At 40.8% G+C, this 483,596-nt stretch overlaps 5 protein-coding genes across 17 annotated transcripts in view; 3 read left to right on the top strand and 2 right to left on the bottom strand.

Moving 5' to 3' along the window:
• Positions 1–9,890: 9,890 nt before the first annotated feature.
• Positions 9,891–52,706, bottom strand: LOC139747356 (uncharacterized). The gene is given in 23 exon segments (XM_071659563.1): positions 9,891–10,119; positions 11,663–11,763; positions 12,155–12,233; positions 15,109–15,323; positions 16,171–16,275; positions 17,035–17,171; positions 17,702–18,254; positions 19,268–19,348; positions 21,175–21,296; positions 22,124–22,289; positions 24,144–24,334; positions 25,456–25,587; positions 26,809–26,944; positions 33,232–33,356; positions 35,121–35,131; positions 35,134–36,528; positions 37,354–37,592; positions 38,275–38,433; positions 40,082–40,213; positions 41,429–41,634; positions 41,768–43,123; positions 43,800–43,895; positions 52,356–52,706. Coding segments are annotated over 23 exon segments (6,081 nt in total). The 5' UTR covers positions 52,471–52,706.
• Positions 52,707–92,374: 39,668 nt separating this feature from the next.
• On the top strand, positions 92,375–162,617 carry LOC139747398 (uncharacterized). 3 transcript variants are annotated; one of them, XM_071659705.1, is made up of 12 exons: positions 92,375–92,527; positions 95,314–95,415; positions 97,074–97,271; positions 99,750–99,849; positions 101,393–101,928; positions 105,489–105,740; positions 110,027–110,125; positions 115,734–115,781; positions 119,391–119,484; positions 122,374–122,535; positions 129,710–129,870; positions 135,410–162,617. In XM_071659705.1, the coding sequence occupies exons 2-12, from the start codon at positions 95,329–95,331 to the stop codon at positions 135,662–135,664; spliced, it is 1,992 nt and encodes a 663-aa protein (XP_071515806.1). In that variant the 5' UTR covers positions 92,375–92,527; positions 95,314–95,328; the 3' UTR covers positions 135,665–162,617. The 3 variants fall into 3 exon arrangements, with proteins under 3 accessions (XP_071515806.1, XP_071515808.1, XP_071515807.1); XM_071659707.1 differs by having other exon boundaries at positions 135,370–135,440; XM_071659706.1 differs by lacking the exon at positions 115,734–115,781.
• A 5,032-nt stretch (positions 162,618–167,649) lies between these two features.
• Positions 167,650–413,523, top strand: didum (dilute class unconventional myosin). 9 transcript variants are annotated; one of them, XM_071659552.1, is made up of 40 exons: positions 167,650–167,807; positions 247,508–247,612; positions 249,451–249,462; positions 254,763–254,931; positions 259,893–260,037; positions 263,579–263,735; positions 265,091–265,234; positions 265,404–265,485; positions 268,674–268,748; positions 270,681–270,895; positions 271,141–271,272; positions 277,257–277,363; positions 283,796–283,904; positions 285,812–285,952; positions 288,366–288,572; positions 291,393–291,503; positions 291,685–291,881; positions 296,211–296,322; positions 301,280–301,491; positions 301,763–301,937; positions 302,716–302,937; positions 306,331–306,489; positions 307,850–308,003; positions 311,065–311,231; positions 311,513–311,614; positions 318,448–318,582; positions 325,918–326,064; positions 330,657–330,765; positions 350,012–350,201; positions 362,829–363,027; positions 369,865–369,900; positions 376,143–376,236; positions 390,471–390,512; positions 393,266–393,412; positions 395,868–396,217; positions 398,072–398,180; positions 400,625–400,773; positions 404,335–404,592; positions 406,854–406,973; positions 410,695–413,523. In XM_071659552.1, exons 1-40 carry the CDS (start codon positions 167,781–167,783, stop codon positions 410,818–410,820), a joined length of 5,649 nt encoding a protein of 1,882 aa, XP_071515653.1. In that variant the 5' UTR covers positions 167,650–167,780; the 3' UTR covers positions 410,821–413,523. The 9 variants fall into 9 exon arrangements, with proteins under 9 accessions (XP_071515653.1, XP_071515654.1, XP_071515655.1 ...); XM_071659553.1 differs by lacking the exon at positions 249,451–249,462; XM_071659549.1 differs by lacking the exons at positions 167,650–167,807; positions 369,865–369,900 and adding an exon at positions 190,950–191,105.
• Positions 413,524–418,642: 5,119 nt separating this feature from the next.
• On the top strand, positions 418,643–455,378 carry LOC139747241 (methionine aminopeptidase 1D, mitochondrial). Of its 2 annotated transcripts, XR_011712359.1 has the most exons (7): positions 418,643–419,094; positions 428,063–428,282; positions 438,617–438,808; positions 441,974–442,124; positions 445,534–445,644; positions 452,213–453,582; positions 453,671–455,378. XR_011712359.1 is itself a non-coding variant. In XM_071659293.1 (6 exons), exons 1-6 carry the CDS (start codon positions 418,736–418,738, stop codon positions 452,407–452,409), a joined length of 1,230 nt encoding a protein of 409 aa, XP_071515394.1. In that variant the 5' UTR covers positions 418,643–418,735; the 3' UTR covers positions 452,410–455,378. The 2 variants fall into 2 exon arrangements, 1 of the variants encoding a protein (XP_071515394.1); XM_071659293.1 differs by having other exon boundaries at positions 452,213–455,378.
• Positions 455,379–467,892: 12,514 nt separating this feature from the next.
• The window catches only part of LOC139747240 (uncharacterized), a 66,604-nt gene continuing 50,900 nt past the window's right edge, over positions 467,893–483,596 (bottom strand). For both annotated transcript variants that reach the window (XM_071659292.1, XM_071659291.1), the window contains exons 9-12: positions 483,450–483,596; positions 475,514–475,757; positions 473,121–473,223; positions 467,893–470,264 (exon numbers count right to left, since the gene is read on the bottom strand). The exon at positions 483,450–483,596 is cut by the window's right edge and continues 224 nt beyond it. In XM_071659292.1, coding sequence (XP_071515393.1) covers positions 468,580–470,264; positions 473,121–473,223; positions 475,514–475,757; positions 483,450–483,596 — 2,179 coding nt within the window. In that variant the 3' untranslated portion in view covers positions 467,893–468,579. The remainder of the gene's footprint in view (positions 470,265–473,120; positions 473,224–475,513; positions 475,758–483,449) is intronic.

Raw genomic sequence — 483,596 nt, 5'->3', positions numbered from 1 at the left:
AACTTAATACAGAGATAGTTTGATAACTTGAGAAACAGTATCTCTACCCATTCTTAATTCATTATCAATTACTATATTTCTACCCGTTCTCACTTCGCTGTAAATGAATGGTGCGCTACAGGCGACACAAGGGCTCAGAATAACTTCACTGTCATGTATATATATATATATATATATATATATATATATATATATATATATATATATATATATATATATATATATATATATATTTATATATATATATAATATATATATATATATATAATTAATCGCTGTTTCCCGCGTCAACGAGTTAGCGCCAGGAAAAGACAAAAAAAAGGCCACGTTCGTTCACTCTTAAGTCTCTAGCTGAGGTTATCATGCCATGTAAACCCATTGCATTTTTCTGAAATATGATAGGAAATTCCTTTAAGCTATTGTAGTTTACAAGTATCTTTGACTGTGTTTTAGTATTATTGAGGTCTTTCTTTTAGGAAATTGTTATTTACATTTATTTTTGTGTCAGTATCTAGTGAGGTGTTTCCTTCAAGAATTTGTTCTGTACTACAAGTATTTATGACTGTTTCGTAGTATTCAGTAAGGTAAAACAGATTCGAATGACTTCCAAGTTATGATTAAATTACCGAATGGAGTAACTGGTCTTGTAGCATTGTACTGGTGGCACATATGATTGTGTAGTGCTGGTAGGGGCTTAACCTCCAGTCAATCAGAGCCGAGTCCTGTCCACAGGCGACAGGACGCTGATTGGATGATTTGGTTGGAAGTTGGGGAAGTGCCAGGAAAGAGGAGGGAGGGTGTAGTGGAAAGGGGGGGGTGGGGAAGAAAGAGGAAGATGATGAAGAATAAGGAAAGGGGAGAGGATAAAGGTTCATGAGGAGGATAGTACGAAAGTGAGTGAGTGAAAGTAATGTGTAAAGGTTCGTGAGGTGTATAAAGTTAAGGGTTCGTGAGAAGACACGTTCATAAGGATGATAGTACGAGGGTGATGTGCATGAGGGGGGTAAAGGTTCGTGGGGAAGATGTAAGGAAAGTGAGGTCTGTGAGGGTAAAGTTTCGTGAGGATAATGTTACGTAAGTGAGGTGTGTAGGATTAAAAGCTCGAGAGGAAAATTATATGAAAATGAGGTGTGTGAGGATAGGTCGTCGTTAGAGGGATAGGGCGAAAATGAGGTGTTTGAGGGTAAAGATTCGTGAGGAAGATGATATGAAAGTGGGGTGTTTGTGGGTAAAGGATCATGTGGGAGATGGGACGAAAATGAGGTGGGTGGGGGTAAATGTAAACGTTCATGAGGAAGGACGAATGAGTTGTGAGTTAGAGGTCCTGTCAGATGTGAATTGGTGTATATTTGATGATTGTGTAGTGGTAGGAATAGTTCATAAGATAAGGATTGAGTGTGTGGAAGTAAGACTGAATATTTCAGAGAATCAGTGTCTCTGAAGGAATGTGATGCCAATGTGAGGTAAAGGAAATGCTGAGAAAGACAGGTCGTGGTAAAATGCATGAAAATGAAGGTCTTTAGGATGGAAGCATGTTCTGGTGAGCATGGCGGCTCAGGAGCAAGATTGAGTACGAGGAATAGAATATTGAGGTACAGTGTGTGTGTGTGTGTGTGTGTGTGTGTGTGTGTGTGTGTGTGTGTGTGGGTAATGAGAACAGTGAGGAATGGTAGAATAAGGATCTGGGTAGTTTGGGTGAGGGTTTACCTGGGTGATGATAATGTGAGAGGGAGGGAGGCTGAATAGGTATCGCAGGAAAGGAGGATGAGAGAGGGAGGGAGGGTGAGGGAGTACATCTAGGATGGAGTACATGGGAAGCACAGATAACAGGAGACCTGATGGCCTGTGACGAGGTTACCCGAAGTCACAGGACTGATAACAGGAAACCTGATGATCCATGACGAGGTTATCTGCAGCCTTAATTATAATTGTAATAGGAACAAGGGCACTAATGCGTCTCCCTTCGGCTCAACAGCTGACGTGGGAATAAACCTAGGGAACGGCATGTGGTATGGAGAAAGTATACGACCAAAAATACATTTTTTTTTTCTTTTTTTTCAGGAAATGGTGAATGTGGGGTCTCTAGGGGTGAACCCGGCAGTGGTGGGGTTTGTGTGGAGCAGTGATGGCTTGAGCTATGGCAGCGGGGATTTTTCCTTTCCCTGGTACGTGGGTTTAACCAAGCTGCAAAAGTCAAGCTTGAGCTCTCACACCAACACATGTGGGCTATTTTCTCTCCTATACTTTTCGTTCTTCCCTTCTTGGTCTATCAAAAGTGGCATTAGTCATTTGTTTGAGTTAAAAGGAATTTTTAAGATAGAATATTCTATACTGTATTACGAGCGCTGAATAGCCTTAGATACTCCAGTACTTGGCCTATAAGCCTAAATATTATAATCCAATTCAAAATCTAGGGCTGAACTCTGAAACAGAAAATAGATTTTTTTCATGACTTACCCGTGACTTTTATTTTTCTTTCTTGAAACAGGGCTATGTAATGATAATGGAATTCACTGAAGTATTATTTATGTAACCTTGCTTTAAAGGTAGTGACTGGTTACACGTTAACTGCATATGTATAGTGGTTGTTTATGCCAGTCTTCATCACCTCCGCAGCTGGAAGAGAAAAATGTCCACTTTGCTGTTACATTACATCTCCTTCCTGTGAATACCATGCCGTTATTTATGGTCATTATTTAATCTTTATGTAACATGAAGCAGTTTTCACATGTTGCAGAATTATTTGTTATTGTGGAGATTACTTGTAGATCTCGTAATCTGTCCCACATTTGCTTACTTGTTTGTTTGCAGACTAACTATATGTATTTCAGTTTTTCTTCACAAGACTTATTACTGAGTGACAGAATTAGTTTTTCTGTTCTTCTTTGAATCTGTTTCTGTTTTTCTTCGTCTTTGTTCAGGTTTGGTGGCCAGAACTGAACAGCGTATATCAAATGAGGTCTGACCAGGGGTGTTAGAAAGACTGAGTATTTTATCATTCGTTTCGTAGTTTTAATTCTGTTAGTAATTCCTAGCCTCCGGTTGGCTTTGTGCCATGCTGGTAGGCCTTTTTTTTTCTTCGTATTTTGGACCATTGCAGACGACCTCTCCAAGGTTTCCTCCTGTATTTTACTTCTACTAAAGGTTTACCAAAGATTATATATTCATTATTGATATAGTTATCACCAGAGTACATTACGTTTGCATTTGTGTTCATTGCTGTCCATATGCCATGACTCTGACAACTCCAGTCCATTCGTGTAAATCAGTTTCAACATTTCGGCAGACAGCTTTACTTTTGACTAGGCGATGTTTCATAATTTCGTGTCATCGGCAAATTTTGATGTTCTGTTGTATTCCTGTCTCCAGGTCGCTGATGTGTGTGATGGAACCATGTCCCCGAGGGATGAGAGCAGTGTGGTACCCCACCCAACCCAACCCGTCACGTGAGAGCCAGTCGTACGCTTCCTCATTTCATAGCAGGTGAGGTTTTCAGTCTGTAAACTTTTCTTCTATCCACACACGCATTCAGTGTTATTGAAACTATCTTTTATCTCGAAACTCGTGTTGGTAATCGCCATTTCAGTTTATTTTCTCCTAAGAAATATAAACGATTTTGTCTCGACTTACTGTTTGTAACAAGTTCCCACGACCTATCTAGGCTTGTTGGACAGTAGCAAATTTTCATTATTTTGGCACTTGCCTGTCTTCATATGAATGAAGCACCGTCTGGAGGGAGGATGATGGAGTCCCTACGAGGGAGACTGAAGAAGGGGAGGTGAGAGAGCACCACTGGAAGGAAGGAGGGAGGTAGGGTGCAAGAGCACCGCTGGGTGTGAGGGAGGCCGCCTAGGAGGAAAGAGGCTGAGATTAGAGTGTCATGGAGTGTTAGCGTGGTGGCGGGCGTCGGGTCAGCCAGGTGTGGAGCAGGAGACACCACAACCCACCCTACCTCCTGCTTGTACCAACTGTGTTGTGAATACGTATGGCGACGGTGGGTAATGCCACACCAGCCCATAACCACGCTATGGCAGGCTGGTAAGTCATCGTGTTTTGATGTATATATATATATATATATATATATATATATATATATATATATAAAGAGAGAGAGAGAGAGAGAGAGAGAGAGAGAGAGAGAGAGAGAGAGAGAGAGAGAGAGAGAGAGAGAGAGAGAGAGAGAGAGAGTTGCTAGACTCCGCTCGCCTGTGGTTACACTGCAAGTGAAAAGTCACCTTTGTCTGCTTTATCATCGTCTGTTGACGGAAGGGAGTACAGTCTCCTCGAAGAACTTCTCACTCCAAAGGAGTCCATCATTTTACTGCTACTGGAGATAACGCAGTCTCGGAGCCACAGGAGCTTTCGTGTAGAAATCTAAGAAGTGCTGTCTCACACTTAGGTAATCTGTCGTATGTAGAGGTCACCCATTTGCTTTCTGATTATAATCTTTTCCATCACTTAACAGACCAAACTCGTCAGAGAGACCAGTCTGTTGTTCATGGCCCCTTCCCGGTCTCCTTTCCTATAGCGAGGTCTGACGTTTGCCTTTCCACACCTTTGCACTATGCCTTTCTCCAGCAACATCTTGAACAGTATCAGTACACACTTCAGCGCATTTGGTGAAATTTCATGTGGACCATGAGTCTTGTATGAGTTAAGATCTTTTAGTAGTCTGGTAATGTCTTTCTAGATATCTCAACGCTTTCCAGAACCTTCTCCCATTCCGTCTCACTGGTTTGGTTATTGTGTCTTCCACTGTGGAAACACTTTTGAACTTGTTTTGAGTTCCTAGTATATTTTTACGTCATCCTCTGCAATTCTTCCCTCTGGATCTTTGAGCTGCTTTGCTGGTCTCTAACTGACGGTTGGCTTCAAGTGAGTATAAGGAAAAGTTTTTGGTCTTCTACCTTTTCCAAGATATTCTTTTCAAAGTTCATTTGTTCATCTTTTCTTTACCTTCTGTTCTCTATCCTTGCTCTCTTATACATTACAGGTACTGGCTGGCTAAAGTTCCGCCTATAGCTTCGTCATTGCACATCTCGAACCACATTTACTTTATTACATCTTTTATTAAACCATTCTTCCCGCTTCCTTAACCCTTCCCTATGTGTTTAAGGTTAAAGTACCCCTGTTCATACTCCACCAGTGTAACCTTCTCAAAACATCTCACCAGAGTGAGCAGCAGCAGCTGGCGATCCTGCCCTACTAAATGCCTGTGTAGATTACTGCCCTTGACGTCGGCAACATGGGGCTGCTCATGCTTAAGCTTCGGTAAAAGGTGTAGATTTTAGCGCCTGAATATGTATGTATACAGTATCTGATACTGTACGTATGTAAACTCCATGTGTGTAATTGAGGCATCTCAGTTTTCACGATCCGTATGTTTATGTTTATCAAATAACCCTGTGGTGACTGATCAGATGTAAACGTATAATGTGTTGTGGTATTTTCCTTCTTTCTAGATGAGGGATGAATTTTTCGTTCTCATTTTATCATGTCGGGAGCATTCCCTCACCGAGTGGTATTTGGCCATCGTAGGAAGGTGAATGAGGAGGGTTCCTCATGAGGACGGGGTGCGAAGGGAGAGTGATCCTGCAGCAGGAGTGAGGTTCACAGCAGGATATACAGGGCAGGCGAAGGGTACTGGCCTCCGTCAGGCCTTCACATGGTCATGCATTACTGAGTGATTACCCCAGCTGAATGTTGTGTTCCCCAGGTGTCACAACCCGCTCCACTTCCCCGGACGCATGTATATATATATATATATATATATATATATATATATATATACATATATATATATATATATATATATATATATATATATATATATATATATATATATATATATATATATATATATATATATATATATATATTACAAGCCAAAAAGTCTGCCTCAGTTGAAGCCACATTGATTGAGAAAGTAGGACGATAAGTTCATCGTAAAAGATGATTAATTAATAAATGAACTAATGAGTATATGGTTGTAGACTTAAAACCAACACCAGCATGAGAAATGTACATTTTGAAGCGACACTAACTTAAGAAACAAGCGAAACATAATACGGCTGTATTAACCGGCCAGGCCATGACCCCTGATGGCATCGGTTTGACGTTATCATCCACATAGCTGGATAGGGATACAAACGTGGAATGTGTTGGTAATACCTTCAGTAAAAAAAGATTACATGCTGTCAGTTCTGTCCCTGGGTGAGTGTTAGAGAAGGCATTACTACAGCCTCCCGCCATCTCCACCAGTACACTGGTCTGGAGCTTGAGCGTCCTTCGCGCTGGTACTGGCAGGGTTTGGAGAGGGCAGCCCAAGTCAGCAGTAGGCTCGAATTTCACACAGCCACGAAAGCTTGTTTTACTAATGCACCCACGACGTGTATCCTCTACTTTAGCTGCCGTATGAGAGTGATGGTCAGAGAAGGTAATCGAGAGAACGCGTATATTAGTGTTGTTTGTTCGGTAAACTCAGATGGCACCTTTTTTTGATCAGGTTTACCGGAATATTGGCATCCAGGCAGACCCTGGAACGGCTCAGCCAGACACTGGGGCTGACATGTCTGGTGCAGGATCAGGACTAACCCGTAACGCTCTCTGACACCCAATCTACTGGCCTAGGACGTCTTGTAGTGAGGTATTATTTTAGTTTCTCTTGGTCTCTGGCTGGCCAGATTACCTTGCTTTCTCTTGCCTTTGGATGGCCAGATTACCTTGGTTTCTCTTGCTCTCTGGCTGCTCGGATAACCTTGGTTTTTCTTCCTTTCGCTGGCCTGATTACCTTGGTTTCTCTTGCTCTCTGGCTGCCTAGATTACCTTGGTTTTTCTTCCTTTCGCTGGCCTGATTACCTTGGTTTCTCTTGCTCTCTGGCTGCCCAGATTACCTTGGTTTTTCTTCCTTTCGCTGGCTTGATTACCTTGGTTTCTCTTGCTCTCTGGCTTTCCTGATTACCTTGGTTTCTCTTGCTCTCTGGCTACCCAGAATACCTTGGTTTCTCTTGCTCTCTGGCTGGCCAGATTACCTTGGTTTCTCATGCTCTGTGGCTGACGACATTATCTTGGTTTCAATTGTTTTCCCTTATGGGAGGAAAGGTGAGGAAGAAAGCTTAGAAAAAGAAGCTGAAGATGGCATTTTCTTGGGTGTCTGTTTCTCATGCAGTTGCATTCCTGTGTGTTGTGCCACAGTTTGCACGGCTGCGAGGTGAGGGTGCACACCTTCCTTGAGTGTGGACCGACCCTCGGGGATCGAGACGTCATAGATCTCTTCTCTGGTAACCAAGGGGAGACCTGCCTGAGGTCTTGTGTCGGACAGTCTGGTTTGGTTCAGAGGAATGCTATAGCATGGGGGAGCCTCTCCCTGCTGCTTCTCGTCTCCCAATACAGAGGAGAGCCGTCCACTGTCAACCAAAACGCCGTTTCCGTACTAAACGCTCTAAAAAGCATTCAGAATTCCCTATACGTACTGTAAAGGGTCAGAATTTCCGAGAGTCTAGTAGTGTTAAATTTACCCTATGTCTTTTAATCAAAATATATCAACATAGCATTTCTTCTGTTTCCGTAAAACTATTCCCACGACGAGAATCTCTTCATTTTACCCAATGATCTTCCTAGATTCATCTTAACCTTCACCTACAAACGATCCAGTAATCCTTTGAACACGATTGGTGACACTTGTACCCTATATATTACCAGTTGTGTTATATAAGCAATGAATTCTGTGTAGAGCGGATCTATCACAGCCATCCGCCATATATATATATATATATATATATATATATATATATATATATATATATATATATATATATATATATATATATATATATATAATCACGTTTACCGTTTCATCAATATTTCTCAGGCAGTCGTTGAAATTCTTACGAAAGAGATTGTTTTACAGTTTTTTTCTGAGCTTTCGTACTTTTATCGTTCTTGAGTCACGTCTTTAGCAGCAGACCATCGGAAACAAAAGGCTAACCAGTAGGACACCTAACCAGTTTGTATTGACCAATAGAGACGGTCTCATTGTTTTCTGTCGTGGCACTCCTAAGCTACTAGTCTGAATCCATAATGGTTACTCATATCGTGCTTTTTTAAGGGGAAAAACATATTAATGAAGTTTAGATTTTGTGTGCTTGATGCAGATTTGCCGTAAGCGTGGGTATGGAGAGAGCGAAGCGCGGGAACTGTGTGGTTCTAAGGTGCGCTAAACCCGAGTGAAGTTCCTGGTATGGCAGGGTGCACTTATCTTGAGCGGCCGACAACCGCCTACAGTATAGTGCTTCTTAAGCTATCGCTCCACCAACGCGCAACCCACCTAGATTACCTCGCTTTCTTTTGCTTACCTTACTTTTTTTTTGTTCATATCATTATATATATATATATATATATATATATATATATATATATATATATATATATATATATACACGAATAAAGTGTATATGAACGCGCACCTTCATAGAACATACAAAGCTCCATCAGCCAGGATCGAACCTGGGACCCCTTGTGCCAGAGGCAGGCATGCTAACCGCTAGGCTAAGGGACTGTATGATAGGAAACAACTATTCGAAATACTAAGTACTCGAATACCCTTCGTCTCACTATGGTGAGCAACGGGGTCTATCGGTTGTTTCCGAACAGAACACATAGCCAGCTGATAGCGTTTTACCGAACCTGATTGTACAACGCGGAGTTATATGAATACGAATAAAGGGGTCCCAGGTTCGGTCCTGGCTGATGGAGCTTTGTATGTTCTATGAAGGTGCGCGTTCATATACACTTTATTCGTATTCATATAACTCCGCGTTGTACAGTCAGGTTCGGTAAAACGCTATCAGCTGGCTATGTGTTCTGTTCGGAAACAACCGATAGACCCCGTTGCTCACCATAGTGAGACGAAGGGTATTCGAGTACTTAGTATTTAGAATAATTGTTTCCTATTATACAGTCCCTTAGCCTAGCGGTTAGCATGCCTGCCTCTTGCACAAGGGGTCCCAGGTTCGATCCTGGCTGATGGAGCTTTGTATGATATATATATATATATATATATATATTTATATATAATCTGAAGAGTCCACGGGGAAAATGAAACAACACAAGTTCCCAAGTCCACTTTCGTGTAATAATCTCATTATCAGGGGAGACACAAGAGAGAAATGTAACAGTCAGTTGATATACAAGGAAGAGGTGTGTGTATGTGAGAGAGAGAGAGTATATGAAGACCACGATTCGTCCTTCTTAACGCAGTCCTTGAAGTTTGCCTTTCAATGGGGATCCTTGAAAGGCAAATGTGTTTGCTCTCTCATTGACCATTTCCTGAGGATGGGAGCGGCCGACGACCCACCTCCAATACGCTCCTGGGATCACACAGCTGAGCGATGTTGACACGTGCAGGTCGTGTGGCGGCCGGGAGGTAAATATACACATCCCAGCCCCGTTAGCGGCGGTTTCTGATGGGTCAACACAGCGGAGGAACCGACACTACTCTCTAGCGGGGTAGACATCTGAGCACCTGTACACCTGTGTGCTGGGGTGCCTATGTACGCAGCTGTAACAACAGCACGCTGGTTGAGCTTTCGTTAGAGGAGGGCAGATATTTTTGAACATCTGGAAATGAAACAGTTTGGTTTCATTTACTTATAACCTAAACCAAAGTTCTGGATGGTGTAAGACGCCGATGTGGCCCCTCGGAGTGTAAGAACCCAGTTCGATGCTTCTCTGTTACAAAGACGTAGACCCTTTTAAGTTCGGTGTTGGTGTGTATGAGGTTAGCTGGCCCTGTACACAGGTGATGGATGGCAGCCTCCTCGGCTGTAGGGAGATTCACACCGTCCCGGACGAGGCCTCAGGGTCGCTCGAGCCGCTTCGAGTAAGTGGCTTCACATGTCTTTGTAACGATAGGTGTCCTCTTCAGGTCGGTGGTCCTGGGGGAGTGAGGACACGCGCAGCAGGCCCGGGAGGGAGGTATACCAACACGCCCAGGCAACGGCAAGACCGTTACAGTCGAAGATACACAGGACCCAGTATACATCCTCATTGGTTGATATCAGTTCGTGGTTCTCACCCTCGTCATCGTCATCACTGCCACCCGCGAACGTCAGCAGACGTCTGTGTCGTCAGGGGAGCTCCCCATAATGATGTGCACCGTAGGAAGGTGTGCAATTGCCCATCTGTATTGCACGGGGAGGGAGTTCTACGTTCGTGAGGGCCCCATCTCGTAAACATTATGTACTATCATGCCACTTCTTATTTGCTGCATTAACCCTGGCCTTGGTGTGCGTGTGTGTTTGTGTTTGTGTGTGAGAGAGAGAGAGAGAGAGAGAGAGAGAGAGAGAGAGAGAGAGAGAGAGAGAGAGAGGGGGGGGGGGTTTGTCTCAGGTTAACATGAAGGGCATGTTGGTATTATAGGAAGACCGGATGTGTTCCTGAGTATGACTGAGACTGTGTAGAGCAGTGGTCGCCAGAGTTTGATCAGGAGGGAAAGTATACACTTAAGAGTGAAATGGGGTTTAAAAGTTTCCTGTAGTCTTACTAAGCCTGGAGCAAATTGGTTGATATACTTCAAGCAGAACACACACACATACATACACACACACATACACACACACACACACACACACAAATACAGAAATTGCAGTTACTATTGGAAGTGTTTATCGATTTTATGTTTAAAGTTAATCCTCTAATGTTCCATGTAGCATACGTACGTCCACGCGTCATTAGATCCCATTTGAAATTGTATTTATTGTTTCAGTTGTAAAACATCTACATAGCGCGAGCGACCACTCCTGTCAGCGGCCACTCATATTCCTGCCTGGATGACATCAAACTGTAGCATGGGGTCCAGTGCCAGCGATTACCCAAAACATACACCCATCTTGGCTGTTGTAACATTGGTAATTCATTATCTCCATAGTTTTTTTGTTTTTTTATTTAGAATGATGCAGTCGGACGTTCTCAAGAACGGATGCATACTTTCACATGGGAAGAGCAGCGGGCGTGATAGGAGATCGATTAGATGATTTCTGTCTCTCTTAGAGAGTCATAGGGTTTGTACTGTGTGGGAGAGAGAGAGAGAGAGAGAGAGAGAGAGAGAGAGAGAGAGAGAGAGAGAGAGAGAGAGAGAGAGAGAGAGAGAGAGAGAGACTTGCTCTCCTGAAGTCTGCCACTCACGGTACGTATGATGTGCGTGACATAATAATCGGATCATTTCAAAAACAGGATAGGGTTCCCCGGCCATTGTACATGGAAGTGTTGACTGGTGGACGGTGGGGAGTCCGTCCTGGGACATGAGTGTGCTCTCCGGCGTCACGGGGTGGCCCCGGGGGGCGGCGGCCCAGGGACGCACAACCCTTCCAACCCTCGGGGTCCAAACAGTTTTTGGCTCTTATTCCCCAGGGTATAACCCGAGGAGGGCCACATACTGGTTGTGGTATAACCCGAGGAGGGCCGCATACTGGTTGTGGTATAACCCGAGGAGGGCCACATACTGGTTGTGGTATAACCCGAGGAGGGCCGCATACTGGTTGTGGTATAACCCGAGGAGGGCCACATACTGGTTGTGGTATAACCCGGGGAAGGTCACATACTGGTTGTGGTATAACCTCAAGATTGTACCCGATATATCATGTTATGCAACGTGTGATTGTACTTGGGTTCTGCCCATACCACAGGACTGGCTTCTGTCTCCTGTTGACTTGTCTTTGCATCATGGTCATGACTCAGCAGGTGTGTGGTGCCCTGCATGTTCACCTGTGGGTCTGGATATCTTTTATATCTGCTTACGATGTTTCATTTGCATGACCTCAACGAAGCATTTGGTTCGGAGGATTCGTTGTGGTTTGAAGCATTCTCGCGTGACGGGCGTCCACATTACAACACCCTTGCCTCGTTAAACACAGTATTGTTGCCCACACCACAACCCGAGGACTTTCTCAGCACAGCTCTTGACCACAATTTTTCCACAACCACCGCTCGTCACCCTCACAACAACACAACCCCCAACCACCACCACTCCCCACGTCAGGACGTTTCACAGCACAAATTCTTTCATTACAGTTCGTCGTCACACGATCGTCCCGTACGCCATCCTATTCCACACCATACCCTCCCTCATCTCCCTCACACACCACCTCTGCCATACCTTGGTCAACATGCCTGCATGACCCTGTTCGTACCCTCCTCTGGGGATGCTGTAGGCGTCTACAGATCGGCCCTGTAAGCTGTATGGAAATCGGCCCCACAACTCATTTTTTGGTACCAGTTCCATACTTCCCCGCACATCCAATCTGGCGCTTTGCTAATACTAACACAACTGTGCTGATTTAGTCCATTCTTATAATGTGATTCCCACAGGAAGTGAGTGGAGAGGCTATGTTATTTCGTGTTCCCTCTGTAAATGAGTGAGGAGGCATGTGTTATTTCGTGTTCCCTCTGTAAATGAGTAAGGAGGCATGTGTTATTTCGTGTTCCCTCTGTAAATGAGTGAGGAGGCATATGTTATTTCGTGTTCCCTCTGTAAATGAGTGAGGAGGCATGTGTTATTTCGTGTTCCCTCTGTAAATGAGTAAGGAGGCATGTGTTATTTCGTGTTCCCTCTGTAAATGAGTAAGGAGGCATGTGTTATTTCGTGTTCCCTCTGTAAATGAGTGAGGAGGCATATGTTATTTCGTGTTCCCTCTGTAAATGAGTGAGGAGGCATGTGTTATTTCGTGTTCCCTCTGTAAATGAGTGAGGAGGCATATGTTATTTCGTGTTCCCTCTGTAAATGAGTGAAGTGTATTTCATTTCATGTTTTCCTATCTCCTGTTCCTTCAGTGAACGAGATATGAGTCTTGCGGTCACTTATTTTACCTCGGTGGATGAGTAATGCTAAACACTTATTCAACCTCAGGGTGTGGGGTGAGTGACCTCAGCGCCCACAACTTCTGCAGCTCGGAGATCCTAATACCCTTCGGTAGGACTTGCCTGACATGGACAGTGACACCAGCACCTCACAGTAGACGGTGATGCTACATAGCAGTGAATTGCAAGCTTGACTGACGGGCTGGGAATGGTATCTAGTCTATTACATGACTGCTAATGGATTGCTGTCGCGATAGCCTTAGTAACGAGTTCCTCTCATTCTGTTTGTCGCCATTTGACAACGCTGTGACGTGTGTAGACGAATGGTATTGTTAGCCATCCAGTTGGGTGCACGGTAATCTTGAGGTCCGTTACTTACGAGTTCTATCCTGAGGTTGGCGGCTGGCCTTCTCCACACCACAGCACTCGGACCACCTCCACTTTGACGTAGGGTGACCCTTGGATTTCTGCCTGCCTCCAGGTGTGAGGGGTCCTGAGGGCTGTATGTCCCTCGAGTGGATGGGGTTCCTGGGCTCAGGTGGATATCATTTACAACTTTTATTAGAGTGGAAGTGTAGCAGGACGCTGCAGGCAGGAGATACCAGATGCCCTGATACAGTTTGTTCGTTGTTATTGTTGGTCGTATCTATATTGGCTTTCTTTCCATGATACGTGCGAGGTATTGTAAGGGGACGCTCATGAATAATCATCATGGACACACTTGCCCGTGGTTCAGGAGATACGTGTGTGCACAGACTTGAAGGATTGCAGATCTCAGCATCTGGAACCTTGCTGCTGAAGTAACATTGGTGCCTCTAACATCATCTAGGATTCAAGTCACAAATGAACTGGTCGTGATCGTTGGGAACACTTAACTGCGTTACACACACACACACATACACACACACACACACACACACACACACACACACACACACACACACACACACACATACACACACACACATACATATTCCTTTTCTTACATACTCATATATGTCGATGGGAGTGGAGCTCCGGTGAGTATGGTATAGGTAAGGGAGAGGTGTGGAGAGTGCTTTATTGGTAAGGAGGAGTCAGACGACGCAGCAGACGGTAAGGGGAGCGGCACTGTGCCCAAGATACTGGGGAATCCGAGGATGATAGGCGGTGGTGAGTCGGGTGGTGAGGAGTGGTGGAGATAAGCTACTGCTGATTGAGTTCTGCAGTGTGTGTCTGGCAGTATGAGAGTGGTCGGTCGAGTGGTCGGGGGGGGTTTAACGATGGTAGTGATAGCTCCGCTGTGTCAAGGTGAACGAAGGGTAGTGTGTTACAGAGGAATGAATCGTCTGAACATAGCAAGGTGTATTTATCTAGTTAATAGTATGAAGGGTATTGGATTACAGAGGTATAGATCGTCTTACCATAGCAAGGTGTATTGGTAGGATTAAATGCTATCAAAAGGATACTGTGCGGTGAGGCAGAAGGTGGATCATGCAAGGGTAGAGGGTTGTGTGCCCGATTTCACATTAGTCGTTGATCTTCTGGTACAAAAAAGGTGGCCTTGGGAAGGAGTGAGGCAGAGGAGGCCGGAGGAACGGCTAATGTCTCTCGCAGGGTATCAAGAAGAGGGCAAGAGGGAGCCGTCAGGACGAGTCATACAGAGATGCACTCACGTGTCTGGGGAAACATTTATACCACTGGAGAGAAATTGGGACTGGGTGGCTTGTTCTAGTATCATCCATTTTCTGTATCAAAGACCCGTAAGTTTAGGGTGGACGAGGAAATTCAGTATTGACGAAGGCCACCATGCTTATTTTGAGTCTGACATGAGCAGATTTTTTTTTTTGCAGGGCCGTACAGGGTAGGATACATGTGGCCTCTGTTGCACTGCGTGTAGCCTTCTCTCAGAACCTGTGTGAATTTATAAAGGCTAGTCGAAAGTGCCACCATGGCCCACATACTGTCTCGTTTATCAATTGATATATTTTTCTTTATCTCGTAATGGGAAGATAGTGTTTATGCTCCTAAGTAGATTAATTCATAGACTGATTAATAGATTAATAAATCCACAGTATTTGTACAAGTGGTATTCAACATTTGTTGAACTATAGAGATAGGGTGTATTATCTCTGGCATTTTATGTCGACCCTTGAGCACTACGGTACGACCCTTGAGTGTGATGGAACGACCCATGAGCATGTTAGCTTAACATCTGGCCTGGCTTTGATGGTGTAACATTTGACCCGACCCTTCAAGGTCACGACATTGTACCGAAGAGTCGTATTGTCGTAACTCAAGGATCCTACTGTCATGCTTAAGGGTCGTCCCGTCGTGCGCAAGCAGTTCAGGTTGTTGGGTTGCATGACGCTGACGGGCAGAGTGAGCAGGGAGGTGATGTTGGGATCGCTTGTTTTCGAGTGTGCAGCCATTGGCTTGGCTTGACCAGCCAGCACCATTTGACTGGCGAAGTTATTGTGAGTTGGCTCCTGTAAGTCACACATGTTACGTGTGCGCTTCCTTGAGACACTCGAAGGATGGTGCCATGAATAGCCGTATGTGAGATCTGTTATGGCGTGAAAGACACAGATAGGTCATGTGTATGTGCAGCTGTGAAGGGATGACGTTTTGGTGCATAGCCTTCGTGTATGTGCAGCTGTGAAGGGTTACTTTGATCGAGAGTCCTTGAGTATGTGCAGATGTGAAGGGTCAACGATTTGATCCAGTTGCTGTGTCTTTACCTCATTCATCTCCTCATATAGCCTCATTATTCATGTCATTATTCAACATTCCTGTTGATTAATGTCATCAATGAGAGTCAGGACAAAATCCGTGTATGTAAAGTCTCTTTTACATAGAGTTTCATTGAGCATGTAACATACCCTCCCTGGGTTTTCCTACCTGGTTCAGCAGGAGGACATTAGAGGAGATACCCTGGAATCATTCCGTGTGACAGTTAAAGAATACAAATGGCTTTTGGTAAAGCACTGTAATTATAAGTGGGCTTACGGGAGTTAAACCTTTTATCCAATTCTAGCTTGTTGTGGGACCGAGCCGGTGAGAATATTGCCTCCACACCACAATATTTATAAGCCGATGTTGGCGAAAATGCTCGTCCTGGAGAAATTGTCGTTTTAGATGTGATGTTGTTCGTGCCGACGCTGCAGTTGTGTTCAGGAGTTGTCTGTCGGCACCGCAGCAATCCATTAACGTACGACACTGTAGGAGGGAACCTGTATTCTGAAGCAAGAACCCACGGCACACATACAGACATTTGCCAGTAAAGTCCTCACAACCAGACCCCTATACGATTGCCCTTCCATTAGTAAGGATTACCTCGTGAGCCCCGTGGTCACCGCTGGATTCATAGGCTAAGCAGTAAACGCCAAGTCCAGCCAGTATATAATTGGATTGCAAATCTGGATTCTCAAATACCCATACCTATCGAAGGGGAAAGTCTTTGTTATACGTGAAATTCATCGAGCTTGCGTTTGGTCTGATCCTTCAGGAATGTTCTTTATTTAGATATTAATGTATTCTTTTAAGTAAGAGTCAGGCAGAAATAGTATCAACGACATGAATGAGGTCATTATTGTACGATCGTGGAACAAAGTCTTGCATCAGGCGTGATCGAGGCATTACGAGAACCCTCTGTGTACTGTGTAGCTAGGCAGGCAAAGTGGGCTTGGTATAACGAAGCAGTACCGAACCTCCTTTATCGCCAGGCGGGGACAGAGAGCTCAATACAACGAAGCAGTACCGAGCCTGCTGTGTAGCCAAGCAGGGACAGAGAGCTCGGTATAACGAAGCAGTATCGAGCCTCCTGTGTCACCAGGTAGGGAAAGAGGGCTCGCTATAACGAAGCAATACTGGACCTCCTGTGTGACCGGGCAGGTCATAGACAGCATAGGAAGAGGAGAAGGTGGCGGTTGGACCTGACACCGAAAAATGAAATCCAGACATCCAATATGAGTCATGTACTTTAATCTCCTCAATGAAGTGACTTTATATCAGCAGGTTTGGGCTTTCCAAAACATCTCATAGTACATATGTAAGTATTTGATCCACATTTACTTCAAAGGAGTAGAGTTTCTACACGTCTTTTGGAGTCAATCATATGCGATAATTTCCTGCTACAATTTGCATGTGACGTGGTTCCTGGGAAATGTGATAACCTGAGGCTCCGGTAAGGTTGGTTACCTCCCACTGGCCGGGAGCCCAGGTGGTCTCTGGGCCCAGCTTAGGCGTGCCTTTGAATGGCGAGACGGATTGATCCACTTCCGTCGCACCTCGACAGAGATACAGCATTTCTCCAGTGCAATCGGCTGCTACTTGCACTGATAAGGATTTGTGAACTTGTCCAGAGGCACTTCAGTAGCTATTTATCGGTAACATTTTCCGTTTACTATGGTATAAGTTTCTTATCAGGCAAGGTTCATATCAGTGCTGGGTATTTTCCTCGAGAATATCTTATTATTTCATGTGTATAGATGTGTCACTTGTAAATGTTTCTCAGTTTTCTTTCGATTGCATTATCATGCTCGATTACCATTCGTAAATGTCATTGTCAGAAACACTTTTGATGTAAATTTTCTATTGAGAATCGCCGCTCAAAAAGTAGAAACTGTCTTTAGAATTAGATCTAAGTCTACCATTACTGTTTCAACAACTTCACCAACGAACGTGTAGAGAGGATTATGGGCGACGGCAACTTCATGGTGTGTGGCGTGGAGCACTTGCTTCACTCACATTCAGGCCAGCAGTCCCGGGCTGACCTGCACTCACTCCTTCGTTCAGTTCGTAACACTTCAGAAATGGCACACGCACGAAATAAATTAATAAATCAGTCAATATATATATATATAGCCTCCGGCGAGAAATTCCTGTGGTGTATGATTTATCAGGTCCTGAGGATGACTGAGTAGCTGAAAAGGAGGCAATCTCGACTCTGAATCTGGACTCACTGTTCCATTCTGTTGGCCATCCACTGTAACATTGTTTTCCATAGTCTGGGATGTCTCCTTATGTGACGAATCAGTGTGTTGAGCCTCAAGCCTCCGGGACGGGGAATGCAGTTGTGGTGGTCGGGGCCGGTGTGGTAATTGTGGAGGATGGAACACCTGCGTCTTCTGCTTCGTCGGCTGTGGATGTTGAGGGCGAGGGACCGGTCCATTTGGATGATCTTCCCTGCGGTAGTGCATGAGTCTGGTGAGGTAGGAGGGCCAGTCGAACTCCTGCCTCCTTGTGGGGTGACCTGTGAGGTCCCCCTGGAGGCTAGCTTGTCCCGGGCGGGTGTGGCTTGGGTCATACAAGAGTGGGTGGGACGACGCCAGTCGCTGGTAGAATGGTGCCTGGAGGAGTCCCTGACGGTTGGTCATCACGTGGTCTCGGTGAGGACTGAGGTGCGGTGAGAGGGTTACCTGGAACATATGGCATTACTTACTGTAACAAATACGGTTCTATCATCCATGCATTACAGGTAACGAGATACTTTTAAGTAGGAGGATGGCCGAAGAAAATCTGGGGAGTAACTCTTTATGATCCTCCGCTACAGGATCAGGAATGATAGCTCTCAGTGTGCAGTTTTACAGCACGAAGTCCAGCGGGCATTAATGAAAGTGATTGGATTAACATCTCACGTAAGTTCAAACATTACTGTCGCCACTACAACCCTCAGGAATCCCTAACTTTAGATGGTGGTTAAAAAGGAACTCGGCTGCGGCAGTATTTTTCATTACAGACTTAAGAGACGGAGTCATATCTAAGGTTGGTTCTGAGATTCGTCTCCAGAAACAAGCAAGGACCTTTAGCTTATCGTAAATTAACACAGGGTTAGTTCTGGTGTTGGTCTACTTCGACAAATCTCTCATCTTGATGTTGACTGTCAGTGTGTTCGTAGTTGCCAGTGTGTTTGTGGTTGCCAGTGTGTACATGGTTGTCAATGTGTACCTGGTTGTTATTGACTAACTGGTTGTGAGTGATTACCTAGTAGTCAGTGTGAACCTGGTTGTCAGTGTGCACCTGGTTGTCGCTGACTACCTGGTCGTGAGTGTTTGTACCTAGTAGTTAGGATGAACCTGGTTGGCAGTGGTTACCTGGTTGTCAATGTACCTGGTTGTCATTGATTCCCTGGTTGTGAGTGTGTACCTAGTAGTCAGTGTGAACCTTGCGTTGTGTAAGGCATATGGTGTTGTCTTCCAGGAACCTGGATGACTCGGGGCATGTGTACCAGCTCCACCGTGTCAAGGCTGGCCAGAGTGTGTTCTTACGCCTCATTGTGAAAGTGAACAAAATTATGTATGCATTGCACACGTATGAGGTACATATCTGACCCCCCAAAATACGGTAAGAGTTTCCATTACTGACATGTCTGAGACATGACTTGCATGAGCTAAGGCTATGGCAGGAGGGTCAATACTGAGGGCTGGCTGACCTTCAGGATGGGTGGGGGAGGCAGGGTAACCGGAGGACGCTGGCTGCGGGTGTCCGGCAGCGCCTGCTGCAGGCGGGTGTCCTGTGGGAGAAACACCTCGTTATGAGTTATTGTCAGGATATTGGTGGCTGTACGTCACGTACCTATGGACAAATTAGAACCAAATTTAACAACACAAAGAAATTTATGCCTATTTTGATAAAGCACCAGAATCATGCACTCCCAGGTGTGCAAACTGCTCCAAGAGTCCAGTTACTTCCATTATTCACACCTGTAACTTGGTCAGTGTCTAGAACCCAGACTGTTTTAGTCACTGACAACATTCCAGACTGCCAAACGCTCCCGGTTACCCAAGTTCTTCCAGTCCAGCCCACTCTTAGACCTGAGATCCAGAATCCCCAGCTGCTACAAAAATCAAAACTATGCCGGGAATCAAAGCTGCTACCAACCTCAAGTGCTTTTGGTGCTGAAAATCAAGACTACCCCTAACTCCAAGTGTTCCAGGGACCGGGAATCAAAGTTACTACCATCCTCAAGTGTTCCAGGGACCGGGAATCAAAGTTACTACCATCCTCAAGTGTTCCAGGGCCAGGGACCGGGAATCAAAGTTACTACCAGCCTCAAGTGTTCCAGGGACCGGGAATCAAGGTTACCACCAGCCTCAAGTGTTCCAGGGCCAGGGACCGGGAATCAAGGTTACCACCAGCCTCAAGTGTTCCAGGGATCGGGAATCAAGGTTACCACCAGCCTCAAGTGTTCCAGGGACCGGGAATCAAGGTTACCACCAACCTCAAGTGTTCCAGGGATCGGGAATCAAAGTTAGTACCATCCTCAAGTGTTTCAGGCTCCAGGAACTAAGGCTACCACCAGCCTCAGGTGTTCTTGGTACCGAAAATCAAGGCAACAAACACCAGCCCAACGTGTTCCCTCAGTCTCAAGTGTCTAAGGTTCCTACAAAATCAGTTTATCCGCCTGCCGACAACCGTACGGGACGTGGCTGTAGTGGGAAGTGTCATGAAGGTGGAGGATCAGCAGTTGATATGATGTTCCTCTGCTGGTAATATCACTTTATGCGTGTCACCAGCAATGAAATGGCTTTTGCATATCAATTCTTTTTCCAGTGTTATAGTGTGTTAGGAAGATGAAGAAGATTAGTGTGTTCAGAGGTCCTTTATGCTTAGTTGCCGCCAATATGTCCCTAACATGTTTGTCTGGCGGTCGATGTGCGTGTTTCCTCCATGTCATTCAACATCTTCACTACGGTGGTACCATCCTTAAGCATGATGGTACCGTCGTGCTACAAGTAGCTAAGTATCGCTCAGTGTTAGGTTGTTGGTTGGCTCAAAGAGTGAGGAACATTTGACAATATTCCCTGCCATCTCTTTCCCTTCCTTCCTCTGCCCCTTCTCTCTCTCTCTCTCTCTCTCTCTCTCTCTCTCTCTCTCTCTCTCTCTCTCTCTCTCTCTCTCTCTCTCTCTCTCTCTCGTCCATCAGTTGTCGAGACTGCATTCAGCCGCGTCTGGATGTAGGTCATCCCTCAGCCTTATGTCTCCCGGTCATCTGTCTTGAGGGATTGTGATGGCATGCAACTCCCTGCTGGCGGACTCTTCCTAGTCCCACCCATCTGACGGAGGGTTATGCAGCAGAGGTGGCCATGGGTTCCCATGATGGAACACAGTATAACAAGGAAACAGCTGAGGACAACATAAGAGAGCCAGGAGAGAACAAAGCAACAAATGAGGAGAACGGACCGCTGTAATACCAGAAAAATACAGCATAAGCAGAAGAGAACATTGAAGAAAAGTTAAAAAAGAAGCATCCACTGATGATAAAGGGTAGACCTGAAGAAGTGCCAAAAATACCCGAGACAAATGAAGTAACATTTACGAACAAGGGACCTGACGTACCTGGGGGACGCAGGGATTGTGCTGGTAGAGGATCTTGAAGCCTGGCCCATGAGCCTTGGCCATGAACTTGTGAGGGATGCCGGCGTGGAACTCCAGTGCCACCACCCTGCTGGTGACGCGACCTGCCGGGAGCGGGGGACACAGGAAGAACATGGTGGCATAGGAACTGCTCAGGGGCATGATACACTTGGTGAGAGGGTGGGGTTGGGGGAAGGACACTTGACTGACGGTGGAAGAAGTGTGTCATGAAAGGTAACCACTTGAGCAGATGGTATGACCCTTCAGCACGTTGGTACGACCATTGAGTTCCAAGGTACACGGAGGCGCTACGATCTTGGGATATGATGGCTTGGCCTTTATCCTTAGCTTTCAGATTTGATGTCATGTCGTCGTCGTTCTCAATGGTCGTTTCATCGTCCTGGGGGTCGTACCGTCGAGATCAAGGGTCGTACCACAGGCCTTGAAGGGATTAAAGAGATGCACGAAGGAGGACAGAGGTCAAACGGTGACATGAGTTAGGTTGTGAGTGGGTGAAGGGTCATTATGTGTGGGGCTGGTAACCTATGGTCCTCCAGGGAACCAAAGGTGTGCCACAACCTGGCTACCCCTCCGTCCGCCCCAGACCTCACTGCATAAACCATACTGGGGTATGGAGGGGAGAGGTCCCTTGCCTCGACGGTAATTAGGAAAGATACCGTGATTATTGTCAGTGTCTGTGGTGAGGTGCTCCTTTGTATGTTATCTACATCTCTCATTGTACTCTTGCTAGCTCGCGTGCGCGCGCGCACACACACACACACACACACACACACACACACACACACACACACACACACACACAAATAACTGCATATACAGCCAAACAAACATACGCACAGATTTCTGTTCCATTCCACTCATTCCTTTGCCTTGCAGTTTTGTCTCCGTGTCTGCGGCAGGCAGTACTCACTGGTGACGGGGCTGGGGGCGGCGGCGCCGTGGGTGTGGGCCAGGTGTCCACCACAATAGCGGTCGTGCGAGGCGGTGTAGAGGCTGCCGTCGGCCGAGCCCTCCGGGATCCGTAGGTAGTCCCGCACGCAGTACAGTGAGCTCATTCCCGACCGGTCGAACGGCACCTACCGGCACACAACCTCATCAACACCTGATCCTGTGTGTGTGTGTGTGTGTGTGTGTGTGTGTGTGTGTTACTCTGTATTTGTGTTCGTTGCTGTGCATGGATGTACATTATGTGTTTATATGTGTGTGTCAGTGTGTATGTTTATTTGTATTAATCTATATGCAAATTTGTAGCTATGAATACAAATATTGTACTCGTACGGACGAAAACCTGTGTTGACGAAGGACACATCCAATCTCAAGTTGTGACGAGTTTTCTTTTGCTTTTGTGTCAGGAGTAGGAGGCGGAGGCAGGGGGGGGGGGGTGTATTGCCGTTGTTTCGCAGTATGCTGTGCAGAGTTTACGTGAGGCAAACGCTGACGCTCGCTGGGGACACCACACACACACACACACACACACACACACACACACACACACACACACACATACATTATGGACCTGATCCTTAACGCACAGTTATGGAGGTTTGGATGCCCAGTAGGGGTTCGAGGCATCGCCTGTAAGGTGTTTCACGTTCATAGACAGAAACACGAATACTGTGAGTGTTTTGAGACAACGAGGTCAGTTAAATTCGATGTTATAATGAACAGTATCGTCCCAGTCAAAGGGTGTGAGTCAGTGTATCGGCTACCACTATGACCCCAGAACAAAGAGTTCTCACCCTGCGTCAGCACTTGGTCTTACCGTTGAATTTCTGTTGGCCTCGCAGAGAATAGGGTGAGGTGGAGGAGTTGCATGATAGGATTAAAGATGAGGGATGAAAGACACCATTCATGTGGCTCCGAGCGGAGGAGGAATATGGGGCCGGGACTGGTCCCGTTCTGGGACTACAGGGTAAGGGGCAGGGTAGGACCGGACTGACCCCGACCTGGGACTGCAGGGCAAGGGGCAAGACTGGTTGCGTCCCGGGACTACAGCCTCTCGAAGCTCGATAATGCTGGACCTCTGAGGAGCAGAAGTTCCCATCCGGAACGTTTTCTGGGTATGGGGATGAACGACACTCATACGTTTATGGGACTGGAGGATGACGATGGGGAGGTGAACGTCCCACCCCATGACCACTATTCGGGGAAGAGATGGAATGGGGTGTCCCACCCCAACCAGCCACCACATTCCAGCGATTAAAGAGCCTGAGTAGTGAGTGGGACTCCATTCATTCAGGGAGTGAAGGGAGTATGGGAGTGGAGCCCCATTATATACTAGGGCAGCAGGGCCGCGGAGATTTTCTTTTTCTTCTAGGGGGAGAGGGGGATGTATGTCTCCCACAACTATCTATCCTGGGAATGAGGAAGTGGCCAGGTGGCAGAACCCGTGGCCTGACGCTATGGGAATGCTAACACTGGCCGGGGGGACGGGACGGTGGCAGCGGCTACCTGTTGCTCGTACCTCCCCCGACCCTCCAGCACCTCAGTATTGTCCACATGCCTCACCGACCTGTGCAGATCAGTAGCTCTCCTGTGCCCGAGTATCAAGATTCATATCACTCAGAACTTGTATTTTTTTCTGGAGGGATCTGATGTCCTTACAGATTCAATTTATATCCATTAGTTTTGAGAGCATTGTCCACCATGGTCACAGACCTTGAGCTTATTTAGCTACTTTACCACTGACTTGAAACCAACCGCTGCTCATTCTCATATTGTCATGCCTTCATATAGTTACGGTACTGTGATATTTATATACCTTAATGTAATATCTTAAATATTGCTCTATTGCCGTTGCTTCGCAGTATGCTCTGCCGGGTTTTACGTGTGATTATGACTCGACTTTATAAGGGATGAGAATAGTAGATTCGCTTATAGTATTTCGATTCGGAACGGCCTGAGGAAAGGACAGTATGTGTTAGTCTCACCTCGTCTGTGTTGCCGTATTTCTCTATCATGAAGTGACGGGGCTGTGACGTGAAGGTGACGGAACAGGTGCCGGGGGCGACGCCCAGGCACAGCCGGTAGTGCTGGTCCACGTAGTACTGGCCGTCGTCGAAGCTGAAGCTCTTGAGAACTCCTGACGACTCCGGGAAGTACTGGAAGCAGCCGGTAGGAGCTGTGAGGAAGGCGAGGGTAAACTTAGATACTGAGGCAGGTCCAGGAGAGGTGCGGGTGAAGACCGCCATCATGGAGGAAGCACAGGCAGCGCCCGTGTGGGGAAGGAGATGTAAGGATAACAAGTGTGTACGGGAAAAGGAATGTGTGGAAGTGTAGGGAGGGATATGAGTATATGGTGTTAGTAAGATAGGGTCAGGGGAGCCGTGGAGGTGTTAAATGGAAGGTATAGTTTGTGGTGCGAAGTCTTAGGGACGAAAGTAAGGTAGACGAAAGATAATGAATTAAAGATTATGTATTTTGAGAGAATGTGATACAAGAGAAAACATGAGACCGCGAAGTCCAAGGCACGAGGTCAGAACAGTAATGGTTTAGGGAGAGTTAAGAAGGAGGCAGTTGAGCAGTCAACACAGTATGTTTATTGTTTACACAATTGTAAAACTTTGATAATATTGTCCATTAGTGACTTATATTCTATGAGTAATAGTACTTATTTTTTATGAAATTTCAGCCTAATTTGATATTTCAGAATTGTAGAATTGGTTTTATTTACGTATTTCAATGATAAGCCATCCTTCCTCATGGGCACGTACGCTCGCATATGTAACTACATATTTTCAGTTACTTATTTGTAGTGTACTGGGAAGGAGTTCTAGACTTGTGGAACCCCATCTCTCGTGTGTGTGTGTGTGTGTGTGTGTGTGTGTGTGTGTGTGTGTGTGTGAGATTGCTATTCGTGTGTTGGAGAAGAAAGTTTTACTGTACACCCGTGTTGTCCCGTCCCTTAACCCTTTTTATATGTGCCATGTGTTATAATACATGAATGCATACGTCTGTGTTGTGGATGACAAGGCATCAGTTATTACTATCATCTCGTGTTCCTGCCATCCACGAGTGTTTACTGTATGTTTGGCCGTGACGTCAGGCCCAGCAGACCCTTGAACATAGCACCACTATGGTTGTAGCATAGAGCATCCCTCACTACTTTCTATGGCTCCGTGACTGTGGTAGACCTGGCTACCCTGTAGTTCCATGATGGTGAGAGTCATGGTGGTGTGGCTTAACATCAGGTGGGTCTCCTGACGGAGGTGTATTATGACTGGAGCTACAGCAGGGTCTTACCTCTGAGGGGTGAGGGATTGAGGCAGTCTATCTGGGTGATCCAGAGCCCCCACCGGTAGCTGAGGCCCGCTTGCGACGCCACCGCCACCTCCACGTAAGGTGCCGGCACGCCCTCCTCCACCTCCAGGTAAACTGTGGCCACGGGAAGACGTGAGCAGCAGCAGAGTTCAGTGGGCGTGTGCAGTTATTTGGTCAACAATTAAGATATACATTAGATGCTTATGACTACAAGTAATGGAACTTTTTGTACATATAACACTCGTGAATAACAGAAATATAGACAAAAAAAATAAAGCCAGTGATATGGCTTTCACCACAAATTGTAAAAAGAAAAAGAAATATTTTGCCTTGAGGGTATTTTGCTAATGCTTAATTTTATGTTGGCTGTTGTCTCTCAACATGTATTCCACTCTACTGGTTTTCTTTTTGGTCTATGACTGCTGCTGCCTTGACTTGCACACAAGAACCACGACTCTTATGGTCAGCTACACCGCTCTCTGTTTGTATGACCTCCAGATCTGCATGTGTGGCTACTGTTGACACCACGACCTGTGGCTCTGTAGCAGCATATCCACAACCCCTGGCACTGCCAACGTCATCATTACCATTGTAACGTCTGCCAACAACAGCTGTCACTGCTGATGTCATTACGCTGTTACCACTGCCCTACAACTCCCAGTATACATTTCACTGAAGTGCCACCATTTTCTTCAGTGTGATGAATCAGTGAGCCCGACGGTACGACCCTTGGGTATGTTGCCGTGACCTGAAAAGTCGAATCAGATTTCGGGCCATCATACCCAAGAGTCGAACCGTCGTGCTTGAGGGGTGATAAACATTGATCCCCCATACCCGGAGAGAGAGAGAGAGAGAGAGAGAGAGAGAGAGAGAGAGAGAGAGAGAGAGAGAGAGAGAGAGAGAGAATCATTAGCATATCTGTACGCGTTCTACTCCAGGACCAGTCTCTCTCTCTCTCTCTCTCTCTCTCTCTCTCTCTCTCTCTCTCTCTCTCTCTCTCTCTCTCTCTCTCTCTCTCTCTCGTAAGATATGAGAAACACCTTTGGTACAGGATTGCTGTTACGTCTTACTGGTATCAGTACCGCTGGTTTTGTTCCCCAGACGTTGTTTCTACCCTCAGGAGTTGTACTGTTTCCTCTTGGATTAGTCACTCTGTGAACTACGCATACCATAACAAGCAATTTCGTCGTCTTTCACTTGTTATATTTGATGATGATTGCTCCATGATTTCATTATTCCCATCCCGTTTTCTTTTTGCTTTCTCTGCTCGTGTCAACATTCCCCTTCCCTCCTCCTCCAGCTGGAGGCGGAGTGGTGCTGGTGGTGACAACTTACAGTGGGTGTCGCTGTTGGTGCCACAGAGGCGCCGGAGGCCGGGCCGCCACACCGTCCCCTGCACCGTCAGGTACTGCCGCACACACACGCCTTCCGTCGGCGCCGCCAGGTTCGTCTCCACCACATCTACTCGCACCTGAGACGGACCGAAACAGAACTCACGTTATTGGTAAAATCCTGCAGTCCAGACCTCCGTAAACAGTCAAATTAAGTGACCAAAGGTTTCTGTTATTTCCCTGCGTGGATGCAGCGTTGAAGGTGTAAGAGCCCCATAAAGGGTACTGAGGTTTTATGATTGTATTTGTATATGTCAAGAACTTCTCACTTCAAAAGAATCTATCCTGTCCCTGCTGCTGATTGTAGCGCAGTCTTACAGTTTCAGAAAGCCACTGGAAAACGAGTCTTGAGCAAACAAGAGAATCCTTTCTAAAAGAGGTAATGAGTAATATATAAATAGATGAAATATATATATATATATATATATATATATATATATATATATATATATATATATATATATATATATATATATATTCACGAACGTTTATCATTGAAGAAACAATTAAGCAACTGCCTGCTTCTCTTGTGCTCGGCTGGGAGTCCCGTTGAGTGGATGGTCTCAACAGGCCGGACAATGTGTGCAAGACTACTGAGAGACTGTTAACAGGATTATTGGATGGCGTGCGTAAAAATTCTTTTTAAAAAAGTGTCGAGTCGTCTCTCGGAAGTGTTCTGGTGTTCAAATAACCGTCCGCTGCTTTGAACCTACTGGTACCTGGCGCTACCAAGCAGGCCAGGAGCTCACGCCGCTTCCACCTTTCGTGAGTAAAGTGTATTTTCGTAACATTTGCACATCATAAAAGTTATTGAATAATTTTCAGTGCATCTGTATGATTAGAAATAGATGTAGATACTATAAGGCAGTAGAGGGAGAGTGAAGAGACGAGTAAACAGGAATTAAGACATGCAAAGTCCTGACATTGCAGCTGATGGGCCGTCATTGGAGTAGGGAAGTTAACGGCCAAAATCACATCAGCTGCTCGTTGCCTCCAGAAATGTTGCTGAGAAAAAATACAATGTTTGGCCCAAATTAATTATGACAACATTAATTGGCTTAATTTCCTTAATCGTTGGAGTTGCACAATTTGCATAAATTTTCTTTTATCAATCTTCATACATCCTGTTAATTACCGGTAATGACGTTTAATGCCAAAAACGTTTATTTTGAATTCTTTTCGTCTTGTATTTTAGTCTTCGGAAAATTGCAAGGTAATACTTCAGCAAAACATGTAGAAGAAAGATAAATGATTATGAATCAATGGTACTATCTCAGTTCGTGAAATCATTCCTTTATATATATATATATATATATATATATATATATATATATATATATATATATGTTTGGTAAAGTGTGTGAGAGAAGAAAGTTGAGAGTAAATGTGAATAAGAGCAAGATTATTAGGTACAGTAGGGTTGAGGATCAAGTCAATTGGGAGGTAAGTTTGAATGGAGAAAAACTGGAGGAAGTGAAGTGTTTTAGAAATCTGGGAGTGGATTTGGCAGCGGATGGAACCATGGAAGCAGAAGTAAATCATAGGGTGGGGGAGGGGGCGAAAATTCTGGGAGCGTTGAAGAGTGTGTGGAAGTCGAGAACATTATCTCGGAAAGCAAAAATGGGTATGTTTGAAGGAATAGTGGTTCCAACAATGTTGTATGGTTGCGAGGCGTGGGATATGGATAGAGTTGTGCGCAGGAGGGTGGATGTCCTGGAAATGAGATGTTTGAGGACAATATGTGGTGTGAGGTGGTTTGATCGAGTAAGTAATAATAGGGTAAGAGAGATGTGTGGTAATAAAAAGAGTGTGGTTGAGAGAGCAGAAGAGGGTGTTTTGAAATGGTTTGGGCACATGGAGAGAATGAGTGAGGAAAGATTGACCAAGAGGATATATGTGTCGGAGGTGGAGGGAACGAGGAGAAGTGGGAGACCAAATTGGAGGTGGAAAGATGGAGTGAAAAAGATTTTATGTGATGGGGCCCTGAACATGCAGGAGGGTGAAAGGCGGGCAAGGAATAGAGTGAATTGGATCGATGTGGTATACCGGGGTTGACGTGCTGTCAATGGATTGAATCAGGGCATGTGAAGCGTCTGGGGTAAACCATGGAAAGTTGTGTGGGGCCTGGATGTGGAAAGGGAGCTGTGGTTTCGGGCATTATTGCATGACAGCTAGAGACTACTGAGTGTGAACGAATGGGGCCTTTGTTGTCTTTTCCTAGTGCTACCTCGCACACATGAGGGGAAGGGGGATGGTATTCCATGTGTGGCGAGGTGGCGATGGGAATGAATAAAGGCAGACAGTGTGAATTGTGTGCATGGGTATATATGTATGTGTCTGTGTGTGTATATATGTGTGTACATTGAGATGTATAGGTATGTATATTTGCGTGTGTGGACGTGTAGGTATATACATTGTGTATGGGGGTGGGTTGGGCCATTTCTTTCGTCTGTTTCCTTGCGCTACCTCGCAAACGCGGGAGACAGCGGCAATATATATATATATATATATATATATATATATATATATATATATATATATATATATATATATATATATATATAGTCCTATGAGCTCCCAAGCGCACTTTCGTGTAATATATTACATTGGCCGCGTAACTCTGAAGTTGTATGAACCTGCTGTCCTGAAATTCATACATAACTCGCCACCCGGTGTTGCTTCACACGTTCCTTTCACATTTGTATTATATATTAAGGTATCCTCCTGCAGAAAGCTTTCTCCAGTATATTAGACTAGAATGTAAGCGTAAATATTTATGAAGGTCACACTTATACGGAATTGGATTACGTTATTTCGTGTTCTTTGCCGATATAATTACTGGATTGCAAAATTGAATCTCCTGCTGTTGCGTAGGAAATATTTATCATATATGCAGTCTAGTATGTCATCGTCTGCTTCTCCCACCTCCACTTCGCGAGCACACAGGGGGAGGTGGTGCCATTTCATGTGTGGCGGGGTGGCGGCGAGAATGGATGAAGGCAGTATGTATGAATATGTACATGTGTATGTATGTATATGTATGTGTGTGTATATGTATGTATACGTTGAAATTTAATAGGTATGTATATGTGCGTGTGTGGGCGTTTATGTATAAACATGTGTATGTGGGTGGGTTGGGCCATTCTTTCGTCTGCTTCCTTGCGCTACCTCGCTAACGCGAGAGACAGCGACTTACCGTATATATTTTTTTCATATAGTGTCTAGTATTACGTATATTTTGTGGCTGGCGGAAAGATGGAATATTTGTACCTGGACAAACTAAGCCTCTGTGTTATATATTGCCTCGAAAACTGGAGGGCGGTAAAAATGCTTTGTATTTATTGTTTACGTAAAATACCATAATATTGTACATAAAACTGATTGTTTGCATAAAACACTGATTTTAACATAAGACAGCGTGAATGTTTGCACTGAGCGCCATATTTTACATAGAATATCGTGTTTGCATGAAACTGATATTTTACATAAGACAACGCGATGGTATGCATTGAATACCAGGACGTACATAGAACATTGTGATTGTTTACATGAAGCTCTGTGATATTCTATATGGAAAATTGCGATTGTTCGAAGAGAACATTATAATTATTTGCACAGAACAATATCATTATTTGCAAAGAGCAGCATGATATTTCGCGTACAATATCGTGATTGCTTGTATCATACACCATGACATTTTACACAGCATCGTGGTTATTTGCAGAGGACGCCGTGATAGTCTGGATAAAAAACCCATCCTGATCCTTGAAAGAAGTTGCAAATTGGTTCATTCCATTTTATTATGTTTTATCATACTTTTAAGATATAGTTTCTTCATAATTTAAGGCGTCGAACACGGCGCGAACAAAAGCATATGCAGTAACGTACGCTGAGCTAAAAGTTTTCGTTTTCAGTGAATTACACTCGCCAGCAGCAATGTTCATGTTATGTATTATTTCTCGGCCCTGAGCGCCCGACACCACTTTTCCTCAGTATCATCTATTTAGTTATCTATTTATATATTCGTTTATTTTTCTTTACTTCCGCTGTTTGGAAAGTTATTTTACTTCATCCACATCCACATTTACTTCATCTAAACTTGGAAAAGGACTTTATGATATTCTTTTATATGAAATATAGACAACCTTGAATATCTTTTTTAATGAATTATTGTCGTCTGACTTGTGCGTGTGTATGTATTTGAGATGGGCGTGCGTGCGTGGACCACACACTCAAGATTTGAGTGGTCTCGAGGGAAGAGTGTGGGGGAATGGCAGTGGGTCAGCAGTTCCTCCTCACCAGGAGAGGGTATGTTGCTGGCTTCAGCCCTCACGAACCCAAGACACCAGATCTCCTTACCAGAATGTCAGGGGGAAAATCTTCGTCAACGTATTCAGACAGTGTCTGTGTACTGTGGGGTGTCGTTGGCTGTTGGTATGTTAGAGATATAAGGGCGGGACGACCATATTATCACCCAAACTAACGTAAACTTAGCAAATAATTACTCTATGGATGATCATAAAACCGTAATCGATGGTGCCCTTCTTTTAATCACTGGTAAGTAAGCATGCTTCAGATATCTACAAGAGTACTACTGGGACACGTTTCCTGAAATGTTCAAGGCAATCAGAGGACCTGATAACCGAGAGATGATGATGTAAAGTTAAGTCCATGTCGTGGCTCAGGTCGCTATTTTTTCTTTGTTATAGGTAGTGTAGAAAATGGATGTTGGTGGTCATTTTTAGGGGAGACTATTCGTAGTTGAAACTGCATTTCCAATTTAGAAAAGTGCTGTGCAGATGGGAAGCAGTATTAACTTAGTTTTGGACATGTAATTCTTGTATCTCAAAAATTGGACTGCAGCAGTTTGTAACTTGTGCGCCAGTGTAAAATTCGAAAACAGGCAGAACACTAAAGGGAGAAGATTTGGGGTAAACTTGAAACACGATATTCAGAAAGAACTTCAAATGAACAAAATCTATGAAAGTCGGCATTAAAATTCTCTATAGGTCAGTATTTCAAACGTCTTTCTAGAAATATGTGATTATTAGATATGTGGTGTTGTGCAAACGAGTGTATGATCATGGAAATTTATGAAAATATTGTTGCAACTCGTTTAGTTTTATGTACTTATAACTTATGATAAAATGACTTAAAATATTTTTATAGACTGAGGGATTCCTTTTTTTCTCTATTTAAACCTGATACCGATTTGTATTCTAAGGGCACTCAGCTTGCTCTGGGGTAAGTGCTGGATAGTTGAGTGGCAAGTGTTGTCTGTTTTCACTCTGGGCATGAGGGTTCCTATGGTATGTTGAATCGATGGTTCTAATGGAGAGAGGGCTGACGAAGTTCTGAGTGCAGGCGAGAAAGAGTAACTCGTACCTGTATTGGGAAATGTAGTTTCATATGAAATGGCGTTCAAGATTGGCTCAGAGGCGGTTCTTTACTTTCAGTTTTCCAAAAGAAGGAACAGAGAAGGGGGCCAGATGAGGATATCCCCTCAAAAGGCCGGTCCTCTATTCTTAACGCTAACTCGCTAACGCGGGAAATGGCGAATAGTATGAAAAAAAAAAAAAAAAAATATATATATATATATATATATATATATATATATATATATATATATATATATATATATATATATATATTCAATTATATAACCCCAGGACCCCTTTTACAGTCCCCTGCAGCTTTGGCTGTATTTACATGTATCTCACAGCTTATAGCTACGTCAGACATTGTTTTAGGGATCCCACTGCTCAGAAACCGTTCTCACTAGCTTACACACATGCTAAACAGCTCAAAAGTATCGCGTATAGCTTACATACAGGTTTAGTGGGGGTAACAAGCACAAAACACCTCACAAGCATCGCGTAAAGCTAGGCCTAGTAGAGGGTAAAATTCATGATACAGCTCGCAAACACAATCTCAGAATTCTGTTAACTAGTGCATACAGTAACCACACAGCATTCAGATTGACTCGGTAATATCCAAACATGAAAAAGCCAACAGACCCATCTAGCAGTTCTTCCGGTCACCTCAACGCTCACGGACCTATACAGAACACAGATACACAGGCCAGTATGTAGAATGTGAGTACACACTACACAAACCCGCTTGGTAGGCCAAAACTGCTCTCATGATGGACTACGCACACCCAGCAAGCTAGAGAGACAAATCTGGCAGGTCACACATGCTCAGGAAGACCATATAGTCCCATCTGACAAATCACATGTCATTCCAACACGCCTCACGAAACTGCTTGTCCAGAGCTAGCGTACAGCCAAGATAACCTCTGTTGTACGTTTAGCACAGCTGGAGGCACCTGCCTCTTTTAGCGTATCAGCAAACGACGGGGACTCACCTGGCAGACGGAGGGCTGGAGGTCGAGCCTGAACATACAGATGCCAGCGGCCGTGTCCCGGTACGGGTAGGATGGGTTGACGAAGTTGGTCATGGTGGCGCCCCCTCTCTCGTTGCATCGGTACACTGCCGGCACACACACGCCTTATTACTGTCACCAGAAGGAACACTGTGGTGTAAGAGTATATTAGTACCCTCACCAGAGGTTGCGCTAAGGTACAGTTGTACACTGTGTCCAGTAAGTTAGTGGTGTCTTTATGGAGGAAAATCGAAAAATGAGGGAGAAAGGGAAAGAGTGTACCTCTCTACAACGTGCGAGTCGAGAGAGAGAGAGAGAGAGAGAGAGAGAGGGAGAGGGAGAGAGAGAGAGAGAGAGAGAGAGAGAGAAGGGGAGAATATAAAGAAAACCAGAGAGGATCAGATCGAGTAAGACCTGGCTAATGAGAAATGTTAGGAAAGAAAATCATGTCTTCATTGGTTGGCCAGGGGCGCGCTCACATTCACACAGCGGGTGGTTCTGGGGAAGTCTTCCACTCTGATTAAGTTTTCTCAAATCTCAGTGCCTTACTGTGGTGGTCCGACGTCGTCCTAGATTTACCACAAAGTGAAAAGATCACCAGACTTGTGGGGAATCGGGAACAACGTCTCTATATAATGAACTGTGAACTGGTTAGTAAGAAAAGCAGAGAGCTGGTAATGAGACGGTTAATCAATTGATTTTTCGGGTATGGGTAGTGTTCGATGCGACAGCAGGACCCGTTATTGGTACAGACACCACCTCGGTGACTACCATTGTTCCACTGAGATCCTAATCGCCCATGACTGAGGATCTATACTGTGAACATCGACCATCCTGCATCACTAATAGTCAACACTTAATCTCTTTCCTCCTCGTGTATCTCCAAATTCTAATCATCTGTTGGAAAATCCGTGGTACGCCTGTCCCCTCCATATCCGGCTGACATTCCGAGGTAAGTACATAATGCTGTACACAGGAAGACCCTGAGAGACACCGTGCTATGTGGCCACAGGTTAAGCCAGCCAAAACATCAAAGAAGTTTATGGCATTTTTCTTCCTTTAAGCTGGACGCAGCTAGAGTCTGCAGGTGACGGAGCTTACTGGCTGCCTCGGGTGGAAAGTGGGTACGTTCACTACACAGGTGTGTTGTACAAGGCTCTCAGGAAATAGACTCATCCTCCCTGGATGGTATCACGTGGCTGAGCTGATAGGTTTGATACTGACGGGTGTCGGTGGAGGAGGGGGCGTGTAGAGACAGTCGCTGATAGGTAGAACTTTCCTCCCTCAGTCCTTCTGTCGTTCGTTACTCAGCTTACGTCAGGAACCCATCTGTCGACTAAACCCTAAGGTTAGGATGAACAGCTGGGGTTAGCTTTGAGCCCGCTCCCATCTCCAGTTGTTTTCGATAAGATGATAAGGAGATAACACAGAATAAGCTTGGAGTCAGCTTGGACATCCATGGTGACGCACTTTTAAGTCATGATGCCAAGGATTGACCAGGGCGCCCTTGGTACTGAGGGAAGACCAACACTGAGGCAAGTACCTTGATAATGGTCTCTGTCAGGATAACCTTCGTCATCGTCTGCTGTGCTACCTCCTACATGAGAATATCGTTGCTTTCACCTGAACTGACGATGGGAATATTAATGGAAAGATGAGCCTCGGAAAAGATTACCAGTGGATCCTCATGTAATGGAAGTCTTACATGTCGACGACTGGGGCATGGAAAACTGATGCTTGGAAAGTTTAGTGGTTTGGAAACCTGAAATCTAAGCCACACACAAGTGAACTGAAGGGTCGGTTCACCAGTCGTTGAGCTGGGAAAGATACGAAACGTTGTAAATATTCCTAAAAGAAAGAGCGTAACTAACCTTCGGGTCTCAAGACGTTCCCTCCGTCTCCGATGGTGACGCCTCCGCCGATGCCCCAGCACCGCCACTTCCAGTACTACCTGTACTGGCACCGCCGCTGTCACCACTGGTGTTTCCGTTGCCACCACTTGGAGTACCTCCGCTGCCATCACTGGCACCTCCGTTACCACCGCTGGTGCCACCACTTCCATCACTGGTACCTCCACTACCCACACTGGTACCTCCACTTCCATCACTGGTACCTCCACTTCCATCACTGGTACCTCCACTACCCACGCTGGGACCTCCACTTCCATCACTGGTACCTCCACTTCCATCACTGGTACCTCCACTACCCACGCTGGTACCTCCACTTCCATCACTGGTACCTCCACTACCATCACTGGTACCTCCATTTCCATCACTGGTACCTCCATTACCACCATTATCACCACTAATACCTCCACTACTGGTACCTGTACTACCACCACTGATACCCCCACTTCCACCACTGGCACTCCCACTACCACTGCCATCGCTGGTACCTCCATTGCCATTATTAATACCTCCACTTCCACCGCTATCACCACTAGTACCCCCACTACTTGTACCTCCAGTGCCATCACTGGTACTTCCACTACTACCACTACCACCTCCACTGCTGGTACCTCCACTTCCACCACTGATATCTCCGCTTCCATCACTGGAACCTCCGCTGCCATCACTGGAACCGCCGCTACCATCACTGGAACCTCCGCTACCATCACTGGTACCTCCGCTACCATCACTGGTACCTCCGCTACCATCACTGGTACCTCCGCTACCATCACTGGAACCTCCGCTACCATCACTAGTGTCTCCGTTACCAACACTAGTGCCTTCGTTGCCTCCAGTGCCACCACTGGTACCCCCACTATCACTACTACCACTGGTATCTCCATTACCCCCACTAGTGCCTCCACTGTCACCAATAGTACCCCCAGTGCCACCACTGGTGCCTCCGCTTCCTCCATTGTCACCATTGGTACTTCCACTACCACCACTGCTACTTCCACTATAATCAGTGGTACCTCCGTTGCTTTCAGTGTCACTACTCGTACCTCCACTATCACCACTAGTACCTCCACTACCGCCACTGGTACCTCCACTTCCGTCACTGGTACCTCCACTACCGCCACTGGTACCATGGCCACCATCACTGGTACCTCCACTTCCGCCACTGTTACTCCCGCCGTCCCCAGTGGTGCTGTCACTGCCACCATCGCTACCTCCAGAGCCAACACCAGTAGAGTCACTGCCGGTATTGCTGCTACTGGTGATACTATCACTGCCACCGTTGGTGCCATCACCGTCATTCACGATACCCGCGCTGGAGTTGCCTGTGCCACTGTCGCCACCGACATCACCACTGACACCAACACCGCCTCCACTGAAACAGAGAAAACAGGAACGCAGTGAGGGGAAAGAACACCGAGAATATGGAGTATGGCATACAGGTTAATAATAATTTAAACATCTAAAGAACACCGCAGAGGTTCTCAAATGGGATGTGTTTTGACCAGCTGCAGTGTTTTTGGACATCATGCTTGAGTGAAAGACGAGTTTAGTTGAATCTAGAACACACAGGGACATTCGTATGAAGACACACGGTCAGCCGTACATTTTCCTTAACTAGCTGTACGGCGCGTCCTTCACCCAACCATACACAGCATCTAGCTGGGCTAAACATGAGTATAACTAGGTATGGTGGCTGATAGCCTTTGACTTAGTCATTTAAGGATCGAGTCAAAAGGCCAGTTCTTTTAGTCTAAATAGAGAGGACTTTATTAGACGAAATGATCTACAATCAGGAGGAATGAACCAAACGTACTGAATATGCGTCGGTCTGTTTTCGTCACCGTCACAAAAATCCCCTCCCTCGCCCCTGCCAGAGAATACACGCGGCTCGTATAAATACCTGAACAGTGAAAGTGGGGGAGCGTGTGTTAATCCCCTCTTGAGAGGCTTAAGGTATTGAGCGACAGAAGAGAGAGGTCCCCTGAGATCACAGGGCCCCTCAGGTAAGCGGACAAAGTTCATTGCCTCTCAGGACTTGGACGGAGAAGTTGGGCCTTGCTGTGGTCTGATGAAGTGGTCTCGTGGACTCGTTCCTTCCGTAAATACATCACGGTGTGATGGCCTACCGTGTGTGGGCAGGAACCTGATGAGTCGGTTCGGAGCCAATACAAGAACACATTGGTGTAGAGATACTCACCTGCTGGAGAGGCCGTCACCACCACCACCATCACCGCCTCCATCAACAGCTGACACCTCTCCATCACCGGCACCGCCAGTGCCACCACTAGTTCCGTCTGCGCCTTCGCTACCACCGTCATTGCTAACGCCATTAACAGCTACAGTGCCATCACCAGCGCCCCCGCCTGTTGTGACGCTCACGGACGTCACGTTGGTGCCATTGGCCAGCTGTATGACCAGGTTCTGGTAAGAGTGTACCTGCAAGGTGGCAGACGGAGGCAGGGAGGGAGAAAGATTAGCCTTGTGATGATGGAGGACGAGACGGTGATAATTGTGATGATGGAAGATGAGACTCTGATGATGGGAGACGAGAGGGTGATAATTGTGATGATGGAGGACGAGACGGCGATAATTGTGATGATGGAGGACGAGACGGTGATAATTGTGATGATGGAGGACGAGACGGTGACAATTGTAATGTTGGAGAAGCTGGCACCGTTGGTGAAGGAAGATGATGTGAAAACTACGATGGTGGGGAATGGGGTAAATTTTACGATAGTAAAAGATAAGATGAGATTTGTTCTGCTGAAAGATGACAGGGGGAGACTTGAAATGATGGAAAACACGAATGTAAGGGTTAGTAATGATATCCTTTGACGCAAATCTGGGATTATTGCGAATGTAGTGGAGATAAGTGGGTGTTATCTCCCTACATAGTGAACATGATCACGAGTAGCAGTGTGGAGGAAGATATGCTGAATTCGCGCATGAGATTTGGCGTTTCCTGTGTTTAGAGTGATTTCATACCACCGTCTATATGTCGTTTATTTATCTTGACCGATTCTATGTGTCCAGTGTTTACTTGGTAAGCCAATTTGCCTTGTGTGGAGGTGTACATGTGCCTGTCAGAGTATGGAACCGTTAATAGTGACATACTCACCTCGTTGACAACAGACTGGCTCTGGTTCTGCAGCTGGGACTGTCCCAGTGCGAGCCACGGGTACAGGAGCTCCATGTTGCTGGTGCTGCTGCTGGAGGCAGGGACACTAGCCTGGGATGCAACCTCGTAGTCAGGGTACACCAGGTACGCCAGCTGACCCTGTCGGCGAGATACAAGGTACTCTTAGCAAGCTGGTGTGACTCATGTGCTTTGTGTTTGATCAGTAACTCCTCCCGGCAGTCTGAGGCCGACCTCAGCCAGACGTAGTATGCAGTGCAGTGATACTGAAGGAGTGTTCGAGGGTTTCCTCTCCTCACCCTTCAGGGAAGAAGATATGTCTGTCTATATATCTGTCTTTCCCCTGGTTGGTAGTAGTAGGCGGTAGACAGCCACAGACCAGGGAGACATTACCAGTGCTAGCTGCTTGAGGATCGGGAGGGTTAGTGATGGCTGGGCTACGAGCCATCAACTTTAGTAGCTTTCAAATTTGACTCCGGCCCAGGTAGCTGGCTGTCACTCCACAAACATACAGTCTCTGCATTACACAACATAACATTTGAAAGCACGTAACTCATGCGACTTCGTGTTTATAACCTACATAACCCTCGACTTTCCTACGGTGAGCGCTCCGCGTTAAAGAGAATGTTTCCACGTTCCACCTGCAAGTGGTAGCACTTCAATTGGGTGGTCATAATCAGTGAAATGGAATGATTACATTGTTTTCAAGGACTTTCTTGTGTCAGAGAAGCCAACCTTACCCTCCTCCCACATGGAGCTCCAGCTTCGAAGCTGCAGCTCTATGACAGGTGTTAAGGTTACATGACTAATCCATAGATATTACTAGTACTATTATCACAACGCTAGGACCTCATTTTATGGGGCTCCTGCGGCTACCAGGCTGCCCCGCCATTTAGGTGTTGGGGGAAATTATGAATTCCTTTGGAGCGGGGTCCCTCACCGAGACTATCCCCTTCTGCCGAAGGTGATCTCGCGCTCGCTGTGTAACCACAAGCAAGAGTTTTCCTGTAAAACATATCCATATATATATCCATGCTTTCCATTTGGTAATCATGTTAAGTAATGATCTTGATAACAAAGGTATATTTAACCCCAGTGTTTCTCGTAATCATTAACCATTATTACCACAATATCTGAACTGTGTAAGTGTGCTTGGATGAATTTTCTGTGTCGTTTTATATGAGTGGGTGTGGAGCGGGAGCATCAGCATAGGCTATGGTCTTGAGGTGGTTCTGATCGACGAAATGGTGGCAGGTTCTTATCACCTTTAAAGAACGGTTGAGGTGATGGTAGAATTAACATTTCCTAAGAATATGGTAATGCTGATGTATGATCTTTAATCGAGGAAGATAGACAGGATTGTCTAGGCTTATTAAATCTGTAGCAGTGTCCTTCCAGAATTGTAAAGTTGTATGAAGACTTTGTACTGTACGCCCTACAGAGGTACGTATGTGATTGGTTAACGACTTAACTGGAAAACAAGAACAAAGTCTATTATCTTATTTTACCACAAGGAAAACAGAGTAATTTCTTGTTGCTAGCTAAGGTAATATACCTATGAAGTGACGTAGATAGTTATTTTTCTGTCACTTCCTATTTACTATCTATATCAAAGCAAGTCCTTACACACAGCTGTCAGGGCATTAGGTTGAAGCAGACCTCTCGCTACTACAGAAGGTACAGTCCTCACCCTCCTGCCTCTCCCTAGTACCCACAGTCTCCGTTACCTTCCCCAGCACAAGCACCGCGCACCCCTGCTCCCCAGGACAGTTGAGAGCCCAGCACTCACTCCCTGGTTGGCGTAGTAATCTGGGTCGAGGTAGGAAGGCTGGCTGCCGTCCTGGCTGCTGATGGGGAAGACTTGTCTGGTCCTTAGCGGCTCAGCGTCCTCCCCAAGCCCACCAGGGAAGGGTGAGCTGTTCTGAAGGGACGAAAGAAACAGGTTAGCACCGAGTTATGGTTGGTGGTAGAGGATATGAGAAGCAGTCATGCAGTACTCTGGTGGTAGAGAACGTTGGATGGTATTGTGATTTAGGGGATAAGTGGATGACCACTCCTTTACTCTAGTGAGGATTAGCCATTGACTTGTAATGCGTGTGTGTTTACACCAGAGGATGGGTAGACGGGTATGAGCATGTGTAGTGTTCTCTGCTGTGGCTACAGAGACTGGGAAGTTAGTGCTGTCTCGGAAGGCTAGAGACACAGGAGAGACGGTCAGCCCACTCATGAAGTGAGAGAAAAGGAGAACAAGTCAGTGCACTTTAGTCGTCAGAATGAGAAACAGATTTGAGACTGTGAACTCCGCCGTACGTGTTGTGGGTAGTTTACAGAGGCCGAGGCAGAGGTGATTGTGTGAGACTTTGTTTTCCTATGGCTGGAGGCAGATGGAAGGTTGGCGCGCTCTTAGAGGGATGAACTAAGATTGCTCCTCGTAGCTGAAGGAAGTTTGGAAGGTTGTTGTTCACCTGGAGGGATAAGCTAAAGAAAACCTTTGCTTGGGTAAGGGAGTGTAAATTCTTTTCCAGCAGAGATGAGAACCTGGCAGATGAAGTTGTGGGTGTTGTGACAAGCTGTTTTATGCTGTTTATCTGCTGTGTCTGGTGGTGTCATGTACAGTACTTTGGTGTTGTTCATCTGCTGTGTCCAGCAGTGTGATATATGGCTGTTTTGTGCTGTTCATCTGCTGTTCCGGCGGTGTAATGGATAGCAGTTTTGTGCTGTTAGTCCTCCGTTTCCGGTGAGAAGCCTTAGGAGTGGTGTGGGTGTGTGGTGTGCTCTTCAGTGTTTAGTGATTTTAAGAAGTGATATCGTGTATATACGGGCCGTCTTCCGTGTTCGCTGGTGCCGTAGCAGCTTCTCGTATTATCCAGTTCTCGTAATTATTGGTTAGTGTCTTGTTAGTGACGAGCTAATGGTGTGGATGACGTATCACTGGAGACGGCCAGTGGTAGGGGAGAGAGAGAGAGAGAGAGAGAGAGAGAGAGAGAGAGAGAGAGAGAGAGAGAGAGAGAGAGAGAGAGAGAGAGATGGGGGAAATATGGTCAAGATAAAAACATGAGCATCTGTCACTCCAGAGGATAGTAATAGGTATGAGATAGATATGAAACAAATGTTGGCAGATGCTGTTGCTACTGACGGTGGCAGCAGTAACGGCGGCTGCGGCTGCGGCAGCGGCGGCGTGTCGCTCCTGCTGGTGCTGGAGGAAGACGGCTTGCGCCAGCGCCCCTTGCAGGGTGTAGAGGTACTCCTGCCTGGTGAGGGGTGGTTGAGGGTGCTGGTAGGAGAACAGCTCCGGGGGAAGCACATGCCGCCCACCCCCGTCCAACATCGTGCCACCACCACCTGTGGAACCACGGACATCACTGGCACGGTCTACAACATGATCGTTAACCCTCGGGCATCAAGACCTCACTGTATCACCAGATCATATGGTCAAGTGTGTTTACTGTGTGATGCAGAACGAAGAATTCCTCACCTGTTGGTATAGCGGTGATGTATTGATACTGTAGTGGTGCCATGGGGACACGCTGCAGTGGGGGAGCAGGGGCTGTGGAGGGGAGGGTGCTGGTATTTGGTGTTGTGGAGGGGGAGCTGGCGGAGGTTGTTGTGGTTGCTGGTGTCGTGGTGAGGGAGTTGGTCGTGGTGGTAGTTGGTGTTGTTGAAGAGGTGGTGACTGTTTGTGGTGTAGAAGGGAGGGCGGTGGTGGTCGTCGAAGTGGTTGGTGTCGTGGTGGTGGTGGTGGTGGTTGTAGGTGTGGTGGAAAGAGAGACTGAGGTTGTGGTGAAGGTTTCAGTGGAGTTGGTGATGAGGAAAGAGGGGTTCGTTGCTGGGGTTGATACTGGATAGAGGGTCACATTAGGGTTGATAGTGGGGCTGAGGAAGTATGGGGATGACTGGGCCGGGACCCGTGCCCACGAGGGCAAGGGAGCGCCACCTAGAAGCAAATAGTTCTGGTCATGAAGCGGCATCTCGGAGACGTCCCTGGTAGTTATCTCAGGGCCCTGTGTTGGCTCCCACCCTGAGCCGTGAGGACCGGGTCCGAAGCTTATGATGGGCTGAGGAGACACTGTCAACTCAGTAGGAACTGACGATTTGGCATACGAGGGTGGCGGCGGAGTCAAGGTGGATCTCCATATTGGCGAAAACCAGTCGACGTGGGACGGTGACCTCGTCTTCAGCTCGTGGATCACTTGGTTCATGAAGTAGTTCTGCCAGTAAGGTGTGGGCAACTGTTTGTCAGGTGGAGCGTGAGTGGGCGGCCATCTTAACACGGGAGGTGACGCCACTCCGGCCCCTCCCGTCTGCAGCTGGGGCCTGGGTGACACGCTGGGGTCATCACTCAGGTCGTTAGAGATGGTTGGGGAATCAACTCGGACATCCCAAACATGACCCGCCGAGACTTGAGGATGAGGCACCGCTGGGAGGGTGTCATTTACTACATGTGAGGTGTCGCGTGTGGCTAGGTCACCTATCATGGCTGTAGCGCCATCTACGGCATTCTTAATGGTGTCTCTCGGGGGTCTCAACTCGTGCACTATGGGGAGAATTATGCCTGTATCTGGGACTGGTGGAGTTGTCACAGACACCACCTCAGCACGAGAACTTGAAGGGGTTGTAGTGGTAGGCGAGGTGACTGTAGTTGAGGTAGGTCTATACGAGACTGCAGGGGCGTGTGAGGCCTTAGGTGTGGTGCCGGACATAGGGGAGGGTGTGGTGCCGGACCAGGTCATGGCTGTGGTAGCAGGCGGCAACCTGGTCGACCCCCAAGAGTCAGGAGAGGCGGGGATTCCAGACATTATCTTCGATGGCGGTATTTTACCCCAGGCCAGTCCTAAGGACGAGAGTTATGAGGAATGTTAAAAGTGATAACGACTCTATTGTGTTATTTGATCTCTCTCTCTCTCTCTCTCTCTCTCTCTCTCTCTCTCTCTCTCTCTCTCTCTCTCTCTCTCTCTCTCTCTCTCTCTCTCTCTCAACAATTATTCATTATTTACCACACGACAGGTATAAGTCATTCAGTGTCTCAAACCTTCATAATGCCATAATATTAGATTTTCTTTATTCGTACAATATTTACATCCATGTTATTTCACTTGAGCCATTGTGAAACCAGAAAAAAACAGACGAACATTACTACAGCAGTTCTTTATGTTGATTAACAGAGTAATAGATTTATTCTAATCGTAAACCCCTTGAGCTTAATTATAAGACCCTTAGGTATGGTTTTTAACCTGGCCCTTAATGAAGGGTCGTACTATCATACTCAAGGGTCGAGCCCTTGTGCTCAAAGAGTTGCATACATCAAAGTGAAACCATTTATTACAACATTACAAATCTGTTTCAAGTGATTGTATGCAGGTGATGGAAAGGACTGACGACTCTTGTTCCCATAGCCCCTGCACCTTCCACTTGACCTGCCACTCTCTCTTGTACATCTCCCACTCACTCGCACTCCTTCCCTGCAAGTGACGCCCGTCCTCATACTGGATGTGGGACACAGTACTTACCCAGGGTGGTGTGGGCGTCGCCCCTGATGATGGCCATCTGCCGTCGGAGCCAGGCCAGGGCCTCCTCTGATGCCTCCAGCGCCTGCCTCGGCCTTCCTGTGGACAAGACAGGCGGGGGGGTCAATATTGGCCAGGGCCGGGGTCGCTGTTTACACTAACACTGTCTTGGTTCCCAATTGTCTTATGACTCATAACTCTCGTTAGCTATCGCTGGTGAACTATGAAACAGGAGGTAGAAGCATACAAATCATAAGTACATTTTGCGCCGAATAATGGCCATATTAAATCTATGGAGCATATATATATATATATATATATATATATATATATATATATATATATATATATATATATATATATATATATATATATAATACTGCAGTAATCGCCTTTCCCTTGACCTAAATGGAGAGACGGTTGGATCAAAGCCTTGCCCTGCAAGTGACGATCGCCGTTGTTGATATATCCTGTTCAGTGCACTGGTTCCACTGAATTTCGTAGACAAATAACTGATGCAACGAAAAGGTTTTGATATGACCTTAGGGAGTGAAAAAGCTCGTAGAAGGTGAGATGTATTAATGCCACATCGTGAGAGTTACCTGTAATTTTACAACAGGATGATTGCGATGTATTTGGTCTTGTAAACGGGGCGCGAGGGCCTGACTCTCCTTATGGGACCACAGCAGAATATGTGCGGCAACATTACCCTCACCTGGTGTAGAATCCAGGACTTACCTGGTCGTCTAATGCCGCATCTGGCAAACTGCGATGCATAACACTGGAGGAATGGTGCAATGTCTTCAGGAAATGCCTGATATATTTGTTTGTAATTATTATTATGAGAAAGTAAAGGTTTCTAAGAGCAAGTAAGTCTAAACAAGACACACTCGTACTGCATTTCTTTCACTGGATTTCTATTGTCGTGTTGTGAGGTATTACATGGTTAGATGAGCCTTGATAATATGTGTTCATCGTGACCAGCCAGGGAGTGCTAACAACTTGTGACATCACCGCGCCGCAGGCTGCCCCCGCCCCACACCACCGGCCCACCTCAAAATAATTACAAATCAATTTCGTTATGATCGAAACCGTATGAAGCATAGGTATGGTGGCCAGGGCGAGGATGGGGCGCGACAGGTCATTACCGGGAGCTAGTGGGCCCTGCAGACGCCGCCTCTGATGTTAGGAACTCACCTGGCCCTGAGGGCCCTGCCCACGACCCGCTCCCGTCCTCTCTAGTTACCGTCCCACCTCCACTAGGCTATTACCCTGCCGCCACAATCCTCCTCCTCCTCCTCCTAGTCCACCACACACCAGGCTGAAGGAGCCAGTGTCCACGTGTGGCACTAGGTGTGTGTTGGCCATTCTGCACTGGGGATGTTGCACGGGCCGCCTAGCGTCGGATGTGTCCTGTTGGTTGTCTTGTGTTGTTTGTGTTGTGATGGCTCTCTTGTGTTCAATTGGTTATTTCCTGGTCAGCCTATTGCGTTGGGTGTGCATATTAGTTGGAGTGTTTTGTTGAATATGTGTTGTGTTGTGTTGCTCTGGATGTGTTATGTTGTTTCTCGGTGTTTCAAGTCGGGTGCGCTGTGTTACGTTGTCATAGATGTGCTGCTTATATTGTTTGTGTGTGTTGCGGGTCGGATTGGTTTTGCTGATAGTGTAGCTTCAACACTGAGTTTGTAATGTTGGAGTGCTCTGTCTTGGGTGTGTTGAACTTCATGTTGTGGCAGGTGTTGTGCCCTAGTGTTTTGTTTGAGTAGTGTCCTGATGTGTGTAGGAGTGATTCCCTTGTCCTTAGTGTATATTGTTGGTGTTGTTCCTATTGCTTTAAGGTTATGGATGTATGCTAATAGAAGGTTTAAAAGGCGGGGCCCCGCGAATGTAATGCTCCCTTCCCCGTGTTGCACAGATGGGTAGTGACAGAGGTGACAGAGAGCCTGCCTGCCGGACGCCCCACTAACACCCAGTTAAAGGCCCGTTCAACAGGCATTCTCATGGCGACTGTCGTATTGCTGCCTAGATCATGAAACGTATCTTTAGGGTGCGATAGTGATCCGTTGAGGGTGAGGTGAAAGGCGAAGCCATCTTACCCAAGGGTCGTATGGTCGTGCTCAGGGATCGTAACGTCGTGCTTAAGGATCGTACCGTCGTGCTTAAGGATCGTACCGTCGTGCTTAAGGATCGTACCGTCGTGCTCTAGAGGTTAATTATGGTCCATTTCATAAGGTGCCATCCCTCCTTCACATACGTTTGGAAGGTATTGCGTCCGTGGCTCTACCTGGCTAAGCTTCATGAAGTTTGATTTGACTCAGGCAGGGAACTCAGTATGATGGATACATTACCTTATGGTAAGATAATACAGGCCCTTCCTAGTCTGTTATAAGATGTAGCTGAATCATTCCTGGTGGCCTCTTCCCCTGTATGCGCTAGCACTAACACAGGGCAGAAATCTCGTACGTCGGTACTCTCTCTCTCTCTCTCTCTCTCTCTCTCTCTCTCTCTCTCTCTCTCTCTCTCTCTCTCTCTGCATAGCTTTTAATGATCGTTTCCATACCTCAAAAATTACTGCAGTTGGATATCTTTCTAGCGTTTAATGGTACCGAAAAATGCCCAGCTAGCAGTTTTCCTTGAAAATCACTTTAGATAATTGATGTCCAACAGTGAAAAAAGTTTAAATTGACTTTAATTACTCTCGTGAATTAGGATGAGCATGAAAATATCGTTTTCAGGTCGTGAATTAATTGCTAGTTAAGATGATGGGCTGGTGAGGTTGGCGGGCTTAGTGGGTGGAAAACAGGCGCCCCTTTTGAGTTTTTGTGTATAGGGAGGTTCATTCATCGCTCACCAGATGTCTCGTTGCTGTGTTTACCATCGCCCGCTGGTTTTAATATCAAATTTTATCATTTATCTTCTTCCCTCTCTTCTTATTTTGTGATATTCCTCTTATACACGTTGACAATGCCACAGTGCCTATGGACTTTTCTTTCTTTGATTAATGCTTTTTCTTCGTTAGCTAAATCTTCTTTTCTGAACTACTATCGTACCGCTGTCGTGAGTTGTCAAATTCACGCAAACACTACGATAAACATGACCGCATGATTGAAGTGATTCTCTCAAATCGTAGATAAATGAGCAAGTGATTCTGTTAGATTGATAACACAATACCTTGTCCCGTTAACTGTGTCTTCTTGTGTATTTCTCACGTATTCTAGTTGAAGTCGTGATACCATTTCTGAGGTGAACTTTTAGCCAGATTTTTATCATTCCATTTAATGTTTTGGGTGGTTTCGTCCTCATTCCCTTTACCTTCTTGTAGAACATCTTCCACGACCTGAGTTGTCTGCTCCTGGGTAGTAATGCCAGCACACTCGTATGCTTCCGTGTAGGTGCACCGCCCCAGTACGTACACTTGCCATCTCTTGTGTTTCTTATACCGTTGACGTTGATGGTATGAGACCCCGAACATTACTGTTGCCTTCAGGGGACTCCTCCATGGCCATTCAGCATATAGCCTGATAATTGGTATGAAGCGGTTGCATTGAAGTTGATCTGCACTGAGCCTGAACCACCAGAGCTGCTTTTCTCTCATGTCTGGTTAACTGTACGACCTCACCACACACAAGTTGACGGTGAGGTTTACCACTGATGCACGTGCTGGAACACCTCACAAGTGGCTTTGATATCTCCAGATGAACCAGGATGTGAGGATGTTCTCAAGACGAACCAAGGTGTGGAGAAGCAGCTTTTTTTTTTCTTCTTTTTTAATCAGGAGACACGACGGAACATAGATTGTGCGCCCGTTTACACACCAAGTTTTTCTCAGTCTCGAGAGTGTTCTTATGCGAGAGGTAAGGTGACCAGCGCGCCATTGTGAATACGAAAGTTTCCTTATGCCTAGGTGTGGCACCTCAGCATTTAGAGTTTAGAGCCGGGAGCCCATGGCTGGTTGCGGGCGAGTGGTAAGGCTTCGTGGCCACCCATTGTGGCAGTCACCACAAGCATCACCACCACTAGTTGGCTGTACCGGAATAATTCACATCAAACTGTGGAACCAAGCCAATACATTGGTAGAGGGCAAGTGACGCATTTGGCAGTTAACGCGAACTGAGCGATAACCCGTTGTGCCTGCAAGGTTTTAACTACGACCGATATGTGTTTATGAATGATTAATGGACCAAGACATCTTATCTGAAATGAAAAAGTTGAAGACTCGGCAGTCAGACATGATTTACGGCTCCCACTATCCCCTAAAGGAAAAATGTAGAAAACCAGAAGTAATTCCGTCATTTCTGATGGAAGCATTTTTATTTTCTACACATTTATACGTTGTGTTGCGGCTTTGGGCTGCGGTGCAAGTTGCGGTAAGACCCGCACCTTCGTAAGTACACAGCATCACCACACATTTCCTCTGCTGCTGTGTGTCCTTCACATAAGTTATAGTACATGTACAAGAAAGGAGAGTTCATCTCCTTCAACATTAACTTGTAAACTTTGATAATTATTGATTTTACTAGAATGGAAAACTGACATTTTGTGTGTGTGTGTGTGTGTGTGTGTGTGTGTGTGTGTGTGTGTGTGTGTGTGAGTGCGTGTGTGTGCAAACAAAAACAAACCCATAAATCTTCCTCAACTAATTTCAGATAAATGTTTAAAACTGATTTTGGAATATACTGTTTGATAAATCCTTTTAGTAAATAATGAAATGGTTCCGCAGATATTGAGTCATGTGTCTAATTCGAGTGTTGTACACTATGGGTTTAAAGCTAACATGGTTATCTCCAACATATAAATGAAATCATCGATTCGTAACGGGTGGATTTCAGTGTATGAGGTAAATTCAGATGTATTAACATTTCAGATTCATCATCCGGCCGACTTGGCACGATATGCAGCACGCACACAAAAAAATTAATTTACTGTAAAAATATAAAACTGATGAATTAATACATATGTTTTAATAGAGCATTTCTGGATTAGCATAAGTGTGGTTGGTTGGGCTGGATGCATGGCGGCCGCCGCACCCAGCCTCACGCTGAACCAACACCACTGCCACTGCCGCACACAAAGACCGCTCCCGCCCTCCATGAATTTAGATTGAATTTAAGCAGACAACTCTAGTCAGTCAGTGATTTATATTTCTTATCGAAAAAGAAGGCACTTTTTCAGTAGATGTTCAAGACGCTGGTTGTGAACAGTGAGTAGTCTTGATCTCGGCAGAGTTCATTGGTAAATGGTTCATGTTCCGAATACATTAACATTACTTGTGGCACTTTCGTCATTAGGTAGCTGCAGACAGTCGTAGATAATACTACTGAGTAATGATCGTCAGAATAGTGTGTATTAGATGCGATACATATTTTGAGGAAAAGTGAATTTTGTTCTCAAGGCTTCAGAAAAAGAAAGTCCCTCCCTCAAAGATATTGGGAACTGCTGTTAAACTTGAAATTAGTCCTGTTCGTAACTGAGATTTTTCCTTCCTTGATGTGAAGTATCTGATTATCTTACACTGATAAAATTTCATTCGAATATTTGTTGCTTCAACTTTGTCGCTTACACAAGCACTACCACGGACAAACTAAAAGGACTGTCGAAATAATATTAGTATTTTTGCACAGCTTTATCTCTAATAAGTCTCGTACTTCAGCTGCGGGAGAGTGTGCAGCTGGAGGGATGTGGCACACTGCTGCAGGTCTGTAAACAGCTGGGGGTGGTAGCGCACTTCTGCGGGACAATGTACAGCTGGTTCTTACGATCCCTTGATTTCAAAACACTTTTCTTGTTTCTTGATCAGAATGCTGTAAAACCGAGATTATTTGCTGTGGGGAGCTTGAATTGGGGTCTTACTTTTCTCGCCAAATTTGTTTTCAGAATCGACCCTAATGGCTGTGCCTGAAGGTAAGAGAGATCGGGGAGGTAGTACCAACACACACCACTCGCACCGGTGGTCGGGAGTGAGGTTATTATCATGGAAATACTGCTTGGGCTGACTTAATGTCGCCTACTGAGTAGAGGTTGGTATAGCTGAGCGCTTAAGGGCTCATGCGGAGCGGTGTGTTGTGGAGTCATAAATGCTGTGGTAACTTTGTGGGGAGAATGAAAAGTTGCGATCACATACCGAGAGATCAACTTGGGCTGCCTCTGTTTCATCCCTTCGGACATGATATTTGATTACCAGAGACGACACTTAAGCATAGTGGTACGACTCGAGCGTGATAGTTAAGCAAGACGGCACGACCCTTGGAGAAAATGTGCTTAGTCTCGCTCTTTAAAATGATGGAAGGCAAGGGACATGCTGAAGGATTTACTTTGATTTAAAAGATAGAGAAAAAAAATCTCCAAGGCTAAAAATTTGTCCGGCTGGCGGTACCTGCGTAGGTCTGCTTCATCGAGAGAGAGGAGTAGTTAACACCTTCACTGAAAAAGGATAGCCGCAGTCCGTATCCACTGATATCTTAATATCCGTTTCACATCACAGTTGAAGGAAATTGTGAATATTCTTAAAGACGTCTTAAAGGAGATTACACATATTCACCTCGCTTTGATATTTTACAGTTTAATCTAATGATTTGTGATATTTAGTGACGGCAAGTACCTTAGCTGGCTGACCACTAAAGTACGGTGATTTCGAGTGAAGACGAGCTATATCCTTCGGCCAACCGGAGGAAGCTTTGGGTGATTCTGCTCTTATCATGTAGTGATGTCTTGTTGTGTGTGAGTATAAGTAGAATTTTTAAGTCTAAACAGTGGACCGTTGCTCATGTTTGTTTCTGTGCCGTGCCATGGCTCTGAGGGCTGGAGAATGATTGTAAGTTCCCTTTGAGACTTTGGAGAAATCCTGTCCTGCATCATCTTCGTTTCCAAGGTCTTGGACATCATTGTACCTAAGATGTTTCCTCTTGCTTCCCTTTCTAGTACAAATGTTTCATTTGCAACCAAAGCCTCGTTTGATTTGATACTTACACCACAAAGTTCTTTAGTCACGTACTCCTTAGTCAGCCTGCCGTCACCAACACAGTGGCAGAAGGTAAGACAGAGAAAGAGGCCGTCACACCACAGTTGACGCTCAAACCGCTACGCTGATACCTGACCTGCCTTACCTCACCCACTTGCCAGGAGTCAGTCTCCCTAGAGTGCATGATTTGTGACACCTCATCCTCCTCCTTCCCTTGCATGCTGAGCACCAAGTACACCAAGTTCGTGATATATACCCACGTATTGCGTGGACTAATGTAAAATATATATCACTAATGTATGCTGAGCTCTCTAGATGCATCATATTGGTGTCACTCTTTCGTCTGCTAAGTGGCAAATGTACCAGGTCTGTACCTTTCGTATATACCAAGTGCCAAGAGGACTACGTTTATTTTACGTCCGTTTGCGCGTATATGAAATACCAAGGCTCGCCAGACAGTCAGGTAGGGTAGGCCATCTGCTGCATACGACAGCGGCCAGGGGGACGCTCCCTCGTCCTCACCATGACGCTCCCAAGGTCACACCATTCAGCCAGACTGCATCATTATTGTTCCCAAGGTGCCGCCTGACTCTCCAGTGAACCATATTACATAATGTTCTCCAGTAGCCTCACGCACGTTCGTAGAAACCCCCGGGGTCGTGAGGCCCATGGGAAAAATGAGTGTATTGAAAGTTAACTACGGTTCTCGGAGATAAAGGGTGTCGTGATAAGACCTCATAACACTGAGAAGAGACTTCAGTATACTCCAGAAATATGGTTTAGCCAGCAAACCTTTATCCTTGAGTGCTAGCGACACCAAAAGTCCGATCGTTAACTCGTTTTGATAGTCTGTATGATACTTTCTTCCATATTCTCAGTTGGATTTGTTTATGGCTACCTGTAGAATTCTTATTACGAGTGCGAAAACAAAAATTCCTGAGAGATTTTGAATCAATCATTTTCGTGTGGCAGTGGTGGCGAAGCCTGGCAGCCACTGGGGTGTCCGCCTTAGTCTGTCCCTCATATGTGCACACAGTAGGTGTGTGTACTTGTGTAGGACGACGTAGACCCATTTATGTTGAAGGACATAAGTGTGAGGATCTGGCCTTTGACCTGACATTTAAAATGATAGGGCAGACTGGTACACCCAATAGTCGTACCTTCGTGCTCACAAGATTAAGAGCGAGTTTGGATAAGGCACGTTGAATGTTCCTATGTGAAATATCATAGACGTACGACTTTACTGAATGTTCCGACCTCAGGCGACTCATCTTGTGGCCCGGTTGGACTCCAGTGGTGACGTTGAGTCTACATCAGTTGGAGTGGGACTCCAGCGTTGATGTAGAGTCTACATCTCCTCTTGGAGTGGTACCCCAACGGTAGTTTTGGCCCCACCTGTATTCCTGCCTCTATTCCAACACTTTCACTACCCTGTTCACGAGTAGATCAAACAGCCACGGTGACTCATGACCCCACACCTCCCTGATGCAGACCTACACTCCGGTACATGCTCTCCCTGAGTTCAGCAACGTAACATTTACTCCACCTTCCACGATGCACGTTTGTCAAACGAATCACACACTTTCTCCAGTTTCACTGACCTGCGTTGTTGAGGGGTGGACGGTGGACGTGGATGAGGGCGGCTGCCGCCCAGGCCAGGGTCAGACCCACCAGTGTGGCCGCCCCTAGCATCCGGCCGGGCCTCGTGTCCACCATGCTGGGTCAGACGCCTCACATCACGGTGAAGAAGGACGGCAGGAGCACAGTGTACACTAGGGTATTTCCCGTGGAGGGCGAGGTCGTAGTCATGACCCTCCTGCAGGTGGGGTTCCTTAGGGGACCAAGCAGATAACTTCTCTCCTCTGTCTTTTAGTATCTGTCTTTCACATTTTACCACAGTATGTGGTCTGCTTCGCTTCACTTCTTCCTTGGGCCATCATGGGATTGGTCCCAGCACAGACCTGTAACCAATGAACACTTTGTACTACACACAAGACGTCACCAGTTGAACACTAAATACAAGATGTTTCCTATTGAATACTTACACACACACACACACACACACACACACACACACACACACACACACGTCACTCAGTGAACACTTACACTAAGCACAAGATACCTTCTATTGGACAGTTACACTAAACATACATCACTTAATGGCTTTACACTTACGCTACACGTAAAATGTCACTTGTTGAACACTTACACTACACCTAAGATGCCTCATGTTGAACAGGTGTCACTTATTGAACAGATGTTACTTGTTGAACATTTGTCACTTATTGAACAGATATGACTAATTGAACAGATGTTACTTATTGAACATTTGCATTGAACAGATGTTACTTATTGAACATTTGTCACTTATGGAACAGATATCACTTACTGAACATTACACCATACACAAAGTGTCACTTATTCAGATACCAATTCAAAAACCACCTTTCTCGTCTCTCTTCTTCATCGAGATTCTCTGTTAACATCGGTAGTTTTTTTTTTTTATATAGATCAGACTTTTTTGATCGTAGATAAAAACATTATCATGACCTTGATCCGCGCAGCCAATCCACTGCTCTCGTCAGGTCGGTTCATTAACTAAATCAGACAAAACTTCGTTGTTTTCACACCAAATCCGTTTTCTTTGTCCTTCCTTACTTTTCCTCTTTATCTTCACAATCGGGAATATTTATCATTATTTCGTGGCCTTTGAAAATAGTGTGTGATTAATTCCTCTCGAAAAATAGAAAGTAGTTTCTGAAAAGTAACGAATAAAGGTTCTAGAAATACGAAATCATTTTGCTTTTGAGAAACAAAACTAAAATATCTAGTGTGAGGCAATTACAGGAAATGTTACGTCAAGTTCTTTTACAAGTATCGTTGTCACGATGTGTTGCATGGCAACACTACCTGTTGAGCATAGCAACACTAGCATTCTGTCTAGCATTTGGTTTGTATGTGTTGCAAGAGCTTGATATCGACAGGGGCATTGTGTGTGTTGCAGGGGCTGGTACAGTGAAGTGTGAGGAACTAAGGTTTACCCCCCTCCACCTCACCACCTCCTGCAATTCATGGTGACGCCCGGGAGGGGTATATTGTTCCTGCAAGGCTGACCTAGTAGTCACGTCAAGAACGACGCCTGATGGCGGAGGATGTACGTCGCCCCGGCAAGTGTACAGATCCAAAACCCACATCAACAACAGTTGGTGAAGAATATGTACACGACACGGCAAGGCAGACCCACCACCCCGCACACCACACAACTTCCCCATCAGTCGAGCAGCTCAGCTAGTGATGACGTCAGTTTACGAAGAGTATATTTATGAAGGACGACCTTCTCTGTCTCTCTCTCTCTCTCACTTCCGAGGTGAGCGCTACGCGCTAGCCTCACCCCTTGGCTAAATGTGGTTGCAGTTACCCGTAGGTAGGTAGGTAGGTAGGTTTCTGCCCCATCCAACCCCCCCCCCCCCCCAACCTTCCTACCGTAACTATCAGCGGTTCACGAGTTACCGTAACACCGCCAACCTGACCGGAAGCGTCGACCACGTGACTGGCCATCAGCGCCTCTGGTGGCGTTGCGGTTAAACACTACGGGGTCACCTCTGGAAGCGGGCGCGCACGCGCGCTCACCACACCGTGCCTCAGGTGCGCTCGCTACCTCCGTGTATGTGTTTGTTGTAGAGGCGGACGGGCTGCAACACAATACCAGGAACTTTATGACCTTGTGCTAAGCTACACTACTCTGGGTCCCAGTCCAACCCTCCCTCTTCAATTCCCACGTCAACCGTTCTTCCCCCTTCGTCAACTTCCTCCCAGACAAGAACGTAAATTCTGAGCGATGATGAGCGGTAAAATGCTCCACTCTTGTTACGATTCCCACAGTAGCTCTGATGTCAGCATTAACCTTTGACCGGTGGCTGCACGCACACTCTCTACCACCATGATTATTCAAAGATCGTATTCTGCCTTAATGTTACTGCCATGAATCACTCGGATGGAAGGTGACCACAGCCGACATCAGAGCGCTGCTGCTACCAGGCCGCCACTCCTCTCTTTAGTGGGCCCCGGCTGCTGCTGACGCTAGAATTGGCTAAAACCTTCGTCAGTTTCCTTTGTTACTCATTAACGTTGAACGGATCTCTCTCTCTCTCTCTCTCTCTCTCTCTCTCTCTCTCTCTCTCTCTCTCTCTCTCTCTCTCTCTCTCTCTCTCTCTGCTAAATTTGTTCGTAGGTCACTCGTAGCTAGGTAGGTAGGTAAGTAACTCCCTTCCTACCCAGAGTACCTGACTGATGTGGTTCGCAAGTGAGGTGCTTCACCCAGGTACACAGCTGAGTGTGTGCTTTGGGTAAGAACCTCACGCCATCATCTTTTGGCGATATTTTTACCAAGGAAACCACCACCACCAGTGGGTCGTCTCCATCAGATCTGGTTTACCACTGCAGTATAATGTGTACACACACGGCCTTCCGCACGGCTTGTATTATCTTCCGTGTGTATGTTACAGTGAGGATCGTGGACGTGTGTGGCTGGTCACAGAAGTTGAGTTCATGTACCATACAGATGCGAGTCCTGTAATGGTCAGTCTTTGTGATATTCTGTAATATCATAAGTTATGCGTCCGAGAGTGGGGAAAAATATTCACATTTTGTACATATATTTAATGCATTATTAGCATTGAATATTATGCTGTTGTTTGTTTAGATATGGCTTTCCACATCATAGTTATTATAGTATTATTCTCTCAGAACCATATGTCTTAAACCTGGATATCAGGTGGACATTTTTTTTTTCCCCTCCAGTCGTTGCCTGGATGAAAACTGTCAACATGAAGACCATACCGCCGGCAGAAGGTGTCTTGGTGGATGCTGAGTGCCCTCCAAGTCACGCCGTGGCACCCACGATACACGGTGGCAGCACCAGACCACTGGGTGGCACCAACTCCACCTGCCGCTGTTCACGATGTGAACACCCTCCTCTCTCTCTCTCTCTCTCTCTCTCTCTCTCTCTCTCTCTCTCTCTCTCTCTCTCTCTCTCTCTCTCTCTCTCTCTCCCCCCCCCCCAGGTCGTCATCGCTACCGCTGGACAGAGGGTGATTTCCAATTCATCCGTATTACGTGAATTTTGAGCCCTGTTCACAAGTGCACTACCAGATAATACGGGACGGCAATCCCACCGTATCCTCGTAGTGAAAGATACATTCCGATCACACTGACTAAGACATCACCAGACACACCACTGGTGCTCTGTAATGGCCCACATGGGCTCGTAATATTTCACAGGAAGTCTCCTGGTCAGCTGTAGTGGACACTGTCAAGGACTCGAAGTTCTCTGGAGAGCTTCTGACAGAACTGTGGACGACGCATTGCAGACAGACAAACAGAAAGAATGCAGCCAAATCGTCACTTCTCGGATGTAAAGTCTGATTCCACTGGGGACGAATTCGAGAGGCAGATGTTTCGTATCCACGGCAGCGTCAGATGCGAGCCACACTGACGAGCATCATGCCCGGTAGGTAATGTCGTCCTCGCTTCAGTTCACTAATTATGGCGGCCACGCTCGTCCCGTAAGCGTCAGGGCGAAAAGATTACGAGGATCACAAAAGGACGCCTCAAGCCCCAGTGTGCAAATGGTTACATCCGATGAATACATAGTTGATTCTTTCATTATCCTACAGACTCTTCATGTACGTGATGAGAAATGTGGTTCTGGTCTTAAAATTTCAGACATCAACCTGAACAATGAAGTGGCATACTCTGTCAGGGGAAGGTTTGCTCACTGTTGTACCTATCTGTCCTCTCGCTAGCCAGAGGGTGACTGGACCCCACCACCTGGTCAACAGGGATGCTGATCATTTGCCAAACATTCAGAGGCTGCAGCATGTAGCCCCGAGGAACAGGGGATCGCTGCCTCTTTTCAGCTTCCCTCCCTAAACGTGGAATTCAACCGCTGTCCCGCCCAGGAGCTTGTGGTCCGTCCTGTCCCTCCCGCCAGAGGGCGGGACACCACCATTGATGGCTGGGTCAGTGGCCGGGGCCCCGCAGCGCTAGGGGCTAGACACATGTAACTAGCCAGTCTGCTCGCTCCTACATCCATCCACGTCTGACAAAAGACGTCCATTGTTTCTTTAAACAGAACCAGACTGAGGTGAGAGTCTCAAGTGAAGCACCTTCAGGCTCCTATATAACCAGGAATAAAAAATTGTGGCTACTCGCTTTTCGTAACGATTTCATTTACGAACTCATTCTGTCGGTGTTAAGTTGATATTTTCTCTGCAAACACCCGAGCATTGAGCCCTACATTGTTATTGCATTTCAAAAAGGGCCAGCACTTCGTACCATTCAAAGAGAACTGAAGGGCCAGCACTTCTTACCATTCAAAGAGAACTGAAGGGCCAGCACATCGTGCCGTTCAAAAGAAACCTGAAGGGCCAGCACTTCGTACCATTCAAAGAGAACTGAAGGGCTAGCACTTCGTACCACCCAAAGAGAACTAATGTCTCATACATTTCAAAAGAATCAGTGGCACACTTTTCTAAAAGGACCAGATCCTAATGCTTTCGTGAAGAACCAACACCTCGTATTTTTCAAAGATTGTAAATTTCAAGGACAAACCCTTGTACTTTTCATAAAGAGCCGGTCTTATATTTTTTCAAGTAGAACAAACGTCTTTGTACTTTTCAAAAAAATACAGTGTATCATATTGTTCAAGAAGAACCAATATCCCGTATCTTTCAAGGAGCAATGCTTCGAACTTTTCAGACAGAACAAGGGTCTTGTATTGTTCATGAAGGCGCAACGCCTCGAACTTATCATAAAGGAGCAAAGGTGCCTCGGCTGAAGCCAATCTTATCCCCGCCAGGAGCGATTACAGGCTAATCGCCTGACGGGAAGGATCACTATTCGCCCGCTGGGTTGCGATTGGCACAGGACATCTTACCGGCTAGCCTAGTTACAACAAAATGCTTTGATAAACGCACTAGATAACCATGATACTCACACATCATGATATATAAAGTAGTTAGTAGTGCACTGGCTGACACACTCCCTGGACACAACACTCTTGAACACATACCCCAGGTTAACACACCATATACTGTCAGCGTTCTTCCAGTACCGCCCTACACGTACCACAGCAACACACTCCTCTTGCTATACACAGCACGAGAGCATAGCACTGAAGTCCAACACACGCGCAAGTATTATGTACATAAAATCAGAGCGCACTAGTGGGCTGCCCGTCCGTCGCAGCGTCCGGCACACAGGATAGCCTAGCCTCCCGCTAACTGTCGGTCACGCACCATCGTCTGTATAGGAAATACTCCAGGTAATGACTGTGTAAAAGTCTCATGCATAAACATATGTCCGGTGATGGTAGTCATCTCACAGACCACACCTCGCACCACACTCACCACCATACTAGGCCACCACCTTGCACTGTGGACTACAAGCCCACGCCTCCGACTTCGCTAAACCTTGCAATCAATTCAACCTCACCTTACACTACATCTTATATGGTTCCATGGATCACGTTATACCACAGCCTGCACCATTGCTGACATTATACTGATATCTGTAGCCTGATGCATATCCTGCTCAAGTGCGGGATACGGTCTTCAACATAGCCAGTGCCTTTACTATAAAGTGCTGCAACTTACAACAGAGCTGTTACCACGGCTTAATCCTCAGCTTATAACCTTCACTGTTGCCTCAGCTTTAGAGGAGTATGACATAGTATACACAGTGTCTTTACTTATATTACCACAGCCCGCACCATACAGTACACCACCACCTTCACTACAGACTACATCGAAAAGCACGCTTTTACCTGTGTCAAAACTACCGCCACAGTCTACGACGTCCACACCTCAAGGAATACCCGAAGCCCAACAAGAGGTTCCTCCAATCGGCCATAACCACTGCGTCCACACTTTCAGAAGCAGGCGGGCCAACACAATACCCCTTTACGACTATGCATATTGAGTCCACACCATCAAGAGCTGGTCATCCAGCAAGAGGTTCCTGCAGTCATGCCTACGGAGTCGAGATCTGCGGAGAGTTGTGCTTGGGGCCGGGTTGAGGGCTCCGAATGCAGACACTATCGTAGATCTTCTATACACTTGGTTCTCACCGGGTTTGTTTAAGGCTGTCAGCTGCTCTCGATGGCACCTTTACAACTACTCCAAACAGTTAACTTGGTTTTTTTATGGATTCTTTTACAATACGTGGCGGCCATAATGGCCTGGAAAACTAATACTTACGTGGTGGGCTGACCAACGCAGAAACATTTTTAATCCGTTAGACAAACTTAAGTTTTAACCCCGTTTTCTTTACTCGACCTTATGGCGCCATAGGCTCCCTTCTTCGTTCCTTTTGGAGGATATTTCCTATTCTATTAATTGTAGACAGTGTTTCACAGTAACCTTGAGGGCATATTCCATCCTTAACCATCTTCACCATTCGATATGTAAACCCTTACATTCATTATCTATGCGTTATCTAAGAAAGTATACGTAAAATGAGAGCGAATGCAACACTCATGGATTAGAAATAGAAAGATAGATATAGATAGATGGGGTGGTAACAGACGATATGCTGAATTGGTTAGTAAGGAGAGTGGAAAAACCGAAGCTAATGGGTAACTTGGTTAATTTCTTGTTTATAGTCTATCAGATTAATTTCTTAGTTCGTGAGGACATCGGTACGACCCTTGAACACGTTATGTGGATATGATGACCTGACCTTTGACCTGAGCCTTCAGAGGCAGGCCATAGGCCAGACCATCATACCCAAGGTATGCGTCGTACTCAAGGGTCGTAACGTCGTGTTCTGGGGTCGTAACGCCGTGTCGAGGGTCGTAATGTCGTGCTCGAGGGATGTAGCGTCGTGCTCAAGGGTCGTAACGCCGTGCTCAAGGGTCGTACCGCCCTGCTTGCAGGGATCGTAACTTTAAGGAGTAGTGTCGTAACGTCTTGCTCATTGGTCGTAACGTCATGATCACGTTTACTGTATGTACAACTTCCCTCAATAAACTCCCTTGTTTAAAAGACTCCTTTCGAGAGGCGGCCGCACACTATTTGCACATCGGTCGCTCATTTGACAGTGTCAGAACAAACACTCTGCACATACGGTACCTGTAGCGACCAGAAATGCAACTGAAATCATTCGACGAGGCTTCGATAAATTTCCCCACTCCCGGAAATCCTGACGTAGGTGTGTCCGAGGACGGTTTGGTTTTGTGGTATGTTAGAGAGACAAGGATGTGTTGGATGTTCTTAAAGGATGTGTTGGATGTTCTTATCTCAAGAAAAGTAAAGATCAGTCATATCCATTATATGCACCTTGAATAGGCCATCCATCAGTATTACCTTAGCTTAACAATACCCCTTTTTAAGAGGGCCAATCCCGCCCCCCGCCTCCACCCTTTTCCCCTTTTCCCTCCTGGTAACTGATTACCCCTTCTTGAATTAGGTCAGCTCTTATCTCTCTAGTGAGTATCATCTCTCTTGTTGCAATAGGAGAGGGTTTGCTTTCTTTCCCTAATTCGGTTCCTGAACTCTTAACTCTATCCCATTGGCTCCCAGTCCATCCCGCATACAAAGGCATTACGTTCAGTCTGACATTCTCCTCACACTCTCGACCTCTCTTGAGACAGCGGCGGGCGGCATGTTTTGCTCTCCATCTTCTGATTCTAATAATTTTCGCCTTCTGTATATATTTGCTCACTTTCTGCTCGTTCTTCCCTCGCTCTACCAATGAATACCTCTCTGAATTTCTTTTTTTCTCAAGTTTCTCAGCCTACTTAAGTGTGTGTGTGTGTGTGTGTGTGTTTGTGTGTCGATGTTTTCCCAAGGTAACCGAATAAATCAAGCGAGGATCCACCAATGCTTTGCTGTATGAAAGTGATAGCATACAATTTTGTGTTACTGTTATGAAGATTATACAAAGCACGTCCAGTTTTCTTTCGTTGATGAGTGGATTACATTTTTCATAAATATATTTCCCAGGGAAAGAGAAGTGAACTAGACTCTGTTGTAAAGCGCTACTCGCTTTGTTTATTACAAGCCAGTGACGGCCAGTTCAGGAAAAATCAGATGTGTTCCATTTTGGACGCGTGATTTAGAAAACGATAAATTTTGTTTTCCCCCTCCCCTGTAAGTAAAAGTTTTTGGATAGAATTATATATGGACCACGGAGTATAGCAGTAGAGTAGTGACTGTGAAGGTTTATCGTGATCCTACTCGTGTGTGTGTGTGGGTGTTACACGTGTGTGTGTGGGTGTTGAGGGAGAGAGAGAGAGAGAGAGAGAGAGAGAGAGAGAGAGAGAGAGAGAGAGACTCCCCAGCACCCCCGATACAGTGTCACGGGACCCCTTTGGACCTTCCTAAAACGTTGGGATTTTACTGGCTTTATGAACACTCGTTAATAAAGAGGAACTCGTGTGCATATTTATATGCAGTGAGAAGCTCTGGTCCTGTGGCCAGATCTGTACGTGTTGCTCCACACACACACACACACACACACACACACACACATGAGATGGGGCCTCACGAGTGTAAAACTCCCTCCCCCTACAGTACAGACAAGCAGTTATACACAGACACTCTCCATGTTTATCTTCAATAATGAACTTCGAGTTTAGACGGTGATATTGTTCTCTATTTGATTATCATTGTCATCTTTATTATCTTTATTATTACCATTATTATTATTACTATTATTATTATTATTATTATTATTATTATTATTATTATTATTATTATTATTATTATTGTTATTATCATTGATATTATTATTATTATTATTATTATTATTATTATTATTATTATTATTATTGTTATTATCATTATTATTATTATTTATATTCATTTATTTTGCTTTGTCGCTGTCTCCCGCGTTAGCGAGGTAACGCAAGGAAACAGACGAAATCCACCCACATACACATGTATATACATACACGTCCACACACGCAGATATACATATCTATACATCTCAACGTATACATATATATCCACACACAGACATATACATATATACACATGTACATAATTCATACTGTCTGCCTTTATTCATTCCCATCGCCACCTCGCCACACATGAAATAACAAACCCCTCCCCCCTCATGTGTGCGAGGTAGCGCTAGGAAAAGACAACAAAGGCCACTTTCGTTCACACTCAGTCTCTAGCTGTCATGTAATAATTCACCGAAACCACAGCTCCCTTTCCACATCCAGGCCCCACAGAACTTTCCATGGTTTACCCCAGACGCTTCACATGCCCTGGTTCAATTATTATTATTATTATTATTATTATTATTATTATTATTATTATTATTATTATTATTATTGTTATTATCATCATCATCATCATTATTATTATTATTTATTATTATTATTAATATTGTTAGTAGTAGTTTAGTAGTTGTAGTATTAGCCAGTGTTAGAAATTAGTATATTTTAGGTAATTCATGATTTTGTATGACTTACAAAGTAGTCATGTGTCTGAACGGCTGACGAGCGTGGCCTCTGGCTACGCCAACGACAGGGTAGGCGGGCGCGCGCCACAGGACGTGCGCCTGTGGGTGTAATGTCACCATGATTTAACTCTCCCACTGTCATGATGACCTCGTTCCCCAGCCACAGCGGTAAGATGGGGGAGGGTCACAGCACCCAGTTCTCCTCCTCCTCCTCCTCCTCCTCCTCCTGCAGCACTGCTTACTGAGGTCTCTTTTGGAATGGGATGTTTTGCTCGCCTTATGTCAGTATGTTGCTCAGCCCAGTGTACCATATAAACTACCGTCGAAGAATTGCCTACACAGCACTGTACCACGCACACTGGCTACCAGAACCAGTTAACATAGCACTGTACCATACAGATTGCCCTCCATGACCAGCCATCATAGCACTGCACCACGCAGATTCTCTTATCTGCTACCACGAACAGCCAACAAAGCACTGTACCATGTAGACCAGCTCCCGTAAGGAGCTGCCAACATAGCACTCTCCCACGTAGACTGGCTGCCACGAACAGCCAACATAGCAACTGTACCGCGCGTACGGGCTGCCACGAAGAGCAGTCAAAATAGCCCCTTACCATGCAAACTATATACCACGAACAGTTAGTTTTGCTCTGTACCATGCGGAGTAACCATGAAGAGTAGCCAACATAGCGTTATATTGATTATTCCGAGAACTTCCCCACGTCTGTAAATACTGTCATGCGCATTAAACATGGATCCAACAGTATGTGGCTAGATATATGACTGTGAATAATTTCTTTGTTAACTAGAGGGACGCGTTTGTAGGAGTTGAAGAGAATGGGAGGGTTTGTTGGGGGGTTCCTAGGAGTGTTCAACTTCTCACTTTGAAGAAGTCTTCACTTCCCTGCTGCTGAAGTAGCACAGCCTTGGACTTCAGGAGCCTTTCGTAGAAATTGGTCCTGGTGGTAGCGAGGAATGATATCTATATATATTGAGCACTTGGTAAGATCTTCTTGAAAGTGACAGTCTAAAAGATGCATTTAACTTAATATTCTATGCTGATCATATGTGTGGAGATTGTTCCTCAGGGCATAGTAATGGTTATGTGGGGATGTTCGTCCCTTCTGATGTGAGTGTGTGGTAGTGGGTGCGTGTCCCCCACCAGTGAGTGTGCGGGGATGGGTGCATGTTCCTTATCTGTGAGTGTGTTGGGCTGGGTGCGTGTCCCCCCCAACAATGAGTGTGCGGGGATGGGTGCGTGTCCCCTACCTGTGAGTGGGTTGGGGTGGGTGCGTGTCCCCTAACAATGAGCGTGCGGGGATGGGTGCGTGTCCCCTACCTGTAAGTGTGTTGGGGTGGGTGTGCGTCCCCTACCAGTGAGTGTGTGGGGGTTGGAGGAGGTTCTTGCCTCCCCATCCCCATGGGTAAGGCCGTCTTCGGTCTTCCGGTCTTCCGGCAGCAGCAGCCACAGTGTCCGGCCTGCACCACAGGTATGTGTGTCCGTAACAGGTGGTCTCGGGCTGGGCGGCCCACACTCCTTCCTCAAGCATCCTGGCAGACTCAGGCACATGCCAGGTACAGTAAGCAGGTGTGGGCGGCCAAGTAGATAGCATCACCTGCGGCACACCTCATAAATCCTTCCCAGAAATTCTCCTGGTTATTGCCAAAGCTTAGGTTCCATATGGCTATGTCGTTCTCTCCCGTTAGTGAAGAATTGATCCGTACAAAATGAGCCTCGAACCCACTGAACGAGGTGGGACGACCCCTGAGGAAGGCGGGAGAACCCTTGAGCAAGGAGGGACGACCCTTGAACAAAGCATGACGACCCTTGTGCACGACAGTGCGATTTCTGGGAATGATAGCGTGATCCTTCACACTATCATTCCCAAGGTTTGTACCACTGTGCTTAAGGGTTGCGCCCTCATGTCCAAAGGGTTTAGCTGGTCACACAGTTGGGTAGTAGTCCACGTGCTCATACTGCTGTAAAACGGGTGTTCCTAGAGCAGGGAGACTGCAGATTTAGACGAAGATTACGGTCTCAGGGAGGAGTGAACAATCTCTGACCCCGAGACAGAGCTTTTGGTCACTCCACGTAGATATTTGATACTGACCTGAGCTCAGTCAACTTCCCAGATCTGTACCTATTGTGTGTATGTAACTCACACATGTAGAGAGAGAGAGAGAGAGAGAGAGAGAGAGAGAGAGAGAGAGAGAGAGAGAGAGAGAGAGAGAGAGAGAGAGACCGAACTAAAGGTGCCTAGAGTACCTGTGACCATACTGTCCCTGGAAGTTTGCTCCAGGCTCTCTGTTACCACCTGAATCGAAGCTGTGCTCACTGTGGCTCACACTTCTCGGGATCTTGGCTCGTGGTGAAGCTCGGTTGCATCACTATGTACTCGAGGGAAAGTGGCGATCATTCACAAGGCTGTGTTCTGGTTTAGACAAGAATGACGTGTAGTTAGTAACTCAGACGCCACTGATTTTAGGTTTCGTTGTATGTTATCCTTTGGCAGGACATGGTTTTCGGTGTTGTTGAATACTTCAAACCTATTTCGGGTATTTTCTTCACACCGACAGGAGCAAGCATCGTCAGTGAGGTTTTGGAAATATGTGATTCCAATTTTTCATTGTATAACCCAAGAATCCCTTCTACGGGTCTCCTGAAACTTCAAGGCTGCGTTACATCCAGTAGCAGGGAAGTGAGGGACTTCTTTGGAATGAGAAGTGCCTCGATGAGATCATACTCCTCGTAGACACTAGCGGGCGGGGTCAAAGCATCGCCTTAGGAAATCTTGAATATTGTTATCATTCTTACGTGTTGGCTGGGTTTGAGGATCAGCTTAATGAAAGACAGTAAACAGCAATATTGCTTTCAGTAAGAAGTTCGTTTCTCCGTCGAATCTTACAATTCTGAGGGGGGTTTCCTGTTGATCTCTGCAAGAATGACATCAGTTTTTTTTTATTGCCGGCATGTGAAAAGCTGTCGCCAGGCCGCTGATACCGGGAGTCGGTGGTTCTCAAGCCTGATTGATCTCCCGAAGCCAGGAAAGAAGAGACTCCTCAAGAAGGAAGGATTCCGAACCTTATCTGATATCCAGCTTTTCTTGTTTCATTGGCCTGAGCCACCATATTGACAGTTACATCAGTGGAGGTCCTGGCGAGTGCATTATGCTTTCAAGCACAACTCCATCAAGCTTGGGTAACCACGTTAGCCGAAGCATCGATGTCATTAAATTATGCTGCAGCAGCAGCAGCAGCACCTACGTACATGTAGCTCACCACGAGGTCCACAGGGCCAAGGATAGGTATCAAGAGTGATTTCTAAGGTACTTGTTTGTCGCATCTTGCGGGAGAACCGTTTTGCATTCGCCCTGAACCGGATCGCCATATGTTTGGAAGCTTACGTCAGTATCTCTGTGAGCCCCTGTGTCCTCACGTATCACGCGTGGGTAGTGTGGCGAAGGGGCATAATGAAGGAATAGGGATCGCCCTATCGATGTCTGCCGATGACGCCCTGATGTTCGTCCTGTTCGTTGCAAAATTGTGAGCGGGACCGATGGCGGGTGGCGGCGTGAGGGAGGCAGACGGGAGACTAGGGTATGGTAGGTAGGTGTAAGGGAGGCAGGAGGGTTGGGTAGGGTTGGTAGGTGTGACGGAGGCAGGAGACTAGGGTAGGGTAGGTAGGTGTAAGGGTGGCAGGAGGGTAGGGTAGGGTTGGTAGGTGTGAGGGAGGCAGCTGGCACCGCCCCAACCGGATGTCACCACGTCTCCTGCTGATGAGATAGTCCTTCCCGACCCCAGCCCGAGCCAGAGACCTGCTGCCCACTCACCCTTCGCCCTGTTGACACGGCCTCCATCTGTCCCCGTGACGCATGGCCCCCCAATCTCCACCCATGATGGGTGAGGACCCCCCGACCCCTGGATACCATCCTCCACACGTGTGTGACATCCATGTCCACTCTTGATGAACACCCAGCCCACTCCTGAAGGCCATACCCACCCCACCTCCACTCCTGATTATCAGTCTATCTATCTATCTATCTATCTATCTATCTATCTATCTGTCTATCTATCTATCTATCTATCTATCTATCTATATATATATATATATATATATATATATATATATATATATATATATATATATATATATTGGAAAGGATCACAATTTTGCGCGTGATCAAGTATATTCCTAAGAGTCCATGGGGAAAATAAAACATAAGTTCCCAAGTGCACTTTCGTGTAATAATCACATCAGGGAGGACACAAGAGAGAAATATAACAGTCAGTTGATATACAACGAAGAGACGAAGCTAGGACGCCATTTGGTAAACATGCGATTGTCCATGTTTAACAAGTGGCGTCCTAACTTCGTCTCTTCGTCGTATATCAACTGACTTATAATTCTCTCTTGTGTCTCCCCTGATGCTGTGATTATTGCACGAAAGTGCACTCGGGAACTTATCGTGTTTCATTTTCCCCGTGGACTCATAGAGAGAGAGAGAGAGAGAGAGAGAGAGAGAGAGAGAGAGAGAGAGAGAGAGAGAGAGAGAGAGAGAGAGAGAATTATTCAAGACTCATCAGCGTCTTCAGTCCTTGATATGTAGACCACAGAAGTGGGAGCGGCGGGCGTTCCCACGGCATTCAGCTCCTACCTGCACGCACTCAGGAGGGAGGGGGAAGAAAACTTATTAGAGAGGGACGAAGGGGACTCTCCTAATCAATCGAGAAGGAGGGAGTGATTCGCAGAAAGCAAGAGTGGAAGGAGCATGGGAATTTGTGTCGGTGTCCCCAGCAAGTTTATTGTGCACCCCGTGTTCATCCTGCGAGCGGTAGCGCAAAACGATTATAGGGGGTCACAAAGGGTCTTAGTCGAAACCCATTGGGTTGATATTACATAAGATGTTACAATCCATATTTCGGTACATACATTACATAGTTTTGTATGGTAAGTTTTATCGCCTAGATGCAAAAAGTGGATACAAACTTAAAATTTCAGGTATCTTGTAATTAACAAGTTATGACATTTCTTGCAGGGCTTGTTTTAGATCTATCCTCAAAAGTCTCTATCGTTCCACATTCTAAGACATAGTATTTTAGACACACACACACGGCTGCACGTGTCTCCCAGATCGCCAGGTCCCCAGGATTCTGGTGCACCTAACATTGAGATGTGTGTGTGTGTGTGTGTGTGTGTGTAGTCCCCGAGTGAGTTAACGTGTAATAACGTTCTCTTGCCATCAGATGATACTGTCACTGTGAACCCTAGGGTAGTGTGTGTTGAGACACGGGTAGACGAAGGTGAGTGTCATACACGACGCACCATCTGCCTCCACACCTGTCCGCTAGCATCATGTGTCCTCCCCCCAAGATCGCTGCAGCTGGCCTGGTCCCCCGCCATTTCGCTGACGCATCGTCGGATAGAAGAAACCTGTTTGGTTGGGTGGGAATTTGTGTTGATCATCGTTCTTTGGCCTGCCATGGCTCTGAACGTGCGCTCGGCTGGTGTTCCTGCCGCTAGAGAGCAGCTAGACGTGGACAAGTCATCCGTTCCTCCACTCGTGTTGTGGGCCCGACTAGGATGAGATGTGTCTCCGCCGCCGGAGTTATTTGCTGTAATGAAGTATAATATCTCTCTCTCTCTCTCTCTCTCTCTCTCTCTCTCTCTCTCTCTCTCTCTCTCTCTCTCTCTCTCTCTCTCTCTCTCACACACACACACACACACACACACATCCTCAGTCAATGGAGAGGTGGTATCTATTAACGTTAGGAAAGCATCGGTCATCGACTGATTTACTTCCTCTGTAATGTGCTCAAGAAAATCACTGGACTAGACGAAACAAAAATTTCGTTAACCTAGATGAATACTGAAGTGTGAGAGCAGTAGTGAGGCGTGACGAGATAGGCTGGCCACTGCCGACCGTGTGACGCACACCGGGTAACGGAGGTGTGACGGCCGCAGCCCACCACCACCACCACCACCTGGCACAGCTGCTCCTTCCTTCCACCTCCCCCACACCAGGATTGAGCCCCGCGAGCAATTCAGTGGTCCTTATTTTTATCTCCTCTTGATGCTATCATCATCCCAGCCTGATATCTGCCTTTAGGCATCACGAGAAAAAGGTGAAGTGTGTTAGAAACATTTGTTACGAACATGTGTGTGCGTGTGCCTTCATGTTCGTGTATATAACGTGTGTGTGTGTCCTTGTGTATGGTGTTGTTGCTATTTCTTATCAGGACGAGGATTAAGGTCTTCCTCTGAGACTGGCTCGGAGCTTCTCTTCCCACCAAGCATTAGGCTTAATAGTCTGTTTTAAAGCCAGATGGTGACCTGTCCTTGAGCACCCTGACCCTTATCAGAGGCCAGAGAGTAAGTCGTCAGTCAGCGTGCGGGGTATGTCATTCGCTGTTGTCGTAAACAAGAAAACAAAGGAGGTTGAACTACGCAGAATGTGCGACGGACTTTAGGATCCTCCAACCAGTCACAATTGCATCTTAGGCCCATAGCCAATTAAGGGTAACGTTGTAGTAACAGGGCAGACGCTCGTTCTTACTTGTGACGAATACCCCTGACACCCGCTGAGCCTTGATTTCTCTCTCTCTAGCCCAGCGAGGTAAGTGGTGTCCCCCCTGTCATTAGCCCGTTGCCCGAGTGAAGTGTGCGATACACACTCTACATTGTTTTGCCTCTGTCATAATTTCGAAAGTGTAATGTTATCGAAGAAATGGTCTTAAAGGAAAGAGATCTCTTGGTTTGAAATCTTATCTGGAATGTTAACTCATGTCCAATGTTAAATTCATGTTCAATACCAAACTCATGTTCAGTGTTAACGTAGATGATTCATGCCTGATTTATGTGCTTATTTTGTACACAGTAGTTCTTTCATTATAAGTAATCTTAATGCTGGTGTTTGATTTAATCCCATGACTTTGAGATAGTGTTATCCTGTGTTGTGCATTATAACAAATCTAACGTCCCTGCAAAGACAAGGATCAGTATAGTATTTGTAACATACATTTGTTATTGGCGACCTTGCTTTAATAAGTATTGAGTTCGTAACACATTGTTGGTTGAGTTGGTAACGTTCATTATACATTGTGTTGTTAACCGTCAAGGATTACGGCGAGCCAACTCAGGATGAACTTCTGAATAGTCTATAATGAGCCGTTACTTTGATCCTCAGAGCGCTCTCTCTATCGGCCAAGATAACACGTTCCAGAGAGGTAGTGGAAGCTGGTGTATGGTGGGCTAGAAGGAGCCATGAATGTCTCCTGTTTCGTCATCTTACTGCCCACATGATGGAACTTACCACCCAAAGGTCAGATTCGAGTGTCGTTATCTATATCATGCACCGTGGGGCAAAACCTCAACCCGCCGATGGTATAGTCATCCAGCATTTTAAAAGCCTTGTGCTAGAAATGTCACTGCGGTCAGCTCTTCCCTGCTTCAGGGCGTGTTGTAAGTTTGTGGGGTGTGACACGTACGTCGGATCTGTTAGCGATAACGCTGCCGCCCGCTAATCTAACCCTAATAGTTTCTGTCTTAAAATGATTTGAAGTGCGAAAATGATCTCATGAGGTGTGTTTTAGCTTGTAAAATGCATCGTTGACGCCTTCGTACCTGTGTAAGGCTGGTGTTACACACACACACACACACACACACACACACACACACACACACACACACACACACACACACCAACCCAACCTGAAATGTGTGCATGTCTATACACCGAATATATATACTGCCTTAAGTCCACCTGTGTAAGTGAACTCACATATCACTACGATCTAATACATATGGGTACTAAACCATCCTGTGCTGTGTTATTTATCTGTGTACGGAACATATAGGGATCCCTAGCCTGTCTGCCTCTGTAACTTGCTTCATACTTATCTGTACATGTTTAAGTCTGTAGACTCAGATTAGTTGAAATTCTATAACATCTTACTCGCGCCGTAGCCCATGGACGCTGAGTAAACTACCTAACATCTGTGTACGCCCGGGACAGCGTTCATCTGCCTCCACAACGGACCGGCGCGCTCGACGCATCCAACAACACACACACACAATGCAGAGGTGCTGTGAGAATCCGCTTTGAATAATTCCAGTCGTTACTACCATAAGGAAATGTTACACCTTAATTATTTCTACTTCCCTCAAAACCTAATTTGATAATGTCTAGTTATGGTGTAGTCAGTAGTTAGGAAGGATATGATTGCTACACTTCTCTCAGCCGGTCAGCCTGAGGATACATCCCTGTGAACTGATGAAGGTAAGTAGTTATCATGAATCATCCAGGAGGGGAGGCAATCCCACCAGCCGACCCTCCGCCTGGACTTGGTAATGCAATCAGAAGCATCCCTCTAGCTGGGACGCGCGCGCGCCGAGCCGCTCCCTCCGCCTCACGACATCCTCCTCCTCCTCCTCCTCCCGACCCACACACACACACACACACACACACACACACACACACACACACACACAGGTTTGTTCGCGCATTCTCACGCATCTCCACTCATACACGCTGTCATGCGTAAATTAATACACTCCCTTGGTTACTCGCTTGTCCCTACTCTAACGTTCAGGAACATCTTCACCCATGTCCCTACCCACACATAGCTCGTTCACATTCGAATATGTGCACACACATATGCGTGACGCCTCCTCATATTACCATTCTAATGTACACAAACTTCCTCACATGTACCCCACCAGTGACTTTAACGATGATGATAGTAATAATAGTAATAATTATAATAATAATGATAATAATGATAATGATAATAATAGTAACAATGATAATGATGATAATAATAATAATGATAATAATGATAATAGTAATGATAATGAACTAAGAAATCAGATTGTGGGGGGGACTGGCCCTCCTGATATCAGACAATTCAAGGTCTTGTCGAGGTCTTGATATACTGATCCCTTCAAACAGCACCTTATGGGAAAATGTATCAAATAAACTCTGCTTCATTATTGTAACTGCTCATTTCTCTTATAATCTATAGTGAACCTGAATAAGTATATCATGATAAAAGTACAGTTAGCATGAGACAGGTCTAACGTGTTGATAGATGATCCGTAAACATGCAAATATTAGAATAGGGAAAAGATCAGGAAAATATTCGGTTTTTCACGTAAAGCAAAAGACGACTTTGAGGCATTAATTCGTCGAGAGGTCTCAGTTGAACTTCAGTGCCGAGCTTGGAAGTCGATCTCTTATTCTATGGGAAAAAGATAATTGAAGGTAGGAGTCAACAGGTGATAAAAGCGAGAGGACTTAGTAAAGCTAAAGAACCTCTTGGGCAACAGAAACCTGAGATGTGGACTTCCACAGAGCATGGGACAGTTAGCGTACCTTTTGTTTACGTGAGGTCTGTTGTGAGGGAGTGGATTCCTGTGTGTCGAGTAGAAGATGCAGGTCGATGGGAACAGAAGAGAAGAAGGCGTTTGTCCCACAGATGTCTATCGGCCACAGAAACTGTAAGATTTACATATCGCCAGCAGTCACAGAGCGATTAGGATGGGAATATAACAAGGAATGGATGAGGTGGAACACACACGTATGTTGAGACGAAAACGTTGTGGGCAGAGCGGAATAAGAACCCAAAACTGCTCCATGAATTGAACACGGCCAGACTGTCTGCTGAAGAACAGCTGATAGTTAAAAAGGGGACGCGGAGGGAAAGGTTACTGGAGGAACAGAAGCTGAACGAACACTCTCCGTCGAAGACACGTTACCTCCAGCAGGACAGTTCCTTCAGTGTCTCAGGTGTTGCCACTTTATGCCCGTCTCTGCCACTATAGATCAACTTGTACCACTTGCTTCAAGATAGTACAGCGTCCTTCGCCACTTGAGGCCACTGCACCATTTTATGTTAAGTTCTTGCCACTTAACCCCTGTTTACGACTTTCTACCACTTTATACCTAAGTCCACTTTATTATTCTTTATCCAGTCTGTACCAGATTATGTACATCAGTTCCACTCCGTCAGACTTTACAGTTCCGTATCAGTCTTTTGCCCCCGTATGCCAGTGTACCTTTATTATGCTTTGAATTAACACTTTATTTCAATCTCTACCACTTTAAGCCATTCCCTACCACTATGCCAGTCTCAAACACTTCAAGCCTGTTTCAACCACTTGATTTTGGCCTGCGCTGTTCGACAGTGTGTCGTTTTTCACCACCTTGTGTCAGCCTTTATTTTAGTCTTCCGCTTGAGTCAGAACTGTCACTTTATGTGCGACTCTGTTAGTGCACCTCATTTTCTAGTACTGCCTTTACCACTTGATGTATGTCAGTCTGTACCACTTTCTCGGCCTCTCCCGTTTTTTGTATTTATTATTGTTCTAGGTCATGTCTTCCCCAACGATGATCACTGTCTGTTGTAATGATTGTCTGTATGTCTCTGAACGTCACTGAGAGCCACTTTATGTTAATCTGTACTGAAACCTTATTCTAGTCGTTACTGCCACTCTATGTTAGTCTGTAGTGCCACCCCATATTTACCTGTACTACTTGACAGAGTTTCGAACTGCTTTTTAGCTTATGTCTCACTCTGTTGTAGTCTTTACTACTCTGTGCGCTGCAGTATGTTGATTTGTGCAGTTGTAATTGACTGTGTTCAAGATCAATTTGTGTTAGTCCCCTACTCTGCATCTAATTTATGCCCCTCTTTGCCGCACCAAGTTAATTTGACAGCATTCTGTGCCACTTTTAGTCAGTTTGACAACCTTCTTTGCTGCGCTGAGTCAGCCTGACAACCTTCTGTGGTACATAAAGTCAGATTGACGGCCTCCTGTGCAGCAGTGAATCAGTCTAACAACCTTTTGTTCCACTTTCAGTCAGTCTGACAACTTTCTGTTGCCGCACCACTACAGTCTGACCTTTTCAGCCACGGCATGTCAGTCCGACAACCCGTCTGTGCCGCAGCAAGTCAGTCTGTTAACCTTATGTGTCGTACCAACTCAGTCTATCTACCTTCTGTGCCACGCCAAGTCAGAATAACACCCTTTTGCCGCGTCAACTGAGTCTGACAGCCTTTCGTACCGCACCAAGTCAGCCTGTCACAGGTCAGTCTGAAAACCTTCAGTGTCGCACCGAGTCAGTCTGACAACCCTCTGTGCCCACTCGCCACTGTGCCAGGAACCGTCATGAAGCATCGCCAGTACCAGTAGCATCAGGTGGCCGTGTTCCTCAGGTAGCACACGGTGAGCACGCCGTTAGATCATTACCTCAGGTAACACGGAACTCCGCGTGTGCTCCAGCGGCTGCCTCTGCCCCCGGGCAAGATTCCATTCCTCTGGTCAACTGTCACTGGCTCACCCTCCGCCCTCACCACCACCTGCCGTTGGCAAAGGTCAGTAAGCCTCGCCCGTGCAGGCCCCACGAAGGCTCTCGTGGGCATGCTAGATAGCTCTTCAAGGCCTCAGGTCGCGTGCTAAACAGGGGGTGAGTACTGCGTGCGAAAGGGCTTCACAAACGCTAAGGAAGGGGGCTAAAAAAGGCTCTGCCAGGACTCAGTAAGGGTACTGCATGGACTCGCCATGTGCTCGATCAGCGTACCAGAGGGCTGCTGGAGAGGGGTGGGTGGGCGTGCTGAAGGGCTTGGCTGACATGTGGAGCAGCTGAGTAACTGATGCGCCTCCGGCAAGTGACCACCCACCGGCGGCCAGGTGCTCCCCGGACCTTCACTCATCTTTACGCTCTGGTCCAGCACGACGTCCGATGTCTCCTGGAAGGTCACGACCATTTTCATCCCCCGGAGTGCAGAGGAAATTCACCTGTGATTGTAGGCGTGTGTTTCCGGGAGGATCCTTGATGTGGATTACGATGATAGAGGCCTTCCTTAGGGCAGAGTGCGGCAGGGGTCGATAGCGGGCGGTGATCCACATGTGGCGGGTGTGCAGCGATACGTTAAACACGGCAGGTACCGTACATCCTGCCGCCGCCGCTGGCCCGGTACAGGGTGAATGTGCGTGTCCACCTGTGGGTACTGCCCCCGCTAGGACGGTGTAGGCTTGACGGTCGGCACACGGGCGTGAGAGAGAGGAGACGAGAGAAATGATTGAAGGGATGGCGAAGCCCAGCGTATGGAGTGGAGCATAGAGACGAGGACGTCGTAATTATTTGCGTTCAGACCCAGCCTCCCATCTAGTCGTGTCACTGGTCTCAAGTGTGACATGTTACATATCTTGTAGGGAACGCGTTCCTCTCCGTCCTACCCTGACCCTATTTCACTCTCCCGTTGACCCTACTTCACTCTCCCTGTGGGTGTGGTGAGGGTGCATTCTTCCCTCCCTGTCATCCAACCAGCGCTCAAGTTCCCGCCACAAAATCATCCGCACAAACGATGATTTGTGGTGGGAATTCGAGGGCCGGTCTAATGACAAAGAAAGAACACTACACACAGGCACGGGTATGATGGACAGGAGGGTGTGTTTCCCTGCTGGATGTACAATGCAGAATTAAACGACCGAAGACAGACGAAACGTTAAGACATGGAGGCTTTAAACCAGGGGCCTGGGAACCGAATAAGCTGTTGAAAGGACAGGATGACTGGGGGGGACTCACCAGCCGCGGCCATGGAGGGAAATATGGACAAAACTGGAGACAGAACCCTGGCAGTACCTGTGGTTCCTCTGGTGTGGTATTGAGGTACGGCAGACGTACATACCTTACCCCAGAGTCACAGGTCTCTACCACTTCCCTGACTCATCTGTTGTTGACTCGTGTCCACCAAACATGATGACGTTGGAAACTTAGAACAAATGCAGATAAAAGGGGAAAAACATTCCATCAGTCAGCAAGATGGAGAGAAGGACCTACAGATCTGATTTCTTTTTCTATAAAGAAGCGTAAACTCAGAGGTAATATTATAGATTTCTCAATACAAGAGATTTCAGATATACGATAATGTTTTCCTGTTGAATAAGTTATCATGCTAAAGTATGAACCTGGCTACAGAAAATTCTTCGGTAACACATCTGTATAACACCGAAATAAAGAACCATCAGATATTGTGAAGATGAAGACAGCCATAATATCTAAATCACGTCCAGACAGATGCTTTTGATTACACGAATCGGCAGTGAAGAAGACATTATGGCCCATGAGAAACCAGTTAGGAGTATAATGTGTAGGTATGTGAACCTATTTTCCAGACGTAGTGACCAAATACCTTTTTTCTCTAGAATATCCGACGACTTTCTTAAAGTAAAATGTGCTTTCTATTCACTCCTTCCCATGAAAATCTCTATATTAGTACGTAGCTGTTTTTTTTCTGCCTTCTGATATGTCGGAGGGAGTTGTGGGTGGGGAGGGAGGAGCCTTCCTCTTTACTGTCCTGTCTCTACCTAGAAAGATTAGCAGAAGACCTCATTCTAGACCATCGGGTCCTCTGTTATCTGGGTTTCCCATGTGTTTATGGGGAGTGGAAACAACGATGGCAAACAGGAGGTTAGACCTGTGTCCGCGGTGAGTGAATTATCAGTAGATCAGCACTCCTTCCCCTGGTGGTGATAGGTAAGGCCGACGACCCTAGGTGGGCTGAGGTAGGGACAACCCTCCCACGGATGGTGACAGATAAGATGACTTTGACCACGGTGGACAGTGGCCGGAACGACCCTTTACCGCAGATGGCGACAGATATGCTGGGGCCTTCCGTGACCCACAGTGAGATGAACACACGAGCAACATTCACATGTAATGCAGTTCTTGTTGACGTTGGATAGATGCGCGCGTAGTCCCAGGGAGACGCTCGTCCTCTCGCTGACACATAGGAAATTCCTGGAGTTGTATGTCACCAGAAGGTATGAGAGTGTTGCCCTTCCTGGGTTGGTGGTGTTGTTTCCTTGGCCGGAGGAGGAGGACGCACAGATACAGCATCATCAAGGTGGCGTTCTCTGTCCCTGGTTCCGCAGCTGACCACAACGCAAACATCAGTTCTCACTCTTCCTCAACTCATCTTGGGTTAGGGAATGATATATGGTTCATCCTCATTTCAGAATGTATCGTGAACCTGCAGTAAGACTTGGATGTCACCTTTTGTGGTAGCATAGTAGGTGATAATGTTTATAGTGTATTTTGTACGGTTCACTCGTGTGATCGTTTTCGTTGAGCAATAGTGAATTAAACTAATTTCTCAGCATATTTCGTCTGAGATCTCGATGAGACGGTCACCATGTTCATGTGCCGATATATATATTTTATGTTGAAGGCTCCAGTCACGGACCAAAATCCACATCAAGGCCGAGCCTTAAGTGAAATAAAGGGGAGAATTATGAAGCGGAAAAAGAAAAGACAAGAGAAAGTATTTATGAGTTTTTGAGGACGTGAAAGACTTGTAAGTGTTTCCTATAGACAAACAAACAAGAGAATTTTACCGATACAAACATTACATTGTTTATGACTGCAATTAGTGCTCTTGTAAGAGTAAACACTGTTGTTTACAGTAGTACGTGGGAGGGGTTGTGGTGATAAGATAACATGGAGGGGGAAAAGTCAGGGAGCAAATGATTATGACGAGTTTCAAATGAGATATACATAGAAATAGCTGGAGGGTATTTGATGTTGGATGGTGTAGGTGTTGTGTTGGCTCACACCTGACGCAAACTAAAGCAGTCCTCCGTCTTCCCTGTTGGCTTGTGCCAAGCTTATGTTCGTGCGTTTCATCTGTGACCTTTACCCTGAAGACCAAGAATCTACAAAGTCGACCCCGAGGCCAACCTTCTACTTGTCAACACTGCGAGTGACTGAGTTGTCATCATCGTTCCAGCGAGAGACCAGAAGGTCGAGGCCATAACCCGTATTGGCTGTGTGGACCTGACTGACTTCTCAGTACTTTAGGGAAGACATACTGAATTCGTGATGACCCTTGTACCCGACGAATCCTTGAGGATAACACAGTAAAGATTACCCTCAGGCCGAGAGAAATTATCTCATACCTTCAGAGCCGCGTCAGTAATGGGTAGGGTCGGAAAGAAAGGTTAGAGAATAAAGTTGAATGACAGGAAAGGGATTGAAGGTTAGATATCTTAGATGGGATGATGACACTTAGATGGTGTAAACCAACAGTGCTCTTGTGAGAGCTAATCCAGTACTCAAAATGAGATGAGGGGGTTGCTCTCCCATCCTCTCCCCCCAATTAATTACCTTCCTGTTTGGTGAGCCGGCGCTGAGCGAGGATGAGTGATGACAACTGCACTTCACCTTTGTGTCTGGGCTTCCCTTCAGGGGCTTCAGTAGTTGCCAAGGACTCCGCCGAGGCAGATATTGACCCAGGTGTTCCAGCCCTCGCTGTAGTAGCGAAGAAGAGCAAAGGCTTTCTGCGAACAGATGACGCTGAGAGGCATCCTCACCCTGACTCAGTACTTACTGAGGTCACCCTGCTGGTCCCTGGGGTCATGGCTGATGTAACACTGGTACTGAGGTCATCTTGCTGGTCCCTGGGGTCATGGCTGATGTAACACTAGTAATGAGGTCATCTTGCTGGTCCCTGGGGTCATGCCAAATTTGAGTTACATCCTTGAATGATTTATGTCCATATTTTTTCAATTATGGTTTTCTTTGGATATAATTTTGATGATGAGTATTGCATACACTGTAGTCGTGGGGCAACTCGGGTTCACGATTGATGTGCCACAGTCGAATTGTTCAATGTTTCCTTTCATACACAAGTTGTATAACGTAATTACATTGTTCATATGTTTATATTGAGTGGATGTTGTTGCTTAATCCTCTGACGTGGCGTGCGATCGTGGTAGTTTGAACCACCCAGGTAGCTTTAGTTTTATGTGTGGAAATTATACAGTAAACTCACGGGGGAGACGTGCTTCAAACCTTATAAAAACTGGCTATAAATTTCATCTTATTGTGTAGTGGTTAGCGTTATGAGTCAATTACGGACTCGCATGGGTTCGAATCCTGGATGCGGCAGTCGGCCTACACCCAACCAAGGTGTTCGTCCTCCCTCGTAGCTAATCGATAGATAGGTACCTGACTTAGACTGGGATTTATGTGTGAGTGTATGTACCTACACACGTAGGAGTCAAGACATGACACATATACAAAGTTAAGGGACACGGCCACACGAACGTAGAACTCTCTGCCCGTAACACACACACACACACACACACACACACACATGGGGATCACAACCAGTGGTCACACATAACTCAAGGAAATCACGTTGCACACGACATCATCCAGCGGTGAAAGCGACCAAACATCAGTGTATTATGAGCTTACTGCTTCGTAGCGTTGATTGTCTGTTGTATCCGTAATGTAATCCGATTTAAAATGCAATGTTCGTCTCTTTTATCATTTGTTAATTATGTTTTACATATAGTCAAATCGGTTTGCATCGTGAGGAACTGTACATGAGCTAATAAGAAGTACAAAAAAAAAAGACCAGTGATTTATGTTGCGACCTGAGAAGTGAGTCAGTGTCATGGTAAAAAGTCTAACCGTGACAGAGTATTTTGAACGTCATAATTGGAAACAGCAAGCCAGTGTAGATCCCCCTGAAGCCAGACACATAGATCCCTTGAAACCAGACGCAGAGATCATCTGAAAATAGACACAGAGATCTCATGAAATCAAGCTCATAGTTCCCCCTGAAACCAGACATATAGATCCTCCTGAAACCAAACACATCAATCCCCTGAAACCAGACACATAGATCCCCCTGATACCAGACACATAGTTCCCTTGAAACCACACATATATCTAGATCCTCCTGAAACCAAACACATCTTTGTTAGGTAAGAAAAATATACCCTTCCCCACTGACACACACACACACACACACACACACATACACAACACAACACAACACAACACAACACACAAACACACACACACAGACACACACACACACACACACACGCACACACACACAGACACACACACACACACACACACACATCACACTCGTCCATCCGTCCACAATTTATTAGTTCCTGTAGGATAACTGCAAAACCCATTGTTTGATTGAAGTGTCAGATCAAAAGCCAGGCCTGCTGGGTTCCTTATGGCCTGTCACTCTCCACTCTAACCCCCCACCACTGTTTTACATCCTCCCTCCCCACCACTCCGCCCTGGACGGCCGTCAACCCGGTCAATCAAGGCCAACGGTGGGCCTACCTGTGCTCGAGTTTCGCGTCTGGTGTGGCTGAGGGGAACAGTTATTGTGAAAACATTTCCTCTCTCATTATGAAAATGGCCTTACAAGATCTTAGCGGATTTATCATTTCCAGTACAGGTCAGGAGAAGTATATGGATTCTGTTGTTGTCGTGAATTATTTCGGGGCCCTTTAAGCATAGCAGTGGATTGAATTCAACCATACTTGACCACACTCAAAATGCGAAATTAGGTAAATTCTAGGAAGTTACTGCTTGAGATCATTAGCTCCAAACCTCCGGCAACGCCAGCTGAAATGGCCTCCAACAGTCGTGTTGGTAAAACCCAAAGCAGGAGAGAATACCTGTGCTGGCGTCTCTTATCGTCACACAACTGCTGTTCCAGGTGTTCTTGCCTACCTCAGCCCATACTGTACCGCTTTCTCTTGGCTGTACCAGTTGATGAGTATGACTCTCCTGGCTGTACCAGCGGATGGGGACGGTCATTCTGTCTGTTTCAAGTGATGGAGATGGCTCTCTTGGCTGTACCAGCTGATGGGGACGGCTATCTCGGCTATAACAACTGAATGGAACGAATCTCGTGGCTGTTGCAACTGATTTGGATGATGCCTCTGGCTTTAGGAGCTGATGGGAGTCGCCACAGCTGGGAGAGTCGTCCCCATCCGCCGCTACAGCCAGGAGAGTCGTCCCCATCCGCCGCTACAGCCAGGAGAGTCGTCCCCAACCGCCGCTACAGTCAGGAGAGTCGTCCCCATCCTCCGCTACAGTCAGGAGAGTCGTCCCCATCCGCTGCTACAGCTAGGAGAGTCGTCCCCATCTGCTGCTACAACCGGGGGAGTCGTCCCCATCCACTGCTACAGCTAGGAGAGTCGTCCCCATCCACTGCTACAACCAAGAGATGAGGATATGGAAGATTATGGGCTGGGGAAGGCAGGGAGAAGACTGTAAGTATACCGGCAGCAGCAGCTGTAGTTGTTTGACGATACGAGACGCCATCACAAGTAGACCATCCTCCTGGTCCTCTACCTCCTGTCCATCCAGCGTGTGTGCCTGCCCTGCGGCCCACCGCTGGTGCCGACACCCAAGCCTGTGAACCAGAGGCAGTAGACATTACCTGTCCTGGCAGGGAGGTTGGTGCAGTTGTCTTGAGGGAGGGATGTCGCTTCCCAACCGGCCAGACACATCCTCGCTTGTGGTGGTGGTGGTGTCGCAAGAGGCGGGTCGCTGGCCTCAGGCTCTGTTTTTCGACGGCTGCTTTTTTAAGGGTTCCAAAGGCATGATGTCAGCAGCAGAGGCACCCCCCCTTGCTACCCATGGCTGTGCCCACGGACTCTAGGGAAGATCTATGTTGCTCAGGGCTATGTCAAGGACTCTAGGAATGCTGTCTGATGCACATGGCTGCTTCATGAATTCCAGGGCCGCCGACTGTTGTTCATGGCTGCGTCATAGACTCCAGGGGATTGTCTGTTGCTCATTGCTATGTCAAGGACTTCAAGGACGCTGAGTGTTGGTCATGGCTCTACAAGAGCTCTGCCAGCCTTGTCATTTCTTTTCATGTGTATCATTATGTATGTATATATGCACTATATGTGTGTGTGTGTGTGTGTGTTGCAAGAGGTCACATTGGTGCGCGCTCGCTCGTGTGTGTGTGTGTGTGTGTGTGTGTGTGTGTGTGTGCGTGTGTGAATTTTGTCCGTTTGTGTGAACTAGCATCATAATGTCCATAGGAATGCGCAGATAAGCTATTGTATATCCAGGATCATTGATGTTCGCTCAGATAGATGAACGTGAGAGATATGGATCGCTGTGCGGGGGCAACCCATGGTGTTGGTGCCAGGCCGAGAGCTGCTGCTGGTGAGCGAGTGTCAGCAGCTGACGATGGTGGTGGTGGTGGCAGTAGTACTAGTGGTGGGCGGGCGTCAGAAGCTGACGATGGTGGTGGTGGTGGCAGTAGTACTCGTGGTGGGCGGGCGTCAGAAGCTGACGTTAGTTGTAGTAGTCGTAATAATGGGCGGACGTCAGCAGCTGACGTTGGTGGTTTCGTGGTGTTTGTGGGCGGACGTCAGCAGCAGCTGACGCTGATGGCAGTTGATGGTGGGTGGGCGTCAGTTCCCGTTGCCCGGGGCCTCCCTCCCCCCACCATCAGTCGTCCGGAACATCTCTCCCATCGTAACCTCACACGTCAGGCAGATACCACCCGCTCCACTCTCATCACTGTGGTTTAAAGCGTTGTCGTCTTATCTCCCGGGCTTCCGTTGATAACAGCGATAAAGACTTAACACGTTCAGAGCACTTCTTAACACAGACAAACTCGACCGCTTCATTGTGCGAGTCCTGGTGGTTTTCATTTTTGTGGGTCTGGGCTCAACTTTCTTGCCCCTGATCCCCTGAGAGCGACGGTATGACCCGTGGTGTGTACAACGGGCCTGGCCTCAGACCACAGCCATCATACTCAGTGGTCATAATCTCGTGCTCAAATGGTCGTATAGTTCAACTTGAAGGAGTAAAGTTCTCCACAGGTGACTGGTATGAAAGGCTACTGGGGCCTGTGTACCGGTAACCACAATGTAGGTGAGGTTTTTACTAGTCACCAGGTAACACCGGTACTTGTACCAATACAGTAGCTGTGTTGGTAAGCCACCAAGTGGTGACTGGCGCACTGAAACTTGCCTCCTCTTGGCGAACCGAAAGTCACACAAAAGAAAAGATCGTAATTACGCACGCATATGAGTGAGGATGATTCTGTTGTGTAATGTTCAGGAACATAGTTCCTCGGGACTTGCCTCATGTACTTGTACCTTAGCGGTATTCTGGTAGCCTTTGCATCACGTTGCCTGGTACATTTTCTATCTTTCCCATAACGATGTTTCATAAACCTCAAGCGATTATTGTGTTTGATACCACAGCTAATAGGTCTTTAAGCCACACCTCCGTGAAGGTCCCGTGGGCTATTGTGTTACGAGAACGGTGCAAGACTGTAGGTCTATTTAACCCATCATTATACCTCTGCCCCGTCATGACCTATCAGCCTTTTGCGACAGCAACAGAAATAGCTTCAACAGGGAACCCAGATCGTCCGTAAGATCATCTGTGCGTCCTTTCCAGTGTCTTTGGTGTTCCTGTGAGTATCCTATATACAGGTCACCCCAACAGGAGGCTGGACGGAGGACCAGGGGACGCTACACGACCGCTTCGCTGGATATAATTCCCGCCCTCCGCTGGCGCTGTTGAACCCGGCGGCCGCGGCCAACAGCCGTAGTTTTTCGTGGTGGTTGATCCGTGCAGGCAGGCGGCCGGACAGGGCTTCCACTGCCGGCCCCTGGTCGCTGCTGGTGGCTCTAGGCTTGATTCCAGATGAGGTCCGATCTGCTACAAGTTCTTCAGAACTTTCGTCTCGTTGGCTTTGTAATGAACTTTTTTTTTCAGGAGCATGTCGCGGGTGTGGACGAAATGGGGCTCTGATGACACAATGCTTGTCAGGTGCCCAGGGGTTCTAGCTTGCTCCTCCTCTTTCTTACTGACCTTCAGTGCTGTGACGTGCTAGCTGATGTCACACCCCGGCCGACACCAGGACACAGGACTGGGATCGTCCTAGTCATATGTAACAAGCTTCATTCACACCGGCTAGTATTATAAATTCTCTCATACTTCTGTTATCGTCGCGTACGTATATTGATGGAATTATTTATGAAACAAAATGATTATACTCATTCTAATGATAACGGTAATCAAATTGTAACTATATAGATGATAAACCTATCAAACTTATCATTATGAATGAAACATCAATTAACCTTAAACTAGATTAGATTTTTTTTTCCAAGTTAAGAATTGATTTTTGTGTACTCTTACCTAGGCTGTGGACGTCAGCGCAAAAGAGAACACAGAATGTACACCGTTACATATCGTAACATATTAACAATGACTGGATAGTATTCAGTGAATTATTCACCAATTTGCATTGTAAGTAAACTATATACAAAACGTTGAACAACTGTGATTGTATAATACATCAAGATATAACAAGTGAGCAGTTGATATTAGGCAAATTTAGGATAGGGTATTGTTATTCATGAAGTCTCACACATGTCTTGTAATGTTTGGTTAGAATGATCTCTGAACTCACTAATTTTACAACAAAGAACATAATGTTGCAAGGAAGGAGGGTATAGCTTTTCTAGAAAAAATTTACATTTGTTCTGTTCAGCGTCAACTGGAGGGGCAAACTTCCACGAGTGTGTACAGCCTAGCATGGGTTAAGCAACATCAACATCAAGGTGTCTATTGATCGTGGTAGTGGAGCAATATGGCGTATATACGGTTCATCTTGCCTGATATTATGATGATAGACGGGTCTGCGTGTGCTGATTTTATTTCGTTTGAAGTCTAAAAGATTTGGTTTATGGCTACTCGCAGGTAGAACCATGGGGTAATCAATTCTAATCTTCGAGGAAGATTTTTTTTTTCTTTTGCTAATTCATTAGCCTTATCTTGCATTCAGGAGTCTGACTCCATCTTGGGTAATTACCATACCAGATCACCCAAGTTACATCACGCGATCTGTCGTGTCCAGGCCCAGCCTGGAGTGGGAACCCGCTGCGCCCTACTCTAACCTTTAGGTTTTAGAGAGAAATTGTTGAGGCGGTTGATGATATTGGAGGAAGGGCGGGCACCCTGGGGAAGACGGTGTGCAGACAATAGCTTCAAGGTGAACCGTTTAATACGTCCAGGAAGGCCTTTAGGAATTCAGAGTTCAGGAAATGTATTTCTCCACGAAAACCCGATGGGAAATAAATATATATGCTGTCGGTTCATATTTACTACAAGGTTACTTTATTTTCTAGGGATATTTCTCTTATTTTCTGCTGTGGCCAATACATCCCGAGCCGACCTAATCCCTTGTTCCTAATATAATTTAGTCTGATAACTCGGCAATGAAGGTGATAACACCAGAGACCACATCAGCCGCGTTATAAGAACGAACCGGTCACATGTAGTGACAAGAGTGATTATTTCGGCAGCAGAGAGCGTCTTGGTGGCACTTCAGACGGGTTGGGAAGGTTGGAGTGTTACCCTGGGTGTGGCTGTCACTGTCTACCATTGTTGGAGACACTGGGTCTATAGGCTTTTATAGGGACCAGAGGATAAGGGTACGAAGCCCCTGGGTTTAGCTGTCACAGGGGCCTGGGATGTAGGCACACGGGGCACCTAGATTTGGTTGTCAAAGGGGATTGGGATGGGGACACGGGGGGCGTCTGGGTTTAGCTGTCACTGCTACTGTCAAAAGGAAAGAGCGAGGAAAAGTTGGAGGACAGATCGTGTGGTTGGGCTGGCATATCACAGATCCCACAGAGGGAGGAGTATGGGGTACGCCGGTGCAGCTGTAGCTGTTACTGTCCATCACGAGGACCAGGAATGGAAGGACCCAGTGATGTAGGGCTGTGCTTGTGGCCGTCTCTGACCCAGGCCAGGACGGAGATGATACAGGGAGGGAACGGGGCCTCAAAGATGACCCTCATTGGTCGTCGCGTGAGTCATGGAAGGAAGCAGCGCATTGGGATTCCAGGCAGTGACTTTCACTGCCTCGTCACAGGTGCCACAGGGGTAAGAAGAGAAGACGGGAAAGAACCAGAGCCATCGTAGACACCAGGGATGGGAGAGGCAAGGATGGAGGGCAGGTGAGTTCGTTGTCAGAGTCCGTCGTAGCGCGTAGGGGGGGGGGGGGGGGGGGATGGCAGGAGGGGCACCAGAGAACCCCCGGTCTCTGATTACTCTTCCGGTCACAGTGGCCAGGGAGGGAGGGTGGAGGTGGTGGGTACATAACCTGCAGGTGGGGTTGGCTGCTACTGCCAATTATAGGGGCCAGAGAGGCAGGAGGAAGCGGCTCGACTGTAAATGACTGATAATGTGGGCTACTGTAGTCAGAGATTGTGGGTGTGGGTGCCCGGGTATGGCTATCGTTGCTTGTTGTACACAGACGAGCGATGGAGTGAGGCGTGGAGGGTCTGGGCCCCGGATGGAGCCGTCATGGCCTTCAAAGGTGTCAGGGAGGGAAGTGTGGGAGGGCTGGGAGCCCCGGATATGGTTGTTACGTCCTGTTACTGGAGTCAGAGGAGGAGTTAGATGACAGGCAGATTGGCATGTGGACATCTGTGCCAACCACAGTGGCCAGAGACATAGCCAGGAGGCCCGGGTGTGGCTGTTATTTCCCGTCACAAAGTTCAGGGATGGAGGAAGGGAGGCTGTAGGGTAGGAGGCTGGCCTGGGAATGGCTGGGTCTGGCACGGAGGCTGGGAAGGAGGACTGGGGGGGTATAGGACCTTGAGTGTTGTCACTACTCGTCACAAGGATTAGGGAGGGTAGGTTGACACTCCCCGTCCTAGGCACCAGGGTAAGTGTAGAGGCAAAATGGTGGGAAGGGAGCTTTAAGGGTGGATATCACTGCACGTCACAGGGAGCAGGAAGAGAGGGCTGGGTGGCAGAAGGACAGAGGTGTGGGTGTCACCTCCCACCACAAGAAGGGGTAGTGGCACGGGCCATGGCCCTACTCCTCCCCGGGGTCACACTACCAGAGAAGCCTAACACCATTACAGTCTTCCCACACCAACAGTAATCATACAGTTCACTGAATGATTTCAACGACTAAAATAGTGTGACTCTGGTAGTGGGTAGCCTTAAGGAAACCCTAAACCTGTCTTCTCCTGCTTCCCTGACCTTGTCGTGGCCCTTGACCTGTTTCCTGCAGCCTCCGTGATCTCTCGTGACCCCAGACGATTCTGCTGCCTTCCTGATCTTAGCTTGGCCCTCCACATGTGTATTGCTGTCTTCCTCATCTTCTGCTACCTCCCTAGCCTTGCTGTGGCTCCTGACTTGTCTTCTGCTGCCTGCCTGATATTGTCGTAACCCCTGACCTCTCTTCTGCTACCTCCCTAGCCTTGTGGTAGCTCCTGACTTATCTTCTTCTGAAAAGAAAATCTTTAATGTAAGGATAGATTTCTCTTTAAATGCATACACAAAGTGACGTACATCTTACTGTTGCTCTTGTCTCTCTAGGGAAGACCTATCGAGCCCTCTAAGCCTAGCGAGAGGCGTGGAAAGTGGTGAGGTATGTAGAGAGATAGAGTGTAAGCTCTTACCATTCCTGTTACCACTTAAAACCCCTCAGTGGAAGTTTGTCGTAGATATGGATAATAATTCTAATAAAGACATTCTAATTACCATAACTACCATAATTATCTTAAGTATCATTAATCTTACTCAGAGTTTATCGTAGTAGATCAGATGGTACAGTGATTTTCAACTTTCACGTCGATTCGATTTCTTGAAAAAGAAAATAAATTTTCGGCAGTAAAGGTTTCTGGCGGTGAGGAGGAGGTGTAAGGGGAGGAGGGTGGGGTCGGCCGGACGGGCCTCGTTGTGGGGTGCGCGGGTCAGGGAGCCGTCCGTACACGGAAAGCCAATATACGGATGTGGTGTGGGCTTGCTCAGACCGCCCCACCTGCTGGCCAGGCCCACCAATTGCTGGTTCGGTATGCCCACCCACTACTGACAGTCCAGGCCCACCCATTGCTGGCTGGCCAAACCCACTCACTGCTGGATGGCCAAGTGCGCCCACGATTGGCTGGCCGAGCCCACCCGCTGCTGGCTGGCCGAGCTCACCCGTTACTGCCTGGCTAAGCTCACCCAATGCTGGCTAGGCAGGCCTACCTCCTACGAGCCAGGCCCATCCACTGCTGAACAGTCTCATCCGCTGTTGACTAGGCCTGCCCACTGCTGGCCAGGCCTACCCATTGCTGGCCAGGCCCACCTACATCAAACTCGGCCCTCTCACATTATCAGACCCTTTAGAACAGGACAGGCGGACACCTTCTGGTGTGGTAGCCTGACCCTTGATTTGACCCTTTAAGTTTCAGGTCAAAGCCCGGGTCATTATCAGATGTCGTACTTGAGGTGTTTATTAAGAGGTGTAAACAATACTTCGCCACAAACATCTTTCAGTGGGATGCTTACAATGGCGTCAGGAATTACCTGAACATTCACATCATTGCCAAACCACGTCGTGATGATGTGATACGTCAGACCTTCTAAATTGTCTTGTTATAACTGGTGAAAGAGTTCTGTTCTTCAGAGAGCCATTTGCTTATTCCATCCGGTAGGAGGAGAGGTTTTCTCAATACCTAGGTCCTCAGGCTACCCCGCCACACATCCCTCACCTGCTGCCTCGGTCTCCATCATCGCCCTCCGTGGCCCCCTGCCACCTCTTCCATTCATCTCGCTCCTCTGTTCTTCTGTCAATCAATCTTCTGGCTTCCAGTGTTGCCACGTGCAGCACCTCCCCCACTTGACCCTCACTACCGTCGACCGCTGATCCCAGTGTACTTACTGTAGCGCTCCCATATGCCGTCACTCTTTACTCCTCACCTCGGTATTTGACCGCCCTCTAAGCATGCCTCCTCCCACCCCGGCCTACCTCAGTCATGCCGCTGGGTGCAGACTCCTGCCTCACTTCTGTACCTCACACTCCAGACGAGGCTTGAATACATCCCTGGGATCACGATGGTTTCTTCCACGGGTTTCCTCACCTTTCATTTATTCTACAGTTCCTACAGTTCCCATTATTCAGCCAATAGTAGTCTACCTAGTTATTAAGAAGACCATCAGTTTAGTTAATTTGCCAGATGTTCAGCTTTGTATGTCATTCGTAATACCTTTTTCACTTATATGTCCATTTTGAATACCTGAATCACAGATCCTTCTCCAGCGTCTTACGAACATACTGTATGTTTTTATCCCTCTCTCGGTCTTTCAAATAAGGCGACATTTATTCTATTAGCAGACATTCAGCTTGCTCTATAATGTTCAAAACTGCTGGGTCACATCGTGTTCATTTGTTCTCTACTATTCATCCCACACCACCTGCGTCCTCTCCCCTGCCTCCCGCCCCAAGCCATCCCGCCTCTCATTACGTGTCCCTTCTACCAGATCTCCTACAGTGTCTTCCGTGTAAACTGCCAGTCGTATTTGACCCGTCTGTTTTTTTTTTTTTCTTTTTTCTGACTGAAGGCTCATCCCAGACCACTCGGTCCTCGGCTCACACTTAGAATCCTTTTACTTACAATACAATATATGCTTGTGCCAGTAGCTTCTCCCACCATGCACCTGCCGCACAATACATGACCCATTTCTTCGCTCTCTCTTAAAAAAAAAAAAAAAGCTTTCACAGCAACAAGGCAACACAAACATTAACTTCTCAAGGACTTTAACAATTTTCATCTTCATAGCACAACTCTGGACTGGACTCCCGCGCCTAATTATAAACCTAATTTGCTCATCTTGTCATTTCTAATCTTTTGAGCTTGTTCGTCATTTCATTACCATACATTGTATTTCCCTTTACTTGAGGAAGGTATACGAAAATAGATTTTCAGAGAATATTTTCAGTGAATGTCTCGCATCTTTACGCTGATAACTTTCTCCGTACATAACATACATCTTTACAGTTCTTGCCGCAGTCAGCAGCCAGTCTGTTGTGCATCATGTGGACCATCCTGTTGTGCAAGAGTGGATTGCAGAGATCACACCCAGAGTCCGTGTCCACAACCCTCGGCTTCTATACATTTTCCCCTGAAGGTCTGGTGTATAAGTGGCAACACCTCCCACCAGGTTTACTGTTAGGTCGTCCGTCTGAGGAGCCTCGCCGTGTTGCACCTTCTGTTGCCTCCAGCCTGACCAGTACTCTCATCTTTATGTGCCCCAGTGTACTACGCACTGGCGACTGCTCGGAAGTAATCCTGCGGGTGAACTGGGCATAATGGCCGGGTTATCTGCGACTGAGTAACAGAGCGCACCTGGCCTCCCTCAAATCTCTACGCTGAAGAGACACGCTCACATAGTGATTGATGTAAACATGACAGGGTAGATATAGAATTCCAGGGAATTCCAGGAGATTGTGTACTTACAGCGGAATGGACTAGAGGTGAAAAGACAAATCCAGAATATTGGGAGAGTGGTCACAGCGTCAGGAATATAGGTAGGGTGGGAGATGAATTGTTTGAGAATGGAGAACGTGAGGGTTTCAGTCCCACCACCATTCATATGGGAGGAATTCAACCATTCCCTATGGTGAACGTTGAAATCCCCGAAGAAGAGGATCTCGGCTTGCGGGTGAGAGGATGCAGGAGGATGGCAGGAGTTTAGATAGTCGAAGAAAGATATATGATTTGTACAATTAGGAGAGCAGTAGGCGAAACAAAGGAAAAGTGTGATAGTTGGGAGACATAACATCAAAGTTTGGGGATTCAAGGTCCTTGAGGCGTGCAACAAGTGTGTTGTGTTGGAATAAGCACAAACACCACCTTTGAACCGGAATCGTGAGTGGAGATAATAGTAGTTGGATATGAAAAAGGGACCAGAGAGAACAGTTATGTAGACCTATATTCTATATCAAATTTTGAATACAACTTCGGTGCTTCGAGTAAATTTGATTAACAATTATCTTAATGAAATATGAATAATGATGTTACTCAGGAGGGTCATCACGCACCGAGGGCTTAATGAAACATCAAACACCGACGCACCTCAGGAATACACAAGAAGAGACCTCAAAACTGTCATATTGTCCCGTCAAGGGTAAGACTTGGCCACAGATACATGCAACAGGTTACTGGTGAAGAGCCACCACCAGATACAAATAACATGTGAAGTATATCATGGATCTTTTAAACAAATATTGAAGCTCTAGATTGTTGAATGTCCTCATATCGACCATTTTTACACGATCTAGCACGTCCTTGATGTTACTATGGGATCATTTCACTACAAGTGCTGCAATGGAAGATGTACCTTTGGCTCATCCTGGCCCGCTAGTCCCCCAGCCAACTGGTGTTTTGACTTTAAACACTGAATGGAGCTATTTAACCATTCCAGTGTGCTTGGTAACGTCTTAGTAAACAGTGGCTTGTTAAGAATTGTATATACCAACCCTCACAAACTGTAGCAAGGATGATATATATATATATATATATATATATATATATATATATATATATATATATATATATATATATATATATATATATATATATATATATATTATCCCAGGGGATAGGGGAGAAAGAATACTTCTCACATATTCCCTGCATGTAGAAGGCGAATAAAAGAGAAGGGAGCGGGGGCTGGAAAAACTCTCCCGTCTCGTTTTTAATTTTCCAAAGAAGGATCAGAGAAGGGAGCCATGTGAGGGTATTCCCTCAAAGGCTCGGTCCTCTGCTCTTAACGCTACCTCGCTAACACGGGGGGGGGGGGGGGTTGCCATTTCATGTGTGGCGGGGTGGCGACAGGAATGAATAAGGGCATACAGTATGAATTATGTACATGTGTATATATGTATATGCCTGTGTGTATGTATATGTATACGTTAAGATGTATAGGTATGTATATGTGCGTGTGTGGACGTGTATGTATATACATGTGTATGTGGGTGGGTTGGGCCATTCTTTCGTCTGTTTCCTTGCGCTACCTCGCTAACGCGGGAAACAGCGACAAAGCAAAATAAATGAATGAATATATATATATATATATATATATATATATATATATATATATATATATATATAAACTTGACAGATATATATTCTTACATTCATTCTTTCTTCGTCCCTCGGATGGAAAATATTTGCACAAATTTTGTTTTTGCAGGTCGAGAAAATTTCGTGATTCGAAACGTGTCAGCGTTTTAGGAAAGCAGCGAAACTGATTTCCACTAGTGACATGAGATAACCTTGTCAGTTTCAATGCTTCATCAAAACATTGACACAAGTTTATAATTAGGTAATTTTCTCTACCTGCAAAAATAATATTTAACTATTGTCAATCTTAAGAGAATTTTCCTCGTATCGGTAACTAAATTTAAGATGCAAATATCTTAAAAGCTGCTACGTTCTCTCTGAGTTACGAAAGTTTTCATGTGGACATTTCTTGTCTTGAGTTTTTCACCATTGTCTTAGTTCTTATTTCGCCCCTCCGTTGAAAGTTCGTAATTCTCCTTCGCTCTTAAGTTCATTATTCCTCTTCCCACTAACCCTCACGACCAAATTCTGAATACTTTAGCTGTTGATGATCTTTTAATGCAACATAAATACGCCATGCCTAGAAAACAAACATAATAGGAAGTATTAGTTTTTCCCTGGAATTACAATTATCAATAAATCCTGTTTTAGTGTATCCTGACATCGTGTCCAATTTCCGGATCATATTATAATCACAGAAGGTAAATAATGATAATTAAAGGAGACCTTGGACATAAACGTAAAAATCGTGATCTTATTTTAGGCAAAATGTGGAAAACTTGAGCATCTCTCCATGTTCTTTTGATAAGAGAATGAACGGATGAAAGTATCCGTCTGGGTATTTTTAAATGGTATGCTTAGCAGAATGTGAACTTGTTCTTCCACTTCGTTTACACTGAATATAGTCGATTTGTCAGTTCATCATTTCGTTCTGTGTATTCATATTCTGATATGGTATTTATGCTTAATATCTATTAGAGCGACCACTCTCTTGTTAAGCTGCGATAATGCACGATTCGTTTATTATCTCACTTTCATCGCAAATCCAGCATATTGTTTAGAAACGCCTAGTAATTAGGAACATAACTCTTGATTTATCTTCTTTTATGGAGTACCATTTCGGCAACGATATTACTCGCGGCTAAGTTCATCTATTCGTGATTCGTTATGTCACGCTGTTTTAATGAAGGCGGCGGACGAGAGCCAAGCTTAGAAACCATGTTCTTATCGGCTGGACTTATGTGACTTTGACTTCTACTTCCTTTTGTATCTCAGAGTGAAAATGAGCAAATTTTTTCACTTTCGTATTACTAGCAGTAACTTCACTAAAGGTTTATAAGATAATTTAGTGATATTAAAGAAAAATGATACCAGTACTGGAATAAATAATGAGAATGTTTTTTCACCATAGTATTCGAATACAGTGTTGTTGATCAGCGTCAGAATCTCAGTAATGGCGGATGGAAGAGCTGCGACGATAAGAATCAGACACGTATTTTAAGCCATTTACCTTATGATATTAATAGTAACTTGTATGAAAACAGCACATGAGGAAGCTCTCTACGGAAAGGGGTAAGAAAGATATTGATAACAATGAAAAGTTTGTAAAAACAATCATCTAGTGTTTTATGATGGCAGGTTTGTCAAGAGGTGAGTCAAGTAAATTATTACCTGGAATTGTTGCGTAAATAAAGACATATTAAACATTTTTAAGGATTAGGAAGCAGACAGTAGATATAGTATAATTATTCCTTATTGTTGTTTAGGTATTACGTAATTAATGAGGACAGTGTCTCATTGGGTAATGCCTTTCAACACTTAAACTGTGTTTTAGCTCAGTAATTGAAAATTCATCTTTGATATGAAGGTAAAGTATCCCAACTATATATTTTTGTATAGGTGCTGCTGTTTTGCGGATTTATCGATAATTTGTCGGTTTCTTTAGAAGAGAAAAGTGTCTAACAGTGATAGAATGAATTTCCATCACCAATTTTTAGTTCTTATGACAAGAAGTGTTCTCACAGCAGTATGTGTAAAATTTGAAGTGTAATGTCAGTCTAGGGCCGCCACCCTCTTATGGTTTAGGAAGAAAAGCATATCAGTGGACTTTAGACAATTAGTTGAAATGATTTAGCCTGACCCTGTATACTTTGGAACTGATTTATTTTTTTCATTTGATGATTAATAAGTGTAGGGGCAGGGCTTTAAAGCTCAGGGAAAATTTCTTGGTCAGTTGACAGAAAAGTAGGTGAAACGCTTACAGAGGTTAATAGAACCCATGAAAACCCATCCTAACTTTCCCAAACCACAGATGTTATCTGTGCTTAACTTTATAGATATATACATTAGACCCACTTATGACTTCAGTTTTGAATCAACAGCTGAAGAAATAAGAAAATAACATGGCACATGGTGGTTGCCAGCAACTCTGTTTGTCCTTATTGCAAGTAATTTAATGTAGTTCTCAAACCATGCTGTTATATTTATACCATATAGTATGGCTGCTTGGGATGTTATATAATTTTTTTCGTGGATCCTTATGATTGCTATGCTTCACATACTTTTACCTGAATATCTTCAGATTTTCCCAAATCTTCATAGCCCTATGCTTTATCACAGATCAGTGTTGATTATTGTTGAATAAAAGGTAATGCTTCAGATCTTGCAGCAGTGGTTATATATGTCACTTTGCCTTGATGTCGGGAATTTAGTGATGTCGATTTCTTTCAAATCCGTTTTCGAATAAGGTGGTGGCTTTTATGTGGAATTATGTCCTTAAGATCCGTTATTGTATCAAATGTAGAACTTAATAGAATCCTCATGAATTTTACATACTGTATTGGAATGGATGCTGGATTAAGACAAGGGGAGCATAATTAGGATTGTTTGTTTTCATTGCATGGCAATAGATGTTTTGATAGTGGGGAGGGCTGTGAATATCAGGGAAAATTATGGTTGACTAATATAAAAGTTGGTTAAACACTTGCATAAGTCAAGAGAACTTACGAAAAGTTCAACTTAAAAACCCAAATTTACCCTATCATGGATGCAGTTTGAAAAACAAATGATTGTCATTGTCTTATTTTCATATCCAGTTTTTGTGTTGCTTGGGTTTGTATGCAGCAGACACGTACAACTCCCAAGAACTGATGTGAAGTTATTTAGTTAACTCTCTGCACCTCTTTGTGGGAGTTAGCTTATAACGATATCTAAGATATTGTGATAACATTCAAAATTGAGTTAAAAAGTCCTCCCCTAGGAAAGTTAGGTGAGGTATTTAGAGGTTCTGTTGAGGTTTAGAAGTGGTTCACCAGGTTTCTTGTTAATTAACACCATATTTTCCATGTTTTACATAGCCATTCCCTCTGTCAGTTTATTTATTATCACATGATAAGAAGAATAACGTGCAATGCCTGTCATGCTATACCAGCCGTAATCAATCTCTACAGTAGATCCTACCATACCATAAGTGATTTATTGGATTCCATACTAATTAAGGTGGCATGTCTTAAGTAAGTGTCAAGTAAAAGATTACTATAGTTGTAACTTTATGGAAATTTTCTCATGTTTAAAGGCATCCCTCTGTTTTTGCTCAAGACTTGGCTCTTGTTCTTTTATTTTCATTATAAGGATTTTCACTTTTTCATCGTTACCAAACCTGACCTGGAGGACCTTATTTAATCTTAACTGTAGCCAAGAACATAGACTGGAGGTTTTTCCTTTCTAATCAGTTATATCAAGAGGTTACAATTGCCTTATTCAAGAACTTTTACCTTGACTGATGGTATTTTCTCTTATTTCACCCTTGTTTATTGTGACGTGAGTTAATTTCCAGATTCCAAAGTGTTCTAGTAGCTTCATCTATTTAATTGCATATATTGTATGTATATATTATCTGTGAGTTTCCAGATCCTCTCAGGTATTGCCAGTTATACACCTTGTCTCCCATACCTATACAGGTAATATGTGATGTTGTGGCGTGATGATTAAGAAACTTTCAAAATTTTAAACACCTCAAATACTACTATGGGGAACTTCAAACATTCCATTCCTCTTGCAACTGTTGGTATCACTCTGAGGGCTCTTCCCAGTGATTTTGCCCTCCATCCCTATTCCCTGTGGATAGATTAGCAGATGCCCATCTATACTTTACATTCATTTGTGACATCCACATTTTGGATTGGATTTAGCTTTGAAGTGTGAGCAGACTGATTTTGTTGTTCATGGTCAAGTTTTTCTTGAGGTAATACTTGGGAACTAGAGATAGCATCATACTTTGATAGGTATCTCAACTGAGTCATTGTACTTCAGATTTTTTTTTTCAAGACATACCAATAAATTTATTCTATCTTCCTTAGGTGTGCAGCTGTATAATGGCTCTGTCAGAAGGCCTGTTGAAGCTCAGATGGAACAACCATGAAGCAACATTTTCCCATGTTTTACATAGACTCCGTACCAAGGTAAGTCTGTGTTACAGGGTTCTCATTGGAAATTTACGAGTAGCCTAAGTACTTCAAGAGTGTCTTAAGGTTCAGTCTTGACACTGGTATCCAGAGGATAGTAAAGATTGATATGAGTAATGTTCATGTAACATTTGAACCATCATCAGGAATCTGACAAAATTTTCAGTCAGTCCACATATCGCCATTACTTTGCATGGCAGGGTTTAGATCTTATACTGTTAAACTGTGGTAATCAAAAATAATCATATTTGATGTTTCATATTATGGTGTTTTATTGATGGAAGTAGAAATTATACCAAATAGAATAGAAAAAGATAATTAAGTAGATAATTGAATGACTAGCAGTATGACTGCAAGAATTAATTCAGAGACTGAAATTTCATTAAGATAAAAGAAAGGTGCTGTAGACAGTTCATGCTTGTCATTTTTTTTAAGTGCTATGAACTTTCCTCGCAAAGGTAAAACTCCACATCTCATACTCTCATTATTACTCTCTTCATTTTCAATATTTCATGATTTAACCCGGCTTCATTTGCCCTGCCCAATTTGTGGGACTTGCCTTTCTCTGAGTACACGTTTTACTTGATCACTGTTCATCAGTTTATCCACCTCTTAGAAAAGCTCATCCACAACAGAAGCAACTAAAACTTCCAAGTCTTGCCCAACCAGCATAGCTGCAGCCCAAACAATCCACTACACTGCATACCAGTCTAACGAACAATATTCTGGATGGATTCAGATATCCATATCCTGCCTCCCACAGTATCTGTGACAGGAGACATCACCATTCCACAAAGCTTCACATCAAATATTCTCATGCTGTCTGTTGGAGTTATCCACGGAGAAGTTCTTTCTTTCTCCAGCTCTCTTTGATTTCTTTTACCATGACCTTCCTTCACACCCACAAGCTGCAGTACTAAACAAACAACAGTAAACATTTGCCACTACATCACACAGTTGGAATGGTGGTTTTCTGAAAACACAATGTTTACATTCTCTTAGAATTCCACCATCACCATTTTAATGCAACAGATATGTATTAAGTACCCTCACATTACTACTTAGTGATCAACCACTCCCACTCAATAGAATACCATTCGTGCTAGTTATGACAAAGGCATTCGCTCCAGACATCATGAACATCAATACAAAGGCCATAGATAAACAAAATGCCATCTGAACACAAATCACAACCAGTTTTTGATAAGAAAAAGAATCCTCTTGTAACCTGTGAGAACTTAATCTGCTCTACCTCAAATCATGCCTCACCTTCTTGGTTAGATTGTTATCTCCCATGTGAGTTGTGTACTCTCTTTAATGTTAACAGGAATACTCTCAGAACTAATACTTCTTTCTTCTCATTATTTAGCTAAATTTGTTTTGTACGGTTCAGTTGATCAAAAAAAGGTTTTTATCAAGAAAAATTTACAGCATTCATTGACATATGTGTGTATTGAACTGACTTGTAGGCTGACCAATGGACATTAAGACATGAAATAATGGTCTGACTTCAGTTTTACAGTACTGGTGTTTAGAAAAGTTATTTGTCATATGTCTTGTAATATACAGTATCAGAAAATGTAGGAAGTATCATGTCATGCTTGTCCTTAACTTGATTATGATTTGTAATGTGGTTACGTTTTGTTCTGTTGCAGCCACGTTACTCTGATGCAACACTTGCATGTGAAGGTCGTCTCTTTATGGTGCACAGGCTTGTATTGGCCACGTGTAGTGATTTCTTTGATGAAATATTCCAGCAGACTCCAAGTGATACTACACGGGCAGTAATTGTTTTGAATGAAGCACGTGCCCAGGATGTGGAATGCTTGTTAGACTACATGTACTGTGGTCAGGTTAGTCCAGGTGTTTTCCATCTTCAACAAACTAGATAAAGCTTGCTTATTTGTGGACAAGCAATCCTTTTTATAGTATTGATAATTCTCCAGAAAATTGAATGAATAAACTCATATTCTATGCATTTAAGTGAGAATAGCTTCTCATATGCAATCCAACTTGAACATCAATGGATAGACCTTCAGAATGGATTAAGTATGGGTGTTAAAGTGTTGGGCATGGTGTCAGCTTTCTATCCATCTGTAGCTTGTGTAGGAAAGTAAATGGGAACTGACAGACCTGCAGAAAGGATGCTTTCTTTCAGTATTTTGTTCATAATAGGAATTTATTTTGGATCTATTCTTAACATTGAAGGTAAAGAGTTTAAATGGTAATGATTTTGATTTATTTGTGATTTTGCAAAAACAGTTTGCAAAAACAGTTTGCAAAAACAGTAGCGAATGTCAACTCAGTGAAGCTCACTGGATTGGTGAAGGAATCAGCAGTTGGAGCTTTTTGGTCTGTAATAGATGAACGAAACTGAGGTGGATTGTATGAGGGAGTCCCTTGCTTGCAATCTTACCCTTCTTCTCTGTGAGTGTTACTCTGAGTTGTGGACCTACACAGCTGATGTATCTAAATAATGAACTCCTGTACTGTGGAAAAGATGCGATACCATCTCTTATGCAGTAGATAGGCAGCCTTGTACTCATTTCTGTAATATGATGATGGAGCTTTTCTTCACATACATAATAAGCAAACTTGAATATTGCCATATTATGTTATCAACTACCGACATGAGAAGAAATCAGCAAGCTATAGAGAATTCAATGAAACTTCAGAAATAAAATGGAAGTAATGTAGAGTGTAAACATGGGTGTTTAAAAGACTAGAGTTTTTGAGCTTAGATATGTATGGCAACGAGTTGACAATATAAAAAAGATTGAATATATCCACTTAATACCATACCAGCAAGAAAGAAATGGAGTCCTTTAGTACTTGAAAAATACTTTGAAGATATCAGACAAAAGTAAATGATAGCCTGGTGAAAAAGAAAGATTGTTTTATTTATCTATCTCTGATGCCTGTTCCCTTTTGGAATTCCCTCAAGGGAGTGGCCATGGCAAAAGAATCCCCATAACTGTTGAACTTCAGTGATACTTCTTAGCCTTTATTGCCTCACCCTTAGCAGGCCATTGGGGGCAGTTCTTGCACAGTGTTTTCAGAGTCTTACCGAATGTTCTTACCAACTACTTCTACATGATGTGTCTACCTAATGTTCCATTGTACTACTTCTACCTGATGCTCCTACTTAGTACTACTACCTAATGGTCCTGTCTGATGTTTTACTCAGTGCTTCTGTCTATTGCTCCTACCTTTATAGCAAAAGGCAGGGCTAGTGCATAGTACTCGCTGCAGGAAAATCTAGTGTTACAAAAAATGAGTTGTGTGAGTGAATGTGTTGTCAAGTGTTAGGTGTGATAAGAAGAGATTGTATGTTTGTGGACAGAATGCCAGCAGTCCAAGTGTAGTTGAGACTGAAAGAAAAGACAAACACAGCTACCTGGGTCAAAGGAGTGACCCTTGACAACTACTGAAGTGCAGGCTCACTATGGAGCTGTCACTAACCCTCCCAATATCCAGTCGGACAGCACTGGTAATGTACCTTCCTGTTTGGTGGCTGCATACCAGCTATTACCTAACCAATAGATGATACACCTATTTGGTGTACCACCAAGGATAATAAGTAATCAGCATGGATTATGGACAGAAATAATGGATTAATGTCAATAAAATGAAAAACATCGAAAAATAGAAGATACCTAAAGGTAGGATACAATTAGAAGAATGAAAAAAGGCTTAGAAAAAGAAGAAAAGATCAACAACAAGTAGTCAGAGAAGAGTTTGATGAAGAAATACAAAATGCTGAAGAAATAATCCAGTCCCATGGTAGAGAACAGAGATTATATGAGGAGAAAGTGATTTAAAACGGAAAAGAGCTCTAAAATGTTATTCTCAAATTCAAACACATGAAATCTGAGATTGGACCCTTCAGAATGGGAGAAATTTATTTTAAAAAACTAATTAAAGATAGATAATTATTCCCTTCAGAATGGGAGAAGTTTATTATGAAAAACTAATTAAAGATAGATAATTATTCAAGCAATGTGATGAAAATGCAGTTATAAATGCTGAGATTCCATACATAAGGTGATAGATCAGCTTAAAAAGAGCTAAGTGCCAAGGGACTTTTGAATGCTCAAAGTGTTTTGGAAAGCTGATTTTTAGATCTGTGATACTGAAGCGTGTTAGTTTTTTCCTGTATGTTTAACGTGGGGGCAAGTAAGGCAGTGCAAGTGCTTGTTGTTGTAATTGTCTTTGCTTATTTTGCTACTAGTTTGAGTTGCGATTGGGCATTCGAGAATGACATTGCTTTTTTTCCAGACAGATAAATATTTGATAGGGCAACCTAGAATACTCTTTTTTCTCCCAAACAGGTTAATGTTCGGCAGGCCAATTTAGCATCTTTGTTGAAGACAGCTGAGTGTCTTAAGATTAAGGGTTTGGCAGTTCCTGAGGCAAATGTAAACACATCAAGTAAGTTCCTTTATGGTGTATATACAGACTTCATATCATTAGAATTCTGCAGTGTGTTCAACTTCTTATCATAAGGTTTTCTTGAAAGTTACATCTTTTCATCCAAACATCACTTTATTATCATGGGTTTGCCTCTTATTTCCACAAGATAAAGATATTAGACTTTTTTCATGTGTCTTATAATAGAAAACAAGAACATAGATTTATTAACCATTCACCTCTAGAAGAGGGCAGCAAGTCAGAACCAGGAAACTTAGGGTGCTTGTTTATGTTATTGTGTAGGATTGATGGTAAGGGTCTTAACATTGCATTGATTCCCACTATTGTTCATATGCCGCAGCCATGGGTGTATGCATTTATTTGCTTGTCTATAACCAGGCATAGTAAAAACTGTTGATCTGTATGTTTTTAAGAAGTATAAGAGGGATATGATGAGTATATAAAGATATGTTAATCAGTATTTTATGGAATGGTAATTTTAGGTAGGCATATATGAAACAAAATTAGGGGCTAGTGGAGCAGTAACCTCTTTCTGTTTCAATTAAAGCCTGGCCTTGATAGGAACTGAGGTATCAAAAGTAAAAAAGTAATGTTTTGAAGGGTGAGAAGTATTTTAATGGTTCAACTGGGGAAGGCTAGTGATTGATGAAAAAGGAATAATGTGACTGCTAATATGTGAGCTTAGGCTTTTTTATTAGATACCGTAATCAAGTTAGTCATTATTGTAACAGCTGCATATATTCATTGTTTGTACAGAGAAGAGTATGTTCCGTGAGCCTTGTATGGTTATTTTGAGTGAGAAAGAGTTGTATTTTGTGAAGATAGGGAATTTGGAAAAGTTATTTAACAAGGATTGCAGTGGTAAAACTTAAGTTGGGAGTAGTTATTTAAGAAGGAACAGTTGCAATTGCTATAAAGATATTTTGTATGGCTTATGAAAGAACATTTCGTAATGAAGCACTTTATAGCTCTTTGATAATGTAAAATTAGTTTTGATAGGGAAATGTGAAAAAAAGTGAGAGCAGCGTAGATTAATGCCATAAGAACTGCATACAGCTGTAGTCATTTGAGGCATGTTATTTGTAGGCATAGAAGGATAAAGATGTATCACCGCTGATTCTTTAGCTTATATGCTATGTGAATCATAAAGAAGCTCTGAGGTATTGTAGAAAATGTAGTTCACTTTTACAGATTTATTTGAATGTATCAAGGGGGTTTTTGAAATTATTTTATGCTGCATAACTGATAATGGAGTGTTGGTAGATATCAGCAGCTGAAAATTAGAAAATTGCAAAAATGAATTTAGGGTAGAATGGAGCAAGGACAGGAAGCAGAAAGACTTAGATCTGAAAGAGTAATGATGAAAGATTTAAAGAAAGTTCAGGAGTTATGAATGAAGCAGAGGATGTCAGTATGAATACAGGAAAGTCATTTAAGGAATGAAACTGATTCTGTATTTGTCTTTGCAAGTGTGATTGATTTGGGGTATTCCTCTCTATAGCAATGTCTTAAGAAAGTTTTTGATACACTGCTCATTTTTCAGACACAAATCGTCATCAGGACTATCCTCCATCTCCAGAAAGCCCTCCACCGAAGAAGAAGAGAAAGAAGAAAACTACAATGCCCTCAGCTTCATCTGCTACCACAAAAGAATCAGATTCACTCATTATTCCATCTACTCCCTTATCATCATCATCATGGCATCCCACTAATGAAGCCCCAAAGTTCAGCAGCATTCAATCTTCCACTGCCCCCACCATTTCCATTCCTGTTAGTTCTCAACTTTCTCTTCCCCTTCAAACTTCCACATCATCAAATCCTTCCCTTCCTTTGACTGCTCCATTAAAGGCAACTGTTCCTGTAACAGATGTAGATAAAGCTAACCAAAAATCTGGTTGGCTCCAAATTGTATCGTCCATGCGTCAGGGATCAGCAGCATCTCAGACCAATCCTGAGAACTCACCTGTAAATCAACAGCAAACACATCAGCTTCAGAAGCAGAATCTAACACACTCCAAGAAAACCCATTCTTCACCTAAAACTTCATCACTGGACACTCACCCCAGCCAGTTTCTCCAGGTATTATTTAGGATTTTCCAGTATAAATTGTTTTATTTCCCTGACAGTCACTTATTCTTAAGTAATGCACATACTGTATTCACAGCATGTTGCTGTTAGTTACAGAAACATAAGTCTGTGTGCATCGGTTTAATTCTCAAAATACACATCATTTGAAAATCTTTAGGCATGCTTGCATCATTTTTATACAAAATTAAGTCTGTTTAAAGATCTGTAGACACACATGAATCAATTTGATTCCCATAATCTACTTTATTTAAAGATCTGTTTTCCATGATTTGCTTCTGGATGGTAGGGCATTAGTAGCCCTTTGTTCAGTCTTGGCAAAACTGGGTTGTTATGGCAACATCTATTATGTGTTCCTTGGGCTGGTAACTGCTGTGTTTAAGACCCAGCTTCAGCTAACTCCTCTCCTGTTATTCTGCCATTGCTGAGAACATTTCAAACACTGGTTTAAAAATTCTTTGGTCATTGTGACCAATGTCAGCCCTGTTCTTTAGTGGTGGAATGAAAGATGTTAAAAATGACATCATTACCTCAGAAGATGTTTTTTTTTTTTTTTTTTTTTTTTTTTTTTTTTTTTTTTATACTTTGTCGCTGTCTCCCGCGTTTGCGAGGTAGCGCAAGGAAACAGACGAAAGAAATGGCCCAACCCCCCCCCCCCATACACATGTACATACACACATCCAGACACGCAAATATACATACCTACACAGCTTTCCATGGTTTACCCCAGACGCTTCACATGCCTTGCTTCAATCCACTGACAGCACGTCAACCCCTGTATACCACATGACTCCAATTCACTCTATTTCTTGCCCTCCTTTCACCCTCCTGCATGTTCAGGCCCCGATCACACAAAATCTTTTTCACTCCATCTTTCCACCTCCAATTTGGTCTCCCTCTTCTCCTCGTTCCCTCCACCTCCGACACATATATCCTCTTGGTCAATCTCTCCTCACTCATTCTCTCCATGTGCCCAAACCATTTCAAAACACCCTCTTCTGCTCTCTCGACCACGCTCTTTTTATTTCCACACATCTCTCTTACCCTTACGTTACTTACTCGATCAAACCACCTCACACCACACATTGTCCTCAAACATCTCATTTCCAGCACATCCATCCTCCTGCGCACATCTCTATCCATAGCCCACGCCTCGCAACCATACAACATTGTTGGAACCACTATTCCCTCAAACATACCCATTTTTGCTTTCCGAGATAATGTTCTCGACTTCCACACATTTTTCAAGGCTCCCAAAATTTTCGCCCCCTCCCCCACCCTATGATCCACTTCCGCTTCCATGGTTCCATCCGCTGACAGATCCACTCCCAGATATCTAAAACACTTCACTTCCTCCAGTTTTTCTCCATTCAAACTCACCTCCCAATTGACTTGACCCTCACCCCTACTGTACCTAATAACCTTGCTCTTATTCACATTTACTCTCAACTTTCTTCTTCCACACACTTTACCAAACTCAGTCACCAGCTTCTGCAGTTTCTCACATGAATCAGCCACCAGCGCTGTATCATCAGCGAACAACAATTGACTCACTTCCCAAGCTCTCTCATCCCCAACAGACTTCATACTTGCCCCTCTTTCCAGGACTCTTGCATTTACCTCCTTTACAACCCCATCCATAAACAAATTAAACAACCATGGAGACATCACACACCCCTGCCGCAAACCTACATTCACTGAGAACCAATCACTTTCCTCTCTTCCTACACGTACACATGCCTTACATCCTCGATAAAAACTTTTCACTGCTTCTAACAACTTGCCTCCCACACCATATATTCTTAATACCTTCCACAGAGCATCTCTATCAACTCTATCATATGCCTTCTCCAGATCCATAAATGCTACATACAAATCCATTTGCTTTTCTAAGTATTTCTCACATACATTCTTCAAAGCAAACACCTGATCCACACATCCTCTACCACTTCTGAAACCGCACTGCTCTTCCCCAATCTGATGCTCTGTACATGCCTTCACCCTCTCAATCAATACCCTCCCATATAATTTACCAGGAATACTCAACAAACTTAATATACTCACTGCAGCTAGTTAGATGGTTGATGTAAAACCACTTGATATAGAAAGCTTATATGTATGTGCATTTTCATAGTCCAAAATGTTTTTCCCATCGTGGTAAGATGATTTGCTAGTAAAGGACTCGATTGCCATGGCTAACCCCTTGAGAGAGTTCTAGGAGGGAACAGGCATCAGGAGTCTCTGTCAATGTTGATAAGATGAATGGTCAGCAAAAGAAGGTGAAAGAATGGGAAGGTTTGGAAGAAAGGGAAATTAGAACTCAAATATTCCATAAACTTCATATAGTAAATATTTGTGAACATCATGTTTACTGACTGAGAGAATGAAACTGACCAAAGCTGTAGCACTGAGATTGCTCAATTTCGTATCCAGTTAATTTTTGAAAGTATAGGTTTAAGGATTAAGGTTATATATATAAGTAAATGGCTCTGTATGGTTGTGCACTCAATATCTCATAACTGATTGAATGGACATTTACATATACCATAGTATTTATATTTATTTTTTTATGCTTGATTGCTGTTTCCTACGTTAAGATTCTCTCAGGAACAAATATATAAAGTCCGCATCCGCTCTCATCGATTCTCTATCTGCCAGTATTATTATTTCATACACAACCCCAGGACCTCTTCTTCAAGGGCTCCTGCAGCATCAAAGTGTGCTGCGGTCCGTAACAGAGAAAGGATAGACTCTTTGCAGTAAGAATTTCTGTGAGATTGTACTTTATGATACAAATTTGCCAAAGGTCACTTTTCACTCACAGTGTAACCACGAACAGACAGACTTCAGTAACTCCATGTACTGAACATAGAAACTAGATCAATATCTGCATTTGGTAAACTTAGGAAGTCAAGGATCAAGGGTATGCAATATACTGCCTTTGGATTCTTGTGTGTACAATATCTTAAGGACTTACTGAATGGTTATTTACCAAACTTTTAACGATGATATGTACAAAGTTGCACCTCTCAGTAAGTTTTGAGTTTGGGGGTCATAAGGTGATATTCATTAGGGGGTACAGAACCATGTGCATTTTCTAACAGTTTTGTCTAACTGGAAGATGGATTACGGCTATGTAAGTACATACATCCCTAAGGACAGGGGAGTAAAAATACTATCCACATATCTTATGTGTGTCATAGAAAGCATCTAAGAGGGATAGGAGCAGAAGAATGGAAGTCTTCCCCTCCTAGATTATGTTTTTCAAGAGTAGGAACAGAGGAAGGAGCTAAAAGTTGAGTTTTTCCTTAAAGGCTTAGGTATCTGTTCCAGACGCTATCTTCATTCAGCCATGAAACTTTAATCTCTTACTAAGAATAATGTATGTTAACCTCCCTTACAACAGGACTCTCCTATGTCATTTCTGAGAAATATGATTGGACAGGTATCAAGAGAATGCTTTTAATGACTGTTTTATTTTGAATTATTTTTCTGACAGTGGAGAATAGCTTTCATTTATAAGATATTTTTATGTTTTATATATTTACCCTCAGACGGAGATCAAGGAGGAAGTGAAAGAAGAGCCATTACCATTACCTTTAGGGCCTGATGACCCGTTGGTAGAAGAAGATAATAGCTGGGAGGAGTCAGACTTAAATCAAGAGTCAGGAGAGCGGTCTGTTTACCGAAGAGCACCATCACTTTACCCTCCTCCAGGACTACACCCAGTAGTGTCTAGCAGTGGCCTTACTCACACTACACCGGTCTTACCACTGGGACTGTTCCGTGTAGGATCATATGCTGTGGTAAGTAAATTTTAGTAAGGTCATGAAATTTGTAACCATCTTAACTTGAAGTTGGTTTCAGCAGGGGGTGAGAAAGTTACTGTTTTTTTTCCTGTTTCATTCATTTTTTGCTGGTAAGTTTTATTTATTACTATCTTATCTTTGGATAGTTAGATTTATTTCACTTCCATTGTTTTTGTAGGGAGTATGCAAAAATTATTTCTTTATGGGTTTAATCGATAGAATCAAACAAGTAGGTTGCATAGGATGAATATATAGAGGCTTAAGAGATAGTTTGGGTATTGCATGTGATGAGGATGAAAAGCTCATCTGTCTGTGACTTTAGACATATATCTGATTAGCTTTTTTTCTTTTTTACAAGATATGATAAATATCATGGTTCACTTGTAAAAAGTAGAGGGAAAACTATTCTCCAATCCTTGATGTCCACAGTCATATATGTGAACAAGTGCACATTCCCTCCTTGTTTATATTTTTACGTCAGAATTCAGTTCTCAGCCCCAATTTGATGTCTGGTCATGTAACTTTGTGTATGGAAATGGACAGTGAGCAGTTCTGCATACCTCAGAGGGCAGGGTTTTTTATTAGATTAAATCTTTTCCATTGTTGTTTTTTGTTCTTGAAAACTAAAGTAATTGTTATTGTTGTTTTTCATTCTTAAGAAAACAGCTGGAAGATGTTGAACAAGTTTCCACCACCTCCTTGTGTTTGGTTTATGATATAGTTTGATTATTTTACCTATCGCTTGCTTTTTTTTTTCTTCTTCTTCTTCTTTTACATTGGAGGCTCCACTCACAGACAAAAGTCCACATCGAGGCCAGGCCGTAATTGAAGTATGGAGAGGTTAATGAAAGGAAAAAAAAAAAGACAAGGGATGGTATTTATGAATGTTAGAGGAAGTGAAATATCTGTATTTTGAAATATGCCTGGTCATAGTTGTTGGGAAAGACATGAGAGGGTAGAGAGTTCCAAAGCTTCAAGGTGTAGGTAAAGAAACAGTTATTAAAACGGCCCAACCTTGAGTTGCCAGTGACTGCACAGTAATCATGTAATGCATTAGCTTGCCAAGTATTTCTTAGTTTAGTCAGTGGCGGGGGCACATAAGCAGCCAGTTCAAGGAGCAAAAACCAAAGTAATACATATAGAAGAGGGAAAGTGAACCAATATTGGGACATAGGGCAAATGGTCAAGTTTTGAAGTTAATCTTGGAGAGTTTATAAGTAGTATGGCTTTCGCCTCAACTCTGTCAAGTAAGAATGCATGGCTAGAACCACCCCAGATGTGAGAGCGATAATTCATACAGGGACACACTCCTTTGTATAAATGAAGCAACTGTTCAGAAGAAAAGAAATTTTGACATCTAAACAGGACTCCCAGTTTCTTAGAGGTAGACTTAGCTAATTCTGTAATGGTGTTTCCAAGACAGAGTGGATGTTACAGTAATACCATATATGTCCAGTAATTCAAGGGATGGAATTACAGGACTGTCAAAGGAGAGAGGAAAGTTGTGAGGAATTTTTGGTAAGAGACAGGCAGAAACTGGGTCATGGAGGTGTTAAACTCAATGAGATTTTGTCTACCCCACAGAGATATCCTATCCAAGTCTAAATGTGTTGAGGAAGGGGAGATGAGATGCAGATTGAGTGAAAGAAGAAGGAGCAGAATTAAAGAATGTGGAGAAATGCAGTCATCAGCACATGAGTGCATTTGGTTATTTGTGGAAGAAAGGAAATCAGTGATAAGAAGGAGAAAAGTGTAGAAGTCAGGACAGACCATTTAGGGACACTGCTGTGGATGGAGAAGAGGGAAGGGGTTGATCTATGAACAACCATGGAGATAGATTGGCCAGAGAGGAAGCTAGATATGTGGGAGCAAAGTGAAGGAGGGAAACTGAAATAGGGGAGCTTAGAGATGAGACCCTGATGCCGCACCCTTCAAAAGCTGTGGATATTTCAAGAGTACCTACATAGGATTCCCCAAAATCTTTCAGGGATGATGACCAGAGATTAGTAAGATAGCAAGAGTATCACTGGTGGATCTTGCCTTACGGAAACCATAGTGGTGATCACAGAGAAGACAGACTAAGAATGCTTGAGGATATGGCTGTTCAGGAGGGATTCAAAGACTTTGAACAGTCCCCCTTCTTTAGGGATGGGATGTACCGACACATGTTTCCAAGAGGAAGGAAATTTCTGATTTTTAACTGAAGTGGAACATGAGTAAGTGTAAGTTCAGAGGCATGCTGTTTCAGTCCATGGGGATGGACATCATCTGGACCATAATACTTGCTTGTGTTTAGAAAGAGAAGGGCTTTCTGGACATTCTGAAAAGAGATCATGGGAAAGGGCATATGTTTAGTAGAAGGAGCATCTGGGGTGAAGGAATGTTATTCATCCAAGGGAGAGTTAGGGGAGTAACGGGAACTAAAGGGAGTTGTTCTGTCCATGGGAGAGACAGCTATAGTAGAAAAGTGAAAGGAAGGTGGTGTGACATAAGTTGTTAGCGCTGCCGTTAACAAAAGACCATAAAGACCAATATGTGGATGATGAGGAGAGGTTATCACACTTCCTTTGAAAATAGGAATGTTATGTCTCATGGATAATGTGTTTGCAGTTATTATGAGCAGTGATGAATGCTGAATGGGAGTCAAAGGAAGGAGAATTTTCCCAAGCCTGCTATGCCTGAGTGACCTCATTACAGGAACAGTTGAACCATGGTTTGGAAGAAGAGGTCATCTTGGAGTAAGAGGGGATAAATGCATTCATTCCTGCAGTGATAAACTTTTCTATGTATTTTGTGGAGATGGAAGCATCTCCACATACATGACTAATTTATGCAAGGAAAGTCAGAAAAGAATTTTCTTTTCTATGCATTTAGTGGAGACAAGCTTCACCACATAAGAGGATGATCTACTCAAGAAAGTGAGGAAAGAATTTTCTTAAGTTACTCCTTCGTTGAGTTGCTAATATTCATGTGTAGAAAGGGCTGCTGGAGGGGTTGGTACTGTTAAAATAGGCACATTTTTGAGAGTGTGGTTAGTTGAACCAATCTGGGGTGAGTGTGTAGTTACAGTGCAAAGGATCAGAGGTGAAAAACAGATCCAGAGTATTACAAGAGTGGTCACAGCAGTCAAGAATATGGGTGGGGTGGGAGGTAATTTGCTCTAGATCATTGAGAATGGAGAATGTGGGTTAGTTTGCTGCAATCAATTTGTTTTGACAGTGAGGCCAATTTCTTTGAGCATAGATAGGGGTAGCTGAAGGGAAATGCATTAATTCCATCCACCGAGTGAGTTTCCTCCTCCTTGGACAAATTGGTCTGACTTCATCCATGTGAACATGGAGCAACCTGAAATCTTGATACTCACTTGTGGTAGGTTTTAGAAATAAGGGTCAACTTGTTTTACTGTATTTCTAACTCAATATCTGTTCCAGACATTCACTGAGGTGATTTGTTGGTCACGTTTCCTGTTTGGACTTTCAGTTTTATTATGCATTCTAAGAAAGTGTCTGGGCAATATATGAGAGGTCTTGCACATTGTGTATTCTGGTATTAAACTCAGTAAAGACTCGAGTCATTCATGATTTCATCTTATGTTCCTGTTTTTTCACTTTGCATCCGTACTTCGTGTCCAAACATTATAATAATCATTTCACTTTCAGACATCAAAGTAAGCTGAACCACACCATCCACACATATTGGCTCTTATTTTGTTTCTTATGTCTTTCTATTAAACACTTTTTGTTTACATACTTTCAGTTCTTGATGTCTCAGGTTTCATTATGCCATCTGGAGTGATTTTTTTTTCTGAACCCTTTGTTGCCTTCCACATCTCATGGTGTTTCTCCCAGACCTCACTATTTCTGTTCAGTCACTGTACATTCTGTTATGTTCCCCTATATACAGTCCTCTATGTTTTTCTTTTGCTTTTAAACATCAAAATACCATTAACACATTGATTTCTGGAGAAAAGTTGTGAATAGTTTGTTGTTAAGGAGAGATGATGCTATTAATGTTAGATAATCTTGAAAGAAATAGATGTGCAGTATTAGTAGGGACTATATGAACTTTGTGTGCATATTGAAATTTTTATGAAAGTTCATCAGATTATTTTATTAGTGATTTTCTTGACCTGTATATTAGAACAGCAGTAGATGGCTGTCACTTTTGTCTGGTGCCTGTGATGTTGATGGTGCTGTCAGCAGTTTAGTGATTAGAAAGTAAAACCATTTCTAACAACAAGTTCCTTATAATTTATCTTAATTCTGAGAATGTTATATTTACAGCAAAGTGGTGGGCAGGCATGGGAAAATACAGCCCAGCTGAGACAGTCCCCAGAGCCTTGGAATCATGAGTCTTTGCCCAGTGCCAGCCAGCAGCCTATGGTAGGCATCCAGCATCTACAGTCTTGGCTTGGCATGACATTTGGTTCAGCATTTAGCCTCTCAGTATGATCAATCTTGATGTGATCCTTTAGCATAATGTAATGTTATACATCAAATGTAATGCATTGCTTGTAATGCCTATTAGAATGTTTTTTCCTCTTATACCCCAACTCCTTTTATTTCTTTGTATGATTGTTGGTCACTCAGCATTGCCCAAAAGTTCACTAGATCAAACTACCAAGACTTTTTTTCTTAGTAATATTAAAAGAGATAGCTCAGGTGACCCATAATGTAACCTCTGGTTGACATTATCTTGTTGATATTATTCTGTCACTTACCTTTCCAACCATCCATTGTACAGACTATGCCCCATTCATTTTGCAGGAGCTCTATCAGTAGAGTATGTTTACTAAGCTGATTTGAGGATGAGCATAGGCTAGTAGTAGGTAGTAGCTGGTGGGCAGCCACCGACCAGGGAGGTATATTACTGGTACTACCTGCCGGGGTATTATCACGTTGGAGATAGGGGAGAAAGAATACTTCCCACATATTCATTCTGTGTTGTAGAAGGCAACTAAAAGCGGTGGAAGTGGGGGGCTGGAAATTCTCCCCTCATGTTTTACCTTTCCAAAAGAAGGAACAGAAATGCAGGCCTAGTGAGGATTTTTCCCTCTGAAGCTCAGTCATCTGTTCTTGATGCTACCTCACTAATGTGTGAAATATCGAATATATATGAAAAAAACTGTATGCATCCATACATTACCATTACCATATGCATCCATACATTATCAGCAGGAATACTTTACCATCTGACATACCCATTATTACCCTGAATGACCTCTCTTTCAACACATTCTTCAGTGCCCTCAGGACCTTTTCCCCCTCACTGACCTCATGGGTCATTTCAGCTTCCATGTCTCCATTTATTGCGATATCTACTCCTATCTGTCTGTGTATCTATATCTCTGATGCTCATTCCACTTTAGGAACTCCCATCAAGGGGTTAGCCATGGCAAAAGATTCTTCTCTTATCCATGTCCCTTCATGCTTCCATAGCATACACCAATCCATCCATTCTTCCCCCTTTTCTTTCTCTCCAATACTCTACCACTCTATTTCCCCATGTCACATGTGGTCTTCCTCTCACACCAACCACTTACTCCTAGATAACTATAACACTCCACTTCCAAGTCTTTTCCATTCAAACTCACCCTCTGAATATCTTGTTTCTCTTCTCTACTGAACATTATATCCCTTTTATTCATATTTGCTCTCAATTTTCTCCATTCACACACACACACACACACACACACACACACCCATATTAGGGGAAAAGTAAAGGAAGCACTGTCTTTTGGCAAATGTCAGAATGGCTTTCAAATGTATGGATAAGGAAATATTTAGCAAGCAGTTCATATACACAAGGTTAAAAGTAGAACATGCTTCTCACCTTTGGGCACCTCATGTAAAGAAGCACAAAGAGCAAATAGAGGAAGGCAACAGAGATGATTCCAGAATTAAGAGAAGTAAGTTTACCGAGACAGGTTATAGGATTTAGATTTGCCATGTATGGAAGAGTGAAGAGTGAGTGGTGATCTAATTAGTATCTATTGGATCTTTAAAAGATTGTTGATGTTGACAGTGAACAGGTCTTTGAGAGCTATAGGAATGGAGCAACTAGAGAACTTAACATGAAAGTAAGCAAGAAACTTTAAAGAAGTAATTTTAAAGTTTAAGAGTGCTGAAAGAATGGAATAGAATGACTTATGGTTGATGTAGAGTGTACATGAATTTCAGAAGTTGTATAATAGTAGGAAATACTCAATGGATGGTGCCCTTTGAGTGTAAAACACCGTCCCTGTACTGTACAAATATATAATTGATTACACACATCAACAAGCAGACATTGTCTTCATTGTGGTTGTTGCATAGTGGATATGAAGGGTCTTGGGATGTATTGAATTGGCTTTTGCACCCCATTGAACTCATCTTCAGAAATGCAGCATGACCAAGTTTATCTTTCTGGACTTCAAAGACTCAGCTCACAGGAGCACTTGCAGCTTCATCAGCATCACCAGTAAGAGAACATATCAACTCTGAAACGAAGAATCAGATTATTATTTCTTGTAAACAAAGCATCCTCATTAGATAGTGCCTTCCTGACATTACCATAAGCATTCTCAAATACTCTGGTACAAGACATTAAATCAATATGGTCAGCATCACTGTGTACACATTGGACCATCTTTGATACTAAACGGTTGTCCTTGCACATTGTGTTGGATCTAGAGTATTGCATTAGGCAGCTTTGTCTCCAAAACTGTTGAGTTGTGGGAGCATTGAAGAATGTGTGGAAAGAAGGGTTGTTATCTTGGAAGGTGAAAATTATGTTTGAAGGTATGGTAATCGTAACTATGTTGGCATGGGCTATAGATGAGGATGTGTAGAAGAGGGTGGATATGTTGGAAATCAAATGTTTAAGGACAGTATGTGGTGTGAGGTGGTTTGATAAAGTAAGAAAGGGTAGAAGAGAGGTGTGATAATAAGAATGTGGTTGAAAGAGCTGAAGAGGGTATGCTGATATGGTTTGGACATATGGAGAGAATTAGTGAGGAGAGGTTGACAATGAGGATGTATGTGTCAGAAGTCGGGGGGACAAGAAGGGGCAGACAAAGTATGAGATGGAGTGATAGAATAAAAAAAGTGTTTGAGTGCTTAAGGCTATAACATGAAGGATGGTGAAAGCTCTGTATACAGGAGTTGATGATCTGTCAGTGAACTGAACCAGGGCATGTGAAGCAGCTGGGTGAAACCATAAAAAGGTGTATGGGTCCTGGTTGAGGATAAAGGGCTGTTGTTTAAGTGCATTGCACATGACAGCTAGAGAATAGATGTGAATGAATGTGGCATTTCGTTGTTCTTGGCCCTACCTTACTAATGTGGGAATAAGCAAATGTGTATGAAAAAAATCTTTTTGATGTGTTTTCAGATATCACCCCTCTTTTAAGGATTTTATATCCCAGATAGAACTTGTTTTGATGAGTCTTCCTTACTTCTGGAAATGTTAGTAGGTTCCTCTACAAATACAGGTGACACTCTGGAAGTTATGGTTTCTCTGGATATCTGAAATTGATCAAAAACATTATTAACTCCTCCTCTCTGGATTTTTTTTCCAACTTCAGTCCCCCAAAATTGTCATTTTGCCATTAGAAATGAATTCATCAGTATGACTGTCATTTTGCCATTAGAAATGAATTCATCAGTATGACTTCTCTTTTTATTATTTTTGCTGTGTGAAAAGATCATAACATATATGACATTGATATTTGTTGATTACTAGTATTTTACAGTTAGATTAATGCTTTTTATCAAAAATAGTAGAAATTACATGAAAATGTAATATATAAGATTTGAATGATAATTACTTTAGCTATTTATCTATGTCATGTAAGTTTACTAATATCAGAAGTAGACTAGCAGTATGACCCATGCATTATGGATAATTGATTTATGGATAACTTTCATATACAGGTACCAAACAATTTATCTATAAAGCTTGGGACCGGAGGCAATCTGGATTTCAGGGTTTTCTGGTTTTCTGGAACTCAGCCAAATATATGCGTAAAATATAGAATAAACTGTGAAAAATGAACGAAATTGTATTGAAGATATACAAATTAATGACCTAAAGTAGGTCTGTTTGATCTGCAAATCCTACAACATTCAAAATTAGCCGGTTTCAAAAATATCTGGATCTTTTGAACTTCCAGTTTTCTGGAATCTGGATAAATGGTTTGATACCTGTATTGGTATTGCATAGTGCAGAACTCTCTTCTGCGTCATCACCACTTATTATTCTTGAGTCAATTTATTGTGACTCTCTATGTCCTCTGATTCTGATAATCAGAGAATGCTATCAGTCTCCAGTTGTGGTACGGGCCTCTTCTTATTACTCATAATGAGCTGGAAGTTGCATTAGAAACATTTACCAGTTAAGAAGTTCTACTAAAGGACTAAAGCATTCTCTCACAGTAATGGATAGAAACTCATGGGCATCATTTTGCCTCAAATTAGGCAAAGTACTTTTCTTCTGGATTGTTTATGGAATGATTTGTCAGTTAGAGTAGTTAAAGCAGAACTGTTGACGTGTTTGAGAACAGAATTGATAAATATTTTGCTTTAAGTCCACAACTTACATTGTTTGCACCTCCTTAAGTCACATTGATGATTTGCAGGTTATTCTCTCTGAATTATCTGACTTTTACCACACTAATCTGTGAGTTTCTGGTATCTTCCACTATCACAAACAGCTTAGAAAAGAGTCCAGAGGTCAGTTGCAGTTTGAATTCATTTGTGTTGAAAAGGCATGCCATTATATATCATGTAGAATTCTATCATTTATGTGCTTAACTATGCTGTTATATACAGTCATAAGTGATACATTTTTTTTGCTGTATATGGGGATGTAATGTTGCCTATAATTTAATTGAAAGGAAATATTTACCAGAGGAGAATTGTGGTTAAGGGATGCTGTGGTATTTGAAAGGCATGCCATCATTAACTCATAAAAATTCAATTCTTACTAGCTCATATACATGGACATATAGAGTAATACACATATTCATATTGTGTATGTGGATATAATGGTGCCTGTAACTTAGCAGGGAAAGATATTTCCCAAAGAAGTGCAACTGAATGACTAATTGGTAAAATCCAGAACCATTTTTAGCTTGTAGTGCCTCACCCTTAACATCCCACTGGCAGAAGGCAACTCTTGTGCATAGTTTTCAGGTGCTCCTACTATGATTATGACTATGGCAGTCAAAAGTCTAGACATCATATAAAATCTTATGGTTCCATTATTTACCTGTTCACCTATGCTGTCATATACAGTAATAGGTAATACACATATTTTTACTGTATATATGGGTGTATTAGTGCCCATAATGTCCAATGTAATGATAAAATTATGGTGAAAATCCACAAACTCTCCAATACATAGGTGCACTGGTGTCTTCAGCTGACTTTTTGTTTGTGCTCATGTCATTTTAGTCCCTCTGCTACATGGCAACACACCCTATTTTTTGTAATCACTTGAGTTATGAGAACTAGTTATCCACTATGGAAATGGAAATTTTTGGGGGGAACTATGGAGAAAAGTCTATAACCATAAACATTGATAATAAGAATTCCATCAACTTTAAGCATTTAGCACAGTGGAAGGGTTAAGGGCTTTGTAGTGTGGGTTTTGTGACTACCATGCTCAGCTACTATCTGTATCAGTCCCATATATGTACAGAATTTATTGATAATTCTTTCATTCATTCACTAACAGACAATCTTATTTCTTAACGTAGTTAAGTTTTAGCCTCTTAATTTTTTTATATCTTTACTAGCATGCAGAATTAATCCTCATGTGTTTCAGTTGTTCTTGGTTGTGGCACTTGAAGGTGTGATAAATGTAACCAAAGTATTTGGAAGTTGTATAAGTCCCCTTCCCATGAATAGAAAAAAGTGTACATGACATAGACATACCACTAAATTTGGTTATTTAATTTAAAATTATAACTGATAGTACTCTTTTTTCAAATTATTCCTAAAATTTCAGGACTTGGGCCTTAATCACCTGGTCGGTCTAAACAAAAAAGGATCTCCGGTAAGAACAAGTATTGACAGTGCATCACACCCTACTGTATTTTTACTTTTCCTTAAGCTTGGTTTAGGAAATATATTTGGCATGACCCTCCCGTGATACTGCAAGAAGTTAATGTGTCTTAAAGGTTACCAGTTTTTTCCAGCTTTATGGTATTCATAATATTATGTACATTGAAGTTTTAACATAGGAAATGAGTTAGGGAGAGTTATCATTGTAGCTTTTGTACCAAATATATCTGGTGTATGAGGATCAGAACTAACCCTTTCCTTCAAAGTCATTACGTTATTTATAGAGCTGTATCAGGAACTTTATTGCAGTGTAGGCCCAAGATGTTAAGGTGCAGAAGCAGGTGAATGTGTTTGAAATTAAATGTTTTAAGACAGTATGTTTTGTAGAGTGGGTTAACAAAATAAGAAATGATAGGGCAAGAGAGGGTTGTGGGAGTAAGAAGAGTATGTGTAAGAGAACTTATGAGGTTATGCTGAAATAGTTCAGTATATAGAAAGGATGAGTGTGGAGAGGATGACTAAGGTGGTATTCATATTAGCATTGTAGGGAACAAGAAGGGGCAGTGAGAGGAGGTGGAAAGCAGTGAGAGGTGGTCTGAAGGCTCAGGGCCTGAATTTGCATAAAGAATAAAGTAAATTGGAATAGTGGGATACAGGTACACCACCAGTTTTCCGGCACTCTTGGTTCCAAAGCCTTGCCGGATTAACCATTTTGCTGGACCACATAATAATAATTCATCAACATATCTCTAACCCACTATTTGTACATCTCCCATGTGTGTAAAGTATACCATGGACTGCTGGAAATTTAATTTAAACAAATATTAAATGTTTGAGCACCCTAAGATGGTAAGTCTGTCCTTAGCTTGTTTGAATCATGTGGGGTCTTCATCTTCTGTTGTTAGTGTTTTCCTAGGTGTGCATTGCCAGAATAATGCAGTTTCATCTGCATTATAAACCTGCTCAGGAATGAGGTGCTCATCAGCTACGAGTTTCGCAAATTTATCCACATACTTGGCACATCCTTTGTGGTTAGCTCCTTCGTGGTTTCTCTGCACTATTTATGGAAATTCTATGACGCTTCTTGAATCTTTGACGCCATCCTTCACTATAGTCACACTCATGTTGTAATTTAAATTCTTTATGGAACAACTTAGCCTGGTCCATTATCATGCCACCTGACAAGTCGACTCCAACACTGTCGAAACTATTCCATCATCACTCGATCGTGCTCAGTACTTTTACCATCTTTCATAGTTTTTCTTATCGTCATTTGCTTCTTGGAATCTTTGTCTGCATAGAATTTCAATATTTTCTTCCTTTGCTTCTTTATATCATAAACAGTTGATGAACCAGTACTGTAGATGTCACACAGCTTATGAATCGAAACACCACGGACCATTTTTTTCAATAGTTCTACTTTATCTTGGTCCGATATGGATTGGTGTTTATGTTTGACACCACGACAGACACTCTCATATGTCTTAGAAGCTATAGCTAGGGTTAAATTTAGCAGAATTAGCTAAGAAACTCACAGATTTGCTGTATCACCACTAACAAGTGCAGTGTAAAGAATGTAAATAAGCACGCCCTACACGCAACGCCATCTGTGGCTGCCCAGTAAACTAGTCTGTTGGCCGCAGTAATTTCAAGTTCTCTTAAGTAATTTTGTCCGGACTAAAGGAGGTGCCAAACCATCACTTGCCGGAAATTCGGAGGTGTACCTGATAGGGGGTTAAGTGCTATCATTGGGCTAAACCAAGGCCCTTGAAGTAGTCAGGGAAAATCATGGAAAGATCTGTGCAGGATGACTGTGGATAGGGGTGATGGTTTTGATCCTCTGTAAATGACAGCTTGGAAGTGGGTGTGTGCAAATGAGGTCATTGTTCATCTGCTGCTGGCAGTACTTTGTTTTGCAGGAAATAGCAATTAAGTATGAAAAAATATGATTGATTAGTGATGATAGTGATTATGATATTAATAGTCATAGATATATCATTGGAAAGTAGAATATTGTAAATGCATGGAAAACATGTATATGTTGCAGTTTAAGAAGGTTATATCTCCTGACTGGCATGTTCACAGCCTGAATATTTATTCATTAAGGAAGCTCACCCCATGCATAGATAAAGATGTACTATATTTTTATATTCATGTCTCAAGGAAAATAATGCAAAAAATTAATAGCATGTGTATAAGAATTGTGGTGTTGCTTTATACATAAAATGACATTTCAGAATGTACAGTACTTTAAAACACTAATGAAATTATGAACTGAATACTATAGACATGTAAATATATGCACATATATGTAGAGAGCAGAACTTACAGGAGAATCGTAAATTTTGTAACGAAATTATATTAAGAAATGTACACATTTTGTCATATGGCTTGTTTGGTCACAGCATATGATACTCATTCAGGAAGCTCACCACTTACATGGATGAAGTTTTATTATAATTTGATATATGATCATTTGCTTAAATATACTTTCATATGACTTTCTGGTTCACATCGTATAATGCTCATTCAGGAAGCTCACCACACACACAGATGAAGTTTTATCATAATTTTAGACATAATCATTGTTTAAGAAGTAACATGATTGGTAAGGCAAAACAATTACATGCTAACATGATTAGTAAGGCAAAACAATTACATGCTACACTTGTAAAGATTTTGATGCTCCTCTGTGTGCAGTGTTGTGGTATATTCAAATGTACCATATACATCGATACTGATGAAAGTATGAAGCAAATACTGTGTGTGTGCATGTACATAGGGCATGGATGTGGACAGGGAACTGTGGTTTTGGTGCATTACATATGACAGAGACTCAGTGTGAGCGGTTGTGGCCTTTTTTTGTCTATTTCCTGGCACTGCCTCACAGACGCAGGGGGTGGGGATGCTGTTTCCTGAGGGTTGTGGTGGTGCCAGGAGTGGATGAAGGCGAGCAAGTATGAATATGTACATGTGTATGTATATGTATGTATATATGTGTATGTAAATCTGCGTTTATGTACACGTATGTATATGTGTGTGTATATGAGTGGATGGATCTTTGTCTGTTTCCTGGCACTACCTCGTTGACAGGAAATGGTGATCAAGTATAATGAATATATGTGAAATGTCTGGGGTAAACCGTGGAAAGGTCTGTAGGGCCTGGATGTGGATAGGGAGCTGCGGTTTCGGTGCATTATACATGACAGCCAGAGACTGGATGTGAATGAATGTGGCCTTGTTTTGTCTTTTCCTGACACTGCCTGGCTTAAGTGGAGGCAGACAGTATTGCTACCCCTGCTCTTTACATTTAGTCCAGCCACAGTCAGTGGGTTAAACTTTGTACATATCAAATAACAGTCACCCTTAGTATTTTGTACTATACTTTTCAATTGTATTAGTTTCCCTTAAAATGTTTTTCTAAACCTTTTTGATACTCCACACAAAATTTTGTGTGTAACCTCTTTGGATGGGTGGCTGTTTACCTGATTATGTTTATGTAACCACTCTGTAAGATATTGATAGCTGGTATGGTTTTTGTGAGCTCTATTGTTTAGTATTGAACATTGTGATTAATTGATCTGAATTATGATTGTTGCAGAGCCAGGCAACAATGTCTCCAAAGTTAATGCCATATGCAAGGTGCTCAAATTGTGGCACGAATAACACCAAGCTTTGGCGACGCAATGATAAAGGTAAGAATATGGAGTAGCCATGTATACTGTAAACAGTTTGAGGTATGATTAATGTTTATGACAGACATCAGTGAAATAAGCTTTAGTAAGAAGGTTTGTTCTTACTATTGTATTTCCAAGTATTCTTGATAGAGCTTCAGAGACAATGATAGTGTGCAGTCCACATTTCAGGCATGGTGAAATATGTTTTACTGGAGTAAAACTTCTGAAACGAAATTAATACACCATCAGTGGATGACCTGTCCCCAGGATTTAGTTAACCAAAGCACAGCCAGTGACAGGTTGTTGTAGATGGACAGACAGTCAAATATTATGCTTACACTTAAGACAAGTGGTTGCCTTTACCACTTGCTTTGATCTTTACTTCACTATCATGGCCCAAGTTAACTGTGTTTTGATGTGCCCGCTTGTGAAACACACTGGCTTCTTTGGTATGTTATCTTATGTGTATGTAGATATTTGAACATTGTGAAAATGTGTGAAAATGTGAGTTGATTTGAAGAAATTTTGTTATTCATCTGTGAAAGTCATTGGTTCATAGAACACACATTTTGATTATTTTTTGCTCATTAGTTTATCTGTCTATTTATTTATCTATATCTCTGATGCCTGTTCCCCTTGGGCACTCCTTCAAGGAGGTGGCCACCTTATGATAGTCTCCTTAACTGTGGAACTCCAGTGCTGCTCTTCAGCCTTTAGTACCTCACCCTTAACAGGCAACTGGCAATGGACAACTCTTGCGCAGTTTTCAGAGGCTCTTGCCTAATATTCCCATCAACTACTTCTACCTAATATTCCTGCTTAATGTTCTCACCTGCTTCTTCTGCCTAATGCTCCAGTTTACTGCTTTTACCTAATGCTCTTGTCTAATGTTCCTATCCACGACTTCTACCTATTGCTCTTCGTCATTAGTTTACAGGAAAGCAAATGACAAAGTGGAAGTGAGCCATAGGGTGGGGGAGAGGGAGAAGGTTCTGGGAGCGGTGAAGAATATGTGGAAAAAGAGAACGTTGTCCCAGAGAGCAGAAATGGGTATGTTTTAAGGAATAGTAGTTCCATCAGTATTATATGGTTGCGAGTCATGGCTATAGGTCGGGTTGTATGGAGGAGGGTGGATGTTTTGGAAATTAAACGTTGAGGACAATATGTGATGTGAGGCAGTTTAATCAAGTAAGTAATGAAAGGGTAAGAGAGATGTTTGGTAATAAAAAGGGTGTGGTTTAGAGAGCAGAAGAGGGTGTGTTGAAATGGTTTGGACATATGGAGAGAATGAGTGAAGAATGGTTGACAAAGAGGATATATGTGTCAAAGGTGGAGGGAAGAAGGAGAAGCAGGAAACTAAATTGGAGGTAGAAGGATGGAGTGATAAAGATTTTGAGTGATTGGGGCCAGAACATACAGGAGGGTGAGAGGTGTGTAAGGAATAGAGTGATATGGAATGATATGGTATACCAGGGTTGACGTGCTGTCAGTGGACTGAACCAGGGCATATGAAACATCTGGGGTAAACCATGGAAATGTCTGTGTGGCCTGGATGTGGATAGGGAGTTGTGGTTTCAATGCATTACGAATGACAGAGAATGAATGAGGCCTTTTTTTGTCTGTTTTCCTGGCTTTACCTTGCTGACATGGGAAGGGAATGCTGTTTCCTGTGGGGCATTTTGGTGCTGGGAATAGAAGAAGGCAAGTGAGTTTATGTATGTGTGGTTTCATTGCATTACACATGACAGCTAGAGACTGAGTGTGAACAATTGTGGCCTTTGTTGTCTTTTTCTAGTGCAACCTCGCGCGTGCGGTGGGTTTTTTTTATGTGTGGTGGGTTGCCGACGGGAATGGATGAAGGCAGCAAGTATGAACATGTGCATGTGTATATATTTGTATGTCTGTGTATGTATATGTATGTGTACGTTGAAATGTATGGTTGTGTATATGTGCGTGTGTGGGCATTTATGTATATACATCTGTATGTGGGTGGGTTGGGCCATTCTTTTGTCTGTTTCCTTGTACTACCTCGCTAATGCGGGAGACAGCGACTAAGTATGATAATGATAAGAATATATGTATTTGTATGTATATGTGTACATGTTGATGTGTATATGTTTTTATATGTACGTGTATGAGCTTGTATGTATATATGTGTGTATATGAGTGTCTTCGTCTGTTTCCTGGTGCTGCCTCAATGATATGGGAAGCGTCAGTCAATTATGATAATGATGATAATAATAATACTTCAGGGTAACTTTGAATAGTTCATCTGATTCAAAATATAGATATTTTTCTCCACTTTTTGAACTGATAATAGGATTAATGTTGTTATTATAATTTGTGGTGAGAACAGTGAAGTGAATGGTAAAATGATGTTAATGGATTAGTTAATGGCATTGAGTTATATGAAGAGCATGCTAATCAGTTAGCTATGACATTTGAGATGCAACTTCATCATAACATTTTCAGTACCACAAATAGTAGTTCTTGGCAGTTGAAACATAACTTTTACAGAAGAGTGAATATTGATTAGAATTTTATAAATTGTCCAGTTTAGTGATGGCAGGGGGCTACAGATCTGAGCATCTGTGAGACTTAAGAAACTATTAGAAATCAATGCATAGGAACACAGAAGTAGTGCTACTTCTGTGGGTAGCCAGCCAAAAGATTTAATTTTTCTGAGACTTAAGATTTTCATCTTTCAGTGCTCTTTATGGGATTCTTTCCAAGGGGGGCAACGTAGAGTCTAAAGTCAGACAGATCTTGCTTATGTAGTAGTGTAGCACTGGATGATTTTTGTGGGATGTTTAACATTTTTTTTTTGAAGGGCTTGTGATTATATATTAACTTAATGATTTTCATTCTTTTTAAGATTTATAAGAAAGTTTTTACTTTTATCAACAGGAGAAATTGTGTGCAATGCCTGTGGGTTATACTTCAAGCTGCATGGCATCAACCGGCCCAGCCACCTCTTTCGGACAGCACCCATGACACGAAGAAGGAATCCCAAAAAGAAAAAGGAATCTGAGAGTGGTACTTCTGAGCAGGTGGAGCAGATAGTTAGTGGTAAGCTGTTTATGAAAAATTTATGTAAGAGATTTTTAACATTTAAGGTAATTTTTGGAACTACAGTACAACGTTAAGTACCCTCCAGATAATTAGCTCTCACACTTTAACGATCATTTTTTCATTGTCCCATGAGCAATAAGACAATCACTATTATCTTAAGGGGTAAGAAGCCTGTATCCCCCTACCTTGTGTTGACATTAAAGCCTCACACTCTGTGCATACTACCCATTCAGTAGTAACAGCCACAGCTTGCTTTGGGTATGCTCCCTTCCAGTCAGCAGTCACTACCTGGTGATGACATCATCATTTTGCCAGCCTCTCGGAAGACAAAATCCGGCGAGGCGGCGGGTTTGAATGGTATTACAGTTCAGTTTATCAAGAAAGGAGGTGACTGTGTCATTGATTGGTTGGTAAGGAAATTCTATGTGTGTATGGATTATGGTGAAGTGCCTGAGGATTGGCAGAATGCATGTATAGTTCCATTATACAAAGGCAAAGGGGATAAAGGTGGGTGATCAAACTGCAGAGGCATAAGTTTGTTGCGTATTCCTGGTTAATTGTATGGAAGGGTATTGATTGAAAGGCTGAAGGCATATACAGAGCATCATATCGAAGAGGAGTGTGGTTTCAGAAGTGGTTGAGAATGTGTGGATCAGGGGTTTTTTACTTTGAAGAGTGCATGTGAGAAATGCTTAGAAAAAGAGATGGATTTGTATGTGGCATTTATGGATCTGGAGAAGGCATACGATAGAGTTGATAGAGATGCTTTGTGGAAGGTCTTGAGAGTATATGGTGTGGGAAGTAAGTTGCTAGAAGCAGTGAAACGTTTTTATCAAGGATGTAAGGCATGTGTATGAGTAGGAAGAGAGGAGAGTAACTGGTGAGAACATTATCTCGGAGAGCAAGAATGGGTATGTTTGAAGGAATAGTAGTTCCAACAATGTTATATGGTTGCGAGACATGGGCTATAGATAGAGTTGTACAGAGGAGGGTGGATGTGTTGGAAATGAAATATTTGAGGATAGTATGTGGAGTGAGATGGTTTGATAGAGTAAGTAGTGAAAGGATAAGAGAGATTTGTGTTAATAAAAAGAGTGTGGTTGAGAGAGCAGAAAAGGGTGCATTGAAATGGTTTGGACATATGAAGAGAATGAGTGAGGAAAGATTGACAAAGAGGATATATGTGTCAGAGGTGGAAAGGTCTGTGGGGCCTGGATGTGCATAGGGAGCTGTGGTTTTGGTGCGTTACACATGACAGCCAGAGACTGAGTGGGAACAAATGTTCCCTTTTTTGTCTGTTTTCCTGGTACTACCTCACTGAAGTAGGAGGTAGCAATGTTGTTTCCTGTGTGGCAGGGAAGCGCCAGATATGGATGAATGCTAGCAAGTATGAATATGTACATGTGTAAATATGTATATGTCTTTGCATATGTGTATATATTCATATGTATATGTATATGTATATGCTTGTATGGGCGTTTGTATATATATATACAAATCCTGGGGGCCTTGAAGAATGTGTGGAAGTCGAGAACATTATCTCGGAAAGCAAAAATGGGTATGTTTGAAGGAAAAGTGGTTCCAACAATGTTGTATGGTTGCGAGGCGTGGGCTATGGATAGAGTTGTGCGCAGGAGGATGGATGTGCTGGAAATGAGATGTTTGAGGACAATGTGTGGTGTGAGGTGGTTTGATCGAGTGAGTAACGTAAGGGTAAGAGAGATGTGTGGAAATAAAAAGAGCGTGGTTGAGAGAGCAGAAGAGGATGTTTTGAAGTGGTTTGGGCACATGGAGAGGATGAGTGAAGAAAGATTGACCAAGAGGATATATGTGTCAGAGGTGGGGGGAACAAGGAGAAGAGGGAGACCAAATTGGAGGTGGAAAGATGGAGTGAAAAAGATTTTGTGTGATCGGGGCCTAAACATGCAGGAGGGTGAAAGGAGGGCAAGGAATAGAGTGAATTGGAGCGATGTGGTATACCGGGGTTGACGTGCTGTCAGTGGATTGAAGCAGGGCATGTGAAGCGTCTGGGGTAAACCATGGAAAGCTGTGTAGGTATGTATATTTGCATGTGTGGACGTATGTATATACATGTGTATGGGGGGGGTTGGGCCATTTCTTTCGTCTGTTTCCTTGCGCTACCTCGCAAACGCGGGAGACAGCGACAAAGTATAATAAAAAAGATAAAAAATATATATTTATATATTTTTTTTTTGCCGCTGTCTCCTGCGTTTGCGAGGTAGCGCCAGGAAACAGACGAAAGAAATGGCCCAACCCACCCCCATACACATGTATATACATACACGTCCACACATGCAAATATACATACCTACACAGCTTTCCATGGTTTACCCCAGACGCTTCACATGCCCTGATTCAATCCACTGACAGCACGTCAACCCCGGTATACCACATCGATCCAATTCACTCTATTCCTTGCCCTCCTTTCACCCTCCTGCATGTTCAGGCCCCGATCACACAAAATCTTTTTCACTCCATCTTTCCACCTCCAATTTGGTCTCCCTCTTCTCCTCGTTCCCTCCACCTCCGACACATATATCCTCTTGGTCAATCTTTCCTCACTCATTCTCTCCATGTGCCCAAACCATTTCAAAACACCCTCTTCTGCTCTCTCAACCACGCTCTTTTTATTTCCACACATCTCTCTTACCCTTACGTTACTTACTCGATCAAACCACCTCACACCACACATTGTCCTCAAACATCTCATTTCCAGCACATCCATCCTCCTGCGCACAACTCTATCCATAGCCCTCGCCTTGCAACCATACAACATTGTTGGAACCACTATTCCTTCAAACATGCCCATTTTTGCTTTCTGAGATAATGTTCTCGACTTCCACACATTCTTCAAGGCTCCCAGGATTTTCGCCCCCTCCCCCACCCTATGATTCACTTCTGCTTCCATGGTTCCGTCCGCTGCCAGATCCACTCCCAGATATCTAAAACACTTTACTTCCTCCAGTTTTTCTCCATTCAAACTTACCTCCCAATTGACTTGACCCTCAACCCTACTGTACCTAATAACCTTGCTCTTATTCACATTTACTCTTAACTTTCTTCTTTCACACACTTTACCAAACTCAGTCACCAGCTTCTGCAGATTCTCACATGAATCAGCCACCAGCGCTGTATCATCAGCGAACAACAACTGACTCACTTCCCAAGCTCTCTCATCCCCAACAGACTTCATACTTGCCCCTCTTTCCAAAACTCTTGCATTCACCTCCCTAACAACCCCATCCATAAACAAATTAAACAACCATGGAGACATCACACACCCCTGCCGCAAACCTACATTCACTGAGAACCAATCACTTTCCTCTCTTCCTACACGTACACATGCCTTACATCCTCGATAAAAACTTTTCACTGCTTCTAACAACTTGCCTCCCACACCATATATTCTTAATACCTTCCACAGAGCATCTCTATCAACTCTATCATATGCCTTCTCCAGATCCATAAATGCTACATACAAATCCATTTGCTTTTCTAAGTATTTCTCACATACATTCTTCAAAGCAAACACCTGATCCACACATCCTCTACCACTTCTGAAACCACACTGCTCTTCCCCAATCTGATGCTTTGTACATGCCTTCACCCTCTCAATCAATATATATATATATATATATATATATATATATATATATATATATATATATATATATATATATATATATATATATTTTTTTTTTTTTTTTTTTTTTTTTTTTTTTTTTTTTTTTATACTTTGAGTTTGAATGGAGAAAAACTGGAGGAAGTGAAGTGTTTTAGATATCTGGGAGTGGATCTGTCAGCGGATGGAACCATGGAAGCGGAAGTGGATCATAGGGTGGGGGAGGGGGCGAAAATTTTGGGAGCCTTGAAAAATGTGTGGAAGTCGAGAACATTATCTCGGAAAGCAAAAATGGGTATGTTTGAAGGAATAGTGGTTCCAACAATGTTGTATGGTTGCGAGGCGTGGGCTATGGATAGAGTTGTGTGCAGGAGGATGGATGTGCTGGAAATGAGATGTTTGAGGACAATGTGTGGTGTGAGGTGGTTTGATCGAGTAAGTAACGTAAGGGTAAGAGAGATGTGTGGAAATAAAAAGAGCGTGGTTGAGAGAGCAGAAGAGGGTGTTTTGAAATGGTTTGGGCACATGGAGAGAATGAGTGAGGAAAGATTGACCAAGAGGATATATGTGTCGGAGGTGGAGGGAACGAGGAGAAGAGGGAGACCAAATTGGAGGTGGAAAGATGGAGTGAAAAAGATTGTGTGATCGGGGCCTGAACATGCAGGAGGGTGAAAGGAGGGCAAGGAATAGAGTGAATTGGAGTGATGTGGTATACCGGGGTTGACGTGCTGTCAGTGGATTGAATCAAGGCATGTGAAGCGTCTGGGGTAAACCATGGAAAGCTGTGTAGGTATGTATATTTGCGTGTGTGGACGTATGTACATGTGTATGGGGGGGGTTGGGCCATTTCTTTCGTCTGTTTCCTTGCGCTACCTCGCAAACGCGGGAGACAGCGACAAGTATATATATATATATATATATATATATATAATTTTTTTTCTTTTCATACTATTCGCGATTTCCCGCGTTAGCGAGGTAGCGTTAAGAACAGAGGACTGGGCCTTAGAGGGAATATCCTCACCTGGCCCTCTTCTCTGTTCCTTCTTTTGGGAAAAAAAAAAAAGAAAAGCGAGAGGGGAGGATTTCCAGCCCCCCGCTCCCTTCCCTTTTAACCGCCTTCTACGACACGCAGGGAATACGCGGGAAGTATTCTTTCTCCCCTATCCCCACACTGCTCTTCCCCAATCTGATGCTCCGTACATGCCTTCACCCTTTCAATCAATACCCTCCCATATAATTTCCCAGGAATACTCAACAAACTTATACCTCTGTAATTTGAGCACTCACTCTTATCCCCTTTGCCTTTGTACAATGGCACTATGCAAGCATTCCGCCAATCCTCAGGCACCTCACCATGAATCATACATACATTAAATATTTCAGAAGTGGTAGAGGATGTGTAGATCAGGTGTTTGCTTGGAAGAGTGTATGTGAGAAATACTTAGAAAAGCAAATGGATTTGTATGTAGCATTTATGGATCTGGAGAAGTCTTATGATAGAGTTGATAGAGATGCTTTGTGGAAGGTATTAAGAATATATGGTGTGGGAGGCAAGTTGTTAGAAGCAGTGAAAAGTTTTTATTGAGGATGTAAGGCATGTGTACGTGTAGGAAGAGAGGAAAGTGATTGGTTCTCAGTGAGTGTAGGTTTGTGGCAGGGGTGTGTGATGTCTCCATGGTTGTTTAATTTGTTTATGGATGGGGTTGTTAGGGAGGTGAATGCAAGAGTTTTGGAAAGAGGGGCAAGCATGCAGTCTGTTGTGGATGAGAGAGCTTGGGAAGTGAGTCAGTTGTTGTTTGCTGATGATACAGCGCTGGTGGCTGATTCATGTGAGAAACTGCAGAAGCTGGTGAGTGAGTTTGGTAAAGTGTGTGAAAGAAGAAAGTTAATAGTAAATGTGAATAAGAGCAAGGTTATTAGGTACAGTAGGGTTGAGGGTCAAGTCAATTGGGAGGTAAGTTTGAATGGAGAAAAACTGGAGGAAGTAAAGTGTTTTAGATATCTAGGAGTGGATCTGGCAGCGGATGGAACCATGGAAGCGGAAGTGAATCATAGGGTGGGGGAGGGGGCGAAAATTCTGGGAGCCTTGAAGAATGTGTGGAAGTCGAGAACATTATCTCGGAAAGCAAAAATGGGTATGTTTGAAGGAATAGTGGTTCCAACAATGTTGTATGATTGCGAGGCGTGGGCTATGGATAGAGTTGTGCGCAGGAGGGTGGATGTGCTGGAAATGAGATGTTTGAGGACAATATGTGGTGTGAGGTGGTTTGATCGAGTAAGTAATGTAAGGGTAAGAGAGATGCGTGGAAATAAAAAGAGTGTGGTTGAGAGCGCAGAAGAGGGTGTTTTGAAATGGTTTGGTCACATGGAGAGAATGAGTGAGGAAAGAGTATATACATACACATGTATATACTTACACATCCACACATGCAAATATACATACCTATACATCCCAATGTATACATATATATACATACACAGACATATACATATATACACATGTACATAATTCATACTGTCTGCCTTTATTCATTCCCATCGCCATCCTCCACACATGAAATAACAACCCCCTCCCCCCTCATGTGCGCAAATTAGCGCTAGGAAGACAACAAAGGCCCCATTCGTTCACACTCAGTCTCTAGCTGTCATGTAATAATGCACCGAAACCACAGCTCCCTTTCCACATCCAGGCCCCACAGAACTTTCCATGGTTTACCCCAGACGCTTCACATGCCCTGGTTCAATCCATTGACAGCACGTCGACCCCGGTATACCATATCGTTCCAGTTCACTCTATTCCTTGCACACCTTTCACCCTCCTGCATGTTCAGGCCCGATCACTCAAAATCTTTTTCACTCCATCTTTCCACCTCCAATAATTCTCCCACTTCTCCTCGTTCCCTCCACCTCAGACACATATATCCTCTTTGTCAATCTTTCCTCAGTCATTTTCCTCTCACTAACCCCTGACTTTACTCCCAAGACATTCCCAAACCACTCTTCCTTTACCCTTGAGCTTCGTTTCACTCAGAGCCAAAACATCCAGGTTCCTTTCCTCAAACATACTACCTATCTCTCCTTTTTTCTCATCTTGGTTACATCCACACACATTTAGACACCCCAATCTAAGTCTTCTAAGAGGATGAGCACTCCCTGCGTGACTCCTTCTTCTGTTTTCCCTTTTAGAAAGTTAAAATACAAGGAGGGGAGGGTTTCTATCCCCCTGCTTCCGTCCCCTTTAGTCGCCCTCTACGACACGTGAGGAATGCGTGGGAAGTATTCTCCCCTGTCCCCAGTGGGGATATGAGTGGATGGGCCATTCTTCATCTGTTTCCAGGTGCTACCTCACTGACGCGGGAAATGGTGATCAAGTATGATAAATAATGATAATGATAATAATGTATATTATAAAGTATTCTTGAACTTTGTCTAGAATTATGAAAAAAATTTGACCAAAAAAACTTTACATTATTAATATTGTGACAACATGATATTAAGTACTGGAGTACAAAGTGATTTTTTTTCCAGATTCATCCCAGGATAAAGAACATATACCTGAAACTGACCCACAGGATGGCCTGGCAGTTCTCAATGCTGCATTGACACTGAATTCACTCCTAGCCAAGGCTAAGGCACAGCAATCTGAGGCTCTTGCTGCACAAAGAGCAACACCTCCTATTGCAAACAAGGTCAGTTGTATGATAAATTTTGTTTATACACCATTTTTATGTAGAATATTTGTTTTCGTGTGAAGGAGAATAGTGTAAGGACAGTTGATTTAAATGTTAACATTCATAGATATGTACATTTAAGTTTCAGAAAGTCAAAATTGTTTCTTAAAATCTATGTGTCAGTATCTCTAATGCCTATTCCAATCGGAACTCCTTCAAAGGGGTGGCCACGGCAGCAGTCTCCATAAGTATAGAACTCCAGCGCCACTTCTTAGCATTTAGTGCCTTACCCGTAACAGGCCACTGGCAAGTCTAGTGCAGTGTTTGCAAAGGTTCCTACCTAATGTTTCCAATGACTACTTTTATCTAATGTTCCTACCTAATACTACTACCAATGTTTCTACCTAATAATTTTACCTAAATGTTCCTACCAAAAGGTAGGGCTAGCACATAGTGCTTACCTCAGGAAAATCTAGAGTTATAAAGAATGAACTGCATGAGCCAAGTGTTGTCAAGTGTTACATACAACAAGGAGAGATTGTATGTTTTGGACAGAATGCCAGTGGTCTACATGTTAGTGAGGCAGAAAGAAAAGACAACTACTTGGGTCAGAGGAGTTCATCGTGACAACCACTAAATTGCTGGCTCACTAAGCATATCACTAACCCTCCTAATACCTGGAGGGTTAGTACTGGTGACATACCTCCCTGGTCATTGGCTGCCTACCAACTACTACCGACATGCTTAAAATCTAAGTAGAAAATTTTTGTTATACAGGTAAAGCATTGTGATATTATTCCACTGGTAACATGATCCATAAGAAAGGGGGGTCAGAGAATGGAAGGACTTTGGAGTTGTCTAGCTGAGATATTGAGACAGGACAAGAGACTTAAATGCAAGGTGACCAAGGGAAGAGAGAGAGAGAGAGAGATAGAGAGAGAGAAGCAAAGAATATAGTCAGAAGGCAAATCTTGGAAGACATCATATGAGGGAAGAGGATGTAATAGCCATACTAGTACTGCATAGAAATGTCAGATTAAAAGTAATGTATTAAAATGCATTTAGACTAGTAGTAAACGGGAAAGAACTGGAATTCAGGTATCTTAGAGGAAAATGTACTTGATAATGTTAAATTGAGAAAAATTTAGTAAAGAGATAAGATCTCACCTGTTTTGTCCAGAGATACGTTGGTAGCAAGGAGGGAAAGAGAAGAAAAAAGAGGAGGATAGGGCCAAGCAAGGAGGGAAAGAAAGAGAAAGGAGGAGGAGGATTGGCCATCCTAGCAAGAAACAGCTTAAAGGTTCAGGAAATACTAGTAGATGGCCTATTTCAGTGATAAATAAAGAGAAGTGTAACTGTAGGAAAGAAGTTTTGTTGATGATATATAACCTTTGAAAGAAGGCTAATGAACTGGAGCAAATGTACATTGATAACAAATAAGAAATAATGAGGATGGTACATGAAACATCGAAATATGTACTTGTCTCTGGTGATAAAGTAAGATTATGGTGGATTTCAGTTATGTCGAGATTGACTGGGGAAATTTGGCTCCTCATGGAAACATAAGGTCCCAGAGTGGGTAAAGGAAAATTTCCTGTAATAGCATGTTGCTCAGCATACTAGGATCAGAGGAGCTGATACACCATCTTTACTGGATTGTATCTTCACACATAAAAGCATAGATATTGAGGAAATCATATATGATACACCATTTGGAAAAATTATCATTTGATGGAGTTTGATTATATGGTAGATCAAGACATCATATCAGCAGCAAATAAAGCTGACTCAGACAGGAGATATAATCATGGAAACTGAATTTATTTTGTAATATAGATTGTGAAAGCATTGTAATGGAAGGTTCTCTTAATTTTGCAGTGAATGAGTACAAACTTGCCTTACTTTAAGCTTCATATACAGATAGAAGGATAAGAAAGAGGGAGGAGCACTTCAGTAAAAGATGTCAAAAAACAAAGGAACTTCGCAGTGTGCTGAGGCAAAGATACAGATGGCGCTCCGACCAGCCAGCATTGGTAAGGTATAAGAGAGCAAGGAGCAAGTATACTAGGATGAAAAAGGAGAAACAAAGAAACTTTGAAAAGAGTGTTGTTGACAAGGCAGGAGAAAATGCTAAACATTTTTCCAAAAATTCTTCAAGAGTTAGTTATCAAACTAAGAGATTCAGAGGGAAGAATGGTAATGCTTAATGTAAGGATATGTGAGGAACTTAATAAGAGGTTTAGTAGTGTTTTTGTAGTGGAAAACACTATATTTCCAACTTTAGTGAGATGGAATGGGTTAGTTTTTCTTATTTTAAGAAATCATGAGATATTTAGAAAAGACATAAACAGAATACTGAAAGGTCATAACCCATACAAGGCTCATCATCCAGATGAATTTCACCATATGTGCAGATCATGGGTGCAGATGTGCTAGATAAACCTCCTGAAATACTATTCACAGTGTCAGTGGAGAGAGGCAGAGTACTAAAGGAATGGGGAATCATGATAACTGTCTATAAAAAGGAGACTGGGGACAGGTGCTGAACTATAGACAGGTCCCACTAACGAATGTGGTGTCTATGGTTCTGGAAAAGATAATTAGAAAGCAAAAGGATGATATATACATAAGAAAAATTATTTAGATAAGAACAACATGGTTTTAGGGAAAAGAGGTCTTCCCAACCCTAACCTATTCAGCTGATACATGGACATGGAATGAGTCACAGATGTCAAGAATCCAGGCTTTGGAAATGGACATGAAATGAATCATAGAGGTCAAGAATCCAGGCTTTGGAAATGGACATGAAATGAATCATAGAGGTCAAGAATCCAGTGTATGTGAGGGAGGTGTGTAAGACAGGGATAAGTGGAGACTCCTTTGTCATGGCCATCCCCTAGATGGGAATTCCTGGAGGAATTGGGTGCCAGAGATATGAATAAGATCAATAGATTAGGTAGGAACATTAGGCAGGAGCATTAGGTAGAAGTAATCAGTAGGAACATTAGGTAGGAGCCTCTGCAAATGCTGTGCTAGAATTGCCATCTGCCAGTGGCCTGTTAAGGGTGGGGCTTTAAAGGCTGAGAAGTGGCACTTGAGTTCACTAGTTATGAAAAGTCTATTACCGTGGTCACCCCCGTAAGGGAGCTCTAGGTGGGAACAGTGATCAATTAAACCTCTTAGATTTCTATTCTATGTAAGGGTGAGTACTTTCATAGACAAAGTGGAAGGCTGGGTGTGTTGTTTGTATCTGGACTGCCATAAAGCATTTGATGCTGTGCCACATTGGAAGCTAAGTAAAAAGTTGGGTCGTGAGGTGGGAACAAGGGGGAGACTTCTGCGTTGAACAGAAGGGAAGAAAGTACACAAGTGAGAAGAGCCTCCTCAAAATGGAATAAGATCACTAGTTTAGTGCCACACAGTCCCTTTGTAAGACCTTTACTCTTTTTGATCTGTATAAAGGACTTCCCATAAGGTATGGACTTCTATCTGAATATGTTTGCACATGAGAGGAGTGAAAAACTTGGAAGATTGCACTAGCATACAAGGGAACTTGGCATACTAGTGTTGATCTGACCCATGAGTAATGAAGTTCAACCTGTGCGATTGTAAAGGACTGAGGATGGGTTACAGTGGAAGAGGGCCTCAGTATGATTTTCATCTGATAGAAAATAAGCTGGTGGTGACTGTGTGTGAGAAAGACTTTGGGGTTGATATTTTTGCTTATCTGTCCCCAGAGTTCCACAATGAGAAAATAGTTCCTGAGACCAGCTATGTGCTAGCAAATATTAGAATTGCATTTATGTTCATGGATAAGGAAATAATCAGCACAATTTTCACACTTTATGTAGGGCCAAAACTTGAATAGGTGTGGTGACTTCCCATAAAGAAGCACAAAGAGTTGATAGAAAACGTTCATTAGAGAGCAACAAAGAGGGTACCAGAATTAAGAGAGATGATTTACAGGGAAAGTTAGAGGCCTTAAATTTGTCCACCATGGAAAATAGAAGACTGAGGGATGACTCAATCATAATCTTCAAGTTTTTAGAACAGGTTGATGATGAAGATAGTGAACAGCATGCATAGCTAGATAAACTTTTCCTTAGTCGTGTCGATTTTGCACTGTGCAATGCAAAAAGCAACCTTGCATGATACTTCCAGTATACTGGAGTTCATGTGATGACCTGTTGAATTTTACTCTTTGTGCCATTGAAGACTGCATTATGTTTGAAAATCTCATTGTCTTTGTTCCCCATAATGTTTCTTGAAAAGCTTCACACTTTATGGAGTGAGCTCTTTAGAATAGAGGAGACATTAGGGTTTTTCATGGGCATATTAGTGAAGTTTGCAAGATCAAATAATGAAAGTTCTTGTTATGCTACCATAGTGACCTTGGGGAAGAAAACTGTGCCAGATATAGAAAACTGCAAGTCCTAACGGAGTAAACTTTTACAAAATATTATTGAAGTCTTTGCAGACCAAGAAGTGAATGACTGTAAAAGTATTCATGATCTTCACGTGCACAAAGAAACAAGCAGCTGCTGCACAAGCTGAAAATGCAATGACAGTTACACCTTAGGCAAGTGTGCACATCTTCACCTCTGCACTTATTTCCAAATAATGGGACATGTGGCACAGGAATGCTTGTTAAACCCAATTAGTTTTCAGTGTAACATCGAGAGCTTTGAGGATTGACCACTATAGAATAAAGGCAGTTTTTGAGTGTTATTTCTTTACTGTCAAAGCAACTTTCTGTAAAATGGGCCTATCTGATTTCACCTTGGTAAATTTGTGTAGACAGGTGATTTAGCTTGTGCAAGTCTAAGCTTAGCAGGTATTCACCTTTCTTTTACATCTGATAAAAATCGTGGATGACCAAAGTCTATTTACCCTTGGAAAATGCATAATTATCCCAAGGAGATTAAGTTCCCACTGGGTAGGAATCACTGCTCTGGCCATCCTAACAGCATCTTCTCAAGCTTTTCAAACGGTGGATTTCATACGTGGGATGCAGCTGCAGCAATGGCTTCCTTAATCTTTTCATTACTCTTTTGTATGGTACAATTCCTGGGCTCGTTTGAGCTGTATCTGTGCTGGCAGCACACTTATGTTGCTCCAGATTTTAATTATTACTGTCTTTTCTCTCAGCATAAAAGTCACATCCTTGACAGGCATATCTGTAGAAGGCATATCTGTGGTCTTTTAGGTCCCATGATGTTAAGGCTCTGACACAGAGTATCTGCTCACTGTGCAGCAAATTATTTTTCCCTTAACATCACCTACAAAATGACTAAGGGCAAGCTGGCCCGACTATTCATCATGTCCTATGTTGAATTGTCAATTATTTAAAATAAATGAAAACTGCAAGTATTGGTATTTGATGCTGATAAAGAGCATGCAGTTGCAAAACTGCACACCATAATGTCATACACATTTGGGGTAGGGTGTATACTAGTTTCATCACTGATATTTGTATGAGGAATATATTTAGATAAAAGACTTAAGTTTGACCAACAGAGCCCATCAGAACCAGTAAATGAGTAAGTTTGACCAACAGAGCCCATCAGAACCAGTAAATGAGTCTCGCCCACCCCCACCTCCATTGCTGAAGATTCCAGTACCAATACGTGATCAAGAATCCATAGCCCCTGGACCACCAGTTTTGGGACCATCAAGGGAGAACAGTCCACAAGACCCAGGAGGAACCCAGACACCTTCAAGTCACTCTCCTAACCCTTCACCACCACCACCACCATCTCAACTACCTGCCCCACCACCACAGGGAAATGACAAAGAGAGTAAATATATTTAACATTTTTTAGATAAGTGAAGGGGTAAAATGCTCATAATCTGTCGTCAGATTTGTTGGGCAGGCACCATGTTTATTATGATAAAGATGGTAGTATAATCCCAAAGTGCATGAATGATGGGGAATCTGTACTATCAAGTTTTATGTCTAGGTTCTTTAATTGAGAAAGTACCTCTTTAAAGTGTTTGGTCAACTCAGGGGAGTCAGTCATGATATACTTCTTGTTTGATAAAGAAATGACTGCTCAATGTCATATTGAGTAATGATGAAAAAATAAGTTATTTAACACGTACTGATTATGCATGTTAGCGTTTTATTAGATGCTGTATCTCTCAAGTGGAGAACAGACATCAGCTCATTATTTGTAAGATTAGACATAATATTAATTGCTTTAAGATCTGTATTATGTAAGCTCGTGGACAAATCTTACAAGCATCATGCAATGTTTATAAGGTATGTTTTAAATGCTTTAAAACTGTGTCACAGTTTCCGTGACTGAGACATATCATTTATGAAAATTGTAATCCAAATCTGTATATGTGATACTTTGTGTGTACCATTTACAAATTGACTTTGATGGGAAGAATTTGTATAAATGAACATTTTTGTATCTCAGAGTTAGTAAGAAATTTAATCAATGACTAGTTATAACAGTGTGTGTATGTTATAAGCCTTAACAAATTTCATTTTTAATACTGTCACAAACATTAATAGCAGCATCTGGTCAAGTGAGATAGACATTAGTAGCATTTGGTTGAGTGCAGTTTTACTTTGATTTGATAATTGCTATTTGATACTTTAATTCCTTGTTATCCTTCTTTTGTGTGTTATTTCATACGATCATTGGTGTGATGTATGACATCATTTCTGTTAACAGAACAGCTCAGGATACATGTTTAAAGAATGGTAGAGTTGCAGATTTTTTTAGTGTTTCATTATAGTAACATGCTGTCAGTGGACTGAACCAGGGCATGTGAAACATCTTGTATAAACCATGGAAAGGTCTGTGGGGCCTGGGTGTGGATTGGGAGCTGTGGTTTCTGTGCATTACACATGACAGCTAGAGAATGAGTGTGAATGAATGTGGCCATTTTTGTCTGTTTTCCTGGTGCTACCTGGCCATATGTATATTAGTGGATGAGCTGTTCTTTGTCTTTCCTGGCACTACCTCGCAGTTTCCCACGTCAGTGAGGTAACAGCCAGGAAACAGATGAAGAACAACCCATCCACTCATACACACACACACACAAACACACATGCACACACTCACACACACACACACACACACACACACACACACACACACACACACACACACACAGATATATATATATATTTTTATTTATTTATTTGGCTTTGTCGCTGTCTCCCTCATTAGCAAGGTAGCACACGGAAACAGACGAAAGAATGGCCCAGCCCACCCACATACACATGTATATACATACACATCCACACAAGCAAATATACATACCTATACATCTCAGTGTATACATATATATACACACACAGACATATACATATATACACATGTACATAATTCATACTGTCTGCCTTTATTCATTCCCATCGCCACCCTGCCACACATGAAATAACAACCCCCTGATGTGCGCGAGGTAGCGCTAGGAAAAGACAACAAAGGCCACATTCGTTCATACTCAGTCTCTAATGCACCGAAACCACAGCTCCCTTTCCACATCCAGGCCCCACAAAACTTTCCATGGTTTACCCCAGACGCTTCACATGCCCTGGTTCAATCCATTGACAGCACGTCGACCCCGGTATACCACATCGTTCCAATTCACTCTATTCCTTGCACGCCTTTCACCCTCCTGTATGTTCAGGCCCCGATCACTCAAAATCTTTTTCATTCCATCTTTCCACCTCCAATTTGGTCTCCCACTTCTCGTTCCCTCCACCTCTGACACATATATCCTCTTTGTCAATCTTTCCTCACTCATTCTCTACATGTGACCAAACCATTTCAAAACACCCTCTTCTGCTCTCTCAACCACACTCTTTTTATTACCACACATCTCTCTTACCTTATTATTACGTACTCGATCAAACCACCTCACCACATATTGTCCTCAAACATCTCATTTCCAGCTCATCCACCCTCCTCCGCACAACTCTATCTATAGCCCACGCCTTGCAACCATATAACATTGTTGGAACCACTATTCCTTCAAACATACCCATTTTTGCTTTCCGAGATAATGTTCTTGACTTTCACACATTTTTCAACGCTTCCAGAACTTTCGCCCCTCCCCCACCCTATAATTCACTTCTGTTTCCATGGTTCCATCCACTGCCAACTCCACTCCCAGATATTTAAAACACTTCACTTCCTGCAGTTTTTCTCCATTCAAACTTACCTCCCAATTGACTTGTCTCTCAACCCTACTGTACCTAATAACCTTGCTTTTATTCACATTTACTCTCAGCTTTCTTCTTTCACACACTTTACCATACATACACAAACGCCCATACATGTAAATTCTAATATACTTTGTTGCTGTCTCCCGCGTTAGCGAGGTGGCGCAAGGAAACAGACGAAAGAATGGCCCAACCCACCCACATACCCATTTATATACATATACGTCCACACACGATCATATACATACCTATACATCTCAACGTATACATATATATATACACACACAGACATGTACATATATACACATGTACATAATTCATGCTGTCTGCCCTTATTCATTCCTGTCGCCACCCCGCCACACGTGAAATGACAACCCCCTCCCCCCCGCATGTGCGCAAGGTAGCACTAGGAAAAGACAACAAAGGCCACATTTGTTCACACTCAATCTCTAGCTGTCATGTCACATGCCCTGGTTCAATCCAACGACAACATGTCGACCCCGGGATACCACATCGTTCCAATTTGCTCAATTTGTTGCATGCTTCTCACCCTCACCTTCACATGTACACACACATACACAGATATGTACATATATACACATGTACATATTCATACTTGGTTGCCTTCATCCATTCCCAGCACTATCCTACCCTACAGGAAATAGCATCACTACCCCCTGCTCAGCGAGGTAGTGCCAGGGAAAGAGACAAAAAAGGCCACATTCATTCACACTCAGTCTCTAGCTGTCGTGTCGCATGCCCTGGTTCAATCCAACGACAGCATGTCGACCCCGTTATACCACATCGTTCCAATTTGCTCTTTTTGTTGCATGCTTCTTACCCTCCTGTATGTTGAGGCCCTGATCGCTCAAAATCTTTTTCACTCCATCTTTCCACCTCCAGTTTGGTCTCCCGCTTCTCCTTGTTCCCTCCACCTCTGACATGTATATCCTCTTTGTCAACCTTTCCTCACTCATTCTCTCCATTTGTCCAAACCAATTCAGCACATATAAGATATGTATATTTTTTATTGCCTGGTCACCATTTCCTGCTTTAGTGAGGTAGTGCCAGGAAACAGACGAAGAAAGACATATCCACTCACGTACACAAATATATACATATACACACACACATTTATTACAAGGGGTCACAGTGGTGCTTGTGATCTGTTACAGCAAACCCTCAATTTAACAGACTATTAGAGGGGAAGGAGTGTCTGTTAATGCCGAAAGTCCATTGAATCGAATGTAACCTATTTCTGTGCCACATTTAAGTTCACAAGCTTTCTTTTAACTCCTCTATCGCTGTAAGATTTAGTGTGTGGTACTATAGTTAGGCAGCAGGCACCTTGCAGTGTGGGAACGCTCGCCGGGTAGTTGGAGGCAGGAGTTAGACTGAGATATAGGTCATGCCACCCTTTCCTGTAAAAGAATACATCTTTATGATAAAGTGAGGATGGACTACCTGCTTTCATTGCACTTCTTACATGGCGCAGAGTAGGATTTGAACCTTTGTGGGAAAATCCCATAATTTCGCAAGGCTGCTCACCTTCTTCAGGAGATGGGGTGCACCCAAGAAATCACCTTCGACAGGGCAACCTATCTAGACAGTGAGGAGATGGAAGCTTTCTACAAAAAATGGGGAATCATGGCCTGCATCTCCTCAGCCCACTTCCCCTAGTCCAATGGATGCGCTGAAGCAGTGGTAAAGGCAGTCAAATGGGTGTCAAGGGGCAACACAGGTGTTGGAGGTAGCCTGCACAACAGCAGAGCAACTCAGGCTATACCCCAATATCTCAACACCTCCCTGGCAGCAGGAAGACAGTTGCGAAATGGTGTTTCAACACCCCGACAATATTACTTGATAAACTGGTGATGGAGAACTCTGAGAAACAGGAATCAGACAATAACAGAGACCCAGGCTGTCCTTGGGCACCCCTGACTACTTACAGGATGTTGCTTCAGAATTGTGGTACAGGTTGGGTTTGGTAGTGGAGGTGAAGCCACATAGATAATACTCAATGAAGTTGGACAGAAGTAGCCACCTGTCTTTTCAAAACTGACGTCACCCATGCCCTTGGGATTCGCTGTTCCCCACAACACCTGTGTGTTAAGGGGAGTACCCAGCAGCAGCAGCAGCCTCTCTGTAATACCTCTCTTATAATAAAGTGAGGACAGACTACCTGCTTTCATTACATCTCTTACAATCACTTGATGCCATTTTGAATTGTATGGATTGCAAAATTATTTTGAGATAACAGAAATACTTTATACAGCCTAACCACACGATAGCTAGAGGCAGACTCGGACTGAAGCAAAGCAAGTCTACCCCATGCTACTAGAAACAAGTGCAATATGAAGTGCATATGTTGCGACATTTGAGATTTTTTATTTTTAGATTGTTATTGATTAATGTGCTATATTACAATTATTTGTCTGTTAAATCTGAAATTTGTTATATTGGGGTCCATCAAATTGAGGGTTTACTGTACTTGCAAAAATCCATAGGAAGAAATGAAATGCGATAAGTTCCCAAGTGCATTTTCATGTAATGATCATATTGTCAGGGACATACAAGAATGAGATAGAAAATGTAGAACATTCAGTTGATGTAGAAGGAAGAAACGTAGTTTTGTATATCAACTGACCATTCTTGTTCTTCTGTCGTCCTTGTATCTCCTCTGATGATGCGATCACTACACAAAAGTGCACATGGGAACTTATCGTATCTCATTTTCCTATGGTTTTTTTGCACATATACATTTATATACATTCATACATACACATACATATATACATATGTACATATTCATACTTGCCTTCACCCATTCCTGACACAAACCCTCCCTACAGAAAACAGCACCAATGCAAGAAGGAGAATTAAAATAATACATACATTCACTTCTCTTCCCCTACACCCAGTTGCATCCCCTGCATCAGCAAGGTAGCACCAGGAAAATATGAAAAAAGGACAAATCTGCACACATCCATACACAAGCTGACATGTGTAATGTAACAAACCACAGCTCCCTACCCACATCCAGGCCTCACAGACCTTTCCATAGTTTACCCCAGACTTTTCACATGCCCTGGTTCAATCTGCTGACAGCACGTTGACCCAAGTGTACCACATTGTTCCAGTTCACTCTATTCCATGCATGCCTTTCACCCTCCTGCATGTCCAGGACCCAATGACTTTTTCAATCCATCCTTCCACCTCCATTTTGGTCTCCCGATTCTCCTTTTTCCCTCCACTTCTGACACATTTATCGTCTTTGTTGACCTTTCCTCTCTTACTTTCTCCATATGTCCAAACCATTTCAATACACCCTTTTCTGCTGTCTCAACCACAATTTTTTTATTACCACACCTCTCTTACCTTTCATTACTTTCTTGATCAAACCACCTCGCTACTCAATGTTTTTATTTTGATTCTCATTTTTTCACTCCACTGCACTTTCCTTTTGAGTCATAAAACATTTAGTAAACAACTCTTTCTCCTCAGTGAATGATTTACTATCTTTATGCATATTATCAACCTTTTTCCTTTGTGATAGGGTTACTTCAAGTGACTCATATTTGCATTTTCTTGGAGGGTAATTACTGTGAATTTGTTTTAGTGATTAGAATTTTGCTGCATTTATTTGAAGATATTATTGTTTCTCTGTTTTCCAAATTCTATGTGTTGTGTGATTTAGACCCAAATTTTCTGTAAATGGCCATAATGTGTTTTGCAGTGAGTACATCCTCTTTCCTGTGTCACTGAACAAAACAAGATGAATCATTCTGCAGGAATTGTAAAGCTGTGATCATCTTATATATCATTAGATTATCCATGTTATATTGAATCTGCTGCTTTCTGTTTATCATACTTGACAAGAAAAAAGCTTTTTACCATGTAATGCTCAATACTTCATCCAATATCTACTTAAATGACTTGCTTTAATATAGTAATTTTTTTGTGTGTGCTTTTTCCACATGATTTTTCTGTTACCTTCAGAACAAAGTGAGATTATTTTTCATGTTATTTAGGAAGGAGATTTTTAGCAAAATGAAGAAAATCATCTGCAGTGTTGCACTGTCGAGTGATTTGAAACAAATATATTATTCCAATCTGCTGATCCTTTAGTTGCTTGACCAGGGTATGTAAAGCATACCTTCATGTCATGTTAGGTTTTTTGCCATGACATCTTATTTCTTATAAATTTATACTGTGCACTTAAGTTTGATGAAATATGTACATCTTGGATGACTTGCAAATTTTGCCTCATCCAAAGCCCCTCAATTGACAAAAATTGATTTTGTCTGTTGTAAACCATAATGATTATGAAGATGTATTGTCATTAACATAACCTCTACAAAGAGCTGTAGAAATCATTGTAGACTTACAGTGCCTGCTCATTCATCTGAGTAATTCGTACTAAAATTTATTCACTTGCACCTAAGATTATAGATGTCCATTGACAGAAGTACATGCAAATATGTTTGAGGAAAAAGTTCAAACAGGTGCATGCAGTACCAGAAATGTAAAAGTACAAGTACCTTAGGAAAACCATGCTTATAGAAGGTTGTGGAAATGTGTGTATTTCTATTTTTTGTGTGTGGAGATGCAAATATATTTATTTGAAACTATATGGAACCAGATTAATTTGAATTTTGAGTGAAGATGTTTAAGTGTTTAAGCTAACTGATGAATGATTTTGAACGTTCTTTGGAATTGCAGTACTTCATGTTTTGATGTGTAAAACACCCCAAGTATGGAAACTTTTTATCATTTGCATGGTCCATAAATACTTTCCCATTTTCATTGGTATTTTGAATTATTAATCTTGTTTGAATGTTTACATCTTTATATGTGTTTTTGTATGGTTGCTCTTTATGGGAAGACCAAGTTTGATAACTTAAGTCCATTTAGTTTGTGAACCTCTGCCTGATATGCCTGTCTGTCAATACCCCTTTTGACTTTTATGTCATAGTATGTATATGATTTAATTGAGTGAAAAAGTGCTGAGATTTGGAATGAAGTTCATGAGTGAAATGAAAGGTTAGTTTGCACTTGATCCAGGCATGGAACTGGAAAGAAAGTTTGTTAATAATGGATAGACAGATAGAGAGAATCATGTCCAGCCTTGCCTTATTTTATTGGTTAGTATCTTTTAAGGTATTATATGCGAGTTCTTGGTTGCATTGTGAACAGAACTTAAAATTTCATGAAATTAATCATGTTTAGTAATGATGCATATTTCTTAGGATATATCCCCATGTACATGCTTGTATGTAAATATGTTTCATACCTTCATCATACCTCTTTATGAAGAGTAACATATATTCTTTTACTCATTGCACGTCAGTTCTTATATTTTTTTCTTACTTGATCGGCATTTCCTGTGTTAGTGAGGTAGTGCCAGGAAACAGCCAAACAAGGGCCACTTTCGCTCTCATACATATATATATATTTTTTTTTTTTTTATACTTTGTCGCTGTCTCCTGCATTAGCGAGGTAGCGCAAGGAAACAGATGAAAGAATGGCCCAACCCACCCACATACAAATGTATGTACATACACGCCCACACACGCACATGTGCATACCTATACATTTCATCGTATACTTGCATATACAGGTACACCACCAATTTTCCAGCAACTGATGGTTCGGCACCTTCTTTAGTCCGGACAAAATTACACAAGGGAACTTGGAATTACTGCGGCCACCAGACTTGTTTACTGGGTGGCCACAGATGGCATTGTATGTAGGGCATGCGTATTTACATTCTTTATGCTGCATGTATTCTGTGAGATTCTTAGCTAATTTTGCTTAAATTTAAGCCTAGCTACGGCTTCTAATATGAGAGTGTTTGTCGTGGTGTCAAACATAAACATTAGTCCATATCGATCCAAGATAAAGTAGAACTTGTAATTACTGTGGCCACCAGACTTGTTTACTGGGTGGCCACAGATGGCATTGTATGTAGGGCATGCGTATTTACATTCTTTATGCTGCACGTATTCTGTGAGATTCTTAGCTAATTTTGCTTAAATTTAAGCCTAGCTACAGCTTCTAATATGAGAGTGTTTGTCGTGGTGTCAAACATAAACATTAGTCCATATCGATCCAAGATAAAGTAGAACTGTTGAAAAAAATGAACCATGGTGTTTCGGTGCATAAGCTGTGTAACATCTACAGTATTGATTCATCAACTGTTTATGATATAAAGAAGCAGAGGGAGAAAATATTGAAATTCTATGCAAACAGCGATTCCAAGAGGCAAATGACGATTAGAAAAACTATGAAAGATGGTAAGAGTCCTGAGCACAATTGAGTGATGATGGAATGTTTTCGACAGTGTCGGAGTGATGAAGTGGACTTGTCAGGTAGCATGATAATAGACCAGGCTAAGTTGTTCCATAAAGAACTTAAATTACAACATAAGCTTGACTATAGTGAAGGATGGATTCAAAGATTCAAGAAGCGTCGTGGAATTTCCATGAATAAAGCATGCGGAGAAAAGCTGTCTGCAAACCACGAAGGAGCTGCCGAGTATGTGGAAGAATTTGCAAAACATAGGTGTATAATGTATTTCATTTATTTATTTAATTTACATTTTATGTTTGTTTAATTTCAATTTCTAGCAGTCCATGGTATTCTTTAGAAACATGGGAGATGTATAATTAGTGGATTAGAGGTGTTTTGGTGAATTATTATTACGTGACCACGGTTGGTCTGGCAAAACTGTTAATTCAGCAATGCTTTGGAACCTAGAGTGCCAGAAAATCGGTGGTGTACCTGTACAGACACAAACATATACATATATACACATGTACATATTCGTACTAGCTGCCTTCATCCATTCCCATCATCACCCCGCCACACATGAAATTGCGCCCCCCTCCCCCATGCGCCTGAGGTAATGCTAGGAAAGGGCAACAAAGGCCACATTCGTTCACACTCAATCTCTAGCTGTCATGCGTAATGCACCGAAACCACAGCTCCCTTTCCACATCCAGGCCCCACAAAACTTTCCATGGTTTACCCCAGACGCTTCACATGCCCTGGTTCAATCCATTGACAGCACGTCGACCCCGGTATACCACATCGTTCCAATTCACTCTATTCCTTGCACGCCTTTCACCCTCCTGTATGTTCAGGCCCCGATCACTCAAAATCTTTTTCATTCCATCTTTCCACCTCCAATTTGGTCTCCCACTTCTCGTTCCCTCCACCTCTGACACATATATCCTCTTTGTCAATCTTTCCTCACTCATTCTCTACATGTGACCAAACCATTTCAAAACACCCTCTTCTGCTCTCTCAACCACACTCTTTTTATTACCACACATCTCTCTTACCTTATTATTACGTACTCGATCAAACCACCTCACCACATATTGTCCTCAAACATCTCATTTCCAGCTCATCCACCCTCCTCCGCACAACTCTATCTATAGCCCACGCCTTGCAACCATATAACATTGTTGGAACCACTATTCCTTCAAACATACCCATTTTTGCTTTCCGAGATAATGTTCTTGACTTTCACACATTTTTCAACGCTTCCAGAACTTTCGCCCCTCCCCCACCCTATAATTCACTTCTGTTTCCATGGTTCCATCCACTGCCAACTCCACTCCCAGATATTTAAAACACTTCACTTCCTGCAGTTTTTCTCCATTCAAACTTACCTCCCAATTGACTTGTCTCTCAACCCTACTGTACCTAATAACCTTGCTTTTATTCACATTTACTCTCAGCTTTCTTCTTTCACACACTTTACCATACATACACAAACGCCCATACATGTAAATTCTAATATACTTTGTTGCTGTCTCCCGCGTTAGCGAGGTGGCGCAAGGAAACAGACGAAAGAATGGCCCAACCCACCCACATACCCATTTATATACATATACGTCCACACACGATCATATACATACCTATACATCTCAACGTATACATATATATATACACACACAGACATGTACATATATACACATGTACATAATTCATGCTGTCTGCCCTTATTCATTCCTGTCGCCACCCCGCCACACGTGAAATGACAACCCCCTCCCCCCCGCATGTGCGCAAGGTAGCACTAGGAAAAGACAACAAAGGCCACATTTGTTCACACTCAATCTCTAGCTGTCATGTCACATGCCCTGGTTCAATCCAACGACAACATGTCGACCCCGGGATACCACATCGTTCCAATTTGCTCAATTTGTTGCATGCTTCTCACCCTCACCTTCACATGTACACACACATACACAGATATGTACATATATACACATGTACATATTCATACTTGGTTGCCTTCATCCATTCCCAGCACTATCCTACCCTACAGGAAATAGCATCACTACCCCCTGCTCAGCGAGGTAGTGCCAGGGAAAGAGACAAAAAAGGCCACATTCATTCACACTCAGTCTCTAGCTGTCGTGTCGCATGCCCTGGTTCAATCCAACGACAGCATGTCGACCCCGTTATACCACATCGTTCCAATTTGCTCTTTTTGTTGCATGCTTCTTACCCTCCTGTATGTTGAGGCCCTGATCGCTCAAAATCTTTTTCACTCCATCTTTCCACCTCCAGTTTGGTCTCCCGCTTCTCCTTGTTCCCTCCACCTCTGACATGTATATCCTCTTTGTCAACCTTTCCTCACTCATTCTCTCCATTTGTCCAAACCAATTCAGCACATATAAGATATGTATATTTTTTATTGCCTGGTCACCATTTCCTGCTTTAGTGAGGTAGTGCCAGGAAACAGACGAAGAAAGACATATCCACTCACGTACACAAATATATACATATACACACACACATTTATTACAAGGGGTCACAGTGGTGCTTGTGATCTGTTACAGCAAACCCTCAATTTAACAGACTATTAGAGGGGAAGGAGTGTCTGTTAATGCCGAAAGTCCATTGAATCGAATGTAACCTATTTCTGTGCCACATTTAAGTTCACAAGCTTTCTTTTAACTCCTCTATCGCTGTAAGATTTAGTGTGTGGTACTATAGTTAGGCAGCAGGCACCTTGCAGTGTGGGAACGCTCGCCGGGTAGTTGGAGGCAGGAGTTAGACTGAGATATAGGTCATGCCATCCCTTTCCTGTAAAAGAATACATCTTTATGATAAAGTGAGGATGGACTACCTGCTTTCATTGCACTTCTTACATGGCGCAGAGTAGGATTTGAACCTTTGTGGGAAAATCCCATAATTTCGCAAGGCTGCTCACCTTCTTCAGGAGATGGGGTGCACCCAAGAAATCACCTTCGACAGGGCAACCTATCTAGACAGTGAGGAGATGGAAGCTTTCTACAAAAAATGGGGAATCATGGCCTGCATCTCCTCAGCCCACTTCCCCTAGTCCAATGGATGCGCTGAAGCAGTGGTAAAGGCAGTCAAATGGGTGTCAAGGGGCAACACAGGTGTTGGAGGTAGCCTGCACAACAGCAGAGCAACTCAGGCTATACCCCAATATCTCAACACCTCCCTGGCAGCAGGAAGACAGTTGCGAAATGGTGTTTCAACACCCCGACAATATTACTTGATAAACTGGTGATGGAGAACTCTGAGAAACAGGAATCAGACAATAACAGAGACCCAGGCTGTCCTTGGGCACCCCTGACTACTTACAGGATGTTGCTTCAGAATTGTGGTACAGGTTGGGTTTGGTAGTGGAGGTGAAGCCACATAGATAATACTCAATGAAGTTGGACAGAAGTAGCCACCTGTCTTTTCAAAACTGACGTCACCCATGCCCTTGGGATTCGCTGTTCCCCACAACACCTGTGTGTTAAGGGGAGTACCCAGCAGCAGCAGCAGCCTCTCTGTAATACCTCTCTTATAATAAAGTGAGGACAGACTACCTGCTTTCATTACATCTCTTACAATCACTTGATGCCATTTTGAATTGTATGGATTGCAAAATTATTTTGAGATAACAGAAATACTTTATACAGCCTAACCACACGATAGCTAGAGGCAGACTCGGACTGAAGCAAAGCAAGTCTACCCCATGCTACTAGAAACAAGTGCAATATGAAGTGCATATGTTGCGACATTTGAGATTTTTTATTTTTAGATTGTTATTGATTAATGTGCTATATTACAATTATTTGTCTGTTAAATCTGAAATTTGTTATATTGGGGTCCATCAAATTGAGGGTTTACTGTACTTGCAAAAATCCATAGGAAGAAATGAAATGCGATAAGTTCCCAAGTGCATTTTCATGTAATGATCATATTGTCAGGGACATACAAGAATGAGATAGAAAATGTAGAACATTCAGTTGATGTAGAAGGAAGAAACGTAGTTTTGTATATCAACTGACCATTCTTGTTCTTCTGTCGTCCTTGTATCTCCTCTGATGATGCGATCACTACACAAAAGTGCACATGGGAACTTATCGTATCTCATTTTCCTATGGTTTTTTTGCACATATACATTTATATACATTCATACATACACATACATATATACATATGTACATATTCATACTTGCCTTCACCCATTCCTGACACAAACCCTCCCTACAGAAAACAGCACCAATGCAAGAAGGAGAATTAAAATAATACATACATTCACTTCTCTTCCCCTACACCCAGTTGCATCCCCTGCATCAGCAAGGTAGCACCAGGAAAATATGAAAAAAGGACAAATCTGCACACATCCATACACAAGCTGACATGTGTGATGTAACAAACCACAGCTCCCTACCCACATCCAGGCCTCACAGACCTTTCCATAGTTTACCCCAGACTTTTCACATGCCCTGGTTCAATCTGCTGACAGCACGTTGACCCAAGTGTACCACATTGTTCCAGTTCACTCTATTCCATGCATGCCTTTCACCCTCCTGCATGTCCAGGACCCAATGACTTTTTCAATCCATCCTTCCACCTCCATTTTGGTCTCCCGATTCTCCTTTTTCCCTCCACTTCTGACACATTTATCGTCTTTGTTGACCTTTCCTCTCTTACTTTCTCCATATGTCCAAACCATTTCAATACACCCTTTTCTACTGTCTCAACCACAATTTTTTTATTACCACACCTCTCTTACCTTTCATTACTTTCTTGATCAAACCACCTCGCTACTCAATGTTTTTATTTTGATTCTCATTTTTTCACTCCACTGCACTTTCCTTTTGAGTCATAAAACATTTAGTAAACAACTCTTTCTCCTCAGTGAATGATTTACTATCTTTATGCATATTATTAACCTTTTTCCTTTGTGATAGGGTTACTTCAAGTGACTCATATTTGCATTTTCTTGGAGGGTAATTACTGTGAATTTGTTTTAGTGATTAGAATTTTGCTGCATTTATTTGAAGATATTATTGTTTCTCTGTTTTCCAAATTCTATGTGTTGTGTGATTTAGACCCAAATTTTCTGTAAATGGCCATAATGTGTTTTGCAGTGAGTACATCCTCTTTCCTGTGTCACTGAACAAAACAAGATGAATCATTCTGCAGGAATTGTAAAGCTGTGATCATCTTATATATCATTAGATTATCCATGTTATATTGAATCTGCTGCTTTCTGTTTATCATACTTGACAAGAAAAAAGCTTTTTACCATGTAATGCTCAATACTTCATCCAATATCTACTTAAATGACTTGCTTTAATATAGTAATTTTTTTGTGTGTGCTTTTTCCACATGATTTTTCTGTTACCTTCAGAACAAAGTGAGATTATTTTTCATGTTATTTAGGAAGGAGATTTTTAGCAAAATGAAGAAAATCATCTGCAGTGTTGCACTGTCGAGTGATTTGAAACAAATATATTATTCCAATCTGCTGATCCTTTAGTTGCTTGACCAGGGTATGTAAAGCATACCTTCATGTCATGTTAGGTTTTTTGCCATGACATCTTATTTCTTATAAATTTATACTGTGCACTTAAGTTTGATGAAATATGTACATCTTGGATGACTTGCAAATTTTGCCTCATCCAAAGCCCCTCAATTGACAAAAATTGATTTTGTCTGTTGTAAACCATAATGATTATGAAGATGTATTGTCATTAACATAACCTCTACAAAGAGCTGTAGAAATCATTGTAGACTTACAGTGCCTGCTCATTCATCTGAGTAATTCGTACTAAAATTTATTCACTTGCACCTAAGATTATAGATGTCCATTGACAGAAGTACATGCAAATATGTTTGAGGAAAAAGTTCAAACAGGTGCATGCAGTACCAGAAATGTAAAAGTACAAGTACCTTAGGAAAACCATGCTTATAGAAGGTTGTGGAAATGTGTGTATTTCTATTTTTTGTGTGTGGAGATGCAAATATATTTATTTGAAACTATATGGAACCAGGTTAATTTGAATTTTGAGTGAAGATGTTTAAGTGTTTAAGCTAACTGATGAATGATTTTGAACGTTCTTTGGAATTGCAGTACTTCATGTTTTGATGTGTAAAACACCCCAAGTATGGAAACTTTTTATCATTTGCATGGTCCATAAATACTTTCCCATTTTCATTGGTATTTTGAATTATTAATCTTGTTTGAATGTTTACATCTTTATATGTGTTTTTGTATGGTTGCTCTTTATGGGAAGACCAAGTTTGATAACTTAAGTCCATTTAGTTTGTGAACCTCTGCCTGATATGCCTGTCCGTCAATACCCCTTTTGACTTTTATGTCATAGTATGTATATGATTTAATTGAGTGAAAAAGTGCTGAGATTTGGAATGAAGTTCATGAGTGAAATGAAAGGTTAGTTTGCACTTGATCCAGGCATGGAACTGGAAAGAAAGTTTGTTAATAATGGATAGACAGATAGAGAGAATCATGTCCAGCCTTGCCTTATTTTATTGGTTAGTATCTTTTAAGGTATTATATGCGAGTTCTTGGTTGCATTGTGAACAGAACTTAAAATTTCATGAAATTAATCATGTTTAGTAATGATGCATATTTCTTAGGATATATCCCCATGTACATGCTTGTATGTAAATATGTTTCATACCTTCATCATACCTCTTTATGAAAAGTAACATATATTCTTTTACTCATTGCACGTCAGTTCTTATATTTTTTTCTTACTTGATCGGCATTTCCTGTGTTAGTGAGGTAGTGCCAGGAAACAGCCAAACAAGGGCCACTTTCGCTCTCATACATATATATATATTTTTTTTTTTTTTATACTTTGTCGCTGTCCCCTGCATTAGCGAGGTAGCGCAAGGAAACAGATGAAAGAATGGCCCAACCCACCCACATACACATGTATGTACATACACGCCCACACACGCACATATGCATACCTATACATTTCATCGTATACTTGCATATACAGGTACACCACCAATTTTCCAGCAACTGATGGTTCGGCACCTTCTTTAGTCCAGACAAAATTACACAAGGGAACTTGGAATTACTGCGGCCACCAGACTTGTTTACTGGGTGGCCACAGATGGCATTGTATGTAGGGCATGCGTATTTACATTCTTTATGCTGCATGTATTCTGTGAGATTCTTAGCTAATTTTGCTTAAATTTAAGCCTAGCTACGGCTTCTAATATGAGAGTGTTTGTCGTGGTGTCAAACATAAACATTAGTCCATATCGATCCAAGATAAAGTAGAACTTGTAATTACTGTGGCCACCAGACTTGTTTACTGGGTGGCCACAGATGGCATTGTATGTAGGGCATGCGTATTTACATTCTTTATGCTGCACGTATTCTGTGAGATTCTTAGCTAATTTTGCTTAAATTTAAGCCTAGCTACAGCTTCTAATATGAGAGTGTTTGTCATGGTGTCAAACATAAACATTAGTCCATATCGATCCAAGATAAAGTAGAACTGTTGAAAAAGATGAACCATGGTGTTTCGGTGCATAAGCTGTGTAACATCTACAGTATTGATTCATCAACTGTTTGTGATATAAAGAAGCAGAGGGAGAAAATATTGAAATTCTATGCAAACAGCGATTCCAAGAGGCAAATGACGATTAGAAAAACTATGAAAGATGGTAAGAGTCCTGAGCACAATTGAGTGATGATGGAATGTTTTCGACAGTGTCGGAGTGATGAAGTGGACTTGTCAGGTAGCATGATAATAGACCAGGCTAAGTTGTTCCATAAAGAACTTAAATTACAACATAAGCTTGACTATAGTGAAGGATGGATTCAAAGATTCAAGAAGCGTCGTGGAATTTCCATGAATAAAGCATCCGGAGAAAAGCTGTCTGCAAACCACGAAGGAGCTGCCGAGTATGTGGAAGAATTTGCAAAACATAGGTGTATAATGTATTTCATTTATTTATTTAATTTACATTTTATGTTTGTTTAATTTCAATTTCTAGCAGTCCATGGTATTCTTTAGAAACATGGGAGATGTATAATTAGTGGATTAGAGGTGTTTTGGTGAATTATTATTACGTGACCACGGTTGGTCTGGCAAAACTGTTAATTCAGCAATGCTTTGGAACCTAGAGTGCCAGAAAATCGGTGGTGTACCTGTACAGACACAAACATATACATATATACACATGTACATATTCGTACTAGCTGCCTTCATCCATTCCCATCATCACCCCGCCACACATGAAATTGCGCCCCCCTCCCCCATGCGCCTGAGGTAATGCTAGGAAAGGGCAACAAAGGCCACATTCGTTCACACTCAATCTCTAGCTGTCATGCGTAATGCACTGAAACCACAGCTCCCTTTCCACATCCAGGCCCCACAAAACTTCCATGGTTTACCCCAGACGCTTCATATGCCCTGGTTCAATCCACTGACAGCACGTCGACCCCAATATACCACATCGTTCCAATTCACTCTATTCCTTGCATGCCTTTCACCCTCCTGTATGTTCAGGCCTCGATCACTCAAAATCTTTTTCACTCCATCCTTCCACCTCCAATTTGGTCTCCTACTTCTCATTCCCTCCACCTCTGACACATATATCCTCTTTGTCAATCTTTCCGCACTCATTCTCTCCATGTGACCAAACCATTTCAATACATCCTCTTCTGCTGTCTCTCAACCACTCTTTTTATTATCACACATCTCTCTTACCCTTTCATTACTTACTCGATCAAACCACCTCACACCACATATTGTCCTCAAACATCTTATTTCCAACGCACCCACCCTCCTCCACACAACTCTATAGCCCATGCCTCGCAACCATTTAACATTGTTAGAACCACTATTCTTTCTAACATACTCATTTTTGCTCTCCGAGATAACGTTCTCTCCTTTCACACATTCTTCAACACTCCCAGAACCATTGCCCCATCCCCACCCTGTGACTCACTTCCGCTTTCATGGTTCCATCCACTGCTAAATCCACTCCCAGATATCTAAAACACTTCACTTCCTCCAGTTTTTCTCCATTCAAACTTGCTTCCCAATTGACGTGTGTCCCTCAACCCTACTAAACTCAGGGTTCCCACACCACCGGGAAAACGGGAAAAACCCGGGAATTTTATTTGCGGTGCTTCCTGCCGGAAAAAGGCCTGGAAAACTCGTAAAATTGAAAATGTCCGGGAAAAACCCTTGAAATGGAAGTTAGGAAAAGGTTACTTCCCTTGGGCCCCATTCGTCCCTCGCTTTTGTACCCAGAATATTCTTTATTGCTACATTGCGGCTTTTTTGTAGGGCGAGTTGTATGGTACGAATCGAACTGAAATCGCGGTCTCGATAGAGCTTGCTCACATCTGTTATAGAGTAATGAAAGCAATGGTTAATAATGATCGTGATGGCCAATTTTTTGAAAAAACGTGCTTCGCATTTCCCAAGTCAACTCTTATTGACTCATATTGGGTTAAAGTCTTTTTTCCCAATGCAATATCGTTAAATACAAATACTTTCAAAGATCCTGGAAATATCCTGGAAAAAGCCTTGAATTTTGTCAGTAAAAGAGTGGGAACCCTGTAAACTTAAAAACCTTGCTCTTATTCACATTTACTCTCAGCTTTCTTCTTTCACACACTTTACCAAACTCAGTCATGAGCTTCTGCAGTTTCTCACCTGAATAAGCCACCAGTGCTGTATCGTCAGCGAACAACAACTGACTCACTTCCCAAGCTCTCTCATCCACAACAGACTGCATACTTGCCCCTCTCTCCAAAACTCTTTCATTAGCCTCCCTAACAAACCCCATCCATAAACCAATTAAACAACCATGGAGACATCACACACCCCTGCCATAAACCGACATTCATTGGGAACCAGTCACTCTCCTCACTTCCTACTGGTACACATGCTTTCATCCCTGATAAGAACTTTTCACTGCTTCTAGCAAATTACCTCCCACACCATATACTCTTATACCTTCCACAGAGCATTTCTGTCACCTCTTATCATATGCCTTCTCCAGATCTATAAATGGGACATACAAATCCATTTGTTTTTCCAAGTATTTCTCACATACATTCTTCAAAGCAAACACCTGATCCACACATCCTCTACCACTTCTGAAACCACTCTGCTCTTCCCCATTGTTATGCTCTGTACATGCCTTCACCCTTTCAGTCAATACCCTCCCACATGACTTCCCAGGAGTACTTAACAAACTTATACCTCAGTAATTTGAAGTCACCTTTATCCCCTTTGCATTTGTAGAATGGCACTATGCATGCATTCCGCCAATCATCAGGCAGCTCACCATGAACATGCATTGAATATCCTCACCAACCAGTCAACAACACAGTCACCCCCTGTTTTAATAAATTCCACTGCAATACCATCCATTTCCTTCATCAGCAAGGTAGCGCCACGAAACATATGAAGAAAGACATTCCCCTCATGTACACATATTTATACATATACTCACCTGCACGTACACATTTATACACATTTACATGTTCATACTTGTTTGCCTTCATCCATTCCCAACACCACCCTGCCCCACTGGAAACAGCACAAATGCATGAAGGAAAGGAAAAAGATACTTATACATTTTCTTCTCTTCCCCCACACCCAATTGCTGCCCCATGTCATCAAGGTAATGCTAGGAAATAGACAAAAAAAGGAAAAAAAAAATCTGCCTGCACATTCTCTAGCTGTCATGTGTAATGCACTGAGACCACAGCTCCCTATCCACTTCCAAGACCCTCAGACCTTTCCATCGTTTACCCTGGAAATTTCAAATGCCTTGGCTCAGTCCGTTGATGGCATGTTGACCCCAGTATACTGCATCATTCCAGTGCACTGTGTTTTGTGCATGCCTTTCACCTTCTTGCATGTTCAGGCCCTGATCACTCAAAATGTTTTTCACTCCATCCTTCCATCACCATTTTGGTGTCCCCACTCTTGTTCCCCCCCACTTCTGACTCCTATGTCCTCTTTTCTCAACATTTCTTCACTCATTCTCTCCATATGTCCAAACAATTTTAACATACTCTCTTCTGATCTCTCAATTACACTCTTTTGATTATGACACATCTCTCTTACCTTTCATTACTTAATCAAACCGCTGTGCTCCATATATTGTCTTCAAGCATATCATTTTCAACGCATCCACCCTTCTCTACACAACCTTATCTGTAGCCCATGCCTCGCATCCATTTAATGTTGTCAGGACTACTGTTCCTTCAAACATACCTATTTTTGCCCTACCTGATAGCATCATCTCTTTCCACACATTCTTCAGTGTTCCTAGAACTTTCGCCCTCTCTCCAACCCTATTACTCACTTCCTTTTCCATGGTTCCATTTGCTGCCATGGCCACTCCCAGATATCTAAACTTCCTCTAATTTTTCTCCATTAAAACTTACATCCCAACCGATATGTCCCTCTATCCTGATGCTTTTATTCACATTCATTCTCGACTTTCTCCTTTCACACACTTTTCCAAGCTGTCTTCAACTTCTGTAGTTTCTCACTTGAATCAACCACCAGTGTTGTATTGTCAGCAAACAACAATTAACGTGCTTCCTAGGCCTTTTCATGTCCCACAATACATACTTGCCCCACTGTCCAAGACTCTTGCATTTACCTCCCTCACCACCCCATCCATAAACAGATCAAACAACCATGATGACATCACACACCCCTGCCACAGACTGACCTTCACTTGGAATCATTCACTATCCCCTCCTCCTTTTTGTACACGTGCCTTACATCCTCATTGAGAACTTTATTCTGCTTATAGAAGCTCACCTTCCACACCATATATTCTTAAGACCTTCCACAAAGCATCTCTATCATCCTCATCATATGCCTTCTACAGATCCATAAATGCCATATACAAAGCCTATTCTTCTAAGTATTACTCACACATTCTGTTAACCAAACACTTGGTCTACACACCCTCTATCACCTCTGAAACTACACTGCTGCTCCTCAGTCTGATGCTCTATACATGTCTCCACCCTCTCAGTCAACTTACCAGGTGTACTCAACAAACTTATACCACTGTAGTTTGAAGGCTCACCTCTTTCCCCCTAGCGTTTATACAGTGGCATTATACATGCATTTTTGCAAATCCTCAAGCACTTCACCATGATCCATGCATACATCATATAGCCTTATCAACCACAGCCACCACTTTTCTTATTAAATTTAGTTGCAGTACCATCCACTCTAGCCACTTTGCCGCATTACATCTTATGGAGAAAGCATATGATAGGGTTTATGGAGATGCTTTGTGGGTTTTAGGAGTATATGGTGTGGGAGGTAATCCAGTAGAAGCGGTGAAAGATTTTTATCAAGGATATAAGGCATGTGTAAGAGTGGGAAGAGAGGAGAGCGATTGGTTCCTAGTAAAGGTTGGTCTGGAGCAGGGGTGTGTGATGTTCCTATGGTTCTTTAATTTGTTTGTGGATGGGGTGGTTAGGGAGGTAAATGCTAGAGTTTTGGAGAGAAGGGCAAGTATGCAGTCTGTTGGGGGATGAGAGGGCCTTGGAATTGAGTCAGTTGTTGTTTGCCAATGATACAGCACTGATGGTTGATTCAAGTGAGAAACTGCAGAAGTTGGTGATTGAGTTTGGAAAAGTGTGTGAAAGGAGAAAGTTGAGAGTAAATGTGAATAAGAGCAAGGTTATTAGGCTCAGCAGGGTTGAGGGAAGAGTTAGTGGGATGCAAGTTTGAATGGAAAAAAATTGAAGTGCTTTAGATTCTGGGAGTGGACTTAGCAGCAGATGTAATCATGGAAATGGAAGTGAGTCATAGGGTTTTAGGAGGGGCGGGACAAAGGTTTTGGGAGCAATGAAGAATGTGTGGAAAGAGAGAACATTACCTTAAAGAGCAAAAATGAGTATGTTTCAAGGAATAGTAGTTCCAACAATGCTTTATGGTTGTGAGGCATGGGCTATATATAGGGTTGTATGGAGGAGGGTGGATGCATTGGAAATGAAATGTTAGAGGACAGTATGTGGTGTGAGATGGTTTGATCAAGTAAGTAATGAAAGGGTAAGAGAGATATGTGGTAATAAAAAGTGTGGTTGAGAAAGCAGAAGAGGGAATATTGAAATAGTTTGGACATACGAAACAAATGAGTGAGGAAAGGTTGACAAAGAGGATATATGAGTTAGAAGTGGAGGGAACAAAGAGAAGCAGGAGACCGAATTGGAAGGATGTAGTGAAAAAGATTTTGAGTGATCGGGGCCCGAAATTTACAGGAGGGTGAGAGGTGTGCAAGGAATAGAGTGAATTGGAACAATGTGGCATACCATGGTCAACGTGCTGTCAATGGACTGAACTAGGGCATATGAAACTTCTGGGGTGAATCATGGAAAGATCGGTGGGGCCTGGATGTGGATGTTGGTGCATTGCACATGACATCTAGAGACTGAGTGTGAGCTGATGTAAAAAAAAAAAAAAAAAAAAAAAAAAAAAACCCCTCTCTCTCTCTCTCTCTATCTCTCTCTATCTCTCTCTCTCTCTCTCTCTCTCTCTCTCTCTCTCTCTCTCTCTCTCCCCCCCCCAGACCACCTCGCTTAGACTATGGGTGTATGTATCTCTATAACACTCACCGTCTCTTTTTCTCAAAATTTCATGATGAAGGTATTACAGTTAGACATTTAACTTGGGATTATGTAAAATATGCAGCACTTTTAGACAGTTCTATATGACTCATCGTGCTTTGAAACATTATATACAGTTAATTATGTATGAAGGGATATGATTTCATATATCCCTTGAGTGCATTATTGTAATTGCACAGCATTAGTGAAGGAGTAGTTTGGTGTTCTACAAATGTTAAAGAGAAGTTAAAAAGAGTCTGTAAGAAGTTCATTTTGGGAAGTTTTTACAGTTAAGGGTGTATAAGTGGATGTTCCCAGTTTTAAAGAAAGTATGAATGTTGAATTTCAGTTCAGAATAGCCACTTAAGTTTGAGTTTATACAAGTTCAGATGAAAATTTAAGTGGGACACACAAGGATGCAGTGAAATAAATTGGAATAAGATAGAGAAACATGTCATTAGATGGGAAATTTTAAGCAAAGTACAGTAGTTCAAACAAGAAACTAGACGATTGGCGGGTGAATGATGAATAAAGATATTAGAGGATATATTTAAGCTTGAACAGTGAATGGAACTCTTCAAGCAACAACAATGAAGTGATTATTATGTAACCTACTTAAGGCAGGTATCAGAATCATTGTTAGAAAGAATTAGGAGAACCAAGAACTATGATTGTCATTGCATGATCCCTAACCATGGCATAATATGTAAGATATAAAAGACCATGTGGTTTTATACTTTTGTAGGTAATAAGTTTTTGTATATAACTTTATGCATAGTAGTGGAGAATGTTATTTACACAAGTGACATTGATAGACAGTTTTTGCAGCTTGTATTATTTCAGGCCTTAACATTTTGTTTTGAAAGTTTTTTCCTTTGAATTTTAGTCCTCAATTTTTATTTAAGATCTGATTTTAGAGGTTTGTATTTTGAGAAACTGCACGAGCATTAATAAACATCATCCAAGGCCGTAGATTTGCCAGTATTTAGGCTACTGCAGATAATTAACTGCCATGTTGTTTTTGGATGTAAGCTCATCACTGCTCAAATCAAGAGCTTCTGACATGTGATTATATAGGTAATACATATTACCAGCACATGGAATGAATAACAGTGAAATGATTATATGAACCTGTGATAGTGTTTCCATGGTTAATGGGTATTTTGTTAATACAGTGTCTTTTTTTATGGATGAAATATTGCCAAAGGGAATATGTAGTATAGTAATTGAATGGTTTTGGGAAACTACGATTTAAATTGTAATATTGTGTATGCTGTAGCAGGCATGTCTACTGGACTCAGTTGATCATACCTAGAAATTCAGATGGTTAGTTTTATCTAGATTTTTTTAGACACTATAGCAGCTGTAAGGATTGTCATATTATCTGACACTCTGCTTTTACCCAGTGCTGTGCATGTTTTGTGATTTTTCCTTATAATCCCATGAGTGATCACACCCATAGATTTTTTTTTTTTTTTTTTAAGTTTGATGGCCTGTTTATACTCCAGTTAATTTAAGTATTGTTATATGGGTGTATTGTACATCTTTCTTTAGCGTGATTTTTCTTGTTTGGTGTATGAGTTGCCAATTAGGTAAGCAACAGATGTTTCAGTTGATAGTATTTGCTTGTTTGTATCTTGGGCCTAAAAATTGCCCATTTTAAAAGTAACCTACCTCTGTTGTGTGTCTCTTACTGGAATGTAAACCAGTGGGCATGAGTGGAGGACACTCATCATTGGAAAAAAATCTACTGAAGTTCATTACTTACAGTTTTTGTCAAAGACCATGTAGCTGCTGGATATGAAAATCCATATTTGGTTATATATTTTTGATACATGCATGACAAGAATAAGTCCTGTACATTTTCACTTAATATTTAGTTTTCATAAGTCCAATTTGATCTGCCAGTATTCTGCTTCTTTTATCAGGATATTCTTCATTCTGCTTCTTTTACCAGGATGTTCTTTACTGCTTCTTTTACCAGGATATTCTTCACTCTGCTTCTCTTACTTGGATGTTCTTCACTCTCCATCAGACATTTGGTAAACAACAGAAACACACACAGGAAGAATATACTTTTATACTTTGACAGCATCCTAACAAGGAAGAACGACTTCCTCTCCTTTTAAGATTAAGGATTAGGTATGACTATGAACTGTTTGATTTGTTTTAAAAGAAGAAAGTTGAGGAAAGTTAAGAAAAATACAGCCAGTCAGTAGTACACACTCATATATAATTATATACCTTGTCTTAACAGGCAAAAGCATGTAGTTTGTATTTGATATTTGAAAGAATTATAAGAAATTGTTTTAATGGATATGTGCACTCTCAAATGATGTTAAGCATTAAAAGACAAATACAGAAAGAAAATTAATCAATATTATGTGTTAAACTTGGACACATATGAACTTTCATACCACATTCTTGTTAAGAAATACAATGAAAGCATCCTTATCTGTGCTGTGCATGAAAACCATATGTTTAAGTTTCACTCACTAATGCTTGCATTAGGGTAAGCATGCGAAAGTGCTGTGTGATTTATAGAGCTTTCGAATACAAAGGAAAGTCTCAAAGCAGAAAGATTTTGCTGCATCTTAGTGAGGGTTGAATGAGTTTCCATCAACGGGTAGAGAGGGCTCCATAGGAATGTTTTTATTTTATTCACTCTCTGGTGTAAGTTGTCCGGAATGGGCTTGCATGGATGTTGTTCATGCTTTGGTGGTTGATATAGATGATTTTAAAATCTCTTCAATAGTGTACCTGTAGAACTTTTTTCTTATGTCTTATTTTCAGTACATTTGATAACATGTCGTATCCCCCTTATCCTCATTATGTATATATTGCAGAACTGATGGCGATAAGGATATATTAAGGTATTTGACCTGTTGAAATTTTGTTCTGACAAGTGTGTTTTTTTAAGTATATTTCATCACTCTACCAGACTATGATTTTACCATAAGCAGTTGCATTAAATTATAGCTAAATCTGTTGTGTAACCTGACTAGTGATTATGAATATCTGACTGAAAGATGATTTTTTAGTATTTTAGCAGTTGCATTAAAATTAATTCTAGTATAATTTTAGTATAACCCTTTTTTATAGTTATATTAATTTCTGTTTACCTCTATTGTTTTGGTAATATAGTATGTGCTCCACAAAATTAATTGTTCTTTATATGCAGTAGTTTCCATACATCTCTGTTCTAGATCTAAATAAGTACCTCACATTCTTCTTTCCATGAACATGTAACTCATCTCATACTATCATTCGCACCTTTTTTAATAAGCACTCTTTCAGTAGCTGCCACTAATCCGTACCGTCCAAGTACTGTATTTTATGGACTAATTAACTAACTGTTTTGTATAAGTAATTCCACTTCTCTTATCTTCATTACTGCCATTTATCATTGTTTGCTATGATTATTGTTATTTTATTATTATCATCTTATAATTGTTGTTAGAAATATTTTCTTTTCAAAAATACATTTACAGCAGCTACAGTGGTATAGAATTATGAATGAATAGGATAGAAAAAATTAACCTCAGGTCTCAAACTAAGAATTTTGTCGGAAATCTCAGTTTACAATTTTATATGCAATAAACATTGGATTGTTTGATATTATAACCTCTCTCTTCATGGAATGTCAAATACTCATTAGCTGTTAGGTCACAAGTGTCTGTTCCCAAAATATTTTGTCTGTCTTAATGTGAGTTTTAATGTGATAAGGATGCATGCAGGAATCTCCATAAATTATGTTGGAAGGTCACTTAAATGCAAATGTGCCTTTGTTTCATGGTTTATATTATGTGTACTTTGCTTTTCAATCTGCAGTCCAAATAATGATATTAGATATTGATATTGTGCATTAAGGGTTGAATTTTTGCATAATATATACAATGATTAATTCTTTTATGGTTTTGTTTAATATGGTGATGAGTATTTATTTTCAGTTTAGAGGCCTGTATTAACTGGCTTGTCTTATTCTGTGGCTGAAGCATTATAGTGAACTGATGCATTGCATTTGTTTTCAGTACTATTCTCATATGAGTTGAAAAATCTGCAGTTTATAGGAATACCAAGATAATCCTCATAGGTATAAATAAATTCATTAGCCAGAAGTAATGTATATCCTTACAAAAGTAGTTGTGACTTCAGCAGGCAGAATTAATTTTATGTTGATAAATCAATCCAGGAAGAATGAGGCAGGGAGGTCAGGTTAGGTCACAATAGTTGTCCCCACATTCAACCCTCCGTTCCCAGGATCAAAACTAATTTTAAGACTTCAGTGCTCTTCAAATCTCAAGTTTTCTAGGGTAGGTAATGTATTTCTGACAAAGTATGTCAAGGGAAAGTTTGTGCTGTACCGATGATGAACAATCCAGGTATTCGTGTCCTTGCCAGTTGTGTGTGCATTATAAATGAATTATATGCACTTTCATTCACTACCTAATGTTGAACTCTGGGAATATGTGCAAGATATTTTTGAGCTCTCATGTTTGTATATGTCAACAGATTGTGAACCCTTGACTAATTTTGTGATTTAAGTCACTCTTTCTTGTCTTGACAGTTGCCTTTGGACATTTTGTACAGATCTGTACATATGAAAATATTGTAAAAATGGGTATTTTCTTCCTTTGTCAAATAAATGAGAAAACGAGATTATTTTATTCACTTGGCATGATTTATATCATGTTTGCCTTGATCCATTCCTGTCGCCACCCCACCACACAGAAAATAGCATCGGATTTTAGAATATTTACATATATATATATGTGTGTATGTATATGTATGTATACATTGAAATGTATAGGTATGAGTATGTGCATATGTGGGCGTTTATGTATATACATGAGTATGTGGGTGGGTTGAGCCATTCTTTGGCCTGTTTCCTTGAGCTACCTCGCTAATGCGGGAGACAGCGACAAAGTGTAATAAATATAAATGAATAACATAATGAGATATCTTGGAATGGGACCCCAAGTCTAAACACACAATTCATTTATGTTTCATATACACCTTATACATATAGCCTGAGGGTAATTTGTACAATATTGTTAAAATTTTTGTATGAAACAAAGTTTCTGTGACACTGAACCATCAGAAAGCTAAAGTGTCACCTTCATTCCTGACTCTGAAATTATATGCTACTGATAAGTGATCATTTTCTGACACTTATTCACACATAAGTACTTAACAGTAAAGAAATATGAAATACCATTAATGCATGAAAAATTTTGTTTAGGTGTGGAGTTGTCCATTTGTAACATCATGTTGCCACTTAAAAAGTTCCAGATTTTGGATTTTTAGATTAGGGATGCTTAACCTGTATGCTGAACTATAACAATCAGCACCAATGATGTAAGTGGAAAGGATCTGGAAATTTCATTAGCACCATGTATAACTTTTTTACGTGGAAGAGGCATTCAGTCAACCTAAGGGAAGCATTTAGAGAACATAAAGTATCCATAAAATTGATGAATACATTCTGTTCAGTATATATGAAGAATTAGTGTATATCAAATATTTCTATTGTTACAATTACAGCATTGACTTTAACTAGGATATCTTATATTTATGATGATATCCCTGTAACTACATGGAAAGATTCATTCATTGTATATAAAATATCATTCAATACTATTGGTATTTAGGCATTATGTTTGCTTGCTCTTTGCAATGAAGAAAAATATAAATTAAGATGCAAGTTGTGAGCTGCAGTGGGTGGAAAACACTGTATTTGCAGTAAACATCAGTTGAGTGTAAAGTTCCATTCAGATGTCTTTACTTTTGTTTCTTCAGTATTTGTAAAGGTTTTGTCGGTATTATAAGTACGGAAAAAATTTACTCAAGCCTGGAACAACCAGTTCTCATACATGCAATATCTTCCCCATCATCCACAATCACAAGCCAAGATGTTTACTTCCTCATTTACTCTTTTCTACACACTTTTAAAATCTACGTCAGTAATAGTAATAAAATCAACAGCATCATTGTAATTGTTTTTTCCAATAATTATTCAGTGAATGCTGCTGCAATAAATCAAGTTACTGTATACAGTGTTCAGACTACAATCTTTGGGTCTATGTTTTTAAAAATGCACTCTATAGGTTGTGTATGTATGAATTTAGGGAAAACTATCATGTCCAATATGTTCCTACAAACGTTTGTAATGAGTTTCTGTAGCTGCACTTTTAAAGGCCAAAAGGGAAGATAATATGTTTGATGAAATACTAGGGAGTTATAGGTGATTGTGTATCACTTTTCAATTTTGCTCAATTTTTGTAAATCTATTGTTCATTAGATATAAAGCTTATTTTTTTTCAAAGCAAAAGTCATATTTTCCTTGTTCTGTTCATCTGTACTGATCAGTTTCTGTCGATATACCTTTCCTGCTCTTTTTGCAGACCACCAGTACTAAAGCTGTCTCATGTTGTGTTGGTCAGTTTATTTTTTCCCATCTCCCTTCTTTGAAATAGTAAAAAAAAAATTGTATACACTGACACTGACCCTTCCACTGATATAAACATCTCCAGTGCCCCATCAATTATTTGTACACACTTTTTGTTTACACATGGTGGACATTTCATCAGGTTCAAAGTCAGGAGACTCATGGTCTATGGTACTGCTTTAAGAATGAACACCACTTAAGGAGTGGAAATGATGGTAGACACTGTTATTGGAAAATATGATAGGGTAGAGGAGAAGCAGCTTTGGACTGTTGGGGTTTCAAAGATGAAGATCAGAGGAAGAAATAGACATGTATCCCCATAGATAGGAGGTTGGATTTATGATTGTTACAGAAATGAACAGAAAAAAAGCTAAGTCCAGAGGCAGTGTCAGAAGAGATGAAATTTGTCCCACTTTTATAATCAGTCAAGGAACCATCCAGCTCTCCTTTAGAACAGCTATGATTTATCTCAGGAGAACCATAAGATTCTCAGGAGAGATTTGAAAACAAATAAGAATTGGATTGCACTTAGGGATTAGGTTTATTGAAGTATAAAATGAGATATATGATAAGCCCCAAAGTGTATTCACTGTTGACATATTACCTTCACCATTAGCACTGTGATGAGGTAGTGGAAATCAATACCGCATAAAACAATATGTAATTAAACTAATGAAGGACCTCCATCTATACAAGGCCCAGCCTTAGGCATGTGTAGGGCCCAAGGTTTAGAAGACCTAAAATGGTGGCCCCAACTTACACAAAGGTATGATTCCCATATTTCCTAAAAATTCCATATCATGTACATTCATCCCTCAGAAATACAAAAAGGAAGATGAACTTCGTTCACTGTGAAAACACTTTAGCGCTGATCATTTATTTCTTCTTTTGTTTCAGCAGTCCTGCCTTCTAGTTTTTTCATTCTAATTTTATTTATAACTGAGTTATTTCTTAAGATATATGGAATAAGGATTGTGAAGATTATGGTCATGTATCCTATGGGCAGATACATTCCCTTACTCCTCTCGCTATAACTCACCATCTTTGTTTCTGGTACAAATTACATTGTACTGTGTTGGACCTTTTGTGGCAAATCATCTTTACATCTTACCAAACTGGTGGAGTGTAATATAACTTATGTTCAACAGATGTAAAAAAAAAATTCTGTTTATTTCTAGTCTATGTATTTGTGGGCAATTTTGATATCAACCAGCAAATGATTTACCCACATTAATGTTCTCTACATGAGGGCAAATACATTACCGCTATCCTGTTCCTGTAACTCAGCTTTCCTAATGTTCTCTCATCCTTATCCTGCTCAGGACTTCTGCTTTTTTTTTTTTTATTATTATTTCAAGATGGATGACCAAACATAGGATGCATGCCCATAATTTTTGTGAATATTTTTCTTCGTTTTCTCATCTATACATCTGAATGTAATTTCTATTATCAACCGAGAGGCAAGTTGCCAACATAGTAGTTTCCCTGATGGGGAGTTGTCAATCAGCAAGGTGTTCAATCACCTCCACATATTCCCTATCACATAAAGATATCCCTATTCCCTCCCAGAGTACTCTCATTACCTAGTATTATTTTCCCACTGCATTTAGTACTGGCAGGTTCGGAGTGAACGAAGTCACGAGACACTAACTTTTCATTCTTTGTTGGAAGACAGTAAGAGATCCAACTGCTCTTTGAAAATGCAGCCAGTGTAACTAACTCGAAAGTTATTGGAGTATCTTTACGTTTAATTGTAGGTCACCACATTCCAGCACACTCCTTTCTCCTTATAAGCTCAGCTTCTTTCACATAAACATTCCCCTTTTAATCCAAATCTTGCGAAGTCATTGATCTAGAGCCGGAAACGCAAAGGCCCTCCAGCTATACGTTGCATTCCATAATTATATCTTCCCTCCTTTTCTTACAAACCCGTAATTATGTAAAAGTAATGTAAAAACACCTTTAACAATCACGTTACTTTTGGTGTCCCTTGTCACAGGAAACAACGTGCACCTCTGAATATTCATATTGCAAGGGGTAAATTACCCTTCATCTCAGCATAGTGCGCTTTGTCACGATCTTACTGTTCTTTTATCTTACAATCGAACACTTTCCTACTCGACCAAACTTACCAAAAGCGAAAATCTTTTGCTGAATGGCTGGCGACATAGTTTATCCTGTTCCAGGTCTGCGGAAAATCTTTCAATTTCTTGTTTTACAAATGATGAGATTGATTAGTAATTCATTTTAAGTTTGCATAGACATTTTTGCCATTTCATTGTTCATTTGTTGGGACTTACACACTTCTTAAAACTAAATACAAAATACAGTATTGAAAAAAAATGATTCGCTTTTGTACCCCTTTACGCTACAGCAGCTTGGACTCCGGATTAGCCTTGCATTAGACTACTGCAGTGATACACGTCTCACCGATATCATCATCCCATAATCATATCTGATTATCGGAAAGTTTGGGACCATTTTCGGGAAAACGGGACTGACCATATATCGGGTTTCCTAAAAATATATAGAGAGTATCTAGCTGGTATCAGATTTAATGGCAATCAGTAGCTAATGATCATTAAGCTAAACCCTTCCTCTTTACAAGCTTCAAGCTTACGATATAGTTTTTTTTTTTTTTTTTTTTTTGCTTACATCCAAGTGGCAGTTCATAAAACGAACAATACATCAGGTTAGTTCACACATGGGCTGACTTGCCGTTAAATCAGTTAGGCACATTGATATAAGCAAAGATCCAGTTTGATGTATATTCAACTTCTCTGTAAAGAATCAGGCGCAGAAAAGTATAAGAAAAACATTGTAATCCCCGTAGAAAAGTTCCAACGAACATTAATTGTTATAGACGGAACATGGACTACATACATGGGCAAGCAAGAAAGCTGCATTGTTAGGCTTATGACGGATACATACGATAGATTTTATATTCTTTTAGTTCATATTCTGGAAATAAAATGATAACTTTACTTCAGTGAATTCAGTTATAAATAGAAATACAGTAATGTAAAAGATTATGGTTATATGTAATTATATAGGCAGTTCCATAAGGGACTATTTTTGTTTTCAATGTATGGTTTAGAATTCTCTATATTCAATTTTAGTGAAAAGTAAGAATGAAGCAAATGAAACCTACGAGTAACAGGTAAGTTTTGAATATGGTGGCGGGTAATGTTTGAGAGCAAGAAAGGCATGTTGTGAGGGGCAGTTCTGGGCCCGGCCGCCAGGGGTCCCACAGTGTCTGTGTCAGACCTGTCAAGTGCTGGCAGTCCACTATCGACCTGTGCTGTTCTCTGACCAAATTCTGTCATTACTGGATATATATTTTTTAATGGATTGATCAGTGCCAGGTGTCCAGGATGTCCATACGGGAGCTGTACGTGAAGGTAAGCGACACCCGTGGGAGTTCTAAGGCAGGTCAGACCGGTTGTAGGGGGATTGTGTGGTTTTAGACTTCACCAGCCAACCTCCTGACTGGTGGTGCTGATCATGACGACACTATTCCTTTACAGACACTCTATCTCATGATTGATCACCGAATTGTATGAGCTGAAAAATGAATAACTTTAGTGTAATCCACACGGTTCGTCGGTACGAGTCGGGGCTTCAAAGCCTGGGTGTCCACTGTGTAGGTGAGGGTGACTCTAGGTTGTAACCTCATAGTTTACTTGTAGAGGAGTGTTGTTTGGATTATATGTTATTCTCAGTAAATAAATGCTTGAAAAATATAGAAATAGGAGTTATTTATGATGGTATTTCAGATTATAAAATCTTTATAACTCTAAGGTTCATACCTACAGAAAAGAAATGTATTGCTGTCTTTTTTTTGAGAAAAATTCTTGTCCTAAAAAGAAAAGGCTAAACCTGGACATTATATATTCCAGTTTAGGAGCGACATGAAAGTAACTCTGGAATATTGTTGACTCTGCTTGCCACTAATAGTTTATTGTGTGGAGAATTGAATAAGACTGGCAAACCATGATTTGTAACAATTCCTTTTAGTATATGGTAATAAAGGAGTGGATTGTAAGGAGAGATATGAGGATCCGGAGATGTTCGTTTAATATAGAAGTTGGTGAAACTTCTAGAAATCAATGAAACCTATGAAAAGCTCTCTTAAATTTGCTTGGAGGATGATACTTACCCTTATTGTATGGTTATAGTTTAAGTATATTTAATTACATTTTTACTGTGTCCAGCTACATGGTAAAGAATATATGCTGGAATGTGCACTTGTGTTTGAATACAAGCACATTCACGTGACTGTTTAGCAAGTGGATGTAAACACAAAACTATAGAAATCACATTATTCTGTAAACTTTGAAAATATGGTAAATACTAATTTGTGGGCAAAAATGGGTGAGGGTTTCATAGATTTTGTCAGTTTCTGGAATTGTTTCTCTTACTTTTACCGTAATCAACTCCACATTTTCCCCGATCTTCGTAATCCCTCACATGATGTATTCAGTATCGCACAGTATAAAAACTCCAAGTCATGCTTTGCCATTCATTTTGCATTCTTTACACAGTACACTATCCTTACAAAAACAAAGTAATTTATATTACATATTGTTTTGGTGTCAAGTGAAATTTAATCCTCTTATTTTCATGTGCATTTTTTTATATGAAAGGCCCTCAAGTTATTAAAGTGAAAGTAAGTGGTGTGTTAATTGTCATCTGTATCTTATTTTGTGTGGATTAACTTTTGAAATTTTTAGTTTCTAGAATAACTCCCACACCAAACTAATCAATACTTAGTTTTGACATGAATCTGCACCAGAATTATGTAAATGATGAAGAGTTTAATATTTTTTCTGTGGATTTATTGTTAAGGGATAGCTATATGATACTTTATACAGTTTGTTATTGAAATTGTTGAAAATATATTGTCTGCATTGACCATGATTGTTCCTGGGCATGCTTTTTATTGGAGCTTTTGATTCCATCTCTTGTGATGTGCATTTATAAGTTATGGTGTGGTAAAACATGGATAAGGTAAGCAAAAGTACAGTATCAGGACACATTAATCATTTTTTAGAGCTAATGTAGGTAAATCATATTTGATTTCTAATGAGGATGAGATATTTCATGTATGATATTTGGTTTTGAAAATGAATTATACTAATGAGGGAAATCACATTCTCACCTGATATATAATCCTTGTGACATAGAGCTAAACTAGACTTTTACCCTTATCTCCTCTCTTCATCAGTCATGAAATTATTTTCTAAAATCTGTCACAGCTTTTCTGTTTCTCTTGATGGATCTGTTATTCCAATATATATGAAAATACTTCATGTTCCCATTCTGGAAACCTTGCATTACACAAATTGGTAATTCTGCTCCATAGAAACTGAGAGTCCAGTTTAGATGCTCTAAATTTTTCTGAACCGTTGCTCTGTGTATACAAAGGATTGATCCGTCCTTTAATGGGGTACTGCTTTTATATCTGGAGAGGTTCTAGCACTACATACTTTCTAGAGTCAAGTCTAAAGCAGTTCAACTAACCAACTCACCTGGCCTAACCTTACAACTTGACACCCCCTCCCCTACACTTGTCGTATGCTCTATTATTGGTTTACTTTATCCCGTTTATAGGTATTACTTTGGTTTTTGCATCAAAGAGCTGGATTCTTTTGTGTGTCCACCATTAGGTCGACCACATACGTATTACTCATGGTGACTATATTGTCATAGTGGCTACATCGTCATGCTGACATTGTTGCCATGATGGTTATATTGTCATGTTGGCTTTATCGTAACGTTAGGTTAGGTATTACTCGGCAAGCTGCTGCATAATTATTGTGGCCATTGGCATCTCAGGGGAGGGACATTTTGATATCTGCATTTCTTGTTAGCTCATAAAGTCCTTATTTAGAAGGCAGGTTTGTTTTCATTTCCTCCAAAAAATTTTAAGTACTTATAATTTCTCCCCTCATTAACACTTCACATTTCACTCTTATTGTCCATAACTATAGCCTCCAACATAAAAAAGAAAAATAAGGAGCAAATGATCTTTGGCTGAATATTTGTACAAGGGTAAGCTGATAAGCCAGTTACCTGTCCATTGTTGTAACTTTGATGGAAAAGGAAATTTGTGGAACTTAGTACATTTGTGTTCTGATTCATATTAAGTCTTGTTCCACCATTATTTAGTTTTGTAATATTGAGAAATCTTGTGCGGTGGTATTAGGGTAGCTATATAGGTTGTGCAGGCTTTGGTTTATAGGGCTCCACGATCTCCATAGGGTGTGCCTTTTAAAGGTCTTAACAAACGGTGGCAACTTAGAACGAAAAAGTTTACGAAAGACTGTAATGTGAGCCGAGTTTGATAAGTTTAATTTGTCTGAAATACAGTTGATTGACGTATCGTTCGAGATTGCAAAATCTGAAGGCTCAGAGGATTGGCAAGGAAGAGCAGCAAAGACATCATAGATATTTTTCTGTGTTCTCCTAGTATGAAATTAGGATACCGTTTGTAAAAAATTTTGTGGACAATATTACGATGTACTTGAAATCAGTAGGCTGTTGCTATGAAAACTGTGTTCAGTGATGATACGACAGCACTTCAAAAATAGTGATCTAAGGGTGTATACGATAAACTTATGGAGAAACAGCTGATTGCTACCTGTAGCACTGCATGAAAGTTAAAATATGGATTTGTTTGATCTGAGAGAATAATAAAGAAAAAAAACATGATGAAAAAGCATTGTGGTCTTTTACAGTAAACTGCACAGGCAGGAGGAAAGGTCTGGAAGGTTGTATTGAAATGGATTTCACCCCTCATTGGCTGTTAGGATGATGCGCAATGTCCGATTTCCTCTACTGTGCTTATGTATTGATCATCTTGACAAAGCCGAGGTTCGTGCCGAGTGACAAAAGAATTCATTGCCTGTTGTCCCGAAAAATGATTTTGATATATCCCATCCCTGTTTTACTTCTCGTTTTTGAAAGTGTGGTTCACATGATTAAATTTGTAGTAACTGAAAGAAAAAAAAAAGGCAAACCTTTGAAACGCTTTAGAAATCCTCAGGCTCACAATCAGGGATATGAAATCCTTTTTTAAACTTATTTGAAGAACATAGAGAAGAGATTGTCAGTATTGCTCGATCCTAGAGAGTGAATGAAGAAATTCACCCACAAAAGGTTTTGCAAAGTTTCTTGATAATTCAGCGAATGAGCAAGCGATCACGACTTGAATCTTGAGAATCACTTTTAGTGAATGTGTTTAATGCCAGCATTGATATCGTCATTTCACATTTGAAGTGCTATTCCTTGTTGAATTAGTTTTATAAAACTCACGGCACCTAGGTAACCACCTCTAATGAATCAGATATGCTCACGTAGTTGAAATCGCCCCCCCCCCCCCCCAACTTTTTTTGAAGCAGTTAGGAAGAAGCCTTTACTATTGCTCAGTAATGTGGGGTGAATGAAGTATTTCAGTAGAAATACTGGTGTTGCAGAGTACACCCTTCCTCATTGCCGCCACGCCCTTCAGTCCTGGCCACCATATCCTCCCTCACCACCGCACCCTCTCGGGCTGGCCGCCATACCCTCCCTCACCACCACCACCATTCTGTCTTTCTCTGGATGGATGCCACACATATCACCACTATTACTCCCTTCTTTCATGACCACCACACTCAGAACGGTGGATTGGCATTGTTTAGAGATTCTAGCAACTCAACTCCGTCGTTTTCCGATATCATACCTCCCACATTGCCAGCACATGCTTCCCCTCACCACAAAAATATTTTCCAGAAAATTTATGACCTTAGCTACCAGCATTTTCTGTCGTGCTAAGAAAATGGGAAATGTTTGAATGAGTGGCTTTATGTATGTACTGTAGTTGTCAGGTGTCTGAAAAAGTTTTTCGGCGTGTGCAAACAATGACTGGACTCTCAAAATGGGCAGCTAGCTGATCAGCGATTTAGATCGCGAGAAGCGATTTCAAGTGAATTGCCGCCCTGGAAGTGAATGGCACAGTTATTTCACAATTTAAGCATTGGTTCTTTGACGTGTTATTGTTTCACAGTGTAACACATCAATATCCAGTTTTGGACAGTACTAGGAGGCCTCATCTTACGACGGGGATACGTTCCCGGACGCCTCGTAGAGTCCATCGTAAGTCGAACCACTGAAATCAGTATTGTAAGGGAGGTTATGTTTCTGACCAAATTTTTTTTTTTTTCCATTGTAGCTCCTATTGATGGAATACTGTACCTGAATCATCTTAGCCCGCCAACCATATAGAGTTCCACACCGAGTCAAGGCATAATTTAGACGATATGCAATGAAAACTTATGAAAAATGGCGATGAGAGCCGCTGAAGTGGGATTAAGTATTGCTGGCACTCCGGTTACCTAAATTGCTCTGAATTATCTGATTCACTTGACAAATGTTGCGATATCAAATTTCTAAGCCCATTTAACCTTAAGTGGTAGCCATATTTCCAGTACACCCATGGATATCTTTGATGTTCCTACCAGACATACTTAAATACTTACACTTATTGTAGGCGCGGTTAGTTATTGGTATCCCAGTTGGTGGGAAACATCGATTGGTATATTCCTGGCACGATTAAAGCGCGCAAAAATGTACACAGGTACCATACATTATAGGGATACACATTACTTACTGTTAAAAGAAAATTTTCTTTCTGACGTTGAAGATGTACATTTTATTTTTAATTAGCATTTTGAAGTATAGTCCTTTAGGTGGAAATGATTCTAAGGCACCTTAATTCTGAAACATTAAACGAGTCGTAATGGTATGTTTCAAACGGCAGATCGAAGCGTTATAACTCGAGGCCTCCTATTATCACTGAAGAGAGTCTCTGAAGTAGCAGCATCTTTGTCGAAAATTATTCAAAGGATCTTTTTGATGAATTTCCAAGTCAGTTTTCGAGGTAGTCGTGTTTTAGATAAAATATCACATCTTATAAATTCTCTAAGATATCTGTTAAGCTTGTATGCTCTTTATTTATTGTACTTGTTTCCATTGCAACAGCTGAACGGACATTTTCCAAACTCAGGCTAATAGGATATACCTTAGGAATGCCATGGTGCAAGACCGATTTTCAGAACTAGCTGGCCTTTCAATTGAGAATAAACGTACGGAAAGTGGACATTCGAAATATCATTGATGAGTTTGCCGGAATTTAAAACTCGTTATGAGCTTTTCATCATTGTCACACACACATACACACACACATATCTCTTTGAAAGTTCATAATATGGAACCCTCTTCCATTAACCAAATCTTGGATACCCTCCTGCATCTTAGTCGCCATATTGTTGTTGGGGGAGGTTAACCACAGAAGCACTCTTCTCTCTCGCAAAGTTGTTTACGTATATGGTGTTCAGTAATCATTTTAAGCAGTTTCTCACGGTCCCACTCTTGCAGTGGCAGCGGCACAAGGGGGACGAAGGGGGAGGGGGTGAAACCCTCACTTTGAAAAGCAGGGGGGCTCACCCCCTGCTTTGTTTGACTTACATGGAACCGCAGTATGCAGTTTGTGAAAGCTCTTGCTTCAGTGAGGCCCCTGCCGCCACCCCTGTCTAGGCCTGATTAACTATGCTAAAGACCCATTACTGTGGTATTTTAGATAATGCTTCTTTAAATAATGTATTTAGAAACCCGTTGTATTTGTCCAAGTCATTTTCACACACGACCACTTCCATGCTGTAAAGACTTTTTGTGTTGATTCATATGTTAATGCACCTCCGTCCATCATCGTTTAATTCATTGCTCCCTCCTCACCCTCTGTTTGAAAAGAAAATGAAAATTACTGTTTATGTGCTAAGTTCTTGGTGCGGCAGGGGATAGTGAAGGACGAGGGAAGCGTGGGAACTTTGCCAGGTGCCTGGCGTCGGTGGCCAAACCTGTATTGAGGTTTGCACAGGTCCTTCTGTTTATATTCATACATCATGAATGACTCCTCGTTGTACTCTCGTAATACGCAGTGTTTCACTAAGTAGAATATAACTTCAGTCGCTTGAGCTGTAATAAAACCTATATCTGAAACTTTAACGAAGAACAGTCTGGATTTTATTGCATGGACTGTAATATGTTGTGAAAGAACTTGTATTACTCAGGTTTTTCTATGTTGACTAGAAATGAAGAAATAGTTATATTGCTAGCAAATACAATGTGAAAAGAACACAACTAGATTAATCGTTATGGAACTTACTGTCCGGTTGTGTGCGTACGTCGCTTGGTAAACATTGTGCTCATGTCACTAACCTCCTGGTCATCTAGCATGACCACTCAAGATAACGAGATATGCATGTTGATAAGTATGTAGGCGTGAAAATTATTAGCTGGTGTGATGTGTTTAATATAATCACAATTACTCTACATAACCTCGAGCCAGTGTGAAATCAAAATTGTCATTATGTCATTAAGCGTCAGGAAGTTAGTTTGTTTGTCATAGAATAAGGTGAAGGTTTTAAAGTTCCTGTAATCTGCAAGCTTATATATTGATGACGAGACATGCAGAAACTAGCGTTTTTCTGGTTGGCAGTGTGAGGCAACTAGAATTTGAAGGTGGATATGTGTGTGCATTTATAAGGGCTGGCTGGAGGAACTGGTAGTGTGAGTTAAGTTTGACCTTCATCGTCCTGTGTTGTTTGTTTTTCTTTTTCTTTACAGTGCTGTACTGAATCCGTCTGGAGACCTTTGATGGCATTAGGTTGCCAGTGCTGTCTATTGCATCCTGGGTGGAGAGAGTGTCTTCTCCACTCAAAATTTGGGAGAAGCGGTTACCTTTAGTATTTTCTATAAACACACACACACACACACACACACACACACACACACACACACACACACATTATATATATCAATGATCTTGTATAATGAAATAGGTAGGGGTGTACGTAAAATAAAGAAAGGAATTATATTTCATATTTCCAACCAAGTGTTCATTGAAGCTCTATGTTCACAAGCAATTAAGATACATATTATGCTGTTAGCGTAATGTCATTTTCCCAAGTGAATGCATTAACTCGCAGCCTTCAATGCTTGCAGAAAGTGTTTGCTGGCATGATACCAACATTGATTCATGAATGGATGTATAAGCTCGGCGCATGGAATGGAATGCATGTTTCAGAGTGTTCTTTTATTCATTGCGTGTTTCACGCATAGGTGAACATGAAGGGCGACACGGGACGAGTACAGTGACCTGCATGTACTGTACGAGGAGGGAGTTTTACACTCCTGGAACTCCAACTCTTAAACGTTCTCTGTCACTCAACTTTTAAAACTTTTGTATGCTTTGGACATTCACTATCTGATAACTTAGTTTATTCCTCTCGTCCACTATTATTATTGTACTATAGAAGTGATACTTTACAAGATCCCCTTTAACAAGTTGATGATGTTCTCATGTCACCGTACAGTGACGTGACATGTGGAAAGTGATGTTGCCATGTCATCAGTACAGTGGTTGTTGACGTATGGAAGTTGTTTGTATATTATAACCTCTTTGGGTGATGTGTGGTTGGTAATGTGTTAGTCTCCATCCAGTCATCACCCACATCAAGAGGAAAGGGTGACGTGGGACAGCATTATAACAGCTCTCTTGGTGAGGAGGTTGCCTGGTGCAGCAGTAGTAGGTCTGGGGAGGGAGAAACGTGACATCCGGGGCCCGTGAGGCGTGGTCGGTCATCTGGCTATTGTTGTGCTGCTGCCGGAGCTCTCCGACGGCAGAAGCGCACCAATGACATTGGCAGTAGGCGGAACACCGCTCATGAGGACAGTAGTAACAGCGGTGAGGGGAAACACTGTCTGTGGCAACATGGGGGAATATTAGTATCACCGGCAGGAAAAACAGCAGAAGCATTACTGACAAGAACAATAGCAGCGGGAGGGAACATTCTGAACGGAGACAACAGTATAAGGAAGCGATTCGAACAATATATGACGGGAACGGTATCAGGGAAGGGGGCAATCAGTATTAGCGGCAGAGGTCTTAGCATCGCTGTAGTGCCATTTTTTCTTGTACATGAAATCGTATTTTTTATGGGAACCGACATAGTATAGGATGAAGGGTGAGGTGATAGGTATCGGAAACAAAAGAAAATAAGGTCAAATTTGAGCTCCACGGGTCTCTCTAAACCCATCCCAAAAGGATGAAATGAATTTAAAGGAATAAGTGAAATATAGTAAAGAATTGTACATATAAGCTGCACTAGGAAAGGAGCTGTCATATCGCTCATTCCTCGTTTGACTGGACTTTACTTACAAACTTCAAGAAGCAGCTGCCTGACGCATCCCGCGGGCACAGTTCATGGGTTTGACACGCACAGACATTCAGAGAAAGCAGTGACCAAGATGATACTTCCAGAAGAGAGAGAGGCAAGCAACACTGCTTTAGACGGAAAGGGATGGTTGAAGAATGATAGCTTGAAATTTGATAGGCGAAGGGCTTTTTATTCCAAGCTGGCTGCGAGATAGTTGGAAAGTATTATTATTATTATTATTGTTTTTATTATTATTGATATTGTTATTATTTAATTATTTATCATTATTTTTATTTTCATGATTATTATTATTGTTATTTATTATTATTATGAAATAATAATAATGATACATAGAAAATGACATGAATCTAAGAAGTTATAAGGATTTCGAAACGTGCATTTTTTATTAAAAGGGGAGGTCGTAGCTGTTGTTTAGTGGTTTATATCGGAAAGGCAGGAGAAGAGGGGGAAATTGAAGGTAGGATTATTTAGGATTGGTGTATGATGCATGTAGTAATATTTTGAGACTAGTTCGGCAGGCCACTTTTAATGATACATTCGTTAAGGCCAGCAATCCTGACATGGAAGGTTAAGATGGTTAGGGTATCAATGCTTGAGGCATTGCTTTCCTGGACGGCTGCTGTCTACAACGTACTGGCAAGGAGGGTTTGAAATGGTTCCAACCTTAAGCTAGTTGATACTTCTACTGGGTACAGTACAGTAGTGGGATGTGATGCGTGTTTAGGTATTAGTAGCTAGACCTGATGCAACGTATTCATTGAAGTTATTGTACGGTTAACTGGGGACCAGGTACCTTGGATTTGAACCTGTAGAAAGGTGAAGTGACATTAGCATGTGTGGACACATGGTAGAATTAGTTTAATCTACTGTTCCCTCCACCGGTCCATTAGCATTAAATTCACTGTAGCTCATATCTTGTGCTGGTAATGGTGGACCTTCTCCGTGCGCATCCCTACTCGGTCTCCAGCCCTACACCCACTCTCTTAGCAGTGCTGGGGAAGACCTACCTGTGCCCTAGATGACATCTGCTCGTTTATACCGCCACGTTACGCTGAGACGTTTCAAATGGTGGTTCCTGAGGAGAGCAGATGATGCCTCTTGACATAGTGGGAGAAGAGCTATACGGGTACGACGCAGCGATAATTTCACAATTTGTTTAAGGCGGCATTGTTGTTAGTCATCTTGACGGGGATCATGCTCACTTTATCATAACTGTGTACGTGTCACACGGGGACTGTGTCAGTTGTGTATGCATGTGCCGTGCAATAGTGTCATTCGTATGTCTGTAACATGGCGACTGTCAGTCCACTAACAAGGCATCAAAGTCGTAAGTACCTATAACATGGTGTCTGTGTTAGTCATATACGTACGACTAACGGAGTAACAAAGTCGTAAGCACTTGCCAGGTGGCGACTGTGTCAGTTATGTATATGTGTGTTATGAACAGTATTCGTCCTGTATAGCTGTGACTTGGTGAGTGTCAGTTCAGTGTACATATGATAGCAATGATATCTGTTCTCCATTTATGACTTGGCTACTTTGTCGCTCTTACGCACCTGTGATGTGACGACATTGACAATCCCATATACGTGTCCATTGCAACGTGACTATACGTGTGACATTGTGACGGTGCGAGTGATATCCCCATGTGACAAGGGTGACGTGACACTCTTAGATACGTGTGACATGGTGATGTGACACTTTTGTATACATGGAACTTGATAACGTGTGAATGGTATCCCTGTGTGACGTGGTGACGGTGTGCGTGGTATACTTCATGTGACGTGGTAACTTGACTCCTATCTACGTGTGACCTGGTGATTGTGTAAGCGGTATGTATATCCGTGTGGCACGGCATCATGGCATGTGTGCACAGGAGGAGGTAACGCCCATGAGTCACGCCTGATAACGTTTTATCATGTCCGGGAAACACAGCACCTGGTGACTTACCACCTGGTGATTTACCCTAAGTGACCTGCTGCACTCCGCCAGTCTTGGTGGATGACAACGTCTGAGCTGTGTCGTGGGTGAATCCTAATGAACCTTGTCGTGGTGTCTTGTCAGTAGTTAAAGAACGGCAAGTTTTCCAGTAGTTTTTGTCCTCTTAGTTTTAGAGCTTACGCATTGAAGGATAATATTTTTGAATTACTATTGTAGTACCGGGCACTCCTATTTATGTGATTTTGAGTTTGAGTGGGTTTTCTGAGTTTGTGTTAGGTTAGGCTGCCATGTGTCTTGTTCCAAAGTTGAGGTGTTGGAGTCTTTAGAATATAGATGGGGGATCCTTCTCTGTTGCATAGGTTGTACATTGAGTGAATCAGTGGAATTTAAAGATTTACATATAAGGATTTATATATAAGTGTTACTGTAGATGGAACATTGGAACCTTCAGGGTACTTATTCTGCAGAGAGTTGTTTCACAACTCAGCTTTACCTTAGGTGGATTGTAGGGCCACGGGAACATACTACATTGCGGATCTTTCATCTCCAGGTAAACTTGATGGTGTTTATAGTATGCTTTACGAAGTAACTGCTGTAGGTACCAAGATCAGTGCTTGAGTCTCGTGATCTCACTAATTACTTGTTTAGAAGTTCCCTAGGATCCTTCCATCGTGCTCAAGGGTTTTTAGACTCCTGAACCTAGAAAATCATGTAAGTCTTCTTTTTGTTATCTGTAAGAAGGAATAGTGTCATTGTTTTGTAACCTGTAGAACGATTTTATACGACGACGCACAACACGCCACCAGTCATTGTTAAAGCATTCATACAGCCCTCGTCTGTGCAAGGCACAGCAGACATCACTATATGAATGTATACGAAGTGATATATTCGGCCGTTCTGAGAAGGCTTCAGTGTCGATATCCTGAAGTTGTATAGCAAGGCACGAATGAGCGATATTTTTTTCTTTGTAATAAGACCGATAGAAGCCGTCGTGCTTTTTCAGTTGGATGAGAAGAGAGGAGGTTTGGTATGTTGAATGGAATTATTAACCGCAAAGATTTGAGACTAATTAAGCATTACTTTAATTTTGTATGGTGTTGATGCAGAAGGCTCCTGACGCTTTCAATAGGTTGGCACACTAGAGGGCACACCTACCGAGCAACAGTGAGTGCTTTGCTTTGTCAGCATTCTGGGTGGGGCATGGCGCGACGCGGATCCCCGGCAGGAAGACAGACTTGGGCCTCATCAGCTGGCAGCAAATCTATTTTTACTTTCCGCTGGGGTAAAAAATACACTAATCTGCATATTGGTTATCTAACCGTCACAGGGAACCAGAACCGTGGCTCTGCGCGTCCAGTGTGAGGCGGTGGTTGTGGTGGTCAGACGTTGATGTATTTTCCTTTACTGTGGAATAAGTAAGTAGAGAACAGTTTGACCATAGCCACCTCACCTGTGATCACACACACACACACAGGCTAGCTCGTCTGGCTCGACTTGTTGAGCTTCTGGGGGAGGGGAGAGAGAGCACACCCGGGGAAAGGTCAATATTGGCAGAATGGAGAATATTAAAGTCAACAGAGCACGATGAGGTGCGTATAAGAGCCTTAGGAGAGGGAAAGAAGCCGATCTCTGTTTTGGTGGGTGGTGTTGGGCCGTGTCAACAGTGGCCTCCTTATGAAGGCGCTGCCGCTCTGGACACAATAAGGCACTGCTGCTGCTGCTGAAGCCCTGCCGGGTTTATCTGGGCGGGTGGGAGGCAGGGGAGAGAGAGGGAGCTGTATGGACGGTTGTTCCTGGAGGAGCATACGATTGGGATGGTTTGAGAGTCCGGCTTTGCTTAAGGCAGATGTGGTTCTAAAAGGAAAGGAGAAGCGGCCAGTGATGAGATATTGGAATTATTTATAAGACCTGAAATGTCTAAAGAAATGGGTAATCCCGAGCGGGTCTAGAATCTCTGTGGCAAAGTACAGACTACACGGTCGTCCTGTTAAAAAGTAGCGTTCAGGTTTGGCTTGCTTTTTTTTTTTTTATCGTAGTCGATAATATTAATGGTTTCATATCTTCCATATCCGTTTCTAAGGTGTACTTTAACTCTTGGACACTTTCTATCTTTGGCATGATAGTTTTATCTGCGTAGAGTTTTTCATGAGGATATTTTGTTTTAATTTATAAGAATTTGAGAGAAAGAGTAAAACCCACGTATCTCCTGTGTTCCGTGCAAGGTAACGAGGAAGAGCTCAGTAGCTCTTAACGCTACCTTTAATGCCGGAAATGGCGAATATGTATTTATGATATATATATATATATATATATATATATATATATATATATATATATATATATATATATATATATCCGAACAGTATTTGCAGTCCTTCATATTTCATTGCCAATAACTGTGCTGCACTGCAAGCGACATTTGTTCCAACCAACTTTAGTTTTCACTCTTATCTTCATACGTCGCTGGTTATGTTCATGTAATCCCATCGATTACGGCGTTGTTCTTCGAGACGTTTAGTTTGTACGGATGTAGGAAGTGTATCCTAAAAGCAACACAGTTTCACGGTTTCTTTTCATGTTCATCAACGTTCTTGTGTTTATTTATCAACTGGTTTTGGTAAGCGTCATTGCCTCGTGAAAATATCTGAAATATTCAGCCGTGTCTCTACAACCAGCCTGCAGCATTTAATCCAGGCACTACATAGTTTCACAGAGTGCTCACCCGGAATCAGACCATTAGGGAAACACAGATTATCGAATTTCACACCATAACTTTAATTGGACGCACCGCAACGCACAGGGTAAAGTCCAATGTATTGTGGGTTGTGACGTCGTGATGTAAATCCAGTAATTAGGGGCGCCGGCGAACTGGATGGTAAATTTCAAGCGAGTTTTATTAATGAAGATATATTTATACTTCAAAGAAATTCCTTTAGAAAATGGCTCTAATATCCTTCTGGTTGATTATTAATATTATGTAGAATATTCTTGGAAGCAAGGAATTGTAATATACTGGAAGATAACACCGTAGATGCGTAGAGGAAGGCTAGGCTGTGCTGTATATGCCGCTTGAACGAAAGTGTAAGCGGGACATTGCGTCGTCTCCCCAGCCTATGTCTGTCTGTATGTGTTTGTGTACACGTTACCAGGATACCTTAATACAGTACATTATAGAGGTCTTTTTTTTTTTTAGTAGTGACTTAACAAAGTACGGGCAGATAACATGCCCCAGTCAAGGCCATCTCGAATGAAAGAAGAAAATAGAAAAAATAGAAATTAAGGAGTGTTTGTAGACCTGCCACATAAAGGAACAACGTTTAAATGACGAAGGAAAGACAAAAGAAAGAAGAGAATGCCTCTGCTTAGCTGTTTGAGGGAAGAAGGAAGCATCATAAGTGCTCGCTGTGGAGGTGACTACGTACATATAATTGCTTAAATTTTCATATCATGAATAAGATTGATTGTTTTTTCTATTCTTAGTCTGGTGACTTAAGAACAGCATATGATAGAAACTATATTTCCGCCATTAGTATTCTCCTTGGAGTTTGTGTTGGTTAGATTTTGCAGTATGTAATTGCATAAATTTGCATATTTTACTTTTGGCGGGAACTTGGAGAGGGGAGCATGGCTCTGCACTTACCCTTTGACTTGACCCCGAGGAGTAAGGTCGAAGGTGGAGTCGTGTCATCGTGCTTTAGGATCGTACCGCCCTGCTGTAAGGGTTAAATCACATTGTGTATGTTCGTGGTGATGTAGGTAACACTGCTCTATAACTGTAGATAGTAGCTGTGAAGGGAATAGATTTTGTGGTAGGTAACACTGCTCTATAACTATAGATAGTATCTGTGAAGGGAATAGATTTTGTGCGTTTTTTACGCACATACAATCTTCGTGTATGCCTGATGTACTTTGCCAGTTAACACTGGCGATTGTTAATTTTTATTCAAATATTAAAGAGTTTGGAATATTGTTTGATAATAAGGGGACATCTCACGTGAGTGTGTGTGTGCGTCTATGCTGCTGGTTCCCTGCTGGCGGTCCGTGACCTTAGGTCAAGGCTGTATGGGGGCACGTGTGTTAGTGCTGGCATGGAGTGTTGGTAGTTGATACCATGCTGAGATTGTGTTGGTTCACTATGCTGGTGAGGTGCTTCGCCCCCGTATCATTTCTGATGGGGGTATTCGAGTTTATCGAACATACTGGACTCTGGTAGTCTGTTGTGTGAACCGCAGTGAGAGGCATACTGTTCTGGCGTAAAGGTTTATTTGTCATGTGTTCTTAGGGAGAGAGAGAGAGAGAGAGAGAGAGAGAGAGAGAGAGAGAGAGAGAGAGAGAGAGAGAGAGAGAGAGAGAGAGGAAAAATCCATTTTCATCAAGACTTTTTTCATATCTTTGTTATGGAGACCGACATGGCATGGGCAAAACACGATTCAATCATCTCTGGTGAGAGGAAAAAAGAGTATGAAAAAAAAAATGTAGAGATTAAACAGGGTTCCGCTGCTGTTTGCAGACCTGTCTCTTGTTAGTAGAAAGGTAATAGGAGGAGGGAAAGAAGAAAAGGAGGAGGAGGATTCCACAACTTGGCTGTTCGAGTGATGGAGGAGGTCATAAAGGACACCGAGTGGCTGGTCTCCACACAAACTGCAGGAAGCGGCAGCCAGACATGCCGTGGACCCAAGCCTAAGCGGCAAGGGCATATGCAGACAGCTTACGAGAGTAGTGGCCAGAATATTATTTGTAGAACAGAAAGAGGGCATTAACATCCCGGTGTACAGGAGAGGGTGGTTGAAGGGAGGTGATACCTAGAGAATTAGTGAGACTTTAGGGCTTTTGGTTCCTCTCCAGCAAATAGAGGGATGACAGAACCACCCCAGACATAAGAGCAGTACTCCATACGAGGGCAAATGAAATTCAGGTAGATGGGATTTGCTCACAGTGAGAATTATTACGGCATGTATACAATACCTCTGTCCCAACACCCACCTTTGGGAAACAGCAGAATTTGTTATCGGTAGTAGAGTGGAGGATATAGGTGATGCCAAACATGTTTTATGTTGTTACTCTGTTGAATTGAGGTTTTGTAAACAACAGATGGAAATGAGTGACATTTAGAGATGTTGGGAGAAATTGCTTTGTAACGCTGTTGAATTTGAACAGCTTCCCCATTCCGAAATGTTGCACAGGTTGGAACTGCAAGAAGAAATATTTTTAGCGCGAGAAAGAGGGCTATTATTAGGAGGGGAGGGAAAGTCAGGATAATGAAGAACAGGGTTAGAAGTTGAGGAGAGAAGATTGTTTATGGAGAGATGAAAGAAAGTAGGCGATAGGCCAGAATACACAGAGGGACACCACTGCTCTTAGGCTAAGTGTGGGAGGTCGCTTCTTGAACGATTACTGCAACAGAGCGTCTAGAGAGGAAGCCATGTATTTAGAGAACAGAGAGGTGCAGAAAACCAAAGTAAGGTAGTTTAGAAACCAAAGACTCATGTCACATCCTATCAATTGCCCTGGAGATGTCGAGGGCTACGACGTGTTTCACCAAAATTCTCAGAGAGGAGTACCAAAGGTGGGTTATATGATACGTGTAGTTTCTGAGCGGTTTGGCATAAGTTAGATTGATCGACGTTATGATATTTGTAAGGTCGTGAAAATTCGAGAGAACGATTCTTGTGGCGATGGGTTGTACCGGGCGGCTGGGTATTGTGTGTCACCCAGCAGGGCAGTGTGTTGAACAGGACGCCCCTCGGGCACACGGTGCTTCGGGCTCGAGGATGCACGTCCCTCGTGGCTCACTTTAAGGTTCTCTTGAATCCACGACTGTTCCCTGTGTGAGGGAGCCGCTCAACGTTATTGCTGGAGTTCGCAAGTTGGCCACAGATCGTGATTGATGGAACCTGGACACGCTGGATGCATTTCTCGCCTCGACACCCTCAGTAAAGTCGTCCCAGGTGTTGCAGTGGCCTCCGTGTATCCTGGTATCCTTTACCTCTAGGAATGCGTGTAGCTGTTGGTGTGATTGTGCGTTACGGTGAGAGAGTTTTACACTCTAAACCTTGTATATATGTACTGTGTCTTTACTCTTATGTACACACACACACACACACACACGTACACACACACACACACACACACACACACACACACACACACACACACACACACACACTTTTCACGTGGGCTACAGAACCCAAAACTGTTGAAAGACTGAGGCAGTGGATGTTTGAGGCCCCCCTCCCTCCGACACACACACACACTTCCCGTGACTTATCGTCCGGGTTTAACAACTTCTTCCATACCTCATGGGCCAAGGGTCATTCATTCCTCTTCCGTAAAGCCTCGGACCATAACCTGATACTTGTAGATCACGAATCCTTTGAGTCGGTTTGTTGTGATTTATAATCATGCATGCCAGGGTGAACACACACACACACACACACATACACACACACACACACACATACACACACACACATACACACACACACACACACACACACACACACACACACACACAAACCAGTGGGGGAGCTCGCCGAAGAATTCATTATGGTCCCGGCGGCTTGGACCTGGGAATTAGAATGCATAGCCGGGACCGTCCCTCCCTCGCAGAAACATTTGTTTTACAGCACTGCTGAAAAAGTAGATATAAGGTTATTTCACTTATATTTTTTTTTTTTAGTAAAGGTCTCGTTATAGATTCGGGAAAAAAACATGTGACTGTGAATGTGAGGCAAAGTCAGCCGTGCGACTAGTGTGGATTCCAGGGTGAGTGACACATGCCTCAGTTATCGTTTTCTTTACGAAGAAAATGTGGTGCGGTATCGCGGGCAGGATACAGCGCACACTAAACCAGCAGGGGTTTAAGATTGCGGCCTAGTGCAAAAGACTTGCTGGAAATTAAACGCTTCCAGTATGGCTTACGAATTTGACTCGGGATGCAGGAGAATCTTGAACTTACAGAGCAGGGCGATGTGCCCTCATGGGAATGATGGCGTGCTATTTGACATGACCGACAAGGGTTAGGGCAAAGACCACACTGTCATACCTTAGTTAAGGAAGGTTTGATTCTGTTTAACTTCATCTATGAGACTGTGAACTTCATATTTGCAGTGTCGTGAGTTATGATGTCTTGGATAGGGTTCAAAGCCGCGTCCTATTGCTACACCGTTGATCGTATTTTGTTGAGACGGGATCGAGAGTTGGCATATAACGTTACCAAGTCTCGCATAACCCGCCTTGATCTTGGTATATCAGTCTCCGATACCTACGCTTACACACTCGCTGAATGTGTTTGCTTCTGAGAGCCAAGCGTGTGGGGAATTGACCAGTGTTGCGGCCTAAGAATGTAGAACGGCTTCCATTACCCGTGAATAGCCTTTAGAGGCAGAAGCTTCACTGGAGGACACGGAGAGCGTATTGTGACCCCGAGGGGACCCCCGCGCTGAGTCTTGGTCCCGGGACTGTGTCGCTCTTTGTTTACCTCCTGGCCGCTGGGGCGGCGGTTCCTGGCCGCTCTTGTGTTCTGTTTACTTGCCGGCCGTTCTCTTTATGTTCTCTGGTTTGCATTTTCCTCCTGCCGGGTCCTCGCCTTAACGACGGCCTTCCGAGTTTTACGCCATCATTAATATTATTAAGGCTGTTCGTGTAATATTTTGTGAAGGGATTTAAGGTACAAGTATATATCGTACTTAGACATGGCCTCCATTACCTCACCTTCGTATTGCTTTCATTCGTATACCTTCCCTTGCTTGAAAAAGGCGGGGTTAACTCTGCTACCCAGGACAGAAACGAATGATAAATATTTATTTCATTATTTATATCTGCCCGTCTGTATCATTTGTCAGGCGCAGGATAGAAAAATATTTATTGACCTCGAATACTTTTATAGTGGGGAGTGCAATACAGTTTTGTAGATACGGTTCAGGTTGCGCCAACCGGGCTTGCCCGGCGGCACCCGACCGCGTAAAGTGTAAAAGTCGGCAGCAAAGGAAAAAAAAAAAAATGTACGTTTGGTAGAGTTATTGTGGAATGAAACCAAAGCGGCAGAGAGCTACTACCTACCTACCTACCTTACCTACGACGAGATTTTGCCGTGATGGCGAAGCTAGAGGGAGGGAGGATATCTACCTTCTAGCTGTTTTCGTGTACGTAGGACGAGATTTTGCGAGAAGGTAGAGCTAGAGGCTCTTGTTAGCAGAATGATACTGTGTCTGCTATTGTGCTCATTCCATACTTATCAGTCATGGGTTTATCTGGAATTGTTTTCAGCCATGTTACGCCAGTTGTCTTTTTTTAAATGTTTCTGTAGTTGTCCTTCTGCGTGTTTCTTATTCATTATTTATCTCTTACAGTTTTCTTGTTTGACTCGTCTATGTGTTCTTTCATGTATTCCAAAATTTTATGGCAGCAGCCTTGAAGACTTTGTTCGTTTCTTCCTGGGATGCTTGTAGGTCCAGGACATTATCATTGATGCCCTCATTCTGCTGCCAGACCTTGTAGAGTACTTACGACGAGGTGTAATTAGGCAGGACTATCGCGTAACGCTCACCGCTCAACGTAAGAAACTTTACTGTTTAGGATTTCCTGTTAAGGATAGAGTGGTGTTAATTACATATAGCTGAATGTTAAGTGTGAGGTAGAGAGAGTGTGTCTGTGGACTGAATGTCATACAGAAAGTGAAGTGGCAAACTTGGCCAGGGAGGGGAAATTGACAGCTACTGCAATGCTGGATCACTGGCCTGCGGTTATTATACCTCCCAGAGAGAAAGAGAGGTCCAAAATAGTTTTGAGTGAATGAATGAATAAATAACTATGTGCATATGCAGCAACTCTTGGTGACCGAGTGTGGCAGCCGTTTCCATGAGGCACACTTACCCTAGTGGCAGGAAGGGAGGTGTGTAGTGGCACAGCTGCATCAATGTTGACCATGATTGTGTAGTAGGATGTCCCTGTAGCACGGGTCGTGGTCCCTCCATGGGTGGATGCTAGGGACGGTGGCCTCACGGTGGTTCCTCACGGCTCCACTCGCGTGATCCACGGGTCAGCTGAATCCTCTGCTCCAGATATCTTCTTGTGAATTAACCCCGCTTGTGCTCGTACAGTAGATTTATTTGCTCTGTAAAGGACGCGAATGAAGTGTGTGTGCAAACATTACGTTTCCCTTCCCCACAGTTGTCCGAACTTGGTATTTAACCCCTCGACACGCATCTGCTGCACTTGTCCCTAAACGGGAAGAATACAACATTATTCTCATCTTTATCTACTGGACTGTAAGTTGACGGTGATTCTCGGCCGTCAGTTTTAGCTAAAGGCTTGCTTGGCTTGATTTCAAGAGTGTAAGCTGGAGAGCTGTTCTTCTACCAGCCATGCAACAAACAAATGTCGCAGGCTAAGTAAGGAGACTCCAGTAGTAAATAGATATTGGTCATATGATCCCTTTTCCTTTTTTTTTTATGACGCAGACTCGAGTCATGAAGAGTCATGCAAGAATCTGTGATGAACTTGGATGCATATATCACGGATGGGTGAATAAAGATGAGTGTATGACACCTTGGGCATGACGACACAACCTCAGGGTATGATGGCGTAGGCTTTGACCAGACTAATTGAGACTGGTAAAAGGCCAGGGCATCATACCTAAGTGTCGCATACCCTGTGTATACACGCGCCAGGGGCAGTTTGCTTCATTCTCAAGTTGTTGAGGATGGCTCTTGGTGTGTGTCATCCAGCACACAGCCACACCCTGGGCTTCACGCCCTCGTCACAGAGCAACGCTTCATGAACCAGATGTATTGGCTCACATGGTAAGTATTTTTATCTTTGCTTAGCTGGTATACCTGACTACTACTTTGACAGTGGCAAGACGAATGAAGTATATTCCCCACAACTGTATTATTGCATTTGCTAAATGGTATTTTCTTCGATTTTCTACACAGGACTTGTGAAATGGAAATGGAAGATGTTGTAAATGATAAAGCTTCATTTACAAAATGGAGAAAAATCATGCTGGTGAATATTTGTTTTTTTTTCACCGCGGGTGCCGAGATTCCTCGCTTGCGTGCCTGACACACTTGATATCATCACCATCTTGTCCTCCAGGAACAACCAGAACCAATTCTGTTCCAGGTAAAACATCCTTATTGAACAGATGAGAGTCCTGCCTCATTACACTGGGACGACGGGCGTCAATAACGGTTGTCGTGGGTTGTCATAACGTGCCTCTCCACTTCATGGGAGAGCAGACGTTACTGAACACTGTGTTGTTGCTTCTGTCAGGTGCATCGGCTGTTGGAGACCGCCAGGCACTGTGTCCCGTGTGTCTGAGCATGTGATGGTATCCGGGACCACAGAATCAGAGGCCAAGACTTTGGCTTCACATTATCTTTCGTACCGTCCCGCTCTGATCCTCGCTGACGCAACCCTTGACCACACACTCTTCCCCTCCCATCTCCTGTAGCGCCCGCCCCCCTCGTGGTCCGTGGCGGGTAAGACTTTGTTAGTTTGTCTTTCTTGGAAGATGGCTAAATGGTTCACCTTAGGTCTGTATCTTGTCTCGGTAAGGTGCAGGTGAGGCATGGCACTACGTGCCACCAGGTGCTTCGTGAGCACCTGGCCAGGAGGGATTATCCGTTGATCTGGCTCAAGGGGGTAACTTGAGAGGTGGGCAGTGTGAGGTTACGGCCACCATCCCCCAGCGTCCGGCTGCCCTATCTACTGTCACCTGTGTGACGAGGTTCTCCTCGGCACCACCAGTCCCGCCCCTGTCACTCTCTGCTGTACACCTCTGCCCCAGGGAGTCCCAACAGTAAACGTCTAAACCCACGGTGTATCTTACAGTGGACAACTCACGGAGGATCTTACGGTGGCCTTGTCATACTGTGACTGACATTTGTGTTGATGGAGTGATTTGTGTGGTTGGAAGCGAACACACATTCCTGCGTCCAAGTTGTCCAGAATATTGGGGCTCTGCTCGAGCCAGGCGGCTCCAGTTCCCTTGCGATTGACGCCATGAAGAGCAGTCGTATTGCCTCTTCATGCAGATTGAGGACCTGTATGTGAGAGTCATGGAAACTGTCTTAACCGGTGATGGCGTCAGTTTGATCCAGACTCGTCAAATTTCATTACAACTGGAGTCTATACTTCCAAGGAATGCGGTGTGTCACCCGATACATGAACGTATGGCGTTGGTTTGTTGATCATTGAAAAAATATTGGGGTTCATATTTAGCTGCAAGATTTCTGCAGCTACCGCTGTGTATTTCCTCTTACGGGCAAAAGACGGTGTCTCAGAGAATACGAAGCCAACGAAAAGTAATTTCTGTAACGTTTCCGGTTACGTGAATCTCGTTGTTTTGTTGTTTGGTACATGAATTTTGAACATCGCGTGATGAGAGCCCCTACTTTGACAGATCCCCCGAAAAGTGATTGAATGAAGTGAGGGTTGTATTCCATTGGGTGTGGTGGCCGTACCCCCGCAATCACCCCTAAGCCAAGACTTCTGGTAATGAGTGAGGGTGCCTACGGATGCAGCCCGTGCAGGCGTTGAGTGATTGGAGGCTCCTGGCCAGTTCACTTGTGTTATCAGATTGGGAAGACATGTCGCACATGGAGGTTCGATAGACTTAACGAGTCCCGCCTCTTGCACTCGTTCAGTAACTTTAACAGTGTGTGTGGGTAGGCGTTCGAAAAGTAGTACAGTGTTGCGGCGCTCTACAATACTGTAAAGTCATATCCCGTTGTATACAAAGAAGGGAATTAGGTCATGCGAATGCTTATGGCTTGATCATGGTCAAGCTCAGACGGTGAGGGATTTAAAGGAGAGGGGGATCGAGCTAAGACGTTTGTCGTGCACCACTTCGCCCAGTTGTGGTGAGGTTGTGGCGGAAGACACGGGCCATCCCGCTTGCCAGGGGACACCTGAGAGCACACTTGATACGTCCACTTCACCAGGAACCTTGTCCAGGAGGTGGCCCCGCCTTGCAACCCACGTTTAGGGCATGATCTGCCTAAACTCTCCAGAGAGAGATAGTGAAAGAGAGTGAGAGCATCTCGGCCAACATAAATGAAGAACGTGATTCCTAAGCTAACTCGCTAAAGTGCCTTAGTATCCCCTCCACTCGAGTCGGCTGAATTGTAGGAGACATACGGTCAGAGGAAATATGAAAATGATATTGTAATATTCGTACTCGATGTCAGCCGGTTTGAAGATGAAGAATAAAAAGCCAGAACCATGAAGTGAAAGTGTGAAATATAGATAAAGATAGAGAAGGAGGACCTCCTGACCCCGTCGTGTTTGTATACCTCCTCCGATCGAGGAGAAGCCAAGCAGTAAGGTATGATGCCCATGGTCATCCGGCGAGTGGAGCCTTACTCAGGGGCGCAGCACCAGCGGCGGCCCTCCCTCAACCCCCTGGTCGAGCGCTACCGAATCTTGGGCGTAACCCTCCAGCATCCCTGTCACCGACACTACTACATGGCTGTAAGTACTCTTGTAACCTTCTGCCACAATATTGATGTTACTCCGGCAGCTGTACCTGTACACTGACACTACCCCGGCAACTATACGTATATACCGACACTACCCCGGCACCTATACGTATATACTGACACTACCCCGGCACCTATACGTATATACTGACACTACCCCGGCAACTATACGTATAAACTGACACCACCCCGGCACCTGTACGTATATACTGACACTACCCCGGCAACTATACGTATATACTGACACTCTCCCGGCACCTATACGTATATACTGACACTACCCCGGCAACTATACGTATATACTGACACTACCATGGCAACTGTACCTGTATACCGACACTACCCCTGCTACTATACCTGTATATTGACACTACCCCGGCAACAATACGTATATACTGACACTACCCTGGCAGCTGTACCTGTATACCGACACTACCCAGGCAACTATATCTGTATACCAACACTATCCCGGCAACTGTACCTGTATACTGACACTACCCCGGCAACTATATGTATATACTGACACTACCCTGGCAACTGTACCTATATACTGACACTACCCTGGCAATTATACTAGTAAACTGATACCCTTTGTGAATACGTTAGCACCAATACCAGTACCTGTAACCCCGACTCTCACACAGGTGACGTTACTCCAGAAGGTAAACCTTGAACGTAGATCTTGTCTGTCATGTCACTTGTACCAGCACATCACACGGGATCATAAGACGGACTGGTTTTATTACGGAGTTGTGGCGGGTCCCATTCATACTTTTGTGTGGATTTCATTCCTGTTCTCATGGTCGCTGGGTCGCGTGCATGGCGTGTGGTAGTCACCTTATTCCAAGGTCGGGCATAGGAAAGAATACTTTAATGATATTAGTATGATGATAAATCTTATCTTTCCACACAGTAGGTTGCTCGAGTTTGATCTTGTGGCTAATGAAGACTAAAGAAGGTCAGGGAAGTGATATGATTGTGGAAACTGGATAGAAATTAAGAATTTCTATGGAACCATCGATTGTGAAATGAAGTTCTGTAGCCATGATACAGATCACGTGTATCGGGGGAGGGGGTTTCTGTGAAATTTATCATTTGTAACATTTAACTTCTTGAGTCAAGGTTAATATATATATATATATATATATATATATATATATATATATATATATATATATATATATATATATATATATACATATTGGAAAGGATCACAATTTTGCGCGTGATCAAGATATTCTTATGAGTCCACGGGGACTCATAAGAATATATATATATATATATATATATATATATATATATATATATATATATATATATATATATATATGTATATATGTATATATATATAATATATATATATATATATATATATATATATATATATATATATATATATATATATATATTATCCTTGGTGATAGGGGAGAAAGAATACTTCCCACGTATTCCCTGCGAGTCGTAGAAGGCGACTAAAAGAGGAGGGAGCGAGAGGCTGGAAATCCTCCCCTCTCGTTTTTTAATCTTCCAAAAGAGGAACAGAGAAGGGGGCCAAGTGAGGATATTCCTTCAAAGGCTCTGTCCTTTGTTCTTAACGCTACCTCGCTAATGCGGGAAATGGCGAATGATGTGAAGAAGAAAAAAGAAATATATATATATATATATATATATATATATATATATATATATATATATATATATATAGATAGATAGATAGATAGATAGATAGATAGATAGATAGATATGCTTAGATGAAATATAACGAAAAAGCACAGCAGTTTCGAGATATGCTGTGGGTTAAAGAATAAGATATGGTTCAATGAAAGACCACAAAAAATGCATCGTAGTTTAGGGATGTACCGTGGAGGAGGTACAGGAGGCACTACAGCCAACCAGCATTATGCAGAGGAGGTATAAGGGAGCAAGGAATGGGCGTAGTAGGATGAGAGAGGAGGAAAAGAGACTGGAGAGAATATTTTGGACAGGATAAGGGATCCTCCAAAACTTTCCCGTAAGTCCATCAAAAGTGAATTTTCACGAGAAGAACAGCTAATTAGGCTAAAGGATTTAGAGGCAGGAGTTGATAAGGTTGAAGGGAAGATGTGTTAGGAGCTGCCTGGGAAGTTTGAAAGTGTTTTCACGGTGGGAAACGCCATAGCTCCAACGTCAGTTGCATGGAATGGCTGGCGAGGTCGTGGAAAACATTGAATTCTCAAGTAGCGACATAGGCAGACTGCTAAATGACCTTGAACCATGTGAGGGTCGTGGTGTTGACGAAGAGACTCCGTATGTACTATAGAAGTGTGCGGGTACAATAGACAGGCCGCTTAATGTGTTGGTTTAAGATTTAGATGGAGGAAGGGGAAGTGCCAAGAGCCAGTATCTTGTTACTTACCTTTTAAGTCTGAATTTTGTGTTGGGGAGATCTTGTTTAAGAGTCTTTGATCTTTGTGAAAATTTTTACACGTTGCGGGAAATAGGCCTTTTGATCATTTTAATGACCTTAAATGCTCATAATTTTTCCCGGAACTTTTGATCACTGGGGATGTGGGGAAGAGAGGCCGTTCTTTTATTTCAGGCGCTGACGCACACAACGGCAAACAAGTTAGAAAAAAAATGATTGTGAGAAATTGGTTATGGGAATATCTTGGTAATCCTTGCCACCAAGCTGCCTGAACTGACTCTTACAATATTACCAGACGATCCGTCATGCAGCGTGACCTGGTTGCAGCTTGGGTCGTGCCATTATAGCGTGTTCAAGGGATTGGAACGATTTCTTTTTTTTTTTTTTTCTTCCTAAACTCTTGTGAATAATTTGCAAGGAAAATGTAAGGGAGGTTAGCCACGTCCATGGTCTGCTGCTGGCACCAGACCTAGGTGGCTATGACGCGCGCTTGTCTGTCTGTCACCGAGAGACAGACTTTAACACAGGGTTGTGTATCACCAATACATACATAGTGTTTACTGGAGTATGTCTGGATATTTTATGGACTTTGATGGGGGTGAAAAAAAAAGATTTCCATCCGACGCTGATGATGTCGGTGTAACGTCATCCCGTCATCATGGCGCCCCGGTTTGTTGTTGGTCTGACGCACGAACAGATAAAGTTTACAAAAGGTTACGGTCGCATCAGATGATGACCAGACCTGCTCTAGTCCATCTTCAAGTGAAAGGTCGAAAAAATGGGTGGCCAACACGGCGGCAGCGACGGGGAGATAGATAGATAGATGGTGCGGTCGGATGCCGTGTTGCATGTCGGTCGGTCACAGCAGCACTTATCTCTGGTGATGACGCCTCAACGGTGAGGGCCGGCCGCGTCAGGTGCTGACGGCGTGTGGTCACTGTCACGTGAAGAGAATCACGTCAGGCTGAACTGTGACGTCACGCAAGCTAAACCACTAGAGCGTATTCTTGGTCAGCTGATGATTCCAGTTCGCGGTAAACATTTGCACCTTTCAGCACTGTCGGTTACTTTATTTACAACAGCTTGATGAAGATATTACCTGCTGTGCCATATATATATATATATATATATATATATATATATATATATATATATATATATATGTATATTATCCCTGGGGATAGGGGATTAAGAATACTTCCCACGTATTCCCTGCGTGTCGTAGAAGGCGACTAAAAGGGGAGGGGGGGGGGGGGCTGGAAATCCTCCCCTCTCGTTTTTTTTTTTAAATTTTCCAAAAGAAGGAACAAGGAACAGAGTGGGGCCAGGTGAGGATATTCCAAAAAAGGTCCAGTCCTCTGTTCTTAACGCTACCTCGCTAACGCGGGAAATGGCGGATAGTTTAAAAGAAAGAATATATATATATATATATATATATATATATATATATATATGTGTGTGTGTGTGTGTGTGTGTGTGTGTGTGTGTGCCTGCCCTCTCACCCGTAATTACCCTTGATGTAATTTTTATTTTTGACCACCTGAGTCAAAGACTTGCTCATGGTAACGGATTGAATTGAAAGCGAGTTAAAAGCAATTTAGGACGAGGATCTTCAAACGAAGGCGAAGGGAACTTATCTGGGATTTACTGTGAAAGAAATGCATTAGCGGCTAGGTGTATGCATGACCGCGTCCCTGGGGACTTTTTTTTGATGGTCGAGGTGATGCTGTAAGTGAAGATTAAGGCTAGTGGCTAGTTGCAGCAGGTGGGTGCGATGGGCTATTGGATAGAATAGGAGATGGGGTTGAAGTAGTGTCTAGTGCACGAGGTGGGGATAGGCTAGTGGTTAGGGGAGGGCGTTAGGACGGGGAGGGAAGGGGATGGGATCGTTGGGATGATAGAAGACCCGTCCATCACGCAAGCTTGACCTTAAGCACAACAGCATAACCCTTGAGCACGAACGGCACAATCCCTGAGCACGACGGCACGACCCTTGGGTTTGATGACCCGGCCTTTGACCTGGTGTTTCATTCGTATCATCGTAATGGAGAGGTCTGGTTGGGGGGATGTTATGGTGAAGGATAGTAGGATGGATCGTTATGAGTGTGAAGGAGAATATCATAGTGGATGAGGATGGATGTTGGGCAGGCTGGGTCTGGTTAATGTGGAAGATAGGAATGAGTGAGGGTGGGTGGTTAGTGGAGGGGTTGACGTAGGGGGTTTGTGGGAGGAGGATGGTGTGGGTCGGAGGAAAGATGCTGGAGTGTGGGCGGCTGTGAAGATGGGCTCAGAGTTGCGAGTTCGTGGAGAAAGTTACAGTGATGAGTTTGTGTAAGAAGTTGGTTTGGGAGAAGTAAGTGGAGAAGTTTGGGATGGGTGGCTGAGTGGGGTTAGTGGCAGGGAATGAGAGTGGGAGTTAGTGGAGAAGGTTAGGGAATCAGAAGAGGTAGTTAGGTGGCCTGAGGCTCGTACAGCATCGAGAGAATTGTCAGTCCCCGTATTGCAGTGTCAGCTTTGGGTGTCCACACTCACCCAGCACACTGCCTGACCACCAGGAGTGAGTCCACTCTCACCCAGCCTACTGTATAACCAGTAGCTCAGGTCCACTTTCACTCAGCCAACCCTAAGTAATGCTCCACCGTTGCGGTCCATCATTTTCCCTTAGTCCAGTCCTTTTTTCTTATTTTAAGATCTGACCAAAGTCTCACTTATATCAATGAGACAAGTGTTATATTTGTTCCAGAATGATAAAGAAAAAACTTATGAGTTCTTTAGTCAAGTAGGTTTATTGTGGCTCTTTACTCAAGGATACAACAGCTGGTATCTATACTTATTGGTGTATTCCTCGCCAGTTGGAGTAGGATTATTGGAACACAAGAGCTACTCATGTCTGCTCCTTCAGGTTGCAAGTGCAGTCATTCAGTGTTTGTCATTTTTGTTTACGGTTGTACGTCATGAACCTACTTCAGTCTTGATATCATCGTATTTCGAGGGTAATTGTTTTCCCTTGTATACTGAATAATCATGTAAATTTTTATCAGATTATTATTCAGTATACTGCAGCTCCGTTTTTTCGTTAATTTCCCAGCTTGTAGGTTGTCCTTCTGATGATGGAGTGTATTTTGATCAGGTGTCTGTGACATCTCGTGTTTGCAGACGTCTCGACAACGTAAACAGTTTTCAGAATTACAATGACATCTCCATCAGTAGATGTTCATGGTTTGTTTACGTCTAGTAGTCGAGCACGGACGTCGCAGGTTCGCCAGGCGAGGTTGAGTGTGAATATAGGTTGGGTGACTTGAGTTGTGACCCGTTTCATATTGGGATTATTTTGTTTGTGCTTCGGAAGGCTTGTGGTGTGGCTGTGGGTAGTTAACTAATGGTAGGTGAGCGCCAGGGTGGGTAATGTGGGTAAAATGTGGAGGGAAGTGAAACCAGGAGTGGGAACTTACGAGAGATGGTGAGGAGACCGTGAGATAGAAGTGGCTCTTCTGTGCCCTGGAGTGTGGTGGCGGCGTGACCAGGGATAACGAACGACCAGACCTGGGGTACCGGCCGGCACGTCTGGAGTGTGAGGACGCTGCCAGGAATATCCCTCACCTATATTAGTGCTGCTACTGTGTAGATTCACCATCGTATTAAGATCACGGCCGCCGTGTACACCTGCCGGGGAGCCTCCACACCCCTGACAGGTGGCAGACTGTGCTGGAATGGCGTAGATGCAGGCAGTGTGGGACCTCCTGTCGGCCGACAACGGTGAAAGAGTTCGTGACCTCCTTCGTCTGCAGTGTAAGTGCTAAGGAAGCCGGGAGTGCTTCGCCTCCTCTGCCGGCCGCAGGGAGGCAGGCAGACCGACGCACGTAACGTTCTTCCCTACCCGGCCCGTCATTGCACCTCACGCATACGCTGGGGTTGGCCCTACACGTCGTGAGTGAAACTTACCGCAGGCTCTCCTGGTGGCGGGTGAGGCAGTGACTGAGGGAGGCGCTGGTGGCATAGTAGCTCTCGCCCTGACAATGTTTGAGTTGGCATCGACAAGATATATTGATGGTGAGGGGAATTCTATTTTCATATATGAGATGATGATGGTGATAGTGAGATGGTGACCTCCCTACTCTACTGTGCTTATGTAAGTCGTTCTTTACGACGTGCAACTCGACCGTCGGTGCAGGCTTGGGTCGGCGCCGTCCTGTGCGTGTTGTGGCCGGAGCCGGATTCGGGTCCTGAGTGTCCGACCATTGTTGTGACCATCATGAACATTGTTCTTGTATTCGATGTTCTATAGATGTTCTTGTATTCGGTGTTCTATAGAACAAAGACAAACGTTGGTTGTTCGACTCCAACGTAAAGGATATTCTTCTTCCTGTTCTCTCTTCTTCTTCTTTCTTTTTGATGTGTGTTGGGTGAATAGTTCTTCCATCCCCATTCCCTCATCCTAGTCCAGGGTCACGTGGAAGATGACCTCTGGTCGTCCTTTTCTCACAACCCATGTAAGGAAGGGCGGGAGTCATCCAAGACTCAGCCTGGGGTCGCCTGCGTGGGATGCGTTTTACAGTTGACAACATCGGGAGTTGATTGAGGTATTGTTCTGTTTCCGAGTGGTCGATTGGTACGTAGGGCGTGGCTGGGTGATATGTAGGGTTGGCTGGATTATGGTTAGGTTGTGATGGCTTCCTCGCATAGTATGTATGTCTCAGTCCGCCTCAGTCGCACGAATTAAACTTCTTGGTCACCACCGCACTACCCTTGAGCACCTCAGTACGACCCTTGAACACGGAAGCTATAACTCTTTAGCGCCACGATACACCCATGAACACGAAGGTACAACCCTTGAACACGGAGTTACAACCCTTGAACACGAAGGTGCAACCCTTGAACACGAAGGTACAACCCTTGAACGCGAAGGTACAACCCTTGAACACGAAGGTGCAACCCTTGAACACGAAGATACAACCCTTGAACGCGAAGGTACAACCCTTGAACACGAAGGTACAACCCTTGAACACGAAGGCACAACCCTTGAACACGAAGGTACAACCCTTGAACGCGAAGGTACAACCCTTGAACACGAAGGTGCAACCCTTGAACACGAAGGTACAACCCTTGAACACGAAGGTACAACCCTTGAACACGAAGGTACAACCCTTGAACACGAAGGCGCAACCCTTGAACACGAAGGTACAACCCTTGAACACGAAGGTACAACCCTTGAACACGAAGGTACAACCCTTGAACACGAAGGTGCAACCCTTGAACACACACGAAGGTACAACCCTTGAACACGAAGGTACAAACCTTGAACATAACGGAACAGCCGTTGACCAGACCTGACTTGAAGGGTAATGTCAAAGGGTTTTACTTACGTGCCCAAGGGTTGTTAGGTCGTGCCCAAGGGACAATTGTTAGGTCGTGACCAAGGGTCGTAACCGTCGTGTTCAGTAGGCTAACAACCATACATTGTTGGGAAGTGATGCTGGATCAGCATTACCAAGGGGATCAACACGTTATCATTGCCACAGCAGGCTGCCTGGGCCTCACTGCAGGTCGTACACATTCTACTGCTTTCTCCTCTGGTGAGATGCTGGCTTGGGGGAGGGGAGGGGACGTGAGACGTGTTGTGGCCGCTCCACAACTGCCCGCCCCTCGCACCCGAGGCTCGTCCAGGAACAAGAAAATCCTTAAGATTGATGGAAACTCTCGTTGTGAACCCATTCTCTCTCTCTCTCTCTCTCTCTCTCTCTCACACACACACACACACATTTCTGTCTATTGTACAGCGTAAGTATTATCATTACATACACGCACACTCGCGAAATAATGTGTGGTTTGATGGGGAATGGGTCCGCATGTGTGTCTCCATGTTGGTGATGTTTCATATGTATATTTGTCATTGAACTACTACCATACATGGGGATAGGGGAGAAAGAATACTTCCCACGTATTCCCTGCGTGTCGTAGAAGGCAACTAAAAGGGGAGGGAGCGGGGGGCTGGAAATCCTCCCCTCTCATTTTTTTTTTTTTTTTTTTTTTTTTCTATTTTCCAAAAGAAGGAACAGAGAAGGGGCCAGGTGAGGATATTCCCTCAAAGGCCCAGTTCTCTGTTCTTAACGCTACCTCGCTAACGCGGGAAATGGCGAATAGTTTGAAAGAAAAAATATATATATATATGTATAACTATATTGAGCTTGATTATATACTCTTGTTACATGAATAGTCTAAACTTGGTGCGTTGCGGTGTGCTGTATGCTCATCGTGATCGGGGTGGGTCGGGTCAGGTACTGGAGGAAGTAACGAAGCAGAGGTCATGACTCGCTCAGAACTTTCTCCTATTTCCGTCCCTGCAGGTTCAGGTTCTGCCTGTGTGTGTGTGTGTGTGTGTGTGTGTATGCGCGCGCGCGCGCCGTGGTTGTATTTCCTTGTTTATGATACATAAAGTTCAGCATCAAAGCTGGAGAAGACAAAAGATTGTCTCTCCCCAGAGGTTTACGTAAGGCGCCCACAAAGTGCTTCTTTTCACCGCGCATCGTCCTTTTATTCACGGGGGCTGAGTCTCCTGCTATTGAACGCAGGATACGTATATATATATATATATATATATATATATATATATATATATATATATATATATATATATATACAGAGAGAGAGAGAGAGAGAGAGAGAGAGAGAGAGAGAGAGAGAGAGAGAGAGAGAGAGAGAGAGGTGCTACCGGACTCAACCCGCTCGAGGTTACACCGCGAGTGAAGAGTCACCTTTGGACTGGCTGCATCATAGGGAAGAACAGCCTCGTCAAAGAACTTCTCACTCTCAAAGTGGTTGACATTACCCTCCTACCGGATTGCAGGAGCCTCTCAGAAAGGTCGTGACTCTTTCGTACGAATTTGTTCCTGGGGTAATTATAAGTGGAATGAATCGGTATCCAAGGAACACTTTCATTAAAGGGGCTTTTAAAGTTGCAAGGCTGCGCTGCACATAGTATCAGGGACAGAATGGCTCCCTTTGAAGCGAGAAGTTCATTGACGAGACTTGGCTCAGTTTCGTCAGCTAAAGACGAGGCAGCCTCACCAAAGGTGACATTTCACTCACCGTGTATCTTCAAGCAGGCGGAGGCCGGTAACATCGCCATGTGTGTGTGTGTGTGTGTGGACAGGGGACTCTAGTTTCGCTGTATTATACACGGAGGTTAGAATGTGGATGTGAGCGAGTGAACCCATTTCTTCGTCTGCTTCTGGAGCTACCTCGCTGACGCGGGAAATGGCGCTACCTCGCAAACGCGGGAGACAGCAAAAAAAAAAAAAAAAAAAAAAATATATATATATATATATATATATATATATATATATATATATATATATATATATATATATATATATGTGTGTGTGTGTGTGTGTGTGTGTGTTTACAGCAATGGTGAGGTAAGAAAAGAGGTATGATAAACATAGCAACCACCACAATGAAGGTACTAGGAACAGAGTACCAGTTCCTGGTACAGAAACATTCTCGCACGGCTGGGTGAATGGCGAGTGAAGGTGAGAGGTGAGGTGAGTGAAGGTTGAGTGGTAGGTAAGAGTGAGAGGTGAAGTAGCCACAGACTGCGAAGAGTTCTCCAACCATCTGATGTGGTAAGTGTGGGAATGCTGCCACCCATCTGCCCTGATACACAAAGACCAGGTCGGCACACACACACACACACACACACACACAAACGAGTTGCTTCCCTCGCCTGACGAGGTAGCGTCAGGAGCAAACAAGCAATGGCCTCGTTTGTAGGCGTCATGTGTGATGTATTGAGAGCAGCCCTTACCATCCACAGCCAGGCCCTATATGCTGTTCCTTGGTTTGCCTTGACTACTTCATATGCCTTAATTCGGCTCATTGACAGCACGTCACCCTTGTTTACTACATTGAACGTATTGATTGACCTATCCCATTCACGCCTTTCACCCTCCTGAATTTTCAGCCCCTGATATCGCGAATCCTCCCTCCATCCATCCTTCCATCTCCCTCTCGGTTTCCCATTCCCCATTCCACCCTTCACCTATAACAAGTAGATGCTCTTAGTCTATCAGGGTTCGCTAATTCTGTCCAAATGTCCGGACCAAATCAAATGACCCCGGTCATCTCTCTCGGTCAAACAGCTTAGCTTGCATCCACATCTTTCTGTTACATTTCTTTCAAGACCATCCCGACCTCCCACTCCTTATTTTAATTTCCAACGCGTCCAATACTCTCATCCTTACAACACTGTCAGGACTGCTGCACCTTTTAACGTACCAGTATTTACCTCGACAAACACGGTTCCTTTCCCTACACAAACTCCTTATTGCACCCAAGACAATAGCCTCCCCTGTTCCGCCCGGTGAGTCACTTCAGCCCCCGTGGCTCCCTCCATCCGCTGCCACCGTCACTCTCAGGTACCTAGACTACTGCACTTCCTTCAGGGCCTCCTCCTCATTCCAACTCACACGTGGACTACCAGACCCCGTTTCATTTCCCTGTTGTACCTCATTTTTCTTAATATGGTTCCCATCTACTCCCAACTTTCTCCTGACACACACACACACACACACACACACACACACACACACCTAAACGGTCACCAACATCTGGAGTTTGCCGGCGGAGCCATGTCACCTGTTCACCAACAGGTTATCCTTAACCTCAAAACTCCGGCATGTGTTGTCCTTGCGTTTTTGACCTGACTCGAGGGTCGTACCGTCGTTCTCTCTGGGTCAAGTGGCCACTGTTACTGGCTGTGGTGCACATGTGTGGCGTGAGGTGGCGGTAGAGGGTATAGCGGAGCGTCGATATGGGACGATAGGGCTTATCTCGGTCCACCTGACTGACCAGCTGTTGACTCCCGCAGGTGGCGGTACTCGTGCCACCCTTGCACATGGTGGCGGGTGGTTGAGGGCAGGCTCAGTGGGCGTGAAGGTGTGGGTGTGTGGGTGTGTGTGGGGGGGTATTGGTGGGTGGTTTCTGGCGATGTTGGGTGTGTGTGTGTGGGGGTGTGTGGGGCAGAGAGGTGTGCTGGAGACTTAAATTTGTGAATGATGAGTGATGGTTGTCGCTGCTCTGCAGCTCATGCTGATGCAGCTGCTGTCTTCACGCTGCTGCTGTTGTTGTTGCTGCTGCTGCTGCCGATGCTGTCTTCATGCTGATGCTGTTGGTAGTAGTGCTGTCTTGCCTTTCTTGCCTTACCGCTGACTCTTTTGCTTTTTTCTTCTTGCTGATACTTGTCAGTCTTGTATACTTGAGCGTTGAGTGACTGCTTTTGGCGATACTTACGGATGTTACCGTTGTCCCATACTTATTCTTCCCCTCCTCCCTTCCAACGACTCCTGTGCTGCTCCTCCGTACTTTGCTGTTCTCAGCGGTACTTGCATCCAGCATTCACTGAGTCCGTTGTTGTTGCTGTGTTCGTTATGGTAGTAATGTTAGACTTGTTATATTGATGTTGTTTTTGTCGTTGTTTGTGGTGCTGCCCGATGTGACGGGTGAAGGACTTACCAAGTAATGTATTCCGTGAGGGGGGCCTTTGTGAGGGTTCCTGGTCCGCGGCTGCAAGGGATTACGGCGCATTGAGTGACGGGTCGAGTTGCAGGCTGGGTCACTAGGGGGACGGGGATGGTGCCAGCCAGCCACCCTCCACCCATGGGGTAATGGTAACCTAGGGGTGTTGACAGGGACGGGAAGTTGGCTTGGAAAATAATCGAGTAATAAAGAGGTGAACTGTTGTATGACATAGGCTGTGTTCATTCGTATATCACATACACACTCGATATATATATATATATATATATATATATATATATATATATATATATATATATATATATATATATATATAGGGGGTACCATCTTAAGATTAGATATTAAGGTCCTCGAGTTTCTGGTAGATAGGACGTGCAATGTTAATGTAACTTGCATTTCTTCTGAGATGGCTGTGCTGAGGCGCTGAAACAGGAAGTTGGTATTCATCTCATCCTAGGTTGACAAGATGAGTCAGGAGCCAAGGTCATTATAAGAATGAAAAGCATTCTAACCGCAAAGTCCCGGCGTCTTTGAATCAAGTGAAACAAAAAGGATACACTGGTTCCAGGGCCCCATATTTTGCCCTTGTTTCTGTTCCTTGACGCCTGCAGCACCACCTAGTTTTTTAGAGGCCCGCTTCAGCTTCATATCTCCCAAGGTGGAAGGAACTTTTCAGTCTCATGCGAGCTGCCTGCCCTTCTTCCTCACTACTTACCAGTTCCACCAGGCCTTAGGAGTCGAGTTTTCCTTGCAACAGGGCAGTTCGCAGCTGCAAAATTTCTTTAGATTATTTCGTTGTATTCAGTGTGCTTGGCATAACGTCCAGCATAACTCTTGCAACTCAAAAGCACTTTGACCATTCTGGGCAGCCACTTTCATGCTGTTGAATACGCCGGTGAATATTATGATGGTTAGGGGTGGCGAGGTTGAGGGCTATGGATTAAAATATGTGAGTGCCAGTGGTAAGAGTTTAGGGAAGGTCCACTGCGTGGAAGGCCCTTTACAGCTTGCAGCCAGTAGTATGGTCCATCATGGGTACGGCCGCGCTCCCCAGGATGAACCGCAAGGGGAGTTATCCCAGGCCCTGGCTGCTGAGATGAAGCCGGGATCATATTCACCTGTAGAGCTCCGCAGGGCTCCTGGGAGCGTTTCAGATACCAGATCGCTGGAGGCTACAGTGCAAGACAAGGAAGCTGCGATGGCGTTCTGGAAAGCGGTGCGGATCCCTTTACCCCTCCGTTTCAAGAGGAAAGGATGTTTTTGTATCCATTGGGAGTCGTATTGACGGAGGTTCATGGTCTCCTCAGATGTTGACAAGTGTTTCTTGACGTAAATGTATACAAGAAAACACTCGCACTTCCTTATATTTGTGTGTATACATAAGACTAAGATGGTATATATACAATATACGTATCAATATTACAGCCTAACAGGCAGTTTGTATATACCAGACACAGAGCATCACTCCAGCCTTACACACGTCCGGCAACCCATCCATAACCGTCTGTGTTAACGTTAATGGTGCCGCAGCTCCACCTTGGTCCACATGTGGACTTGCGTGGTAGAGGGGCAAGTGTAGAGGTGGGGAGATTGCGTCACCATTTTTCTTTAACGCTCTGTAAGCATAAAAATCCGTGTCTTCCAACAAGTTTGATCATTCTCACTTGGTTCGTCACACTACCGCTGTGTACATACATTGTGGTTTTCATTGAAAAATTGAATATCCTACCGCAGTGTCTTGTCCTTTGGTGGGCACTACACAAACAGGTCTCGCCCGCGCGCCCAACGACGCCCAGTGAGCGGCCGTTAGTGGATTTCACGGTTGGTCCTCTGGTGTCCGCATTCGACACCACCACCTTAAACAAAGGGTTCGTTCAGCTTGGTCTTAAGTTTGTTAGGAAGGGCTTTACCCAGCTGCCGGCAGTGTCCCCACAACCATGCAAGTCAGCATTGCAATATTGGGTTGGCCGGTGATGTACAGGGAAATTAGTCGTATTCTGAAGCGCAATAACTTTGACAAAGAACTTGGTGTACGGATCTTTACTAAAGAGGTTTGAATCATATAACAGTGAATAAACCGCATCTCAAGAAAGGGTTACAAACCCTCATTACAGAAGGAGGATTTTGCTCCTCACTGCAGCATTGGGGTTTTAACCTTCATTTTGAGGTCATTATTATTCATGTCATCCACTGCGAGTGGCGGGAGTCATCATAGGTTTCCCAGTAACTTGTCAACTTGCTGCCACAGCCAGTGTAAAAAATGAGACTGTGTCACTCGAGCGATGGCAAATTTAGGTATGTCAACGTGTCTGGAGGACATGAAATTTATCATTGTGTGCGATACTATTGTTGATAGTAACGTGGGTATGTGCCTCATTTTATGCACTTTTATATTACAATTTGAACAACACTTATAGAAGACATACATAGTATTTGTATGGATTATAGTTAGACAACATTTTTAGATTGTAAAGCGCAAAAATCAGGAGGAGAGAAAGTCTCAAACTTTGCAAGTTACAGAAGTTCCTTTTTGGTCAAGTTATAACTGCCGGTGCTTACTGCCACGAAAAATACCAGACTCTACCTGAATGGTGGTACTCTTAGGGCGGTAGAGGAACTTGTCTTTATTTACGGTGTCTGCATACCGATAGATTACGGTAGCCACGCCTTGTGAAAGTATATCACAACTTTATGTGTATGTTGTGTATGGCTGTACTTGGAAGATCAGAAAACGGGTAGGTGTTTGAATATGTACGTGGTCTCCATTCTGAATGGTTGCATAAGAGCGAATTCACTTACCGTAATCGGTTTGTCATATATACCGAAATTTTTTCGTCCGGAAGCCGTTCTTTAATTGCATTTACTTTGTCTGTCGACTCTCAAGTTCATTAGCAACGTCTTGTCTCCTCGTCTGCCTCCGAGGTGACCAAGGCAAGTCTCCGCATTGGTGTTCATGGTAGCGAGGAGCATATGTCTTCGGTAAGTTATGACCATCACGTCTTGAGGCGCGTGTGGGGCGCCGCCGTCCATCTTCACCGTCTGCCTGTGGTGGGTCAGCCTAAGATCCATAGGGTGGGCTACCCCTGCATATGCCATGGTGGTCCAGTCCATCACATGATGAGTCATGAGGTACTTCGTCAGATTCGTGGGGACACTGAATGTTCCCGAGACAGAGCGTCCAAAATATTGCTCTCTTTGACGCCGTACTCACTGGCAAGAATCCGTGTGTTCTCTGTCTGTCTTGCTCTTCGCCAGACTTAAGGATGTGTGAGCGTCCTCTCTGGGCGGGACCAGGGGTGACTGCACAGTCAAGGGAGCGTCGTATACTGGAATTCCGTGCGTCCCGTGCATTCGTGGAAAGGGCAGTAGGGAGGGTTGCTGCAGTAGGCATGTGCAGCATAACCTTTTCTCTGACAATTAGAATAGGTGGGTCTACTGCGTTAATTCATCAGACAGTCATTAGCAACCAATTAGTTATTGCATTTATTACAGACTGTTTGGGACCTGTGATCTTGTGATTTAGTAGTAGAATTGACCCTTACCCTAGCCAGGAATTCGGCTGTTGCCCTTATTTTACAATATGCACTTGTGCATTACCGTTTAGCATCCCTGCTTTATAAATAAGATCCATAAGGTATCTGTCTTTGGGGAGAAAAAAAGATCTTTAACGAGTTCTGCGACTAACATGTTAAATGACGACGTACGGATCAGGACTTGACTCTCTGTTGAATTTAATGTGAGTGTTCTTGTGGTATGTGATCCTCCTGCATAAGTAGCAACATTGGTCATTCGTATACAAGCTTGGACAGGAGAATCTCATGCCATCTTGAGGACGGGGGACTGAAGAGACACATACGAAATTGACGAGCACAACTCAGCATTGAGTTGAAGAGAAATGATAGCCAGCATAAGGTTTTAACAACATGCGATCGTGGGATTTTGCAGGTTGTATATATATATATATATATATATATATATATATATATATATATATATATATATATATATATATATATATACACAAACCTTCCAACAGCCAGGATCAAACACGGGAATGATGTGCCTGTGAATGTGGACAGCATACAAAAAGTTGCAAAGTTGTATAGTAGAGAAAGTTTGAGATAGCTCCCTCTCTTTACAGTAGAATAGTTGTCTCACACACACGCACACACACACACACACACACACACACACACACACACACACACACACACACACACACACACAAGGCTTTATCAGAGTTTATAATATGTTCTGGATGTAGTAGTAGGAACCATACAAGAAAGACCGACTCAAAGTCATTCTGGTAACATTTGGTCATACTGTTGAATTAATTTTTTTTTTTTTTGACATTTTATGTCTAAGATTACATTACATCCGAGGATTCATCAGTGATCTTTAGTACAGGTGGATTTCATCAAAATAGTTTTCCTCCTGTCGTAAGTATATGAGAGGCCTTAAGTCTTGCACTGGCTGCAAAACTTTTGCGCAAAGGCCGGCCTCCAAATCGATTCGAAACTTGGCTTCAGTGTGCCACAGGCAAGACACGTCCGAGATATTCATGGGATCCCATCCCTCAAAAAGAATCTTTTTATTTCATTTTAACCTCAGCAAAATGTCCGATAACCATCTGGATTTCTTTTTCTTTTTTCTTTCTCAGAAGTCGTCCCCTGGATATGAATGAGCTAGGGCGAGGGAGGGCATATCTTCATTTACCCCTTGGTCAGGCTTCTAGGATTCCTACTCCAAGATCTCGTTTTTTTTTTTTTTATCATCTTTAAACAAAGAGAATGGGAAATGATGTCGAGAGCGTGGGCTGAGCGGGTACTGGTTCGCACAGGGTGACGTGAACCTAGGAGAAAAAATATTACAGGTGTGGCTTGGCCAGCCTCTGGGTTCGCTGTGTTACTGATGGTTGAGCCCTTGAACTCGACGGTACGAATCGTCAGCGCAGCGGCACGACCCTTGGACGCGGCGGTATAACCCTTGGGTATGATTGCCTGGTCTCTGATCTGACCCTTAAAGTTCAGATTGAAGACCAGGGCATCTTACGTAAGGGTCGTACTGTCGAGCTTGAGTGGCTGAAAATGAATCGCCGTTGGACACTTTTGTCTCTCTCCTCCTCCTCCATAAGCGCCAGTAAGTTTAGTACGACCTTATTACCGCGATAACTCGTCAGTAGGCGAGTGCTGGTGTAGTCCAAGTGTCACACTCGTATGTAGGATGTGTTTAAGCTCACTGATGCCATCTGTCTCATCGTAAGTGTCGCCACAATGCTTCACCAGATCACAGCAACACTACCTTCTGTTGTGAGTGGTCATACCACAGCAAGACTTTATTCCCTTGTTCGTGTGTGAGTTTGTGGTGATTGGCTGTTAGCGAGTGGAGGGCCAAAGGAGCCTTGGACCTGGTCCATCTTAAAACAAGCCAGGTCGTGAAAGGTCGCCTGGTAGATAGTTATTGATCTCTTTCTTGCGGTTGGCGGAGGATAGCCAGCCCGTGCATGGAGCGAGGCTTCCTTCTAGCGTCTAGACATTACAAGAACATAGTGTAACCATTACGTGGTGTTTACAATTTTAGTGACTTGTTTAGTACTTCAAATCTCAGAGTATATTTCAGTGTTATTTACTGTTTTGATATTGTTGTTGACGTGTGTGTAGCGTAGAAGTTACTGGTGTTTTCTGCTATGTCCTACCAGTGATAAGGTAGGCAGTGATAGATGCAAGGATTGCTCCTTATCGCGCCAAGGTCACGTGTCTGAGTTCTAGGCGGGCGGCTTTAAACACTCTGGTGCCAGTGGCTGGGGGGTGAGGTTTGATGCTGCCTGGACCTGGTGACCCACAGTGGTAATGGTACGCCAGCCGGTCGGTCGGGCGGGCGGCGCTGGCTGGACTTGGTGACCCAAAGCGACCTTGTAACGGAGCGGCGCTGATGACCAGCAAGTGGCATCAACATTGCAGGTGCCGGACACCACACGCCCGCAGTAGCCGCCAGTCACCAGAGCGGCGGTGAACGCCTCGGTTATAATTGTCTTGTTGACTGAATATCAAACTTTTAACTCTTTTGTGGTTTAATGTGCGATGTCTATTGAATAATAATTTTTTTTTTCCAAAAGAAGGAACAGAGAAGGGGGCCAGGTGAGGATGTTCCCTCTAAGGCCCAGTCCTCTGTTCTTAACGCTACCTCGCTAATGCGGGAAATGGCGAATAGCATGAAGAAGATGAAGAATATATATATATATATATATATATATATATATATATATATATATATATATATACTTCGCAAGCAGGAAAATCCCAAGTAGGTGAAGCCTAAGAATAACATGACGGGAGAGGCAGTCGGGTCACCAGAAGGACGAGTGACTCACGCCCGCCTCCCCCAGCGTGTGATGGCGGGGTTGTGTCGGGGGCGCCGCACCGTCCCTGTAGGGTGTCCAGGGAAACTCGATATTGGTTGGGGGGAGTTGAGCCGACACCCCAGGTTTTACTTGGCCGGGGCACCACGCCACCCTCACTACCACCACAGACACTAATTCGATTTGCTGGCGTGTGCATGCGTGCCGTCCGTAACGCCATTAACATGCGAATGTTGGGGGGGAAGGGCTCCTGCTGGTTAAGGAAGCTTCCAGAACATTCTGTTGGTCAGGTCCGTCGATGGTTCGTTGTTACGGACTTCAAAGAAAAATTTTAACTTTTTTCAGGATATATATGTGTTCTTCCACGCGAAGCAGAAAATTCGCCTCGTTATTTTTTTCTTTCTTTTTTTTTTTATTCCCTCGAGCCCAGAGAGGAAAAGATGAAAACAGTCTGGGAATTTACTGGAACGTTGGGGTCGCGTGTGGAATGGCCGCGACGAATCAGTTTTCTCCTCCACACATTTGTGGAGTTACGTACCAGATTGGTTATAGATCCTTGGGGTTGAGTACGGATACACAACAGTGTTTGTGCGGGTGGGTGATGGCATTTCCGTTTACCCTTCGAGCGCGACGGTGTGACCCTTGAACACAAAAATAACCACCTTGGGCATCGTAACCTTAAGGTCAGGTCACACAGGCCACGGCATCATACCCAAGAGTGGTACCTCCGGGATCTTAAGATCTTACCGTCGCCGTGCTCATGGGGTGAATAATCTTGGAATGTCTCAGCATATAAAGGTGAGCCGGGCGGGGGGAGGGAGGGAAGAGCAACAGCGGGAGCCGTGTTCAGGTGGACAGGGTCATGTAAGTACCTGAGTATGAGGTAAGTACCGTGCAGGAGGGGGTGTTACTGTCGTACCTCAGTGGGAAGAGTTACCTGGTTAATGGTCACCCATAGTTTTGGTGACCGGAGGAAAATAGACTAATTATTATGACACGAGATGATGATTCCGGCATATGAAGATGGAGCAGTCAATATTCCCCTTACGAAACACAGGAAAAGTATTTCACCGATAACTATTATAATATGCGCCAACATCAGGCCTCTGGTTGTGGGTTCGCTCAACGGACCCGATCTCGACAGCACCTAGAAACAAACGTTTGTGTGTGTGTGTGGGTATGTGTGCACCACGGTCGGATGGACGCACGACGCACGGACGGTTGGTTACACGGGCATCATTGTGATCGCTCTGTCGATCTTGTGTGACTCAAGCAGAGGCAAAAACGGGGAAAGAAACGAGGGAGACCGAACGCCGCGGACAGGTCTGGCTGGGCTCTGGAGGAGAAGCCAGTGGTACCTCGCTCCGTCCCGAAAAGTTCCTGATGCGAGAAATAAGGAAATTGTTTTTATTTGTGCCAGTGTGAGCGGCTAATTTATTATGCATCTCTTGCTCATCTTGTCAGCGGTAGAGCTAAAGCAGTACAGAGGCCACACGAGAGAACCGTCTTACGTTTGGCAGCCCAGGAGGCCCAGTCCCAGTAGTTATCATCAGTCAACTTTAAAAAGTTGTGCGACGTGTGTCAGTACTGTACAGAGACAGTGGGTGTGATAGTTCCTTTGGGCGTAACAAATGGAAGTGACGGGAACAAAGTGGAAGAAAACAAGCTAGGGCGCGTGTCTTGCGCCTGAGAGTGCCAGTGCTCTCACCTTCCCATGGCCACTCGTGTCTGAGGGATTCCTCTGATTCGAATGATTTTCCTTTATATTTGTTTCTTGTCTTTCCTCTGTACAGGAGTACATACAGTTTAGAGCAGTCCATGCATTTGATAGGTTATACATTGCAACCAAACTGCTATTCTGTGCCTTCTCCCTGTTGGCCATCCCTGCCACTTTAGAGCGGGGGCGTTGGCTGACAGGCGGTGAATGAGGGCGACAGGACTGGTTCTTATCTCTGACGGGGTCCCCAATATTTTCTGGTGATCATATCTGCTTGACCTGACCCACCGTTCGGGTGGCTGCTGGCACCACTCTACGGGTTCTTATTGGCACTCTGGTGGTGGGAAAAAGTGCCTGGCAGTGGTTTTTACTGATTGCGTAGGGTGATGTTCGCTGAACCCCTGGACCACAACACAACAGCCCAGCTGCACCACACCTCTCCACTTGAGTATGATCAGGTCAGAGGCCCAGGCTATCACACCTGATGGACGTGCCGTCGCTCTCAACGATCGCACTATCGTTCCCAGGAGGTTAAAAAGGAAATCATTTTTACTTGACCTGTTTGCCGTTAGCTGCCTCTCAGGAATTATTGTGATATTAGTTCGTGCTGGCCTGTTGTTAAGGCGCAGGAGAGGTTACGCTTGTTCCCATGATTATATCCTCTACTGGACCATTATATAATTTGTGAGCTTCCTTGGGCTTCATGTTTTTGAGATGAGGCAACATCATCACCTTGTCTCCGTCATGCTGCCATTCTCCCCCCCCCCCCCCCCGGTGTAAACCTCTCCTCGCTGTTATGGTAATTTAGGTAAACGTCGGTGGGTTCCATCGGTAAATCATTAGTCCAGTGGGAGATCGAACACGGCCCCTCGCCTCCATGATGAACGGCGGTGTGGCTGTCCTCCCTCCCTCTATAGACGTAATCACATTTACGCGCTAATTTCAGTGTATATAAATGGATTTCTGCCAGAGTTGCTACTTTCCCAGATGAGTGTCAGTAGCTGTCTGTTTTTACGTACTTGATAGAGTTAATGGCGTTGTTCTTATGCCTTATGTCTCTCTGTGTTTCGTGTTTTTAACTTAAGTAGTCGAGTAAATGGCATGGGATCTCATCCACTTATGCATATAAGATATTTAACTCTCAACCCCTCGAGCGCGACGGTAGCGGCCCAACCCCTCGAGCACGAAGGCACGACTCAGAAGCACAGGGTCAGGTTTAAAGGCCAAGCCAGTCTTACCCGAGTGACGCGCTGTCGTGCTTCAAGAGCTTATGAAGGTCCTGGACGGCGTTGGATGCCTTCCAATTGCGTACATATTTAATGCATTTATGGATTTTTTTTTACATATTTATTACTGTAATTGGACTGGGTATCATCACTGAATATATTTGGATTCCAAGCAAATATGGTCAAAGGCATGATTAACTTTGTGAACGGAGCGAGTTCCATCGTTGGTTAGTTTCGTCCATGTTCAGCGTGTTGTGCCCTGCGTAGGTGGTGCGTGTTTACATGTGTGGTAGACATTTGACGACGCTCAGCTCAGCTGTATTGATTGTATCGAGTTTATATCTTATTCATATAAGTCGCACCTGCTAAGATTTGTATTTCATTTTCACCATATATAACCGTGAATAAAGAGCCCCACCATCTGTAAACCTTTTTATATGGTATATTAATGTAATGGGGATTTTTATAAGAAAAAATGCATATAGTGAGGGATACTAAGCCCAGTCATAGATGCGTCATTGTAAGGTTAATTCAGTGTGGTTGTTAGTGCTGAGAGGCGATCGGTGGTGTTGGTTGGCTACGTATCGCTGCAGGGCTGGAGCTCGACGAGCGCTGCAGGGCTGGAGACGAGCGATCTGGGAGGCCGCAAGGCTGCGGGTGTCCCGTGTCGGCCATCATTTTGAATTCTCGAGATAAGGTTCGCAACTCATGTTTTGGGGAATTTATTCGTGTTTGTGTGAGTTTGTGCACTGGTGAATGAAATTCGTGTGAGCTGAGAAAATTGTTGCATATTATACATGTGGATAAAAGGTGTTTACATCGATGTATTTTGTGAAAATTAAGAGTAAAGATGATTAAGATAATCAGACATTATTAGCGAAGTGATTCAAATCAACTTGCTGTGGTTCCCACTCATACAGGCCTACGGAGTCATGACAAAGTTCATGCCTCAGCCAAACGTGCATTTGGTAAAGATGAAGAGGCTGCTGTAAACATCATTGGGTTGACTGTCGGAAGCCTCAAAGTTGTTGTTACAAAGGAACTAACAAATCTCTTTGAAGCAGATAGACGATTACAGATAGGCACAGGGTGAAACATTTTCCATCACAGTGTACACAAATGTACAATAAAACACGTATGCTGAGAAAGTAATAAGATCAGCGGATTACGGGGAGTAGACTTTAGCTAGGCTTTAAGGAACTATAGCGTTTTGGGCTATCTGGAGATGTTTATAATGTGAATGGTAAATTTAGCATGTGGCCACCGAAGATTTGAACTTAAAACTAAAGTACTGTTTTTCAGGCTGTGAATAAAATAGTTTCAAGTAGTTTTAAAATAGATCTAAACAAACCTTTCAAAAACCCCCCCCCCCCAAAAAAAAAAGGCACAACTTAACGTTAATAACAAGCTACCTGAAAGTGTAAGATTGTATCCACTATTTGCATCTAGTTGGTAAACTCACTGTTTGACTCTTAGCTCATGCAGTGAACCAGTTTTCTACAAATATTGTAATAAGTATCTGCCCACTGGCGTCTGACAAAGACCCTTTGTGATCTCTGTAATCCTTTTGCGTCACGGCCCTCAGGTTGAGCGTTGGGGGACAATAAACTCGCTGCTGACAGCGACACAAATCATGGTAATGGATTATTAGATTATAAAGATTTCAATGTGTGGATGCGCTCTGAAAGAAAGTCTCCAGAATCAAGAATGTGTATGTATAGTCATGGAATTACGAGTCTTTTCCTCTTAAAAGTGTCCGTTATAATTGTGCTGTTGTGTCGCTAGATCTGATGACGCAGGCGATGAAGTCTTACTGTGCGAGTGGGTGCGTGGGTTGACGTACCCAAGGATGACGTGTCGTAGTATTACTAAGCCTGGGGAATGTTTGGAAGGTGTCCACCTCAGGGGTTGGAAATGCATCACAAGGACAGTATCGATAAGATACCAAGATTGATATATTGATATGAGAGATGGGTTGGTCGTTCATACTGCATACACATCGAGGGAATGATGATAATGTGTTGGTGTAAGTTGTTTAGGGAGCAATCCACTCTTGTGTTTTGCGTGGACATACACCTTCAGGTACTTGGAGAAGATTAGAACTTGCCGAACTCTGATTGAGGTTCCTCTGTGGGTCAGTATCGTCCTGGAGTCCAGTCATGTTGTGGGCTCAAGTGTATGCAAGCACATCGTAAGAAAGTATTGTGTGGTAACCCTCTTCCCCAACCCTACCCCACCACGTTAGCTGTCAGTGGTGGTGTTATCCTCGGAAGTGTTGCAACTAGTGCCTTGTCTTTGTGTGTGTGTGTGTGTGTGTGTGTGTGTGTGTGTGTGTGTGTGTGTGTGTGTGTGTGTATGCTGGAGCGCGAGTGCTCCAGCCACCCGTGGGTGAAATGCTGTTTTGATTTTTATGTCCTATGGAAGTATCGGAGACCCATGGGTACAGATGTTACGAACCGTAGAGTGTTCGTATTGTGCCATTGTTCTGCTCTCTGTAGTGACTTGGAGCCATAGCTACTGCAGCGGTTGTATTGTTAATCTTAGCAAGTCCGATTCTTGATTCTTATTTACCACGATGTCAGACTACTGAAAATGACATTTACACGTTTGTAGAGTGATTTACACTCTTGTACGTTTTGGACGGAAAATATAAAATTGAGGGAATGGAGCAGATTTTTAGTTGTATGTTTTTGCATCTGGCGGGGAAATGACTCCATCCTAGTGTGAAATATTGTCATTAATGACAGAAGACCAGTGGTAACCAGCAGTTATATTGTGTGCGGGAAGCGGACGTTGTAAGGACTAAGCCCCTTTAGGACGACGATATGACCCGTAAATTATGATTCTCTGGCCTTTGACCTGACCCACAAAGGTCGGGATCAGAGGCAAGGGTCATACCGTCGTGGTTAATGGTAGCCACCTTCATGCTCAGTAGCCGTGCTGTCGTGCTCAAGTGGAAGTTCCCGCAAATGATCCGTGAGCGTCGAGTGGCGGAGACCCGCCTCGTGTCCTGGTTCGATATGTAAGTGCTGGAGTGTAGTAGTACTTGTGCCTGACCTACGAACATAATCTCCATCGTGTGTGTAGCCTTTTTGTGTCGCGTGCTGGTCCATTAGCCTGCTTCATGATACAGCGTCGGTATTTCAGTTATCGATTGTTCCATAGACTTGACTCTCAAGGCAAATTCAGTTTGAGTATCGTATGCTGTCGGGAATACTATGCCCGTGGTGCTTGTTTTGTTTAGTCTTGGTTTTGTAATCGGTGGAAATTATGAGTTGAATGTTACCCGTGTGTCTTCCGACCCTCCCGCGCACGAGGGAGGCCCTTATGACAGGCGGTGGGTTGGCTGCGGTGAAGATAGAGAGATAGTGTTATCAGTGGTGGCGCGGGACCTTACACAGTGACACAGGCCGGCAGGGCAGAGCAGGGCAGGGCATGATGGTAGTGGAGGGGGGTGGGGAGACTACATCACCGGCTGAGCCTCTCCATCCATAACAATGGCCTCCCTCACATTGCTTGAAAAAAGGTGTGTATTCTAACTGGCCTACTGTAAATAGTTCATTTATTATGGACCGTACCTTGTATTTAACTATCATTATTGTTCAACTCCCTTGTCAACGGCTCATCTCTCGTGTAAACGGCTCACTCGCTGCTGTGTAAATTGTTGGATGATTTATTCAATGTTGTCCAGTCCATGTAAACATTTAGCTTTGTAACTTGTGACTCGGTCATTAAGGGTTAGTCGCTGGACCATTTGCAACGTCCTCTTGGGCGCCACCGCCAGCAGGATCTGGAACAGGTCAGTTTTCGCTGCTCTTGCGGCGTAAAAAAGATATATATATATATATATATATATATATATATATATATATATATATATATATATATATATATATATATATATATAAATTGATGCTGCTCTTTCTCGTGCTTCTGGTGAAGGGTCACTGACTCGGTCTGTTTCCGTTGTCGTCACTGAAGTTATAAGACCGAATTGCTTGGTGTCGTCTTGAAATGTTTTATCGTGTGCGACGCACTGCATGACTGACTGTGGGAGCGAGTGCGTGTGCGTGCGTCCGTCCGCCCATATGTGAGACAGGCAGTTAGGCGATGAGTCTGTGTTCTTTTGTGTTTCATTCTTTTTTTGTATGTATCTTTTGTCATTGATCAGATACTGTAGACGAATCACACATGGGTAAAGATAAATGTAATATAACCCTTGTACATCAGTATCTCCACGAACGTTGCTGTTAAGAAACTGTTACGTAGTGTGGGGAGGTCGGCAGCAAGTGCATACATTGTACTGGTGGAGTACACCTGGTTACCTGTCCACCTACCGCTGCAGTGTGTGCTTTGGTATTTTCACCAGCAACGCGTCAGGTTTGATGGAAGTCTGGAAGTTCCGGACCCCTTCACTAAATTTGCATATGACTGATGGGAAACTATGATTGGTGTGGGGTCGTGTTTGTTACTAGGAAGCGAACTGGCCTCAGTTGTAGCGTGGCGTGACTCGTGTCCACTTACCTCCTCCCCCCCGCGACGGTATAGATCCCTTACCTTTTCCTCCATACCTGTAATTATGGTGTTGGGTGCGGGACTAGGCGGGTTGGGGTCGTGGAGGGTAGGGTTGAACGCGACAGGCGAGGGAGCGCTGCCGTTCCGGACACTGGCTTAGCATTATTTATAGTTACTGTTTTAGCACACCTCCCACAGTGATGGAGTAGATAATGCTTTTATGATTTTTCCTTAACTTCTGGAACACGACGGCATTGCCCTGGAGGATAACGGTGCGAATCTTAGGCACGATGGCCTGGCCTTTCGCCTGACCCCTGATAGTCAACACAGAGGCCAAGCCATGACACCCAGGCGTCGTGCTGTCGTGCCTACGGAGAGTGTGGCCAGGAGGAAGGTTCCATCTGGCGAGGGGGGCAAGTGCAGCTGTGTTGCCCATCCTTCACGCTAGACGAAGCATTTGTTCCCTTTGTTCCTCAGTCTATGTTCTGCGCATTATCCTAAGCGTCAGTCGCCCGCTACCAGTAACGTATTGTGATCATTATTGTGACTTTTCTCCAGAATCACCGACCCCCACCGTTGAACTTCAGAGAGGGGACCCTGGTCGCGTAAACAGAACCTCTCTAGGTCCCAGTGGGTTTGATTCCTGGTTTCACTCCTTACCTGAATCATGATGGGTTCTTGCTTGTGTTGGTGTGACAGCTGAGAACATTACCCTTGCGAAGGTCAGGTCGTATCGCATTCGAGCTCTGTATTCGTACCTGTGTCCGTGAGTACCTGCCAACCGAACTTTTACCTTGCACCACTGGCTGTGCTAATTCGTAATGATATGTTAAGATGTACTGGAAGTACTCCATAGTTCAATTGATTTGTTGTAAAGGCATTTGTACTGGTTCTACAGATATTTGTATATTTTTTTCTGTTCATTCTGCAAGTTTTGCGATACAGATATATTTTTGTATTTGCACGTTCTCCAAGTAAAGATAATTTGGTAAACATGGTGTGCTGTAATGTAAGACTTGAGGGCCATTTAGCGATTTGTGACGTCATGGGTAATGTTTCTTGTTAATTGTTTGTTGTGCTGTGACCCTGCAAGTCGTCAGTGAGTGTGGTTACTCTTTGTGCTTTACCGGGCAAGAGTTTTACTCGTGTGTCGCCCCGTCACTTAACCTCACATATACTCTGTCTTTCCCCCAACATGTGTGCACACATAAGCACGCCAGCCTATGCCAGATGCTCCCTTATCGACCAGCCCCGAGGGGAGGATGAACACTTGGTTTAGAGGTGGTCACATGGTGACTTTTGGTCGGTAACCCTGACCACTACACAACTGAGGCCCGAAAGCAACTTTGCCTTCTAGTAAACCTTTTGACCCAGCCCTCAGACCTTTCCTTCCTGTAATCCTTCTTACCCTGCCCTCAGCCCTCTCCTTCCAGTAATCCCTCTTATCTTCCTCTCCGTCCTGTAACTCATCTTGGGCTCAGCCCTCTCCACCCTTCCCTAGCTCCTGAGCCCGTCCGTCATGCGGCCTCCGACCCCCTGTCGGCTCTACCAGGATCGCCTGGTCTCCCTGCCACTCAGCTCGCAGGCTGGCTGCTGCCAGTCCCCCCAGACATCTGATTTGATTCTTGCCGCAAGAGCGGCGGTTCTATTGTGCTCTCCTACCCATCGTGGGTTGCGATGGCGCAAAAGACGAGGCAGAGTGCACCAGGAGTCCAGGAACGTGGACTCAGTGAATGGGTTCAGCCACAAGTTACGTAATGGTTGAACCTTACACAAGTACTGGGCAGCTGTGAGTGAATTACAAGGCAACCTACTACACAGTGATTGAAGTTTGAACACAGGTTGGGCAGCAGTGGCTGGATTACACAGCAAGGTATTGTGGTAAATGAACTCTTTACAATTGGCAGAGATAGGAATACTTTTCAGGTACCGACGGTAGAATACTACGATGGGTGAAATGATTGTAATGTTTGCTAGGAATTCTCCATCTCACTTCCCTTTGAGTTCAAATGATTTTGTTCAAGCTCTCGCTGGATTATTGGTCTGAAGGCTGATCGCAGGTGACCCCACCCCCTCCTTTACGAGGCATGAGTTTAGTTAATTCATCAGACTCATCACTCATTTTAAGCCCTGTGTGTGAGGGAGAGAATCTACAGTCTTAACTACATCTTGGGTGATTTTGTTGAACTTTTGTCGTGCTCCAGGTAAGAGCACATGACAATCATGCTAAAGGCGAGTTTACTGCATATAGTAATGGTGGTTGAGTTCAATTGATAAATGTAGTTTACTCCAGTTAGTAAGTAGAGTTCCGTCCTGTTAGTAGTTTGGTCCAGTTAATAAAGGTAGTTTAATCCAGTTACTAAAGGGAATTTAGTGCCGTTAGTAAAGGCAGTTAAGTCTCGTTAGTCGAATTAGTTTGTTTAGTCCAGTTAGAAGAGGGAGTTTCAACCAGTTAGTGAAGGAAATGTAATCCAGCCAGAAAACTAGTCTTAGTTCAGCTTATAAGAAACGAGAAGCTCTTATATAGTCCGACTGTATTGCTGGGGGATATTAACCAATTTTTAGGACAGTACTAACAGCAGATAGTTCAATACGTAGTACGGATGTCCAGTTATTGATCGTGACTCATCCTAGGTAAAAACCATCAGTGTGTGTGTGTGTGTGTGTGTGTGTGTGTGTGTGTGTGTGTGTAACAGCAGCAGCACTACCAGTGGTGGGTTGTAGGAAACCATCTCTGTATATGATATATGAGAGTATGCATGTGCGGTGGTGATCGCGTCAGTGTGACGCGTGTGACTCCCACTCCTCAGCTTAGGCTGTGACCTGAGCAATGGCTTTAGGGGAAAAGAGGGAACCGTGATGTCAGAGGGGTGAAGCGTAATGCACCGTTGTAGAAGGCTGGGGTGAGGATAAGGCCGACGATGGTGGAGGATTATGGTGGAAGTTAAGGCGACGTTGGAGGTCAGCGGTGAAGATCAGGCGAAGTTGAAGGGCTAAGGGAGTGTTGGAGGGCTGTGGCAAAGATAAGGCAGAGTTGAAGTAATGTAGGAGAGATAAGGCTGTGTTGAAGGAATGTAGGAGAGATAAGGCTGTGTTGAAGGAATGTAGGAGAGATAAGGTAGTGTTGAAGGAATGTAGGAGAGATAAGGCTAGTGTTGAAGGAATGTAGGAGAGATAAGGTAGTGTTGAAGGGCTGTGGCAAAGTTAAGGCATTGTTGGAGGGTTGAGTGCGATGTTAGGCGATGTTGAAGGGCTACAGTGAATATAAGGCTATGTTGGAAAACTAGGGTGAAGTGTAATGCTTTGTGCAGGGCTGCAGTGAAGATAAAGCTGTGTTGAAGAGCAACAGTGAATTGAAATGCCATGTTGAAGGGCTGGAGTGATAAGGCAGTGTTGGAGGACCAGTGAAGTGTAATACCGTGTTGGAGGGTTGGTATGAAGATAAGGCAGTGTTAGAGAACTACAGTGACTGTGTAATGCCCTGTTGGAGGGCTGACGTGATCATAAGGCTGTGTTGGAGGGAGAGGTAGAACGAAAGGTAAGGCAGTGTTGGAGGGTCAGAGTGGAGAGTAAGGCAGTGTTGGAGGGTTAAAGTTAAAGCTGGGATAGCGTTAGAGACGCACTGTGAAAGCTCGGCTTGTATCACTGGACTGTAGAACAAGGTCCAGTGTTGAGGCGCGGGAGTGAGAGGAGGGGATCATAGTTATGTGAAAAGTAGGATTTGTATTGGACTACTGTGAGAGGGTAGGTCAGGGCTGGAGAGCTACAATTGGAGATGGAATAGTGTTGGAGATCTGTGTTGGCGATAAAGGACTGAAATATGGGCTGGGACAGCGATGGAGGGATGAAAGTGGGTGTGTGGGGTGAGAGTCTTGAAGAGATGGAGCGAGTGCTTAGGTAAGTTGGGTAGAGTTGGAGCGGTGTTAGAAAGTCTGTCGCTAGAAATAAGGCTGGTGATACGTATACGAAACTTTTTTCTCTCTCCGTGTTGGAGAGAGAGAGAGAGAGAGAGAGAGAGAGAGAGAGAGAGAGAGAGAGAGAGAGAGAGAGAGAGAGAGAGAGGTCTGTAATGACAGCAGTGAGAAATAAGAGTGAGTCAGAGGAGGTGAAGTAAGTGTTTTAAAAGACGGCGTTGGAGTTAGTGAGAGAGGTAGGCCAGTCACCGTTGGAGGGTTTGAGTGAGGGTGAAGTATGAGGTTGTACCGTCATGCTGCAGGGGTTTCATCCGTCAGACTAGCGTAGAGGATTGTGTTGTGTGTGACGTACAACATTGTCTCGGAGAAATTGCGGGGAGTTACAGTCGCATTGTTGGACGTACGAACGTAATTGCACGTTGTTAAGGACTGTTTATGCCAAGATGGCGCTATTTTCCTGAAAATGGACTACAGAATCGTGTCGGGTTACCAGAAGGGCCTGTGCCTCTGTTGGGTTTGTTAATATTTGATGATTGTATCTCTTTGTGGTACCACTGTGTGCTGTGAATGCTTTACCTTGTGGTGCAGCTTTGGCACCACTGGTTGTTGTGATTGTGTTGCCTTGTGGTACAGTGTTGGTACCACTGTGTATTGTGGGTGCTTTACCTTGTGGTACAGTGTTGGTACCACTGTGTATTGTGGTTGCTTTACCTTGTGGTACAGTGTTGGCACCACTGTGTATTGTGGTTGCTTTACCTTGTGGTACAGTGTTGGCACCACTGTGTATTGTGGTTGCTTTACCTTGTGATACAGTGTTGGCACCACTGTGTATTGTGGTTGCTTTACCTTGTGGTACAGTGTTGGCACCACTGTGTATTGTGGTTGCTTTACCTTGTGGTACAGTGTTGGCACCACTGTGTATTGTGGTTGCTTTACCTTGTGATACAGTGTTGGCACCACTGTGTATTGTGGTTGCTTTACCTTGTGGTACAGTGTTGGCACCACTGTGTATTGTGGTTGCTTTACTTTGTGGTACAGTGTTGGCACCACTGTGTATTGTGGTTGCTTTACCTTGTGGTACAAGGTTGGCGCCGCCACTGTTGTTCATGGCGGTACGCTGCTGGTGACGTCAGCCGGTCGTTATAAATGGAACACCGTGGGCGGACGATGTTATAGAATGGGCGCTTATTTACAGGTTCCAGGAGGAGGAGGAGGAGGAGAGACATGGAGGGCACCTGTGGTGTGTGTGTCTGTGCATTGAAACGTGTCTCTGGGGGCGGGAGCTTGGGGGTGTGGCTCGTGGGAGGCAGGATAAAAGTGAGATGAGAGATGCTGTATGTGTGGAGGGTGATCAATGTCTGAGGATGGAGAGCCTTGCCATTAAGGGTGATATCAGTTGGGGTTGTAGGGTGCGGTGATGTCGGACGGAGCTGTGGATCGTTAGAAGGGACGGTTATTATTCCCAGGATGTGTTAGGGGGGATGGTTGATGTCAGTTATGAAGGCCGTGTGGGGATGGGTGATGTCTGTGAGGTGTGTACGTTGGGCTTACTGCTGCTGCAGGGGTGGATGAGGCCTCCAGGCAGGGAAGAGGCTCAGGTTGATGTGGGAAGTGATGTAAGTAAGGGCAGGAGGAAAGTGGTGATGTTTGTAAGGGCTGTGAGGTGGGAAGTGCCAGAAAGGGAACGAGGGTAGAGTTAATGATGAGTTTCAACATTGGCTGGTTTTTGTACTGGAAAGGGTGGGTTAACGGCAGTGGAATAGGGATGGGGAGAGAAAGGCCTGTAGGATAGGGTTATGGGAAGCTTGGGATTCTATTAAGAGCTATGGGAGAGAGGATAATGTTGTGAAATGGTGGGAGGGAGTTAACGTTAGTAAGGGCTGTGTGCGGAGAGGCTGATGTTAGCAAGGGCTGTGGGTAGGGGAGTAGTACAGGTAAGGGCTGTAGAAAGGAGTTAATGTTAGCAAGGGCTGCGGGGAAGGGGAATACTGATTGAGGATGGCTGCGGGGAGGGTTAATACTAGCAAGGGCTGGAAGGAGGGGGTAATATTCGTTAATGCTGTAGGGAAGGGTAACGTTATCAAGGGCTTTGGGGAGGGCCGTAGGGAAGGAGGAAGTAGTGTTAGTAAGGGCAGTAGGGAGGGGATAATGTTAGCATTGGCTGTAATGAGGAGTAGCATTAGCAGTGTTTGTAGTGGTAGAGGTGGTTAATGTTAGCATGGTGTAAGGAGGGGTAATATTAGCAAGGTCTGTAGGGAGGGGGTAATATTAGCAACGTCTATAGGGTTGGGTCATGTTAGCAGGGTGTGAAGGGAGGTGTAATGTTAGCATGGACAGTAGGGAGGGGTATTGTTGGCGTGGACTGTAAAGAGGGGGTAACGTTAGCATGGACTGTAGGGAGAGGTAGGGTGAGAGATGATATTCGCAAGGTTTCTTAGAAGCGTTACGTAGCAGTACATGTGAAAGCTCGATAGCACAAGGCCTGATGGCCCGTGACGAGGTCATGTGTTGTAGGATAGTAATCATCATATAGTCCTCATCTGTATAAATAAGAGGTTGAGGATAATGAAGCAGAGGGATTCCTCCCACACCCGTCATATCTGATAATTGGCGGGACAACAACAGTCATGAAGGAACGTCATATACGTATGCTAACTTGGAGACTTCATGAGGATGAATGGAAAACATGCAGATCTAATCACAGCCGCCGGATACACTGGGGAAGAACGATTTTACTGGTAACGTGTAAAGAAAGAAGAGAATGAGACACTTGCGTTTTCTCATTTTCAGTCTTATTAACGGTTAATTGATGTCGTTAAAGTATTTATGTGACAGCGTTGGAAAGGGTGTGACGTTAGTCTTCACCTTGACAGTATCTGATGTCAGTTTATTCCATTGTTGTATGACTGTCTATATATATATATATATCTGGATTACACTACCTCTTACTAACGTGGAGAGATTATCGAGAATTATTGGAATATTGATAAGCTTTATGAAAACTCTATTAGAACTGTGGAGTTTGGACTCTTTTAAAGAAAAGTTTGAGTCCCAGATTGTTTGTGTCGGATTGACGGAATTAGTTTGGTAGCTCTTCTCTGTATTATTTTCATTTATTTTTTCTTTGTCTTTGTATTGTTGGTAGGAGCTGTAAGGTGAAGGGGGAGGGGAGATATTAATGAGATGTAGAGGGGATGATAACATGGAGGAGTAGGAGGGGGTGATATTAGCGAAATTAGGTGGGATGTCGTCAGCTGGGTAGGGAGTTTAGGATATGAAGGTTTTCAGCTGTAGACGCGATGAGTTGGTAGTGACGGGCAGGCGGTACGGGGATGACGGAGGGTGGGTGGGGGAGACGATGTCAGCAAAGGATGGTCTAGTAAAGGGTGGCAGACGATGTCAGCAGGGTTTAGCAGCAGGTTGGGAGTCAGCTTGTCAGCTCCCAAGGCTAATGTTTGTGCGTCAGCAGTGGCGGGGGGGAGTCACGATGCTGACCAGGTGAGCGTGACGAGTCCCTCTCCCCCACGATTAAATCCACTCTCCCCAGCCTGCTTCCTCCCCTCCCCACCACCCCACCTTTCCCTCTCCGCCCTTCTGCTCCTCCCCACTCTGGCCTCCTTCCTCCCCCGTCCTGCTCTCCCACCCGCCGCCGCCCGGCTCCCAAAGCAGTCGATGTTTTGAGCGGCCTCCACTGTTAAGTTGCAGTGTTTCCTCCTCCTCCCCCAAGGTCTCCGTGTGTGTTATCTCCCCGGCCAGAATTCCCCCCCATCCACCACCGTGCCCTCCCCCTCTCTTTCCCCCCTCCCCCTCGCAGCTGAGGCCTGGACATCAAGCTGGTAATGTCTGCCGAGGAAGGGCAATGTGACTAAGGAAGAGGAAAGATCCCAACCGTTAGTGGTAATGTTGATGATGTGGGGCGGCTCTTTGGTGGGTCCCTCTGGTGCGGGCTGGCGTGGAGCAGGATGGTTAGGACGGAGGCGGTGAAGGAGCGGCGGTAATGAAGGTAGGGAAAAACGTAGATGGAAGAGGGGAAGAACGAAGGTGTTCAGGCCGGAGAAGACGTGAAGGAAACCGTCATTACTAGGCGAGGTGATGGCAGGGGCGTCACAGCGCGGCGGCCTATGGCGGCGGTGTTGGCGTCGTGACCCGAGTTGCGGGAGGGAGGGAGGGCGGGCGGGCGGCGGGCGTGTGGTGTATGACGCACCTCAGGCCCGGCCAGGCCTCCCTGCTCCTCACCTCACCCGCCCGGACGCCGTATATGAACTGCATCACGGCATACGGTCGCTCAAAAGTAGCCACACCTGGACACATTTAGCCACACACACGAAACTTATACAAATGACTTTTTGCTATTTCTTTCATGAAATATTGTCTATGCATTACGAGAATCATGGTTGTATTCTTGAGCAGTATTGTTTCACGAAAGAAAACATATATATATATATATATATATATAATATATATATATATATATATATATATATATATATATATATATATATATATATATATAAAGAACTCTTTTACTGGCTGTCTTTGAGGCTTTTAATTAAGACTCGTATATTAGGCCATGTTTTCATCGTATTTCGTTCAATGCCTTTTGTTACAAGTGAGGGAACACCTCACTGTTGGTCTGTGTTTGGTCTGGTCAGACAGACCCCCCCACTCGACGAGTATTGTATGTGCCATACTTCTCTTTTTCATCAGTGTCATGTATTGATAACGTGATATTATTATTCGTTGCTGGTGCGCCGCGATAAATTGGCCTGAATTCCGCCTCTGATCTCTGGAACTTCCGGCGATTGTTTTTTTTTTTTTATATATTTTTATGATGATTGGTGTTCAGGGTGAGTACTGCTCATGGTAGTGGTGAGTAACGTTCATGGTAGGGTGAGTAACGTTCATGGTAGTGGTGAGTAAGACTCATGGTAGTGGTGAGTAAGACTCATGGTAGTGGTGAGTAAGACTCGTGGTAGTGTTGAGTAACGTTCATGGTAGTGGTGAGTAACGTGCATGGTAGTGGTGAGTAACGTTCATGGTAGTGGTGAGTAACGTTCATGGTAGTGTTGAGTAACGTTCATGGTAGTGGTGAGTAACGTTCATGGTAGTGGTGAGTAACGTTCATGGTAGTGGTGAGTAACGTGCATGGTAGTGGTGAGTAACGTTCATGGTAGTGTCGAGTACTGTTCATGGTAGGATGCGTAACGTTTATGTTAGTGATGAGTAGCGGTCAGGATTATCATGAGTAAGCCTGCGGGATTTTAGCCCGACACAGTAAATCAAAGCAGTTCAGCGCAGGGTCGCAGGTAGCAGAGCTCTGCATGGCGGAGCTATGTTGCCGGGACACTAACACTGTGTCTCTTTTGTTTTTCATCTTCCCAGAATTCCCCTCCCCACTCAATGTTAGACAGTCTTTCCTTATGATCATGTAGTTTACAGTTGTACATTAGCTGCATGTTGGATACGATGTATCTTGGTGCATGAGGAAACTGGATCGTATTATTCCTGAGAGAGAGAGAGAGAGAGAGAGAGAGAGAGAGAGAGAGAGAGAGAGAGAGAGAGAGAGAGAGAGAGAGAGAGAGAGAGGTGATTGATTGCTGAACTGTATGTGGTCCGTTGACATGCACAGGATGATCAGAGATACGGAACTTGTCAGGCGTTTCTGCCAGTGTACAAGCTGAGCGTACTCGTACGTGATCACTAGTTTGAAGGCATTATTGCATTACAAGTGTGGCTAGATGTATTTCCTGATTATGTTGGATAAACCGGCTTGTGCTGGGTGTGGTTTTGACGTTTAGGGCGTTGGTCATTCATTAATCATTCATTATGGATTTTCATGAATGACCTTGAATGATGAATGTGTCCAGTTCTTATTCACAATGGCCAGTGGCTGTTGTGATTTTTCGTTTCCCCCGTGATCACAAGGGGACATTTTGAAATGTATTTTTTTTTTTTTGGCGCAGCGAGAACAAAGATGATGTATAAAAAAAATGGCGTCGTGTATATAGATGCCACGGTGAAAGACTGAAAAACTCGGATTTGCTTTTTCTGTTGTTCTGCAGTCTATTTCCCCGTGCAGATGTTGCATAGGAGTGCATCTGGTGACGAGGGGCCGTGGCTAATTTTAGTTTCGTTGTCCCGGGCTGTTATGAGCGACCTTTGGTTTATCCGATGACGTAGGGGTCCTGGCTCAAGCCATGGGAGGTAGGCTGGTGTGGCCTGGACTTTTGTTTGTCAGTGGCCCTTTAGGTTATTGTATAAGAGGCCTGTGTGATGTAGAGTTTGATGTTTTTCATCCCTCTACCGGTGTGAAGTCTCTTTACTGTGTACTGTTTAGCATCGTATTTCACCCTTCACAGCAAACACTATGGTTATCGATCTAACACAGGGAGATCGTTGATAATCTTATGCCTATACCATGTACGTGCTCCCACAAAGGGGAGGGGCCATAAAGATAAGGCACGAATAGGCTCGAACCCAGGTTGTGGCAGTCGGTCCACAGTCAACCCAGCTCTTCATTGTAGGGCATATATATATATATATATATATATATATATATATATATATATATATATATATATATATATAATCATTAATGAGGTGGCCTTGATTAGGGCATTCAGATGCCCTTCGCGTCTCGGCTAACACAGAAACAATACAGATTCAACAAACCTCTGTCTCGCTTCCTTAAACCTACACTGGATTTCTATACGCTCTACAGCTGTCGTCTGCATCTCCACTTGACGTTCCCTGCTCAACCCCTTAACACTCTCTCTCTCTCTCTCTCTCTCTCTCTCTCTCTCTCTCTCTCTCTCTCTCTCTCTCTCTCTCTCTCCAGTATAAGCAAAAGGGAGTGGTGGTGGTGCTTGCCTCAGGGTGGAGGTGAGGAAACGTGTTACATCACTTTGACCCAGACGCCAGGAACCGTGGGTGGTGGGGATCGACCCCTACAACTACCCGGGTTGACGAGCCTGACGCAGGGATGACGCATCTGTCTCCATCACCCACTGACGCGAGCGGTGGCAGAAGAAGTAAACGTTCAGAAAAGTGGTTTGGATGGTATTGACTGGAAGGCAGAATGAGATCTTCCCTTGACTGGATCGTATTCAGAATCCCTGCCGTTGCGTTATATGACCTTTAGGAAGGATTATAGAGTGATCACCGTGGCTCACATCCCCAGTACTCCGCCTCACTCTTCTCCCGTCCGTCGTCACTGTAAACTAAGTGGGTAGTGGCGAGTGCATTGGTTAATGTGGATGTACCTGGTAGAGGACAGTACTCCGTGGTTGCCGTAGGTAGAGGACAGTGCTCCGTGGATGTCACAGGTAGAGGACAGTACTCCATGGGTACCGGAGGTAGAGAACAGTGCTCCATGGATGACGCAGGTAGAGGACAGTACTCCGTGGTTGCCGCAGGTTGTGGGTAGTGAGTAGATTACCTGGCTGATGGACGGCAAGTTGTTTACTTGGATGCAACAATTATAAGAGTGTGATAGTGACGGGGTTCTCTTGGATGCACATGCAGTGTGTATAGCAAAGTTGAGGGCAATTTTTTTTTCGCTGTGAACCGTAGTTGGCAGTGGGCTGACATGCATGCCCTCAGCAGGGAATGTGGAGTGATTAGTACATAGGCTGGGCACTGGGTAGGCAATGGATTTTCGTGGAAGGCGTCTGGAGGTGACGTTGGACTGTGAGTTGTGGACGTGGGCGGTGGATGACAGTGTTTGGGGTGTAGGTAGCAGGTGATAGTTAGTGACTGGTGGACGTAGGTACTGGAATGATGAGAGTTAGTGTATGGTGGACGTGGGTACTGGAATGATGAGAGTTAGTGTATGGTGGACGTGGGTACGGGAATGATGAGAGTTAGTGTATGGTGGACGTGGGTGCTGGAATGATGAGGGTTAGTGTATGGTGGACGTGGGTACTGGAATGAGGGTCGCGTGGGAGAAGAGGGATCGGCAAGGCTGAGCATTGCAGCCGCCGCCCACGGCCATCCATGAGAAGGTCAGTGAGGCACTACCGTGTTCCCCCTCAGCACCACACCCTCTTTTTCTAATGCCCTTCCCTCTCACTCTCGATATCGAGCCATGGGTGTCTCTCTCGTTATGTACCTGAGATGTCTTGACTGTGGTGTAGAGTCCCCATGTCTTGATGTATGATTTTCGATTAAATTTTGATGGTCATGATTTTATATCAGATTAAAACACACACATCTAGAGCTTACGAGCTGAGGAACGTACTGTGGTGGGGGCGGGGGATATAGGTAGCATTGCGGCCAGCATAGCATATTAGAGTTGAGGCAAATAATGAGTATGATAGGATTGAAAAGGAGGGCCAGAGAAACTAAGGGAAGGAAATGTGGACGAGAGAGATGATCGAAAACTTCTCCATAACTTCATTAGGAGGCCATTGTGAGTCAGGAAAGTAACTCATCAGTCTCAGGGATTCAGAGGGAAGCGTTGTAGTGGATTGTGTGAGGATGTACAAGTAACTGATTGACTATTTCAAAAGTGATTTCACGATGGAAGCCTTATAGCCTCAGCACCAGTGAGATGGAATCGGGAGGAGGTCCTGGAAGACATTGAAATTGCTAGAATAAATATAAGCAGACTGCTAAAGGGTCTTGACTTTTATAAGGTTCATGTTTCCAGAGAAGTTTTTCCGTATGTGCTGAAGAAGCTTGTAGACACGTTTGACTGGCCACTTGATATTTTGTCCATGTCGCTGGAGGAAGGTAAAGTGTCAAGGGCAAATACCATACTCGTCAGTAAGACAAGAGACTGGAAGTTACAGTGAACTGCACACTAGCAGTTCTGACGTGAGTGGCCTGGAATATATAATCAGAAAACAGATGGATGACAAAATGGATTCAGAGAAAGATCATGCGTAGGAAATTTCTTGGACTTCTAAGAGAGAGTGAGCTCTGTCTTAGAAGAAAAAGAGCAGGGCGGGCGGATCGTGGTTTGTTTTATTTTTTTTTATTTTTTTTTTTGGGGGGGGGGACTGCCAGAAATCATATGACGTCATACCAAATAATTTGGTAAAGAAGCAAGATCTTTTGGCAGGAATAAGAGGGAGATTCGCACGATGGATGTAGAATGACCTCAGTGGAAAGGAACACAGGAGGCATGCCGGAGGGGGCCCCTCTTGAAATGGATTGCTCACCAGTGGCGTGCTTCTGTGTTCGGCCCTTTGAGACATTTGCTCGTCTTGATCTCTGTAAATGACTTGCCAGAATGACTGGACCTGAATATATTTGTGGCTAATTCAGTGGTCATGAGGGAATTAGAAGAGTAAGGAGGATTACCTTACTTACAGGAGGACTTGGATAAACTCCAACGTTGCTTTATGACGTGTTTGATGACATACCCAAGTAAATGTAAAGTAATAAGGAGAGATTTGGGAGTCGACATCACCCCAAAACCTGTCGCCAAAGTCCCACCTTAGGAGAACAGTGGAGACAGAAGGTCTGGTGGCAAATATTCCAACCATATAGCTGAGTTCGAGAACATGAATAAAAATAAGTAATCAACAAGATGTTCACATCCTACTTTAGGCGAAAACTGAAGTATGATTTTAGGTTTTGGGTGTAGTAATGAAAGAGGCACAAAGAAATAATAGAGAAGATCCAGAGGAGGGAACAAGGATATTACTAGGCATAAGAGGGTATATTTACAGGGAAAGGCGAAAGACCTTGAATTTGTCATGCATGGAAGAGAAAAGAGTAAGGGGTGACCAGATTCCAACCTTTGAGTTTTGAAACGATATACACCATACAATGCTTCGAAGGATGCAAGGATAGAACAACCCAAGATTGTAACATGAAATCAAGCAGGAAACTTGTAAGAAAATATGTAAAAGGGTCTTCTGCAGTGTATGGGTAGTGGGACGAATGGAATGAACTGAATTGTAAGATTGTCAATGTGGACAGCATCCACAAGTTTGAAAACTTGTGGATGGTAGTGGAAAAAGTTTAAGAGATGGAACCCCCGTTGGTGTGGAACACCCACCCTCCCCGTGTAGCACAGATCGGTATTTACACATACATGTGTGTGTGTGTGTGCATAGAGAAATAGGCGGTTCCGTTAGCAGACCTTGCGCTAGCCTGACGAGCCACACGGTATGTTATCAGCCACACCAACAGGTACAGGGTGAGGGCAACGCAGCCCGTCCCGCTAGTTCTTGTCCCTGGGATAACAGGATAGCAAGGGCTTGTCTCTAGCACTGCCATCACAGAAGAGTTTGCATTCGTGATTCCATCCAGCGAAACATTGTTTGATAACCTGTTCGCAGAGTCAACCTCTTGAGCACAACGGTACATTGTACACCTTGGGATTCGATGGGGTTACGTTTGACCTGACCCTTAAGGATGTGGTCAAAGGCCAGGCCAACTTACCCAAGGGTTGTACCATCGTGCTCAAGGGTCGCACCGTCGTGCTCAAGGGTCGTACCGTCGTGCTCAGTGGTCGTACCGTCAGGCTCAAGGGTCGCACCGTCGTGCTCAAGGGTCGTACCGTCGTGCTCAGTGGTCGTACCGTCGTGCTCAGTGGTCGTACCGTCGTGCTCAGTGGTCGTACCGTCAGGCTCAAGGGTCGCACCGTCGTGCTCAGTGGTCGTACCGTCAGGCTCAAGGGTCGCACCGTCGTGCTCAAGGGTCGTGCCCGTTGTGCTCAAGGGTCGTACCGTCGTGCTTAAGGGTCGCACTGTCGTGCTGAAGGAGGTAAAGATTGCTGAAGATTCGGTGGATATTACTTCATGGCTGTAGTTTGGGGTCGACGAAATGGTGTTCTTGTAAGGATAGTTGCTGTAAATAGTAGGAAGATGATGAGATGTATTTTAAATTATAATTTGTGATTAAGAATGAAAGTTTGATAATTCTAAGAATTTGGATGGCGTTTCGATATATTAAGAAGGAAAGCAAAGATAATTGAAAATAAACTCATGAAGGTCATCAAGTTTGTCGGATGGTGGGTGTTGAGGTGTGGTGCTTCCTTGGCTGTGTGGAGACGTGGGCTCCAGCCAGGGCCTTGAGGGTCGTGAGACGCCACTGTTCCTGGTAGATGTCACTGCCAGGAGACCGACGCGTCCTGCTGGTAGATGTCTGTATCACTAGGCGTCTGTACCGGTACGTAGATAGTTACGGACATAGATTTCCTCGCGGGTCGAAGACGTCTGTACGTGAGCGAGGTGTGTATTCGTGGTCAGAGAAGTTGTGGCGTCTTCGTCCATTCGTGGGACTCCCTCCTGAGCAAAGACACGTTTCTGCAATGCTCCACATGTCCGCGTCTTTATTAAAGGAGGGAGACGTCGACTGGCGCCTCTTGGGTCATCTGGGAGGCAGCCATGTAGTTTCCCAGTTGTTGATTTCTTTGATCCCGCCATCCTCCTGAGTCATCTCAGCTTTCCCTACCCTTTATTTTCAACACATAATCCCATCCCCTGGGCTGTAATATTATGGCGGTGCGTTGGTACGGTGCAGCAGACTGTGTGAAGAGGCGGTAGAGGTCCCAGGATGGTGCGTGAAGATCTTAGTCCACGATGCGTGAGCCTGGGGGCAGCTGGTGTTACTCCTCTTATTAGCTCACGTGCTGCCTGGCAGAGGGTCATGACTTCATTCCATTCTTGTGTGTGTGTGTGTGTGTGTGTGTGTGTGTGGGGCGACCTCCCGATGCCTCCCTGTACACCATCTTCATCAGGTGGTGTGGTACTGGTCTTTGACGTGCACACGGTGACGATTGCAATAAGGGAATTCACTCGGAGATTTGAGAGGCTTTAGATGTTGCAGGGCTTGCAGGGGCTTCGTGGTCTGATCACATTACGTTGGTGGTGTCACCCGTTGCTGCTAGTAGGTGTCCTGCCTCAGTCTGCACCCAAGTGATCCTCCGTACAGGCCCTGGCTGGTGCAGTAATCCAGGCCAGTGCCACTCTGGTATCGAGGGTGGAGCAACATGGTGGGATGGAGATGTAATAGGAATTTGGCTGATAAAGAAAAAGATGACCATTTATTTCATTCTCCACTTTTTTTTTAAGTCGGGCCGTGCGTCTTAGGATTCATGTATGTGTAGAGGCAATTCAGGACCCATTGCGTCTCTGCAACGTCTTGTGTTTACCTGCTATCTAAGCTGTAATGCATTGAAGACCTGCTGAAGCTCCCCACACTCGTACATTGGCTCTCGAGAGTCGCCCACATGACGCCCAGACTGGGCGAGCTGAACACCAACCAGGCCGCTGCTGATCTGACAGTGTACTAGGTGAGCTGATGACGTGCCTGCTCACCTGTTAAATGTATTGGGCTGGTACGTCATCCGTCTTGGGGGTTTGCCCATGTCTCAGGGGTTCGTTCCTCACCTGACGGCCTCGTAGCAGTAAGAAATGATGAAGGAAAGCAAAGCCATTGTGATTGCTGTTTGTGTGTTACTGAAGGATAGTTGTACACTCGTGTTGCCCCGTCTCTTGACCTTGTTTATATGTACTATGTCTTTACTCCTGTGTATAAACGCGCACGCGCGTCTCCATGGTATATCGGTTAGGAATACTGGCCTTGATTCAGCACGCGTTTGGCTGGGATCGGAAGGCCTACATGGGTTCAAATCCAGGGCGCGGGAATCAGCCACATAACTCGAGTGTTCTTCCTCTCATCGGAGCTGGTCAACAAATGAGTGTCTGACTTTTGCTAGGAGTAAAGACATGGCACATGTGTACATGGTTAAGAGACGGGGGAACACGTCTGTAAAACTCGCTCCTCGTAACACACAAGTGGTAATCGCAATCAGGAATCGCCCACACATACAGACGTGCGTGGCCGCGTGGCAGCACTTCCAGATAGTAGTAATGTTAAGTGGGTCGGGGAGGGTGAAGAGTTCGCATGACACAGTGATTGTTAGATATGATTATTGGGCTGATATCCATGACACGTTTACCTGTATACAGATTAATAGCGTCGCGCTCATAGGAAGGCCACTCGTAGCTGCTGTAGATGATGTCAGATGTAAAGCAGTTTGGTGGACATGGCATGATGCACTGTGGGGATGTGTGGTGTGATATGGATATCTGGAGGGGATGTGTTGGGGGAGAAGGTAAGGCCGTTGTGTTGGGGATGCTGGAATTCAAGTGGGCTTGGCACCAGGGTCAGTCTGGCATCAGCGTGAGCCTGACAATAGGGTGATCTGAGCTGCAGTGTGAGCCTGGCATCAGGGTGATCTGAGCTGCAGGGGTGAGCCTGGTTGAACTTACTTTTCTAGTGGGTCATTCGGACACCAGGGTGAACTTGGCTGTAGGTAGGGAAAAAAAATCAAAGGTAAATCTTGGTGTTCCATTTCGTTCTAGAACGGTTGACAACGTGGCATTAGTGTGACCCGGATTTATGTAAGGAGTCGCTCTGTACCGCTGCTACAGACGGACCTTGAGAAGTGACTGGTGGATACAGAGCTTTTCCCCCCTCGGTCTCGGTTCTTCAACTATAGATTAATGCTTACATGTGTTCGTGAGTCAACACCTCTGACTGCTACACACACACACACACACACACACACACACACACACACACATACACGCGCGTGCGAGAAGTAGATGGTTAAATCTTAGAATATCACTAGTTCTAGGAGTGTGTCTTATACCTTTACAGTTGCGGGTAATGACTTACTTGAAGTACTCTCACGGCGGAGGATGCCAGCGGATCTGATAACTTTTGGCTGGGGCAGGACCCCGTTAGGCAAGGTCGCCCGGCTCCCACTCTCATGCCCCACACCCTCACTCTTCCCTCAACCCGTCACAAAGTCTGTTTATTTACTTGGCGTCTCTTGTATGGGCTGTTATTTTGCTCCATTGTCAGCCGTGTTTGTACTTGGTTATTGTTTGGTATTATTAAGTATTTCATGTTAGAAATATGACCTTTTATGAGCAAGTGAAATGATTACAAAAAAGTTATATACAGTCGCAAGTATACAAGAAAGTATACGAGAAAATTTAGGTGCAAGGCCATACGTAGGCGTGGGTATGGTTGGTGAGTGTGGTGTAGGGTGTAGCTGTATGTTTGTGGGTGTGTGTGTGTGGTGAGGGAAGGGAGGGATTATTGTATTACGGTGTAAGACGGTATGTATAACGGAATAGGTATTTGGGTGTGGGGGAGAATTCATTTGCTTGTGTCAGATGTTAAGGTGATGTGGAGTTAATGGCAAGTGTGTGCCGGGCGACAAGTCTTTGTGTGGCAGTGATCGTGTTGCCTTGGCTACCCCGCCTCACGCACACTACCCCAACCTTGTTTAACCTTCCTCCTGCTGGTGGGAGGGTCGGGTCGGTCGTGGTGGTGGCCGCCACCTCCTCTTGCCGTCTTATTCCCACACTTTTAGCGCCGTGTCAACACTGTTACTGCAATGCCTGCACGGTTTCTCTCTCTCTCTCTCTCTCTCTCTCTCTCTCTCTCTCTCTCTCTCTCTCTCTCTCTCTCTCTCTCTCTCTCTCTCTCTCTCCCCCACCACTCGCGAGCGCATGTTGAACTGCTGTTCACCTGCTCTGGAACTGATAAGATCAATCTACTTGGTCATTGTGTTATAAGGACAGAGTCTCCAGTCATGGCCACTACTCCTTATCGAGACCAGTTTTGAAAAACGGCAGTAAATGGGATGTGAAAACGAGGGGATGAAGGAGAGTGTGAAGACGAGGCATGCCATGATAAATAGGAGACTTGTATGGCGTTCGTCAAGAACCGGTGGTAAAACTGGACCGCCCGCTGAATTTTAATGAGACAGAAAGTAAAACCGGCAGTGTTGACACGGAAGGGTGCGAGGTGGTTCCCGGGCGACACTACACCGCTCACAAGTCAGGAGGGGGTCGTGGTTCTTCCCTGGCTGGCTCCTGTCCACAGCCTACTAACATGGTGGGGTGTAAGATGCTACATCTGTATCCCGTGACAGCAGTTGAGCCTGAGCAGTATATCCCCCGTACCTGCTCACTCCGAATGCTACGCCGTTGACAACCACACCACAGAGGAATGTAGATCACCTCATGAGTGTAAACTCTGCTCCATGTGTGCGAAATTGGATTACCCGCGGAGGGAGTGCTCAGCTGACTACTTACAAGTTCATTAAGTGAATCTAAGTTCACCCAGCTCCGCCCGGGGGGGGGGGGGGGGGAAGCATAGAAAACAAGAAATCAGTAAGAAAAGAGTTTGCTCCGGTCTTTCCCACCAAGTCAGAAAACATTCCACGCAAGAACATGATCCTCTCTGATTACAATACAGATATCACTGAGAGCAGCCAGGGTAATGATGCAGACTCTTAGCAGGTGAGGGTAAGACCGCAGGCTCATATCGGGTTACACGAGATCCCCCGTGGGGGGAAAAAGTGGCTCGCCGTGGTCCCACGCTTGGAGGAGCATGACAAAGAAGAGAGACACAGCCCATAATTCCTAAAGCCTTACAAGAAATGCTGAAGTCAGAAAGTACAACCTCGCCTGCCCAGAACACACTCGGCGCCAGACCGCAGCGAACCTGTACCAGACAGAATAACTTCTTTTTTTTTTTTTCCATGCAGCCACGGCCGCCCAAGGTAGCCCTCAACTCCGACCTCAACTCTTACCTCTCTTCGTAAATTACCCTCAAAGACCTCGTGTCCAACACGCCATGGGAAAGCGACCGACCAACCTCGGAAGCGCTAACCGCAGCGCACCCAACCCCACCAGAAGGGTTGCAAGTGTTGAACCCCACCACAGTAAAGCAAACAGGTAGGTTCCTTGCACTTTCAGCGCCACGGTACGATGATAAACCAAGACCTTAAAGTGCCCTCACATAGAAGATGTCGAGGTACAACATGGACGTTAGAGACTAAACCAATTGGCTCGTACTTAGCAGGAGCAGCATGGGAAGCATAGCAGAGACTTACACAAGGAACAGTGCCTCGCTAAGTTTAGCTGATACTTCGTTCCTTTCTCAGTTGATAAGGTGGACGTCACTACCTACCCTTAGTATGCCGGGGGGATGTGAAAGGCACCAAGAACATGTCTCCAGCATCCCTCTCACAGACATAGGAAAACCAACACCATACACCTTTATACACTACACCTCCCTTTTCCATTTTAGAACCCCATCTTCCCCCTGACCAACCTCGTTTTCTTTCTATCCACACACACACACACACACACACACACACACACACAAAAACAACAAAACAGGAGGTAGATGTTAACACACCAGGTGACCATCAGGGGTGCCGTTAATGGTACTAGGAGAGGATGATGGTTAAGTTACATGAATTTCCCCGAAGGTGTGTGTCACCATCAGTAAGTACAGTTCGGGGATGGCCGTGTGGGGCCCTCCTCCCGGCAGCTTAGTGTGTCCCCCACCTCCCAGTGTGTGTGAGGAGGCGGGGCGGGGTTGGGTGGGGTGATGACACCAGCCACCAGGGCCACATCACCTGCACCTTTCCCGCCTCACGTCCCTGCCGTGCCCGCTGAATCCCCCTCCCAGATCATCATCAGGCGACTCACCTCATTAAACATTATAAGCCGTGAGATCATGTTCTGCCTCGAGTCTTTTACTAGAGGGAAAATGTGACCTGTCGCAGTTTTGCCGATGCCGGTGTATGTACCATGTTATATATATATATATTCCCCTCCAGTTGACGAGATGCTCCGATAAATTTCCAGAATATTCAGCTGTGCGCTTATGCAGCCTAGGATTGCGCTGCTTCCAGTAGCAGGGAATTATGGATTCCTTTGGAGTGAGAAATATTTTGACGATACTGGACTCCTAATGATACAGCTTCTCCAGGGGTGACTTTTTCTTCGCGATGGAACCTTAGCAGTCGGAGTTAAGGCCTATACACATTTCATTTTTTCTCTCATACTTGTTTATCGTTTCCCGCGTTAACGAGTTAGCGCCAGGAACAGCAGGAGAAAAGGCCTCACTCGCTCACATCGTTTCTTTAACTGTCATGTGTAATGCATCTTTACCACAGCCCCCTCTCCACAACCAGGCCCCCCACAGACTTTTCTATGGTTTCCCTCGGCTGCTTTGTATATCCTAGTTCAGTCCATCGATGGCACGTCGCCCCCTGTATACCACTTCGCCCTATTTCTCTCTATCCCGATTAAAATCCAGGGTTCGTGTATTTTAGCTATGGGCTGCCTGATGGCTGTAGAAGGCTGTACCTGAGGACCAGTGACCAGCTATACTGAACTGTATCAGGAGCCTTCAGTTAGGTTTGTTCTCATATTTCCCGGACTTTTTTAAAATTCGCTGTCATTGGTCGATTTGGGTTCACTGACGACATACATGGAGCGCGGAATCCGAGGTCGCGTTAAGACTGTTTTGAGGTGCGTCTCTTGGTAAGACTCAGAGCCTGAGTCATCATACACTGGTGAGGGGCAGTTGACAAGGGTGGGTGGCACTGTTGAGTCGGTGAGTGTGGTGGTGGGTGAAGGCAGCTCTTTTAAGTGAAGCTCCTAAAGCGACCACCAGGAGACACGTCCCTCCTTAAGTCGTCGCCACACTCCACCGATTACCTTCATTATCCCTCCATCCTCTCGCTGGAACTCTACCTCTCCCATTCTCTCTTTACCGATCTGGATTTTTCGTATGTCATGAGAAGGAGTCAAGGTAGATTACCCCAGTGTGGACACCAGGGGTGTAGGTTGTGTAGAGCGTATGGGGAATGTTGCGTCAGCCGGAGTGTGGGTAACTGTCAGGCCCTGTGTTAACCTGTACACCGCTGCTATCCTGTCTCTCTTCACCTCCCACCTTGCCTGCCGGGGGAAAAAGAATGCATTATATCAAAGGTCATCAGTATTTTCATTTTCATCCGAGCTACATAAGCTGGCCTGCCTGCCATACCCTAAGGTCGTCTATCACTTAACATGAGGGGCGGCTCCTCCCAGCTGGGTGGAAGGAATTAACAGTTAGCTATACAGTAGCTTGCCTTGGTTGATAACGATGATTGTCTTATTGAACACAACGCCATTTACGACCCTCGAGCACGACGGCACGACCCTTCGTTACGATGGGCTGGCCATTGACACGACCCTGAAGGATGAGTCCACGAGCGAGGCCGTCATGCAGAGGGGGTCATGAGCTTCAGCTCAAGGGTTGTACCGTCATTCTCATGGGTCGTGCGTCTGTGATTATTGGTCGTACTGTCGCAGACGCTCGTGGGACTTAGTATCGTGCTTGTGGGTCGCACCGTCGTGCTCATGGGTCGTGCCGTCGTGCTCTTAGGTCATACCGTCGTGCTCATGGGTTGTATCTTCGTGCTTACTGATCTTGCATCCGTACTCAAAAGATTAAAGTAGATATGGCCACCCTGGTGTTGTGATGCACACTCGGAGAGGGGGAAGCGAGGGGAAACGTGAGGTGCGGCCCATTGCAGAGGAACGGGATTAGGGCGAGGCTGGAGGCTTGGCGCTGTCTCCTTTATCCCGGTGTCTTGAAGGGCCGGGCCTAGGCCAGGGCCTGGGGCTCTCCCGAGCACCTGCCTTGGGCCAGAAGTGCTGCTGCCGTAGTATGATGTTTGGGTAGTCCATGCAGAGAGTTCATGAAACGGATCGTGCATTTTTTTTCTAAAGAAGGACGCAAGAAGCACTTACGAATAATGATGGTGACGCCAGGTCGTCAGTGCCTGGGTTAAGATAACGACGTCAGACTAGAGTGACAGGAGGGGAAGATGAGGAGAGGAGGAGATGGTAATGATTTATGTGATGCGGGAGCGGCAGGTGGTGGTGAGGGTAGTGTGCGGCGTGAGGATGACCCCAGGCGGGGACCAGCCTCGCCTCAGTGGGCCCACGTCTTTGCTGCACCACGGGCAAGTGAGAGCGCTCCCTCATCCCTCCTTCATACCTGCATTTTACCTTTCATTCTTGAGCTTCTTTGACCAGGAGTGGGTATGTTGTGTATCACACCGTAGCAGGGGTGTGTGTGTTGATGTTGATGTGGTTGGCTGGAGTACACGCCACACTGGGGGTTTGGGTGGTACATAATACGTCATGTATTCTGGGAATGGAGTCGCATGTCACCTTATCAGACTTCGAAGTATAAGGTTTACCATTGGTCAGGTGTAAACCCCAAGCCGAACTGTAACGCTGAGGTTTTAAGTTCAGATTTCAAGAATGTCCACCTATTACTAGCATGAGTACTCTAAATTTTGATAAGTGAATAGCAGCCTCTATATCGACAGAATATATTACCTGGAACATAGATATCATACAGAAGAACCATATATACAGTTTATGGTTCCACTAAAAGTATCAGTAAACTCCCTTCTGTTCTTATTTTCGATAGCTACGCTTACAGACACCCGTGGGAATTTGCCCTTGTTGTTAATACTGAATTGACCAAGTGTAAATTTTGCGGGCGAAGCTACTGTCGCACCCTGCAACATTATTTATTTGACTGCTGTAAGATTAGTGAGTTCAGAAATTATTCCGACCAAGCATTACGAGGTATGTTTAAGTGTTGCATCCATAATAATACTTCACATACTTGAGCCTTGGCGAGTTGTAAACAGTCCGCCTTTCATATATATCTTGATATATGATCCAGGCATTGTTGCTCAGTGTTTGTAGGCGGTTCAAGTAACTTGCTGGATAACTCACCTTGTAATTGAATCACTGAGGCACAGTCCCAAGACCTTTTGCGCAATCTGTATCCTCTTTTGCGCCACCGCCCTCAGGATGGGTTAGAGTGCACGATATAATTGGCCGCTCTCGAGGCAAATGTCGACCAAAGCGTGGCGGTAATGTGCCCACAGTAATACGCACCTGTAGGGAAACATGCCGCTGTGAGGTACGAGACCGCTGTAGCACCGACACCGGTCGGCAGAAGGGAGTAGTTGTCGGGCGGGCGGAGGTCGTCGCTGCTCTTGCACCGCTGAACAACGTCAGAAACCCCTAACCTGCTAGATGTACCAGGTCTTTGTCTGGTACGTTCCTGGTCGTGTCCCCTGTCAGGCTGTTCTCCATAGGAGGAAACCTCATTTATCCTGTACACCCCCGTTGCCCTGAAGCTCACCAGCTAATGAGCCAGACAGGGGTAAAGACTTAGGTGTTTTAGAATTGAGTCAAAGCTATGAAACTGATGCGAAACGCTAGAGGAATACCAGTCGCTGAGCTGGAAATACGTCGAACAGAGTTGAAGGTGATGGCAGCGGAGGTTGGGGAAACAAGGTAAATGGAACGATCTTAAAGTTACCAGTACAAACAGGGCCATCGATTTTCCTCCCCCCCCCCTGAACTTCCAGCTGTAGCTACAGACAGCTGTCCTGGACACTCAGTCCGTCAGCTGAAGAAGCCACCCAGCTGTAGCTGCCAGCTGAGATGCCATGCCAGCAGCTGCTGACAGCTTAGATAGCCACTCATATGTTGCTGCCAGTTGAGGAAGCCAACAAGCTGAGATGCCAAGCCAGCAGCAGCTGAGAGCAGAGGTAGCCATTCAGGGGTAGCTGCCAGCTGAGGGAGCCACCCAGCTGTAATTGCCAGCTGAGATGCCAAGCCAGCAACTGCAGCTGGCAGCTTCGATAGTCATTCAGCTGTATCCGTCAGACGTCAGACTAGTTATGGGTTTATCCGTTTCTTCAAAACAGCTTTGTTTTGGTCGTTCCTCATACATTACTATCCTCTTCATTGCATAATTCGGCACTTCTTTGGTGTACTTGACAAACCACCGTGAAAAATAACTGCGCCTTTTTGTAATTGCTCGAGAGGTTGGTGTATGTGATTACCTATTTGTAATTACTTCATTACCGAACACTTAGTGGCAGTAGGAGAACATGTTTGATGACCAGGTTTGAGCACACCAGAGGTCGCTTAACACCACCCGTGCCTCAGTAGTACACGTTCCCCAACTTTTGCTCCATCATGCTCCTCATGTTGTACCCCAAAACACTCCACTAGGAAATGGTGACCTAACCTTTGACCTGACCTTCGAAGAATGTGTATTGCCTTATTACACTCTGATTGCTATTGCTTACTCAAAATATTGCTCGTTTTTTACCTTCATATATATACGTCTTCCTCTGTACAATGAGAGCCAGTGTTAGATATAGCTCTCCATCTGCATTGGAAGAGAAGTAGCTGGAGTTCTCTTGGATACCTTGCACATTTCTTTGTTCCTGGCTCAAGTGTTGAATTTCATATGTTTTTCATTCTTCTCTGTGTCGTGTCTGTTTAATTTTCCGTGCCCTGAAACTCATTTCATGAGCTCGTTGTAATTTCTTTCTTGGTTTCTTAATGTAGCGTCCTGGGATGTGTTGGTTAATATTCATGACTACCTTTTTTTTTTGTTTCTTCTTGGACCTGTAAGGGAAGGTTAATCGCAACTTACTGCGCCTCAGGGAATGATACAGCTGTCTGTTAATGTCTGCCTAGCTTATGTGATGCCGTTGTTGACGTTGTGTAAGCTGGATATCCATACCCCACAGTGATCTGTGATCGGGAACTGAAACTTGCTGTACAAGACCGGCTGACTTGAGTATTGTATTTTGGGTGATATATATATATATATATATATATATATATATATATATATATATATATATATATATATATATATATATATATATATATGAATTCCACGGGGAAAATTAAACACGATAAGTTCCCAAGTGCACTTTCTTGTAATAATCACATCATCAGGGGAGACACAAGAGAGAAGTATAGCAGTCAGTTGATATACATCGAAGAGACGAAGCTAGGACGCCATTTGGTAAAAATGCGATTGTCCAAGACAATCTTGGACAATCGCACGTGATTATGACACGAAAGTGCACTTAGGAACTTATCGTGTTTCATTTTCCCCGTGGACTCATAGGAATATCTTGATCGCGCAAAATTGTGATCCTTTCCAATATATATATATATATATATATATATATATATATATATATATATATATATATATATATATATATATATATATATATATATACGGTTGTTCATGCAGACTACCACTTGCTAATGTGGCCTTGTGCACTCGCTAATTCATTTCAGATTTTTGTTATTTCAACGGCTACAACTTTCCTCGCCTCCTTTGAAGATCTGAACAGTGGGAATGGGGTTTCTTATGAAACGCCCAGCCCACAACCTCTTCTTTACGTGTTTTCACCCCTGAAAAAAGTACTCTGGAATTTGTCATATCCCTTGTCTTACCATAGCTGTCTGTCTGTCTGTATGTTGGAATATCCCCCTCCTCATCTCACTTTCCAGCTTCAGCTGGGGTGAGATGGATGTATTGCGACGACGTAACTAATTTCCATCGACACTTGCTTTCAAACGTCAGTTTGAAAGGGGTTGTAGCACGGCTCGCTTGTGGCTACACCTACACAGACTCACGAGACAACTGTATATTTAGAGTGAGATCAATACTGTTTCCGAAAGGTATAGGCTTGCATTACCTCCAACACCCTAAGGTTAGCACAACGTGATATCTTCTATGTATTTAACATTGAATTCATGACCTGCCAGTAGTGCAAACTTACAAGACATGTGTATTCATGTGGCATAGGTGGTCCCTGTTGTTGCAGCGTGCGGCTTACCGAACAGCACAGTAGCTGCTCACTGAGTGGCCGAGAGCGTGTTCCAGACAGCTGTTGTTGTGATGCCTCCATGACGTCATATGCTGGGGGGAGGAGCAAATGACGCAATATGGGCGGGGCTTCCCGGACCGGTTCGGGTCTCCCCACCATATCTGTGTAAAAATAGGTGACTTTCTGGAATAGTGTGTCAAACTAGCTAATGGGGATGTAAGAGATGCCAGTCATACGTTAATGATAGTGGATAATGACGTTTGGAAATACTGTGGTTACGTAACTAACACATCGCTCATGTTATTGCTCTGAAATCAGGAGGGAACAAGTGATTAGATTTGAATGAGTTCATAGTATCTTAACCAGATTAGCTTCAGAAGAATTAAGGTGAATAAAGACCGTGGTTTGGACCTTAGCTTTCAAGTGTCCTCGCCCTTGTGTTCGTTGCCAGCTGGCTCTCGTTATCTATCATCTATCTATCTATCTATGTATGAATAAAATACGCACCATTTTGAACGTTAACGTGGTAGCGTCAGGTACAGACGACTGTTTTTTTTATTCTTTTTGGGAAAGTGATAATGTTACGGTTGATAATAATGATAAAGGAGGAGAGAATTTCAAATTTCCCTCTCCTGCCCTTTTTAAGGAGCCCCTCTACGACACGGAGGAGGTTCATGCGTAGTATTCTTTCTACCTTATTCCTAGAGAGAGAGAGAGAGAGAGAGAGAGAGAGAGAGAGAGAGATTTTCCCGGAGAAAGTAATTTGTATCCACTTATTAGTAAGTAGTGGTTTAGTGATGAGAGGAAAGGTTTTCTGTTTGGTTGACCATTTCTTTTTGGCAGATACTACGATTTTCCTTTCCCGAAGTGAAATGGTAATTTTCAATATCTGTCGGCCTCATTAAATGATGTGGCCATGCACTATGCTATATACACCACCTACCAGTTTTGTAGATAATTATTTCGTTATATTCTTGCATTTTTCGTTCACTTTCTGCAGGTGACCCTGGCAGCGTTCGTGATCGTAGAATTGCATTGAGCGGACAGCATAAATGGCAGTATAGAGATTGACGGAAAGCAATTTGAGGGCTTCGCATTTTTGGCAGGTTCAACAAGCAACGTTACATGTACCAGCATTTTGTGGTCGTATTACTTCTGGTTGGCTCAAGAGGACAGTTATTATGCTGAATTTCTATTAAAAAGTTTCGCATTTCCTTCTATTAATCTGTGGATGGGGATGGCTAGAGCTTGGATTTGGGAAGATCATGAGAAAACTTTGACTTCAGATGAAGTTTGCAGGATTCATCGTGATCTTTGTGTGTTTTATTATAAATCGGCTCCATAACTTACAAAGCAAGAATACGTTTTTGTGCCAGATTTGTCCTCAAACGCCGCCATCTGAACAAGTACGTTATTGTAAAGAGAGTTTAAAGAAAAACATGAATTTTAAACATCATTTCTGTTAGCAAGCATACATACATGTACGTATCTCAATGCAGATTATGCAATTTCATTGTCTTTATTGTACTTCATGGATACCACATACACAGATGAACTGAAAGTACTTATTCGCAATGAAACTTACCAATGCAATCACGTGTTCTCGAACCAGCATCTTAAACCAGCCATATTATTATTGTTATCCTTATTATTATTATTATTATTATTACTACTACTACTACTACTACTACTACTACTACTACTACTACTACTACTACTACTACTTCTTCTTCTACTACTACTACTACTACTACTACTACTACTACTACTACTACTACTACTACTACTACTACTATTTCTATTATTATTGTTATAATAGATTTGGACCCCATTTATGCATAACCATATTAACCAAAAGGTTGATGAGGCTGTAGTTGTAGGCCCTTATATTATTATTCTTTTACCCTTGAGGCCCTTTTTTGTCATAAACCTTAAATCATTGGGATTTTTTTTTTCAGATTTAGTTTTCTCGCTGCGACGTTTGGATATGTGCAAAGGAATTTTAGGAATTTCAGGGAACCAGACTGAAGATTCATTGCACATTCAGATGGCATTTTTTCTTATGAAATACTATTATCGATTAGAATATATGATTTTCATTCATTATAGTGTGACTCCATTGAGTTATATATTTAGGCTCAGACGTAATCGAGGTTTGCATGTCTGGGGCTCCCGCAGCTTCTAGGCTGCATTCCATGCCATTAAATTGATTTTCATATTGTGCACAGTCGGGGGGATAGTACGGTGGGGATTTGACCTTCATCTTTGCTCTGAAGGCCACCTACTATCTTTTGCAATCTAAGCATCTCCAAAGGTCAACTTTAGGCCAGGAGAGTTCTTTCTCCTTGGACTTGTCATTCAACTCGCCCATTGTTGGATTGCTTAGGCTTATATCACTTGACACTTCGTTTTGAAGGATATTTTTGCTTGATGCATATTCTGCCACCTTCTTATTACCTTTCCTGTTTGGCTGTCGTTTATTAGAAATTTATTATTATAGACATTTAAATGTATCATCAGTAATCTACTTCGTCTACCAGTTTAGGCGTCTTTTCTTTTTGCATCTGAATCGTTTCCATTTCTGGAATTTCCAGCTGGTCATTCCTGCTCAAGGCCACAACCCATGGAAATAAGATTCCTATTTGTGTATGGAATGGAATTTGCTACAGGTGGTGGGTTATTTTGATAATATTTGTTGAAGAATACTGAAAAGAAGGTGTTAGTTTCTGAAAGGTGGAAGAGCACACAATAAGATTATTTTGTATGGTGAGGAACTGGAAGTTGTGGATGAGCTTACATACTTGGAAGAAAAGTGCAATAATGATGGTAGTGGGTCTTTTGAAATTCAATGTAATGGTTTGCAAAGGATGAAGATTGGTGATGCGCTCAAAGCACTTGATTGAAAAAAGATGAAGGATAGAGTGTTCAGGAAGCTTGTATGAAGGAGCTTTTGTATCAACATTTGTGCAAGAATGCGAAACCCAAATTTGTGTGTAGGTTGGGACAGTAGAGATAAGACCTGTAGTGTTGGATAACTTATATAGTATAGTTGGAATTAGGAGTGTTTCTGGAAGAATAAAGGTGTGAGATTATGCAGTATGAAGAGACTCTTACAAGAGTGCATGTATTAAAGTCGTTTAGGATGTTTTCATGTAGAAATTGTGATAAATGATAGTTTGGTTAAGAAATATATTAGTACAAGAGATGGCACAAAGAGGAGAGTTAGATAGCAAAAGAGATAAACACATGTAGTGAGAGATGTGATCAGTGCCAGGGTTATTTCAGATGATGTTTGAGGAATGACTGGGGATTGGATATATGAATATGGAAGTAATATGATTGGAGATTTTAGCCTCACTTTATGAATAGACTTAGTGAGCTTAGTGAAAATTAAGAAGCAATTTGATAAGTTTGGAAATTTATGGTTTAGTTCAGCACCTTGGGCATGGGTTCAGGATGTGCATGAATGAGTTCAGAGGTTGTATATTCCTGATCCACCCCTTGAAATTTTGAGTGGTGTAATGATAGATAGATAGGATGATAAAGAGTATATTCAGTTTTTGCTGCTTGTGTTTCCACATCAGAATTGTTATTAAAATTTTTCGTTTATTTGATGTATTTCCTAAGGTATTGTTCATGTCTGATGATTTCATGTTGATATGTATGTCATTTCTATTTGAATAGCTTGGTTTGGTTTACAGCTATGAATTTTCCATGATATCCACATGCTCTTTTAACCTAGTACACCCTTAGCATCACATTTATTTTCACTTTTACTGCTGCTTTATTGTCACTTAATCTTTTAAGTATATGTAGTGTCTCCTAAAGAATGAACCAAAAATTAATGTTGCAGAGAACAAATCTTTAAGTATATGTAGTGTCTTCTAAAGAATGAAACAAAAATTAATGTTAGAGAAAAAAAAAATGCTATCCTAGTAAATCTCAAGTATCCTGTTTTGTTAGCAGAACAATATTTTTCTTATTATTAATCTATGACATACACACTTTTTGTAAATCTTTCCCTCCTGATATTTTCCTTTTTTTTTTGTGAGTCTCTGCTGGCATGTGTAAGATCTCTCCCATTCATATCTATTGTTTTACTGTATATGCATTATTTTGCTCTAGCTTATGGTAGCTAGGAAGTTCGTTATATAATTAATTTGATTTAATATATATTTTACATGTGTTTTTGTGTTGATAATTGTTTATATATGGACAGGGCGCCCGTGTATGGATCCCGGACTCGGAACAGGTGTGGCGGTGCGCCGAACTCACCCAGGACTACAAAGACCGCCTGGTGACTGTCATCTACACAGATGGCCAGGTACCACTGCTTTACCTTTCTTACATAGACCAGGTCAGGTAGAAGGGTGGGGTAGAGGCTAGTGAGAGAGTCTTGAGCTCAAGTTTAACTTACATAGGCTGATGTGAAAGGGAAGGATAGGCAGTGTTTCTGCCATTGGTTTTTGTTTTAGCTTAAGTTGTGTATATTTACATGAAGGGTGATTGGTCAAATGCTAGCAGCCACAAATCCTTGACTTGTAAGCTATTTAGTTTTGAAAAGAGCCTCTGGAAAATACATACTTATATTTTTGAGACCATGATAAAGTATTTCATTTTGAAAAGGGCCTCTAAAAATATGTAGTTATATTTTTGAGACCATGTAGATTGAAGGATGGAGTGATGGAGGCTGTTGGGTATCGGGGCATGAACACTTAGGAGGGCAATAGGTATGCATTGTGTACATTGAATTGGATCAGTATGGTGCACAGAAGGCAGCCTACTGTCACTGGGCTTGACCAGGTACATGAAGTGGCATAGTGGTCAAGGTAAACTATAAAATAGTCCGTGGGGCTTTGCTATGAATGGTATGATCTGGTCTGTTTTTATACATGATAGCTAGTTTGGTTGTTTTCAAATGAGCTTATTGTTCATTTGTTCCTAATGTGGGAGAGGCAATAAGATTAAAAAGAAATGAGTGGTTGTATATACATAGTTGAGATTATCTGCCCTAAACAAGTAGCCTGATTATGTAGGTATTTGTGCCATAGCTCTGTGATGATGACAGTGAAGAACTTTAAACTTTACACAATAAGAGAATCCCAGTGGTGTGCACCTTGTCATGATTTCTTACATTTGGTGTGTATTTGTGTTTCAGCACCATACCTTGATGACAGTGCTAGCTAGAAACTTGAAACTTTGCAAACTAAGGGAACCCTAAGGGTATGGACCTGGGTATGATTTTATATTCAAATTTGGTTTCCCCCCCCCCTTTTTTTTTTTTTTTTTTAAGCACCATTGTGCTTGGAACTTGAAAATTTCTGTACAAACTTAGGGACCACAATATTGACCACCTGATTATTATTTTGAAATTTGGTGGAAAGTATAGTTTTTTTGAAATATAACAATAGAAAAAGTTAGAATACTAATTTCAGCCTAGGCAAATGTGGTTAGATTGGGTAGATGCTCATTCTAACACATCATCTTTTAGACTAATTGTTTGATTTTGCCCATGACTGACTGCTGCAGGTTTGTCTTTTTATATGCACCATTGAAAAGTGCAAAGTTTGCATGCATTTCCATTATCTGAATCATTTCTCATTCTGACGTTTTTTCTTTACATAGATTCTGGTTAACAAAGTCCATACAAAATTGGTTAGAGAGAGATGTACTTTTGTATTTCTTGGTATCACTCCCAGGTTCCTTTTTAAGGTAACTTATTGTATTGAGGAGGCTCTGAGTTTTCTTTTAATTTCAGAAACAGTACCTGTTTTTAATGTTTGTGTTCTTTTTGTTGTGTATTTGTGTGCATTAGAAAGAAAGACCTTTAATTTGATACATATATTGCCAGATCCCATAGAGTCTCTCTAATGTAGTTTCATTTTGAGCAGTAGTGTGATTTTCAATATACAGTTCACAAATAATGTTTTTCAGTAATATGAAATACAAGTTGCAACTAACACTTGTCTACAGCATGTAAGCTTTTCTTCCTAATTTTTTTCTTCTCATTAGTGTTTTTTCAGTAACTTAAAGGCTTTGAATATATTTCACCTTTGATTGGTATTGACTATGTTTTCCAAATAATTCCTTTTCATCATGGTTCTGCTGTGTGGTTCCTTCCTGGACTGACGTTCTGTTTTGGTCACGCCCTGTTTCATGCAGGGGGTTGAACGCGTAAGTTTTGTCCACATAATGGCTTTGTGCACATGACTTACAGTAGAGGTTTGTCAGTTTGTAGTGACATGATGATCTTTACTTCTTTGTCACTGTCTGTATTTTTTCCCTAAGTCTGTTGCTTTATCAGCAGTTTTCAAGAGATATATGACATGAATATATGCATCCGCTTTTTTTTCTTGTATCAGTTTATTTTGCTGTCTTGTAGAGAAACCTTTAGTGTAGTTTATGAAAATGAATATATGCATGTTTTTCTTTGAATTGTTAAACTTTATGGTGAAAGACATGATTGATTTAGATATGAATTATTTTTATAGATGTGAAATTATGAGTAAATTGCATGTAAATGGTTGTGTTGCAAATTGTGCTCTGAACTTTGAAAACAGGAAATTAAAGGAAAAAAAATGTACAGAATGATGAGAATACTTAGTATCAGAATTGTTAAGGTTAACACTTATAAACATTCTATGGAGATTATAGAAGAACTTCATAGATTTTTGATCAATACCTAGTGCCATTTAGTGACAAAGAATTTTAAAGGAAATTTGAGAAGGTATGAACTTTGCCATACTTCTAAGTTTTCAGGAGGATTTGTGCTTACTCTTGAAATTTGAGTATGAAATAGGCTTTTTATGTCTTGTCTGTTTGTACCATATCATGTCCAAGTGATATATTTGCCAAGGAGAGGTACATAAGTTATTTTGCTATTTTCATGGTACAAAGTGAAATTTTTATGATTTCTGTGTTTGGCTGACTGTAGCTTAAGGAATAAATTTAATTATGTCCTAAAGGAAAAATTAGTCGATCATAAACAATGGTGGTCTTCAAAGAAATTTACAATTATTTTTAGATTTTAGGTAAATAGATTGGTGCTTAATTTCATTTTTTTTTTTTTTTTTTATACTTTGTCGCTGTCTCCCGCGTTTGCGAGGTAGCGCAAGGAAACAGACGAAAGAAATGGCCCAGCCCCCCCCATACACATGTACATACACACGTCCACACACGCAAATATACATACCTACACAGCTTTCCTTGGTTTACCCCGGACGCTTCACATGCCTTGATTCAATCCACTGACAGCACGTCAACCCCTGTATACCACATCGCTCCAATTCACTCTATTCCTTGCCCTCCTTTCACCCTCCTGCATGTTCAGGCCCCGATCACACAAAATCCTTTTCACTCCATCTTTCCACCTCCAATTTGGTCTCCCTCTTCTCCTCGTTCCCTCCACCTCCGACACATATATCCTCTTGGTCAATCTTTCCTCACTCATTCTCTCCATGTGCCCAAACCATTTCAAAACACCCTCTTCTGCTCTCTCAACCACGCTCTTTTTATTTCCACACATCTCTCTTACCCTTACGTTACTTACTCGATCAAACCACCTCACACCACACATTGTCCTCAAACATCTCATTTCCAGCACATCCATCCTCCTGCGCACAACTTTATCCATAGCCCACGCCTCGCAACCATACAACATTGTTGGAACTACTATTCCTTCAAACATACCCATTTTTGCTTTCCGGGATAATGTTCTCGACTTCCACACATTTTTCAAGGCTCCCAAAATTTTCGCCCCCTCCCCCACCCTATGATCCACTTCCACTTCCATGGTTCCATCCGCTGACAGATCCACTCCCAGATATCTAAAACACTTCACTTCCTCCAGTTTTTCTCCATTCAAACTCACCTCCCAATTGACTTGACCCTCAACCCTACTGTACCTAATAACCTTGCTCTTATTCACATTTACTCTTAACTTTCTTCTTCCACACACTTTACCAAACTCCGTCACCAGCTTCTGCAGTTTCTCACATGAATCCGCCACCAGCGCTGTATCATCAGCGAACAACAACTGACTCACTTCCCAAGCTCTCTCATCCCCAACAGACTTCATACTTGCCCCTCTTTCCAAGACTCTTGCATTTACCTCCCTAACAACCCCATCCATAAACAAATTAAACAACCATGGAGACATCACACACCCCTGCCGCAAACCTACATTCACTGAGAACCAATCACTTTCCTCTCTTCCTACACGTACACATGCCTTACATCCTCGATAAAAACTTTTCACTGCTTCTAACAACTTTCCTCCCACACCATATATTCTTAATACCTTCCACAGAGCATCTCTATCAACTCTATCATATGCCTTCTCCAGATCCATAAATGCTACATACAAATCCATTTGCTTTTCTAAGTATTTCTCACATACATTCTTCAAAGCAAACACCTGATCCACACATCCTCTACCACTTCTGAAACCACACTGCTCTTCCCCAATCTGATGCTCTGTACATGCCTTCACCCTCTCAATCAATACCCTCCCATATAATTTACCAGGAATACTCAACAAACTTATACCTCTGTAATTTGAGCACTCACTCTTATTTTGCAGACCTGAAGATGATTTATTATAGGAGTAATATTTGCTCTGAAACAAACTGCACAAAGAGAGAGCCCTGAGCCACTGCTCTGTTATTTTGGTTGTTTCAGCAGTAGAGGAATCAGTGTGTATAAAGATCATACTGTTATTATACTCAAGTAAAAAAGTTTTTATGAATAATCTTGGAGTTTGTATACAACCTCACACTAGTTCAGGTCCAAGAGACTCTTCACTGAGCACTAGACAAAATGTTAAAGCATAGAATCCAATATGAAATATACATTTTTAGTACATTAGTGTCAATATTAGTATGATAGTATAGTATATCTGTTACCTTTGAAATCCCAGTTCAGTGTTTGAGTTTCTTATTGGTTACTGTATTTTATTTAATGGGAAAAGTTTGATCTCTTATAGTCAGTCAGGTTTGAGATCACCAGCACAAACTATAGCACATGTTGAAAGCCATAGTCGCTCTCCTTATGACAGGATATAAGCATTGTGCATTCATTGGTATTTCTTAGTGTAGTTGATATTTTAGGAGCGGAACCCCTCTCAAGTCATTGTGCAGGTCTGGATGCATAGGGAAAAATTCACAATATATTCTTGATTTATTTAGTATTGAAATTGAATGGCATTAACTGCCATATACATATTGGTTCTTAAACAGAGGTGTTTTTGTGAACATCTCTTAAGTTGGGAACTCTGATCTGAAAGCATGCATTCTGATTTTTTTTTGTAACCTCTTTTTGGCTTCTTCCAGAAACTTTTAGCTGTTCCAGTTTCACTTTCCTTTGATTATCATACTGTCCTATCTGGGTATTTTCTTTTCTGAAATATCAAAAACTGATACTTCATTGTGTCTGTTTAAGAAAGAATATTATGTCTGTTTTCCCTATAGATCCAGACTTCTGGAAAAACCCTATATTGCTCATTGTAGGATGTTTTAGAGAGAATGCATATTGAGAGAATTTCCAAGAGATTATGACTGATAGCATGGGAGCTAGCAGTATGACCTAGAGCAGTGTTGTATAGCCACCAGCCTGCAATTTGCATGCGACTCTTTAGTGGGTAAGCTTCAGCCAGTGGATAGGAAATAAAATAGAAAGTTGGTTTTGCATGATGAATTAACTTATTGTAGAAAGTGAATAAGTAAGAAGCACTTTCATAATCATGGAATTCCATATTTCCCTTTTAACACAGAATTAGGAATGGAGATGATGGTGATTGATAGATGTAAAAGTTTTTATTCAAATATTGTAGCTACTCTAGAGAATTGGTAGCACTTGTGTATGTTTACAGTGCTTGGTATGCCTTATTTTCTCAGCCCTTTACTTTTGTCTATAGGTTTGCATTTATTGTGAACAGACAACTAAGTTTCCCAATGAAAGAGATCTGTGTCATTGGAGATGTTGTCCTTCAGATGATCAAAAGTTGAATAACTCTGACCTTAAGCAGCAACATTAAATGACACCAGAATATTTCTAGACAGGCGAAGAAGTGCATCCTACTCAGAGAGGAGCTGAAAATTTTTTTTGGCAATGCTATGAGAAACTTGTCAAGTACAACAAACAAAAGCATAGATCCATTGAAAAAGTATCTCATAGTCATCGATAAACTGTGTTAACATATTTCTCAATCATACATGATTTCCCTCACACAGGAGATCTGATTGAAGAAAAAATAGCGGTGCATCTTTCATTGAAACAATAAAAAACAAATAAAAGATTGCATAAACAGTGAGATGTGGATTCCATATTAATATGTGTGCTAAGTTAGAAGAACATGTGGGTTTGTCAACCAAAGACTCGCTAACATCAAATGACTTAAATCTTTAAATGACTCACTGTAATTTTAATTTGCAAGATTAAAATTCTTAACATAGTTATTTTACTCTTCTTTAAACCATGAATTAATGAAACCTGAGGAATATACTGGATAACTGAAAAACTTTGAGATCTTTCCCTAAAAACCTATGGCATCCAATAGGTGAGACGATATTCATAGTCTTGTACTTATAGGAAATGTTGCAGATCATAGTTGCTCGCAAGAAAATTTTCATTGTGTTGAAGTTTATTTTAATTGAATAGATAAGAAAGTCAAGCAGAAGATTTTCAGAAATTATGAAGACTTCATATGTAATATGATCTCCAACATAGTGCATTCAGAATGCCCAAACATCGCTACACCTTGCAGTATCACAGAGAAGAGTTCAACATATTGAATATGATTACTAATCATACAGTAGGAAGAAATAACAGTAAACTTTCAGCTGTATGGTACGAATCTCGTATAATTGACAAACATGAGGTGAATTTGAGATTAAGAATTGTTTCAAAAGTCCTTGAAATCAACACCAAATACATACCAATGAGAAAACACTTGAGCTTCTCTCATGCGGAGCAAGAGAAATTTATGTAATATTTGGCAGATCACTGAGCAGCAAAGGTTTGAGCTAGAACAGTAAACCAGTGACAGAAAGGATATCAAGGCTGATGAGGACTTGCATGCTGAATTTTGATTTGGAAGCTCTTGGTTTAAGTTGGATAGAATGAGATGTGCAGTGGTATATGGTGTAATTTGCAAAAGGCTTCAAACACTTCTTACTGTTGTAGTATTGTTCAGCAAAATTTACTGTGAATTTGACATTTTATGAAGAAAAGATTAAAGCATTGTTCATGTGCTTTATATAAGCTTTTTACCTAGTAGGAGATGCATGGTGTGAAAATGTCTGATGTATGGTCTCTTTTGCTGTTGTGGGTTGAGTTGCACATCATAAATCCTTGACCTTCAAAATTGAGTAATGTGTTAACTAAAGATTGCCTGGTGCTCAAATACCATAACATCATTGCAGTATTACACTTTTTATCATTTGCAACAAATAAAATCTCATATGAAATCTCCTCAGACTAATGAGTTCAAGGTGAAAAGTGATGAAGAATTGCCACCTTTGCGGAATCCCGACATTCTCATAGGTGAAAATGACCTCACTTCGCTGTCCTACCTCCATGAACCTGCTGTACTTTACAATCTGCAAGTGCGCTTCTGCAACCACAATGCTATCTACACATACTGTGGTAAGTTTTCTTGATTATTAGAAAAACAAAAAAGGAAATTAATCTTCTTAGTAAGTTAATGGCAAGTTGTTATCTTTTTTGTATATTTCTGATAATTTTCTATTTTGTTTTATGTAGGTCCAGAAACAGTGTGATGATATGCCCAACTTGGATGATATGCCTAACTTGTTTAGAGTTGATTATCTCTCTTGATGTCCTGAATATTATTTTCCTATACAGTGAAGTGGTTCATGCAAAAAAAATTTCAGATCTATTATCTTTGGAATGTATCTATTGAAAGTTCTTGTGTTATTTCATACATTTACTCTTCCTAGATTCCTTTTCGGAAATATCTTTTGTTCACTGTTTCACTTCTTGCGAGATCTTCATAAATGTATTGGTATTTCTTGATTACTTTCTGTAGTATCGTGCAGACCATGCTCATTAGCAACACTGGTGTTTAGTTCAGGGCTGCATCTCAGTCAGTTTTTGTTAATTGTCATTACATTGACTTTCTTCCCTTCTGAGATAACATTGCACTTGGTTCAGCAAGATTTTAAAATCTCTGTGTTTGATCAAGGGGGCCTACACACTACATAATTACAATTGATGAGGTGCTTTTTGGTCTTCTTTTCAGTGGATTGAATATATCTCATGATGTAAATCCTTGGTAACAAACCTCATAACTCCTAATGGTGTATGCTTCTGAACTACCTATGAACCTTGTTCATCTATTTTTTCTCTGTTAAATATCTCAGATTTTTCCTTCTTGGAAGAATGCTTTTCTGTAGTCCATTCCTTAAACATGAGATATTTTATTCCTTCCAACAATTGGCCCATTGCTCTTCTGTGAACTGCAAAGTCATTGAAGTTTTCCTTAACTCACTTTTACTTATTGCCATAACTTGCACTTTCTTAAACACTTGGGATCCCATTCCATTCTTTCTCAAAACCAATTTGGCTTTTGCAGCACACATTACACAAGTGATCTCTCCGGTCTACACTTTTAATCCTCCCCTCTCAGGGATTTTAGTGAAATTTTTGTCATGGCCCATAACACTTCAAAAGTATTTGCTTTCTGAACTCTCTCTCTCCTCTCCTGTCCACTCTCTCTCTCTCTCTCTCTCTCTCTCTCTCTCTCTCTCTCTCTCTCTCTCTCTCTCTCTCTCTCTCTCTCTCTCTCTCTCTCTCTCTCAGTTGCATAGCTGCCTCCCTGGCTGATCCATTGCAGTAGTTGTTAATGAAGCCAATATATTGGTGTAACTGTTGATGGAGCAACTTCTCAATCTTATCTAAAGATAGTGGTGCTCCTCAGGGTTCTACTCTGTTGCCTACTCTGTTTATTCTTTCCATAACCTATCCTCTCTCAACAAATTCTAACCCTATTCATTCTTATGATTATATTTTCATTATACTTGATTGCCTTTTCCCACATCAGCGAGGTAGTGCCAGGAAACAGATGAAGAATGGCCCATGCACTTATATACACATATATTTATACATAAATGCCCATACATGCACATATACTTCATATACACATACATATCAACATATACACATATGTATGTATTTTATTTTATTTTGCTTTGTTGCTGTCTCCCGCTTTAGCAAGGTAGCGCAAGGAAACAGATGAAAGAATGGCCCAACCCACCCACATACACATGTATATACATACACGTCCACACACACAAATACACATACCTATACATCTCAACATATACATACACAGACATATATACACAAGTACATATTCATATATGCTGCCTTAATCCATTCCTGCTGCCGCCCCGCCACACATGAAATGGCACCCCCTTCCCCCGCGTGCACTCGAGGTAGCTATAGGAAAAGACAACTGAGGCCACATTAGTTTTCATTCTGTCTCTAGCTGTCATGTGTAATTCATGGAAACCACAGCTCCCTCTCCACATCCAGGCCCCACAAAACTTTACATGGTTTACCCCAAACGCTTCACGTGCCCTGGTTCAATCCACTGACAGCACATTGACCCCGGTATACCACATCATTCCAATTCACTCTATTCCTTGCACACCTTTCACCCTCTTGTATGTTTAGGCCCCAATCCTTCAGAATCCCCTTCATTCCATCCTTCCACTTTCAGCTTGATCTCCTGCTTCTTCTTGTTCCCTCCACCTTTGACACATATATCCTCTTTGTCATCCTTTCCTCACTCATTCTCTCCACATGTCCAAACCATTTCAACACTCCCTCTTCTGCTGTTGATTTCATGTGAAAAAGAGGTGAAAAAGAGGGCAAATGAGAGTTAGGGTGAGAGAGTATCATTAGATTTTAGAGAGAATAAAAAGATGTTTTGGAAGGCAGTAAATAAAATGCATAAGACAAGTGAACAAATGGGAACAACGGTGAAGGGGGCAAATGGGGAGGAAATAACAAGTAGTGGTGAAGTGAGAGGGAGATGGAGTGAGTATTTTGAAGTTTTGTTGAATGTGTGTGATGTTAGTGGCAGATATAGGATGTTTTGGTCGAATTGGTGTGTGAATTGAAAGGGCCCGAGAGAATGATTTGGTAAACAGAGAAGAGGTAGTGAAAGTTTTGCAGAAGATGAAAGCCAGCAAGGCAGTGGGTTTGGATGGTATTGCAGTGGAATTTATTAAAAAAGGGGATGACTGTGTTGTTGACTGGTTGGTGAGGATATTCACTGTATGTATAGTTCACAGTGAAGTGCCTGAGGATTGGCAGAATGCATGCATACTGCCATTGTACAGAGGCAAAGGGGATAAAGGTGAGTGTTCAAATTACAGAAGTGTAAGTTTGTTGAGTATTCCTGGGAAATTATATGGTAGGGTATTGATTGAGAGGGTGAAGGCATGTACAGAGCATCAAATTAGGGAAGAGCAGTGTTTTTTTAGAAGTGATAGAGGATGTGTGAATCAGATGTTTGCTTTGAAGAATGTATGTGAGAAATACTTAGAAAAACAGATGGATTTGTATGTAGCATTGATGGACCTGGAGAAGGCATATGATACGAGTTGATAGAGATGCTCTTCAGAAGGTATTAAGAGTATATGGTGTTGGAGGTAAGTTGCTAGAAGCAGTGAAAAGTTTTTATTGAGGATGTAGGGCATATGTACTAGTAGGAAGAGAGGAAAGTGATTGGTTCTCAGTGAATGTCGCTTTGTGGCAGGGGTGTGTGATGTCTCCATGGTTGTTAATTAATTTGTTTATATACATATATACAATGGTTCAGTCCACTGATAGCACGTGGGCCCTGATATACCACATTGTTCCAGTTCACTCTATTCCTTGCACACCTCTCACCCTCCCGTATGTTTAGGCCCCAATCATTCAAAATCTCCTTCACTCCATCCTTCCACCTCCAGCTTGGTCTCCTGCTTCTTGTTCCCTCCACCTTTGACACATATATCCCCTTTGTCAACCTTTCCTCACTCATTTTCTCCACATGTCAAAACCATTTCAACACTCCCTCTTCTGCTGTTGATATCATGTCACATGCTTCAGCTACTCTTCCCTTCCTCTCCTCATTCTAATATTTATTCCTTTTTCTACTGAATATTTCTTCTCTCATTTGAGACCTGTGCAGCATCTTAGAGTGGGGAAGTAGTAACCAGGTTAAATTCAGTAGCACCAAAATATAATTTCCTCTGTATCTCTTTCTTCATGTCACTTGTTTCCCTGTTTTCAGTTTCAAAACAAGAATTCAACCATGTAAAAACATAAGCATGATGGGCATAAGCATGCCCTCCCTTGTTTGTTAGGAGCCCCAAATAATCAACACCATAATCTAGGAGTGCTATATATGTGTTGTATTTTTTTTTTTTTTTCCTGCAGGGGTTTTATTCACCCCAGTTCATTAGACTAGTTGGATTATAGAATTGAATGGAGAGAACCTATGGGAAGTGCAGTGGATGTGGCAGTGGAAGAAACCTTGGGAGCTGAAGTAAGCCATAGGATGGGCAAGTCCTGAGTGCACCTCAGAGCTTTGGAACTCTCTACCCTTTCATGTCTTTCCCAATAATTATGACCTGGTACCTTTTAAGAGAGGTTTTTCACTTCCTCAGAATTCCTAAATACTTTCCCTTGTCTCTTCTTTTTCTCTCTCATTAACTTCTTTATATTTCAACTTAGGCCCAGCCTTGACATGGACTTTTGTCCATGATTGGAGCCTTGAAAAAAGAATGTTTCTGTTTGGACAAAGGTGGGTATGTATTATGATATAGTATTCTTGATGTTGTTGTATGGATGCACAGCATGGGCCATAGATGAAATAGTACAGAAGAGGGGATGTGTTGGAAATGAAATGCTTAAAGACAGTATTTGGTGTGAGGCAGGTTGATTGAATAAGGGATGAGTGATAGGGTAAAAGGGAGTTATGTTTCTAAGGTTATGTATTCGAGAGCTGAAGAGGATATGCTTAAATGGTTGTACATACAGAAATGATGAGTGAGGATTGGCAGAGTAAGAGGATATATGTGTTGGAAGTGGAGGAAACAAGGAGAAGGGGGAACCAAGAATGAGATGGAAGGATAAAATGAAATTTTCTTTGTGTGTTTGGTGCTTGAATATGCAAGATTAGAGTGAATTGAAGTGATGTATACAAGGGTTGACATATTGTCAGTGGACTGAACTAGGGTACACTTATGAAGTGATCAGGTGTGAGCCACTGAAAGATGTCTGGAGCTAGGCTTTGGAGAGAGTGGCACTGGTTTTATTGCATTGTACACGAGAGCTAAGGATTGAAGGATTGAGCTTAGAATTTTTGGAGAGATGGGCATTTCCAGAAAATAGGTGAGGAAGTTTAACTCATTCATAGTGTTTAGAGAGTGCAATTTCAGATGGATATTTACCTGTTGGAATGATTCAAGACTGGGTCTTTGTTGGGGATTGTTTAGTGCTTGCCAGTACTGCTGTATACAGTCGTAGTTGTATATAAAGAAAATAAGAATGAAGAAAAGCATGCTTTATGTAGATATTTTGATTTTCAGGAATTGTTCTTGTGGCAATCAATCCATATGAAGAGCTACCCATCTATGGCCCAGACACTATTGGAGCTTATCGAGGCCACTCCATGGGAGACCTTGATCCTCACATCTTTGCTGTTGCGGAAGAGGCATTTACACAAATGGAAAGGTATTAATCTGAATACATTATATAAGGCAGATTGTAGTTGTGCTAGACTAACTGCTTTGTTATATTTATTTTGCTGTTGTTGCTCTTGCTTTTCATGTCGGATTTAGATATGAATAACCAAATACAGGAGTCTTTCATTTATACTGGGGAGTTATGGTCCTAGAAAAGGCTAGTATTAGCAGAATTGTTATAAATGATGATAGATTTCCATAGTAAAGGGGACTCTATTCCCAGCAAGCACTAAAAGTCTCAGATTTCCATAGTAAAGGGGACTCTATTCCCAGCAAGCACTAAAAGTCTCATTAGATGACGATTCTGTACTGTGTTTTCATGTGTACACTTATTGGAGTTTGTTAACAAAATACTTTAAATGTTATTGAATGGTCACCATGAATGGGTTTCATTACTCACTAATACGTTCTGATGTTTTTCCTGCATAAGGGGGGTTGGTATCAGGCAAGCATGGAAGATTACAGTTACGTGAAGAGACAGTGGTGTAGGTGCTAGACCTATTGATCCTATATGTATATATAACCATGGAAGCAGAAGCAAGTTATGGGATTGGGGGAGGGGGGAAAGGTTCTGGGAGCACTGAAGAATGTGTAGAAAGAGAAAATGTTACTTAGGAGGGCAAAAATGGATAAATTCATTTTCATACTTTATCACCATTTTCCGTGTTTGTAAGGTAGTGCCAGGAAACAGATGAAGAAAGACACGTCCACACACATACATATATATATTGGTATGTGCAGATGCACATGCATATACATATATATGCATACATGCTTATACATACACATACATCTACATATTTATGCATAAATACATGTACATACATATACATTCACATGTACATATTCATACTTGCTCTCCTTAATCCATTCCCGATACCACCCTGCCCCACAGGAAACATCACAAATGCTTGTAGGAAAAGAAAAAAGATAACATATACATTCTCATCTTTTCCCCCCACACTCGATTGCTGCCCCCGGCATCAGCGAGGTAGCTCCAGGAAACATATTGAAAGGCCACATCCACTCACACTCATTCTCAAGTCGTCATGTGTAATGCACCAAAACCACAGTCCTTATCTAAAAGAGAAAACAGAAAGATGGATATGTTTGAAGGAATACTAATGGTCCCAACAATATTATGTGGATGGGAGGTATTGGTTATAGTTAAGGTTGTGTGAAGGAGGGTGGATATGTTGGAAATGAAATGTTTGAGGATAATGTGCAGTGGAAAGTGGTTTGATTAAGTAATGAAAGGGTAAGAGAGATGTGTGGTGATAAAAAGATTGTGGTTAAGAGAGCGAAAGAGGGTGTGCTGGAATGTTTTGCACATACGGAGATAATGAGTAAGGAAAGGTTGGCAAAGAGGATATATATGTCAGAGGTGGAGGTACAAGGATAGGGATAGAGGAGAAAGAATACTTCTCACACATTCCCTGTGTTTCGTTGAGGTGACTAAAAGGGATGGGAATCGGGGGCTGGGAATCCTCCCCCCCCTGTTTTACTTTTCCAAAAGAAGGAACAGAGAAGGGGGCCAAGTGGGGATTTTCCTTCTAAGGCTCCGTTGTCTGTCCTTGACGCTACCTCATTAATATATATATATATATATATATATATATATATATATATATATATATATATATATATATATATATATTTTTTTTTTTTTCATACTATTCGCTATTTCCCGCAATAGCGAGGTAGCGTTAAGAACAGAGGACTGGGCCTTTGAGGGAATATCCTCACCTGGACCTCTCCTCTGTTCCTTCTTTTGGAAAAAAAAAAAAAAAAAAAAAAACGAGAGGGGAGGATTTCCAGCCCCCCGCTCCCTTCCCTTTTAGTCGCCTTCTACGACACGCAGGGAATACGTGGGAAGTATTCTTTCTCCCCTATCCCCAGGGATATATATATATATATATATATATATATATATATATATATATATATATATATATATATATATATATATAAATATATATATTTATTATTTATTATACTGAACTGCTGTTTCCCACGTCAGTGAGGTAGCGCCAGGAAACAGAAGAAGAATGGCCCATCCACTCATTTTCTTTTTTTTTTTTGTGCTTTGTCGCTGTCTCCCGCGTTTGCGAGGTAGCGCAAGGAAACAGACGAAAGAAATGGCCCAACCCACGCCCATACACATGCATATACATACGTCCACACACGCAAATATACATACCTACACAGCTTTCCATGGTTTACCCCAGACGCTTCACATGCCTTGATTCAATCCACTGAGAGCACGTCAACCCCGGTATACCACATCGATCCAATTCACTCTATTCCTTGCCCTCCTTTCACCCTCCTGCATGTTCAGGCCCCGATCACACAAAATCTTTTTCACTCCATCTTTCCACCTCCAATTTGGTCTCCCTCTTCTCCTCGTTCCCTCCACCTCCGACACATATATCCTCTTGGTCAATCTTTCCTCACTCATTATCTCCATGTGACCAAACCATTTCAAAATACCCTCTTCTGCTCTCTCAACCACGCTCTTTTTATTTCCACACATCTCTCTTACCCTTACGTTACTTACTCGATCAAACCACCTCACACCACACATTGTCCTCAAACATCTCATTTCCAGCACATCCATCCTCCTGCGCACCACTCTATCCATAGCCCACGCCTCGCAACCATACAACATTGTTGGAACCACTATTCCTTCAAACATACCCATTTTTGCTTTCCGAGATAATGTTCTCGACTTCCACACATTTTTCAAGGCTCCCAGAATTTTCGCCCCCTCCCCCACCCTATGATCCATATATATATATATATATATATATATATATATATATATATATGTATATGTATATATATATATGGTGCTGTCTCCCGCGTTAGCGAGGTAGCACAAGGAAACAGACGAAAGAATGGCCCAACCCTCCCACATACACATGTATATACATACACGTCCACACACTCACATATACATACCTATACATTTCAACGTATACATATATACATACACAGACATATACATGTTGGAAAGGATCACAATTTTGCACGTGATCAAGATATTCCTGTGAGTCCAGAGGGGTTGAGGTACTTGCTTCATATTTTAAACACATATGACAAGTTATTGATTTGGTATACTTTTAGAGGCATGCTGGAAACTTGACTCCCTGTCATATGCTTCATTGTTTTTTTTAGGGAAATAGACAGATGGCCTGCCTTTTTTTACCATATTGGCTGTGATTTGATTAGCATTGAAATTATTTGAATTAGCCATGGTAAATGTCAAAAGTAATTCTTAGCATGTTGATAAAGTCTTATGGTGCAGAGTAGATAAGCAAGCAGAGTGAAAGGATATTGAAAGGGATTTGAATATCAGTTGGGAAAGTTAAATGAAAAGTAGATTGATTTTAAATTGATTTTAGAGTTCTGATTAGATAAGCATGATTGTGATTGGTTTGGGTATTCTTTCTTGATGGCTAATACAAGGTGAAAAAATAACTTTACAGTTTAAAGATTAAGTACCAAGCTAATATTATGTTTTTCCTCAGAGACAACAAAGATCAAAGCATTATTGTGTCAGGAGAATCAGGTGCTGGTAAGACCGTATCAGCCAAATATGCAATGAGATATTTTGCCAGTGTTGGTGGCTCAGATTCTGAGACGCAAATTGAGAAAAAGATCCTGGCTTCAAATCCTATCATGGAGGTAAGGAAAAAGGGAGTAAGTTTTTATTTTAGGAAGATAGTATATTTTTCTCTCTCACCATAGATTTATGATATTTGATTAGCTGAAATGTTTTGCAATTGTTAGTGCACAGTTCTAGTGGTAAGGAAGTCAGGTAGTTCAAAAATCCTCTCTTTTTTTTTTTTTTTATTTTCATTTTTTGAGCCCTTCTCTGTACATCTTCAGTCCTTTTCCACTGACTTGGTTAGTAGGAAGAGATGAAGCACTTTTCTGTTCTTGAAGGTCTAAAGTAGAATGTGGTATGCCAGATGCTCTTGGCTTTCTATCCGTGTCTATTTTCTTTTTCTGTTCCCATTTACATGGAATCGATCAAGTGCTTACAGCCTATCCTTTCATTCGCACACAACTTGTGACAAGTGTGCTAAAGTAAATAGTGTTTTTCACAGTAATGTAGATATTTGATTTTTCAAACAATACACCAATTTAGTATGTCAGAGGAAAGTAACAACTCGTTCACATCTCCATCTTCACATACATTATAAACCTGTTGCATCTGTATTCCTTCTCCTACCTTAGCAAGGTAACATGAAGAGAAGATTCTGAAAAAGTATCCACTTGGCTTATCCTTCTGTTCTCACATATTAAAGTGAGTATATAGAAAAAAATTCCAACTCCTCTCTCCTACCCCTTTCAGTTGCCTTCTGTGACACATGGAAGATATCTGGGTAGTATTTTTTCTCCTCTGTTCCTTTGACTTACTCATTTCATAATCCCTAGATAGTTCACTCACTGCATATGTCCATCTCTTTAGCAGTGTACACTCAACTAAACTGCTATCTAACTATCTATATATCTATTTATCTGTCTTTGATGCCTGTTCCTTTCTGGAACTCCCTCAAGGGGGTTGCCATGGCAAAAGAGTCTCCATAACTGGTGAACTCCAGTGCCACTTTTTAGCCTTTAGTTCGTCATCCTTAACAGGCTACTGGCAGAGGTCAATGCTAATGCAGTGTTTTCAGAAACTATTACGTAATGTTCTTACCAATTACTACTACCTAATGTGCCTATCTTGTAAAGTTCCAATCTATTTCTTTCACCTACATCTATTTTCATCTCTCTGGACCTGGGAAAATAATGTTTCATTTCCATACACCAGAGCTGGGTGGGAATTAATAGATAAACTTCTCTGTTTTGGAAACAGTATTAAGTGAAATAAGATTTTATAGCCTGATTGATTTTTTCATTGAATATGATGTCTGTATTATTTTTATTGAAGTGCATTATACTTAATTTACATTGAGGGGTGTGGAAGGAAGAGTTTTTGTTTGTAGTAAATAGTAAAGAAAATGTCTTGCTGATTCTTTCTTTTTCCTTAGGCTATAGGCAATGCGAAAACTACAAGAAATGATAATAGCTCACGCTTTGGAAAATACATTGAGCTCGATTTCACTCAAAAGTATAATATAATGGGCGCCAATATGAGAACGTATCTTCTAGAAAAATCCCGTGTTGTGTTTCAGGTAAAGTTCAGACAGATTTGTCTTGTCTTACCTCGGTTGAATCAATTACTTGTGTTATTGATAATAAAAGATGTGTAATTGAATAAAGTGGAATTTCCGTATTGAACTAAAATCATGGTCCTTAAATCAAACATCTGTAATACAGCAAAAATTCCTGTATCTTTTAAAGGCACAAGATGAAAGGAATTACCACATATTTTACCAACTGTGTTCTGCATCATCAGATGAAAAACTTAAGCATCTGAGATTAGGTAAGTGAAACATTTGTTTTTTATAAAAAAAAACACTGTGTTTAAGATGAAGAGTGATTACCTGAATGAATATTTAGGAGGTTTGTGTTCTGATTATACATGGTGATAGACTATCAGCTTTTGACTCAAGATTGCTTGTTCCATGCTTTTCCTCAATAAATGCATGCCATTTTCAAAATTTGGAACAGGCTGTTAGTACTGTACAACTAAATGGATGATAATCAAAAAATTAAAGGTTTTCTTTTTTCGGTAGTGTATCCTATTCTATACTCATTTCTTAAACAGTAGGGCCTAGATCATCAAAATATGCCAGTTAGTAAGTCATATTAGTATCTGTTTCTTCTCATAGTTAAAGTAAGGAAGTCCATGCAGAATTATTTCGATTTCTTGCTGGTGAAAAGATTTATGAGATAAGAATTATATTTGGTGGTTTTACACAGGTGAGGAAGTTTCCATCTTCTTATTCCGTAAATTATCAGAATACCAGTGAAAATAGTGAAGATAACCTACAGAGATGTACAACACCCACTCCTGTACACTTTGTTCTCATACATTGTAAAGAAAGTAACCATGGCAGAATTGGTTTGTCAAGTGTATGTAGAAATTTAAAGACACAGTTATGAGTGATATGAGTCTCATGTGAGATAAGGTTTTATCCCTGGGGATAGGGGAGAAAGAGTACTTCCCACGCATTCCTCACGTGTTGTAGAAGGCGACTGAAGGGGACGGGAGCGGGGGGCTAGAAACCCTCCCCTCCTTGTATTTTAACTTTCATAAGGTTTTATAAATAACATTTTTATTATGAACATGACTTGAAATGTGGGTGAGAAGCTTTTATGAAAAGATACCAGGAGATATTTAGATTTTAATTGACAAAAGGTGAGAGTAAATAAAGCTAGGATAGTGGATGAGGAATGGGAGATGTTTAGGGAAGCACTGATGGCATGTGTGAGAGAAGCATGTGGTATGCGCGAGATGGGAAATGGATTGATGAAGAAGGGTAGTGAGTAGTGGGGTGAAAGAAAAGAGGTTAATGGGCATTGTTTACAGAGAAGGCATTCGAGTGAATGGAAGATGTACAAGAGAGGAAGGTGCATGAGTTGAAAAAGAAAGCAGATGAGTGTAGGGGTGAGTGATTATCAACAAACTTCACAAAAAAATATTTTGGATGGAGTTTGATAGTGTGAGAAAATAGAACAAATGGGAACATTTTAGAAGTGGGCAAATATGGAAGTGGTAACAGACAGTGGTGAAGGGAAGAGGAGGAGTGAGTGCTTTGAAGGATTGTTGAATGTGTTTGATGATAGGGAGGCAGATGAAGGTTGTTTGGATCAGATGGGTATGCAGAGTGAGAGAGGCATAGCAAGTGGTGTGGTGAAAAAAAAGAAAGGTGGTAAAAGCCTTGTGTGAGATGAAATGTCTGTAAGGGAACTGGAGTGGATGGTATGCAGTTGAATTTCTGGTGACTGTATTCTTGATTGAAGTAGGATTTTCAGTGTGTGTCTGGATCATGGTGAGGTGCCTGAGGATTGAACAAATGCTTATAAAGTACCATTGTGTAAAGGCAAGAGGGACAAAGGTTTAGCATTCAGTTGTAGAAGTATAAGTTTATTGAGTGTATCTGGTAACATGTATGGAAGGGTGGTGATTGAGAGGTTGGTGGCGTGCATAGAGCATCATATTGGGGAAGGACAGTGTAGTTTCAGAAGTGTAAAGGATTTGAAGAATACGAGTGAGAAATTCTTAGAGAAGCAATAGGTTAAGTATGTGGCATTTATGGATGTGGAGAAAGCATATGATAGTGTTAGTGGAGATGTTCTGTGGAAGGTGTTATGAATATTTGGTGTTGGAGGAAACCTATTAGGAGTTAGCTATTAGGAGTTTTTATTAAGAGAGTAAGGCATGTGTACAAGTTGGTAGAGACAAGTTTGAATGGTTCCAGGTGAAGGTGGATTTGCAGCTGGAGTGTGACGTTACCATAGCTGTTTAATCCATTTATGGCTGAGGTGGTGATGGAGGTTAATGTAAGAGTCTTGGAACACAAGGGCAAGTATGCAGTCTTCTTGGGGGTGGAGGGGCCTGGGAGTCAAGTCATTTGTTTGCTAATGTTATGGCTCTGATGGCATATTCTAGTGAGAAACTGCAGAAGTTGGTGTCTGAGTTTAGAAGGGTGTGTGAAAGGAGAAAGTTAAGAGTAGATAAAAAGAAAAGTAAGGTTTTTAAGTCCAGCAGTGAAAAGAGATTGTTTAATTGGAGTTGGAATTTGGATGGAGAGAACTTTGAAGGAATAGAGTGTTTTAGATACCTGGAAGTAGATATGGCAGTGATTTGAACCATGAGACCTAAAGTGAGTTAAGAGGCAAAGGGCTTAAGTGCAATTAGGAAGTGTGGAAAAAGAGACAATTCATTATCGTTAAGGGAACATATGAACATGTTTGATAGTATAGTAGTCCCATCACTGCTGTATGGATTTGAAACATTGGCCATAGAGAAAAATGGAGAGGAAGAACCATGTTTGAGGACAATATTGGGCGTGAGGAGGGTTGATCGAATACACTTCAGAAGTGGAAGGAAAGAGGAAAAGGGGGAAATCATGTAGAAATGGATTGGTGTAGTGAGAAATTTTGTCAGAACACGGCATATTTCAGAAGCACATTCACTGGAAGCATTATGTGTTTGTAGGTGGCATTAATGGAGACTTTGGTCTCACTTGACAATTCATATTAGCATGTAGTGTGAATGTATGAAGCACTTTTATGTTTGGAAGTTTGTATTTCACTTTAACATAGTGGGCATGAATTGAGGATGTATTTCAGTGATGTTGTAGAGGCTGTGTTTGCCGGATCCACCACATTAAATAGATAATGGAGTTATGATATATAGATAGTTAGAAATTATTTTTATATGCATTTTGCATTACTTAGAAAAGTTTTTTATTGGCATGTTTTGATGTGGTTTTATAATTTATACAAAAGTTTATAATTACTCAGAGTAAGTAGGCATATAGTTTGATGTTCCTTTTTGTTTTCCTAATTGTTCGGCACATGCTGATTCCTGTGAACCCCAGTAATGATATCAATTAATGTTCTTTTTTTCTAAATTGTTCAGCACATACTGACTCCAATGATCCCCTGTAATGATATCTGTTGTATACTTAAGTTGGTGATATACATTGCCCTCTCCTGTAGGACCCCCGGAAAGCTTTCACTACATGAACCAAGGACTGCAAGAGGATCCAAAGCGGTCATCCAAGACCCGCCAGGGTGTGGTTCAGTGAGCGCTGAGTGTGTGATGATGCTGCTTCCATACCATGATGCTTTGCTTAAATAGCATGTCTATTTGATATTGTGTGTCCTTTGCTAGATTCTTATTTAGTATCCCTTGTATTTGCTATATCTTCACTCTTTTATGGAGCTGGTTATACACTGCATATGTAATTATGAATGAGCAACCGCAGACTTTTATGCTACCTATTAGGTATTTATTGAACACCTTGATGACATCGAGGCACATGTTGGCTTTTTGAGCTTGATAAATTACTGTATGATGGATTTGTAGTGGTGATTCAAAGACGGAATTTGCAATTATGAATGTGTGTATAAAACGTGATGTTTCTTACATTTGCATGTAATGATAACAAAGTGGTATAGATGAACCGTGTGGACTTATTATAGGAAGCATGTTCTGTCTTGAAATACAGCAGAGGTATTTAGGCATTGTTCTGTAAATGCAGTGTATTTGTGCCTTATTGCAGGACCTTGAGAAGCTGTTGCTTTCTTTTTTAGGAAGTTATCAACACAAAAAAAATGGGAAGTAGTGGGAGAAATGTCATATAGCTCATTGTATTTGTTAAAGGGGCTGGATTATGGACAGGTTTCTGAGAGATCAGTGAAAGGGAGATATTTTGGTTATCATATGTAAGAGGTAGAAAGTTTAAAGTTAGTGGTACAATCACTGATATGGAATAGTGGGATATGAATTTGGAGGTTTGATAAGGCTGTTCTGTAGAAGTAAGAAAAATGGGAGAGGTGATAGGTAAGAACCATGAACATCAGAGTAAACTTAATCTTTAAATGAGTATGGTTGATGAAGGTCAAAGAGTTTGAAGGTTGCTTGAACACAGAGAAAATTGATGTTTACAGAAGGAATTAGAGAAATTTGATAGTTTTAGGTCTTATTCAACTGCTAGGTAGAGTTGAGAGGCTTGTATTAATTTTGGTTTTGCTGAGGTTTGGTTGCAGTGTTATGTGATGGTCCCAGATTTGCAAACACCATTTTGCCATTCAGCCATGGAAAAGCAGCATATAAATATTTTCTCTCAAATTTAGAAATATTTTTATAACACCTATTAGTATACAAATGTTGATCAGATACAACCTTTTATTAAGATGTCTCATTCCGAGGTATATGCCATTCGTGAATTATGCGCTTTGAAGATTTTGGCCATCTGAGTAGCTTTAAGACCTATTTGTTTTGAAGTCAGAGCAAAATAGCTTGGAGTAGGATTTGGGGAGAATTCACATTCTTCTAGAATAACTAATGTCACATTGAAGAATTGTACATCCTCTAATAAATTTGATTTTTTTCATTTTCATGCTATTTTGAAACTTGCTAACTGATTTTAGGCTAATTGCAAAGTATCAGACAGTCCTAGTCATTATATTCAGAAGCCCATGATTTTTAATATTTAGCATTATTCTCACCAACAAAGAGTGTTTTGAAAGCTGAGACACTTTATTCTTAGTTCTTTTTTTGTGCTAATTAGTATTATGTGCTTGGTGAAAGGCAAAAGTATCCATTTCATTGACTGGCTTACACTGCCGCTCAAGCAGTACCCTTTGCTTTTAGTTTCTGATCACTGGTATCTTGGTGACTGGAGAAGCTGTTTTTTATCAATTACCATTCTAGCCTATTTAGATTAATTTACTTTTTCTTCTTCTTGAACTTTCGTGTGAGTTATCATTGGAAACTAAGAATCAGTATTTGTCTTTTGTAAGGATATAAATCTGATGCAACAAAACAAAGCCCTTGTTATCCACATTAGATTTTGTTGCACTATTGTCTTTTGTGGAAATCTTATGTAACTTATGCTAAAGTCTGCTTCTTTTAGAAGTTTTTCCTTTTGAGGGGGTAAGTGCACCTTGCTTCAGTAGCTACACTTCGTTTTTAATCATTGCTGTTGACTTCTTCCTCAGGGCATCAGCAAACTTTTCACTACCTCAACCAAGGCCACAGCCCTCATATTGATGGCGTGGATGATGCTGCAGACTTTCAGGAGACACGTCGAGCATTTATGTTACTAGGAATTAATGAGGCAGCACAAGAGCAAATCTTTAGGATTCTTGCAGGAATTTTACATTTAGGCAATGTAACGCTTGAGGAGGATAATGGAGACTCTTCTACTATTGATGTAAGTTGTGTTATATTACACTCTTAATATTGTAACACACTGTATGTAGTATCTAACTCTTTGATGATATGATAAATTCAAAGACATAGAAGGTTTGTACTAATATGTTATTGCATCTGGTTTTAAAAGTTGAGTTTCAAATTTTTTTGTTTTCATGAAGGATAAAATGTTTTGATCACAGTAACAGAACTGTAATGGGTTATGTTGTATTTTCATTCCTGATAATGTATTTTAAACCACAACAGAGCAAAGATGAATCACTTCACATTGTTGCTGAACTACTAGGAATCCCTGTAGAAGATATTCAGAAGTGGTTGTGCCATCGTAAGATTGTTAGTGGCAGAGAAGTTTTCACAAAACCAATGACATACACTGAGGTTTGTGTTTTATTCAGCTTTCAGACATGAGTATCATCAGCAATTTTGAACAAGTGTAAGAACTTACTGAAGTTGCACTGTCTCACTAATTTTTAAGAGCAACGTTATGTGTTGAGTTGATAAATTCAGTAAAGAATTGTAGGTAAAAGAAATGTTTTTAAATGCTGAACCATATGCTCATCTGCTTAGTCTAGGTCTGATGTATGCTGAACAAAGTATTTGAATAATTTTCTGTTTGAGATTCTTATGTTGATTAATTAGGCCAGTAATTGACTTTCACTGTATGTGTTGATTTTTCATCAACAAAGACTTGCAATTATCAAGGATATTCAAAGGAAAACTGATGTATCTCTGGGCTAGATGAATGTTCATGTGAAAGCAGTTTGCAAAATCAGTGATATATCCGTTAAAGAGCAGTGAATGAAATGTCCAAGGTCAGTCTTGGAAAAGTTTTGTAACTTTCCTCATTCAAAGAGAAATCCTTAAACAGAAGTACCGGTCTTGACTGTTTGAATATTTAGTTACTGGAGAGTTTGTCGTTAATGATGGATGAATGGTTTGAAAAGATGCTGGAGTGCAAGTATGCTAGTGCAAGAATATTAGTTGGAAAATTCAACTGCAAGAGCCTCAATAGTTGCATATATATATATATATATATATATATATATATATATATATATACCATGAAATTGAAATGGAAGAGGTGAGTAGGTTCAGAGTACCTTCTAGAGAGACCATGAGAGAGCAGTATATGATGTAGATTTTGGGGAGAAACAATGTGTGATGGATGACTTGAATGGATTGGTATGGGACAGAGTCGAGGAGGGATAGACAATTGATTATGGGTTCCCAGTAGTGAAAGAATACCTGAATTGTGTGTATCATCAAGTATGAGTGTTGCAAATATATGTTTTAAACATAAAGGTATTCATAAATGCACCTGATACTGACTCAAGGAAAATAGTTTAGATAAAATGTGAATGATATATTTATGATAGAAAATTATTATATGTAATGTGCTTGATGTGTCGTCGTGGAGAAGAGTTGGAGGGGGTTTTTCTGATCAGGTAATAGTAATATATAGATTATACTTTTATTGTAGATGGTATAGGACTTGAAATATGAATGAAAACGTGGGAAGATAGAAGTAGAAAAGTTAAACAGTCAGCTGAGAGGATCCAACACAGGTCACGGTGAAGTTCAGTTAATGTGGAGGCAGTACAAGAATGCATGATTGGAAGTTGCCATGGAGATGTATGGCACTGCATGTTCATGTTGTGTAAAGGTAGGTATAATATGAATTGAAGATTCAGTGAAGTTGGTGGAGAAATAGGGGTTTTGAAAAAAAAGAAGCTGAATCTGCAAGGAAATAGTAATGAGTAATGGTTAAAGATTGTAGATGACAAAATCTTGATATTTTTTCGTGCTTGTTCACTGTTTCTTATATCAGCAAGGTAGCACTAGGAACAGACAAAGAATGGCCACATTTTCTCACAAATGCTTTGTGGTTGGCATGCATAATATGCTGAAACTGGATCCCTCTATTCACAGCAAAACCCCACATACCTCTCTGTAGTTTCCCCTGGCTGCTTTATATACCCTGGCTCAGCTCATTGACAGCATATCATCTGTAATATAAGACTTTGCTCCAATTCATTTTTACCATCTCATCCACATGCCTTCCTGTATGATCAAGCCCATATCACCCAAAGTTTCTTTTACTCCATACCTCCATCTTGTTCTTGGTTTCCTATTCCTAGTTCTCTCCACTTTTGACACATAAACCTTCTTAGTATCTCCTCACTTATCCTCTCCATAGAGTCTAGATCCTGAATAATGAAGTTAAATGGATGTTATATATGAAGGAAAGTAGAAGAGGATTAAATAGAAGAATAAATGACGATTTAAGGGACAGTAACGAACTGTTCATGAAGGAGATAAATTAAAAGTAGATGAGAGGCATCTGTAAGCAGTGAGAGTTCATTAGACAACCTTTGGATCAAGTAAGAAGGTTTGTAAGAGATTGTGAAAGTATTTTAACTCTTAAACTGTTTTCTGAACTGTAGCGACCATATGTTTGAGTGCAGTTTAAAATTAATTTCTTTTTCAATGAAATGATAGATAGGCATTTAAAAGTATGAGAAAGTACTAAGAAAGTAAAACATCTTTTGTGTTGGTTTCGTTCACTGCTGAGTGAGGGCCAGAGAGGAATATGTTTGACTTACCTGCCTATATATCTATCTATCTCTTTATATCACTGATACCTGTACCCTCCTAGATTTCCCTCAAGGGTTGGTCATAGCAAGAGTTTCCATAATTGGTGTGGTCCAGTGCCACTTCTTGGCTTGCCTTTAGTGCTTCACCTTTGATAGGCCATTGGCATAGGACAAATCCAGCACAGTGTCTCCAGACTTATCTGACTGCTTCCAATAAGAGAGGATATGATGTTTCATTCTGTTTATCTTGGTTCCACATTCTACCCTCATTTCATACATAGTCACAATTTGTAGTAAATAACATGAATATATTTAGAAGTGTTAAGTCCAATATGCACACTAAAGATGAGTGTAAGGATGCAGAGTGGCTGGCACTTGTGGGGAGGATATCAAGAATTTTGTCTCTTGAAAAGGGTTTAGCACCCTACTCAGATTTTATACACAAACACTGCATGAATGCAATATTGATATGAATGAATTATGAAATATTACAATAAACAAAAACTGAATTTAAAGGAAAATGGCTAGTATATGATGGGAGGTTGTTGATGTATTTGGAGGTATTCTTGCTGTTTACCCATCATCTGATAAAGTCCATAAGTACTCCAGGATTACTTAAATTGAAAATCAGACACAGTTGTTTCATAATATCTCCCACATGAAGAAAGGCCAAGCTGAGTGTAGCTGGGGTATACTCCTATGCTGTCCTCACTCCTCCCTCATTACATAATGCTGTTAAAAGGCAGTCCTGTCTATCATCTGTCTGTGGACACACTGAGGAAGTTACCAGTTGCACAGTAACTGAGCTTCACACACAGTTGCCAATATTTTATCCATTTCTTTGGCAGGATAGAAATTTCTGGCTGTAAGGGTCACTGATTCCCATGGTCTTTGCAGGAGCAAGCACATGATGGCCCAGAGGGCCCGAATCTGCTTGTCTTGCTAAAATCATTCTTGTCACTTATTTCTTCACATTTTTCATGTTGTTCTTCCTCACTTTCTTTGACAGCTGATACAACTCTTCATCTCATAGGTCATCCAACAACATGAATTTTCCTTCTGATCACATGTAAGCATGGCCTGTGGATTGATAGCTGTGTACAAACAATTATGGTAGTTGAAGGGGGTACTGATAAAAAAAAAATTTGTACTGATGATTGGATATAACAGTGCACACAATGGACACAACTGTATTCTGAGCAAAATAAATTTTGATAAAACCAATATAGCTGTTATAAGTTGGTAGAAGTTAGTGGGCAGCACACAACCAGGGAGGTATATTACCAGTACTACCCGCCTGGGTATTGGGAGGGTTAATGACACCTGTGTAGTGAGCCAGCACTTCAGCTGCTGTCAAGATGCACTTCTCTGACCTAGGTAGCTGTCTTTTCTTTCTGCCTCGCCCACTTGTAGATTACTGGCATTTTGTCCACAAACATACAGTATCTCCTTGGCATACATAACACTTAACTACACTTAACTCACACAGCTCATTCTTCGTAACTTTAGATTTTCCTGTGGTGAATGCTATGCACTAGCCCTGCCCTTTGGCAAGACAGTAGGAGCAATAGAAAGAAGCAGTAGGTAGGGACATTTATGCTGGAGTATTAGGTAGAAGTGCTAGGTTTAGGTACAATAGGCATGAGCATTTAGGTAGAAGTAGTCAGTAGGGACATTGGGTAGGAGCTGCTACAAACTTTACGCTATATTTGTTTCCTACCAGTGGCCTGTAAAGGGCGAGGGAGTAAACACTGAAAAGTGGCACTGAAGTTCAGTAGCTATGGAGACTGTGCTTCTCTTTGTCGTGGCCACCATTTTGAGGGAGTTCCAGTTGGAAACAGATAGGTAGACAGCTGATACTGTTTACCGCACCGTTGCCAGTGATGCTTACTGACTGCAGCTAGGTTATGCACACAGTCCTGTCTTCAGATATGGTCTAATTCAGCAAGAGCTTGCTGAAGTTTGGATGCCATTTTGTTTACTATTTGTGGGTTTTCTGCTAACTGAATTTGGGTATTTTACACAGTCGCCCTGAATCAGCATTTGATTTTTCCTGCGTTCTTCAAATTGCCACTTTCATGAAAGGGAAAGAAGTATAGTTATGGCAAAGACTTTTTCACTCAAAAGGAGTCAATCATCTTCTTGTTATTGTGTTGAGAGCAACTTTGAAGCTGTGGGAGCCCTGTAGAAGGGGTCCTGGGGTCTAATGACAATAAGTGACCATTGACAGCTCAAGGGGGGGCCATTGTGGTATGTTTCTTTATGTAAGCCACAAAGCTTTGGTTTCTTTTCTTGTGTCTCTTGCTCCATCTATGACTTGCCCTATTTTAAAACACTCCTACCTCCTCATTTTTCTCCCTCCATGAAAGGCTGAAAGAACTGCAACTATTTGGCCTGGAAAGGTAAGAGAAAGATATGATATTTGTATGCATAGCAACAAACTGAAGTTATAAAAGAAATTGTTAAATCTGAATTCTTTCAACGGGAAGATTCAGATGTGTTAAGTTTTAATGATACCATGGAACATACCAAAATGTAATCAAGCAAAAATATATGAGACCCAAACTAGGAAGCTAGATCAGTTTTTCAGCATACTGTCAGGAGAAATGAGAAACGTATGGAATAATTATAGAAAGCAGACAGTGGTTGAAATCAATCCCAGATGAACCAGAAACTGATAATTTTGTAATGTAGGTGGCAGCTAAAAAGAATAATCTCATAAATTAAAAACCATGCTAGACATACCATTTTGGCAAAATTTCATTGTAGGTACCCATAGATAAGTAGGTACTTCTGCTGTCAATAACCTACCCCTTTTTAAAAGGTGGGTTTTCCACACCCTCCCAAATTTTTGGATTCTTCGTCTTCTTCTCTCCCTAATTTCTTTATATTTTTAATCCTACTTGCATTTCAGTTAAGGCTTGGCTTTTCAGAGCATTTGTCAAAAACAAAAAATGGAGTGCAGGACCATAGGGTGTAATTGTGTGACTGCATGTTCTGTTTTGTAATGAACTTGGGTACCTTATCATCCTGCCACAGTTTCCTGTTTCATAGGGCTCGTGCAGTGCTCAGGAAACCAGTTGTGTCCACATGTTAGAATTACTTTTTAGAGATGTATTCTTTGTAGAATGAAAGAAGGACAATTGAGTATTAGTTGCTCAGTTTCTTTTGTTTAAGATTTGAATCCTGGGTATGATGGGGTCTTTTCATATACTAAATGTATATAATTTGGGGGAAATTGATGATGTGATGAGAAAGACGAGGAAGTATAACTCACTCATGTTTAGGGTTTGCATTTTCAGATGGGTATATGTCTGGTAGAGTGGAGTTACAGAATGAGTTGGAGGTAGCTGTTTAGGATGAGTTATTAATCGTTGTGGTGAGAATGTGTTCTTTCAGGGCTTTATTGTGGAGGGAAGAGAGGTGTGTGAGTATGTTATATGTATGAGGCAGGAATGAACATTTTAATTCTGCTTAAGCATTTGTTATTGGCTCTGGAGTGGCTTGGGTTAAGGGGGTTGACTCTTCTTGCAGAGATGCATGAAATAGATAAAGCTAAAGTTTTTAGTATTGGAAAATTTATGTGGTACTTAAAGATACTGTATGTGTTAATCCTTTTACTGCTGTAAGATGATCTGCTGATATACTCATGAATTCTTAAAGTAAAAACAGTTTTGCTTTCATATTGAATCAGTGTTAATCATGTGCTTCTCTCGGGTGGGTTTGATTGTATTTTGATATTTTTAATTGTTTATGTCTATGTTTCAGGCAACATTTTCAAGAGATGCTTTGGCTAAGCATATCTATGCAAAGTTGTTTGACTGGATTGTATCACAGATCAACAAATGCTTTGCAGCTCCAGCCAAACCATTCAGGTAAATTAGATATGTTCCTTTAAGGAAGTATGGTCATTGTGTTCCATTTTCACATGTAAAGATATTTATCAACAAAATAGAAACAGCATGTCTAGAAACTTTCCTACATGCAAGATATGTCTCAGTTCTTCAGATATTATCTTTTTTTTTATATCTGTCTGTCTGTATATATCTTACTTAAATTTACTCCTTCTGCCACAGGGTCCCCTTCACTGGGGCTCCTGTGGCACTTTGGAAGCAGGCCACATCCACCAGGCAGGAACATAGGTCAAGAAGTGTGTTGGTGTTTTTCCTTCTGGTGTGTGTATGCTGGACAATAGAGGTGGAAGGGTTCATTGTGGACTTTGCATTTATGATATGTTGAATTTATATTTGTTGTGTTAAAGTGGTTACATATGTCTAAAGTACAGACTAGAAAGTGTAAATCATGCACATCAGGGAAATTTAGTTATGGGTTGGTGTATGTATGGTGGAATGTCGTTTAACAATGAATTGGGAAGAGCATTTGTATTGTGCTTGTCTGGGATATGCAGTAAGAATATGGGGATCTATAGGTATTGTGTCATTGTTGAAGTGAGGCAGGGGTAAATTTTTTTTCTGCAAGTTGTTCATGATTGATTATTTAGGGGAATGGACAGGAGGAGGTTAGAGCTGTTGCAAGAATTGGCTGCCAAGCATATATATTTCCATATCTTTGTATTGAGAGTTTGTGGTTGGTAAGCAACTGGTGATTATTCCGTGTATTCTGTTCAATGTTGTGTGTACTTTTTTTATTTGCTTTTGATTGGATGAATAACCAGGCCAGCAAGACATAGTGCAGATGAATTACTTGTAGAATATTCTAGTGATTCTTTTTCTTGTCTGAATGTTCATAGAGCATTCGGAGGATATTCAATTCAATTATGGCCTTTGTCTTTGAGAGAGATGCAATTAGAATAGATGTCAGAGTTATAGATAGATAATTTTTTGTTTGTGATGATGGGCTTGAATATCACAAGTATTGTTGTATGTTTTACCTTGTATAGTTAGTTTTTGTTGATGAAATTAGTTAATCATTCATGGTTAAGTAGGATGTAGATTGGATTCCTTTTTGTCAAAGGTTAGGTGGGTGATGCTGACTTTCTGTATGGATGCTGACATTGTTTTGAGTGAGCTAGTGTTCAGATTGTGAGATGTGATGTTGCATGTATGTTGTTGCTTGTGTGTGTCAGGGTGCTTTAATGTAATTGTGATGTTACCTGCATATGAGAGAACTTTCACTCTGTAGTATATGAGGTGCAGAGATGATTTAGAGTCTGTAGCATGTGAGGTACAGAGAATGATTTAGAGATTGAAGTGGGTTTGAGAAAGAACTGCCCCTTGGAGGAATTAGTGGGACTGGGGAAGTTTCAAGTTGGATAATATTTTGGCAAGTTTCTGTATGACTTAGATATTTTAGTGTAAACAGAAGAGGTTGATCATGTCTGCACAGAAGCTGCTTGGCAATCATGTGTATTATGTTCCTAGAAGATCTGCTGTAGACAAAGCCAAGGTTGGAAAAGTATTAAACTTATGTGATATAAGGGGTTTAGGAGGAATGTCCTCTTGATTTCTCTGATGAACACTTTAAGGTAAATAAATGCCTCTTGTACTTCAAAAAACATCACTGATGTATACTTAAAGAAAGGCCATATTGGGGAAAAGCAGCAAAAGTAATAAAATGTTTGTGCACTATCGAGATCTGTTACAGAGTTCCTCAAGTGATGAGAGTCACACTGAAAGAGTGATATAGGCAGAGCATAGGTGGCAAGACTAAGGTGATGCAATTATTTCACTTGTGAATCACTTTGCATGCCTTCACACCAACACTGTGTATGCTGGATCCAGCTGGGCTGGGCTAAAAATATCCCTTGCTGCTGCAGTCCTTGCCCAAATGGTATACATGATTCTAAGTGTATATACTTAAAACTGTGGTTGGTTATACTCCTGTAAGGAAGGGGCCACTTAAGTGCTTGGATTGAACTTGGGCTAGTATTTTTTTTTTTGTTTAAGTTTGATATGCAGTGGGGTCTGGAGCAGGAGACTATTTTAGGGTTTTAATGGAGTTGTGTTTGTCATTGGAAGTGAAAGGTGCATGAGCAGATGTATGAGGATGTATTTTTAGTAGGTTGTTCATGACTATCATTTAGAGAGTTGTGGTTAGTGTGTGGCTTGTTTTTGAGTTGTATTACATGAGAATTTTTGTGTTTGGCAGATGGTCTGATGTATGAGATTAGAATTGCATTATGTGTTGGGGTTAGGATGGTATGGGAATTATGGATTTTCTTTATACCTGTTAATTTTATCCCACCTTTGCTGTGTCATCACTAAACAACAAATGATTCTTCTGAGGCATCCTGACCCTTAGCTGCCACAGCCCTTTCCCAAGTGGCAGAAAAAATTATGCAAGCACAGAAGTCATTATACCATGATTAGTAAAGTGGTATACAGTATTTTAAGTGCATATACTTAAAACTGTGGTTGGTTATACTGCTGTGAGGAAGGGACCACTTAAGTGCTTGGATTGCATTGGGTTGGTTTTTTTTTTTTTTTTTAATGTTTGATATGCTTTAGGGTCAGTAGCAGGAGAGTTTTTTAGGGTTTTGATGGAGTTTTGTTTGTCAGTGTAAGTGAAAGGTGGATGAGCAGATGAATGAGGATGGATTATTTGTAGGTTGTTCATGACTATCATTTAGAGAGTTATGGTTAGCTTTTGGCTTATTTTTGAGTTTAGTTTCATGAGAATTTTTGTGTTTAGCAGTTGGTATGATGTTTGAGATTAGAATTGCATTATGTGCCGTGTCATCACTAAACAACAAATGACTCTTCTGAGGCCTCCCTAACCCCTGGAGACTGCCCCTCTCCCCAAAGCAATTGCATTCACTACCCTCACCATTCCAGCCATAAATGGTCACAGCAACCCCAGTCACAGATCCACCCTCTGAAACCACACAACCTCCTTTCTGCTTACTCATAGACATGCTGTATTCTGATGAAAATTCCTCATTGCTTCTAACAGCTTTCCTCCCCCACTATATATTCATAATACTTCTCACAAAGCATTTCTGTCAGCCCTATCATATGCACTCTCCAGAAATGATAGTTATATGTGGGAAGATTTAGGGTTTAGATAGATATTAGATGAATAGTTACAAAATGGAGAAGATTTACATTTGAAATGCTCTGAGCAAATGCACTGTGGATGGTGGCATGAAGAATGGATTACAAGATAGTACTGAATGAACTTTTGCACATTGTCAGTACCTGAAAATAGTAATTTAAATGCATTTTCACCCAAGATTGCTAAGAGGAAGCATGTCAATAAAAAGTGAATTTGAGATGAAAGGATGCCTATTCAAGAGTGAGTGATGTTATTTTTGCAGTTACATCATTTAGAAGTTAGGTTATGTGAATAATGCTGATATTATTGAGAAACAAGAAAGGAATGTTGCATATGCATTTTCATTTGGAAAGTGGGTGTGAGTAATAAGGCAAAGAAAGGATGTACAAGTCAGTTGAGATGAGAAAAGAAAAGACAAGGTCATTGTTTAGGTGGAAGGGCAAATTGAAGAAATGCTCATACTTAAGTGTACCTACTACTTGAGTTTGCCTGAGGCAGGGCTCGTGCATAGTGCTCACCACATATTCTGTTTGTTCCATAGTGCTGGAACAAATTTGGTGTCTTCAACACCCAACTTCTATTGTTGTTGATTTTAGGTTAAACTAATTTGAAATTATTTTTGTATTTATGACATTAGAAGATTAGGCAGTGTGAAGTTTGGTAAATTCTGTCATCAGAGCTGTGTTGATTGGTTAATCAAGCTATACAGTGTTTGTATGGCCCGAGGTGAGGTGCTTGAAGATTGGCAGAATGCATGTACTGTGTCCCTGTATAAAGTTAAGGGGAACCAAAACGAATTCTTGAATTAAAGAATAAGTCAGTTAAGTATATCTGGTAATGCATTGCTGAAAGTGATGGTTGAGAGAGTGGTGGCTTTAGAAGATTAAAGGTGGACCTGGTCATTGCTTTGAGGAATTTTCGTGACGAATTTTAAGAGAAAGAGAGTGAACTGTGTATAGCTTTTATGACTTAAGAGAAAGCATGAAGTAGAGTTGACAAAGAGAACTTCAAAAAGTTCCGACAAGCATATGTAGTGAATGAAATGTTATTAAGTGCAATGATGAAATTTTGTTGAAAGAGGAAGCCTGTGCATGTAAGAAGGGAAAATGAGTGATTCCCATTGAAGATTGGTTTGTATTAGGGATGTTTGATGTTAATAGTTATTTAATGTATATCTAGATGTGAAAGTGAGGGAGGTACATACAAGGTCTTAGAACATGTTGTAGGTCTTCTGTATGCTCAGGGTATACCTACCTATATACTTACATTGAGATTTTGGCAAAGTGATGTAGCTAGCATATAGTGTTCACAGCATCTTTCTAGTTGAATTATACTGTTTCAGTTGCCACTGTTTTTATGTAGTTTTCAATAAAAGGTTCATTAGGGGTTGACTTTAAACACAAGTCTTGTTTTCATATGAATATCTGTAGTCATTCCTTTCATGTTTCTCATTTCTCCTGGTATTGCATTTAATAACCTTTCCAACTTATTTGCTAGATAACCTTTTTGGTACGTTTTCAAGTATTATTCCTGACTTGATGATTCTTTATCATCCTTGTTGAGATAATTTTGGATTGACAACATTAGTTATTATGTTTCATGTTTGCTGCCATGCATATATCATACTGTACTTCTTCCTTCTTGTTTCTTGATGGAAAACTTCAAGCTCTTTCAACCTTTCATTGCCCAGTAATTCATATAGGGAAGGGGAGGAATGGGAAGTGACCCCAGTTGCTGTCTGCTTATTTGATTTGATGAATTTGATATGAGGGAGGAGAGAACAAGTACAGAAAAATACATATGGTGTGTATATGATGCTTTCTTTGAATTTTGCTTCACCCATCTTGCTGTGACTGTGGCTGTCTTTCATAAAGACATCCTGTAATTGATAAAAGAAGCCTCCTGTTCATATTCAGGGAGATTGATATTGTTTGGCCATTTGATGATGACTATGATAGATTGTATGTGGCATGAAAATTAACTCTCATTTGACTCATTTCATTTGGTCACATTTATTTTTTTTATTTATTTATCATACTTTGTCACTGTCTCCCGTGTTAGCGAGGTAGTGCTTGGAAACAGACGAAAGAATGGCCCAACCCACCCACATACACATGTATATACATACACGTCCACACACGCACATATACATACCTATACATCTCAACATATACATATATATGTACACACAGACATATACATATAGACACATGTACATAATTCATACTGTCTGCCCTTATTCATTTCCGTCGCCACCCTGCCACACATGAAATGAAAACCCCCTCCCCTCGCATGTGTGCAAGGTAGCACTAGGAAAAAGACAACAAAGGCCACATTCATTCACATTCAGTCTCTAGCTGTCATGTATAATGCACCGAAACCACAGCTCCCTTTCCACATCCAGGCCCCACAAAACTTTCCATGGTTTACCCCAGACACTTCACATGCCCTGGTTCAATCCATTGACAGCACGTCGACCCCGGTATACTACATCATTGCAATTCACTCTATTCCTTGCATGCTTTTCACCCTCCTGCATGTTCAGGCCCAGATCATTCAAAATCTTTTTCACTCCAACCCTCCACCTCCAATTTGGTCTCCCATTTCTCGTTCCCTCTACCTCTGACACATATATCCTCTTTGTCAATCTTTCCTCACTCATTCCCTCCATGTGACCAAACCATTTCAAAACACCCTCTTATGCTCTCTCAACCACACTCTTTTCATTACCACACATCTCTCTTACTCTATTATTACTTACTCAATCAAACCACCTCACACCACATATTGTCCTCAAACATCTCATTTCCAGCACATCCACCCTCCTCCATACAACTCTATCTATAGCCCACGCCTCGCAACTATATAACAGTGTTGGAACCACTATTCCGTCAAACATACCCATTTTTGCTTTCCAAGATAACTTTCACGACTGCCACACATTATTCAACTCTCCCAAAACTTTCGGCCCCTCCCTCACCCTATGGTTCACTTCCGCTTCCATGGTTCCATCTTCTGCCAAATCCACAACCAGATATCTGAAACACTTCACTTCCTCCAGTTTTTCTCCATTCAAACTTACCTCCCAATTGACTTGTCCCTCAACCCTGCGTACCTAATAACCTTGCTCTTATTCACATTTACTCTCAGCTTTCTTCTTTCACACACTTTACCAAACTCAGTCACCAGCTTCTGCAGTTTCTCACCCGAAATCAGCCACATTTAAGTTCTAAATTTATGGATTACATTTTCAGACATGTGATACCTTTTAATGCTGTAATTTTACCTTTCAGATTTATTGGAGTACTTGACATTTATGGTTTTGAGACTTTTGTGATCAACAGTTTTGAGCAGTTTTGCATCAATTATGCAAATGAAAAGCTCCAGCAGCAGTTTAACCAGGTGAGCTACTAGTGAGTTCCTTTGATTTATAACTGTTGCTGTATTTTTTAGTGATTGACTCCTGTATACCCATTTGAGTTACATTTCTCAAGATTTTGTTTTTCAGGAAGACCAGTCTCTGAGCCTACCAAGTAAGGTTGCTGGTTGAAGGGTGTTCAAATCTGTAACATATTTGTTGGACAATTTCCAGCAACTGGATGAAATTCACAGCAGTCATAAAAAGGGGATTTTCTCCTCATTATGCAAATGCCACACTGGCCTGGCACCAGTCTCATTTACCATCCAGTAGTAAATCGTGCCAGATTTAAATTATTGCTGAACTGCTTAGAGTTAGAGGCTGTTTTCAGACCGTATGAAATATATGTATTGATATTGATTGGAGTAGTGTTATTTGTCTTCACCAGGTAATGATCAGACATTCCACTAGCTTCCTATCTCAGCACATTCATATCCAAGAGTCTCTCTTTTGCATGCCTGTCAACCTGCGTGTTATCCAATAATGCCCTTTTACCATCTATCCTATTCACATATACTTTTGAATATTGCTCTCTTTAAACCAGGTATTCCCAGTCACCAGTCATTTTTCAGCACACAACTCCACAAGCTGTTCACCATTTCTTTCCATCTCACTGAGAACCCCATGCCCCCAGTTATACCCTCAGCTGCCACATTACTCACTCTTGCAATGAAATCACCTATCCTTATTACCCAATTTCTTACATCAAAACTGCTGACATGCTTATTCAACTACTGCCATGAGACTTGCCTCTCTTCATCTTCCTTCTCAGATGCTTAAGCATTTTGAGCACCCATTTCTTGTAATCCATATTCATTTTTACCCACATCAATCTGGAGCTTACTATCTTATCCTCTTTTACACATTCCCACAATTCCTGCTTCAGCAGTAGTGCTACCCCTTCCTCTTGCCCTTACACCAGGGTAATTCAATTACTTTAGGAGTGGGGCCAGATTATGAAACTCAAGGTGATGGAAGGGCCATACATTTTTTTTACCTCCATTTTTTTTCTCTAAACACATACATAGAAAGATACCAAAAATTACAATTGATCACACATTTCATCCAGCTAATTAATACATTTGCTCTTGTTAAAAATCTGTTTATGTAAAATTTTGTTAAGTACTTGAAAAGATGAATAAATTTCATTAATTTATTTTAATTCTGAATCTGTCAAGGGGCCAATGAAAAACCACTCAAGGGCCGGATTTGGCCTGACGGCCACCAGTGTAATCGCCCTGCCTGAGACCAATCCGTCTTTACCTCTAAGACATTCCCAAGCTATTCTTCTCCCTTACCCTTGAGCTTTATTTTACTCAGAGCCAGCATGTCCATGCTCATTTCCTTAAACATTCAATGTGTTTTTCCTTTTTCTTCATCTTGTTTGTATCTACCCAAATTTGGACACCCCAGCTGGAGCCATCAAGGAAAATGAGCACTCCTTGCTTGACTCCTTCTGTTCCCTTTTCTAACCATGTCTCTGGTGCCTTTTCTGATTGGAACTCCCTCAAAGGGGTGGCCATGGCAATAGAGTCTCCATAACTAAAAAACTCCGATGCCATCTTTTAGAAATTGAAATACAAGGAGGGCAAAAGTAAGAGGACTGACATTGATAATGTTCATTGACAGAGTTTCAGTGCACTAGTTAGTCCAAAATTCTTTTTGCCTTTTGCACCATTGAGAAAGATAAGGAGAGATACTGTTCTTCATTTGTATCTTATTCTGTTTTATTTCCGACGGGATTTTCTTTGCAAATCCTTGTTATTCAACACAGTCTGATCTTGTATACTATTCACTAATGAATTCAGCGGACTGAAATGCATTTTTAACATTTTACTTTAAAGAATCAAAGAACATATATGACTAATGATCAGAAAATCTCTTTTTTCAGCATGTTTTCAAGTTAGAACAAGAAGAATATGTGAAGGAGCAGATAGAATGGGAATTTATCAACTTTTATGACAACCAGCCATGTATTGACCTGATAGAGAGCAAACTAGGAATTCTTGACCTTTTGGATGAAGAATGTCGGGTAAGAAGCTAACAAAACTTATGATTAGACTTGACATTACAGATGAAACTTTATTAACATTTTGTATATGATAAAGTCACAACTTGTATGTCACTCTTTGTGTCTTCCAAGACTAGAGAGCTGTGACCAAAATTTACACCTATTTTAGTTGGATGTTTAAATTCCATGAATTGCAGGCAACCCTTAGTATTCAGTATATCTTCATGTATTCAGTTGAGATCAGCTAAAATCCTCATTTTATATATTAGTTTCCAAATATTGTTTCTTATGAAATTTTTGTTTTGCTCTCTTAAGAAACTGCTTGATTGCCTGAAATTAATGACATCATAAATAAAAATGCTTTTAGGTATATAGCCAAGAAACAAACAGATACTATGGCTGATTTGTCAAATCAGGCTTGGATGAACAGCTTTCATCTGTAAGGTGAACATAGGGTGTAGCAGGTAGTAGTGGCTGGCTATGAATTATTACAAGCAGTTTTAATGTGATATCTTTTTTAACAGAGGTCTGTTTGTAAATGATTAGTCTGTTATTATCATTATTTTAGTAACATTATTATTTTTACATTCTTTTTTTGCAGTTTTCTGCATTAGTGAAGTTGCACCAGGAACAAAGAAAGGCCTCATTCACTCAGATCCATTCTCTAGCTGTCATGTGTAATCCACCAAAACCACAGCCTGTTCACAACCAGGCCCCACAGTCTATTAATATTATTATCAAGAATGAAAAAATCGCTATTTCCTGCAGTTATAATTATAATGTACTGTTTCTCCTTCTTTCATGCTTATTATCGTTATTATATATTCTTTTTTTCATTTTTGCTCACAATTTCTTGTATTAGAGGGAAGTGTTAGGAAATGACAGAAGAGGTCTGTTTTGCTTATAGCCATTCTCCAGCTGTCATATGTAATGCCTCAAAACCACAGTCCCCTGTACACAACCAGTTCCCATAAACCTCTCCATGGTTTTTCCGGCTGCTTAGTATTCCCTTGTTCAGTTCGTTAACAGCATGTCAACCCCTGCTCCAATTCATGCCATCCCATGCATGCCTTTCATCCTTTTACATGTCAGGCCCCAAGTAATGTAAATCTTATTCACTTTATTCTTCCATCCCCAGTTCAGTATCCCTTTTCTCCTTGTCCCCTCTCACTGATGACACTTCTTTGTCAACTGATCCTCATTCATTTTCTCGTTAGGTCCAAATCATTTCAGCACACCCTCTTCAGCTTTACCAGTCATACTCTTCTTATTACCTTACCTCTATCTTACCTGCTCATTGCTTAGATAGTCAACCCTCCTCACTTCTTATATTGTCCTCAGACATTTACTTTCCAACAGATTCGCAGGAATTTTTCTGTACATTCTTAGCAGTAGCTCATGCCTTGCATCCATGCAACACCATAGGACTACTATGCATTCAAACATATCATTTTTGCCTCTCTCTCCACACCTACCTCAGTGCTTCCAGAATCTTCTCCCCCTCACCCATTTGACTCACCTCAGCTTCCATAGTTTCATTTGTTACCATGTCCATTCTCAGGTACCTGAAACACATCAATTTTTCCATGTTTTTTACATTCATAATCACACCCCAATAAATGTCTTTCTCTACTGCTTAATCTGATAACCTTGATTTTATTCACACATACTCTCAAGTTTCTCTTTTCATACACCCTCCTGAACTTTGACACCACTTTCTGCAGTTTCTTACCTGGATCCACCACCAGTGTTATATCTTAAGCAAACAACAACTGACTCAATTCTCAGGTATGTGCAAACACACACATTCCCAGTAGACTTCATATCTGTCCCTCTCTTTAAAACCCATGGCATGTATGTACTTCCCTTACCACTCAGTCCATAAATTAAACAACTTTAGTGACATTGCACACCCCTGCTGCAGACCCATCTTCAAGAACCACTCACCCTTTTTTCCACCTGCTCACACTCATACCCGACTCTGTTAGTTAAACTCCTAACTGCTTCTAACAGTTTTCCCACCTCTACATATATTCATAACACCTTCCACAAAACTTCTCTATCTGCCTTATCATATGTTTTTTTCAGATATTCAAGTGCCACGTACAGATCTTTTTGTTTCTCTGCTTCTCACACATATTCTTCAAAGAAACACCTGATCCATATAACCCTCTAGCACTCCTGAAACCACTCTTTCATAATGCTCCCCCAAATTCCCACAGAAAAGGTGCAAGATTACAACTGAATCAAGAAAGTTTGCTTAATGACTTATGTGGAAATAGTTCTTGAATATTTTTATTTTATTTTTAGGCTGAAGAGTACCTCATTCCAGTTTTCACATATACTGTCTCAGGTCAGATTTTTTAGTTGTATCTGTAGTTGCATTCACATCTTTGGTTTTGAGGTCACTTAACCAATCATCCTTCACTTCTAGATGCCAAAAGGTTCTGATCAGTCATGGGTGGAGAAGTTATATGACAAGTGCAAGAAATGGGAACACTTTAGTAAACCTCGTTTGTCCAATACTTCTTTTCTCATAGCACATTTTGCTGACAAAGTGGGCTATGAGTGTGCTGGTTTTCTGGAGAAGAACCGTGACACTGTGTCAGAGGAACAAATCAATATACTCAAATCTAGTCAGGTTAGTCTTTTGTGTTTTTAAGCTTAACCTGCTTTTACCATGCTATAATTGGAGTCATATATACATGTATATGCTCACACACACACACACACCATGATATAGTGGTTAGTGTTACTGACGAATCAATGAAGGCCTGCCCAGGGTCTAACCCACATAGGTTTGAATCCTGGAAGTGGCATGGCAGTAGGCCTACACCCAGCCCATGTGTTCATCCTTCCCTTGGGGTTGGTCAGTAAATGGTCACTTGGCTTATGCTGAGGTGTGTGTGTATGTGCATTTGCTTGCACACATACCATGGAGTAAAGATGTGGTACTACATATACACAAGGATAAGAGAGGGGCCATGTAAATGTAAAGGTCTTGTTCCCTTAATTCACAGATAGTAATCACACACACACACATTATGTTGATCACACTAGTCCATGATGATAATTATGAGGGTGAAATTGCAATTCAGTAAGAGTTCAGATAATTTTATTTAACATGTAATTTTTCTGTACATGCATCATTGCATGTTTCACAGATACAGTCTGCCTCATCAGATGCAAATAATTCATAAAGTTTTAAAAATTTTATGAATTGTTTGCACCTGATGAGGCAGATTGTCTCCTTGAAACATGCAGTGATGCACATATAGGAAAATTACTTTAAATAGAATTATCTGAACTCGTACTGAATTGCTATTTCACCTACACACACACACACACACACACACACACACACACACACACACACACACACACACACACACACACACACTCACTCACTCACTCACTCTCATGCATGCACGCACATGATATCCTGGGAATAGGGGAGAAAGAACACTTCCCACATATTTTCTGTATATTATTGAAGGCAGCTAAGAGGGAAAAAGGCAGGGGGTTGGCAACCCTCCCCTTATCATATTTTACCTTCTGATGTTGAAATAGAAGTCAAGCAAGGAGAGCTAACTCTCCTCAAAAGCTTATGCCTGATTGTCTCATTGTCTATGAATGTAACCAGGATGAAAATAAGGGAGTGATAGGTAAGTAGTGTGTTTGAGGACATGAACCTGAATTTGCATCTTTGTGGGAAAGAAAGCTCAAGGGTAAGGGGGAAGATTGGTTCGGTAGTGTCTTAGGGGACAGTGTCAGGGCAAGGACTATAAAAGGGGTAGCACCTCTGCTAAAAGAGGAACTGTTGGAATATGTGAAAGAGTATAAGGAAATGAGTCTCAGATTGATGTGTTCAGAAATGAAGGTAGATTATACTTGAAGGTTGCTTAATACTTCTGCAACTAGCCACAAGATGACTGAAGAAGAGAGTTCTTATGTGAGAGATGGAGTATAGTGATGGTTTATATCACTGCAGAAGTGGATTATGTGGCAGGTGGGGGTATGATTAGGTAGGCAATGAAATTAAGTTGCCGGTGAAAGAGAAAAGAGAGGTTTATGGGTGGTACTTACAGGTAAGGAGTATTGTGAGTTAAAAATATGAACTTCTTGTGGAGTTGTGCTAAAAATGGATGTTATTGGAAAACCTCATATGAAAAGAGGGACTCGTACATTTATGTGGATGAGTTGGAAAGATGGAAAGAAATGCTGCATTGAATTATGTACTGTATTGATAAGTGTGGAAACTAGAGACTTTTAAATGTAAATGTGCTGTTAGGGGCAGCTGGTGGGATGTCTGATCATTACTTGGTTGAGGGAAGGTTGAAGATTTGTAGAGATTTTTGCAAAGGAGGAAATGATATGAGTGAGAATGGGTTAGTGAAAGAAAGTGATCATGGAAGAGAGGTGGATTTGAAGAAATATCATGAGAGATTGAGTGTAGAATGGCAAAAGGTGAAAATGAACAAAGCAAAGAGAGTGGGTGAGGAATGGGAGGTATTTAGAAAAGCAATGCTGGCATGTGCAAGGGAAGTGTGTAGCATGCTGAAGGTGGGAGGTAGGCATGTGGAAAGATGGTAGGATGATGAAATTAAGTTGCCGGTGAAAGAGAAAAGAGAGGTTTATGGGTGGTACTTACAGGTAAGGAGTATGAGTGAGTCGGAGATTGTACGAGAGAAAGCAGCTTGAGGTTAAGAGGAAGGTGCAGGTGCTGAAACAAAGGGAAAGTGGGAGTTGGGGTGAACGAGTATGATCAAACTTCAAGAAGAATAAGAAAACGTTTTGGAAGGAGGTTAATTGTGCGAGAATATAAAGAAAATACATAGGAACATCTGTGAAAGAGTCCAATAGGGAGATGGGATGAAGAGGAGATGGAATAAGTAATTTGAAGGATTGTTGAATGTGGTTGTTCAGGTTGGGAAGTACAGAGAGTGAGAAATTCATGGTAAGTGGTTTGGTAAAAAGAGAATAGATGGTAAAATCCTTGTGTAAAATGAAATGTGGCAAGGCAGCTGGGGTTCTGGAGTAGATGGCACTGCAGTTGTAGTTCTTGAAAAAGGGGGTAACTCTTGCTGATTGGTTAGTGAGGATTTTTAGTGTATGTATGGAGGTGCCTAAGGATTGGCAGAATGCCGATATATTAACATTGTGTAAAGGTTATATAATTTAGAATTTTAGCTTAATCTTTTTACTCTGTTACTATCATACACAACTGAATATTTGATAATCTGATTTCAGTAGAACTATATTTCTGTCAACAAATGATACTCAGAGCATTATTTGTTAAAGTAGTGCACTGCAAAACGTGGTCATATTGTTTTCTTATAGTAGATACATGTCATATTGTTAGTCATACTTGCACAAAGTACCATTTGATATTGCTTTTAGAATTAGTGTTGCTGATTTGTTCAGCTCTATTGGTGACACAATTAATCTTTCATCCTTCCAGATTAATTTGGTGCATGCACTCTTTACTGAGAAGGATCACAGAGCTCCAACAAAAGTGAAGGTCTTACCAGTTGCACCAGTACAGTCTAAATCAAAACAGATGAAGAAAACTGTAAGTTCACTAGACAAAATAAAGTTTTTTGTTCTTGAAAATTTTTGTTTGGTTAATGAAACCTATAAGATTTTGTAGATGTATTTATATTCTGATTAATGTGAATTTTAGAATGGTTAGAACTCTAATTTTCTAGGTATACTTTATCTGTCATTCCTTATGTTAAACCTCTTTGTTTCAGGTTGGCTCTCAATTTCGTGATTCACTAAGTTTGTTAATGTTAACACTAAACTCAACCACACCCCATTATGTAAGGTGCATTAAACCTAATGATGATAAGATGGCCTTTACCTTTGACCCTACCCGAGCTATCCAACAGTTGAGGGCATGTGGTGTATTGGAGACTGTAAGAATTAGTGCTGCAGGATATCCATCAAGGTAAGCCTATGTATAATGTGTGTAAAACTGACTATTTATCTTCATTCTTGTAAGCAGCAGCACCTCCACTTTAGTTATGCAGAATTGATTTTTTCAAAGCTCAAATCATTATATATTTCAGTTTCTGTTCCCTGAAATTATATTTCTGCATTTAAAGGTTTAAAGATTTACTAAAGGTTGATTATTTGGACTATAGGTATGTTTTATTGTTTGAAGTGCACAGCAACCTTTTGTGGAAAATAATATATTAAAAGAAATAGGTTAAAAGAAAAGGGACAAGTTAATTGGAAAGTAAGTTTTGAATGGGGAAAAATTGGAGGAGGAAGTGAAGTATTTTAGATATCTTGGGGTGGAATTAGCAGCGAATGGAACCATGGAAGCGGAAGTGAGTCACAGGGTGGGGGAGGGGGCGAAGGTTCTTGGAGCAATGGAGAACCTGTGGAAAGAGAGAACATTATCTCGTAGAGCAAAAATTGGTATGTTTGAAGGAATAGTAGTTCCAACAATATTTTTTGATTTTGAGGCATGGGCTATAGATAGGGTTGTATGGAGGAGGGTGAATGTATTGGAAATGAAATGCTTGAGGACAGTTTGTGGTGTGAGGTGGTTTGATTGAGTAAGTAATGAAAGGATTGGAGAGATGTGCGGTCATAAAAAGAGTGTGGTTGAGAGAGCAGAAGAGGATGTATTGAAATGGTTTGGACATATGGAAAGAATGGGTGAAGAAAGGTTGACAAAGGATATATATGTCAGAGGTGGAGGGAACAAGGTGAAGTGGGAGACCAAATTGGAGATGGAAGGATGGAGTGAAAAAGATATGAGTGATTGGGGCCTGAACATACAGGAGGTTGAGAGGCATGCAAGATAGAGTGAATTGGAATGATGCGGTGTACCAGGGTTGATGTGCTGTCAGTGGACTGAGTCAGGGCTTGTGAAATGTCTGTGGTAAACCATGGAAAGGTCTGTGGGGCCTAGATGTGGATAGGGAGCTGTGGTTTCAGTGCATTGCACATGACACTTAGAGGCATGAATGTGGCCGTTTTTGTCAGTTTTCCTGGCGCTACCTTGCTGAAGTGGGAGGCTGCAATGCCATTTCCTGTGGGACAGGGTGGTGCCAGGAATGGATTAAAGACAAGCAAGTTTGAATATGTACATGTGTAAATATGTATATGTCTGTGAATGTGTACGTATATGTGTATTTGTTAATATGTATGTGTATGGGCATTTTTGTATATATACATGTATGAGTTGATGGGTCATTCTTCTTCTGTTTCCTGGCGCCATCTCACTGAGTGGGAAATGGCAGTCAAGTAAAGTAAAGAAAAATTATGATAATAAAAGGTTAAAAGAAATATTTTGTATTACCAGAAAGCTACTGGCAGATGACAATTCCAGCACAGGGTTTCGTAGAGCAATGGAGGGAGAGAAATGATGAAAGAATGCATGGAATGGTGTATGTGAGGGAGGCATGTAAGGACAGGGATAAGTGGAGACTTTTGCCAAGGCTATCCACTTGATAAGAGGTCCTAGAGGGAACAGGAATCAGAGGTATAGATAGATAGATAGATAGATCATTTACAAACAAAGACATGTAAAAAAAATGCAAAATTAAGAGTGTCACAAATTCATGATTAACTTAAACACTTGTGCACTATCAGTAGTAATCGTCTCAATAAACTTATTGTAACAGTGATATTAGCATAAGATATACTGTTTTATGTATAAGATATTGTAGGTAGCACTGGAGGGTCAGTGACGACTGCATAGTGAGCCAGCACTTAAGTGGTTGCCAAGTTGCACTCCTTTTAGTTCTCTTTTCTTTCTGCCTCACCCATTCTTGGACTGCTGGTATTCTGTCCATAAACATACAGTCTCTTCTTGTCACTTATAACACTTTCAAACACTTAACCCATACACTCATTCTTCCTAACTCTAGATTCTTCTGTTGTGAATGCTAAGCGATAGCTCTGCCTCTTGGCAAAATGGTTGGAGCAATAAATAGATGTTGTAGGTGGGAACATTAAACAGGAGCATTAAGTAAAAGTAGTAGGTAAGAACATTATTAGCTAGGAGCTTTAGGTAGTAGTAGCATGTTGGAACATTAGGTAGACACACAAGGCAATATAATAGTAGTTGGTTGGAACATTAGGTAGGAGCCTCTGAAAATACCACTAGAGTTACCCTCTGCCAGTGGCTTGTTAAGGGTGAGGCATTAAAGGTTAAGAAGCAACTCAAGTTCACCTGTTATGAAGACTCTTTTGCTGTGGCCACCCCTTTGAGGGAGTTCTCTAAGCAAACAGGCATCAGAGAGTATAGGTAGTTAGAAAGATTATATTGAAGAACAATCGTTTTCAAGCAGAAGAATGTAAAGAAAGACAAAAACAGTGTTACAAATTTTCTTTTATTGTAAACATTTATGCACTACTGGTAATAAGTATCTCAAACTCATTGTAATGGTGATGCTGGTATAAGATATACTGTGTAATGTATAATATTTGAGAGCAAGCATGTAAGAACAAAATTGTGTGAAAAATATAAGCAAACAGTAGTATCACAAAATGATAATCATAAACATTTATGTGAAAGGCATGAATAGGATAGGATGGAGTGGTGTGATATATAGGGGGAGATGTGCTATCAATGGACAGAATCAGGGCATATAAAACTGCTGAGGGAAACCAATGAAAGATCTTTAGGGCCTGGTTGTACATAGGGAGCTGTGGTTTTAGTGCATTACATGTTACAACAGGGGAGTGGATATGAGTGAATGAGGCCTGTCTTCATCTGGTCCTGGTGCTACTGTGCTAATGCAGGAAGCAGCAAAATTATGAAAAAATGTTATTATTAGGGAGAGCAGTGGAAGGTGTTTAAGGAAGCAGTGTTTGAATGTGCAGGTGAAGTGTGTGGCATGCGGAAGGTGGGATATGGGTATATGAGAAAAATACTGTAGTGAGTAGTAGAATGAGTAAGTCAAATTACTAATGAAAGAGAAAAAGAAAGGTTTGTGAGATGGTAAATGCAGGGAAGGAGTGTGAGTGAAGGGGGAGGTACTAAAAGTGGCTAAAGGTTAAGGGAATGGAATGTAAGCTGAAAAAGAAGGCAGGTAAAAAATCTTTTGAGAAAGTATCGGTTAATTTCAGGTAGAATAAGGAAATATTTTTGAAGGTGGTGAATAGTGTGAGAAGAACAAGAAGACAAATGGGGATGACAATGAAGGGGGCAGATGGGGAAATGGTGGTAAAGGAATGATTGGGAATCAGATGCAGTGAAAGCATTTTATGCATGGATGTGGGGCCTGGATGTGGAAAAGGAGCTAGAGACTGAGTGTGAACAAATGTGTCCTTTGTTGTTTCCTAGTGCTACCTTGCGCATGCACGGGAGGAGGGGAATGCAGTTTCACGTGTGGTTGGGTGGCGATAGGAATGGATGAAGGCAGCAAGTATGAATATGTACATGTGTATATATGTATATGCCTGTGTATGTATATGTATATATACATTAATGTGTATAGGTATGTATATGTGCGTGTGTGGGCATTTATGTATATACATGTGTATGTGGGTGGATTGGGTCATTCTTTCGTCTGTTTCCTTGCGCTACCTTGCTAACGCTTGAGACAGCAACTAAGTATGATAATACTTCCCATGTATTCCCAGCGTGTCATAGAAGGCAACTAAAAGGGGGGGGGAGTGGGGGGGGCTGGAAATCCTCCCCTCTCATTTTTAATTTCCAAAAGAAGGAACAGAGAAGGGGCTAAGTGAGGATATTCACTCTAAGGCTCTGTCCTCTGTTCTTAATGCTACCTCACTAATGCAGGAAATGGTAAATATGTATGTGTATGTGGGTGGGCTAGGCCATTCTTTCATCTGTTTCTTTGCCCTACCTCGCTAATGCGGTACATTTCAACATAGAGGCACTTTTATTTGTCAAAATTATTTTTTCACTTTACCAGATATAGGTTAAGGATGTGTAAATTATGTTTGGAGGCTGCATGAACCTTATCCATCCCATAGAATTGGGACTGGAATAATGATAACAGGTAGAGAGCTAGAAAGTATTGCATATTAGGTGTTTAATATAACCTAAACTTTGTTTATAGCTAATCATATATTAGATTATTTTGACACCAGTCAAGGCATTATTGTTATACTCTAAGCATTTGCTATTCAGGGATGTGTGAGTTTTTGCTGACAGATTATAAATAGAATTATTTGGTAGTCATGGCAGAAAACCCATATTTAAAGAGCTGTATTGAAAAGAGATTAAATTTTACTTAAACTTAAACCTTTGTGAAATATATGATACATAATGTTTGTAATTTTATCACAGATGGACGTATAATGAATTCTCATCTCGATACCGAGTGCTGTGCAATTCCAGGGACATTAAACGGAATGATATGCGCCTTACCTGTCAAAAGATCATAAGTAACATGATAGATGTAAGTTCATTATCATTGTTGAATATTTATACCTCAATTATAGTCTGTTCTGGGAAGGCTGTTGAATATCTAACATGGCAAAAAGACATTTTATCCTAGCTAATAATTTGATTTTTGTTTAAAACATTTATATTGTCATTAAACTTCAAAGCTATGTTATTACTCTGTGTGGGTGAGGGAATGTGAGTGAATATGACCTTTTTTTATCTGTTCCTGGCACTATCTTGTTGGTATGGGAAATGGCAGTCAAGCATGAAAAATGAGTGAGCGAGTACATGGATGCAACTGAATCAGTTATTGAGTTGTTTAACTGCTTATTTCTGAGTGAACGATATTTTATATGAACCTTGTTGCCATAAGTAAAGAGGTAGATTTCCAGTAGTAAGCCATTGGCAATTTCACCATCTTTCCTCAGACAAGATTGTTTTTTGCCAGCCATTGGTCATTACCACGCCCTCCCAAGAAAGAAAACTTACATCACAAACTCAAACGTAGATTGATTGAAAACTCCCAATTCATTGACTCTAGCAGAAACACCAACTACAAAATAGTAATTGTAAGAGATTAGATATGAAGGGTCAGAAAGAAAAATGAAACTTGCAATCAGGGCATGAACATACGGGAGGGTGAGAGGTGTGGAAGGAATAGAGTGAATTGGAACGATGTGGTATACTGAGGTAAGTGTGCTGTCAGTGGACTGAATCAGGCATTTGAAATGTCTGGGGTAAACCATGGATAGGTTTGTGGGGCCTGGACATGGATAGGGAGCTGTGGTTTTAGTGCATTACACATGACAGCTAGAGACTGATTGTAAATGAATGTGGCCTTTTTATGTTTTTCTGGCGTTACCTCACTGAAGCAGGGTGTAGCGATGCCATTTCTTGTGGTTGGGGTAGTGCCAGGAATAGATGAAGGCAAGGAAGTATGAATATGTACGTATGTATATTCGTGTATGTGTATTTGCTAATATGTATATGTATGTATATGTGCGTTTATGGTGAAGGGGCAAATGGGAAGGTAATAACAAGTCGTGATGAAGTAAGGAAGAGATGGAGTTAGTTTTTGAAGGCTTGTTGAATGCGTTTGATGTGAGAGTGGCAAATATAGGGTGATTTGGTCAGGATGATGTGCAAAGTGAGAGGGTCAGGGAGAATGGTTTGGTAAACACAGAAGAGGTAGTGAAAGCTTTGTGGAAGATGAAAGCTGGCAAGGCAGTGGGTTTGGATGGTATTGCAGTGGAATTTATTAAGAAATGGGGATGACTGTGTTGTTGATTGTTTGGTAAGGATATTCAATGTATGTATGGATCATGGTGAAGTGCCTGAGGATTGGCAGAATGCATGCATAGTGCTATTGTACAAAGGCAAAGGGGATAAAGGTGAGTGTTCAAATTACAGAGGCATAAGTTTGTTGATTATTCCTGGGAGATTATATGGGAGGGTATTGATTGAGAAGGTAAAGACATGTATAGAACATCAGACTGGGGAAGAGCAGTGTGGTTTCAGAAGTGGTAGAGGATGTGTGGATCAGGTGTTTGCTTTGAAAAATGTATGTGAGAAATACTTAGAAAAACCAATGGATTTGCATGTAGCATTTATGGATCTGGAAAATGCACATGATAGGGTTGATAGAGATGCTTTGTGATAGGTTATAAGAGTATATGGTGTGGGAGGTAAGTTGCCAGAAGCAGTGAAAGGTTTTCATCAAGGATGTAAGGCATGTGTACGAGTAGGAAGAAAGGAGAGTATTTGGTTTTCCAGTGAATGTCAGTTTGTGGTAGGGGTGTGTGATGTCCCCATGGTTGTTTGATTTGTTTATGGATGGGGTGCTTAGGGAGATAAATGCAAGAGTTTTGGAGAGAGGGGCAAGTATGCAGTCTGTTGTGGATGAGAGGGCCTGGGAAGTGAGTCAGTTGTTGTTTGCTGATGATACAGCACTGGTGACTGATTCGGGTGATAAACTGCAGAGGTTAGTGACTGAGTTTGGTAAAGTGTATGAAAGGAGAAAGCTGAGAGTAAATGTGCGTAATAGCAAGGTTATTAGGTTCAGTAGGGTAGAGGGACAAGTTAATTTGAAGGTAAATTTGAATGGAGAAAGACTGGAGGAAGTGAAGTGTTTTAGATATCTAAGAGTGGACTTAGCAGAGGATGGAACCATGAAAGCGGAAGTGAGTCACAGGGTGGGGAGGGGGCAAAGGTTCTGGGAGTGTTGAAGAATGTGTGGAAGGTGAGAACACTATCTTGGAGAGCAAAAATGGCTATATTTGAAGGAATAGTGGTTCCAACAATGTTATATGGTTGTGAGGCATGGCTATAGATAGGGTTGTAGAGAGGAGGGTGGATGTGTTGGAAAAGAAATGTTTGAGGACAATATGTGGTGTGAGGTGGTTTGATCGAGTAAGTAATGAAAAGATAAGAGAGATGTGTGGTAATAAACAGTGTGATTGAGAGAGCTGAAGAGGGTGTGTTGAAATGGTTTGGACAAATAGAGAGAAAAGACTGACAAAGAGGATGTATGTGTCAGAGGTGGAGGGAAGAAGGAGAAGCAGGAGACGAAATTGGAGATGCATGGACTATTCTTCATTTGTTTCCTGGCACTACCTCACTGACACAGGAAATGGTGATCATGTGTAGATAAAATGATGATAATGAGAGTGCTGCACATTTTTCTGATGATTGTGACCCAAAGCATCCAGTAATATCCCAAAATCTGACCAGGGGGACATGGAGAGGAAATCTCTTGGAAGTAGTAGTCCAGGTTTTTCTTCAGATCCACAACCTAATAGATTTGAAGCTTATCCATCTGCACCTAGCTCTAGCAACCCATCATCTTTGTTAATACCTCACCCTGGAACTTTTGAACATTCTGGTTTGTCAGCAATGAGAATGGGAGTATCAGTTCCCCTACCATTCTTGTTACACAGACTAGACAAGTTACATTTGGTTCACAATCTGATGCAGTTGGTCCTAGCCTGGTATCAGATCATGACACGCAATCTGTTGATTCCCTTGGATCAATTGGAGTCAAGTAACAGCATCCACTGTCTAATAGATTATCATCTGGCAGTGATTTAGAGGCTTGACCACCGCCAACTCCTGTTGGCCACATTAAAAGGATTAGGGAGTCTCCATCACTGTCAAGAAGTTCAAAGAGCAGAGCAGATACGTCAGGAGAAAGTTCTCCTGTCAACAACTTTAGAATGCCAGCATCATATTTAGATCCACAGACACAGCAGACATCTTTATCATTGATAATTCAGAAGGGGGGGGGGGTTAAGCTGATTCCTGAGAAGTTTGCAGATAATGCTTGTCCCAGTGAATGTAAGGATCAGAGAGTATTAAACTAAATGAAGGATAGAAAATCAAGACTTCACATATTTTTCAGTTTTACTGCAAAGGTCTACTTCAATAGTTTACCAAAAAATGTTATTTTTAATCTAAAGCCTCACTTCAGGTCAGATCAGCACTGTATATCAAATTTTTTTTGGAAGCAGATTTTTTTCCCAAATTTCCTGTAGTGTAATATTATTTCAAATTTGTGTCCTTTTACCTGGAACCTCAAAATTTTTTATATAGAGTATCCGTCATTTCCATTCAGTAAGGTTAACGTTTACTTCAATAAGTTTATATTTGCTATGCTGTTGCTTACAGTTCATATTGTTTCATGTTGTTCTTTGTTGGTATCATTTGAATTTACCCTTTAACTACTACACTGTAAACATTGTATGTACCTTTATACCTTCTGGGCTTTTTTCTCCCAAGGACAGAAGTCCACATCAAGGCCAGGCCTTAATTGAAATATAGCGAGAATTATGTAAAGGAAAGGGAAAAGACAACTTTCGAAATTTTGGAGGAAGTGGAAAACCTTTTTTTTAAAATGTGCTTGGTCATAGTTATTAGGAAAGACATGAGAAGGTAGAGAGTTCCAAAGCTTTGACTTGTAGGGAAAGAAGCATTATTAAAATGGCCCACCCTTGAGTTGCTGATGGCCTCATAGTAATCATATGATGCAGTAGCCTGCCAAGTATTGTGTGGTCTACCTAGTGATGGGGTCACACATGCAGCCAGCTCTTGGAAGCAAAATCCAAAAGTAGTGCCAATAGAAGAGGGAACACGAACAAATATTGCAGCATATGGCAAGAGAGTTAAGTTTGGAAGTTAACTTGGAACAGTTTATAAACTGGACTGCTTTCAACACAATTCTGTCAAGTAAGGATGCAGAGCTGAAACCACCCCAAAGGTGAGAGCAGTACTCCATACAAGGACGAATCACTTCTTCATATAAACAGAGCAACTGTTTAGGAGAAAAGAAGTTTTAACTTATAAACAGGGCACTGAATTTCTTAGAGGTAGACTGAGGTATTCCTGTAATGTGGGGTTCCTAGAAATGGGATGTTAATGTATGTTCATTGAGTCAAGAGGTGGAATTTACTGAACCCTCAAAGGAGAGAGAAGAGTTTTGAGGACTTTTCGATACAGAGATGGGTTGAGACTGGGTCTTGGAGGCATTAAACCTAGCTAGATTTCTTCTCTTCCTCACTGAGATATCCTGTCCAAGTCTGAGTTTATTGAGGAAGCTGTGTCTAGACGAGATGCAGACCAAGTGAGAGAAGAAGGAGCAGAATTGAAGGATATGGATGCATGCAGTGTTGAGTGGTCAGCATATGAGTGCATTTGATTTTATGTAGAGTAGAGGAATTTTTCTTATCATTTACATTCTAGTGATATTGGAAAGCTCATGTTTCATAGTTAAAAGATTTATCAATTAAAGGGCATATGTATAAACTCTTTGCCTACTCAGCACTATTCAGGATGCATTTAATAGATCTCTTTAGTATTCCCTTACTTGTTTATATAGATTTTAGACAGTGAAATGTTAGATTGATTGAATTGTGTGAAATATCTTCAGTGATGCAGGAGATGGACATTATTTCTTAATTTTTATTATACCTTTTCAGGATGAAGACAAGTTTAAATTTGGCCGCACCAAAATTTTCTTCAGAGCAGGTCAGGTGGCATATATGGAGAAACTTCGTGCTGATCGTTTATCTGCATGTGGCGTTATGATTCAGAAGCATGTGCGAATGTATCTCCATCGTAATCGTTTTAGAACAATGCGTAAGGCTGCTATTGTTATACAGAAGTATTCAAGAGGCATGGCAGCACGCAGGTAAGTGTACCAGATAGATACTGAATTTAAAGTGCATTGAGATGGAATTACAGTTGAAAATAAAGCAGTTGTTTAAACAAGTAATCATCAAGTTTCAGTATGTAACAGACTTGGAAAATAAATGGTTCCATCATTTGTCTTGATGCACTAATTGTAATCACTCTGTGTTGCTTTTGATATATCTAGATTCAGATCATATTGCATACATTGAATCACTTCACAGCTTTCACAAAACTTTGAAAAGGAAATTAAGAAAAGTTTGTTTTTACAGACAAGCTCATTTCATGCGACAAACTGCAGCAGCTATCAAGATTCAGGCATGTGTTCGAGGGTGGGTTAAGCGTGTGCAGTATCGGCGCCTTGTCTACACTGTCACTCAGTTGCAGGCCTACGCCCGTGGGAAATGGGCTCGGCAGAGATTTGAGCACATGCGTAGGGTTAGAGCAGTAAGTAATCAAGGAGAGGGGTATTCTTTGTGGTATGAATATCGTTATATATTTGATGAGATAAACAGTGTTAGATCTTTTTTTATAAGACTTAGGTTTCCATCTGCTTTTGTTTTAGAGGAGCTGACAGCCTTTAGATGAGAAATTTATTCCAACTTTAGGTGTCTGCTGATTCAATCACTTGCTGTTATCATAAAGACTAAAACAACAGACTTATTCAGAAACTGAGTTGGCTGTTGTTTACAATCAGTAAGTTACTCGTGTAATTTTCTTTCAGTCTGTTATAACCAACTCCTTTATTTATGTAACAATCTCTGTATCTGTTATCATTAATTCCATTTACATGTGGGAATCAGATGCATATAGATATGTTGGAGTTAACATGTGGGAATCAGGTGCACCTAGATATGTGGGAGTTAATTTTGTGGAAGTAAGGTCCCTGAATCTGTTCCTGAAGGGTGGCAAGTAGAATGTATAGCCAATGTTCGGAGACAAACTTGCTGAAGTGCTTCCTAGAGTTAGAATTAACTAAATACTTATTATTAAATGTCTTCAACTTTTTATGCAGGTAACTTCATAATAGGACAGTAGGGTTTATGTTTCCTGTTTGTGTGACTAATAACAATTTGTGTGTATGGTGAGGCCAGCTTTAAGTTAACTCATGGCTGCTGGTATCTCTTTATACAAGTATTCTGTGTTAGTCCAGTTTTTCTGTATGGATGTCATTCCAGAATAAAGTTATAGCCTTTGATCTTTTCTCAATCTTTTCATTTTTTAGGCAATTGTCATCCAGAAGAATGTACGAGCATGGTTGACTAAGCGGCGCTACTTGAAGGCCATGCGTGGTATAATTACCACACAAGGACTTGTGCGATGCTTTCTTGCTAGAAGGAGGCTGAAAAAACTGAAGATTGAGGCAAAGTCTGTAGAACATCAAAAGAAACTCAACAAAGGATTGGAGAACAAGATCATTTCTCTTCAGCAAAAGCTTACCGAACTTGTAAGTCTTTCTCATTTCTTTTCTTAAGATTGTTCCCTTCCTCCAGTTGCATGCAAATGATATTCAGATGTTTCATGCATCCATTTGTGAATACATTACATGCATTCATACTTGTGCCATAAACCATGGTTTGTATTGCATTTTGTTTAAATTTCAAGGTGTTTTTTGCGTTACATCTATGTGAATTAGTGAGGGAATGCATTTCTGTGAATATAGAATTACCTCAGAAGTTGGTCATTGTCATAAAATATGTTGATGGAATGTTAAGAAGCTGACAGAAGAAAGCAAAGAAAGAGTAGATGAAGAATTTGGAACAAATTGAATGAAAAGTTGAAATAAGAAATTGTACTGGAAGGAGGTGAAAAAGGAAAGAGTTGGATGTAAGAATGGAAATGTCATTGTGAGAAGTGAGGAAAGGGAGTTGCTGAATGAAAAGGAGGAAGTGAAATCAAGATGGAAAGAGTATTTTGAAGATCTTATGAATGATGGAGAATGTGAAGCAGCAGTTATTACATGCATGGGTATAGAGGATGGAAGGAAGAGGATAAAGATGCAAGGGTGTATAGCAAAGGAGGGAGGTAAGAAGGGCAACAATGAGGCTGAAGGTTCCTAGGAAAGGCACTTAAAGTGGACGGGATTACAGCTGAAATGCTGAAGTGTGGAAGAGAAAGTGTGATAGAGTGGATACATCTGATATGTAATTTAGCATGGAAATAGAAAGTTGTGCCTGAGGATTCGGCAAAAGCTACCATTGTTCCTTTATTCATAGGAAAAAGTGCTAAGGATGTATGTACCAATTATGGGGAATAAGTCTGTTAAGTATACCAAGAAAAGTGTATGCAAGAATGTTAAATGATAGAGTGATGGAAGTGACTGAATGCAGAATAAGTAAGGAGCAAGAGGGTTCTAGGAATGGTAGGGGATGTGTGAATCAGATTTTTTGGTAAAGATGAGTATGGAAGAGTATTTAGGGAAAGGTAAGAAGTTGTATGTAGCTTTTATGGGTATAGAGAAAGCGTATGACTGAGTTAAGTGGAATGTTTTATGAGATATGTTAAGGATATATGGGGTAGGAGGACAACTGTTGGTTGGTGTGAAAGCCTTCTGTAGAGGAGCAAGTGCATGTGTAAGAGTAGATGGAGAGTTGATTGAAATTCTGGTATACATATGGATGTGAGGCAGAGTTGTGTGATGTTACCATGGTTTATTGTATGTATGGGTGAAGTGATAAGAGAGATGAAAGCAAAACTAGATAAAGGGGGTGTAGAGATAGAGTGTAGAGGTAAGGTTTGGTGGTTGGAGACAATTGTTTTGTTTGCTGAGAATGAAGTGGTGTTGCAGAAGGTTGTAAGTGTGTTTTGTGATGCATTTAAGCATAGGCAATTGAAGGTAAATGTAAATGAAAGTACAGTTATGGTGTTTGAAAGGAAACAGAGTGAAAGTATAGATTTTGCAAAGCTGTATAGAGCGAAAGAAGAAAATGTGCTAAACTGTTTTAGATATGGGGAGAAAAAGACTGGAAGAGGTGAGAATTTAAGTATGTGGGAGCTGTCTTGGGTAAGTTTGGTGATATGGATGGAGAGAAGAGAGAGAGCAGTACAGGGTAGAAGAGTCATTGGGTTCCTTAATAGAATAATGAAGGGTAGAGGTGTAAGTAGGGGAGTGATGAGAGGGTTAAGGGCCAGCATAGTCCTCCCAACCCTGACCTATGCAACTAAAACATAGACATGGAATGAGTCACAGAGGTCAAGAATCCAGGTTTTAGAAATGAGCTATTTAAGAGGAGCGTGTGGTATGACTAGAAAGAATGAAGAGAGAAATGAAGTCGTGTATGAGAGATGTGGTATGGCAGGGAATGCAAAGGGAATGAATTGTGGAGTGGTAGAGTGGCTGAACTGTCATACTTTGAGGTGATTTGGGCATGTGGAAAGAATGCAAGACTGGGAGTTTACAAGGAGAGTGTACGGTACTAAAGCTAAAGGGGTTGGTTTGAGAGGAAGGCCACACACCTGTGACATGGGCAAATATAGTGGAAGAATACTGAAGGGAGAGAAATGATGGAAGAATGCATGTAATGGTGTTTGTGAGGGAGGCATGTAAGGACAAGGATAAGTGGAGACTCTTCTGCCGTCCCTCCTTTCCTCCTCCTCCTCCTCCTCCTTCTACTCCTCCTTAGAGACAGTGGAGTATTTTAGATACCATAGGAGTGGATATGGCTGCATATGGAAACATAGGAACAAGTGAGCCATAGGGCAGGTGAGGGGGGCTAAGGTCCTTTGTGCATCAAGGAATGCTTATGAGGGCAGAGATGTGTGTATTTAATAGTATAGTAGTCCTGATGTTATTATATGAGTGCAAGGTATGGGGCCTAGATGAAAATGTGTGAAGAATGGATATGTTGGAAATGAAATGTTAGAGAACAATAAGTGGGATGAGGGGGTTGATTGAATAAGAAGTGATAGGGTAAGAGAGAGGTATGGAAGTAAAATGAGTCTGTATGAGAGAGCTGAAGAGGGTGTGCTGAAATAATTTGGACATATGGAAAGGGTGAATGAGGAGAGGCTAAATAAGAGGATATACATGTTGGAACTGGAGGGAACAAAGGAAACGGATGTAAGTGAGGAGGAGGTGGAAGAATGGAGTGAAAGATGGTGTGAGTGTTCAAAGCCTGAAGATGCAGGAGTGTTTGAGGTAGTCATGGGATAGAGTTAATTAGAGCAACATGATACGCAGAAGGCAATGTGCTGTTGGTGGTCTGAACTAGGGCATTTGAAGCAATCAGGGGAAACCATTGAGAGGTCTGTAGGGCTTGGTTATGGAAAGGGGGCTTGCTTTTGGTGCTTTGTACAGAACAGCAAGAGTGGATGTGAGCAACTGAAGCCTCTCCTTATCTGGTGTTTGTGATACTTCCTCATTAAATTAGGAATGCCAAACAGTTATGAAAGGAAAAAAGAGATAAATTCTTTCATTTGTAAGCATCCTGTAATTTTATGCCTCCCCATGTGCTACCATCTGTGTCCAGCGTTTCAGAAGCCACACTGACATAAATAGTTTACATTTGAGTGAGATGCTCATTTATGCAGACTTTCACCTAAGATATTTTAGATTTAGAAACTGTGTTTATGATGAAATGAAAATTAATAATGTACTTGATAATGAAAGAAATACTTTTTTCTTTGTCAAGCAGCTAATCAGTATTTTTCTGTGCAGCCTTAACATTGATCTTTTAAGCTTAGAATTATTCATTGTATTACGATGGGCAAAACCATGGAGACCAAGGAATACAGATAGACTAACAAATATGTCCATGGCAATGACCACCTTATCTGTGTTTCACCAAGAAAATCATCTTTGTGAGACTACAAATTGATCTCTTTTTTTTTTTCTTTACAGAAAAATGAGAATGTTCACATCAAAGGTTACAAAGAGGAGATCACCAATCTGAAGGGACACTTGGTAGAAATGAAAGCCACTGAAGTGCAGCTAAAGAACAGCATTAACCGTGTTAATGAACTTGAAGCCAGAGTTGTTAAACTTACAGAGGAGTTAGAGGTAAGTTTAACTAATGTAAAAATTTTCAGAGGGGCAAAATGAAAATATGTACAGGTTGAACCTCTTTAATTTGGTAGCCTTGAGACCTGGCCTTTGTCAGACCACAGAAAGTGCTGGAAAACAGAAATTGACCCCTAAGGGAACCCCCTATGTAAACAAATTCCTGACCCCTAGTCTTGCTGGCTCATTTTACATACATATTGCTGTGTTATCAAAGGTAGAACAAAGATTAGAATAGGAAATGATGCAACCATCAAATCTTTCAAACGTTTGAAAGATTTTCGTTGTTACATCAGTTTACATCAGAAGTACCCCCAGATGGAGGCTCCTCAGTACCTTGAGCAAGGGTTTTTCATGGCATACAATGTAAATACAGGGCAGATTCATTAGCATTATACACTTGTTCCAGGGCTACGTTTTCCACTTCCCTAATTGTTCAGATTCATCCACAAACATTGTCACATCTTTGTGATGAGTAGTTAATGTGATGAAAGACCATAGGTTGGTAGTCGGCTTTGGTTGACTCTTGTTACTATTTTTGATTTGGTATTTTCAAGGCAGCCAGCCTGCGTTGCATCAGTCCCATCCAGTCCCATCTTTGTAATGAGTAGTTAATGTGAAGAAAGACCATAGGTTGGTAGTTGGCTTTGGATGACTCTTGTTACTATTTTTGATTTATTGGTATTTTCAAGGCAGCTATCCTGCGTTGCATCATTCCCATCCAGGCAGCCGGCTCATACAATCTCTCTCTCTCGCCTTGTACATATAGCTATTGGTTGTTTAACAGAGAACTGAAGTTTTTATCAATTCTTGTAGTACAACCCCACACTACAAGCTTCCGTGTCAGCACTTCACTTTTTTCGGCACACTCTATGTGCAGATATTCCATGTTTCCATTCAAACTTGTGTAACCATCCTTGCGAATATTCACATAGAGTAGCTTTAGTTCTTTGTGAAATATTCTGGCCTGGTTGATCAGAATCTCCCCAGAAATGCTTACACCCTCATTATGTTAGAGCTTAAACCACTTTACAAGTGCAGTCTAATTTTGTACTTCTGGCACCTGTCAGTGTTTTCTGAAACTTTATATTCAGCAAAAAACTGAATATGAGAAATTAACAGGAATGTCAATTAGCTCAGCTGCAGTGTAAACAGATTTTGGCGCTTTAGCACTGCTGACATTGCCTCCCTGGTGGCAGATCCACAGACTAATGACAGCAGATTCAAAACGTGCCAGACCATGGAAGTTACCAGACCATAGAGTGCCGAATTAGAGAGGTGCAAACTGTACAGTGAAACATTATAGTATATTAATAAGGAATCTGGACATGAGATTATTTACTTATTTTTGATGTTTTAGATGGAGCGAGATGAGAAGATGGATGTGTTGACTGAGAAGGAGCGTGCAGAAAAAGAGAACCGGGAATTGGTAGAAAGACTCAATGCAGAAAATGCACGGTTAACAGAAGAACTGTCAGTTGCTCAAAGAGAGGAATCAAAGAGAGAAGCAGAAGGTAAGATTCAAGAATATATATGTAGTTTTATTTATGGTTCAAGAATATATATGTAGTTTTATTTATGGTTGTATGGGTCAAGGTTACACTTTTCATGTTAAAGCCCTGTTTTTGCAGACATCTTGTCCAGAATTTTGTCATCTAATTTGGTAAGAAATAATGTATCAGAGATTAGCAAGACTGAATCATACACAGAACAGTTATGTGACAGTTTCTGTCTTTAGCATCTAGAGTTGTAGGTATAAAGTTTTTTGTTCACTGTCTCAGTCACTGAGAAATTATATAATATTTTATGCATGGATAGAATTACTGGCAGTTTCTCACTCTTGCTTTTCTCAGCAAAATTGTTATTTTGGTCCTTATATGAAAGAAGATTTTTACATTCTAATGTATGAAGAGTTTTTTATGGTGAATCTATGTCGTATGCAAAGCAAAAAAGTAAAAAGCTCTTTTATGTGAAAGACTTTGTTTCCCTTTGACACTTTAGACATGGATTAAGGATGTGTGTGTGTTTGGTGTTCTGGAGGCTTTGTGTACCTCATTCACTCCATTAGATTGGAAATGGAGTAATGATAACAGATAGATAATAATCTCGTCTCAAAAGAGATGCTGTGGTTTCAGGAAAATAGAAAATGATGTGTATGAAAGAAGTTGGGAATGTAAATAAGCTTTGAAAAAGAGGCCTTCCTCCATAGATACCAAGAGAGATTGAGTAAAGTGTGGCATAGGGTGTGAGTCCATGAGCCAAGGGGTGTGGAAGAGGAAAGAAAGGTATTTGGTGAAGCATTGCTTATATGTTTGGGTGAAGTGTGTGGCATCCAGGAGGTTGAATGAAGATGTATGAGAAAGGTTAATGAATGGTGAGATGTGGAAGTTGATTTGCCATTGACAAGAAAAAGAAAGGTGTATGGATGGTATGTGCACAAATGAAATATGACTGATTAGAAGTGCTGTAGAAAGTAGCAGGAGGTAAAGAGAAAGGTACAAGAGCTGAAAAGTAGGCCATATTTGACATGAGTATAGAGAGCATTGATGAATGGCAAAGGGAATGAGAAAGTGTTTTGGTAGGTAAATAATGTAAGGAAAACATATACACATATACATTTCTTTGCATACTTGTTTGCCATTTCCTGCATTTGTGAGGTAGTACTGGGAACAGATAGAGGAGCCTCATTTGCCCACATCTAGGCTAGCTGTCATGTATAATGCACTGAAACCATGGCCCTCTATCCATAGTCAAATCCCACAAACCTTTCACTTGGTTTCCCTTGGCAGCATGTTGCCCCCTTTACACTGAACCCATACAGTTCACTCTGTCCCACCTATGAATTTCACCTTCCTGCATGTTTGGGCCTCAAGTACTCAAAGCATCTTTAGCTCTCTCACTCTTCAGTTCCTGCTTACCTTTGTTCCCTCCATTTCTAACATGTATCCTTTCTTAGTCATCCTCTGTCTCGTTCTTTCCATATTTTAAGACCATTTCAACACACTCTCTTCAGCTCATTTTTACATAATCCTCTGTCTCGTTCTTTCCATATTTTGAGACCATTTCAACACACTCTCTTCAGCTCATTTTTTCATAATCCTTTTACTTCCATATCTCTCTCTTACCATATAATTTCTTATTCAATCAACCCTTCTCACACCAAATGTTGTCCTCAGGCATTTCATTTCCAACTTATCCAACCTCCTTTGAACTTTTTCATCAAGGGCCCATGCCCTGCATCCATACAACAGCAACAGAATTACTATACCATCAAACATACCCATCTTTACCCTCCACAGAGAGTGAACTTTCCTTACAGTTGCTCCTCTACTTGCCAAGTATCTAAGCCCTCTCCTCCACTGTATGGCTCTCTTCATTTCCCTCGGTTGTATCTGCTACCATGTCCACTTCTCAAGAGATGAGGTGACTGCTATTGGTTAGTTAGTCATGGTGAGGTGCTTGAGGATTGGCATAATTTCTGAATAATGCCTTTGTTTAAAGGCAAAGGGGTCAAAAGTGAAAGTTCAGATTACAGACACATAAGTTTATTGAGTGGACCTGCTGATTGTAATGGAAGAATGGTGATTGAGAGGTTAGTGGCTTGCACAGAGCTTCAGATCAGAGAGGAACAGTATGGCTTCAAGTGTAGTAGAAGATGAGTAGATCAAGTGTTTGCTTTGAAGAATTTGTGCAAGAAATACTTGGAGAAATGGAGGGATTTGTACTAGGCATATATGGGTTAAAGAAAGCATGTGATAGGGTTGATAGAGATGCTCTGCAGTAGGTGCTACAAATCTGTGATATGGCTGTTTAATTTGTTTATGATTAGGTGAGGGAGATGAATGTGAGGGTCTTAGAGAGAGGAGCAGGTCTCCAATCTGTCAGTGGTGTGGGGGCTTGGGAAGTGAGTCAGTTCTTGTTTTGCTGATTTCTGTGCTGGTAGCATATTTGAATGAAAAACTGCTAAGTTTTGTTTCTGAGATTGAGTGTTCGAAAGGAGAAAGTTGAGAGTAAATATGAACAAAAGCAAGGTTATTATGTTCAACAGTGGAGACAAATAGGTTAGTTGGGATGTGATTTTGAATGAAGAAAACTTGGAGAAAGTGAAGTGTTCTAGATGCCTTGGAGTGGACATGACAGGGAATGGAGCACAGTTGCTGAAGTGAGTCATAGGATAGGTCTAGGGGCAAAGAAATTGGGGAGTAGATGAAATGGAAATATTTTGCTGGTAGAGATGGTGCAGATTCATTGTACATACTGAAAAGATATTAAGAAACATTTATTTAAGTGTGGAAGATCTTGTTTCTTTTTTACGACTTTTACTTAAGTGTGGAAGATCTTGTTACTTTTTTACGCACTAGGCATAGGTTTAGGATGTGTAGAAATGATTTTATATTTTGCATGTTCTCAAGTATTCTCAGGAGATGGGAATAAAGTTAATGATGATGAATAGAGATATAAAGAATCCAATCCATGCAATGTATTTCCTTGCTCATTTCAAATTCTTGTTATCTATTTATTATTTGTTTAGCAACACCTCCAGTACTAAAGATAACATTTATTCTTTTTTGTCAGAATTACTCCGGCGTAAATTTGAGGCAGAAAAGCAGCAGCTATTTATGGAGAATGCCGATGAGAAATTAGCATATCAAAGATTACTGAAGGAATTTAATCGGTTAGAACAGAAGAATGATCTTCTAGAAGAGCAGCTAGCAAAGCACAAGGGGAATAATGCTCATAAGGTGAGAAAACTACCAAGATGTATTAAACTAGAGCCTAAACCTATATAACTGGTAATTTTGTATTTTACAGTACCATTAGTATTGATTTTATTTGGAAAAATGTTGATAGTTTGAATAGTTCGGTAATTTAGTTATGATGATGTGATAAAAGATTTACTCATAGTATGATGTGAAAATCTGTCCTTGATTAAGATTAGCAAGCTATGGTGTTGATATCAGTTTAAGAAATTGTTTTAGAATTGAGGAATACATATTTCTGAAGTATTTTCAACATTTCACAGAGAACAGCTAGTAATGTGAGTAACCTTAGTGGTGCCAGTGATGCCCCCACTGAACTTGTACGTGATGATGCATCTGAATTCAGTTCCATTATAGGGGATGATGTAAGTAATATTATCAAAGATCTATGTTATATTCATATTTTATTTTTGAAAACTGACTGGCTGTAGTTTTTAGCTTTGATTCTGCTTTTTTTTTTTTTCATTTTAGAATATAAAGCATGAATGGGGTACATGTTACTTAAAATTTTGCATATTAGAATGCACTGTTGATTAGTTGGTCCTGTTGCTAGGGGGTTACAACTCTTTAGCTTCTATATTTTTTTATTCTGTACTGTGAATATTTAAGAATTTGAATATTTGATAAAGCTTTTCATTTCTGTTGGCCTTGATTCAAAAGAATGCACACTGTAAGATATAAGTCCATAGTGTGCAGTAAAACAAAGAATTTTGATTTGCATTCAAGAGGAACTGTACTTATCTCTTCTAGATAAGTATGTGATACAGTGTAGTAAATTGATATGGATGACTATCAAGCTATTGTGAATTTAGCCTATGTTGTAACTCTTGTGATACCACATCTTTGTTAATCATTTTAGCAGCAAGTCAACTCTACCATTTTGGTTGAATGTGAAGTTTACATCTGTATCTTGTTCAGGCTCATGGTAGGGATAAAATAGAAAATAGATAAGAAAGAGAAAGCAAAGGATTTTCTTGAACAGGTACACTGGAGATATATGGCTGTCCCCTGTGACTGCACAAGGGAGCAGTTTCATATAGCATTTTGGCAGGGTTTTTTTTTTTTTCAGATTTTTTATTCTAATCTCATCTTCATTGTTTTTTCAACAATTTTTGCAGTGCATCCTAGCATTTCTTATGTGTTGCTCAATCTTTGATAGTGTGTTTCCTGAAAATTAGCTTTTCAGTAGTGTTCTTAAATTATTTTGAACTGCTCAGGGAAATTTAACCCAATCCATGCAGCTATGGAACTCCACCCCCTCTCCCAGCTTGTCTAGAACAAAAAATGAAATTCCAGATTTTTGCAAGATAATCATAGAAAATATAGAAGAAATGCACCCAAACAGTCATGAAACAATAAAACACAAATGAAGACTAATTATGATATTGCCAATACACTGTTTAAACAGTTATAAACTCACCCCTGGTGAAGAAAGGGGAGGCAATTTTGCACAGTTGTTTTCATTCTAACTACTTATGAACAAATCAGAATGTCTAAAGGCCTAAGGTGGCCCATACACTCCTCTGCACAACCAGGAATATAGAGTATACCTAAACAGCTGTGAAACTATGTAAAAACAAACAAAAATTACCCTAAAATATGGCTGTTCCCAGGTGAGGGTGGAGGAGGGCAGAAACATTAATGCAGTAAATCACCAAACATAACGTGCTTTTTCAGAAGAACTGTTATAGTTATATGTTCTCAGCATGTTTATGTTATTCCCTACAGCACTTTATGCACAATGTATAAACCTGCTATTTTTTTTTTTTTTTTTCGCTGTCTCCCGCATTTGCGAGGTAGCTATATCTCATCATTGTCAAGAACTGGTGAAACTTGAGTGACAGAGCACAAGATGCAATTACTACCGCAAGCAAATTATGATTGAGATCATTTTCCTTTATAAAAGTGGATGTATCATGGCCCTTGCTAATATACAGTTACCATAGCAACCCCATGGCTTACTTTTTAATCCTTAAAGGATTATTCCTGCAAAATATGTGGATGCCAGAATAAACAAATCTCACAACAGTTGTAGGCTGAAGCTTCCTGCCCTCCTTTGAAGAATCCCACTCTTTCTTTTCTGAAAAGATGAATTAATGGATGCAAGACATCATCCTAACTCAAACTAGTATGCGGATGTATCAATATGGCTTGGTTTTATAGAGATAATCATGATGGGAAGATAATGCACATTCTCCCAACTTGGGTTCTCACCGTTATATGCAGAGTAAACTGACAATATTGAATGTGATTCAGTTGTTTAAAGCAGCCAACTATGATTTATACATGTCAGGAGATCAGGAAAAGTGATTTTTTTTATACTATTAAAGGAAGACTCAGTCTCTAAGCACAAACCTGGTTTAAATGGCAGGAGTGTATGAAGATTTAAAAGACCTTAGCAACACCAAGGTGTAAGTGTTTGTAGCAGTGTTTAAATGGCATGCTAAAAATTTGTCATCTGTGGGAGATGAATTTGAGATAACTTCTCCTGAAAAGGACAAAAAGTGTTAATTTTTTGACTGTGAATGCTAGGCCCTGCATGAAAAGTGCATACTTTTCAATTTTTTACCTGTACTGAATGGGTTTAGAGCTATTATGATCACCCTGAACTATTTTAAAACTACAGGAAGTCCATTCGTATAGGAATGCCCAAAGAATTTGTTTGAATATATTTTTGTACACTAATGGGGTTATTGTCTGTGTTATGGCAAATGTGTGGCAGAACAGTTATTCTTGCAGTACTAATCTCTTAACATTGTGTGCCATATTGTGCATGTTAACAGATAAAGATATTCAGACATTGCTGAAAATTATTCGTGTCATTAGTTTAACATCATCCCTTATCATTGCTCTTATAGACATACCATTGTTGAATTTTTTTTTTCCTATTTCAGTTTGGAAATATTTTTGGATTTTTACAGAATTTATGTATTGGTCATCCAGAGATATTTGAATAAATTACTGAGATTTTTTATTTTTTCATATATTTTATATATTTCAGTATAACTTTTCTCTAGCATGTCATTCTTACAGTTTTGCATGACTTAGTCTTCTAAGTACATTTTAGTATTAAAAGCATTTGAATGAATACAAATTAGAGAATTAAGTCTTACATCATCATATTAAATGAAGAGAACTTGCATTTTGTCTGATATTTTTATTGTATTTTATGATGTTTTGTTTGCTTCTAATGCCTACCTCAGGATTGGATGTCTGTAAGTTAAAATATTTTTTGAATCTTTCAGCAGTAAAAGAATGTATGATAATAGCACTGAATATAATGACACTATCAATAATAGTTGTAGCAGACGGTTAGGGATATACAAGGTCTCATTTGTTCATTTCCTGTATAAATTTTTGTATTTTTCAGATAGCAAGTAGGATGATGAACTTGCATGTGCTTGTTTGATGTATATATCAGTTTGATGGAGAGAGGTCTTGGTGTGGATAGATGTGATATTAGAAATGGTGAAAGAAATGAAAGGTGGGAGTGTTATATGTGACAGAGTGATAGGGAATGTTATATGTGGTATAATGATAGGAAGGGAAGTGTTGTAAAAGCTACAAAATAGCAATGAACAAACTAGGACAAAATTAATGAAAAATGAATTATTAGAATGTTAACTGTGGTCAGATGGACAGAACACAGTTAAGCAAAAGGAGATTAGATAGATAGTAAATTCAGCAAAGATGTATGCTGAAATGAATCATCAGGTAGGAGTATGAGTAATATAAAACAAGTAGATAATTGGATTTTTTAGGAAATAGGAAGAAGAATATGTCCCTAATTTTATCATGAAAGATACAAACCACATTGATATACGCTGATGAAACGTGGATGCATAACAGTAGAATGGTTTATTAAGTGCAAGTGGATGTGGAGCTGCAAATGTGATAGAGGTAGGGATACTAGAGCAGTGGGAATGTTATTATCATGTGAAAGGTTGATAAGGTGAAGCACTAAGGATGGTGTAGAAGTGATGAGAATAAATGTTGAAAAAATGAAGAGGTTATTTAAGTGAGATTGATATAAAAGATAAAAACCAAAGATGAAATGTATGCACAGTGAGGGGGAGTTTGTATCAAAGGGTTTTCCAAGTGGAACATATGGAAACGTGCAGTGGCTGTTGTGTATTTATGTGCTGTAAAGTTTGGAGAAGTGTGTAAGATAAAGGACTTAGATAACAAGAGTATGTGTATTTGAAAAATTAAGCTTTTGTACAAAATCAAGGAGTGTGATTGAAGGATCTTTCAGGGAACGGTTATACTGTATTCACTTACATCTCTGTAAAGCTGTGATTCTTCACCATAGATGCTAAAATGTAGACTGGATGATAAAACAACATGCAGAATTCAAGGGTGTATTGTTTTAGGTGGTAAAGCAAGTCTTTATGATGGAAAAATGTTTTATGAAGCTGATATGTAATTACCTATTTGCACAGCATAGAGAGGGAGCTCTACACTTATGGGGCACCATCTCTTAAACATTCTTAATCATCATACAGTGTTTTAAACTTACATATGGTGTTAGCGCTTGTCATATCATCACTAAGTATATTCCACATTTCTGTTTCTATAGATGTACTGTACATCGTTCTTAACATATTTCTTGTGCAGTCTCTTATTGTGACTTCTCATTTCTCTCTCTTTGCATTTTTCAAAGAAGTATTCACTGTTAACATTGTCAATATGGTATTAATTATGAAAGATATAATAGATTTTACCCCTATTCTTCTCACTTCCATTGTTGGCAGGATTATTCCGTCAAACCTCTCCTTGCAACTCGGCAGTCGTATTTCGAGTACCATCCCTGTTGCCTTCTTGTGGACCTTCTTTAATTAATTTTCTTTATCTGTAAGTGCGGTGACCAAGCTTCCGCTCTTTGTGGAGTAGGTAACTGAGATTGATCTGTTTAAATAAGGAAACCTGTAGTTTCAAAACTAGTTTTCTAATCTCAGCCTGCATGGAAACTGTTCAAAGCATTGGATTTTTTATTTTTGTTAGCTTTCCAGACAAACTTCACTTTTTTATGAAAACTCTTTTTCATATACTCTTGGGATCAAAAAGCAGAGTGCACTAAAGCTTGAAGATCCTCTTTTTTTGGGTGGAAATTAATTCATACCCAAAGTTTCTTGCCAAAGTTAAAGAATAAACCTGTTTCCTGTTTGTTTTTACTTTAGAACTTCATTTTTTTGTCCAGTCAAAACTCTTCAAGGAATTTTGTCAAACAGGAAATTATTTTGATCACTGGTTTTTTCTTCCAGGCTCTTTTCAGCCTTTATCAGCATGGTCCATACCTGGTTGAATCAGTAAGTTTGATATCCTTTCACATTCAGGGCTCTCTGGTACAGCACATGATATAAGGATACTGGCTTTTACTTTCGTTTTCAAAATGAACCAATTGTTGCATGAGGTTAGCAAAAGGTAGTCTTTGGCATTTGACAACACTTTTGTTCAACAGTACTTTTTTTTTTGATAGCTTTGTGTACTCTGTCAAATTGTCACTAAAGGTAGGCTCTTCCTCCAGTTTTCCCACAAGTGTTTCATTAGGTTATTTCTCCTTCCTCTAGGTGTGCTCCCAGATGCTACTGGGGCTCTGCCTGTGGCTAAGAAATAGATTTTTTGAAGGGTGAAACCCCATATCTCTGCTGTGAGCAGTCACCTATTTTACTTTCCAATCCTTCTTCACTTTCCTTTTCAATACTAGTTCTTAATTCTGATGTTGTTGAATGAACGGGGCTGCATGGTCGCTAGCCGTTATCAGATCTCTGTGTTGTGACATCACAAACATAAGCAAGTTGCTATATAATTGTTTGAACAAGCCTGTGCTGGTCTCTTATGATTTATGATGGCTGAAGTGGTTGCATTTTTTTGGATACTATTTTTTTTCTACTTATAATATTACTATTTTTTTTTTCTCTTTTGGATTTTCCCTCCAGCCAAGCTGTCTCAGATGGTAACAGTGTTCTGCTTATTGTAGAGAAATGTCTATAATTTTTCTAAACTTTATTTTTATTTCAACAAAAACACAAATAAGCAATATGAAGAAGAGAAAACAGACCCTTGAGTTGGAATCCATATTTTTGTGTTTTTGAAGCAGAACTAGGCTCAGAAGTCTAAACATAGGATCTTTACTCAAATAATTTTTCTGTATACTAGTCCCCATATATTTCCTTTCAATAAATCATTTACTTTATGGTAACTTTTTTTTTCATATTTGTTTGCCATTCCCTGTGAGACATCGTCAGCAATAGATAAAGAAAAGGCCTTATTTCCTCACATCCATTCTCCAACTGTCATGTCTAATGCGCTGAAACCACAGCCCCCTATCCACAATCATGCCCCAATATTAACATAATTTGGTTAATTATGTGTGTAAGGAGAGAACACCACCTTAATTCTACTACTTTCTGTTTTACATATTTTACATGTCAGCTTCATTTAAAGATTTTATCATAGAAATATAGTAAATATCTTTGTTTGTATGTACCAAATCTGTAAGATGTTTATCTTGAGAAATAGTTGAAGAAGCTTTACCAGAATATGATTACTGGTATAGTTACCCATAAATCTTTTATCTGTTATGGAACCTTTCTTTTGTAGAACTTGATTTATTTAAGATTCATGGAGATACAGGCAACTTTAGTTCCAGCCTCTTCATTTGCATGTTCGTGGCTGCAAGCTTTATATACTAACATATATATTTTGCAAACATTGTGCACTGTGTTTGTATATAATATACAGTGTACATAGAAGTATGAAAATTTACATAAATTTTCAATTATTCATTACATATTGTACATGTTAGGATGAATTTCAAGTCTATTGAATATTTTTTAAAAAGGCAAAGCTCTGTAATGAGAGGTCAGAGAGGTTTTACATTCTTATTAGATTAAAGAAAATTTTCTTCCTGCTTGCTCAGTTAAGATTAACTCAATTTTCAACTTGATGGTAAGTTTGTTGGTAGTTGCCATAGAATATTGCTAAGATTTTTTTGCTAGTAATGATGAATTTATCTTTATATGATCATAAGACTTACAGCAGACAGATATATCTTGAATTTATGATTTTATGCTAAAGAACAAATCTAACTTAAAGATGAGTGTGTGCTACTTGGTATTTGTTGTAGAAAAAATATGGTGTGACAGGATAAGATTGTGGTAGCTTTATCCTTACTAAAAAAGTTTATTTGCTGTAGGATATTGGCTATGGCTCTGTGCGAAGTCGTGCCAGTGAAATGTCAGACTCCAGCAGAAATTTAGAAAATATTGAATGGGGTTCTCCTTCGAATAAGGCAAACAGTTCTGAGATCAAGATTCAGGTACCTGAGAAGGTTAGTTATATTTGTTATTACCGATATTTTTATAATTAAGGATTTTGTTAAGTTTAAGTTATAGTTATCATCACTTTCATGATTTTCACTGCATTTCTTCATGATCATAACCTCTGTCACTGTCCTGTATGGTGGGAAAGCCACCACCACTACCCTAAGAGTCAGTGATAATGCCACCTCCAACAACAGCAGCCTCATTACACAGTACAGTGATAACCATTGATAGCAACACCTTTGCATCTTTCACCACTACCATCACCACCCACATTATTAGTTGTGTAACCATTCACTCTCTCTCATAATTATATCAGACATCAATGAGAAGTAAGTGAAAGCATGGTTAAGTTCTTTACTGATGACAAAATGATAAGATCACAGAAGTATCAAAAAGAGATACAGATGAATAGAACAACTATGAGCAAGTGTTCAAGTATCCAAGAGATCTTTAAAGATCACTATATCTGTTCAAGGAACACATACGATACACAGCATCAGCTGATTTTAGTATTCTTTGAGGTACAAAATGTAATGTCTTCAGATAAACCTATTACGTCATTATTCTACTCCCATGATTTTTTATGTTCACAAATTCACGCTCAGTATTTTACCCTTTTGCTGTGCTTGGGCTGTAATTAGTCATCCTCTTAGCAGCAGGAAGATGCTAAATATGGACAAAGTGAACTGCCTACCACTTCACCATACATTGCCGATCACTCAGATTGCTAGATTGCCCCACTTCTTATTTATTTTAAAGGTATTTCATGTTGAAAACAAGATACCAGTAATATTGAAATAGAGTGAAACTTAAGATCATTACCCATATACAGTAAACTACAGAACCGTACAGTACACACACTGCCCACACATGCTTTTACTGAGTTGACTTTCTGATGTTTAGCAATAGTTATTGTATTACATAGCAGTATTAGAACATAAACAAAATATCATATTGAATGGTAAGCTTGAAAGATAAGGGTGGTAGAAAGGTAGTGATGTGCATTTACCTGTTGTCCTCTAAATACATTCTCCTGCAGTATGCCTCACACAGGCACCATCACTAAGTTGACTTAATGTTGTGAATTTATGCTTTGCACCAATCCTAACACTAACACAGGAAATGGTGGTCAGATATGAAAAGAAAAAGGAATCATTAATTGGAAATATCTGCTGACAGTGAGATCCTTTTTTTTATTGTCATCACCTAATTCATTATTTTTTTTTTTTTTTTTTTTTTTTTTTTTTTTATATACTTTGTCGCTGTCTCCCGCGTTTGCGAGGTAGCGCAAGGAAACAGACGAAAGAAATGGCCCAACCCCCCCCCCCCATACACATGTACATACACACGTCCACACACGCAAATATACATACCTACACAGCTTTCCATGGTTTACCCCAGACGCTTCACATGCCTTGCTTCAATCCACTGACAGCACGTCAACCCCTGTATACCACATGACTCCAATTCACTCTATTTCTTGCCCTCCTTTCACCCTCCTGCATGTTCAGGCCCCGATCACACAAAATCTTTTTCACTCCATCTTTCCACCTCCAATTTGGTCTCCCTCTTCTCCTCGTTCCCTCCACCTCCGACACATATATCCTCTTGGTCAATCTCTCCTCACTCATTCTCTCCATGTGCCCAAACCATTTCAAAACACCCTCTTCTGCTCTCTCAACCACGCTCATTTTATTTCCACACATCTCTCTTACCCTTACGTTACTTACTCGATCAAACCACCTCACACCACACATTGTCCTCAAACATCTCATTTCCAGCACATCCATCCTCCTGCGCACATCTCTATCCATAGCCCACGCCTCGCAACCATACAACATTGTTGGAACCACTATTCCCTCAAACATACCCATTTTTGCTTTCCGAGATAATGTTCTCGACTTCCACACATTTTTCAAGGCTCCCAAAATTTTCGCCCCCTCCCCCACCCTATGATCCACTTCCGCTTCCATGGTTCCATCCGCTGACAGATCCACTCCCAGATATCTAAAACACTTCACTATAGTTTGCCATATAATTAAGGTACCATTATCAGTCTCTTGTTAGCAGAAAGGTATATTATGAGAAAGAGAGAATTTTTCTTTTGGCAGTAAATATCATTTAATACATGTTCATCCATTGCAGTTGTGTATTGAGTGTTAGGGCCTTTAGTAGAGAAAAGCCATTTATAGCTAAACAAGACTTGAAACTAATACTCACAAATGTGGTCTTGAAAATACATGTGCCACACTCTAGTTCCTATTCCTTGCCACTCTGAAGAGCCCACTTTGTTTAGGCCCCACTCAGGGAATCATGATTATGCAGTCATCATTCATAGCAATAGAAGTATTTTAATTATTTCATTCCATCCATTTTATTGAATTTTACATGTGCTTCAGCATTCTATAACCTCATAGATGCTGTTGAACATACTTATTTATGATAATTAATGATGGAAATATTTATGGCATTTAGTCATTGTTACTGGACTCTGCTTGCATGCAGTTTCATCATGAATAAAAAGTCTATTTTGATGAAGTTGTATAATTGGGAGTGCCAGCAGTTTTATTGATGCACTTTTCATTCCAAAAGAGTCCATCATTTCCTGCTACTGGAAGTTGTACAGCCTTGGAGCTTCAGATCCTCCTGGAAAGAGGTCGTAGGTAACAACAGGACCCTTTCTTACGGAGGGGTCCTGGGACTTTATAGATAAAAAATAAATGATAAAAAAGTTATATTGTTAAATGCACTATTAGATTATATGACACAGGTTTGTAACATACTATTCAGAAGTGAAGATTAGCTTATTTTTCCCCAGCTAAAAGATAGCTTCCTGGCTTCATAGGTATTTTTACAAATGGCTTTATTTATCTGCTGCTAGTTAAGTAAATCAGGTGATGATGATTAATCATTTCTTTCCCCTAACACCCAGGTTGTATAAAGTTTAATGTTTTGCTTTCATAAGCGCATGGGAATTCAGATTTCTTGTTAAAAGTTATGATGACTTCTTTACAGGAGGTTTGACTTTCTTGTTGATGAATACTGTATTATAGTTGTTACAACATGAATATGACCTTAGACAAAAGAAGTATCACATCTCTAACTAGTTTTTAAGGTTTTATATACCAAACCCTTTTATCACGAAAATTTTAATAGAATCTTTTGTGCATGAAACATTATGAAGATATATATGAAAATGGTTTGCAAACTTCACAGAATGTACATCTAGATACAGTTTTAAAGATAAGTATTGATTATATGGGTATACTCATGGAGTGAATGTACTGGTGTAAGGCTAGATTTTGATGATATTTTCATTACCATGAAAAGTTGTGTCATTTAAACCTGTGGTGTAATAACCCTTATTGTACCTACAAAACATTCTCAGTTTGGCACACATTCCCATCTTAAGTAGTAGATCAGTTGATTTAGGTTCTACATCAGCATTAATGTGCCCATATAGACAGCTTTAAGGAATGAGAACTGATTTTTATATTATTATTTTTGCTTTGTCGCTGTCTCCTGTGTTAGCGAGGTAGCGCAAGGAAACAGATGAAAGAATGGCCCAACCCACCCACATATATTCTTAATACCTTCCACATAGCATCTCTATCAGCTCTATCATATGCCTTCTCCAGATCCATAAATGCTACATACAAATCCTATTTGCTTTTCTAAATATTTCTCACATACATTCTTCAAAGTAATCACCTGATCCACACATCCTCTACCACTTCTGAAACCACACTGCTCTTCCCCAATCTGATGCTCTGTCCATGCCTTCGCCCTCTCAATCAATACCCTCCCATATAATTTCCCAGGAATACTCAACAAACTTATACCTCTGTAATTTGAGCACTCACCTTTATCCCCTTTGCCTTTGTACAATGGCAATATGCAAGCATTCTGCCAATCCTCAGGCACCTCACCATAAGTCATACATACATTACATAACCTTACCAACCAGTCAGCAATACAGTCACCCCCTATTTTAATAAATTCCACTGCAGTGCCATCCAAACCCGCTGCCTTGCCGGCTTTCATCTTCTGCAAAGCTTTTACTACCTCTTTGTTTACCAAATCATTCTCCCTAACCCTTTCACTTTGCACACCACCTCGACTAAAACACCCTATATCTGCCACTCTAGTATCATCAAACACATTCAACAAACCTTCAAAATGCTCACTCCATCTCCTTCACATCACCACTACTTGTTATCACCTCCCCATTAGCCCCCCTTCAATGAAGTTCCCATTTGTTCCTTTGTCTTATGCACTTTATTTACCTCCTTTCATAACATCTTTTTATTCTCCCTAAAATTAATGATATTCTCTCACCCGAACTCTCATTTGCCCTCTTTTTCACCTCTTGCACCTTTCTCTTGACCTCCTGCCTCTTTCTTTTATACATCTCCCAGTCATTTGCATTATTTCCCTTGAAAAATCGTCCAAATACCTCTTCTCTTTCACTAATAATCTTACTTCTTCATCCCACCACTCACTACCCTTTCTAATCTGCCAACCTCCCATGCTTCTCATGCCACAAGCATCTTTTGTGCAAGCCATCACTGCTTCCATAAAAACATCCCATTCCTCCCCTACTCCCCTCACATCCTTTGTTCTCACCTTTTTCCATTCTGTACTCAGTCTCTCCTGGTACTTCCTCACACAAGTCTCCTTCCCAAGCTCACTTACTCTCTTCACCCCAACATTCTCTCTTCTTTTTTGAAAACCTCTACAAATCTTCACCTTCGCTTCATCAAGATAATGATCAGACATCCCTCCAGTTGCCACACATGAAATAACATACATATACAGAAATGCCCATACATATGCATATACATACACATATATACACATGTACATATTCATACTTGCTTGCCTTCATCCATTCCTGTCACTACCCCACCGCACAGAAAATAGCACACACACACACACACACACACACACACACCCAGCAAGGTAGCACCAGGAAAAGACAAAAATGGCCACATTTGTTTACACTCAGTGTCTAGCTGTCATGTGTAATGCACCAAAACCACAGCTCCCTATCCACATTTAGGCCCCACAGACCTTTCCATGGTTTACTCCAGATGCTTCACAAGCCCTGGTTCAGTCCATTGACAGCACATCTGCCCCGGTATATCACATTGTTCCAATTCACTCTATTCCTTATACACCTTTCACCCTCCTTTATGTTCTGGCCCCGATCACTCAAAATCTTTTTCACTCCATCCTTCCTCATCCAATTTGGTCTACCACTTCTCCTTCTTCCCTCCACCTCTGACACATATATACTTCGTCAATCTTTCCTCACTCATTATCCCTTGCCTTTGTATAGTTGCACTATGCATGCATTGAATTTCCTTACCAACCAATCAACAACACACCCTTTCTTAATATATTCAACTGCAGTACCATCCATTCCTGCCGTTTTCCTGGATTGTTCTGCAAGGCTTTCACTACCTCTTCTTTCTTCACCAAACCACCCTCCTTGACACACTTCACACACTACCCTGACCAAAACACCCTACATCTGCCACTCTTGTCATCAAACACATTAAACAATCCTTCAAAATACTCACTTCATATCTGCACTCCATCACTACCTTTTATCACTTACCTCCTTGCTTCCTTCACTAAAGCTCCCTTTTGTTCTCTTGTCTTTTGCACATTATTTACCTCTTCCAAATTTTTCTCTGTAAATTTTAATGATACTCTCTGACCCCAACTCTCATTTGCCCTCTTTTTTAACCCTTGCACCTTCCTCTTGACCTCCTGCCACTTTCTCTTATGCATCTTACAGTCATTTGCACTCATTCCTTGTATGTATTGTTGAAATTCCTTTCTTTCCTCTTTCACGAGCAACAATACTTCATCCCACCACTCGGTACCTTTTCTGATCTGCCCACCTCCCACCTTTCTCATACCACATTCAACTGTTACACATGCCATCACTGCTTCCCTAAATACATTCCATTCCTCACCTACTTTCCTCACTTCATTTGCTTTCACCTTTTGCTATTCTACCCTCAATCTCTCCTGTTATTTCTTCACACAAGTCTCCAAGCTTGCTTACTCTCACCACTCTCTTCTCAACTTTCTCTCCTGTTTTGAAAACTACTGAGCTTCACCTCTACCTCCACAAGATAGTGATCAGACATCCCACCAGCTGCCCCTCTCAGCATATTTACATCCAAAAGTCCCCATTTTACATGCCTATCAATTAATGTGTAATCTAATAATGCCCTTTGACCATCTCTCCTATTCACATATGTATACTTGTGTATCTCTCTCGCTTTAAACCAGATATTCCCAATCACCAGTCTTTTTTCAGCACAAATCCACAAGCTCTTTACCATTTCCATTCACACCACTGAATACCCCATGCACACCAATTATACGCTCAACTGTCACATTACTCATTCACATTCAAATCACCCATCACTAATACCCGGTCTCCTGCACCAAAACTGCTGACACACTCACTCAGCTGCTCCCAAAACACTTGCATCTCATGATTTTTCTTCTCATGACCAAGTGCATCAGCATCAATAATCACCCATCTCTCACCATCCACTTTCAGTTTTACTGACATCAATCTAGAATTTACTTTCTTACACTCTATCACGCACTACTACAACTCCTACCGCAGGTGTAGTGCTACTCCTTCCTTAGCTCTTGTCCTCTCACCAACCCAGCTTTATTCCCAAGACGTTTCCAATTCATTCTTCCACTTTACCCTTGAGCTTCGTTTCACTCAGAGCCAGAACATCCAGGTTTCTTTCCTTAAACGTGCTACCTATCTCTCCTTAATATATATTTATATATACCCTAGCTTAAGCCTGGTACTCATCAACCAGCCTCTAAGGGTGGATGAACAGATGGGTTGACTGTAGATGACTGGATAACCAGGGTTTGAACCTATGTGCTTGATCCTTGTGTTCCCATGAATGTGTCACAATCAGGAATGCTAACTGCTATACCACAGAAGTCCGTATTATAGCCTATATCATATTATAGCTTCATTTCTTGTTTCCCTATATTCTGTATTTCATGTGATGTACTTCACAACATTGAATATTATCATGTAGAAATAAAGTTGCCAAAGATCTGTGCATTCACTTTGTAACACTCCAATATGCCCATATCAGATGTAGCAAAAAAGTTTGGGAACCATATTGATAAGCATCTGGGTGTGCTTCTTGTGGCACTTCTCATAAGGATATGGTTTTTCTTGGCTCTTCCAAAATTTCACTAACAGTGTTCCTAACTCACCCTACTCCTTGCTGCTTGGTGAATCTTCTCTCTGGTGACATGATGATCTTGGATGGTAATAGGTGGAGGACATCACCTTAGTACTTCAACTACAAAACAAAGTGCGTGAGTTAGAAAAGGAACGACGAACTCTGGCCAAGCAGATAGATCACCTGGAGTCATCATCATCTCCAGTGGATGACCCACAGCATGCACAGGAGCTAATTCGGGTATGCTGAGTGTGATAGCGATTGCCCGTAGATTAGGACATAATGGGAGTCCCAGAAGTTGTATATGTAGTGTCCTGGTTTGTTGTCTAATTTCATGTCCAGTAAATGTTGTTTGTCAAAGTGTACAACCTGAAATTAATTTATGTGGCTTTCCCTAATCATATTGGACATGATCAGATGTTTTAAAAACCTCTTTTTTTCACTGGTTTTAAATAGATACTTTGATACCACTCTTTTCATTGGTCCTCAGCTCATAGTCAGAGATGGCTCCAAACCTCTTGTATCTGTGTGTAAATCCATTCATACATTCAAAAGTTTAGTTGCTGATCACTAACTTTCCTTAATTCAGTTGTACTTTTACCAGAATTAGTTAGATATGGTATTTACTATGAGAAGTCTTTAACTTAATTTCAGAAATAAGGCTGGGTGTGAATGCCTGTATACATCCAAAGTTTTGCCTTTGAGATTACCACCTCTTTGCCTTATTTCTTGAACCATGATGAATGCCAATTTTACTTTTTGGGATATTGCACTTTTTTCTGCTCTGTTCTAGAACTTTGTAGATACAACTATAGTTCAAGCTTTTCTCATTTACAGACAGAACTCTATGAGCATCTGAAAGATCTCTTGCTTGCAGGGGTTTTATTTACTTTTAACTTGCATATTACTAGAGGTGTATCCATGAGAATAACCTCCTTCAATCACAATAATGTGCTTAAGATTAGGTGACGCTTGTTCACAGGACTGAACGACTATTCAGTAAATTGCTTACACAGTAATTGTGGGAGCTCACATTCCACCCTTCTCCTCAGTCTTTCTCTCGCTCACCTGTAATAATGTAGTCCACTTGCTTGTGGTGAAAGGTTTTCAGCAGTATCTCTGCTTTAGTTTCTGTTCTTCAGTATGACAGAACAGCATCCATTTTCATTTTTTGTTATTAAAAGACATGAATAGTAAGTCTTTTGTTTCTTTAAGGAATTTTAGGGTTGTAGGCACAACCAGCATTGTCTTTCATGTCAAGACAGTGACAGATTTCCTTGTTTGTTTTTTGTTTTTCTCGCTTCCTGCATTGTTTTTGTTGTATGTTTTAGGGGGTTCTTGTTTGGTTATTTACACTCATTAATGTACATATGTATATATTTTTTTTAATACATATTTGCCATTTCCTGCATTAGCAAGGTAATGTTAAGAACAAAGGACTGAGTCTTAGAGGGAATTTCCTCACGTGGCACCCTTCTCTGTTCTCCCTTTTGGAAAACTTAAAACAGGAGGGGAGGATTTCCAGCCCCTCACTCCCTCTCCTTTAGTAGCCTTCTACATGTGTATTGTAAAAGGCAACTTAAAGGGGAGGGGGATGGGGGCTGGAAATCCTCCCCTCCAGTTTTTACTTTTGCAAAAGAAGGAACAGAGAAGGTTGTCAAATGAGGATTTTTCCCTCAAGGTTCAGTCATCTGTTCCTTATGCTTCCTCTATTATGGGTGAATAATTGTGAAAAAGAAATTCAGGGTGGTTTGTGTTCATAGGACCCCAGAATTTATATGTCATGCTGTTTTTAAAACAACTTATAGCTGATTGTTGCATTTATTGCTTCTTCCACATTTTGACAGCTCTAATGGAGTAGAAGTTTATATAAAATAAGTTTTTGTTTCTTGAAAAGTTATTTTGTTTTCTAGGTGAAATGTTCTGTTTTTCAAAGAACTGCTTATTTTCAACATTTTTTTGATTAATTTAAACACTTGAAATGTTGTCCCCCTTATTCTTTCTTCCATCATGGGAGATTTTATTGTTGCTTATCTTTCAAAGGACTTCAGTGCTCTTACGGTTCAGTCTTTGTTTCATATCATTCTACCTTCCCAATAAATCCTATCCTTCCCAGTCTGTGTTTTGAAATTGGCTATGCATACTCTTAATCTACAACAAATATGCTGTGAATATCTATCTTTCTGAACATCTTCATGAAGTTGAATCCAGTTTTGGCATCAAACAGCTCATAGTTTATCTCCATTATAATTCTGCACTGTGGGTTTTAAAAGTGAGTATGGTTACTCTAATTCATAAATTCATGGTGAATGCTGGGTGATGGTTTGAGAACACACAGTCCATGTTTTTTGTTTTTTCTCTTAGAAGTTTAGAATATATGAATACAGTATTTATAATGAAAGGCCTCTTCCATTAGAACCAGTGCTGCATGACAGCAATTTTTTCCTTTCCAAGTAATCATTGATTATCCTCAGCAGTATTCTCCAGACCATGAATTTTAGTGATACCTGTAATTTAGCATGTTTTCCCCTGTTGCATCTTGTAAAGACAAGCTGTACATTTGCTGTTTTTCATTCTTTAGTCACTGATCTCTTGTAGGTTAAATTTCTAAACATCTCAAGTGGTTGTTGAGTGATTCTGCCTAATCCATGAATACACTGGGTGAGGTATCTTCAGGATTACATAGCTTGCTTATATCTGTTTTGATGGTTGCAGTCCAATCATAGTCTCAACCACATCCCATCTAACTAGTTATGATGATGATGTGCCTTTCCCTATGGATTCACTCTAAAACTTGGCATTTAGGTCCTCAGGTTTCCTTTTCTGTTTTTTGCTTCCTTCCTCCTAACTCTTAACTGTATTTTGTTCTTTATTAGACAGTTTGCTGATATGTGTGTGGAATAGTGTAAGATTGTTTTATTCACATATTCCTTTTTTATTTTACTCTGCCCAGTTCTTAATCACTTATGAATTCCAAATCCTGCTTGGCTGCAGTACCATCTATATCTTCATTATACAACTTCAATCTTCTAGCATTTTGTTATCTTCTATCTGTTCCCTCATCTCTGTATCCCACCATTACCTATATGATAGATGTCGCAGAATGTTGTGGAACACTTACATACTCAGACTGGAATCCTGTGTTCAGAATTATACTTCTAAAGAAGCTGTTTAACTGTGTATTATTAGCTCATGCACAGTTATTGGATATGAGTTTTACACTCATGGGGCCCCATCTCATATCCTTTCATTACTGTATATTGTCCACATTTGCATTTTTGTTAGTTACCTTGTTCTACGTATCCACAACTCTACTCATACAGAAGTGCTTCACATCTATTGTATTTTAATTCTTACTTAGTCTTTGGCATCGACCACTTTTTGATATCTCTTGACAAATTTTAAATGGATGTTTATTCTTGACAGTGTTGCTTTGATTCAGAAAATTAGACTTTTAATCTTTTGTTTCTGCTCCTCTCTTATTTTCTAGTGTGGGCAAATTTATAACTACTGTTCTCTTTCAGTAACACAGTTTCCTTGGTTCAGGCAACATCTTTGTTTTCTTTTTGCAGAACCTTACTAAGTGTTTGTTCAAATGGGATGATGAGGTTTTATATAGATGCATGCTCTAATTTAGGTTTAATATGTGTTGTAAATAGTGTATTCATCCATATGCTTAAATGCTGTTTTCATATTAACTGACATCATTTGCCTCCTTACCAATTCTCTTATTTTTGTGTGACATGGCAAAATTGGTTGCAATCCCATCTACTCATGCTGCATTGTTGCACTTCATCTTTTGCAAGACTTTCACTACCTCCTTCCCTTTATACCATTCTTCATGACTATCTCATGATGCATGCCACCTCATCTCAGATACACCACATCCACTACCCTATCATCTAACTCATTCAGCATTCCTATAGAATTCTCACGCCATTTCTTCTTTGTCTTTTACATATTTCCCATCTGCTCTCCTCATGTTTAGTCCCTGTTCACATCCTTCCTAACTGATCCTTTTTCATCCTTCTCTCTTGAGTATTTGTTGTTATTGTGAATTATGGTCTCCCTCTCTCTGATGCCTCTCTACTTATTTCCTTCAAGCATTTTGAATTTCATACATTCTTTTACTTGGTTTAAGTTTATTTCTTCATGCATTTGCTGTATCAGATGTTCGTGTTTTGATTATCATCATCATCAGCGTCTAGTCCTTGGTTACCTCTACTGTTACCACCTACCAGAACAACAAATTGAACTGGCTTAATTGCTTTCTGTATTTCCATTTTGCTTATGATAGTATGGTAGCTTAATTCATTTGATAGGTCACTTCATCCTAAACAATAAAATGACACTTCATCCTAAACAGTAAAATGATTCTCCTTGTTTAGTACAAGTTTTTCACTTCCTCCAAGATTCATAAAGACTTTCCCTTTGTGTTTTTTCCCATTCTTAATCCTCTCTATATTTCAATTAAGTCCCAGCCTTGATGTGGACTTTTGTCTTCGACTGGAGCCTCCAACTTAAAATAGAAAATAATAATAATGCATAGATTTTCCCTGTTAATGAATATGTTTGATTATGTATGCTTATCTTTCACTTTGTAATGATGTATATATGTTTGTGATGACACTCTTTGCTGTAAGCTTTGATAAACTGCTGCTACAAAAATGTTCTAGCATTGATTTTCCTGCTTACCTTCCTCAGGCATTTGTATAGATATACAACTACATCCTCGTAATATCTGAGCATTTGATTAATCTTACCTGCATCTACAGTAGTTTTGCACTCATTCTCTTGTGTACTTATAATATGTCTGGCTTATTTCTTCTCAGCTTCAGGAATTGGAGATGGAGAATGCCAAACTGAAGGATGACCTTAATCGTTTGCGGAAATCCATTGCAGATGCAGAACCACAGAATAACAGAGTTCAGGAGTTTATGAGTGAGTGTTAAAGGAATTATTAATGTAATGTTGTATGAAAATGATATGAATCTCATCCAACAATAATATGAATTAATAGAGGGTATGGTTGATTTGGTTTTAAGGTAAAACCAGTGTCAGATATATATATATATTATTTTTATTTTTATTATACTTTGTCGCTGTCTCCCGCGTTTGCGAGGTAGCGCAAGGAAACAGACGAAAGAAATGGCCCAACCCCCCCCATACACATGTATATACATACGTCCACACACGCAAATATACATACCTACACAGCTTTCCATGGTTTACCCCAGACGCTTCACATGCCTTGATTCAATCCACTGACAGCACGTCAACCCCGGTATACCACATCGCTCCAATTCACTCTATTCCTTGCCCTCCTTTCACCCTCCTGCATGTTCAGGCCCCGATCACACAAAATCTTTTTCACTCCATCTTTCCACCTCCAATTTGGTCTCCCTCTTCTCCTCGTTCCCTCCACCTCTGACACATATATCCTCTTGGTCAATCTTTCCTCACTCTTTCTCTCCATGTGACCAAACCACTTCAAAACACCCTCTTCTGCTCTCTTAACCACACTCTTTTTATTACCACACATCTCTCTTACCCTATCATTACTTACTCGATCAAACCACCTCACACCACATATTGTCCTCAAACATCTCATTTTCAGCACATCCACCCTCCTGCGCACAACACCATCCATAGCCCACACCTCGCAAAAATACAGCAATGTTGGAACCACTATTCCTTCAAACATACCCATTTTTGCTTTCCGAGATAATGATCTCAACTTCCACACATTCTTCAAAGCTCCCAGAATTTTCACTCCCTCCTCCACCCTATGATTCACTTCCACTTCCATGGTTCCATCTGCTGCCAGATTCACTCCCAGATATCTAAAACACTTCACTTCCTCCAGTTTTTCTCCATTCAAACTTACCTCCCAATTGACTTGACCCTCAACCCTACTGTTTCTAATAACCTTGCTCTTATTCACATTTACTCTTAACTTTCTTCTTTCACACACTTTACCAAACTCAGTCACCAGCTTCTGCAGTTTCTCACATGAATCAGCCACAAGCGCTGTATCATCAGCGAACAACAACTGACTCACTTCCCAAGCTCTCTCATCCACAACAGACTGCATACTTGCCCCTCTTTCCAAAACTCTTGCATTTACCTCCCTAACAACCCCATCCATAAACAAATTAAACAACCATGGAGACATCACACACCCCTGCCGCAAACCTACATTCACTGAGAACTAGTTAATCACTTTCCTCTCTTCCTACTCATACACATGCCTTACATCCTCGATAAAAACTTTTCACTGCTTCTAACAACTTGCCTCCCACACCATATGTTCTTAATACCTTCCACAGAGCATCTCTATCAACGCTATCATATGCCTTCTCTAGATCCATAAATGGTACATACAAATCCATTTGCTTTTCTAAGTATTTCTCACATACATTCTTCAAAGCAAACACCTGATCCACACATCCTCTACCACTTCTGAAACCACACTGCTCTTCCCCAATCTGATGCTCTGTACATGCCTTCACCCTCTCAATCAATACCCTCCCATATGATTTCCCAGGAATACTCAACAAACTTATTCCTCTGTAATTTGAGCACTCACCTTTATCCCCTTTGCCTTTGTACAATGGCACTATGCAAGCATTCCGCCAATCCTCAGGCACCTCACCATGAATCATACACACATTAAATAACCTTACCAACCAGTCAACAATACAGTCACCCCCTTTTTTTTTATTCTTTTTATTCTCCCTAAAATTTAATGATACTCTCTCACCCCAACTCTCATTTGCCCTCTTTTTAACCTCTTGTACCTTTCTCTTGACCTCCTGCCTCTTTCCTTTATACATCTCCCATTCATTTGCATTATTTCCCAGCAAAAATCGTCCAAATGCCTCTTTCTTCTCTTTCACTAACAATCTTACTTCATCCCACCACTCACTACCCTTACTAATCTGCCCACCTCCCATTCTTCTCATGCCACAAGCATCTTTTGCGCAAGCCATCACTGCTTCCCTAAATACACCCCATTCCTCCCCCACTCCCCTTACCTCCTTTGTTCTCACCTTTTTCCATTCTGTACTCATTCTCTCATGGTACTTCCTCACACAAGTCTCCTTCCCAAGCTCACTTACTGTCACCACTCTCTTCACCCCAACATTCTCTCTTTTTCTTTCTGAAAACGTCTACAAGTCTTCACTTTTGCCTCCACAAGATAATGATCAGACATCCCTCCAGTTGCACCTCTCAGCACATTAACATCCAAAAGTCTCTCTTTTGCGCGCCTATCATTTACATGTAATCCAATAACGCTCTCTGGCCATCTCTCATACTTACATACGTGTACTTATGTATGTCTCTTTTTAAACCAGGTATTCTCAATCGCCAGTCCTTTTTCAGCACATAAATCTACAAGCTCCTCACCATTTCCATTTACAACACATAACACCCCATGCACACCAATTATTCCCTCAACTGCCACATTACTCACCTTTGCATTCAAATCACCTATCACTATAACCCGGTCTCGTGCATCAAAACTACTAGCACACTCACTCAGCTGCTCCCAAAACACTTGCCTCTCATGATCTTTCTTCTCATGCCCAGTTGCATATGCACCAATAATCACCCATCTCTCTCCATCCACTTTCAGTTTTACCCATATTGATCTAGAGTTTACTTTCTTACACTATCACATACTCCCACCACTCCTGTTTCAGGAGTAGTGCTGCTCCTTCCCTTGCTCTTGTCCTCTCACTAACCCCTGACTTTACTCCCAAGACATTCCCAAACCACTCTTCCCCTTTACCCTTGAGCTTCGTTTCACTCAGAGCCAAAACATCCAGGTTCCTTTCCTCAAACATGCTACCTATCTCTCCTTTTTTCTCATCTTGGTTACATCCACACACATTTAGACACCCCAATCTGAGCCTTCGAGGAGGATGAGCACTCCCCACATGACACCTTCTTCTGTTTCCCCTTTTAGAAAGTTATATATATATATATATATATATATATATATATATATATTGTTGTCTTTTCCTAGCACTTCCTCGTGCGTATGCGCATGAGGGGAGGGGGGTGCCATTTCATGTGTGGCGGGGTGGTGACGGGAATGGATGAAGGCAGCAAGTATGAATATGTACATATGTATATATGTACATATATCCCTGGGGATAGGGGATTAAGAATACTTCCCACGTATTCCCTGCGTGTCGTAGAAGGCGACTAAAAGGGGAGGGAGCGGGGGGCTGGAAATCCTCCCCTCTCGGTTTTTTTTTCAATTTTCCAAAAGAAGGAACAGAGAATTGGGCCAGGTGAGGGTATTCCCTCAAAGGCCCAGTCCTCTGTTCTTAACGCTACCTCGCTAATGCGGGAAATGGCGAATAGTTTGAAAGAAAAAAAAAAAAGATATATATATATATATATATATATATATATATATATATATATGCATATATATATATATATATATATATATATATATATATATATATATATATATATATATATATATATGCAAGAGTTTTGGAAAGAGGGGCAAGTATGAAGTCTGTTGGGGATGAGAGAGCTTGGGAAGTGAGTCAGTTGTTGTTCGCTGATGATACAGCGCTGGTGGCTGATTCATGTGAGAAACTGCAGAAGCTGGTGACTGAGTTTGGTAAAGTGTGTGAAGAAGAAAGTTAAGAGTAAATGTGAATAAGAGCAAGGTTATTAGGTACAGTAGGGTTGAGGGTCAAGTCAATTGGGAGGTGAGTTTGAATGGAGAAAAACTGGAGGAAGTGAAGTGTTTTAGATATCTGGGAGTGGATCTGGCAGCGGATGGAACCATGGAAGCGGAAGTGGATCATAGGGTGGGGGAGGGGGCGAAAATTCTGGGAGCCTTGAAGAATGTGTGGAAGTCGAGAACATTATCTCGGAAAGCAAAAATGGGTATGTTTGAAGGAATAGTGGTTCCAACAATGTTGTATGGTTGCGAGGCGTGGGCTATGGATAGAGTTGTGCGCAGGAGGATGGATGTGCTGGAAATGAGATGTTTGAGGACAATGTGTGGTGTGAGGTGGTTTGATCGAGTAAGTAACGTAAGGGTAAGAGAGATGTGTGGAAATAAAAAGACCGTGGTTGAGAGAGCAGAAGAGGGTGTTTTGAAATGGTTTGGGCACATGGAGAGAATGAGTGAGGAAAGATTGACCAAGAGGATATATGTGTCGGAGGTGGAGGGAACGAGGAGAAGAGGGAGACCAAATTGGAGGTGGAAAGATGGAGTGAAAAAGATTTTGTGTGATCGGGGCCTGAACATGCAGGAGGGTGAAAGGAGGGCAAGGAATAGAGTGAATTGGAGCGATGTGGTATACCGGGGTTGACGTGCTGTCAGTGGATTGAATCAGGGCATGTGAAGCGTCTGGGGTAGACCATGGAAAGCTGTGTAGGTATGTATATTTGCGTGTGTGGACGTATGTATATACATGTGTATGGGGGGGGGGGGTTGGGCCATTTCTTTCATCTGTTTCCTTGCGCTACCTCGCAAACGCGGGAGACAGCGACAAAGCAAAAATATATATATATATATATATATATATATATATATATATATTATCCCTGGGGATAGGGGATTAAGAATACTTCCCACGTATTCCCTGCGTGTCGTAGAAGGCGACTAAAAGGGGAGGGAGCGGGGGGCTGGAAATCCTCCCCTCTCGTTTTTTTTAAAAAAAAAAAATTTTTTTTTTTTTTTTCAAAAGAAGGAACAGAGGGGGCCAGGTGAGGATATTCCAAAAAAGGCCCAGTCCTCTGTCCATAATGCTACCTCGCTAATGCGGGAAATGGCGAATAGTTTAAAAGAAAGATATATATATATATATATATATATATATATATATATATTTTTTTTTTTTCTTTTTTAATACTTTGTCGCTGTCTCCCGCGTTTGCGAGGTAGCGCAAGGAAACAGACGAAAGAAATGGCCCAACCCCCCCATACACATGTATATACATACGTCCACACACGCAAATATACATACCTACACAGCTTTCCATGGTTTACCCCAGACGCTTCACATGCCTTGATTCAATCCACTGACAGCACGTCAACCCCGGTATACCACATCGTTCCAATTCACTCTATTCCTTGCCCTCCTTTCACCCTCCTGCATGTTCAGGCCCCGATCACACAAAATCTTTTTCACTCCATCTTTCCACCTCCAATTTGGTCTCCCTCTTCTCCTTGCTCCCTCCACCTCCGACACATATATCCTCTTGGTCAATCTTTCCTCACTCATCCTCTCCATGTGCCCAAACCACTTCAAAACACCCTCTTCTGCTCTCTCAACCACGCTCTTTTTATTTCCACACATCTCTCTTACCCTTACGTTACTCACTCGATCAAACCACCTCACACCACACATTGTCCTCAAACATCTCATTTCCAGCACATCCATCCTCCTGCGCACAACTCTATCCATAGCCCACGCCTCGCAACCATACAACATTGTTGGAACCACTATTCCTTCAAACATACCCATTTTTGCTCTCCGAGATAATGTTCTCGACTTCCACACATTCTTCAAGGCCCCCAGAATTTTCGCCCCCTCCCCCACCCTATGATCCACTTCCGCTTCCATGGTTCCATCCGCTGCCAGATCCACTCCCAGATATCTAAAACACTTCACTTCCTCCAGTTTTTCTCCGTTCAAACTCGCCTCCCAATTGACTTGACCCTCAACCCTACTGTACCTAATAACCTTGCTCTTATTCACATATATATATATGGTGTGTGAATTGTAGCCTGGTGTGGTGTGTAAGGTATGGCTTGATATGTGAGCTATAGTGTGGGATGTGAGGTGATGCTTGGTATGTGAGGTGTTGCTTGGTATGTGAAGTGTTGCATGGTGTGTGAGGTTTGTCTTAGTTTGTAAGGCTTGGCCTGGTATCTAAATAAAGAGTGGCCTGCTGTGTCATGTGTGGCTAGCTGTTTGAGCTTTGGCATGGTGTGAAGTGTGGCCAGGTCTGAGGTGTACTCTGGTGAGTGCAGAGTGGCCTGGTATGTGGAGAGTGGCCTGATGTTTTGAGTGTGGCCTGGTTTGTGGAGTGTGACCTTATCAGTGAAATGTGGTCTTGTTTGCGGAGTGTGGCCTAGGATTTGGCCTGGTGTGCAGGGTGTGGCCTGATGTGTATTGTGTTGTTTGGAGTGTGGCCAGGTGTATGGGGTGTGGTCTGGTGTGTGGTATGTGAGGTGTGGCCTGATGTGTGGAGTGTGGTCTGATGTGTGGGGTGTGTTCTGGGGCTTAAGAGTGTGGACTGGTGTTTAGGGTGTGGCCGTGTGTGGAATGTGTCTTGATGTGTGGAGTGTGGCCTGGTTTGTTGAGTATGGAATGATTTGTGGAGTGTGGTCTGCTGTATGGAGTGTGGTCTGGTGTTTGAAGTGTGGCCTGTTGTGTGAGGTGTGGTCTGGTGTTTGGAGAGTGGCCTGGTGTATGTGTCGTCTGGTGTGTGGTGTGTGGCCTAATGTGTAGTGTGGCTTGGTGTATGAAGTGTGGTCTGGTGTATGGAGTGTGGCCTGGTGTTTGGGGTGTGGTCTGGTGTGTGGAGTGAGGCCTAGTAGATGGAGTGTGGCCTAGTGTATGGAGTGTGGGCTGATGTGAGGAGTGTTGCCTGGTGTATGGAGTGTGGCTTGGTGTGTGGGATGTGGTCTGGTGTGTGGAGTGAGGCCTAGTATGTGGAGTGTAGGGCTGATGTGAGGACTGTGGCCTGGTGTGTGCAGTGTGGCCTGATGTGTGGAGTGTGTCCTGGTGTGTGGAGTGTGGCCTGATGTGAGGACTGTGGCCTGGTATGTGGAGTGTGGCCTGATTTTAGGAGTGTGGCTTAATATGAAGAGTGGCCTCTTGTGTGGGATGTGGCCTGGCATGTGGAGTGTGGTCTGCTATGAGAGACATGGAGGAGGAAGTGTAGTATTGATAATGAGAAAGGCCGATGTAGTTAGAGATGGTATAGGTGGTCCCCCAGATACTACTGTCTCTCAGCATCCCACTTGGCTGTCCCTATCCTGCTGGAACATCTCCATCTAGGGTACTGCCCTTCAGCTCCGGCACTTCCAGACAAAATTACAGAAACTGGGGACCGCATCACTGGTCCTACCATGATTACGTTAATGACGCCACCTGTCTGAGAGGAAAATAAATGTACGGTCGAGTTGTAGCGGTACTTTGGGGGTGTATCACCGTTCCCAGTGTACTGGTTGCAGAGTTCCACCCGTTCCCAGTATACTGGGTGCTGTATATCAACTCCCAGTGCACTGGGTGCAGTGTATGAGCTGTTTCCAGTTTCTGGATATAGTATATCTCTTGTTCTTTCTTGTTGCAGCGTATCACCTGTGTTCCAGTGTCTTGGGCACTGTATACCTGTTGCCAGGGTACGTACTGTCATTTATTCAGTGCCCTGTTTGCAGCATTTCAGCTGTCCCAGGTGTACTAGGTGCGGAGTAGCAACTCTTCCCAATGTTTTGCCTTATATCAGCTGTTCCCAGTGTAATAGGTGAAGCATATCACCAGTTCCTAGCGTACAGGGAATGGTATATCAGCTGATACAAGTGTACTGGGTAACCTGTGTCAGCTTATACCAACGTATGTGTTGCATTGTGTCAGCATATGTCAGTGTACTTGTTGCAGTGTATCAGCTGATGGCGGTATACTGGTTGCAGTGTATCGGCTAATGGCAGTATACTGGTTGCAGTGTATCGGCTGATGGCAGTATACTAGTTGCAGTGTATCAGCTGATGGCAATGTTCTAGTTGCAGTGTATTAGCCGATAGCATTAGTATCAAGAAGTTCCGGGTACCTGCAGGAGAACGTGGATGCGCCTCAGGGCCTTCATCCCTCTTGCCCTTCCCAACCTTTTCTTCACTTTCCTTCCCCCTGCCTTACCTTACCGTCCCAGTCTTCGTCCTACCCTCCCCGCTATTCCCGTTCCCATCTCCGGCGCCTGAGACCGCGGCCTCACTTCTTTATTAGTCGTCACGTCCCGACGTGAGGCTGTTACTCCGAGCGTGCTGAGGACATGTGTTGTGTGGAGGCCGCAGTGCGTGCTGTCCGCTGGGGAGGAGGGAGTGGGAGGTACGCTGGTCCTGGGGGTGGTGTGTTGGGGAGAGGGGTGTAATCCATGGGAGGTAGTAACCGCAGGCGGCGGTCGGCACCGGTATGTTTGTAGCCACGGTCGGCCGGTAGCAAGACCAACCACCCCTCCCGGGGCGGCCCCTCATCCCCGCCCTGGTTTGTGTGTCGGAGACTGCAGCCTTCACTCCTAAGACGGTGCCGCCGAGATGTAGAACTGTGCGCAGTAGACTCCCGACTTTAATGGACCAGGTTTATGTACTGTGGAAATATAGGTGGATGTGATTTCTTTTACGCGTAAGGAATTTACAGTCGAGGATTTTATTAGACGTATGATATCAAGAATTTTTTTAATGTTGTGTCTTGTCATGAAAGCGGGGAAAATATGTATTAACAACAAGTTGGAAAATTATGTTGTGCTTAGTGCTGAAAAGTTGTGTTGATATGCATAACGCAGTCAAGTTGTGCTGACGAGCCGAGTGCTGAAAAGGTGTGCAAATTTGTGCTTGATCGTTGAAAAGCTCTTTTGAAGTTATGTTCTTCCCAGTACTGTGAAGTTGGTTGTGTTGACTTCCCTAGTGAGGGAAATTTGTGCTGACCTTGTGCTCAGTGCTCGTCTTTCCGTATAATTGTTTAAAGTAATATATCAGGAAATTAGATGAGTCAAATTATGAGGTACACTGAAATTATTGTCCTTCCTTAACGTAGATTTTTCGACCATAGGTCTTTAATATTGAGCAGGCATATAGGTGGAAAACTCGTACCCTTGTATTCTTTTTGTGTTGGGTGTAATTGTCAGGTAATAGTTGAATGAATATTGTCAAAAAGAAAAATACGGTGTACGTCACATATATAGCCAAAGCATTTGTTTTTATTATTATTATTATTATTATTATTATTATTATTATATTATTATTATTATAAATATTTGTATTTTTTATCATTTATATCTATAATTTAGTGTTGAGTGGTGGATAGCAGAATATGGATGGTGGCCCGTCATAATTGTGATTTTATTGGGATCAAATTCTGATAGATTATCACAAGTGATCCAACGGAAGTGACCACCTTCAGTCACACCTGCTTACTGATAACCGTTCTTCGTGAATGTGATCGCCAAGATAATCACAGCTTAATGTCGGGTCAGCACTCATACCCAGCACATCACTCAGCATTGAACTACACAATAAGAAAGAAAAAAAAAAAGAATGTGCAATGCATCGGTGCAGATTGTGAGCGCTGTTACGGACCTCGACCACCATGAGTAGTTGTCTGGCCACAAGCCAACGTAAACACCAGCCCCTACAGGGCTTTGATCTGGTCGAACACCATCTATGTTGTATATGACGTCACGCCCTGGCCCAGCACTATTTGCTGTATATGACGTCATGATCTGGTCCATCACCAGGTGCTACATATAACTAATTCCTCTGGTCCAATACCAACTGCTGTATATAGCTTCATGCTCTGGTCCAACTCCAGCTGCTGCATCATGCTCTGGTCCAACACCAGCTGCCGTATGTAGCATCATGCTATAGTCCAACACCAGCTGCTGTATGTAGCATCATGCTCTGGTTTAACACCAGCTGCTGTCTATAGTATCATGCTCTGGTCCAACTCCAGGTGCTGTATGTAGCATCATGCTCTGGTCTAATACAAGCTGCTGTATATAGCATCATGCTCTGGTCCAACACCGGGTGCTGTATATAGCATCATGCTCTGGTCCAACACCATGCTGCTCAGGTGACTGTGTGGGTAGTTGGCAGGACCTGGTGCTGCCCCCACCCCACTCCTACCTCCATCCGTCAGGGCGTCTCTAGCTATGGTTTCTCCACGGTCAACCCCCCCCCCCCACACACACACACACACACACACACCAGTACCTTCAGTTGGGGAAATTGCGGGGGTTGTAAGGCCGGGATATACTTACATTGTGTAGTGGCTCATGGAGGTTTGTGTGTATGTGTTCTGGTAGTCTAGCTTTTGCTCTCCTGTTTACCCAACGCATGTATACAAATTCTGCCCTTGTGGTTAGACGCACAGTGCCCCTCTAGCTACCTCTCACAGTAAACCCACACAGGTAGCCGGTCAGGTTGATCTCTTGATTCGCCAGCCCATATACACTGGCCTGGCCAACACCGTACAGGCACGCCCCCAGCGTGTGTAGAGATATACATGTTCAGGTTTAGGTGGATGTTCAGGCAAGGGATGGACCTCCGTGGTGTAGCGGTTAGTGTTCCCGCCAGTGATGCATTCACGGGCCGCTCGGGGTCGAGCGCAGGCGTTCGGATGCTGGTTGTGACAGTCGCTTAGTTAACCGTGCTGTTCATCCAGCCCTTGGGATTGGTCGATCAAATGGATGCCTGGTTCAGGCTTGAATATATATATATATATATATATATATATATATATATATATATATATATATATATATATATATATATATAGAGAGAGAGAGAGAGAGAGAGAGAGAGAGAGAGAGAGAGAGAGTTAATGGCATATCCTTGGTAAGGGCCTCGGTTGCCCGTGCCGTGTCACTTAACATAAAAGGAAGTTATAGAGGCAGGCTGAGGGCCTACATACATTTAAGTACACACATTACAGACGGAGTCAGCGCGTTTGTGTGGATTGTTCGGCGAGTTTTAACTACCACCAATAGTGACAGTTAACCTGGAGATATAAAACTCATGTGACGGATGAGCAGTGACATTCACCGCAGATAGTCTACCTGCTGTGATTGTTACTTGTATTGTGCGTGGCAGCGATAGGTTCTATGGCTGATGGGGATGGTCGACTGTGACAGGTAGTGTGGCCGGCTGTGACAGTCACTGTTGATAGGTAGTGTATGACAAGTCACTGTTGACAGATGGTGTAGCTGGGTGTGACAAGTCACTGGTGACAAGTAGTGTAGCTGGCTGTAACAAGGCGGTGGTGACAAGTAGGGCAGGTAGCTGTGACAGTCACTGGTGACAGGTAGTGTGGTTGGCTTTGGCAGTCAGTAGTGACGGGCATGAGGAGCTGTCTGTGATAAGGGGTGGGTAATTTGCGCAAGGAAAGATTATCCGTTTTCCTCCTCCAGATTTGGCGAGTGTAGGAGAGGGTGTGTTGAAGGCAGGAGATAAAGAACACTTGAACGATGGTCTGGTAATTGTGGCAGCTGAGACATCGTTACTGGTGGGAGGTTGTGGGTGAGTCATGTGAACGTGGCTAGCTGGCAGGAGCTTCCACACCGCCACATTACTGTACTTACTGGCGAGGTCTGTGTGTGGCCAGCCACCGGTGCTGGCTGCAACCCCATAGCACTAGTCCTATCCTCTGGCGCTGAGCAGTTATGTGTTGTACCTGCTCATGGTCTGTATGAGGCTTCTGAAACATGGTGATTAGGTTAAGGGGGAAAAAAGGTCGTTGAGGTTCCAAAGCCAGTATTGGCGCTCGTATGATCTTTGTTGGTTGTGGGTCCAGCATGTATTGGGGATCCCGCCGCATCTGGAAAGGCTTAGAAGCCACAAGTATGACGAGCCTTCATGGTTAATACGAAGGCTATAAGGGCTTATAATAGAGTTACAACTAGTTATGTTCTCTCTGGAGGATTGAATAGGAGTCTTGGCAGGTAGTGGAGCCTTTTGTTTCAAAGGATTGTTTCGATGTTGCAGATTTTAAATGTTTACGAAGGATTGACTTCAGGCCCCCAGATACCATAGATCCAGAGAGTTTCTTGTGAAGCTTTAAGTATTACGGTTGCAGTGGATTGTGTTGGGGCCGGAGATAGTTGAACTGTGGCTCCCAAGGATTGTGTTGAGGTATCACTGGGTTGTACTGAGACTCCAGGAACTTGTGATTACTAATTGTGTTACGGGCAAAGAGTTTTGTACTCGTTATCCTGTCTCCTAACCTTGCGTACATGTAGTTGGTCTCGGCTTTTTTGTAATCGCAAACACACACACACATACGCACACACATACACACACACACACATACGAGGTACCCATTCATCAACCGGCCTTGAAGGAAGGATGAACACCTAGGTTATGTGTGAGCTGACTGCCAAGCCTAGGATAAGCACCCACGTGGGTCCAACTTCGGGTCAGCTCGTGGTGACTCATGGTCAGCAAACCCAGACACTACACCACGGAGTCCACGTCTGATGAGACTTCCACGCTCAGGCCGTTGAAAACCTCCCAAACGCTCTAGCAATTGACCATGTGTTATTCACTATTCAAGGGTCGTCCTGAGCTCCGAAGTTTTGTAACGGCGTCCACGGATTATGATGAGTGTCTTTAGAGCATATGTTAGGTGGACAGCAGATGACATCAGGTGGTCAGATATTGTGACGTTATCCAGGGGGTTAGAACATGCCCAGATGCCTCAACCCAGCGTTTGTGAAGGGTGTCCAGATGTTGTGACAAAAATTGTCCAAAGTTTGGCATGTGTCTCGATGACCGTCATAGTGTTATGACAGGTGTCCAGGTGACGTAAAGGCTGCGTCTTAGGGTTATTACAGGTGTTCTGGTGACGTAAAGGCTGCATCTTAGGGTTATGACTGGTGTTCAGGTGACGTAAAGGCTGCGTCTTAGGGTTATGACATGTCCAGATGATGCCAAGGCTACATCCTAGGGCTATGGCAGGTGTCTACGTTTTGTGGCGCATGCCCATATATTATGACGACCAAAAGTTATGGCATTTTTCCACGGGTTATTATGGATGTGCCTTAGATATATGACATGTCCCAGCGGTTTAGGTGCTGGAGGACTGTGGCAGGTGTCGAGCCGGTGTAATGGATGCCCAATATTTATGATAAATACCGAAAGATTATGATGAGTTTCCAGAAGACGTTATATGTGACCGATAAGGAGTGGCCAGGTGTTTGACTGAGATCAAGGGGTTACTACAGGTATCCAGTGGTTGGTGAGGGTCCTTAAGGGATGTGACGAGTGTCCAGGGGGTTTTACGAGTATCTTTGACTCTGATGGTGTCCAGGCCTTGCAGTGGCTCACCAGTGGCAGGTATCGATGGGTATCTAATATAATGCCCGAGTCCGGAACTGTGACGGAGTATGGCTGGTTAACGGGTGTCCAGGAGCTAAATTTCAGAGAGGTTTGTTGGGTGTCCAGGAGCTAAGTTTCAGTGAGGTATATTAGGTGTCCAGGGGCTGAGTTTCAGAGAGGTATTTTGGGTGTCCAGGAGCTTAGTTTCAGAAAGGTATGATGATTGTCCTGGAGCTAAGTTTCAGAAAGGTATGTTGGGTGTCCATGGGCCAAGTTTCAGAGAGGTATGTTTGATGATCAGGAGCTGTGTTTCAGAGAGGTATGTTGGGTGTCCATGGGCCAAGTTTCAGAGAGGTATGTTAGGTGTTCAGGAGCTGAGTTTCAGAGAGGTATGTTGGGTGTCCATGGGCCAAGTTTCAGAGAGGTATGTTAGGTGTTCAGGAGCTGAGTTTCAGAGGGGTATGTTGGGTGTCCATGGGCTAAGAGAGGGGAGATAGTTCAGAAAGAGATATGATAGTCTTTTATCATGCTTCATCACCGTTTCATTTCCTATGTTAGCGAGGTAGCACCAGGAACAGATGAAAAATGGCTAAATCCTCTCACATCCTTTCTCTAGCTTTAATGTGTAATATACTGAAACCACAGCTCCTTATCCACAACCAGGCCCCACATACCTATCCATGGTTTCTCTCTCTCTCTCTCTCTCTCTCTCTCTCTCTCTCTCTCTCTCTCTCTCTCTCTCTCTCTCTCTCTCTCTCTCTCTCTCTCTCTCTCTCTCTCTCTCTCTCTCGTTTTTGAAAGAAGATTGCAGTGCTTTATTGATTATTTCATGGTTTGTTGAGGTTATATTTAAGTGATTGAAGGTTGTGGTTTTTATATTTGATTAAGATTTTTAATTGCTTGTCATTTTGGTATAAGAGCTGTAATATTTTGACAGTTGAGCCAGTAAACTTTCTTTGCATTGTAGATGCACAAAGATTTTAATTAGTGAATGGTGAGAGAGTGATACACTCCTGGGGCCCTGTTTCATAAGTTTTCTGTGCCACTGATGAGATTTTGCCAATAGGTAGGATGAATGTGTAGTGCTTTCTGAAGGAAAATTTAGAATTGAAGATAATCATGTGAGATATATATTGTTGAGGGATATGTGTAAAGTGGAGAGGGTTTGTGTTTGTGGACTAAATGCCAAGAGCATAAGCGTATACAAGGCATAAGGGAAGGAAGGCAACCCATCCTGGGGAGGGGAACTTGACAGCCACTGATGTACTAGCTCAATGCAAGACTGCCACTAACCTTTTTGATACCCAAGCAGTAGTATCTTCTTGGTTGGTCTTTTTTTGCCTCCTACTACTGAGGCAGTTTTGTTGCATGGCATTATCAGGTGAAATGAGGAGTGATTTTGATGGGGTAGTGTTGAGGTTGGTCTACAGGCCACACCGCTCATTCTCCTGCATTCTCAGCACAACTCCTTCAACTTGTCAACTGCAACCTCATGCTATGGCCTTTCACCCACCCTGATGACACATGCTGCAGCAGGTGTCTGTGAGTGCAGCAACTCTCATAACCACAATGCTTGTGGTGCCATGACGCACCCCTACAGCCCACGCCCACAGCACGCCCACCATCAGCAGTGCAATCCGGGTAGGAAAGTCCTCCCGGACATCATTAGTGTGGTGCGGCCAGGGCAGCGGGCTTCTACATCTCGTCCTGCACATGCACGCACACACACTTTGACTCAGTCGTCTTCCCATGCCACCTATGCTCAACATGCTCCACAACTGGGTCACCATGCCCATTCCCACACCCCAAGTGCCCCATGGGCAGCAGGTGAGCCCCCCCAGAATAGTGGAGGTGTGAGGAGTGGGGCAGGCCAGAACTGGGGTGGGAACGGGATGGCAGAGGGCGGTAGAGAAGAACGTCGATTCTGCTGTATTGTGGCCAGGATGAGACTCGTCATACACCTCCAGACTATGCTGCGAGGTACTACAGAGGTGCTTCTTTCATACATCTCTAGACACTGTGAAGTTTTTCTTTCATAGTATGTCCCTCTCATTCATCTCCAGAATCTGCTGAGGCACATTAGATATACCACCCTTCTACATCTGTGAAGTCTACTGCAAACTTCCCTTCAGCACCTTTGGACTGTGCTGTAAGGTACTTCATAAACATCCCTTTCACACACCTAACTGTTCCACCTACCTTTGGCTTAGACTCATTGTACTGCATATACACCCCTTTCATACTACTTTAGACTTTTATAAGGCACTAAGTGTACAACCCTTTTCATACACCACCAGATCTGCAGACTTCTTCATGACAGTGCTCATGTATAATCAGACTTGAGTGAGAAGTCTTACTGATACACCCCTCACTTGATAATCATCATATATTTCACTTGTATGTTTTAAGAATGCTATTTTATACTTTCTCATACAGCATACTCAAATATCCTTAGATGTCTCTACAAAGTATTGAACATGCTATCAACTCATACTTCTCAAGACTTATATGTAAGGTACTTGGCAGACAGTCTGCCTATAATAATCATAATTACTATACAAATGAAACTAATATAACGTTTGTCAGTCTGACAGAAATGGATGGAAACAAACATTAAAGGGAGGTTAATGTTCTGATTGCAGACACAATTGAAATGAGGTCTTCAACAACAGTAATGCAAAAGCTAACATGAGACCATTTTACAGGATAATAGGACAAATGATTGAAAGATTAATAAGTATTCAAAAGGCAAAAGTTATGCATTAACCAGAAAAAAAAGGTAGAGTTGGAAGAGAAAACAAACAATGCTGACTGAAAAAGTATGGTGTTGCATAGAAGGGAACAGAGAATAAAACATTGGACTAACTCCAAAAATTCTGTTCCTTTATATGGATAAAGCTAAGAAAAAATATTTGGAGATTGGGCCTCTTAGAAGTGGAAGAAAGTATGTAAGTGACCATTAGAAAACATGCCGCTTGCTAAGAAGTCTCGGTTCCAGATTCAGTAAGCTGAAATTCTGAATTATCATTTTTGTAAAGGATTATTAACAAGGAGATACGATTACTTTCCAAGAGTAGACAGGAACACTGTAAGACCAAACATTATTGAAACTGAAAGAGGATCTTGAAAGATAGAGCTGTGATGATATCTTGATTAGAGAAGATCTACATTCAGTCTCAGTCGGAAGAATAAAAAAGGAGGGAATCAAGGTATGGGAACTAATAGGGCCTTCTACATCTCTGAATTTGTGCATACAAGAACAGGAAAATTTATCATTGATGAGAAAAGCTTGTAAAGCTTACTTTCACAATGAATTATGATATGCAAGCTGTGTTAAGGTTGGCAGAATTATCTCTGTCTTTGAAATGTAAGTCTTTATTGAAAAATGGTAGAAAAAAGGGAAGAAAAAATATCTAAAGTGCAAGAGACAGGAGGCAATGTAGATGCCTGTAATTAATAATAGAGATCAGATATGTCAGCCATTTTTGAGAACATTTCTACAAGTATTAGTGTACATGCAAACACACATTAATGAGTAGTAAATGGCAAATGATCAGAGTCTTTGAAATGTAAGTCTTTATTGAAAATGGTAGAAAAAAGGGAAGAAAAAATATCCAAAGTGCAAGAGACAGGAGGCAATGTAGATGCCTGTAATTGATAATAGAGATCAGATATGTCAGCCATTTTTGAGAACAGTTCTACAAGTATTAGTGTACATGCAAACACACATTAATGAGTAGTAAATGGCAAATGATCAGAGTTTAAGGACAGTAAAGGGGAAACCATTGTTGTAGTTGTTTAGACAAAGGTTGCTAAATGAGGTGGACATTACAAGGAAGGAATGAAAGGTTAGGGGAGGAGTGGATTTGGCCCTAAGAGTAAGAAATAGCTTAGAGTTTCAGGAGATGCTGATTGATAATAATCTCTTCAGACAGGATTATGGGAAAAATAACAGCAAGAAAAATGTCCCAAATTAATTTGATAGTATACAGTCCAATCAAAATGATTTGATTTACTGGAACAAATATTCATTGGTGCTATTGGAGGCACAATCATTTGATTATTTGTTTATTGCTGATTCTTTGATTACTGTTAATATGTTACTGGAAGATTTCTATACTTGAGGCATGTTGCCTCCCTCATCTTTGAACCATGTATATGTTTTATAATATGTAGCCTATGTCAGTGCCATTTGCCTATATGCTTCAAGTGACATTTCACAGAATGCATGCCATAATGCACATTGTTCATTGGTGATTTTTTTTTATATTCTGTCATCTTGCAGTATTACTATCCGAAAACCTGCTGATGATTTATTAGCATCTTGATTCTGCTTGCTTTAGTTGTTTAATATCAAATAAGATGCATCAAAATTAATGCTCTTTGTAGAGTTTTTCATTTGAATTATCCAGGGTTATTTTAAAATTTCTTAAGGCCTTCCTTCTAGAATTATAAATATCAGAGTTGTATGATTTTTCTTCCTTGATTATTTTGCTGTGAAATTACATAAACTGGCATGAGTATTAATTTTGGAACTTTAGTACTCCTGATGTCTTTTCTTGTATGAATAATCATTTTGACATACAGCTCACTTGGTCTGTTCTCTTAACTTTCCTTTTCTAGAAAATCTTGCAATATCTGAAATTTTTTTGTTGCTCACTGGGTTCATTGTTTTTTCCACCTAGCATGTTCCATTCATCCATTTTTACTACTGTATAAACACCTTTTATGATTTTTTCATTAGCTTCCTGTTGTCCTGCAGTTGGTGGGTTCCTCTGTATTTAGAAAAATTGTTTCATTTCCGTATTGCCAATTCTGTGAAGGAATTTGAAAGTTGTAACAGTCTGCTTTTTTCCTTTTCATTTGTTTTTGTTTTTTGATAATCCTATCAGATGTTATCCTCTTGTTTCTGTATCTTCTTTGTGATTGCACACACTTCCTCACCCAACTATATATTAAGGTACTTTTTTCATTTAGCTTTCTTCTTCACCTAACTCTTTTATATTTTTTGGTTTTTGAATTAGTTCAAGTAGGTATTTGATGTGCTGTCATTTGTCTGAACAAAGGCATGTGAAGCATCCGGGTTAAACCATGGAAAGGTCTGTGTGGCTTGGCTATGGATAAGGAGCTGTGGTTTCAGTGCATTACACAACATGACAGCTAGAGAATAGATGTAAGCAGATGTCCCTGGCGCTACCTAGCTAACGCGGGAAATAGCAAACAAGTATGGGAGAAAGAAAAAAGATATTCTGTTTGTGCTACAGAATTTTTTATAACAACACCATGATGTTTCAGTTAATCATGTCCATCCCCCTTGAAACCCAATCATGTTTCCCTTACTCCTTTTTTTCTTGTTGCTTTCATCTCCTCCCCTGTGTTGGCTTCATATATATCATATTTTTCCTTGTGCAGTTCACAACAGACTTTATCATTTCTGCATTCTGCTCCACCACATTGAAATTCTGTTTCTACTCACCAGCTGTATTTTTAAGATTGATTCCTTTTATTTTAATCCAATCCTTATATACACTTGTTTGTCATTTGTTCATCTAATCACTATGTATCCAGTCTTTTTAACTTGATATTTTCCTGGCACCACATTTATTTTTAATCTTCATTTTTTTTTGTTTACTGTATTCTTTATTGTTACTGTTTGTTAATCCACTGCTCAAAAGATTTTTGATGACTTTAGTATTTTATTGCTCCCTACCTTCCCACATTAAGATTTTATGTTGTAAATATCATAACTTTTTATATTTTTCTCTCCTCCATTCTCACTGTCAGTCCTGCATTAATTTGTTTACTTTTATTTTCCTTGATACCTCTCTGATTAGCTTAAGTAAGCCTTGTTGCAGCATATGTGACTGATGTGTTGTGAGTCAGTTCATGACTTTACCAGTATAATGTTTGTGTTGAACACTGTACCAGTCCCTGATTTATATTCTGACTTCTTTTGTTGTGTTAGTGATTTTTAGAATTACAGTATGCTTATTGATCTGGTACATGGTGCTTTAGAATCAACATGACATGTAAGGTGTGTATCGCATGCATTATAGTACATGTGTTTCATATTTATTGCATTGTGTATACATCATTTTTTCTTTCTTTATAGAACAGTTTGAGGCACTCCAGGATGAGTTGGAGCGACGACGAGAAGAATGTATCCAGCTGCGGACAGTGTTGGCTAATCGTGCCCATGACCTGCGATCTCTTACACAGACATCGTATGGGAAGGATGTTGACATAGTTAATGAGGATGGAGAGCTAGCTTTAGCTTATCAAACACAAAAGCAGGTGAACAGGTTAGTCAACATAGATTTATTCAATAGAGTGACTCACTTAAAAATTGTATCTCTGGGAATGATACTCCCCATTCCTGTCTTATTTACTCCAGCATTTTCTGCCATATTGCAGAATGAGTGGCAATAAGAAAATCATGAGATGTTAGAATGATAAGGACTAGCACGAGGTTAGAGTTTCGTTTTGGCACTAGTTATATAAATAAACAGAGCAATGCAAGTGGGGAAAATGGATTTGGAATAAAGGTTATGCTTGCTGTAAGATGTGCAGTTTAGAAATTTTGAAGGCTGGTAGTTTTGGAGGCATGCAAGGACAGGGATAAGCAGAGACTCTTTTGCCCTGGCCATCCCCTTAATGGGACTTCCTGTAGGAAAAGGGCATCAGAGATATAGGTAGATGAATAGGTAGATTAAGTTTTTAAGGGACAGTTGTTTTTTTCACCATGGAATTTTCAGAATGAATTAGATATGAGTGATGTTATGTATGTTTAATGTGTTGAGTATTGGAATTATTGAGCCATCAGAGAGAGGAAAATTTAGAGGGTTTTGAAAATGAGAAATAGGTAGGTAGGTTTTAAAGACATATGACACACAAGGTTCCTATCTGTTTTGTTGAAAAAATAGATGTAAGATTTTTTTTTGCTGGCCTTTACTGATGATGAATGTACAAGAACATGTGAGGATAGTAGTACTTTGCATCCAAAGAAAAAATGCCAAAACAGTTAGAGAACAGTTTTAGGTAACCCCAGTTCACATGAAGCTGTGTGAGTTGATTTTCTGAGATTATTCCAAAAAAGGTGTCATTATCATTTCAGTTTTATATTGGGAGGTTCCTGGATGACCAGGTCATGTTTCAAGAACAAAACCGTTTCGTTTAATGATTTTTTTTGTGCACCCCAGTTTGTAAAATATATCAAATGTCTCAGTTTGTTTTGTAATTTTTTCTTGTATATGAATTGCTACCACCATCACATATTCTTTTACAGAAATCATCGATCAGGGCTGGCAAAGAAAATGTTGTCATTATTTTTCAGCAGAATTGATAGGGACTTTTAGACTATCCAGTTTATCCTACAGGGAAATGTCATCAAAATCAAAATTTACAGTAAGTATGATGTGTGATAAGATTTGAGGAGACATGTTTTAACTCTCCCAGGGTTTTCACGTGATACGGCATGTCAGATTTACTTCTTTTTTTTTACTTGAAGGTCTGTACATGAAGCATTGTATATAAGTTTAATTTTGGCTGTATTACACATCATTGGCTTTCATACATGTCATTCACATCACTGGTGGCTGGATATTCATCATACATTTGGCACATCTTTCATGATATGTTCATTCAACTGAAAGCAGTGATGCTTTAAGGATGTAGCCCTTGCATTTGTGTTTGTACAGTTGTTTTGAATACATTGTGAGCACTGTTGTCATTACTATAGTATGAAAATGGATTACATACCAATGAATATTAGAGCTGTGGCTGATAACCCAAAAGTATATATAGCGGATGTACTGATGACATTCAAAGATTGTAAGCATTCAAGTGTTGATGCCTGAAGAAGGCATCAAGCATTCCTGACATTAGGCAGGGAAAGATGGCCGAAAGTTATTGTATTATATGTTATACTGAGAATTGTGTTACAGTTTCCTGGAGTTATATTGAACTTATACTTAGGATGTTGGATGACCTCCACAAGGTAAAAATGAAATTTTTATTGAAATTATGAAAATATTTTGCACTGGCAGTGAGTGTCTAAATGAGAGAATGAGAGCCAGGATGCAAGCAGATGTTACTGTTCTTCATTATCTCTCTTCATGTGTGTATTTCAGTTTCAGTTTTAATGAAATTTATGGACAGTATAACTGAAGAACTGTTTTCCTATTTGAAGTAGAAATTAGAATTTTTTACATTTGCTCTTCAGAAAATATTATTTTTTCACAAAATGATATCATGTAGGAACACCAGGGCATATGAAACTGTCTGGAAAAACTACAGAAAGGTTTTGTGGTGTTTGTTGGTGTATAGGGGTATGATTTGGTGCTTTATGCGTGATAACTAGAGAGTAGTTCTGCATGAATGAGGCAGTTCTTCATGTGATCCTGGTGTTACCTTGCTGCAAAGGAAAAGGTGAACAAGTATTAGAAGAGAATTTAATTGTTTGAGAAAAGTTCCAGCAAACTTTTCAGGATCATTATAATAATGAGAAAATATTTCTATCTCAGTGTTTATCTCAAAAGATGTAAACATGTTTGATGGCAGCATGAAGTTTACTGAGACCTTGGGACCCTGAGCATGTGGGAGAATTACCTGGCACAAGGCCTGAGAGAGATAAGCAAGAGTAGGTAAAATGGATATGAAATGAATTTAGGCTGTGAAGTGTTATCTACACTATAGCTAATATAATTGATAGGAGAAAGGTTTGGAGAGAAAACAGAATCCTAGAGATACGCCACTGTTGATGTGGAAAAGAGAAGTTGATTAATCATTTACCAAAGGAAAGGAAAGCTGGATGAAGGAGGACAGCATTAGAGGCAAGGTTGATAACAAAGTGATGGAATTATAAGGTTTCATGTGACAAAGTTAGTGAGGTATAAAGTAGATTCTCGGAAAGGTGGGTTGTGATGATCTGAGAAGTCATTACACTAACTGGACTTCAAAGGGAGAATATGATTAGTATGAAGGCTTTATGGGAAAGGGAAAACTGATGAAACCTATGAAGGATTTGTACATTAGAGTAGACATGCATGAGGTTGAGAATCAAGTTGTTGTATGTAAGAACTGGGGTAAGATGTGAATGTGTTATGTCCCCATGATTATTCAGAGGCAGAATTAATGGAGTCATAAAAGACTATGTTGGACAACAAAGGTATAAGAGTAAAACAGAAAAAGATTAATGGTAGCAGAGCATTAAGTGATATTGTGAGAAATAATGGTGTGAGACATAGGAAGCAATGGTTGCCTACTTTTAACCTTTAAAGAACTGAGCCCAGAAATTTAGGAGGATCTCCAGGAACATGGTTTATCAAAAATGTGATTAAAAAAGATATAATTTAGTCACCCATCAATAAGAAATATCAAGATAAGTTTAAAAGAAGAAGAATGCATAACTTATCCATATATGTTGCGTGACAGTCGTTTAGATCTGCCATGCTGCAAACGCTCGCTTTATCTCATGTATATCAACTCCTACTGATTCCTCCATATTTATATCTGCTACCACCAATGGATTACTGATATGCAAAGAACTCTTCTAGTACTACCAGTTCAAGATCTGCTGAAATATTATCACCATAATTAGTGCCCCAAAGACTATCACTAATGAGCCACTAATTGGCATTGGGTGTACCAAGCACATACACCAAGGCCATACTTTCCCCAATCATGTTATTTTTGTAAGTGAGACACTAGGATTCCTTCCTGGTGTTAATTGCTTGTGACATATACCTTCTCTGCTTACCAGTAAAGTGCATCTTCCAATATAAGTGACATCAAGAAAAGACAACTCTTGCAAGAAATGTGGCTGATCCCCTATGGGTGAGAAGTTGCGTTGTATGGATAATGGACATTCTAAGATTTTTCCTGGTACTGATTATAGTTGCTTGTGACCTAACATATCTCTCTATACCAGTAAAGCATGCTTTACAAATTGAATGAGGTTAGAGAGAGGATATCCCCACAAGTGTGTATAAAGTTCTTCCACTGTAAACCATATTGGAATCCAAGAGGGTTAATTCTTGAGAGTCAGACCAAAATTCAAATTTTGATGAGTCATTATGAGCTATTTAAGTAATCAGAACCATTTAAAACTAGATGGAATGCTTGTCATATGAATCCTTTGAATTCTACTCAGTACACCACGACCATTTTTTAACCCAGCTCATATCCAATGATCCATTGCATCATCATCCAAACTGACTTTTTCCAGTGCCTTCATATTTAAAGTCTTTAATATTTCATTTAGAATCACTCATGGTATCTTGATATGTCCAAGTATAATAGTTTGTTGTTATCATCATCTGAGCCTTACCAACTCTTGTCAATTTCCACTGTGTAGATGGGTGGGGTGTGTAGGGCAAAGGTGTAACATCCTCCTACTAGGATGATTTCTGGATATTTGACCAGTGACCATTTTCCATGTGATAACTAGAGTTCCAGGTGACATATGGCATGTATACCTGCATCTTGTACTTAAAGGAACCTCTGGATCGTTCAGTTGTGGGTGGGAAAGTTAAAGGTTTTGTGTTTGCAGTGAACATTCAAACACAGTATGACCGTAGACGTTATAGGATGAATGAAGGGTCAGAGATAGTAAAGCCATATAGAAAGAATTATTAAGAGGTGAGATGAAGGGGAAAAAGATAGTGGGAAGCCAAGTATAGATTGAATAAGGGTGTTTATAGGTGAGAGGGGATGTTAGCTTGCAGGAGTGTATGGAATTGTTTAAAGTTAGGGATGCATGGAGAAAATCCTACATGAGCCATCTTACGAGATACTGGGAGGTGACATATTGGATATAATTTTAGCACTGCCATAGCCTCAAGAAACTTACTTGTGTAAAGAAAAGATTATGTAATGGAGAGTGAATGTAAAAGGAGAAATGGGTTACTTTTAGTGTTGGTCAAGTATTGTAGTAAAATGCTGTATTATTGTGCTTGATGGAAAAGAAAGTTGGTATAATTGTTGATTTTATGTGTGACCAGTTGTGTCACATTAGGATTTTAAGTGCACTGATAGTAAGAGAACTCCCCTGGGATGTGGGATGATTTTATGGACTTCTGTGGTATAGTGGTTAGCATTTCTGACTGGGAAGCATTCATGGGCAGCCCAGGGTTGAGCGCAGTTGGTGTGCAGTCAACCCAGCTGTTCATCCACCCTTAGGATTTGGTCGATGAAATGGTTACCTAGCTCAGGGGTAGCAATGCTGTTTCCTGTGGGGCAGGATGGTGCCAAGAATGAATGAGGGCATACAAGTATGAATATTTACATGTGTATATATGTATGTTTATATATATGTATGTATCGAAAGGATCACAATTTTGCGCATGATCAAGATATTCCTATGAGTCCATGGGGAAAATGAAACACGATAAGTTCCCAAGTGCACTTTCGTGTAATAATCACATCATCAGGGGAGACACAAGAGAGAAGTAAAAGTCAGTTGATATACATCGAAGAGATGAAGCTAGGATGCCATTTGGTAAACATGTGATTGTCCAAAACGTACCACATGGACAATCACATGTTTACCAAATGGCGTCCGAGCTTCGTCTCTTCGATGTATATCAACCGACTTTTATTTCTCTCGTGTTTCCCCTGGTGATGTGATTATTACACGAAAGTTCACTTGGGAACTATTGTGTTTCATTTTCCCTGTGGACTCGTAGGAATATGTATGTATATGTTGAAATGTATATGTATGTATATTTGCGTGTATGGGCGTTTATGTATATATATGTGTATATGAGTGGATGGGCCATTCTATGTCTGTTTCCTGGTGCTACTTTGCTGACATGAGAAACGGTGATCAAGTGTGATGAATAACATATATATATATATATATATATATATATATATATATATTTTTTTTTTTTTTTTTTTTTTTTTTTTTTTTATACTTTGTCGCTGTCTCCCGCGTTTGCGAGGTAGCGCAAGGAAACAGACGAAAGAAATGGCCCAACCCCCCCCCCCCCCCATACACATGTACATACACACGTCCACACACGCAAATATACATACCTACACAGCTTTCCATGGTTTACCCCAGACGCTTCACATGCCTTGATTCAATCCACTGACAGCACGTCAACCCCTGTATACCACATGACTCCAATTCACTCTATTCCTTGCCCTCCTTTCACCCTCCTGCATGTTCAGGCCCCGATCACACAAAATCTTTTTCACTCCATCTTTCCACCTCCAATTTGGTCTCCCTCTTCTCCTCGTTCCCTCCACCTCCGACACATATATCCTCTTGGTCAATCTCTCCTCACTCATTCTCTCCATGTGCCCAAACCATTTCAAAACACCCTCTTCTGCTCTCTCAACCACGCTCTTTTTATTTCCACACATCTCTCTTACCCTTACGTTACTTACTCGATCAAACCACCTCACACCACACATTGTCCTCAAACATCTCATTTCCAGCACATCCATCCTCCTGCGCACATCTCTATCCATAGCCCACGCCTCGCAACCATACAACATTGTTGGAACCACTATTCCCTCAAACATACCCATTTTCGCTTTCCGAGATAATGTTCTCGACTTCCACACATTTTTCAAGGCTCCCAAAATTTTCGCCCCCTCCCCCACCCTATGATCCACTTCCGCTTCCATGGTTCCATCCGCTGACAGATCCACTCCCAGATATCTAAAACACTTCACTTCCTCCAGTTTTTCTCCATTCAAACTCACCTCCCAATTGACTTGACCCTCACCCCTACTGTACCTAATAACCTTGCTCTTATTCACATTTACTCTCAACTTTCTTCTTCCACACACTTTACCAAACTCAGTCACCAGCTTCTGCAGTTTCTCACATGAATCAGCCACCAGCGCTGTATCATCAGCGAACAACAACTGACTCACTTCCCAAGCTCTCTCATCCCCAACAGACTTCATACTTGCCCCTCTTTCCAGGACTCTTGCATTTACCTCCCTTACAACCCCATCCATAAACAAATTAAACAACCATGGAGACATCACACACCCCTGCCGCAAACCTACATTCACTGAGAACCAATCACTTTCCTCTCTTCCTACACGTACACATGCCTTACATCCTCGATAAAAACTTTTCACTGCTTCTAACAACTTGCCTCCCACACCATATATTCTTAATACCTTCCACAGAGCATCTCTATCAACTCTATCATATGCCTTCTCCAGATCCATAAATGCTACATACAAATCCATTTGCTTTTCTAAGTATTTCTCACATACATTCTTCAAAGCAAACACCTGATCCACACATCCTCTACCACTTCTGAAACCGCACTGCTCTTCCTCAATCTGATGCTCTGTACATGCCTTCACCCTCTCGATCAATACCCTCCCATATAATTTACCAGGAATACATATATATATATATATATATATATATATATCTATATATATATATTCTTTCTTTCTTTCTTTCGTACTATTCACCATTTCCCACAATAGTGAGGTAGCGTTAAGAACAGAGGACTGGGCCTTCGAGGAAATATCCTCACCTGGCCCCCTTCTCTGCTCCTTCTTTTGGAAAATTGAAAAAAACGAGAGGGGAGGATTTCCAGCCACCCGCTCCCTCCCCTTTTAGTCGCCTTCTACAACACACAGGGAATACGTGGGAAGTATTCTTTCTCCCCTATCCCCAGGGATAATATATATATATATATATATATATATATATATATATATATATATATATATATATATATATATATATATATATATATATGTTCTCAGTGAATGTTGGTTTGCGGCAGGGGTGCGTGATGTCTCCATGGTTGTATAATTTGTTTATGGATGGGGTTGTTAGGGAGGTGAATGTAAGAGTTTTGGAAAGAGGGGCAAGTATGCAGTCTATTGTGGATGAGAGAGCTTGGGAAGTGAGTCAGTTGTTGTTCGCTGATGATACAGCACTGGTGGCTGATTCGGGTGAGAAACTGCAGAAGCTGGTGACTGAGTTTGGTAAAGTGTGTGAAAGAAGAACGTTAAGAGTAAATGTGAATAAGAGCAAGGTTATTAGGTACAGTAGGGTTGAGGGTCAAGTCAGTTAGGAGGTAAGTTTGAATGGAGAAAAACTGGAGGAAGTGAAGTGTTTTAGATATCTGGGAGTGGATCTGGCAGCGGATGGAGCCATGGAAGCAGAAGTGAATCATAGGGTCGGGGAGGGGGCAAAAGTTCTGGGAGCGTTGAAAAATGTGTGGAAGTCGAGAACATTATCTTGGAAAGCAAAGATGGGTATGTTTAAAGGAATAGTGGTTCCATCAATGTTATATGGTTGCGAGGCGTGGGCTATAGATAGAGTTGTGCGGAGGAGGGTGGATGTGCTGGAAATGAGATATTTGAGGACAATATGTGGTGTGAGGTGGTTTGATCGAGTAAGTAATAATAGAGTAAGGGAGATGTGTGGTAATAAAAAGAGTGTGGTTGAGAGAGTAGAAGAGGGTGCTTTGAAATGGTTTGGTCACATGGAGAGAATGAGTGAGGAAAGATGGACCAAGAGGATATATGTGTCAGAGGTGGAGGGAACAAGAAGTGGGCGACCAAATTGGAGGTGGAAAGATGGAGTGAAAAAGATTTTGAGTGATCGAGGCCTGAACATGCAGGAGGGTGAAAGGCGTGCAAGGAATAGAGTGAATAGAAACGATGTGGTATACCGGGGTCGATGTGCTGTCAGTGGATTGAACCAGGGCATGTGAAGCATCTGGGGTAAACCATGGAAAGTTCTGTGGGGCCTGGATGTGGAAAGGGAGCTGTGGTTTTGGTGCATTATACATGATAGTTAGAGACTGAGTGTGAACGAATGTGGCCTTTGTTGTCTTTTCCTAGTGCTACCTCACGCACATGCAGGGGAAGGGGGTTGTTATTGCATGTGTGGCGGGATGGCAATTGGAATGAATAAAGGCAGTCAGTATGAATTATGTACATGTGTATATATGTCTATGTATGTATATGTTGAGATGTATAGGTGTGTATATTTGCGTGCGTGGACGTGTATGAATATACATGTGTATGTGGGTGGGTTGGGCCATACTTTCATCTGTTTCCTTGCGCTACCTTGCTAAAGCAGGAGATAGTGACAAAGTAAAATAGAAATAAAAAAAATGATAATATTACACTTAACCGCCATCTCCTGGGTTAGCGAGGTAGCGCAAGGAAATAGATGAGGAATGGCCTAACCCACCCACATACACATGTATATACATAAACGCCCACACACATGCATATAGATACATATACATTTCAATGTATACAAACACATACATACGTACAGAGACATATACATATATACACATGTACATATCCATACTTGCTGCCTTCATTCATTCCCATTGCCACCCCACCACACATGAAATAGCATGTATGGAAAGAGAGGTAGGAGGATGGAGATGGGCATACTTGAAGGTTTAGAAGTCCCAACAGTATTGTATGGATCCAAAGCACGGGCTCTTTGAAGACAGTATATGTGTAGTGTGAGGAGGGCAGATTAAGAAGTGATAGGCAAAACATGAGAATATTAGAGATGAAAACTTGAATAGTAAAACAGAAATCAGTTGGAAAGGAGAAGATTTAAGTAAGAAAATCTTCAGGAATGAGAAATTCATGAACTTAGATATGTAAGTAGTCGTCAAAATAGTATAACCATACACAACATAAGGTAGATAATCTTGTGAAAACTTTTGATGATACAAAGGGAAGTATGAGGGAAAGCAAAAGATTGCTGAAGAGATAGACAAAATCAGAAAATAGACTGTAAAGAGCAAGTGGTATTTTAGGATAATGATACTTTTATTATGCAGGGATGTGTTACTTATGATACTGAAAGAATGAACAGAAACTGAAGTATGACGTTGAATTGATGCATTATGTGGTGAATGATAACCAGTTGCTTTAGTGGGATAGAGAATTATGTTCTCTTTATCACCCAGTATATGATGTGAGAATTTATATTTGTACATGTTGTATGAGGTTATATAATCATAACCCAGTCTATATTAATAGGAATAGAGATAAAGGAAATAGAGTTGAGTAATATGAATGTCATCATGCACAAGCTATAAAGGATGACACATATGTAGAAGGATCCACCTTATCAAAATGATAAGCCATTATAATGAAGTGCAACAAAAGATGACAAGTTTAGCATCAGCAAACACATTGCAGTCCACAGTGGTGATCCTTCATTAACAAACACTGACCTGTACCCCCCATACACTGCTTCTGGATGTGTCCCCAACATTCTACAGAGGGTAAGAAACGAGCTGAAGTATTATCCCCACACCTTTAATATTACAGTATTACACGTGTATAGTAATTATATATATATATATATATATATATATATATATATATATATATATATATATATATATATATATATATTTATATTTATATATATTTATATATATTTTTATATATATATATATATATATATATATATATATATATATATATATATATATATATATATATATATATATATATATATATTAATCTGTAATTGTATATCCAAGTGTGTGTGTGTGTGTTAGCATTGCTTAACATTATGAGCAGGCTGCATGAAAATTAAAATAAAATTTGCCAGTAGCAAATTTTCATGTAATTTTTATACCAAATCATTGTAGACTTTCATTCATTGAATATTTGTCCTATCTGAGATAGCATGTTCTCTTCTGACTGGTCAAAACAAAGTCAGAAAAATGTGTCTGACTTCAGTGTCTCTTCAGATTATAGTTCTTTTTTTCATTCATGTATGGTTTTAAGTAGTTCTTTGAACTTTCTCACTTTTAAAGCTTGTAGACATGTACATGTTAAATTGTTTGGCCAAATTTTTTGCTTATACCCATCTTATATGTTTTTGTTCCTTTGTAGTAGGCGATGTTATTTATTTATTCGTCTTTTTTTTCTTACATGAGTATGGTAGCATTTTATGGTACAGTAAAACTCATGGATTCTAAAACTTTGAAAGACAAATGATTTTCAAATACAGGTTGAGCTTTTCTTATCTAGCAACCTTGGGACATACTTCATCCTGGTTTATACAGCCACTTTAACAAAGTCCATTTATTCATTTTCTGGGAAAATTTAACCTTCTTTTGTACACTTCATTCTCCGTTTACACGGTAACCATTAGGTAGAAGTAGTTGGTAGGGACATTAGGTAGGAGCCTCTGGAAACATTGCGCTACAGTTGCCCTCTGCCTGTGAGCTGTTGAGGATGAGGTACTAAAAGGCTAATAAGTAGCACTGGGGTTCACTGGTTGTTGAGACTTCTGCTGTGGCCATCCCCTTTAAGGAGTAAGGGAGTTCCTGAAGGGAACTGATATCAGAGATAAAGATACATACATAATTTCAGTTGAACATTAACAACATATTATGGCACTAGCTTTGATACAGATATAAATTTTTTTCCCAGATATATTGTTTTGAAAATTTGAAAGTGCACCAAAACTACCTTGCGCCTTCCTGTCTAGACTCCTGGAATTGGTTCTTTATGTATTGTTCTTTTGAATATTATTTTTAAGTTAAAATACTTTAGATTGGATATCAGTGAGGAACATAACATTACTTAATTACAGTCATAAGGCAATAGATTCATTTTAAGAAAAACTTTAAATATCATATTTATTTTCTGATGTGTTTGTACAAAAATGAAATATTCATATGTACATTGTATGAATGTACATTGTTAAGAATATGGTAGAATCAATATCATTGAAAGAAATATGAAGTTGTGTTGCCTCATTCATGTTAAAATAGAGGTAAGCATCCAGGATAAACATGCCTAACCCTTTTGATGCAGTTTTTTTTTTTTCTATCTCTATGTCTCAGCTGATTAGAGAGCATGGCAAATGCTTTCCACCCATAGTTTTAGGGGTTTTGAGGAGGTTAGAGTATGGATTATATCACTACAGATGTGCTCAAATGAGTTTTGGTACTCTTGTAATAAAGCAAATATTAATAAGATGAATACACAAATGCCAGATCTTTTGATATAAGCAACATCTCTCATGCTGTGTTGGAAGTGGCTGAGGTGGTGGGACTAGCATGCTTACCAAGCCAATCTGTTGGTCAGGAATTGTGTTATTTAATAGGAGTAGCCAGACATTGGAATGGCAGATAAGAGAAGTTCGACCTGTGTAACTTTTGGCAGCAGAAATATACCTGGAGACCTAATAGTCTTGTACAGTATTCATAATGCATATCTGGCTGTAGAGCTACTAGTCTTTCAGAAGAGTTGAAAAGTGGTTAAAAAACAAAGGACAACCATATAGCCTCATATGGCTCATATACCATGGGTTTAACTGTACATGCTACTGCATCTTTAAAGCCTTAATATCACAAACTTTACAGTCACAAGGTTTTCTCAAAGATGGATACAGTAAGCACGTAAGAAGGATGATGATGCAGTAAGGTACTGCATTTCCTGAATATCATATCTTGTATTGGAGCATTGTGTTTGAAGTACCAACTACATGGTCATCACTTCATTGGCATTACCTGAAGACATTCTGTGAGAAGTTTGCACTTGTATTTTGCTTCATTATGTTTCATAGTTACATCATCAAGGTGGTGTGGGTGTGCATCTGCACTTCGGATTTGGCTTGAATGTAACTTTGTCCTTAGGTTTAGATATTCTTAGAAATGTCTTTCACTTCTTAATGCTAATAACATTTCCCATTATTGTTGTGGAGTATATGTTTATCAGTAAGTTCCTGTTATATTATACCACAAGCTTCTTCCATGTTGATGAATTCTGTCTCATAGTTTGTTTAATGATAACTTTTTAGGTGATGCAGTTTGGTAAGTCTTATTAGGTCCCTTACATTGTAAGGGAAACATGAACGGATGAAAGGTTTTTCTCTGTTTGCCACCTTGTGACTTTCTTTATCCTGAAGTTTCTACTGTATCCTCCCTCAGACAGTTAGAGGAGGAACTCAAAGCAGAGAAACTACGACATCGTGAAACAGAGACAGAATACAAGGGTGAGTTGGAACGCCTCCGCCGGGATAATGAACGCCAACAGAAGCTCCTAGCACAGAATCTGACCAAGGGTGATAGTTCCAATCCTGAAACTCTTTTACAGTCAGAAATCATGCGTCTTACCTCTGAAAATCTTGTGAGTTTTGCTTCATTTAACTGCGTTTGTAGTATTAGCCTGAGTAGTTGAAGCTCTACTTAAATAATTCTATTGATTTTATGTAGATATGATTTTTGACATAACAACATTAAATAGGCCATTAGTAACAATTAATAAATAGCTCATGTACATTGCTATCATGTGATGTACGACCATAATAGAAAAATGTTTCAAGTGTTAATTTTGTTCCGGAGTACAGTAACTGTACTCCACTGAAGGCTTTAAAGCAATTAATTCCTTGACTTGATCCTTGGTTGCTAATTATAACAGCACAGTTTTATCCTGAGTATGTGCATCATTAAATGCTGATTGATGACTTTAGGCAATCTATGTGAGATATGTGAAAATACTGAAATATGCTTGAGATATATGAAAATACTGAAATTCTCTGACTTGAAAAATTTGGAATATATAGTAAACAAAGGATAGGTAAAGAGTCATGGTTCTTCAGGTTTAAAACTTTCAGTTTGTATATAGAAGTAATTGAAAAATAGATGTATACAAATGGGTAGGTCAAAAGAACTGAATAACGAAATGATACTGTACATAAAGAACACTTTCTTATAGCTGACTTTTCAACTCAGCATTGCTCATAAATCCAATGATATAGGAGTCTTTCCCTTCACATTTTTACTAAAAAAGATTTTATGAGCTGTGGATAGAAGATCCTGAGACTATAAAGACAGCATAGTACAAATTACGGTTAATATGATGGTAAGGGTACACTAGATCTTAAGAAAAGTTAGATATCAGTGAAAAAGTTTGTGTTTCCAAGGAGAACTGAAAAATCTAATGATAATGATAAGCGTAATAAACATCAAATAACCTGATGAAGGCTGCACAGCTAAGAAGAGGTATAAGGAACATGTTTTTGAGGGTTTGATTTGTGGAAAAGGAGGCATAAGTAGATGTAACCAGCAGGAAAATTGTTAGGTATATTCAAAATATCTTAGAAGTAGAAGGATTTGTGTAGGTATTTCAGAAGCAGAAGTAAATGTTACACAAGTCAGTTCAGGAAGTGATGAAACTTTATTAACCCCAAAAAGATAATGCTTGAAAGGAAACAGGAGGAAGAGAGGTTATTGGAAGATATAAGCGTATAACATCAAGCCCAGAATTCTTGAAGAAAAGATTTTGGCTGATGAACGCAGTAGGGAGGGTGGCTGTAGATTAAGAAGATCAAGAAAATCATAAACAAATAAAAGAATTTTAATAGGGGACCAAGCATAGAAACATAGATATAACAAGGTAAAATGAATGCTGAGTATTAGTGATTATTGTTTGAGGACAAGGAATGCATTCCAGTAGGGGCTAATTAAGAGCTTTAGCATTTTGATGTAAAGGATTAGATCTTGATGTTGGAGAATCTGAATACAAGGGTATGATTGAAAATCAGAAGTTTGAGTAGTCTATGCTGAAAGAGGAATAGTGATTGGGATTACATGGTTTAAGTAAAGGTACATTTATATGTGTCTTGAGCTACAAAAGAGAGTTTTATAAATGTGAACATGATGAGAGGGGTGGCATGTAGAATTTTTTATTATTTTTTTCTGAAGGCAATTGTGAAGATTTTTGTAAGTTTTGGAAAAAGGAAGTTATATAAGTATGAAAAAAGTGGTAAAAGTGGACAAGCTTGATAAAATGGCTTGTGTGCAGAGATAATAGGAAAGGTTTAGGGAAGAATTGTAAAGGAAACTGCATGAGTGGAAGGTATTTACAGAAGCAATTCCTAAGGGTGCAAGTGAAGTATGTGGGATTTAAACATATGAGAAAGGATATTAAGTGGAGGATGCAAAAGTTGTATTGCATGTGAAAAAGGAAAGGGAGGTTTATGGACAGCTTGTGCTGAGAAGCAGTGATTGGGAGTAAGAGGCATGTAAAAATAAAGGTGCACTAGCTGAAAGAAAAAGCTAATAAGAAATAGGTAGTACTTTCCAAATAGTACTCATTATGTGATTTTTGCCATAATGGCAGGAATAGCTTAAAACACTCATTGCTTATGTTACATGTTGAATTATACTGTTCCTCTCTACTGTTTTTCTCTTGCACAGGCGTCTTTGTAAGGTTCATCAGGGATTGACTTTAGTCATGAATGTGGAGGAATGCAAAAGTTGTATTGCTCATGAAAAAGGAAAGGGAGGTTTATGGACAGCTTGTGTTGAGAAGCAGTGATTAGGAGTAAGAGGCATGTAAAAATAAAGGTGCACTAGCTGAAAGAAAAAGCTGATAAGAAATAGGTTGTACTTTCCAAATAGTACTCATTATGTGATTTTTGCCATAATGGCAGGAATAGCTTAAAACACTCATTGCATATGTTACATGTTGAATTATACTGTTCCTCTCTACTGTTTTTCTCTTGCACAGGCATCTTTGTAAGGTTCATCAGGGATTGACTTTAGTCATGAATGTGATTTTCTTGTAAACATTTCTGTTGTTACAACATGCATGTTTCCTATTTCTCCTGCTTATGCTTTATATACTTCCTCATGCCTGTATGCAGGTCATATATGTTTTCATCTGAAATTTTTTGATACGTTCCCAAGAATTATTCCCAACTTGATAGTTCTGCATCTTCCATACTGAGATGAATTTTGATTTAAGATTTTAGTATTTGCTGTCATGCTTATATTATCATGTATGTTTCCCTTCTCTTGAGACTGTAGAGTACAAGTTTACTCTCTTGTAGTAGTTCATGTGCTTCAAGACATCACTTCTGCTTGTGAAGGGTGTCTGTATCCTTTACAACTTGTATATTTCTATCTAATTGGCATCCATACAACATAGCAGTATCTCAATTTTGCTTTTTATATGTATGTTCTCTTTCAGTGAAGGTTCTCATTGTTACAGCACTGGCTTAGTCACTGTGCTCCTTGAATTAAAGTTTTATGATTACTATTACTTGTAAGTCTTTGATATATTCTTTGCTTTCTATTACTTTCCCTTTGTGGCCCTTTTATCAAGTCATCATTATATTGTTGATCATTCTATGATTTGTTTGCTCTAAAATTCTCTTAATTAGATTCAGTTTGTAGATAACAACCTGGTCATTTTGTAAATTTTCTTTAATTGAATTCAGCTTGTAGATAACAACCGGGTCATTTTGTAATTTTTCTTTCTTTGTTCTCCTTGTTTTACTGTCATTCATATGCAGAACAGCTGATAATACTTTCCCTAACATCCCTGTGTCTGAAATAATTGCAATGAGTATTGGGGATATCATTTTTTATGGTTTTACCTGATAGCTTGTCTTCCCCATGTGACATGATTCCACTAACCTCTTAGGTTGAAAAGTGTAGACTCTACTTTCGTAGTTCTTTTAATACTTTCTCTTGCAACTTTCTTTGATAACAATCCGTAGTTTACTTTGTTGAATGTTTTAGGAAAATCTATAGAAACTATATCCATCCCTTCCCTTGAGTTTAAGTTTTATGTATCATCAGTATAGTGAACTAGTAGGTGTGTTTGTGAATGTTTGCCTGTTACAGTACATATACATGCTGGACTTGATTTATGAACTTGTCAGTAAAAAGATGTCCTGTAATGTGTTTTTTATATCTGTTACGATTATATGCAGTGGATCTTCATTTGTGTATTGGTGTTAAATATATATATTTTTTTCCTTTTATCTGCTATACTGGATTGATCTATGCTTTCTCATGATGACTTTATTAGAGGATTTGCTCCTGGCATGTTTGCCTCTTTAGGAAATGTAGCTGATATTTTGATTAAGCCCCGGGGCTGAGCTCTAAGTTGATTGATATAGCATTTCATTATGACCATTTCTATGTAAATTTCTGGAAGGGCATGCTGATCATTTGTATCTTCTTCCTTCTTTTGTTCTGAAAAGTGACTTGCATTGGTTGATAAGCATTTGGCAGTTTTTGTGGTACTTTTCAAATTCATCTCTCACTTTAAAATATACAGTCTCTTTTTGTTATTGTTTGCTTTTTTTCTATATGCAAAAAGAACTTTTAGATTTTGTTCCATGCTTTGTATTTCTCATTTGCTCTCTCCTCCTCTGTGTGACTCCATTATTTTCCTGACAGCAGTTTCTATTTTCTCTTCAAGTTCTGTGACCTTATCTCTGTTTACTGCATATGAGTGCCTGAATTTCTTCCATCTCCTTATTATAATGTGATTTATTGTGATGCAAAATAAGCTCACTTGGCTATGTAATGCACCCAAGCAACACATACAATTTATGCCACGATGCCTAAGCACTCGGACTACACTACCCACTGTGTTAGTTTAATGCCAGCATCACCTGCATAAAAATGAATACCGTTTACCACTTGTATAATTCTACACTTGCGTTCATGTGTACTAGTCCCCATTTTGCCAAAGAATCCAGCAAGTACCCCTACTACATGTGTCTTCTAAAATGAGAAAGAAGACCTTTAACTTGGAGAAAAATGTGAAAATACTGGAGGAATTTATCATGGTTCCAGCACATCTCCAGTTTCCTTCAAAACACTCATCCTACACTGCGTGAGTGTTACAGTAAACAGTATCTTTTATTTTTATTCTATATATATATACATACATGTTTGCTATTTCCCGTGTAAGTGAGGTAGCATCCAGAAAGAGATGCTGGAGATTCAGAGGGTAAAAGAGCCTCATTTGGCTCTGTTGTTGTTTCCATTTTTTGGAAAGTAATGAAAAAGAGGGTAAGATTTCTAGCCCTCTGCTCCTGATCCTCTTAGTTGCCCTTGAGATATATGGGCAGCATTCTATCTTCCCTATCCCGGGATAATAAATTTATTTAGTAACAGTATTTTTGTCGATACAGTTTTCTTTAGTAGGTTTTTGACAACTTGTGCATAAATGATGAATTACACATTAAGAAAAAATACAGAAAAATAATGCATTTGCAAAGGGGTTAGTGATTGATCGTAAGGCTCAGAACATTGATCTCTAACGTGGTAGATAATATTGGTAATTGTAGTTTTTATATATTTTTTCCTTAAGTTCTTACCTGATGCTTGTACTAAAAAATATTAACATTCAGAAATATGTAGGAAAGTACAATTCATAGCTCTCAGAGTTCTGATCACTCTGGTTAACACATTTTTTTAACACAGATCTTTTTGATAGGTTTGTACCTAATGTATGAATTAATAATTACTAATGTTTTGAATATTATTTGGTGATGTATTTATATTGTTTATGTAGCTATTTGATTATTATTTTTTTTTATTTTTTTTTGCCTTCTGTCCCTATCCCTCTATCAACCTGGAAACCAGTGTCATGATATAGTGCGATTTGATTTAGTGCAGACATTCTTAGTTACTTATCTCTCACTGTACCCTTACATATCTGTCTCATAGAACTCTATCATCTTAGTCTTATGTTACTCTTATGTCACTGCATTTAGTGTATATAAGGCTAGTATTCTTGCTGCTGTTAATTCATATTTTTGTGGCTTACTTTCATTAGTGATTTCTTTCAGACTTACCATTCATGTAAACTACTGTTGTATACCACCTTATCAAGTTTTATTCTTGTCTGCTCTGAAGGTCCCATAGCCTTCTATATCTGATTTGGTTTTAATTCTTTCATTCATATAGAATATTTTCCATTGATTAATTTTTTCTTTCTGTCTTTTTGGTCTCTGTGTCATTGCTTTAAGGAGTGTGTGGAATGACAGGTCACTGTCTTTTGAGGGTAAAGATGGGTTTATTTGATGGAACAGTGATTATGATGCTACTGCATGGGCTACTGCATGAATGCAAAGCATTGGCCATAAATAAAAAAGTATGGGGGGGCTGGATGTGTTAGAAATGAAATACTTGAGGACAATATGTGGTGTGAGAAGGGATGACTGAGTAAGAAATGATAGGGAGAGAGAGAAGTTTAGTAGAAGAGGTTTTTTTTATGAGCTGAAGAGAGGGTGCTGAAATGGTTCAAACATAGGGAGAGGAGGAATGAGGAGAAACTGAGAGGGTGTGTATGTGAAAAGTAGAGAAAAGAAGAAGGATGGGGATGAGATGGAAGGAAGGAGTGAAAAAGGCTTTGAGTTATCAGGACCTGAACATGTAGGAGGGTGTGAGATTTGTGTAGGATAGAGCAGCTTGGAGCAGTGTGGTATACCTGCACGGATGGCGATGTTCTGTCATTGGGCTGAATCAGGGTACATGATCTGGTCATGGGAAACCTTTAAAAGATCTGTTGGGCTGTGGATAGGGAACTTTGGTTATGGTGCATTATGCATAGCTAAAGAGAAGGTATGAGCAAATGAGGCTCTTCTTTGTTATTTCATAGTACTGCCTTGATAATGCAAGAAACTGCAAACAGGAATGAAAAAATATATCAAACAGGATACAGTCAGAGGTCATTGATTACAGTTTCACTGCTGTTTTGAAAGGTAATTGCATACATGAAAGTGGGGAAATTTAGGTATCAAAAGAAATTTTATGCTGATTTACAAAGTAATATAGGTTCACACATGTAATAAAATGTGCTAATTCATAGACTTTTATCAATGGTTTGTTCATTTGGAAGTAGCATTTTTGTCAATTAAAGTTTTCTCAATGATTCTTTGTTAGTAAAGTAGATTTTGAAGTCATTGGCCTTAGTTTGCTATGAACCTTAATGTAGACCATTGTTTTTCCCTCATTATATGTGTTATCCTTGTCCTGCTCATGTTTGTACTTTAATAACTACTGTATATAGATATTTTTGGTCTTTTTATCAGTTTTCTGCTCTCAAAAATAACATTTAATATTCTTTTTGTGGAAGTCTTTGGAATTCCTATCTCTTTCATGGTAGATTACCATATTGGTTCCTTAACATGTGTTCTTGCTCCCTTTTCCCCAGCTCTCAGTTAGCCATAAGCCACTCCAGCAGTCTCAGGTGATTTCTTTTATTTAAATCAAAGCTCTGCTTGTATGCATCTTTTTTTTTTATACATTTTATAGCAGTTGCTACTATATGAGAAACTCCATTACTGTTGAAAATTTTGCCAAAATCTGATTTTGTCAGTAAATGTACATACATGGTTTCTATAATGGCCCTCATGCTTAGATATTTGTCACTGTCTTCTCCTGAAGGAATAACTTTAGGGGATCATTTCCCTTTAACCCCTTAAGTGCTGCTAGGGATAAAAAAGATGTCTTCCAAGACCAAGGGGAATTAAGAAAATTTGAACATTAAAAATATTATTGCAAGTCAATTAAACAGCCGCAGCCACTAAACCCCAGTGCATCATAAACATTTAAACCTCAACGTGATTCTTGGTTTTTAAATCTTGTCATGGCACACTCCATTTTGAGACCCAGTTATTATCCAGCATATCCTTATCTTCTCATTTTCCTCCACTGTCCATGGAGATTAAGAAAGTGTTCCTCTAAAACAAAATTTAAAATCACACTCTTCATGGTCTTACATGTCCAGATACAGTCGGCCATTATCATCATTCCAACTCCACAAAGCTTTTTCACTGCAGATTAGCAGGATGGGGTTACTTGAAAGTGCATGACCTCATCCTGCCTTGGGAATGTGTAAATAGGTGAGGGGCTAGGAAATATATGTAACTATCCTTCTCGAAAGCATAGGCCTATTCAAATGTAGGAAAAGATTTGAAAATATGTATAAACATTTAGCTCTTTGATGGAGCATACGTATGATCTCTTCCCAATGTACTGATCCATAGGTAATTGAGAGGCTTGAGGATTTTACCATGGGCTAACTAGAGTTGCAGGCGACATATGGCATGTACATATGCCTCTAGACCTAGAATGCATAGGGCCATTCTAACATACGTGGAAAATTTAAAAATACATATATTCATGCTATGCACTATTCTAATACAGTGAATATATACAGTTACAGCACTTAAAGGGTTAATAACCTATGCCTCCTGATCTTTTGACTGGTCTTGGGCCTGTCATAGTTTGGGGAGAGGTAGATTTCTGGGTAGATAATATTGTGTGACATGCTAGCATGGAATTCACAACAGGTTTTACATTTTGTAGAATGGTTGTTACTGACACATTTGCCTTCCTGCTGATAAAACAGACATCTGATAGTATTTTTGTATTCTTAAATGTCTTGTTCTCCCCTTCTTTGGTTAAGCATGTACCCATTCTCAATACTCAAACAGCTGATGTGCTTAGACGAAGTAGCATCATATAGTTGCTTCTTTTATTGTTCTTGCATGTATTTTCTACCACTGTTGGTTAAGCATATGCCCTGTTCCAGTGCTGCAATACACAGATTTATGTCAGGTTTTAAATTTACAAATCTTTAATTATTTTGTCATCAACTAGAATTTTTTTTCTAAATAGTGATAATCTCCATCTTTTAATGTAGCATATTATTCTCTGCTGATTATGCATGAAAACATAGTTAAATGTTTGTTGAAATTTTCGTTTGAGAAGAACCAGTCTCAGACCTGTTCATCCAACCTTATCAGACATGTATTTTCTCGTTTGTCATAAGTTTTTGTAATATTTATTAGAAAAGGTTAGAATGATTACATTTTTAAGCTTGCAATATCAAGTGTTGATGGTATGACTTCCTAAGTAAATCTTTAGTTTGTAAATGTGCTATATGTTACTAGCAAAATTAAAGTTTAGATGGATAGCTGAAGCTACAAAACCTTTTTGTTTCTGATCTATGCTTTTGTAATGCAAAATTTAGATACTGCTTATATTGACTAACCCAGAGTAGTATCTTAGTTCAAGGTGTTAATTATCCAGATTTAAAGAGTTTCAGGTCAGATTTGATTTAGGTAAGCCAGAACATTTGAGATAATTCAGTAATCATGAAATATCAGATATTTGACCAAGAACAGAGATTAATGAATTACTGGTTTGAAGACTTCAAGTGCCATAACTTTCCAAGATAAGCACTTTTCAAAAATGTCAAACATGCTAGTAAGCACTGATAGTCATTAGTACCATAAATGTTCAGTTTATAATCAGTATAAACACTCATGATTCTTCCCTATTGAGAGGAAGACAAAAAATCTAGCTGCATTGTTCCCAACCATTGTGTAACAACTGCTTGGACCTTTATCACTAACTCCTTCCAACAAGGCCCTCATCCATTGTAACACGCAATCTCAAGGATCTTCCAGCCAACAAAATCCATAGTATAGTGATCTAGTACTTTCATAAACTCCAAACCACAAGGCTTAATTACCAGTGTAACATACAGCTGTAAAGACTTGTTACCATCAGAATTCACGTCTACAGTGACTTAATGACAGAAGAACTCACAAATGCAAGACCCTGTCATTGCCATATCCCATAATCACAGGGATCGACTAATCACCAGAATCTAAAATCAGAAGCTTCCTCTACCATCATACCCAACACCCTCAAGGATCTAGCATTGTTAATTCCCAAAGAATAAATACCTACTAATGGCTTAGCTCCCTACCTTCAGGATCTACTCTTCCCTTATCCTTAACAACAAGGACCTTGTACCATCATAGACCCCATCAAGGTCCTAACAATATGACTCCCTTTATACTGATACAGTAACCCACAACCAAAAGGATATACCATTACTAAAATCTTTTACTACATAGTCTTACATTAAAACTCCATAAGAACTTTCTATACCCATAGCTGCATACCACAAGGACCTGGAGATACCTTTATAATATACAGTAGTTACAAGGATGCACAACCACTTCCTAGTGCTATGAACTTATGCCTCCAATAATCACGACCATGAGAAATTGTAACCTTATCTTTTTAATAAAAGTACTTTTACCTCCATAACAAGTTATCTCATGGATAAATTTCCTCAAAGTCTCAAAGCCACTCCTATTATCACCATAGCCCACAGTCGTACATAATTAATGCTGCTGTAAGCCACAAGCATAAGGGCTTACAGTTAATGCATCCCACGACCACAGACATACTACTATCATATAAAAAAAGCATAGAACCATGTTACCAATATATTCATAACCATAAGGACCTATCATCACCAGTACATGCTATAATAAGGGTCTGTTACCACCATAATTCACAGCTTCAAGGCCATACCATGAAAATGGCCCACAAGTGCAGTGAGTACCAACTTATAATACAACCATATATAAATCAGTGACATTGTAGAACAAGAGAGCTTTAACGATATCATAATCCACATGCATAAGCTTTATAACTACCATAACTCAAAATCATGATTCAGAATCACAAGGGCTTATATCCATTGTAACTTACAGGTACCAGGACCCTTTACATCTTTAACTCAAAGCCACAAGGACCTACTGCCTATTGTAATACAAAAACATAGTACCTTACAACCACCATAACATGCAACTACAAAGGCATACAACCATCAAAACTAGAACAGTACATTACCATTCCTGTATTCATAATCTTCAGCTTCAAACCTAACTTGATAATAGCAGTACTTAGCCACTCTTCCTTGCAACCTCAGTTCCTGTAAATGCTGCCTTTGTATTAGCATTTTAATGAGGTAGAGATTAATAATAGATTGTTAGTGTTTACGGAATTGACAATGACTTATTAGTGAATGACCTATACCTCTAGCAATTCCTAGTACCTCTCTAAACAGTGGAGCATATGCACTATCATGGAATGTTGTAACATAACTGGAATGATGTTTTTAAAGACACTCATCAATACAAGCATAATAATGTTTTTTTTTTGGAAAAAGAAATTCCTGGAAGTTTAATGCTTTCACATGTGAATGACAATATGTATTGTCCAGATTACCTAAGCTGGCACACAACACAAAATGCATCAACATCTTTATGTATTCACTAGAAATCCAACATGGGTCTATTATCATCTGAGTAGGTCTATATTTGGGGCTGTAGGCATCTGTATTCAGTCTATATTTGGGAATGTAGGTTTTTGTTATGGGTTGAAAAGCATGCTACCCTCACCAATGCATTCTGTGTCCATACTTCACATCTTAAGATTAGGGGGGCTCTCTTTCCCTGCACCTCACACTGGCAACATTTATGCTCGTGCATGTGGTAGTTCCCATCTTGTGACTTTGTGTGTTGAACATGTGTTTGATGATGCTTAGTGTAATTATTATTTATTCAGTATAGTGGAATGATTTATAGAAAAAATATGTAAAAAGAAATAATCCATTTTACCAGAAAGTGTGAAAGAAGCAGTGAGCCCCGTGTAAATGTGTACACTTATTATAAAGTCAGTGAGCTGTTTTTTCTTACATTTATCAACATGCATTTATTGTTTTATAGTATTATGTACACCGTATAGTTCATCTTGAATTTGCATCACCCTCATGAAGAAAGTTTGATGGTCATTGCTATAAACTTTTGTAGCAGTGATTAAACTTACTTGGTAATGGTAATATTGGTACAGTATAAGATCTACTTTTTGGCATGTATGATGTTATAGAGCAATCACTTATATGAAAATACATAAAAAAGTTCACTGACATATATTCATTACAAACGTTTACATGCAGCTAGTGTTAGCAGTATGGGCCTTTTTCACCTTAGGCATACCGGAAAGGCTAGCCCCCCTGTGAGTTTAATGCTAATAAAGAGAAAATATAGGAAGAAAAGGAGGATATTGAAAGAAGGAAACGAAGGGATGAATAAAAGAAGATAATGGAAAAAGTTAAAAAATTAGCTTCAGGAAGGAGAGGGTACAATAACATAAAAAAATTAATTCCAAACAGAGAATTAATAGTACCACATAGAAGAGATCAAAAAAAAGCATAAATGAGAAGGCAGTCACTAGCATGGAAAATAGTTCAAAAGTATTTTTCCTGTAGAAAGTGGTCTTAGACAACAAGAATGTTATTTTGATAATATGAATTTCTTTGTATTTTCTCATACTTTTAAATGCTAATCTTTCATTCTGTAGAGGAAAAAATATTAAGAATTTTTTATTTTGTGTGCACAGTTTTACTTTTAATTGTAACTTTCTGTCATTGAAATTCCATACCCTAAAACAGTTTGTTATACTGAATTTTTATTGTGTGAATGCTGCTTAAGTGAAACCTATCTGTATTTTATCTCATCATGATTCTGACTCTTTCATTAGATTCATTCTCTATGTACATGCAATTATTTTTTTCTCACGATCACTAATAGTTTACTGTAATAGTCAATCTGTTTCCATGTGGTGTAGCATTTATTATGAGGAAGATGACTCATTAAGAGCTTGGAGATGATGTTTCCAAAAGTATGCATAGTTGCATTTTATTTATGGTACTAGATCTATTTATCATCATTATCTTTATTCCCATTTACTTAGGATGAGTGCAGCACATATAATCATGCACCTTTATTATGAACTAATTTTCCAGAACTGGAATGCCTAGCTTGTTTCTGTCGGGTTGACTAACTTCCTTCATACCCTTGTAGACTGGGGTGTTGAAACTTTAAGAAACATTGAGGTGTTTAATAGGTTTAAGACACCTGAACTTATATGTGTGCCTACCATATATATGATAGGCATAAATAACCAATATAGAGCCACGTTAAGATATGTACAAGTAAAAGATAATGTGTACAGTTTTAGATGTAATGGCAATCAACTTGATCATGGCCACAACCTTTGAGAAACATGTAAAACATGCAAAGCAAAATTTGAAATTTGTGATAATTCTGAATATATCTTTAGTATTTTTCATAGCTGAAGCTCTGAACTTTATTAGAGGTACATAGAGGAGAAAAGATTGTGATAAATGTAATAATATATACATGATTGATTTAATGCAAATACATGTTAATGGACTTAGCAGAGCTAGGACTCAAAACTTATATTTCACTCTTTACAACAGTTTCTGATGCAGCAATTTATGGCACACTGTTCAGAAAACGTACAGCAGAAAGGTTAGCTAGAGTTGTGAAATATACTACTGGCTCTAAACCTGCTGTTTCAGCACATTCATTTCCTCAAGATATGTATAATAGAGAGAATAGTCATAAATGTGAAATCATTATCTCAAGCTAACAACCATTCAGATATATACAGGGGATGGCACTTATAATTCCATAGGCAAGATTGTTGTTGTGAATATCATTATAAGGGAAAGGATATTAGGTATGCTGTGGGAGTACACAATTTTATGTTGTTATATATGTGACACTACAGGACTTTGTCTTGATTCCTCAACAGAACCTCCAAGGTCAGGTGGATAGTCTAACAGAGCAGCTCAAAAAGTATAAGCGGTCTCTCAGAGCTTATGCCAAGAAGCTGAAAGAGGCAGGTGGTGAGTACTGAACCATGGTTTAGTTGTATATCATTTCTCTGTTTATAGGTTCTGGTTTGTGTGATACTGATAAGCTTTACCAATTTTGACATGAATATTTCAGGATATCTCATTCTAGCATAGCAGACACCAGGATTATTTTGTCCATTCTCTTGTTATCAGTTGTCTCTTCCATCCATTTATCGTCAGGGGTCATACTGATCTTTAAATTAATCTTGGGATCTCCTTGAAAAATCTAAATCAGATACCTATGAAGCTGTTTATAGTTATTTCCTTGCATGCAAAGAATTGATTGGCATAAAACCCATCACTCATTTTGGATTTTCCTCAATTATGCCACTTCTTAAAAGGTTTACACATTAAATTAACATAACTAATAAATGGAAGTTCAAATTTTAAACATGAAACTTTTTACAGTAATTTCACAGTATGTAAAGAATTGAATGAAATAAGACCTGTAACTGTTGTATTTTGATTGTTGTGCCTTTTATGAAAGTGTTTGACATGGAACTTAACATGGCTCAGAACTAGCAGATAATTACATCTCTGGCAATGGAATTTAATGCAATATATTTTGGATTCTTTCTAGAAATTTCCACTCATTTTTATTTACCTTTCCATAAGTATGCTTTGTTGCAGGCAACACACCCTCCTACTTGTGGTTAAATGGTTGTGCTAGATATAAGAATGCTGTGATATAAAAAAGAATTTTAGCTTTTTCAGATATCTTTGAAGATTGAAACAGATACGCTTCTGTTTTACCCTAAATATTATTACCTTGTTCATGCATTTGTAGTATATATGAAGATCAAAGGATTGATAAGATATAAGGTAGTAAAGTTTTGAAGGTGTATTAACACTGTCAGGAACTAATTACATCACATTAGTGTCCAGTGTTATTTAATGCTATTTGGGCACAAATTATGCCAATTTGCCATCTGATTGGAAAATATATGCCAAAAAAAGTTAAATTCTTAAGTTATTGATGCTATTTTTACACAGTTCCCTTCACAAACATCCTGCCAAATCAAAAAACTAATAATGTGGAAAATAATCTCTATATGATATGATTATCACTCATAATTACACCACATATAAATCTTGCTTGACCCACTCGCTTACCGTTCATTTTCTGCTTGTCAAAACATATAGTAACACTTTTTTATTTTACTATGATAAATACATCATTCTTTTCAGGAAAATCTTCCCAAACTGTTAACTTAATGATATTGCAAATAATCACAGCATCATTGCATAATTATTGTCAAAAATTTGACTGCTTTTAAACGGTTGTCAACCCATGCTCTTATCATTTACTGATTTATACTTGTCAAAATATATATGGTGCTTTTTATATTTATCATTGATTTTCTCATATCTTTCTTTCCATAAAAGTCATTTCTAATAGAAACAATCTATACATCAGGGGGAAAGTGAGAAGAGCTGATTTCTGACTAAACTGCTCAGGCTGCTAAGAGATGGAAAACTGGATGAATTGAAGAGTGTGAAAAAAGAAGAAAAAGTTTGGAAGTAGGGAATAAAAAAATCTTGGAACACAGATGCAAAAATTATAAGATGCCTTAGATACAAGAGAAAAAGAATGGAGAGAATTATACAAAACATGAATTGGAATTTAGAATTACTAATGACAAAACAAAAACAAGAAATCCGAGATGACTTTGAAAAGGGAGAAAGTATGAAAATAACCCCTAGGAATTATGCAGATACAGATTGATTTTCAGCTTACAATTAAATAAGTTAAATGATAAGCCATTAACCAACATTATGAAAACACACTCATTGTTACTGAGATATTGGAGTAAATAATTAGAGCAATTAATCATCTTAAAGATAATTCAGTATTGGAATCATTTGGAATCCCAACCAAAATTCTTATAATGTTTTGATGAGTCAGAGTCTGGACCAGTGCAAAATTGCAGACATTCACAAAATGGCATATGAAACACCAATACACAAAGTATGATCTAAACTAAACAGGTCAGATGTTTGACCAGTGTAGTAAAATTTTTTGCAAGAGTACTAAAAGGACACATATTGAAACCTGATCCTGAACAACTACATAGATGAAGGCCAACATGGATTAAACTCAATTATTGGCCCTTTGTAATAATATATTTATGAGATTTTAATGTAAAGAAAGAATATAGACACAATTTTTCTTGATTTTGCAAAGGCATTATACAAAGTAAACATCACAGTCAAGTTAAGATAAGAAGATGCATTAAAAAGTTTTTATATGATGGAAAGTTTGAAGTAATAGCAAATGGAACTATGATTGATGAAGAAGATGCCCTATAAGGGATACCATAAGCAATGTTTTTGTCTCTTCTTTATATAAGAATGATATGAAACATCTATAGAGCACTGAAGAAAATATAAAAAGGAGCTTTGCTTATTACCCTAGAGTAAGTAAAATGATTAAGATAAGCTTAGTGTTTTTATATAATTATACAACCCACCCCTTTCCCAGGGGTTCTTGCAGCTTTAAGACTTCTTAGGAGTGAAAATTCCTTGATAAGCCTTTTTTAAGCTCCAGTTATGGACAGAAGTCCACATCAGGGCCTGGCCTTAATTGAAATATAGAGGGAGTTGTGAAACGGAAAAAGAAAAGACAAGGAGAAGCATCTACAATTTTTAAGAAAGTGAAAAACCTGTCTTTTGAAATGAGCCAATTATAGTTATTACAGTGTAACCTCAAGCAGGTGGATTCTGGTAACACCTCAGAAGCTCAGGAAAAAAAAAACGAAAAAATTATTGGTAGATTTAAGCTCAAGGGCATTCAGCAAAAATAAATTTGAGGCACTAAGTTATGAGAAAAAAAGAATACATCAGTGATACCATATAGAATTTCATTAGAAAAACCAATAGGAAGTAAAAACAAATGTTAAAAATTGGGGTATGATCATTAATGAAAAACAAGAATTCACTGAACAAATTGAGAAAATAGCACTATCAAGCCAGTGAGTCATATGATTTTGAGAACTTTCACTACAGTTGATAGAAAATGTTGAATATATACATAAAAAGCTCAACAGATTACTACTGTCATATGGTTACCAATGTGACAAATAAACAAATAAGAGAAAAAGCAGGAGAGTGGAACATATGAAGTACCATGAAAGGCTGAAAGAACTGAACTATAACAGAAATATGTACATTACAAAATCTGTGCATGGCAACAAATTGAAATTACAAAGGAAAATTAATAGAACCTGAAAACTTTTTAACAATAAAGATGCAGGTATTAGACCTCCAAGAATACCATGAAATATACTGATAATGAATGGCCAAAAAAGATATGTGAGAGCCCAGTTGGGAAGCTCAGAAGGATGGTCAGTATTCTGTCGTACCAGAACTGTGAAACATGCATGTAACAGTTACAGACACATTTAAAAGGAAATGTCATGTGTGGTTGAAATCAGTCCTAGATGACCCAGAATTTATGATTATTTAGCATATGAAATGGGAGAGGGAATATTATTGTTCATCATGCAAGAAATGCAGCAATTGATGTTGCCCTGCCATTTTTGGCAAAGTTTCATCATATGCACTCTTAGGTAGGTGGCTACTCTCTCAAATTCATGCTGCCATACTGGTGTTTGATATTTTGTTTTTTACTTGCCCTTAGTTAATATGAAAGATTTCCATGGAGTACAAGAATTATGTTTCCATTGTGCCGTTTTGTACTTTCACTCTTGCCTTTATGTACACACAGTCCAGCAGTTGAGTGTTTCTCCTTGTGAGGAAACATGTTTCCTATAGATTCATGTATTGATATTCTTACCCTTCCATCATGAGATTCTGACTTGAGTAATGGCCTACTCTTACTGTGCTGTGGCTGACTTTTCCTACCACCTTGTCATGCAGTGCTTTGCAGCACTCTTTTTACATACAAGGTAATGTGCATGAAAGAGAGTTTGTGTAGTGAGGTTTTCATGCTGGTTCTTGCACTGCAGACGCCATGATGTTATTACCAGTTTGTATGTACATTGAGGGAGCTTTGCCTCTTATCCCTATCTTACTGTCATATAGTTCCTTAAAGTTGCCAGTGGCAGTCATAAACACTTGCTCTTCACTTAGTTTGTTCCAGGAGTCTATGTCTCTATTATTGAAGTGGTTCTTCATGTCCATTGTACTCTTTTCTTGCCCTCCAACCATACCCTCTTGTTATAGACTTTCTTCTGATGTCAAAGAACTGTTCTTTGTCTACATTAGTATGCCCTTTGAAAGAATTAAATTGTGATATATTTCCCTTAACATCTTTCTTCCAATGTGGGTAGGTTAAGAGCTTCTATCTTGTTTTTGTGGTTCATTCTTCCCACTTCTAGAGTCATTTTAGTTGCAGTCCATTGGACCCTTTCAGCACTGCTGTGTAGTTCTTGGAGCCAAGAGACCAGACTGCTGTGGCATATTCCAGCTTGGAGCAAATGTACGCTTTGTACACCTTACTTAAACATTTCACATTAAGGCAGTTTCTGACATAGACTAAAACATGATTTGCTTTAGCACAATATCATCTCCAAAGTCCCTTTCTGTTGCTATTCCTGTTAATTGTGTCACTTAATATAGTAGTCACCATCTGGTCTGATTAAGCTTAATTCCGTCTACATGATCACATTTTCTGATGTTATATTTCACCTTTGATTAGTCCGACTTTGACCGCTGCTGCACCTTTTTTAGGTCCCTTTGTTGCATTTCGTAGCCACAGTTTTTTTTTTCTGTTATTTAGTATTAGCCGCAGACTTACTTTGGTATGAATCCACCTCATCTTGCAAATCATTTATATAGATCAAGAGGAGTGATGACTCCTGGGGTCCCTACTTGTTACCTTAGTCCAGTTTGTGGAGTATCCTTTGACAAGTGTTCCCTGTTCCTTCCCAGTTAGGTTGCCGTTAATCTGAGCAGCTCTCCTCTGTCTCCAAAATTGGTAGCATACCTTGATCTACAGTCTTATTTGGCGAATAGTATTGAAGGTCTTATTGCAGTCCAGGAATATACAGTCCACCCGTCCTGTGTTATACATGGTAGGCCTTACAGGTTGTATCATCATACTGCTTTATTCCTTTGCCTTTTACCGGTACTGTTGAACCAGGACATCGTAGGCTGAACCCATGAACTTTAGTGAATAGTATACCAGGAACCCGTTAGTAACTACGTTTTATTGATATTTGAAGATACAGTCACATGAATCTTACAGTTTGTGGACATCTTTCTCTCTTTTGTGAGTTTTAAGGACTTCAAATCATTAATACCTGTGACATATAGAGGCAGTGTGAGTCTATTTAGGATTTAATCATTAATACCTGTGACATACAGAGGCAGTGTGAGTCTATTAAGGATTTAATAATTAATACCTGTGACATTCATAGGCAGTTGTATTGAAATGCTTCGACCAGGGAATACCGACCAGTTCATTCATCAATATGTGATAGTGCTTTGCTTGTCGGCCGCTCGCATATACTGCAGTGGCGGGAGCGCTTGCTCAGCGTTACCAGAATCAGTTTGCGGATGTTGCAGTCGATCACTCATTCATGTACCGATCAGTAGTCAGATGCACCGGGATATGGTATAGTAGGAATGGTATTATTCGTGCGTAGCAGCAAGATCTAGTAGAAGAGAGAGTGTCATAATGTTGAACGGAGAGCTTGGTATTGTTTTAGAGTAGGCATCATCGCACTGGGAAGGGGGTTGCAGGCAACTTGGACTGTTGGAAGTGTCCATGTTTGGATGCTGTTGGGTCGCTCATTATTGGCTGCGTCACGTGACTTAAGTTTCCGAGTCAGCGAGTGGTGTTCTGAGGCTGTAGCAGAGTGGTCATGGTAGGGGAGGGCGCTGTTGTGATGAGTGTGCAGGTGGCAGGTGTGGTATACAAGGTGGTGACGGCGACCACAGTGGCTGCTTGCTGTGGTCACCGCCAAACCACAGCATGTTGCTCAGCCACGTGGTGTATCACGTGACCTGCTTCATGGCCCACCATTTGATGCCCAGCTACGTTTCTCGCCTCGCCGACACGCCTGGAAAGATCACGTTCCTCGCCTTCTCTCAACCCGCGTGGCGACACTGGCCCAGGCACTACAGCGAGCTACAGTTTAGTGCCAGATGTGTACTGCGGCGTGGCTGAGCAGCGGGCAGGCCAAGGGCACCGTCTCGCTGCCGCATCACTGTTGTCGCAAGGTTATCGTACCTCTGGTGAAAATACAGAGGAGATTAAGTGTATACTTAGGTGATTTTTGCCCAGTGGTTGAATTATTGAGGAAGTTTTTCTTCTGATCATTGTCCATTACTGTTACATGATGTTAGTTTCAACTATCAGGGAAGATCGTTGTGGTAAGTGGCCAGACACAGACCTGACTCGTGGCTGTTGTTTGCGCTTCGTCTCTCAGTAGGCTAAAGACAATTCTGTGTGTTTTCATCAGTGGGGAACATTTTGAGCAAGATGCGCTGTCTGTGCTATTTTCAGACTGTTATCGAGATTTGGAGAAAAAAAATGTTCATAGTAAATGCAGATGCGATGGTGCTTGCTTAGGCAAAGTCACCTATGTTGAGTTGTTGGAGGGTGTAGGTGGGCGCGATGACAGGTTCCTGAGGGAAATATGGGAACTACCCAACTGAAAATGAGTAATACAAGGCAGGGGATCGGTTCATAGCTGCGGTCAAGGAGGAGCAGCAGCTATTCCCAGTGAATAGGATTGGTCCACCCGAAAGTTGCAGACACTGACCGCACTCTGTGATATTGGAGTGAGGTTAAGTAATCTGCAGGCGGAAGTCACCCAGTGTCGCTGCATGTGTGAGGTATTTTCATTTTACTTTTAAATTGTAAGTGAAGTTTTTATGGACCCTTGTTCAGTATAACCGTCTGTTAACGACTGCTATATCATAAATACGTTTATCTTACAAGTTTAAAGTCGGAAGTAGGAGAAACCAGCTGACCAGTGTCCACAGAGTCTCTGAATCAGTCAGCTGTCGAGCTGTCTTGACGCTGAAGTCATCTCATTTTTCTTCATTAACAGAACACGGGCAGAATTAAAATTCTTGGAACGTGAATGTGTACGAATTGAGTTTTTTAAGAAACAACCAAGTGGCTGATATTCCTCAGTAAACTTTATACTGCATTACTATTACATTTGGGAACAGTATTGAACGTGGTCTGTAATGTAGAGCAGAGGGTTTGATGTCTCATGTATAAAGAGGCCCATGCACTTCGTCGTGAAGAAACAGCATCGAAATAGGAAATGAAAGGATGGCGTATGGAATTGTTAGTGCGTCAGCAATGCGAAAATATGAACGTTTCTTCGTAGTATGTACATAGCTTCTTGTGTGTGATGTGCTTTCCAGGAAGGTTTTAACTATACTTTTGGCAGTATAACTAGTGTCACAACACAGTGTCGTGGCAGTTATTGTGTACCATAAGACGTGTGCACCCAGCCATACCGTCTTTCAACCTAGCAGTTGACACACTATCTACCTAAGATTCAGTTTCTTTTCAAATTCTGACTTTTTTTTCAGTATCTTGGATATCTTGAAGGTCAGTTGCCAGCTGCATTAAGCCCCATATGATGCCTCCTATATGTATGGGTCATACGTTAGTTCTTTCAACATATGTACACTAAAATGTAAAGGTCATTTTGAGATTTGATATAGAAGATGTATACAAATTACCAACAATTAGGTTAGCAAGACAATACCCCAGGAGTCTTTGTTAGGATTGTTAGCACGTGGCATAATGATTTCCCCAGCTGTACTCAAGAACTCTCGACCAAAGGATTAGACCCGGCATTTCCTCATCTTCTGAAGAAATTCATTCTTTGTACTATGGGGTGATTGTCTGCTTCTCCCCAGTCTCAGTTGTGTGTAATGCCCGGTATATTGATATTAACACGCGCCCCAAACTCTCCTTGCAGCTCTGCGTCGTCTCTATCACTTGTGCCGTTTCATTGCCTGCTGCTAACTCCCACGATGACTGCCATCGTGCTCAGTACGGTAGACATTGTTAACATCATAACCATGTTCACTATCCTTCTGGAGCCCGAGCGCCGTGGATAAACCCATTATGGTAGGAACTGTTGGCATGTCTGTTCTACGGGGAAGGGCCTGGCGGTTGAATGGGAGAAGGAAACGTGAGAGAGTATGTTACAAGGGGCTGGAGGCCACTGTTTACCTTAGCATACAGTACTTTGAAATGCCTTTGTTGACGACATGACTGCAGGGACGAATTGAGGATTCCTTGGGCCCTAGGCAGTAACCTGGCCATGACGGACTTTAACTCTCATCCCTACCTTCCGTATCAGACATTACTGTGTTCAGTCACAAGGGACAATACTGAATACGCATCAAGTCACGGCCATGTCAGATTGTCACCTCGGGTTATGTTCTAATTGGTAAGTGTAAGAACACATTTGATAATCTGTTTCCAAAACAGTGAAACCAATAATTTAACGTGACTTTGTATGAATAGTAAACAAGCGCTTTAATAACGATGATAATTATCATAACCAACGAAACCTTGAATTTTAAAACTAAATCGAATCACAGCAATTTAAGAAAAAATTTTTTTTTTCGTGGAAGACCATAGTTTTTCTTAAGGTAGTCTTTTTGAATGATTTCCGAGAAGTCAAGTCTTCTCTGTACTTTGCCCTCGATGCTCAGAACTTCAAGACATCTCGATCTTGTCCCATTCAGTTGCGGACTTCCATCCATCCTTGATGCCTTTTAGTTTCTCGATGGAACGCTCACTACAGCAGTTTGATACCATATGTTCATAAGGATACACAACCACTCCATCCCTCCCTCATCTTCTATGTAGTAGCAGTATGTAATATGGGTGAAATGTGAGTTGATAGTATAGTAATGAGTAGCCTCCCGATCGTAATGAAGATATTTCCCATTATTTGTACCTCAACCAAGAGCTGCTGCATATGTCTTAATTGATGTTCTGAGTCGTGACAGAGCACTGGAATATGTTGGTACATTAACTTTATGACTAGATACTTCAGTGGGTGGTCCAAGATAGTGAAAATCCAAGTTGAAGTGTACTATGTCAGTGGAAAGCAGGAAGTGGTTCCAATTATACAGACGAAATCGTAGTTTGGGCTCAGCTTAGATGTAATTTGCTTACGACACCCTCTGCGACGGTACAAGATATAGTTGAAAGTGCTGCCAAACAGAGTCAGGACTGAGAAAGGTTAGATGGAGAAGAGTACAAGAGACGCTTTATGAAAGTGATGCCAGACAAGAAGATCGTTAGAGAATGACAAGAAAAGCCCGTGAATCCATTGCAGAAGGAAATCTTGTAGTATCTTACAAGTAGAGTATGTAAAAGTCAGGACTTTTTGTCATTCATCATTGCATCCTCCTCAACATGTTTTAAAATTTCGTAACTCTGACAAAGGACGGGTACCCCAGCTTATTAGATATTAATATTAGAAATATAGACGATATCATAGATCCTTATCACACTTTCGGTAAAGCATTTGAAACCGTGCCTATGAAAACGCAATGAGAATTTACATGATCAGGAATATCTTATCTTAAAAGTGAAATATCTGCTCAAGAAGAAACAAGCAAAGCCTTCGTGGGCCATCTGGGGTCGAGATGTAATCTGTCTGGGGTCAACCCAACTATTCCTCCTTTTGGAGCTGGGCGATGAACTGTATAATTGGCTTAGACCAGGGTATATATATATATATATATATATATATATATTATCCCTGGGGATAGGGGAGAAAGAATACTTCCCACGTATTCCCTGCGTGTCGTAGAAGGCGACTAAAAGGGAAGGGAGCGGGGGGCTGGAAATCCTCCCCTCTCGTTTCTTTTTCTCTTTTTTTTTAATTTTCCAAAAGAAGGAACAGAGAAGAGGGCCAGGTGAGGATATTTCCTCAAAGGCCCAGTCCTCTGTTCTTAACGCTACCTCGCTGTCGCGGGAAATGGCGGATAGTATGAAAAAAAAAAAAAAAAAAAAAAAAAAAAAAAAAAAAAATATATATATATATATATATATATATATATATATATATATATATATATATATATATATATATATATATATATATCAGGTAGTTGCTGGCGGGCGCGCCTGAGCTATGGCAGCTTCAGTTTTCTTGTGAGACGTCACTGAGGTAAATACTTGTTTTATCAGCGCCTTTAATCCGAGCTTGTATGGGCCCCATCTAGGCTGGGGTTCCAGCCGACCGTCCCACCCCGTCCTCAAACCCCTCTCAACCCCATTTGTTCCAAAGTCTTTCTGCTTTCTCTTTTTTTCATCTCTTGTGGCACATATTTTCTCCCAACTAACTTGCCTCGCTCCTTCAGCCTATGGCTCATCTCTCGTGACCCCCTACCCTCATTCCCTCAGTAGACATGAACCTCCCCAGGTCTCGTCAACTCCGGCACATCTGGTCCCTGGTGTACATTACCTCTGATACACCTGACGCTCGGCTTACCTGACTCCAGGTTGCCATGACCGCATCACCCTTCACCTTCCTTCTCATGGCGCATGGTTTACGTGCCTTACTTGATGCGTGATCTATGCCCACTCTGATAAACCTGACTCGACACATATGACCCTTGATTGTTTCACCTTTGATGCACCAGACCCGACTTATCTGACCCTTGATTTATACCACTCCTGATACACCTGGCCTGACATACGACCCTTAATCCATGCCATCCCAGATACATCTTACCCTTGATTCATACCATCCCAGATACACTTGGCTTGACACATCTGACTGATCCATACCACTCAAGATATGCCTGACCAGACACATCTAACTTTTTGATTCATATCACCTGGCCTGACGCATGTGATCCTTGATCCATGCCACCCGAAATACACCTAACGCAAAACATCTGACTCATGATTAATACTACCCCAGATACACCTGGCCTAACATTATGACCCCAATCCATGCCACCCGAGATAATCTAACCCTTTATCCATGCCACTCCATATACACCTAACCTAACGCCCCTGACCTTTGGTCCTTGCCGTCCCAGTTACACCTGACCCAACACATCTGATCCTTGATTCATGGTACACCTGGCTTGTCACATCTGACCTTTGATCCGTGCCACCCCAGATATAGCTGTTCCAACACATCTGACCCCTGATCCATACCATCTTTGACACACTTGGCCCTACACAGAAGACTTGATCCACTCCACCCCAAGTAAACTTGAATTGGTATATCAGACACTTCATCCATACCACTTTGATACACCTGACCCTTAACCCATGCCACCTCAAATACACCTGGCCTGATACACCTGAACTCTGATTAGTACCACCCCTGATACACCACACCCTTGACCTGAACCTTCTCTGACACACCTGACCCATGAGTCATGCCACCAGTGCTATATTTAAGTCTTGAATTATGCCACTTCTGATACACCTGGTCAAACACGTCTAACCCTTGATGCATCTAATCCTTCATTCATGCCACTTGATACACCAGACCTGACACATTTCACCCTCAATTCTTGTCATCTTTGATATACCTGACCTAACTCATAGACTGACTTCCAAACTTTGGCCCCCTTACCCTACACCACAATGGTGCTTTACTTTCCTTCTTTATAGGTATTGATTTTTATATTCCTCTGAGAGGTGGCTGCTTGTGTGTCCACACAGTTAGCTAGATCATGCAATACTCAGCAAGCTGCTGCATCACATAATAATTTTGTGGCCATCAGCAACTCAAGGGTGGGCCGTTTTGACAACTGCTTCTTTCCCTACACGTCAAAGCTTTGGAACTCTGTACCTTCTCATGTCTTTCCCAATAACTATGACCTGGCACATTTTAAAAGACAGGTCTTTCACATCCTCAAAAATTTGTAAATACTTTCCCATGTCTTCTTTTTCCACTTCATGATTCTCTCTCTATTTCATCTAAGTCCCAGCCTTGATGTGGACTTTTGTCCATGACTTGGAGCCTTCAGCATTAAAAAAAAAACTTGGATCCATGCCACTCCAGATACACTTGACTCATGATCCATGCTACCCTTGATAAACCTGATCCTTAAGTTATGCCATTCTTGATACAAATAACTGTTGATTCATGCTGCACGTGATATACTTGACCCATACAAGAGACCCCTTGATCCATGTCACCCCTAATACACAGGATGCATGATTTATGCCATTCTTGATATAAATGACCTTTGATTCATGCTGCACCTGATACACTTGACCCATACAAGAGACCCTTGATCCATGCCACTCCTAATACACAGGATGCATGATTTATGCCATTCTTGATACAAATGACCTTTGTTTCATGCTGCCCCTGATACACTTGAACCATACAACAGATCCTTGATCCCTGCTACCCCAGATATATATGACTTATCACATCTTGATTCATGCCACTCCTGATAAGTAAAAAAAAATTAATCCACATAACTTATCCATGCCATCCCAAATACACATGACCCAACACTTCTGATACTTGATTCATACATGTGGTCTGATATGTCTAACCCTTGATCTAAGCTTCCCAGACACATAAGACTTTTGTTCCCAGTGCTCTTACTACACCAAACCCAACAGATTTGACCATTGATCTACGCACCGGAGATACAACTGATCTTAATAACCCTTACCCTCCAGAAACATGAGACAGGGGTAGCCTATATTCAGAGATATACTTGACATGTTATTAACAACAGAAAGTCTCCTTTTAAGTTCTGGAGATGTTTTCTGCAAGTTATGATGTACCAAGTAATTGCCCTTGAAGAGTTATACCCTAGGAAGTGTTCTCACATAGTCAGATATGTTTTTTACTTGTTGCACCCTTGCAAACGAACTTTACAAATAATTGGTAGGGAAATTCTTGTACATTAATCTCTTGAAAGTATTCTCTTTTGCCTTTAGAACTGTCCTTCACAAGTTATATGTGTAACAGTGTTTTGTAGCAGTGCTGCAGGAAATAATTTGAAGTTATACTTTGGGAGATTTCTTCATGCTGTGCTTAAAAGAAACATTTTAGTCATATTTCCTAAACGATGTTCTTCAAAAGTTATATCACTTCTTTTTCATTAGGAAATTGGAATATTCATAACATGTTATACCCACAGAAATAGCTATTTATTTTATTGTTTTCATGAACACACTTTAATCCTGGAAGCTCATAGCTCATATGACTATGAATAATGTACCGCATAAAAAGATAGTATTCTCTGCTCTTCCTTGGAAATAGCAAATATTGAATATCATGAAATCTGCTTCCCAAAAGCTGGCTTTCTTTTCATTCTTGCCAGAGTTCATATTCTTCTCGGTAGTTTTTCCATATCTACAGAGGATTCACTTGCCCATTTATAGCACTGCTTACATATCTGAAGTGGCTACTCTTCCACCTCTTTCTTTGCCAGATTGGAATTAGGAGCCTTTTGTTGTATTAACTGTTTCTCCTGTTGTCTCCTTCCTTCAAAACATCCATTTTTATGCATCATGCTGTCCTTTTTTTGTTCTGCTAGCATAATCACAGCCATTTCCCCTGTATGGAATCAACATGTGTCTCAGCCACCAAGGCCTGGACCCATAGCACACACCAGACTGCACTTTCCATAGTTTTGGTATGAAGACCAGGCATGAGACTATAAACCACTACAATACCACCTTCTTTCCTTGAATGGCAAGGCTGTTGAATTCTCTTCCTTCTATTATCTTTTATCTTTTCTTCATTTCCACCTGTAAAATTTGGATAAACAAACAAGTAAGGAACTCAAATTAATTTTTACACTATTTACCTTGTATTTGTTTTCCATTCACCAGAGATGGCCATGAGTGGGCATGTCTTTGCCCTTGAATTGTCTGCTTCTGTGAAAGTAGAAACTCAAATGGAATATATATATGTAATTTGTTCAAACTTATGTTATTCATATGTTTGAAAATTTCTCCCTATGAAGATGTTTGATGAAACATTTTTTATTCAAAACTTGCTCTTTTGAATGAGGTTCTTCTAGATTCTGTAGTAACTAGCATACTTAGGTTTTTATATCTGATGGTCTTTTCTCGGTCTAAGTTCATTTCCATTGATAAATAGATAAAAAAAATTTCTGACTGCCAATGTATCACACATTTCCTGTTATCATAGATTGTGCTTTTTTGCCTATATGATCTATTTTCTACATCCACCCATTCATTGGTGAAGTTTTGTTCTTTACTTTTTCTAACTTCTCTGTATGCATATGATTAACTGACCTTTCAGGCACGGGGAGCAAGAGGTCTTCAGCACAAGGCAGCCCGTATGGTAAGCTGCTTGCATGTACACATTGATGGTGCATGTGCACATGGATGCACATGCACATTTATGCAAGCTAGCATATGCATGCATGCATGCACAAACATGCATATGCACATACACACTCACATACACACAAGCTGGATTCTGTGTGGGAGAAGGACTTGGGAGTTGATATCATCCCTGATTTCTCACCAGAATTCCACATTAGGAAAATAGTTAATGAAACAAACTGTCTACTGGCAAATACTGAATAGCTTACAAGTATATGGATAAGTAAATATTTATCAAGCTGTTCATCTGCAAGAGTCCAATATTAGAATTTGCTTCTCAAGTTTGGCTAATGCACTTACATTCACACAAGCTGGATTCTGTGTGTAAGAAGGGCTTGGGAGTTGATATCATCCCTAATTTTTCACCAGAATCCCACATTAGGAGATTAGTTAATGAAACAAACTCTTCTTGCAAATACAGGAATAGCTGTCAAGTATATGGATAAGGAAATACTTATCAAGCTGTTCATATCCTGCCAGAGTCTAATATTAGAATTTGCTTCTCAAGATTGCCTAATGCACTTACATAGACACAAAGTGCTAATAGAGAGCTCCAGAGAAGGGCAAAAAAAGATAGCATTGGAATTAAGAGAGTTGAGTAACACAGAATGTCTAGGCTTTAAGAGAGAGGAGAGTGAGGGTTATCACATCCTTTAGGTTTTTAAAACAGATCAGTGACCTGGGCAGTAAACAGTTCTTGGAGAAATACGGGGACAGAGCAATCAGAGAGCATAACATGAAATTAAGCAAGAAACTTGTTCAAAAATATGTAAAGAAATTACTTTTATAGTATAAGAATGGTTAATGAATTGAATAGAATGACTGATGACATGGTTAATTCAGACACAACCAACAATCTTCTAGCAAGTATTAGAATTGCTTTCAAGTTCGTGGATAAGGAAATATTTATTAAGCTGTTCACATGATACCTGCCTCCCAGGTTTGGTCACTGCACAAGCACAAAGAGCTAATAGAGAAGGTCCCAAAAAGAGCAGCAAAGATAGCATCAGACTCAGGAGAATTTAGTTACAGGGAAAGACTACAAGCCTTAAATTCCCTCTCTATCTCAGAGAGAGAGAAAAAAAAATTTGCTTGCTATCATTTTCTTTCACTGCTTTGAAGGGTACTACATCTTTTTTCAGTAGCGTAACGGCCAGACCACCTCACTTGGACTGTGTGATCTGCATATATGTGTTTCTCTCTCTTTCATAAAAAAAGTCAGTATCCAAATATATTGACCAACACTGTTACTTACATTTACATGGACATTGCTTTCAACAAGGCATTATTTTTGTTGTTCTAATGCAGAAAGGATGGCTTCCAGTTATTGCACTATATGCTGTAGATACTACAATAGTGTTAAACATGATGTATCAGTTTGTTTGTAAGTAATTTTACAGAGAGATATGAAAACATTTTTAGATGGTATAATAATTCATTTGCAATGATGTTTATAGATAACATCAAATGCAATAGATTCTTGATATTTCAGCTGCTTAGTAACTTGGCTTACAGCTGTCTTGATGTTTATTTTGCTTCATATAGTTAATGCGACCATCTCATTTACAGTAGTACAGTACTGAAAAGTTGTGTAATTACATAATCAGTTGACCATTTTGTCTCATTTCATATTTTGGTTAAAACATTGTTAATTTTATGAGACAAAAGAAAAGGAGAGTAAACCATATAGGCATTGTAGGCCTTTCAAGTAGTTGCCAACCAAATTTTACTTTTAGGAATTCTATTATTTGTACAGGCCTCAGCCATTCATAGCTCACTGTGAAATGGGTAACAATGAATGACTGACTTTGTTGCCAAGCTGTTTGTGAATGGAATTTCTTTGCATGTTTTTTTTATGAATTTCATGACTGAAAATTTTTGTGCATAGTTTTTATTAGTATTTGAATTTGTTCAGTCAGTTTTAGATGGTTTAGAAAAAGACTCTTAGTATGGTCTCAGCTAAATATTGTTCCTTTTAACTTTAGGCATTCTTATCTCTGCCGTTATTGGTTATAATCATTGTTAAGGTAGAAGTTAAAGTATTAGATTGTTGTATATTCATAAAGTGTATGCACATTCTCTGCATATAATGACATCATGTATCACCATTTCATCTGCTTGAGGTATGCTGTTATCTATTCATAGCATGCACATAATTGTCTTTTGCTTCATACCTAATTTGATGCAGGTACATTTGTACTGTTTTTAGCAAGTGAAACATGAGTTTTATTTCAGGATACTGATTTTTAGGCTTCTCTGTATGATGTTTCTCATTGATTTGGTAATGAATTCCTGGCATTTTCTGTTTACTTTCTCAAATGCATGTTGTGACACAAATTTACTTTTTCTCAATTTTACAGGTAATGTACTAACATGCAAAGGAATATCTTTGATTGAATCTTATAGCATTTATTAAAAGAATCGTGTCAAATATTTCAATTTCTGTTGGTCATTTTATCTTGTTAGATGATATGATTTAAAAGTGAAACTTTATTTTCTTCATTTGTGCCTTAATAAAATTCTCCCAAATCCATTTGTCCTTGTCATTTACTAAAGAATTGTTTGGAAAAGTTAAAAAGTTCTCCATATTATTGTAGGATTATATTGCCAAAGAAGTTTGACTATACCTGAAATCATTGTCGGTCTTTGCATTATTTCCATTTACCTATTAGTTGGTGATCCATTTGTTTATTTCCATTTACCCATTAGGTGGTGATCCACCAGACCTCTTAGATGTTGCTACAACAAATGAGGGAGAGGTATTGCCTGTTATCCGCAAAAAAGAACGTGAATACATGGGCATGTTCGAATATGATCGACGGGAGGAGATGCAGATTATTCGAGTACTTATTTATGGTATGTGCTGGGTATAAGTTTTAGAGTTTGTAAAATATCTTGTTACAGTTACAATATTTTATTTAAATGTTAGTCTTGCAGGTAAAACTTGTAAGAGTAAGCTTAAGGAATGGTATAGGATTCCAGTGTATCAGTGCAAGAGTAAGACATTAGGACCAAGCACTAAACAACTGCCCTTCCAACAGCAATTGTAAACATCATCACACCAGACATACACATCTTCAACTATGGTTATTTATTCTCATATGCATTATGGGCACTACCCATCCCTCCACATTCACAAATGCTATTTCAACTGAAACAAAACCTGTCATGCCGAAGATGCAACTTTCACATCAAAGACACTGCGCTCATGTTTCAGAGACATATACTTAACATCAGCATACTTTACAACTGTTTATTCTTCCTGGTGGAGGTGGCTGACTTCCTGTAAGATCCCCATAGAAGAGATTCATGTGGCAAGAAGATTAGGTAAGGTATATACTCTTATTATATATAACTATAGGAACCCTTTTATATGGCTACTGTTTTGAGGCTACACAACAATCAGAAGCAGGGAAAAAACAGAGTCTTTTGGAGAAGGAAATTCCTCACCAAGACTGTTCCCTCATTCATGCCCTGTCGATGATGCATCCCTACCAAAGGTGACTTTTACTAATTGCAAGTGGAGTCCATTAAGGTATACGTTATATTGTTATTGTATAACTTCAGGACTTCTTGTCCAGGGATTTCAGCAGCTTCAATGGTGTGCTACAGTCAGCATCAGAGAAAGGTTTTTCTTGGAGATTGTACTCATGATACAAAACTCTGCCAAGGGTGGTATTTCACACACAGCATAACCACAGTTGGTCAACAGGCTGTCTAGCAAGCACAAACACCCAACACCTTCACAATGAAACAAAGATCCTCCCAATATAGCTCCACCTCATCATGCTCAGCGCTAGACCCCTTCCCATCCAAACCACCCTAAAACTAACCACCAACCCCCAAGTTGAAATACAGAGATAATCCTTACCTCTCACTTCAGACACCTTATATATACCCCAACCCCAAGAAATATAAATAACAAAACACACACTTTTCTTAAACTCTACATCTTTGGATATACACCTATCATAAACCACACTCCCCACACATACACAAATCACGTAATCTTAGGAAAACAATAGAATTTAAAGAAAACAGCATCTTTTGTTCTGTGAAGTGGGAATAGAACTGACTGAAAGTTTTGTGTGAATTTAATCTGTAAACTTAGCAGTCAAATGAAGATTACAGATTACTTATATGGAATTATTCTATTCCTTGTACTTATCTGTTGTATCTGTTGATAAGGTTTGTCTATTTGTTATCCTTAACTTTACTCTTGGTTATGTGGGATGGATACTATACTTAATCCTATTTCAGTTACATATTCTTGACTGCATTCTGTGTGCCAAAATTAACAAAACCTTCAACTGTAATACTGTATAGCACTGATTAATTATTCTTTTTGCTCATTGAATTGATTGATCAGGTAAGACTAATGTCAGCACTCACATTCTTAACCTCACACATAACCTTCAGTACTGTACAAACTTATATTTACGAAATGCCCCCACTTGACTTAGTCAAAATCTAGCATCCATACTGGAGATACCTAAAGCCTTAAAAGTTTACTCTGCAAATATAACTCTTTTGCCTTGCATCACTTCTAGTTATACCTTCAACCATAATACAGCTCTTAACACAAAACATGTTTCTGAGATTGCTGGATAGGATATCAGTAGGATGATACCATAAGGCAGAATGAGGAATTAGAAACACAGATATAGTAAAGAATGAAGAAGCATGAAATTAGATTCACAAGGAGTAGATAGTTGGAGTATGTTGATGGTTACTGAGAGAAAATAATGTAGCAAGATAGAGTAGGGAAGCAGATATTAAGGATTTTGTACTGTGACTAGGACGAGATTTTATAGGCAACATGTTTATATAAGATCACATTGTTATTTGTATCATGGTTTGAATATACGGAAATTATACATGATATTTTTTTCAGATTAAACAGGTTAGTGCATGCTTTTTGATAAAGGAAGATTGTGACTACTGCATTTTTAATGCAGTATTCATATTGATAGAAAAAGCAATTGAATGGATATCTAAGAATGTTATATAATCAAATTGCTACATACATGTTATTGTCTAGTTTGCTGCCAGTTCACTTTACCTTACATCATATGAAGATTTGTAGGTAAAGAATTGTGAGTTAACCATTTCCCATTGAGACAGAAACCTTATACTTAAAAAAACGAGAAGACCTTACTTTGTAAACCATCTGTGTACAATATTAGAGAATTCTTATAATTGCAATTATATTTATGATACAATGTTTATAACCATGGTATGCCTTCTGTATTGTGAATTTTTTGGATGTAACATTTATTGATTTGCTAATTCTTTTTATTTCTTCTAATAGAACTGAAGCCACGTGTGGCTGTGACATTTTTGCCTGGACTACCTGCTTACATTTTGTTTATGTGCATTCGTCATACTGACCACATCAATGATGACGAGAAAGTGCGTTCACTTCTCAATAACATTGTAAATGGTGTGAAGAGAGTCATAAAGAAGCGTCATGAAGACTTAGATTCCACTGTACTATGGCTTTCCAATGTTTTGAGGCTTCTTCATAACCTCAAGCAGTATTCAGGTGATAAGGCATTCCAGGCTGAGAACACTGTGAAGCAGAATGAACAGTCTCTCAAAAACTTTGATTTGTCTGAATACCGACAAGTTCTGTCAGACATTGCCGTTTGGATTTATAATGTGAGTAATGATTCAACTTTATCATGCATATTATTTCCTGTCTTTGATTTGTTCTACATCAAATTACTTCAAAGAAACTGCATTACCTTTTCCTGGAAAATCAGATTTAGATGATGTTGAAATTCCTAAAACCAAAGAGTACTATTTCATTACTCTACATTTCATAGAATATTACTCATTACAATCAATCCCTTAGCTTCCTTGAACATTCTCTTCTTATAGTGTTAGTCCTCTCTCATTTCTCTATATTCTGAGGTTTTTGATTTCCCTTATTTAATTAGGACCATCATCTGTGCACCATGTTATTCCCATTTCATTGTAAAAGTTTTTACACACTTTGCTTAACATAGTATTATAGGAAACTTCCTCATCCTTGAAGTAACAATTCATTTTAGCATATCGTTTTAAACTTTTGACAATTGCAGCATCTCTTTTATAATGACTAAAAATAAATTTGATCTGATGGAGCTGTGCCTACTTCTGTTCCCTTTCCCTCACTCTATTTCAGCTTTCATCAATATCTTTCACATTAAACATAATCATAACCACAAAACAAATAAGATCTCTACATAGAATAATCTTAGTTATTTTTCAACTACAAAATGAATAAGATCTATACATAGAATTATCTCTGGGGATGGGGGTAAAGAATACTTCCCACGCGTTCCCCATGTGTCATAGAAGGTGACTAAAGGGGATTGGAGCGGGGGGGCTGGAAACTTTATAAAAGGGGAAAAAGAAGAGGAAGTCATGCAAGGAGTGCTCATCCTCCTTGAAGGCTCAGATTAGGGTGTCTAGTAATGATAATAAAAATATTTATAATACTTAGTCGCTGTCTCCTGCATTAGTGAGGTAGCGCAAGGAAACAGACAAAAGAATGGGCCAACCCACCCACATACACATGTATATACATAAACGCCCACATACATACTTGTACATTTCAACGTATACATACATATACAGACTTGGAAAGGATCACAATTTTGCGCGTGATCAAGGTATTCCTATGAGTCCACGGGGAAAATGAAACACGAAAAGTTCCCAAGTGCACTTTCGTGTAATAATCACATCATCAGGGGAGACACAAGAGAGAAATATAACAGTCAGTTGATATACATCGAAGAGACGAAGCTAGGACGTGAAATGGCGTCCTAGCTTCGTCTCTTCGATGTATACATATTCATACTTGCTGCCTTCATCCATTCCCATCGCCACCCTGCCACACATGAAATAGCACCCCCCTCCCCCTGCATACATGCGAGGTAACACTAGGAAAAGACAACAAAGGCCACATTCGTTCACACTCAGTCTCTAGCTGTCATGTGTAATGCACCAAAACCACAGCTCCCTTTCCACATCCAGGCCCCACAAAACTTTCCATATATATCCCTGGGGATAGGGGAGAAAAAATACTTTCCACATATTCCCTGAGTGTCATAAAAGGCAACTAAAAGGGGAGGGAGTGGGGAGCTGGAAATCCTCCCCTCCTATAATTTTCCAAAAGAAGGAACAGAGAAGAGGGCCAAGTGAGGATATTCCCTCTAAGGCTCAGCCCTCAGTTTTTCACACTACCTCACTAATGCAGAAAATGCTGAATATGCATGGAAAAATATGTGTGTGTGTGTATGTGACTGGATGGGTCTTTCTTCATCTGTTTCTTGTCACTAATGCAGGAAATGATGATCAAATATAATTATAATAATAGACCTAGATATGCCCTTTATGTCTTACAATGTGCAAACTAGGATAGCTTTACTTTACATCATATCTCTGCTTTTGGCTGTATTAATTGGTGCAGTCATTGCTTCTATGTAATTGGGTTTTGAGAATTATAACTTAACTGTGGTCTTGCAGGGTGTAATTAAGCTGATGGAGGAGAAAGTGCAACCACTCATTGTGCCTTCCATCCTGGAACATGAGGCTATTGCAGGGCTTTCAGGCAATAAGCCTGGTGGCATGAGAGGTGAGATAAATGGTTCATGTATAACAGATGAAGAGCATTGGTTGTGAACTTTGCATGTACTGTATTATATTCACTTTGTACTGTATTGCATTCAGTTATAGGTATTTTGTAAGTTTGTTTACGAATATTAGGGAGGATTTTGTGATTAGAACTTTCTCCAAAAAGTGTTGTTCATTATATGTACATTTTAAGATGAATGTTCAGGTAGAGATTTTGTTATTATATGTGGCTAATACATAGACACAGTTATTTACTTTTACTTTTGCTGTAAGAAATATATGTTTTAGATGGATAAAGGTTATTTGAAGTAAGACAGATCAGCAAGGAATGAAAGAAGAGTTGTGATTCATCTGTACGTCACAATATTAGATTTCTCTGTACAGTTATCTTCACCATTAACATATTTGTGTATATTCTCTCATGGCCTCAGATAAAAGAAGTATGCTTTCAGCCACCAGTGACACAGATTTACAGGTTCACATGTCTGAACTGAAAACAAGAGGGGTAAATGAATAATGTAAGGTGAAAGTTGTATATATATAGTATGTGGCAAGGGTTATTCGAGTAGGTGTGTGTGTGTGTGTGTGTGAGACAAAGTTGAGTAATGATGAAACATTTGGTTGGAATGGAATGAAAGGTGGACGATCATTTTTCCTAGAGGCTACGTGTGGCTATGCACAGGAAGTTATGGGAAATTTGATTATAGATAAGATGTTTGAAAAGCACTTGATAGTAACTATGTTACAAAATTAAAGTGTGACAGTTTTAAGATTACTACAATAATTGCTTATGTCATGATAGCAAAGAGGTGGGTGAGGATACCTGACAGAAAAAAAAATAGTAAAAACAGTAGAGCAAGTAAATCCGGAGGGGAATCTCAATGCAGTGGGTGACATAACTGGATGGGGGTAGATGTACGATAAAGAATAATAAGTAGATATGGGGTCTGTGAAATGATACTAATGAAAAAATATGCACTGAATATATGCATTAGTCATGAAGGATGTTGCAAATATTTTCACTTCATGTGGTATATGAAAAGAGATGACTTGGGTTAAGGAGTACGACTGATATTTGTATGAAGAATAAAGACATTGAAAGGTGACTTGAATGATGTGAGAAGTATTCCTAGATAATTATAATTATACTGAGCCATTCTTTTGCTATAATCCGTCCTCATTATTATATATTTACTCTTGTTGAACTTCATCAAACATGTATTATACCAACTTTGGAGTCTGTCTAAGGTGCCTAGTAAGTGGATGCAGACCTCCATGTTTTTCAATTCTTTCATGATTTATGTATCATCTGCAAACATATTGTGGCTAGGAATCCACACCTTTTTTGCAAATCATTTACATATATCATAAAAGTAAGGGTCCTAAAACACAACCCTGCTTCACTGTGCTAGTGACCTGAACCCAGTTTGAGAAAGCTCCTGTGATGCATTCTTTGTACCTTTCCATTAAGACAATTTGTCCATTGATGGAATCTACCCCTTTTTCATGCCTCTTATCCAGCTTCATAATCAGTCTCCTATGCAGTACTGTGTCAAATTCTTTCTGGCAGTCCAGAGACAAAGTATCCACTCAGCCCTCCTTTTATGTCTAAGACAGAACTCACTCCCTTGAAAATCTAAGAGGTTTATTACACGTGATCTCTTTTTCTTAAAACCATGCTAAGACAAGACTCACTCCCTTTAAATTCTAAGAGCTTTGTTACACATTACCTCTTTTTCTTAAAACCATGCTGTCTCTCGCTTAATAATTCCTCCTTTGTAGAAATTAATCTGTCAGTTTTGTGGTTATCTTTTTTTCCAGAATCTTACAGACTACATTCATCAGTGAAACCAGTCTGTATAGTTCAGTACCTCTTCCTGGTCTCCTTTTTTATATTATTTATTTTTATTATACTTTGTCGCTGTCTCCCGCGTTTGCGAGGTTTTATATTCACCATTTTCCACTCCCTTGGTACTTTGCCTCTCTCTGGCGATATCTTGAACAGTATTTCAAAAGGTTTGCTTAGTTCATCTGCATATATCTTCTGCACGTATAGTGAAATTTTGTTAGGCCCTTGAACCTTGTGTGGGTTGATACCTTTTAATATTCTGTTGATGTGTGTTTGTGTGTGTTTGTATACATACTGAGAGGAAGGGGGCATGTTTTCATAGTTAAATGTGTTATGTGGCTACAGTTTAGCCAGTGATTACATGGGTTCAAGCTGACATTTTGACCACCCTCACAACACATTATAGTTGAATTTTTGCTAGCTCCAAACATGTTTCAGCATAATTAGTAATGATTTCGTTTCTTACTTAGTGTAACAAGGCAGCTTACAAAAGATCTGCATGAAAGGTGAGGGCAGGTGAGAAATCAAGCTTGAAACATGCTTTTCTCCAGCTCTGAGCTAACTTTGTAATTTCTATATCTTTTCTTAATTACCAGGTCGAGCTGGAAGTTTGGCACGTGAATTAGAGTCCCCAGTGGAACCTCAGAAGGCTCTAGATCTTCTGCTCAAAGAATTAACACAGTTCTATCGTACGCTTGCCATGTTTGGTACTGATCCTGAGCTCATCACTCAGGTCTTCAGACAGGTAAGACTACTGATAATGGCAAGTCATACAAAATGCTTTTCTGTTTTGTTTCTCCACTGCCTTCAGGTCTCTCAGTTTTTCAATTTTTGGGACTTGGTTACTGGTCAGTTTAGGGTTAGGGACATGATATTTTTTTCCACATCAGTCTTCACACATATAATGTAGATAGCTTTAGAAGACATTATTAACATTCGTAATGATTATTCTTTCTGTTTATGGTGATTTGAAAGCACATATTGAACAGTTCTATCCGGGTTTCGAGTTAGTATCTTAGTGAAAAAATCACAATTCCATTCATAATAGCTCTTCAGTGGCTTCACGGAATCATGACTTCATAAATTCTCCAGCAGCCACTTAGCCAGCATTGGCTGCCTCCTCTTTAAAAGCAACATTCTGTAGCGGATAGCTCTAATGAAAATGTTTAGCCATTGTGCACTATCATCAAACACCTCACCTGTGTTTGGATTACTCTATTTATCCTTGATGTTCTCCTGTATAAGTTATGCCTTTGGGATGCCACCCTGGCTTTTCACTTTATAATTGGATGGATTAGTGATGTGAAACAAAGAGTAGGAAGATAAGGAGCAAAGCTTGATTTGGATATAAAGATCTGGTCATTAGTGACTACCTCCTCCTTGATAGCCAAGTTAACAAAAATTACAAACTTAAATTGTATATGATGTTGATATTAGGTCAAGGAAATTAAGGGTAAATGCAAGTAAGATTAAAGTAATTTTTGTAATGGAGGAAGAATAAAGTGGAAAATTTTGTAATGCAATTTAGATAGAATAAATCAAGTGAGCTAAAGTACAAGGTTAGGAATAGTAGTGAACTGTTGGAAGAGATTAAAGACCTTTACTATTTGATATTGTTAAGAAATAAACATGTTAGATTGGAAAAAGAAATATAGGAGAGCCATCGAGGAGAAGGAAGGTACAGTATTTGGGTCCTTGGAGATTAGGGAAGGACTATTCTGCCAGCCTTAGCCTTTTGGTGTGAAGTGTATTCATATTACAAGAATACTTGCATTATTAATAGATGAGACAAAGCAACTTATGATCAAGTTTGTAGATGTGGAGTGTCGGAGAAAAGAAGAGTGTATGAAGAGAGGTACCTTGGGGCAAGATTTATATTGATAGGATGATGAAAACATACAGGAGCAATGTAGAGGGAAATGAGTAAGGAGGATACAGTTGTATCTTGGGTTACAAAAGTGGAATGCAACAACCCAGAAAGGTTTAAGGGAGGGATCCTACTTGGGATGCAGCCTGAAGACTTCTCTGGTGTAACCACCCTTCTAAGGGGAGTTTCCAAGGATATCAGGGTGTTGGAGATATACACAAGTAGATTTTTCTGTTTCCTTCTATTTTACTTGGAAGGAGGAATTAAAGAGAACAATAATGTTCTTTAAAAATGGAAAAAGCTAGAGTATGTATAGTAAGTGGTAAGCAAGATTCTCAATCTCAAGACTGGTGAAAATCCAGTAGAATGGGTCTGAAAAGTGCATATGGAAGGATGGAAAAGTAGTAAAGTGTCTGATCATTGGATGAAGAGAGAGGTAAAGAAATAAAGTGATTGATCACATAAAAGGATCAGGGAGCCCCTTGTTGATGAAGAAACAAGGAAGAGGGTGTGTAGACTAGATTTTTGCACTTAGCCCTTTCAGTGCTGACCTGAGTAGAAAAATCTTAGCAGGACAAACAAAACTTGAAGTATTAAAAGAAGTATTTAGTTATCCCCATCCATTCAAATCCAGCATTTAAACCTTTTGTCTTTGCTAGGCATTAAAATCTTGTTGTGCAATAGTGCACATCCAGCAACCTCAGTTTGGCATTTGCTGCCTTCACTTAAATATACATGCTTAGCACTTTCCTCAGTTTATATGGAGACAACACCTGACTAGAGTTATGGGTGATGTATGGCAACTATACATACTTCTAGCAATTACTGGCTTACTCAGACATGGATGAAAAATTTGAATCTGCATATATGCATCATCAGCTTATCGCCAAAGTGCGTATATGACATTGCCACCATGGTGATCCATGCTTAGCTGAGGGGCTTGCAGATTTTCCAAGGTCTGATTAGAGTTGTAGGTGACATATGGCATGTATGTATGCCTTAAGAAAGCATGGGCTTACCCAGTCATGGGTGGAAAATTTGGGGATGTATCTACATGTGCCCTCACCACCACTGTAATGTATTTCTAGATCTTCAGCACCAAAAGCATTCAAGTTGTTAAGAAAGCGCTAGATAAAAGGGTGATTAATGCATTGGAGCAGACAGCTCTAGGATGCAGACTGCTGAAATGAGCATGTGAGGGGAGCTTCCAGTATTATTAGTGAAGTTTGTAGACGTATGATTTGAGAAAAGACATGGGTAAAAAAAATTTCCTGAATTAGTTTGGTCCTCTAACTACAGTAGGAGAATATAACCTGCATAGAAGACAGCTTGAATCTTGGATGCATCATTTTAGGAGCTAACTACAGTAGTAGAATATAGAGTGCAGAGAAGACAGCTTGAATCTTAGAAATGAGTCTGTGCTTTCCACATTCACAGTTGCACCACACAGTTTGATCATTCACCTAATACACATGCACTATAAAAGTTCTTCTGAACTTCTTTTCAAACAAGCTTCTATTTTCATATATCAGAGGCCTGTTCCAGCAGGAACTCCCTCAAGGGGATGGACACGGCAATAGTCACCATAACTGGTGGACTTCATTCCTGCTTCTTATCCTTTAGTGCCTCACCCTTAACAGGCCTCTGACAGGGCAACTCTAGCACTGTGTTTGCAGAGGCTTCTACCTAATGTTCCTACTGACTACTACTACCATCTAATGTGTCTACCTAATGCTCCATCCTTCCTCCCCATATTTGTTATTAATAGGATTATGTAAAATGATTAGGAAAGAATGAGGCTATACGAGGCGGTATTGTTTATCATCAGACTAGTTTAAAATTCAGTTTTTGATAAAATTACCATTTCCATAGCGGATGAATTTAAGGCATCTAGCTTTTCCCTGTAACTTAGTTTCTGAATTCTGGTTTCTGAATTCTGGTTCCATCTTTGTTGCCCTTCTCTGGATCTTCTGTATTAGTTGTTTATGCTTCTTTAAGTTTGGTGAAGTTGAGAAGGAGATTTTATTTTTCTGAGGAATGTTTGGATAAGGCAGCTTGAAGATTTGTGCTATGGTCACTCCTCCTGAGAAATTCCTAGAGTGATCAAAGCAAGAGAGAGATAAATGTATAGAACATATGTATTAATGCATTTTTCTACTGATTTTTCCCTCCAGTTAGCCTTGAATGAATACTAGTATCTCATAATTCATCTCATTCTTTCCAAGACATTTCCATGAACTCAAAACCCATTTTGTTTGAAAGTGGATTACAGGTTGGAGGCCTTCCATAAGATGTATGCATAAGTTTCATGAACACATTTCTAGTTTTATTTTTCATTAGAATCAATTGCTTAAGTGTATGTATGGTTTTCTCAGATAAATTCATATGAGATTTAGTAATTTGAAAATGTTAGTATAATTAGTAATTCTTATATTTCAGATTTTTTACTTCATCTGTGCTGGGTCTTTGAACAATTTGTTATTACGTAAAGACATGTGTCACTGGTCTAAAGGTATGCAGATCCGTTATAACCTAAGTCACCTGGAACAATGGACACGTGATATGCGACTCCATGAATCAGGAGTTACAGACACACTTGCTCCCATCATCCAAGCTGCTCAGCTTCTTCAGGCTCGTAAGACTGACGATGATGTCCACTCCATATGTGACATGTGTGACAAACTTACTGTGTCTCAGGTCAGTAGTTAGCTTTCAGTCAAGGCTATCAGATACAGTTCTTAAAAAGTTCTTAAAATGTGAGGGAGAGGGGGGGCTTGCATATCAAACAAATTTCAATAGATATTGAAAGTCAATGTACCCCAAAGTTATTGTCATCTAAAACTGTTCCCAGTTAAGAAGTGCTGTACTCTACCTGCCTGGTTATTTCCAATTACACAATATAGTATTCTGAAGTAATATCTTCAAACTAATAATTTCATTGGTAAGAACTGTCAACCATGCTGTAATTAATGTTTTTTATTTATTGACTTATATAAGGGACATAATCATTTTGTGGTGAAATTTAGATACATAACATTTATTAAAGGTGTACATAGTGGAGTTATCAACTGACTTACAGTCTAACATATGCTTTAACCATATTATTATAATTTTTGTTTTTAATTTTTTTTTATACACAGTTGCTTCCCCCACCTTAGCAAGTAAGCATTTGGAACAGATGAACAATAGCCCCATTTGAATTCACTTTCTAGCTGTCATGTAGAATGTACTGAAACCAGAGCCACCACCCACAGCCATATCCCACTGAATATTCCATGGTTTACCATGACCACTTCATATGCTCTTGTTCAACTTACCGTTAGCATATCTATCCATCCATCTATGTCTCTGATGCCTGTTCCCTCCAGAAACTCCAGTCAAGGGGTGGCCATGGCAAGTCTTCACTTATCCCTGTCATTACATGCCTTCCTCACATACACCATTTTATGCATTCTTCGTCGATCTCTCTCCCCACAATACTTCTCCACTCTTTTTCCCTGCATCACAGGTTTAATCATACTACCATACACTCTCCTTGTAAACTCTCCATCTTGCATGCCCAAACCACCTGAAAATTTTATATTTCACCCTCTTTGCCTCTCCACAGCTCACATCCTCTGCATTCCTTTCACATTGGCCCTGTATACCACATTGATCCATTTCATTCAATCCCTTGCATGCCACCCACCCTCCTCTGATCTTAAGCCCCAGGAACCCAAAGCCTCTTTCACTCTATTATTCTCTCTCCTTGATTTTTGCCTTGCTCTTCCTCTCTCCACTTTCGATATGGAGATCCTCTTAGTCATTCTTTCTTGCTTATTCTTTTTATATGTCAGCACACCTTCAGTATTCTTATTCATATTCCGCTTACTAGTACACCTTTCTCTTACCTTTCCTTTTCTCATTTGATCTTCCTATTGTCCCGAAACATTTAATTTCCAACACATCCACCCTATTCTTTACTTTTTTTTTTTTATCTAGGAACCACACCTCACATCCATACATCATCAAGAAAACTTTGCCACAAAACATTATTATCTTTACCCTTACTGACAGCGAGCTTTTTCCCCACACACTTCTCACCTTAGCCCTTCACCTGCTATCTAGTTCACTTCAGCTCTCATTCCCTATCAGATCCAAAGGCTAAAACAGTCCACTTCCTTAAAGTTATCTCCTTTCAAACACCTTTCCAATGCAAAGCCTAATAACCTTGTTTTTATTCACATTTACTCTCAATTTTCTCCTCTCACATACACTCTTCCAAATTCAGAAACCAGCTACTGTAGTTTCTAATCCAAATTTGCCACCAACACCATGTCATCAGTTGAGAAAAAATGACATTTTCCAGCCCCCAACCCTGTCCATGACAGACTACAGACCTCCCCTTCACTCCAAGACTTGCATTATCAACTCTCCACCCCAAGAATAATAGTAATTTTTTTATTCATGAAAATGGGGATATCACTAACATTAGGAAAAATGTATTTCATAGTTGCTCACCTCAGCAAGGTAAGGCAGCTGAGCCTTCAGGGAACAAACCTTGCTGAGCTCCTAAGGCTTGTTCCCATTTTGGAAAGTCAGTTTTAAAAAGTTAATACTGGAGGGTAGGATTTCCAGCATCCTGATCCTGCCTTCCTTAGCTGCCTTTCTCATAATTTTGAAAACAGAAGAATTGCTACAGTTCACTGATATGCAGTGGTGTAGGGCTTTTGACCTGTTGTACATATGGTGAGGCATGATGAAACAAAAACTTTAATTTATTCTTAACTAACATTTTTGGTAGTTTACTATTGGAGGTGCCAGGCTAACAAATAGAACATAGTTGAGATGTTATTATTGTAAAGAGAACATAGTTTTATACAGACATAGTTGTAGTCAAACATCTCTCACCAGGATTATTATTATTTTTTTTTATCTGTTGAATAAGGAAAATATAATCATGAAGTAATTCCTCACAGATTATCAAGATACTCAACCTGTACACACCTGCGGATGAATTTGAAGAACGTGTCCCCATAACCTTCATTCACAAGATTCAGGCAAAACTCCAGGAACGGGCTGAAGGTGAACAAGCTCAGGTAAGTACATTTGTTGTCTATGGGCCAAGAACAATTTGTAAAGGCAGTATCAAAACTAATAATGAGGTCATGTATGATAATGTTAACCTGTATAAGCTGGGAGATGTATAAAAGAAAGAGGCAGGAGGTCAAGAGAAAGGTGCAAGAGGTGAAAAAGATGGCAAATGAGAGTTAGGGTGAGAGTGTCATTAAATTTTAGGGAGAATAAAAAGATGTTTTGGAAGGAGGTAGATAAAGTGCGTGAGACAAGGGAACAAATGGGAACTTCAGTGAAGGGGGCTAATGGGGAGGTGATAACAAGTATTGGTGATGTGAGAAGGAGATGGAGTGAGTATTTTGATCAGGTGTTTGCTTTGAAGAATGTATGTGAGAAATACTTAGAAAAGCAAATGGATCTGTATGTAGCATATGATAGAGTTGATAGAGATGCTCTGTGGAAGGTATTAAGAATATATGGTGTGGGAGGCAAGTTGTTAGAAGCAGTGAAAAGTTTTTATCGAGGATGTAAGGCATGTGTATGTGTAGGAAGAGAGGAAAGTGATTGGTTCCCAGGGAATGTTGGTTTGCGGCAGGGGTGTGTGATGTCTCCATGGTTGTTTAATTTGTTTATGGATGGGGTTGTTAGGGAGGTGAATGCAAGAGTTTTGGAAAGAGGGGCAAATATGCAGTCTGTTGTGGATGAGAGAGCTTGGGAAGTGAGTCAGTTGTTGTTTGCTGATGATACAGCGCTGGTGGCTGATTCATGTGAGAAACTGCAGAAGCTGGTGACGGAGTTTGGTAAAGTGTGTGAAAGAAGAAAGCTGAGAGTAAATGTGAATAAGAGCAAGGTTATTAGGTACAGTAGGGTTGAGGGACAAGTCAATTGGGAGGTAAGTTTGAGTGGAGAAAAACTGGGGAAAGTGAAGTGTTTTAGATATCTGGGAGTGGATTTGGCAGCGGATGGAACCATGGAAGCGGAAGTGAATCATAGGGTGGAGGAGGGGGTGAAAGTTCTGGGAGCATTGAAGAATGTGTGGAAGTCAAGTACATTATCTCGCAAAGCAAAAATGGGTATGTTTGAAGGAATAGTGGTTCCAACAATGTTATATGGCTGTGAGGCGTGGGCAACAGATAGAGTTGTGCGGAGGAGGGTGCATGTGCTGGAAATTAGGTGCTTAAGGACAATGTGTAGTGTGAGGTGGTTTGATCGAGTAAGTAATAATAAGGTAATAGAGATGTGTGGTAATAAAAAGAGTGTGGTTGAGAGAGCAGAAGAGGGTGTTTTGAAATGGTTTGGTCACATGGAGAGAATGAGTGAGGAAAGATTGACCAAGAGGATATATGTGTTAGAGGTGGAGGGAACGAGGAGAAGTGGGAGAGCCAGTTGGAGGTGGAAAGATGGAGTGAAAAAGATTTTGAGTGATCGGGGCCTGAACATGCAGGAGGGTGAAAGGCGTGCAAAGAATAGAGTGAATTGGAACGATGTGGTATATCGGGGTCGACGTGCTGCCAATGGATTGAACCAGGGCATGTGAAGCATCTAGGGTAAACCATGGAAAGTTCTGTGGGGCCTGGATGTGGAAAGGGAGCTGTGGTTTCAGTGCATAATTACATGACAGCTAGAGACTGAGTGTGAACGAATGTGGCCTTTGTTGTCTTTTCCTAGCACTACCTCGCACACATGCCGGGGGAGGGGGGTTGTTATTTTGTGTGTGGTGGGGTGGTGATGGGAATGAATAAAGGCAGACAGTTTGAATTATGTTATTTTTTTTTTTATTATTTTGCTTTGTCGCTGTCTCCCGCGTTTGCGAGGTAGCGCAAGGAAACAGACGAAAGAAATGGCCCAACCCACCCCCATACACATGTATATACATACACGTCCACACACGCAAATATACATACCTATACATCTCAGTGTACACAAATATATACACACACAGACACATACATATATACCCATGCACACAATTCACACTGTCTGCCTTTATTCATTCCCATCGCCACCACACCACACATGGAATACCATCCCCCTCCCCCCTCATGTGTGCGGGGTAGCGCTAGGAAAGGACAACAAAGGCCTCATTTGTTCACTCTCAGTCTCTAGCTGTCATGCAATAATGCCCGAAACAACAGCTCCCTTTCCACATCCAGGCCCCACACAGCTTTCCATGGTTTACCCCAGACGCTTCACATGCCCTGATTCAATCCACTGACAGCACGTCAACCCCAGTATACCACATCGATCCAATTCACTCTGTTCCTTGCCCGCCTTTCACCCTCCTGCATGTTCAGGCCCCGATCACTCAAAATCTTTTTCACTCCATCTTTCCACCTCCAATTTGGTCTCCCACTTCTCCTCGTTCCCTCCACCTCCGACACATATATCCTCTTGGTCAATCTTTCCTCACTCATTCTCTCCATGTGCCCAAACCATTTCAAAACACCCTCTTCTGCTCTCTCAACCACGCTCTTTTGAATTATGTACATGTGTATATATGTATATGTCTGTGTGTGTATATATATGTAAACGTTGAGATGTATAGGTATGTATATTTGCGTGTGTGGACGTGTATGTATATGCATGTGTATGTGGGTGGGTTGGGCCATTATTTTGTCTGTTTCCTTGCTCTACCTCGCAAATGCGGGAAATAACAACAAAGTAAAATCAATACATAAATATTTAATAAAACAAGGAAAAAGAACCTCTGCAGAAGGGTTATTTGTCACATTGCACTTAGTTTCTTCCCCACTCATTGGGCCCCTAGTAAGTGAGTATGGAAGAGAACTTAGCAGTAGCAAGGGCTTAGGGTCAGGAAGGTCAGGAATTAGGGAGGAGGAGGATAGTGCATTTTATTGTCAATGGCAAGGAAAGAGAGGAGAATTGATAAATATACTTAAGGTTGGATGTGTTTGGAGTAGTAGAAACACAGTTGTTAGGTAAGAGAGTGTGGGAGGAGGTGAAGGAACAAATGAACAAAGTGTTGAAAGAGGAGGTTTATGTTTAGGACTGGAAAGGAAAGGCTTTATGGGCACAGAGTTTGGGAAATTATTTTGGCATGGATATGTAAATTATAGAATTGTCTGAGTGGACTGCAAGAGTGTGGAGGACTAATATGTAAAGAAGCATATGCTTCCATGAGGGAAACAGAATTAGGCAGAGCTTAAATGAACAGACATTAGGAGCAATTACATGTTCATAAAGAATATTGGGTGAGACAAAATGGGACATAATGCTAATGAGAAGGTGAAAGATATCTTAAAGGATAGGAAGTATGATGTGTGAATGAAAATGATGAGTTTTTGTACATGCAGAGAGAAGTATGTTCCTGGCAGGTAGTTATTTTGAACATAAACAAATTCATGGATATTGAAGAATTGGTGAGGTTGGGAATGAGCAGAAGGACAAATGAATCTGGATGCGTTGGATGTAGTTAGTAAGGGGATTGTTGTCATAGGTTAGGATTAAGGACAGGAAGGTTTTATAAATCTTTGGGGCAAAAGAAGAGGTAAGTGGCACTTTTGTACCATTTGTGTAACAGTAGGTTGGTTAGTACAATGTTTAATTGTTTGGGAGGAGGTTGGAACTTGTAATGAAATGGTGGACAGTTCTTTTAAAAGCAAAATGCTGGGAGGGGCACAATTTCTCCACCCTGTATCCATTCATAGCAAGTTCATTATGTATAAGACTGCAATGAGGTAGAAGTGAATAATAGTTTATATAATTTTTCTTACTAATTTACAGGCAACTCTGCTTATGAACACCAAGTTTGCTTTCCCAGTACGGTTTCCCTTCAACCCATCAAGCATTCACTTGGAAGATGTTGAGCTGCCAGATGCTCTTCCTCTTGGCATGTTAAAAAAGGTTTAATTAACCTGTACAGGTTTGTTATGATGTAGATAAAGTACCTAGTACCAAGCAGAAAGAGTTTTAAAGATTCCTTGAAGTATTCAGGAATTTGATAATAGCATTTCTCTTTGCCTTGGTGTGTTGCATGGCATTTGTCAGCACACCATGAAATTCTTTTGAAGGACTATACTAGACTGTAACAATGCAGAAATTAAACAGTGAGAAATAGAGAAGTACCTCAGCATACATCTTATGAATATAAAGTTCTAACTAGTTATCATGATAAAGAAGGCATCTTGCTATTAATCATATCATGTCTTTTAAGTAAAGTGAGTGGGTCTTTCAACTTTGAGGCTTGAAATACCTCAGTCATTTAATATGAGATGGTAACCCCATGTTCATACTCATCATCATTTGTGTGGAATTGATTGTGGAAACAACATGGCAGGTTGTAAAGACATGTCTACCAGTCTCTCCCAGTACTCCTGCTTTGGCCATGTTGTTCTTCCAATTGTGATGTTGGAATTAGGTTCGCTTTTTGTTGTTAGTAAAAGTAAGTGTACGAAGTCTTCATGATTGTAGGTATAGCTTTATAAGGAAAGGAATTACACAGATCATGTATATTTTGAACACATTGTTACGCCCCTGCAAAATGAGACTTTTGTATTAAATATTGCATGTTGAAATATGTATTTGTTCTTTTATGCTGTCTTCAACATAAAGATCTCTTCCGATAAATAGTTCTTTATTTTTATGTTTTCCATGACAGAGTTGTATAAGAAACTAATTTAATTAAAAACCTAGATATTTCATATTTAGCAAAAACAGGAACAGCAGCTAGAAGCAGCCATTGTATATAATTATTGCAATTGCATTTTAATTGGTTCTAATGTGATATTGTAGGTAACTTATTCCATTCCTTACACATTCCAGAACCTATAGTTGAATATTTCTATAATGTAATATATGGTTGATAGTGTAATTTATTTATTGTATAGATGTTCAGAGTTTAACTTATGGTGAGCTTGCAATATTGATGCCCTATATGAGGGTTGTTTTCACATCATATAGGGAATATGGAAGAATTTTTTTTCCAAGTACTCACATTTGTTTCACAGTTTATGGCTATGTAAAGGAAGTTACACGATGAATTTTTTCATCTGTTTTGCATATATTAGAGATGGTACTTAACAACACATTCCTTATTGATCTCTTATCAGTTTTATAAGAAAATACCACACATGCACTTTACACCAGAGATGGGGCTCCAAGAGTGTGGAACTTCCCTTCCTGTACTGTACAAATAGGAAATTACACACACATGCATGCATACACACAAACATGAGTGATAAACAAAATTGTGAATACAGAAAGCATACATAAATTCATGAAGATGTATGAGAAGTGAGGAAGTTCAAGAGATGGGAGAACTCTCTGCCGGTACTGTACAAATAGGTGAATACACACACACTCCTATATACATACACACATACTGTACTAAAATGCTTACACTAGTGATGAGTCCTGTTTTATGAGTTCTTGTAGTTTTTGAGCAGTTATCCCTCAAAGTTTGAATTGTCACCTTTATGTAAAACTTTAGGGGCAAAGGACCCCAGCCAAAAGCACATCAATATGGTTTAAACACAGAGTTAATGATTCTGTAAAAGGAAGTTTGATCGGGGTTTGCTTTTTTCAAATGGAGCAGTTTTGATTGGAAGATTGAAAATTTTTATATAGAAATACACCGGCATAGGTGTTTAACATTATTTTAGCTTAAACTCTTGTGATGCTGAGCCAGATACACAATTATATTGCCAAGAAAACAAGCTAGGCTGTTATTACATTTTGCTTCCAAATTCAGGGCATTAAATCCATAAAAAACAAACAGTTATGTGTCATGAGTTTGTGATATCAAAGGGCCTGAAATATAGTGTAGTTAATTCTGAAATATTAAACTTCATATGTTTGGTGCTCAAGTTGTCAGCTGAGTGTTTATAGTGCAGAGGGAAATAAAGTGCTAGGAATATATTTACTGGCAGTAACTTTTAAACGTGTATAGCTGCCATTTATATAATTGCACGCAAGAGAATTTTCCAAATATTTATGGAGTTGAATATCCCGATTTCCACCCATGTGGTTTTAGATTTGTTAAAACAAGGATTTATGTAGCTATGGAGAAATGATCAGCCTTAAATCCCTGGCTGTTTTCTAGAAAAAGATTGATATCTTAAACTCATATTTGGCATGTATTGCAGTTGTTAATGAAGACCGAATGAAACTTCTGTGATCAGGAATAGCCATTTTTTTTTATTTGATTTATACAATAATTTAACATTTTAAGTTGCTGTTTCATTTTGGTTGATTTCATGCTGTGAGACTGTATACCTGTAGTTTAAACTTATTTTTCTAAATATGATCATCAATCAAACAGAATTACTTAATTTGTTAAATTCAAATGTATGAAATTGAAATTTATTCCATTACTAGTTATTTAACTTTTAGTTTTCACACTGAAACATTATATATATGTTTACTATAGAGTTGTCATATGGTAAACTGAATGGCAAAGCCTAGCCCCAGACGAGTTTTGTGAACAGGATGATTTATTACTGTACATTACAGAAGAGAAGCAAAGCAGATTTATAGCAGTGCTGTATTTACTGTGTGTTGCCTTGTGATTAAATAAAATGTTATTTGGAAACCAATAAATACAGACAAATTGTACTCGATACCTTCTTTTCCTGGTTTTGAAATGGAGATTTGTGAAAACAGCTGGATTTATGTATTTTCAACAAAAAGTGCAGGATTGCGCTCCAATATATATATTAAGTCACATAATATTATTGGAACTACTAATCCTTCAAATACCCATTTTTTTTCCGAGATAACATTCTCTCTTTCAACACATCATTCATTACTCCCAGAACCTTCGCCCCTTCCCCCACCCTATGACTCGCTTCCACTTCCATGGTTCCATTCACTGTCAAGTCCACTCCCAGATATCTAATGCAAAACACTTCACTTCCTCCAATTTTTCTCCATTCAAACTTACATCCAAACTAACTTTTCTGAAACTAATAACCCGACTTTTATTCACATTTACTCTCTGCTTTTTCCTTTCACACCCTTTTCCAAATTCAGTCACCAACTTCTGCAGTTTCTCACTCGAATCAGCCACCAATGCTGTAACATCAGCGAACAACAACTGACTCACTCCCCAGGCCCTCTCATCCCAACACACTGCATATTCACCCCTCTCTCCAAAACTCTTGCATTTACCTCCCTAACCACTGCATTTATAAAAGATTAAAAACCATGGTGATGTTACACACCATTGCCACAGACAGACCATCACTGGGATTCAGTCACTCTCCTCTCTTCCTACTCATACACATGCCTTACACCCTTGATAAAAACTTCTCTGCTTCTAGCAGCTTACCTCCTACACCATATATTTTTAATACCTTCCAAAAATCAGAAAGAAAACAGCTACTTGGAGTAAAGGAGTGCAACTTGACAATCACTGAATTGCTGGCTCTACGCAGCCATTACAAAACCTGTCCGATACCCACTGGGTAGTACCAATGATATACCTCCCTGGTTAGTGGCTGCCTACCAACTACTGCCTCCTTCTTCTACAGATATTTAAGTTTCTGCTCCCAAGAGGTGGCTTCTGGTGTACTTTCATCATCAGGTAGGCCTTCCAATTCTCTGAAAGCCAATGCTTTCCATAATTCATAACTACCAGGTATCATGCAAAGAGTAGAAAATGCCATATGCTTTTCTTACTTCCAGCCAGGTACATGGATTAAGCCATGTATAATATATCGGACATTGGAAGCACCAAAATATACCCAGGAAAAGCATTAAGAGAGGAAATAGGAATATCCTTTTTGAAAGCAAGGATTATGGAAGGGCATATTGAATATCTACTGTGCACTACAAAGGTTAATGGAAATAAATTACCACAAAAAATATTACAAGAAATGAGAATGGAGAGAAAAGATGATGGGATTAAGCAACAGAATACTACATTTGAGAGAGGAATAGAGTATATATAGTAATCTTAAAGTCACAAGGCAAGAAATATAAAAAAAAGGAATGGGATACCAGAACCTGGAGAAGGAGATGGAACGAACATCAAGTTTGGGAATTTTTAGAAAAAGAGATATACAGGATGAAGAAATCCTTTAATACAGGAGAGGAACAGATTTTCAAAGACATGGCCTGCAACTGCTGTAGGGCAGGTAAAAGATTGTCAGTTCATCCTCTGGTGCCGAGTACAGTGATGAAAGAAACATGATTCATAACAACCAGGTTATACATGAACTGATATTCCTAAGAGTCCACGGGGAAAATGAAACACAATAAGTCCCCAAGTGCACTTTTGTGTAATAATCACATCATCAGGGAAGACACGAGAAATATAACAGTCAGGAATATAATGAAGAGACGTAGCTAGGATGCCATTTGGTAAACATACGATTGTCCAAGATGATGAACTGATGAGGAAAAATGAGATTATAGACTTCTGTGGGAGTAATACATGGATTTTGGAGAAAGAAGGGGATGAATAGTTAATATGTAATAAGTTTATAATCAAAACTAGAACATGATGCACATTCATAAACTGGTACACGGAAGGGCTGATGAAAAGGCAAAATCTCTTTCAGTCTGACATTGCTATCTCCAACCACTCCTGCCCTTGCTGCAGTACTAAGCTGGAGGTGCTCCAACCTCTTGCTGTTTGTGGCATCTTCAGTTTTTGTCTTCTGACTGCACTTTGCTTTTCTCCCTCCTTTCCTTAGATCTTTCACATTTGATGAATATCTCACTGAATTCCATCATGCCCTTGTGATTCTTAGCTTTTCCAAGTGCTTCTTGGTTTGATAACTGCTAGTCAAATGTAACCATATCTTGTCACCTGTAACAAATTGGTTATAACCCATTCTTCTTTTCTTTATCATACAAGTTGCTCCTGGCTGTCCCATAGCCTCTTTTGGTCTTCCTTTTCCCTTTCTTCCTTATATGGTGTATGATTTTCTTCCAATCAAAAACTGATTAATGATTTACATCAAACTTCCTGCTTTATTAACCTTTCTAATTTTGGTGCCACCCACTTCTCCACTTGATCTCCGAGTGTGGTAGGGTCATCCTGTGTGTCTCCAACTTCCTTTATACTCTCTCTTTAGGCTAGCTAGCACTAGGCTTGTATTCTCTGTACTACTCTTAAACTTTTCATCAACTACCCCATTTACTTCCTTGACTGCTTTGTCAATGACAGTACATATTACTTTTTCAGCCTCTTCACTCAGTTTCCTGTGTACCTCTAACTGAATGCTCTGTTCACATATTTGCAAATTTTCTCCAACTTCCCTGCTCTTTACTTTCATTAGTCTCTGTGTGTGTTTTTGTCCTTTTTTCTGCCTGAACAGCTTTCAATATTATTCCAGTAGATTTATTGAGCACCACTGTCCTTTCCTCTATTTGAAAGTCTCCTGGTAATGCTCACCAGTTCCTTGACCAATATCATTGCCAAATTCTACTACATCTAGAGAAGACTCATAAGACTTCACCGTAACTGGCTTCATCTTTCCTCTGAACTGGTATCTCCTACCCCCAATACACTGTTCCTGTTTCTTTTTATTGCCTTAACTCTAGCTCTAGTTGTATTACCCTCATGTCTTGCTCCGTAACAAGCTCCCACAGCATCCCCAAGCATATAGTGTCTGGTGTTTTCATGTTTAGCCTTTCCTATGCTTTTGTCTTCTCTCTGCCGGTCTTGTTTTTACTGACAGGTTTTGGTATATTCCAGTAACTAAATCCATACTTTCCATATGTGGTTCAGCCAGTACTAGAGGTCTTAATTTAACCAAAAAAGTAGTAGAAGTAGCAGTTATTGAAGATTAGTAATGGGTGTATAGATACAAATGTATTGACACTCCCGATTCCAGCCATGTAATTGAAAGTAGAGATACCAGTAGCTCGTTATCAAGTATTCTGAGTGGTTTTTGGAAAAGAATGTGCAATGGAAATTATGTTGTGGTTAATGGATACCATCACTGAACCTTATACTTGATAATAAAACGAGCCAAAAGGAAGTAAGGAGTTGGACTGGGAAAACTGATGAGATTATCTTGAAATACAAATCACAACTTGAAACTAGAAATTCAAGGCACCTCAGGGTCAGTAACTCTAGTCCACAGGTATATGGACAATACCTCACTGCAGAACAAGTCTAAACAGGAACACTTTCATTCCACAAAAGTACATGTAGAGATAAGGGGATATTCAGAAGAAATCGTTGTATCAGTGGGTGAAGATCCTCTTGCATGGTAGAGGAATACAGGGCAGACTTTTTGATAAATTAAGCAGGTGTGCCATAAAATACTTAGGAGGAAGCTAACTCAAGTCCCTTCAGAACGATTTTTTTTCTCCGCAGATGCTGGCCAAATGATCAGTGACAAATGTAAGTTTCCCTAGCTAGAAACTGTAGTTAAGTTTATCATACAGAGTAGTTCTATAATAATCAGGCATTAGACAATATGTTGCTTGTGTTTTCCCAGGGGAGCAACTCCTGCATAGTAATTGTTTAACTAAACTGTGGCGTTAAGTTTTTCACGAGTAATATTCTTAGGATCAGACTTTAAAAAACATTTTCCATGTTTTCGTTAGGGAATAAATTCACGCTCATTTAATTTCGAGACAATTTTAACCTGTATTTCCTGTAATAGAAAAAAAAAAAAGTCCTTTGCTCAATTATGTAGGTACTTGGAATGTTCTTTTCCTAATCATCAGTTTCTCATATAAAGTAATATTTCAAACAAAATACAATTAAATTATACCCATATGGTCTTGCTTTTTATTTAACTTTCCTGAATGTATCGTATTGAATCAAAAAGCTTAGAAGCAAATCTCCGTCAACTTCAGGATTTAAAGTCCAATTCCCATGATGGCGCAAATTGGCAACATTAAAAATTAATATTTCACTTCTACTTTCACACAATGACTCACTCCACTTGTTCACTTCATATTATTTCCACTCACTGTCTTAAAAACCTGTTCTTTTTTTTTCATATATATATGGACAAAAGAGAAAGAAAATATCAATTCAATCATGTTGGCAACACTCCATTTGATTTGACCCGGGAAACATCTCCTTCCAATCCCCATTTAAACTCATAATTTACCACTATCAAACTACCATTTAATATACATATATCTACATTCAAGGGCCCCTTTATACTCTACTACTCACCTCATTTGTATACGACAGGGTTCATGAACTGCAGATATTCCAAAATCGAAAAAAAAAACTGTAAGTACCTGTACGTTCTTTCGCATTCACTGTGTAAATAACTTGTATGGCAGAGATTAACTGTACAGTGAGTCCTTTTGAAGCATTGATTTTGTTCTATTATAATTGTTATTAATATTTCTTAGTAATATTTCTTATTATTGGTTTATTCATAGATTAATATATAAAACCGGATACGCTTCGACCCAAATCAAAATATCCACTTCGGTATAAACTAGTCAGGGCAATATAAGGATATATTTCAAAATATCCTTTATCTTCCATACCAACACGATAGAAAAGCCACAGAAAACAACAAGAGTTTGGAATATTTCATATATTAATTTTTTTTTTAGATTTGGATCTAAATTTACCTTAAGTGGAGTACGAAGTTGAGCGCTTCCAATATTTATCATTGTTTTAACGGCTCTCAATTCCGTGGTTATTTTGTTAATTATTCAGTAATTCTCATTGTTTTTCGATACTTTATAGAAAAACATTTTCTTCGTCTGTCTTGCTAATTCATTTATTGGATCAAACAAGACATTTTATTTGTTTTTTTTTTCTGTATCATGTAGACCTGTTGCCGTTTGGTGGTGGTTGCGAGTCTGTGCTTTTGGTCATTATATTCAGATAATCATGTTGACCAGACGAACGCTAAGTCCTAGAAAACTCTCACGTCCATTAGAGGTTTGCTCACCAGTAAGTGGTCATCGTAAATTCTTTGTAAAATCACTTAGTCTCGTATGTAACCAGAGTATTGACAGTAGTAAGTTGGAAGATGGACCATCTCGTATGGGGCCCAGACCCTCCTTCCCCAGCAGTGGAAATCTTCAAGAGTGTCCCAAACCAAGACAAATGTCTAGGCTTCTATCATTTTCCTCGCCGAGCTGGACATTGAACAATACCAGGACACTGTCATCATTGCCTCTGCTCAGTGCTACTCCGTCACTGGTTAAACCTCAGCAAAATCGTGGCATTTGGGATATTTTTAAAAGGTAAGAACTTGCGATGAATATTCCGATGTGAAGTAAGAATCAGGCATTTTCATTTACATAGTAGTGACAAATACTGTTACAGCTTCCTTAACATTTTTTTTGCTAACATATCTAACCTTATGTAGTAACTGTCAAGTTTTCTGGTGCCTTGATGATTATGCAACAGTGGACAATATTCTTAAATATGGATTTGTTATAAGGTAAAAGTCCATTTTAGAGGAAGAAAATTGAATTTTGAAATGTGTTTGCATGTAATGAACATTCTTCACTATGTGATGTGGAAGCAGACATATTCAGCAAAAATTCTTCACTGTATGGTGGGGCACAGAAGATGACATTAATGCTAGTTTACTTCTACCACAATATTCAGAATTGATGAATTTCAGCTACAAGAGGAAGGTAGGTAGGTCTTTCATAGGTTTTATGAATGTCGAAGTTTCACTTATGTTAGTTAACCTCATAGTATCCATAATCATAACCCTTCCTACTATCAGTATATGTTACCATAAAGAATATGGATACACATCATGCTCTGCCAGTTTTACTATATTATCTACAGAGTAAGCTGTAATTTCAAAATAAAATCAGACATAGGTAGTAGTTGGTAGGCAGCCACCTACCAGGGAGGAGTACCACCAATACTACCAGTTGCGTAGTTAGGCAGCACTTGAGTGATTGTCAGATTTGTATTTCTCTGACCCAGGAAACTGTCTTTTCTCTCTTCCTCACCCAGACATGGACTGTTGAGATTCGGTCCACTAATATACACTCTCTTTGTCACGTATAACACTTTACACACAACTCATTCTTCATAATTCGAGATTTTCCTGTGATGAGTGCTCTGCATTTGCCCTGCCTTTTGGCATAATGATAAGAGAAATAGATAGAGGCAGTAGGTTGGAACATTAGGTAGGAGCATTAGGTAGAAGTAGTAGGTTCGAAATTTAAGGAGGAACATGAGGTATCAGTAGGGGAAGGAATATTAGGTAAAAGCCTCTAGAAAGACTGTGTTAGAGTTTCCCTATGCCAGTGGCCTGTTAAAAGTGAGGCACTAAAGGCTAAGAAGCAGCCCTGGAGTTCACCAGTTATGGAGACTCTTTTGCCAATGTCCACCCCCTTAAGGGAGTTCTTAAAGGGAATGGGCATCAGAGGTATAGATAGAAAGACAGGAAATCAGTGATACTTCACATACTAATCTGTTATGGCTAAAGAAGATCCGTGATATTTCAAGGTTAGTTTGACATCCCTTTACATTTGTATTTATCTACAGTAACTCTTAGAACTATTCCACCCATGGTGAGCACTTTAAAGTGTGTTAGATCTCTATACTTTTTCTTTGAGCACAGATGAATATGAAAAGAAAGACAGGACCATCTCAAGAAACTAAGTGTAACATAACATAACATTCAAGTAAGTTTGCTGCATGTGGGATAGTGACTATGATGAATCCATTGTTGTGAACTGTCAATACTAGAATTCACCTTCCAAGACATCATTACTAGTATTATTAATCAAATCGTTATCACTAGTCTTACTGATCAGGACTGATTACAAGTCTTACTAGTAAAAGCATCATTACCAGTCTTACTGATCGGGGCTTATTACTAGTGTCACCAATCAAAGCATCATTACTAGTTTTACTAATCAAGGCATCATTGCTTATCTTACTAATCAAAGCATCATTACTGCACTTACTAATTTACTGTCTAATGTTATGTCAACCATCCTTCTCTGTTAGTATCTGATTTAATCCTCCACGATCTAATGTTCATAATTGAGGGGTAGCTTAGCTTAACCAAATCTACTCAAATTCAACCGTACTTGAAAAAAAAGAATTTCATTTCTAAAATGTGATTTGTATATTGTGTTGCATTTAAATAAAACTCATGTAAATTGGATGGTACAAGTATTCACAGCAGTTGGGAAAAGGGAAGTAACTTTGATATCAGATACAAACTATTTTCCATGGGTGCTTGAGTATGTTTTGCATATTCAGAGATCCTACTTATATTTTATTTTCTCTCCATGGTTAGTCTATCCACAAGCTGTAAGAATAACCATGAAGAATAACCCCTCCCCTATATATATATATATATATATATATATATATATATATATATATATATATATATATATATATATATATCTCTCATACTATTCGCCATTTCCCGCATCAGTGAGGTAGCGTTGAGAACAGAGGACTGGGCCCTTGAGGGAATATCCTCACCTGGGCCCCTTCTCTGTTCCCTCTTTTGGAAAATTAAAAAAAAAAAAAAAAGTGAGAGGGGAGGATTTCCAGCCCCTCGCTCCCTCCCCTTTTAGTCGCCTTCTACGACACGCAGGGAATACATGGGAAGTATTCTTTCTCCCCTATCCCCAGGGATATATATATATATATATATATATATATATATATATATATATATATATATATATATATATATATATATATATATATATATATATATATTTTTTTTTTTTTTTTTTTTTTTAGACTTTGTCGCTGTCTCCCGCGTTTGCGAGGTAGCGCAAGGAAACAGACGAAAGAAATGGCCCAACCCCCCCATACACATGTACATACACACGTCCACACACGGAAATATACATACCTACACAGCTTTCCATGGTTTACCCCGGACGCTTCACATGCCTTGATTCAATCCACTGACAGCACGTCAACCCCTGTATACCACATCGCTCCAATTCACTCTATTCCTTGCCCTCCTTTCACCCTCCTGCATGTTCAGGCCCCGATCACACAAAATCCTTTTCACTCCATCTTTCCACCTCCAATTTGGTCTCCCTCTTCTCCTCGTTCCCTCCACCTCCGACACATATATCCTCTTGGTCAATCTTTCCTCACTCATTCTCTCCATGTGCCCAAACCATTTCAAAACACCCTCTTCTGCTCTCTCAACCACGCTCTTTTTATTTCCACACATCTCTCTTACCCTTACGTTACTTACTCGATCAAACCACCTCACACCACACATTGTCCTCAAACATCTCATTTCCAGCACATCCATCCTCCTGCGCACAACTCTATCCATAGCCCACGCCTCGCAACCATACAACATTGTTGGAACTACTATTCCTTCAAACATACCCATTTTTGCTTTCCGGGATAATGTTCTCGACTTCCACACATTTTTCAAGGCTCCCAAAATTTTCGCCCCCTCCCCCACCCTATGATCCACTTCCGCTTCCATGGTTCCATCCGCTGACAGATCCACTCCCAGATATCTAAAACACTTCACTTCCTCCAGTTATATATCATATATATATATATATATATATATCATACTTAGAGGTGACCACTTACATATGTAAGTATTCCCAGACTTCACCTGCAAGTAGTGGCAGGCAACCACTTAACAGATAGGTAACACTGTCTAAGTATCGATAAGGATAGTTTGATTGACTCATTTTGGGTTATTTTTAAAGTACCAGTCACTAATAGTCATTCATAAATTTTTAGTATGAAAAGATATCTTAAAAAATTAAAACTACAAAGAATTATACATTTTGGCCTTTAAAAGATATCTAAAAACTTAAAATTCTTTTGACTTCATTTAAAAAATTCATGAAGTTACTTAAAACAAAAACTTTTCTGAATTTCTCATGATCTGTACTTCTATTCCTTCCTTTCTCATAATTCATTCTTTTCTCGGAGACTGCTATATCTTTGGCATTCCCTTACATGTTTCAAAGTAATGCTGCAATTGCAGGTGTCACATATTAAGGTAAGTCATGTCCACTTATGACCATTAAGCAACACATTATGACTTTTCCTTGGTCAGTGAAAAACTGTCTCAAAATGGTTGGTAATGTTGGTAATTCCAACAATGTTGTATGGTTGCGAGGCGTGGGCTGTGGATGGAGTTGTGCGTAGGAGGATGGATGTGCTGGAAATGAGATGTTTGAGGACAATGTGTGGTGTGAGGTGGTTTGATCGAGTAAGTAACGTAAGGGTAAGAGAGATGTGTGGAAATAAAAAGAGCGTGGTTGAGAGAGCAGAAGAGGGTGTTTTGAAATGGTTTGGGCACATGGAGAGAATGAGTGAGGAAAGATTGACCAAGAGGATATATGTGTCGGAGGTGGAGGGAACGAGGAGAAGTGGGAGACCAAATTGGAGGTGGAAAGATGGAGTGAAAAAGATTTTGTGTGATTGGGGCCTGAACATGCAGGAGGGTGAAAGGAGGGCAAGGAATAGAGTGAATTGGATCGATGTGGTATACCAGGGTTGACGTGCTGTCAGTGGATTGAATCAGGGCATGTGAAGCGTCTGGGGTAAACCATGGAAAGCTGTGTAGGTATGTATATTTGCGTGTGTGGACGTATGTATATACATGTGTATGGGGGTGGGTTGGGCCATTTCTTTCGTCTGTTTCCTTGCACTACCTCGCAAACGCGGGAGACAGCGACAAAGCAAGAAAAAAAAAAAGATATATATATATATATATATATATATATATATTTTTTTTTTTTTTTTTTTTTTTGCTTTGTCGCTGTCTCCCGCGTTTGCGAGGTAGCGCAAGGAAACAGACGAAAGAAATGGCCCAACCCACCCCCATACACATGCCTTGATTCAATCCACTGACAGCATGTCAACCCCGGTATACCACATCGCTCCAATTCACTCTATTCTTTGCTGTCCTTTCACCCTCCTGCATGTTCAGGCCCCGATCACACAAAATCTTTTTCACTCCATCTTTCCACCTCCAATTTGGTCTCCCTCTTCTCTTCGTTCCCTCCACCTCCGACACATATATCCTCTTGGTCAATCTTTCCTCACTCATTCTCTCCATGTGACCAAACCATTTCAAAACACCCTCTTCTGCTCTCTCAACCACGCTCTTTTTATTTCCACACATCTCTCTTACCCTTACGTTACTTACTCGATCAAACCACCTCACACCACACATTGTCCTCAAACATCTCATTTCCAGCACATCCATCCTCCTGCGCACAATTCTATCCATAGTCCACGCCTCGCAACCATACAACATTGTTGGAACCACTATTCCTTCAAACATACCCATTTTTGCTTTCCGAGATAATGTTCTCGACTTCCACACATTCTTCAAGGCTCCCAGAATTTTTGCCCCCTCCCCCACCCTATGATCCACTTCCGCTTCCATGGTTCCATCCGCTGCCAGATCCACTCCCAGATATCTAAAACACTTCACTTCCTCCAGTTTTTCCCCATTCAAACTCACCTCCCAATTGAATTGACCCTCAACCCTACTGTACCTACTAACCTTGCTCTTATTCACATTTACTCTTAACTTTCTTCTTTCACACACTTTACCAAACTCAGTCACCAGCTTCTGCAGTTTCTCACATGAATCAGCCACCAGTGCTGTATCATCAGCGAACAACAACTGACTCACTTCCCAAGCTCTCTCATCCCCAACAGACTTCATACTTGCCCCTCTTTCCAAAACTCTTGCATTCACCTCCCTAACAACCCCATCCATAAACAAATTAAACAACCATGGAGACATCACACACCCCTGCCGCAAACCTACATTCACTGAGAACCAATCACTTTCCTCTCTTCGTTCACATACACATGCCTTACATCCTCGATAAAAACTTTTCACTGCTTCTAACAACTTGCCTCCCACACCATATATTCTTAATACCTTCCACAGAGCATCTCTATCAACTCTATCATATGCCTTCTCCAGATCCATAAATGCTACATACAAATCCATTTGCTTTTCTAAGTATTTCTCACATACATTCTTCAAAGCAAACACCTGATCCACACATCCTCTACCACTTCTGAAACCACACTGCTCTTCCCCAATCTGATGCTCTGTACATGCCTTCACCCTCTCAATCAATACCCTCCCATATAATTTGCCAGGAATACTCAACAAACTTATACCTCTGTAATTTGAGCACTCACTCTTATCCCCTTTGCCTTTGTACAATGGCACTATGCACGCATTCCGCCAATCCTCAGGCACCTCACCATGAGTCATTCTTTCTTTCTTTCATACTATTTGCCATTTCCCGCGATAGCGAGGTAGCGTTAAGAACAGAGGACTGGGTCTTTGAGGGAATATCCTCACCTGGCCCTCTTCTCTGTTCCTTCTTTTGGAAAAAAAAAAAACTAGAGGGGAGGATTTCCAGCCTCCCGCTCCCTTCCCTTTTAGTCGCCTTCTACGACACGCAGGGAATACGTGGGAAGTATTCTTAATCCCCTATCCCCAGGGATAATATATATATATATATATATATATATATATATATATATATATATATATATATATATACACACACAGACATATACCTATATACGCATGTACATAATTCATACTTGCTGCCTTTATTCATTCCCGTTGCCACCCCACCACACATGAAATGACAACCGCCTCCCCCCGCATGCACGCAAGGTAGCGCTAGGAAAAGACAACAATGACCACATTCATTCACATTCAGTCTCTAGCTGTCATGTATAATGCATCGAAACCACAGCTCTCTTTCCACATCCAGGCCCCACAAAACTTTACATGGTTTACCCCAGAGACTTCACATGCCCTGGTTCAATCCATTGACAGCACGACGACCCCTGTATACTACATTGTTCCAATTCACTCTATTCCTTGCACGCCTTTCACCCTCCTGCATGTTCAGGCCCCGATCACTCGAAATCTTTTTCACTCCATCTTCTCACCTCCAATTTGGTCTCCCACTTCTCCTCATTCCCTCCACCTTTGACACATGTATCCTCTTTGTCAATCTTTTCTCATTCTCTCCATATGACCAGACCACTTCAAAACACCCTCCTCTGCTCTCTCGACCACACTCTCTTTATAACCACACATCTCTCTTACCCTTCCATCACTTACTCGATCAAACCACCTCACACCACATATTGTCCTCAAACATCTCATCTCTCACACATCCACCCTCCTCCACACAACTCTATCTATAGCCCACGTCTCGCAATCATATAACATTGTTGGAACCACTATTCCTTCAAACATATCCATTTTTGCTTTCTGAGATAATGTTCTAGCCTTCCACACATTTTTCAACGCTCCCAGAACTTTCAACCCCTCTCCCACCCTGTGACTCACTTCCGTTTCCATGGTTCCATCCGCTGCCAAATCTACTCCAAAGTATCTAAAACACTTCGCTTCCTCCAGTTTTTCTCCATTCAAACTTACCTCCAATTGACTTGTCCTTCAACCATACTGTACCTAATAACGTTGCTCTTATTCACATTTACTCTCAGCATTCTTCTTTCACACACTTTACCAAACTCAGTCACCAGCTTCTGCAGTTTCTCACCCAAATCAGCCACCAGCACTGTATCATCAGCGAATAACTGACTCACTTCCCAAGCTCTCTCATCCACAACAGACTGCATACTTGCCCCTCTCTCCAAAACTCTTGCATTACACATATACTTTCTGCCCCAAAAGTTCCTTTTATCCTTAACTGGCTCCTGCAGCAGTTTGGAAGCTGGTCATATTCAACAGCTGGACCTCATGCCATAAATTTTGTGACGTGTGTGTGTGTGTGTGTGTGTGTGTGTGTGTGTGTGTGTGTGTGTGCAGGTACTGCAGGGTAATTGAATATTAAGCACTCTCTGTCTTCTTTACTGTATTTGCATAAACAATTGTAACACTTGTAACTTCTATTAGGTGAGGAGGAACTGAACCTTTTGTTTTTCATCAGAGACCTCATCAAGAGAAGTCACAAATATGACATGATACAGCTACAGTAACATAGTAATGGAATAGTGGAACATGTTATGTGAAGCAATGAATGTAGAAAGCAAAAAGAAGTCCAGGAGATATAACAGAATATGAATGTTGAGAGGTGGGACGTCATGAGTGTATGCCTCTCTTCTAGCATGCATGCACTGATAATCCATGTAAACAAATACTTCTCTCATTTACTCTTATCCTTTTTATGTTTTCTGGCATCTTTGGATCACTTATGCTGAGACCAATTATTGGTCCTGGGACCCAGCCAAGCCAAGCCAAGCCCAGAATATTGTACAGGTCTAGACAACCAATTTTGTTAGTAGTCTGTGAGTAGTCTGTAAGTCTGATAATTTTGAAAATTATGATTTGTTCCATCATGCATTTTTTTTTGTTTAGGCAAAGTTTGTACAACAGGAACTTAGTTATTTGAACACGTATGTTTTCTAGGAACAGAATATATTATTCATGAAAATTTGTATTCAGGGATTTCTCCTTGAATGAATACAGTATTGCACTTTAGAAGTTTAAAGAAAACATATCTCATCCATGTCATACCCTTTTTGTACATGATATAAGTACTGTTTAAAGGATTTATGAAAGTTTCAGGAAGTAATTTTGACAGTAGAACAAAACTTTAGATAGGTTATTTTCTAGTAGTTCATTTGATAGCACTGATTATATCTTTTATTGATGTAATTGTGTTGTCTTCCTCTCAGAAGGATAACAAATGCAGAAAGTTCCACAGATTTTTGAATTATTGTCTTCTAGTGTCAAAATCCTGACTGGAATACTGAAAACCTTTTGAAGAATTATGCATGTTGATTTGGCTGTCACATAAGTGAAGTGATCCCACCAGGTCTTTGCACCTGAAATAAGAAAATGAAGAAAGATTTAATGGATAAAAATAGTAAGTGGCATGAAAGCACCATCTTTTGTAATAAAGACACTCCTTTACAGTATATTGCTTGTGTGGTTTACCAAAGTACAAGTGTAATACCTGCCAAAGAATAGATCTTGACAATGAAGTTCCCACCTTAAAATGTCATGTTGAACATCTCAAATCTTTTCATGTCTTTTTTTTATACAGTGCAACCTTCCATTTCCTCTGCAGATATAATATATTAAAGCCTTTCATATCTTTTTATATGATGTAACCTTTCATTTTCTTAACAGCACTAACTTTGGCAACTATGCTTTCATATCTTTTTATATGATGTAGCCTTTCATTTTCTTAACAGAGCTAACTTTGGCAACTATGCTGTACTTGACAAAGTTGGAGAAGTATCAGCAGCACAGCTAGTCCCTTCTCACATACTTTGCCCACCATATGCAAGAACTGGTGAACCTCCTGTACCGCCATCTTGTCCTGAATTAAAGTCGGAATGGCAAGTGCAGGCTATGAGAAAAGCTTGTCACCTAGCACGCAGTGTACTGAATATTGTTGGAGAAAATATTCAGGTACAGTATCCCAAGTTATTATTTAAATGAAAGGTACGTAAACATTGGATTATTAAGAATCTTAGGGTCTTTGGGCCAAAGTATTCTTTTGATCCCCTTGGAAAGAAGGGGGAGCATTTTCAGGCCCCCCCAAGCTATCAGGCCTTGGAATAATTTATGAATAATTTATAGGGTCTTGCAGTAATGCAAGAAAAACTGAGTTATCTCATTTTGATGTCCCATATACATACTATATGTGTGTCTGAAGTGGAGGGGACAAGAAGGAAGAGACCAAATGGGAAATGGAAAAATGCAGTGAAAGATGTTTTAAGGGGTCAGGGCCTGAGCATGCAAGATGTGAGGCTTGCATGAGATCAAGTGAATTGGAGTCATGCTGTCTGTGGGATTAGCCAGGACATATAAAGTGGTCATGGGAACCCTAGGAAGGTGTGTAGGTCTTAATGTGGAGAGGGGACTCTGGTTTCACTTCATACATGATAGTTAGAGAGTGGCTGTGAGCAAATGTGGCCATTCTTTGTTCCTGGTGCTACCATGGTACACTGAAAACAATGAGTTATGATAAATATAGAGAATATAGATAATATTTTTGAAGGAATAGTGGTTCCAACAATGTTATATGGTTGTGAGACATGGGTTATAGATAGGGTTGTGCAGAAAAGGGTGGATGTGTTGGAAATGAGATGTTTGAGGACAATATGTGGTGTGAGGTGGTTCGATCGAGTAAGTAATGAAAGGGTAAGAGAGATGTGTGGTAATAAAAAGAGTATGGTTGAGAGAGCAGGAGAGGGTGTATTGAAATGGTTTGGTCACATGGAGAGAATGAGTGAGGAAAGATTGGCAAAGATGATATATGTGTCAGAGGTGGAGGGAATGAGGAGAAGTGGGAGACCAAATTGGATGTGGAAGGATGGAGTGAAAAAGATTTTGAGCAATCTGGGCCTGAACATACAGGAGGGTGAAAAGCATGCAAGGAATAGAGTGAATTGGAATAGTATGGTATACTGGGGTCGATGTGTTGTCAGTGGATTGAACCAGGGCATGTGAAGCATTCGGGGTAAACCATGGAAAGTTTTGTGGGACCTGGATGTGGAAAGAGAGCAGTGGTTTCGGTGCATTACATATGACGGCTAGAGACTGAGTGTGAATGAATGTGGTCTTTGTTGTCTTTTCCTAGCGCTACCTTGCACGCGTGCGGGGGGAGGGGGGTGCCATTTCATGTGTGGCGGGCTGGCCACAGGAATGGATGAAGGCAGCAAGTATGAATATGTTTATGTGTACAGATGTATATGTCTTTGTATGTATATGTATGTATACGTTGAAATGCATAGGCATGTATATGTGCGTGTGTGGGCGTTTATGTATATACATGTGTATGTGGGTGGGTTAGGCCATTCTTTTGTCTGTTACTTTGCACTACCTCACTAACGTGGGAGACAGCGACAAGGTATGATGAATAAATAATATATATATATATCCTTGAGGATAGGGGAGAAAAAATACTTCCCATGTATCCCCTGCATGTCGTAGAATGCAACTAAAATGGAAGGGAGCGGGGGACTGAAAATCCTCCCTTCTCGTTTTTTGATTTTCCAAAAGAAGGAACAGAGAAGGGGGTCTTGGGAGGATCTTCTCTCAAAGGCTCAGTCCTTTGTTCTTAATGCTACTTTGCTGATGCGGGAAATGGCAAATTGTATGGAAAAAATATATATGTATACTATCCGTAGGGATAGGAGAGAAAGAAGAATTCCCAGATATTCCCTGCATGTCATAGAAGGTGACTAAAAGGGGAGGGAGCTGGGGGCTGGAAATCCTCCCCTCCTGTTTTGATTTTTCCAAAAGAAGGAACAGACAAGGGGGCCAAGTGAGGATATATCCTCTGAGGCTCAGTCCTCTGTTCTTGGCGCTACCTAACTGGCGTTGGAAGTGGTGAATATGTATGAAGAAAAAGTATATATATATATATATATATATATATATATATATATATATATATATATATATATATATATATATATACATATATATATATATATATATATATTTCTTTCTTTCATACTATTCGCCATTTCCCGCATTAGCGAGGTAGCGTTAAGAACAGAGGACTGGGCCTTAGAGGGAATATCCTCACCTGACCCCCTTCTCTGTTCCTTCTTTTGGAAAATTAAAAAAAAAAACGAGAGGGGAGGATTTCCAGCCACCCGCTCCCTCCCCTTTTAGTCGCCTTCTACGACACGCAGGGAATACGTGGGAAGTATTCTTTCTCCCCTATCCCCAGGGATAATATATATATATATATATATATATATATATATATATATATATATATATATATATATATATATATATATATATTCTTTTTTTTCTTTTAAACTATTCGCCATTTCCCGCGTTAGCGAGGTAGCGCTAAGAACAGAGGATGGGCCTTTTTTGGAATATCCTCACCTGGCCCCACTCTGTTCCTTCTTTTGGAAAATAAAAAAAAAAAAGAAAAAAAAATGAGAGGGGAGGATTTCCAGCCCCCCCACTCCCTTCCATTTTAGTCGCCTTCTGCGACACACAGGGAATACATGGGAAGTATTCTTTCTCCCCTATCCCCAGGGATAGATAGCTGATATATATATATATATATATATATATATATATATATATATATATATATATATATATATATATATATATATATATATATATATATACGAATAAAGTGTATATGAACGCGTACCTTCATAGAACATATATATATATATATATATATATATATATATAATCCCCTGGGGATAGGGGAGAAAGAATACTTCCCATGTATTCCCTGCGTGTCGTAGAAGGCGACTAAAAGGGGAGGGAGCGGGGGGCTGGAAATCCACCCCTCTTGTTTTTTTTTTAATTTTCCAAAAGAAGGAACAGAGAAGGGGGCCAGGTGAGGATATTCCCTCAGAGGCCCAGTCCTCTGTTCTTAACGCTACCTTGCTAATGCGGGAAATGGCGAATAGTTTGAAAGAAAGAAAGATGTATATATATATATCTGGGGATAGGGGAGAAAGAATACTTCCCACGTATTCCCTGCGTGTCGTAGAAGGCGACTAAAAGGGGAGGGAGTGGGGGGCTGGAAATCCTCCCCTCTCGTTATTTTTTTTAATTTTCCAAAAGAAGGAACAGAGAAGGGGGCCAGGTGAGGATATTCCCTCAAAGGCCCAGTTCTTTGTTCTTAACGCTACCTCACTTATGCGGGAAATGGCGAATAGTTTGAAAGAAAGAAAAAGAAATATATATATATATATATATATATATATATATATATATATATATATATATATATATATATACCTGGGGATAGGGGAGAAAGAATACTTCCCACGTATTCCCTGCGTGTCGTAGAAGGTGACTAAAAGGGGAGGGAGCGGGGGCCTGGAAATCCTCCCCTCTCGTTTTTTTTTTAATTTTCCAAAAGAGGGAACAGAGAATTGTGCCAGGTGAGGGTATTCCCTCAAAGGCCCAGTCCTCTGTTCTTAACGCTACCTCGCTAATGCGGGAAATGGCGAATAGTTTGAAAGAAAGAAATATATATATATATATATATTTTTCTTTTCTTTCATACTATTCGCCATTTCCCGCATCAGCAAGGTAGCGTTAAGAACAGAGGACTGGACCTTTGAGGGAATATCCTCACCTGGCCCCCTTCTCTGTTCCTTCTTTGGAAAATTAAAAAAAGAAAAGAAAATAAGTGAGAGGGGAGGATTTCCACCCCCCCGCTCCCTTCCCTTTTAGTCGCCTTCTACGACACGCAGGGAATGCGTGGTAAGTATTCTTTTTTCCCTATCCCTATATATATATATATATATATATATATATATATATATATATATATATATATGTATATATATATATATATATATATATATATATATATATGTATATATATATATATATATATCCCTGGGGATAGGGGATTAAGAATACTTCCCACGTATTCCCTGCGTGTCGTAGAAGGTGACTAAAAGGGGAGGGAGCAGGGGGCTGGAAATCCTCCCCTCTCGTTTTTTTTTTTTTTTTTCAAAAGAAGGAACAGAGGGGGCCAGGTGAGGATATTCCAAAAAAGGCCCAGTCCTCTGTTCTTAACGTTACCTCGCTAACGCGGGAAATGGCGATTAGTTTAAAAGAAAAAAAAGATATATATATATATCTTTCTTTTTCTTTCAAACTATTCGCCATTTCCCGCGTTAGTGAGGTAGCGTTAGGAACAGAGGACTGGGCCTTTTTTGGAATATCCTCCCCTGGCCCCCTCTGTTCCTTCTTTTGGAAAAAAAAAAAAAAAAAAACGAGAGGGGAGGATTTCCAGCCCCCCGCTCCCTCCCCTTTTAGTCGCCTTCTACGACACGCAGGGAATACGTGGGAAGTATTCTTAATCCCCTATCCCCAGGGATAATATATATATATATATATATTATCCCTGGGGATAGGGGATTAAGAATACATCCCACGTATTCCCTGCGTGTCGTAGAAGGCGACTAAAAGGGGAGGGAGCGAGGGGCTGGAAATCCTCCCCTCTCTTTCTTTTTTTTTTTTTTTTTTTTAATTTTCCAAAAGAAGGAACAGAGGGGGCCAGGTGAGGATATTCCAAAAAAGGCCCAGTCCTCTGTTCTTAACGCTACCTTGCTATCGCGGGAAATGGCGAATAGTATGAAAAAAAAAAAAAAAAAAAATATACATATATATATATATATTTTTTTTTTTTTTTTTTATACTTTGTCGCTGTCTCCCGCGTTTGCGAGGTAGCGCAAGGAAACAGACGAAAGAAATGGCCCAACCCCCCCCATACACATGTACATACACACGTCCACACATGCAAATATACATACCTACACAGCTTTCCATGGTTTACCCCAGACGCTTCACATGCCTTGATTCAATCCACTGACAGCACGTCAACCCCTGTATACCACATCGCTCCAATTCACTCTATTCCTTGCCCTCCTTTCACCCTCCTGCATGTTCAGGCCCCGATCACACAAAATCCTTTTCACTCCATCTTTCCACCTCCAATTTGGTCTCCCTCTTCTCCTCGTTCCCTCCACCTCCGACACATATATCCTCTTGGTCAATCTTTCCTCACTCATTCTCTCCATGTGCCCAAACCACTTCAAAACACCCTCTTCTGCTCTCTCAACCACGCTCTTTTTATTTCCACACATCTCTCTTACCCTTACGTTACTTACTCGATCAAACCACCTCACACCACACATTGTCCTCAAACATCTCATTTCCAGCACATCCATCCTCCTACGCACAACTCTATCCATAGCCCACGCCTCGCAACCATACAACATTGTTGGAACTACTATTCCTTCAAACATACCCATTTTTGCTTTCCGGGATAATGTTCTCGACTTCCACACATTTTTCAAGGCTCCCAAAATTTTCGCCCCCTCCCCCACCCTATGATCCACTTCCGCTTCCATGGTTCCATCCGCTGACAGATCCACTCCCAGATATCTAAAACACTTCACTTCCTCCAGCCTCTCACCATTCAAACTCACCTCCCAATTGACTTGACCCTCAACCCTACTGTACCTAATAACCTTGCTCTTATTGACATTTACTCTTAACTTTCTTCTTCCACACACTTTACCAAACTCCGTCACCAGCTTCTGCAGTTTCTCACATGAATCCGCCACCAGCGCTGTATCATCAGCGAACAACAACTGACTCACTTCCCAAGCTCTCTCATCCCCAACAGACTTCATACTTGCCCCTCTTTCCAAAACTCTTGCATTTACCTCCCTAACAACCCCATCCATAAACAAATTATATATATATATGGGAAGTGAGTCAGTTGTTGTTCGCAGATGATACAGCGCTGGTGGCTGATTCATGTGAGAAACTGCAGAAGCTGGTGACTGAGTTTGGTAAAGTGTGTGAAAGAAGAAAGTTAAGAGTAAATGTGAATAAGAGCAAGGTTATTAGGTACAGTAGGGTTGAGGGTCAAGTCAATTGGGAGGTAAGTTTGAATGGAGAAAAACTGGAGGAAGTAAAGTGTTTTAGATATCTGGGAGTGGATCTGGCAGCAGATGGAACCATGGAAGCAGAAGCGGATCATAGGGTGGGGGAGGGAGCGAAAATCCTGGGAGCCTTGAAGAATGTGTGGAAGTAGAGAACATTATCTCGGAAAGCAAAAATGGGTATGTTTGAAGGAATAGTGGTTCCAACAATGTTGTATGGTTGCGAGGCGTGGGCTATGGATAGAGTTGTGCACAGGAGGATGGATGTGCTGGAAATGAGATGTTTGAGGACAATGTGTGGTGTGGGGTGGTTTGATCGAGTAAGTAACGTAAGGGTAAGAGAGATGTGTGGAAATAAAAAGAGCGTGGTTGAGAGAGCAGAAGAGGGTGTTTTGAAATGGTTTGGGCACATGGAGAGAATGAGTGAGGAAAGATTGACCAAGAGGATATATGTGTCGGAGGTGGAGGGAACGAGGAGAAGTGGGAGACCAAATTGGAGGTGGAGAGATGGAGTGAAAATGATTTTGTGTGATCGGGGCCTGAACATGCAGGAGGGTGAAAGGAGGGCTAGGAATAGAGTGAATTGGATTGATGTGGTATACTGGGGTTGACGTGCTGTCAGTGGATTGAATCAGGGCATGTGAAGCGTCTGGGGTAAACCATGGAAAGCTTTGTAGGTATGTATATTTGCGTGTGTGGACGTACGTATATACATGTGTATGGGGGTGGGTTGGGCCATTTCTTTCGTCTGTTTCCTTGCGCTACCTTGCAAACGCGGGAGACAGCGACAAAGCAAAATATATATATATATATATATATATATATATATATATATATTTTATTTTTTATATATGATTGCCATTTCCTGCATTAGCAAGTTAGCCCCAGGAAAGAGACGAAGACTGTCCCATCCACTCATATGCACGTATATATGCATAAACACCCATACACATGCATATACATACATATACATATCAAAATATACACATATACATCCATATACATACCCATACACAGACATACATATATACACATGTACATATTCATACTTGCTTGCCTTCATCCATTCCTGGGGCTACCCCATCCCACAGGAAACAGCATCACTACCCCCTGCTTCAGTGAGGTAGCCCTAGGAAAACAGACAAAAAGGACACATTCATCCACACTCAATCTCTAGCTGTCATATGCAATGCACCGAAACCACAGCTCCCTATCCACATCCAGGTCCCACAGACCTTTCCATGGTTTACCCCAGATGTTTCACATGTCCTGGTTCAGTCTATTGACAACACATCGTCCCCAGTATACCACATCATTCCAATTCACTCTATTCCTTGCAGGCCTCTCACCTTCCTGTATGTTTTCATCCCCAATCGCTCAAAATCTTTTACATTCCATCTTTCCACCTCCAATTTGGTCTCCCACTTCTCCTTGTCCCTCCATCTCTGACACATATATACTCTTTGTCAATCTTTCCTCACCCATTCTCTCCATATGTCCAAAATTTCAACATACTCTCTTCTGCTCTCTCAACCACACTCTTTTTATTTCCACACATCTCTCTTATCCTTTCATCAATTACTCGATCAAACCACCTCACACCCCATGTTGTCCATAAACAGTTATACTTGATTGCCGTTTCCCGCGTCATTGATGTAGTGCCAGGAAACAGACAAAGAATGACCCATCCACTCACATATATATATATATATATTTTTTTTTTTGCTTTGTCGCTGTCTCCCGCGTTTGCGAGGTATATATATATATATATATATATATATATATATATATATATATATATATATATATATATATATATATATATATATATTTTTTAATTTTCCAAAAGAAGGAACAGAGAAGGGGGCCAGGTGAGGTTATTCCCTCAAAGGCCCAGTCCTCTGTTCTTAACGCTACCTCGCTAACGCGGGAAATGGCGAATAGTATGAAAAAAAAAATATATATATATATATATATATATTGGAAAGGATTACAATTTTCCACGTGATCAAGATATGCCTATGAGTCCACGGGGAAAATGAAACACGGTAAGTTCCCAAGTGCACTTTCGTGTAATAATCGCATCATCAGGGGAGACACAAGAGAGAAATATAAGTCAGTTGATATACATCACATGTTTACCAAATGGCATCCTAGCTTTGTCTCTTCGATGTATACCCCATGGTTTACCCCAGACGCTTCACATGCCCTGGTTCAATATATGTATGTATACATATATATTATTATTATTTTGCTTTGTCGCTGTCTCCCGAGTCAGCGAGGTAGCACAAGGAAACAGACGAAAGAATGGCCCAACCCACCCACCTACACATGTATATACATACACGTCCACACACGCAAATATACATACCTATACATCTCAATGTATACATATATATACACATGTACATAATTCATACTGTCTGCCTTTATTCATTCCCATCGCCACCCTGCCACACATGGAATAGCAACCCCCTCCCCCCTCATGTGTGCGAGGTAGCGCTAGGAAAAGACAACAAAGGCCCCATTCGTTCACACTCAGACTCTAGCTGTCATGTAATAATGCACTGAAACCACAGCTCCCTTTCCACATCCAGGCCCCACAGAACTTTCCATGGTTTACCCCAGACGCTTCACATGCCCTGATTCAATCCATTGACAGCACGTCGACACCGGTATACCACATCGTTCCAATTCACTCTATTCCTTGCACGCCTTTTACCCTCCTTTTGTTCAGGCCCCGATCACTCAAAATCTTTTTCACTCCATCTTTCCACCTCCAATTTGGTCTCCCTCTTCTCCTCGATCCCTCCACCTCTGACACATGTATCCTCTTTGTCAATCTTTCCTCACTCATTCTCTCCATATGACCAAACCATTTCAAAACACCCTCTTCTGCTCTCTCAACCACACTCTTTTTATCACCACACATTTCTCTTACCCTATTATTACTTACTCGATCAAACCACCTCACACCACATATTGTCCTCAAACATCTCATTTCCAGCACATCCACCCTCCTGCGCACAACTCTATCCATAGCCCACGCCTCGCAACCATACAACATTGTTGGAAACAATATTCCTTCAAACATACCCATTTTTGCTTTCCGAGATAATGTTCTCGACTTCTACACACTCTTCAACGCTCCCAGAATTTTCGCTTCCTCCCCCACCCTATGATTCACCTCCGCTTCCATGGTTCCATCCACTGCCAAATCCACTCCCAGATATCCAAAACACTTCACTTCCTCCAGTTTTTCCCTGTTCAAACTTACCTCCCAATTGACTTGACCCTCAACCCTACTGTACCTAATAACCTTGCTCTTATTCACATTTACTCTCAGCTTTCTTCTTTCACACACTTTACCAAACTCAGTCACCAGCTTCTGCAGTTTCTTACCCGAATCAGCCACCAGCGCTGTATCATCAGCGAACAACAACTTACTCACTTCCCAAGCTCTCTCATCCACAACAGACTGCATCCTTGCCCCTCTTTCCAAAACTCTCGCATTCACCTCCCTAAACAACCCCATCCATAAACAAATTAAACAACCATGGAGACATCACACACCCCTGCCGTAAACCTACATTCACTGAGAACCAATCACTTTCCTCTCTTCCTACACGTACACATGCCTTACAACCTTGATAAAAACTTTTCACTGCTTCTAACAACTTGCCTCCCACACCATATATTCTTATATATATATATATATATATATATATATATATATATATATATATATATATATATATATATATATATATATATATATTATCCCTGGGGATAGGGGAGAAAGAATACTTCCCACGTATTCCCTGCGTGTCGTAGAAGGCGACTAAAAGGGGAGGGAGCGGGGGGCTGGAAATCCTCCCCTCTTGTTTTTTTTTCAATTTTCCAAAAGAAGGAACAGAGAATTGGGCCAGGTGAGGGTATTCCCTCAAAGGCCCAGTCCTCTGTTCTTAACGCTACCTCGCTAATGCGGGAAATGGCGAATAGTTTGAAAGAAGAAAAAGATATATATATATATATATATATCTTTCTTTTCTTTCATACTATTCGCCATTTCCCGCGTTAGCGAGGTAGCGTTAAGAACAAAAGACTGGGCCTTTGAGGGAATATCCTCACCTGGCCCCCTTCTCTGTTCCTCCTTTTTTTGAAAATTAAAAAAAAAAATGTATATGTATATATACTAATACTCTGTATTAGTATATATACATATACATATCAACATATACACATACACAGATATATACATATATACACATGTACATATTCATAGTTGCTTGCCTTCAGTCAGTATGTAATTCCTTTTTTTTTTTTTTTGTTTTCCAGGCTGGCATGACAACAGAATATATTGATATTCTTGTTCATAATAAGGTCATTGAGAGTGGAGCATACCCATCACCACTGAATTATTTAGGCTTCCCCAAGAGTGTTTGCACCAGTGTCAATAATGTTGCCTGCCATGGTATACCAGATGACAGGCAGCTGGTGGATGGAGATATTGTGTCTGTAGATGTCACGGTTAGTGGGAAGTTTCATGTATATTTTTTTCCTTTATTTATTTCATTTATGATAATTCATATTTGTTTCTGTCTCTAGTGATATACTTCATATATCAGATCGATAGTGATGTGATATATGCAGTTTACCATCCTTTCAATCTCCACTTTCACACCAATTAACAAGTGTACTCAACAAACATTTCCTCTTTAATTTGAACATTAACTGATGTCCCTCTTGACTTTATACAGTGGTACTATACAGGCATTTTGCTTATCTTCAGACATTTAACCTTAAGCCATTGATAACACTGAAGCTTCTAGATAAAGAATTAACAACACTGTCACTTCTTTTCTCGAGAAATTTATTGGCAACCCCACCCATTCCAGCTGATTTGCCACACTTCAGTTAACATGAGGCTTTCACCTCCACTCTCTTGCTTCTCGTAACTCCATGTCCTAAACAACACTCTGCTGCCCCATTAGCTGACAATTCAACAGTCCTTCAAAATACTCATTCTATCCCTTTACCTCTTTTTTTTACTGTTATCACTTTCCCATCTGCTTCCTTCAGTAGTGCTTCCATTTGCTTTGTTTTACTTCTCACACTTTAGTGCCTTCCAAAAAATTTTTTGTTCTCCCTGAAGTTGCCAGTAGTTTCCCAGCCCTGTTCTCATTTGCCCTCCTTTTCAGGACCTGCACATTTCTCTCCACTTATTTCTGGGGACAGTGAAAAAGGAACTATATCTTTGTATTCCCTGCATGTTGTAGACGGTGACTAAAATGGGAGGGAGGAGGCTAAAGACCCTCTCCTTCTTGTATTTTGATTTTTAAAGATAGAACAGAAGGATGAACCAAGTGTAAAGTCCTCATCCTCTTTGAAGGCTTGGGTTGGGGATGGCTGAAAGTGCCAGGATGTATACAGGATGTGGAGGAAGGAGAGATAGGTTGTTTGTTAGGAGAGAGAAACTTGGATGATCTTGCTCTGAGTGAGCAAAGTTCAAAGGGGAAGGGGAAGAATGGTTTCGGAATGTACTAGGTGTAAATTCTGGAGTTAGATTAAGGGTGAGAGCAAAGTAAAGGGAGGCACTTCTGCTAAAGGAGAAGTGGGAATGTGTGAAAAATTGTAAGAAATTGATTTGGATTAAAGTGAAAGTAGATAATGAGAGGTGTGAGTCCATCAACGATATTGATATGAAGGAATAAGTAATTGGGTGATTTGAATACAAAAGTGGGTGATGTGGTAGTTATGAACATGATTGGGGGCATGGGTAGTCCATTGTGAATGAAGATGTTGAACAGTTTGTGGAGTTGTATGCTAAAAAAGGTATGTTGATTGGGAACACCTGGTTTAAAAAGAGTGCTGTAAATGATTATACATGGATGAGTGGAGTTGATGGAAGGGGAGCATTACTGGATTATATCCTAATTGATAAACATTCTAAAGAGACACTCTTGTAGATGTAAATGTTCTAAGGAAGATGGTAGGATGTCTGATCACTGCTTGGTGAAGGCAAGGGTGAAAGTTTATAAAGGCTTTATGAAAAGAGGAAATGATATGGGTGAGAAGAGAGTGGTGAGAGTGATTGAATTGGTGAGGGTGAAAGTTTATAAAGACTTTAGGAAAAGAGGAAATGATGTGGGATGGGAAGAGGTTGGTGAGAGTGACTGAGTTGGAAAAATAGCTTGTATAAGGAGATTCCATAAGATACTGGATGGAGAATGGCAAGAGGTAAGAGTAAGCATAACTAAGGGAGTGCAGTTACAGGGAGTTGAGAATGAGTAGTGTGTGGTAGGATGGTTAAGTAAAGATCCTGGTAAGAGAGAAAAGAGAAGTGTATGGGTGTTACGTACAAAGAAAGAGTAAGTGATTGGGAAATGTACAAGTAAAAGCAGCATTAAGTCGAGAGGATTGTGCAAGGGCTGATAAAGAAGGCAAATGAGAGCTGTGAGAGAGAGTATCAGCAACCTTCAGGGTGAATAAGATGTTTTGGAGATGAGTAGTGTGAGAAAAACAAGAGAACTAATGGAAAGTCACTGAAGAGGCAAAATAGGGAAGTGGTACAGGCAGTGATGAGTGAAGAGGAGATGGAGTAAATACTTTCAAGGATTACTGAATGTTGAATTAATATGGTGGCAGATGTAGGGTGCTTGAGCTGGGGAGGTATACGAAGTGAGAGTGTCAAATTAAGTGGTTTGGTGAAGAGAGGAGAGTTCAGATAGCCTTGTGTAAGATGAAGTGTGGCAAGGCAACTAGAGTGGATGATGATAAGGTTGAATTTCTTAAGGAGAGGGGATGATTGTGCTGTTGATTGGTTAGTCAGGATATTCAGTATATGTCTGGATCATTGTGAGGTACCTGAGGATTGGCAGATTTAATTTATTTTTTCTATGTTGAAGGTTCCAGTCATGGATAGAAGACCATATCATGGCTGGGCCTTAATTGAAATATTAAGAAGATAATGCAAGCAAGACAGAAGGGATAAAGAGAAGTATTTATGAAATTTGGAGGAAGTTAAAAGCCTGTTTTTCTAAGAAAAAAAAAAAAAGAATGCCAGGTCATAGTTATTGAGAGAGACATAGGGGGAAGAGAGTTCCAAAGCTTTAAGGTGCAGGCAAAGAAACAGTTATTAAAAAGGTCCACCCTTGATCTGCCAACAGCCACACAATGATCATGTGATGGAGTAACTTGCTAAGTATTGCATGATCTAGCTAATGATGGAGGCACATAAGGAGCCACCTCTTTAGGAGCCAAAACCAAATTAATACCTTTCCACACAACTCTCTTTAGGATACAAAGGAAGATTTCTGTTTTATGGCTTAGTCAGTGATCCTTGATGCTACTTCACTCACACAGGAAGTAGGAAACACAAATGAAGGAGGAAAGAATAACAATAATGATAATGATGATAATAATGAATAATGATACAGCAGTAATGAAAAAATTTAGAATGTTAATAATAATAATGAGAGTTATAGAAATTGAATATCTTAAGCCATCACAATATTACATGTTTTTGAGTACTATTAGAATATTTTACATGAAAGCACAAAGTGGCCACTATGTTTTAGGAAGACATTTTTATTCATTATGTTGCTTTCATTGCAGGTAAAAGGTTATTAGATCTCAGTGTAGCTAAGTAGAACTACTTCTCCATTTTGTTCAAGAAATGCTATGTCACTGTAGGTGTTCTGCAATGGTCATCATGGAGATTGCTGTGAGACATACCTCGTTGGTAATGTTGATGAAGCAGGCCAGCATTTAACACAGACAGCAAGAAAGTGCCGAGATGAAGCTATTGCACTATGTGCACCGGGAATTCCATTTGCTGCTGTTGGTAAGTTGTGGCTATTAACCTCATATTGTCAGCCATCGTTGCTTTATAGCTTTTTTCACTAAGGGCTGATACTCCTTTTACATAAGAAACTCCATCGAATGACACCAAGCAGCTAATTTTAGGATGATTGGTTTGGGGTTAAAGTCATGGTCATGGAAGAGGCTCTTCAGTATTTTTGCTTATTGTATGATAGAAGTGTAGTTGGTAATGTAAGTAGAGGAGTAAAATGGTGTCTGGGATTCTGTTGGATGGATATTGTATGCCTGTGAAGGGTATTTATTAGAAAAATACCCATGATGGTGAAAGAGCATTGAGTGATGTGCAAAGATGTAAAATGTAATTCAAAATGGAGAATAAAGAAAATTAGGAATGAAAGTTTGTCTGCAATTTTTCTGTGCAGAAAATGTAAGTGTTTATTTGAAATACTGTATGAGGTGCTTGGAAGCAGAGTGAAGAATCAGCTAACTATGAGATGTCGAGGTTGAAGCTTAAGAATGTCTGTCTGTGAAGGAAGTTTTTGATAGTTTTTAGGCCTTTGACGATTTTGCTATCAAAAATTCGTACATTAGCAATATAGTGAAGTCAGTCAATGTTGCAAGGTCAAGGGTGATAAATAGGCCCTCCAGAAAAATGCATTCTCTTGCATACTTTGTGTCATATGGGAAACTGTGTACAAGGTGTACAGTAAAGGATTTTACATCATACTCAGGGTCTTTAAATGTCATGTGTATACAATATTTGACAGGGTGACAGTGACAGGCACTGTCCAGGGGGACAGCAAGGGGTGCCATGAAAGTTTCAGCAAGATCATTGACAACAGGCATGAGATTGTGAGGGAGCACATCTGGAACAAATAGTCTTCATCAGAAGTACCTGTCATCCAACTTAATTTGGTGTAGTCTGTATGTCATGTATCTTGATTGGTTACAAGAGCATCATATTGGTGAAATGCCTGTGTAGAATAATTGCTATCATAAGGAGCTCTCTTCAACACTGGTTTCTCCCCCATGGCTGACACTTGTAACTTTTGTGATAAAACCAAATATCAGATAGAGGGACTAGACAGCATCAGGGATCACGACCAGGTCTCTCAGCTATCAGTCCATTAAGGAAAAGAAAACGCTTATGTTCTGAATCAAAAGTTCAAGATAACCATCCTACAGAGTACCTGCCAGTCATTACAGTTAAATTACTGGATAGCCATCCTAGATTTGACAAATGCCTTTCAGCACATTTCAGTGAATTCCAGAATGAGGAGGCTTTTAGCATTCAGAATTGGAATACAGACATTGCTATTCAAGGTAATGCCATTCAGGTCATGTAGAGCTCCTCATGTGTTTTCCAGAATAATCTCAGCTTTACTCCCCTGACATACCCCAAGAGCAATAGTTGTGGTGTATCTTGATTTTTCGATGATGTCACTTTCAAAAGTGGAATATGCCAAACAAAGATTTCATATCATGAAAACATTTCAAAAGGTGGCATTTATCATCAACCAAGGTAATTCCCATTTAGTTCTCAGCCAAGTCTTTTTATAATTAGGAATAGGGTGGAAGTACTCAGAAGGGCTCTCTTTGTCTTCCTAAGGACAAAGCTTGGGATTATGCAGATGCTATAACTGCTTTATCGTCCCAAACCTTAGTGTCAACACATCAGAGTGAACTAAGAATGTTCACTTCTGCAGCCCTGTGTAGTGACATGGCAAGGCTGTAGGCCTATATGGTTTCCTTTTCAGTACATGCCTTCTTTTTTGCAGGAAGCAGAGATCTCCCAAAAACTCTTCCATGGGAGCTTCTCAAATCCTAAGTTTATGGACTGATGTAAATAACCTCCAGAGGACCATTCCTTGGAGTCTTGCTCTTTCTCTGTAGGTTTGGACAGATGCAGTGAATCTGGGATGGGGCTTTCATTCTCAGAAAATCATGTAGATACAGGCTTTTGGGTAGGGATACAGAAATCCCATCTTTTCAAGTTAAAGAAGTTGCTGCTGCTATGCATCTTCATCTCTAAGGATGCCTTGTAACCTAGATGTGGAATTTCATTCTTGATGGACAATTTTACGGCTGTCCAGTGTGGAATGAACAGAGGCTCTTGTAAATCTCTGCCTTAACAGAGGCTCTAGCAAATTCTTGCCTTTATATGAATTAACCAAAAAGATTCTGTGTTTTTCTGTGTCCAAGAACCTGTTTCTCCAAGCTTCTAACCTATGAGGAGTTTGCAGTATTTGGGTAGATGCTCTCTCCAGATGAAGCTCAAGAGTAACAAGGAGAGAGGCTTTCAAGTGGATCTTCTTAGCAGTGTCATTTCAGATGGGTATATTTGCCACCAGAACCAATGCACCACTTCCAAGTTATATTTATCCAGTTTTAGGTTTGAGAACATTGGCAACAGTTGCCCTTTCCCTGCATTGGAATCAGTGGAATCAGATTTCTTTCTCTCCCCAGTTTATCTTTTGGGTTTATATTATTAACATTGGTGTTTCCCAGGTAGGACAAACAATCCTGGTTCTAGGGACTCCCTAAACTTTGCCACATCCCATGGTTGATCTCTCTGGTACTTTTAGACCACCTCCACTATTTTGTAGGACCTCGACCTCAAAGTCCTATTAGGATCCTCCTTTATAGGGGCAAATTTATGTGAAAAGGTAGATTTCATATAATTAGTGGTTGTTGTAATGCTAATGATTTTCAACTGTTAGGAAAATTTTTTGAATAAGAAATTATTTGCTGTTTATAAAATTTACTGGAATCTTACACTGACTTTTTTTTCTTTTTTATACTCTAACATTCCAGTGATGCAAACTGCATTTTGCACTTTGAGAATTCAACAAAAATACATTTTCACACCATTTGTTATCTCATAAAATAATAGATTATGCATAATGAAAAATAATAGAGGGTATTTAGAAAGTTTACAAATATTTATTGTGGCATTCTCTAGACTTACTGTATTGTATGTAGTATTTTTGAAAACATTACTGTACAGTGATTCTAATGACTGCATTGGTGGTGTATAATGTAATTATTTTTTACTCAGCATGGTATTCAGTGTGATTCACTACTATATGTAAAAATAAATAATGCATGACCAGGAGTAGCAAGTATATTATTATTGAATGCAACAGTATATGTCATTTTGGAACAAATACATGTATCAAAAGGAGTGAATAAAAAGTCACAATCATAATTGTTTGTAGACTTTTTGGGGCCTCATTACTGACCAGTGTACCTCAGATTCACCTTGTGGATTATGGCAGGGCCCCTGCCAGAGAGCCCCAGAAGTATTAAATTCCATTTTTAAAAATTATTACATTCTTTTTTTGTTTTCTCTGCTTTATTTAAGCAAAACCAGTTCATTGAATGAAAAAGCTACTGATTTTGATTATTAAATTTAAATATCTGTCCATCAGGTGCCAAAGTAGAAGATATTGCTGAAAGTGAAGGAGTAACTGTGGTACCTTGCTTCATTGGCCATGGTATTGGAAAATACTTTCATGGCCCACCAGACATTTATCACTGTCGTAAGTATTTTCTGATTTCTGTTTACCATGTATTGGTGTTCTTTGGCTAGAAGACAACCACCTACCAATAAAGGAAGAAAGGGTAGCCAGAGAGAGGCAGAAGGTTCAGAAATTACTTCAGGCAATAGATTTACATGGTTGACATTGTCCATAATCTTGGTATTAGAATGCATGTGCACAGGTCCATTTAAGATCCTCTAAAGTTGAAAGTCAGTATGCAGATTCTGGATTTCTGTAAGGCTAAGTTACAGGGAAAGGCTAGAGGTTTTAAATTTGCTCATCTTGGAAGAGAGATAAGTGAGGGGTTACCTGGTCACAACCTTTACTTTTTAAAACAGATCAATGACACAGACAGTGAGCACATTTTCAAGAGATGTAGGGATGAAACAACTAGAGAATAGAACATTTTTGTAATTAAGTATGAGTGGTGGATGAATGGTATAAGATGAATGAAGACATGATTAATGAAAACATTCTTAAATTTAAGATGTTACATATTACAATAGTAGATAATGACCAAGAGATAGGACCTCATGAGTGTAAAACTCCTTCCCTCATAGCACAAGTAGGTAATTACACACAGGCACATGCAGGCATTTTACATAGATTTGAAATGCTCGAGTATAGTAAAGAATGTTGGTGGGATGGGGCCTCATGAATGTTTAAACCCCTTCCCACACTGTACAAATAGGTAATTACAAATACACCTATCCCTCACTTTTTGCAGTGGTTATGTTCTGCAAAAACCTCACACAAAAACAAACTGTATGTTGTGAACATGCAGAGAAAACAGTACATGTACATCAGTTTGAGCTATAGTATCTCAAATATATCTAACCAGATTTTCATCATATTAGTTCACCAGGAATTAACACAAAGATTAACAGAAATATCATTTCATGAATTAGGAACATTTCTGATAAAGATAAATCAACATACCAAAATAAGTAGGCAGTCAGTTACAGGGGGGGCCCTTACTTAAAATGGCTCTGGCTTGCCTACATTGTCTTCTTTCCGTACATGCTGATAGATATTCAGAGTTTTAGACCTAAGCTGGAGTTAATGAGGCTGTTTTTTTTTTCCATGCTGTATGTATAATGAGAGCAATTTCTCCATCCCCATTAAGTGATTTTCTAATCCTTGTGGTTACTTTAGCAGACAGTGGAGTTGAATGAACCACAGTATTTAAAATTTTTCCCACATTCTTTATGTTGCGGATTGTAGATTCACCCAGGTTGTAAGCATGCCCAGGCACTGACACTCCATGAACGTCAGCATAAGATTTCTAGCTTCATTTCTCAGGTTAGAGGGGTTCTCTTTAGTTTAACTGCTGGCTTTAGGATAGGAGATTTTTGGGATGTTTGGATGTCACATTAGCAAATACAAACACAGCAGGTTTGCTGGAAAATCACTAGCAGGTATATCCAAATCACACAAGCAGCACAGATCCACACACAGTGGTGGTAACTGACCTTCTGGCAGGAACTTGGTGTGCTTCATCCAGGACCCATGTTTACTCCACCTGCCAACCCTCACTGAAGTTTCGGCACAATTACTACCGTACACACCCACATAGCAAAATTTCACCACATATAAAGAGAGATTGATAGGTTGTTTCCTTGCGGATTAGCAAAATTGCATATAGTGATCCTGCAGAAAGCAGGGATGGGACCTTAACAAATTCCAAAGTTTGCTTGATACATGGTAAATGTAAAGTATAAGGGTGTTATCGTAGATGACAGGTTAAACTCCTGGTAATCTGTCATTGTATTAGTAATTAAAACCAATGTTATATGAAAGGTTACACTCATGACCAGAAGTATCTCCAACCTATTTCTCATGTATGAACTATACTCTAAATGTAGCATACCATCAATGTTCTGCATTGTATCGTGATGTAGATTAGATTCCTTAATTCCACATTTCACTGGTAAATCAGACAGTATTAAAGGATTCTTACTGAGAATGCTGGTGATCAGGGATTGATGGAGTAGGATGGGGGTGTAGTGATTGATTTGTCAAGCCTTCTGAAGTAAGTTTCAGTATGTGATATTTGTTTGAGTATGTATCTTGCCATTATGTTACATATGTTAATGTTAATGTTTTCAAACCAGATATAATTGAATTACATGGCACTTTAAGAATATGAAATCTTGGTGTTCCTTATAAGGAGAGTTTCAATAGCTGGAATGACGAGAATATAATGTTATTTTGTTTTGATATTATAAAAGGCATCATAACTGAAAGTCTTTCAGTAGAGTAAATATTTTATTATCAATGGAAAATATGAATTTTCTTCAATCGCTGGTACGAAAACTTAGTCTTGTTCTTTGAATTCATACTCTAATTTTTGGATGTCACTGTCATGAAACATCTCTCTGTCAACCATTGTACTGTATGGACACCCTGTAACAAGGATGGGTCACAGTGAAAGGCCTCAAAAAATTATCTCCTAGCAGGAAAAAGCTGTAGGAATCTGTGTGTGAGAAAGACGTGGGAGTCATCATTGTCTCACCATAGGGGAAAAGTTAAGACCAACTGCCTGCTGGCAAATATTCAAAAAACATTCATGTTCATGAATAAGGAATTATTCTGCAAGCTGTTCACATTAAACACCTAGAATATGCTTCTCAAGGTTGGCCACTGTACATAGAAAAGCACAAAGAATAGAAGGTCCAGAGGAGAGCTACAAAGATGGAACTAGAATAAAGAGATGAATTATTTGATATCACCATTTTTGGAAGAGAAAAAAGTGAGGGGTGACCTGATCACAACTTTTCAGTTATCTATAAAACAGAATAATGACATTGACAGTAAACATTTATTTAAGATATATAGGGATAGAACAACCAGAGGAAATAACATTAACTAAAAAGCAAGAACTTGCCGAATAGAGGTGTGGATGAATGGAATAAAATGAATGGAGACGTGGTTAATGCAGACACCATACTGAAATCTAAGAACTTGTATGGCAATAGACAATATTCAAGAGATGGGCCCTTACAAGTGAATTCTCCCCTTACAGTACAAATATGTTACCCACTAAGGCCTTACCTGCCATGTTTTGGACTTTAGAAACTTTACAAATAGGGTACATTTTATTAACCTACGACATTATGTTTCAACTTCAAGAAAATTGAAAAACAAAATTTTTATAATTTCGATGTTTAAAAGTATATTTTCTTTTAATGTAAAGTTATGGCATTGTAATTTAATGAATTTATTTATTTATCATGCATATTTCATTGATGTTAGAGTAAAACACTATTCAGTTTGTATCTCACCAAATGGGAAAATATGTTGATATCACAGCTGCTGGAAGACAGCTTTTCTTGATTTTCTTTAGAAGGCTTAAAGACCTTTTCCATAGATAGAAGTGAGAGGTCTAGAAAGAAAGAGACATGCCACAGTTAATTTTGGACAGCTTTTTCGAAAGTCCTACAAAAACTTAATAAGTTGAAACAGTTGTTGGATCAAGATGAACCAGAGGGTAACATAGAAAAGACTAGAAACATTTGCTGGATAGATGAACGAGGGTAACAGAAAAACCTGACATCCCTGGGTCAGATGAACCAGAGGGTAAAATAGAAAGCCGAGCTTCCCTTGTTAGATATTCTGCTACCGAGCAGTCCTCATTCCACTCCAACACCACCACAAGATTTCATCACCATGTTTTTCAATAAGTCTACTACATATCATTTAAATTACCTATGATATAGGAACAGTTCTTAAATCAGATGATTGAGAGGGTGAGGAATATAACCTCAGTGTCCCTTCCTCTCCTGAGTATCCTTCTGTTCACCCCCATTCAACTCCTGAAGCACCTAAGCCATCATCACCATATTTCACTACAATACAATGCCTTTTTCAGCAAGCTTTCATTGAATATCATTGCAATTACTGTGCATTATGACAGAGTGTGATGTGTATGTGGGTGCTAAGCTGTTGCAGATGCATCTATAATGGTTTAGATTGGGAAAATTTCTGGACAGAAATGTAACCACACTATAATATGGATTTCATTGGTTTGACTTACAATGGATTGACTTGCAACAAGTTTTCCAGGAACATGACCCCATCATTAGATAAAAGCTCTGGTATAAGTATATATTGTGTGTATGTATATATACCTATTTGATTCCCAACCCAGGAGTCCCTTCTGTCATTATGAGGCTCCTACAGCCCTCAGTTGGGACCATAGTCATTAATTGTTGTAAAGTTGTGTGTGCATTTTTGTTGCAGAGAATGCAGGGGAATTAACTGGTAAATGCTCAGTTTCTATGATACAGTAGTTGCATCATAGGTATGAAGGGTCTTGAATAAATTAAAATTGTATTTGTAGTGTTGTAGGGGTGGGTGATGTCCAGAGAATAAGACATCATGAAAGTGTCACTTTGTTTGAAGATTGTGACATGATGGTTAAATGTCTCTTGAGCATGAGTTTAAAATTGAGTTGGGAGGGCAGTTATTTAGTGCTTAGTGGGTTATTTCAGTGTTTGTGTTGGGGGTAGGGGGTCTCAGAGTAGAGGTTGTTGAAGTATGAGGCAGGGGTGGGTGAGCTTTGTACTTCTATTTGTGGGTTGGTCTTTAGTTATGGAGTGATCTGAGTTGGAGGGGACTAGGCGTTTTTATATAGAATTGAATGGTGAGGTGGGAAGTAATGGGATGATCTGTTTTTCATTGTGTAGGTATTGGGTATTTTTGGTTGCTTGGCAGCCAGTGATGGTTCTGAGTGCACTGTTCTTTGTGGTGTGAGGCTTTCTAATGTTTACTTTCCAGTTAGACAAGGTATAATTCACAGTAGGGGATGTTGAGGGATTCTTTTTCTTGTCCAAATTTGGTGTCATTTAGTGTTCTGAGGGCATTTAGTTTGTGCTTTGCTTTTATATTGATGTTTTTGATGTTGGAGAGTATGTCACGTTTGTTTCACACGTCTAGATTGGTTGTGAGAAATTAGTCAGTCTTTGTTTTATGGTTTTGTTCATGCTGTATAAAGAGTGGGTCGGGCTGTGCTCTATGGCATCATGTTCTGTGCAGGTAATTATCCATTCATGGTGACTGGAGAATTTGAGCAGGATTTGTGTCTATCTGGGGTTAAAAAAGTGATTGAAGACTTCTGTGGAGATGCAGGCATACTGTTATGGGCGAGCCATTCATCCAGTCATGTAATGCACATTAGTTTTTAATACTTTGGTGTCAGGGTATTGAGATGTGATTGTTAGGTCATCTAAATATGAAAGGACCCTCACGCAGTGGTTTGTTAGATGTACTGGGAGGTCTTGTTGGCAGATATTGAAGAGAGTTGGAGAAAGAACTGCTCCTTGGGAATTCCTTTGTAGAGTTTAAGTGTTTCAGTGGTGAATCCATTATGAGTGACTGTCATGGCAGCTAGCTATGAAATTGGCGAACCACTTTTTGCCATTGTTGTGGAAGGTTGTGTCAAGTATTTTTTGTGTGAAGATGTCAGGAGACAGTATCAAATGCTGTGTATGTTTTACGTAACTGCTTCATAGGCCCTGGTTCAGCCTATGGACATCATGTCACCCTGTGTTCCACATTTTCCATTTTGTTCAGTCCAGTGCATGCCTCACAACCTCCAACATGTTTAGGTCCTGATCACTTAAAGCATCTTTTACTTCATCCTCCCACATCCTCCTCAGTTTCTCCTTGTTCCCTCCACTTTTAAACTGTATACTTTCTTAGTCAGCCTCTCTCGACTCATCCTTTCTGTATGTCTAAACCATTTCAACACACTTTCTGTGGCTCTCTCAGACATACTCTTCTTACTGCCACACCTCTCTCTTACCCTATGATTTATCTGCTCATCCCTCCTCACACCATATTCCAAACATGTCATTTCCAGCACATCCATCCTCTTTCATCTTTTTGATCTTGGGCCCATGGTTCAATTGCATTCAGTGACCATTGGGACCATTATACCATGAATACCTATCTTTGTCCTCACAAAATGTGACCTCTCTTTCCACACACTCCTCAGTGCACCAACCTTGTGGCTTACTTCAGCTTCCCTAGCTCCATCTGCTGCCACATCCAATCCCAGGTATCTAAAAACCTCTGCATTCAGACTCACTCCAGCCAGCCTTTCTTCTTTGCAGCTTAATTCAGTTACCCCATTTTCATGTACATTAATTCTCATCATTTTTCTCACTTTCCTAAATTCATAAACAAGCTTCTGCAGTTCCTTACTTTGTCATTAGGAAACAGCAACCAACTTGCCTCCCTGGGACACCTCACCCCTAAAAGACTGCAGACTTGGCTCCATCTTCAAGACCCTTACATTCACCTCTCCCACCACCTCATACAGAAACATGACATTGAAAACAATGAAAATTTCCTAATTTACAACATGTGATATTTTTGGAAGTAAACAGATTCAGTAACATATTTTGTTATGTCTTCCCTGCATGTACAGGTAAATATGTTCAGTTGTTCTACCAGTACTGGGCATGGATGTAAATCTTGAACCTATTGTGATTATTTTTAATTCCCCTAACAGCAGAACACAGGTTGTTAGTTTCCAAATATAATGTCTCATTAACTTTGACAGATAATGACTACCCAGGAACCATGGAGGCAGGCATGACATTCACCATCGAACCAATAGTCGCTCAGGGCAAGGAAAGTGTGCTCATTCTTGAAGATGGTTGGACTGCAGTCATGCTGGACAATGGACGAGCTGCACAGTTTGAACACACAGTCCTTATCACAGATAGTGGTCATGAGATTCTGACAGAATATCATTGAAATTGTGTTCTATCCTTACAGAAGACTGCAGAAAAATACTGCTTATTTCTATAAAAGTTTAAATTAAAAGATAAATTTTTGTTTTCCATAGTACAATTACTAAAGAAGTATTGCATCATCAGGGTAATAATCAGCCACAAATATTCTTCCAAGCAAGAAATATTTGAATTTCTTAACAACATACACTATTGAGAACCCGATTTATGTTTGAAAGTAATTCTCAGCTGGGGATAATTTTTTTATTGCAAAGCACACTGGTTTTTCTTGACTATCCACATTTTGTGTAAGAACACAACTTATACCTACTAGTGAAGCATTAACTTCAGTAATCAGTGAATGCTCTCCTTCATAGTTAATTAACATCTTAGAATTTAATAATTCATTCTTTATGCACTGAAAATCTTTCTTTTCAACAGAAGACCACTTAAAGCTAGCACCTTTCTTTAGCAAGTCATAGAAGATAATTTCATTGAAAAATTCTTAGTAAATTTACAATAATATGAGACCATTCCAAGAAATGACTGTACTTCCACTACACTGATAGAAGAATAATCTAGGATAGCTTTAACCTTCCTTCACCAAAATGTGGTAACCCAGGCACTCAGCTGACTATTTCATCTTCACTTGTCCCAGGTGTGAACTACTTAAATGAGTCTCATTGACAAATGAACCTTAGTGCACTGATATGTGCAGATTCCAAGATTATGACAACTATTTAACAAGTGCAGTCATGAAATTGTAACAGGATGAGCTGGAAGATGATCATGATCATCAAGTTGATTGTGAAAATTTAATACTACAGTAGTTCAGCCTATAAAAATCAAGACATACCTTACTGCCAGTAAAATGTAAGACTTTGTAGAAAGTGTGCATCATGGATTTCTGGATGTATGAAAGAAGTAAAATATTTATAGGCCATTAGGTTTTTATGTATAAGCAAGATATACATCCAAATGTGAAGTTTAGATGAAAGGACTAAGAATGTGTAAAGGCATAGTTAATTATGAAGTCATTGTACATAAGCTGTCATTAGAATCTTACGAATCACCTTATGTCTTCCAGGTCATCTAAAAACACCAGAAATATTCCAAAACAATGAAATGCCATGAAACAAATGTGCACTCGTTTAAAAATAATTGCATATATAATATTACAAATAATGTCTATATGAAGGTTTTAATATAGATGACTTCAACTTGTATTAATTTCACTCGTTTAAAAATTTTGCATATATAATATTACAAATAATGTCTATATGAAGGTTTTAATATAGATGACTTCAGCTTGTATTAATTTTAACAAATTATAATTGTTTACTGCTTTTAAATGTCACTCTGATTACTTATCAAAAAAATATCACCTCCCTAGTTTTGTTAATTTTGTACTATCTATCTTTATCTCTGACACCTGCTCCCACCTCAAGGGGATGGCCACAGCAGTAGAGACTCCTCTGGCAGAGGGCAACTTTGCAGTTTGCAGAGGCTCCTACGTAATGTTCCTGATGACTACTTTTACCTAATACTCCTGCCTAATTTTCCTACCTTCTACTTCTACCTAATGCTCCTGCATAAATGTTCCTACCTATTACACCTATCTAATGCTCCTACCATTTTGCCAAAAGGCAAAGAATGAGCCGTTTTAGTTAAGTGTTGTCAAGTGCTATGTATGACAAGGAGAGATTGTATGTTTGTGGACACAGTGCCAGTAGTCCACATGTGGGTGAGGCAGAAAGAAAAGACAGTTACTTGGGTTAGAGGAGTGTAACTTAACCTCTGTGAAGTACTGGCTCACTACACAGCCGTCACTAACCTTCCTGATACCCAGGCGGGTAGTACTGGTGATATACCTCCCTGGTCTCTGACTGCCTACCAACTACTACCTACCTTTTGTACTGTACAAATATTTCATAATATGACCTTCCTTATAAAACTAATGACACCAGCAAAATTGGATAAAGTCAGAAAGAGGGTGGTTACATACCAGGGTTGTAAAAAAAAAAGATTTTTAAAGAGTCCTAGCCACCCTCCTCTTATTTTAAAATTATGTAAAACAAAAGATTTTTGGAATATCAAATCGTATTATATATAATCATGAATGGAGGACCCACACATATAATGATTAATCTGTTACATTTTTTTTTTTTTTTTTTTTCATACTATTCGCTATTTCCCGCGATAGCGAGGTAGCGTTAAGAACAGAGGACTGGGCCTTTGAGGGAATATCCTCACCTGGACCTCTTCTCTGTTCCTTCTTTTGAAAAAAAAAAAACAAGAGGGGAGGATTTCCAGCCCCCCGCTCCCCCGTTCCCTTCCCTTTTAGTCGCCTTCTACGACACGCAGGGAATACGTGGGAAGTATTCTTTATCCCCTATCCCCAGGGAAAATGTTATCATTTACAGGACTAATATTGAAATAAAAGCTACCATAAAAGATTTGAGTGATTATTGGGCTTAGGCCATGAGCTTGTTCTCTTTGTATACAATATCTTGATTGTTATTAAGTCTCTATTGTTCATATTGTTGCTTCAAGCTTCACATTTCATAAAGATTAATTTGTATAATTTCTCAAGGGGCAAGTACAGTTTTTTCTTTGATGTAAAGAAATACTATGTGAGGCCATGTACTTTATACCTGTATTTTGAAGAAATGTCTTAATGGTATATCATCAATTTAGTAGCTGAGATGACACAGAATGATTAAAGGTATGGTAGAAGAGTGGCAAATTGTACATAAAATTCAATACTGTAATGTTTATGTATACAATATCTTAACTGTTATTAAGCTTCTAATTCCACAGTGTTACTTCAAACTCCAACATTTCATAAAGAAGATTACCTATATTAAATGTTTGTTTGTTTTAAAACTTGACATGATCTGTAAATTCTTCTTTGATCTAAAGAAAGCTACTCTTTATTGTAGTTACTATGCCTGTATACCATTATTTTGGAGAATATTAAATTGAGAAAATATATTTATGGTATAATTCTCAATCAATATATTCTCCATACAATTTTTTGTGGTGTTGATAGTTAATACAATGTATTTTCAGTTACTGGGCTCATTTTTTTTTAGTTTTAACGAGCTTACTTTTAAATAAGTAACACTAAATACGTATCAATACATCTAACTTATATTTCTTACAGATTCCAAAAAGGTAGCAAAACAAATTTACATTGCAAAATAAATATAAAAAATATTTAAGTAAAAAACACAGGGTTTTTAACCAAAATGCCCAACTTGGATGGGTAAATGGGTTGATTCCTGAGTATTTCTCCACTACAATCCCATTACATACAAAAAACTATGAAACAGCAGCCAGGGAAAATCTTAGTAAACCTGAGCTATACCTCAATACTTCATGAAGCAATCCAGTTAATTTATGCCCCAAAGAACATTTTCCTTATCTCCCATTTCTAATGTATAACCTTTCCACCTTTAAGAGTCAGGTCTGCAAACCTGAGGACCTCTAATTTCTTCTACATTATTCATCTTACACACTTCAGTTTTCATTTTATGAAAGAGCACAAGTGGAGCAGGATTTTGGCTGTTACAAAAAATGAAAAAAAATAGCATGTACATTAACTGATAACAGTACCAAAGGATGAGATTAATCATAAAGCAACATATTATGTAAACTCATACTTTTATTATTAAAAGATACATATAGTCATCACATAATTGTGAGTTTACCATACTTCATGGACCCTGAGAGACGAACATAGGTCCCTTCCAACAAAAGAAAAATAATAAAACAAAATTATAAAAATGTATTTGAACTTCAACAACATCATGAGGTATAAAAAATAACTTATTTAAAATATCTTTCTTCATTTGTCATGTTTGCCTAAACTGAAAAGTCCCTCTCAGCCTTATGAGTACATTCCATTCACATATGTATCTTATGCAAAGCTGAAGTACCCAATGCCAATGGGAGCTCGGAAAAGTAACCCATAACATTTTTTAACTAAAAATTAATTACAAGACTAAATATATTTATCATGACAGAGAAGGTAATTTTTATTTATTCAAAAAAGGCACTGAATAGTGTCCCTATATACACTGGAGAAACCACCTCTTGGAACCTTAAAGTTCAATATCTTTACAAACTTTTCAATATGGGCTACTCTCCTAGCATGCTACAACTCAAAACAAACCCATTTTGTGACCAACAGGGAAAACTGGCCTAACAACAACAAAGATGCATCAGAGGGGTGTGATGGTCTCTGTATGGCACGGTTGGATTGTTGCATCATATTTTGCGTAAACTGATAAACTAAAAAGTAAGCTCCACAGCAAATTTGATAATCAATAGGTCCCATTATGCTTGGAGGGCTATTAACATTTTTGATCAAAATTTAGTTTAGTAGTCTGTTGACAAGTTACGAAATACCTGTAAACAATTAATCAAGACTAGCAGCTAAATATAAAAAATCAGCTCCTCAGCCATTCAAAAATGTATCAAACCCCTTGCACCAGGTACAGTTACAAAGTCTTCACAATTGGGCTGGTTATCTTCTGTATTTAGGTGTATCCAAAAAGCACCAAAGTTATCCCCATAGAACTATGACCCAACAGTGAAGCATAAAGCCCATACTAGCATTGTGTAATCCATGCCTGACTACTTAAGTGTTCTTTAGGTCTGAGGTTACTTCAATGGCTCCAACTACCAATTAAAAGGCCTCTCAGATATTCGTAAGGCTGAAACATTGAGCAGAGCTAATGCTAAGTCAATTTTTGATGAAGGGTATTTCAAAAAATTATAAGTTGCTTAGTATATGCGAAGGAAATAAACTCGTATTTGGAAAAATACATTTTCCAGCTTTAGACAATAGACTCACTTAAAACAGTCTTTGTCGCAAATATTGCTTCAATAGGTAGACTAAAGAAACCTCACCTCTCCACTTGCAGTAGTCAAGCTTTAATACTGTTTGTTTTTTTTTTTGCACAAAAAGTGAACCATATCAAGAAATTAGAATTCATTGGTCCATACTCTGCAGATTTATTCATTACACAACTGTTTGATATTGACTGCACCTGCATGCTCATTTTTCATTCTTTCAACCATAAGTTTTCTCTTATGAGTTTAGGCAAGAGTCTAGATGAAAACAGAAAACAGGCTGTTAATGAATACTAAAAATTAAGAAAAATATTATCATGCATAATTAAATGATTTGAGAAATCTGGGATTGCTTGCTTGGAAGGGACACTATTGATATATATATATATATAACAAAAGAAAAATTGCATGTAATGCACATTAAAATGAAACCTCACTATTCGCTGTTGTATACGTGGTATGAAAGCTACCTAAGTTAAGCAGCTACCTTCCAAGGGTGGTGTCCTGATATAAACTAGTTGTACTCTTAAAGGAAGTGGCATAGACCTCCAAAACTTCTGGAACTGACCACAAAAAAGGAACAAGGAGATAATGTTGCCTGTACTGTTCTCAACCTTCCTCACACGTGGAAGAACCGGTAGAGGCTTAATAATACATAGCTGCCAAGAAATCTATTTTTCATAGATAAATAAGCTATAAAGTCTTGGGAAAGAACTCTAAGGGCATACAAACCAGTTCTTCCTCAGTCAAATGCTTTGTCACCAGGAGTGCAGGTCACTGAAATTTTTCTGTAAAGCCTTTTTTTTTTGTTATATCCTTAGGCATAAGAGCACTAATCATCTGGTCTGACAGAGTTAGAGAATTGAAAAAATTTGTCATTATTTGTGACTTTAAAAGGATGGGGTGACACCAGTGTACAGGCCATTTTTGCAATGTTAAAACATTTTAAGGGGGGAGCTACTGCAGTTTGAAAACCACTTCTAATTATATGTACTTCTGAAAAATACAGCACACATAATTTCCCTCATTGATGAAGAAATGCATATTACATGGGAATCTCTACAAAAAAGCAAAAAGCCAGCAAAGCACTGCTCTGTAGCATCACAACCAAAAGTCTGCATTTCAATATTAGTAAATGCACACAAATATAGAGTATCCACTGCACTGGTTACGAGGAGCTGCAGTAAGTATGGGTTGCTGGCCATGAATAATACTTCTGCAGTTTCGTTTATCCCAAACAAGACAGAAGGAAAACTTTTTTTGTTATATGCTATTTATCAAATCAACTTTAAATCATAAAAAATGTCAAACTGAAATTATGAAAAAATTTTCTTTTCCGAGTTGACAGAGGAAATTTGATATATTAATGCATTGTGCTAAAGTGCATTAGCCAAAAAGAAAGGATATAAGCTTGCAAACTGGTTATATGATATGGATGTAGAGTTACTGGTGCACAGGAAAACCAAGATGAACCAACATGTGAAGGAAGGACATGTGAGGTAAAGATGGGCTGAAATATGTAATGAATATAATACTTCAGTGAAATTGTTACATCCTGCATGCAATGAATAATTTAGTTTCCTCTAGTGATAACTTTTTGAAAAAGAAATTTAATGTGGTTAATGCACTGAAATTTTCAAAGGCAGTGACTCCATTAATGCTTGTTTATTCTTCCCAGAACTACTTTCATATTTAGTCTACAATGCAAGTTACCCATCAGGTTGTACTCCAAATCAAATTTCCTGAATAATGTTTGTATTACTTTTTCACCTCAGCACTACTGATAAAAAGTGATTCCAGCTATTTCTGCAGCATGAATATTTATTACAGGACATGAATTTTTTTGTGTACATATCTAAAAACACTTTGAATAACTTTAAAAGTAAATGAAATGCACATTTCATTTCCAAAACATGAGATTCCTGGTACTTTCACCCCCCTAACATTGTGTAAAGTTTTCTCAAATAATGATTCAGATCATTCATTACTATATTCTTTCAAGTAGTATATGCAAGCCTTCATTCTAGTAAATCAATTTAAATGTTTCCTTTAGTGATAGCACTAGGATTTGCCACTATAGTTACCATTTAACAAACCATCAGTACTTCCTAACCAGATTCATGCTGCCGTACATGATTGATCAAAATTTTAATTCATCTGAAATGTTAGTCCAGATTATTCCCTAACCCTTAAAGATTTCCATTATTCCTGTTATGTGCCACGTGCATTTACAATGGACATGTATTCAAGATAAAGAAAGGTTACTTACAGTCTTGATATGAGAGAGCAATTAATATGTGATAAGATCAAAATCAAAAACTTCATACTCTCTTACGCTAAACTAAATTTCCAATGGCACAATAATTCTGAGATAAGATTTCTTGAAACAGGTGGTTGCCATATATCACAAAGATTGTTTTCCCCATTGGTGTGGACTGAACCTATCACACATATGTCAGTCATTATATGACTGAAAACCCTAAATAAATACACTATATATTATTTGAAGAATTCTACAAACTGGTAAAACCACAAAACAAGGGAAGCTGTTATATTCTGCTCTGAATATGAAAGTATGATTATACAATATATCTGAGAAGGAAGTAGCTGAGGTAAGTGAAATATACGGGAAAGAAGAACTAAAGAGTAAGATGACACAGGAGAAATGAGATATGAAAATACAGTAGACTCAACATCCATAACTGCTGAAATCATGGCACTGTTGAATCATACAAATTTGCAGGTTATCAATATGAAACCTACCTTCCTCCAAAACATTATTCATCCATGCTGCATTTTTTACATATTACTACTAAACAAGTACCTGGCATGGGCAATGTACAAGAATTTCAGAGTATTCAAAGGTCATACTTGCCTGTTACATTTGTTTGGGTTTAAAATCATGTATCTATGTTTTATATATATGTGTTTTAAACTAACGTACTTTTACTCACATCAATATGGGATATTTGCAGATTATTTGGATATATCCATGAACATTAGAGATTATGTATAATTTGAGCAGAATAAAAATTGCAAATTTTTGATACACAGATAGTCATGAATAATCTGTGTCTGTTAAATTAGTTAAGTTTGAGATTGTGTGCTTTATCACTGGGGCTGCTGTGTAAGTGTTAACAGAAACCATCATATGTGAGAAAGAAGCCCAGAGGGCACTTCCTTTTGACACCCTTTCTTTCCACTGCATGGGTGATGAAATTCAATTATCTACCTCTTTTATTATAACATGAAATAAAAACTTGCAATTTGATATGATGTGCCCCTTTACTAGTATATGTTATTCAGGATGACGTTTGTGATAGTTTTGTGTACAATAATTTTGATCAAGAATGGCCAGATAAGCAGTACTCCACTGCACAAAATGTATAATTCAGTAGCTAATTATATCTGACTCTTGAGTTGCACCAAATTTAATTCATGTAAAGATTTATTTTAAATTAAAATACAGGTTGTGTGTAATGGCATATGTTATGTGTACCTATACGAATGTACAATTTTCTTTCTCAAATGTATTACCAAAGTCCTTTTAAAAAGGCTCCTGCAACCCAAGGCTGCATTGTTTCCACTAGCAGGGAAAGGATGGGCTCCTTTGGAGTGATATGTTCTTTGACAAGACTGTACTCCCAATGATGCAGCCATGCTAAAAGTGACTTTTCACTTGCAGTGTGACCACATGCAGGAAGAGTACAGTAACACCAGGTGGAGTCTAGTAATGCATATGTATTATATTTATAATTATCCCAGGATCCCTTTCTGAAAGAGTCATGGTATTACCCAAGGACCCTTTCTCCAGGGTGGTCCTGCAGCTTCAAGGCTGCATTACACCGAGTAGCAAGGAAAACTTTGAAGAAAGTTTTTTAACAAGATTTCATCAAATGATGATGATATAGCCTTGTAAGAGGGGACTTTTCATTTGCGTAGTAAACTCACGCAAGCAGAGTCCAGTAATACCTATTCATATATACTTTTAATTACCCCAGGAACAGTTTCAAAAGGTTCCTGCACCCCAAGATTGCATTACTTCCACAAGCAGGGGAATGTGGATTCCTCTAGAGTGAGAGCTTCTTTAATTCATTGTACTCCAAATGATATAGCCATACAAGAGGTGATTTTTCACTAGCAGTGTAACCTCAAGCTGGCAGAGACTAGTAACACTCACCTATCTATATATATATATATATATATTTTTTTTTTTGCTTTGTCGCTGTCTCCCGTGTTTGCGAGGTAGCGCAAGGAAACACACGAAAGAAATGGCCCAACCCACCCCCATACACATGTATATACATACACGTCCACACACGCAAATATACATACCTACACAGCTTTCCATGGTTTAACCCAGACGCTTCACATGCCCTGATTCAATCCACTGACAGCACGTCAACCCCGGTATACCACATCGATCCAATTCACTCTATTCCTTGCCCTCCTTTCACCCTCCTGCATGTTCAGGTCCCGATCACACAAAATCTTTTTCACTCCATCTTTCCACCTCCAATTTGGTCTCCCACTTCTCCTCGTTCCCTCCACCTCTGACACATATATCCTCTTAGTCAATCTTTCCTCACTCATTCTCTCCATGTGCCCAAACCATTTCAAAACACCATCTTCTGCTCTCTCAACCACGCTCTTTTTATTTCCACACATCCCTCTTACCCTTACGTTACTTACTCGATCAAACCACCTCACACCACACATTGTCCTCAAACATCTCATTTCCAGCACATCCACCCTCCTGCGCACAACGCTATCCATAGCCCACGTCTCGCAACCATACAAAATTGTTGGAACCACTATTCTTTCAAACATACCCATTTTTACTTACTTCCAGCCCTAAGAGTCCCTTCTAACCTTAAGAGGCTACTGCAGCAATCAGGGAGCTGGCCACATCCACCAGTCAAGTTTCGTGATGTTCCGTATGTGTATATGTGCAGAGAGTGAATGTATGCGTTTGTATGTCTGGTGTGGGTCATCTTGTTATGTATGTGTTTTGTTACATGTCATATTTGATGGGGGTGGTGGAATCTGTAAGTAAAGGTCATTGAAGTGAGAGGTAGTGATAAGATTTTTATTCATACTCGGGTTGGGCCAAGTACTGCTGCACAGAATTTATCTTTTTCATACTTGTTAGCCATTTTATATAAATTATTATTATTATTATCATTATCTTTTATACATAATCGCTGTTTCCCATGTCAGCAAGGTAGCGCATGGAAACAAACGAAGAATGGCCCAACCACCCACATACACATAAACACCCATACACACATATATACATACATATTCATTTCAATGTATACATATACATATATTCACATGTACATATTCATACATGTTGCCTTCATCTATTCCTATCGCAACCCCGCCACACACAAAATCCTCTCCCTTCAGCAAGGTAACACCAGAAAAAAAAGAAAAAGGCCACATTCCTTCAAACTCAGTCTCTAGCTGTCATGTGTAATGCACCGAAACCAAAGCTCCCTTTCAACGTCCACATAGTACTCCAATAGTCATTTCCCTTTCAGGGGTGATCACAGCCTAGCAGTAATGCACCTGCCTGCTATGCAGGGGTACTGTGTTAGCGAGGTAGCACCAAGAACAGAGGACTAAACCTTAGAGGGAATATCCTCACTTGGCCCCCTTCTCTGTTCCTTCTTTTGGAAAATAAAAAAAAAGGGAGGGGAGGATTTCCAGCCCCCACTCCCTCCCCTTTTAGTCACCTTTGCAACATACAGGGAATATATGGGAAGTATTCTTTCTCCCCTATCCCCTGGATGTGGAAAAGGAGCTATGGTTTCGGTGCATTACACATGACAGCTAGAGACTGAGTGTAAACAAATGTACCCTTTTTTTGTCTTTTCCTACTGCTACTTTGCGGTGTGTGTGTGTGTGTGTGTGTGTGTGCTATTTCATGTGGGGCGGGGTGGTGATGGGAATGGATGAAAGCAGCAGGTATGAATATGTACATGTGTATAAATGTATATATCTGTGTATGTATGTATACGCTGAAACGTATAGGTATGTGTATGTGCATGTGTGGCCGTTTATGTATATACAAGTGTATGTGGGTGAGTTGAGCTATTTTTTCGTCCGTTTCCTTGTGCTACCTTGCTAACGTGGGAGACGGTGATTAAGTATGTGTGTGTGTGTGTATATATATATATATATATATATATATATTATCCCTGGGGATAGGGGATTAAGAATACTTCCCACGTATTCCCTGCGTGTCGTAGAAGGCGACTAAAAGGGGAGGGAGCGGGGGGCTGGAAATCCTCCCCTCTCTTTTTTTTTAATTTTCCAAAAGAAGGAACAGAGGGGGCCAGGTGAGGATATTCCAAAAAAGGCCCAGTCCTCTGTTCTTAACACTACCTCGCTAACGCGGGAAATGGCGAATAGTTAAAAAAAAAAAAAAAAAAAAAAAAAAAATATATATATATATATATATATATATATATATATATTTTTTCATACTATTTGCCATTTCCCGCATTAGCGAGGTAGCGTTAAGAACAGAGGACTGGGCCTTTGAGCAAATATCCATACCAGGCCCCCTTCTCTGTTCCTTCCTTTGGAAAAAAAAAAAAAAATGAGAGGGGAGGATTTCCAGCCACCCGCTCCCTCCCCTTTTAGTTGCCTTCTACGACACGCAGGGAATATGTGAGATGCATTCTTTCTCCCCATCCCCAGGGATAATATATATATATATATATATATATATATATATATATATATATATATATATATATATATATAATATTATATATATATATATATATATATATATATATATATATATATATATATATATATATATATATATATATATATATAATATTATATATATATATATATATATATATATATATATATATATATATATATATATATATATATATGTAGTATACCGGGGTTGACGTGCTGTCAGTGAATTGAATCAGGGCATGTGAAGCGTCTGGGGTAAACCATGGAAAGCTGTGTAGGTATGTATATTTGTGTGTGTGGACGTATGTATATACATGTGTATGGGGGTGGGTTGGGCCATTTCTTTCGTCTGTTCCCTTGCGCTACCTCGCAAACGCGGGAGACAGCGACAAGGTAAAAAAAAAAAAAAAAAAAAAAAAAAAAAAAAAAATATATATATATATATATATATATATATATATATATATATATATATATATATATATATATATATTTTTTGCTTTGTCGCTGTCTCCCGCGTTTGCGAGGTAGCGCAAGGGAACAGACGAAAGAAATGGCCCAACCCACCCCCATACACATGTATATACATACGTCCACACACACAAATATACATACCTACACAGCTTTCCATGGTTTACCCCAGACGCTTCACATGCCCTGATTCAATTCACTGACAGCACGTCAACCCCGGTATACTACATCGATCCAATTCACTCTATTCCTTGCCCTCCTTTCACCCTCCTGCATGTTCAGGCTCCGATCACACAAAATCTTTTTCACTCCATCTTTCCACCTCCAATTTGGTCTCCCACTTCTCGTTCCCTCCACCTCCGACACATATATCCTCTTGGTCAATCTTTCCTCACTCATTCTCTCCATGTGCCCAAACCATTTCAAAACACCCTCTTCTGCTCTCTCAACCACGCTCTTTTTATTTCCACACATCTCTCTTACCCTTACGTTACTTACTCGATCAAACCACCTCACACCACACATTGTCCTCAAACATCTCATTTCCAGCACATCCATCCTCCTGCGCACAACTCTATCCATAGCCCACGCTATGGTTTCAGAAGTGGTAGAGGATGTGTGGATCAGGTGTTTGCTTTGAAAAATGTATGTGAGAAATACTTAGAAAAGCAAATGGATTTGTATGTAGCATTTATGGATCTGGAGAAGGCATATGATAGAGTTGATAGAGATGCCCTGTGGAAGGTATTAAGAATATATGGTGTGGGAGGCAAGTTGTTAGAAGAAGTGAAAAGTTTTTATCGAGGATGAAAGGCATGTGTACGTGTAGGAAGAGAGGAAAGTGATTGGTTCTAAGTGAATGTAGGTTTGTAGCAGGGGTGTGTGATGTCTCCATGGTAGTTTAATTTGTTTATGGATGGGGTTGTTAGGGAGGTGAATGCAAGAGTTTTGGAAAGAGGGGCAAGTATGAAGTCTGTTGGGGATGAGAGAACTTGGGAAATGAGTCAGTTGTTGTTCGCTGATGATACAGCGCTGGTGGCTGATTCATGTGAGAAACTGCAGAAGCTGGTGACTGAGTTTGGTAAAGTGTGTGAAAGAAGAAAGCTGAGAGTAAATGTAAATAAGATCAAGGTTATTAGGTACAGTAGGGTTGAGGGTCAAGTCAATTGGGAGGTAAGTTTGAATGGAGAAAAACTGGAGGAAGTACAGTGTTTTAGATATCTGGGAGTGGATCTGGCAGCGGATGGAACCATGGAAGCGGAAGTGGATCATAGGGTGGGGAGGGGGCGAAAATCCTGGGAGCCTTGAAGAATGTGTGGAAGTCGAGAACATTATCTCGGAAAGCAAAAATGGGTATGTTTGAAGGAATAGTGGTTCCAACAATGTTGTATATATATATATATATATACATATATATCCAACCTGACTGTACCTAATGATTATCAGGTACAGTAGGGTTGAGGGATAAGTCTATTGGGAGGTTTTAGGTATAGTAGGGTTGAGGGACATTTGAATGGAGAAAAACTGGAGGAAGTGAAGTGTTTTAGGTATCTGGGAGTGGATTTGGCAGCGGATGGAACCATGAAAGCGGAAGTGAGTCACAGGGTGGGGGAGGGGGCGAAGGTTCTGGGAGCGTTGAAGAATGTGTGGAAGGAGAGAACATTATCTCAGAAAGCAAAAATGGGTATATTTGAAGGAATAGTGGTTCTAACAATGTTATATGGTTGCGAGGTGTGGGTATAGATAGGGTTGTGCAGAGGAGGGTGCATGTGTTGGAAATGAGATGTTTGAGGACAATATATGGTGTGAGGTGGTTTAATCGAGTAAGTAATGAAAAGGCAAGAGAGATGTGTGGTAATAAAAAGAGTGTGGTTGAGAGAGCAGAAGAGGGTGTATTGAAATGGTTTGGTTACATGGATAGAATGAGTGAGGAAAGATTGACAAAGAGGATATATGTGTCAAGAGGTGGAGGGAACGACGAGAAGTGTGAGACCTAACTGGAGGTGGAAGGATAGAGTGAAAAAGATTTTGAGTGATCAGGACATGAACATGCAGGAGAGTAAATAGAGTGAAAAGGATTAGAGTGAATTGGAACGATGTTGTATACCGGGGTCGATGTGCTGTCAATGGATTGAACCAGAGCATGTGAAGCTTTTAGGGTAAACCAAGGAAAGTTTTGTGGGGCGTGGATATAGAAAGGGAGCTTGTGACTGAGTGTGAACAAATGTGGCCTTTGTTGTCTTTTCCCAGTGCTACCTTGCGCGCATGCAGGGGGAGGGGGGTGTCATTTCATGTGTGGCAGGGTGGTTACGGGAATGAATAAAGGCAGCAAGTATGAAGTATGTACATGTGTATATATGTATAAGTCTGTGTATGTATATATGGGTATACACTGAAATGTATAGGTATGTATATGTAGATGTGTATATACGTATATACATGTGTATGTGGGTGGGTTGGGCCATTCTTTCGTTTGTTTCCTTGCGCTACCTCGCTCATGCGGGAGACAGTGACAAAGTATAATAATATAATAAAAAGTACATGTACATGTATTATATGTGTATATAAGAAAGGATGGGTCTTTCTTTGTCTGCTTCCTGGCCCTATCTCAATGATGCAGGAAATGGCGATCAAGTGTGTGTGAATAAATAAATGTATATATAGATATCAATAGTTTTTTTTAATTTTCCAAAAGAAGGAGTAGAGAAGGGGGCCAGGTGAGGATATTCCCTCAAAGGCCCAGTCCTCTGTTCTTAACGCTACATCGCTAATGCGGGAAATGGCGAATAGTATGAAAAAGAAAGATATCAATAGGCATTACTGGACCCTGCCTGCTTGTGATTACACCATAAGTGAAAAGTCACCTCAACTGAGGTTGTATCACTGGAATACAATCCCAATGAAGAACTCACTCAAAAGGATTCCATCTTTTCCCTACTACTGATGGTAGCCTAGCCGTGAAGCTGCAGAAATCCCTAGAGAAACGGTCCTCGGGGTTATATAATAATAATAATAGTAATAATAATAATAATAATAATAATAATAATAATAATAATAATAATAATAATAATAATATATCGGTATATAACATATCTAAATTGGAGCAGAGGGACAGTCTGTTGAGAATTATGCATGTTACAAATTGCAAAAGCATAAAGTAGTATACTGCCTTTTGCATACACACACTGCAGGTGAAGTACTTTGTTGATAGCAAGTCAGCCTCGATTCTTTTATTAAGTTATATCAGTATCTAGGCTGATAAACTCCCTGAAAATGTCAACAACCTATGGGACAATAGTAGTAAGTACATGGCAAAAATATACACACAAACCAGACTTCATACCACTGCAACAGTAGAAAAATGAGATAAGCTTGTAAAAAATCACACTTGAGATCACATATTTTGAGAATGACAGTTTCCTTATTAAGGGCATTAACCACAATCTTAATGTCATTTTAAATTACTATAATAGGATCCTATAAAACATTTACACCTACTGAAACATAGGTACACCACAGGGTTTTTAAGTATTAAAAAGTCTTATGCCGAATTCGACAATCACATGGGAAAATACGAATCTTACAGTATTTCCCACATTAAGATGCCTTCAGGACGACCAAGTTCCTACTTCTGTTACTGTGCATTAATTAGCCATCAACCTTAGCAATGCTTCCACTAAGGCTCATTTCATTTGTGTTGTAAAGTGTAACCATGAAACTTGAGACACCTGGTGGGGGCTCACAATTTCCATTTTGTCACATTTTACTGAGCAATTATAACCTGGCTATTTACAGTCCAGAAGGGTATATGGATAAAGACTAGATTCAACATAAAAAAGCCTAGAAGGATGATGACTTACATAAACTAAATCAAACATATCTAACAAACAGCAATTTGTTAAGAAAATGGAAAGTGATAAGTGAATGGAGGCATTAGAAGAGCCATTAAGATCATGTGAACTTGAGACTTAAAAGAGGTTTACCCACAGAAAATGAAATTTTGTGAACTTAAACATGAGTATTTGTGCTATGTTCCAATACAGCAAAAAAAAATAATAAAAAAAAATAAAGTAAGTTAAGGGTTTCATAAATAGATATAAAAATCTTTCTCATTCAAATATCCTTTTTAAGAAATTCATTAATAATAGCTATGCGAGTTTCTTGGCTCACTACCAGAATGCCCATATGGCTGAGAGTGATTATGCCGGCTGGAATATTCATGTCCATAATGGTCATTGTATGTGTGTAAACGATGACCACATTCTCTTGTTCTGTGATCACTAGAATGATCAACACTGGAAGCACCTTCACCACCACTTCTCCGCCACTCTGCACCACTATTGTAGTTCCAAGTTCTGTTTTCATGATTTGATGATTGTGAAAAATTTATATCATCTTCACTCTGATAAAACTGCTGGGAATGATTTGACCAATGAGAGTTGTTTTTATCATTTTTGTCACTTTTTTCATTCTTTTCACTCTTATCATCACCTCTTTCTCTTCTTCGTTTTTTACTACTCCGCTCTTCAATTTGTTTTTTAAATCTTTTGTCTTTGAGTACATCCTGAAGAACAACTTTCACTTCCTTCAGGCTATGTCCATCTGCATCTCCATCCTCCTCCTCCTCATCTTCTCCTTCAAACTGTCTTCCAACAATATCATCTGGATCATCATCATCTTCCTCATCCTCGTTTTGTTCTACTCGGTATTCTCGTTTTCTTTCCTCCCCAACACTATAATAAGCCCCTGAACCCTCTTGTTTCTTAATGGTTAGTTTCAACCCCATACCTCGTTCTTCTGTTCTGATGCGGAGAGGGGGTACTAACGCCCTTTCCTCAGACTTTAATTTGATTTTAAGCTTTTTTGGTGGTCTATCTTCCTTCTCTCTGTCCCTACCTCTTTCTTTATCCTTAACCCTATCTGATTTTTTCTTATTATCTTTATCTATTCTTTCTTTCTTTTTATCTGTCCTGTCGGTCACTAGTTTTAAGGATGATGCATGCATCTGTCTATATGAATTATTTCCAGTAGATTCAAAATTTGAAGATATCATAGGTTTAGCAACATAATTAGGCGTTCTAAGCATATCAGGTGAATGAGACGGTTGATCAGAAAATCTGCTTAACATATTTTCACCACAACCTACCCAGGAGTCACTAGGATAATCTTGCAAAGCTGTATCACTGTTTAATGGACTATTATGTAAACTGGTTGTGACTAATTCACTATCACAAATCACTAACTCCTCTTCCTGTTCCGACTCCTTTTTACCATCTCTATCATCTGCATGGTCTGAGTCACTTCTTAAGTCATTACAAATAAGTTTAGCAACTGGTGGTGTTTGCTGTCTTTTATCTTCTTCCTTCACTTTTTCTTCTTCTTCTTCCTCTCCCATAAATATATGAAGGCATCTTTCACCTTCTTGACCATCATCAAACTCATTAACTTCAACGTCTTCTTTTTCTGTTTTCATATGATTTTCATGACTATCTTCCTTCTCTGTTTGTTCTTGATTCTTCTCTATTCCTTTTTCATCTATCTTTACCTCATCCTTTTCCACCCCTTGTTCCTCTACCACTACTTCTTCCTCTTCCTCTTTCACATCTACTTTACTAACTACTTCAGCTTTCACATTCTTCTCTTCCTTTTCTTCCTCTTGCAATTGTTCTTCCACTTCATCTTCCTCCTCCTCTTCTCCCTTTTTCCATGGCTCAAATTTATATATTTTTTGATTTTCCCATTCTAGCTCCCAAGGATAGGGAGTATCATGAGGCACAGTCTCTCCAGTAGTACGATGGACAGGAACTGGAGGCACCTCTATAACTGAAAATACAAGTAACTTACTAAAATACATGAATTTCTTAAATTATTTGAATAAAGTGATCAATAACCCTCTCTGATTCAAAAGACAGAATATTATACATTATACATGAAAGTTAAAGACTAGATGTGCTCAAATAGGAGCACTATTCCTAACACTTCCCTGCTAAAGAGGAAAAAAATACAAGTGTCAATAGGCCTAAAGCCAAAATAACCCTCGAAGAAGTAATATCCAATACGCACAACTGAGAGTCTCACTTGTGTAAATCTACTTCATCAAAGCTTGTACTGAGAACAAGGAGGCACATACAAGCATCTTGCACACTCCACACTTAAATTCTTCCCGCTGACCAGAGCCTTCACTGGACCTCCATTTCTTCTGCCCTCCTATTACCACTCTTACTTATTATCACTCCCAAATACTTAACTTTATGTACAACTTCCAATCTGTCTCCATTCAAAATGATACTACACTGTGAGAGTGGACATAAGAATTTTGAATTTCATCATATTTACCGCCAACATCTACCACTTATACGCATTATCAATGTAAACTATTCTCTTAAACTTTTCCTTGAATTCAGTAAACATAACATCATCTGCATATGACCTTGGTAAATTCTATTTTGTTCCATCAAGATTCAGCAATACTACCCTCTCAATCCAAGTCACCCAAAGCTCTTGTCATGCTCCTTCCATTTTCACTATTACAACCCCTGGACCCCATTCTTTGAAGGGGCTCCTGTAGCTTCAATTGACCCAGTGCAACTTCCAGGAGCATGAAAATGATGACTTTTGGAGAGAGAACTACCTCGAAGAAAATGTACTTCCTTGTGTCAAAAGATGGTGATACAACCTAATGAAAGGTGACTCTTCACTTGCTGTGCTACCACAAGCAGACAGAGTCTGGTAATTTCTGCTGAAAATATTAAACAAACATAAGACAATATACAGACGAGACACATTCCTACATTCATTTCTAAACATTCATTTGTACCACCTTTTATTCTAACACAAGTAATGCTTCCATCTATGAAATTTCTTGACAGCATCTAAAAGATTTCCATGCATACCCTCATCAAATCTTTCCAAATATACTTTACCATCAACACCGTCATATGTTTTACATGAATTCATAAATGCTGCACATACTTCTTTCTTACCCAAAACTTTCTACAGTAACTGCCAGTTTAAAAATCTAGTATATAAATCCACTCTGCCCTTTCTATATCTATCCTTGTTTCTTTTATCTAAATGGGGTTCATTTGCCCTTTTAACATCTTTAATTACAACCCTAGCTTGAAAGTTATACAGAGACATTATGCCTATTTTTCATAATCATTTTTCACCCCTTAAGGAAGTCTGAACACACCAGAAAAATTACAGCCTTGAACCAGACATCATGCACATCGCTATTCCCTATCTATCTATTTCTCAGACGTCCATTCCTTCCACGAACTCCCTCAAGGTGGTGGCCACGGCTAAAGAGTCTCCATTACTGTTGAATACCAGTGCTGCTTCTTAGTCTTTAGTGCCTCACCCTTAACAGGCCATTGGGAGAGGGCAACTCTAGTGTAGAGTAACCACTTATCCCTGCTGCCATAAATGTTTTCCTAATTCATTTAACAACAACTCCTCCACTGTCACTCATCCACTCCACCCATTCTTATACCTTTGCCATTTTTAGGCAATTGCCAATCAGGTAGGTAGTAGCTGGTATGGAGCCACCAACCAGGTGTAATACTAGCACTGTCTATCTGGGTGATTAATTCACAGTAATCCAGAACTTCAGCGGTTATCAAGTTGCACTCCTCTGACCCACGTGGCTGTCTTTTCTTTCTACCTCACCCATATGTTGACTGCTGGCATTCCTTCAACAAACATACTATCTCTCCTTGTCACACATAACACTTGAGATTGCTTGACTCATATAACTCATTCTTCATAACCCTAGATTTCCTGTGATTAGTATTATGCACTAGTCCTGCCTTTTGGCACAATGGGAGGAGCAATAGATCAGAGTGCTAGGTAGGAACACTGGGTGGGAGTATTAGGTTGGAACTTTAGGAAAATGTAGTCGGTAGGAATATTAGGTAGAAGCCTCTGAAAACAATTTGCTCCAGGTGCCCTATGCCAATGGCTTATCAATGGTGAGGCACTAAAGGATAAGAAGCAGCACTGGAGTTCACCAGTTATTGAGTCTTGCCGTGGCCACCCCCTTGTGGGAGTTCCCAAATAACTGTCATCTCCAAACAGCCCTTTTACCCTTTTGGCACACAACTGATTTTTTTCAGCCTCCTACCTAATGTGCAAAAAATTGCAAAACATTATGTGTGGAAATAAAACAACTAATGAGTGATACCTAATAGAAGATTTATAGATGCAATGCAGTTAACCAGACTGCACTCAAGTTTAAGGAAATGTGACAAAAAACAATACTGTACTTATAGCCATCTTAGTTTGCACTACCTGGTAATCTAACAACAACAAGCAAGGATGGATATGTAAATTATATTCAATGGGATTATCAGGCTAGGAAATTGGGAAAACACAAGAACAATGTATATATGAAGGAGTACAGAAGTAAAATGTTCACAGCCATCCAAATAAACACAATGCAACAGTGTTTGTTACATCTTTTTTTAATTACTACTATGAAAGCTTATATTCATAAGAAAAAAATGATTCCAATATTTCTTTTACTGCTTAAAATTTCAAAGGGATAACAGTATAATTCACCATCACAGATACATCATATTTAGGGAATACTTGCACTATTTTTTTTAGGAAAAAAGTGCTTAAAGTGTATATGGTTTTTACTGACACTGAACAGAACATACAGATACTGGTGATACTTACTTTTCCCACTTAAAGCATCAGCCTTTTCCCTCTCAATTCTAGTCTTATCTTCTTGCACTAACAACCGGTATAACATCACTGTTTCTGATGAAGCATGACGACGCTGAAATGGGTTTGGCCTATTACCATCAGATTGAAAAACTTTGAACAAAGCTGAAGATAAAAGTACATATCCATGTGAGATTTTTATACAAAAATTTAGTTTTAAAGCAAATGCATAACTATTACCTCTTAGAGTCCATCATATGTGTCTGCAGCAAGCTATTACATTTTTTTTCTTTTTCAAACAATGTATTCTCATGCTCATTCAGAAAAGGGAACTTTCCTTAGTTTTTGTTACAGCAACATCTTACTTTCTTTTTAAAAGTTTTGGGCCAGGAGATATAAAATTACAAAAATCACTATTTTTTCTTACGCAACTCAAGAAGTTACACTCAAGAATACAGGAAAAAATCATCTATATGTAAATGTAAAAGTTTTGTCTTGTTTACTTCCTTTTCATGGTGTCCCTTTATTTTCACTTCTTTGATTATGAACAGGAACAATGGCTTCCCTTTATATTCACTTCTTTGATCATGAACAAGAAGACACTTAGAAGATGACAGTTACACCAAACTTTGGTCTCTTTCCTCATATAAATTGTGCACCCCCTTAGCATACTCCCCATTTCATTATCTAACATACTCTTGGCTCTCAGATAATATAATCTATTTCCAACTCTTATGTATTTTTGTTCACACTTGTTGCCATTTCCTGCCACAGAAAGGCAGTGACAATGGCCCTACTTGCTCACATCTGCTCTCTAGTTATCCTCTATAATGTACAAAACTTTGGCCTTCTTTCCTCATAAATTCTACACCTCCTCAGCATATTCTCCATTTTGTTACATAACAAACCATTGGCTCTCAGATAACATAATCTACTTGTAACACTCTATATCTATTTTTTCACACTTATTGCCATTTCCTGCCACAGTGAGGTATTGTCAAAAACAGATGAACAATGGCCTCACTTGCTCATATCCACTTTCCAGCTGTCTTTTATAATGTACCAAAACCAGGGCCCACCATCTACATCCAAGCCTCATTTGTTTAAACATTCATATATTATTAATGATTAACCCAGGACCAATTTCTATGAAAGAGTCCTGATATTTCCCCACAATCTTGCTAAAGATTCTTGCAGCCCAAGGGTGTGCTACTATCAGTGGTAGGAAAATGTACACACCTTTGGATTAAGAAGTTCTTTGATGAGACTACTCAAATAGGGAATGGATGTCAGCAGATGCAGCCTTTCCCCTGTTCCTGGCACTATCTTGCTAATGTGGATAGCAGCAATTACATAAAAAAAAGAGAATTCTTTCACAAAAGATTGCCATTTCCCATGTTAGCAATGTAGAGTCAGGAACAGATGAGGAAAGGCGACATCCACTTACATCCATTCTCTAACTGTCATGCATAGTGCACCAAAACCAATAAATTTATTCCATCATTGTGCATACAAAAATATAAGGATACATTATGGAGAAACAACTGCATAAACAAATAAAGATAAATCAACCAAAGGAAAGTAAGTAATGAATGAATTGGCAGGAATATGGGAGAATAAGATTTGCAAGGATGGGTGGTACATGTAGTTTGCAGCTAGACATATGGGCAAAACTGTTCTAATACAGTATATGCATATGCACAGTAGTAATATGCAGTCAAACTGAAATGTTTATGACCTATAATCGATCATATGTGACTTGAGAATAAAAACTTGAAAGGGTAAAAAAAAGTTCACAAATGTATTATGTAAAAAACCTTGGGACAGTTAAGACAAACATACAATTATGTTTAGTAAATAAAAGAAAACATACAAGATTGCTGGAATGGAGATCACTGTCAAAACAAATGACAAAAACTATGATCCTAGTTATGTTGAAAACTCTCATAAACTAAGATCATTTGATTTCCATGCCATGTTTCTTGGGAATTAATAACATGACTTTCCATTTTAAAAAAACATGAGTAAAGCTGAAAAGGGTGAGTATATCATATAATGTTAAAGTCAAAGGAGTACAAGCAAAATCATGCAGTTCTACTTTTTTCTTATTCAAAGCATGCTTACTTAGGATAAGAAATTTAAAATCCTGCTTAAGAAGGCAATATGTTGATACTAATTATAAAAATGTCTCATACCTTATTATGTACTACAACTTGTCACTTCTATTATTAATCTTGTATCATAATAATCAAAATTTTCAGTCATAATGCTGCCAGTCAAATCTCAAGAGTGCAACTCAAAAAGGGAACCTCAAAACTGGTAAGTGATAATTTTGGTACACTTATTGCATGCTACTCATACAAACAACACACCCTAGATAATAAAACTCAGAAACAAAGACTTACCAAACTATCCTTAATCAAGAGAGATTGATATTTGTATTTCATGTTATTAAACTTCTTGAGAAGGGATTCAGCTTGTAATTCAAACTGTGCATTTGATTCTGTCAAGTCACGAGAAGTAGGAACACACTCGTTGAACACGTGGTAACGAATCAAACGTTTACAGGCATCAATTTTATTTTTGAATGGAGTACGATAATCTGGATTTAGAGCACCATTTTGGTCAGTCTTAAGCTGATATTCAAATCTGTGAAATAGAAATTTTTGAAAGAAAAAGTTAAACACTTGTAGTCAAGGTTGTAAATATAATTACACAAATCTGACTCTTCTTCATCCCTGAAATCAAAACTTGATTATGACACAAAGTATCCAGCAATGAGAGAGAGAGAGAGAGAGAGAGAGAGAGAGAGAGAGAGAGAGAGAGAGAGAGAGAGAGAGAGATATAATTAAAGCTAACGCTAACAAAAACCCCAAAATACACATCTTCCATTCAATGATATTTTAAAAAGCAAGTACTAAAATGATGTGCAGACTGTTAACTAAACAATGGTTTGTCAAAACAGGTGTATGAAAAAAAAATGAGAGTAATTATCAAATACAGCATCCATCTAAAGACAGATTTGTTGTTTGAGCTTAAACCTCCCTACAACTCAGGAGGTATGGGCCCTATGCTCTAGGGTGGCCCACTGGTAGTGAGGAATCTAAGCACTAGGGCTAGGGGATTGGGCTTGTGTTATTTCACTCGACCACCACAAGAGCCAGGCTCCCTCTGTAGCCCCAAGATCAAATAATTTTCTTCCTTAGGTTTCCTTTCTAGTCAAGAAAAAAAAAAAAAAAAGCTTCATACTGTATGAGATTATCAAATACTCTAACAATAAGCAAGTATAATTTCACAGAAAAAAATCTGACATTTTTTCAAGGAAAACCACTCAATTTTGACTTAACAGTATGTTAATTTGATTTTATATCTTCATTCCCAACTGCTTTACCACAAAGTTTGGAAAGGAAGAATTTTTCCTTTTTTTTTCTTTGTTGGGGTTATGCATTAAACAATAGGCATGGTCCAGAAAGTCTAACACAATGAAAAAACTATGAAATGCTAGATAAGGATACAAAAGTAACAAAAAAATACACAAAAAGTTGCATTATTACTTTCTACAGCATCAAGTAGATTCTTAAATCTTTGTGTACTGTAGGTATTCTCTCTTTCTTTGCTTATGCTACTTTAGCCATCCGTCTTCCTTTTCTTTTTAGCCTTCTTTGCTTTTTCCCTCTCTTACCCTGGTCTAAATTTCTGATGAATATTCGACTCTATTCCACCATGCTTCTACTTTTTCAGACAGCCTAGGTACCTCCTGGATAGATGACTCCAGAATGAACATAACTATAACAGACTGACTCCTCAGGTCTTGATTATACCCATCCATTCTTCTCCTTTCTCATATTACAGAAATTGCCTCTGGTATTTCTAAATCTTCTAGTCTCTAACAATATTTCACCCTTTCCTTCTTTACTGTGTTAGATCCTCTTCCAGTCCAAAATTCATCAGCAATTCAAATTTATCAACCACCTGCTTTACTAATCTTTCTAATTCTGGGGCCACACTTTTCTGTTAAGTCTTTCAGTGTTGATTCATGAATCTCGATGTCTTTATTTTCTCTAATATTTCCCTTTTTGTTGACAAGTACTGATCTTGTATGCCATGTATTTTTCAAAACTTTTCATATACCAGACCATAAATTTCACCGATTGTTCCATCTCTAACAGTGTATATCATTCTTTCCAAAGATTCACTTAATTTTCTGCGTACCTCTTTCTCAATGTCTCTAGTTCTCTGTCCTACAACATAAGTCTTTATCTTTGAATTTAATGATCAGCCCAAGTAAAAGAAATCACTGCTGCTTCCCCTCCCCACCTACTATTTTCAATTCAACAGTCTATGTACTCTGCACTATGGGCATTTCCTCTTGGCAAACAGCCTATAGGACATCCATTAAAAGACCCTTCTGGCCTTATTTGCTTTTCAGACATTTCTTCTTTCCAGTGGTCATGTATAATCTAAATGCCCTCAACTGATATGAATCAGAGTTCATGACCATTAGCTATATTCTTGTGCTCTCATTGATGACACCTTTCATTTTCTTATTTGTCCCACCTGCTTCTTTTTTTATGTACTTACTATCAAAGCTAAAATTGATGAATACACCCCCTAGGGTTAAGTGTGGTTTGCCCATGTGGTCCATCATCCAAACTTGTTCTTCAACTATGGTGTATTCAGAGTACAGGATGTTTGAGATGGGAATGTCACACATTAGGTTCACAGTATTTGTAAAGATTGAGTCCTGAGCTTTACATCTTCTGGTTAGTTTTGTTACTTGTTGACTTAGGGAGAACTTGTTACATTGACTAACTCTCCTCTCTTCTAGTTGGTATCATTTGTTGACTGAGGGAGAACTTCATCACCCTGACTGAATAACTCTCCTCTTCCTTTGATCTATCACATTTGATGAATATCCCATTGGATTTCATTTTGTCATTTTCTTAGCTTGCCATAAAAAAGTGTATATATGCTACACGACTCCAAATACGACATAATCATAACTGAATATCCCCTAATGTTTTGATCATAACCACTAATTCTTCTCGTTTCTTCTATCAATGAAATTGCACCGAGCAATTCTACAGCTTCTAGTAATCTTTTAACATGCAGTCCTCCATTTTCCCACTTTCTTCTTAATCTGATGTAAGGTCTTTCAAACCAAAAATAATCAGCAATTTACATCATCTTCCTCCTGCTTTACTAAATACAGACTGAGCATCCCTAATCCAAAAATCCAAAACTTTTTGAGCAGTGACATGACATTACAAGTGAAATATTCCACACCTTCTCTCATTTGCCCATGCTGTATTCTGACACTGTGTCGATGCCAGTTTGTTAAAAACCAATGTCACTGCCGGACCTATGTGCATTACTCAATGTTTTGTGCTTATTCTCTGCTATGTGGTATGAAGTTTTTGCTGAAAATGTCAAAAAGGCTTACTGAAATGTTTCTGAATCAAGGTGATCATGATGATAAGAGATGATGAGGATGACTTTGTTAACACATGGTGAAAATGTTTGATGGACTTACTGAAGGACTAAAGCAGCATGCATTTATAACATAACAAGAAATCTAGGTAAAAAATTACTGTTAATGAGGCAGATGACTCTGGAGGGAACATTTAAAAAAGCTGTCCAGCAGAATGCCTTCTTATCCCTAGAGGTACCACTTCCTGATCCCTCAACTTCTGATGTTCCTTCTCATGATGATGTCAACAATGATGTACCCTCCCCCTCCCCCTCAAGTTTCTCAGGCCACATGTAGTTCAAGTATTTGTTGCTGCATTTATCTTCTTTTGTAAGCAGGGATCAATTTTTTTGGCATGTGAAAAACATTGTTTTCATGTGAAATCTGAACTTCATCTCGACCTAAAATGCCATGTTTGAGCATAACATTATCAGCAACATTATTGCCCTGAAATTTTTCTCACAGTTAGTTTCATTACATTTACAGCTGCCTGTAATTACTGTAAATCAAATGCTTCTGTATTTATATTTCAGTTAAAACCTAAAAATAAAATACAGGGTACAGTAACCTTTCAAGCAAAACACATCATCGTAGGTGGTGAAAACCTGCAGTTGTTTGTTGTTGTTATTGTTTAACAGATGATACAGGTATTCTGCTGCTTAGTTACCCTAAACACAGTATTTTTTCACTGTATTAATGGTATTTCATATTCTATTACTGCTGAGTACTTATGTGTGAATTAGTGTATATAAATGACTGCTTACCAGTAGCATATATATTCAGAGGCAGGAATGAAGGGTGGCTGAGGTTGGTATACCTCAGCTTTCTGATGGTTCAGTGTCACACAGACTTTGTTTCATGTGCAAAATTATCAAAAATACTGTATAAATTACCTTCAGGCTATGTGTATAAAGTGCATATGAAACATAAATGGATTTTGTGTTTAGATTTGGGTTCCATCCCTAAGGTATCTCATTATTTTTTTTCATAAATATTCGCCATTTCCAGCATTAGCGAGGTAGTGCAAAAGAAAAGAGGATTGAGCTTTAGAGGTAATATCCTTACTTGGCCCCATTCTCTGTTCTCTTTTTTGAAAATCAAAAAACGGGAGGGAAGGATTTTCAGTACCCTACTCCCTCCTCTTTTAGTTGCCTCTTATGACAAGCAGAGAATATGTTGGAAATATTCTTTCTCCTTTATCCCAGGGGATAATCTCATTATGTATATGCAAATATTCCAAAATCTGAAACACTTCTGGTCCCATGCATTTCGGATAAAGGATTCTCAAACTGTAATTCTAATTGCCGAAATGTCAACATATGTCTGAAGCTCTCTAAATTTTACCTCTACATTAACAAGCACTGGTCCTGAATGGTCTACATTTTTCTATAAATGTCATCAACCAGGCCATAAACATCCTTAACTGCTCCATCTCTAACAGTGCATACTATTCTTTCTACAGCTTTGCTTAATTTCCTCTATGACTCTGTATGATCCCAATCTATGTTCTATTACATCAATCTTCATGCTTTATGTCTGTTGATCAAATGCTGAATTGCTCCTTCTGAACCTCCATGTCCACTATTTTCAAATTGCTCCTTCTGTAGTTCCACACCCATTCCTTTCAGTATATTCTGCATGTGCTATAGTCATTTCCTCTAACTGAACAGCCTCTAAGACATCCAGAAAAGACCCATCTGACCTTGCTTTCCAATGAATTATCCTTCTTTCCTCTTGTTATGTATCTTCTGAATCTCCTCAGCTAATCAGAATCTTCCTTCATGCCCAGTGACTAACTTTGTTTTTCATATCCCCAAGTTCCTCTTTCATCTCATGACACCTTTCATGATACTTAACTTGATTCCTCAACTTTTGTATTTTCACCCGTTTTAATTTCTGATCCTGTTTTTAAATCATTTCAAACAACAATCCTCAACTACTAATCAATGGTGATTCATATTCCATCTCTCCATCTTATTTTCTTCATGTAGATTTAATCACAACTGCCTTGTCTTGATACTTCCCCACACTTGATTCCATTTCTGACTAATATACAACTGAAAAAAATGAGAAAATTGAAAAACTTTAGTGTCTGATGTTTATCTCAGACTGTCTCTGCTGGTCTGGCTGTATGGACTGAATTCCTAACTTTCCATAATTACTCTCTATCTTCTTGACTCAGGCAATGCTAAAAGTCCTAAATCATTTCTCAAAATACTAAGAATAATAGTAATACAGCTTACTGGCAAAGAAATAGGATCCATCCAAGGAATGTTTTGAACAATCAGTAATCAGTATTATCTTTTTGTTGTACATACTATAGCATCTATCATTTGTAAACATTTATGCTTCTTTAAATAATTCCTAGAAACAGTTGCTCACTCTCCCCATATCAGCCATTCACATCATCTATTGCTTAGACATCTTTTAAATATACAACATTTCAAAATTTTGGTTAAATGAAGTTGGCAACACTGGACATTCAATCTAAAACCTATGATCTTTGCACTCCCAACTGTTATTAAACTCCTAAAAATTAATACAATCACACAACATCCTACAGGCATATGATAGAGTTGATAGAGATGCTCTGTGGATGGTATTAAGAATATATGGTCTGGGAGGCAAGTTGTTAGAAGCAGTGAAAGGTTTTTATCGAGGATGTAAGGCATGTGTACGTGTAGGAAGAGAGGAAAGTGATTGGTTCTCAGTGAATGTAGGTTTGCGTGTGATGTCTCCATGGTTGTTTAATTTGTTTATGGATGGGGTTGTTAGGGAGGTGAATGCAAGAGTTTTGGAAAGAGGGGCAAGTATGAAGTCTGTTGGGGATGAGAGAGCTTGGGAAGTGAGTCAGTTGTTGTTCGCTGATGATACAGCGCTGGTGGCTGATTCATGTGAGAAACTGCAGAAGCTGGTGACTGAGTTTGGTAAAGTGTGTGAAAGAAGAATGTTAAGAGTAAATGTGAATAAGAGAAAGGTTATTAGGTACAGTAGGGCTGAGGGTCAAGTCAATTGGGAGGTGAGTTTGAATGGAGAAAAACTGGAGGAAGTACAGTGTTTTAGATATCTGGGAGTGGATCTGGCAGCGGATGGAACCATGGAAGCGGAAGTGGATCATAGGGTGGGGGAGGGGGCGAAAATTCTGGGAGCCTTGAAGAATGTGTGGAAGTCGAGAACATTATCTCGGAAAGCAAAAATGGGTATGTTTGAAGGAATAGTGGTTCCAACAATGTTGTATGGTTGCGAGGCGTGGGCTATGGATAGAGTTGTGCGCAGGAGGATGGATGTGCTGGAAATGAGATGTTTGAGGACAATGTGTGGTGTGAGGTGGTTTGTTCAAGTAAGTAACGTAAGGGTAAGAGAGATGTGTGGAAATAAAAAGAGCGTGGTTGAGAGAGCAGAAGAGGGTGTTTTGAAATGGTTTCGGCACATGGAGAGAATGAGTGAGGAAAGATTGACCAAGAGGATATATGTGTCGGAGGTGGAGGGAACGAGGAGAAGAGGGAGACCAAATTGGAGGTGGAAAGATGGAGTGAAAAAGATTTTGTGTGATCGGGGCCTGAACATGCAGGAGGGTGAAAGGAGGGCAAGGAATAGAGTGAATTGGAGCGATGTGGTATTCCGGGGTTGACGTGCTGTCAGTGGATTGAATCAAGGCATGTGAAGCGTCTGGGGTAAACCATGGAAAGCTGTGTAGGTATGTATATTTGCGTGTGTGGACGTATGTATATACATGTGTATGGGGGTGGGTTGGGCCATTTCTTCCGTCTATTTCCTTGTGCTTCCTCGCAAACGCGGGAGACAGCGGAAAAAAAAAAAAAAAAAAAAAAAAAATCCTACAGATATATACTTCTGGGTCCATTTCACACTCCACTCCAACCCTACTCCTTACTTGTACATGATAGGCCTGCTGAAATGCAAACCTAAAATCTTCAACATAATTATAGCTTGCAGTCTTGGGTGCTTTATCTGCAACAGGCTGTATATGTGTTTAATTAGTTCTGAAATAGATACAACAATTTCTGGGGTGTCAAGACTGAAATTTTGGTGTAAATAGTTATTGGTTCAATAAATAAAGTCATATCAGAGTAAATAACACAAAAAGCATGTACAAAAAAATTTGCAAAAATACAAAAAATATGTAACATACATAAAGCACATGCATGCACAGTGTGAAATCACATTTCATAAATCATAAGTTGTTTGATGTGATTAATTAGAGTATACAAAAGGCAATTACACTTTAAAAGACCCATAATTATCATAGACTCACACAGATGAACATGCATGCTGCCAGCACGCCCTATTGACTCAACAACCTCCCACACCAACACACTATTTCCTGTGTGGTGAGGTAGCGACAGGTACGGATGAAGGCAAGCAAGTATGTATATGTTTATATATGTATATGTCTGTGTATGTATATTTATGTATATGTGTGTGCATGGGCATTTATGTATATATACATGTATATGAGTGGATGGGCCATTCTTCGTCTGTTTCCTGGTGCTACCTCACTGATGCCGGAAACAGCAAAAAAATGACATTTTCTTGTATAAACATTCCAAAAACTTTTTTTTTTTTTGGGGGGGGGGACAAACTGGGATGGATCATGGCAATACTGCTGTTTAAGGATTAATGCATGCACAGATATGTACATGATATATGTATATATATATCTGTGATCATAGGAGAGGAGGGGCTGGAAAATCTCTCCCCTACCCCTAACATCACTTTTCACTTCCTATAATTGGGAAAGGCACAAAGGTACTTAAGGTTAAGGAAAATAGTCACACAAGTCACCTAATGAAAAAAGTACCAAATGAATCCCTACTTAAAGTAACTGAGATATCATGATAATATAAACTTACAGTTGTTCCATTGTTATGCTGAGTGTTGAGGTACCCTTTGTCTGGCTTGGAGACTGTTCTGGAGTTCCTGGCATAGAGCTGGGGTGTGGAGAAGTCTGTGAGGGCAGTACCATCCCTGACTGAACCAAAGACTTTGGAGATGGTCCT

Source organism: Panulirus ornatus, chromosome 68 (assembly GCF_036320965.1).
Source record: "Panulirus ornatus isolate Po-2019 chromosome 68, ASM3632096v1, whole genome shotgun sequence".
Classification (NCBI taxonomy): Eukaryota; Metazoa; Arthropoda; class Malacostraca; order Decapoda; family Palinuridae; genus Panulirus; species Panulirus ornatus.
This window is presented reverse-complemented; position numbering and strand designations above follow the sequence as displayed.

Excerpts from the sequence above, each read along its gene's own strand:
- LOC139747241 (XM_071659293.1), top strand. The coding sequence starts at position 418,736 with ATGTTGACCAGACGAACGCTAAGTCCTAGAAAACTCTCACGTCCATTA. Across the intron at positions 419,095-428,062 it reads ATTTGGGATATTTTTAAAAG|AGCTAACTTTGGCAACTATG; the intron begins GTAAGAACTTGC and ends TTTTCTTAACAG. Across the intron at positions 428,283-438,616 it reads TTGTTGGAGAAAATATTCAG|GCTGGCATGACAACAGAATA; the intron begins GTACAGTATCCC and ends TTTGTTTTCCAG.
- didum (XM_071659549.1), top strand. The coding sequence starts at position 190,962 with ATGATGCCCATGGTCATCCGGCGAGTGGAGCCTTACTCAGGGGCGCAG. Across the intron at positions 254,932-259,892 it reads TGCTATCTACACATACTGTG|GAATTGTTCTTGTGGCAATC; the intron begins GTAAGTTTTCTT and ends TTTGATTTTCAG. Across the intron at positions 285,953-288,365 it reads TTTTGGATGAAGAATGTCGG|ATGCCAAAAGGTTCTGATCA; the intron begins GTAAGAAGCTAA and ends CTTCACTTCTAG.
- LOC139747398 (XM_071659705.1), top strand. The coding sequence starts at position 95,329 with ATGGCTCTGTCAGAAGGCCTGTTGAAGCTCAGATGGAACAACCATGAA. Across the intron at positions 110,126-115,733 it reads GTGCCAGCCAGCAGCCTATG|GACTTGGGCCTTAATCACCT; the intron begins GTAGGCATCCAG and ends CTAAAATTTCAG. Across the intron at positions 119,485-122,373 it reads TTGGCGACGCAATGATAAAG|GAGAAATTGTGTGCAATGCC; the intron begins GTAAGAATATGG and ends TTTTATCAACAG.